This window comes from Mytilus edulis, chromosome 1 (genome assembly GCF_963676685.1).
Source record: "Mytilus edulis chromosome 1, xbMytEdul2.2, whole genome shotgun sequence".
NCBI classification, from domain to species: Eukaryota; Metazoa; Mollusca; class Bivalvia; order Mytilida; family Mytilidae; genus Mytilus; species Mytilus edulis.
The window spans coordinates 114,571,218-115,147,933 of record NC_092344.1 but is presented as its reverse complement, the minus strand read 5'-3'; the positions used below and the strand labels follow the sequence as shown (position 1 = coordinate 115,147,933).

At 32.3% G+C, this 576,716-nt stretch overlaps 17 protein-coding genes and 2 long non-coding RNA genes across 49 annotated transcripts in view; 11 read left to right on the top strand and 8 right to left on the bottom strand.

Annotated features, from left to right (window-relative positions):
- The window catches only part of LOC139500910 (DNA-directed RNA polymerases I, II, and III subunit RPABC1), a 7,308-nt gene extending 6,595 nt beyond the window's left edge, over positions 1–713 (top strand). The window contains exons 7-8 of the mRNA XM_071289815.1: positions 141–219; positions 489–713. Of these exons, the coding sequence (XP_071145916.1) occupies positions 141–219; positions 489–554 (145 nt within the window). The 3' untranslated portion in view covers positions 555–713. The remainder of the gene's footprint in view (positions 1–140; positions 220–488) is intronic.
- Positions 714–17,409: 16,696 nt separating this feature from the next.
- Positions 17,410–47,321, top strand: LOC139500899 (zinc finger SWIM domain-containing protein 5-like). Its single transcript, XM_071289807.1, has 16 exons — positions 17,410–17,868; positions 23,772–23,865; positions 28,033–28,160; positions 28,371–28,514; positions 35,739–35,887; positions 36,542–36,692; positions 37,156–37,329; positions 37,674–37,841; positions 38,540–38,686; positions 39,751–39,900; positions 40,225–40,362; positions 40,667–40,819; positions 41,634–41,769; positions 42,295–42,449; positions 42,711–42,874; positions 43,529–47,321. The coding sequence occupies exons 1-16, from the start codon at positions 17,463–17,465 to the stop codon at positions 44,474–44,476; spliced, it is 3,405 nt and encodes a 1,134-aa protein (XP_071145908.1). The 5' UTR covers positions 17,410–17,462; the 3' UTR covers positions 44,477–47,321.
- A 3,614-nt stretch (positions 47,322–50,935) lies between these two features.
- LOC139501171 (elongator complex protein 3) lies at positions 50,936–74,144 on the bottom strand. The gene is made up of 18 exons (XM_071290164.1): positions 74,096–74,144; positions 74,009–74,062; positions 70,824–70,932; positions 70,187–70,277; positions 68,653–68,700; positions 67,939–68,009; positions 67,453–67,516; positions 65,924–65,992; positions 65,135–65,289; positions 64,076–64,156; positions 59,526–59,606; positions 58,914–59,040; positions 58,209–58,281; positions 56,935–57,055; positions 56,444–56,600; positions 55,596–55,823; positions 52,627–52,708; positions 50,936–51,428 (listed from the first exon to the last, which is right to left on the bottom strand). Exons 2-18 carry the CDS (start codon positions 74,028–74,030, stop codon positions 51,355–51,357), a joined length of 1,653 nt encoding a protein of 550 aa, XP_071146265.1. The 5' UTR covers positions 74,031–74,062; positions 74,096–74,144; the 3' UTR covers positions 50,936–51,354.
- Positions 74,145–74,322: 178 nt separating this feature from the next.
- LOC139501181 (uncharacterized) lies at positions 74,323–78,545 on the top strand. The gene is made up of 2 exons (XR_011658482.1): positions 74,323–74,404; positions 76,346–78,545. It is a non-coding gene; the product is annotated as an uncharacterized lncRNA (long non-coding RNA).
- Positions 78,546–82,102: 3,557 nt separating this feature from the next.
- Positions 82,103–134,815, bottom strand: LOC139501147 (mucin-22-like). Of its 3 annotated transcripts, XM_071290143.1 has the most exons (25): positions 134,666–134,815; positions 120,509–120,640; positions 119,614–119,799; positions 118,752–118,964; positions 118,253–118,390; positions 106,888–110,157; positions 104,795–104,900; positions 104,039–104,145; positions 101,778–101,798; positions 96,743–96,939; positions 94,531–94,618; positions 93,757–93,824; positions 93,197–93,233; positions 92,765–92,862; positions 92,058–92,186; positions 91,352–91,497; positions 90,889–91,024; positions 90,397–90,531; positions 89,934–90,107; positions 89,071–89,205; positions 88,302–88,415; positions 87,894–87,905; positions 85,787–85,944; positions 85,254–85,389; positions 82,103–84,211 (listed from the first exon to the last, which is right to left on the bottom strand). In XM_071290143.1, exons 1-25 carry the CDS (start codon positions 134,772–134,774, stop codon positions 84,143–84,145), a joined length of 6,114 nt encoding a protein of 2,037 aa, XP_071146244.1. In that variant the 5' UTR covers positions 134,775–134,815; the 3' UTR covers positions 82,103–84,142. The 3 variants fall into 3 exon arrangements, with proteins under 3 accessions (XP_071146244.1, XP_071146248.1, XP_071146255.1); XM_071290147.1 differs by lacking the exon at positions 87,894–87,905 and having other exon boundaries at positions 134,666–134,814; XM_071290154.1 differs by lacking the exons at positions 87,894–87,905; positions 101,778–101,798 and having other exon boundaries at positions 134,666–134,814.
- Positions 134,816–141,080: 6,265 nt separating this feature from the next.
- On the top strand, positions 141,081–151,261 carry LOC139501141 (peroxisomal membrane protein PEX13-like). Its single transcript, XM_071290129.1, has 4 exons — positions 141,081–141,235; positions 146,829–147,565; positions 148,120–148,242; positions 149,793–151,261. The coding sequence occupies exons 1-4, from the start codon at positions 141,153–141,155 to the stop codon at positions 150,185–150,187; spliced, it is 1,338 nt and encodes a 445-aa protein (XP_071146230.1). The 5' UTR covers positions 141,081–141,152; the 3' UTR covers positions 150,188–151,261.
- An 8,700-nt stretch (positions 151,262–159,961) lies between these two features.
- LOC139501133 (protein dbl-1-like) lies at positions 159,962–169,237 on the top strand. Its single transcript, XM_071290118.1, has 3 exons — positions 159,962–160,492; positions 166,302–166,445; positions 168,538–169,237. The coding sequence occupies exons 1-3, from the start codon at positions 160,258–160,260 to the stop codon at positions 169,128–169,130; spliced, it is 972 nt and encodes a 323-aa protein (XP_071146219.1). The 5' UTR covers positions 159,962–160,257; the 3' UTR covers positions 169,131–169,237.
- A 16,453-nt stretch (positions 169,238–185,690) lies between these two features.
- LOC139501030 (putative golgin subfamily A member 6-like protein 19) lies at positions 185,691–186,224 on the top strand. The gene has a single exon (XM_071290019.1). The coding sequence runs from the start codon at positions 185,691–185,693 to the stop codon at positions 186,222–186,224; it is 534 nt and encodes a 177-aa protein (XP_071146120.1).
- A 33-nt stretch (positions 186,225–186,257) lies between these two features.
- On the top strand, positions 186,258–186,812 carry LOC139500944 (putative golgin subfamily A member 6-like protein 19). The gene has a single exon (XM_071289911.1). It carries the CDS (start codon positions 186,258–186,260, stop codon positions 186,810–186,812), a length of 555 nt encoding a protein of 184 aa, XP_071146012.1.
- A 4,783-nt stretch (positions 186,813–191,595) lies between these two features.
- On the top strand, positions 191,596–211,013 carry LOC139500881 (palmitoyltransferase ZDHHC21-like). Of its 2 annotated transcripts, none has more exons than XM_071289775.1 (8): positions 191,596–191,730; positions 193,219–193,477; positions 194,656–194,751; positions 196,683–196,794; positions 197,265–197,403; positions 197,778–197,894; positions 199,343–199,404; positions 210,687–211,013. In XM_071289775.1, exons 2-8 carry the CDS (start codon positions 193,228–193,230, stop codon positions 210,805–210,807), a joined length of 897 nt encoding a protein of 298 aa, XP_071145876.1. In that variant the 5' UTR covers positions 191,596–191,730; positions 193,219–193,227; the 3' UTR covers positions 210,808–211,013. The 2 variants fall into 2 exon arrangements, with proteins under 2 accessions (XP_071145876.1, XP_071145882.1); XM_071289781.1 differs by having other exon boundaries at positions 191,602–191,682.
- Positions 211,014–224,669: 13,656 nt separating this feature from the next.
- Positions 224,670–228,582, top strand: LOC139500871 (tripartite motif-containing protein 2-like). Its single transcript, XM_071289767.1, has 2 exons — positions 224,670–226,191; positions 227,369–228,582. Exons 1-2 carry the CDS (start codon positions 224,748–224,750, stop codon positions 228,193–228,195), a joined length of 2,271 nt encoding a protein of 756 aa, XP_071145868.1. The 5' UTR covers positions 224,670–224,747; the 3' UTR covers positions 228,196–228,582.
- A 4,214-nt stretch (positions 228,583–232,796) lies between these two features.
- On the top strand, positions 232,797–272,636 carry LOC139501056 (nuclear factor 1 X-type-like). 8 transcript variants are annotated; one of them, XM_071290033.1, is made up of 12 exons: positions 232,797–232,935; positions 249,336–249,491; positions 252,482–252,857; positions 253,522–253,578; positions 254,368–254,460; positions 258,961–259,284; positions 261,535–261,654; positions 264,057–264,202; positions 264,947–265,127; positions 266,744–266,880; positions 267,478–267,709; positions 268,291–272,636. In XM_071290033.1, exons 1-12 carry the CDS (start codon positions 232,858–232,860, stop codon positions 268,443–268,445), a joined length of 2,055 nt encoding a protein of 684 aa, XP_071146134.1. In that variant the 5' UTR covers positions 232,797–232,857; the 3' UTR covers positions 268,446–272,636. The 8 variants fall into 8 exon arrangements, with proteins under 8 accessions (XP_071146134.1, XP_071146126.1, XP_071146159.1 ...); XM_071290025.1 differs by having other exon boundaries at positions 258,940–259,284; XM_071290051.1 differs by lacking the exon at positions 232,797–232,935 and adding an exon at positions 245,168–245,583.
- Positions 272,637–277,499: 4,863 nt separating this feature from the next.
- LOC139500969 (uncharacterized) lies at positions 277,500–436,723 on the bottom strand. Of its 16 annotated transcripts, XM_071289907.1 has the most exons (93): positions 424,861–425,238; positions 424,568–424,709; positions 423,154–423,215; positions 401,085–401,132; positions 398,220–398,309; positions 396,952–397,029; positions 396,424–396,516; positions 374,209–374,375; positions 370,242–370,357; positions 366,614–366,720; positions 366,075–366,194; positions 364,231–364,326; positions 363,916–364,046; positions 363,335–363,592; positions 362,724–362,928; positions 362,174–362,302; positions 361,714–361,791; positions 359,847–360,005; positions 359,299–359,313; positions 357,809–358,279; positions 356,880–356,942; positions 356,272–356,363; positions 355,912–356,026; positions 355,260–355,434; positions 354,552–354,709; positions 353,032–353,192; positions 352,413–352,551; positions 351,888–352,078; positions 351,177–351,336; positions 350,660–350,743; positions 348,674–348,895; positions 337,167–348,089; positions 329,855–334,990; positions 326,911–327,057; positions 326,262–326,600; positions 325,646–325,729; positions 322,902–324,212; positions 322,384–322,507; positions 321,869–322,027; positions 321,392–321,627; positions 320,868–320,997; positions 320,106–320,638; positions 319,774–319,936; positions 319,341–319,507; positions 318,768–319,097; positions 318,315–318,465; positions 317,868–318,037; positions 317,220–317,426; positions 316,851–316,964; positions 316,479–316,499; positions 314,402–314,512; positions 313,928–314,140; positions 313,483–313,644; positions 312,929–313,099; positions 311,617–311,943; positions 310,829–310,913; positions 309,116–309,339; positions 308,650–308,856; positions 308,209–308,328; positions 307,538–307,864; positions 307,106–307,312; positions 306,536–306,655; positions 306,028–306,136; positions 305,328–305,554; positions 304,645–304,869; positions 304,129–304,230; positions 303,692–303,862; positions 303,224–303,379; positions 301,590–301,784; positions 301,158–301,286; positions 300,511–300,681; positions 300,071–300,226; positions 299,582–299,788; positions 299,238–299,357; positions 298,482–298,648; positions 298,053–298,212; positions 297,503–297,697; positions 297,082–297,210; positions 296,640–296,783; positions 295,785–295,973; positions 295,376–295,530; positions 294,718–295,028; positions 294,404–294,522; positions 293,416–293,532; positions 291,000–291,032; positions 288,629–288,746; positions 287,380–287,436; positions 285,459–285,640; positions 284,345–284,380; positions 284,005–284,037; positions 280,285–280,323; positions 279,293–279,428; positions 277,500–278,677 (listed from the first exon to the last, which is right to left on the bottom strand). In XM_071289907.1, the coding sequence occupies exons 2-93, from the start codon at positions 424,674–424,676 to the stop codon at positions 278,418–278,420; spliced, it is 31,359 nt and encodes a 10,452-aa protein (XP_071146008.1). In that variant the 5' UTR covers positions 424,677–424,709; positions 424,861–425,238; the 3' UTR covers positions 277,500–278,417. The 16 variants fall into 16 exon arrangements, with proteins under 16 accessions (XP_071146008.1, XP_071146016.1, XP_071146027.1 ...); XM_071289915.1 differs by lacking the exon at positions 359,299–359,313 and having other exon boundaries at positions 424,861–425,246; XM_071289926.1 differs by lacking the exon at positions 401,085–401,132 and having other exon boundaries at positions 424,861–425,204.
- LOC139501100 (2-(3-amino-3-carboxypropyl)histidine synthase subunit 2-like) lies at positions 400,276–469,052 on the top strand. Of its 4 annotated transcripts, none has more exons than XM_071290094.1 (7): positions 400,276–400,302; positions 449,946–450,103; positions 450,648–450,760; positions 453,069–453,289; positions 458,425–459,102; positions 459,964–460,140; positions 468,899–469,052. In XM_071290094.1, the coding sequence occupies exons 2-7, from the start codon at positions 449,954–449,956 to the stop codon at positions 469,018–469,020; spliced, it is 1,461 nt and encodes a 486-aa protein (XP_071146195.1). In that variant the 5' UTR covers positions 400,276–400,302; positions 449,946–449,953; the 3' UTR covers positions 469,021–469,052. The 4 variants fall into 4 exon arrangements, with proteins under 4 accessions (XP_071146195.1, XP_071146202.1, XP_071146208.1 ...); XM_071290101.1 differs by lacking the exon at positions 400,276–400,302 and adding an exon at positions 424,239–424,320; XM_071290107.1 differs by lacking the exon at positions 400,276–400,302 and adding an exon at positions 436,795–436,972.
- A 6,888-nt stretch (positions 469,053–475,940) lies between these two features.
- On the bottom strand, positions 475,941–477,585 carry LOC139520454 (uncharacterized). The gene is made up of 2 exons (XR_011663893.1): positions 476,782–477,585; positions 475,941–476,028 (listed from the first exon to the last, which is right to left on the bottom strand). It is a non-coding gene; the product is annotated as an uncharacterized lncRNA (long non-coding RNA).
- A 14,410-nt stretch (positions 477,586–491,995) lies between these two features.
- On the bottom strand, positions 491,996–501,115 carry LOC139500850 (hippocalcin-like protein 1). 3 transcript variants are annotated; one of them, XM_071289743.1, is made up of 3 exons: positions 500,955–501,115; positions 493,725–494,116; positions 491,996–492,446 (listed from the first exon to the last, which is right to left on the bottom strand). In XM_071289743.1, the coding sequence occupies exons 2-3, from the start codon at positions 494,091–494,093 to the stop codon at positions 492,267–492,269; spliced, it is 549 nt and encodes a 182-aa protein (XP_071145844.1). In that variant the 5' UTR covers positions 494,094–494,116; positions 500,955–501,115; the 3' UTR covers positions 491,996–492,266. The 3 variants fall into 3 exon arrangements, with proteins under 3 accessions (XP_071145844.1, XP_071145858.1, XP_071145849.1); XM_071289757.1 differs by lacking the exon at positions 500,955–501,115 and adding an exon at positions 496,074–496,186; XM_071289748.1 differs by lacking the exon at positions 500,955–501,115 and adding an exon at positions 494,664–494,786.
- A 9,410-nt stretch (positions 501,116–510,525) lies between these two features.
- LOC139500846 (neurocalcin homolog) lies at positions 510,526–513,043 on the bottom strand. Its single transcript, XM_071289729.1, has 2 exons — positions 512,534–513,043; positions 510,526–511,055 (listed from the first exon to the last, which is right to left on the bottom strand). Exons 1-2 carry the CDS (start codon positions 512,933–512,935, stop codon positions 510,885–510,887), a joined length of 573 nt encoding a protein of 190 aa, XP_071145830.1. The 5' UTR covers positions 512,936–513,043; the 3' UTR covers positions 510,526–510,884.
- A 7,682-nt stretch (positions 513,044–520,725) lies between these two features.
- Positions 520,726–526,976, bottom strand: LOC139500962 (neurocalcin homolog). The gene is made up of 4 exons (XM_071289894.1): positions 526,914–526,976; positions 526,436–526,481; positions 524,484–524,899; positions 520,726–521,632 (listed from the first exon to the last, which is right to left on the bottom strand). Exons 2-4 carry the CDS (start codon positions 526,467–526,469, stop codon positions 521,462–521,464), a joined length of 621 nt encoding a protein of 206 aa, XP_071145995.1. The 5' UTR covers positions 526,470–526,481; positions 526,914–526,976; the 3' UTR covers positions 520,726–521,461.
- Positions 526,977–533,821: 6,845 nt separating this feature from the next.
- On the bottom strand, positions 533,822–554,243 carry LOC139500930 (putative ferric-chelate reductase 1). Its single transcript, XM_071289836.1, has 13 exons — positions 554,104–554,243; positions 549,631–549,699; positions 548,306–548,497; positions 546,966–547,061; positions 546,024–546,168; positions 542,817–542,927; positions 540,887–541,002; positions 540,016–540,102; positions 538,218–538,292; positions 537,687–537,786; positions 536,601–536,741; positions 536,127–536,194; positions 533,822–535,862 (listed from the first exon to the last, which is right to left on the bottom strand). Exons 2-13 carry the CDS (start codon positions 549,682–549,684, stop codon positions 535,755–535,757), a joined length of 1,293 nt encoding a protein of 430 aa, XP_071145937.1. The 5' UTR covers positions 549,685–549,699; positions 554,104–554,243; the 3' UTR covers positions 533,822–535,754.
- Positions 554,244–576,716: the final 22,473 nt, after the last annotated feature.

Sequence of the window (576,716 nt, the reverse complement as noted above, 5' to 3'; positions counted from 1 at the left end):
AAATCAAAAAAGAATTTACTATCAACTTACTAATTTTAAAACTACCATTTTAAAAACAGCAAAATAAACCTTATGTTATGATGGTATTGTACTAATATTATCTCTTAGTAGTGTTCATATTGATCCGTAACATATCTCAGTAGATTAAAAGAGTCACAGTTGCCTAGGATACAGCAAGGAGACCCAGTATCGAGGTATTTTGGACTAAAACGAGGACAGGTATGTAGCTGTTGTATTGTCCACCACCTAATAGTATATGGAGGCATAAATGTTGCAAGGATTGTATCAAATCATAAAAAAAAATGTAAATGAAGAAAACATTCTCAGATTCTGAATTTCAAGATTTTCATGGTGGAGAAAACTAAAATCATAAATATATAATATTTTTTATGGGACATTTGTGTAATACTATGTACTTAATAGTATAAATGAAAGAAATAGAAAAAACATTGCATTGTTCCTTATGTTGATTTTACTTTATGTTGCAGGTTGTTAAGATTATCAGGAACTCTGAGACTGCGGGTAGATATGTCAGTTATCGACTGGTTGTATGAAAACATTTTAACAGTCAATATTTGATGGAAAGAGCAACAATCTACAACATTTGTGAACATATGTTATTTTTGTTGACTTGTAGTATAGTAACAGCTATAGACAACAGTGAAACTAAAATGCAGTTATTCTACTTTTGCTGATATAGAGATGTTATCAGCTTTTGTTTTGATATTTATTATGCCAAGGATATGGAAAGACAAAAAAATATGGCAACCATTATGTTTTCTTAAGTGAAAATTGATTTAAATGTCAGGATAGTTCAACAATGATAAGTAGTCAAAAAATAGGGCAAAAAGTATAGGAACTATAATTTTACATACTTTTTAGCTCACCTGGCCCGAAGGGCCAAGTGAGCTTTTCCCATCACTTTGCGTCCGGCGTCCGTCGTCCTGCGTCCGTCGTCGTCGTCCGTCGTCGTCCTGCGTCCGTCGTCGTTAACTTTTACAAAAATCTTCTCCTCTGAAACTACTAAGCCAAATTTAATCAAACTTGGCCACAATCATCATTGGGGTATCTAGTTTAAAAAATGTGTCCGGTGACCCCGCCAACCAACCAAGATGGCCGCCATGGCTAAAAATAGAACATAGGGGTAAAATGCAGTTTTTGGCTTATAACTCAAAAACCAAAGCATTTAGAGCAAATCTGACATGGGGTAAAATTGTTTATCAGGTCAAGATCTATCTGCCCAGAAATTTTCAGATGAATCGGACAACCCGTTGATGGGTTGCTGCCCCTGAATTGGTAATTTTATGGAAATTTTGCTGTTTTTGGTTATTATCTTGAATATTATTATAGATAGAGATAAACTGTAAACAGCAATAATGTTCAGCAAAGTAAGATTTACAAATAAGTCAACATGACCGAAATGGTCAGTTGACCCCTTAAGGAGTTATTGCCCTTTATAGTCAATTTTTAACCATTTTTCGTAAATCTTAGTAATCTTTTACAAAAATCTTCTCCTCTGAAACTACTGGGCTAAATTAATCCAAACTTGGCCACAATCATCTTTGGGGTATGTAGTTCAAAAAATGTGTCCGGTGACCCGGCCATCCAACCAAGATGGCTGCCACGGCTAAATATAGGACATAGGGGTAAAATGCAGTTTTTGGCTTATAACTCAAAAATCAAAGCATTTAGAGCAAATCTGACATGGGGTAAAATTGTTTATCAGGTCAAGATCTATCTGCCCATAAATTTTCAGATGAATCGGACAACCCGTTGATGGGTTGCTGCCCCTGAATTGGTAATTTTATGGAAATTTTGCTGTTTTTGGTTATTATCTTGAATATTATTATAGATAGAGATAAACTGTAAACAGCAATAATGTTCAGCAAAGTTAGATTTACAAATAAGTCAACATGACCGAAATGGTCAGTTGACCCCTTAAGGAGTTATTGCCCTTTATAGTCAATTTTTAACCATTTTTCGTAAATCTTAGTGATCTTTTACAAAAATCTTCTCCTCTGAAACTACTGGGCTAAATTAATCCAAACTTGGCCACAATCATCTTTGGGGTATGTAGTTTAAAAAATGTGTCCGGTGACCCGGCCATCCAACCAAGATGGCTGCCATGGCTAAATATAGGACATAGGGGTAAAATGCAGTTTTTGGCTTATAACTCAAAAATCAAAGCATTTAGAGCAAATCTGACGGAGTGAAATTGTTTATCATGTCAAGATCTATCTGCCCTGAAATTTTCAGATGGATCCGACAACCGGTTGTTGGGTTGCTGCCCCATAATTGGTAATTTTAAGAAAATTTTGACGTTTTTTGTTATTATCTTGAATATTATTATAGATAGAGATAAACTGTAAACAGCAATAATGTACAGCAAAGTAAGACCTAAAGATAAGTCAAACATGACAAAAATGGTCAGTTGACCCCCTAAGGAGTTATTGTCCTTTATAGTCAATTTTTAACCATTTTTCGTAAAATTTGTAAATTTTTACTAACATTTTCCACTGAAACTACTGGGCCAAGATCATTATAGATAGAGATAATTGTAAGGAGCAAGAATGTTCAGTAAAGTAAGATGTACAAACACATCACCATCACCTAAACACAATTTTGTCATGAATCCATCTGCTTCCTTTGTTTAATATTCACATATACCAAGGTGAGCGACACAGGCTCTTTAGAGCCTCTAGTTTTAACACAACATAACTGTATGCCCTTGAGTTCTAAAAGATGATTAGGATTTTTTCAGAATAGCAAGTTTTGGGTTTGTGATAAAAAAATTACTATGATCTCTCTCACTTGTCTTGTGTTTTACATACCTGAAAATGTTAAGAATATTTATCTTATTTAAATGTATACTTGATTTTATTCCAAAATCATCCAAATCAGAAATTCATTACTTCATCATTCATTTAAGAAATAATTCATGGAAGCCATAGATTTGTTGTAAATTTACACATGGCCTGGGCCGTGATATTCGTTAATTTTATCCCTCGCTAACGCTCAGGATAAAATTCGAATATCACGGCCCAGGCCATGTGTAAATTTCCAACAAATCTATGGCTTCCATGAATTATTTCGATTCTAATAGGACAAATACGATCATTAAAAAACTGAAGCGATGATGGGTATACCGTGTGTGTGGCTGTTCTATTTTACCCACTGTTCGATAAATGTAAAACAAATCTAATAAACCTGCATGAATGATTTCTTAACTAACCCCTAGAAAAATGTGATTACTTTTTAGCTCACCTGGCCCGAAGGGCCAAGTGAGCTTTTCTCATCACTTGGCGTCCGTCGTCGTCCGTCGTCGTTAACTTTTACAAAAATCTTCTCCTCTGAAACTACTGGGCCAAATCAAACCAAACTTGGCCACAATCATCATTGGGGTATCTAGTTTAAAAAACGTGTGGCGTGACCCGGTCAACCAACCAAGATGGCCGCCACGGCTAAAAATAGAACATAGGGGTAAAATGCAGTTTTTGGCTTATAACTCAAAAACCAAAGCATTTAGAGCAAATCTGACAGGGGTAAAAATGTTTATCAGGTCAAGATCTATCTGCCCTGAAATTTTCAGATGAATCGGTCAATCGGTTGTTGGGTTGCTGCCCCTGAATTGGTAATTTTGAGGAAATTTTGCTGTTTTTGGTTATTATCTTGAATATTATTATAGATAGAGATAAACTGTAAACAGCAATAATGTTCAGCAAAGTAAGATCTACAAATAAGTCAACATGACCTAAATGGTCAGTTGACCCGTTTAGGAGTTATTGCCCTTTATAGTCAATTTTTAACCATTTTTCGTTAATTAAAGTAATCTTTTACAAAAATCTTCTCCTCTGAAACTACTGGGCCAAATTAATCCAAACTTGGCCACAATCATCTTTGGGGTATCTAGTTTAAAAAATGTGTGGCTTGACCTGGTCAACCAACCAAGATGGCCGCCACGGCTAAAAATAGAACAAAGGGGTAAAATGCAGTTTTTGGCTTATAACTCAAAAACCAAAGCATTTTGAGGAAATCTGACGGGATAAAAATGTTTATCAGGTCAAGATCTATCTGCACTGAAATTTTCAGATGAATCAGTCAATCGGTTGTTGGGTTACTGCCCCTGAATTGGTAATTTTGAGAAAATTTTGCTGTTTTTGGTTATTATCTTGAATATTATTATAGATAGAGATAAACTGTAAACAGCAATAATGTTCAGCAAAGTAAGATCTACAAATAAGTCAACATGACCAAAATGGTCAGTTGACCCATTTAGGAGTTATTGCCCTTTATAGTCAATTTTAACCATTTTTCATAAATTAAATTAATCTTTTACAAAAAATCTGCTCCTCTGAAACTACTGGGCCAAATTAATCCAAACTTGGCCACAATCATCTTTGGGGTATCTAGTTTAAAAAATGTGTGGCGTGACCTGGTCAACCAACCAAGATGGCCGCCACCGCTAAAAATAGAACATAGGGGTAAAATGCAGTTTTTGGCTTATAACTCAAAAACCAAAGCATTTTGAGGAAATCTGACATGGGATAAAAATGTTTATCAGGTCAAGATCTATCTGCCCTGAAATTTTCAGATGAATCGGTCAATCGGTTGTTGGGTTGCTGCCCCTGAATTGGTAATTTTGAGGAAATTTTGCTGTTTTTGGTTATTATCTTGAATACTATTATAGATAGAGATAAACTGTAAACAGCAATAATGTTCAGCAAAGTAAGATCTACAAATAAGTCAACATGACCAAAATGGTCAGTTGATCCCTTTAGGAGTTATTGCCCTTTATAGTCAATCTTTAACCATTTTTCATAAATCTAAGTAATCTTTTACAAAATCTTCACTGAAACTACTAGGCCACAATCATCTTTGGGGTATCTAGTTTGAAAAATGTGTCCGATGACCTGGCCATTCAACCAAGATGGCCGCCACGGCTAAAAATAGAACATAGGGGTAAAATGCAGTTTTTGGCTTATAACTATGAATTCAAAGCATCTAGAGCAAATCTGACAAGAAGTTAAATTGTTAATCAATATCTATCTGCCCTGAATTTTTCAGATGAATTGGACAACTGGTTGTTGGGTTGCTGCCCTCCAATTGGTAATTTTTAAAGAAATTTTGCCGTTTTTGGTTATCTTGAATACTATTATAGATAGCGATAAACTGTAAACAGCAATAATGTTCAGCAAAGTAAGATCTACAAATAAGTCAACATGACCTAAATGGTCAATTGACCCCTTAAGGAGTTATTGCCCTTTATAGTCAATTTTTAACAATTTTCATTAATTTGGTAAATATATGTAATTTAAATTTTTACCAAATATAGTTCTCTGTTACTAATGGGCAAAGTTCATTATAGATATAATTGTAAGAAGCAAAATCGTCCAGTAAAGTAAGAACTTCAAACACATCACCATCACCAAAATACAATTTTGTCATGAATCCATTTGTGTCCTTTGTTTAATATGCACATAGACCAAGGTGAGCGACACAGGCTCTTTAGAGCCTCTAGTTTTACTTCTCAGTAAACCCAACATTTGCAATTTTAGATTTGCATTTTTTTATGGTAAGCTACCGTCAAATTCACTGTTGACATGTTGTAACCAAGGAGCCGCCATGTTGACTTGCTGAAATCAGTAAATGTGCGAATATTGCAATAGAACAGAAAACAAGCAACACCTACCTCAATACTTTATTTTAATGCAATTGTATCCGAGTTTAGAAGGTAAACGCAATAGAAAAACCTTCAGCTTTGACGTTTTCATTCGTATGACGTCATGTTTTGAAATGACGTTAATGCGCAAAAATCATTACTGGAATTTCGCGGAATTTTGATTTGTTTTGTTTTTGTCCATTTTTCCGTTCTCTAATGTGTAAATTCTTTATGTTATGCATCAGAATCAGAATAAATGTTCTGTAGGGTTTTATTCAATTGTAATTGTTAACACAGCGAAATCCACAACCGTTTACACATAGGTTACGATACATGTGGATTTACGTGGGAGGCATATTTAAACAGCCATTTGTGTACATCTTGGAGTCTGCGCTAAGTATAGATATATCGAGAATTTTATCACGGTGTTGTTTACAAAGCGAAAGAAGCACGTCATATTAGAATTGTATTTATCCATCTCATTTACGGGATATTCACTTTTCCTTTAACGTATTTCATACACATTTAGATATTTGTAATAAAATCAAACATATTGTTGAACTGGTCTCTCTAATGAAGAATAAGCTGATTGTATTATTTATATTAACAATTTTAAAGCAGTAGATACTTTTAGTTTGTTTCTGAAACAAGTCATTTCAGAGACTTTCAGAAGTGTATGTGGAACTTTATAAAATGAAAAATAGCACTTCAAAATTTTGATGCATATGAAGCCCTTTTCTGGATTAGGCTTTACATGTATAAGGAACCCTCAAACAAAAGAAATAAAAAAACAAGAATGTATAAATACCCGAATATATGAAGAGCTTTATGACCTAAAGTTACCTAAAAAGCATAGTCAAACATATCTAAGGTCACGAAAAACATGCAGGAGCGACTTCAGAGAGTGAAGAGAAGAGAACTTGCTTTTTTTAGCTCACCTGGCCCGAAGGGCCAAGTGAGCTTTTCCCATCACTTTGCGTACGGCGTCCGTCGTCCGTCGTCGTCCGTCGTCGTTAACTTTTACAAAAATCTTCTCCTCTGAAACTACTGGGCCAAATTAAACCAAACTTGGTCACAATCATCATTGGGGTATCTAGTTTAAAAAATGTGTGGCGTGACCCGGCCAACCAACCAAGATGGCCGCCATGGCTAAAAATAGAACATAGGGGTAAAATGCAGTTTTTGGCTTATAACTCAAAAATCAAAGCATTTAGAGCAAATCTGACACAGGGTAAAATTGTTTATCAGGTCAAGATCAATCTGCCCTGCAATTTTCAGATGAATTGGACAACCTGTTGTTGGGTTGCTGCCCCTGAATTGGTAATTTTAAGGAAATTTTGCTGTTTTTGGTTATTATCTTGAATATTATTATAGATAGAGATAAACTGTAACCAGCAATAATGTTCAGCAAAGTAAGATTTACAAATAAGTCAACATGACTGAAATTGTCAGTTGACCCCTTTAGGAGTTATTGCCCTTTATAGTCAATTTTTAACCATTTTTCGTAAATCTTAGTAATCTTTTACAAAAATCTTCTTCTCTGAAACTACTGGGCCAAATTAAACCAAACTTGGCCACAATCACAATTGGGGTATCTAGTTTAAAAAATGTGTGGCGTGACCCGGCCAACCAACCAAGATGGCCGCTACAGCTAAAAATAGAACATAGGGGTAAAATTCAGTTTTTGGCTTATAACTCAAAAATCAAAGCATTTAGAGCAAATCTGACAAGTAGTAAAATTGATTATCAGGTCAAGATCTATCTGCCCTGAAATTTACAGATGAATTGGACAACCTGTTGTTGGGTTGCTGCCCCTGAATTGGTAATTTTAAGGAAATTTTGCTGTTTTTGGTTATTTATCTTGAATATTATTATAGATAAAGATAAACTGTAAACAGCAATAATGTTCAGCAAAGTAAGATTTACAAATAAGTCAACATGACTGAAATGGTCAGTTGACCCCTTTAGGAGTTATTGCCCTTTATTGTCAATTTTTAACCATTTTTCGTAAATCTTAGTAATCTTTTACAAAAATCTTCTTCTCTGAAACTACTGGGCCAAATTAAACCAAACTTGGCCACAATCACAATTGGGGTATCTAGTTTAAAAAATGTGTGGCGTGACCCGGCCAACCAACCAAGATGGCCGCTACAGCTAAAAATAGACATAGGGGTAAAATTCAGTTTTTGGCTTATAACTCAAAAACCAAAGCATTTAGAGCAAATCTGACATGTAGTAAAATTGATTATCAGGTCAAGATCTATCTGCCCTGAAATTTACAGATGAATTGGACAACCTGTTGTTGGGTTGCTGCCCCTGAATTGGTAATTTTAAGGAAATTTTGCTGTTTTTGGTTATTTATCTTGAATATTATTATAGATAAAGATAAACTGTAAACAGCAATAATGTTCAGCAAAGTAAGATTTACAAATAAGTCAACATGACTGAAATGGTCAGTTGACCCCTTTAGGAGTTATTGCCCTTTATAGTCAATTTTTAACCATTTTTCGTAAATCTTAGTAATCTATTACAAAAATCTTCTCCTCTGAAACCACTGGGCCAAATTAAACCAAACTTGGCCACAATCATCATTGGGGTATCTAGTTTAAAAAATGTGTGGCGTGACCTGGTCAACCAACCAAGATGGCTGCCACGGCTAAAAATAGAACATTGGGGTAAAATTCAGTTTTTGGCTTATAACTCAAAAACCAAAGCATTTAGAGCAAATCTAACATGTAGTAAAATTGATTATCAGGTCAAGATCTATCTGCCCTGAAATTTTCAGATGAATCGGACGACCTTTGTTGGGTTGCTGCCCCTGAATTGGTAATTTTAAGGAAATTTTGCTGTTTTTGGTTATTATCTTGAATATTATTATAGATAGAGATAAACTGTAAACAGCAATAATGTTCAGCAAAGTAAGATTTACAAATAAGTCAACATGACTGAAATGGTCAGTTGATCCCTTTAGGAGTTATTGCCCTTTATAGTCAATTTTTAACCATTTTTCGTAAATCTTAGTTATCTTTTACAAAAATCTTCTCCTCTGAAACTACTGGGCCAAGTTCATTATAGATTGAGATAATTGTAAGCAGCAAGAATGTTCAGTAAAGTAAGATTTACAAACACATCACCATCACCAAAACACAATTTTGTCATGAATCCATCTGCGTCCTTTGTTTAATATTCACATAGACCAAGGTGAGCGACACAGGCTCTTTAGAGCCTCTAGTTTTAATTTGCGACATGAGACAGTTGCCTCCATGTAGTTATGGCCCTGTAAAGGTATACATGTATTACTCATCTTTTATCAAAATTCATGTAAATAAATGGTTTTCCTGCACATACAGAATCTTTAAATTGAGCACTAGCTTTCATTTGAACAAAAAAATAATAATGAATTATTTTTTCACCAAGTATTACCTACATGATAGCTCTAACAATTAGTAAAAAATTCAACAAGAAATGTAAGAAGGCCATAAAAAGATATCAAAGAAATATTCAAACTGATAAGTTGAATACAACCTGACAACACCATAGCAGAAAAGGAAAACAGCCAAAAGACTAACAATAGTACACGATATACAACATAAAAGACTTAACAATAGTACACGATACACAACACAAAAATCTGAAGACAATAGTACATGATACACAACACAAAAATCTGAAGACTGAACAAAACTAGCAGCCCACCAGAAATAGAGGTGATTTCAGGTTCTCTGGATGTGTAAGAATATCCTGCTCAACATATGGAATCCATTGTATAACTCATGTTAGAACACTACTGATAGGTCTTATTTGGTCACATTCCAGGAAAAGAAGTGGTTGCAACACTTTGAACAGTTCATTTGTTATTTGTGGAACAGATATTCTAAAACTGTCAACCAGCTTCAGATGGTATCTGCATAGGAGACGTGTATTCCTTTTGCAGGTGCTGCTGCAATGGTGCTACATAGAGTTGGAAAGCTGAAATCATATCCTGTTGCAAACTTTTGTATTTAATTGACCTTCGTTTCAATTCACCAGTATTGCATCTGTTGTATCCTTAATTTCAGATTCGAAGGGATAGATGTAAGTAAGTAAGTAAGTCAAGTGAGAGAACATAATCTATATAGTGGAAAGTCGAGTTAAAGGATTCTGCATACATTTTTCTTTCTTACTTAAAAATTCCTATATGAAGTAGGCCTCATATGAATAAAAGAGCAAGTCTTGAAAAAAATGTATAAAGTGGAAGTTGAAGAGCATTGAGGACTAAACATTCATTATTGTCTATGATTGTCCAATAAATTTTACTTCTTTCTTTATAGCAGAGCTGACCATTTGGTGTGTAGACTTTTACAAAAAGGTTCTTGTAAGGCATTGGAGGTCTCTTAAGTTGTCCCACTTTGATTTTTACTATATATATATTGTAACTTTGTTGAGGCTGAATCAAGAATAAATTGTAGGAATAAGTCCTCTTTTTCAAGGCCATCAATTTACTCTCACTGAAATTGTTCTATTTTTAGCAGATGTTTTTATCATATGTAGTACAATATAATAGGAAATGCTTTGTATCTTCCTCGCGTAGGCTGCATGAAGTACACAGATCAGAGAATATTGATTTGTCATGTTGGAGTGTATATGTTCTTGTGACAAGTTTCGCTTTAGTTTCAGCTTTTTTACATCTAAAACTGTGTTTTAGACAATTTTCCAGATTTTATGAGGTTGTCCAAAAACTTCATAGTGATTTTTCTAGGTTTTTTTTCTGAATTCCATTTTGTTACCTAAAATTTTTATATTGCATGTTCAACTGTTGTTTTCCATCGCATTTTTGTAGAAGCTTTTTCAATCGATTTTTCAGCTTTATGTAGTTCTTATTTTGCCAAAACAGTTCGTAATCTACTAACTGAGTTAGTTTGATTGTTCCTTTGACATAACCAATTTTGAATTCGATGCTTCATTTATCTTTAAGGCAGCAACCATTTGATTTTCTGGGGGGGCCTATGGTTTTTTTTGGAAAAAACAGTTTGTTTCCAGTTTTTGGAGAAAAAAATAATTTGTTTTTGATTCTGAGAAAAAAAAATTGTTTGTTTCACCCTCAGCTGCCACTATATGTAATGCTAAAATTGAAAGAAAAAAATTGTTTTCGACTTGTCGCGAAAAAAATAGATTGTTTTTCGCCGCAGGTGAAAAAAAAAGTTTGTACAGAAAAAAAAACCATAGCCCCCCCCAGAAAATCAAATGGTTGCTGCCTAAGTATACCTCTGAAAAAAAGTTAACCAAATTCTGCCTACAATAGCCTGTATCTGCTCCATTCCAAGACTTCCAAGTATGCTGATATTGCGGCATTATAGCTGTTCCTGTTGGATAGGAGGATAGGAAACATTTGTCGCTTTTGACAGTATAAGAAGTCCATTCTTGAAAATACTACGGTGAAAAAAACCACTGAGGTGTTAAGAGATGTGAAACTCGCTGATGCAATTTTTGAACAGCCGGATTAATTGTTGTCTTTGATTCTTGACTGTACAGGATATAAAGTTATTCCTCCATCTAGACAAGAAGAATTTGAGAATGTGAGCAGAGGCCTGTGCTTTGCATAACACATTGAGAGAAGTCATAGGTATACGACTGAGAGAAGTCATGGGAATACGACTTTACAATAACTGTGGTCCTAGCAGAAGTGCGATATAGTGCCACAGGGTGACAGGAACATTAATGATTATATATATATATATAGTGAGAGTATACATAGGGTTACCGTGAGAGTGACGGAGGATTATTGATCTCATTAGAGGAATTGAATAATAATTTTAATTCCAGGATCTATATTTTATTAATAAGTATCTCCCCAGACGATTATATGGTGTTTTAGTCCATAATTGAAGAACAGTAGTGGACGTATTACGTTGTATTCTCAACGGTTCTCCAAGATAGTGGAGGAATAATACAAAAACACATTGCACCATTACGATCCTTATATGTCAGTTGTATTTTAAAAGACAAATGTATCAACTAGCTAATGAGCATCAGTTAATGATCTTGTCTGCATTGATTCAACTTGAAACTATTGTCTGATCGGTTGTCAGGTGGAATTTTCGAAAATTCATAAACATTTAAAAAAATTCTAATTAAATATTTCGGGGAAGGGCAGACTAGATTTTTTTAGTGGTTGAAGACTATAAACCCTGGTTATCACACACAAAAAAATATAATTTTTCGAAGATAAGCATTTTCATCATCCAACTTGAAAGACTGTCGTCAAGTACTTTCAGTAAAAAAAATAGCTATTCGAACACACCTACTCTGTTTTTGTGATTCATTAGATAGGTATTTCACTTGACCCATGTATTTCATCTTTTAGTACTGTGATTTTTTTTATATTATAAAGCCAACCTGTAGCTTTGATATATAAAAATGATAGAATCTGAAGCGAAACGATGTATGAAATATTCTTGCTTTGTACGATATCAAGACAAAAGATTCAACTCAGACACGCCCTAACATAAAAAGGTGCACTCGATTCTCTCTTTACGATACAATTGTTACCCATTTTTTGGATTTTTTTCTTGAGTCACATAATGGAAGGGCAGACAAATTACTGAACTAATAGATTGATATGTTTACCGTCCATGGTAAATTAACAAAAAAATCGGAGGTTATCGGTGGTGGATCCAGAAATTTTCATAAGTGGGGGGCCACCAGGGGCGGATCCAGCCATTTTAAAAAGGTGGGTTCCTAACACAGGACAAAGGGGGGGGGGGGGGGGGGGTTCCAATTATAAGTCCCAATTCAAATGCATTGATCGTCCAAAAAAAAGGGGTGTTCCAACCCCCGGAACCCCCCCCCCCCCCCCCTCTGGATCCGCGCCTGCCCACTGACTGCCATAAGAGGGGGCCCGCTCCAGTCACGCTTCAGTGATTCCCTATATAAGCAACCAAATTTTTTCCCAAAAGGGGGGGGGCGAGCCCCCTGCCCCCCCTAAATCCACCTCTGCTTATGCATTTTCTACATCCAACTTGAAAGATACCCATGTCGTCGACTTGATATCTAATTGTTTTGCTTAACTATGTACTAGATAAATTGAAAACTTATGCAAATGATGTTTTTAAAATAAAACACTTCGCAATTGAGAAGAAAATTGTAATTTTGTTTGTTTCTATTAACATTTAAATTTGTTGTCACTATAGTAAACATTACAGTAAGCATTTATCGCCTTCTCTAACAAAGAGCTTCGATTCTTTTGTTCTATTCCAACCGGGATTCCGACTATATATTTCTGCAGTTATCTGGGTTCATCTCGCGAGTCTTATCGTTCCAAGAACTGGCGTTAATGCATGCCTATTTCTACTTTCTGAAGAACATCCTTACTGTTTTTAACTTAATATATCAACGGTATACATACTGAAGCAATTCTGTGTTGACAAAGGATTCCATGCATCACCTCTAGTGCTTTTCTAGTTTTCAGTCTTTTTGAGGCAATTTTACCATCTTTTTCTCTGCACTGCACGTCTATATGAACTGTTAAACCCCTCGTATTATTTAGTGATTGTGCATTCCTTAGATATATTTAGTTATATTATAGGCCACATTCGGTGGTCGCCTGTAAAGCCTGTTCTCGTTGGCTTTGAATAGGGTTGTAACACAGTACATTATGTTTCGCATATATATATATAAGGTTAATCACTATAGCAAATTATTTTGTTCGTCGTCTTTGATTGAAATAATTGTTTCTTATCTGATAAAACAAAGAGAAAGTAATGTTTTAAGTTTATAGTTACAATCTTCGTGCAATAAGCTGTATAATAACTATCTTATGTCATGAATTTTATATACATAACAGTATATGTGCAACCGGGTGTTGATGTTATTTGTGAACTTTTGTCTCTGAAATAAAGTATCTTATCTTACTTATCCAAAAGAAATTGAGTCGGAAATGAATCGTTAAGTTACATTAAGTATACTAGATTTCCTGAACGTATCATTTCAATCGCTATTGTGACGACGTCATTCAACCCTTAATTTATTTAACAATGATAATTAATGCAATTTCTCAGCAATTATTTCGATATCTTACTTCATAAATCTATATAAACATTGATAAACAAAAACAAGGAAATCCTCGATTTAAACAACGAAAACCAAACCTTTTCTGCATAAAAGCTTTGAATTGAAACAAGAATTCAAAATTTCGAAACTAGATGTTTACATACAAAAACAAGAAATGTGATTATGCATTCCTTATTTAGCAGTGAAGGGCATCCAGATACCACTTTACCTTGAAATCAAAGAACTTGTCTAACTAGTCGATCCTTTATGACAATGAAGATGAAAATCACTTCCTACTACACTGTCAACCATTAAAGATATAACTCTTTTTAATGCGATGTACAGTATAAAACATCATATATTTTCAATTTATTTCTGATACTGAAAAACTAGTGGCCAGAGCTATATATTTAATATGTCTCTGGCCCTGCTTAATCTTTAAAATCAAAACCAAGACAATTAGATAAAATGATTTTTTTTGTTTATAATGTTTCGGCAAGAATTTCGAGGTACACTATACCAAAGATATAATAGCCATTATTAAATGGCTATTATATGTATGGTTTGGGCAATTCAATTATTATATTCGTCCCATATCTTCAGATAGGTCAACAAAATTTCCCTCACGAAAGCAGGGACCGGTCCTCTCGTAACCCGCCTCTGATATTACTGTATATAGGTTTAAGCATATGTATCATGTATATCAAGTTATCAGAAATCCATAACTAGGGTTCTAATAGTGAACCTCTAGTATATATCTCAAAGGAGGAACCACATTCTGCAAAAGACACGCATATTCATCCTATATATCATCCATCTGTCTCATTGTCGATACATATAATATAGCTAGCCGCAATTCATGGTGTGGACATTCAACATTTGGACATATTCAGCATTTTTTTTTAATGAGATTATACTATTATCGGTTATAACAGAGACATACATTTCTAGTAATAAACAGTAATAATTAATTATATAGTACAATATCAGAAGTCCATTACTAGACTAGTGATGGACTTCTGACAATATATATATATATATATATGTATAAGTAAGAAGCAAATTTTATTTATAGTCGGGCATGTTATGTACAATTCAACAAGGTAAACATGAGCTCTGTAGAGCTCTTAACCGACTTGATATTTAAAACAAATAAAAAATTACAAATTATCAGCACATTTGACAGACTACACATACAAATAAAATACATTCATAATATAATAGCAAAGCAAACATGCATAAATCAAAGCAATCAAGCTAAAAGAAAGGAAAAGTAAATTCTGCTTTAACTGTCATAATGACATAAGCTAAGCAAATAAATAAAAACAAAAGCAAACAATAAACAGAACACAGGGCCAAAAGATTCCAGCTCTGAGAACAGCAAAGTTAATGTCTAAATGAGCTACAGACGCAGTTTTCTGAAGAACACCATGAAGAAATATAATGTTTGAACTGTTCCAAAGTTGAGAGGCACCGGCCGTGCATGGTTAGGCAGGGAGTTCCACAACTTTGCTGCCTCAAAGCTAAAAGCTCCTTTTGCCGTACCTTGTAGTCCTTGGTTGTGGTAAATCAACCGTGAGCTTATATCTAAAATAATGTGAGTTATCTTTAAGATTTAATATATTGTGTAAAAACTCAGGACTGGATTTTGTTAAAATTTTGAAAATTTCTAATGCCATGGTTCTCATGCGACTGATTTAAGAGTTGGTGACTTAGATTGTTCAAGCAGTTGTTCATATGATTTATTGTAGTCATTGTAGATGAATCTGAGCGGTCGTTCTTGCAGTTTTTTTATTTTTTGGGGTGTTGCGCTCGCTACAAAAATGCCATGTGAGTGGACAGTAACTTAAGTTTGACATGATGAAAGAATGGTAAATTGTCATTTTTGCTTGTTTGTTCAAGTGTGATCCAATTCTTTTCAGAACATTTAACTGTCTGGCTGCGTTTTTGCACATATTAGATATGTGTTGGTTAAAGTCGAGCTTAAAATCAATGGTAACTCCAAGTAGTTTGACTTCATCACAGCATTTGATGTTATTTCCATTTAAGTTAAAGACTATGTTGTTTTTGTGTGTTTTATTACCGATCGCTATGGCTTGAAATTTTTCGGGATTAGCCTGCATTTTATTTTGTGACTGAACCATGAGATTAGTGAACCCCTATCTTCCTCCAAGGATTTAATAACTGATACCAAAGAAGATCCAGATTTTGAAAGGGTATTAATATCTGCATAATGATATAAGTCACAGTTGTTTACAAAGAGAAAATTATCGTTAATAAAAATATTCATTAAAACTGGGCCTAGTATAGACCCCTGTGGTACACCTTTATAAATGTCAAGCATTTGACTAATACCTTGACCAATTTTAACACATTGTTTTCTACCAGTCAAGTAACTATCTAGTAATTGGAGAGCAGATTCACTCAGACCATAGTGTTTTAACTTCATGAGTAATAAATCATGAGGTAAGCAATAGAACGCTTTACTAAGGTCCATTAAAATTGCTGCAAGGTATTTGTCATTGTCTAAGGCTTTCTTCCAGTCCTCAATTATTCTCAGTAAAGTGGATTGACAGCCGAAACCTGCTCTAAATGCTGCAAGAAATGAGTTAAAAATATTTTTGAAATGTTCCGAAAGTTGCATCTCAATTGGCTGTCCCAAAAATTTTGGAAATTGAAGGAAGTACACTCATTGGTCTGTAATTACCCTTTTCAAGTACACTGTTTTTTTATGAATCGGTGCCAACTGGGCAATTTTGAGTTAGTCTGGAAAGACTGAGGTAGACAATGACAAATTTACAAGATCATCAATACCTGTTGCTTTTTTTTACATTTATTTTACTATGATTTATTCTCTTTTTGTATACTGCTGACTTGAGTTCTTAATTCATATATGGTATTTGTTTAGGTAAACATTTTCTTTTCTTAAAAGGTGCGTGTTTGTTTGCTACCCGAATGAAGATTTTGCTAAAATCATCATATGCATTGTTAATTATAAATATCAGTAAAATTTTCAATATCCCAGTTTATACATTGCAGATCATAAAAAAAATTCTGCTCATCAAAGGATTGGTATAATTAGGTGAATAAAAATCTTCTATTCTACACAATATCAGAGACAATTTACAGTGCGACTATTATAGATCCTCTCATTATACTATCACGAGACTTCTGTAACATGTGTGCTATCTAGTTCAATATACATGTACATTTTAACAAAGTTGGTAATTGTCTTTACTAGAGACATATATACACATGTGTATGTCTCTGTCTTTACTAACATATGTATTCTCTTATTCTTGGGTGCTTATTTCGTACTAATCCGATAGGACATTCTTAAATCAAGAGATAGTCTAGCTTTTAAATTATTATTTATAAATCTTTGATTGAAAACTCATTTTAAAAATTGTTGGTTTTTTTTTATTTTAAAATTTATGAACAGTTTTTATTTGATACAAAAAAAACTCATTAAATTGTTGTTTTTTTTATTTTAAAATTTATGAACAGTTTTTATTTGATACAAAAAAAAAATTTTGTTGGAAGTTTTATCTCATTTTTAACTCATTTTTCTTCAATTTATTTGATATAATTCATTCTTTATTCAATATTATCACATGTTTTTCATTGATTGTTTACCTTTTTATCTATACAGAATGCAGGGCCTGTTGACATTTCATTCAAGAATAATTACTATCCCATAGGTTATCACGTGAGCCCCGGATATGCACATTAAAAGTGATAGTAAAAGATACGCAAGCGTAACCCTCCCACACGCATGCGTACTGTCGTCTATCGTGTTATCAGATGTTTCCTCATGGCAGCAACGAAACGGTTGTGCATGGGTTTCTCCTCGAATTGGAAAGATAATAATGCTAAGAATTCAGGATCTAACAATTCCAAAAATGGACAGTTGTGTAAAGTGGAGAGCCTTCTTGACATTTGTGCAAAAATTGTGGCCGAAAACATACCGTTTCAAACGGTAGAACAGAGATTTGACCGAATTCCAGAGCCTGTTCAAAGTCGAATTGTGTTTTGGTCATTTCCGCGTAACGAACGAGATATTTGTATGTACTCATCGTTTGCTGTTTGTTCGAAAGATGGTTTAGATAACCAGAAACTTCCCTTTCACTTGGGAGTAAAGCTTCTTGAAAACGGTGCTGTTGACAATGTTTTACAAATTGGTAAGTTTCACCACACCTCTGACTTTTTATGAGGGTATGTCAGTGCGAGTATGTCATGCATGCCGGCAAAGTGTTTTTGATTATAATTAACTCATATTGAATAGTAAAAATATATTTTTTAATAGCTAATACACGCAATAGATCAGTTTTTACTGACTGTCCTGAAACAGACAAAACTTGTAAAGTCACTATTGATTCGTCAACCGTTTCACAACACTATCAATAGCAATAGTTGACTGTTCACACAGGAATTTGAAAACAATGTTCTCAAGTTTTTATTTATTCATTCAGACTTATAAATAGAATAGATAATGAAATTATCAAACAGCATGTCTTTGAAGATAATAGAATTTTTCTTTGTTCCTTATTATATAATTATTTGTGTAATGTATGCCATGTAATTTTGTCTGCCATTGTTTGTGACAATCCAATAATCAGTTTATTGATCATCACATTATCACCTCTGATTGGTAACCCAATTAATCTGCAGGCTTTATTCAAAGGATATATGGTATTGATTTTGAAACAGAAATGCCCCTGGAGTCATAAATCCCTATAAGACTTTACCATTGGATATTGAATTAAGTGCTAATGCTCTGGTTTCTTCATTAGAAGGAAACCTGGTGAGAGTCGAAATCCTGCTTTAAATAATATAACCATTTGTCATGTTCAAAAAAGAGAGCCTGTTAATTAGCCAGTATGTTGCAACTGAACAGGTTTTTATGCTATTTCCTTGTTAATTTTGTGAATTCAAATTGATTTTACAGTTAAGATCTTTTAAATTGATTTTCAGGTCCAAAATTTGGCTATAAATATTACTTTTTAGTGCATGCCTTCAAAACTAATAACTGATTTTATGACAGAAGCTATCCTGCAGCTAAAAGTTGATTACTTTTTTACAGTTTTATAGGAAGTGAGTTGGGGACATTAACCATGTCTCTAGGTCCAACTGGACATAATTAGTATGACTTCAGGGACAAAATCTAGAGATTGATCTTTGGTGTTATATGTGGTCATCATTATTCATAAATGAAAACAAATCATTCAAAATATGTCAACATCCCAATAAATGTGGTTCTATATATTCCTCCAGGATTCATATAGTCTTAAAAATTTTAACTACTATGACCTTCAGGTACAGTGTACATGAAAGGTTGCACAATTATACATTTATGATATGTTAAGCCGTTATGATTTACACAAGTGCAAATAGACTCCAGGGACAATTAATTTTAGGACATATCATGAATATAAATATGTATAAAAAAAATTGATAAACACACATGGACAGTTAATTTTTGTAAAGACATTATGATTTACACAAGTGCAAATAAACTCCAGGAACAATTATCTTTAGGACATATCATAAATATGAATATATATAAAATAATTGATCAACACACATTGACAGTTAACTTTTGGAACGTGGCTTTGATTGGTCTTAAAATTTTATCCAACAGATCAAGCACCTTTTGAATTCTAACTTGTACATGTACATTTGTATGTACATTTTTGTAAATATATATTTATTACACACTGCTATTTAAAAATTGCAAAGTATCCTTTATTAAAAAGTCATGCATTGTATTATTTCTTTAAAAGATTTTAAACCAACATTTTACATACATTCATAAACATGCATGTTTAAATGTTTTGATAAAAGATTAACATTGACCAAGTCCATTGTTGTCTTGTTGTTTATTTTCTCCTTAGACTCTCATTTAGACTACACGTCCTTGTGTGTTCTTCTGACTCTCATTTAGACTACACGTCCTTGTGTGTTCTTTATTTTCTCCTTAGACTCTCATTTAGACTACACGTCCTTGTGTGTTCTTTATTTTCTTTTTAGACTCTCATTTAGACTACACGTCCTTGTGTGTTCTTTATTTTCTCCTTAAACTCTCATTTAGACTACACGTCCTTGTGTGTTGTTTATTTTCTCCTTAGACTCTCATTTAGACTACACGTCCTTGTGTGTTCTTCAGACTCTCATTTAGACTACACGTCCTTGTGTGTTCTTCTAAGACTCTCATTTAGACTATACGTCGTTGTGTGTTCTTCTGAATATATGCATGAAACACTTGCACTTTGTCTGACTTTGAAGTTAAGCACCTTTTAGAATAAATACAATTTTCTCCAAAAGTTTGCCACTGGAAATTAATCGAACAAGTGTAAGGGGAGATTACTCATTGAATTTTTATTGTGTAGGCCAATGTGTACATGTAGATAACTTTTTTGTAGATTGATTTATATTCTAATAAATCAGACTACACTACATCACAGATCTTAAAGAATTACTTTCCTTAAGGCACAAGTTTTTGTCATGTGCCAGGTTTTGCATACATTTAATCATTAATGCCATTGATAATACCACAGGTATTCCGCTAGGCTAATGACAAAGCCAAATCTCAATTAAACCCACATTTTATTATATATACAGAAAATCTTTATTGGGCTCAATGACAAAAGGCCTTAACCTTTCCATGTTTGTTCTGGTCAACAATAGATGGAATTATAACTAAAGGGTATTGGTCATTTTTCAAAAGTTACTTGAGTAAATTGACTATAAAGGTGTGACCAGCTGGACATTTGTGGTGGGACAAAGTAGACAGCTAGTCTCCAATGAGTTAAGGATTAATTTTTATAAGTGATAGTGTTTTTTTTATTTCCTCCACACGTTTCGTTGTCAATCACATTTTCATGATTCAATAGTACTGACTTTTACAATATCTATATAACCAGCTCTACTGGATTCAATGTCCATTTTGATTGTCATTAATTTCATTGAAGGATAGATATAATGCTACATGTGTACATTGTATGTTAAAAATTAAACCATGTGTAGAATAAGAATTTAATGATAGGAGATTATTTTTGTAAAAAAAATGTAGAGTGGAGTTTATGAGTTGCATAAAACAGACATTGTGACATTTCTAGATTTTTTTCTTTAATATTTTTCTAGCAGATCAAGCGTTTAATCTATGTGAATATATATGTAGACATCAGCATAATCTCTATTGACAAAATTTTTTTTGCATTGAGCATTGATGCTTTTTTGATTGATTTTTTTGGGGGGGAAATAGCTTCATTAATGACAATATTGGATGAATACCTGTATGTCCATAGTTTAAAAGAGATCTGTTACATGTTGGTTATTAAACTTTCTGTGCTATATAAAATGAGTACATCAATAAGGCCTGAGGCTTATGTCTTCAAAGACAGATGCATGATCCATTTATTAATAAATGTGATGCATATAAATGTCTATCTTAGATTTATCCTAAAATCTTTGTAACTATTTAATCTGACCTGGTTGCCGACTTTTCCATTCAGTTGTTTTTCCACAAAACACATTGCATACATTTCTTAAAAGGTCAACATCAATCTCTCACAAAATGTTTAGAAAAAAATCAGTCTTACATCATGAAGATTGTATGTGGCCATTCTTTTAAATCTTAAGACTTTATGAGTACAATGCCTGAATGGTAAAGGGTGTTTAATGTGCCTCTCGACAAAGTAATCAGGTCATTTCGGTCAAAAGGAACTATACCATTACAAATGTATATTTCAAAAACAACCTTTCATAAGCCTGCAGATATTAACTTATTTTTGTTTTTCCTTAGAATAATGATGAATTACAGGTTAGATTTGTGTCTTGTTCTAAGCTACTAAGTAGACACAATTTTGGGGATCTATAAACCAAATTGATAATTTCATGGACTTAAATATTAAAAAGAACATTTTTCTCCTGAAAATATATGTATATCAATATTTGAGCCAATGAGTATAAAACAATGTAGGATTTATATTTTTAAAAGGAAATTGAAAAAGTAAAGAGGTTTTGACTTCTTAAATCATCATCTGAATTAAATCAATAGGAGTGAGCTAGATGACTAAAGTTGCTTTTGAAGGTTTTTCTATGAAACAAGATATTGAATGGACTGTAGTGTGTTGTTGTACATTGACAAGTTTCTGAAAAGTTGCATATATCTATAGTGATAATGATTAGGTATTTAAAAATCTGATTATTTGCTTGTAACTATTTCAAAGTCCCAATACATAAAGCTTTTTTTTTTAACCATTTATGCATTTGATACATATATTTAACCTGTAGAAATAGGGGTCACATAAGAAAAGGGATACATGTATACAATTCCAAATATGCTAAAAGTAAGTCTTTAGATTCTTCAGTTTTAGTAGAAAAGGGTGTTTCATTTTCAATGATTATTTAATTTTTCTGAGAGTTTTTGCAGAAAATATTTGGATTTTATTGCTGTAACAAAGAGTTTTAGGGCAAGGACGTTTTAAGTCTGGTAATTAGATAAGTAATCATTAATAATGATGGCTCAGTAATAATATTAATCCTCTGAGAATTATTGACAGGTCCTTGATGCTGAACACATGAAGATAAGGGGACATATGGAATTCTTCACATGTTTATATCCCTTAGCACCACCATGTTGGCAGATATCCCAGTAGGTTAGAATACAGCTGGTTATCAAGGTCACTGACCCTTGACCTTAGATTACCTTCACTGCCTCTGAATTAAACAGTTTTGCTATGATGAGTAAAAAAAAAAAATCAGATTATTTATCTTTGAATGAACCTTTTAAACATCATGTAGGAAAGATAAAAAATATTAAATTTAAAATAAACAAATTATATAGGTATAAAGGTAGACATTGTCTTTCCCTCTGTACCATTGAGGTCAGTTTTAAACTTGCATGCACTCATTGAATATCAGTGAATTTTGTGAATGTTTGGTATGTCAAGATATAAAAACTAAATTATTCAATACGAAACATTACTTATGCTACAGCAGACTTTGGTTGGTTTCAAGTGAACATTTTTCATGTATACATATTTACATGATAATAGAGATTATTTATATATTTTTATAAGTATTATGATAACTTTTGGCCCCACAACCAACATAATTCTCTATATTGTTTTATTGTAATGATAACTAAGGGAGAGTATTTATTTTCATTCACTGCAAATTTTGTGAATGACATTTCTAAGGTCATAATAGGTGTAGTGCATTCATTATTGTTGCACCATTTACACACAGGTTTATTTTGTGAACTATGGTGTAGTTTGTGGGAGTTTGATTAATTTTTGTCGTTATCACATACATGTAATATAAATGTGATTTGCAATTTTCCCATACATTCCACTTGTAATCAGCATTTAATTAACTTATTTTATGTTTTTCTTAGAATCAAATTCTTTCATTTTAATTTTTTTTTTAAATATTGTTCTACTAGTTAAATCATTTTCAAATGGACTTTGACTCATTTAGACCCCCAAGCAGATGGTACCCATAGTTTAAAGGGCTTGGTTGAGATTTGTAGTGACAAAAACAGTATTGTTAACAGACAATAAAACTAAGATTACAGGATCGACAAGTGGCTTGAAATTTCTCAGTGGACATTCAGTTGTTATTATAACAATTTGACTCATTTCTTGACCACTAAAGGAATTATCATAAATCATTGAGTTAATTACCGTAGCCATGGACAGTTTAGTGGACTGTGATAATACCAGTATTTCTATAGGAGTCCTGTGCATTGTCAGGCTACACCTGGTCAAAGTGATTGTAACAACAATTTGAAGAATTTCTAATCAATAATATTTGAATGGATAAACTAGGGTGTCAATACAATTATCTATATTGACCAGAGTATCTACTTATGTTGTTAACCAACATTAGATAAAATATATATATTAACATCTATGAAATATTCTGTATATGAAATACTTTCTTTATTTGCTTTCCAACTGAACCCCAATTAATGGTTCTATACCAACTGACTGTTATTATAGATTCATCACATTTAGTTACAAAGCATGTGCATCTAAACTTAAAACATTTTAATAGATTTGAACTTGTACTTTTTCAGGTTTTCATTTAAGTGGTACAGTTACAGAGCCAGCCAATCCACTATTCTCAGGAGAAACAGACAAACTATATAAAGTTTCTATCAGCTTTGATCGGTGAGTGTTCCTCAAGTGTTATAAGCGCCAGGATGTTTCATTATGATAGACTATAAACTTTTGATCAACTTGAGTCTTAATTATTTTTCACTAGAAATATGTGAAGGAGGATTACTTTGTACCCTTGGTGACTTAGGTTTGGCCTAGTGTGCCTTTTTGAATTATTTTATCTAATTGAGTGCAATTGGTTTTGATTATTTACCAAGTGGTACCATTTACAAATATATATTCAATATTAAGACATCAAGGGGGAAATCAACATTATTATCCACCATTTATAAATAAATGAGTATTGTGTGAAACTCAATATTCACGACACTAAAGTGGGAAATCAACATGACTATACACCATTTATAAAAAAATGTATTATGTGTAAATCAACATGACTATACACCATTTATAAATAAATGTATTATGTGTAAATCAACATGACTATACACCATTTATAAATAAATGTATTGTGTGTAAATCAACATGACTATACACCTTTTATAAATAAATGTATTGTGTGTAAATCAACATGACTATACACCTTTTATAAATAAATGTATTGTGTGTAAATCAATTACTTGAGACATTTTAGAAATCAGAATTCAGAAACCATTGTTTTAATCTAACATATATGTGATCACTTTGTCTGCGTTTTGTATTCAAACCAGATGATAGGCATAAATTTCCTGTATTAGAATAGAAAATGGTCATTATATATTATAATTAAACCCATATCAGACAAATAAGAACTAAAAATTTTGTATGTATGTCTGAGGTAAAACCAAGCCATAAATCTTTACACATACTTTAATGTTGCAATAATTTATACTAGGGGGAAATTCTTGATGTTTAAAACTATCAAATTAATAAAAAAAATTGAATTTGCATTTATTTTATGGTATTTTAACTGAAAGTTTAGAAAGATGATTAATGCTAAGGAACATAAATTATTCCAGAAAAATGATTAAAATGATAACCTATGGCAACATATTATTCTAACCACTTTTGTGTATCTTATATAAAGAGTCTTTATTTCCTTTATTAAATAATTCGACAAAACAGTCTGTACCCTATGACAGTATATACATATATACAGCAGGTACATTTGAGGTTGCTTTTGACTTGGTACATGTGTACATGTAGCAAAAGATATATTCACTTGTATTATGAAAGACATCTGTATAGTAAGTCATTGAGCTTACTTTGTCTGCTAGTTGATGCAGAATTGCAGATAGTTATTGCTTCCTTAATAAAAGTTCATCAATGTAAATAAAAGCTACAATTCGAGCTAGGTCATACAATTTAAATATGTACCACAATGAATAAGTTTGACCCTTGAGAAAAGAATGCATGATCCCAGCCATGATTTTTAATGACTTCAATATGTAAACACTGACTGGTTTCTCATTAATTTTGTAACTTATTCAGAATTGTAATGCATGGTATTATTCTATTTACATATATGCAAATGATTCAAGTAAAATACATGCATTTGTAATAAAACTTTTCTATTTTGAGATCATTGTAAATTCTGAATGTCAAAAATATGGAGTAGAACTTAAACAAATATTTGACTTCTTTTCTTTATCTTGTCAACAGTCTTTCCTGTTTTTTTAAGGCACCCCATGTGAACAAACTCATGAGGAAAAATCAAATAACATCGATCAACTCAAAAGTCTGTATAATTTTGATTTTGTCAGTGACTAAGATGTTTATCTCCAGGCTGCGTAGGATTTTGATCAATGTCACAGAGGCACTTGTCATTTGAATTTTGTGTACACAATGATCAGGAACAAACACTGGTCTATACAGACCAGATTATATAAATCTTACATTTCCTATTGATCAGTCATTATACTGACTTCATGGCTGTCGGGGGAAATAATTGGATATCCAGTCCAAGTTGACAGACCTCAAGGAAAATAGATTCACAGAATCTGTAATGAAGGTTTATTAGATTGATTGGTGGAAACCGTCTTTATATCACTGCACTCAACTGTAATTTTCCAGCAAATGGGCCGGTCGATCTTGGCGAACATTATATGTTTGAGATTTTTTTTAATACTTTACAGCTTACACTCACTGATGTATATAATGCAATATCATATAATGCAGAAAATTTAAAGTATAAACAATAGCTGCCAATCACAATAAACATGATAACATTGTGTTATTTGTAAATAATGATTTGCCAGGTATCTCCTTTATGTGAAATCACTGTATCATGCCAGCAAGGCTTAAATTGCATCAGTGTGTCAGTCTTTCAATAATTCATCCCTTTAGGTCTTCTCAAATATGGATTCTCCATTCTAATACTTGAATAATGTGGAAGCAAACTAATTACTTTTGAAAGCTTGATGAACTAATGTCCTCACTTGAGTTCGAACTATGAAAGTAAACATTGCCTTTGGGTGACTTTGTGTGTGGAATTACACATTAAAGTGTAGGGCACACACAAACTTGTGTCTTGGTCTCATTTGTATGAATTAAGTGTTAGGCTTTAAGGCTTTAAACATGTGCATGATATGTTTTCTCATTTTACAATTACTACCATTTGAACTAGCTTTGAATTAAATTTTAGTCAGAATTAAACCATTTCAGTTTAATATAGGCAGACAGCAGCAAACCTCACAATTTAAAATAAAAATTGAATCTCTCTAACCAAATTTGTATTTTGGTTTAGTCATTGCTTCCTACAGTGTAAAAATGCTAAGATAAGAAATTGTGAGCCAAATTGATACATATAATGTTACTTTTTGTACTATGAGCATTTCATTATTGGACCAAGCATTGTTCAAGTATTTTATAAGTAATAATTGTAGAATAAGTTTTAATATAAAATATGAATGTATTCACTGTCAGATTGAGTATTTCCACTTTATGACATATGGAATATCAGCAAATAAGGGTACACTTGACCATAACCCCACCCCATCCGTTTTAGGCAGGTTATCTGATGTTTAACATGAAGTTGATGTCCTGTAAAATGTTGTTTTCATTCTTGAGTTTGTAATCAGGAAATCAAATGAAGTACATATCTACGTAAATTATGATAGATAAAGATCATTGTCCTATTAAACATTGCCATAATATATGATGTCCAGCAGTATAATATGTTAAGGTACAGAAAAGATATGAGCCTTTTTCTAGAACATCTGGGTGAATTAGTTTTCCATAAAAAAAGTTTTCAGATACAAAGGAATATGGTAGATGTTTTGCATATATGTCAACTAGAACATTGTAATTTTTTGGACGTTTTTTTTTGTTGTTGCTAAAAAATCATACAAGTAGTGAAAATTTATTTCATTTTGCCCATATTTTTCAAATCTTAATATAAAATAAGGGTACACATGACCTTAATAACCCCATCCTTTTTAGGCAGGTTATCTGATGTTTAACATTAAGCTGTGAAATTTTGTTTTCATTCTTGAGTTTGTAATCAGGAAATGGAATGAAGTACATATCTACGTAAATTATGATAGATAAAGATCATTGTCCTCTTGTACATTATTATGTCCAACAATCCCTTCCGTACAATTTCATAAGACACAGAAAAGACATGAGCCTTGGACTCAAGCTGAGGGTTTTTTCTAGAACATCTGAGTAAACTATTTTTCTATAAAGAATAAAAAAATTCAGATTCAAAGGAACATATGTAGATGGGGTTTATTTGACAATTAAACCATTGGCAGTTTTTGGACAATTTTATGCTAAAATTTATTATATAAATTGTGAGATTTTATTTTCTTTTGCTAATGAAAGTTGAAGTAAACCCTCTACACCCCCCTTTTTGGATAAGACTATTGGAGACAGCCATTTAATGACATAAATTACAAAAATCATTTAGTGGTCTAATACTGTCAACCATAAACAGGTATTTGTACAAGATTTCAAGCTAAAAATGGCCCTGGGTCTAAAAAGTTAATGTTATTGCCTCACTTTTATAAGCATTGTTGTCTGCTCTATGGTCGGGTTGTTGTCGCTTTGACACATTCCCCATTTCCTTTCTCAATTTGTATTAAGCAGTTAGGAATACTGTGTCTTGTGAATTTAAAGATCCAGATCATATAAACTCTTTAATCTTGGCTTTATGAGTATGTACGTACAAATGTAGTGTTATTCTGCAAATTATCCTGAACACCAACAAGAATAATAAAACTCAAAAATCTGTTGCAGGTGTAAAATAACTTCAGTAAAATGTGGTTGTGGAAACAAAGACATATTTTGGTGCCAGCATGTTGTTGCCTTGTCTTTATACAGAATACGCCGTGCAGAGAGTGTAGAGCTTCGTGTGCCAATATCAGGTGAGCCTGAATAGCAGTGTAGAAAAGGGGGGAAATCATTCTGTAACAATTACGAAAGAAATACTGAGTACTACCAAATTCAATGAAAATTTTTACAATTACAACAACTTTAAAGAGTAAAAGTAATTACAGTTCAGAAATAAATATTAAAGTTTAGGTTTCATGACAAGAGAATTTGAATTGATCAAAGTTTGTTTATTTCTTTTTCAGAAACATTGTTACAAATGAGCCGAGAACAACTCCAAAAGTTTGCACAGTATTTAATATCAGAACATCACACCGATGTGCTTCCAACTGCTCAAAATATTGCTGACAAAATTTTATGTGCTAAATCTGAAATCAATCTTCTTCCAGGTAAAGTCATCTTTTATTCTGTTTCAAATACTGGAAATTGAGAAATTATATTGTGATGTTTTTAGTATTGTGAAAAATGATACAGGGTTATAATTGCAATAATTTAAACTTGCAATAAATTTTTTTTTTATATGAATAAGATCAGATTTTTCTTAATATTGCGAAAAATTAAAACCACATTTTAGTCTAAAATGACAAAATCACAATAATAAATGGACACAATAACATCTGATTTTACAGTATTCAAAAACTTCATAGTTTAATCAAGATACAATATGTAGTTTGAAAAGATGTGAGAGAAGATCATTAGTTCTGTTCTGGGTAACCTTCAGTTCTCATTGGTTTTGCTAACATTGCTTACATTCCCCTCATTTAGTCCCTGGTGGATAGTTGTCTCATTGGCAATCATACAATATATCTTATTTGTATACAGATAATGCTACATGTTATGGTTATTAAGGTTGGCCTTTGGTTTCTTATTATAAAATTAGGGAATTTATAAAACTGTGTGACCTATTATGTCAATAAGGTTCAATTAAAATTAGACTTCAATGTTACATAAAATATAAGTATAGGTAACCTTTTTAATGGAAGCCATGTTTCACTGGGGAAAATGTCATAGACATGCAACTTGTAAATTATGTTTTAAATTTATCCCTATCCTCCATATTAATTGCATTATATATACATTAATTGATGTTGGCGAAATGTTAATAGTAAAACACCTCTTACGACCCACACAACTTAAAGTTTAATTACCTTGGTTTTACAGATATTTACTGTAAATGGATTACAAAAGTACAGATGGACTTCTTTTTCAACAAGAGTCTATTTCCTGAATTTATTTTGTTGGTCGTGATTTATTTATAAAATACAATTATTTGTGAAATTTGATATAAATGTAGTCCCATAGCTTAACCTCGTGTATGGTATTTAAATGAACAAGCTACATGTACTGTAAATACATGAAGAAAATATAGTTGGGTGAAATATTTTTAAGTACTTAAAAATACTTCTTAAAACTTGGGTACAGGGATTATGAGATGAATGTAGAAAACTTGGGTACAAGGATTATGAGATGAATGTAGAATACTTGGGTACAGGGATTATGAGATGAATGTAGAAAACTTGGGTACAGGGATTATGAGATGAATGTCTTGGGTACAGGGATTATGAGATGAATGTCTTGGGTACAGGGATTATGAGATGAATGTAGGTGAGACATATCCAATGAAGCCCTTTTCTTACCCTTCTTCAGAGTCGGCGTGTAATGCCATGAGTTTACCTTCACAATTTTATTAATGTTAAACAATTAGTTCTGCTTGCACCTTTGTTCTTGATTTTCTCCATGTGTACAAACACAAATCTGTAATTTTGTTTTTTTTAAAGAATACTTAGTGTGTCACCCAAAATAATCTTGAAGGTAGACAAAAAGATGCCTATCTTAAACTGTATCCTGCCATGTTTAATTTTGTTCTTGTAAAACACAAAGAAATCTATTATCTTTACCAACTCACATAAAGGACAAAGTAATTAAGAAATTGGAGAGGATGATAATTAGTTCATATTTTATTATGTAGAAAATGTGTTGTTAAGTCATTGTTGTCATTCATGTTCTCAGACTGATATTGGCTTGTCAAATAAGAGATGTAAAATTAAATCAATTAGACAGCAACCCAACACTATTCAGTGGCAGATCCAGGGTATGGGCATAGATGATGTTCACTTTATTTGCTGAAAATTTTTGTTGATTTGATAAGCATTGAATTTTCCCCTTAAATTTTTTGCTTTGTTCCACTTATAGGTATTATATCTTTAGTTTTCTCTATCCCCTCCCCCCATTTAAAAAAATCCTAGATCACCCCCTATAATTTATCCAAAAGAATCTTTATGTCAATATACAGTGTAAAAGTTATATTTGGTAGAACATTTACATTGTATCTGCTTGTCTGATCAAATTTGGATTAAATATTCAGGTATTTTGCTATTTCATTAATTGGACTTCTTTAGACTTTATTTGGTGGTTTTCCCTTTTCCTGATAAGGAAAGTATTAATTTTGTTGAATAGTGAATTTCTTTCAGTAATAAAGACAGACATGAAACATTGAAATTAAATGGAATTTTGAAATTCTGAATTTTCAATCTTCCTTGTCAAATTAAATGATTATGTCCTGGTTTCTATAAAGACAACTTTGAATCAGACTTATTTCTTTTCCATACAAGTACATAACTATATAAATGTACCGTAACAGTCATTTGCACTTTCATATGATTTATCAATCAGGTAGGATTCAGTACATGGACTGGGAAAATCGTCATTTTGTTCCCTTTTCAATGTTAATGTGGCATGTCCAAGGAGATTATTTTGGTGGTTTTTGAGAGGGAAGTCCTGTCAATAAGATCCTATCAGTGTAATGCCTCAATAGACTCGTGTACCAGGGGAGGAAAGACTTTATTATAAGTCTATATTAGTCATACACTTATAATGTTAATTGAGCTTTTCATCAAGAGAAAGTTGAGATCTTTTGTGAAAACATCCTATTTTTACAGATCCTTGAACATTTATGTGGGTCGGCCTTATAATTAAACATTGTTTATTGGATTGAGATAAGGGGATCTGTAAAGTAAATAGGATTAGGGATCTGGTCAGTGCTGAGATAAAGGCTAGGCAATGCATTGTATACAATGAATTAATAGTATATCCTATATTTGCACATAAGAAAAGATTTCATGTTTGCAAATTCCCTTTTCAATGTTAATGTGGCATGTCCAAGGAGATTATTTTGGTGGTTTTTGAGAGGGAAGTCCTGTCAATAAGATCCTATCAGTGTAATGCCTCAATAGACTCGTGTACCAGGGGAGGAAAGACTTTATTATAAGTCTATATTAGTCATACACTTATAATGTTAATTGAGCTTTTCATCAAGAGAAAGTTGAGATCTTTTGTGAAAACATCCTATTTTTACAGATCCTTGAACATTTATGTGGGTCGGCCTTATAATTAAACATTGTTTATTGGATTGAGATAAGGGGATCTGTAAAGTAAATAGGATTAGGGATCTGGTCAGTGCTGAGATAAAGGCTAGGCAATGCATTGTATACAATGAATTAATAGTATATCCTATATTTGCACATAAGAAAAGATTTCATGTTTGCAAATTCACAAAGAAAACAGAATTTAAAAATGCTAATATTTAGGTGGAAAGAATTTTAAACATTACCAGTACATATTTAACAAAGTAATCTGAATTAGCTAGCATTGCCAAACACAAAACCGTAAAACACTATTCCCATGTTACTGGGTTCTTTGTTATGAAAAATCTATTTAAGATAATTTATTTAACTATAATTTTCTTTTATCCTATATTATAAAGCTATTGATTCAACTTGGCGATTTATAAGGTTACAACTGCTTAAGGATTTTAAGTCAATACATAAAAAGAAGAAAAATGAGCTTAGGGTTGATTTTGATCATATTGTACTTATTGACTAAAACTTGGAGGCCAATGTTTTCACTTTTATGCAGAGAGATTTTGTGATAGGGAGTTATTGAACACCACCATGAGTCAGTCTGGTTCTCGGCTGACCAAGCAGAATAAATGTTTCTAATTAAACATGTTTCCCATTGAACAAAATATAAAACATTATCACCCAATCGTTGGTAATGTGTGAATGGAGAGAAATGGTCTCTTTATCAATACGACAGCCTGTCTTTTCACAGTGAGTTCCACAGCATATCACATGACCAGTCAGGTGGAAACACAGTAATTAAAGTTACAACAGATCTGCAGTAAGAGAAGGAATGGCAGAGATGCACAAAAACATATTTGTCCTCAAATGACTGGGTTGAGTTACATGTCACTTATTGACATGAACTAAATAGTCAATATTCTGTCCTTATTATATATTTGTTCTATTGACAAAAGAAAGTGAAACTGTCATTAAATCTCTTCAGGACAGCTACATAATGACAATTTATTGTAATTTTCTTAAAATAAGGACAGTAAATGGTTGAAAATGACACTAAGGCTATGTTCATCATACTTTCATTGTTTGAAAAGCTTGTTTTTTCCTGGTTAAATCTTTCTTTCCCAGGCTGTGCTATTGATTTGGCCGTGTAATCTGACATTAGTTCTGCCCGTTGACAAGTATAATACAATGACTTGGGCTGAGACATGCTAACACATCTTCTTATAAGATATGATTACAAGGCATTCTCAAAAAATTATTGACAAAATTTGAGTTTTCATTGATCACAATGCAATCAATAGGAGCATGTATTTGAAGTTGTAATATAAAACAAAATTGATACATTGATTTATGAAAGATCTACAGGCACTGGGGTAATAACTCAGCCTATTGTACATATAATTACTGTCTCTTCTTTTGTTCAAAAAGCAAATAACTTATTACTGAAAGAAGCATCCACGTTCTGCATAATTCATCTAATTTTATGTCCTTTCTTCCATAAATTCCCAAAGTGACAATCTAATGAAAATTGGCAGCAGGGAGAGAATCTAAAGCTAGAACAAGGACACTGTGCAAATGATGCAATATTGAATTTCAGATAAATTGCTCTGATGGTAGTATTGTATTTCTCTCAAGTCAAATTTATACAAAGCATTGTTGTTTTAAAGGTGATTTAACAAAAAAATCCTTCATACAGTTGAAACGAGAATCAAACATGGATTTCATTGATTTTTCTGTTGTCTGTGAAAAAAAATGCAAAAAAACAATATTTATAAATGATTTGTTCAGCAACTGTAAAATCTATATCTTTTTCATTGAACTGCTTAAGCAGTATGTAATAATTATTCTAAGTAGGAAAGGGTCAAGTCCTTTTCTTTTGTCACTTCCTCTCAAAGAAGATTTTTAAAGTAGGTTAGGTTTTAAACAGATGTGTTTTATACCCCAGATGTGACTTGAAATCTTTTGTATGGAGAACATTACACATGTGTGCTGCAGTGAAGTGTGCAGACCACACATTTAGGAGAACAGATAATCACAAATTGATCACTGTCATTTGCAGTGGGGTGGTATGATACTGATAGAAAGAAATTAAAAACCTTTGATTTGTGATATTGGGATGATGTTCCAAGGTTAGAAAACTTTGCCTGTTCAGGAAGGAGTTGTATAATTATTGAACAGCTTGGCTTCTCTACTTAAGAAGTGTTGTTACTTTTTTTTTTATTTAATAAAACGCAGTATACATGTACCAGAAATCGGTTGACGAAATAATAGAACATTCCTATCATTTTCTTTTGCATGTTGACTTTAAATAGGAATACCTTGGAGCCAATCTCTGTAAACTTATTCACCAATCTAAATAACTGTATTACAATAAAAGTTTAAATTTACACTAGGTGTGTGGATTGTATTATAAACCTATGTTTACAGTATCAAATATTTCCTTAAGATCACAAGCAATCATTTGATCAGTTTAATTGTAACAGGCATAGCTTTAGAATGAGTGGACTGGTCTTTTTTACAAACCACCTGATATTTAGTTGTTCTCTTCGCTGTATTGAATATCCTATTTTTGGTTGTATACATTTAATTGCATTCAGTGTTGATCAGTGTGAAGTACAGAGCATTATGTATGAAGGGGTTTGTTTGATAAAAATATCTTTTTCATCTTGACTGATTTTTACCTAGACAAGAACTTAGACTTCACTTTGTAGACCAAAAAGCTGTTTACATTTAACAGCTGAGAAATGAACACACAAAGAAAATGCCCTAAATCTACTCCAATTTAACTTTTCTATGGTTATCTTTTATGGCTGGAGTGACATCGTATAATAATACTATGAATATATAGCAACTTAAACATTGATTTTATAGGAAATGAAGGATATGGTAAAGTGATTGAACAGAAATATATTTAGAATGTGTGTATAATTTAGGTTAATGTTCAACACACACACACATATTTATATACAAAACCCTTAAGTAAAAAAACCACATGGCAATTATATTAACTTTAGAAATGATAGCAGTATTTTATCAAGATGAAGGCCTTTCAACTGTCACTATGTAGAAATTAAGTGGATTTTATGGCAACCATTTAACAAGGAAAATGTTCTTCCATGTGAACAAGATGTTTAGTGACACATTTTAACATGCCAACATCTAATTCAGTGCAGTACAACTTTGTTAATGCTTGAAGTAATTGTTTGCGCTTAAGATGACAGTAAAGAAATTGATAAAAAATAGCATGCTATAATAATTTTGTACTAAGTGTTTTTATGGAGAAAATGTTGTGTAAAATCTGTGAAATCCACACTGTCCTAATCAATAGTAATTACATTAAATATTGTATCATTTAGAAACATCACAGCATTGATTTATAATCAAACCAAAATTAGGTCTTGCTTAAGGTATTGTTTACTCAAGCCTCATTTTTCAAGGACTTGGAGGATATCGGGCTTCGTTTGGTGAAAGGCCTTCTTATAATAATCTATATTATTTGTTAATAAATCAGCAAATATTTGAATAATTAATCACTCCATATGGTAATGTGGTGGAAATAATACCTTTTTGTCAATAAAATTTATTAATAGTTAAAAATCAACTACTTTTCTTCCAAAACTTCTTATATGAGTGATTTTTATTTCAAAAAGTACTTGAGTTTGAATTAAATTCTTAATATGAAAGATTTACAAATAATATATTATATATGAATGATTTGAAATTCAAAATTGACTGCATTTCAGAAGATTTCTTATTTCTTATAAAACTCCTAATATTAATGATTTGTAGTTAACATGACTATATTTCTTGTAAAACTCCTAAGATGAGTGATTTTTTTTTAAAATGACTGAAGCTCTTATAAAACCTCTAATAAAAAAAGATATGAGGAAAAATTTTGACTTCATTTCTTTTAAATCTCCTAATATGAGTAATTTTTTGTTGTATTTGGAACAAGTCATAATGGTTCAAGTAACCCCATATAATGTGTATAAGACTTTTGAGAAGATTGTCAGCATATCTGTACATAGTTATACTCATCTTTGTGTCTGGAGTGGGGAATATCCATACCAAATTAAGTAAAACACATTTTTTTATTTGAAAAATGCATGCTTGTGTCATCTGCATTTCTGTGTTGAAATAGAAAATATATATTGGTTAGTTGGTTGTACTATTGTTGATGAATCATGTTTCTTCATACCAATGCTTTTGTTCCTAATTGGGATACTTTCAGTAATAAATTCTTTGTATTTACAGGTGCTCCTGATCCTACCGCTGGTGCTTCCATTGATGATGATAATAGTTGGCATCTTGATGAAGAGCAGGTTCAAGAACAAGTCCGTTCCTATCTGTCACAAGGAGGATACCTAAATGTCTCAAATCAACTCACATTCATGTTTGCCAAGGTATAAATCAACTCACATTCATGTTTGCCAAGGTATAAATCAACTCACATTCATGTTTTCCAAGGTATACTTCTGCTTTTATTTTAGAAGTCTAATTGGTAGAACTTACATGGTTGCCAAGGTGGACTGAGATTAATTTAGATCTCTTTGTTGAAGTATTGAAAAAAGCTGTGTAAAATGCAAATTAAAAAACTTCCAAAACAGAAAATTACAAATTTATAAATTACAGAAAAAGAAATTAAAACTTAAATTACATAATTTCTTCCTTAAATTGACAAAAGGGAGATAGGCATTCTGTGTGCTTTTCATCTGCATTAGATTCTTGTAATTTCCATTATTTGTCCTTTGATTTTCCCTTTAAACTGGCTTGGTGTCCATTCTTATTTAAATTTATGATGAATCAGTAATAAAAATTATATAATTGGTTAAATAGAATTGAGAAATTCAAGATGTTTTGTCAGTTTGTGCAATTCAAGTTCAAATGTCATGAAATACCAAGAAATCTGGACGGACTGTTCATTTTTTTGAATTACAGACTGCTATAAGAATATTTCAAAATAAAATTTCTCTACTGAAATTAGGACTTTGGCCTCACAATTTTGAAATTATAAATTACTCATAGACTTAGATTAATTATGATGTTGTATTCATTAGGTACGTGAAATGTTGAGAGCCAGAGATTCAAATGGTGCTAGAATGTTAACGTTAATAACAGAACAGTTCTTGGCAGACCCAAGGCTTCAAATGTGGAAATCTCAAGGTCAGCAAATGACAGACAAGTGCAGACAACTATGGGATGAATTAGGTAGGTCTTAATCATCATATAAATAATTGTTGTATAAGCAAGAAAGATCTAAATCCATGGTTGGTATTGTTCCAAAGTATTTGACTTTGAAGAGAAATGAGTTAAGATGGCAGAGTTATGTATGTAAATATATGGTTTACAGTTATTTTATAGATTACATTTCTGTCATTTTATTTTGGTTTAATTTGCCTTTTCCTGGTTTACTCAACATCTTAAACCTTGTCTGATTATCTCCTTATATAATAAAAATCATCAAAGAAGTTTAATGAACTTATAAAACTTACACCACTTCTGGATAGAAATAAGAATATCTGGTATGAGTGCCAATGAGACAACTCCCCATTCAAGTCACAATGTATAAAAAGTAAAAAACATTTATAGGCCTAGCTAGTAACAGATAAATAAACAATGCAAAACTATGAAGAATAAATGTAGAATGACAATTATTTGATGTGTTTTACAGGTGCCTTGTGGGTGTGTGTTGTACTAAACCCAAGTTGTGTACCTTCTGATAAAGACTACTGGCAACAGTTACTAGAACAGTGGTCAATATCATCTGTGTGTCCATTGGAGGACGCTGATATCAGACCTACTAACGATGTGCTCATGTCAAACATGGGTATTAATTCTACCTCAAGTAAGTATAATAGTGAGCATATGTTTTTATGAATCCATGTGGAATTTGATAAGATAACTATATGTGTATTAGATACATCCTGATACTGAAGTCTATGCTAAATGATAGCAATAAATGAGGAATTGGACCGTATGTTATTAAAAAAAACCATGATAAATGCAAGGTATACAGGGCAAATATATTTTTAGTTGATACTGATACTTTAGATCTCAATATTTATATGGTTAATAGCGACATGTACATAAAGTAAAAACTTTCTATGATACCACATGTGATTTTATTTGATTAAATGGTGTTTGCTGAATTGTAATATGAACCTACATACATTACTGTTTCTTCTTCAGGACCTTTCTCAAATAGACCAAGAACAATATTCCAAAGAGCAATAGAAGCAAGTAAACTAAAATGGGACGACAAACATTTAAAGAGAATAATAAAAGCTGACATACATACCAACAGTGGATTGTTGGATATGGATATGGTGGATTATCAGGGTCAGCCTATGTGGAATGGTGAGATTTTATGAGCCACTTTTATCACACATAGTAAACACAAATGTTTAGGCTGAATTTAGCCAACATTATCCTTTCATTGGAAAATGTAAAAGGGTTATAAGAGTCAAATTATCAAGTTTTACAAGAAATTTTTCATTGAAAATGCTTACTTGATTTTTCTTCTGTTTTGAATTTTACCTCATCTTGTTTTGATTCAAAGAAATGATTAGGCAATACCTTTTCTTGTATTAGTTTATTTATAACAAACTTTTGTTTGAATGGGTGTACAGGAATCACTCTCATGCTGTGTCATTGTCTGTATTGTCAAAGTCAAACTTTGTTAATTCTTGAAATTGGGTGGACTGAAATAACCAAACTTGCACAGATTCCTCTACCAACATGAGGTTGTGCTCTTGCTATTTAAATTTTTGATAGGAGTTATATATGGGGTTTCTGAAACATAAACATGGACTTGACTATTTGTGCTTACATTATTTGAATACGGCAGGTGATGCTCAATTTTCATGGAAGACTTGGTACTCATATACATAAAATAAATTTTAAATAGAGGCTACATGCATTTTGCCTATATATGTATGTATTTAACCAAAAATATGTTTTAAGAGAACAGAATAAGAAAATTTTTCATATATTTGAAAAGAACATCAAGACTACTAAATAAATTTTATTTATATATATTGTTTTAACTTTTATAGAACACTTTCCAACTGCATGTGCAAGAGTAGATGCATTACGTTCTCATGGTTACCAAAAAGAATCTCTGCGATTGGCTGTCAGTATTGTCAGAACATTAAAACAACAACAAAAAATTTATCAAGATATGTACAGACATCAAAATGAAGGTATGTTGAACCAGGAAGTAATATAGGGTGGAGGCAGACTCTCTGCCATTGTACATCATTTATCTTGTGTCATTTTACTTCAGTTTGTTTTAATTGATTCTATACAGTTATCCCATTGTTATTCTGTCACACACAATAAATGCAAGTTCAAGCTGTTCTATTTGAATTAAAATGATATACTTAAGTTTTGTGTATGTCATCAAATGTTAAAAACAAAATGTTGAAATCTGTTTCCAAATAATTGATATATGACCATATGTTGTTACCTTGTCTGTTTCTAATTTGGTTAAATCATCCTAACTCATCACAACACCTGTTGCTGAAAAGTTAATTAATTATTCTTAGTTTGACTTCTTATTTTTTGTAACACCTTTTCAAGGTGTGATAAATATTCTAGTTTGATATTACCAAATCTTAAGGTGCAAACCTTCATCTTAAACATAAACATGTTAATTCAAAGATCAATCAATGAGATACAACTGTTCGGAAAAAAAATCCCTCCTTTTCAAAAATCCAAGGGAAGAAATTAAAAAATTCTCGTATATCAGAGTGAAAATAAAATAGAAATTAGAACTGGCTTGTGAATCTATAAATGAGCTGCATAGGAAAGAAACTGACCTTATGCAAGTGCACGTATACACAAAAAAATTACACATACATATCCTATATACAAGGTGATAGGACGTGCTGCTTGAACAGGTCACATTTTCCAGCTTGTAAACATGTGAATAGGTGAAGAAATCTATTAGAAATATATGATTAGGTCACACAAATTCTAATAACTTGTTATACGAAAAACCCTGAATGTTTTTCACAACCGAAAGTCTTGCCGTAAATAAACCTCATATAAGGAATTTGAGACACTTTTCCAACACACCACACTATACCCAATCAATACGGGAAAAGGTTACATTTTTACCTACGCAATACATGAAAAGGTATACATTTTAAAAAAAGGGTGTGGTAACAGAACCCCAGCGGCACCCCTATCAAAAAAATATTGAAGTACCCCCCCTGGAATTTGAAGTACATGTTATGTTATGAGGATTTGATTTATATTACAGATCTTCCTAGTACTAGTAAAGGTTGCAGTTCCAAGTTACCAGTAACAAACAACATAGAAGGATGGATAGGCCATGCTTTAGATCCATTAGGAGTATTGTCTGAAACATTAACTGAAGTCTCTATTTCTCATGATACCTCTCATAGAACTGGTTAGTATTAATAAAGTCCTTGTGGTGTTAATATACTTCAGTAAAAATAATTGTATTGTAATGTTGGTTCTGTAAACTGACAATTATTCATACATTTCACTAGCTGGTCAGCTAAAATAATTAAAAAAATCGCTATAATTTCTGAATATACGGTAATAGCTTAAATTCAAATCACAAGTTTTACATTTATTATTTATTTACCATGACAATTATTATGATCATAAAAGTATAATGGACGCAGTGCTTTATTGCATAAAAAACGTACACAAATTTATCAATGAATAAAATAAAAAATTAAAAATGACTGTTTTGTTCACTTTTCAGATGTTGTAGTTTCTAGTCTTTTGTTTAATGACGATGGGAATAGTTGTCTTCCTCCACGATATCATCATGTAGCTATACCAGGCAGTCATGATAGAATGGAGTCTTATCTTACCCTAGCTGTTGAAGCTGCTCTTATATGTAAGTCATGTGATCATATCTATAAATAAAATGATTGGGTACACTTAAGGTAAAATGGGCATGTTGAAGCTGCCCTTATATGTAAGTCAAATGTGATAATATCTATGAGTAAAATGATTGGGTAAACTTAAGGTAAAGTGGGCATACATATTAGCTTCCATCTTTTAATTGTAAATGATTTTTAGTGATGTAATTAAATTGTATACTGATTTTTTTGTGTTTTTTTTTATACAAGTATATTGTAAAAACTGTTTTGTGAAAAATTGAAACATCTTTAATAATCTAGAAAAATTCTTCACTTCAGGTTTAGGACAGCAACGACAAATGCCATCAGGGTTGTATACACAAGAAAAAACTCTTAAACAAGAGGAAAAAGTGATTACTAAGTTACAGACTATAGAAAGGGATTCTATGATAGGTGGTGTTTATCAACGACAGGCAAGACTACTTCTAGAAGGTTAGTACATTGTATAAGGAAGTACCCTGGTTATTGTATCTTTGGTGTACATAAATAGAAAAGCTGTGACGTAGATTTCAGTATTTATCTTTATTGTGTATAAATGACAATTTATGACGCTAGATTCAGTATTTATTTTTATTGTGAAAAAAAAACCCCAAACCTATGACATAAGATTCACTAACTTAACTTTGGTGTAAATAAATAGAAATTTTTTAAGGGTCATTGCATTGTTATTGTTGTTTAACCTTTATGTGAAAAAAATATTTATGACAGTTTTCAAGTCGCGTGAAGTTGCTAATTACTAAAAACTGGTAAATACTAGTATAGACCAGACAATGGTCAATACTGGTTAGAATAGGTTAATACAGGTTGAACATACTGAAGGTATAATGTCCAGCACATGGCTAAATATTTTCAGTCCACATATATCCTGCCTCACTAGTTTGTCCAAACTTTGCTTCTTGCTATGACTTTTAACACTATTTTCTTTAATATAAATTACAACACAGAATAAAATCAATGAAGAGACTTGCAAAAACAATAGCCCATTGAATTAGTTGTGAATAAAAATGTCTCCTTTTGAGGCTAAAGTGACAGTCAGTGGTCAGAAAGATGACTGCACAATTTCTAGATGCATAAAATGGTCCCATTTCATGAATGGACACAAACAAATAAGTTGATAACAACTTTACATTAATTTAATTTGGCACTGTGTTTGCTCGTCTTGGTTTCATGTTCATGAGCATTTATGTATTTAAAAAATCCTAAAAGTACAATGGGTTTTTACAAAGGTTTCTTCTTTTTTTTTTAGGTGGAAGTAGTTCAGCATTGGGTATTGGTATACATCCAGAGACATACCCTATGCATACCTTTGCTAAATTTATGTTCAGCTGCTTACTGCCTGTTGATGAGGATTTGGCATATCAGATAGGACTGAGAGCAATGAGGTAAACTTAGATTCAATAGTTTTATTTTGAAATTTGGTATTGAAAAACAAAAATATTAATATTTGTCTCTAGTATTTATCTGTCAGTTGGTTTCTTTTCTGTGTTTTTCATTTGAGACTGTTTACATCATGATACAACTGATTCCTATTTTCAAGATTCTGAATGTCATTACGAGGATAAATTCACTATCCCATACCTATGTATAGATACGTAATGAAGAAATTTTAATTTGCTTATTTGGCAAACCAATTAAAACATGGAATAAAAGATTCTTATTAAATCAAAGTGATGAATCAAGCAAGGCATATAGCAGTGAATGTTTTATGGGTGTTTTCAGAAAGGCTTAAATAAAATACATTACACACAAAAAAGTTCAATTTTAACCACCCAATAATGATAGCAAGGCAAAATATCTAATTATATGTTATGTTAAGATGCAAGAACAAATTGCTGAAGCCTCATATTTTCATATCGCCTATGAGCTTTTACTTCAAAGTTTTTATATATGCTTGTTTTCTGTTTCAGGCTTCCTGTGCTGGAGGATACAGATGAAACAGATGATGGCATGAATAACATTGCTTCTTCTACATCATTGACACGCTTTCCACGCTGGTTTATCTTAGCTCATGTTGAAGGTCAACAATGTGACCTTGGGTGTACATTGTTAGCTGCTGCTAAAGGTAAGTTATTTTAAGATGAATCTATCTGTTGTCTCTATCACTGGAGTTAACAACAACCAATCAATACAATTATGGACAAGGGAGATAACTCAATTCAAAATATTTCCTGAAGATGTTTCTATATCTTGTACAATGCAATGCTTAACTTTATGTTCTCAGTGCAAAATGACACAATATGTGTGCCTCAGTGTTCACAAGCACTTTGTTTGTACGCTGCTTCCATCTTTTATAAAGGAATTTATAATACCTTGTTTATTTCAGGTTATATAATGCGACTGAAAACTGTACTAGAAGTTGCACAAAGACATATCCACAGTTCTTCACAGTTGTTCAAACTAGCTCAGGATGTGTTCAAAATAGCAACCCCACCTGATACACAGAAACATTTGCCTCTTTTAAATGCTGCATTTGAACTTGGGCTTCAGGTATAATTTATTAAGATTGTTATAATGGCAAAATTAAGAATTAAATTTGTTACTGGATTAAATGTACTTTTGTATAATAATAAGGAGATGGGGTATGATTGCCAATGACAGAAATATCCATCAAACTTAAATCAAGTGTATGTAAGCAATTAGATCTAGAGGCAACCATACTTTACCTGTAACATGTGATTTAAAATGTATATCAAGATTTCATAATTATACCAATTGTAACGCTACTCAGTGAAAAGGAGAAATGACGACAGAACATGTTAATCTGGTATAAAGTTCTGGAGTAACTTTTCAAATGATTTCATTTCAATATTATAGAAATCATTTTAATAAGTTTAACAAAAAAAGAAGGCATTTTAACCCTAATGTTGATGTTGATATACAGTAATTTATACAATAGCCCATAGGTTTTAACTGAAGTATTTTATAGAAAGTTTGTACAGCTTGTGTATTTGTTTACCAGCTAAAATGGAAAATAAAATTTCTTTATAGTTCTCACTACTGTTTTCAACTTTTTCTACAATATCCAAGTTTTAAAAAAAAATATACAGAAAAAACAAGAAATTACATTATATTGCTAATTGATGATATTTATATGACTTTTGTTAAAGTATATGTAATTAGATGATTAATTATACATTGCAGGTGATGAAAATGACATTAATGACAATGAACTGGAGACGACGAGAAATGGTACGGTGGCTAGTCACATGTGCAACAGAGGTCGGAGTTCAGGCTCTTGTGTCCATTATGCAGAACTGGTTTTCATTATTCCAGCCAATAGAGGCAACTGAAATGGTTGCTACGACAATCATGTCTCATTCTACTATGCTTCAACTTCATCTTAATTATCACCAACAAGAAGACCTGGCTAGTCATGCCAGAAATCTTGCTTTGCAATGTGCCAACAAAGACCCTCAAAATTGTGCTTTGTGTGCACTCACACTGTGTGAGAAAAACCCAATATCATTTGAGACAGCTTATCAAATAGTGATTGATGCTGCCACTCATATCATGAACTCCAGTCAGTTGTTCAGGATAGCTCGGTACATGGAGTTACGAGGCTATCCACACAGAGCATACAAACTGACTTTACTTGCCATGAAAAATCTTCACCTAGCTTATAATCAAGACACTCATCCTGCAATAAATGACATTCACTGGGCATGTGCACTAAGTCATTCTCTTGGAAAGAATGAACTTGCCAGTATGATCCCTCTCTTAGTAGATAGTGTCCAGTGTGCTACAGTATTGTCTGACATTTTACGAAGGTGTACATTAACGGCGCCAGGTTTGGGAACATCTGACGTCAAAAGGAGGACAATGAAATTGTTGTCGTATGACAAAAATCCATTAAGACAATTAATGGAGGCTACTATTCGATCATACATCAACACTACACATTACAAATTGACTCATATTAGCCCAAGACATTATGGAGATTTCATTGATTTTCTGAGTAAAGCCAGAGAGACATTTTTGTTAGCTCAGGATGGGCATATTGAGTTTTCTCAGTTGATTGAGAACATGAAACTTGTTTACAAAGGGAAAAAGAAGTTAATGTACTTGATAAAAGAAAGATTTGGCTTATAATAATAAGAACATTGATGAGCGGGACCAAGACAGCGGAATTATACCTCGATTTTCTGTGATCCGGTGACCACGCCCTAGGCAATCACCTTAGTAATGTGCTTTATGTTAGCCTCTTTTTCAAAATGTCTTTAAGTGCTAAGTTTTCATATAATGAATATTTTTATATTTATTTATTTATAAAGAAATGTGAATTACTGTAGACTTGATACATTTGTCATTTTAGGCAGATTACAAATTTTTGTCTTGTTCTGCTTAATTTGTCCGGTCATTAAAAAAAATGTTGTAATGTTTGCATATCTATATATTATACAAACAATACATTGGGGAATCATATGAAAGTTTTCTTGGTGTTCCTAAATTAAGGAATCCCAATGATTTATTTTGGCAGAAAGAAAAGTTGAAATGCAATTTTGCTGATCTGTTATTGCAATTTTATACACATTATGATGCAAGACTAATGTATTTATTCTATTTATTATGAGGCTAGCATATTTCACTATAGTTTACAAAATAGATGATAAAAAAGATCTTATTTATTATATGTTTATAAGCCATTAGATGTTGCCAAAATATCTTTATAAAAGAGAAATATTTTCAGAGATTGGCCATAATATTCAAAATATGTGTATTTGTGTGTGTATGTGTGTTTTGTGTTGTATATTTTTGTTACTGATTGTGGGAATTTCAAGATATTTATTTTATAGTTCAGCATGTATTTGTTATGTTACTGGTTTGGGAATGATACTTTGTTAACTTTATTTCATTGTAGTGAAGGCATTATAAAAAAATTGGGATTTAAGTGAGCAAGATCTTTGAAGGTTAATCCTGAATAATCTATAACAAGAAGATTTGTGTTTTTAAAAATATTTTTCTAGGATCTGAAAATTAAAATTATAAAAGGGTTTAAAAAATCACAAATAGTATAGTTGATATGACTTTTAAAAGTATTATTGTTAAGAAATTCCCACATTATATATAATTTGAGAAATGGTGCTAAGATATTTATATTGAGTTATCTGATAAGTTATGTTTGTTTTACTTGATTTTATGCATTTATTTCAGGAAAACAATTGTTGTCATGTCTCAGATTATTGTCTCCCTAGTTTCTACATTACCTCACACTTCATTCATCCAATCATTGTGTAGTTTAGGAATTACCTCTTATTGTCAGCCAATCAACAGATAATTTAGAATATCCAATCACAATCATGTTAACAAATGAAGTTGTACATTTTTTCAGGACAGAATTTTACAGTATATCCTCCATCATCAGATTCATACACATTTTCTGATTTGTGTTAAGACAAAATTTATAATTTTATACAATAATAGGATAAAACATATTAAGGGCATTAATTAAACCATCTTAAAAGATGACATATTAAGGAATAATAAACTGTATCCTACTCTTTTGATCTTTACAATGTATTTATTTGACTAGTGGTTTGATTTTAGACCTATAAAATATCTTACCATTAAATATCAATGTTTTCAATATATTTATTTCAAGAGTTATTTTTCCTCGTTTTACTGAAGTACAAGTAATTATGTTGTCCAAACAATCTGTTTTTTTTTTTATTGTTTTTGTTTTGTAAAGATTGAATCTCATCCCATTGGTCCAACTTCCAATCATTTAAATACATTCTTATTTACAAATCATTCAGTTTTATACACCCCTTGATTTTAACACACAAATCAAATATAATTGTTTTAAGCTTTAAAATAATTATCAGACAATTTTAAAAAGCTATGCATGTCATCCATTTATCAAAGATCAAAAGTATTAGTTTGCAAGCAAATTAAAACAAATATGGAGAGGAATTTGACAATAATGTCAAAGTAGTAAAGCAAACATTATATAAAAGGGTTTGATTTGTAGCATTTTGTTTGTTCAGGAAAGATCATTCCATTCATTCATTATATATGCAAAATAAAGCAATAACATAATTGTGCAATAATTTACATATCATAGAGCTGAAATTATGACTTAATGTAATCTGATTTATAAGCTTGTCAGCCTTCTTCACTGGTCTGTATATTTGATTGTTTCTGTGTTGTTTAATTATGATAGGATGTTCTTGATATATTGAATCTCATTTATTTACACACATATTGATACAAACAATCAAAAATTTTATTCAAGATTTAATATCATCTGGATCATGATTTTTGTAAAAATAATTAAAAAGTTAGGATCTTTTAAAATGTTATTTTATATGATTTAAATATCCTGTTTACCGATTTATAAAATTCAGTATTTCATATTATATTGTGACAAGTATATAAATTTGATATATATTAAGTTATTTTTTTAATTTCAGCTGTATATGCAATTTCATATTGGTACAAATTAGTTGGTAGTATGACCTTTTTTTAATCAAAGTTCTGGCTGTAAATAACTTTTGTAGTTCTATTCAGCTTAGAAAAACAACATTTCCCCAGCATTTCACAAGATAGCTTTAATGAAGCACAGTTATAAAAGAAAAGATATTTCATGATTTTGATTTATTTACCGGTATATTTTTTAGAGTAAAGTACATTTTGTATGAGCAATCTAACTATCTTTTTGGATGGTTTGCAGATATAACTTGAAAATTGAATCCTATTATTTTCTATTTAAAAGAAATTTTCCATACTTATCGTGAGTTTAAGAAAACATTACGGTAATTGTTTTTTTTATCCAATAGCAGGCCTCAAGTTTGTCGTCATCATGTGATTGGTTAGTGCTTTATTTATAGTTTAGACATCTAGTCTTTGATCATGTCATGTACATTTTCAGTGGCAATCAGCCAATAAACAAATTGTCTATGGAAAACATTTCTATTCAGTAAAAAATTTATAGAAATATTTGTTGTTTATTTATTTACTGATCATTCACAATGCAGTTGAAATCTGCTAGAGACTACAAAATATGTACTCCATGTCGTCTGCTGGACTACAAAAACAAACCATAAAATGTTGTAAATATGACAATTTACTTTGGTAAATGTAATAAAATGTTGATTTAAAATTAAAAAAAATACAGAAAAAAAGGGGAGGTATACCAAAGGAACATTTAAACTACAACACCATGGCAAACAAAAAAAGATGTACCAAACAAGTATACAAAACACATCATAAAAAACTAAGACAGAGCAACACAAACTCTACCTAAAGCAGGAATGGATCTCAGGTGTTCTAAAAGACAGAGCAACACAAACTCTACCTAAAGCAGGAATGGATCTCAGGTGTTCTAAAAGACAGAGCAACACAAACTCTACCTAAAGTAGGAATGGATCTCAGGTGTTCTAAAAGACAGAGCAACACAAACTCTACCAAAAGCAGGAATGGATCTCAGGTGTTCTAAAAGACAGAGCAACACAAACTCTACCTAAAGCAGGAATGGATCTCAGGTGTTCAAAAAGACAGAGCAACACAAACTCTACCAAAAGCAGGAATGGATCTCAGGTGTTCTAAAAGACTGAGCAACACAAACTCTACCTAAAGCAGGAATGGATCTCAGGTGTTCTAAAAGACAGAGCAACACAAACTCTACCAAAAGCAGGAATGGATCTCAGGTGTTCTAAAAGACAGAGCAACACAAACTCTACCTAAAGCAGGAATGGATCTCAGGTGTTCTAAAAGACAGAGCAACACAAACTCTACCAAAAGCAGGAATGGAGGATCTCAGGTGTTCTAAAAGGGTCAGCAGATCCTAGTCTATTACAAGAGGATATTCTGGTAAAGTGATGGACTTTTTTAATTGATTTGTCAAGCCTGGTTGAAAAAAGGTAAGACTTGTGCATGCTGGTTCTCCCAGCAGTCTACAATGTATTAGTGGTAGGTCCATATTATAAGGTATGCAATTGTAGTAACATTTGCACATCTTATTTCCATTGAGAATGTTTTGTCCTGCCCCCTTGGTCATGGTCTATTGAAAATGAAACTTTTTCTTATTTAACATGATGTGAAGTCTGTGGTTGGGTATGTTAAAGGAACAAAATACATGAAGTGGTAAATCAATGAAAAATGAAATTTGATGTTGTTGTAGTAGTATACTGTAAAATAACAAAAATACCAAGCTCGGAAGGTCCTTAAGCAATTGGCAAAATTGAAAGCTCAAACACATCAAACAAATGGAAAACAACTGACATATTCTTGATGTAGAAAATGGTGGATTAAACCCTAGTTTTATAGCTAGTTAAACCTCTCACTTGTATGACTCACATAAAATTCAATTATATTGACAATGTGTGAACAAAATGCAAAAGTATATGCAAGTCCATTTTCCACAGAGATAATATAGCCACACTCTCATCATGGATCATTGATTGAAACTTTTGCATAGGTTATGTTAAAGGTGATGTTTAGGTTAGGCTAAAGCTTTAAGGGAACCATTTGTGATTAGTCTGTTCATGATAGGAGTTTTTAGTGACTGGCTATACATCCCTTACACAGTCTGTGAGTATTTGGTATACAATTTTGTAAGCAATGACAATTCTCATTTATTGTCAAAGAGTTTATTTGGCCCTGCACCATGATTAATGGATCATTGACTTTGAACCTTTTGCATCCTTAAGTCTGTGTTTAGATCAGTGCAAAAGGAACAACATATTATGGTTTGAATGTTTGGTGGTTAACACCACTTTCACCACTATTGGCTATGCTATGGTGGTCAGTTATTATTGGTGAAGGAAACTGGAGAAAAGGAGGACCTGGACAGGAAAATGAACTATCCTAGTCAAATATGATTTGGGTCGAACACACCTGCCACAGGTTGGACTTCTTCTCAAATACTGAAATAGACAGGGTAGTCATGCAGTTTTATAAGCATTGGCATTTCTCATTTTGTTTGAGGTTATTTGGCCCTGAACCTTCAGTCATGGTTCAATTACTACATGTTAAAGTATTGCCAATTAGATTTCAACATTAACATTAATTGTATAGCGGCTAATTTTCGTGGGGTGAAAATTTTCGCTTATTTTCATGGATAGAACAAAATTGCCCAAATAAATTTAAAATGGCACATGCAAAGGTATTGATAAAGGTTTTGAATCCGCCAAAATATTCTGCTTAACTTGTGCAATGAAAATTGTGAAATTTTACACATGCTAAAATAACCAGCTACACTGTACATGTACTATCAAAATTAAAAAAAATTGTAAGGGGTCCTGCGGAACCCAGTGTCTCTCCTACTTTCGCTGTTAATCACACACTCAACAAAAAAGAGGAAACAAATCAATTAAAATATTCCTCTTGATACTATCTTTTGATTGTAAGAAGCTTCTGTCCAAGTTTCGTAAATCCAGGATAGTTTATGAATCTTATAAATTTTTCAAAACTGCAGACTGTATTGTATGTATATGTTAACTGGAAGAAAAACTAAGTCCATTTATAAGTAAAATACGAAAAAATAGAATTTTTTTTTTCACAAAATTTTCTTCTGGATACTATCTTATGATCAGAAATAAGCTTCTGTCCAAGTTTGGTACAAATCCAGGATAGTTTAAGATTGTTGTGAAAATTTTAAAAACTTTAACCACAACCACAGAGTGAATGTAATGTTTCCTGGCAGAAAAACTAAGTCCATTTATAAGTAAAATAGTAAGATAAAGTAACAAATGCTGACTACATATCACTAATTTTTTTTGCGGCACATATAAATATGAGGTTGTGATTGGTTTAACAATTGTCACTTGATGACCCCTATGGATCTGCAGGGGGTTAATAATTTCCTACGGGGTTCATGATGTCACGTCTACTGTTAATGATGATTTCATCTACTGGTGTTGTTGTATTTCATTGTTTATTGCTCTACAAAAGGATGGAGAACAAGAATGTGTACAAAGTACACGGATGCCCCACTCGCACTATCCTTTTCCATGTTCCATGGACTGTGAAATTGGGTAATAATCTAATTTGGCATTAAAATTAGAAAGATTATACTACAGGGAACATATGTACTAAGTTTCAAGTTGATTGGACTTCAATTTCATCAAAAACTACCTTGACCAAAAACTTTAACCTGAAACTCCAACTTTCATTTTCTATGTTTAGTGAACCGTGAAATTGGGTTCAAAAGTCTAATTTGGCTTAAAAATTAGAAAGATCATATCATAAGCAACAAGTGTACTAAGTTTCAAGTTGATTGGACTTCAGCTTCGTCAAAATCTACCTTGACCAAAAACTTTAACCTGAACGGACGCACAGACAAACGGATGGACGAACGGATGGACGGACGGACGAACTAACGAACGAACGAAAGAATGGAGCCATAGACCAGAAAACATAATGCCCCTCTACTATCGTGGGTGGGGCATAAAAAGTACTTCATGCAATAATTCATTATACAGTTATTAACTTGAAAACGATTAAAACTTTTATTTTATTTACTATTTCATTCATGCTTTCATATTAAAATAAGGAGATGTGGTATGATTTCCAATGAGACAAATATCCAATAAAATATTGACACTAGTATTTTTCATTGTTCCTTTCATGACTTTATTGTATGCAACACATCAATGAATATTTTTTACAATCTTCTGTATATCAATAACCTTATATTTACATGAAAGATATATTTCATCTCAGTAAATGACAGTAAAATAACTGATGCTGGGGAATAAAATTATTTTACATTTTCATTTGATTTGACACACACATCAAACAATTGTACATGTATTTCAATATAAATAAATCTAATACTGTGGTTTCATATTTTTTTGTTGGTTCCATTTTCCTTGAATCAAATATAAGATGTTTTCTTGCATACTTTAGTATGCGGTTTTGACAAATTCTAAAACAAGCATATAGGAATTTGTATAGATAATTTTTTTGAGAGCTCAACCATTCCCAAGAGTTTGCTAATATTTTATATCACAATTCATCTGTCATTATCACAATGATTTTGTCATATAAGGTCCTTCCAATTCATATCCAATTTTCCTGTAGTAATTCCTTGTCCCAACACCTGTAAATAACAAGTATCAAACATATAATAAACTGAATCAAAATATCTGTTTCTTTATATACATAATGTTAAAAAGGATTAAAAAGTCTTTGTGATGAACCCTTATAAGATGCAAGTTTAACTTTTTAAGTTTTCAACTCACAATTTCAAAAAGAGAAATTAATTATCAATACAAAAAATGAGTTATAGGTCCAAAAGAAAATTGCCTTTCTTTTTAGCATAGCTTAAATTTGACTAGCCACATCATTTCAGATATCATTACACCTTAAATAAGAAAGCTAGATTTTGATTGGTTGTTAGCCAGTGTATTTTTCGCATTAATTCCCGCGGTTCTGTGATAATATCCTCTGATCCTCAAAATTATGCATAAACATATTAATGAATTACAGGTTTCAAGTAGATTTTTTTTATATTCACCTATACAGTGTTTCAATCCAAATCTATTTGGTGTAATTAAACAGATATACCATGTTATTGAGGGGTATTTGCGAAAAATACCAGTCTTGGGACCGAAATTTTACAGTCCCTTTACTGGTATTTTCGCAAATACTCCTCCATAACATGATATATCTGCTTATCATTACATCTTATATAAGAAAGCTAGATTTTGATTGGTTGTTAGCCAGTGTATTTTTCGCATATTCTAATATATTTTTCGCATATTCTAATATATTTTCCTCATTTTGAACGAATTTGCCTCAAATACCACGGTATTTGCCATTTTGGATATTCCTTTTTTACTCTCTCGAGCATCTTTTCGCCAATATTTTTTAGCGAGCTAACTTATATTAGTACATGTATAATTCCTGCAGTTCTGTGATAATATCCTCTTATCCTCAAAATTAGGCATAAATATGTTAATGAATTACAGCTTTCAAGTAAAAAAAATTATCTTCACCTGTACAGAGAGTTTTAATCCAAATCTATTCAGTGTTATTAAACAGATATATCATGTTATGGAGGGGTATTTGCAAAAAATACTAGTTTTGGGGCCGAATTTCCCTCGCCTTCCGGCTCGGAAAATTTTACAGTCCCTTGACTGGGATTTTTTCGCAAATACCCCTCCATAACATGATATATCTGTTCAGAATAAAATGAAATTATCAATTCTTCTGGAAGGCAATTCTTAATTCTGTTGACCATCTTTAAAGATAAGGAATCTTATTAATGTTTACTATAGGCTCAATGTTTAACCTACCAGATATGACAACTATTTTACTGGAGCCATGTTCTTCTTTTGCTATTCTTTCTGCTTCATCCATTAACAACATGCCAAATCCCTGAAAAAATATTCATTCTGTGTTATTTCTATTCTTTTTAAAAATTTTATACTGTCAGAGATCAAACACACATGGAGATGCTTAATTTACCATGCCATATTTCCACTTAACTATAAAATATACAGAAATAAGTCTTTGTCAGGTTTTAGGGTACTGAAATATAGCATTTGGTGAAGGGATAGGGAGTAAAAGATAAATAAACATCAATGGTCTGGTCTGTTATAAGTAAATAAAGGCTGTACCAAAATTGAGCATTTTTGTCAGAAAGGCAACATCTATGACTTGCCTTTTGCCACTTGGGTCCCAGTGGATAAAAAATAAACTGACCTTATTTTAATTTTTAATGCTGATGTCATTAGGTCTTTCCACTTTTAGTGGAAAGACCTTTTGTTTTTATTAGGTCTTTCCACACTTCGTTTGAGGTCAAGGTCAAAGGTCAAGATCATGTTCTAAATTTTTTATTTTGCTTGTTATAGTTATACCACAGAAACTGTGACAGTAAATGATATGATGTGTTTGCCAAATAACTGTTTACAATAAGGCACAACTTCAACCTATTTCAGTCAAAGTGTTTTGGTAAACCCTAATAGTTTTCTCCCCTTATGTATTCCAAATCAGTATTTCTCCACAACCATACAAGTGATTGACCTCGAGTCTTCCGTTTTGAGTTCACTGTCCTATGACCTTGAAATTGAGATCAAGGTCAAAGGTCAAGGTCAAGTTCTAAATTTTGAATTTTGCTTGTTATCGTTATGCCACATTAACTGTGACATTTAATGATATGATGTGTTTGCCAAATAACTGTTTACAATAAGGCGCAACTTCAACCTATTTCAGTCAAAGTGTTTTGGTTAACCCTTATAGGAGTTTTCTCCCCTTATGTATTTCAAATCAGTATTTCTCCACAACCATACAAGTGATTGACCTCCGGTCTTCCGTTTTGAGTTCACTGACCTATGACCTTGAAATTGAGATCAAGGTCGAGGGTTAAGGTCATGTTATAAATTTAGAATTTTGCTTGTTATCGTTTTTCAAAAGAAACTGTTACAGTAAATAATATGATTTGTTTGCCAAATTACTGTTTACAAAAAGGCACAACTTCAACCTATTTCAGTCGAAGTGTTTTGGTTAACCCCTATAGGAGTTTTCTCCCCTTATGTATTTCAAATCAGTATTTCTCCACAACCATACAAATGATTGACCTGGGGTCTTTTGATTTGAGATCACTGACCTATGACCTTGAAATTGATGTCAAGGTCAAAGGTCAATTTGACGTTCTAGATTTTGAACTTTGCTAAAAATTATTTTCTGTTCATACTAAAACAATTAAGTCTTCTGCATATACCTATTAATCTTATTTTTTTATATCAATTCGTTCAAGAACCAAATTACATCAACAAGGAGTGACATTTTCTAACATCGTTTTTTAAATTTCATTCTTATTATCGAGGTGGAAAGACCTTCAATTGTTCTCTGAAGAATTGGTTTTTAAATTTTTATTTTTTTTCTTCTGCCGTCTGAGATGCTTTTTTGTCTTACAACATATCGAATGGATTTTTTAGCCAATGATGTTGCACAGTAATGGGGGTTTCAAAACTCACCCTGTGTGACCGAAAACTTATTCTTATAGGAGTTATCTCCCTGCGTCCCCTTTTTCTTGTTATTGCTATATCTCTAAAACCGTAAAAGATTTTAGCAAACTGTTTTCACCAAATTGTTTGTCTACTCTTGAGAATGATTTGGTTTATTTTGACTTGAGTGATCGGAAGACATCTTATGGGAGTTATTTCCCTTTGAAAATTTAAGATAGGCGATTTGTTGGATAAATTCATACGTTATAAGTCGTAGAGGCCTACAGTCTTTTGATATGAAGTGCTTGGTCCATTTGAAGAAAATTGAGGTCAAGGTCAAAGGTCAAGGTCATGTCCTAAGTTTTGAATTCTGCTTGTTATCGTTATTCCACAGAAACTGTGACAGTAAATGATGTGATGTGTTTGCCAAATAACTGTTTACAATAAGGCGCAACTTCAACCTATTTCAGTCACAGTGTTTTGGTTAACCCTTATAGGAGTTTTCTCCCCTTATGTATTTCAAATCAGTATTTCTCCACAACCATACAAGTGATTGACCTCCGGTCTTCTGTTTTGAGTTCACTGACCTATGACCTTGAAATTGAGATCAAGGTCGAAGGTCATGGTCATGTTATAAATTTTGAATTTTGCTTGTTATCTTTATTCAAAAGAAACTGTTACAGTTAATGATTTGATTTGTTTGCCAACTTACTGTTTACAAAACGGCGCAACTTCAACCTATTTCAGTCGAAGTGTTTTGGTTAACCCTTATAGGAGTTTTCTCCCCTTATGTATTTGAAATCAGTATTTCTCCACAACCATACTAATGATTGACCTGGGGTCTTTTGATTTTAGATCACTGACCTATGACCTTGAAATTGAGGTCAAGGTCAAAGGTCAATTTCACGTTCTAGATTTTGACCCTTGCTAAAAATTTATTTTCTGTTCATAATAAAACAATTAAGTCTTTTGCATATACCTATTAATCTTATTTTTTATATCAATTTGAAGAACCAAATTGCATCAACAAGGAGTGACATTTTTTAACACCGTTTTTTAAATTTCATTCTTATTATCGAGGTGGAAAGACCTTCAATTGTTCTCTGAAGAATTGGTTTTTAATTGTTCATATATCTGTTCTTTGGTCTTTATAGATAGATGTCTTGGTCTATATGGATAGTTGTCTCATTAGCAATCATACCACATCTCCATGTTTTTCTAAAGCGAAAACATCTCAATACCTCTAGTACAAATCAAATCAAAGATATTTTCTGCCAAAATGTCTGTGTACAAAATGTAAATAAATATAAATATACCTGATGTTGAAATTTGGTAGGATCTCTAGCATGTACAGGAACCACACTACCATACACATGAAGCTCCCGTACAATAGAACTGCCTGATTTTAACTCTGGCCGAAAGGTATCTGGAGAACACTTCCTTAATCTTAAAAGTCCAATTAAAATGTCTTGTTCTGGATCTTCATAAGATAAAAATGTCTCCCAGCCATTATTGGCCACATAATCTCTTCTGATCAATTCAGCCTTAAATATAATTATCAAATCTCTTCATTTTTTATTCTGTTTAAAATATATTTGTTAGATTGAAAAAAAAGATTTGTAAACTAAGAAATAGATAATGAAGTTTGGTAAATTGGCCTTTTCAACAATGACAATCATCAACAAAAAATTCCTAGAGAGCATTTAACCATTGAGATAATTCTTTTTATTTTAAAATTAGATATCTCTGAGTAAGAACATTTAATCATTGCATACAAACTAGTCCATACTAAATGTGTATCTGGAATCTGTCGCTTTCCTGTCCATTATCAGATATTTCTATTTTGATAAGGACTATTGTTATAATTTGTAACACTTAACTAGCTACTTATAAAGATATGGAATATTTTTGATCTGTTTAGAGGAAATGGGATGTCAAAATTCTGGTATTTCAGTAGACTAAATAAAAGTCATCTTAATCAGGTACAGATATGGCTTGAATACCACATCTAAGAAACCTTTCTACATTAGATTCATAGTTACAGATGACCACATTAGGTAAATCTCCCTAATTTTTTTCATCCTCAAATCTCCAAAAGTAACATTAATCATCCAATGAAAAGAATGGTTGATTCAAATTAAGTTGTGACATTGTTACATCGTACCTCAAAAGGTCTGACTTTATGATGTATTTCTTGTATACCAACTTCTCTTGTCCTGACATCACGACATTGAGTTCCAAGATCTTTCATCCTAGCTAATGCTAACTCTCTCAAATTCCCATGTTCAACTCCAGAACTAACCAATGGCATAGGTATATCTCTAAAAACAAAGAGAACATTGATTGAACACAATGGCACAGACATTTCATGAAGAAACAGGTATAAAACATTTTTAGAAGATGGTCGCAATATATTCTAAATTACATATCACATCCTCTTTTTAAATACAGTGTATGTCAAAAAGGAAATTTTCTTTTGTAATGATAGTAGTATGTGAGCTCAAATTTTTGAAAGTGGGAATTGAAGCATTTTTTCCTTTAAATGATGCAAATTTAAATGTCTCTGAATCAATCATAGGATTGCCATCATTTCTGCATTATTGATTTTAACAAGAATGATTGTCTTTAAAATATATATAATTTTAAGAACTTAACCTTTGAACTCTGTAGACTCTAGTCCATGGAGGAACAAGAGCTAATATCCGAGCCACCAAATCTACCAGTGTGCTGGGTGGATAACTTTTATAACGCCCTGTCTTCCAAAGTTCATATAACCCTGAAATCAAAAATATTTCAATAAGAATCACATTGCTGGGTATATTTCATAGAATTCATTTGACAAGCCTATTCTTCAAAAGTAAAGCTTAACAATTTAAAAATGAAAGGCAAATCAAAAGTGAGTTTTCGACATCAATCTTAATATATTCAATAGTAATTTTAATTTCAAAGTAGATTATTGTTTTATAGAACTTGAGAGAAGTTTTATATGATGGAAAAGGTACTGATAAAAGCATATACTATATACATGTATATAGGAATCTTGTTTAAATGTTTAAGTACCAATTACACTACAACAATGCATTTAATTGTTACATAAACATTAAGAGAGATGACATGATATTTCATTCCACTTTATTTTTTCTTAGTACAGTGATTACACTGATATCAATTTCAGGAGGGGAAAAACATCACAATTCTACTTCAATTCAAAATGAACACTTCAACAAGTAAACAACTAATTGGTCATTCTGACAGATATCCCATAGTCAAAGAATCTTTAGTTGATCAGAAATCAGAGGCGTATCCAGCCATTAAAAAAAGGGGGGTTCCCAACCCAGGCCAAAGGAGGTGGTGTTCCACCTATATGTCCCCATTCAAATGCATTGATCGTCCAGAAAAAGTAGAAGGAGGGGTTCCAACCCCCGGAAAACTCCCCCTGGATCAGCCAATGGAAACTGTTTCTAAGGAAAAGAGTATCTATGATCCGAAGCTTAATTATTGGAGTGATGTCTGTACCTTCACCAACAATGTTCAATTTAAAGAGGCATAAAGAGAAATCTTTTTAATGGAAATGTATCAAAAAAGAATACCATTAACACTTTGACATGCAAATAAATTTTCAAATACAGTTATTTTTTTTAAGTTTTAACATGAAGCATATAAATCTTTTATAACTAAATGATTAAAACTAGTACACGCACAGAGAATAAAGTCACAAACTTTGATATATTTTATAAATAAAAGCATTCTTAAAATGTAAAATAGAGTAATGTTTGTATAGCTTTCTCAAATTTTTGAAGCCTCAGTCATTGTCTCTGTTGAACCTTCTATTCCAGAATAAAATGATAATGAAATATTGTCAATTCTTAATACAACATGATGCATTTTACTTGGATAAGAAATATATATATATAGAAGTATTGTCATACCGGTTCCTCTTATGACTAGTGTTGGATAAATCTTCAAACCATCAGCTCTAAAAGCAGGATTCTCAAAAAATTCCTGCAAATGACATGTGAATTCTATTGGTTGAGATAATAATAACAAATCAAATACCTTTGGTTGAAAGCAATATGGGAGTATCATACATCATGTGAACCTTAAGTTAGAGAATGTAAACGAAAAATTCAGCAATTTATCCATTTGTAAAGGGACATAACTCAAAAAACGGTAAAATGATGCCACCAAAAATCATACTTGATCTTTGGTAATAAGCAATTCAGAAATGTTTCCTTTTGTAATGGGGTATAACTTTAATAAAAGGTAAAATGTATACCACCTGAATTCAAACTTGATCTGTGTTTTGGGGTAAAAAGCATTGTTTATAAGTTTCATAACATTTGGTTGAGTCAAACTAAAGTTAGAGACAAAACCAATTTCTAGATGTACGGTCATACAGAGAGGCAAGGGTAGATTTAATGCCCCCTCCAATAAGCAGCATAAAAATCCACAATCATGAATCTAAGTCTATTTTGATGTTCAGACACACGACACTAGTGATTGAAATTCAACTTTATATTGTAAGGACTGTTGAGTCTTGAATCAAAATTTTGATAATCAAATTTTACTTGGAAATCAAGTAACTAATACAAAGTATTCCTTAATACTGTGTTACCAAGAAAAGTGTTACATACAATAAATTGTTCTATATCTCTTTCCCATCCAACATTAGGTAAATCAGGCATCATATGAGCTACGACTTTAAACCCAGCATCCTTTGCCATCTGAAATGACTCACACACTGCTTTAACAGTATGACCTCTGGAAATAGAAAGTTAAATGAAATGATATGGAAAATATAGTCTGACTGTGACATTATTTGAGTTAAATAAAGAATGATGAAATTTTACCATTTCCTAACAGAAGATGTATTTAAAAATTTCTACTAAAACATCTAAAACATGCTCAATATGCTGGTGATTTTTTTGTTTTTTACCTCCCACATAACTTAAAATTTAAAATTTAAAAGCAACACCGCTTTCCTTATTTCGAAAACTTAGTGATGAAAGCAGCTTTTCATTGCTACTGTTGTAATTTATTTATAACTTTAAACTCAGGATGATTTAGACGTTGACAAAAAGTGTTAAATCCTGCCTATTATTGAAGACTATATGTGCCTTCTAAATAGCTTTTGTTTTTGTCATTAAGTTGCAGTCTTTTTGACGTATAACCTTTATCTCTTTTTACAAAAATATGAAATTCATCCATTACCTCATTTTCAAAAGAATTCAAGGATATATATCTACCTATTTGTGTCCCTAGCTACATCTTCATAGACACTCTGTACACCAATCTCCAACCTGGTACAACCATACTTTAACATGTCACTGAAAAATGTACTCAACATTTAAGGTAGCACAATACAAAGATTTTTCACTCCCAATCAGACATCATAAAACTGATGTAATTCCACTCATCCTTCTTTAAATTTTATAAATGAGGCACCAAAAGAAGAAGAATGATTAATCCTTCAAATTGTGATAATTTCATTATGACATAATTATTACATAATTCATTGTTATGTAATTAGTTGCTATATTGTGATGTCCATACTTGAATGAATTTAGCTTCTTTGTTATTCATAGCATCCCAAAATATTTTATAGATTCTTGCACAACACAGTTTGACCTCCAAAACAGTGTCTCAGATTTTTCCTATTGTATTTCATTCTGTCATAAATCTTCAATGAAGTTTGAAACATCAATTCATAAGAGATCACTAAATTCAATGTGGTATGAAATTTGTTCTATTGATGTTTTTGGAAACTGAGAAACAGTTTTGGAGGTCAAGCTGTGTTGTACAAGAATCTATAAAATATTTTGGGATGCTATGAAGAACAAAGAAGCTAAATTCATTCAAGTGTGGACATCATAATATAGCAACTAATTACATAACAATTGATTATGTAATAATTATGTCATAATGAAATTATCACAATTTGAAAGATTAATCTTTCTTCTTTCTTTTGATGCCTCATTTATAAAATATAAAGAAGGATGAAATGAATTACATCAGTTTAAAGTTGTCTGATTGGGAGTGAACAAATCTTTGTATTGTGCTACCTTAAGGTAACACGATACCGAATGACGTTACGCCACGAGTTATCGTTCCTGACGTTATCGTATAACGTTCACACATACAAGCCAATGCAGCAGGTTCTGCAATCACAAAGTGATTACATAATAAAGAAAAAAATATTTTTGATAATCATAACTATGTGACATTTTTAACGGTTACTTTTTTCTAGATGCAGAGTGCCGAGAGTTTTGATGCAATACGTAACGGTTAACTTTTCGACATAGATTGTTTTATCGTTTTCCGGCAATTCTTCTGCTCATTGTTAACCTTTAAAAATGTATTACTTTACTTTTACTTTTTCTTTAATATTTTAGCATCTGCACGATTTATCTATATATGTTCTTATGCAAAATAGACTGAGTTTTATCACTTTATTTTACTCTTAGTTTATTTTTGCAATAAAAACTTTTTCATGATGCACGCCGTATCCCAATGAAATTTTGTTTTGAAAATAGAAATCTTGTCTATAGAAACTTAGGATGATGTGTAAAAAGAACGGGGAATTGTACAACTATTAATTGGTGTTAAAATGGTCGTCAAAAACACCACTCGGGCAAAATGGAAAAAGGAAATTTATCTGGATGAGAATACGGATAGAATAAGGCAAAAAAGCACAATTCAAGCAGACTTTGAAACTTATACAGAAAATAGTTTGTTAGTATGGAATGTAGAAAAGTGGTTTAACTTGGTTATTTTGCCGAATAACATTTCCTGTGTTCCAAGTGTAAACATTCTCATTGGTCTGTTCAGAGTAAATCTGATATAGTTTCGGAAACATTTTAAAAATAAAGTGCTAGCTTCGTAATATCATAGACCAAGTCTACACAGGACAGACAGCAAAATCAGAGTGAGGCCTGAAAAAGTTACCGTAGGCTGAGAAATACATGGGAACTTGATTCGGCAAAAATTAAAACAAAATTAAATCAGGTCCCGTTAGAGTCTGATTAAAGCCAGTCCCAAGTATCCACTTGCATCTATACATATTTTTGTGTGATTTGAGTTGGAAATGATGTACATGTACAAGTTCGGAGACAAAATGACTGATAGCTAATTAATATAGTTGCCTTTTTAGGTCATGGGTGGCATATTGCTCACATGATATACCATCATTTTCCAGTGTCAGTCCAAATTTTCTCAACCATCTTCCCGGATCGCCTCTTTTACAAAACTTATCTATAATTGTATTAATGTTAACTTGTTCTCGTCCTGAACATGCATGACATATTTGCCACTGGACGTTTAAGCAACCAACAATCAATCCTACAATTTACACCCGTCACTTGAAACTTCAGTTGTTAAAATTTAAATCATTACCTCTATTTTTTTCAAAGAAATCGACAAAGTTTACGAATATTTACGCAAAAAGAAATATCTACGTTTCCACTTGCTAATTATGGAAGTGGGGTAACATGAAACTTTATTTGTAAAAGTACAAGTACAAATAAAACAAAAAAATATATGGAACATGTTATTTGTACACAGAATGATAAATAGAGACATGGGATTTGCCATTTATGAAATAGCCAAATCTGGACATTTAACGACATCAAAACCAAAGACATCAAGAACATTGTGACTAATGCTAATTGGACAAGCATCTTTTTATTTCTAATTTGTAGTTTTAGTAAACGTTGGCCCCCTAAATTGGAAAGTATAATTATCACAGTAACATTTCAGTCTCCTAGTACATATGTGTTAAAGTCCTAAAACTTTTGTTCTTCTGGGGAAAATTTACTCGGAATTATTATAGAATGCTTTTTTTCTCCGCGTCCGTACTACCGTCAATCCCGCACTTGGTGTATATAGGGTTTACAGTCTTTTTGCTTCAGGTTTAAATTATGTACCTGGTGTTACTACTCATATTAAAAGTGCGCATATCGTCTGGATTTTCTTTATTTTTTGTTCATGACAGGTTGCTGGATTAGGCGTTTTGATAAAATATAAAAGGCACGCAGGCTTACATCTCCTACATGTGGAATTTCAAGCTGAAACTTTTATATTTCGCATTTGCAGTTTGTTTTACTTATAAAGAATGCATATATGATCTCAAGATTTGTTCGTAAATAATTTTCCAAAAATGACACTGTGAAATTTTGCATACAGTTTGCAAGGTTTGTCCGACTTGTTGAGCAGCCAACTCACATATTTACACCACGCTAAACCAATGTGTGTAGCAAGTCAAGAATATGACGGTTGTTTATCTATCATTCTTTTAATGTATTTGAGCTTATGATTTCGTCATTTGATAAGGGACTTTTAAGTTTTGAATTTTTTCTTTGAGTTTTGTTATTTTATTTTTTAGAATGTGCATTTTATCAGGATCATTATTTTCCCTCATAATATTCACAACTAACAGAATGTTAAACCATTTTGACTGGTGCATTAATTGTGTCTTTTATTGACAACTGTTTTCAAAATTGTATTGTATCGTCCCGAACATGCATGAACTATTTGCCACTGAACGTTAAAGAACCATCAAAACCGATCAATTATAAAACTGTTAACTGAATCAAATTTTTAAAGTACTCTATTTCTGCATGGATGAAGCAACGACACCACCATTGTCTTAAATGATGGAGTTAAAAACTCAGTATTTAAAATAAATCCCACGTGAAATTTTTCATGTTATTTTCACGTGAACTTTACAAAAATATGAAGGTATTTTTTCATGATTTTAATTAAATTTTTTAATAATCTTATTTTGAAAATTTACGTGAATTCAACGTGTACTTGATTTATGCATGATTCACGTGGAACCAACCAGATCAAGCAAGTTTCAAGTATATGCTCATTGTGAAAATCAGACAAGATTAATGTTAATTCATGTGAGTGAAATTTCCAGGTGCAGAACGAAATAAATTATATCAGCAGAATTGTGTATTTCATTACTAGGAAATTTACGAAACCCGACAGCGGAAATAAAAATAAAATAAAGACCATTCAGATCCCGACACATATTTTGTTTTCAATATCTCTGAGTAGTAATACCGTAACGTTACATTCTGTATTCAATAACGTTACACGTTTTCGGTCCAATTCTAATTGTATCAATCAACTTCGAAGCCATTTATCTCAAAAACAAGGATGGTGACATATGAGTTTCTATACGTGTATGGATTCAGTATGCAATTCTGGATATTATGTTAGTTTTTTGTTTTTCTCCGTATATAAGAACATAGCCATCCATTGGAAAATCTAAAAAGTTAAGCCGAAAAAAAGTCATTTCCCCTATATACCTAGGTAAATTTGTCGCCAAAATTGACGTTTTCCTATGAAAATACCAAGAAAACAAAAATGGTGACCCCCATTTTTTATTACATATTCCGATGTAACTCGATTCAAAGAACACGTGTGCCAAAAAGTTTGGAAATCGGGAGATATGCCATTCGGTATCGTGTTACCTTAATAAAACAAAAGAAGATCTAATTGGCAGAAAATATAAGTCCATTTATAAGTAAAGAGATATTTTTTTTTACAAAATTTACTTTTTGATACTATCTTATGATCATAAACAAGCTTCTGTCCAAGAATGGTAGAAATCCTGTATAGTTTAAGAAATGTATTAAAATTTCAAAAACTTAAACCACAGAGTGAATATTTGTGGAATCAACAGTCAACAGAATGAAGGATCGATATATGTCTCTCTTTTGCGACAAAAGTTGCAAACTCAACAAAAATAGTAAGCTTTTTTAAGAAATAAAATTGTTTCAACTATTACCTGATGTGTTTCCTCAAACAATAGTCAGGTCTGGTTTCTATTGTGATACCAATACACTTTGTCATACTCTTCTCTGAATATCTAAATAAACAAAATATATAAATCTAAGTCAGCACTTTATTCATTTTTAACTCATTGATGATTTCCCTCCCCTATACACATCTAAATTGGATTATCAGCTTATTTGTAATTGCCTTAGTATGGAGGCAATTTCTAACTAACCGTATTAAAATTAAATCTTTTCTAAACTATAAAGACACTTTGTCTGTATAAGGGGTGATTCTAGATGTTGAACAGTTCACTTTAGGTAAAGATAAAATATATGCAGATTAAAAATATTAACAGTATACACTGGAGAGTAAAATTCATCACTCAAGTAAAAGTAAAACACGGTTGGGTCAAACTTATCATTATTGGTTTAAGCATTATGATGTTGATGATATGTCTGGGTCAAAGATAATTAGTCTGTGTTAACCAATTTGACATCATAAATCTGTATTATGCATTTTTATGAAGTGCTAAGCAGAGTGGTATAGACAGTGGGAACACTGATAAATGTAATATCTGGCATATCATTATGTCATATATATCCTTATTTGATATGCCTATATATCAGTGTTGTACATATTTTTCTCTAATTCTATAGAAATTTATCCCTTTCCAAACCCATTGTATAAAAAAAATTAATCAACGTGTGGTTGCCGGTGATCTCAAAAGATCATTGGATGATTTTAAGGGTCATAACCTTTTTAGCTTACTGGATGAATCAAAATATGCTAACAGGTGTTAATGAAATTGACAACTTCGTGCAATGTGAAAGGCACTCGATGGGGATTTTCGTTAAACAAAAAAAGGAAATTTATTTTTTAATCATTAGAGAATCAGATTCTTACATAGTTACTTGTGGATTATCGGATTTATCCAATCTCAATAGTTAAATTATAAATTTTACTATCTTGATTGGATAAATCCGATAATCCACTGGTATCAATGTAAGAATCTATATATATGGAATATATCAAACTGAACATAGGAATGGACATAATTTATATTATTTACCTGACAGCTTCATCAACTGTACTACTGGTGTGTCCTGACAGAGCGTCATGGAGATTTCTGATAAAATAGTCTTTGTATTCATCTTGTAAGCTCATAAATGTACCACCCATTACTATAAACTCTACTTTATCTACACTGTGTCCTAGCTGTTTCAGCTAAAAATAGAAATATATAACATGCTGTCTAAAAATTTATATATTTTTGAATCTCTGATGATGCTAGCACAAAAAGTGGAAATCTGAACCTGAGATTTGGATACAACAGCTTAATTTTTCTTGTTTGGTTATTTCACTATGAATAGAATCTGTATTCCGATTTATTTAATCATTTTTAAAATAATGCAATCAAAAAAGAAAAAGGAATATTTTTCAAATGTCAATGCTACATGGAGTGTAAAATATTGCTTCAGAAGGGAGTAGTTTCTGCAATCAAGCTTCTGTGCATTATGCTAACTCTATCTTGGAGCATAACTCTAGCAAATGATCAGTAAAAAAAGTGTCATCTTCTTTTATTGTACAGTGGCGGATCCAGGGGGGGGGGGGGGGGGGGGGGGGGGGGGGGGGGTTCCGGGGGTGCGCACCCCCTTTATTTTTGCCGATCAATGCATTTGTATCGGGACATATGTTTTGCACCCCCCCTTTGCCCTGGGTGCCCTGGGTTAGCACCCCCCCTTTCGAAAATTCCTGCATCCGCCCCTGTTGTAGGCCTATAAAACCTTAACTAATTTAAAGTTTTTGAAGCCTATTTACAAATCATATTATACCACATCCATTAAGATAAATATATTACCTGATCCACCCTGTGTCTTGTCTGTAAATATGGATTATATCTAGCTCTGATGGCTCTCATACTTGTAGGCTGTAATCATATACATTGTAAAAGATATTAAATAACCTTAAAATACTGTGGATAATTGGATAACAATTTTCATCTTGATGAACGTTTTTAAAATTTTTAAAGGATATTTAATTTCACAATTTTGCCAGATTCTCAGTACAAGTCTGTGGTAAACAAGTTGATCAACTTTAATTCATGGAAGGAGTAGAAAACATATCTCTATCCCAAATATTTTAGCAATTGGCCTTATAATACAGGATTTTCAACTTCATATTAAATCCTAAAATTGTATATAATCTTTTTCCAGGAATGGCTGTACCCACGTTAAAGAATGGTTCAAAAATGTTAAAATCAGCATAAGATTTCCTTAAGTTTAGAACATTTTACTGTGGATTCATTTATTTTGTGAGTACCAATTTTCGTGGATTGAGGAATGCATGTAATTTCATGGATATTCTATTCTGTGGTTTTGCCAAAGTGATATTTTCAAAATAAAGAATACTTTGTCAAATTTTCTTTTTCACCTAACACTTGCAGACATGTTTGAATACCATTGAGGATATCAACAATAACTTCAGAGGGATCATCAATATTCTTATGTGTCCAAAGTCTTGTAACAATCAGCATTTTATGTTGGGTTTGAAAGCTTCATTTGATCAAGACCTACAAATTATGCAAAACATTTTATTCTAAAGACAACAAAAGACTGCTGATGTAAAACCATGACAAATCGCATCATAGTCTTGAGCCAGGATAAGTTAGAAAGTGAAAAATGATCTGTTCACCATTATATCAAAGGTAAAGGTCAGTGGAAAATAAATGGTACATAAAAGCATTGCCTTGAGATGAGATGTTGTAGGTTGATGTTTGGATAAAAGGTGTAAAAATCAATATCAAGTAAATAAATGTGCTTATTTGGAAAGACGAGAAAAAAAGCAAATTTTAGCAATTAAAGGATAACATAGTCCGAGACCACAATTGTCGTCCCTTGATTTTCGTTGTCCACGAATGTAGTCCCTATTGTGAACAGTGTGTTACTTGCCAATTATTTGTATACCCCTTCCAAATGTATTTCTCCATGTTTTATGTCTCAAATAGCAAGTCAAGGGATGAAATGACACTGTCAAATAATTTGGGTCATGAATTTTAAAGTAAAGTAGTGATTTGGTCCAGTTGAAAAAGGTTAAAAATTAGCACTTCAGAAGCTGTCAAAAGATTTCAAGACCCCCTTAACATTAAAATGTCCATATTTTGAGTTAGAGTCAATGAAGTTTTCTATAATTTTGATATAATTTGTCCCAAAAGTAGTACAACACACTGTAAAATTTTTATTGAGAAAGCACAGGTGGGATTTTTTTAATTTGCATTTATTGTCTAAAAGAAATGCACTACGAAATAATTGTGGTCTCGGACCACATTTGACTTATAAGGATATCCTAACTGCAACTAAATGTGGACTTAAGAAAAAAAAATAAACTAACCTCATATCCTGTGTAGGATTGTGTGGAGTATTCAAAGTCAGAGTCTGGACCTCCTGGACAATATCTAAAAGAAACCAACAGAAATTTATACATCATATATCTATATTTTCCATGTACAAAGATATAAAGAAACAATTGCAAATTAGACATCTGCTTCTTTTCAAAGAAATTCATATTGGACCATTGTCAAAATTTAAGATATAAAAAAAGAAGAATGTGTCCATGGGACACAGATACCCCTGCTTGTAAACATACAAACTCTGCATTTTTTTTCAATTTATAAAGAGACATAACTCAAGAACAGTGAAATAAAATGCCACCCAAATACAAACTGATCTTTGTTTGGTGGTAATAAGCATTGTGTAAAAGTTTCATAACAATTTTTTTGGGCAACTGAAGTAGAGACGTCAAATTCAGGAATTTTTCCATATAAAACTTTTGAAAATATCTTTTTAACTTGATTTCTAATCTATAAAACTAACTTACACACAAATGTTTCCTGTCATAGCTATATGTGGACATCTATGAGGTTTACACATCACAGCTACAACTGCTATCTATAATGGAACACAATTTTATCTTCTTACAAGAAAAGTAGGAACCTGATGTTTAGTTACTGTTGTTTGTTGATGTGGTTCATCAGTGTTTCTGCTGTATTTTATAGATTAGAACATTGGTTTTCCAGTTTGAATGGTAGTACATTCATCATTTTGGGGGCCCTTTATAGCTCGCTGTTCGATGTGAGTCATGACTCTGTGTTGAAGACTGTACTTTGACCTATAATGGTATACTTTCACTGATTGTGACTTGGATTGAGAAAAGGTTAGACAAGTCTTGCACAGGGACAAATTGCTTTCAATTAAATAAACATTTTGTTTCCACACTATATTTGAATAACTGTGTTAATTTATATAACACAAGAGTGCACATACTGAAATGTCTCACCTGTTTAAGTTTTACTTACAATTGACTTCATGTTGAAAGTAAGTTATATGAAGGTTTTAATACAAGTAACACACTAACATTACATAATCAATAATCCATGAAAATTGAGTCAGAGTCACTAGCAACTACCAACTAGTAAAACCAAAAGGAATTATTTCATTAACAAACAGAAATTTATAACTGGGAAATAAGCAGCATAAAAAAACTGTCATGAAATGTTAAGATTTGTTTTTAGTTTTAAAATTAAGAACTTACACCACTAGCTGTTCTAATTGGTTTGGCTTTAAGTTTTGGTACCAATACCTGTAAAGATAAAAAGTAACTCATCAAACTATTAAGGTGGTACCCAACACCTTCACTGAAATTAATTTGGTTCGTTTAATTTTCATAAAATTTGACAAAGTATTTTCTTTGACCCTTTGGCAAAAATATAAAAAATTCTAAAAATTTGAACCAACCATTTTATCAGAAAAAATACACTGGTCATATAGCAGTTTGACAAACACTAATGTTGGTCATGAAAAAGCTTAATATTCCCTTAACAACACAATGTAATTAAAACGTTTAGCTGATTTTACAGAGTTATCTCCCTGTAGTGTTAGGTACCACCCTAAGTGAACATTATAATGCAAAGAATGGCTGTGAAGTTGAATTCTGACCTTCTTTTTCACTAAGGACAAAACTTGGATTAGTTTATACCTCAAACCCTTATTTGGTATTCTCTGATAGTTTTTTTTTATCATGAAAATGAAAATAATCTGACGACAAGATTAGCTATGAACTAGTGTTTGGGTATATACTATGATGAAAACAAAATTAAGTTTTTCAAAAGATTATGTGCATTCTACAAAATCTATATGTTTAGGAATTTAAATCTATAAACATTTTAAAAGATCAGAGAATAATGTTATTCCTTGTTTTCAGTTACCAGGTAGTTTCAACATTCTTTTATAAAATTATGCATCTTTCCTATTCTTTGCATTAAACAAGGGAGATAATTATAGGCAAATTTTTGCACAAGGTCATGTTTTCTCTGACTGTTTTTGACATCTTTACACTACATCCTTTGGATGTTAGATGTGTATGGATTGATGATTTAGTCTTAGATGCATGATTTTTTTATTAGTTGATAGTGGCTTTGAACTGGCTGTCAGTTAACTGCGAGTACTCTCAAATCTGTTCCTCGTGTCTTTTTGTTGTTGGGGTGAACAAGTACCCAGCCACGTCCACTTGTATTTTTGTCCATCTGATGAGTTAAGCCTTTTTCAACTGATTTTTATAGTTCGTTCTTATGTTGTACTGTTATACCACTGTCCTAGGTTAGGGGAGGTTTGGGATCCCTCTTACATGTTTAAACCTGCCACATTATGTATGTATGTGCCTGTCCCAAGTCAGGAGCCTGTAATTTAGTGGTTGTCATTTGTTTTATGTGTTACATATTTGGTTTTGGTTCATTTTTCATATTAATGAGGCCATTAGATTTCTTGTTTGAGTTGTTTTACATTGTCGTTTTGGGGCCTTCTATAGCTGACTATGCGGTATGGGCTTTGCTCATTGTTGAAGGCCATACAGTGACCTATAATTGCTAATTTCTGTGTCATTTTGGTCTCTTGTGGAGAGTTGTCTAAGTGGCAATCATACCACATCTTCTTTTTTAAATTTGTTCAAATAAGTTTTTTACTATCAATCACTAATGAGTTTCACAAAATCTTACACATAAGGTTGGTCGTAGATATACTGCATTATTCATGACTTATGATCACATTTAGTGGTAAGATTTGATACATACCTTTTTATATTGCTGTGGTACGGCTGCTATAATATCAACCAACCTTGGCTGACTTGGTAGTCCATATTTACTTGATACATTACATTTAAGTCTAAAAGAAAAGACAATCTTAATAAATGAATTATTAAGAGTTTATAAAATTTAAAACATTTTGTTTTATTCCTTTTTTTTTAATAATATATACCGATATATATCTTAAACAGTCTAAGATTTTGCTACATTCAATTCTAATTGTTTTTGTGTGTTTTTACAACAAGAAATAGTACTTCCATTATTTCACCTTCTCATAAACTGGGCTTTAAAATCAAACCATTAATACTGACAAAATTTTGAAATTCAGAGTATAATGTCTTCTTTTACGCTACATGTAGAAAAAGAAATATAATGCTGACAAAGAAAGAAATCATGCAAGTTTGTTTCTATTTTGGTCAAATACATGTTCAATGCAACTAAATAGTTCTTCCAAACAAAATGTATTTAGGGTAGGATAAGCCAGTTAGAAGATAGTACAAATGTTAATCCCAATCTAACTGTTGATCTATAGATCTTTAATAGAACTGTATGGTTTGTAGGTCTTCAAAAAATAGCCTTTAAATCTGCCTGCCGTTTTTTCCTGATATAGCCCCAACTTGATTACCTATTTAAATTAACATCTTTGTTCTGTTCGTGAGCTTGTATTAACTGATTCACAACCTCTGTTACTGTCATCACCAGAAGTTCTTCTCTGGAAAATCCAGCATAATTTCCTTAAAATAAAGAATATTTGAGGTAATTTTCATCAGTAGAATTATTATCTTTTAAGTTAATATCAGATATTTCTGTAAACAGATAAATTAAGTTGTTCAATTAGCCGAACTATCAACAATAAATACCTATACACCTGTCAAGACATATAACATGGCATATTTAGACATAAATTGTCGGGAATACATGAATTAAGTAATAAAACGTTGCACGTTCTAATATGTGTAATCGATCTATAGAAGCCCAAGTATACAAGTGACACGTCACAAAGTCTTGACATTACAATTTAAGACAAAAAAGACGTTCCCGCATTGTGTTCGCGCTGCATTTACAACATTCTGGGGGCTGCAAAATGATAAAATTCAATAAACAATACAATCTCAAATGTGAATAAGAAATTTCAAATTAATAATATTTACGCTTGAAAATTAAAGTCTCATTGTATAGAAAATAATTACTGTCTCTGTATAGTGGTATCAAAATTTGACACTTTAATTATGATTCACAGTTCATATAAAAAGGGGTAGTTAACAGTTCACATATTTCTTTCATCATCTCAATTTGATGGTAGATTCATCTTGGACAGTCGAATGACTTGTACGGTACTTTGTTCACATGTATGTATTGTATAGTATTGCCAGTGTCTCCGAAGCATGATAGGTGTAAAGTTTCTGTGTTGTCGACTTTAAATTTTAGTTTCATTGCAAGATCTACAGTTCTGAACGAACGTTGCACACCTTCATTAAAAAGTATATTTGCGTCGATACCTATACAATTGGACCAAATGGGTGCAACTGCTGTTTTTAATAATACAGTAGAATTTGCCTTATGCGATGTGTGAAGAACTTTTGTGTCGTCTTCTGTTTCTCTCTCTGTATCATTCACAATGTTTACATTTAAGGATTGTGATAATTCAGTAGTATGCTTGTGTTCATGCTCGTCGTTTTAGATACGACTTGCGATTTGATTCATGCAAGTTTCACTTTGGACATGTGTTCTTCTGTAATCAACCATTGAATTATTGCATATGCTAGTATGATGTTTCTTCTTACAATGATGGCATACATGTATAGATTTACATTCATTGACTCGGTGCGTACCAAGAAAATTTAAACACAGATTGATGTGTTTTACGATATTCATTCGTTCGTTTGTGTCTGTAATCCGTGTACAGTCCACCGGTGCTTGAATTTCTTGACAGTTTATACATGGTCTCGCGGTTAGAACACGTTGGTTACTGTTTACATAATCGACTCTTCTTGGCGTATATGATTCTTTTCCGTAAGATTCATGTGTTTCTTCAAGAAACATACATGTAGGCGTGGTGGAATAGCTTTGTCAGATACCGTAATCCTGACCTGCTTGGATAATAATAATCTTGTTCTGAATAGCTTTACGTAAATCGGATAAAATCCATGTGTTTGATCCATGATCTCGAGCTAAATGTTGCCTTACTTCTCTGGGAAGCTTGCTCAAAATTGTTGGGACTAGTAATGTGCCGTAAGTGTCTTGCGATTGGCCTAAAGCTTCTAATCTGCGTACGGATGCCTCTATACGGTCATAAAAGACATGTAAACTGGCTAAATCATTATTTGCGGGTGTAATGTCTAGCAATGCTTTCATGTGTGCTTGTATAATTTTATTCGGTTGTCCGTATTTTTCTTTTAATATGTTAACTGCCTCCTTATAATTAGCGTTTGTCAATGCCAACCCATCAATAGTATGAGATGCTTCACCTCCAAGTTGTGATTTTAAATAATTGAATTTTTTAATATCTGGTATCAGCTTATTCAAATCCATTGGGCACAGCACCAAAATGTCGTGAATTCGAGAACTAAGTAATAAAACGTTGCATGTTCTAATATGTGTAATCAATCTATAGAAGCCCAAGTATACATGTGACACATCACAAAGTCTTGACGTAACAATTTAAGACATAAGTGCACAGGCACTTGTTTCTGTCAATGTGGGGTTTACTATCCATACCAGTATAAAAAAAACAGTGTTTTTTTGTACTGGTATGGATAGTAAACCCCACATTGACAGAAACAAGTGCCTGTGCATAAGTGACATTCCCGCGTTGTGTTCACGGCGTATTTACAACACGAAAGCACAATGCAATGTCTATGCATACACAGGCACTTGTTTCCGTCAATGTGGGGTTTACTATCCATACCAGTACAAAAAAAACACTGTTTTTTGTACTGGTATGGACCCCACATTGACAGAAACAAGTGCCTGTGTATGCATATCGTGAATAAATGTGTTATATAAAGGTATATGAAAAAATTCTGAGACGAGTGCCTGTGCTAATAAACATGTAAAAGTTCAAATAAATAAAATATTGTTTAATCTGAGTCAACTTCTTTTCTTCGTATAAGCTTCCTCTGTTAGGAACACCCCTCTTTTGAGGGTAATATGGTTAAAAGTAGTCTAACTATATACACACTCCAAAATTGCTTAAAATCTAAAATAGACTTTAAATAAAAAGTTTTTAAGATTGAGTGATAATTGTCAACAGCCATTACACACTTATATTTATCAGTTTTAGCCTTGAGTTGTGCATCTTATAACACATATCTCTTGTGAGCATTTCTAGTTCCTCTATTTTGAGCTTACTTTCACTAAATATATATGAGAAGTTTGTACAGTCAATTATAAGGACTGTAATTTGATGTCTATCAAAGAATGTCTCTTTCCACTTCCTTTCTCCAATAAATTTCGTTACATGGTTTTTAATAGGGTTGAAAGTTTCTTTTCTTGTTTCACTTAATGCTGAGCAGGTAGTAAGCATATGAGTAAGGTCTTCTGGTTCTTGATTGCACATTTGACAAGTTGGAGCAATTTCATATCTGCTGAATTTGTGCCGATCAGCTTGTAGGGTGTACGTTCGTGTCATCATCCTACTTTTGATTATACCTTTTCGAACATCAAGAATTGTAGGCTGCAATGTGGTGTAGGAGATATGCGGCTTTCCATTTTTAATTTGATTTATAGCTAAATATTCAACACTCTCTAATAAGTTTTTGTTGGTTTTTTTTTAGTTTAAAAACGGTTTACATGAAAAAGGATATTTACCTTTAGCCTTGTTTTTCCCCATTTTGAAGATTTCAGCTGTATCATTAACTTATTATATATAATGTTAGTTATACGTCCTTGCTTATTGCAACATATTTCATTTCACACATGTGTTTACATTTCTAAGGTACATCTAAAAACCAAAACAAAAATAAAAAGCTTACGTTTAAATACCAAAACTATGATTTATTTGCATGTTTTCTAATGAATAACACTAATTATAGATATCATAATATATCAGCTATTTTTGAATATTAAATTTTGCTTGAAAAGGAGACAACGACGGCAAAAAAAGAAACATCATATATATTTGTATTTGGTTCTTAGTTAATTTTTAACCGGAAGTGAAAATCAAGCACCTGTTTACATTTTTATTTTCTTCCAAGAAAAAAATAGGTAAATACTACGTCTTACGATAAAATTCTCTATATGGTTCTGCAACAATACGTGATGAACTCAACAGGACGAAATAATATACGAAAGACTATGGAAAACATAAATTTTACATTCCTAGAAAAGTTACAAAATTATCATGAGAAAATATGTTCCACAGAGGACTTGGACATACCCCTTAGAAAATATTTGTCTAGAATTGCATTCAGTGTTTATTCTAGGCTCTCAACACACGCAGATTCCAACCTCCATGCTTTGATGACCACAGCGACACATCACACTGTTCAAAAATAGATGTCCTTGTATATATATGAATCCGGGTCTGATTCATGTCGCCTTTATAGTACCTGTTCGCCCTGATACCTGTTCACCCAGTATTCATTGGCCCTAATTTTAATTTTCATACGACCGCAAAAAAAATGTGGATCATATTTAATGGTATGCATGGTATGATGTCGTCGTCTGCGTCGTCGTCGCCTGAAGACACAATTTGGTTTCCGGACAATAACTTTAGTTTAAGTAAAATTGAGAATGGAAATGGGGAATGTGTCAAAGAGACAACAACCCGACCAAATAAAAAACAACAGCAGAGGGTCACCAACAGGTCTTCAATGTAGCGAGAAATTCCCGCACCCGGAGGCATCCTTCAGCTGGCCCCTAAACAAATATATACTAGTCCAGTGATAATGAACGCCATACTAATTTCCAAATTGTTCACAAGAAACTAAAATTAAAATAATACAAGACTAACAAAGGCCAGAGGCTCCTGACTTGGTGAATGGATCTCTATGATTTTTTTTTAAGAAGGTTCAATACTACAAAAGGAAAGTTTGGATTGGTTTTGGGGATGATGGTTCAAACAGTTTAGGAATAAGGGGCCAAAAGGGGTCTAAAACAAGCATTTTACTAGTTTCAGGATTATAATTGTGAGAATTCTTATTATATCATGGAACAACTATGTAATCTAATGCTCCAAAATAAGCCATCAACTTTTAAATATTTCCATATTTTTTCATGAACATGATGAATGTCAAGAATTTATACCCTTCAAATATCTGAAATTACTTACATGTATATGCCCTTAATATTAATATTTTTTAATAAAAGTATGGAGAACCAACCTAGGGCGAACGAACTCAGGTCGAACGGACCCAATACCTACATTTATATACACTTATTGCTATTTGTCCGTCATTACTGGACATCATAAAGGTTCACTTATAATTTTGACTCCACACTACAAAATATCTGAGACCACAATGGAAAAATTATTGTTGTATGATGTTTAAAGTTCAACTGGTGCAAATTCTCAAGTCAAGTGGAACAAATCTCCAAATAGCGATAAGGTGTATTAATGGAAGAGAAGGAATGGGGTATATACCAATATGACTTCATGTGTCCTGTTCCAGGGTCAAACTTAATATCACACATTTTAAAACTTTTTGTATGCTTCAATATGTAATTAAATTTGACAAAAAGCAGATTTTCAATATAAAAGTGTGATTTTATTGTTAATTATTGAAGAAATCACATACAAGTATGTTTGTTGCCATAGACAAAATGTAAGTTTGAAAATAATCAATGACCTAGCACAAACATGTAACCAATGAAAATGTTGTTATGTTTTCGTCTCATAATGCTGGATAAGACAATCATTTTAACACAGTTTTCATATCACACTTTATCAAATTATGCAGTGTGAAACAAGACTGATTTCTTCATGCAAGAAAGAGATAACAGGCCACAACTATAAAAGAATAAATAAACCCCCATTTGATATTGCAAAGAGAATTCTGCACTAGTTGAATCTTTTGCCTTTACAGTTTAACCAAATAATTCTATTGGTATCCTTAGATCAATTTACATTTTAATTGCAGTATATACATGTATAGAACTTTGATACCTGTAGTTTAGAATGATTATATGTTTATCTTATTTTTTCAGGTTTTACATATGATGGGACATTGATACCATATAACCACTATGTATTGTCTTCAGTGGTTAATACCAGTGTTATTGATCCCTAAACCACTGAGTCCAGCATTAATCTATAACCATGCTATGTTCCTGGTGTTGTATCTAACTAGCTTCTTCCTGGAAAGGAAACCTTGTACAATATGTAGTATTGTGTTCTTAGCAGCTGTGTTCCTTATATGCTATAGTTGTGTGGGAAACTGTGTACTGTGGCAGTGTCCTGAACAGGAATGTGTAACTGACGATTGTAATTAACAATGGATTCAGCAAATACAGAAGATTCACATATAACATTTGTAACTGATGATTGTAATTAATAATGGATTCAGCAAATACAGAATATTCACATATAACATTTTTTTTCTTCAAAGAGACTATGAATATACATGTTCAATTGAAAATCTGAATTGAAGCTATAGTTTGAATAATGGGAAGGGTTGTCAGCCGGTGATCAGGATTCCATTGTGATAATCAATCCTCTCAAATCACTTACTGTTTGTGTAGCAATATTGATGATTTATGATTTAGAGATATGTAAATACACATTAGATATAAATGTTTTTTTAGTAACGATTTTTGTTATTAATGATAGTTTATACCTGTCCTAATTGTGAATATTTTTACAAAAAAGTTATTACTTTTAATAAATAAGATATATATGTTATTTGTATTTGTCAGACCTAGTCAGAAGGATGATAAAGGCAAAGGGAAGGATAATAAGATTTTTTAGAAAAACGTTCATGTAGGAAAATTCAAACAAGAAACTATAAGGTTGTATAAAATAACATGCCTAAACAATATTTATTCACATATTAACCAGATCCACACAAATTTTATATATATTTGAAAGATCGTTGCAGATATTCATGTACTTTTTCACAAACCTTGATTGTTTTAGTAAACCACAGAATATTGTTTAATGAATTTATTGATTTAGTTGTATTTATGTTGTAATTTAAGAACAGAATACACTGTGGTTAGTATGTAGGTCTGTCTTGGTACTAAATTCATTATAAATAATTGAAGACATATTTTCTGAATGAAATCAGTCCTATGAAATGAAAACTATTAGAGTTAAAATATTCCAGGAATGACAACTGCATGCTTTTAAAGATGATGGTTTCATCATTTGTTTAGCAAAAAAAATATTTTTAATAACATTTTACATTATTGAGGGAAAAAAATGTTCGCTTAAAATTGGCAAAGATAGTTATATCTATGTTTGTAGTCATTAGTTCAAAAAAATACTCTGCAATAACAGAGAACATGTGATGCCTTACACATCATAGGAGAATGTCATTTATCTGTACTGGTACATGTTTTTACACACATGTATTTATATCATTATTGCAATATCAGAAAATAAACATACACACCAAAGTCTTTTACTAATATAATATTTATGTTATAATATTTATGTTATAGCTTTAAATTGTAAGCAGTTTTCCTTTTTAACTGGATCCATATAATATGTTTAGTCACAGTTTTTTTATAGAAATTTTGTAGTCTTTTACAGTCTTATAATTTTTGGAGATATTTTTCTACTATTTAAAGCGCAGTTTATGCATATTTGAAGAAAAAAATGTTGAATTGGCAAGTTTGTTTATAAGGTTTCAATTGAGAAAGTGTTGATTTGGAATGGTATAGTAACATTTACCTCTTTTGGGTCATGTCCTACTCCATTTGAATTAAAATTTAAAAGTGCTTAAAGATTGAGAAAAATTATGTACTATTTGTTTGAAAAACGCCAACTAACAAATCTGAATAATTGTAAATACAAGATAAGAACTTTGATTAAAATTTATATAAAAACTCATTTTATAGTATATAACTGATTCTAGCTGTAAAGAGAGATAATATCAATAAAAGTGAAATTACCTTTTACGGGACACTAGTCATGACTGAAAGTTATTCTTTTGGTGAGAAGTTTTCATTGATTGAAGCAGTCTGTAATAAAGGAAGACTATTTTTAACAGTGTAATAAAGGGAGACTATTTTAACAGTGTCATAAAGGGAGATTATTTTATAAAAATCTCAATTAAAAATTTATAATTGAGATGTTATATGTGGATAAATTTGTCTCTTAATATATATAATGTCATTTACAACAGAAGTTTTGGATATTATTTATATAATATGATTTCTTAAAGAAATAAACTCTTAATTTATATTTATTCATTCATGCATTTCTGGAGCCTAGGTGGCCGAGTGGTCTAAGTAGTTACTACTGTAATCACTAGCCAGTCAACACTGAGGTTGTGAGTTCGAACCCCACTCGTGCTGGTGCACTTGACTCCAATCTTTATTGACTAGGATTGTCAGTTTTCCTATAGAAGGTCGGTGGTTTTCTCCAGACACTCCGGCTTCCTCCACAAATAAAAACTGACCGCCACTAAATAGCCTAAACGTGGTGCTCAAAAGTGGTGTCAAAACACTCAAAATCATGCATTTCTTGTCCACCAAATAATATAAGGGATGTGTTATGATTTCCAATGAGACAACTATCCACTAGAGACCAATATACCTGTACCAGCTGGATGTAAGCAACACCAGGTCACATACCAGCCTTCATTAAGGAGCAAACCCTTACTGTTTAGTAAACTATTTTAAAAAGGTTCCAGAATCAAAAAATGTAAAAGAAATTAGATTCATCAGATCAGTACTAAACACAAAAACAACTAACAGAAAGACAATGAACAAATATCTACTGTATGGCAATAATCTAGGTCTAAAATAGTTATGATGGAAGATGGCCACATCTATTATCATCACAATCCCATACTGAGCTCAATACTTGTGCTCTAAATTGTGTTTATATCTTACATCTTAAAAAAACTATAATGGATAGGCACTTAAAAAAAACCAAAATGATCAACAAGACAACGTCTACAAATTACTTTAATAGCAAAATTTGTCAGTGGTCTCTTTATTGGAGTTATAGTGTTCCCTAATGAAGACCTTTTACCATATTTTAGGGTTTTTGTCTGTAATCTTGAAAACTAGAACACATAAATCCAATTTGAACAATAAATTATGAGGAAGACAAGATTTACAAATAAATCAATATGGCCTACATCGTCCGTCAACTATGTAGTTTATGCTCTTTGATGGTGCTTTTATTAAGGATTTACCTTTTATCTTGAAAACTAAGAAAGAGAAATGACCTGAAAGACAATATCTACAAACCAGCCAAATTTTGCTGAAATAAGTCAATTCTTTACACTATAGAAATGATTGCTCTCAAATTTGGATTTTTTTTACCCTTTTTTGTGTTTTAAAACTAAAGATAGAAACTGTAAAAAAAATTATCAGTAAAGTGATATCAACATATAGAGATTTTGTCTAGAATTCTTTTCTGAGAGCATTCATAGTTGAAGATGCACATAGACATAGGTGAGCAACACATGCTCTTTAGAGCCTGTAGTTTAGTATATCAAACTTAACTGAATCAATCATTTCAAATTTCCACAAGCAAAGCATGTAAAAGTTAGCAGAAAACATGAATCCATGTGATAGTCAAATCTCCAGATCATCAACTACTGAAATCAGTCAACTACCTTGATATAAGCCAGAAATATTCTAGCATGAAGATTGAATATCAACATAGCTTTTATTTGACTGTCATTGACTGGCATATCCAAGCTTTGAAACACAAGTCATTAAATTTAACAACTTTGGTTAAATTCAGAGTATAATGCATAGAACATCAGAATGGTTAGGAAGATCTCTCTTTAATTACCAGATTGATAGATCTACTGACAGCTTACATCACCACTTTGTGTCTGTTTCCAACTATATTTAAGAAAAAAATCTTCTCTGAGACCATTAGGGTATCTGACTATAAAATATTAATATTTAATGCCTACAGCATGGCCACTGTTGTAATGCATAAAAGGGGGTATCAAAGAAAATATGATGTGTTTTTTTGTCAAGCCTACAACAAAAGTAAGCTCGACATAGGGATAGTGATCTGGCGGTGGCTGCAGTGACTGGGGCATTAGCTAACTTCTTAAAAGCTTTATATTTTAGAAGGTGGCAGACCTAGATGCTTCATACTAGGTAAATAAATGCCTTATGTTACAAAGTTTTTGTCTGTCATATGTCCAATGTCTTTGACCTCATTTTCATGGTTCAATGACTACTTGAAAAAAGTGAAATGTTCTTTCTTATTATGAGTAATAGGAAAACTATATTTTGTATGTGCATACCTTGCAAGGTCCTTTTGCCTGACACAGTTTTCATCCGACCTCAACTTCATTTCGTTGATCAGTGAACAAGGTGTCATCTGACCTTGATCTCATTTTCATGGTTCAGTGGTCAAAGTTCAATTTTTGAGTTTTGGTCTTTTTTTTCTTATACTTTATGCAATAGGTCAATTATATTTGGTGTATGGATATTTTATGATGTTCATGTCTGTCTTGTAAGTTTTATTTGACCTTGAAATGATTTTCACAGTTTTAGTTATTGTGTTTTGGGCTGTTTTTCTCAAACTATAAGCAATAAGTCAACTATATTTGTTGTATGAAAGTATTGTAAGCTGTACATGTCTGTCTGGCATGGTTCATATGACCTTGACCTCATTTTCATGGTTCATTGGTCAATGTTTAGATTTCTTGGTTAAGTCTGTTTCTTAGAAACTATAAGCAATAGGTCAACTATATTTAGTGTAGTGGATGACTATATTATATATAAGGTGTACATGTATTTTTCATTTGGTATATGACCTTGACCTCATTTTCTTTGATCATGTTACGTTTATGTGATAGTTGTATTAAAAAAAAAAATAGCAAAGCTTTATAGTTAGGACTATCAACATAAAATCAATGGTAAGCAAAGAAGGTAAGACATTTCAGCGTGTGCACTCTTGTTATAATTACACCTGTCATACTGTGTCCCATGTTTAGTAAACAGGTGCAATAAAAAATGAAAAAATTACATTAAAATTTTGCAAGTGCAATTCATCCTCAATTCTCAAATGGATTACAATGAAACTTAATACAAATCTAGAACACTATATACCAAACAGTTTCTATGAAATATTTAAGGGGAGATAATTATTTGAATCATTGACTTTGTTTGTGCAAGTGAGATATTTTTAAGCTAACTAGATTTATTAAATAACCCGACACGGAAAAATACATGTATTTGTATCTTGGCAATCTACCGGTAACACAGCACTGCCAATGTGATGCAAATCTTGTTTAAATTACGGTATCTTTCGTCATTCTTTTTACCAGTAAAAGAGAAGTTTGTGAGTATATGTTATAGTTCATTCAATATATTGCAAAATCAAAAAGTATTGGTAAATAGGAAGTAGGTGTCAGACAAATCTGAATAGTAATCACATCCTAAAAATCACCACCTTGAAGCTGCTGACCAAATATAAGTAAATTCTATTTAGTTACTAAAAGTAACTAAGAAAACATGAAGACAATAGTTGTTGATGATGAGACAGAAAGACAAGGTTAATGCAATAAAACTCTACTCTTAAAAAAAGGGGGCACATAAGACTGAAACAGAAAAATTCTCACGAGTAACTCATTGTACACATTTACCAAATATCAGCTCAATATCTGCAGGCATAACAAGGAAAAGTCTGGACATCTAGTTGATTTTAGAATGAAGAAAGGACAGAATAAGAATGCAGTAAGGATGGAATGTTGGACATGTATAAAACCTTACACCCTGACCATTTAGTGACAGGGACATACAAATAAACCATTAAAGTACATCTCTACTTTTTATTATCTTAATTTATGAAATTACAAAATTTTACAAAATTTTACAAAATACTAGGTGTAATAAAGATATAAATTGATTCAATATTATGTCAGTTGAAAAGGACTCTTAGGCAAAGAGAGCTATAACATATATTAATGAGTATTTTGACTGATATACATGTGTGATGACAATATGTTTCACACCTTTTTTCTGATGACAAAAACTTGCAAAAAATCTTGCTTATGGGTAAATACATAAAATTAATCTTCCCCTTTTTTGGTCAAATAAAATAGTATGTGTGGTTCCAGTTATATGTAAACAAAAGGTAGGGTAGGTAGGTAGGGATTTTTTGTTTTTGTTTATTTATTTTTTTGCATTGAGTCTATGGGAGCAACTTTTACAGTGCTTAATGAAAAATTACATATTTTTTTAGGGTAGGCTATTATTAAGACTAAAAGGTATGATAGGTAGGGTAACTGGAACTTCACATATATTTTCACTTTGCCTTAAGATCAATAAAAAAAACCACAAGAAAATGTGCCCATAGGATAAAATGCCCCAATTGCACTATAACATTTCCATGGTCAGTATACTAGGTCAAATTCTTATTTGGCATATATTTTTAAAAGTTCACATCACAATGAACATATATCCTCAGTGATTTTAACTCCATGGTAAACTACCTTAAACCAAAATTTTGATCGATATAAGATGATCATACCAATGAACTAATGGACTCTCAGAACAGAAAGCATAATTCCCCTAATATATTGTAGGAGGACATTAAAACACTAAAAAGCTTTATTTTTGTCTAATTTGAGGACTGGTAAAATTCACTTCCAGTCTCAATTACATTAAAATTATTCATCCCAATATACACAATAAAAGACAATTTTGAAAAGCAAACCAGGTTTTATTACTATTGATTAGTGTCATTGTCATGAAAAAGACATTCAATATACATGTGAGTTGTTTTATTTTTATTTTGGAGCGCTGTTACACTTTTGAACTTTTTGTATCATCTAACAAATCCCTGGGAGGAATTCAGCACACCGACAACAGAGACAAACTAATTAAGTTCATATGAGGTTAGATATCTTAGAAAACTCACCGCTACAAAACACTATTCAGAAAATCTACATATGAATGAGTCGACATGGACCTTAATTTAATTAAAATTTTACAACTGCACATCAGATGACAAACATGAAATATGTGAAGACTGATACACATTCAAAAGTATTGGAACAATTAAGGATATCGATTTCAATGATAATAACTGTTACAAGATCTTTAAAACAAAATCTTCCTTTTCCAGTGAATCATCTCAATTCCACAATTCTAAATCTCTAACAAAACAATTCACACTATCAGCATGACCTGAATTAAATAAGATGTAAATACAAAGAACATGAACATAAAACTATAGATAATAAATAAATATAAATAATACTGCATAGGTAATATAGAAATACTCAATATAGCACCATTGTCCTGTCATGTTTGGCAAACTTTATAACATTCAAATAAATAACATAATAACACTCTTTTTTAAATATAACATATCTTGCATACATTTTCCATGTAAATGCAATAATTTATACTTTATAAATAAATATATTGACTTAGAAACAGTGAGTCTTTTTAAGATTATCCTGTACTAGTGTAGTACATTACAATGTTAAGATCTCATACAAAGAGCCATACAGATGAGTGGTACCTATATCATGTAATTGTTAAGTAATAAATATGATGATTTATACAATAGGCATGCATGACAGCACTAGTTGGTTCTACTTTACATGATTTATACATCAAGTTAAAATAAAATGAAACCACCAAATACCATATCTATAAACTAAATGTCACTTCTATAATAATGGATGCTTCAATGTCAAAAGAGGTCAAAGATGAATGAACACCATTAATATACACACTATTAGTTGCTTCCTTGCTTCAATTAACATCTGATATGAAACTTTTATTCCACACTTTTCCTTATCTCTATATGAAATAATCTATACTGTCTCTAAGTCCGACTGTATGTCACGAGGAATATAAACTTCCAGCATCTAGATAAAGTCTTGCTACTTCATAACAATGCTCATACTGTTCCTGAAATATTCAAAAGTTTACTTGAGTAATAAATAGATGTATAACCTTAATTTTTGTTTTGCTGCTGAACTTCACAATGAAGAACATTTATATTTGCAAATACTATTGAAAACAACAGCTACATGGGAGGCAACTCTTTTTTTTAAATTTAAAATGTATCACAGAGTTCCTATATTCAGATTCTTAAAATGATGTTACCTTTTGACAGTTGCAAAAATATGCATTTATACGTAACAGCTAAAGTCTGAGCAGCATATGATTTTGGTTTTGATATAGAAGAAAACTTTAAAAAATAAAATATTTGAAATGGGAGATAATTGATACAATAAATGACATGTGAGATAATTCATACAATTATGATATGACAAGATTCAACTTATACTGTTAATTCAATTTTATATGAAAGATGTAAAGGTCTGTTTATGGCACAATTTCAAATATTTTCTACTTTAATATGATATATCATACCTGTTATATTTATACATATAAGGTTTGTATTTGTATAACAGGTTATTTTAGAGATTTTTCCTACTTTATCTTTGCTACAACATAATATTACTGGTAGATATATTATAAATTAAATGCAGTCTTGTCATTCCATTTGGGCTTTAAGTCCAATTATTTGATGTTGCATCAATTAATGCATGGACTTACTGCCGGAGGAATGAAATTAATACAAGATTTAACTGTTACGGTATATGTTCTTGGTTAAACCTAATATCAATTATATTATGGAGATAACTTATTTTAAGGGTGATTGCAGAAAAAAATATTGGGAGGTTGGAAGGCACTTTTTTTATGCCATCACTCATAAAATTGCATTTTACTCTGTTTAAAAAACCACACATTGTGACCTGCCCACCCATATAAATTAATTCAAGTGCTATCTTACCCCTAACCCTCATATATTTTTTTTGTTTTAAAGTCTATTTTAAATCAGTGTAATAAGCATGAGTCATCTATTCAGTACTAAATCAGTTAGAACAAAAGTGTTCTCAAAATAACCAGAATTTCCTTAGTTTCCAATAATTAATGAACTTACTTTGAATAATAGAACTTCTGGTTTTCTATTATGAATCTGTCTAAATGCATGGAACACATCTACATCTTGATATATATCCAATGCATCTAACACATTTGACACTGCACAATATAATGCACCACGGCTTCCACCATCCCTACAATTATACAATGTGTCAATATAAAATATGATCAGGTATGCAATCATATGTATAGAAAAAGTACTATTTATGTTTATGATTGATCAAATATTGAAGTTATTTTATTAAAACCTCATCACAATACATGTAGTGATGTTATTTTATTTTATTTAAACCTCATCACAATACATGTAGTGATGTTATTTTAATTAAACCTCATTACAATACATAAAGTGAAGTTATTTTATTAAAACCTCGTCACAATACATGTAGTGATGTTATTTTATTTTATTAAACCTCATCACAATACATGTAGTGATGTTATTTTAATTAAAAAACAACTAACATATAAAAGTTATATGTATTTTTATATCTTGAACTCAAATTTACTTGGAAATAACAGTATAGGTTTTACCTGCTTAAAACAGTAATTGGTTTTTGACCTTGAGCTTCCTGCCATTTATGTATATCATTGTGTAATTCAAACCAGTAGTCTACATCCCCTGGTACATCCTGGTTCTCAGACCAACCTGTCCCTATTAATATCTTTATGTCTAAACTTTTGTTGGAATACTGAAATCATTGAAAAGATAATTGTTAGTACATGTACATTGTTAATTTCTATTAATATCTTTATGTCTAAACTTTTGTTGGAATACTGAAACCATTGGAAAGATAATGGTTAGTATGTTGATAATTTCTCATAACAGGTACCTGTGCTGAACTAACCACTGATTTAAAATTTAACATCTTAAATTTGAGTGAAAAGGCAATTTCTCCCTCTCCTTAACACACAGTTAGGCAATTTCTCCCTGTCCTTAACATACAGTTAGGCAATTTCTCCCTGTCCTTAACATACAGTTAGGCAATTTCTCCCTCTCCTTAACACACAGTTAGGCATAGGCTATTTCTCCCTCTCCTTAACACACAGTTAGGCAATTTCTCCCTCTCCTTAACACACAGTTAGGCAATTTCTCCCTCTCCTTAACACACAGTTAGGCAATTTCTCCCTCTCCTTAACATACAGTTAGGCAATTTCTCCCTCTCTTAACACACAGTTAGGCAATTTCTCCCTCTCCTTAACATACAGTTAGGCAATTTCTCCCTCTCCTTAACATACAGTTAGGCAATTTCTCCCTCTCCTTAACATACAGTTAGGCAATTTCTCCCTCTCCTTAACATACAGTTAGGCAATTTCTCCCTCTCCTTAACATACAGTTAGGCAATTTCTCCCTGTCCTTAACACACAGTTAGGCAATTTCTCCCTGTCCTTAACACACAGTTAGGCAATTTCTCCCTCTCCTTAACATACAGTTAGGCAATTTCTCCCTCTCTTAACACACAGTTAGGCAATTTCTCCCTGTCCTTAACACACAGTTAGGCAATTTCTCCCTGTCCTTAACATACAGTTAGGCAATTTCTCCCTGTCCTTAACATACAGTTAGGCAATTTCTCCCTGTCCTTAACATACAGTTAGGCAATTTCTCCCTGTCCTTAACATACAGTTAGGCAATTTCTCCCTGTCCTTAACACACAGTTAGGCAATTTCTCCCTCTCCTTAACACACAGTTAGGCAATTTCTCCCTCTCCTTAACACACAGTTAGGCAATTTCTCCCTCTCCTTAACATACAGTTAGGCAATTGAAACATAATGTGGATTTAAATAATTCTAACAACAGTTTCCTTTTTGTCAAAAAATTGATGCTTTGAAGATTTATACTTCAATTCCTAGTGGCCTAAACTCAAAATTTTCAGCCATTATATTAATCTGAAATCTGAAATCCTCCCTAATACTATTGATTATTAGATAAAATGACAATTGAAGTTTTCTATACATTTTCTGGTAAAACAAAAGTGCTCTTTTTCAACAATGCATATACCTGACAAATTACTTATATACAATTCTACTTATCTTCTCTCAAAAGACAGAAATAAACAGAAAAAGGCAGATCTTACTTAAGCAAAGTGTCATCATTTTACTTAAGCAAAGTGTCATCATTTTAGAATTTTTTCATCCACCAGACAGACAATAAATATTAGAATAATAAAGTTGTCTTCATTGTTCATTGAAGCAGTAGGCATGCAAATAAAGTTTACAAAATCCACCAGATTAAGCAAAGAAAGTAAATTTACAATAACAAAAATTATTACATGCAAGATTTTTTAAGATTTCTGAAACCAATACCCAAACCAATTTATAAAGATAAGCTAAAAAAGTGATTTTTGAGATTTGATGTCATCTGTATACAACATACCATTCAAAAAATAGTATTTGATAAATTTTTGGCATATTTCAGATAAAAACATTGATAAGAATTGATAAACAGACACAATTCTTAAGACAAGTACATGTATTGACAACAATAAAAAAATTTTTTTTTTTTGAACAAACCCTTAGTTAGTAGTATGCAAGACATTTAGTGAAAATAAGCAACAGAAAGCAAAATCAATAACCACCAAAAACACTGAAGCTGAAAATTTCATGACAAAATGTTAGCAAGTCATATATATTAGAATTTTACCTCTGCTGCTTTCTGAATAAATATAAACATTAATTCTTAACAACAGAATTCAGCTTATTACAACATTTTTAAAATTTAAATTCAACCAATGGATATATTGAATACTATGAACATAAAGTTGAAATTCTAAAGTGGTTTAAATGAAATTCTCTAATTCTGTATGCATTTAGACCAATTTTGACCAGTCTGATCAATTTTGAAATCTTTGTCTCAAAATCTCTTCAGAAGATTACACTTGGCATTTTTTGGTAAATTCATTGGAAAAACAGATTCTACCACTACCCTGTTGCTTTAACTACGAGTAAATTGAGATATTTAAAACTTTTCTTGCGAAGATGAATATTGGTGAAATTGTATCCACTTTTTACATTTTTGTATGACATTAACTTTCATGTGTACATTCTTTACCTTGTTTGAAAGATTAACAGTAATATCTCTATTTCCAGACTGTGCCACACAGTGTATAACAAACGCTCCTAGAGTTAAACTTTCACCAATACCAGGCCAGAATACACCATTGTCCTAAAATAAAACAATTTTTTTTACAAGAAACAAAACTTTTACAAGTACCTGGTCAAATGCACTATTATTGTTTTGTCGTTCTACTTATCATCTGCTGTCTAGAAAAGACCTACAAAATATATAGCCTGAATTCTTATGTTGCATAAATGTTGTGTGGATGGTCGTCAGGACCTGCCTTGGTATACACAAAAGAATGCTATACATTTGTACGTCATTGGTAACTTAAAAAGTTTAAATCTTATTTTCACCAAAAAGTATACAGATCATTTGACCATCATAAGAAACAACTATGTTAAGTTTCATGAAATTTGGATAAGTAGTTCTCAAGTTACGGTGCAACATGTTTACGCCGGACAGACAGATGGACGCCGGATATTTGTATATCATAATACGTCTGGTCAAAATTTTGACGGGTGTATAAAAAACTGAAAAAACCCAATAGAATAATGGCTCTGGCTAACCAGTCTTTGCTCTTTCACCTTAATGCTGCTTACTTAGAGGTGAGGCAAATACCCATTTTTAAGTTTCAGCCTGCAAGGGTTTGAGCACACAACCTCCCCTACTAAAGGGGAACATGCTACCACGAGACAATGTGGAGGTTCAGATTCATAAAAAATAGATTTCTTTTCAGAATATGTAATATAACTGCATTTACCTGTTCATCAAAATGTAATATATCTGTTATAACAACAGTGTTAGACTGGTAATCATATAACATCTGCCATAAATCTACCACAGTGGATTTCATTGGGAACTGGGTCAGGATAAAACCCTGCTGACTGTAGTGAGACTAAAAAAAAACTTATTAAGATTAACTTGGTTATAACATATGTTATCACAAGTAATACTTGTAAGTATTTTTAAAACATATCCATAGTAAACACTCTTTGGAATTATGAATTTAAAATATTTTTTATTGTTTTTTCAGCATATTCATATATAAACAGCAAAACAAACAGAATGTTATAAAATAATAATTTAAAATGTTCCACTAAAAAATAAATTGTAAGTACACAAAAAACTCTTGATTCAATTTATATGAATGGAAAAAACAACAAGCAGATGTAAAACTCTTCCAGAACACTGATATGGGAGATAACTCTATGTTTAAATTATAATGTACTGTATAAAAATACTCTTTTCCCATTTCTTGGTCTGTCTGAAAGACCATATGTTATGTAGCAATTATATAACACAGCTTTAAAAATATTCTTTCCTTTAAGGACGACATCAAAAGTTCAATGAAGGATAAAAAACTTAATTCACATAGTTTTTTCACTGACCCCCACACCCCCCTCTTAACTTAATTTGGGAAAAATTGATTGACCAATAGGGATATATGTAAAATAGATTTTGGATTAACAAAACTTGCAGCGATGTTGACCCCCCACCCCTAAACTATTTGATTTAAGTTTTTTATCCTACATCGATCTTTTGATGTAGTCCCTTAAGAATACATACCACCTTATTTCTAAAATAGTCTGACTTATATTTCGGTCTTGCAATCTTTATACTTACTGGCAAAATAACAGCATTGATATAATCAGTACGGTTTACAGAATAAGACTGGAGATAGGCTCGGTATTTATCCAATGCCATTATTTTACTGTTTCTGTGTTTATCAATATTGACAGGATCATTAGCAATAGAATATTCACCATCAGCAAACTCTGGTCTAAGTGCCATCAAACTCTGAAAAAATAACTGACTTATTATCTATCTTACTTTCTTTAAGTTTCAATTTTACATGTAAATGCTTTTATGTAAAATTAAAAATATTATTAACTGGTGGCAGAAACCAAAGCTATTCTATCATTTAAATGCAATAATATGTCCAAATGCAATGTAAAATCAAAAACTAAAAAAATAATTTAATAAAATAAATAAAAGAAGAAAACAATAAATACAAATGTACAGTACAGCTGGACTTCAATATGTTTTATTGAAAATATAATATTCTATACTCTAAATAAAAATATACCAAATATTCATCGTGGACTTTGTCTTTAAACTGTGGATCTGCCCAGACTTGGTAGAACATATCTCTAGATATCACAGGATCTTTACTGCAGGCAAACATCTCAAGTAAAGTTGTATGAATAAATATGTACTGAGTCTGAAATAAAAAAGAGCATGCAAAAACTTTATCAATAAATAAAAACTAAAAAAAAAGTACTACGGTAATATTTTCGTAGATGTTGATTTTTCAAAATAATGAAATATTTTACTCCAAAATGAATGAAGGTCTTGTCATTCATAGCAGTTTCTATCATACTTAACTATTATTATCATGACATTTTTGGAAAATATATATCAATCTCTTGTATAATGTTCTATGAAAGTAAAAATTGGTTTGAGACAGTTGTTTCATTTTTTAAAATACAATTGTACTCCAATTTTTTCTTTCTATAAAGTTAATAACTACAAAATGATTTCTGAGGGAAGCTTAAAAAACCTTATACTCTATACTTACAAGGGTCTGCACCATGTTAACACGGTTTTGTCTCATCTCTCTGACGTACTGGTTAATTCCTAAGTAATAAGAGGCTTCCCCTTGTTTAAACAGTGAATCAATAGCAACTAATGTACCTGTACGACCAATGCCAGCACTGAAAAGTTTTAAATAAAATTAAATTCCGAGATGTCAATAAAAAATAAAAGTCCAGATAATCAACAAATTTTTCTTTGCTTTTTTAAACTTATAAAACATTTTCAATCTTAAAAAATCTAGGACTTACTAGTTGCATTTAATGTCCTCTGTTGCTTTTATTTGGAATATGGATTAATCTTCACACTAAATCTTCAAATTGGATATTACACATTTTCAAACTATAACAAATATTAAAAAAGGGAGATGAAAGGTCTCCCCCTGGATGAAAGCTACCCAATGACCGTCTAATAAATGGTGGTAAACTTATAAAATATTACATCCTTACCTACAATGAACCACCATTGGACCACCCAGAGGTGTTGAAGTTTGAGATATTTTCCTGTGAAATATCATTATCTGGAATGGATCAGGAACTCCATGGTCAGGCCAGGCAGTAAAATGGAATAGAGTTATGTTTCTTGTTTCATTTCTCTGGAAATGAAAAAAAAAGAACAAATGTACTTAATAGACTAAGTTAACTTAATTAGATTCGTACCATAGAAGATTTCATGCAATCATAATAATATATATATAAAAACTGTATATAAGTATTAAAGGTAATAGTATTGAGACACTTTGTATTTTGAATGCAGATTTTGTTCGTTGAATTCCTAAGAGGAAAAAACTACTTTGAGATTTGTTTCATGTTGTTAATTTCCAAGATGTACATTTCAACCAATTTCTACTATCAGAAACCAAGTATATTTGAAATTTTAAAGTTATTAAGAATACCTTACAATTTTCTGTTTGAACCTGAAATAGATTCTTTCTACTACTCTTTATCATTCCTAAGCATAAAAGCTTTGAAATTTAAGATTAAGTTCAACCTTTATAAAAGAACAAAGAATTCCGCTCAAGCCGGTGCTAGGGGCCATCTTATACTTGCATTGAGTCAAGAGTTTTGTTGCTCTGTGTTGAACGCCTCACTGTCACTATGAGAAGAAGAAAAGCAACAAAAGTCCTGTTCCTTAACTTTTTGTGTTAATACTAACCTCAACATCAATAATAGATATATTCCTGATTACAAACGACGGATAGTTCTCTTCAGAATTAAGTGATATCTGTAAACTATTTAATAATAAATCACCGTCTTCTGTTGGCCAGTACTTATAACATTTCACCTAGAAAAAACAAATAAATAATGAACATCATTTCACTGAAACTCCTTATATAATGTTTAAAACTCTTAGCATTCATAACCGTATAGTTGACTTTTATATGGCTACCAGAGAAATGAAAACTCTTGCTGAATGACTCTTTTATGTAAAAAATACAAATTAGAGCAGACTGCTTCTTAAATATGTTGTTATTCTCACGAGTACTATCAATTTATTTGTCTCAAGTACATACAATTTTCTTCACTATTATCATTTTGTTTTCTGCTAAAGTGGATTAACTCATTTATCTTCATTCTCAAATGTTTATTTCCTTTTCAAAGCATAAACTTATTGAATATCTTTTTCACAGTGATAAGATTTAGGCAAGTTCAGGAAGCATCATTACTTTGGTCTTGTTGTATATCGCGTTAAAAAATTAGACTTTGTATTGTTGAAAGATGGGGTCAGGTCATTTATATATGCAAAGGGCAAGTCTACATATAAGGATATGTAATTCAGCATAATGGTATACAATCTGAAGAGAAGAGAAATTTGATAACCTTGTTTTTAACTTTTCATGTTTGAATTTTAAAAAAAGTCACCTTATTGGCTTCCACTAAATTGGTCAACATAACAATTTTGCCGACTTCCTCTTGCCAGATCATATACCAGAAATCTTCTGTTGTGTTTCTAGTAGGACCTGATAGAAAAAACATAACTTTCAAAATACTGACATAACATAAAATTGGTTTAACTTCATGGCAAGCTAAATTTCTAATGATTAATTACAAAATCGTGACATGTTTTGTATATGGATTTTTTTTCATTTATCCCTGAATTATATACAAAAATGATTTAATCTGACAAGTTACAATACATGTAGTAATGTTAATATATTATCATTCATATAGTGCTTTCTAAACAAATATTTGCCACTGGACATTAAGCAATTAACAATCAGAGAACTGAACAAATAAAAATTGTGAGTCATCTTTGGCTTATGAAACGCTCTTATATTTACTCAATAGGATTACCTTGTGTAGCTATGTACGCATTTCTTCTGATAAAACCCTGAAATAAAAACATGTAACCAGTTAAATCTTGAAACTATATCACAAATGTATTAATTGATAAAACAGGAAAGTATTTACCTTTAATGAAACAGATTATTTTCGATCAAATTTTAGTGGTAGTTCAAAAGGAACACAAAAGGAGAAATAGTTTTGTGTTGTTAGTATGTTGAGGAGCTCTTTACTTATGCAAAAGTCTCAAAATGACTGTCTGTGTTAATGTAAAATCAATGTGCTGGTACCTGGAAGTTTTGAAGGAGAACTCTTGATATTTTTAGATTCAACATGATTTTGAAAACTCATGGGAATCATATTTTAAAATGAAATCTATTAGGAACCTTAAAACATCCTACTCTACATAGCAAAGCAATGCTTATAAAGGACACTGTGAAAACATTGATTTTATTCACAAAAATAAACCTGTAGAATAAATGAGATACTTTTTGGATGTGCAATATAAAGCTAGATCATATTTGTCTTAAATATCCCCCTTTCCATCCTCCTTCTGTACAAAATTCACTTACATCAATATAGTTAGCATTAATATAATCTCCCTCAACCTCTCTGTCTAATACTACTCTAGAATGGTCATCTGTAAAACACAAAACAATGAGTATTAATCATGTGATATGTACTATGTGATAATTTTTGTACTTCATCAATTAGATTATATCAGTGCATCAAGAGAGATACAACACTGCACAATTTTAGACTCTTACATTTAAAATTTCAAAATGTGAGTTTTGAAAAGTATTCAAATACAAAGCATATGAAATTTAATCACAGAGGATGACAAAATATTTGATCTCCAAAGATAAAGTGGTATTAAACAAAATTTGAATTTTCTAATGACTTGTACACAATATGCAGATAAAAGTTGACATTTTTTCTGTTGATCTGCAAAGAATTATGTTCTTTCTCCTGATATCATAAGGCATAGTTACCTTTCATAACATTTTCACAGTATGAAGGCCAATGACATTGAAGAGTTCCTTATGACAGTGAATCATGAATATGGGGATATGATCTAAATATATTGCGATGGCACTGTTCTGATAATATAAACAAACATGAAGATGGTGTATGATTAAAAACCCTTATCATTTAAAAGCTGTTTAAAAATAATATACAATTCCAATTTGTCTCTCATATTAAAAAGAACAGGGACACAGCCCAAATCATTTGCTAAATTCAATTAAAGAATATATAGGATCATGATATTAGATTTGTGGGTATAAACTTCACAGTCTTATGTTTCATAAAGTGCACTATGTTTCTATTTGTAATCAAATACTTACAAGAAATCATATTGATATATCTATTTTTACTTCTATTTTCTTCAAAAAGACCTATTTTATGTGGTAAAACCATCCCAGCTGGTAATACCTATAAGATAAAACATATGACAATAGAACATAGCTTTGTTATATCAAAATCCGATACTTGTTCTTTGATTTGTTCAAGATCTGATACAAATGCACCCCTCGGTGGCACACTTATTCTAAAAAGGCGCATAGAAATTTTCTGAATAATAGAACTGAACACAAAAATATAAAAGGTCTCCATAGCAGGAAATGTAGGTCATGGCCATAAAATGTTGTGAACTGTTTCAAATAATAAAAGAGGATTGTTGTGGTGAAAAATTATTCATGTACTTAATATCACTTGCCATGTAATATACATGTAACTTTCTGGGGCGTAGCTCCATATACGCTGTCACGCCATGGCGTGCACATCGCGGGGTCTAAAAAAATAATTTACGCCGAAAAATAAAATAAAAATACAAACGAGTAAAAAATATTAAATCTAACTTAACCAAGCAAAGTAGAAAACGATACAGTATAACTATTTTAAATTAATAACGTCACAATAATATTTCCGTCTGTAAAATCAATCCTGACCGAAATCGTTTTTAATTTATTTTGCGAGAATTTTCTTCTGGTACTCACGTAAAAAGCAGCGTATAAAACATGAACACTTCAAAGCGTGACAAGCCTAAAGGGCAAATGTTGGACTTTTTTTCTCTCACAAAAACGCCTACCAACAGCGATAGTCATGCAGAAACACACCCAGCAACACAATAGGACAATTAAGACCCCTGAAACGTCAAAAATTGACGATGATTGAACTTAGCTTAATTAATTATCCAGATATTTCTTTGTTGAAAGATTCGAAATCCTTAGGAAAAGATGTAAAGTTACAACTTTTGCCCGACAAATGGAAAGATGTCCACACTTTCAAATTTCCGACAAGGTATATATATTAACTCCATTTCAATTAAGAAATATATATAATACGCGTCGTTGAACTAACAGGGCTGCAGGGGTTGTAAACCCACGTTTTTGTTTAGATAAGGGTTGTAAATTTCGTACATTATTTTGGCAAAAAAATGACCAATTGACTTTTGTTCCATTTTTATCTCTCAACTTTGGTTCCGACCCTGAACAATTTAATGAATTACAGTAAACTTTATATGAGTTTGACTGTCCCTTTGGTATCTTTCACCTCTCTTTTATATGTAAATTACGATAACGGTCAATACAAATCTGAATTCCCTCTTTAAATTATTGTTTTGAAGGGATACTTCATATTGTTCTGTTTTGACACCTTCCTGTCGACAAAATATTAAGGCGTCAACGCATTAAAAATAAAATAAAATAGCCTCTCAAGACTTCATCAAGTTCCGCAGTACTAGTCCGTTACTAACTGAAATTTTGCGTTCCGAGCAAAATGATGATAATGTTTGGAACGAGCTATACCAAACCACTCTTGATATAGCTGAGCTTTTTGGTATAGTTGAAAATGTTCCTATGTGGTGTAAACCTCGAGAGCCAACCATCCAGCGGAAACACCTAAGGATTACTGGCGAATTTCTCTCTACTATCCGTTTCTGGATCATATGATCACAGAACTTGATTTTCGACTTCTGAATTCAGAAAACCGTTTTCATGCACAATATCTTCTTCCGTGTGTGGTCGAACAAATAACTAATGACCAATTGACCAATACTGTGTGTTCTCCTAACAATGCCCTTTGTTAGTGCTACAGCTGAAAGGTCGTTTAGCGTACTGAAACGTTTGAAAACGTACATCCGTTCCACAATGAGAAATGACAGATTATCGGCTTTGGGTTCCACCGTGATTTTGAGGTCAATTTAGACAAGGCCATGGACGTTTTTGTTGCAACTAAAAATACGAAGGGCAGATTTTTGAAAAATATTCAGGATGTTTGTCAATAAAAAATGATCAAATACAGTCTTAATAATTTGCTAATCAAACCAATTTTAGGCCGTCAGAACGCACCATTTTGCGTCTAGCCAAAAAAATAATCTTGGGGGAGCAATCCCCCACAAACCCCCCCCCCCTTGGTTGGCGTGCACTTCAAAGGGACCCAGCTACGCCCCAGACTTTAATCTTATTTGGCACTATTCATCCCTAAAATATAGGTCGTTGCAACCTACTTATTGACTTGTAATTTTACTGTAGTCACTTCAGTCAGTATTTTATATACCTTATATTCCTTTTCAAATCCTTTTTTACTATTCATTGCAGCTATATAGGACTGAAGCTTGTTGATAGGTACAGCTTTCTTTGTAGGAACATTGTTATACACATGATTCTGGCTGTTTCCACTGCCAACACTGCCTTTGCCTACACTGCCCAAACTTGCCAAACTTGGATTACGACTTCTATTCAATGATGTTGTCTCTGAAATGTAATAAAAGTTATATAAAGCAATGATGCTTTTTTTACCATCACATCTTAAATAGAAATCTGAAGTTAAAATCAATATATATACATGTATCATTTCGATTTGGAACTGCTGTCAGTAACAGAGTTTCTCCATTTCTAAACCAAACTGCTATAAAACCAATAAAATATTTCTGAGTTTTTTTTGTACAGGATTATAAAGAATTTTCTATTTAGAAAACTTGTTTTTTTGGCATTAGATTAATAAAAAACAAATATAACTTTGTTCTAAATATCCTACAAAAATTGTAGACTTGAAATCCTTTATAATTTTCCATATAATTTCTACTTCCAAGGTGCAAAACTCCTGTTTGAATAATTAATTAGTGCTAATGATTGATTTTGCCAAAAAATAGTAAAGGAAACGTCATCCTTTTTTATCACAAATTTTATTTTGGGAATCTTAATGGTCCTGTGCTAATCTAATCTGTGGTCATCTTGAGGTCTGGTTCCAGTAAAATCTTAATCTGCCTCAATTTATTCCGAAACAGACATCTTTCAGATATTATGATTTTGAATGACTTTATAAGTGTCTTCTTTTTCTTTCTATTATAAATGAATTATGTTTAAAAAAGCAAATAAGGGATTCATAGCAGAGTTATATAGATTTCAAGTCCATTTAACTTATCACCAGTATTATAACGGGCAACTTTACCACTAGAAATCGTAAGAGGAAAGCCACATCATTTCAGTTCATCAGCAATAAAAGTCAATCTACTTAAAAGAGGGACGAAAGATATCAGAGGGACAGTCAAACTCATAAATCGAAAATAAACTGACAACGCCATGGCTAAAAATGAAAAATACAAACAGACAAACCAGTGGCGGATCCAGGGGTGGTCCCACGGCGCACCGGACCACCCCCATGACGAACCTCATTTTTTTTTAAAGTGTCTATTTTTTCAATAACTAGCTAATTAATAAATTAACACTTAAGATTAATCCTTTCATCGCACTAATTGGTTATGAATTACCTGGATACCTGGAGGTGTCACAATGATAGAATACGGATCAATGCGTTTCACCTGTATACATGTAATTAAATTGTCAAAACAGCTCGTCAATATGAAGATTAGTTGATTGTTGGTTGCTTAACGTCCAGTGGCAAATATTTCATGCATATTCAGGACGAGAACAAGTTCACAAAAAAATACAATAGGTAGGTGGATACGATAGAGGCCATCTGGGATGATGGTCGGGAGAATTTGGACTGCCACTGGAAAATGAGGGTATATTGGATAGGGACAGAAATTTTGCCTTGCAACAGGCCACCTACGGACCCCTCAAAGAGTTGTTGCAAGGGTTCTTAACGTGCAAAGAGCGTGGCACTCTCTTTACACGAGGCATCGGATTTAACGTCCCCCTTCTGACTGGACGTGACTGCGAACTTGATACATTCCGCACAGCCAAACGGACGCCCCACTTCGGCAAGCGTTTTACTGCCGGTCAGGAGAAGACCAAGTGACCATATTTTTATACCCCAGTCACCTTAGGGGTTTCAATATGAAGAAGTTGACTTTCCAAATATTTCTGTTATCTTAAAAATCATAGCTACCATGGGGGTGACGAGTTGCGAATGTAAGCGATCCAAGAGTGAGTTATCACTTTTAAAAACCTACCTGAGAACAACTATGGGGCAATCGCGTTAAACGGACTTGCGTTGATGCATGTGCACTACAGTTTGGAACTTAACATAAAACAAATTATAGATAACTTTGCAAGGAAACACCCGTGATGCATGATGTTGAATGACCTGATAAACGACTCTTTGTTTAATTAATAAATTTTGAACAATTTTACGTAGAACTATTTTTACCGATTCGGAACATTTTAGCTAAACTTTTTTTACAGCTTGCCTAATTCAGATGACAGTTGTATGTTGTGCTATTTTAGATTGCAAGATATTGTATAGAGTCTTAAATAAAAATCAGTTTTACATGTCTTTAAATTCCTTTACCTAGGAATATGTGCATTGCATGGTGTTGTCCAAATTCATGATCTTCCATAATGTCGAAGGTATTTTTTAACCTTTTTCATACCATTCAATATTCATTTGGGACCACCCCCAAATTTTTTTCTGGATCCGCCACTGAACAGACAAACAATAGTACATATGACACAACATAGAAAACTTAAGTGTTTCACCAATAATATTAAGGGTCAATAGACTAAACCTCAGTGTATCAGTGTAACAACTGAAAGGATCAACCCACACAGCTTTTGGTTATCACTAATAATTTTTTTAGGGTCACTCCACATAACTTCAGGTTATCATCAGTAACTTGTAGGGCAAGCCACATAACTTCCGGTTATCACCAATAATTGTAAGGGGCAAGCCACATAACTTCATGTTTTTGCCAATAATTGTAATCTACATAACTTCAATTTATCACCAATAATTGTAAAGGGCAATCCACATAACTTCAGGTTATCACCAATAATAGTAATGGGCAATCCACATAACTTCAGGTTATCACCAATAATTGTCAAGGGCAATCCACATAACTTCAGGTTATCACCAATAGTTGTACGGGGTAAGTCACATAACTTCAGGTTTATATCACCAATAATTGTCAAGGGCAAGCCACATAACTTCAGGTTTATATCACCAATAATTGTCAAGGGCAATCCACATAACTTCAGGTTATCACCAATAGTTGTACGGGGCAAGTCACATAACTTCAGGTTTATCTCATTAATAATTGTAAAGGGCAATCCACATAACTTCAATTTATCACCAATAGTTGTAAAGGGCAAGCCATATTACTTAAGGTTATTTCCAATAATTGTAAGGAAAGTTTACATAACTTCAGTTTGTCCCCAATAACCCACACAGCTTTTGGTTATCACTAATAATTTTTTTAGGGTCACTCCACATAACTTCAGGTTATCATCAGTAACTTGTAGGGCAAGTCACATAACTTCCGGTTATCACCAATAATTGTAAAGGGCAAGTCACATAACTTCAATTTATCACCAATAATTGTCAAGGGCAATCCACATAACTTCAGGTTATCACCAATAGTTGTACAGGGCAAGTCACATAACTTCAATTTATCACCAATAATTGTCAAGGGCAATCCACATAACTTCAGGTTATCACCAATAGTTGTAAAGGGCAAGCCATGTTACTTCAGGGTTATTTCCAATAATTGTAAGGAAAGTTTACATAACTTCAGTTTGTCCCCAATAATTGAAAGGCTATCCCCAAAAATCATATTAACACCCTTGACTGTCTTGGTATATATGTCCACTTTATTTCAGCCTATAACTAATACTTGTAAGGTATTGTGACTCATTCCAGTCATTTGCATTTTGCTCACTGAAGGTTGGTGATTTATCAAGGCAATTCAGGTTCCTCTACTAATAGATATACAAGTTTTACCATCTAATTGTACAAATGTGTAGAAAACCTTATCAGACAAACATTAATAGTATAATCAAGAAAGCAAAGTGTGTTAATGATCATTGTATTAACTTCTTGCATGTTAAGAAAACTTTTAAAATAGTTATAACTCAAAATATAAAGAAACTGAAGCAAGCAAAAAAGTGAAAAATTCTACACTATGTATAGCTGATGTAGGAATACACCCAGAATATTTCTTTTCTGCAAGTACATGTAATTCCAAAATCATAAATTACTGTTTAATCATTTCACAAGGAAAGACACAAAATAAAGAACAAAGAGACATGACAACTAGAATGCAACCATCTGTAGAATGATAGACTTTGCTGTTAGAAAAGAAGTGTTACTCACCATTATGCATTTCTAAACCAAAAATAAGATCAATATTTATAGGCCAAAAAAGTATAAAAAGTGTTTGGTTTCAAAGTGACACACATGTGTAAATTAATATATGTCCAAAGCCATTGAAGTAAGAGATATAAATACAAAACCTCCAAAAAAAATCTGACCACATGGTTTGCAATCAGACGAGGCTAACAATAATATTTTGCATATAAAGAAAAAAAATATATCATAATTTATTAATTCTTTTTTTTAGAGATCCTGCTTAAACAAAATAAAAAAATAAATATATGAAGAATGTGACTATGGGTCAACAATTCCCCCAATTGTAAATATGCATGAGTCACATAGTTCAAACTGTTTTGTGATTATAAGCATGGTGTATAAGTTTAATAACATTTAATTGAAGCAAAATAAAGCAAGAGATCAGAAACATAAAAAAATCAGCAATTTTTATGTATTAAAGGAACATAACTCATGAACAGTAAAAGTGATGTCACCAAATTTCAAATTTGATCTATGTCTTGTGGTAAAAAATATTGTGTATAAGTTTTATAAAATTTGGTTGAGGCAAACTCAAGTTAGAGAATGGAAACAAAACATTCAGCATTTTCGTGAATATAAATGGGCATAAGCCATGAATGGTAAAAATGACACCATCCAATTCTATTTTCGATCTTTGTTTTGTGGTAAAAAGCATTGTGTATAATTTTCATAACACTTAATTGAGTAAAACTTCAGTATGAGAACGAAGACCAAAATATCAGCAATATTTATGCTTATAAAGGGGCATATCTCATGAACAGTAAAAATAAGGACACCAAATTTGGAACTTGATCTGTGTTTTGTAGTAATAAACATTGTGTATAATATTTATAACATATTGTTGAGGCAAATTAAAGTTTGAAAATTGAAACCAATTTTAGGGACTTACACAACATATGAACGGGACAGATGGGCACACTGACAGCATGAAGAAAGGTAACACTTAAATTAGATATTAAATTCATCAGATAGACTGCTTGTAAGATTGAGAGAAATAACATACCTGTTCCTGGAAGATCAAACTCTAGAAAGAACATAAAATAATGCACAATAGAAAGTCAACATGCAGTATCACATTACATGTTTTATCCACCAAGGAGTCGCTTTCACAAAACAAACTTATGACTAAGATTTATCATAAGTATACTGAATTGTTGATGACATACGATCAATAGTAGTCAAAAGCATTTTTGTGAGGCAGACTACTTAAATATCTAGTATACTTTTCTTGCAAAAGTATATAAATAGTTCAGCTTTCTGTTTACTGCTATATGAATTTTGTTTTTGTTTTCTAATGACACCCAATGATACTTGTTGTTACTGTATATTTGTTCCTCCTAACATAAGTTACTTCAGAAACTTTGTTATTAACATTGTTATAATATCTGTTCCTGTTGTAGCAAATACTATAACTTCTATTCTTTCAAAAACAAATACTGTAGTAATTCATTCAATGGAAATTATAGTCAGAAATATTTCTTCCATTTTGGAACGAATATTATAGAGGAACTGTCGACTAATTAGCAGTAACTATGAGTAATCCTAGATTGTTACTTTATATTTTTGTTAGTTACTTTTGTACTTAGAACTAATCTGATGAGTCAATCTTTTTTGCGACTGATTTTTATAGTTTGTTCTTGTTTTTTACTGTGACACATTATTAAATGTCTTTTAGAAATATAAGAGAAAGCATTCAAATAAAGAAAAGTTTACTGCATGTGTGTATAGATTATTGGGTTTTCTTCATATTGATATCATATAATATCCACCACGAGCCACAATGTGAAAATATTTGGTGAGTGAGCGCAGCCAACAAGCTAAAAAGCTTCACATTGTGTCAATCGGCTGATATTTTACGCTATCTATACAAAAAAAAAAGATTATCTGTTTATTGTTCTATTCCTGGTTTTTCCCCCTCCCTAAGACAGTAATACGCTTGAAGAAAGCAAGCTTGATAACGTCTCCTCTCAAATTGTGACATCCCTGTACAGAAATTGCTAACAAAAGCACATAAGTTTCACATGTGAAGCACACGAGATGCAAGTAAGAATTGTATGCAAATCAGGTTGCTCATATGTGCAGTTTGGTAGTTCATATGTGCCCACAAAAATCTAACATAATACTCACATGTGCAATTCAAACCTCAGGTGAGCTTTTATCATCCATGTTAGTTTTATGTTAGTTTTGTTTTTTGAAAAGTTTTTCCATTCTTCTAACCATTCAAAACTAACCTACATCATTGCTCATATGAGCTTTTTCAAAATGACATGCCCAGTCATGTACTTCCTGTAAATTCAAATTCATGAAAAGCATGCAATAAATGGAGGTAGATGGATATGGAAAATGTTAAGTCCTATATAGTACTATTTGAAGAAAGGCATTGTTGAAATCTGATAAAACCAGTGTGGCTGTGGTTAATTATTTGTAAGTTATCATTTCTATTTCATTATTTTCATTTTTGTGTCAGATTTTGAAATATATTACAATTTTAAGTCCTTTATGGGAATATATATACAGGTAACTTGCTTCAAAATAAGTACTACATGTATAAAGATTTTTCCTTTTTAAACTTTTTGAAATACAGTACTTATTAATCAAAGACATTCATTGTGTACTAAACTTGCAAGTCCCTCTATTAGTTTTATAATGTAATGTTATGTTTTTAGTCATGATTATTGTTTAAATAAAAAAAAAAAAAAATGATATGAAAATCATAATTAACTGACAATAATTAAAGAATAACTCTTTTAACATGATGTATCAGTTATTTTATTTTCAACTGAATTATTTAAGATTTTCATTTAAATTTGAAAAATATTCCTTTTTTAAAGCAGCCATTTTGTTTTGGTCAACTATAATATTCACGTGTGCAACATGTGAGCAACTGCTCATATGAGCAATCTAATAAAATGCACATGTGAAACAAAAGCTCATATGAGCAGTTGCACGTGAGGTTTTTAACATGCAAATAAGGTTAGTTTCATATGTGCAATTTTTTTGCTCACAAAATGCTCACCTAATTTGCATGTTAAAAAACTTGTGTGCAATCATGTTAGTTTCTAACGTGAGCATCTTATGTGCAACTTATGTGCAACAAGTTAGCACTTTTTGGTAAGGGGATCGCTGATAACTTCTTCTCAGACATTGTGACGTCACTGATAATGACTGCTCTCATCTCAAAGCCATGATACGAGAATTATGGAGCAACTGAGCAGGGGGGTATAGGCATAGTAAAGGGAGATAAAACAAGTTATCAGTACTTACCATTTATTACATTAACAGAACCATCTGGTCTTGACTTCTTGTATTCATTCAAACGGACATTGGTATACAAATCAGCACTTTTTTTTCTTTTTTTCTTAAAAAGAATTCTAGACAAAAAACAAAGAAAATAATTAATTATTGATTGTTTTCATTTTCCTGTTTGTACAATTAACTCAACAATCTTGCACAAATTGCACTTATTAAACATGGCTGAACTATGTTTGTCAAGGAATAATATGCATATTTCTTTATAATGTACATTCAGATGTTGAGATGTTGATAATAGTTTTATTTTTTTAATTGAGCACCATAATAAAATGACTTCATTCTAAATCTATTATTGAAATTTGACAACTTTGTTCTTATCATGCATATTTCAAAAGAAAATCTAAACGTTTTGTCTTACTATTCTACATTAAATGACACAATTTATACTCCAAACCACAACATCGAAAACTAAAGCAAGACCAACACCACATAGGCACTTGTCATGTGCAACACCACCAAAAACTATTGTATGTCCAATGTACGATGTGTTATTGATATTGTCAACATGTGTACTGTTGTTAATCTTTTGGTTGTTCTTCATTTTTTGCCACAGCATTGTCATTACCCGTATGTTTATTTAATATCCAATTAGTGTGTTCTGTCTCTCTTTTATTAGCTTTACTAAAAACAAAATTGTAATTGTTAAGAAAAAATAAATATTTCTCTAATAAAAGATAAACCTCATTATATTCAATGTTTTATACTTACACAAAGATTAAACCAATGAGTAGAAGTAACAAAATGGGAATCACTATACTAACAATCAGGATGACATTTTGTGACGATCCAGTAGCTGGGCCTGCTGTTATTGAAACTGAAATAAAAAGAATAAGATATTTTAAGTATGGATGATTTTCTGTGAGTATCTGGTATCTGGGCCTTAATCTGGAATATGAAGAATATGAATTGTCACAAGGAAGACATTGTGTGGGGATACAATACCTGGGTCTGTCTTTATTTAAACTAAAACAAGAGGCTGTCACAACGACAGCAAACCGGATTTATTAACATTTATTTGTGTCCTGGCAATATCACAAGAACCATTACTGATGAATGTGAAAGTGAAAATCGTCAATATCAAATTTGACCTCCATTTTGTCATCAGTATCAACATATTAAAATTTGAAAAGCTTAGATTGAATGGTTCATGAGTAAATGCAACAACGTGAATGGAAACGCCATTTTACGATCTTTCAAGAACCATAACTCCTGAACGGTAAACGTCAAAATTGTCATTATTGAACTTGACCTCTATTTTGTCATCAGTAACAACATATAAAAATTTCAAAAGCTTTGGTTGAATGGTTCATGAGAAAATGCACGGACACGACTGGAAACACAATTTTTCAATCTTTCAAGAACCATAACTCCTGAACGGTAAAAGTCCTAAGTGTCATTATTGAACTTGACCTCCATTTTGTCATCAGTAACAACATATTAAAATTTGGGAAGCATTGGTAGAACAGTTCATGCGTAAATGCATGGACACGACTGGAAACTCCATTTTTCAATCTTTCAAGAACGGTAACTCCTGAACAGTAAAAGTCAAAATCGACATTATTAACTTGACCTTCATTTAGTTGTCAGTAACAACATATTAAAATTTTAAAAGCTTTGGTTGAACGGTTCATGAGTTAATGCACGGACAACATTTGAGTGCCGCCCGCCCACCCGACACCCGACTGACGTACATCCCCAAATCAATAACCGACATTTTTGTCACAAAAATCTGGTTAATAAAAGTAATAAGTTTGATTATGATTAAGAAAGAAACAATATACTGTAGATTTGTTTCTTCATTTTTCTTGGTATCAATTTATTTGGTTGAAGGAAGAAAATAATCTATTAAGGGGGCTCCTGGGTACAAATCAAATTTTTTTTCTAATATAGGATTTCGCTATATTTTTTTATAAATGAACTTTATCATATACTTAAAAGAAAAATGAAATAAAAAAATGGGGTCACCGTTCATTTAAGCTCACAATCTGCCTCCGGAAGAAGCATACATTTTTGTTAATGTCCTTTTTTTCTATTGAGCTAATAGGAGAAATAGAGGTAATATCGAAATAAAAAAATAACCTAATTACAGAAATCGCTTAAATTTTACAATTATTTAGTATATGTACAGCTTATTTGAAAACAATACATGTAATAAAAAATATAGGTCACTGAAGAGTTAAAAAAGATATTTCAAATTTAATGCCAAAAAATGGCATTTTTGCACCAAAGGGAGATAATTTGGAGCTTTTTCAATGATATAAACATTTTAAAAGTCATCTGGGGCCATACCGAATCGTTTTTTTGTGTTGATTTTTGTACTATATCATAAAGTAATAACTAACAGCATAATAAATAAAATTTGTAATGAAAAAATAAAGGTTTAATTTTGCTGAAATTTTTGTACCCACCAGCCACCTTAAGAGGATAACTAATTTCATGGTTTCATGATTTACTACTACCAGAGAACCAAGAGTAACTTTTGTAAATTTTGTCAAGTACTGTGAATTCATTTATTTTCGTGGGTACCAATATTCGTGGATTGAGGAAAACTTACATGTTCATGGATATTTAGTTTTGTTGTTTTGCTGAAGTTTGCGTACAAGCCTATATAAAATTTGTTATTTGTTGATAATTCAATTTCATGGTTATTAATCCACAAAAATTGGTATTCAACAAATAATGATGAATCCACAGTATTTAATTTTTGATTTCATCTATAAACTTGTAATTCATCAAGAAAAATTGACTGTATCAGTAGTGGACTAAAAACATACACAATCTTAAATAAATAAGTAACTTACATACAGTAGAGCCTATTACAGTTTGTTCCATTGTACTTATTTCAGTAACCACAGAAGTGCTTGCAGTAGCTGAACCAGTTGTCACAAACATTGTTGTCAATTCAGATGCTGTTCCAGTTGCCAAACTTGTTGTTTCTTCAGTTGCAGGGTTGGTTGCCATACTCATAGTTGTTTCTTCAGTTGCTGTGCCAGTTGCCATACTCATTGTTGTCCCTTCAGCAGCAGTGCCAGTTGCCATACTCACTGATGTACCTTCAGCAGCAGTGCCAGTTGCCATACTCACTGACGTACCTTCAGCAGCAGTGCCAGTTGAAAAACTCACTTTGGTTTCTTCAGATGGTGAAACAGTTGCCATGCTACCTGTTGTCTCTTCAGGAGAAGTGCCAGTTGCCATACTAAATGTTGCCCCTTCAGTAGCTGTGCTAGGCGTCTCCTTCACAGTTGTCACTTCAGCAACAGTGCCAGTTGCAATAATCATTGTTGTTTTTTCAGAGGCAGTTCCAGTTGCCATACTTATTGTTGTTTCTTCAGTTGCAGTGCCATTTTCAGTTCCAGTTGCCATACTCATTGTTGTTTCTTCAGTGGCAGTGCCATTTTCAGTCCCAGTTGCACTACTCACTGTTGTCTCTTCAGTAGCAGTGCCAGTTGCCATACTCATTGTTGCCCCTTCAGTAGCAGTGACAGTTGCCATACTCATTGTTGCCCCTTCAGTATCAGTGCCAGTCGCCATACTCATTGTCGCCCCTTCAGTAGTAGTGCCAGTTGCCATACTCATTGTTGTCCCTTCAGTAGCATTTACTGTTGCCATACTCATTGTTGCCCCTTCAGTAGTAGTGCCAATCGCCATACTCATTGTTGCTCCTTCAGTAGCAGTGCCTGACACTATACTCATTGTTGTCACTTCAGTAGAATTTCCTGTTGTCCCTTCAGTAGCATTGCCAGTTGACATACTCATTGTTGTTGCTTCGGTAAAATTGCCTGTTGCCATACTCATTGTTGTCCCTTCACCAGCAGTGGCTGTTGCCATACTCATTGTTGTCACTTCAGTAGCAGTGCCTTGCGCCATACTCATTGTTGTAGCTTCAGTAGAATTGCCTTTTGTCGCTTCAGTAGCATTTCCTGTTGCCATACTCATTGTTGTCCCTTCAGTAGCAGTGCCTGGCTCCATACTCATAGTTGTCCCTTCAGTAGCATGGTCTGTTGCCATACTCATTGTTATGCCTTCTGTTGCAGTACTATTTGCCATACCAATGGTTGTCATTTCATTGGAAGAACTTGTTGTTTCAGTAGCAGTGCCAGATCCCACATTCACTGTTACCCCATCAGTAGCTTTAGTAGTGAAATTATTTGTTGCTTCTTCTGTGGTAGTACCAGTTGTGTCTGTTGCTAAACTTATTGTTGTTCCTTCTGTAGCAGTGATAGTTGTTAAACTTTGTGTTGTCTCCTGTGTGCCAGTCACACTTGCTATACTTACTGTTACACCTTCAGTGGCAGTACCGTTAGATACAGTTGCAACACTTGTTGTGACATCAGTGGCAGGGATATTTGTCATATTTGCTGTTGATCCTTCACTAGGAGTTACAGTTGCCAAACTGTTTGTTGTCCCTTCTGTGACAGTCTCATTTGCTGTATTAACTGTTGCTCCTTCTGTGGTAGTAACAATATCCAAATTCGTTGTTGTTCCTTGTGTAGCAGTGCCACTTGTCTTACTAATGGTAGTACCCTCAGTTTGTGTCATGGCTTCTGTACCTGAACTTTGTGTTGTATGTTCTGTTTCTGCAGTTTGAGATGTTATTTCTGTTGCATTATTTTGTGTTATTTGGTCAGTTACTGCAACCTGGGTTGAAATTTCTGTTCCTGAAGCTTGTGTTGTTTGTTGTGTTGCCAAACTTTGTGTCATTTGTCCAGTTGCTGCAGATTGTGTTGTTTCATCTATTGCTGTAGATTGTGTTGTAACATCTGTTCCTGTAGATTGTGTTGTTATGTCTGTTACTGCATATTGTGTTGTTAGGTCTGTTGCTGCTAAATGTGTTGTTATGTCTGTTGCTCCAGATTGTGTTGTTATGTCTGTTGCTCCAGATTGTGTTGTTAGATCTGTTACTGCTGATTGTGTTGTCAGATCTGTTGCTGCAGATTGTGTTGTTTCATTTGTTGCTCCAGATTGTGTTGTTATGTCTGTTGCTGCTAACTGTGTTGTTATGTCTGTTGCTCCAGATTGTGTTGTTATATCTGTTGCGGCTGATTGTGTTGTTAGATCTGTTACTGCTGATTGTGTTGTCAGATCTGTTGCTGCAGATTGTGTTGTTTCATTTGTTGCTCCAGATTGTGTTGTTATGTCTGTTGCTGCTAACTGTGTTGTTATGTCTGTTGCTCCAGATTGTGTTGTTATGTCTGTTGTTCCAGATTGTGTTGTTATGTCTGTTGCTCCAGATTGTGTTGTTATATCTGTTGCGGCTGATTGTGTTGTTATGTCTGTTGCTCCAGATTGTGTTGTTATGTCTGTTGCTCCAGATTGTGTTGTTATGTCTGTTGCGGCTGATTGTGTTGTTAGATCTGTTGCTCCAGATTGTGTTGTTATGTCTGTTGCTCCAGATTGTGTTGTTATGTCTGTTGCGGCTGATTGTGTTGTTATGTCTGTTGCTCCAGATTGTGTTGTTATGTCTGTTGCTCCAGATTGTGTTGTTATGTCTGTTGCTCCAGATTGTGTTGTTATATCTGTTGCGGCTGATTGTGTTGTTATGTCTGTTGTTCCAGATTGTGTTGTTATGTCTGTTGCTCCAGATTGTGTTGTTATGTCTGTTGCTGCTAAATGTGTTGTTATGTCTGTTGCTCCAGATTGTGTTGTTAGATCTGTTACTGCTGATTGTGTTGTCAGATCTGTTGCTGCTGATTGTGTTGTCAGATCTGTTGCTGCAGATTGTGTTGTTTCATTTGTTGCTCCAGATTGTGTTGTTATGTCTGTTGCTGCTAACTGTGTTGTTATGTCTGTTGCTCCAGATTGTGTTGTTATGTCTGTTGCTGCTAATTGTGTTGTTATGTCTGTTGCTCCAGATTGTGTTGTTATGTCTGTTGCGGCTGATTGTGTTGTTATATCTGTTGCGGCTGATTGTGTTGTTATGTCTGTTGCTCCAGATTGTGTTGTTATGTCTGTTGCTGCTGATTGTGTTGTTACATCTATTTCTGCTGGTTGTGTTGTCACAATTGTTGCTGTAGATTGTGTTGTCTCATCAGCAGTTGTGTTTTGAGAGCCCAAGTTCAGAAAGTTTTGATCTAAAAAAAAAAAGAAAAAATCTTAATTAGGTCTTTAAGCCATGAAAGCTACCTTTTTGTTTTTACCTTATAAACCAAAGATTGATATAGAATAAGTTTTTACACTTATTTGCATTCAGGGGTCGAAATTAGCGCTGGTCTGGTGGTCCGAGACCAGTAAAATTTGCATCAGACCAGTAGACTCTGTCAGCTGGTGGTCCAGTAGACCAGTAGAAAATTGTCGATAAAAATCACTGATTGCATCGCAATTTCAATTTATTTACCAAATAAATTACCTGCTGTAATGGGGGTTATTATTTAAATAAGTGTTTGTCGAATGAACATCATTTTTTAGGACCAGTAGATTTGGAGCCGGACCAGTAGATTTTTAGTCCACTGGTCCTGCTGGTCAGTACACAAAAAAGCTTAGATTCGACCACTGTTGGCATTCAACTTTTCCCCAAAATATATGATACCTTAAAATGTTCTATGCTTTCAAATTTCCATAACCTGTTTCATAGACATAGTTGCTTTTGTATATTTGTAAAATTTTGAAAATGACATCATTTAAATCACTTTTCTAGTAATCACAATCTAACTAAATCCTGAATTCTCAAATTCACCACAAGTATTCTAAATTCCAAAAAAATCTTTCTGCCCCGTTTTGTATGCTAAATTTTTGTCTTGCTGATAAATTTTGCTGTACAAAAGTTCTATATATCTAGTATTGTTCCCAATACAGACATTACACAAGGAGATAATTTTGGCGCTTTTGACTAATTGATTTAGCTGTCCTCAGTTTCTTTTTATCTTCTAAGAAACCATAAGAAATGAATAAAAAAACTCCTTTGAAGGGCAGTTTCTCCAATGCATTAAGCTGACAATTGCAGCATTTCAGACTTTATATTGTTTTACTGCTAATTTTTGCTGTTAACAATGTTAGCAATTTCTCTTTATTTATTACAGTTTCAACAAAAACACCCTAAAAATGGTGCAGTTATTCTTATGACTTATCAACAAATGGAAGTTTTTAACAACCTTGACTGGCTATACAGCCCTTGTATGGTGGGCTTATGACTTACCTGTAGATCGTACTTTGATGATTATTTTTGCTTTTTAAAGATATTATGTTAAGATGTTAAAGAATACAAAAATAAAATATTGTGAACCTCACTTGTTTTTAAGAAAAATTGAGACTGTAGATACACAGGCACTTGTCTCAGAAATTGTTTTCCTGTATACCTTAATATATATTAAGGTCCCTTCTTCTCTCTTCTTTTAGTTTCCGCACTCCATCATAATATTGATGACTATGTGCCGTGCATGCGTGGGTAAAATTTACAATTTTACAAAGTATATAGAAAAACAATTTCTGAGACAAGTGCCTGTGTGAAGATATATGTTTTTTTTGTGTGTTTTGTTCATAAAAATTATTGCAACTTTTAAAACCAGATATATGTGTATTTTCTGGGAAATCCAGTAGTATATTCTACTTTAAAATCTATAAATTATAAATTTCATTTTTGTGAGTATTGATTAGTCATCTTTAATAGTTCTGGTATTGTGCTCTTTTATAATACCTGTTTTCTGTATAATATTTGTTTTTATTATATACTTAGTAGTAAATACAGATAAATTGTATGTGTAATACAGTCAATGGCAAGCGTGCTGTATCAGCCACCCGTGATGATATCGATATCAGCACGGTTGCAAAAGCTTTATCACACCTTTAATCTGTATGACGTCACGTCATCGATTGCAGTCACTGTTGCAAAGCTTTATCAATCCCTAATCTGTATGATGTCATGTCAACTTATAATCTGTATGACGTTATTTCAAAACTCCTTATCTGTATTAAGTCATGTCACATAAAAACATCTACTTGAGGTTAATGTATATAATAAAGTGTATATGATATGGCTTTTTCAATATCACACACCGTATCAACCCTCAACCAATATAATCCCTCGAGCAGAGGTCTTGTGATTATATTGGTGTCTCAGGTTGATACGAATGCGATATTGAAAAAGCCATATGATATTCTCTATTTATTGTTCAATTTTCATTAATACATCATAGCAAATACTATTAGTTACATAGTGTGCTAGTGACCTAATACGGTATATATGGGGTCAGTAAATTCCATATGGGGTGAGAGCGAAGCTCGAATCCCCATATGGAATTTACTTACCCCATATATACCGTATTACGTCACTAGCACACTATGTAACGAATTTATCTTACCGACTATCTTAACGTGTGAAATTAAGACTAGTGATTCTCAAAATGATCAAGTCTTTAATACTGTTAGCATTAAGAAAATACTTCCATTGATCGTACGAAAACAGATGCCAACAATAACGACTTGTAAGGTTTAAATGTGTTTTATGAATTTATTTCAATCTTAATCATCAATTTCTTCGTCTGTTGGAACATTTAAGTTTTTTTCTCAGTACCGTTTTGTTTTTATAAAGGGACATAACACCATTACTAACCGTGTATGAAATAAGCCCCGCCCCCTTCTTACCTAGGGACGTAACTCCACTACTAACCGTGTATGAGATAAACCCCGCCACACTACTGACCTAATATCAAATATACACGGTTTGCACGCGGACGCTTTTAACCAATCATATTCCTGGAAATGTACAGGAGGTAAGATAAAAATCACCTCCCAAATTCAACATACAGTAAAAGTTCAGATACAAAATGTAGACATTTGTTTTATCATTGAAAGAATACATAGGATTTCATTTGTTGTCTGTTCAATTGGTAGTTTTGTATTTATTATCTTTTCTCTATTTGTTTTCTTTTTTTCATCAGAGTCTTTTACTTTCAAATATGATCCTGTAATTCAACAAAGTTTGTAACAACTGGACATTCAAATGTTTTTAGACTACGCCAAAAGTTATCTGCATATTAACTGTAGTAGTTCTCTTATAGGCATAACATCCTTATCATATGTTTAAAATATCAATAAATACATCATTTTTTTTTTTAAAGTAAAAAGGAAAATCATTATTGATCTTGTATGAGATAAACATAGTTCATTTAAGAATTTAATGCTTCTTTTTGTAAATTTTTTGGATGTAAAAGAGTTGACTGAAGAACATTTTGAATGAAGCCTGGAAGTGCTTCATTATAAAAAATATGCACACAGACAACGCTTTCACAACCCTATAAAATTACTATATATATATATAAAAGAATCATTTAAAAATTATAATTACAGTTTTTTTTTTGCTAGAATCATGAAAACACGATTTTTACGAAGTTTTTTTGTTATTTATCTGTGCACTTTATTGTAGATGTTAAATTTCATTTTGAAATAAAGGTTAATTTCAGAATGACACGATATTGCTGTTAGCCAATCAAAACAACCTAATATAATGAAACATACATGTAATGTAATTATTTTAGTGTATGAATATTGAAGTAATAAAGGGATACAACTCCTACTGAAATTAAGAATCTAGATTCATCTTTGAACATCCTTTAAATATATATATCATTGAATTTTTTTTATGTACTATTTATTTTCAATTCTGATTATAAATAAATTTACCTAAATGAGCACTGATGGTGCTGCTGCCCTGCATGGTTATATTTCCTGCTAAAAAGTTGAGCAGGAAATGTTCAAATAAAAAAAAATAATATTTCCTTCTTTCTTTATAAAGAAAAAACTATTGATTATGGCGTCAGAAAAAAAGGAAAAGGTAAAGTAATCAAAAATCAAATTAAAACTTGAAGCAAAAAAAAGAAAAAACTTGGATTTTTTTATTATTTTTCCCAAATGATACCAGCACTTACTAAAGAAATGAAACATTTCAAATAATATTCAGAAACCTGTTGACACAGAAATATGTCTGGACCTAATGTAATTTTGATGGTATATTGCAAATGTTTTAAAATAAATGGCAACACTTTTAATCATGTAAACAATGCAAATGTTTCAAATTCAATATATTGTGACTTAGAAGGTCTAGAGACCAAATAATTTAGATGGAATAAGATGTGTCAATGCTAAAACTGACAAAATGCTTATCAAAATCATTGTCTTACCATTGAAGATTTCTCTTTCATTCACATATTTCAAACATTAGCATGTAAACGATAAGAAGTTTTAAAGTCAATGGAACATTGCTGTAGGGCTGACAAAATAATCTTCAAGGACATGAGATGTGTCAAGGCTTATACAACTGCATACCAAATATTATCGTTTACCAATAGAGTTGTTACTATTAAAGACTATAAAATAGAAACTATGCAAAAGTTTCAAAGTCACATACACATGCAACTATATGTCAAAGATTTAAAATCCCTTGTTTTGATCTTCTTTCAAATACAAAATAAAACTTTATTCTAAATAAGATTCAAATCAAAATCAAAGTTCCTACACATTGCTGTATCTTTGTCAATAGACCAAATATTTGGGGAGTTTTTGCATCAAATGAAAGCATACTGTAGAACCATGTTGAAATCATAATAGGAGGGCACATTTGCCCTGTTGTTCCAATCAGAAGTACCTGTTTTTGTACTATCCAACTTCTTGGAAAAGTACGCTCTAATATGCAATTTAAGGGAGCTACCATTTGATTTTTATGGAGGGGCTAGGATGAAATTTGAAAAAAATAGGCAGGACAGGAGTTTTGAGTAAAAAAAAAAGGCAGGATGAGACACTTTGCAAAAAAAAAGGCAGGATGACAATTTAGGTAAAAAAAGTCAGGATAAACTAATAAAAAAAAGGCAGGACCGAATAGAGTGAAAAATAAAAAAGAAGGACAGAGATTACAACTAAAAAAAAATGCAGGACAAAATTTTTCATCCTAGCCCCCCCCCATAAAAATCAAATGGTAGCTCCCTAAGGTATGTTGAATTTTTCAGCACAAGTCAGGATAAGGTATAATTTTAACATGAAATGACTGCCACATTACTTGAACTTAAGACAAAGTTGCCATTTAAGGTCTCTGTATATTTGTCTCTCTTTATTTTAGCATTGCATTTTGTAAATGTCAGCTGGTCATCATTCCTGTATTGGAATTTACACCCCAAAAATATTAGATTTGATTTTATTTATTTTAATGACATTTTATGCAGTTGTTCACTATTTACTGAGCATTTTGTTCTATTGTATGCTTTATGTTTGTTTGCACTTCTTATTTTTTTTAAAAGGTTTTACTGTGTATGATGAGGCACTCAAGGAAAATTAGTCGTATAACTAACTGTGTAACCCTCTTAAAACAAAATAAAGTATTGTCCTTGTTGTTAAGATGTGAGGATTTTGACTTTACCAAGTACGGTACCCCCAACACTAAAATCTGAACATTGATAGTATTTCTATGAGTAGATAAGTTCAACATTTTTTCATTAAGATTTCCATAATAAACATATTCCAACTTAATCATTATTATTATTCAAATGGATGTGGACATGCATTTAAGTGCTATTATATAAAATGGGTGGGGTCAAAACATCTTTCATATGCATTCGATTACTGGTTTGCTGTAACAAGTTGTTGAACAAACAGTTACTAGTATATATTGACGAATTATTTATATAACACATGATTATAATAATACATTATGTATCAAATCGTGACACATAAATTTATAACTTTTTTTACAACATGTATTATTTATATTGAATGTGATCCCATAAGAATACTTTTCTGAAGTGTTATGTAGAGTGATTTCCTCTACATAACGTTTGACTAAAAAATTATAACAGATAATAAAAACCCACAATTTAACAAAGTGAAATGATTAGAATGAGATCAATAATGAAACAGGAAGGAAGGAACCTACCCTTTAAATCTGTCTAGTACATCCTTCATTTGTTCATTCTACACAAGGATGTTTATTGAATGTCAGATTATGGTCACCTTCCAGATGGACTATACCATAAAACACCTGGAGAAAATCAGCTGTTTCTTACAGATTACATTTGTTCTCATTGTCAACATGTTTATTAAATCTATCAGTAAATGTTTATTATCTTTAGAAAAAAAAACTCTTAGATGTATGAAGTGTAGGAATTATTTCATTAAGCAGGTCGTCTTAACATTTTGATGAATGTTAGGTTTTATTTATCTCTGCAAAATTAAGAATGAGTTCTCTTCCCACTCTTCCGCCATCAGTGGTAATATTAAGGTATTGGTTAAATGGTTAAATTAAAGATGAGGTACAAAGATCAAAGTATCAATGTTGGCAACACTTTGATTAAGTCTGTTGTATATAAGTAATATAAATATCATCAGAGAACTAACCAGCTTTATTCAATATTTGTTGAACTAATTACAAATTTCATCTTAATTCTAGATTTATATCTTTAATATAGATCTGTAGAAACTTGCCTTCTTGAAACTTTTCTAGTGAATATGCTTTAGTACATAGGGTTCATTAAACACATTGTCAAATTTATATATATTTCAACAGCAAAAACAAAAAATAAAAATATAATTCTCAATTCAATTTTCATATTGAGGAGTGACAAATTTTATCAGAACAAAATCATAGAATCAAATAACTGACACATGACCTGAAATGTTGGCATTCTTTATATATAAAAAAACATCTAGACTAATGATAACTGTTGCATAAGATTCTACAATAATCACTGTCTTCATTTTATTTTGGAATATTTTATGAAAATATAAAAATTAATCAACTTATTTGCTCTCATATTGATTCAGACCCACTTTTAACTTCTGATAGGCTTATTATATACCCTTTTATAAATTAGAGTGTTGTTTAATAATAAGAAAAAATTCCAACTTCTTCTATTCCATCAAATGCAACTACTCCCTCCCTCCTCCCCCTAAAATAAAATCATGTTAATTATGACATCATGTCATTTCATTTCTTTAAAGTTTTGATTTTGAAATAAAAAAAATATCTATTCAATAAATAACTTATAATTTGTATTACACTATCCGTTCTAAATTTATTCTGTATGGTCTATAAGTTTTGCAATATTGCAGTATTGCTATTATTGTTTGTTTTCACTATATGTATTTTTTTTTTCATCATAAAATTACCAAAAATATCAGTCTATCCAAATATTCTTCGAACTAAAAAGTTCCAGCAGGTATGATTTTGAAAATATTTAACATTTCAGTATTATCATGACAAAATAGCCTGGATGTTTCATGAAACAGAATGCTTTAACTTGAAATATACAATAAAATTATGTCACATGATCTGATTTCAAAGAAATATTATATTCAAATTTTCTTTGTAAAATATGATTCCATGTTAAGAAGTAGAACAATACATAATTTAAGAATGAAATAATATCTACCTGACAAAATCGTGATTAATCCTTAACTATTACATAAACAGGATGTAGAAGTAGCTACGGATATAATCAGAGGAAATACTCATATAAGCTAGGTCATTGAGAATCATATATGGCCCTGACTGATAATAATTATTATTAAAGCTACTGATCATTGTAAAATACAGTTACACCCATTTGCAGGGAGGCTGAGGAACAAATATTGCCCTGACTGATAATAATAATTATAACAGCTATTGATAGTCGTAAAATACAGTTACACTCATTTGTAGGGTGGCTGAGGAACATACAGATCAGGTAGATATACTGGAGTAATCTTGAATGTCATTTCCCTTACACAGTATAAAGCCTGCAGAGTTTTTAAAAGCCTTTAAGGTCATTGTAGACCTTCAAGTGAAAAGTTGAAATTTATCACAATATCATGTGATTTATTATTCTAGAAATTTCAATGTTTAAATCAGACCGCAATTTAAAGCTGAAAAACAGCTGCAAGATATTTACTGACATGTAAGTTAATTTCCCTGCTTTAGAATAAAACTGATACATTAGAGTACAAAATATTTGCACCTCAGTGAAACCATAAGAAATACCCATTTAATTCATTATGATGAATATTTTTAAGATTATCTATAATTTACATATTTGATAGAACAGACCATTTGCTGTTTTCATAATATATGAGTTTCTCTCAATTATAGCTGAATGATCTGTTTACGAATTGTTACTTTTAAAAGTCATGAATTCTTGTCTGAATTTTTTTTCATTGAATACTGAGTGTCCTTACAAAAACAACCAAAATTTTGAATTCTAAATAACTTACAGGTATCGCATCTGTAACCATACCAACCAGCTTCACAGTCATAAGGACACTCTCCCGTCAACTGGTTACAAGTGGCACCATATTTACAGTTACCACAAAAATTTTCACATTCATTTCCCCATGTATAATCTGTACACACTAAAATAAGAATAATTTTTATATTAAACAGAGCAAAAACTGAAAGTTGAAACGGTTTTTATAATCAGAATGAGACTAATGTGACCATATACATGTATATATAAAAATAAAACTGGTATCTGAAATTAATATGATTGTTCACTTAGCAGCTTTCCTATCAACATTGATGACCAAAACTATTTCATATTTTGAGTGCAGACAGGAAAGTAATTTCTTAAAGGCACCAGTTCATAGTCACAACATTTAATGAGCTACTTAAGGAACTGGTTAGATTTAATCTATCAAAATAAAGATGAATAACATATTTAATTTTTAAATTTATAAATTAATACATGTAAAGCCATGATAACAAAATACCAACCATAAGCTTCCACTTCACATATCTTCAGTTCTTTGGGTTCCGTCTTCTTTATCAGGTACAAATGTTGGCCACTGATCTTACACTCAACATCAAGTTCACCAGTCAGTGGGAAATCTCCAGTATGGTTGTGACAGGAGGTTGCATCTTTTAACACCGTGGTATTACCAATCTTTATGTTCAAATCATTTGACCATACTCTCTCCGACAGAGCACCTGTCCAAGTAAAAAGATTTTATTATTTTTCGTATACAATTGTATTTGCTTGTCTATATCAAACATTTTATTCCTTAAATTTCTTAACAAAGTTAAAGTTAGTGTAAGATAGCAGAATATTAAACAAATTTCATTTTGTTTCATTTTGTCTTGTATATCCATCTTAGTTATTTTGTTATTTTCATAAAAAAAAAAAGTTCCAAATCAGAGTCCACAGATTATATATAGCACACAAAACAATTTTGGCTATATTTCTTTTAGAAACCTTTTGATTAGGAACATTTGTTCATAACTATTAATAAGGAATGCATCTCCCTCATGCAAAGCTCTGATTCCTTTCACGGATTTGGCTATACTTTTTGGACCTTTTGGATTATAGCTCTTCATATTTTATAAGTTTTGGATATCAAATATTTTGGCCACGAGAATCACTGAAGAGACATGTATTGTCGAAATGCGCATCTGGTGCACGAAAATTGGTACCGTTAATTTTATTAAAGTATTTATACATTCTTAATTTAACAAAGTTTTGGCTCTGTAAGTAAACCAGATAAAATTCAAATGCAATAAGATGAATTTTCTGACTCAAATTATCATCTTACTTATCTCCCTTACAACACAGATATAAATATAAGAATCCTATACTTACGATTAGGTTTGTCAAATATTGTTATATGATGTAATGACTCTGTTACACCAAAATCTATTTTTAGTCTTTGGGTATCTACGCCACTAACAGACAAACATGTGTTTTCCCGATCTCCATCTACTAACTGGTCAGCCATTTCATTAGGGAATTTCCTTAATCTTGTAGGTTTATTCATGGCTACATTGTCTAAAATGAAAATAAATAGCTAAATAATGAATTTGAAAACAATTTAATAGTCAAATAATGCATTTGGAATTAACAGTTGCTTTCTGAGCGAAGAAACACTGATGCTGATGAAAATTCTTGTGAACATTTCTGAATTTTTCTTTAAAAGATCATAGCTGATTAAAAACAAATAATGATCATATTATTAATGATATCTCCTCCATTACAATGTACCAAATTAGACTTTGATAGAAAGCTTGAGTCCAAATAAATTTTGTATTTAGCTGGGTTTTAGATAAGATGAACCAAACATGTGTCACCCTTTTGGGAAGTCAACATTGTCAAACAACATCCTGATAGTAGATATCTAGCTAATAAATCTTTAAAAAAAAATCAATCAAAACTGTACATATATGAAATATAAATATAGCATATATACACTGATTTTTCTTTAATTTTCTTTAATTTCATTTATTGATCATGTAAATCAAGCAACATTTTTTTTAAACTAAAAGATACATTGACAACCACCTCCATGACACTGATAACTAAACTTAGCCTAGCTATAGAATTTTAGGCAATCATCATGCAATACAATACTTATATAGCTTCTAACACTTCACATCTAACAGTTTGGTCAATTCCATCCAGGTTGACATATATACTACACGCTCCATTCAATCGGTCACATGACAACAATACAATACTTAAAGCTAATTATAACACTTACGCATCTGACAGTTTGGTCCATTCCATCCAGGCTTACACATACTACAAGCTCCACTCAATTGGTCACATGATAATTCACAATTACAAGAATACAGACAATTGGGTCCAAATGTGCTGGGCTCACAACTGGCTTCTGCAATATGAATAGAAAAATTTTGTTTGACTAACATAATTATGGGCTGTCACAAAATCAACTGAGAAAAAGTGAAAAAATATAATGCAAAGATTGCATTTTTTCAATCATTATCTTCTTGTTCTTCACTTTTAATATGTTTTATGTCTTTCATTTATCTAACTCAGCAACTATAACTATTGAATCCTACATCAATTGAAGGCAAAATAAAGTGAATAAATTTTAAATCGAAAATAAACTGACAATGCCTGGCTAAAAATGAAAGAAAACAAACAGACTAACAATAGAACACATGACACAACATAGAAAACTGAAGAATAAGCAACAGGAACCCCACCAAAAACTAGGGGTGAACTCAGGTGCTTCGGAAGGGTATGCAGTTCCTGCTCCACATGTGGCAGCAGTCGTGTTGCTTATGTTATAACAAATACGGTAAATAGTCTAATTCAGTAGGTCACCTTCATGACAGGGAAGGGGATTGTAGTTACGATGTAAGGAACATATCTGATATCATTTGTGAAACGGTTATTCCATTTAGGTCAACCAACTCGTGATGGCATCCATAAAATTTAATTTAATTCTAAATTCCATTTTAAACCGGAGTAAACCATGAAAAAACGATGATGATGTCACGATCACATGACTAAATTATGTTTATAAGCTGATAAACAAAACAAGTCAGCCTGGCAATCAGAAGATGTGTTACATCCAAAATTAAATTATAATGATATGTTTCATTTGTATAACAGAAAAAACTTTATAAAACATTATTTAGTGAATCATATGTTAATTTCACAATATTTCATTTTTTTAACAAATACATGAATGCCACAACCACACCCTTAAGAACTTTAATACTGATAATTCCAAATTTAGGCTTTACTCAAGATTTTTTGTAAAAGTAAATGACAGGTAACTAATCTTAATTATTTTTAAATCAGTCATAGCAACAGGTTCTTTTCAATTTATCAACTTTTATTCCATAATCAAAACTTATCTGATAGAAAAGTACAGACTGTTGATTCACCATCTTATAGCCTTTACCAATATACACATCTGTTGCTCACAAATCATATTCCGAGAGCAACATACAAACATGTCTAGAACAGAAGCCATCCTTAATATCAAAAGCCCAAAGTGTTGCTGTTATTTGTAAAGGTTTAATTCTAGAAACAAATGAATATCATTAGTACAAGCTTGCGATTTGTCAAGTGCAGAAGTCACATACAATTAAAAAGTCTGACTAAAATCATCTAATTCAGACATAATTCAATGTCATTCAATGCTATTCCAACAACAGGAAATTACTTCCTTAAATCCAAGGCCTCAAAGCTAAAATTCTAAATCAGTATATCTTGTCTGGTTTTGACATCCTTTTATTATCTGAAATTATATAATACTTCAGCTATTTCACGTCCACATATTCCTCCTTGAAGGCTTAAGTACTGATAAATTGCTGACAAAATTCTGTGCTTCTCCCTCTTTAAAGAGATTAAAAATTATTTCAAAAATCCTTAAATTAAAAAGGGGACGCTAATATATGAGAAAAAAAACCTGATACAGGGATATGTCTTGTCTGTAAGAATTTGATAAAAATTTTGCAAATGTTGAAATGAAAATAGCAACACTCTGAAATGTAATAAAATAATGAAAATATTCCAAATCCTCAATGTTAATAAAGCATGACTGATGGTACAGGACCAAATAATTTCCATGGAATTAAGATATACGAAAGGATAACACAATTTCATACCAAATATAATTGATTTTTATCATAAGTCAGTTTCCCTGACCTATCACAAACTTAAAGATAAAAAGTATACTAAAGTTTCAAAGTCAATATACCATGACTGAAAAGTTATGACCACATACCGTGTAGCTTGCTATTTTCACAAGGTATACAAAATATTTTGGAAGTTATTATTTTGGCAGATTCAATGTTTTTATCAATACCTTTGCATGTACTCTTTTAAATTAGTGGAATTTATTTTGGTGATTTTATTATATCCGCGAAAATTTACACCCTGCAAAAATAACCTGCTATATGGTAAGCTCAATGGAAATGAGATGTGCTAATGCTTATAAAACTTCATATATTAGTGACTTCCCATAAGTTGTTCCACTTAAACTGACCTTATTACAAACTTTAACATGTAAACTATGCAAAAGTTTAAAAGTCAATAGCTAATGTCTTGGCCTGGACAAATTACTTCCATGGAAATGAAATTTGCCAATGTTAATACAACTGCATTGGGAATATCATTGATAAACTATTAGTGGTTCCACTTAAACTAACATAATCACAAACTATAACATATTGAAATCATATTGGTGAAGCCACCGCTGAGGCCCCTACTGTTGCTGCCCTCAGAAACAACATACTTAAGTCTCACTTTTTACTATGTCAATGCAAGACAAAAAAAGAAAAATAAGGAGCTTAATTTTCATTCACATGGTCCTTTCATTTTTCCAAAGTTCTTTTTATCTTTATCTTTTCATTTCATTTCTTTCATCCTTCCAGTAAATTTAATACCATCTGCATCATTTTCTCTTCTATTTTATAAACCATATCCTACCAACTAATTTTGACTAAATTCTTTTCTGTTTGCTTGAACTGTTAATTTCTTCTTTTCTTTATCATTGGCTTAGCTTTGCAAAAAATCTCATTTCATATTGATATGTCCGTTTCCTTCTATTCAACTTCCCATTCTAAGACTGTTTTGCGCTTAATACAAAAATACTTTTTCTAAATTTCTTTTCTCCAATTCTTAAAAGCCCATCATCCTTATATTCCTGTCATTTATTCCAAAGGTGCATTCCTCTTTATACCATTTTGTCCCCTTCCCATAACCATCTTTTTCAGTATCTTTTCTTACAGTAAATCTACTTTTAATTTCCTCTATACCTTTCATACTCAGTATACTAATACTCAAATTAAATATTAATATCTTCTATCAATCTTTCCCTAAAGACTTAAAAGTTGAAGATCACTGGTAAAATTTTGATACCATGGTACACCATTTGTTCATCTGAGATTTTTTTTTTTAAATCAGCAACAAATCCTCCCCTAGTATGAGATTATTCATTTTCATCAAATTAAAAGGAAAAATCTAATTAAACAGCAAAATAAAACAAGGATAACTATATAGATATAGGAAGATGTGGACAACTCTCCTTCTAAGTCACAATTTGCAAAAGTAAACCATTATAGGTCAAGGTACGGTCTTCAACACGAAGCCTTGGCTCACACCAAATAACAAGCTATAAAGGGCCCCAAAAAAATACTTTTTTCCCATTTAAACCGGAAAACCAACCGTCTAATCTATATAAAAAACAAGAAACAAGAAACACTTATCAATTGCAGCGGGACTACATGTTTTAATGGTACCAAACCTTCTCCCTTATCTGAAACAATAATGTAACATCACAACAGAGAAAGATACACTTAGTTAGATGTTCATATTTTAGGGATCAGTCCATGTGATCAAAAGACATCACTGTGATGGTCATATTTAGTGTGCACGAATATATTATATTCTTAGGAGATATGGTATATATATAAACAAACAAGACTAAAACCCAAAGACATAAAAGTGTAAAGGCATCTGAACATCAGCATTCAAATTTCAACAACAGACTAATGTCTGTACAATATATGTTAAGCTCTACATGTACATCATCCAGTCTACAGTTAACTCAACAACAAAACAAAACACTGATCACACTATAACAGTTCCTGTCAAATTTTTTATTGTATAAAGATAACTGAGCAACTTTTCAATGTCCCAAACATTGCACATTTTTACCTGCCCATGGGCAAAAACTCCCAAAAAATTATTTCGGTTCTTTTAAAGTATTAATACATATCTTACAAAAAAAATGAGGCAAGGAATTGTTTATAGTGTTATTTCCCATTCATAATATTATTTCTAAGGGCATTTATTTTGTAAAAATATTTGGTCTGAATTCACGGCCGACACTCGGCTAACCGAGAGTTTGGTCGGTTAATCTATATTGAGTATGCGGCTATATCGGCGGTTGGTCTGTTAATCGGGTTGGCTAAAGTCTGTTAATCAGGTGTTATCGAGAAAATCATTGCAAGGTCAGTATGTTTCATTGTATAACTTTTTAATTATATTTATATGATAAAAAGTATTCATGTCTGACAAAACGATTTGGAGTACTGAATCCAGTGGTGTAATTATTTTTTTTCTAGCTTCAATAAACGATCTATAAAATGAAAAGGCGAGTTACTCATCAGTAAATTTATACACATTTTACACACACAAAATGTACACAAAAATGACAAGTTGGTTGAGTTCACTTGCATGCAATATTTTGAACATCGAAAAAAGACAGGCATTATGTGTGTTTACCATATTAACATCAATATGTAAAAAATCTACACGAAAAACTGTATTTTGGTGACATAAATCAATTTTTAATAAAAGTGTGGTCTGTTAATGGGTCGGATGTATAAAACTCGGTCTGTTAATTGGTCTGTTAAGAGTTATGAATGACATTACAAGCATAATTTAATTGCTATATGAGGTGTTATCTGAATAAAGGGATAGACTCAAGATTAGTGGCTAGAATATATGAAAACAACACATGAAAAATGAAACATAAGTTTAGACAATGGAATCTGAAAATTGATAGAAATGGTTTCAAAAAGTGTAATATCAAAGTAATATTAATTTCAAAAGACAATACATACCGGAAATAAACTCCTCATAGATACCAGGATTGAAATTTTATATTTACGCCAGACACGCGTTTCGTCTACGAAAAACTCATCAGTGACGAAAAAAATGTTTAAAAGGCCAAATAAAATACGAAGTTGAAAAGCATTGAGGAAACACAACTAATACCGGCGTCACACATCAGCGTATAGCACTGGCGTGTTCAAAATCATTTACGATGCCAATACGCTAGTAATTTTGGATGCATTTAACCTGTCAATCATATTTGTAACGTGTGCAAAACGAGCTTTAAGCGTGTATTGGGCGTACTAGAAACGTATGTTGGCGTATGTTGTATGTTTTTTTATGCTGCATACAAATTTCCTGTGATTGTAGCGTTCATCAAGCGTATTTACTTTCCTTCATTGGCTAGAGGAATAGGGGGAGGGTCGATATCTCATAAACATGTTTATCCCCGCCGAAATTTTGCGTCTGTCCCAAGTCAGGAGCCTCTGGCCTTTGTTAGTCTTGTGTGATCTAGTATAAATATTTTTTAAGGGGCCAGCTGAAGGACGCCTACGGGTGCGGGAGTTTCTCTCTACATTGAAGACCCATTGGTGGCCTTGGCCTGCTCTATGGTCGGGTTGTTGTCGCTTTGAAACATTTCCCATTTCCTTTCTCAATTTTACCTTTGTATTTCGACGTACTAAAAACTTATGCAACGCGCTTTGATCTATTGCTAAGCTTTCCTATGGCATGCAACTAACGTATACCGACTTTGTCAATTTTCTCTGTACGTTTGGTGCACGCCGGTCTATACGCCAATGTGTAACGCCGGCATAAGGTAATCTATTCCTGAGGTAGAAAAGCCTTAATATTTCAAAGAAAACGCATGGAATTTAACCAGCTGCATTGCAACACATGACAGATTCATAGATGTTACAGACTTTGAACAGACAAAAAAATATAAGGCTGATTGATAACTTGGCGTAAATAATAAATTCGTGCGAATTCGAGCGGCCAATCAGTCCATATAACGCTATATTGAAGTGACACACCCTTCAATGAAATGCAAAGAAATAAAATTAAAATAAAAGTTCTCTTTCTATAAGGATACTGTTGCACCGTATTGTAATTTTTTCGTCACAAGTACATCTCATTTTGTTCAATGTGAAAATATAAACTAAAGGTAGTAAGACTATTGTCGTGGCTAAATAACTCTTAACTGACACGATTTAAATTGTCCAACCCATTAACAGACTGTATTCCCCTAATATTCATTAAAATGTGGTATTACTCAACTTATATAACAATTATGAAATATTTATCAATGACAATTATTTTTTTAGAACCAAAGTACTATTTTGTGTCCTTTAAATCATATTTAAAATGTTTTTTAGCCTTTTATCCAAAATATTGCTATGCGTACAAGCATAAAAACCACATACTTGCGAGACGCCTTTTCGTTTTACTTAAAACTGCGCAGGCTATGCATTTTTTTTACTGGTGGAAAATGTTCTATGATAGATATCATTTTGTCAGACACTTTTCTTTTTTTGATGTGGTTCTCATAATATGGCAAAAATCTGTATATTTAACAGAGTTTAACATTAAATTGTGAGTTTTACTCTAAACAGACGTATAACCAACCCGATTAACAGACCAACCGCCGATATAGCCGCATACTCAATATAGATTAACCGACCAAACTCTCGGTTAGCCGAGTGTCGGCCGTGGAATTCTTACAAACCCTTGCTAATAATTAATTCAATGATATTAATTTCATAAAAATTTAACTAGAAATGTAGATGTGAAAGGGCTTACTGTGCAATGTTTAATATAAGTTAGAGGTACATAACACCTTGGAAAAAATTCATCAGCTCTAATTTGTTAACTAATTTCACCTCAAGTTCACACATTGCTGATATTAACCTTTGATGGCAATTTTCTAATAATATTACAAGAAATGTATGTATGTTTAACAGTGCTTGCAATGTCAATGCAAGTTTTTATATCATTAATATTCCCAAGGGTTATGCAGAACACTTTTGAAAATAGTTGATTGACACTCGGATTTCAAACTTGTTCGAAAAATTGATGATATGAACCTTTAGATTTAAATTTTATAAATATCTGGTTAGAATTGTCCAATTGAAAATTGCTTACAATGCAATTTTCTATACAATTTTCATTTCTAAGGGACAATAACTATCCTTTAAGAAATGTATGCTAGATAGTCCTTTATTATTATGCAATTTTTCATATAGTTAATATTAATACCAAGGGGTAAAACTCTTTTAAACATAGTTGACCTATTTCAAAACATGTTCCAGACATTGGGGATATAAACCTTTGACATAAAATTTTATAAAAATCTGGCAAGAAAATGAAAGTGCCTTATAGAAATATTAATGTCTTTTTATGGTTTTTAAGGAAATGCTGGGTAAAAATAAGTCCGACTTCAATACAGTGACACAAAAACCATAGACATCGATCGGTTTATATATATACAGTCTTCAAATATAGAAATATTGATGTCATTGCTCTAAAATGTATCTACTTTTGAAATTATTTTCCAATTTTGTAAGAAGATTAAACAGACTTTCAAGAATCTGCTATTAATATAAAATTCCCTAAATGACAAATAAACTGTTATCACAGAGATATGTCTCGCTTTTTTGTAATTTTGATTATGCAAATGTTGAAATCAAAATAGCAATTCTTTAACAATCTTACACAAGTCATGCAAACATTCAAAGTCAATGAACCATGACTGAGTTACATGGCTAAACAATCTCCATGTAAATGAGATGTGCCAATGCTAATACAACTGCATACCAAATTCATTGACTTGTTATAAATTGTTCCCAAATCTAAATATAAAAATTAAAACATGTTAAATTTTCAGTCAATGAAGCATGAAGAGGGGGTGGGGCTATATAATCTCCATGGAAACAATACTTGCAAATGTAAATAAATATGCATACCAAATATCATTGATTTAACATTAGCAGTTCATCTTAAACTGATCTAACCACAAAGAATACATGTAAACTAAGATAAGTTTCAAAGTCAATAGACCATGACTAAGGGGGCAGAGCCAAATTATCTCCATGGGAATGAGATATACCAATGCTTATACAACTGCATACCAAGTATCATTGGCCTACCACTTGTGATTCCCCATAAACTGACCTAATCACAAACTAATACATTTAAAATAAGCAAAAGTTTCGAATAGACCATGATTGAGGGGGTAGGGCCAAATAATCTCAATGGAAATGAGATGTGCCAATGCTTATACAACTGCATACCAAATATGATTGACCTACCAATTGTGGTTCACCATAAACTAGACCTAATCACAAACTAATACATTGTTGACGCCATTGCCGTTGCCGAATCGGAAACAGCATACCTATGTCTCACTTTTGACTCCATCAAGGCGAGATAAAAAGCATTGAGACAAAACAATTGACAACCACTGCCCTGCCCCCCTCCTTTTTGTGGGATTTTTTTACTTAATTATTTAGTGAATCACTGAAGCAATGACTTAGTGGGTCCTCTCTTAAGGCAGTCAAGGCGAGACAAAAATTATTGAGACAAAACATTTGACAACCACAGCCCTGCCCCCCCCCCTTTTGTGGGATTTTTTTTATTTAATTATTTAGTGAATCACTGAAGCAATGACTATGTGAGTCCTCTCTTAAGGCAGTCAGCTCCCCCCCCCCCCCCCCCCCTCCATTTTTTTATGAAAATGTTGGATTCATCACTGCAACTTGTACTAAAAACACAGTGCAAGAAAAGCTTGTAAATCTATAATATATGTTCTGGTAAGAAAGAAAATAAAAACACAAAAAAACTATTTGAGCATATTAAGTACCGACTTCACTTAATTAGTACTGAGAAAAATAAGAATTCAAAATCTATTTTGATTCCTTATTATTTATTTTTTTATTCCCAGATTAATATTTCAATTTCAAAATAAATATTGCCAATCCTTCCTGTATGCAATAAGACATAGAATTATTCATTTTCAGTTAAAATATCTAATAAGCAATCCCTGCATTGAATTCTATTGAAATATTTAAAATAGCCTTGAGGAAACACATCTGTAGCAAGAAAGACAGTTCAGCTGTTTGATTGATCAAATATATGTTCAAATTTTACATTAATTGCTGATTTTTTCGATTTTATTTTTTATCAAAAAGTTCTTGCAGTTATAAATGGAAATATGACATATATATAACATTTGCTCAATTCTAAATTAAAAAAAAAAGAAATTGCAGTTATATAATACAGTTAAACAAGTCCATAGAACACAATGTATGGACACAATGTCCTGCTTGCACTTTCAAATTTCCAAATTACTTAGGTCGAATTCATGAAAAGGGAATGGATTGTAGTTAAGACATAAGGAACATATCCAATATCATTTGGGAAACAGATATTTCAAAGCAGTCAATCAACTGGTGATGGCGTTCGTAAATTTACAAAGGAACGATATAAACTTCACCATTTGGAACTCTTGGTTTAATAGCTTCCTTGTGAGTGGCAACTCTCTATCAAGTAAATGGAGGTAGGAAATACATTACCCCCAGAATATTGTATCAATTGGGAGATATATACTCTGTATGCAGGCGCTGCTGGAATGTTTCTACAGAGAAATGGAAAGTTCACAATTGGGAAGATGGAATTATCTCTTTTGACAATAATGTTTGTTTTCAACTGACCCTCATTGACAATTTCTAGATGTAAGTCAAGATATGAGGCAGACTTAACTGCATCTGTTGTATCCTTTATCTCAAGTGTGATGTGATGGATGAGTTTTACATAGTCACCAAATTTTTAATTATTTAGTGAGAGAAAATCATCTACAAATGTATATAGGGGAAAGTAAAGTTAAATGATGTTGCTACTGGTAACTTCTTTTCTTTCATTCTACATGGAAAAAGTTCCTGTATGAAGTCAGCCTCATAAGAATAAAGGATCGAGTCAGAAAGAAGAGGGCACAATTGGTTCGCATGGGAATGCCGAAAGTTTGTTGAAAAACATGTCCTCTACATGTTACAAATATGTGGTGTAAATGTTCTATAAAGTTTCAGGTTGATGTAACCACAATTTCATGGTAAATTACCTTCACCATAAACTTTAACCTGAGTATGTACTGATTTCTAACTACATTTGGACAATGACGTACCACAGTGAGTGATTTCAATGCTCAGTGATCATTGGAATTTGATCAAAACAATAATTTGACACATCATTTAAAAAGTTTCCCATTTGAATGGTTTTACAATAGTAATTTTGGGGCCCTTTATAGCTTTTTGTTCAGTGTGATCCAAGGCTCCATGTTGAAGGCCGTACATTGACCTATAATGGTTTACTTTTATAAATTGTTATATGGATGGAGAGTTGTCTCATTGGCAATCACACCACATCTTCCTCTATCTATATGTACCCGGTTTTAAAGTCATAAGCAACCTCAATTAAAAAAAAAAATAATGCATATGTTTTTTTATAACTCAACGGATAGTTTTCATTATAAAACTAATGTACATATACTTTCTTCTGATCAAAATTCTTTAATTGTTCATATTTAGAAAAAGTTTACTTTATTTTAATTGCTTCCTTTAAGAAGCGATTCCCCAACATATTTTCCGTATGCAAAGTGACCTCAATACGCATGGATGTCCTTAAAATAAGCTATTATCTGATTGTACATGTTAAACATGTGCTCAATATCCATGCTTTTTTGTTGTTTGTTGACAAACAGGTGACAATCGTTAAACTTCGGCTTCAAAACACGAACTTTAATTACCTGCCATATTTTCACAACAACACTGACGGATCGAAAAAAATATTGACAATTATAAGAAATTTATGTGAAAAATATGATAAAATCTTGCACAGAAGACTAAGTTTATGATGTTTGTATGCATTGGTTCAAGAATTGGAATAACATTATTTTCTCTGGTCACTCTTTTATTATGAATTTAAGTTAAAGTGACCATTACTAAATAGTTTATTAACATCTTAACCAAAATCATTAAACTGATTAGGGCAGAGTAAAATCTTTTATTTGAGTTTTAATCTAAATGACAAATTAATAAGACAAGAGACAGGTTATTCAGTCTACTCTTTGGATTCCAGCAAAAACCGGATGCCATTATTGGTCTCTGTGTTATTAGTATTTTTTTTTATAAAATTTCATAAATCATATCAGCTTTAAATAATCTACTTTATCAACAGACATAAAATTGAGAATGGAATGGTTAACGTGCCAAAGAGTATCATCAGAGACATATAATATAATTGTATTATATGTCTCTGGTATCATCTATGGATGGTAAAATTCACTAAGTGGTGTATTTTCTCTGAGTCGCTTGAATCTATCCAAACTAGGTGAGACATGCACAGAAGTGATAGATATGTATAATAAATATAGAAAATTGAATATTTTAATCAACATTTTTTTTTAATTATTTTTTTTTAAATATCTGTATCATACCCAAGCGCCTGTGGAGTCAACCTGCAATCTTGTTACGTCGTATTTCATGTTTTATGTTATGTTTTCTTTTCAGTCATTATCAGGACAGAATCTTCATTTCTAAAAGTCCTCCTGTACTTAACAAGAAGTGTAACTTTCTGGCGTTCGAACAAGTTCAGCCTTTTTTGATATTTTTAACATACAACAAGATTGATAGAACAGGAAGTCTTTAAACTAACAACCAAACTTTTTATGGGACAGACAGGAACTATTTCCGAATCGAACGATCTGTACAGTCAGTCACGAGTGTCCGTATACTATTATATATATAAGTACGTCTGAGCCAGTGACAACTCTACATTAAATTTATCCATCGGGATCACCAGCAATGATGGTGAACGTGTCCCAATGGATGTGTACATTATGTATATACAAACTTTACATCAACCCAACAATGTTAGATCTGTAAATTTGCTTTCTCAATTTTGTTGTTCTTCAAGGCCCTCGCCGGGATTCGACAATTCTACTGAGATATCGTGACAAATATCGTTCAGTCAACTTGTTACTCTTTTATATATATTGTTGGTGATCCGATGGATAAATCTGTTGTAGAGATAAATCTCGTGGCCACAAGTTAATTGTTTTCTGTTTAAAAGTATTAAATTTATATTAAGATCCATTTTGTTAAATAAATAAAATAAAATAAATAATCTTTATTTCAAGAGGATGATACATTTTGTGATCAATTTTATTTGGCAATCGCAAATGGCAGTCAGCAGGGTTAAAGAACATCAGTTGTTCGACCTGTTAGTCAAATGCGTTTTGTTTAAATATACTTCTCTACTTTCTTTGGTCTTTTGGAAAATGTTATTTGTGCTGTATTTAGACACAACTACAACGAAATTTGTTTAACATGCACACGTATAAAACTATTGCGGTTTTTATCCAACGCAATCATAGGTTTGAACGTAGTTTTCAATTCAGACTCGTATATATGTATATGCCCTCATCTATAATACTAAAATTACGAGGTCCAATTTGTCAGCCGTCATCACGTAAAAACGACGAATCAAAGAATTCAACATTATATACAACTAATATAGTACAAAGGTGTAGATTAAAAATTACACCACTCCAGGCCCTTTTGTTTTCCACGTAATTAATAATGCCAATAATTAGGAAGTTCCGGGTCGAGTCCGATACCGATACCAATAGTATAATCACCTGTTACATATTACCTTATATGTACGTTCCGCATCTGACAGGCGCACCACCAAACGGTGTATTCAGGATTAATATGCTATATACACGGGTCATAATCACAGGGTTGACATTACTAAATTGTCAAATTGTTACCTATTGTAGTATTTTAATCCGTAAGACTTTCGAAGATAACAATACGAATACTAAAAATCTGGACTGAAAATAAGTTTCAATTTGTTAGCGGGCATGACGTAAAACAGCGAATCAAAGAATTCAACTTTATTTATAACTAATATAGGACAATGCTGTTGATTAAAAAATACTCCATTCCAGGACCTTTTGTTTTCCAAATAATTAATATTACCAATAATTGATAAGTTCCAGTTCGACGGGTTCAAACAGAAAGATTTGAAAGCAGAGAAAATTGTGTATCTTATAATCGGCATGACCGGCTTTATCAGATGACAGTACTAATACTAAGATAAGGCTTGCGCATAGTTATATACTTTAATTCAGTCACGGACCCGCGATATCACGGGTGTGTTCTAGTATATGTATATGTATACACAGTTCTAAAGTAAGTTAATTGATAAACTTTTTCAAGTTTTAGCTTCAACTCTAGTTCAACTTAGTTGATCATGTCAAAATTAAAAAGAACCCTGTCCGGGGGCTGATCCAGCCTTTTTAAAAACTACATATTTTAAGAAAAAACTCCTATATTAAAGCAATCACGAGGTATTTTGGACGGTGGAATCATAATTGTTACTTTCAAACTTTAAACCAGAGACCATATGTATAAAATGTCTCTGTTTAAACCGGATATATGTACTCCTGATACTCATAATAGTGATATAACAATTTTATATCGGTGCAGTTGAACTGTTTCACTTAAAATCACGGATTTCGATAAACAAATCCTTGCTAAAACTATACCTTCTCATCTATATTTCTGCAAAATTGTGTTCTGAATGACGAATTGGTTTTAACTAAGTAAATGATAAAAATGAGATTTTCAAAAGGGTTCAAAAGAAACCGTTATGTGGCATTATTTCCATCATGCCGCATGCCCCGCTGCTCTGCATCTTCAATATCATACTTGCTCACACCATATCCGACTGTGTATATCATGTTTTTATCTAGTGATGATGGGGTTTTTTAAGTTCCAATCATATATTTATATAAAACTGTCACGACATGCAATAAACATCAATAAACAATATGTTTGCCAAAGTTGATGCTGTCACAAAATCTTAGTTCAAAAGTAGTATGTCAGAAATATGTGGGGAATATTTAGCCGCTTTTATTTGCGGTTTTTCTTACGATATCAAATTACTTGCATCCTAGGCAACATGCCCCGTGAGTCAAAGGATCGAAATAATGGCACTAACATTATAACATCCTAGATTGGATCTGGTAGAAAAGCAATCATCGGAAATTGTCATACCCGTATACTAGTATTACTGGACAGACTCAGTGGTTCAGTCAACTTGTTACTTTTTATTGGTAAAAGCACTATACTTTTTTCAAATATTGCGTTTTTGAAACCTGCACGTTAACATATACGCGTGCTTGAACCATCCGTACTTGTGTTTAGATTTACGAAACCGTTCCTTAAGGAAAAGCGAATGTGCAAAGACAGAACATACGTACCTCCATTTGTTGACACAAATAATACAGCAATATACAAATAAAACAAAATCACAACCGTTGAAAATTTGGGCACACAAATTGAAAACTTCATTTTACTGTTTGTCGGCATGTGTACTATAATCCTTGATACACAAAAACATCTATCTTTGAAATTTGTCACAAATGTCCACTTGGATTCCTAATACGAAAAGCGGCATGTTTTTTTTTAATATCGACGTTCCTCCTTTTTTTCTACATCTTTTAAGGAAATATAACGTAGAGTTAAACTGTTGTCCGGTTTGACCGGATGTCCTGGTGATTGATAAAATATGACAAACCACTTAACTGCTATGTAGTAGTTTAGTCCACGACAATAATAAAGTAAGGCTAAAATACAAGGATAAAGTCAACAAGACACGATTCAACCGGGAACTACCCCAATTCCCATTGTATTCTTTTGACAAAAGTCGTAGACGTCTTTTCTGTTAAAGGGGTAATTAAGGTTGAGGGATTTTAACATAATCACATGCGTGTAGCATATGTGTGTGTGTGTGTGGGGGGGGGGGGGGGGGGGGGGGGGGGGGGTCATATGTACTAAACATGGAAAACTAACTGTGTTAGTACGTTTACAAGACCATTCAGCTACCCTTTTCGTACATAAATGCTATATTGGCCCTCACTCTTAAGCTATAAGTTTCAAACGCTTTGTTTAAATTTTCAGTCCTAATACTATTCATCGTTAACCAATGTCTCGTAAGGTGAAGATCTTACGCTCTCTGTACACTAAAGAAGCATTGAAACACCTCTCTGGGAGGTCGGTGGCTTTTAAAAAAAAATAATTTCTCATATGTCCATTTCTCATAATATGTCAATAACTCTCTCATTTTTTCAAATGCAGACCGAATAATTTTCCAAAAAGCCTACAGTACCTAGTATATTAATTATGTAAAAGTACAACATGAGAACGAACTAAACAAAATCAGTTAAAAAGGCGGCCTTTTAAAGCTGACTATGCGGTATGGGCTTTGCTCAATGTTGAAGGCCGTACGGTGACCTGTTGTTGTTATTCTGATCTCTTGTGGAGAGTTGTCTCATTGGCAATCATACCACACTCCTTTTTTATATTTATACTCATCAGATGGATACAAATACAAATACTACAACAACAAAAAGACAGTAAGTACAGATCTGAGAGCATTCTCAGTTACTGACAGCTAGTTCAAAGCCACTAACAACAAATTAAAAGAAAATCATGCATCTTAAACTATGTCTGTTTTAAATGCCTATGACAAAGACTCAACATATCTGTCTGATGTTTTTGAATGTTGTTTTGAAAGTTTGAAATCTTCCTTTATTTTGTGGATTTCTATTTTTACCATATGTATATTTTTCTTGGCATGGTTTCAAAGCAAGATGAAGTTGTGAAACTCAATTAACTCATCCAGCTTTGTCATGAGCTTGCACCAGCTCTAGACAGAGAAGGTATGGTTATCCTTGATTTTTCTAAGGTCTTTGATCGTGTCCCACAGCCACACATATGCCTGCTAAACAAACTACAGCATTGTATGGACAATTACACAATTACACAAGTGTATCCTATCTAAACGTACCCAACAAGTCATCGGTGATGGAGAATCATCGGAGAAAGTTCCTGTGGTTAATGGAGTCCCCCATGGAATTGTAGATGTAGATAGTAAAATGTGTTTTTACACCGTATTTTAATCTATGCATATTGACCATTTATTATATTATCGACAGTTTTTTTTTTATTATTTTGTACTTGTGCTGTCAAATCATACAATATTGTATTATAGAACAAGAACAAGTCGAAGGACATACTTTATTTTAAGGGACATACCGGTATAATGAAGTTACAAAATGAATTTCATCTTCAACACAGCCAGAGAAGTATTTGCAAATTCTTAAAATTTCATTTGGTGGAATATTTGAAAAATCGACCAAATTCAATTTCAAGTAATGAGCAGGTGTAAGCGCTTCTAAAATCGAAGTTCATAACCAAAGAGATTCTCAGACATAATTTTCACAGCCAAAACTTTGTTTAGATATTAAAAAATGATCACTTCCCAAAATAAACATTTTTTAGGCTAACATAACCGTAAATATATGTCATTACCCTTCTTCTTCCAGGTAAGGAACCGAATTCAATATTTGAATGTATGAGGTACCGCGAAAACTATACGCAATGTCGACAACACAGAAAGTTTTCTCTTGGCTATTTACAGGTTAAAACGTTCTCTCTATATATGTTACAGTGAATTTGTATAATCAGGGATTATGTAGAATCCCTGATTTTTCAGGGATTATATAGAATCACTAAAAACATTAGTGATTATATAGATTCCCTGAAAATGACCAGTGATTTTAGATAATCACTGATAATTTTAATTAGTATTCTACAAATTCCCTAATATGATTTCAGGGATTCTCAATAATCAAAAGCTTCAAAGATGATATCTCAAACCAATTACACTAGTGGTTCCAGCAAGGATTTATATAGTCTTACTATACAAATCCTTGGTTCCAGGAAAGGGAGATCCCAAAAAACTAATGGTCAATATTCACGAAAAGGCTGAAGAAGGATATCGCCTTGCTATATAGCATGGAATCCTGCTCGGATCCTTAATACAAGAAATCAGTTTGAGGTTGCTGATTACCCTTCATTGGTACAATATGTACCTTCAGATGTTTGTGCTGAAAACACTTTTTCTCTGAGAAGTGCCGTAAAATATCATTTGATTTGGGGGACAAGGTTTTTTTTTAATGTTGATATCGTAGTAAAAACAGATGTGAATTTGATAGATATGCCTGAAGAGAATCAGGGCAAATGTGTAATAGTCGATGCCATTCAAATTTAGTTTGTAAATAAAATGTTTAATATTAAAATATTATACATAACATTAACATTTATTAAAACAACTGTACGCATAAAAATAGTTTTAATGACAGTTTCATTTTAAATTATTTCATATTCTCAACCTAAAAACAATTGCTAAAACAATACGATAAAAAGAATAATCATTATGCAATTTAATATTTTCATACTGACTTCATCAACCTGCCCGTGTGGGCTCGCTTGATATTATTATTACTAATAAAGTCGTCAATTATTCCATATATATTTTGCTCATCATTCAATTATATATATATATATTGTGCTTATCATTTGATTATTTTGTGTATAACATTTCAATATTTTTGTGTCTTTCATATTAATAAATTATGCCTAACGTTTAACAATAGTAAGGTTATTATTATGATATATTAAGGTAAACTTTTAAGATATTTCAATATGTTATATATTTTAGTATCATTGTAATGCAGGAAAAGTGGGAAGAATCGCTGTTCTGTCAGGTTGTCTCCCCTTTCCCTCCACAACGTTAAGTATATTAAAATCGAGGGACTGCCATCTTTCACTTGGGGACTATCCTCGCTCGCTTATACGGGTATTCTAACTTCTTTCGGAGAATCTGGGGAATACTAGCTCGCTCATATTCAGGTCTATGTTATGCCTTCTTCTGGCGTGTCCCTCATCTCGGACACTTGTACTTTCGAGGCCTGGCGCTGGTGAATAAAATACAATGATGTTTCAGCAATTATTTATTCCAAACAGTTATCTACATTTAAGTGTGATATTGTGATCTGTGATTTAAATAGTAAACTTAGTTTTAACTTATATATATTAATGAAAATCTTTTATAAATTTAAGTTAAGTTTTAAATATCAAAGTTATTAAATCAGAAGATAAATTCTTACTTTAAAATTCATTTGAAAATGGTTTATACTTTAACAATTTACATACCTGGTGAATAAAATACAATGATGTTTCAATTATTTATTCCAAACAGTTATCTACATTTAAGTGTGATATTGTGATGTTGGGAGGTTGCGGTCTTCCCTTTTTAACCCCAACATCACGTGCTGATTGGAATTATACTGACCGACTTTAGAAACGCAACACTAGATTAATTTTGTGTTATTTTTTAATGAATGTGTCACCGTCAAAAGCGATGACTGCCTGTTACAAACGCCAAAATGATTGTCAGAAAGGTCAACAAATTCTGTCTGACATGTTTTGGGTACTGATTTACACCTTCTGATTTTGCATTTGTTCAACCCATTTATTGGTTTTGGCTGTTATGCGGTTGGAACTTGATGGCTTTAAAGGTTTTCTTCAGTCGATTCTTTGGCAATTCAGTTGATGGGAAACATTTATGGCATGAATCTGTACTCAATGTCACTCGGCAATTTGAATAGCATTTGACGTTGCGGCCGTAAACATGTCTGGCAAATGACGTTGCGAAATCAACTTCGGTTGATGTTTCATTGTCACTACTCGTTGGTCTGTTCATTGATGGCCAGCAACAAATCTTGTCTACTTGTATCGTTGTCGGAAGGACAGTAAGAGGAGTTTCTGAAGTCATACAGAATGGTTGCAGCACGTTTATGTTTTCATGTTTGCAGTTCAAGAACCACAGTTAAGTCAGATTTTCATTTTTTGTAATGAGAAAGAAGTATGATAAGCACGAAAAGAAGTAATAAGAGAATCAAACAAGATTTGGTAAAAAAATCAACAAAATGAGTGTTGCGTTTCTAAAGTCGTTCAGTATATTTTATTCACCTATGAAATTTTAGCGTCAATTTTGAATTTTCTAAAGGTACGTTTTATTGGTCAACTGTTCTCTTTTTATGTTATAGATTTATATGATTGACATATGTTGTATTTAGTTACGTAAAAGCAATTAAAGGATTATCAAAATTATCAAAATCTTTGCTTACTTTACAGAATTATTAATTGGACAATAGAAACACTTTAGGTTTATTTTCCTACGGCAAATTACAAACATTTTTATTCTTTTAAAAGATGACAGTTTATTTAACTTATTTCTCAACGTCAGATTAATAGCTATGATCAAAAGAACTCTAGAAATGAGATTAACTATATTATTTACAAAAAGACGAAACTATTTATAACTTAACCTTACGTCACCTACTTTGTCTTAGAGCTTAAGCAATGCAATAAAATTCCATTTTATTTATTTATTAGTTTATTTCTCTAAGTTTACTTTATTTTATTTTCCTTTTCCAACATACAATTTTCCATCATTATATCATTTCAGTTATTCTGTATAATCCCTGACGTTTTTTCTAGTGATTATACATAATCCCTGAAAGTTTTAGTGATTATATATAATCCCTAAACTAACCAGTGATTATTCATAATCCCTGAAAATTTTAAGGATTCTACATAACCCCTGATTATACAAATTCACTGTAACATATATACACAATTAAAATTATGTACAGGATATTACTGTGTTATTTAAGCAGAGCATGCCTTTAGGGCAGCTCTGATTCCTTCAACTGTGTCATCTGATGTCGCTGATGTTGGCAGTTGGTTCAAGTGTCTCTGATGGTCCTAGGCCTGAGAAAGGATTGGTCCAAGGAGTATGTTGTAGCCCTTTCTTGAAAGAAGCGGTTTTTACCTCTGGTCCGGCTATCGTTTGGCGTCAGATATTGGTGCCGATCTATGTCTATTAGATCATGTGGAATTTTAAACAGCATACATATTCTATTTTGTTTCCTGCGGTCTTCAAAGCTTAATTTTCCATTTTAAAGATGTTACCGTTTTTGTTACACAGCCAGGTGTGCGGTCTGTGTAGTTGTTGTTTACGAATCTGGCTGCTCTTTCTGTACTTGTTCGATTGTTTTTACTTTAGCCTGTTTTGTAGGGTCTCATACCGTGCAAGCATATTCAACTGAAGGTCTTACTATTGTTGAATATGTTACTGCTTTAATCGGTTTAGTGCAATCTTTTATGTTACGTCGTACCTAACCCATACCTAAAACTAATACACATCTAACTCTAAAATCTAACACTAACCTAGAACAAGGAATTGTATATTTACACAATTCCTTGCCAGAACCACAGGAAATTTGTTTTCCCTATATACCTCTATATAACAAGGTATATAGGCTACTCACAGAGTTACTTTCAAGAGGTGTGCCTGACACAAAGGTTTTATATATATACTAATATGCGAAAACTGTTGTTTCTTATTTGTGTTTGTAACTATGTGTTGTTTATTATATTTGTAAAAGAATATTATATTACAATGATATTATATTATGCTCCTTGTGAGCCCATTTTATTGAAATAAAGCATCTTCTTCTTTTTCTTCTATAGGGAAAACAATTTCTGAGACAAGTGCCTGTGCCTAGAACATTCCCTAACCAGCTATCCTAACCATAACCAAGATTGAAGAATGAACCCTAACTCTTAATTATAGGGACTCTTAAAGTAAAATAAATTAATTTGAACGTATTTGTCTGAATCGAAAAAAAAATTGGCATAATATATATATATTTTCTGGTATTTAGATCGTTTTATTTTCCGGATTTGTTTCACTTCATATCCGTCATTGACTTATTTTTACATTTCACAGTCCCAAAATTATCATCTCAACCACCCGTTTCAACCCATGGGGGAATGGCAGCACCTCCTAAACCCTGGGAAATTGCAGGTGTAAATCAACAAAATGCTGGAAGTATTCCTTTAAATAATATGTCAGGGTAAGTCCATGTCTAACTGTTATTTCAAACATTTGTTGTACAATCTTGCATCCTACATTTTGACCGAAAAACAACTCTTATCTATCAATCGAGTCACAAACATTTTCGTATATCATCTTCTTCTTCTATACATTTAACATGTTAAATATTCTGACATTGTGATGTTTATGATCCCATTATTGTTTTTCCTTTAAAACTTAAAAATTACAATTTAGAATTACTCAGCCTCCGCCCTTCTGTTGAGTGTTGTGCAAGACCAAGGATTTGTTTAGGCCAGAAATTAGGGTTGTAATGTAGATACCTTCATAATGAATAATGGTAAAAATTCTTGCCAAATGAAGTTAACGGTAATTTTTGGTTCATGATGATAAAATGTACACTTTCTTTTAGACGATAAAAAAATCTACTGATTTTAACGCATCACGTTTCCAAAAATGCTGGTAAAATAAACCTCTGACGAATCAGGTTAATATTTTAATCAATTCAACCCCTGACGGTAAAGGGAATAACTACCCTCTTGTATAGACTATATACAATCTGTGGGTTGTGGAAGATTCCATTCTCATTAATTTGTTACTTTGATGATATATTCCTAGGCCTTCAGCAACAAGGTAGGAACTTCAAGTTTATCTTGTGAATCCCCTGGTTCATTTGATAATTCACACACAGGGATAAACCTATTTGAGATAGTTGTACCTTTTAGGGGTTTGTAAACAACCAATTGTGCAATAAACTGAATAATTATTAAAAAAAAAAGGAACTTCAATTTTGTTCTTGGACATGAACATGTAGGTTAACCTATGTAGGCACAGCGACAGAAGAGGCAGGAATAATTAACGAGTTCTGGGTTTAATCTAGTCCAAATATATTTATGATGTCTTAATTTAGAGCCTAACAGCTTTAAGTCAAATATAATAGCCTTTCTAGACATTTATTGGTATTATACCTCAAAACATATAAAATGTAACCTGCCTTATCCAACACCTGAGTATTCCAACATCCTGCTTTAATCGACACATTTTCATGGTCCCATAATATGCCTATCATTGTAGAAAAAACCTGAGTATTCCGACACCCTGCTTAATCAGACATTATTTTCTGGTCCCTCAGTGTGTCGGATAACACAGGTTGTACTGTACATTATATCCCAATTTTAATGATGGAATTTATAAGAATGTTTGCACCATGATCATCATTATGATAAAATATTAAAAAAAAAATTTTTTATCACTGCATAAAGATCGATACCTGATTTTGGATATAATAACCATAACTAGTAATAGTGCCCATTTATGAGGACCATCCCCAACCTGTGAAACTTTTTAGTTTTGGCCTAACGATTGTCCTGTCAAATATGAAAAATGCTAAAATGTCTCCATTTTTGGAAGGGTTACTGCAGATTTGGTACCAAGGGTTATAATAACATTTTATTTATAATGAATACATGTATAAGAAAAGAAAATTAAACTAAATAAATGATTTTAAGAGTAAGTAAACTTGACCAGACTGACATTGAATTTACCCTTACTATTGTTTTGACCAACATGAAATTACAATCAACTTTTTTATACGACCGAAAATTTTTGCAGACGTATATTGGTATCACGTCATAGTCGTCAGCGTCGTTCGAAAACGAATGGTTTCCGGTTAATAACTAGTATACGCTAATAGAAATCAGTAAAATTTTAACACAATGTTTATAACCACAAAAGGTAGCTTGGGATTGATTTTGGGGGTTATGGTCCCTAAGGTTAAGGAATTAGGGACCCAAAGGGGCCTAAAACAAGCATTTATCTATTGTCAGTACAAACAGTTGTGTATAAGTATTTCAATTGTTCTGAAATTGTACCACAATGTGAAATTGTACCACAATGTTTAATACCATACATAGAAGGTTGGGATATATTTTGTGGGTTATGGGGAAAACAGTCGTAAGAAAAAACAAGCATTTTTTTAGTTTCAAGACTATAAATTGGAGTTGTCTTTCTTTGTCCAGAATGGTTGTTGAATCACCTAAAACTAAAATGTAATGCTTTATGAAATCTTCTTTGAAAATTGGAGTTATCTTTCTTTGTTCAGAATAGTAGTTGCTATATACAATATACAATGCATTATTCACTTTACTACCAACTGATAAATTAAAGCAGTGATTACAAGCACTTTGATTACCATTCTAGGGTTATGCCCCTTTACAAATGGAAAAATTGAAGAATTATTTAGTTTCTGTTCTCTTAACTTAAGTTTGTCTCAACTAAATTTAATAAAATGGGTATCTAATGCTTATTACCTCTAAACTCAGTTTAAGTTCAATTTTTGGCAGTTTCACTTTTACAGTTCTTGAGTTATTTCCCTTTATAACATTACAAACATGTATATGCTAGCAGGGGCATCATCTGTGTCCATTTGGACACATTCCCCATTTATTTTTTTAAGAAGTTACTATTGATTAATATTAAAGTCATATGAAACCTCAAATTAAAAAAAAATATGCATATGTTTTTTAAAACTAAATGGATAGTTTTCATTATACAACTTATGTACATATACTTTTTTCTGAGGAAAATTCTTTAATTTGTCCACATTTAGAAGAAGTTTACATATTTGTAATTGCTTGCTGCCAGGGCAGGAAGCAATTCGCCGACATATTTTCCGTATGCATAGTGACCTAAGCTTGACCCTCCTCGTAAAAATCCGGTGATAGCAATACGCATGAATCCGTCATTAAAATTAACAATTACCTGATTGTATATGTTAAACACGTGCTAAATACCCATGCTTTTTGTTGATTATTTACTATAAGGTGACAATCGGTAAACTTCGGCTTCAAAACACGGCATTTAATGAGTAGCCATATTTGTTAAATCATAACAGACAGATTATACGATATATTTGCGTAAAAAATGATAAATTCGTGCACAGAGAACTAAGTTTATGATTTATACATGCATTGGTTCAAGAATTGGATGAACATTATTTTTCACCAGTCACTCGTTTCTTATGACTTTAATTTTAACCATGACTGAATGACATTTTATATTTTGATATTTTATGATGTATTTAAATGAGTAGTTATTGTTGTTGCAAACTCCATTAGAAATTTGAATGGAAAGGGGGAGGTGACAAAAAATTTGGGGGGGGGGGGGTCAATTTGTCTCAGTTCAGATTTCAGAAATTAAAAAGAAAATTTCTTCAAATTTTTTGTTGTTGAGAGGATTAATATTCAACAGCATAGTGAATTGCTCAAAAGCACCAAAAAAAATTAAGTTCATTAGCCCACATTCATTCTGTGTCAGAAACCTATGCTGTGTCAACTATTTAATCACAATCCAAATTCAGAGCTGTATCCAGCTTCAATGTTGTGTCCATACTAGCCCCAACCGTTCAGAGTTCGACCTCTGAGGTCGCATAAAGCTGCGCCCTGCAGAGCATATGGTTAGAAATGAAAGGATTGACTTCCAAATTTTTGTACCAAGGAAGATTATAACATTTTAAGCTCACCTGGCCTAAAAGGACAAGTAAGCTTTTCCAATCACTTGGCATCCATCGTCCTCTGTTAACTTTTATAAAAAAAAATCTCCTCTGAAACTCAAAGACCAAATTTGATCAAACTTGCAAGTTTTGCCTATTACATGTATTTTGAAATCTGCTATTATAAAAGAAAATCTGACATTGCAAAACTACTCAAAATTTGAAGCTCTATATATACATTGTAGCTACCTATTGTTATTTTACATCAAAAATGTCAGACTGTTCTTATAGGAGTAATTGCCCTTAAATGATGAATTTTACCATTTTCAAAATACAACATCACATGCATTTGTTTTAATTAAAACATGTATTAATTTAACAGATATTTCTTTTACTCAAGTAAATTTGATAAAGAATGATGGATTTCTCTTAGAATTTCAAAGGTCCCAGTGAATAAACTACACAGAACAATAGTTATTGTATTTATTGAATGGTACAATATAACTAACCAAAGTTTAAATAGATTGAACAATAGGAGATGAAAATAGGAGAAGTGATCTGTGTTTTATTAAGATTGTTATATATTTTTGTACTTGCAACTGCTTTTTGTTAAGCAGAAAGATGGCACAGTATTTTTTTTACATGATATCATTGGATTACTGTTAATCATTTCTTACAATACTAGGTACAAGAAAATATTAATTCAAAAGTTCTATTTTTTACACTCCAATCTCACCAAATTTATACTTTCATTTTGTATGTTAATATATATATTTTATTTCGTTTGAAATTGGTGTTTTCCCGTTTGCTATTAGTGGTAATTATTTATAGATGTGAACTAGTATAACTAGTTCTGCAACAGTATGTACTATTTATAGAGTTTGATGTGGGGTGTATAATGCACGAGGAAAGTTTTGGCGGTTTCTACGGGTGGGATTTAATGGTACTATATAAAGTTTGGCATTTAAATGTAATATTATCGAAGGTGCTTGCAGTTGCGTTGAATTGAAGTTGGTCACATTGGTAAATTGACAGTTGCTGCTATGTTTATTACATACATACAGGCGTTGGAGGTATTAACCGAGGAAAAAGAAAAGATGCAAATGAGAAACAATATTATATGTCATGGATTTATATGTCTGTGGTTTGAAACGAAGAAATATGTAGAAGAAAGTAAAATAAAATATTGTATCGCAAGAGAAAATGATATGTTACTGTGAGCAACTAATCCTATATCTGTGTTTGTTTTGTTTATAGCCTATTGAATTTAAGAGATAAAATACTTTATATTCGGATGAGCAGGGCGAGGGAGAATTTAAATGTATTTACGTGGGTGTTTGATATGCTTTTGATATAGTTGAATCAGAAACAGGACAACTTAATAAAAAATAGAAATACCAGCATATCACAATACGACAGAAATATTGAGCTTATATATTGCTGATGACCTTTTATAACCATTTACATGAGGGTACCTATCACTTTGTTGTTTATGTATGTTTATATGTAAATATTGATAGCAGCCTTTTTCAGTCAATTGAATTTTTTTCTTTTCTTCACTACTAGTAAAGACAGAACCATATTATAATTTCTGTGCAGCATTGTAGTGATTGTACACTGTGTTACTTTGTATAAATTTATTGAGAATGTCTAGAGTTTATCTTGCTATTGAGGTTTGTACAGGTATGGCCAGATAATGAAGTCCTTTATATGCAGAAAATAATTGGGAAGCTTTTTAAAGAAAACACATCCATATCTCTTCTTTTCTGTACACTGAACAGTAATTCTATAACAGCTAACTTTGATCATAGATGTTGTACATGTATAAAGCTGTTAGCAGCCCATTCAATATCTGGCCATACATGAACACACCTCATTAGAAAGCCAGAGGGGGATTTAGGATTTTCAGGAGGCCAGCCTCCCCCCCTTTTGTGGGAAAAAAATGGTTGATTATATAGGGAATCACTGAAGCATGACTGGAGGGAGCCCCCCTTATGAAAATTTCTGGATCCGCAACTGTAAGCAAAAATTTATAGATCACTAAATTACTGATGGTTCTTTTAGATTGACTATAAGAATACTACATCATGAAGTTAATAACTAAAGTTGATACAATTTTTTTCAGATCACCTTTGAATTCTGGTGCAGGAGGAGGCCTACCACCATGCTGTCAGCCATCGGCGGCTGGAGGCGCTGGACCACCCCCTCCTGTCCCTACTCGTCCATCACAACAGTCAAATTACAGCCGATTCTCCTCACCATATGGTGGTGGTTATTCTAGTCCTTACAGTAGTATGGGGATGTATGGTGGTGGAAGTATGTACGGGGGTGGGTATGGAGGAATGAGTCCATATTCTAGTGGGGGTATGTATGGTGGAGGGTATGGGGGACAGTATGGAGGATCATATGGTAATGGAGGAGAGTACAATGGATTTGCCAGACAAGCTGAGGAGAATTCTCGACAAGCATTTCAGTCTGTGGAGAGTATCGTAAATGCCTTCACATCAGTTAGTATGATGTTAGATTCTACATTTCAAGCTGTGTATAATTCATTCCGTGCAGTCGTTGGTGTGGCAGACAATTTCTCAAGATTAAAACATCAGTTATCTTCTGTATTTTCTGCTTTTGCACTTTTCAAATTCATCAGATATTTATACAGAAAAGTTTTGGTTCTGTTACGACTACGACCAAATATGGAAACTGATGAAGCATGGAGTCAGGCAGCAGCATCAGCAATTCCACTTGCAGGAGATGGAGACAGCCCAAAGAAGAGCACCTGGCCAATAATGATGTTCCTTGCCATTATTATGGGTGGTCCATACCTTATTTGGAGATTGATTTCAAGTGTAACACAAACACCAGGTATTAATTTATTATATGTTAAACTAAAACTTAAATCGGTGTAAGAAATTATACTTCATATTTTGTTTTTTTCACTACATTAAATAAGTAATATATCTTTTTCTCGATGCATCTGTGAATAACATTTTAAAATATTTTCTCAAAAAAACAATGATGTCATTGTGGTAGGTAATATTTCACATTTAGAGTTATTTTCTTTTGGTCAACTGACTGTAAAGTATACCAATTCAAAATTGCCTTCCTATACTTAATACATGCAATGTTTAATTTTATCTACCAATGGTAAATGGATGGTACCTTCAGTATGGAAATGATCATATGGAACTGTTTTTGATGAGCCTGTGACAGAAGCAAGAAAAAACAATCCTACATTCCGTCCTCAGTGGCATCCACAAATATTCACTCTGTTGTTAAAGTTTTTGAAATTTTAATAATGTTCTTAAACTATCCTTGTTTTTTACCAAACTTAGACAGAAGCTTGTTTCTGATCATAAGATTTTCATTTTTAAAAAGACACTGAGGGTAATATACATCATAACATGTATCTTTTCTAGGCAAGCAATGGATGACAGGAGAAGATGACCATTTTGTTGCCACAGCACAGTATGATTACAAATCAGAAAATGAAGGAGAATTGTCCTTTTCTGTAGGTCAAGAAATCAAAGTGGCACCAAAAGGTAGGAATACATTACAAAGATAAAGTTGATTGTTACTGTACTCATTTATAGTTATGCGTATTGTTATGCGTTTACTTTACTACATTGGTTAGAGGTATAGGGGGAGGGTTGAGATCTCACAAACATGTTTAATCCCGCCGCATTTTTGCGCCTGTCCCAAGTCAGGAGCCTCTGGCCTTTGTTAGTCTTGTATTATTTTAATTTTAGTTTCTTGTGTACAATTTGGAAATTAGTATGGCGTTCATTGTCACTGGACTAGTATATATTTGTTTAGGGGCCAGCTGAAGGACGCCTCCGGGTGCGGGAATTTCTCGCTACATTGAAGACCTGTTGGTGACCCTCTGCTGTTGTTTTTTATTTGGGCGGGTTGTTGTCTCTTTGACACATTCCCCATTTCCATTCTCAATTTTATATGATTGATGTAAGTTAATGGTAATTTTGATCTTAAGGGCATATGATACAGTTTTTAACCTGTATTTACAAGTTGATGAAAATTTGCATATAGGCTATTTTTTACCTGATTAAATCAAATATGTCATAAAAAATATACCTTCATGTGCTACTTTTTGAGTAAAATGAGGTCGAAATTTTGTATATTTGCTCAAAATTCAGATTTGTGTTCGTATTTTCTTTTTCGAAAGAACGACGTAACTTTTTTGCTTTAAAAGATAAACAAAAATTGTTTTTTGTTAAATAATCGGTAATTTCTGTATTTTATAAGTATCATTAAAAATTATGCATTTTTTGTTACGAAATAACTCTATATTTATCAAATGTTCATGAATAGAGGAAAAAACGTCATTTTTTGCAGCATGTTTATTAAGATGAAAAAAAATTGTGATAATTACAGTTTTATAAAATTTGGGTCACATAATCTCCTTGCAAAATGAAACAAATTGCTATTTTAGAAAATAGGGGTCCATGCACTCGTTTTCAAATTAAATCAGTTTGAATGATAAAAATCAGTCGAAAAATGCATCTTTTCCCGATATGTCATAGTTTGACGTCGCGAAAATAACATTTTACGTTAGCAATGTCATTACCTTCCCTGTAACTGTATCGTATGCCCTTAAAAGTAAGTTGGGTCCATTTAATATTTGAAATTACATCAAATCTCAATACACATTAAATGTGTTTGTTATGGAAGTTTGCATGAACCTTTTCTTTTGTCAATGTTGTGTATCAGTTGAGGTTATCCATAGTCAGATTAATCAAAAGTTAGACTAGAGGAACATTGCAAAATTTTACCAAAAATTAATTCATGCAATTATAAAGTATAAGGTTGTAATTAGCTCAGTTTAAGGGAACCATTAGTGGTAGATGTCAGTGGGTCAATGATACATGGTAGCCTGTTATAGAAGCATTAGCACGTCTCATTTCCATGATGATTAATTTGCTTCGCCATGGTCTATCAAGTTTACTAAATACTTTATGAGATTTCATAATTAGTTAGTTGTTATTTGGCCCTGTACCTTTAGTCATAGTTTATTGACTATGAATAATTCGCATATATTAGTTGACATTGTCAAATATAACCATTTTAATTTCAGAAATACAGCCAAGGATTAAGGGCTGGCTTCTTGCAAGTGTTGATGGACAAAAAACAGGAATAATTCCTGGTAATTATGTGAAAGTTTTAGGAAAAAGACAAGGCACTAGAAAAGTAAATCAGGTTGCTATGGAAGCAGCACAAAATACTGTCACAAAGAGTTGTTGCAGTAAAGAAAACACTACTCCCAAAAGTTGCTGCAGTACAGCACAAAATTCATCATTAAATTGTGTAAATGACAACCTTGAGAATGTTCCTACAGAGAACCCACAGATAAACAGCAGCGATAATCAAGTGCTGGATAATGTTTTTGGTAATATGGACAATACGTCTGGTAATATGGACAATACTTCTGAAATGGAAGCATATGACATAGTCGACAAGTGCCAAGATTAAATCCAATTTAACAATATTTTGTATATTCAGATTACTGTGATTTTTTATATATTATTATTTTAATGATTTATCTTTATGATATGAAAAACTGTCTTTCTTGGACTAAATACAGATTAGATTAGAATTAAAAACATTGATTTTCTTTACAAAATACAAAGAGGAAAAAGTAGTTGACAGGTAAATCTGTTAAAAAAAGATGCTTGTGTTGTATATATGCTAAAATAATATGTTGGTTTTTTTTAATTTTGTCAACAGTTAACAATATTTATATGTTTTTCTGCTATAATTTAAAAAAAAAAGCAAAATAAGTTTAATCTAAAGATGATTATCTGATTAATGCAAAAACAAGGATTAAAATGATTACAAGGAAAACTATTAATAAATTATGATTGGTGTATGTATCTTTCTGCTCTAAGAAAACAGTTCCTAGTACAACTACAATTATGCACAATTAAGAATATTACGCTTCAATTGTGCTCCATTTCAATTCAATGATTTATATTTTAATTTCATTGTGCAAATTGAAAATAAATCTGTGTCCTTTGGTGCTCAAAAGCACTTTGATTCTAAGGATTTCAGATTAAATTTAAGTGATGGAAAATTGAAAATAAGAGTCTTTGCAAGTATGGGAAAATTTTGAATTAAAAATTTGAGACCTCTTTGAGCCAAATTAGCAAATCTATCTTGGTAAAGGAAACCCAAGGTTGTTTGATCAAATATTGAAATATTATGCACATATATAAAACTCATTTCTGTAGAGGAGTCTGTTCACGTCTGGTTAATATCTTTGTCAAATGGTATAGGAAGAATTACAGATTAATATTTATGATGACAGAGGACACAAGATCAGTGATAGTGATACCTTCATGTATATGTCAACTCATTTATGTGGATGTTACCAACATTTTCTGAACTTCCTTAGAATATTGTACATGTATTATGAAATGAATTGTTTGATATATAAATGATTATTAGGATGGAAATGCAATCCTTAAAACAATCACATCATCAGCATGTTATACTATATATGCAGATTTGATTGAACACAATTAAAATATATATTTTTAAACCAAATAATTACCAGTAATAGTCATCGGTGCATTACGTTTGCGCGCATTACCATTACATTTGCGCGCAAAAATCATTACGTTTGCGCGCAGCTTTTGATTACAATTGCGCGCATTTTTTGGCAGGTAAACCCAGGTAAAATACAGGTAATACTACTTATTTAATTATAAATTGTTCAATTATTAACAAGTATAAGTTGGAGAAAGATAAGTCCGTTTTATTTTGCACAAGCACTAAATCCTAGAAATATATAAAGATAAAAATTCTAAAATGCTAAAACATTACCTAATCTTAAAGGTTAAAGTGTTGATAAATTCATTACTTTACATGTCGGTATACATGCCGATACTCCATGTAGTGCCTTAGTGTAACTTTACAAACTAACTTAAATTATTTACTTATTTTAAAAACGATCACTATTCGTTGAAACACTTGTAACTGAGATATTCGCAATGAAGTTAGATGTATGTCTTAAGCTATACGAGTTTATAATGATCACTTAAGCTTTATAATTTGTTTTAGAATTTAATATGAAAATATATAATTTGAATTAAGAAATATTTTCAAAATTGATAATTGATACTCATATTTATTCTGAAAATAAAAAAAAAATATAGTCACTTATACTTAATTTAATTTTTATTTATATTTTTACCTGAGTTTACCTGTAAAATTATTGCGCGCAAATGTAATCAAAAGCTGCGCGCAAACGTAAAATATTTTAATCCCCAAATGCGCGCAAACGTAGTGCGCCCATAGTCATATCCATGAAAGTTTTATTATGACATCTGCCTCTGTAAAAATGACATGCTAATGATATATATACATTGTTGGAAAATATAAAAAACTAGAGGATTTCCGAGGTTTTCTCTTCTCTCATAGCAAATTCAAGTATATTAAATATTTTCTGACAATGCAAATATATTGTTTTTATAACGCAATTTAGAATTGACACTTTAAAAATCACATTTTTGGGGAAATACGGCTGGGGAGCCATCAATTCCCTATGGGGTTGACGAAAGTGACATTCCCTCACATCATTCATTTTGTTTTTATAGTGTGGAAAACCCCCCAACAAATCTTACTGAGATTGATGAGAAGGAAAGACACAAATGAATAGATTGACTTTAAACTCTTTTCTTCACATTTCCCTTCTGTTTCTAGGGAAATTATCGTATTTTGAGCTCTCTTTTACAATCCGGAAAAATCAGTATGACGAGATATTCGAAATATATCCAACCTACATTATATTTTATAATGACGTCATTGTTGGAATGCCACACTATGCAGAAGCAGGGATATCCTTCACTGGTTATTTAAATCATTCTCAGAGTTCGTGCACTAATTATAAATTGTTATTTGTTTTTAAGGAGGCTCGTGGGTATAAAGAAATCAGCAAAAAATTAAACATTTGTTTTTTGACTTTTTTCATTACAAATTTTATTTATTACACTATTAGCTATTACTTTATGATATGGTACAAAAATCACCCAGACAAATCAATTTAGTTTGGCCACAGATGACTTTCAAAATGTTTATATCAGTGAAAAAGCTCCAAATTATATCCCTTTGGTGCAAAAATGTCATTTTTTGGCGTTTAAATTGAAATATCTTTTTTAACTCATTGGTGACCTATATTTTTCATTATTGTTTTCAAACAAGCTGTACATAAACTAAATAATTGTAAAATTTAAGCGATTTCTGTAATTTAGTTCTTTTTTTATTTCGATATTACCAAAATTTCTCCTATTAGTTCAACAGAAAAACAAGACATTAACAAAAATGTATGCTTCTTTCAGAGGCAGATTGTGAGCTTAAATTGTGACCCCATATTTTTATGTTATATTTCTATTAGGTATAAGACAATGTCAAATCATAGAAAAAAATAGCAAAATCCTATATTATAAAAGTTGATTTAGACCCGCAAGCCCCCTTAAACATAATTATGTTTGCTATAGATGATTCAAACATCAACATGCAATACTTAAATTTGTAGGTCAACAACTTTCAAAGTAACAAAGTTCGTGGAGATACATGAGATTGGGGAGAGAAACAATTTTTTTCATTTTTCTGTAAAATTCTGTTTTGTGAATCTTCCTCCAAATCAGGAGCACCTCAATTGATGAGTAATTATCCACTAAAATAAAACTTGAAAATGTGACATTTAGTATATGATTAGTAGTCTTCCATTAAAACTAAATTGTGTGTACCAACAAATAAATCGTTGTAATGGTAAAAAAAAAAATTTTTTTTAAAAGTTGCATTTTATAGTTTAAACCTATTTATTCATGAAATTTACAAATATTTCAAAATGTAGGAGCTGGAAACAAGCTTCACATAGTTTTCATCAATCATATTATTTTTTGCTAGTACCTGTATCCCTGTAATGAGAGTTGTTACTGGGAACTTGATCAACGGAAATTTAAAATTAAATGGATTTTTCAGTCCTAACTTTAAAATAAAAATCTTAGGAGTACTGTTACAAAAAATAGAAAATGGCCTAGCCTGCAGTTCAGTGGTACACAATTAAGATTTCAGAAAACATTGTAGTTGTTGTTAAATGACAGAAATCAGATAAATTTTACATAATTAACTATCAACTTTAATTGAATGTTTAGATTTAGAAGATGCAGATCTCTTGGTCCAAATTGAATCCTAACTAAGGAAACTAGATTAGAATGAAAAACAACAATTGACTTCAATATTGTCAACCTTTCTACATGTTTTAGCTCTATGTTCAAAAGATACCCCCCAAAAAAGACAAGGGCTGTCTTTCCCCTCAGAGCTATTCAGCTCTTTGATTTTAAAATCCCATTCATTCTTTAAAGAAATCAATGTGGACTATCAAACAGACAATAAAATTAACTCTGACTGTTGAACCGTTCCCTTGTAACAGAAGCAAGAAACCTGACTATAGAAGTATATCTCTTTGTGTTAGCTGTACACCTGTTTACCTATAGTAAAAAGGAAGATAGTCTTAAATATTGCTTTGGTGCATGTTGTGATCATCATAACCTTGTTACTACTAGCATATGCACCTTCTTTCCTTATGGGTTCCAAACTTTACACTTGTCTCGGAAAAACCTAAGTATAACATATATTGGAGAGAAAAAAAAATTCAGAGACAAGTGCCTGTGAAACTTGAATGTTCCTTGTGGAACAAATTTGAAGAACTGTATCTGAAGTTTTGATCCATGGCTACTGCTGCTTAAACTGGACTTAAGTGGGGAAATTGCAATTTGGCCATATATCTATAAAACTGAAGCAGTTGTAAATAGAAAATGTTATATATGTTTAGTAATGACTGTCCACCCTCACCATAGAAAATATTCAGCAAAATAAGATGACTAATAAGTGAACAAGGTTTAAATCCATGGGTTCCTTATAGAATTATTCCCCTTGAAAGAAAATTATTACCACCTTTTGCAGTTTTTTGTTGATGCAAAAACTAATACTAGTAGATGAGCAAAATAAGAACTTACAAGAAATGATTATGTTCAATTTAATTACATGTAATTCGTCTTTTATTGGAGTTATTGCTCTTAAAAGATAATATATACACTTTTTTTTGTCTTTTTGCAGAAAATTTAAAAGATATAGTTGTAGACATGTTTTTAAATGCTTGCAAAAAAAGGATCTACAAATAATTCTACATGGCTGAATATTCAATTGTCCTTTAATAGGAGTCATTGGCCTTTACAAGAGATTCTTACCATTTATACATGTTTTCCAGTAACTAAGGCAGGGGCCGATCCAGCCATTAAAAAGGGGGTTAAGGGGCGTTCCAGCTATATGCTCCCATTCGAATGCACTGATCATCCAAAAAATAGGGGGTGGTTCCAACCCCCGGAATCCCCCCCCCCCCTTTGGATCCGCAACTGAAAGGAAATAAAGAGAAAATTTAGACAAAAAAAATGATCAGCAAATTAAAATCTACTTATGGGTCAAAGGGCTTAAAGTGTCAGTCTGCTTTTTAGGATACGTTTTGGGAACAGTTCCTATTAAAGGGTGAAAAGAAACTGCACAAATGATGCAGATTTCCTACAACACGCGACAAAATTGTTAAAATATTAAAAATGCGAGGGTATTACGAAACTCGTCCTCGTACTAGCCTTGAGAAAGCAGAAGCAAACGACAGAAAAGCATTACTTAATCCTGTCATAAAAGACGCTAAAAAAAATTCCACTAGTGTTGAGCTATACAACAGCCAGTCCGAATCTAAGACAGATTATTGACACTACCTGGCCTGTGTTGCTTCAAAGAAACAACTAAACAGATTTTGAGTGAACAACCTCTCTTTGCCCTTATAGAAGAAATGAAATCTCAAAGATATTTTAGTCATAGCGGCATTCCATTATCCGGCAATCACGCCGGGGCATCAGGTATTAGTATGTACTGAACAAGCAGCTTTGCTGACCGAATGCAACAACGATGAATGTAGCATCTCCGATATGTCAAAAACAAGTCATCAGAACCCACTGGTAAACATTTCAACCTTTAAATCATTGAAGTCCTTTGAACGACCCAAATGACCACACGTCGGACATCCTTACGAGTAAAAGAGAGGATGGAAGAATTGTAAGGTGTATATGTCTGTCTGGCAGGTATCATCTGACCATGACCTCATTTTACTAGTTCATTAGTTAATGACGCGTTTTCATGGTTAAGTTTGTTTTTCAGATATGATAAGCAATAACTATATTTAATGCATAAAATGATTGTTAGGTGTACATGTCTGTCTGGCATGGTTCATTTGACCATGATCTCATTTTTATGTTCGTTAATGTTTAGTTTTCTTGGTTTAGTCTAACTATAAGTAATAGGTTGACTACATTTGGAGTATTGAATGATTGTAAGGTGTAAATGTATTTCTCTTTTGGTTTATCTGACCTTGACCTCTTTTCTTTTACCATGTTAAGTTTATAGTGATATAGTAAAGCTTTATATTTAGGACTATCAACATAAAATCAATGATCAGTTTTAGCAGGTGAGACATTTTATCGTGTGCACTCTTGTTTCATTTTTGCAGGCACTGAGTCTGTGATAGATCTGGGGCGTGTTTTATTGGTCTCTTCTGTACATCTCCAGAATGTCTTCTGGTGAAGAGTTCAAAAAAATGAATCTGGACCTCTTCTGGAGATATTCTACGGAAGATCAATAAAATAAAAAAATTTAATTGCCGTCGAATACAGCAGGTTCTTGTTATGTTGGATGAATTAAATTAACTTTACGATTTTTTAAAGAAAATTAAGATACTTCCAGTAGACATGACTGTAAAATTGTGCTCTGTTCGTTACAATTTTCTTTATGCTTTTCTTCAATTCAATGTTGCTAAACAAATCAGGCTTTATCCCCCATTATTTGATTTTTAAGAAAAATCTTATCCTGCACAAGAATTCGTTAATATTTGTCTGGAATATGACTCGGATCAATTTACAAAAAGGACATCTTAGTCTATCTATTTATTTTTTAAAGTAACCGAACTGGATTATTTTTGTATAAAGCAAAGCTTTCAGGAAGTTCTCAAAATCATTTTTTTCTGGTGGTCCTTGAAGAAAATCTCCTCAGGTCCTAACTATTATTTCTAATGCAAAATTTCGATGGTCAAAACCTTCGGACTACCACTTTTCAAATGCTTTCATTAAAATCGATCCATATGTTAGTATACAACGTAAACCAGACGTTTCCTATACTTTTCTTTTTAATAAATTTTAACAGTTGGTTGTGTACTGATTGATACTTCAGTCTGGGAGAACAAGATTTATTTCAGAACTAGTTGCAACTAGCTTTGAACAAACTTCCAGTAATTGCAAATACTCATTGTTCGATGTTTTGAGTCTATAGTCTTAATGTTAGTTGGCCGGTTTCTTTTGAGTATCTCGTACCGATCTTTTCAGTTAATCAAATTGCAACTGATTTGCACAGGTTGTTCTTATATTGTACTGCTACACTACTGTTTCAGCTTTGAGGAGGATCGAGCGCTCACAAACCAGTTGTTGTACTGTTAAATCACTGTCCCTGGATAGGAAATGGTTGGGATCCCGCTACTATGTTTAATCCCGCCACATTCTGTATGTATGTGCCTGTCCCAAGTCAGTAGCCTGTAAGTCAGTGACTTACAGGCTACTGACTTGGGACAGGAACTCGGTTGTTGCCGTTTGTTGCTGTGTTACTTCTTTGTTTTTCGTTCACTTTATTTTATACATTAATTAGGCCGTTAGTTTTCTCCTTTGAATTGTTTTACATTTGTGATTTCGGGGCCTTTTATAGCTCACTATGTGGTATTGGCTTTGCTTATTGTTAAAAGCTGTATGGTCAGGTGACCTATGGCTGTTAATTTTTGTATCATTTGGTCTCTTGTGAAGAGTTGTCTCATTGGCAATCATACCACATCTTCGTTTTTATATAATCAACTTCTGCCATATTCTTTATGAACCTGTCCCAAGTCAGAAGCATGTAGTTTAGTATTTGTCGTTGGTTCATGTCTCAACTCATATTTGGTATTTTTCAAATTGTTTTGTTTTGTATAATTAGGCCGTATTAGTTTTATCGTTTGAATTGTTTCACACTTTCATGGCGTTTTATAAACGGCTTTACAGTATCGGTTTTTTTTTTATTGTTGAAGTCCTTACGGTTTCCTATTATTGCTTTCATCCACTACTTCATATTATGATAGTTGCGTCATCAGCAATCAGATCACATCTCTTCGTTTTTATATTATATACCCGACTTTTTCTCTCGTGTTTTCCTGAACATGCATGAAATATTTGTCACTGGGCGTTAAAAATTAGCATCAATTTTGTGTTAAATAAGAAAAAACCATCTGATATTTATTTATTTGTTGGGATGGGGGACAGGAGATTTTCGTTTATGAATATGGTTGCCTGGTAAGAGCAAAACAAAAATAGGCATGATTAGCGACAAATTAAAATGAATAATGATGTCCTCTTTCCTTCTTCATTCCTCATCTATTGATTTAAACTGACTACTAGCCCAATCATGAGTATTGAAATTAGCGTTAATCACTTATGAAAATATAATAAAGAAAATGTAAAAAATTAAAAGTTCAATAAAATTGTAAAGTTTAATAAATAAAAGAAAAATTGAAATGAACTAGCAACCTCAATCAGGCATGCGCCGGAAAGTAATCTTCAAAATGTTGATGGTTTTCTGTACCTAAAGAAGAATCAAAATCCCGTCTCTAGAATTTCAAAGAGTTGTCCCTTAACTGTTACTGTCCGTGTAGTTCTTATATTCATCCAGCTTATCGTCCTACAGATATGTCCTACTAAGGCTGTCCTACCATAAAAACGTTTATAACAAAGCTCACATTCCAGTATATCTTCATTAATTAATTTATGAATGTCATTTAGACTAAACGACGCCATGTTTGTTTTGTGCCTCTGCTGTCTAAACCACCTATTTAAAAAGAAGAGGTGGAAGAGAGCCAGAAGATCTTCCCAATGCAAAAAAATAGAAATGGACCTCTTCTGGCTCACTACCGAAGAACAAAAAAACACGCCCATAGAGAAAATTGGTAAGTAGCAAAGATGATCAACATTTTAATATCTTTGTAATGATATGTTAGCATGGCCGAAATTGTTCATTCCATTAAAGTCCCTGAATTTCAATGAATTTTATTATTTTTGTCGAGCCTGCGACTTTTGTTGAAGAAAGCTCGACATAGGGATAGTGATCAGGCAGCGTAAGCTTTATATTTTGGAAGGTGGAAGACCTATATGCTTCATATTTTGTATATAGATCTATGCCTCGTCTTATGAAGTTTCGGTCTGTCACATGTCTATTGTCTTTGTCCTCATTTTCATGGTTCAGTGACTACTTGAAAAAAGTTAAGATTTTTTCGTAATGTTAATTTCTTTCTTGTTATGAGTAATTGAATAATTATATTTGGTATGTGCGTACCTTGCAAGGTCCTCATGCCCGTCATACAGTGTTAAGGTGACCTCGACCTCATTTCATGGATAAGTGAACAAGCTTAAGTTTTGGTGGTCCATATCTCAGATACTATAATCAATAGGTCTAGTATATTCGGTGTATAGAAGGAATGTAAGGTGTACATGTCAAACTGTCAGGTGTCATCTGACCTTGACCTCATTTTTCTCATGGTTCTGTAGTAGTTAAGTTTTGAGTTTTAGTCTGTTTTTCTTATACTGTATGTAATAGGTCTATTAAATATGGTGTATGTAATGATTGTAAGGTGAACATGTCTAGCTGGCAGATGTCATCTGACCTTGACCTCCTTTTCATAGTTCAGTGGTCAAAGTTAAGTTTTTGAGTTTTGTCTTTTGTTTTATACTATATGCAATATCAATAATAAGTAAAAAAGGCGAGACATTACAGCGTGTGCAATTTAGTTTTTATAGAAACAGTATATGGCAAGTGCACTCTTGTTTTAATAGAATCAATGGCAAAATAAATCTACTAATAAGTTATCATAGTTGAACTCTTCAATATCTCGAAAATGAGTTATTGCTCAATACGTTTACAAAAATACCACTAAGATCTACAAATAATCAAAACTTACTGATTGCAATAAATTTTGAAATAAAAATCAAATGGCATATTTTAACAGATGAGTGAATCATGTTCTCCGGAGCCTCTTTTTCAAACAATATCGGAACATATACTTTTTTAAAAACAGGATTCGTGTACTTAACAAAATCGAATTAAGCATTATATAAGTATACACTTACATCAATCAATTAATCGACCCATATATTGTCACGTTCATCACTGGATAGGTTCACCAATGCTGCACTACTGTTTTAACAGTTGATTGTTCTGCACGCAAGACATTGTAAAATAAGAACCGGATTAAATTAGTAGTAAAAAAAGTAGAAATATAAGATTCTTATAGGCTTCTTAAAGTTTAAGAGGTTGGAGATATTAATATTAATATATATGGGAACTCCTTACATTGACAAAAAGATGCTGATGCAATTTGTGTTGAAATTCGAGTCGGTAACAACAATAAGGTGAACATGTTTGTTGAAATATTATTGTTATGTAGGATTGCGGTATCTGCGTTTGGAAATGAAGCACAATCCTTGCTAGAAATAAAGAATGATTCGGCTAACGATTCTTCTGATAATAGTCAACTGAAAGAACGATTTCTCACACCATACGTACTAAATGTGTTCGAGAGAATGGACAATTTAGACAGTAGCGACAACGCACAACCGTCAGGAAAAGTCAGAATATTAATACCAGAAGAAGGTAAGTAAAATGCATGTTTGATTGTCATGATATTATCAAACTTAATTCCAACAAAACTTCGTGTTAGCTTGATTTTCGTCGAGCCTGCGTTTTGTCGCAAAAGCGAGCATAGCGATCATACATTCCGTCGTCGGTGGCGTCCACAAATATGCACTCTTTGGTTAAGTTTTTTTTTCAATTTAATAACTTTCTTAAACTATCCTGGATTTCTACTAAACTATGACATAAGCTTGTGATAATCAGATAGTATGATATCCATAAGAAAATTTAGCAAAAAGAAAATCATGTTTATCCTGTTTTTACTTATAAATGAACTTAGTTTTTCTGCTAGTTAATATGACATTCACTCTGTGGTTAAAGTTTTAAAAGATTTAAAAACTTTCTTAAACTATCCTGGATTTGTATCAGACTTGGACAGAAGCTTGCTTATGATGAAGAGCAGTATCTAAAAGGAAATTTTATATACAAAAAAAATTTCCTGTTTTCGTTTATTACTTATAAATGAACTTAGTTTTTATTCCAGTCAACATTACATACAGTCTGCAGTTTTTATTTTTTTTTATTAGATTCATAAACCATCCTGGATTTTTACAAAACTTGGACAAAAGCTTCTTACAATCGGTAATTGCGACAAAAGTCGCAGACTCTACAAAAATGGGGGGAAAATATTAGAATTGAAGAAAAAAATCTTTAGATAATAAAGTGAACTTTATTTGTGGACGCCACCGCCGACGACGACGGAATGTAGGACCGCTTTGTAAAAGTTTGTTAAATTTAAATAAGTCTCCTAAACTAGTGGATTTTTGCCAAACTTGGACAGAAGCTTGTTTATGATCTAAAAGATGGTATCCCGATGAAAATTTAGAAAAATATTTAATTCTGTTTTCCGTATCTACTTATAATTGAACTTATATAGTTTTCTTCCATTTAACGCAACATTCACTCTGTGGTGAAAGTTTTTAAAATAAGAATAAAATTTACCACCATCGTGAATTTTACCATACTTGCATCAAAATAGGGTATCCACAGGAAAGTTTATGATTTTTTTTTTTATTTCACTCAGTTTATCCATTCATAAATTTACATTAGCCCTTTGGTTTTTCAGATTTTGATAACTTTCTAACCCATCCTGGGTTTTTACAAAATTTGCAAACTCTTTTAGGTCATTTTTTAGTAGCAATAAACAAAAAATTAATTGGACATGCTTTGATACTATATATGCCCTTGAATTTTTACTAGATAACATTTTTGTTCGCTTTGGGGATTCCGTATATCCGTCAGATTATCGGAATTCCAATGGGGACTAACTGTGCACCACTTATTGCGGACCTGTTTTTTTATTGTTATGAGTTACAATTTATGACAAAAATAAGCAAAGATCCATCGAAACAACATCTGATAAACAAATTTAATAATACTTTTAGATATTTGGATGATATTTTGGCTCTCAATAATGACGACTTCAGTATGTATATTAATGAAATTTATCCTGTTGAACTTACTTTAAATAAAGCTAATACTAACAATGACCACTGCCCTTTTCTCGATCTTGATATCTATATCACTAATGGAAAGCTGAATACTAAAATTTATGATAAAAGGGATGATTTTTCATTTCCTATCGTTAATTATCCGTTTTTAGATGGTGACGTTCCCTTGTCACCATCTTATGGTGTTTATATATCTCAACTTGTACGATTCGCTCGTGTATGTAACAATGTTTTAGATTTTAACGAGAGAAATTTATGTATTACTGAAAAATTATTACACCAGGGTTTTCGATATCACAAACTAGTCAAAATATTTACTAAATTTTATCATCGGTATAAAGACATCATTCGTAAATATAGCTCAACATGCAGACTTCTAATACGTTCAGGTATTTCACATCCAATTTTTTATGGAAATATTCTTTATAAAGCACAAAGGTGTCAGTATTCACCTCAGAAACTTACAAAACCTTTGAATAGACTTATTAAGAAGGGATATAATTACGATACTGTTGTCAAGTCATTAAAGATTGCATATTTTGGCGTTAATATTGAGTCACTGATAAGGTCTTTGCATCGGAACTAAACACATTTATTCTAAAAACAGTTGTTGGCATGACACGGGTTATCATATATGTTATGATGGTATGATACTAAACCCCTAACGGGAAGGATTGTGCCTGATGTTCATATGATGAAATCATAATCTTTCAGTCAGTTTAATTGAAGTCTGGAGCTGGCATGTCAGTTAACTGCTAGTAGTCTGTTGTTTTTTATGTATTATTGTCATTTTGTTTATTTTCTTTGGTTACATCTTCTGACATCAGACTCGGACTTCTCTTGAACTGAATTTTAATGTGCGTATTGTTATGCGTTTACTTTTCTACATTGGTTAGAGGTATAGGGGGAGGGTTGAGATCTCACAAACATGTTTAACCCCGCCGCATTTTTGCGCCTGTCCCAAGTCAGGAGCCTCTGGCCTTTGTTAGTCTTGTATTATTTTAATTTTAGTTTTTTCTTGTGTACAATTTGGAAATTAGTATGGCGTTCATTATCACTGGACTAGTATATATTTGTTTAGGGGCCAGCTGAAGGACGCCTCCGGGTGCGGGAATTTCTCGCTACATAGAAGACCTGTTGGTGACCCTCTGCTGTTGTTTTTTATTTGGTCGGGTTGTTGTCTCTTTGACACATTCCCCATTTCCATTCTCAATTTTAAATTAAGAACTTGTTCAAAATAGAGTATTGAGAATTAAGGGACAAATCATCAAGCAATGCAAAAAAAAAAAAAATATCTTCTTTATCATTTGTTAATTCAATAAATTTGTGTTTCGACTCGTTGATACAAACATTTATTTCATTAACTGTGAATGTATTATGTGCATTTACATGTGTGAGCCAAAATTTGTTCCTGTGAAAAAAGTTCCAGTGGAACTAATATCACAGGAAATATGTTCTGGGAGAACTTTTTTCATAGATAATTTCAATATAATTTGTTCCATCTCTATGAAATAAGTTCCACACTTTACCTGGTGAAATAAGTACCGGGTTGGTGAAATTTGTTCTTACCTAGTGAAATAGGTTCCAGATTTATGAGATTTGTTCCTTAGCTGGAGAAATAAGTTCTGGGTTTGTGAAATTTGTTCCTCACCTGGTAAAATAAGTTCCTAGTCTGTGAAATATGTTCCACTGGTTAAACAGGTTATCTTATATACTGAACATTTGTCATCAATGAGTTTAAAGTTATCATTCAAGTGCATTATAAAAATAAGTATAATATATTGATAATATAATAAATGAAAAATGTAAATCATCCAATAAGAATCTCAGTGTGGACTGTATCAAATGTTTAATTATGAACGTAAAAAATATCAAAATGACAGTCCCACTTTGAGCCAGAAAAGAGTAGGATGAACAAAAATCTTTCAGAAAAAAATAAAGTCAAAGATGAACATGAACATATGAACAAATTTGAGAAGGACAAAATAACTGATTAATGATTCCAAAAGACTCGAAGAAACAAAAGACACACTCTTTTGAAACTGTTCCATGACGAGGACATGTATGACTAGAAACAGGGCCATGACATTTAACAGGAACCTAGGAGGAATACCACATAAAACATAGATACAAATTATGATAAATTACTATCACTTTATCCTGTAGAACTTTACAGTCATGCCTACAATTGCACATGTATCCCATGCCAGCACACTCAGTGCAGCATTAAGCTTGCTTTATAATTTAAGTGTAACAAGAAAATGTTTCGCTGTGCAATATGTTGCAAAGGGTGCTATAAACAGTTTCGTACTAAAAACTAGGGGTATTTCCCCAGTGAGATTTACATACTGATGGAATTCCCTGCTATTTATATACCACTAAATGAAAAAGTTGATTGTTTTTTATGTTCAATGTGAAAAACATATATTGAAGTTCAATTAAAATGCCACTTTTGTCAAGATTTAAAAAAAAAAAAATGTTTTTGTGACTTCCTACTATATGGGAGGCAACTCCATAAACAGCTGATTTTCACCTGTTGCAAAAAGCACTTTGATTTGTCAGGTAAGATAGCTCCTTTCGGAGCAGGCGAACGTAGGCTGAAACTACATTTTCTTAAATCAGCCGGATAAGCTCTTCGAAATGCATATTATAAGAAATCTCAAATATATGCACAGGTTACTGATCCGCGTGTCCAAAGGTGGTCTGTTTTTAAGGTTTTTTAGGGGGAAAATGCCTAATTTCCAGCTGATAACTTGTACCAATTTGCATGTTTAAACAAGAGATGTTGGATTTTTTATTATTTATTCAGAAAGTTCATAGAATTATCTTTCCATTGATGTATAGATATCTATATAACTATGAATATCTGACTTCTGCATGATGGGTCCACTATTACATGCCCTGTTACAGAATGACGTCACGTAAAAAACTGTTGATTGCACCCAAAGGTACTTATTTCAGTGAAAATAGGTTTGAGAAGAATTTATTCATTGATTTCTTTGAAATATGTACATATTGGTCTTAAACTAATATCACAGGAACTTATTTAAAACTTTTAATATTAACTGGAACAAAATTCATGGAGCTATGATATTTGTTCCGGAACTTATTTCATATTTGGTCAAAAAATTAGTTCCGGAACAAATTTTACAGTGCTGGAACATATTTTCTGTGATATAAGTTCCGGCGGAACATATTTCCTATGAAATTTGTTCCAGCGGAACAAATGTCACGCCGGAACATATTTTTTGTTACATTCCCCTAACACACTGAAAACATAGATAACAGCAAAAGTAGGTGAAGACCATGACTTATTCACATTGTGTGCAATGTATGCAGATGGATTATGTTCTGGTGTCTGGCCAAATGTCATTAACTTCGTTTTTCATGGTTCACCAACTGCTAAAAAAACGTACTCAAGCGATTTTCTCACTTATGAGTAATAAGGCAATTTTATCTGTATTTGGCTATTGACATCATTGCAAGGTTTGTTTGTCCGTCAGTCAAGGTTTATTTAACTTTGACACCATTTTATGGTTCCGTCATCAATGTCAAGGTTGGGGGTCAAGTCCGTTTCTCAGATTCTTTAAGCTATAACAGATAAACATGCAATATTTGGTGTATGAAATGATTATTAAGTGTACATGTCGTTCAGGCAGGGTTCACCTTGGTCTCTTGTCTTGGACCAATGATCGATATTAGTTTTTTGGGGTTTAATCCGGGTTTTTTTTACATACTTTAACCAATAGCACTACTCGTACGTCTGCCAGGGTTCTTATAAATTGTAATTGTTCCCTTGACGATGTTAAGTTTTCTTGGTTATGTCCGTTTCTCAGATACTGTAAGCATTGTGTTAATTTTTTTTATAAGACTGCAAAATGTCATTGACCTGCTATGCATACTTTTTTTGGCGATTACAAAAATTGTTGACTGACAGATAGACAGACAGACAGACAGGACAGGAAATGAACAGTATAGGACAATACGAGATGAGGGACCTTATTACACTTACATAAAGTTTAAATATACATGTCATGTTTGCCTCTGCGACTACTTTTTTTCTAAAGCAAAGTCCTCACTTATAAGATTCTTTAGAATTAGATTTAAAATATATTAAAATATGGACAATAAAGCATTATGAACCTACAAATGTTCTAGTACCTCTCGTGCTGTGTGCATGCATGTATGTATGTCAGAAGAGTTCAAATCCCGGCGTTGGAAGAAGAAAAAATTGCTTCTGCATATTTGCAGATATAACATTGTTGTGCTGATATTTAGAGTAGTTATGTATACTAATATATTATATGTTTATATTGCAGATGAAAAGCCCAGAGACAATGGCGAAGAAAAGACGTTAACTTTTAACTTGTCTGAAGTACTCCATGGTAATACTACAGCTGCTCATCTTGTTATCAGCAATCATTTACCGAGAACAACTGTCCAAATATATTACAGAAATATAAGTAAGTTATTGTAGAAAATTTAGTATAAAGTACTAAAAACCCAATGGAGGCTTTAAATAATGGCTAGTAGTATATCGATGTTCGAAATTCATAAATCGATTGAGAAAAAAACAAATCCGGGTTACAAACTAAAACTGCGGGAAACGCATCAAAAATCAGAGAACTACGACACAACAGAAACACAACATTAAACTGTAACACACACAGAAACGAACTATGATATAACAGTGGCCATTTTCCTGACTTGGAACAGGACATTTTAAGAAAGAAAAAAAAAATAGTGGGTTGAACCTGGTTTTGTGGCATGCCAAACCTCCCGCGTTTATGACAATGTTAAATATAACATTAAAATGACTACATTACATGACATGACTAAAATACAAATAAATGGGAGAACATATAGGACAGAGAAACACACGAATAATAGCTAACAAAAATTATTGTTAGGTAAGGTTTGTTATAAAGTATATGTGATAAATGCTATAATGAGACAACTACCAACCAATTATAAAAATAAAGAGATGTTGTATTATTTACAACTCTCTACCAGAGACCAACTGACATAGAAGTTAACAACTTTGTAAGATATGAAAGGCCTCGAAATCATATGGCAAATGTAACATTATTTAGACGAGAAAACAAATGGTCTGATTTATGTACAAGACAATAAACAATATAAAACTATATGATATGACAACCACTGAAAACAGGCTCCTGATTTCGGACCAACACATACATGCAAAATGTGGCTGGGTTAAACATTTTTGTCTGTTCCAAACACTCCACATTACCTGGGACAGTGATGTAACAGTACGACATGAGAACAAACTATACAAATCAAGTTTTCTCGTTTGACTAGTTCAACATTTGTCATTTCGGGATCTATTATTGCCGACTAAGCAATATGAGCTTTGCTCATTGTTGAAGGCAGTACGATGACCTATAGTTGTCAATTTCTGTGTCATTTGGTCTCTTGTAATGAGTTGTATCATTGGCAATCATACCACATCTTCTTTTTTAACTCACCGGGGCTCAAAGGGCCCCATGTGAGCTTATGCCAGCACTTGGCGTCCGTCGTCGTCGTCGTAAACAACTTCAAGAATCTTCTCTGAAAAAACTTGGCCAAATACCTTCAAATTTTTTAACTGAATGTTCCTAAGGGTATCTACTTTATAAATTGCATCCAACATTTTAATCCATCCACAATAATGACCGCCATGGCCTAACATAGAAAATAGGGGTCAAATGCAGTTTTCGGCTTATATCTAAACAAAAATAAAGCATTACGAGAAATCTGACATCGGCTAAAAATGTCCAATAGGTCAAAATCTATCAGCCCTGAAATTTTCAGACGGATCAAACAACCCATTGTTGGGTTGCTGCCACTAAAATGGTAATTTTCAGGAAATTTTGAAGTATTTGGTTATTATCCTGAATACTATTATAGATAGAGATAAACTTTAAACAGCAATAATGTTAAGCAAAGTAAGATCTTCAAAAAAATTGTGTGAGTGTGTGTGTATTGCAAAATTTGCAGAGACTCAAAAGTTATTTCTCTTATTAAATATTAGATTATCTATACTACTATTAACCTAATACATTCTCGTGATTATCATACTTTCGCGAACATTGCTTTATTTAAAAAAAATATATGTGACTATTAATCATAGCTTCTTCAATGTGACTAACACTTAGACTTTTGAATTTCCTTTCATCAATGTTAAAGTTTCATGAACCAGATTAGTCCATTGTATTCCGAGTGTCTTTCATTTGACTAGTTTCATGAACCAGATTAGTCCATTGTATTCCGAGTGTCTTTCATTTGTATTAATTTCATGAACCAGATTAGTCCATTGTATTCCGAGTGTCTTTCATTTGTACTAGTTTTATGAACCAGATTAGGCCATTGTATTCCGAGTGTCTTTCATTTGTACTAGTTTCATGAACCAGATTAGTCCATTGTATTCCGAGTGTCTCAGTTGTACTAGTTTCTATTTACCACCCCGAGTAAAGTAAGTACAGTCCCACTTTTCTGTTCCACCAATCTGTCTGTAGTTTTAGTTGATAATCACATTTTTGTTTGACCTTCCAGGAATAGAAGCAGACTATACAAGCCTTGGATTTATTGCAGATGTCACAGAGTTCATTGGTGGAACAAGTGAGACCATTAATCTTAAGGTCTTCACAGACAACTTACCAAACGTTCAAATTGATCCAATACTGGCTGTGTTTGAAAACTTTAGTCCGTCTCAAGTTTCTCACCTTGAAAGGTCAAAGAAAACACACAAACGAAGGAAAAGATCAGAAGGACATCCACTTGACAATTATTCTAGTACCCTCAATTATACATCTTTTTCAAACATATGTGGATTGAGACCCTGGATTGTCAATTTTAAAGATTTGGGATGGGACACGTGGTTGTGGCAACCACATTCTTATGAAGCAAACGTATGCTCTGGAATATGTCCTACACCATTTGAAGACGGTTATTACAATGCAAGTCAACATGCAATTATCAAGAACTATTTCCACTTTAACTCAAATTTTGAAATCACTTCCATTCCTAGGGCTTGTTGTACGCCTATTGAATATGATGACATAAGTGTCATATATTTATCAAAAAATAGAATTTTAGTTATGAAATTATTACCAATGATGAGGGCCACAAGATGTGGATGTCGCTAAATCAGCAAGCTATTTAGAACACATGCATCATCTTCATATGTTACAGTCGTTTCCACTTTGTGTATGTAGATGATATGTTTGGATTTAAATAAAGTCGATCAATTATTTTACATGATTCTACTAGGCAAACACTGAATGAGCGTGTAAATTCTGAATGATAAGTGCATCCCTAGTATGATTTTTCTTCACCAATTACTTGTTTACAGTCATATATAAACACAAAAACCAGGTTGAGGAAAAAAAATAATGTAAGAAATGTTTAGCTCCTCAGATGTGTACAATCTGACCTTCAAATTACGTCGTGTGTTTGGTGGGTAATTGGGTGTTAAATAGACTCGAACTAACCGAAAACATGTGATAGTGAGTTGGCGATTTCTGCTATTCGTTTAAACCATGTTTAAGTTATTAATTATACCTTTCCACAGATTCACCTGATAGTTAGTTACCTGTCCATTTAAACTTTTTGCTGTTCTATTGTCCCATTGAACAAATACAACCGATATTGTTCTCTGTGTGACCTTTAAATATCTTCCAAGAGAAATCTATCGCTCATTGATTAATCTACCTGAGCAAAAAATGTATCTAATATGGAAATATATCATTGGGATCGCATTATATATAATCCCCTTTAAATGTTGATAATAATAGTTAGATACATGTTTAAGAGACATTGAACAAAACTTCGCAATATCCTCTGAACATCGTGGCACTATTTTAAAACTATGATATACATCAATTTTGCTTGGTTTGGTATGAATTGAAATTTTAAAATTACCTATTTTTGTTCATATCAGTCACTGCATGCATTTGTACACTTCTCTCACTTTCTCCAAATAACGGTCTATATTTATTTGAAATGCATCAATGGTGTTAGAAGCAGAAGTAATAACAAAAACTAGGTGGGAAGCTGCAATCGTTATATTGCGTTGTGAAATTGTCTGACGCAAATGCTGGGTTACATCTGGGCTTCGATAATTTGCAATTATACCTACGGGTATTTGTCAGGGTCGTCAAGCTGGTTACTTCATTCTTTATTCCTTATTTGTTTCTTATTCCTTTATTCCTTGTTCGTTACCTATTCAATACTCATTCCTTATTCGTAACTTATCCCCTTTTTAATTCTTTATATTTTTATCTCTTGTAATAGTTCTTATTCTGTTGAGGTGAAATTAACCTTTTAACATGTATGTATCCGTTTTTTTGTGCTCAACCGATCCTGTTAATTTATATTCGATACTTGTTCCTTATTCGATTTTGATGCGTTCTTCCTTTAACTGCTTAATTTTCGTGTGTCTGGAGTTGGTTCTTGGTTCGAAGAGGTGAAATAACCATATGAGCGCGTGTACACCGTTTCTGAGGATGACTGATCATTGGATGACCGCAAATTCTTGTGGATGGTCACAAGCACTTGTCTCAGAAAAAAATCATATCTGTACCTGAAAGTTATGTTAATTTACAGAGATATATTTTTTTTCTGAGAAAAGTTCGTGCGTGGATGATGAATAAATGATCGGGAATTCAACCTCACCGTAATCACTATTATATTGTAGTGATACAAATTATATATTATTAATCTGTGATCTAAAAGAAATATTTTTTTGAGTATTCATTGAAGAAATAAATTTATAACAAGCGATAAGGAATGTTATCATAATGTCCGTATTTATAAATCGGTTACCAGTAAAAAACGAAAGCTACGTAAGTAGAAATCTCTTTGGTAACAATACATCGGAATGTTAAAAAAATAAATAAGTAACTCGATAATTATGGTAATTTTCTTTCATTGGGGGTGGGGAAGTGTGAGGAAACGGTGGAATTTCTCTTAATTTTTTTTCATGTCTACACCTTGAAGAAGTAAAAACAGTCAATAAATATCCCCTTTTCCAAAGACCTACAAATTTCAAACCCCCTTCCTTCCCCCCAAAAAAGCCACCACCTGATAATTACACACAAACGCACATACACACATTTTCAATACTTTTGTTCGTAATAACAAACAAATCGTATTGAGTTTCTAAATGCATTATAAGTTTAAAATATTGCGTCAGTAGTGGATCTAGAACTTCAAGTGTGGAAGTTGTTTGCGACTTCACGAACTTAATTTGGATTTGCTGGTTATGGTCTCATTAATATTTACCACACCTTCATTCGATATTAGCTTCAGATGAAAAAAATTCTGCTAGTGAAATTATTGAAACTAAGGATTCAGGTTTTAACAATTGAGGCGAGCGGAACGAGGCGAGAAAATTGATGTGTACGGATTTTGAAGACATCGCCATAACATTATACCTCAAATCTGTAACTATATAAAATTGAATGCACCTTTCCATTAAAATAATGATGAAATTAAAGGCCCCTTTTATCTCATCCTATCCCCCCTTTTTGGGGTTACAAATGACTGGTTCCTTATATGAGCAATTACCCTATCAAAGTCTGATTTTTTCCCCATTCTTTTGTGTCTATCATGAGAATATATAAAGAGAAACTCGAACAGCTTAAATAATCGGTACGCACTGAAACCCGGACCGGACCGGACTCCGGACCCGGACTCAAGTATGAAACCCGGACCCGGACCCGGACTGTACGCCGGACCCGGACTGCATACCGGACCCGGACTTAATTGTTTTGACCTATTTAATGATCTTTAATGCAATTAACAGTTATTGACGGTCAGGTCAGAGACATATTTACATATATACATGTAAATATATATGTTTCTGGTCGGTTGAAACAATATAAATAAAGAAGAATAAGCTTTTACACAGACTGGTTAAAACATTATAAAGGGAAAGTTCCCTAGAATTGTTTTTCCTCTTTTTGAAAAATGTTATAAAAACAAAATGTTAAGGTACTTAAATTGCTTCATAGTGCCAAGAAATATGTCCTTTGCAGGAATAAAATTAAATCATTTTTCATTTTCAAGGCTTATGAAAAATTTCTTTAACTTAAAAATGAAAATATATGGAGCAAAAAAAAATATTTCAAGCACTTTCTCTTATATATATTCAAATAATCGTCAACGAATTATTTGTGACTTTTTGTCCTATCAAATTTGTGTTTTTTTATGTGATTTGTCCTGTGACTGTCTATCAGCTAACCGATATTTTAAAACCTATAATCGTACTCTGGATTCATTTCAGGTCCCGAGTGTAATTCGAGAGCATTCTTATCATCATATATATGATGACCCTTTTTATAGTTTTATGATATTAAACTCAAGCGATTAAAAGTCAAACTATGTACGTAGTATACTACTTGTTTTCAAAAAGTCAAAGTGGCTTGGTATATCCATTGCATGATTGAAATTTAATAAATTCTGTTCACGGATTGAAAACTTTAAAGTAATTTTCTCCCTTTGAAATTACTGCCATTCCCATCCATTTGTTCCGTTTTCGTTAGAGCAAATTAAAAATCGTTTTTATTTTTTTGCAGACTAAAATATTTGATAAAACAGAGAATTGAAATTAATGAAATACTGATCGCAAAATTCAAATTATTATATTTCCTTCCTTAAAAATTATTGCAATAATTATTAACATATCTATCTAAGTTCGATTTCAAATTCTACCAACATTTAACTCTAAAATAACCAGCGTGTATAAACGAATATATAAATCAATCTTGGGTATAAATACGTTGACTATAAAGGGTCCTAATTGCACTTTGTATTTCCTTAGTGCACTCAGGAGGCCCTGAGCGGTGGTTAGACGTACCCATTCCAAAAATACCGCTTTGGTTCTTAAGTTATACATACACGTACATTTTATTGAGTTCTTTCAAATGAGACATAAATTTTATCAACAGAATATTGGATTCCGTAAAAAAATGAATCTCCCCATCCTCGAAAAAACTGTCTTAGATGTGGACTCAGATGGATACAGAACTGTTAGTCTTTCCACATCTCCCCTTCGTTAACAGGGACGCCGAACACTCATATGCAACAAGAGCGTAATAGACGAAAACGAGAGAAAGATACTAAAAAGCATCTTTATGAAGGTATCTCATCGTTCTTTTGGATTAGAATAAAATAAATATGTAATAAGAGGAGTTAATTGGATTATGATTACCACCAAAGCCTCTGTTACATCGTTTAATATCACACGTCATAAAGAGTCCTTCTTATGGAGCAGGGATATGCTTTAATTCAGATTATGTATTATAGTCAATATGTAAAAAAAAATATAAAAAACGAAGATGGGGTATGATTGCAAATGAGACAACACTCCACAAGAAACCAAAATGACACAGATATTAACATATAAAGGTAACCGTACGGTCTTCAACAATGAGGAAAGCCCATACCACATAGGCAGCTATAAAAGGCCCCGAAATGACAATGTCAAACAATTTAAACGAAACCTAACAACCTCATTTATATAAAAATGTGTTTATAAGAGCCATTACCATTTACACAAAAGTTATGTCATACATATACAACAAAAATATGATTTTGTTTGTTTGTGTTCACTTGTAAATGATCATATTTTATTCAAATTAAAGGATCTACCATGAGCAAAGCGCTTAAATATAATTTCTTTTCAATTGAGAGACAAAAACCATAATGACGATCTTATCAAAATAGGAATATAAGTATCAGCATGATTCCATTATCTTACCCATAGAAAGACCAAGTCATGCGCCAAAAAAGCCAGTCGTAGAAGATTTAAAAAAGCAGGAATAAAATAGGTTGTATAATATATTTTAGAATTTATGCAAATACTGTTATTGCTGCATATATATTATATTGATAGTTAAAAACATTCTTTAATATAAGTTTTAATATTTTGTAATATCTCTAAACTACAATTTACTATGTATTCGCATGCCAGCATTAATCTGCATTCTTGTGACCAACTCCTTCTCATTACACAAAATAATTTCAAACTCATTAAATTAATTTACTGACATCAAGTATATTTCTTGCGTCAAAAGTTAATTAGAGATTTGTATATTTGGAATATACCTATATACCCCAGACGTGTCAACCTACTCTTCCAACACCTGGTATCTACCCTTACTTATTATGCGAAGTCAAAAAGGGGCTGCAATAAAAATGACATTTTCTCATGACAACGTTTATTTGAATATAAAACCAAGAATTTCAGGTGATACTTTCATTATTCACTATGGATTCAGACACAGCAATAGTTTACACTTATAGAGACCGTGCATTTTGTTCAGCCGATGATATTGACGTTTTGCTTGGTAAGTACTATTTTCATTCTTTTTTTTTAAAAATTAAGTTGTACATTAAAGAATGCAAATATATATATAAAAAAATAATGGTATTGAATGTTGTTTTCCATTCGTTTTTTTTTTTTCAGCAACAAGCTTTATTACAATAAACAGTTTGTATAAAGTTAAAAAGCAAAATATCGTAATGCAATACACACAGGTATTCCTAGTGTAGTAACTTCAAGATAGTCCTGTCCAATATTGTTTGTTACATGATGGTCATCGTTAATAGCTTTAACAAACAAAAATAATAATCAAATCTTTCAACCAAGCAATTAAATGAGTTTATTTCTGAATTGCTGTTTACATAAGTCCGGGGTTATTTCAGGTCAAGGGCCGGACTCACCTTGGTTTTTTTTTTTATCTTTCTCTTATAACCGGCTTTTCTTATTTTTGCCCTTTATAATCAAATGAGCAAACGGGTAAATGAATAAACATGAAAAAGATGTCTTCGTCAAATAATTTCTGCAGTTTTGTATCATTGTTCTAGATGCCATATTTAGCAATACACTTAGTCCGGGGTCATGTAAGGTCACCACCCGGACCCGTCTTATTTGACCAACTTTCAATTATTTCCTTGAATCTCGGCTTAATATATTTTATAAAGTGAGATTTTAGTAAAAAAAAATTAATTCATCCACTTTTCCGTCAACAATCTTTACAACAATAAACCGTTTGTATACAGTTTAATAGCTAAATCTCGTACTGCAATACACACAGGTATCCCTAGTATAGTAACCTCAAGCTAGTCCGGGGTCATGTCAGGTCAAGAGCCGGACTCACCTGTCCAATATTGTTTATTACATGTTATAATCGCGGATTTATTGTCTTTTATTGATTTTTCTGAAGACAATCGCCTCAACATATTTATAAAGAAATGAATGAAGAAGAAAAAAAACCTCAAATATTTCAACCAAGCAATTAAATGAGTTTATTTCTGTTTTGCTGTTTATATAAGTCCGGGGTTATTTCAGGTCAAGGGCCGGACTCACCTTGGTTTTTTTTATCTTTCTCTTATAACCGGCTTTTCTTATTTTTGCCCTTTATAATCAAATGAACAAACGGGTAAATGAATAAACAAGAAAAAGATGTCTACGTCAAATAATTTCTGCAGTTTTGTATCATTGTTCTAGATGCCATATTTTGCAATACACTTAGTCCGGGGTCATGTAAGGTCACCACCCGGACCCGTCATATTTGACCAACTTTAAATTATTTCGTATATACTCGGATTAATATGTTTTATAAAGTGAGATTTTAGTCCAAACTTTTCCTTTGATCAAATTTCCCGTCAACAATCTTTACGACAATACACCGTTTGTATACAGTTTAATAGCTAAATCTCGTACTGCAATACACACAGGTATCCCTAGTATAGTAACCTCAAGCTAGTCCGGGGTCATGTCAGGTCAAGAGCCGGACTCACCTGTCCAATATTGCTTATTACATGTTATAATCGCGGATTTATTGTCTTTTATTGATTTTTCCGAGGACAATCGCCTCAACATATATATAAAGAAATAAATGAAGAAGAAAAAAAAAACTCAAATATTTCAACCAAGCAATTAAATGAGTTTGATTTGAGGAATTGTCACATGTACACGATACCACATCCATGAAAACCAACCAAACACATATTAATACAACTCAACCGAAGTTAAGGAATGTTATGAAAGGTAGTGCATGCTGAATAAGTGTATGGGCATACGATGATAAGTCTTTGCACATGAAAAATTGAGAATATCATACAGTATATATGTATTGCATCAAGTCTTAGTGTACTATAAATGAAGACCTGTCTTAATACCAAATCAGGGATCCGGCAATTGCTTTCCTTTCGTTGGGTGCATTTTTATTTGATTTCGTTAATTTTGTTATTTTACTTAAGGTTATCTGCTGTTGGTCGTTGTTCAATTTCAATTGTCTTCTGTTTAATAGGAATAATTATAATTTTAAATCTGAGTATCATAACTTACATTACAAACCATTAGATGCAGCGTAGCAAAAGTTATGATTATATATTTAAAAAGATCCTGATTTTGAAAAATACAATGTGAAGCAAATTTATACTTGACACTATAAAGAATAATTTCTTAAAATTACACGCTGTGGCAAAAAGTAAAATCACAAAAATACTGAACTCAGAGGAAAATCAATTTGAAAAGTCCATAATCACATGGCAAAATCAAAAAACAAAACGCATCAAAAACGAATGGACAAGAACTGTCATATTCCTGACTTGGTACAGGCATTTTCAAATGTAGAAAATGGTGGATTAAACCTGGTTCTATAGCGCTAACCCTCTCACTTTAATAACAGTCTCATCAAATTCCGCTACATTTACAAGACTCCGTGTGTGGATCTCGTTGGAATGAATATGATAATACTTTCCCTTTGGTGTATATACATATTTGGAAGCTAATAGAATAAGGACAAATTATTCAATGTCGCAGAATGAGAGATAGAAACAACAGAATTCTATAAAAGTATAAAACGGAAAAAGTTGTCATGCGTAATAAAAAAAAGGGGGTATCAAGGACATAATTTCCTTCCTTTTGTCTTTTTTTTTTTAAATTTTAGACATAAGTAATTACTCAGGGTAACACCTTTACGAAAGAAGTATTTATCCAATATTAATGTGTGCGTTAACTTTGGGTTTTTGTTGTAGAACCGCAAGATTTCTTTTTCCATGCACTTGCTGTTTTTATAAAATGCCATATAAAATAAGTAATTATGGTATGATTTTGTCTGGGAAATTAAGACTATCCACCCTAATTCAACCTAAAGTGATGTATAAGCGATCATGTGCAACCGTGCGATTTTTATCAATGAGAAAACCCATACTCTGAATTCGGCTTCAACCCCGGACCCATGACCAAACTTACAACATTATTTATAACAATACATTTAAGAACAGCAGTGAACCAACGACCACTACTGAATTGCAGGCTTTAAACTTAGGACCATGAACAAAAAGAATGCGATGGGGTTAATGATGTTAGCGGGCATCAAACCCCCAAATCTTGGACAGAGATGGTAAAGCACAACAAATTAACAAACTATAAAACTTAGTTGCAATTGGCTAAACTCATTATTTGACAACATTCAAACGTCTTTTTGAAATATTTAGGTCGGCCCTGAAAAGGGCCGTTGAGTATGAAAATCTATACTTTAAGAATTTCTCTCTGGTAAACTATATATCTCTCTGTGAGTTGTCTTAGTCCGTGCATTCTTGTATCTCGTGTGCCTCCTTACAACCTTTGAACTTACACGATAAGTCATATGATTCAGACGCAATTCTCTTCAATTCCATCAACGGACGTGAACGTTTCCAATGGTTTCTTGTGCGGTCTATCTTTCTGTCGAGTACTCATGATCAATTTGCATCATCTTCCTTTGTATACGGTGCAAAAAGTTGAATGAATAAAAAGGATAAAATTTCGTTTCATCAAATAATTTGTGAAGTTCATATCTCTATCGATGTCTATAGTTTGCGAATACACCTAGTCCGGGGTTACTTCAGGTCACCATCCGGACTCGTCTATTACATGTAATTTTTTCGTTAAATGTCGGATAAATAACTTATATTTTTTTTATGTATGACATGCTTGATCAAAGGTCCCGTCAATATACTTTACGACAATAAACAGTTTACATACAGTTAGTCTCGTAATGCAATACACGCAGGTATAGTAAACTTCAAACTAGTCCGGGGTCATGTCAGGTCACAGTCCGGACTCACCTGTTCAAGATTGTGTATTACATGGTTGATCGCTGCTTAAATGTCGTTTATTGATTTTTCCGATGACTATCGAATAATTTAACAAACAGAGAAATGAATAAAGGAAAAGCAAAAAGTGAGAAAAAAAAAATCTTTCAATTAAACAAATAATTTAGTATATTTATATACAGTCCGTATAAATTCGAAAAATTTCGATATATGTTTATGAAGAGGTAGAAATTTTCCGTCATATATCATTTATAGAAGTAAGACATTGAGTCATAAGAGCTGCACGGTATACCGAGCTGCACTCTTCCTATTAAAAGAATTTAATTTGTATCATTGATAATAAAAAGATTTTATTAATTTCCATTAAACAATAACGACAAACGAATTATTATATCTCTTCCTTAATTTACTTTACTCTTTTTTGTTCAATTTTGCGATCAGAATGTGGATTTTTTTTTTAATTATACCTTTACTTATTATATGACAGTAATCTAAAAAAACAAAAAAGTTGTAAAAAACCCACAGTCCGGGTCCGGTATCCAGTCCGGGTCCGGCGTCCGGTCCGGGTCCGGGTCCGGGTTTCATACTTGAGTCCGGGTCCGGAGTCCGGTCCGGTCCGGGTTTCAGTGCGTACCTAAATAATCAGCAAGGGAAAATTTACATTAATGTACATATTAGAAATTCTTGTATGAACTTCTTATAGAATTTTTTTATGGTGTACATAAATTGAAAAATATAATGCCCTCCCTTGTTAGAGCATGAAAGAAAAGAATTATTTCTTAAAGGAGTAGGTCCGGTAAGGACCGATTTTGGCCTCAAATTTCAGGTTCATCTTATGAAAGATTTTGACCACTTTTTAAACACTTAAGTGTCTATTTCATTTGAATCAATTAGTTTTTGTGAAAGATTTTCACTGATTTAGTCATTAAAAACGACCCGATCCAAGCTCAAATATGAAAAATCTACCAAATATGCCGAAAAATGTCACTTTTCAGATGGTTTTTGTCAAAAATGAAAGTGGCCGCATCCGTGTTCATCCTCAACCTTTATATATTTTATGTATTATCATAAAATACAACTTACATTTCAATATCAAGGATGAAAACGAATGCGGCCACTTTCGTTTCACACGAAAACCGTCTAAAATTTAACTAAAATTCTAGAATTGTGAAGATTTCAGTAATTTAGCATGACTTAATGGTGCTAGTACCCGATATATGTGCATTGTACTGTCAAAAACAGCCCATATTTATGTAGCAGAAGCATTCTACTGTCCAATAAATAAAACTAAAAGTTTATATTTTAACAATTTTGTAAAACTGTTATATTTTGGGGCCAAAAAGGGGTCTTACTGGACCTACTCCTTTAATAATTTTAACCGTATGTTCATTATTGCAGACTCCGTATGTTTATTTTTTTAGACAACAAAAACATTTTTCCAACAATATCAGATGTGATTTTTTTACATCTTAAAACGAGGTACTAACATGCTAAGGTTTGTCTCTTTTTAAATCTCAACCATTTTCCAAACGACAGCTAAAAATTTGAGCCTGATTAAATTGTTATTCCGCATAAGCAGATCGGAATCAGTTCTGACGTAGTGAGTAATCGCTTTAATCGTAATCATGTTCATTGACCATCAGGAAAATGAATGCACATCATCATAATGATGTTTCGACATCATCATAATGATGTTCTGACACCACATAAAGATGTAAACCGAACCACACCCTATGATGTTACATTGTCATAATATAATCTACTTGTATTTTTGTCCATCTGATGAGTTAAGCCTTTTTCAACTTATTTTTATAGTTCGTTTTTATGTTGTACTTTTATACCACTGTCCCAGGTTAGGGGGAGGGTTGGGATCCTGCTAACATGTTTAACCCCGCCACAATATTTATGTATGTGCCTGTCCCTAGTCAGGAGCCTGTAATTCAGTGGTTGCCGTTTGTTTATGTGTTACATATTTGTTTTTCGTTCATTTTTTTACATATGTATAAGGCCGTTAGTTTTCTCGTTTGAATTGTTTTACATTGTCTTATCGGGGCCTATTATAGCTGACTATGCGGTATTGGCTTTACTCATTGTTGAAGGCCGTACGGTGACCTATATATATAGTTGTTAATGTCTGTGTCATTTTGGTCTTTTGTTCTCATTGGCAATCATACCACATCTTCTTTTTTATAATTACCACATCATATAACGATGTTAGCACATAACATCAGGATAAGTTCACATCATATAAAGAAGTTTACACATAATATAAAGACATCTGTACATGATATAAGATAATTTGCACATCATATAAGACCATTTGTACATCATATAAGAAAATTTGCACATCATATAAGATAATTTGCACGTTTTATAATATAATAAAATTTGCACATCAGATAATGTCAAATTGTCATCATATAAAGGTGATTGCATATCGTATAATGGTGATTGCACATCACATAATGCCGTTTCTACATCGTATAAGAAAAGCATCACATATTATAAGGACTCAATCGCATACCATAATGGAGAAAGCACATCATATGATAAATTGTGGACACGATAAAAAGATGTTTGCACCTCATATAAATGTGTTTAGTATGGAAGGTATGGACATCATATAAGGACAAGTTCATATCACATCATGCCAAGTGTACATCATATAAGGACAAGTGCACATCATATGAAGGTAAAATGACATCATATAATGCGAAATGTCATAAGACAGTGTCGGCTTCCATATCTAAACAACAAAACGTTCTTACTGACAGCTAGTTCAAAGCCACTAAGCTTAGAATATGATGTGAAAAAGATGCAATATTGGATCAGATTTCACGCGAGTTTCATTTTTCCGGGTTTGAAAAAGGCACACTAAGAAAATTTCAATAACTTAATAACATCATTCTTTTATAATTTACGACTATCTTTGAGCAATGAATATTTAAAACTGTAGTTTTCGTTCCATTTTTTCTACGACATTATTTGAAAAACTCAAAATCTTGAATATCTGGATATATGAAAAAAATCTAAATAATGTCATTAATATGTAGAACAACTATATAACGCTTCCGTTGGCATAAGAAATCCATAAGTTGGATTAATATTGACAAGCATTTAGATAAACATAAGCACACTATTGAATTCATCCAATTGCAGGATGTCGAGAATCCTAACCACACTCATTTTTATCTGTACATTTAATATAACCTCACTTTCAGGTATGGAGATGTGATTTTTTTTCTGAGACAAGTGCTTGTATGACCATCCACAAGAACTTGCGGTCATCCAATGTTCAGTAATCAGTACTTTGATTATAGTTCGTTCTTATGTTGTATTTTCACCTATGTCCCATGTTATGGGAATAGGATCCCGCTAACATGTTTAACACCGCCACATTATGTATTATATGCCTGTCCCAAGTCAGGAGCCTGTAATTCAGGGGTTGACGTTTGTTGATGTGTTACATATTTGTTTTTCAATCATTTTTTTTGTACATAAATTAGACCAAATTAGGTCGTTAGTTTTCTCTTTGAATTGCTTTACATTTGTCATTTCAGGACCTTTTATAGCTGATTATGCGGTATTGATTTTGTTCATTTTTGGTGACCGTAGGGTGACCTATAGTTGTTAATTTCTGTGTTATTTGGTCTCTGGTGGAGAGTTGTATCATTGGCAATCATACCACATCTTCTTTTAATTAATATATTAGCTTTCAACTGGCTGGTTTCTTCAAATTTTCATCATATAAAATAACAATAATTTTCATACTTGAAAGTACATTTTCTTTTAACCTTATCATTTTGTAATAAACGATTATCATCATATAATGCATTTTTGTGTTATCTTTGCAGTGTGTGTATTTCTGCATTGGAATTTAAAATAAACCAAACACATGACCTGGTTCACAGCAAACGTACCACTTTATTTTGAATGCTATGAATACTTTCCGTTTGTAGCGTAAGAATTTTTCAAATATTTCAATGGTTATAATGTACGAATACATTAATTTTCCACGTACCATATCTTAGTACAAGTATATATAATCTGAATAGTTCATGAATCAATTTCATTATTTTTGTAATTTTCTTCATTTGATCGTTTATTTCAACTTATGACACTTGATTTGTGTTTTATATCATTTCACATTCTCCAAACACACCTCGTCCATAATTTTTAAGTGCTAAACATCATCGTGCGTTGTTAACAAATCTTCTATTTTTGATTATTTTTTATCTACAAAAGTAAGATTGAATTAGAGGTTTATCTGTAAAAAATCAATTAAATTATCCGATTTTTAAAATAAAACGCTACGATCCTCAAAATAACACATGCAACGACCTGTATATACAAGTCAGCTAGTACTGCGCTATATCTAACTGTATCTAGCATCGCCCGATCATCAACGTTTAAGATTGTTTTATTTTGGTGGACGTTTTTTTTTGTACTTAACCTTTTCAAATAGCTTCTGGTGTGAGTTCGAGCACTTAATTCCGACTAAGAATTGGTAGTGGTAATTTAATTATATTTGTTTTTTCTTCAGGATAATAAATAGTTTTACTAAATGTGGAATCGAATTAACCATCCCTCGATATTTAATTACTGTAGAATTAAGACACCTGCAAAATTGAAGGAATCCTAGTTCGGTAATTATTTTTACAGTTCTAAATTCGAATTGTCAACTTATAAAGAAAGCCACATAGTTGAAACCCCTATGTTTATAATATGTCGTCCAGTCAAAGCGAATATATATGTTCAGTCTAGGTGGTCGAGTGGTCTTGATCGGAGGACACAGTCACGGAAAGGGGTGTTGTCTGAATAACTCATTAGCATGGATTGAATCCCGGCGAGGGATTAACAAAAATAAGCGGAAGCAGATTTAACATTGGTGTGCTGATATTTTGAGATATTATGAATATAATGAGTGCTTCCGGTCGTGTGTCACCTTCACTGGTGATCCCGTGAATCGATGGGTCTGAGTTATAACTTGTTTAGACTAAATTAATCAAAATAATAATCTGTGACTGTATTTTACGATTCTTTACTATAGCTAATCAACAAACAATTCCATCTTCATGCCTAATATGATATCATGTCATGGGCAGATCCAGCCATTTTAAAAGGGGGGTTCCTAACCCAGGACAAAAAAGGGGGGGGGGGGTTCCCAACTACATGTCCCCATTCAAATGCATTGATCGTCAAAAAAGGGGGGGGGGGGATTCCAACTAATGCCTTTGCTATTTTGAACTGATGTAAAACCAGGAATTATTTCAGTTGTTACTTGGAAGGGATTTCAGCATCCTTTAGTCATATTGATAGAAAATTGAACCCGTCCAACGGAGTGCCAACGTTTGTTTAAAGTTTGTATTATTACGTTGGACCAACGTTTGTTCAACATCGGCAGTATTATTCCATCATTGGGCCAACGTTGGACCTATGTATTGCATAAAACCTAACAGCGTTGACCCATCATGTTGGGCCAACATAGGACCACTTTGCACTGATACATTGGGCCAACGTTTAAAAACGATACATTGGGCCAACGTTTAAAAACAACGTTGGGCCATTGCTGTGCCGATGTACAAATGCTGTCTGGGTAGGCGGCCGAGTGGTCACCGTCTAGAGCGCTGGACCCAGTGCAGGCGGTGTTGTCTCAATATCCTAATAGGATGTATCGAATCCCGGCGAGGGAAGAGAACAAATTCCCAAGTTCAACAAATTTGCAGATTTAACATTGGTGTGCTGATATCGTTGCGTAGTTTATGATTGTTTATATGTATTTCTCATCCTATTGTGTTTCCTCAGTTAGGTATATTGTAGTGTGTTGATCACAGTTTGAAAGACTGTTAATTTTAGTCCCATTATTCCAAATGTTAGTCATCAACGAAAGCAGTGGGTTTTTTTTTAATACACCAGACACGCGTTACGAAAAGAGCCGTAAAATGATGATTTCGAATTCTCCTATTTTTGCAAAACCAAAACAATTTCAAAGATGTAGAGCATTGGAACCCAAATAAGTTTAAATTTTTTTTTTGCCAAATTTGGCTGTCCCAAATCAGGAGCCTGTAATTCAGTGGTTGTCGTTTGTTTATGTGTTACATATTTGTTTTTCGTTCATTTTTTGTACATAAATAAGGCCGTTAGTTTTCTCGTTTGAATTGTTTTACATTGTCATTTCGGGGCCTTTTATAGCTGACTATGCGGTATAGGCTTTGCTCATTGTTGAAGGCCGTACGGTGACCTATAGTTGTTAATTTCTGTGTCATTTTTGTCTCTTGTGGACAGTTGTCTCATTGGCAATCATACCACATCTTCTTTTTTATAATTAGTCGACCAATGCTTGATAATAGAAATTCGTAGTGTTTCAAAAGATCGAGCAAGACAAAAAGAGCCGTCAAATGATGATTTCGAATTCTTCAGTTTTTGCAAATAATAATTATGAAAAGTTAGCGTCAGTGATAAATGAGGATCAGGTGTAGTTAACAAAGAAAATAGGGCAAATACTACAAAATAATGGACCAATACTACAGAATAATGGACCAACACTACAGAATAATGGACCAATACTACAGAATAATGGACCAACACTACAGAATAATGGACCAATACTACAGAATAATGAACCAATACTACAGAATAATGGACCAATACTACAGAATAATGGACCAATACTACAGAATAATGGACCAACACTACAGAATAATGGACCAACACTACAGAATAATGGACAAACATTACAGAATAATGGACACTACATAATAATGGACCAATACTACAAAATAATGGACCAATACTAAAGAATAATGGACCAATACTACAGAATAATGGACCAACACTACAGAATAATGGACCAATACTACAGAATAATGGACCAACACTACAGAATAATGGACCAATACTACAGAATAATGAACCAATACTACAGAATAATGGACCAACACTACAGAATAATGGACCAATACTACAGAATAATGAACCAATACTACAGAATAATGGACCAATACTACAGAATAATGGACCAATACTACAGAATAATGGACCAATACTACAGAATAATGGACCAACACTACAGAATAATGGACCAACTACAGAATAATGGACCAACACTACAGAATAATGGACAAACATTACAGAATAATGGACACTACATAATAATGGACCAATACTACAAAATAATGGACCAATACTAAAGAATAATGGACCAATACTACAGAATAATGGACCAATACTACAGAATAATGGACCAATACTACAGAATAATGGACCAATACTATAGAATAATGGACCAATACTACAGAATAATGGACCAATACTACAGAATAATGGACCAATACTACAGAATAATGGACCAACACTACAGAATAATGGACCAATACTATAGAATAATGGACCAATACTACAGAATAATGGACCAACACTACAGAATAATGGACCAACACTACAGAATAATGGACCAATACTACAGAATAATGGACCAATACTATAGAATAATGGACCAATACTACAGAATAATGGACCAACACTACAGAATAATGGACCAATACTACAGAATAATGGACCAACACTACAGAATAATGGACCAATACTACAGAATAATGGACCAATACTACAGAATAATGGACCAATACTACAGAATAATGGACCAATACTACAGAATAATGGACCAACACTACAGAATAAAGAACCAATACTACAGAATAATGGACCAATACTATAGAATAATGGACCAACACTACAGAATAATGGACCAATACTACAGAATAATGGACCAACACTACAGAATAAAGAACCAATACTACAGAATAATGGACCAACACTACAGAATAATGGACCAATACTACAGAATAATGGACCAATACTATAGAATAATGGACCAACACTACAGAATAATGGACCAATACTACAGAATAATGGACCAATACTACAGAATAATGGACCAATACTACAGAATAATGGACCAATACTACAGAATAATGGACCAATACTATAGAATAATGGACCAACACTACAGAATAATGGACCAATACTATAGAATAATGGACCAATACTACAGAATACCGGACCAATACTATAGAATAATGGACCAATACTACAGAATAACGGACCAACACTACAGAATAATGGACTAATACTACAGAATAAAGAACCAATACTACAGAATAATGGACCAATACTACAGAATAATGGACCAACACTACAGAATAATGGACCAATACTACAGAATAATGGACCAACACTACAGAATAAAGAACCAATACTACAGAATAATTGACCAATACTACAGAATAATGGACCAATACTACAGAATAATGGACCAATACTACAGAGTAATGGACCAATACTACAGAATAATGGACCAATACTACAGAATAATGGACCAATACTACAGAGTAATGGACCAATACTATAGAATAATGGACCAACACTACAGAATAAAGAACCAATACTACAGAATAATGGACCAATACTACAGAATAATGGACCAATACTATAGAATAATGGACCAATACTACAGAATAATGGACCAATACTACAGAATAATGGACCAATACTACAGAATAATGGACCAACACTACAGAATAATGCCGGGACCAATACTACAGAATAATGGACCAATACTACAGAATAATGGACCAATACTACAGAATAAAGAACCGATACTACAGAATAATGGACCAACACTACAGAATAATGCCGGGACCAATACTACAGAATAATGCCGGGACCAACACTACAGAATAATGCCGGGACCGATACTACAGAATAATGGACCAATACTATAGAATAATGGACCAATACTACAGAATAAAGAACCAATACTACAGAATAATGGACCAATACTACAGAATAATGGACCAATACTACAGAATAATGGACCAATACTACAGAATAAAGAACCAATACTACAGAATAAAGAACCAATACTACAGAATAAAGAACCAATACTACAGAATAATGGACCAACACTACAGAATAATGGACCAATACTACAGAATAAAGAACCAATACTACAGAATAATGGACCAATACTACAGAATAATGGACCAATACTACAGAATAATGGACCAATACTACAGAATAATGGACCAATACTACAGAATAATGAACCAATACTACAGAATAATGAACCAATACTACAGAATAATGGACCAATACTACAGAATAAAGAACCAATACTACAGAATAATGGACCAATACTACAGAATAATGGACCAATACTACAGAATAAAGAACCAATACTACAGAATAATGAACCAATACTACAGAATAATGGACCAATACTACAGAATAAAGAACCAATACTACAGAATAATGGACCAATACTACAGAATAATGGACCAATACTACAGAATAATTGACCAATACTCAGAATAATGGACCAACACTACAGAATAATGCCGGGACCAATAATACAGAATAATGCCGGGACCAACACTACAGAATAATGCCGGGACCAATACTACAGAATAATGGACCAATACTATAGAATAATGGACCAATACTACAGAATAAAGAACCAATACTACAGAATAATGGACCAACACTACAGAATAATGCCGGGACCAATACTACAGAATAATGGACCAATACTACAGAATAATGGACCAACACTACAGAATATGGACCAACACTACAGAATAATGGACCAATACTACAGAATAATGGACCAATACTACAGAATAATGGACCAATACTACAGAATAATGGACCAATACTACAAAATAATGGACCAATACTACAGAATAAAGAACCAATACTACAGAATAATGGACCAACACTACAGAATAATGGACCAATACTACAGAATAATGGACCAATAGTACAGAATAATGGACCAATACTACAGAATAATTGACCAATACTCAGAATAATGGACCAAAACATAATGACAAAAAAATAATGGCCCACGGTGCTAAATGTAAAGAATAGAGAATAATGAGCAAAATGTATAAAGGTTAGAGAAATATAGCTTAAAAGTTTAAAGGATACACAATAAAAGAACCCTCCTCATAAATAAAAATCATAGACTCTGGTGGTAATTATTAAATTATCAATTTACGGGTTTGACTACACGAATTATTTCGATTCCTATGATTCCTATGATAAAGGTTTGCTGCTCACAGGGAAGCTTTTAAACCAATAGTTCCAAATAATGAAGTTGAAATCATACCTTCATAATTTTACAGACGCCATCACAACTTTGGTTGGCCGTTATAGAATATCCGTTTTACAGATGATATCGGATATGTTCCATGTCTTCCATATGTCGTACTGAACTACAATCCGTTCCCTTTTCACGAATGTGACCTACGGAATTAGATTATTTACCGGGTTTGTAATAACATAAGTAAAACGACGAGTGTCACATGTCACGGGAGCAGGATCTGTTTACTCTTTCAGAGCAACTTAGATCACCCCTAGTTTTTGGTGGGGTTCGTGTTGGAACTTGCCTAGTCTTTAGTTTTCCATGTTGTGTCTTGTGTACTATCATTTGTCTGTTTGTCCGTTTACTTTTTTAACCATGGCGTTTTCAGTTTATTTTCGATCTATGAGTAATGTCCCTCTGGTATCTTTCGCCCTCAGGCATTTTTTTTCTGAGACTGTGCTTTCGCCGGCCCCCTCTTTTCTATGCAGATTTTTTTTTTAATTATTCATATCGTATTTAATTTCATTTCTAAGTTCAGTAAGAAAATACCCTGTTCTTTATTATACAATAGAAATTTTGACAATATATTGAGTAAAACAAAAGTCATGCAGTCACTGCGATGAAAATGTTTAAAAAATGGCAGTGTCTGCGCGTACCCGCATGTGGGTACGAATAGTCAAATTGCCTTTCCAGGCTGCACGTACCCGAATCCGATTTTATAATAAAATGCCGTCGGATCGGGAATGAAACGTGAAATATATACGGAATTTGTTGCAATTAGTGAATAAATTGATTAAAACTACTCAGAATTTTTATAAATATACACACATATATATAGGCAAGTGAACAGTTTTTTCTCAGTTAGTAAATATTCTTAAAATGGAAGAGAGTGATATTATTACTGTAGGGAAGACATTTCAGACTTAAAATGAATTAGAAATATTTGTACAGAACTATCAGTCGTTAAATTTCATACAATTGATGAAGACGTAAACCTCCAGCGCATTAAAAAATATTTTACCACTGAAGCTTGGAAACAACTAAAAGTTAAGATCACGGAAAGAAGGGAAACATGCGACTGGGTATGTATAAAGTGTAAAAAAAACCCTATTCGATCAGGACTCGTTGGCATGTGATTGCTGTTTAGACTGGCAACATTTGAAATGTGCAGGGTTGAAATCTGTGCCAAAACAATCATATTGGATATGTAAAATGTGTTCGAAATCTTAACTAGTCATGCAGTTACATGAATCTTTTATAATTGGTTTAAATTGATTTATTACTTGCTTCTTTAATTTTTATAAACTCAAGCTTTAATTTTAGTAGTTTTATATATTTTAAAATTTCAGTTTCTGTTTTACGTTTTACTAAAAGATTATTTTAAAATATCATATGGGTATATTTTTAAATTATTAAAATGTTATTCTTTAAATTTTCATTTAAATTTTATAACAGTATTAATTTCTATCATGTTTTTCTTTTACAGGGACTGTACAGTTTCATTTTACATCATTGTGCATTTAATTTTGCAATGTTTATTATGTATCATTATTTAATAAATACAATTTGAAAATATTATTTTTGCGTAAACCCCTGAGGGTTTACGCAGTATATATTGGACGAGTGATGTAGTCTTTCGGAACACCGGATGTTAGTCGGAACACTTCTGGTCTTTCTATGACCACCTTTCAAATACATGCGCAATAGCTATGACCACCTTTCAAATGCACGCGCAATAGCTTACAAATCTGTTGAATATGCATTAGCATCTTAAGTGAGGCCCCTCATGGGGGGTCCTAGTAATCACATAATCACCATTTTTTTGCCAATATAATCACATAATCATTAAATATTTGCTTATCTTTAGTAATCAAATAATCATAAACTAAAAATACAGTCCTAGGTAATCAAATAATCATGAAATATTTGGCTTAATAATCAAATAATCATTAAAAAAACGGCCAAGTAATCACATAATCAAAAACCCCATGAGGGGCCTCTTAAGTTGCTTATATAGAGATATTTTACGTATGATCTGAAATTTATTATGATATAATATTTTCTTGCACACGATTACAAGCTGCTAATATTAACCTACATGCGTAGTATTTTAATAAGTCAAACGATGTAACCAGCTGTGTTTAGATATGAGATAAGATTTCATGTAAACAATGCGCTTTATATTCTGAACGAGAATAATTAAAAATAAAATCTTTAGAAAAAGTTTTAGTAGCATTTTATTTTAGATTTTACGTTTAGTGAAGATGTACATGTTGTAAAAAGCAAGCTATTTATTTTTTTATACTGAAATTAAAGGGAAGTCTTTCTTGCATATGATTAAATTACAGTTATTTTTTTTGGTTAAATATTGCAACTTTAATAAAAAAAAAATGGTTATTAAAAATAAAATTAAATAGATATTGAATAAGAAAAAATAAAATATTTTGAAGGAGAACAATTAAAAATAATATCTTTAAAAAAAGTATTAACACTTTTTGAAATTTTACGTCTAGGATAGACCAAGGACATGGAAATATAATCACATATAGACAGACCTGCAGTTGGGAATGTAGGAAGACCAGGAGAAACGCTAAGGTACGCTTTACGCACACCCAATACACGCTTTAAGCTCGTTGTGCACACGATACAGATATGATTGACAGGTTGAATGCATCAAAATTACTAGCGTTTTGGTAGCGTGCATGATTTTTTTTTACCTCGACCGACGTACGTCGGATCTATACGTTGATGTGTGAAGCCGGTATTACATTATTTAAACCACTAAACAGGCAATGTCAGTTTCTAATTCTTATGCACAACAAAAGTAATATAAGACAATACATCTTTATTACACAATTATCTAATATATATATAATGCCAAACAAGCATTTGGGTTTACGATTGCATTTCTTTTTTTAAAGAAAGCAACTTGTTCATACTCTTCACTCTTTCTATACGAAATCCCCATATTATCGATAATTTCCGTATATATTTCACGTTTTATTCTCGATCCGATGGCATTTTAATAGAAAACCGGATGTGGGTACGTGCAGCCTAGAACGGCAATTTGACTATTCGTACCCACATGCGGGTACGCGCAGACACTGCCTTAAAAAATTACTGTCCTCGTTTTGTCAGTCCTGTTAATAGATCTTCTCTTTTCAATCCAATTAAAACTAATCAATTAAAAAATGATGTAATGCAATTCAATACCAGAGACATATAATACATTGTATTAATTGTATGTCTGTTATTATTACTGAAATAAGTGATCCGGCCATGCGTGGTGAATTTGCGGTACTCGCTCAGGGACAGAAGAGCTTATTTTAGCAAATTGTTTTCATTCAAAAGGGGGACAACTCTGTAAAAATAAATATTTCTTGCAAAACAAACAGGTCATAAACTTGTCACAACTTAACAAACTGCTTAGAGAACCACAGGTGTGAAATTACAGATGATTCACTAGCAGAGTACATCTCTTTTCAAAAGTGTGATCAAAAATATTTGACAAAAGCTAACAAGTTCATACATTTCTACTTTTATAGATATTCTGGGTGGATCACTCACAGGCACTTGTTTCTATCCGTCGACTATCCATATAAATAGAAGTTATATGGATAGTCGACCTTCCTATGGATAGAAACAAGTGCCTGTAGGATCACTGGATGCTGGAAATGATTTTTTAATAGCAAGACATTTTTGAGACAAGACATACTACACAAATACTTGCTGCTGGTCATATGAGCTTACTGAGAAGGCACTGCCTACGGTTACATGGAAATGTAACAAAAATCAAGAAAAATATTGTTTCATTGGAGACTAAGAACCAGTGCATACTAAAAAACGTGAAAAAATAAATATTTGTAAACCTTTATAAATCCATCGCATATGAATAAGATCACATATATCACAGATCCCCTGGCACAGTAACTGAGTAAGCCATGCACTACTCTACCAACTTCACAGGTCTCTCATTCAAATGCCAGTTGAATTAATTGATGGATTTTTAGATGTTTATACATGTATCAAAAATATTTATTTCAAATATATGAGGGGGGTTAGGACGGGTCCTGATCCTGAAATCCCAGGCTTAAAAAACATGAAATCCTGAGGTCCCGAATTTAAATAAATTTAAATCCTGACATCCTGAAATTCGAATAAAAGAATTCCCGGATCCCAAAAAGGGTCAATACTGAAATCCTGAGCTTAAAAACACCCTATCTAGGAGTCCCGATAAAGGTCCTATCCCCCCTCTTATACATTGTACATTGTATATCTAACGTGAAATGAATAAGATAGGCTTTTCAGTAAAAATTTGATAAAATCTCAAACTTGGCAAGATTTATGAATTTTGGTACATGTAGCTTCTGACTGAAAAACTATCAGAACTGCTCAATAAATTAACCACATAATTCTAATCGTATACAAATACAAGTTTTATCATAAAGTATATATTTTTTTTTATTACCCTGTTTGAATTCTGTACCATTCTGTGATAAAATGAATGCAATAATAACAAATTTGAATGATGTTGCAAAACATATACACCACGCCTTACTCATTAACATATTTAAACGAACTCATCCTGCGATTTCGTCGTTTAAATATGTTAACTCGTAAATAGCTTGGTATATATAATACGTGTACATTTGTAAGTAGAACTCCCGGCCTAATGCAGCCTATGCAGGCTAGTTATTTACATGTATCTACTTCATGTACAAATGTAGGTATTAAAGCGAAATCACTGCTACAGAAGGAAAACAAGACATATCATCTAACTGCCAACTTATACCAGACCTATACACCCCAATTTAGCACCAATTTGCAGAACAACAGGGAAAACTGTTTTATATACATGTACATGAATTGGTAATCATAATATTGTTTTCACTCAATATTCTTTTTTTTCAAGTTAAAGAATTGTTTGACTGCTGATGTTGTGCATCTTCTTTGTTACATTTTATTTATATTTGTAGATAATAATCATGATAACTCAGGAAGCCATTCAGAATAATGTTGGAATCTCTAAAACAACACAATACAGTGAATTTTCAGACAGAATCAAAGTTAAAAATATACCATTCCTTGGTCGTTTACACATTGTCCGAGACCGTGAGGGATATATGGCATTATCTTTTACTACACTTTACTGGATTTATGGAACTTTTGTAAATTTGTTTATAATACTTTTACCTCACTATAATGATAAACAGCTTCCTGGAGAACTAGTTTTGTGTAAGTATATTCAGATTTCAGTTTAGCAAAAATACATTGTATATCAGCTCTAACTTGTGGGTAGTCCAGTACAGGAGACTCATGAGAATATGGTGATTTGATTTTGAGGATCTGTAATGGAAAGGCATTGATCTACTAAGTGCTCTTTTTCAGAATAAGAAGGCATTATTATATGTATATGGCTGCCATCATTCAACATAATTTATAAATCAAGTTTGAAAACTTTATAACCATATTAATGTACAATGTAGCTGATATAATATTTTCTCAACCCCTTATCATGTTTATAATTTGGTCAATTTGGTAGATATGGTAAATATGATGTTTTTGATACAATGCTTTTAATTCATGTTATTATTGTGCATTCACTTTACTTTCTTCTAATGAATTTTTCATAATTAATTTCTGTAGTCACATAATTAGATATAGGGATGCTAGCTCCAAAGTTACTGAGACATAAACTATATGTACAAAATATCTTTTTCAGAAGGTAAAAGACTTGGATGCTTCAATTTGTGAATATTAAGTTATTGTTGTTAAAAGTGTTCTGTCCATTTATCAGATATAATAAGCAAAGTGTCATTAAACTCGTCATAGATACCAGGATTGAAATTTCGTATATACGCCAGATGCACGTTTCTTCTACAAAGACTCATCAGTGACGCTCGAATCAAAAAATGTTAAAAAGACCAAATAAAGTACAAAGTTGAAGAGCATTGAGGACCAAAAGTTTCTAATAGTATACTGTATTTGTTTTATTAAGGAATGATTGTAAGGTGAACATGTCTAGCAAGTTCCATCTGCCCTCCATCCTTATTAAGCAAAAGGTAAAATATATTTGGTGTCTGGAATAATTATGATTGATAGCTATAGGTGTACATGTACATGTCTGTCTGGTAGGGTTCATCTGACCTTGATCTGATTTTCATGTTTTATGAATTGGTCAATGTTTCAGGGTTAACACAAGGTTTATTTCTTAGAGACTACAATAACCTATCTGTCAATAATATTTGATGTATATGATCTAGCAGCGTTCATCTGAACTTGACATAATTTTTGTGGTATATTTGTTAACCTTAAGTTCAGTTTGTTAGATGCAGTTTACAAGTTAACTATATTTGATTATAATTGTATATGCTTGTATGTGTATAATTTCATTTTCCTTTTTTTCCTTTTAGGGTTTGTTTTTCTCTCTGTTATGTGTATAATTTCATTATTCAAAGCTTCTACCACAAATCCAGGACGAGTGCCTCTAGTTGAAGATTCTCAGATTGGTAAGAATATAACATACATAAATAATACAAATTAACATATATTTTATGGCCATGTGCTGGAGATTTTGATATTTATAAATTATATAAAATTTGTCTCTGATATATATTTATTTTAAGCAAATCTGATACATTTATTTTTAATACCAAATGGTTTTCAATAACTTTTGTTTGATGAAAGATCCACCACAACTCATCCCTTATTTAAATTATGTGAATGTTCAGTATCATATAATACTGTTTTCTTTTCAAATACTGCAACTGTATAACAGGAATCAATGTCAATCTACTTCATGTGTTAGTTTTTTGTTTAATAAGGGAAATAAAAGTGCAGTTCTTCATGTTGGGGTAAATAAAGCACAACCCATGATAATATTTTGCAGGTCATCTGTTACCCATGATGCATTAGTTTTAAGATGCTCATTATGAAATGGTTTCTAAATGATAGCATTGTATTGTTTACTTGAAAATCTGTAACTCTTTGCAAAAAGTATTCTGGTAGAATGGTATTTCTCGTAGGAGATGGACATCTTTCAAATTATATATCTGTTAATTTAAAATTTTGGAATATTTCATATGTCATATATGCAATCAAAACTTGCTTGACAGCTATATTTAGCTTTATTCTTGTCTCATCTCTACCTTACCAACAAAGTACAGTTAGGTTAAAATTCTTTAGATCCTATCCATGTTCATATCAAGTATTATTATAAAAGTATATATCCTCAGATATCCAAGTTACAAAATGAAGTGTATGATAATAACCTTATTTGACAAAGAAAACCTGTTGTATTAAAAATTTCATGCATTGACAAAGAAAGATAACCCCAATTCAAATATTGCCAAAGTTTGTTCCATTTTTTTAACACTCTTTTAAAATAAATGCAATCTTTCACCTCAGTGCCCTCAACACCTTAATTTCTACTTTCTGTTTGCTCTTCTCACCACTTTCAGTAGACATGAAATCATTCCACTATCCTAGTGTTCTGACTCATTAACATTCCTTTTCAATCATTATTCATATAGAATTTTAAAAAAGAAATCTCATGTTTTAACTGATTAAAAGTATTTGGCAGGTCTTAATTATTTGTATTCTACGTTTAATGACAAAATAATGGGAAATAAGACGACTACAAAAGTGATTACATGTATGTAGTTTTGTGGTGATAAATGTTGCAATTTTCCTATCTTTACTAATTGAAGGTTGTATTCTTTCTTTTACATCCTTTATTTGTTAAATTATACTGAAAATATCTCTTCGTGGTCAAATAAGTCAATATATCTTTTTCGATTAATTACATTGCATAATGTCATGACGGACATTTTATTTCTTAATAACATGTAAAACACAATGACAGGAAGTAAAACTCCTTTGATTAGTCTAGAAAGGTCATTTAAACAATTTATAGACCTTCCTACTTTTAAAATATTTATTTTAATAGGTTGAAAAATGCATAGGCAAATTGTCAGCTTCCCTTTATTGTTATTTTTGTAAAAATGAATTTCCTGTAGAGGAAGAGCTAAATGTTGTCATGACTAATTTCTATTTTCAACCAAAATGAGATTTTATCATGGAAAAATATAATAAAAAAATGTTCATAAATGTTGATTGTTGAAAATATGTTTTCAATAAAATAAATACCTGAACATTGACACTCATTGCGTACTTGTCTCAAATTTGCTTTTTTTTTTTTTTTTTTTGTATGTCTGTTTAGCTGATTCTAAAAGTAAATGTTTTTCAAACCTAAATTTCATAGATGAAACTTTTATGTTATTTTGAATTGTAGACATTTTTCTATAACAGTTGTCTTTCCTGGTTCAAAAGTAAAAGCTATTATTTCAACGAATGCTATCTATTAGATCAAATAAGTTTAAGAATTAATTTGGTATTTTTTATATGACATTTGATAAACTTAAACTACCTTTTTTTGTAGATATAAATCATTGGGAAGTATGTAAAACATGTCGACAAAAACGTCCAAAACGAGCTCATCACTGCAGAAGATGTAACCAGTGTGTGTTAAGAATGGATCATCATTGTCCTTGGTAAGATATTAAATTCTGTCTCCTCTGTAAATTTGTAAAGAATCTGAAGATAAAGGAAAAATTCAAAAAGAACAATATATCTCTAGGGAAAAAACCCACATTTTTTCTCAAAAAGATTCATTAAAAGACATTAGCTATGAGAAATAAAAGGTAATTTCAATGATAAATTAGATGATGTCTGACAAAAATACACATGAAATGTTGATACTTGTTGTCGAGTCCATGTATTGTTAATTGTTTAATTTTGACTTTTTTTTTATATACGTTTTTGTATGTTATAAATCAAATATGTGAATTTGAGTCAAATTGGTAAACATGAATTTGACAGGTACATACAATGCCCCTTTAAGCACAGCAACAAAACAGTGTCTTAAATTGATAGAAAGGTAAACCCTGAATATAAATTAAAATCCGGTACTGGTTGTTAACTAGAGTACAAAATACTTAAAATCTTAAATAATCTGTTTTAGGATAAATAATTGTGTAGGCGAGGAGAACCACTGGGCGTTTACACTGCTGTTAATATATGCCTTTCTGTTGGGACTTACTGGTTTTGTAATAGACATGTTACACTTCTGGTGGTGGCCAAAATGTGTGACCTGTGATAAGGTATGTATAGACTCAGATTTACATATATTTCTGTCTCCTTGTAGTAAAACTTTATATTTAGGAATATCAATGTAAAATCAATGGTCAGTAAAGCTGGCAAAATTTTAGTGTGTTCACTCTTGTTTAAAATTTTGATAAATGATAGAAAATTATATTATTTCTGTTAAAAAATACTAAATCCCAATTGTTTATTTAGGACATATAGCTTTCAGTTTAGGAATGAATGGTAAATATGACCTTTTCCTGACCATTGAACTGAACCCTTATTCTTTTCTGTGTGCATGAAAAAAAATCCACTCATGGGTAGTCAATGTCATTAAACACCTTCATAAGTGTGTGAATGAAAAAGTCTAAACCTTTTCATTTCTTTTCAGGAAAGTTTTTTCATAAAGCACCAGATCTGGTTTGTGTATTTAGTGACAGCATTGGGTGCTGCTATGGGAGCACTAATGGGTGGTCAGGTCATAGTTCAACATACAAATATTCTTTTGGTGAGTGTTTTTGATAATTTCTGCTAGTTATATGATTTCAATATTAAATAATAGGCAACTAGGTCATCATGCAATTTAAAAAAAATTGTGAGTACAATCAGTGAAACCTATATATTTATTATATACTTAGCAGTAAATACAGATAAATTGTATGTGTAATACAATCAGTGGCAAGCGTGCTGTATCAGCCACCCGTGATGATATCGATATCAACACGGTTGCAAAAGCTTTATCACACCTTTAATCTGTATGACGTCACGTCATCGATTGCAGTCACTGTTGCAAAGGCTTTATCAAAACCCTAATCTGTATGATGTCATGTCAAACCTATAATCTGTATGACGTCATTTCAAACCTCCTTATCTGTATGACGTCATGTCACATATAAAACATCTACTTGAGGTATATGTATATAATAAAGTGTATATGATATGGCTTTTTCAATATCACACACCGTATCAACCCGAGACACCAATATCATCCCAAGAGCTCTGCTCGAGGGATTATATTGGTTGAGGCGATATTGAAAACGCCATATGATATTCTCTATTTATTGCCCTTTGAAAACTTATGCATGGACAGTTCATAATAGTTTATTTGCAAATTCCTATTATTGGCCCTGAAATTAGAGATCCATATTTTAGTTGTCTCCCTTAGAAAGGACAAAAATTTTCATTGACAATGGAGTTCTAGCAGAAAGAGCAAATTTATCTATTGTGGATTCATTTAATTTCGTGGATAAAGGAAAACTTATATGTCCATGGATATTTAATTTCGTGGATAAAGGAAAACTTATATGTTCATGGATATTTAATTTCATGGATAAAGGAAAACTTATATGTCCATGGATATTTAATTTCATGGATAAAGGAAAACTTATATGTCCATGGATATTTAATTTCGTGGATAAAGGAAAACATATATGTCCATGGATATTTAATCTTGTGGATAAAGGAAAACTTATATGTCCATGGATATTTAATTTCGTGGTTTTGCTGAGGTCTGCGGGCCCCCCCTTTTTGGGAAAAAATTTGGTTGCTTATATAGGGAATCACTGAAGCGTGACTGGAGCGGGCCCCCTCTTAGGTCAGTCAGTGGGCCCCCACTTATGAAAATTTCTGGATCCGCCACTGTGCTTTGCTTGGACTGAAACTATTTTGTCAGGTGTCATAAAGAAAATTGACAGCTGTTGGGCAGGTCAATATACCAAGGTCTAAGACTCTAAGGAGGGTGTGGGGTTCAATTTTCAATGGTTGAGTACATAAAGTGTTAATTTATTTTTTTACTTCCGAGTACTTATTAATGCATTATGATGAAACAGGTTTTTTTTTATAATTGAATGTTGTGTATATGAATTTTTTTCTGTATAAACAAGAATAAAGTACAAATTTTGAATCATTTGCTGTTTGGACTACACTTATATGCTGTTCTCTTATTTTTATTCACAGAATCAAACGACATTAGAAACAATGGGATTGAATCAATCTATGGGATCACATTCACATGATTCGTAAGTTTAGTTTTAATTTGTGTTATTTCTATTTATCTTGGACATTTGTAGCATAGCTTTTAGGCAAATACATGAAAAGATTATTTCATTTAGTGATATTTGTACATGTTGTTTCTACAAATGTATGTAAACAGCAATTGTGTCTAGATTTAAAAAAAAACTGAGTCCCTCTTGTTAAAACGAAATGTTTTACTTAAATGCTTAACAAGCCTAGGAAACATGTGTCCAAGATAATGTGAAAAAATGAAGGTCATCTTACAACAATGTTAGTTTATTATACTAACAGATAATCATGGTAGTAAAACATAAAATGATGATTGGAAGCTGTGTGATTTGAAAATATTTTCAAAATACATGTTAAGATAAGTGTATTCAAGCAAACTAGCAGATTTGTTCTTGTCAGCTATGATTTTTTAGTTGTTCACTGATTAATTCTATTCTCTTATTCTTAAGTAGTCAAATATACTCTGCTACCTTTATTATATGACTGCAAAATAAATTTTGCGTCGTATAATGGTATTATGCCATCGTGGTCTGCGCCTTCTACACATTAGTCTCCGTACATTAAATTAAGATTTATTGAATGGATCTCTATAAATTTTTACTAGAAGGTTTAAAACCACTGAAGGAAGGTTGGGATTGATTTTTAGGGTTATGGTCCGAAAAGTTTTGGAATTAGGGGCCAAAAAGGGGGTCCAAAATAAGCATTTTTGTAGTTTTCAAACAATAACTTGTGTTTAAGGGGGCTTGCGAGTCTAAATCATTTTTTATACGACCGCAAAATTTGAAAATTTTTTCGTCGTATATTGCTATCACGTTGGCGTCGTCGTCGTCGTCGTCGTCTTCGTCCGGCGTCCGAATACTTTTAGTTTTCGCACTCTAACTTTAGTAAAAGTGAATGGAAATCTATGAAATTTTAACACAAGGTTTATGACCACAAAAGGAAGGTTGGTATTGATTTTGGGAGTTTTGGTCCCAACATTTTAGGAATTAGGGGCCAAAAAGGGCCCAAATAAGCATTTTCTTGGTTTTCGCACTATAACTTTAGTTTAAGTGAATAGAAATCTATGAAATTTTGACACAAGGTTTATGACCACAAAAGGAAGGTTGGGATTGATTTTGGGGGTTTTGGTTCCAACAGTTTAGGAATTAAGGGCCAAAAAAGGGCCCAAATAAGCATTATTCTTGGTTTTCGCACAATAACTTTAGTATAAGTAAATAGAAATCAATGAAATTTTAGCACAAGGTTTATGACCACAAAAGGAAGGTTGGGATTGATTTTTGGAGTTGAGGTCACAACAGTTTATGAATTAGGGGCCAAAAAGGGGCCCTATTAAGCATTATTTTTGGTTTTTGCACCATAACTTTAGTATAAGTAAATAGAAATCTATGAAATTTAAACACAAGGTTTATGACCATAAAAGGAAGGTTGGGTTTGATTTTGGGAGTTTTGGTCCTAACAGTTTAGGAATAAGGGGCCCAAAGGGTCCAAAATTGAACTTTGTGTGATTTCATCAAAAATTGAATAATTGGGGTTCTTTGATATGCCGAATCTAACTATGTATGTAGATTCTTAATTTTTGGTCCCGTTTTCAAATTGGTCTACATTAAGGTCCAAAGGGTCCAAAATTAAACTTAGTTTGATTTTAACAAAAATTGAATCCTTGGGGTTCTTTGATATGCCGAATTTAAAAATGTACTTAGATTTTTAATTATTGGCCTAGTTTTCAAGTTGGTCCAAATGGGGGTCCAAAATTAAACTTTGTTTGATTTCTTCAAAAATTGAATAAATGGGTTCTTTGATATGCAAAATCTAACTGTGTATGTAGATTCTTAATTTTTGGTCCAGTTTTCAAATTGGTCTACATTAAGGTCCAAAGGGTCCAAATTAAACTAAGTTTGATTTTAACAAAAATTAAATTCTTGGGCTTATTTGATATGCTTTATCTAAATATGTACTTTGATTTTTGATTATGGGCCCAGTTTTCAAGTTGGTCCAAATCAGGATTCCATATCAAGTATTGTGCAATAGCAAGAAATTTTCAATTGCACAGTATTGCACAATAGCAAGAAATATCTAATTGCACAATATTGTGCAGTAGCAATTAATTTTCAATTGGAGTTATCTTTCTTTGTATAGAATAGTAGTTGATAATATATGTTGGAAATTTGCCAGACATGACTATGATGTCATTTTCTATTTTTATTTGCCAATAACTTTATGTAAATAACTTTATTGGAAATTTGCCAATATAAAATGTTGCTGATGAAGCTTTTTTTCCTTATCTTATCTAAAATGTTTTAGATAATGTATGTTGGAAATTTGCCAGACATGACTATGATGTCATTTTCTATTTTTATTTGCCAATAACTTTATGTAAATAACTTCATTGGAAATTTGCCAATATAAAATGTTGCTGATGAAGTTTTTTTTTATTGTTTTATACAATAAACAATGTATATTCACTTTTACTACCAACCAATCTTTACCATTCAGTGATAACAAGCACTTTATTTTACATTTTAATATTTTATGATGTATTTAAAAGAGTAGTTATTGTTGCAAACTCCATTAGAAATTTGAATTGATATCAGTTTTGGAAAAAGGGAAACGGGGATGTGAAAAAAAGGGGGGGGGGGGGGGTTAAATTTTTCTCATTTCAGATTTCATAAATAAAAAGAAAATTTCTTCAAACATTTTTTTGAGAGGATTAATATTCAACAGCATAGTCAATTGCTCAAAGGCAAAAAAAAACTTTTAAGTTCATTAGACCACATTCATTCTGTGTCAGAAACCTATGCTGTGTCAACTATTTAATTTTAGATTTAAATAAGAAGAAATCTTTAATTGATTTGTAAAATCTTGACATTTGTTTTGTGTAAAAAAAACCCATGTAATGTCAAAAATTTGATCACAATCCAAATTCAGAGCTGTATCACGCTTGAATGTTTTGTCCATACTTGCCCCAACTGTTCAGGGTTCGACCTCTGCGGTCGTATAAAGCTGCGCCCTGCGGAGCACCTGGTTTAATTTAATATAAGATTTCGCTAATTTTTTCTATAAATGAACTTTATCTTATACCTAATAGAAAAATAAAATAAAAAAGAGGGGGTCACCAATCATTTACACTCACAATCTGCCTTCGAAAGAAGCATACATTTTTGTAAAGGTACTTTTTTTCTGTTGAACTAATAGGAGAAAAAGAGGTAATATCGAAATAAAAAAAGAACTTGATTACAGAAATCGCTTAAATTTTACAATTATTTAGTTAATGTATAGCTTATTTGAAAAACAATAATAAAAAATATAGGTCACCGATGAGTAAAAAAAGATATTTCAATTTTAATGCCAAAATATAGCATTTTTGCACCAAAGAGAGATAATTTGGAGCTTTTTCAATGATATAAACATTTTAAAAGTCATCTGGGGCCAAACCGAATTGCTTTTTATTTAGTTAATTTTTGTATCATATCATAAAGTAATAACTAATAGTGTAATAAATAAAATTTGTTATGAAAAAACAAATGTTTAAAGTTTTGCTGAAATTTTTGTACCCGCGAGCCTCCTTAAGTGGACGAATCTCTCTGAAATTATACCACAAGTTTCCATACCATGAACGGATGGTTAGCAATTACTTTAGGGGGTTATGGCTCTAAACGATTTGGATTTAGGGGCTAAAAAAGGCGAAATTAGGGGCAAAAAAGGGGAAAACTCGGTTTTCAGGACAATAACTTTAGATTTAGTAAATGGATCTCTATAAATTTTTACCAGAAGGTTCAATACCACTAAAGGAAGGTTGGGATTGATTTTGGGGATTATGATCCCAATAGTTGTGGCATTAGGGGCCAAAAAGGGGGTCAAAAATAAGCATTATTGTAGTTTTCAAACAATAACTTGTGTTTAACCCTTTCCTCCATAATGACACCTTTTGACGCCACCCCTTTTACTCCATAATGATGCCTTTTGACGCCACCCCTTTACTCCATAATGACGCCTTTTGACGCCTGTGTAGTACCTCAGTTGAAATGCTATGACTATGAAATGTCTGCAACAGCATTAATAAAATTTGTATTCAATATGAAAAGGATATTCATAAGAATATCTGTATAAAATTTATTTGATGAAATATTTGTATTTAGCAATGCATTAATACTTTAAACCTGATGAATAATAAAAAATCCTATGCGAATTAACTATTTAAAAAAAAAAGCCATGGAGGAAAGGGTAACCCCCAATCCCGCCTGTAGGCATGATGGCAACAATCATTCTTTGATGGCCCGTATGACCCTCCATACTTTTTTTGAACTACCCCAGCTGAACTGTCATGTTAGCAGGGACTTCAATCAAGCAGTTCATGGTCCATAAACTGTTCTCAGATGTCTGTTCATGAAAATATGGCACTTTAAAAGCCGTTTAAGAGTTCAAAATCGGAAAAACATGAAAAGTAGCCAAAATCAGGTGGGAGTGGTCATCTTTTGATGACCACTACGTAACTGGAAGTGACTCTAGGTATAAACTATTATCATAAATGCATGCATAGGTGGTACAGGAACACAACGAGGTATAATATGGCCAATAGGAATCTAGGCTGTAAAATCTAGGTCACCGTTTTGTCATAAATTTGCATATGATATGAATCAAATGAAGGTTGTTTGAAGAGTACATTTTTTTTTACCTTCAAAGCATCATTCCTGCCAACTTTACCTAAAATTGGCAATGAAGTTTTTAGAGAAACTGATGATAATATTCCTTACAGAGTTTGAATGGGAAGTATGTGTCACTATGTTTGCAACAAAATCAACAACAAATGAGGTTGATGTTGTAAAATACATGTACTTTACTTTCTTTTATTATAGACATTTTCGTATAATTGCTAAACGTCTTAACGTCGTTTACCGTGGAAATTACGTAACTGTATATTTGATGTCGCTACTTAGCGCCGATATTGTATTCATATGTAGTTTAGATAAAGATTTTGTTCTATGAAGACGTTCTTTATTTCGTTAGAATATATGTCAAAGTTGGTTTGTAGAGGGTCCTAAAATCATCAAAACAACAAATAACAGGCTATTATTTAAACTTGGAATTATTATTAATTATGGAATTTTCATAATTTCTTGTTCCTGAAATTTCTAATAAATTCCATGTTTATTCTGTACTTCAGTGGTCTGTGCTGCGCACAACACTTTCTTTTACAAAGGAAGATAGTACATTTTCAATAGAATGTACTGTGCCGCGCACAACACTATCTATACAAAATACATTATATGGAAAGAGTTATGAACCGCTCAAAACATTATTATACCAAATAAACATGGAATTTATTAAAAATTTCCAGCACAGGAAATTTTGCAAATTCCATAATTAAAAATAATTCCAAGTTTAAATAATAGCCTGTTAAATATTAAAGCGTTTCGCTTTGCAGTTATAGAGAAGATTTTATGAGTTTATCTTAAATTTCTGTACAATAAAAATAGATTGTTTCAGTTTGAAAATATAAACAAGTTGTCTACAAAACAGGAAACTTAGTGGGCTCCACTTTTCTTCCTGTATGTAAGTCTAGCACAAATAAATGATGTATTTCTAACACCTTCATATATTTTATATAAATGTATCAAATCAATAATGTGTAAAAGACAAAAGAAAGGTTATTAAATTTATACTGTAATATTGAAATACAACCTCAGTTATCTCCCTTACACTAGCACTGTAAAGACTGTAAATTCAAAAAATCATTCTGTGGATTTTTTTTAATTTTATAATTTTCTGTGCATTAGACTATTTTCATTCTATGTATACAAACTAATATCAGTGGCGGATCCAGAAACTTTCAAAAAGGGTGGGACTGAATGGCTAAGAGGGGGGCCACTCCAGTCATGCTCCAGCAATTCCCTAAATGATCAACCAAATTTTTCCCAAAAAGGGGGAGGGGGATGGGGGATGGAAAACCCTCTTAATCTGCCTCTTAATATGTACTTCCTTGATAGCAATAACAAGATAGTTCCAAATTTTAAAGTATTGTCAGTAACCAGTTCCACTTTGACCTGTGAAGTTATGGGTTCTAATCTGGAAATAACACAAAAAATGTAGAAAGTAAAGATTTCTATAAGGACTTATCATTAGCCTTGAACAATTAGGTAAAAAGTTGGAAATTTTTGAAATGACCATTATTGCCTTAGAACATTTTATTATGACCCTTCCTGTTATGCCTTTTATTACAAGAAATTATTTTTAGATGATAACTGAGTTAACCTTTACCAAATCATTTATAAAATATAAAAATGTTGTAAGGACTGAGCCTACAATAACCTCATGGATAGTTAGGGTATTTTAATGTTTAAGTGAAAACAAAACACAGGTCATGCTAAGAAGCTTAACATTGTTCTTAGTTTCCTTGACTTAAAGTTTTTATACGTCAAATTTTTATTTTTTTATTTTTTAAATTTCAAATTTTTCAAATTTCCAAAAAGAATCTTTAATTGCACAGTATTGTGCAGTAGATTTGTTAGATCTTGACATTTATTTTGTGTCAAAAACCTAATCTATGTCAAAAATTTGATCACAATCCAAATTCAGACAGAATCACGCGTGAATATTGTGTCCAAATTTGCCACAACTGTTCAAGGTTCAACCTCTGTGGTCGCCGGTCGTATCAGGCTATGCTCTGGAAAGCATTTTTTTCATGTTTATAATTATACTATCTTTGAAAAGGAAGAGGAGGATTTATTTTTATGGACCTATTCTTTTTGTATTTGATAATGTCTCAAGAGCATATTTCCCTCTACAAGCAAAGGTTTATTATTTTTATAATTTCAAACAATATCCTCCAGTTTTTCAGAGTTATTTCCCATAGAATAAAACTGTTCTGCTAAACCTATCTTACTAATTGATTGGTGATCATTTGCATGTTATTTTTATACTAGAAATGTAATTAATTGTCAGAAAAATGTGAAACATTTTTAGTTTATTGATTGCAAACCACATCAAATGCACATTAACAAATACTAATTTGCAACAACCTGTTTTTTTATCGACATAAATGATTACTTTTGAATTATTTTAAATCACATAAATATGTCTATATGCTGAAGGGAAGAGTGTTTCTTTGTGAAATATGAGAAATTGATAGGTATGTCTGACCAGAATTGTAAGTTTTATGTAATCATTTAAGAGTTCTCAGGTGAAACTAATTAATGCCAGGTAACAGACAGGTAATAAATCTTAATTAGTTTTGTGTCAATTTTACACAACTTCTAAAATACTTTATCTTGTCTTAAATAGTGTAATTTGACTCTTATTTTGAAATGAATTAAATCTCATGCAATTTGTAAGTTACAAGTTCACTATACATAAAACTTTTACTCAGAATCTATGAATAGATCTTGTTTTTACTTTATAACAGTGTGGAACATAAATAAGTATAGGGAAAGATTTTTGGTTTAAAGTGTTCTTTATTTTAATTTCAAGCTTTTATTTAAAAACAGATATTAAATGACTAGGCTTTTAACATAAATACAGGCAATTTCAGAAAAAAGGTTTAAGATGTCAAACTAAGTCTGATGTCAATAAATTATTTATAAAAAACTCTTACAGTTTGCTTTAACTTGTAAAATTAACCAAGAAAGAGAAAGATTTCATATTTTTTTCCTGATTAAAAATTAAAGCAATGAATACAATGTCCGCTTTAAGAGATGAATAAAATGAATTAATAATGTAAAAATAAATGCCTATCAGAAAAGCACATCAGATACAATTATTATACAATATTGACTTATCATTTGTAAGTGGGAATCTTTAGTTTCCATGGAAACAAAATGCTTAGGTTTGAAAGTAAAAGTAGATAAATAAGATTACCTATAGATATGAGGTCAGTTTGATCTGCTATCATTGATGGGAAGTACAAGTGTCTCTTCTGCAGAAATAATTACCAAACTGTTCAATTACCTCAGGTGTTTTAAATCTAGAAAGGGATATCAATGACCACAGTAGCATTGTGGTCAATAAGAAGTACCGCTATGGCTTTTACAAATGTACCAGTAAATATAGATATAAGAAAATGTGTACAATACATTTATAGTGAGTTTTGCACATTTGTAGTTTTATAAATTTTGTACTTATTATCCTATAATAACTAGCAAAAATCTGCTAACATTATTTGAAAGTATTTCACAAAATGCATCAGTAAATAAGAATAGTTCTGGACAGACTATATCATTTTAGTGCTAATGGGAAATCAGATTGCAACATGGCTGTTACATGAATTATACATGCAAGAAGAAACAGTTCCATAACTTTTTAGTAGAACATGTTCTTTTGAACTTAATCTCCTGATTATAAAACTAAAGATGGCTACCTGGTAACCACCACAAACCCTACCGGTAGTTAATGCTGGAAATATGGAAACTAGCATAACGGGTCATTGGTTTTCTGTTCTGTATTGTTCCTCAGTTTTTCTGGCCTTTTTAGCTTACTACATGGTATGGGTTTTGCTCATTGTTGACGGCTGAACACTGATCTGTTGTTGTTTACATCTTTGTACTTTCTTCTTTCATTTTTTCTTTCTTTTGACAACCTGCATACCGTCGATATCCACATACTGTAGGTTAAGGAATCTCTACCTTCACGAAACTTTAGAGGCGTTGGTTCAGCAGTCTGCCATTTCTTCTTTCATGGATAATTGTTTTCTTATCTGCAATTGATACCACATCTCTTTCACCTGGCCCACTCAGTCATCCTTGTCTGTTAACTTTTACAAATATATTCTCCTTTAGAACAAGAACTTACAAGTCACCAAAATTTCATGAAAACAGCTCAAAAAACTTTTGGGTCATTGTTCAAAACTGGAAAATCCCCCTTTTCTTATGAAAATCTTGATATAAAGGTAAAATCTAAAATTTCCAAAAATCAAAAGGGAGCTTACACCAAAACATATTGCCAATTCACAAAATGTTTCATGAAAACTGCACAAAGGATTTTTGGGTATTGTCTGAACGCCAGAAAATCCCTCTTTTTCAATCAATAAACATAACCCACTATCTAGGAAATATTAAATCTAAAATTCATAAAAATCGAAACGGTGCTTCCATAAATGCAAATTGCTTATAGTGTTTTTTTGAGTTTTTGTCTGACATGTTGACAACGGACAGACAGAAGATAAAAAAAGGTATACCGTAATACATCTTGTAAAAGGGCTTATAAAAATAGACAATAAGGTTTTGTCTTTTATTTTTGCCTTGTATCTTTAAAATTATAATAGATGGATGCTTGAATATGAAAAAGAAATTCAGCAAGACAAAGACATACAAATAGGACGATATGGAGGAAATTGTCTGAAGATTCGTTATTGGAGTTATTGGCCTTTTAGGAAGATTTTTATTAATTGTTGGCGTTTTGCATTCAATAATTTTTTTTTAGATAAATAGACACTTGAAATTATATAAAAGCAAGGCAATATCTACTAATAACAAGTAAAATTTATCAATATAGTCAGTAAACTGTCACTCTTTGGAGGAGTGATTGCCCTTTAAATTAGGATTTTTTTTTACCCTCTTTTGTGTTTTGACCAAAAACTAAAGAAGATAGAGAGAATCTAATGAGAAAAAATGAACAGCAATACAAGAAGAAAACAAATTTTTGTGATGAATTCTATTATCATCTACAATATTGGAGGGTGTCCTTTTTTGACCAACCAATGTGAGTGACATATGCTCTTTAGAGCCTCTAGTATGTCTCTATCACATACATTGTACTTGTATAGTGATGATTCAACCAATAAATATGGTATTGTTTTAAAATATGTTATATTTTAGTCAATTTCAGGTATGTTTACATCTTTTTCTCTTTAGAAATTAACTCTGTTAATAGGTCAACTAATGATAGAATATTTATAGATGGTTTGAAGAGTATTCTATTGACTTTTTCTTTTACTTTTTATACGACTGCAAAAATTATTTTGGGATCGTATAATGGTATGATGTTGTCTGCGTCTTCGTCTGCATCGTCAGAAGACACATTTGATGTCCAGACAATAACTTTAGTTTAAGTGAATGGATCGCTATGAAATTTAAAAACTACAAAAGGATGGTTGGGATTGATATTGGGGATGATGGTCCCAACGGTTTTAGAAAAAGGGGCCCAGAAGTAAACCAGAACAAGCATTTTTCTACTTTTAGGATATTAACTTGAGTATAAGTCTTTCAATTGCTCTGAAATTGTAGCACAGTGTTTAATACAACAAGTATAAGGTTTGGATTTATTTTTGGGGTTATGGTGCCAACAGTTTAGGTATTTTAAGGTCCAAAAACTACCATTTTTGTAGTTTCTGGACAATAACTTATGTGTAAGTGTATGGATCTCTCTTACATTGTACCACAAGGTTCCATATCACAAAAAGAAAGCTGGGATTGAGTTTAGGGGTAATTGCCCAATTCATTTTGGAATTGGGGGGCCAAAAAAGGGCCAAAAACAAGCATTTTTATATTTTCCAGACTCGTATTTAAGAATATGGATCTCTCTGTAATCGAACTATAAGGTTCCATACTACAAAGGAAAGGCTGAGTTTGAGTGTGAGGGTAATTGCTCCAAGGGGATTAAAAAAGTTTGGAGGTTTCAATTTTTTTTAAGGGGTTCAAAAAAAAAAAATTCAAATTTCAAATATTTGAAAATTTTCAAGAAGAATCTTTAATTTCACAGTATTGTGCAATAGATTTGTAAGATCTTGACATTTATTTTGTGTCAGAAACCTATACTATGTCAAACATTTGATCACAATCCAAATTCAGACAGAATCAAGCTTGAATATTGTGTCCAATTTGCCACAACTGTTCAGGGTTTAACCTTTGTGGTCGTATCAGGCTGCTCTCAGCGGAGCATTTTATTTATAAATTTAAATAATCTTTATTGCACTATATATTATGTAATAATTTACTTGGCTTACAGCATTTGGCTAAGTTTTCCTGCTTATTAGTTATAAGATATCTAAGGTGGCAGAAACCAGTTATTTTACAATAAATCTAAAGAAATAAGTTGACATATATATATATTGATATTCATTTTCATGTTAAGTAAAATTGAGAAAGGAAATGTGGAATGTGTCAAAGAGACAACAACCCAACCATAGAGCAAGCAACAGCTGAAGGCCACCAATGGGTTTTCAATGTAGCGAGAAACTCCTCAAAGTTGATTTCTAATTAGATGCACTCAAGACAATAGATGAAAATAACTTAATCACATGCAGTATTTTGAATATTTACTATTGTAACTACTTAATATTTTTTTTCAGATCAAAAAGTAACCCAGCATATGCACAATACAAAGACTTATGTGGTGATGGTACTCCATTTTGCTGGTTATTCCCATTTGGAAGTCGCAGGGCTGCACAAAAATATATAAACACAGTCTAGCATTTATTGGAAATCTTTATGAATTTCTGGCATTGTAGTGTCTTGGAGTGTAAACTGTAATATTACATGCAGCAGTTTAATTTTTATTTCAAATTGAAATGTTCCACAATATTGTTGAATACACCAGTATCATTTTCAGTTCACTTTGTCAACATTTTTACATGATATCTGTATGTTCTTTGTAACTAAAAATATCTTGCAACATCTTTGCTATCGCTAGTTACTTTCAAATATATCAAAAACCATTCTTAGAAGACTACTGTCAAAGTGATGTTTTTTTTATGTTATGGCTGTTATTACTATAAAAATTACTTAGAAGAGACGAAAACTTAGTAACCATAGCTCTTTACAAATAAAAATAGTTTGTTTCTAATAACAACATGCCATCAAGTACAGTGGTAGTACAGGGGGAGGGGTTTCGGGGGTATTTTTTTTGGACGATCAATGCATTTGAATAGGGACATTTGATTGGAACACTCCCTCTTTAATCCTGAGTTTGGACCCCCTGAACGGCTGGATCATGCCCTCAAGTAATATGGTATGTGCTGGTGGTGCTAATTTTCCCTCACTGTTACTTTAAATGCCAAAAATTTGTCCTTGCCTAAAATAATTAACAGCATTGTAATCATTGGTTGTACATATTCCTAGTCTGGATTTAAAGCATTCAATGCTGGAATATTACAAGTTTGTAATGAAATTGTTTTTATGTACATTTCCTTTCATTTTTAACCGGATTTTTGTCGGTTATTGATTTGGGGATGTACGGCGGGCGGGCGGGCGGTCGGGCGGGCGGCAATCAAATGTTGTCCGTGCATTAACTCATGAACCGTTCAATCAAAGCTTTTAAAATTTTAATATGTTGTTACTGACAACTAAATGAAGGTCAAGTTCAATAATGGCGATTTTGACTTTTACCGTTCAGGAGTTATGGTTCTTGAAAGATTGAAAAATGAAGTTTCCAGTCGTGTCCGTGCATTTACGCATGAACCGTTCTACTAAAGCTTCCCAAATTTTAATATGTTGTTACTGATGACCAAATGGAGGTCATGTTTAATAATGACGATTTTGACTTTTACCGTTCAGGAGTTATGGTTCTTGAAAGATTGAAAAATGAAGTTTCCAGTCGTGTCTGTGCATTTACGCATGAACTGTTCTACCAAAGCTTCCCAAATTTTAATATGTTGTTACTGATGACAAAATAGAGGTCAAGTTCAATAAAGACGATTTTGACTTTTACCAATCAGGAGTTATGGTTCTTGAAAGATTGAAAAATGGTGTTTCCAGTCGTGTCCGTGCATTTTCTCATGAACCATTCAACCAAAGCTTTTGAAATTTTTATATGTTGTTACTGATGGCAAAATAGAGGTCAAGTTCAATAATGACGATTTTGACTTTTAACGTTCAGGAGTTATGGTTCTTGAAAGATTGTAAAATGGCGTTTCCATTCACGTTGTTGCATTTACTCATGAACCATTCAATCTAAGCTTTTCAAATTTTAATATGTTGATACTAATGACAAAATGGAGGTCAAATTTGATATTGACGATTTTCACTTTCACCATTCATCAGTAATGGTTCTTGTGATATTGCCAGGACACAAATAAATATTAATAAATCCGGTTTGCTGTCGTTGTGACAGCCTCTTGTTTATACATATCCTGTAAACTATATCTACACTGGTTATTACTTTATTTTTTATATACATCTTTTATAAAGGACTTACATATCAAGAAGTTACAAAGCCCCAGAAGTTGGTTTAAAAAAAAAACTTGTGACTAAGATTGTTTTTAAGTCATGAAGGATTCAGCTTAATTTTTTTTCTGTCTTAGTCCCTAGATTTTTTGTGAAACTGACTTTAGAAATTTGATATGAATTATGGTTTATTTAGTATTTTGTATGACTTAAAATTGTCTAGCTTATTTGTTGCTGCTTTGATCTGTCACTAGCATTATTGTTGAAATATAACATTTTGGTTGTTCTAGTGATAAATATAGGGAATGTGAAGCTCCTTCACTGTAGTTACAGTGCCTGGTGGAAATAATTATGCCTGACTGGTTCCTGGTCCATCTTTCAGAGGCAGAATGATGAGGTGTTTTTTAGGCTGATTTATAGTGTTTTAAATTACATGTATTATCCATTTCAGAAAAAAAAGAAAATAGTGATAGAATTATCTGTTCTCCTATTTTCATGATTGATAGATTGATGATTGCTTTATGTCACATCAGCACCCTCCTATTGTAAGTGCTATGCCACATCAGCACCCTCCTATTGTAAGTGCTATGCCACATCAGCACCCTCCTATTGTAAGTGCTATATGCCACATCAGCACCCTCCTATTGTAAGTGATATATGCCACATCAGCACCCTCCTATTGTAAGTGCTATATGCCACATCAGCACCCTCCTATTGTAAGTGCTATATGTTTTCTGTATTCTGTTTCTGATATAAATAAGTGGGTTGAAATAAAAAAAAATTAAACTTCAGTTTCTGAAAATAATTCATTGGTTCAATTAAGGAGGGAATGAATACACCTTGTCGCTATTTCTGGATATCACACAGGTTTCTGTAAAATTTTGACGTCATAAATTGAATCATCTGACGTCACAATGGAAAAGTGATTGTTGTATGCATCAAAAGTTCAAGCAGCTTGGTCAGATGGGATTAGCGATAAGGTGTATGCTTTTTAAGGTTGTCAATTAGTTCATACTGAAATACAAGGGAAAGTAACCTAAATATGAACCTCCATATTCAGATTATTCTAGAATTCTTTATCTTGGTTACATTTCATAATGTAAAAAATAATTACATCTGATAGTAAAGCAAAATCCCAAAGAGATATGAGCAAAATATCAAAATACATCTGTACAAATGACTAGTCTGTCATGTTTTACAAGAGTAAGTTTAACTTAACTTTGTTTGATATTTTAACCAGTTTGTTGTTTATTTTATTTCTAAGGATAATACATTATATATCAATTGTCAGCATTATTGAGTTTGCCTTTTTTGAACATTTATAACAGGAGAAAAATTTACTCCTTAGGTTCAAAATTTTTCAACAATTTAAAATGGATATAGTTTTCTTGTTGGAATATAGAATAATTTTTCTTTGGAACTTCATGGAAAAATGTTTAGAAGTTTTCATAAAGAGTTTTGATGATGTAATATGGTGAATGTAATGAAGTATATAGATGACAAAATATGTTGTCAGAGCATGATTGATTAAAAAGTGCATCATTATTGTCTTCAGCAGACTATTGTCTCCACGGTTACATTAATTTATTCATAAATTAGAAATCTCCAATCAAAGAGCTTGTAATGACTATGCACTTTACTTTTCTACACAATAATGGGACATTTCTTTAATCTACTCTTCAAATACACTCTGTAGAAGGGAAAACAATAGATGAGAATGCAATATTTCAGTTATGGATTTTCTTGTTTATATATTTGCTTAATGCATAATAGAATTATTGTTATTGTGAATTGTTGCATTATAGATACTTTGTGGCATATTTTTTATATGAAATTGTGAAACTGGGGTTATATATTTATCTTCTGTACAATTAAAATTGTCTATTTATTTCTCACATAATGTTCATTTTATTTTTGTATACTTTCCCCTGGAAACCTAGCTGAATCCAGGAGTATAATGTGTGGAATTGCATTGTCTTCATGCTTCTAATTTTTTTGCAGGTGAAGCGATAGTTCAAGTTGGTTAAAAAAATCATCAAAGATACCAGGCTTACAATTTTGTATGAGACTTGGGTTTTGTCTACATAAGACTCATCAGTGGTGCTCAAATTCAGACATATATTAACTCTGGTGCTCACACATATAAGTATGAGTATAATGAAATCAGATAACTATATTTTAATTAGATTGACAGTTGTAAGGCCTACTCGAATACATAGTTGTAGAGCTTTAATTACCGGAAAAAAAATAATATAACCAAGACTAAATCTTCAATCATAAGTCTGCAATATCTTTTTTAATGGTCATTGGAATATTTGAAAAGATGTTAGTTTGAAACAATACCATTTTTATACGACTGCAAATATAAAAAAAAATTTTGGTCGTATATTGATATCATGTAATTGGCGGCGGCAGCGTCCTCGTCGTCAGTGTCGTCCGAAGATGGATGGTTTCCAGATAATAACTTTGGTATAAGTAAATAGAAATCAATAAAATTTTAACACAATGTTTATAACCACAAAAGAAAGGAATTGTTTGTGGGGGTTATGGTCCCAACGATTTAAAAATTACAGGCCCGAAGGGACCCAAAACAAGTATTTATCTAGTTTCAGGACAATAAGCTGTGTATAAGTATTTAAATTGCTCTGATATTGTACCACAATGTTCATACCATTAAGTAGAAGGTTGGGATTTATTTTAAGTGTTATGGGGTAACAGCCTAGGAATTAATGGCCAAAAGGGGACCAAAAACAAGCATTTTGTCAAGCCTTCGACGCGTCCACAAATATTCACTCTGGTTAAAGTTTTTGAAATTTTAATAACTTTCATAAACTATCCTGGATTTCTATTAAACTTGGACAGTAGCTTGTTTATGATCAGAAGATAGTATCCCGAAGTAAATTTTGTAAAAATAAAATTCCAGTTTTTCTGTATTTTACTAATAAATGGACTTATTTTTTCTGCCAGGAACCATAATATTCACTCTATGGTTAAAGTTTTTAAAAATTTTAACAACTTTCTTAAACTATCCTGGATTTGTACAAAACCTGGACAGAAGCTTGTTTATGATCATAAGATAGTATCCAGAAGTAAATTTTGTAAAAATGAAATTCCAATTTTTCTGTATTTTACTTATAAATGGGCATAGTTTTTCTTCCAGATAACATTACATACAGTCTGCAGTTAAAGTTTTAAAACATTTTTAAGATTCTTAAACTAGCTTGGATTTTTACCAAACTTGGACAGAAGTTTCTGACAATCAAAAGATAGTATGAAGAGGAATATTTTTATTAATTATTTTATCATTTTTGTTGAGTGTGTGATTAACAGCAAAAGTAGGCGAGACACTGGGTTCCGCGGCACCCTTACAAATTTGTTTAGTTTCCGGACAATAACTTATGTATAACTATATGGATCTCTCTGACCCATATAATAAAGGGAAGGCTTGGACTAAGTGTGGGGTTAATATCCCTGAATATTTAGGAAAAAAGGGCCAAAAAGAGGCATTTTCATATGACCGCAAAAATTTTAATTTTTTGGTCGTATATTGCTATCACGTTGGCGTCGTCTTTGTCGTCCGAATACTTTTAGTTTTCGCACTCTAACTTTAGTAAAAGTGAATAGAAATCAATGAAATTTTAACACAAGGTTTATGACTACAAAAGGAAGGTTGGGATTGATTTTGGGAGTTTTGGTCCCAACATTTTAGGAATTAGGGGCCAAAAAGGGCCCAAATAAGCATTTTCTTGGTTTTCGCACTATAACTTTAGTTTAAGTGAATAGAAATCTATGAAATTTTGACACAAGGTTTATGACCACAAAAGGACAGTTGGGATTGATTTTGGGAGGTTTGGTTCCAACAGTTTAGGAATTAAGGGCCAAAAAAGGGCCCAAATAAGCATTATTCTTGGTTTTCGCACAATAACTTTAGTATAAGTAAATAGAAATCAATGAAATTTAAACACAAGGTTTATTACCACAAAAGGAAAGTTAGGATTGATTTTTGGAGTTGAGGTCACAACAGTTTATGAATTAGGGGCCAAAAAGGGGCCCAAATAAGCATTATTTTTGGTTTTTGCACCATAACTTTAGTATAAGTAAATAAAAATCTATGAAATTTAAACACAAGGTTTATGACCATAAAAGGAAGGTTGGTATTGATTTTGGGAGTTTTGGTCCCAACAGAATAAGGGGCCCAAAGGGTCCAAAATTAAACTTTGTTTGATTTCATCAAAATTGAATAATTGGGGTTCTTTGATATGCCGAATCTAACTGTCATGACTGTGTATGTAGATTCTTAACTTTTGGTCCCGTTTTCAAATTGGTCTACATTAAGGTCCAAAGGGTCCAAAATTAAACTTAGTTTGATTTTGACAAAAAATGAATCAGTTAGGTTCTTTGATATGCTGAATCTAAAAATGTACTTAGATTCTTGATTATTGGCCCAGTTTTCAAGTTGGTCCAAATCGGGGTCCAACATTAAACTTTGTTTGATTTCATCAAAAATTGAATAAATGGGGTTCTTTGATATACCAAATCTAACTGTGTATGTAGATTCTTCATTTTTGGTCCTGTTTTCAAATGTGTCTACACTAAAGTCCAAAGGGTCCAAAATTAAACTTAGTTTGATTTTAACAAAAATTGAAACCTTGGGGTTCTTTGATATGCTGAATTTAAAAATGTACTTAGATTTTTAATTATTGGCCTAGTTTTCAAGTTGGTCCAAATGGGGGTCCAAAATTAAACTTTGTTTGATTTCATCAAAAATTGAATAAATGGGTTCTCTGATATGCCAAATCTAACTGTGTATGTAGATTCTTGGTCCAGTTTTCAAATTGGTCTACATTAAGGTCCAAAGGGTCCAAAATTAAACTAAGTTTGATTTTAACAAAAATTAAATTCTTGGGCTTATTTGATATGCTTTATCTAAACATGTACTTTGATTTTCGATTATGGGCCCAGTTTTCAAGTTGGTCCAAATCAGGATTCCATATCAAGTATTGTGCAATAGCAAAAATTTTTCAATTGCACAGTATTGCACAATAGCAAGAAATATCTAATTGCACAATATTGTGCAATAGCAATTAATTTTCAATTGGAGTTATCTTTCTTTGTATAGAATAGTAGTTGATAATATATGTTGGAAATTTGCCAGACATGACTATGATGTCATTTTCTATTTTTATTTGCCAATAACTTTATGTAAATAACTTCATTGGAAATTTGCCAATATAAAATGTTGCTGATGAAGCTTTTTTCCCTTATCTTATCTAAAATGTTTTTAGATAATGTATGTTGGACATTTGCCAGACATGACTATGATGTCATTTTCTATTTTTATTTGCCAATAACTTTATGTAAATAACTTCATTGGAAATTTGCCAATATAAAATGTTTCTGATGAAGTTTTTTTTATTGTTTTATACAATAAACAATTTATATTCACTTTTACTACCAACCAATCTTTACCATTCAGTGATAACAAGCACTAAATTTTTCTCATTTCAGATTTCATAAATAAAAAGAAAATTTCTTCAAACATTTTTTTGAGAGGATTAATATTCAACAGCATAGTGAATTGCTCAAAGGCAAAAAAAAAATTTTAAGTTCATTAGACCACATTCATTCTGTATCAGAAACCTATGCTGTGTCAACTATTTAATTTTAGATTTAAATAAGTTTGAAGAAGAAATCTTTAATTGATTTGTAAAATCTTGACATTTGTTTTGTGTAAAAAAAAACATGTAATGTCAAAAATTTGATCACAATCCAAATTCAGAGCTGTATCACGCTTGAATGTTTTGTCCATACTTGCCCCAACTGTTCAGGGTTCGACCACTGCGGTCGTATAAAGCTGCGCCCTGCGGAGCACCTGGTTCAAGTTTACAGACAATAACTTGTGTTTAGTAAAATTGAGAAGGAAATGGTGAATCTGTCAAAGCGACAACAACCTGACCATAGAGCAGACAACAGCCAAAGGCCACCAATGGGTCTTGAATGTAGCGAGAATTCCCGCACCCGTAGGTGTCCTTCAGCTGGCCCCTAAAACATATGTATACTAGTACAGTGATAATGGACATCATACTTAACTCCGAATTATACACAAGAAACTAAAATTAAAAATCATACAAGACTAACAAAGGCCAGAGGCTCCCGACTTGGGACAGGTGCAAAATTGCGGCATGGTTAAACATGTGTATTAGATCTCAACCCTCCCCCTATACCTCTAGCCAATGTAGAAAAGTAAACGCATAACAATAAGTGTATAGATCTCTCTGAAATTATACAAGCTTTCTTACTACAAAGGAAAGGCTGGAATTGAGTTTTGGGGTTCTTGCTCCAAAAGGGGGGATCAATAAATAAGGGGCCAAAAAAGGGGCCCAAATAAGCATTTTTGTAGTTTTCAGTCAATCACTTGTGTTTAAGTGTATAAATCTCTCTGAAATTATACCACAAGTTTCCACACTACAAAGGGATGGTTATGATGAGTTATGGCTCAAATCATTAAGCAATTAGGGGTAAAAAAGGGTGGAAAACAAGGGTTTTGTGGTTGGACAATTTACACAATTTAAGCAGTGTAAGGGAGGTAATCCAATAAAAATTTAAAGAATACTGTTATATATATATAAAAAAGAAGATGTGGTATGATTGCCAATGAGACAACTATCCACAAAAAACCAAAATGACACAGACATTAACAACTATTAGTCACCGTACGGCCTTCAAGAATGAGTAAAGCCCATAACGCATAGTCAGCTATAAAAGGCCCCGATAAGACAATGTAAAACAATTCAAACGAGAAAACTAACTGCCTTATTTATGTAAAAATACTATGTTCGATTATTTGATTACCTCCCTTAAAATTTTTCTCATTTCAGATTTTAGAAATTAAAAAAGAATTTTTCTCTAATTTTTTTTTTTTTTTGAGGGGATTTATATTTAACAGCACAAAAGCAAAACAAAAATTTTAAGTTCATTCTGTGTCAGAAACCTTTACTGAATCAACTATTTAATCACAATTCAAATTCTGTGCTGTATCAAGCTTGAATGTTGTGTCCATACTTGCCCCAACTGTTCAGGATTCGACATCTACGGTCGTATAAAGATGCGCCCTGCGGAGCATCTGGTTGTTAATTTTAACCTGCTACACTCGAGATTTCAAATTCTATTATTTCATGTCCTGCTGTTGCTTCACCCTGTCAGCTGGCCTGTCGCAATTTAACTTTGAATTTTTACTTCATCAATTTACGAATTTCGAAAATCAAATTTATGTATGTCTTTTGTTCATTTTTGTCTATGGGTTGCCGTCTCATTGACGTTTACCTTACATCTCCATTTAATTACCTGTGTTTTAAACCACCATTTGTCAAGTCGGTCAAAACTTTCCCGTTCTTTACTTTGCAAGATCTGTTCTGAATTTATAAACTGTAAAAAGAAGTTTTGATAACACAAAGGTTAAAACCTATAATATCAAAGCTGGTGCGTAAAATATAACAAGGTACATATTATATTATAGTTTATCTTATTTTAAATCCTGAAGTGTAAGTAAGACGTCTCTTACAATGATTTATTATGTTTCCGTAATCAGTTTTAATCTTGTTCACAAACTGTAACATTAACGTTTTATCATGTGCTGCTACCAAAATTGTTTTTATTGCCGACCTTTTTCGGGAATACTTTGATGATCAGGAAAATAATTATCTTCGTAATCAAATGAAGCAGTCATTTAACTTAAACGCTCAGATAAAAAATGTAATTCAATTTAAACTTTTATTTAATATGATGGTATCATTTATCTATCGTTAATCTGAATACCCAATATGTAGCAGAAAAAAAGAAAACGAAAAATTATGATCTGCGCTGCAGGTCTGATTAAAAAATAAAAGTTCAGCTTCCCCCCATATTATTTATTGGAGACCCTTGGTTTGTTACTATAGTTATAAATTGTTTTTATCAATGATAGACTACAAGTAAAACAAGTACAAAGAGAGCTCGTCGATAGCTATATACAACTTGACAAGTAAAACAAGTACAAAGAGGGCTCGTCGATAGCTTTATACAACTTGCATCAACATTTAGGAAATAGCATTTTGTCTCGCCCCCGACGTAGTCCTATAACATGACTTCGCATTCTTATTCAATTTTTAACGCTTTTATACCGAGTGATATTTTCATTTTTAGCTCACCTGGCCCGAAGGGCCAAGTGAGCTTTTCTCACCACTTGGCGTCCGTCGTCGTCGTCCGTCGTCGTCGTCGTTAACAATTTACATTTTGAACTTCTTCTAGAGAACCACTGAATGGAATGAAACCAAACATGGCATGAATGTTCCTTATGAGGTGCTAACCAAGTGTTGTTACTTTGTTGCCGATCCATCATCCAAGATGGCCGCCAGCCGGGGACTTAGTTTTACATAGGACCCTATGGGAAATGCATACAAATGACTTCTTTTAGAGAACCACTGAATGGAATAAAACCAAACATAGCATGAATGTTCCTTATGGGGTGCTGACCAAGTGTTGTTACTTTGTAGCCGATCCATCATCCAAGATGGCCGCCAGAGGGGGACTTAGTTTAACATAGGACCCTATGGGAAATGCATACAAATGACTTCTTTTAGAGAACCACTGAATGGAATGAAACCAAACATGGCATGAATGTTCCTTATGAGGTGCTGACCAAGTGTTGTTACTTTGTTGCTGATCCATCATCCAAGATGGCTGCCAGCCGGGGACTTAGTTTAACATAGGACCCTATGGGAAATGCATACAAATGACTTCTTTTAGAGAACCACTGAATGGAATGAAATCAAACATGGCATGAATGTTCCTAATGTGGTGCTGACCAAGTGTTGTTACTTTGTAGCCGATCCATTATCCAAGATGGCCTCCAGCGGGGGACTTAGTTTAACATAGGACCCTATGGGAAATGCATACAAATGACTTCTTCTAGAGAACCACTGAATGGAATAAAACCAAACATTGCATGAATGTTCCTTATGAGTGCTGATCAAGTGTTGTTACTTTGTAGCCGATCCATCATCCAAGATGGCCGCCAGCAGGGGACTTAGTTTAACATAGGATCCTATGGGAAATGCATACAAATGACTTTTTTTTAGAGAACCACTGAATGGAATAAAACCAAACATGGCATGAATGTTCCTTATGAGGTGCTGACCAAGTGTTGTTACTTTGTAGCCGATCCGTCATCCAAGATGGCCGCCAGTGGGGGACTTTTGAATGAAATTAAAGATGTTCCTTTCCTTATAAATGAGGTTGTGTTGTCACTTTTAGCCAAATTTTATATTTTTTTATATGATTTCAAAAACCCAAGTAGAATCAGGTGAGCAATACAGGCTCTTGAGAGCCTCTAGTTTTTTTTTTAATGCTCGGTCGGCACATTTGAAAGTAGAAAACAAATATCAGAAACAGTAAATAGAAATAGTAAATAATGCCCCCGAGGTCATATGTTATAGGATTAGCCCCCGACGAAGGTCGCAGTATTACTATCCTGCGGCGGTGGCGGCATGAATTATTTTTATAAAACTTTAAGATAAGAAGGAAGACCTGAATGCTTCATATCTTGTATGCAGATACCTTATGGAACGAAGTTTCCGTTTGAGGTATACCTCATTTTCATGGTTCAGTTATGCGTAAAATGATTACTATATTTGGCATATAGGTTCCTTGCAACGTCTACATACATGTCCGTCAGACAGGATTCACCTGACCTCGACCTCATTTCATGGATCAGTGATCACGGTAAAAGTTACGCTATTAGATCCGTTTCTCTAATACTATAAGCAGTAGGATACTTATATGTGGTGTATGGAATTACTGTAATGGGTATGTCAGTTTTGTGGGTTTTATCTAACCTTGACCTCATTTTCATGATTCATTGGTCAATGTTAAGTTTTTGTGAAGTGTTTAAAAAAGAAAATGTGGTAGGACGGCCAATGAAACAACTCTTCACAAGAGACCAAATAAAAATAACAGCTATAGGTTACTACATGGCTTTCAACAATGAAAAAGCCCATACCGCATGGTCAGCTATAAAAGGCCTAACCTTGGACAGTGGTGCAACAGTACAACATAGAAAGAACAAACAATAAAAATCAGTTGAAAAAGGCTCATCAAATGGATGCAAATAGAAATACATCTAACAGCACACAAAAAAAAACCAGAGTGGACTTGGCCGGGTGATTGTACATCCCAACAACAAAAAGACACTTAATAAAATTGAGAATGGAAATGGGGAATGTGTCAAAGAGACAACAACCCGAAGGCTCCTGACTTGGGACAGGCGCAAACATGCGGCAGGGTTAAACATGTTTATGAGATCTCAACCCTCCCCCTATATCTCTAGCCAAGGTAGAAAAGTAAACGCACAACAATACGCACATTAACATAACATATATGAGAAGAACATAACCCGTACAGATCTGAGAGTACTCGCAGATACAGAGAACTAGTTCAAAGCTGATTAAAAAAATATGCATATTAAGACTAAATTGGTCTATTTTTAAGTATCGTAAGCAATAGTTCAACTATATTTGATTGTAAGATGTACATGTCTGTCTTGAGTGGTTCATCTGACCATGACCTCGTTATAAAAAAAATGATTGAATGTCCCTCCGGTATCTTTCGTCTCTCCTTGATGTGATATCTGTGGTAAAAACTTCATGTCACATAGACATAGATTCAATTATAAGTAAAACAGGCGAGACATTTCAGCGTGTGCACTCTTTCAGTTGTTGATATATTATATAGTACTCTTTTCTTTATAAATTCTGATTACCACCATCCTTTTTAGGAAAACCTAACATACGATATCCGAGCATCGCCGTCTGTGAAACATTTTTGCCACCAGCGTGACCCTTCATCTGCTTTCTTTCGATCATCTCTTATAGGTTTTGTGTAGACGAAACGCGTGTCTAGCGCGACAGATTATATTTCTGGTATCTATGATGGGTTTAACACCTTACATTTTGACTGTACATTAAGACTTCCCTTTAACTTGATGGACATAATTGGAAGAGTATACTTTAGCTGTTCATCTATATGTAATAATGTCATCAAATCAGTTAATTTTTTATTGAATTTTTGTTATTATTCACGAAAGCCTATAATGGTCACAAAAAAAATATTTATCTCGTTATTACGGGATAATATCTCATAATTACGAGAAAACTCGTAAAATATCGCGTAATCAGGAGATAAGATTTTCCGTAGTTACACGATGATTATCTCGTTATCATGAGATAACTATCACGTAATTACGAAAAATATTTTTTATCGCGTAATTACGCTATAATTATATCTTAATTACGAGATAAAAAATGATTATCTCGTAATTACACGATAGTTTTCTCGTAATTACGCAATAAGTATCTCGTAATTACGCGATAATTTTCTCGTAATTACGAGATATTTATCTGTAATTACGAGATAAATAAAAAAAATTGTAACCCTAAATCCCGCTGCAAATGTTTGCACCTGTCCGAAGTCAGGAATCTGATGTACAGTAGTTGTCGTTTGTTTATGTAATTTATACGTGTTTCTCGTTTCTCGTTTTTTATTTAGATTAGACCGTTGGTTTTCCCGTTTGAATGGTTTTACACTAGTAATTTTGGGGCTCTTTATAGCTTATTGTTCGGTGTGAGCCAAGGCTCCGTGTTGAAGGCTGTACATTGACCTATAATGATTTACTTTAATAAATTGTTTTTTTGGATGGAGAGTTGTCTCATTGGCACTCACCAGAGGCGGATTTAGGGGGGGGGGGGGGCAGGGGGCCCGGCCCCCCTTTATAGGAAAAAATTTGGTTGCTTATATAGGGAATCACTGGAGCGTGACTGTAGCGGGCCCCTTCTTATGTCAGTTAGTGGGCCCCCACTTATGGAAATTTCTGGATCCGCCACTGCTCACACCACATCTTCCTATATCTATTTCGTATTATTTGTATTTTTCACAATTATCATGTTTTACTTATATGACAATCAGAGTATGACAATAAATAATTGGTTAGTAATTAAATAATAAAGTTCACGTTATATATAGTGTCTAAACATTAACTAAAGAGTTAGTACATTAACAAGAAAATAAATACTAAGTAGGCTATTCATCCTACTATTTATAAAAACCCGGAAAATAAGCAGAGAAGCCCGGCTTTGTTTAAATTGTTATTGTTTACATAACATATCCAGGTATTCTCTGGACAGGTTTTGCATATTTTTCCTTTTGACTTGACATCAATGGAAATGTATTACCCTCACGATTTAGTGAAGTGTGGAGTATGCAATAAACAGTATACAAATCCAGAACAATTGTCGTGTTTTCATTCATTTTGTGCGGCATGTATTAGTCAATTAGAAGATCATGGTAGTGGAGGAGTGGTTACCTGTCCTAGGTGTGAATTTGAGGGACCGTCTCAAAAACAATCGGATGCAGTAATACGAGTACTATTGGGTATAATGAAAGGTGGTGTAGAATTGTGTGAAGATCACCATGATCAGCCATATACATCATTTTGTCAGATATGTGAATGTGTTTTATGTGACAAATGCAGGACTGATAAACACAAAGGTTGTGTGTCCGTTCAAGCAGTTCGTGATGACAATATTGACGAAATTATAAACACGTTTAGAGCCAAAGTAGAAAAGGAACTTGCAAAATCATCAAGGAATGTCACCGATTCATATACAAATTCCGTAAAGCAACAGCAGAGTATATTCAAAGAAAAATGCGAAATTTCAACAACAGTTTCAGCTTTTTACTACAATTTAAAAACGAAAATATTACAGTATCTAATTGAACAGGAAAAAATGTTTCAAGACTATGTGCTGAAACATTATTCAACCTTAGAACAAAAATTGGACAAACATATCAAGCAAAATAAATCTATTTGTCAAAGATTCGCAAGTCATGCTGATCTATTTAGCGTTATAGGTAAAGCACATGCAAACATTTCATATCTGCATTTGTATGAATCAGTGAAGAAGGAAGTGTCAAATTTAAAACCCGAAATAATGGAGACTGACATATGTGACACCGTAAAGTTTTTACCAGATGAATCACGATTGAAAAACATATTTGATTTTCAACTGGCTAACTTAAGATTGGCAGGTGAAACTATTACAACAGAATCGGATAGAACATCAAATCTGTGTAATATAGACGAGCTTCTGGTTTATCCAGCACTTCCATGTGCACGTGAAACGGGCGCCATAAGCACAGATCCTTCGACTTCGAACGAGATCACAGTAAACTATCAAAATACGAATGGAGCTACACCATCGGATTTAGATGAAAACTCGCCTACTGGCTCATTAGAGTTACAGGTCAGCGATCCTCATGTATCTACGAGTCAATTAACACGATTACCAGTTACCAAATCTGTTAACTATGTAGATATGAATGAAAATGCTCAGGAAATTGAAACAGAATATTCGGGTACTCACCCTTCCACCATATTGTTTGAATCGGACATTGCCACCCCATCACTGACTAGTCAATGTACGGCATCACCGATTCCAGACAATATCAATACATCCAGTTGTGAGGCAGTAGGTATTATAGATAGTACGACAAATCCCTCAAGAGGTTCATTAGACCCAATGGGTTTCTATGAGTATGGCGACTATGTACAACAATTTAAAAGTCAGTCTGCCGAGGATCGTCGAGCAGGGTTAGCAGTTGGTAAGTATACGCAGGGGCGGATCCAGCCCTTTTAAAAAAGGGGGGGTTCCTAACCCAGGACAAAGGGGGAGGGGGGTTCCAATTACATGTCCCCATTCAAATGCATTGATCGTCCAAAAAAAAGGGGGTTCCAACCCCCGGAACCCCCCTCTGGATCCGCGCCTGATACGTCATTAATTTCAAAGCTTGATTAGTTTAAAGTTAGTCAAATTTTGTTAATGGGTTGAATTGTATCAGTGTAATTTTACCTTTCTTGTATACCATAAATCAAAGACGTTTTGTCTTATATATATATTATAAAGTTATGTCTTTTTATAATTGGTATTAGCGACGAGATATTATAAGATTAGATAAGATAAGATGATCTTATTTTCCAAATTAGTTCCCAAGGGAGGCATATACACATATATATATATATTGTTGCAACATGCAATATTTTACATGACATTCATATAACTATAGCTTATCGTGGATCATCTCAAGGAGATTGAGAAAGGCTATCGAGTTGAGATGACGTTTATCGCTATTTTACCTATTACCATGATTACGACGTTGTCAATTTCATGTCAATTTTGTTAGCAACGGCACGTGCCTGCTTAGTTTATAGCGATAATTTTCATTCCATCTCAAGCGAGTAGCATGATAGGAAAAATTATTACAAAAATAGATCAAAGGAAAAATGCACAAAATAGCAATAATAAACCTTATATCATATACAGAATAGAAATTGGACACGGTGAGTTTTGTCAAATGGACAACAATCTGACCAAAGAGCAGAATACGCCCAAGACCATCAATGGGTGTCCAAAGCAGCGAAAAAATCCCGCACCAAGAGGGAGGCTTCAGCTGGCCCCTAAATAATAATATATATACCACTTCAGTGAAATGGACACCACACTAAACTCTAAAACAATCAAATGAACCAAATTGAGAAAAGGTTAAGCGTGTTTTGTGAAATTGCCTTCAGTGTATGGAATGATTGCAAGGTGTACACACCTGTATGGCCAGGTTTGTCTGACCATTACCTCATTAGCATAGAGCATTAATGGATAATGTGTATGTTATATGATACTTGTAGAAAAACCTCCATGCTAGAGACTTTTAACATGAATTCAATGATAAGTAAGACAGACGAGACATTTCACCACATGCACTCTTGTTCTTCATTTTTTTTTAGGAATGACCTGGGTTGGCGATGACCGTATACTCATGGTAGATAGATGGAATCACAAGTTGAAACTTTTCACTGAAAAGGGAGCTTTAGTTAGTACAACTGTAGTACCGGCAGGTGGAGAGCCATGGGATATTGCATATATAAAGAACACAAACCCCAGCAACATTAACATGTGTGCAGTTACTATACCTACGGATAGACGAGTTTTGTTCGTCCGCATCATTGACAAGATAGAAGTTTCCAGAAGTATAGTGACACGATGTGGCTATTGTTGCCTTGCCCATGACAAGAACGGTCATACTTTGGTTTGTGGTACTTGTCGGCCATTTGTTACTGTTCCTTCTATCCACATCATTAACTCTCAGGGTATTGTACAGATGGAGGTTGCTTTAGATGGAATAGGAAATTCTTTATTTGAATATCCAAGGTCAGTTGATGTAACAGAAGATGGCGAAATTATCGTTTGTGATTGGAAGAAAAAACGACTGCTTTTCATGAAGACGAATGGTTTCATCTTGGGGGCTTACCAGGGTACACTTGACTACCCGCTCAAAGAACCAATTGGTACAGCTCTAGATGGACAAGGAAATGTTCTGGTAACAGATACAAAGGCAAATAAAATTCAGACAATCTCAGTCAAAGATCGACAGTTTGTTACCGCCTTAAAACTAGACAAAGATTTGTACAACCCAAGAGAAATAGCACTTGTAAAGAAATCTAACTGTTATCCTAAAATAGCGGTAGCAACCGACATGAATGTCGTCATTTTCGATTTATGGAACCCTGTTAGTCGGGAGGAACCATCAGCTCCACTCTCAACAATGTTTTAAATGGTATGAATGGAATATTAGTTGGGGTTTGTTTGCAGTTATCATTTAGGTGCAGTTGACAGAATAAGCTTTTATGGAACTTAGACATACGCTAATGTATTTTCAAAAGACAGTAACAAGAGCAAAATTTTGAAATGATAGTCTTTCATTTTTCCTTTTTATTTTTACTGTAGTTAGGATTTAGATACAGATAGGTTAAAGTTAAAACATATTTTTTTCTGTATTTTACAAATAAATGGACCTTTTTTTTTGGCAATCAATATTACACTTTTACTCTATCACTAGCAATAGGAGACGAGAGACAGGATTCCGCCAAAATCTATTTTAATTTTGTTTAATGTACTGTCGGTATTTGTGCAAATAGTGAAATTTCCTCTTTTTTGCTTACCATTCCCTTGATAACTTTATCACCTGAAATAACTTGACAAACATTCCCATCTTATTTATTAATTTTTCTTTTTTTTGGTTTCTTTTTTACTTCCGTAAAGGATATACTGGTGGTATAACTAACTGGTGAACAAACAGTAATATTATGGTACATATATATGTTTATGTTATTTACTCATTTGTAAACTACGTATTGCGTTGTTGTTTTTAGGAAAGATTAGAACTTGTTCTAAATCTTTACTAAGGTACCAGCCTCCCTAACAACACGACAGGTTAGCTACTGTTACTAAATGTATTCACACGAAATATTGTTCCCTATGGTTCTCATGTATGTGCACATAATACACATATAAACTGAAAAAATGGGCATTATTGGAGCAGTTCATTCAAGAATGTATGTCATTAGGGTGTGTTGATGTGCAGGCTTTTTTTTAAAAACATTTTGATAATGTAATTGGGTATTGATACATTACTAGTATGATTGACAACTGTCATTATCAGTAAACAATCAAAGACAAGGTAGACCTTTAATTACAATGCCCCACCTCCTAAATTGTCAATCAAATTGACCACATTACTTATCAACCTCAGTCTTACTTAATTAAACAGAATGCAATATACATCACAATATACAAATATTTGACCTCATAATTGAATATATATTAGGTGTTTGATATATATAAGGACGATAGATTTATTAGGGCCCCGCCAAAGGCGGGTCCCCTCTAGTGATCAGTCTGTCCGTCCGTCAGTCCATCCGTGCGTCTGTCCGTCCGTCCGTAACACTTTGTGTCCGCTCCATATCTAGAGAACCATTATGATTTCATACTTTATACTTTACATGTTTATTAACCACCACCAGAGGGCATGTCATGATGTATGTACAACTTCCTAGGTCAAAGGTCAAGGTAAAAAAACTTTGGTTTCAGTTGACAACCCTGTGTCCTGTGGTGAAGATCGTGTCCGCTCCATATCTAGAGAACCATTATGATTTCATACTTTATACTTTACATGTTTATTAACCACCACCAGAGGGCGTGTCATGATGTATGTACAACTTCCTAGGTCAAAGGTCAAGGTAAAAAAACTTTGGTTTCAGTTGACAACCCTGTGTCCTGTGGTGAAGATCGTGTCCGCTCTATATCTTGAGAACCGTTATGATTTCAAAGTTTATACTTGACATGTATATGAACCAACACCAGAGGGTGTGTCATAATTTATGAACGACTGCCTAGGGCAAAGTTCAAGGTCAAAAACTTTGGTTTCAGTTGACAACCCCATGTCCTATGGTAAAGATTGTGTCCGCTCTATATCTTGAGAACCGTTATCATTTCAAAGTTTATACTTGACATGTATATAAACCAACACCAAAGGGTGTCATAATTTATGTGCAACTTCCTAGGTCAAAGGTCAAGGTCAAAAACTTTGGTTTCAGTTGACAACCCAATGTCCTATGGTAAAGAGCGTGTCCGCTCTATATCTTGAGAACCGTTATCATTTCAAAGTTTATACTTGACATGTTTATAAACCAACACCAAAGGGTGTGTCATAATTTATTTACAACTTCCTAGGTCAAAGGTCAAGGTCAAAAACTTTGATTTCAGTTGACAAACCCATGTCCTATGGTAAAGATACAATTTTTTAATGCACATTATTCACAGCGGGGCCCCGGTGACAGAGATGGCTCCCATCTCAATGATATCTGGTTTATTGCCTATAACTTTTGATCGACATTACATAAAGGGATTCTGTAAATTATATCTAAAAGATAAATGATTATTGGATTAACAAGATCTTTAAAAAAAATGAAATATGAAAATATGAATATATAAAAGGTATTTAAGTAAGGCCTGTAATTTACTTGATAAATTTTCAATAATCATCTGTAATTAATCAACAATTTAGATTAGTTCACTTTTTTTTTTTATCAGGAATTGCCTTGAAACAGTTTTAAAATTTCCAAACTTTTAATTATAACAAACCATTGTTTATTACTTTATTCCGGCCGATCCCCATCAATCAGTATGTCTATTTTAATCATTTGATTTTTTTTAGAAGTGAATACATTTTTTTGCAATCAAGAAAGAATCCACATTGTAATAAAACACGTTTTTTAATTTGTTTACAGTGGCGGATCCAGAAATTTTCATAAGTGGGGGCCCACTGACTGACCTAAGAGGGGGCCCTCTCCAGTCACGCTTCAGTGATTCCCTATATAAGCAACCAATTTTTTTCCCAAAAAGGGGGGGACCGGACCCGCTGCCCCCCCCCCCTAAATCCGCCTCTGGTTTAGGTTGAAAAGTACATTTTCAATGCCCTGTGTTGAAAAATACTTAAAAAATTGACCAAAAGGCACCATACAACTTTTAATCTTCAATGTCATATAACCTCTGTTTCATCTTACAAAATGCCCCATAACAACATTTTTAGAATTTTTGTTGACACTTTAAGTCCTTAGCTGTTGGTCTAAATTTTATGTCCTTCAAGGATAGTTGGTAACATTTACTAGAAGAATTTTTATTTGCATTTTTTTTTTTTTTTTTTTGAAACATGTTCAGAACAGGCAACATTATTTGGATAAGATATAAACTGCAGTTTAAATAAAATTGTGCAAATTAAGAGACCCATATTATTTAATTTGAGCTCATTTTATCCTCATACTGGAAAAGCGTGTTTCCTTCTAAAGACCTGCTGTTAATGCAATTTTCAGCAATAGTTCATTTTTCCCCATCCTACCTTAATATGAAATTATTCTAACTTCTCTTCTAATCTTTCCATGAATGATTTGAGTTTCCATCACTTTGATTTATTCAAGTATAATTTTTTTTTATGTTAATCATTTTTGTAACTTTTTTGCCCCTTATATGGTTCTTTTGAAAATAAATGATATCTTATATATAACACTGTATATATTGTTATGTTGTGTTACAAATGTTGTTTCTTGCGAAACTGTAATTGTTGTAATGATTTATAAAGATATTAGAAGAACTTTGCAACGTTAATTACTTTATTGTGGTGCTTATATTTACTTTTCCACCCATAAGGATATTGCACAGAAGACGTTTGATTGATAGCAAAAGTTGGTCCTGGGCAGGCCAAAAAAATATATGACAAGTGAAAAAAATAAATGACAAGTGAAAAAAATAAAATAAACGAAGAATTGATAGTATTTCCTGATCAGCAATGAATTCCCGTATATGTTTAACTGTTGTCCGGTGGTCGGAGGTACTAAATGCGTATTTCCTGGTTTTTCTTGTAAATTATAGAAGACACGGATAAATATTATTACCTGAGGCCACTCCAAATATTGAATAAATGTTCTTTTACGTAGAAATATGGGAGTGATTTATTTCAATTTTGAAAATTTTTATTTTTAAAATTTTCATACATGTAAAATACATATAAAATATATAATGAAATCGCCCATGGAAAATGGGATGCCAACGAGACAACAACCCGACCAAAGGCATAAAAAAAAGCCCAAGGCCACCAATGGGTCTTCGACACAGTGAGAAAATCCCCCACCCGGAGACGGACTTCAGCTGGCCAATAATCAAAAAGGTGTACTACTTGAGTGAATATAGAGCGTCACACGAAACCCCGAAACATAAATATAAACCAAAATTGAAAAAAAACAGGTCTATCTGATATGTGCTACCACGAATATTGGTCCTTTCTCTTCACTTGGACACTATAGGGAACACATATAAGAACTGACAGGCTGATTCCTCGATTACTACTGGTATGTTTGTACAATTGCCATGTCATAGTATTGTAATGATATATTAGAAATGTTCTGTGATGTTTGTTTCTTTATGTCCAAACTGATTTAGAATAACCTATGCCTTGCTGTTTATTAAAACATGATTTAATTATTAAAAAAAGTTTAAATTATACTATTTAACAGATGAAATGTCTATCAATTGATTTAAAAATAATACTGGTATTGTGGTCTATCATTAGTGTCCTTAATTTCGACTACAGAAACCGCATGTCGTCTGCGGCAGCTCAGATGATTATTAGTTGATGCACAAGCGCTAATTAATATACCAATTCGAAACATGTATATATTTATTTGAGGTCAGCATAAGCCATATATTTAATTATTGGGAAGAATATGCAAGCTATAAATTGATCAACGGCTGCATCAGAAGATCAAACAAAACAGAGGTCATAACCCCGTTCTCATTAGAAACAATCTATCTTTATTACGGATGTAAGTCAGTGTCTGGTTAAATGTGCTGTTTGTTAGCGGGGTAGGAGGTTAAGTGGGTTATGATGTGCATTCGTGACCCCCATTCCGGGTTTCTTCGACCCCCGGACAGGAATGTACCCATGGAAAACTTTTCTCCGGTAAGTTCTTTTCTAACCATTATTTTATATCTATTGAATACTTGGAATGATGTCATTTTGTTGTTATACATTCACAGTGTTTGGCGACAACAAACATATACGGTGGAAGACAATCAATTCATAGATAAATATTAAATATATAAATAAATACAAGTAATTTTATTATCTCCTACAATAATAATGGGTTCCCGGTATATTTATAGCTGAACAACATGTTATACTGTTTCCGTGCAGTTATGAATTTCACACATTTGAACTTCACCATGTTTCTCTTTATCCTCAGTCATGTTATCAAAACCCTGGTCTTGGTATAATCTCGTGGTTTTAATCGTAATATTTGATTATTTGAAATTCTAAATTGTTTGCAAAAGTAATACAGTGGTTAGACCCATTTCATTCTACATTGCACAATTTCTGGGGAAAAATAACACTGTATTAGCTTTATACCCCAAGGGTAACTAGGGAATATAAATAAAGTCACTTTGGTCTTCTTCCGACCGCAGGTAAAACCCTTACCAACTGAGGAGGGGCATCGGATGTACACAACCAAGTAAGGTCAGAATGGGGACGTTAAATACGATGTCTTGTGTAGTACTAGAAAAAGTGCCACAACTTTTTGAGGGGTCCGTTGAAAGGCAACACAATTTCCCTATATATACCTTCATCCCGGACGGCCTCTTTTAGATTATCTACCTATTGTATATATTGCTTATTGGTTCTCGTCCTGAATATGCATGAAACATTTGCCACTGGACGTTAAACAATCAACAATCTATCAATCATATTGTCTACAAACATCTTTGATCTTTACGATTATATAAAGTTTGGTTTATCTAATATGAATAAGAATAAGAATAAGAATTTTATTAGTATAAAATCCAAACAATAGGATTGTTACTAAAATATCATGTGACAACAAAAACAAACAGACAGTGGCATATTAATTACAAAACGATAGTCATTAAACACTACAAACATGTAGCATTGAAAGAAAAACAATAACATAGATTATTAGTATTAATTATAATACTATTTTTGACAGAATATGTGCTACCACGAATTTGTTCCTTCCTCTTCACTTGAACACTATATAGAGAATACTTATAGGAACAGGCAGGTTTGATTCCTCCATTAAAGATATATCGTTATCTCGTTCCATATTCCAGTTTCTTTGCATTAGAATTTTTTATCATTTAGTAAATTATATTTGGAAGGCAAAATATCAAAAATATATGATCAAAGTGAAACAAAATAACCATATGATTCACGGCTCGTTCCTGTCTAGTGCTAACAAGCTTATTACCAGACACCACACATAGACTTACAATGGAAAGAATACGAACAATCATTGTACTATTACAAATGGAAGTTGAAAAGTACATCATAATATACATTTGAGGATTTGAGCAGCACCTCATAATGACTTAAATATATATAATACTACAACCAAAGGCCACTTTACGTGTTCTTCCGCCTGAGGATCAAGACATTTCATTAACTATCGTGACTTCATTCAATCAGTTTAAAGCCACACTCGAATGTAATAAACGTATAATATACAAAAGACACGAATCAGCACCATGGTCTTCTGTACAAAATAAAAAAGAAGATGTGGTATATGATTGCCAATGAAACATCTCTTCATATGAGACCAAAATGACACACAAATGAACAACTATATATAGGTTACATACCGCATAGTCAGCTATAAAAGGACTCGTCATGACAAATGTAAAAACACTAACCGCCTAGAATCAATGTATACAAAATGAACGAATAACAAATATGTAACAAAGCACTTTTTTACAAATGAATTACATTTATATGTTTCTCTGTGAATATCTATATCTAAACGTGGTTCTTTTTCACAACAGAAAAGAAATATGAACAAGGGCAAAATAAGTGGAGCATCCATCGCAACTTCAAGCATACAGTATGAATGTTTGTTTACTTTTATGGTATCACATTACGTTTATCCTTTACCATTCAACTTATGGATGCATATCCAAGTCCATTCAAGTCGACAGCATTTGTATACAAATCTTAAAATTAAGTTTTTAACAAAAATTAAGTTTGACTCTCTGAAACTGATTTAAATTGCTGGCTCTTGTTGGAGAGGAGAGAAGAACGGGAGCCGACAGATTCTACGTTTTACGTCGTTTGATCTCTGGTGGAAAGTTGTCTCATTGGCACTTATATATATATATATATATATAAAAAGCACATTTATTTTAATATGAGGAGGAAAACTTAAACTGTCCGGGGCCTAGAAAATAAGAATCGAACATGCAAGGTTTAGTTATCTAGCCTTTGATCTCGAAAACTATTTTCAAAAAAGTTATTCCTCATACTATCCCACAATTAGACCGGAGTTGTAAGTAAAAAAAAACACAAAAAAAATCACAAGGCTTTGCAAATGTCCACGACTTCAAAGCATGCAATGTGTTTTTTCACTATTACAGTTTCTTTTATTCATTTTTAGAAGTGTTTGGCTGTCAAAGGTTGGATTTTAAAAAGAAACACTTTAGCTATATATTGATACTTTTAATTTCATATAAATGATTTAATTTTTTACGTAGTGTATATATATATTTCATACTTTGTCATGATCCAAACAAAGTCACTAATACGGTAATTACCCGCTGTTGCATATTTGGCCCCGATGTGAAGGGATTGTTAATAAATATATAGATATATATATATAATATGCATGGGTAAAAAACAGAAACCAGTTCATGACAAAATTATGTTGGTTATATCAAGGATTTGTATAGTTCGACTATACAAATTACTGGTTATATGATTGAATAAGAAATTATAATCTGAAAATTTACAGTACAGAAAGGTCTCTTCTGATTTTAAAACATGTTGAAAGTGATATTTGACCATTTTTAATATATATAGATAGAAATACGAAAACAAAATACACTTATACCTAAACAGGTTCCTTCATTAGGTTTAGAGAATCGTATACAATTAGGGTCTACAATATCACCTTAATTAGAGTTTCGGCAGTCATAAACAACTATGATATGTCAAATAATCTTCTTCCAAACTAGTCGTTGTAATGTTCTTTACATCAAGGGGTTTTTGTGTGTTAGAACATCTACATCTGACCATGCAATAATTGACAATAACGATGATATAACCTGACTGACCGTTTCTGCCCTCAAATATATCATCATCATTAGACGATCTAAGTGTAATGGGGCGTTGTGAAGCTTACCCTTTTGTTGTAAGAATCACATTAAAGAGAGATAAAATGAACTAAATGTAATGTGGAAATTAATTATCCAACGTTTCTGTTATATAATATACACGTTCTGTTCCAACTTTTGGTGTGAATAAACGATGATTCTTTCTCCATTCTTTCAACAGTCACCTATTCGAATAAGCAATGTGTTGTCTGTCTCTAGAGACTCTGACATGACTTTCTCTAAAACCAGTTTCCTAACTATTGTTTTATATGCTCTCCAATGTTTTAATTTTATGACATTTCAAATTGTTTTGTCTTAGAAAATTCTAGATACACGTGTTGTGGAAACGGAAATCATTGTTAATTTTCAACATCCTTTATGGTCTTTATTGTATATGTATACATATAACTGTAACTGGCTAACTGAATGTGGTTTACTAGTAGTATGTATCACACGTGTAATTGAAGCCATTATATCATTCACTCAGAATCAAGCGATGATTAAGGTTTGAGAAGGCTCATCTATATTCATTGTTTCTACAATTCGGAACTTGACAAAATGTTTTTTTACAAAAATTTCGCCCAATATAAGTTTGGTCCGGATGGGTAGTTCTCTAAAAGTATGGTATCTTCGGTTTTGAAATACTATTTTATAAACTTGTCCTTGAATGGCAGGGTAAATTCTTAATGTAATAAATAGGCCACAGGTCGAAACGAAATTTAGATAAAAAAATGAATTTAGAAATTTCCGGCAACTCCATCAGACAAAGTTAACATGATATCGTTTTGGCTTTTCTGTTTAGGAATCACAGACCTGATGGTCTCAAAGTTCTTCAAATATAAGTACACGAATTTATAAATCCATACTCGATTTAATTTTTTGTTCATTTCGTGCGTTCCTTTTGAACGCTTATCCAGAAATGCGCATCGGGCGCACCAAATTTATACAAAGAATTGCTTTATTACCAAAGTTGATCTGCTGATTTTGCATAAAAAATTTAATCGCTTATAATACTTAGTTCTTTCCGCGTTTATAAGAGAAAAAAAAAACAGTTTATTTTTTAAAATACTTACATGTATATATGTAGAAATGTATGTAATAAGATCCAGTTACGACTTCTCGACAGGTCCTCAGTTGGTCATAAAAAGGAACCGTCTGACAAACAGGAAGAAGTATATAAACAGGGAAACTTGATTTGTAAAATCTTTATAACAGAGAAAAATAAAAAATAATTGTCAACAAGTCTGCATATGCTACACAAATAGCAGAAAATAATTGTTTTCCATTCACCGTAAAATGAATTTTATATTAGGTTTGGAGATATTTTTCGTGGTCTATTCTAAAGAGAAGTGATTTGAAAATTAATCAATCAGTGACCATCATATTTCTTTCAGATGAATATTAACAACAGATCCTTTTTGCAGATTGTACCTACCGCGAGTTTGGTAAATTTAGTCCAATACCTTTCAGACTACTTGTGAAAAATTACTGGACGAGCAAAAGATTAGTGATAGCAAATATTAACACTGGTCCCACTAATGCACCATTTTCTTGAGGTTGAACAAAGATCACGCAACCATGATTTGAAGAGTGTTTTCTTGTAAGGTCTTTACTGAGTATTGCAGCATTAGCTAGTGTCGATCGACAGCTCTCACGAAACCCTTAACCACTCAGAATTTGTGATAAGCTGTGGAGTTTGAAACCAACTTTGAAGGATATGCGCATGTAAACGTCCTTATGCACATTTGGTCATTCTTTAATAAAAGGAGCTGATTTAAAATTCAGTAGAATCCCTTGGAAAACAATTGATATGACTTCCCCATTTTGTTCGAGAGAAAGAAAGTAAAACCAGTCACGACCTATACTACTCGGTATTTCAACTTAGTTTTGTGTAGAGAGTCTTCATTGAATAGGGTAACTAATATTCTTGTTGAAATGTAAAAACGCATGACAAAAATGTAGAAGGCTACATTATGGCTACCTGTTTATCTTTATGTTTGCTTAGAATAGATCTACCTATTGTACATTTACATCAGACAAAACTGTCAGACAACTTTTCATTAAATAATTGGCTTTAGATAACGAATTTTCACAATTTTTGGGGCCTTTTCCTATTATCTTGAAAATTTTAACAGACAGAGCTAGGCAAATTTTAATTGCAAAAATGAACAGCGAGACTTGATATAGTAATTAGTGAACATGGCCGAAATTGTCCGAATACTTCTTATTGGAGTTATTGCCCTTCAAGGCCGAATATTTTTCTCTCTCTTTTGTTTAGGTTTTTGCCTTATATATCTTTAACTATAATAGATAGACATATCCTTAAATAAACAAAAGTTACCAGCAAGACAAGATCTACAAAAATCAAACATGACCAAAATAGTCCTTTGAGTTTTTGTAATTTAATTTTTACTTTTATATCTTTAGTTCTGATCTTTTCGATGGATTTTTACTTTTTTTTCGTAGGTTGGCGCGACCGCAAACACATCCAACCTCGTCACTCTCAAGTATCTGTCCTAAGTCTGAAGCGCGTAATTCCAACCAACCGCATGCCAAGAAATTGCCTCCGTTGAAATTCTGCAAACACCCCATAGAGCAAATTACATGGATGATTAATTTTGACCATTTGGTATATGGCCGTGTTCTAAGCGACACGTACATGAAGGTCATACATTAATTTCTTGAATGAAATCAAATCTTTAGCTACTAATGACTGCCGTAGGGGGTTGACCGGAATTTTAAGCGAGGATTTCTTGGCATGTGAACATTTCTGTTGCACTTTTTTGATCGCTGATGAAATTGCAGACAAATCTGCTCCATTGACATGTTAATAAGTGTTGATATTTGGAGTTTTATACGGGATCCAGACTTCTGGAGCATATACTCAACAAGAGGACGGACATGTGCGCTGTAAATTTTCGGTTGAATGACAAATTTATTTTTTAAACATTTTCGGGTTTTTTTTTTTGGCAAACACTATAGAAGATTCGAGATAAATTGTAAACAAAAAATGATCAGTAATACAAGATATGAAAAAATAAGATTTTAGTCATAATTTATAATCTAGTCTACAATGTTCGAGAATGTCCATAGCATCGCCATCGCCTGTTGAAGAAGCTCATATAGGCCTTGGTGAACGACATGTTAATTTTTAAACTTATTAAAAGTGTTCTTTTTGTTAGTCATGCGATGTTACCTACCTATGGATCTTCAGATTATATTCTGCTCTACTTCATCATTGTTGTATTTAATTGTACGTTTCTCACTTTCGGATAAAATTTCATAATCATACATTAATGGTTGGTTGGCCCAAAATTTATCTAACTTCTGTTTTTGGAAGTGTTTAAAGTTTTTGCTGATATAACTTCTTCAGGGAGGCTGTTCCATATGTCCACTACTCTGTTGGTGAAAAAATACTTCCTGAGATCCAGACGACTTCGTTGTTTCATAACTTTCATTTAGTGGCCTCTTGTCGGTTTAGTAAACCATTTGTTACTCACGTGTCGTATAACCCTGTCAATAACTTATACACTTCTATCATGTCACCTCGTAAACGGCGGAAACAGAGGTTTGGAAGCTTGAGTTTTCGTAAGCGGTCTTCGTATGGCAAGTCTCTCATTGTAGGCAGCATTTTGGTCGCTCTCTTTTGCACATTCTCAATACTTGTAATGTCAGCCTTTCTGTTTTCATTCACATTTGGGTGATCATATACTGTTTGCATACTCCAGATGCGATTGTCTTGGTGGACAAAGGAACGGCGAGTGAGGCCTACGATCTGATTAGCTTTATTAACTTGGTTTTGAATATGGTTTGCAAATGTCAGATTCATGTCAATAGTTACACCAGATATCTGAACTTCCATCTGGACAATCCAAGTAATTCTGAGGCAAGAACATTTCTAGAAACATTGATAGAGCATGAACTAGTACAACACGTTCGTTGCGCGACACATATTTGTGGGCATATTCTTGATGTGGTAATTACTAGAGAGGATAGTCCGATTTTGCTCGAAACACCGTTAGTTCAAAATCCAAATCTTTGTGATAATAAGGGAAATCCATCTGGCGACCACTTCGCGCTCCTGACCAAACTTAATGTGACCAAACCTCCTAAACAACGAAAAACAATTACATACCGCGACATCGATATGTCTGATTTAAAGGACGACTTACGAAACATCTCAAATCCCGAGACCAACCAAGAGTCTGCTGAAAAAATTGTCAAAAGCTACAATTCTCAAATTAAGTCAATGATCGACAAGCATGCTCCAATTAAATCAAAGACAATAACAATTAGACCTAATACTGAATGGTACATCGATGAGCTACGAAACTCTAAAATGGAACGTCGGAGGGCGGAGCGAAAAATGCGAAAAACCAAACTGACAGTGCATCTGCAAATTTACAAAGAACAGCTTCTATAAAATGTAAAAAAGACTATTATTCGAACAAAATTGCCGAGATAGATTAGTAACGATCAGAAACAGTTACATAAAATAACTGGAGATTTAATGGGGAACAAGCGTGAAGTGGTTCTCCCTTTGTCCTATGATGAAAAGGATTTAGCAAATAGGTTTTGTGAATTTTTTCTTGGTAAAATTGATACCATTCGAAATGGATTATGTTCATCGATCGGCGAAATGTCGGGAAGTCGAAATTATCTATCAGCTGATCAGAAATTCAAAGGCGTGCATTTACATGTTCTACCTCCAGCAACACTCGAAGAAGTCAAGAAAATTATTCTGAAGGCGCCATCCAAATCCTGTGAACTGGACCCTTTACCAACACACCTTCTCAAAGAGTGCATAGACACTCTAGCGCCTGTCATTACGAACATAGTGAACATGTCGTTGGCTGAATCAATAGCACCTTCAACTTTCAAAGAGGCAGTTGTGCGGCCATCACTTAAGAAAGCGAACCTAGAAAAAGAAGTTCTAAAAAATTACCGCCCAGTGTCAAACTTGCCATTTGTATCCAAAGATGTCGAGAGAGTTGTTGACACGAGATTTGGATCTCATATCATGTTGAACTCTTTACATGACGATATGCAGTCAGCATATCGCACTGGACATTCAACTGAAACAGCACTGATCCGTCTTCATCATGACATTACATGCGCACTCGACAACAACTCTTGTGTAATATTGCTGATGTTGGATCTCTCAGCAGCGTTCGACGTGATCGATCACGACATTCTATTCGATCGTCTACAGTATACTTTTGGTATATCTGGAACAGCCTTGTCGTGGCTTCGTTCATACTTGACTAATAGGTCGCAATGTGTCTCTATTGGATCTGTTCACTCCGACAATATGGTTCTGAAATATGGCGTCCATAAGGGTTCCGTGATTGGACCGAGACTTTACTCCATGTTTTCGTACCCGGTTAGTGAAACATGTAAGAAGCATGGCATGGCATACCACTGTTATGCGGATGATACGCAAATTTACCAAGTCATCAAGCCATTAGATAACTGGGATGACATTACCGAGCGCCTAGAAGCTTGTTTGGAAGATATCAAAACTTGGATGTGTACAAATATGTTGAAGTTAAATCAGGACAAGACCGAATTGATTGTTTTTTTGCTCCAAAACACAAAGTCAAAAGTCTTAGTAAGTTACAACTGAATTTTGACGGAACTATACTAAGTGAATCTACCTGTGTTCGAAATCTTGGAGTTTTTCTCGATCAAACCCTCAGCATGCAGCAACAGACAAATACAATTACCAAATCCTGTTTCCATCAGATTCGTAACATAGGACGGATTCGATCATATATAACGGAGGACGCTTGCAAAACTCTTGTATGCTCTCTTGTTACGTCGCGACTTGATTACGGTAATGCTTTGATGTATGGTGTGAATGCCTCAAGTCTATCCAAACTTCAACGTGTTCAGAACACAGCTGCCAGACTAGTGACCCGCAAAAAGAAGTTTGAACATATAACTCCAACACCTATGACTCTTCATTGGCTACCATTCAAATTCCGATGCCAGTACAAACTGTTGCTTTACGCATTCAAAGCCTTGCATGGACTTGCACCTGCGTATCTTAGTGAACTAATACATTTTTACAAACCAGCACGATCGTTGCGATCTGAAAATGCTTCTTTAATTGAGATGCCAAAAAATGCACGGACCAAAATGAATGGTGAACGGAGGTTCGATGTGGCGGCCGGAACTCTGTGGAATAGCCTTCCAACAAATCTTCGAAATGAACAATCGCTAGAACTGTTTAAAAAAGGACTGAAGACGCATCTATTCAAAGTTGCATTTGTGGATCGCTCATAAGTTACTTTAAACATATTTTATTTCAAAAAATCATGTACATGGCATACACATATAAATACAGTGATAACATATTACAAAAGGATTCGGAAACAAGGTTTCCCTTATATTAATCCGTCTCCCTGTAGAAAAAAGATAAAAGGAAATAACTGCAAATAAAAAAGTAGATTTTTTTTTCATCAGATCTTTCCTATATATATATGTACCGGCGGCGGAGTGTGTTTACAGGACTTTGTCAAGACTGTCTCACCCAATTACGATCTTTGTCATGCACGAACGACGCTATTAGCCAAAACGCTTCGAATCTACCAAAAATTGTTGCACTTGTTTAAACACGAGTACATTTTCCTCTTGATTGAGGTTATTGCAGCCAAATAGGAGTGTTTCTATATTGTATGGGAAGGGAATTTTTTCTATCGTACGTTTTCGGACAAGGGAGTAATTATTACACTCGAGGAGAAAATGCTTACTGCTCTCGATTCTACCACAGGTACAGTTTTTACTTTCTACAAGATTTCTCTTAAATAAATGTTCGTTCAGATTGCTACAATCCATCCGAAGTCTGTCATGAAGTATTTGTCCTTTCCTGTCTCCATAAAAATAATAATTTGGCATTTTTCTTACATTTTGATTAAGGTAACCTTTAAGTGTTAACTTAGATGGACTTAGTCTGATATCGTCCGGAATAGCATTCCAGGATCGAATAACTGAGGGGAGAAAAGATTTCTGGTAAAATGCAGTTCTACACTTTATATGTTGCGTGTCATTCGTTCGTCGTGTGTCATAATTATGAATATTGAACAATTGTTGAGGGATAATGTCGCTTAAATAATCAGGGGTCTTATTGTGAAACATTTCATGAAATTTTATAATTTTGTGTTTTTTACGTCTTTCTGATAGTAATAAGTTAAGACCTGGAACTGTGATTGGTTGTATTTGACTGATGTTGATTTTTAATATTTTGTACATTTTATTCTGATTTTATGACTTTCTGTATATATATATTTCGATATTTAGTTATTAAAATTTTTACTTATTCATTAATAATTCTTTTAAGTAATTTTTTACCAAGTTGCTGTAGTCTTAACTTTTTATAGTTGATTTGATGTATGCTTTATACATATTTTGGTATATTTTTAACTTTGTAATTTCGTGTATGTACGAACTTGTGTATTTTTGTTTTAACATGTAAAGCGCTTAGAGTAATTGTATTTTTATATAATGCGCTATAAAAATGCCTTGTAATAATAATAATAATAATAATAATCTGACATATCTTTTTCTGATTCAACATTTTCAAGGTTAGTACGACCGCCTTCGTACTTTTTTTATTGTGTAGTTTGGAGGTTCATGATAAGTATTCCTTCCACTAATCGGTAAACTTTACACTTGTTCGGGTGGAATTTCAATAGCCAAGTTTTGCTCCAATCAAATAGGATGTCAAGGTCTTCCTGAATAAGGTTCTGATCGTTCTGGTCGACTATTTCTCTAAATAATTTGGTGTCGTCTAGCTGCGAACATGAATACATCTGATATAACATTGTTTGGCAAGTCGTTAATGAATAGGACGAACAAAATTGGTCCCAATACAGAGCCTTATGGAATTCCACTGGTTACATTCCTCTTGATCTTGACCAATTGACCTGTACGCACTGTTGTCTATTTATACTAAGGATGCTTCTTATCCAGTTTGTAGTTTGCTCACTAATACTATAGTGTTTAATCTTGTGTAGTATAGTCTCATATGTGGCTTTCATGAAGTCCATATATATAAATCGAGTGTAATATACCTCCTTTGTCAAGTACCTTTGTCCACTTGTCTAGGACTTTCAGCAACTGTAGAGAAGTTGATCTACCACCCATGAAGCCAAACTGTTGATTGATAAACAAGTTCTGTCTATCCATGTGTTCAATTATTCTCTTCGCATAAGTTTCTCCATAATTTTTCATAGAATGCTTGTGAGACGTAACTGCATGGACGGTAGTTTGAAGCTGATTTCTTATCTCCCTTCTTAAATAACGCAGTTATTATAGCAATCTTCCAATCCTCGGGTACCTCCCCATTTTCAAATGAGCTGTTGAAAATCATACATAAAGCCGGGTTTTTCTACAACAGAGGCTAATTCAAATAGTAGTTTTAGATGGACTACTATACCACGGTAGTTTAGGCTATATAAGCTTAATTGTTGCCTCTCTATTCCCCTTTACCACCGTAAAATACTGAAATGGATAGCATATAATCCCTTAAATATTTCAGTCAGGGACTTTCATATATAAGTTAGAATAGAATGTCCCTTACTATTGTGATGGTACTGAAACTCGCATGCACAAGATCAAAAGCACTTTAAAACGGAAGTGAACACAAGTTGAAATATTTTTTTTAGTATAAGGGAATATTTTCTAAGAAAATTATAGAATTACGTACTTGTCAAAAAAAAAGAAGAAGGGGGTGTTCCATCCCGGCAACACTCAGTGAACCGTTTAAAAAAAAAATTCAGTCTGTATTTTGGAAACGTCTACAGCTCATTTTGTAAACTTGACGATGCACTGATGTGCACAAAAAAAGAGTTAAAAACAGAACACCACAGGACTTTAATGAATCCAACTATTTAAAATAATGTTAAGTCATTTAATTATTAAATTATCAGCCTGCATGCGGTTAGTTTGCCTTTTATGTATCAGATCTATAGGCCCTACTATACACAAATAAGATTTTTGTACTAATCAAAAGCGAGTACTCGAGTCCGAGTAGACTTTGTTTTGTGAGACGTGTAAGAAACTTGTTACAATGAGGAGTAAAGTTAATTTAAAAGATTGTGAATTCAATGTGTATTTGTTTTGAAATTGTCTGTCAATCAGTTTTGACATATTTGAATACACAAAATGATTGGTTTTCAAAGGAGGAGTGATTCGCTTAGTTCCATATATGGAAGCCGACAACAACAATAGTCCCGTCTCAGACATACTACGCCATAGTTGATTAGAGGAGAACTGGGGTCAGAAAAGTTTGGCCAACTTCCCAGAATTTGTACCAGAGGAAGAAAATAAACAGTGCGAAAACATCATTGATGTAACAAACTATATTTAAATTGCACGGATCAGCTAACACATGTGAAGAGATCAAACTTAACTTTTCGGATATGAAAGTTAGAAAAAGATGACCATGGTAAGATGATACTGCGCCTCTGCATGTGTGAATTGGTTTTTTTCGCTGAAGATCGCATAATTTTGTCAATTTTCGCAATTCACTCTTTATTTTACATTGCAGTGATTCTTAGATATAGTTAAAAGTAGTAATTTTAATTGTGTTTTCTTTGAAAATGATAGAATGGTGAGGGATTATTTTTCAAAATGGCGGATACTCGGAAAAGTCAGTGTTCGTGTCTTGACGTGCATTTTCTCCTTTCGAAATGAATTACTTGTCGTTATTACCACATTCATATTTAATCAATGATGTCTGTTTGGCGGATGCTTCATATCGTAACCGAAAAAGTTGTACCTAGTCGTGAAATAGAGAATTTTAAGTACCAAGCGAATGATTAGTTTTGAGCCGCTTACACCCATGAAAAATAGCTTAAAGTACTCCAAAAACAATTACATGCATGATCATAAAAAAGTCAATTATTTGTATAGCCATGAACCTAAATTACCTATTTCACATGAAAATCCAATTTTAAACAAAATATTAAATTGAAAGTAACACTACTTTGTTGCATTATGCCCCTTAAGTAGGAGAAAATATTGAATATTTGACCTTTCCAGCATTTGTGCAAAATCTTTTTTCTGGTTTCACATTGAGCATTCAGTTCCTTTCTAAAAGATTTGTCATTGTCCTGTAATAATAAATTTATATAGACTCTGCCTACACTCTCAAAAGGTTTGACTGGTTTCTTGATAATGACAGTTCTAACACATTTCTCTAGTGCTTCTGGCTGAACATGCAATAAATAATGCTGTATTATATTATCAGAGTCTTTCCTTTATCAAGATAAACCACTTTCTATCTCAATATCTTTTAGATATGTTCCTGATCAAATTAATTGATGGAAAATCACTTCCATTCTTACTTGTTGCTTACCTGCCAACTGTCACCACTTGCGGGGGGGTTCCCCCATGGAGGCTCCAAAATGGAAATTTTGAAAGAGCAAATTTGTCCACAATTTCAATCAAAACACCTAATTTTACAATTGCTATAGGCTTGTCAAATTATGAAGAATCCAAAAAACAACAACAATATATATTTGAGGCCCCCCTTGAAGGTTCTGTTGGACTATGGGAGTCATTTTGCACGTAAAACCCCCATGGGCATTTTGAAAACTTGGCAGGTATGTTGTTGATTACCTCCTAGATTTTTCTTGTTCATCTGGAATGCTTATCTTGTTTCTAAGAGGTTCTGGGTTTGATCAGGTTGGGAACAAACCCTCTATATGGTGATTATACCTGTATAGAGGGATAAAATTATCCTTCTATAGAGGGGTATTTTTGTTTGGACTGGATTTAAATCAAAATAGGGCAGAATGGCATTCTCTACTTATTATGGCAGTAACCTGCAACAGTTGATGCACCAATTGATGTACTTAGTTTAATATGCAAATGCCCAGTTTGCTGCTTATTTGACTAAATATAAAATCTATTGTTCACCATGATTGAAAGCTGTGATGATCAGGTAAATTCTACTCACTTATGGCTCACTGAACAGAATTTCTTTAATAGTTATCCCATGATGACGCGGTGTGTCAGTGTAAGATCACCCCGATGGCCGGAGGCCAGAGGGTGATCTAACACTGACACACCAAGTCCGAGTGGGATAACTATTTTACATCCCAGCTGTTTTAGATTAGACGAAAAACCATTTACAATTCATAAAATCTAGTTTAGAACGCCACACAACCATTATAATATACTTTATACATTACTACATGATTTATACCCTTTTTGACCCCCGAACACGATGAGTAGATATCAAACAATGTCAACTCGTCCCACTGGCCAATCGGCCCAACCTATATCGCCACTTTATGAAAAAAATCGCCCCACTTTTGTTTACCGACTCGCCCCACTTTTGAAAAAGTGTATAATCAAACTTAACAATCTCTGACAACTCACTTATTAACGAAAAGGGTTTAAACCCCACTGAATAAAGGTCTGCAAACTCGCTCCACTTATAAAAAACATCTTGCTTCCTTCAAGTATGTTAAAGTACTGATAGCTCGTATCCAGTCGTCCTGGTGTAGTGGATGTGTCGTGGCTTGATATGCTAAAGGTCTTGAGTTCGAATCCCAGCATATACACTGGATTTTTTCTACGTGAATTTTGATAGATAGTCGTTTCCGTGTAATTGTATATTTAATTATAAGTTTTATAGTGGATTTGACATTCCCGCCAAAATGTTACAGAACAAAGGAAAGCTTGCATAACAAAGAAACTCAAACTAGGGTGATCTGTTAGGGGTGATCCGGCTCAGATCACCCCTGTTAGAACAAAGGAGCTGGGATGTAAATTGTTAGATTTAACATGAAATTGAAAGGTCAACTATTCCTTTTGATGTTGATCAGGTGTTCAGATAGGTATACAATAGATTGCAAGTTTTGTCACTTTAGCAGAAAACTGGTTATCCCAATTTTTAGTAAAGTGCATATATTGATACATATAATGCTAGAGATTATAGCCAATATAACTAGAAAATGCCATTCTGCCCTAATGTGCTTTAAATCCAGTGCAAACAAAAATACCCATCTGTAGAGGGATAATTTTATCCCTCTAAAGAAGGATTATCCCTCTATACAGGTATAATCACCATACAGGGGGTTTGTTCCCAACCTGTTGATCCCTGGTCGAAGCAAACAAAAACAAAATATTCACTGTTTTCCCCTTTAAATAGCAATGAGTGTTAAGGAAAAAGAGCAAAGAATCACTGACTGAGACATGTTAGAGATCGATTAATGGTTCCAAAATAAGGGTCTTAGTACAAAGCAGGGGTGAAACTTGTGTAGCATCAACATGTTCTTGTCCTGAAATCCATGTAAAATTTGTCATTGGAATGAAAACACCAATTCATCTATCCATTCTTCTTTTGTTGCTTTGCTTGATTTTGAAATCTATTATTTGACTAGCTTGACAAGAGCAATAAAATCTGAGTACATGTTTACCACATTATCACAATATTGACAAAGCAGTAAATTGGCTGCCTTAAAAGTTGTAACTTATTCATTAAAATTGCTAATAAGGCTATGTAATACCGGACTTCACTATAAAATTATAAATCATTTAAGTTAAAATTTCGATGGGCCAATCACCATTTATATTTGGTAAAATACCTGGTTCCAAAAATTATAATCCATAAACACCTAATGTAACAATATATTTGCCAAACCTGTAAGTCTTGACCAGGAAAATATAATCTTTCTGTCATATAAATGTTTTGCCTGAACATGCTGAATGTCAATGGTTTTCATACTGAGAAAATAGTACATACATGTATTTGTTTTTATGATGATACTTACATGTATTATCATCATTATTTATAGGTATTCAATCTGAATGCTGCTGCAAGACCCTGGTTTCGGATATCATGCAGTATTTAGATTTGGGGATTATAATTTTTGGAACCAGTTTGATAATTTGCATTTTACTATTGGCACATATAAATTTTTGTACATGTATACATTGTATCCAACACTGAACATAGAGCATATAATTGTTGAGTTTGTATATTGTGTACTCATCAGAATCAACTAGGTCTGGTCACTTATGCTCTTTTCAAAATCTGAAAAAAAGTAATTAGACCCAGGAATTAAAATTCAATCAGAAATGAGTCACCACTGATCACTATGGTCAGACCTTATAAATATTAACTACATTGTAATGACAAAATAATATTGAAAAAAATCTTTCATGCACGATTGTTTATACTTTCAGGATGAATTTCACCCATTTATCGAGGCTCTGTTGCCTCATGTGAAGGCATTCTCTTACACATGGTTCAACTTACAGGCAGCTAAAAGAAAGTATTACAAAAAACATGAGAAAAGAATGAATATGGAAGAAGAGAGACGTGTGAAAGAAGAACTTCAAGTAAGGATTAAAACAAGTAGTAGATTTAGTATTTTTATGCCCAATGCCCTAGCCATGGGGGCATTAAGATTTGCCCTTGTCCGTCTGTACCTCCCAAAATTCGTTTCTGTTCTCTAACTTTAGGTTGCTTAACCAAATGTTATGAAGCTTATACACAATGCTAATTACCACGAAACACAGATCAAGTTTGTATTTGGGTAGCGTTACTTTTACCATTCGAGAGTCATGCCCCTTCTATAATGGAAAAAATACTGAATTGTTTCTGTTCTGTATCTTAAATTTGCCTCAAAGAAATATAAAGAAACTCTGTGTTCTCCCCAGGATTTTTTTAAGGCGCAAAATTCAAGGGCGTGTAACTCCTTTTTTATAGTGAACTTTTGTTATCTGAATCAATCAGTCATAAATCATAACATGCAATATTGCTTTGTGTTGTGTGTTAAATAATGCAGAGTATTAATGAATTTACTATATATGAAATAAATTGATTTCAAAATATAAATATTCATCTCTGTACTCTCTGCTACTTCTAGGGATATTGTTTCAAGATAGTGTTATTTTGTTGGACAGTCTGTTCCTCAACGTTGTCTTAATCCTCTTCAGGGTTGAAAACCCCCTCTCATAATAACTTTTGCTTATACCCCCTTAACATTTCTAAGCTATGAAAACTCAGTCAGCCACTTGTCACTGAAACAGGAAACATGGTGCTTGCTGTTACATGTATCACTTGCTAAAACTTTAGATCAGTTGGGATTAGGTGAAGCAACTATAACATCGGCTTATACTGACAGCTGAGTGTACAGGGAGGTGTATTCCCCTTTTCATTAAGAGTCATTGATCTGAAAAAAAACTTCTACTTCCATCATGTCTTTTGCTTAGAATTCACCCTTTGTTATTTGCAGAGAACATGTTCATTCAGAATTAATAAAATCGAATATGGTTAAGATAGTTGGTATACAACTTTTTAAAACAAAAATATTTTAATGAACAGCTGACAAGTTTCCGTAGTTTGACATTTATTTACGCTTCCGTGTGCATTATTGTTAAAACCTATCTTTGGCAGGTAGATATAAACCAAACTTCGTTAAAGTTAAGACCATTGGAATTATTTACTAGTGACATTATACAGAAGCCGCAGCGATTCCGTACCCGTGTTGATTGTCACATAAAATGTTCCTGACGCACGGACTCGCAATCGATGTTCACTGATCATTTTATTTCTGAAACGAATTTACCTTGCAAAATACCTTGCAAGCAACATTTTTCACTTTCAATTAAAATAAATCACTTCTTGTTATCTTTAATCAAAGTTATTTTAATATTTTCAACTACAAATACTCTCATTCATAATTTCCATCATAAATATCTTTAGCAATGTGTATTCAAATCTATCACATGTATTGAACATGTTCATTGGTCGTGTTTAAATAGATTCTTCTTCTCGATCAGTGAAAAAATTTGTTATATAAATGGTCAAGTAATCACACACTCAATGCTTAAATACAATGTATTTGCGATCTATTTCTTCAATTTCTGCACTGAAGTTTTTATTTTTTTTAATTTTCTTCTGAAAATATCTATCTTCTTGATGATCATTTACGCTATTACATGATAACATAGTCTGATAAGGCTGAGATAAGCATGGCTCAGGTAAAACTATATTATCAGATCATATTGCGTAACACTGACCGACCTCTCTGTGGTGATCAGAAACTTGACAATTTTAACCAACATTTATAATGAAAATGTGAAAATTAACACGCTGCGGGATCAAGTAGTAAGGGACAGCGGCCAATTAAGACGCTGCGGGATTAACGAATATATTATGAAGGCGCTGCGGCACCGCAGTGTCATATCGGCCTGGGGAGAACACTGTAAACTTGTATGCAATGTTTATTACATCAAAACATAGATCAAATTTGAATTTTGCTGGTGTCACTTTTACTGGTCTAGAGTTAAGCCCCTTTACAAATGGATTTTGTTTCTTTCGTTTTTATTCACTAACTTGAGTTTGCCTCTAGCACTTTTCCCTTCTTAACATATGTCCCTTTATAACCTTGTATGCAAGCAGTGGCATCATGTATACATGTCCCATGGATACATTCCCAATTTTTTGTGGTATATTGCTATTTATTTCAGAATATTAAAAATGTACAGGTACAAATTCAAGGTACATAAATATACGAAGATGTGGTACATTGTATGAGTGCCAATGAGGCACCTCTTCATTCAATTGCAATTTGTTAAAAGTAAACCATTATAGGTCAAAGTATGGCTGTCAACCAATCACTCTCAACAGCAAGCTTTAAAAGGTCCCAAAATGACTGTTGTAAAACAATTCAAACAGGAAATTCAACATTCTAATCTATATATGAAAGGAGAAACACTTAAGAACCTCATCAACAAAAGACAACCACTGAACACAGGTTACTGACTCAAGTCAGGTGCAAACAAATGCAGTCGGTTTAAAAGATTTAACAGGTGCCAACCTTCCACCTAACCTGTAACAGTAGTATAATAACACAATATAGAAAGACATTAAAAAATATGAGTTGAAATGGCTTTAATTAATCAAAAAGATTTATTAACAAGAACAAGGAAATATGCACTGAAAGATCAAATTTGATCTTTGACACAATATATATATACATGCAATATGTAAAACAAAGTAAAATACCACCATAAACTGTGGCAAAAATAGAGTTTATTAGGTTTCTTTAAACAGAAATATTTTTTACAAAATAAATTTGTTGTTTATAGTACAAGTATGATATACATGTATGTTTATTTTATTCACAACTTATAATTTTAGATGGTGAAGTTTTAAGAGCTGAAAACTGTGTAGAGCCTCTACATGACTTTTAGTTATTCTTGTTTTGAGTAGCTGTCCTACATGTATGAACATATATACCCTCTCTTTTCCTTTTATCCATACACATTAAATTGTTATGATGTATAACTCAGTTTAATATCGATTTTTCTTGTTTTACCAGAATGAAAAACCAGAAATCAAACAGAAATGGGCTTCCAGATTATTAGCAAAGTTACGGAAAGATATAACCCAGGAATGTCGAGAAGATTTTGTGTTAAGCATGACAGGAAAAAGACCTCCGGTTTGTGTAACAAGTAATCCTGATCAAAAAGGAAAAATGAGACGAATAGACTGCTTAAGACAAGCAGACAAGGTTTGGAGATTAGACCTTGTCATGGTGATTTTATTTAAAGCTATTCCACTGGAAAGTACTGATGGTGAACGATTAGAAAAATCACATGAGTGTATGAACCCTGCTTTATGTGTAAATCCTCATCATATAAGTGTGTCTGTGAGGGAATTAGATCTCTATTTGGCTAACTTTATACACAGTTATGGTAAGTTACTGCAAGGGAAGTGTAATAGTTTGCACACTTTTATGTAATTAGATTGCTTTTTGTAAACTTTGTACACAAAATTTCTTAGGGGAAAAAAAGTCCAACTTTATACACATATATTGCTCCAAGGAATAGAGAACAATTAAGTTATCAAAGTTTCTGTAATGGAAGTAACTCTTCTATGTAGACAGTAGCATGAATGATAAGTCTTATTTGGACTTCTAAGTAGGTTGTTGTATATGGTAAGTTCTGAAAGAGAGGACAATCTTGTTTTGACCTACTGTGTTCTGTTATGATAAGTTTCATTGAGGAAATAAATCTTTATCGACATACTGTGATGATAGTTCTGGTACCTTTATCACACAATAACTTAAAATTAACTATAAGGAAGAGAAAAGTGAGACAAGGACAAGGAAGAAGGAAAGTGTTCAGTGTCAAATACATTTGTTGGAAGGTGAAAGTGCTAAATGGTGTTTTACAAATGTTTAACAATGCATATACATGCATTACCAGATATTTTTATGTATTAATACCTAAATCATTGTCAATAACAAAAAAAATCAAATTATTTCCATACTACAAAACTGTATGTGTATATGTATGTGTTTGATATGACTTTTATGCTGGTATACTTGTTTGTTAATGTTATTTATACACTTTACAGTACCAGATCCCAGATCAGATTATGCTGACATGCAAATGAATGATCACGATATCAAAGGTAATAGTACAATTATCATATACTGAACATGCTGAATATAGATGTCTTTCAATATGTTTGCAAATTTTAAGACACAAAACTGACGAGGGTTGTTTTCTAAATATAGCAATTTTTATCGAGCTGTGCAGAAAGCTTAAAGAAATCTAGAATCTTATCTACATGAGAAAATAAAGAATCATTGCAAAAAACAAGTCAGTTTTAAAATGTACAGAAATTTGTTTTTTGCAAAAAACAATACAATGTAGTAATGAAAACCTAAGATAGATTTATTGCAGCTAAGTTTAGAAGCTGCCTTCAGAGACCATATGATTTCTTCCTATGTTCTCAGGGCACTCCTGCTACCTCCACCAATAAATACCGGCTGCCACAAAAGAGCCCAAAAACGGTGCTTAAAAGTGGTGTTAAAACACACAAAAAAAAACCTATGTTACACAATTTGCACAAAGATATGTAAATGTAATTGTAGAGAATACAATGACAGATTGTGAGAATTATCACAGTAATATCATGCTAATTTAGATATAAACGATATGAGGATACATCGTAAATAACTAAGTCTACACAACACCATGGTTGAAAAAGTAGTTACATAGATATTCAAATGTATGAGCTGTAGCGTGTGAACCAATAAATAACTTAATTTGAAACTTATTTTATAATATATACCGTTACAATATAGTTCAGAATTTCATATTTATATGAAAATGAAAATAGAGCAGTTGATAATGTAGTTAATAAGTAAAGATAAACCCTAAGAATTGTGAGTAACGATTTTTCTTTGATTGACAGTGCCTGGAAATATTCACTCAGGGGTATCAGGAAATGATAGCATCTCGGCCACAGGTGTATTTTCTGCAAGAGAATTGTTACGGGTTACAAGACGTATGTATACATTTTCTAATACATATTCCTTTTTTAAACAAAAATCATCTTTATTGAGAGTAATGAAAGAGTTTGAAAAAAATTGGGACATGATTTAATTGCATTGCATTGCATTGAAAAGAGAAAACTACAAAAAACATAAAAACTTAAGCACAAAGCAAGTACTCTAAAAAACAGAATATATTCAAACTTTAAAGATCTTTGTTGAGGGTTTGTGAACAGAGAATGAAACATTCAGGACTCATAAACACTTTTCAATTACAGGTTAAGAAGTGTAAACCTATAATTATATGTCCGTTTACTGGACGATGTATGGCATACCATATTCTGTCTGTCTTTCTGTTCGTCTGTCGTCAATAAAAACATGTTAATGATGCTACTATAGTATTTGGGCTGCTTGACAGCCCCCAATAATCCCAAGTCACATAAAACGATTAAAAGTTGCTGCATTATTTTTTGCAACCATTTGGCATATTCTTATTCTATGCAATTGTTATTTTTATTTATCGGGTATGATATGAAAAGCAAAGTACACGAAAATGCAGTCAAGTTTAGGGATGGATAGTTCGTTGATAAAATTCTGGCGTATCACAAACAAACAACTTGTAACGTCTCACTTCATTGGCCGAAAGATTCAAAAACATCAACAATAGTAGTGTGCCCATAATTTGACACAGGTGACTGACAATGGAATGTACTATGTTACTACGAACGTTAAAACAAGGATTTGTTTAGTTTACAAATCTTTGGTCAAAAGAATTATATAGATGTTTTGTGAATTTCAAATAGTTGTGTCGATATATTATACTGCAGCAACACATGTACAATTACATGTATCTTGTACTGCATTATGAAAAATATAAGGATAAAATAAAAATACATGTGCCGCTTTTATACGGATGAATAATGAACCACTTTTAATTTCTTTCAATGTCATAGTTACTTATGATCAGGATCTCATAATACTGATCCATTACATTATTTACAATAATTTATGATGGGTTGCACATTCCTCTTCTGGTGTTTTCATGCTATAAAACGAACACACATAACGTTACATAGTAGCTTAGTGTTTGGTCAGAAATTAAGTATCATAAACGAGCAAATTGCAAATATAGAAACAAAACAACAATAATCGTATCATTTGTGCAAGTGAATGAAGACGTAGTATGCAATGTACTATCATGGTCACCACGAAATTCAAATGAATTCAGTGAAGGCATGTTGGTGGAAAAAGAATTAAAATGTTACATCTGCGAAGATGTTTTCTTTTGTATGTGTGGAACTAAAAAAATAAATAATACTGGTGAGAAATATCGTAGTTAATAAGGAACAATATAAATGTACTGTTTTCAAATTTAATTGGATGAAAACTTATCTTTTAATTTCATACTGTAAGAATAGTGATTTGCATAACATTGTTGCACTATCCGCCAAAGTGACGTGTAGTATACATACATATTCAAAATGAAATACAAAATCTTACATTAGACCGTTGGTTTTCCCGTTTGAATGGTTTTACACTAATTTTGGGGCTCTTTATAGCTTGTTGTTCTGTGTGAGCCAAGGCTCCATGTTGAAGGCCGTACATTGACCTATAATGGTTTACTTTTATAGATTGTAATTTGGATGGAGAGTTTCCTCATTGGCACTCATACCACATCTTCCTATATCTATTTGTAATAAACTGATAAACGAAATATTAAGAAATTAACGATGACTGAATGCATGCACAAGAAGGGGCTCATGTTTTTATCAATACATGTAATGAATAAACACCCTTTTAAAAACTGATTGTTTTCTATGTAACTATTTATTAAATGTTTACAATATATAATTTAGGTTCGTTTTTCAACCGAAAATAGCAAAACAGTTATTTATAAAATTCATGAAACATATCGCTGGAATTTATAAAGTACATTTCCTTCCACTGTGCCATTGTTTGCCATCTCTCTAAACAAAGCATGGTTGGTTAGATGTTCTGAATTTACTTAAAATTTCGTTTTTTTCCCCTCAAAAACAAGTAAACTGAATTAGAAAAAAAATCACACTATCTTTAGTCAAATACATAAAACTTGGGAGAGATATGAAAAGACAGGATGAGCAACCTGGCAAACTGGCCAAAAAAAAAAGGCAGTATGACGATTTATGTTACAAAAAAAAATTCCGGACAAACTAATAAAAACAAGGCAGAACCGAACAGACTGAAAAATAAAAAGACATAAGGCAGATTTTACAGTATTGTGTTCTGTCTCCTACTTTCATGTTGCTAATGTGACGGAGACAAAAATGAGTAACGTTAGCGACATTTGGACATGTCACATGAGCAACAACATCTTTAAAAGTTAAAATGTATGCACACAGTGATGTTTAATATATGCCTGGAGTAATAAAATTGTACAGTCGGGTTTAGAATTTCTAAATATACAGAATGTCATTTGCAGGTGTACTTTATATCAAATGAATACACAAGAAACCAAAAAATTAGTAACGTTAGCGACATTTGGACATGTCACATGAGCAACAACATCTTTAAAAGTTAAAATGTATGCACACAGTGATGTTTAAAATATGCCTGGAGTAATAAAATTGTACAGTCTGGTTTAGAATTTCTAAATATACAGAATGTCATTTGCAGGTGTACTTTATATCAAATGAATACACAAGAAACCAATTCGTAATAGTAACATTAGCAACATCTACTATCATGACATTATGTTTTGTTGCGAACGTCTTTTTGATGGACGGAATACATTTAAGGTCCTCTTGTAACGATATTACATACAACTTACCTTCTTTGCTTCCCCATCATGTGAAGGAACTGACTCCGAATCTATTTCTGCAAAGGGCGATATCGTAACTCCTATACAGGAGAGTTACAGATATAAATATATGTTGCTCACGTGACACTGATTTGGACGGAAACCTCGAACAGTAACGTTCGCAAAAAATAAAACAGCCAATGATATTGATTCCTCAAGTCCTTTGACCCCCTTACGTCATCCAAATTTAATATGATTGCTATTTTCAATTATTTATAAAACCCGGGATAAAAATAGCTACAATGGGCTGTCTGAGAACTAACAAGAAAATTGCGATCGTGACATACCACAATGGACGGAAAAGACGTGACGTTAGCAACAATATTATTAAATTACCTTTTTTAGCCTTTACCAATAAAAATCTGCCTTAAAGTTATGATTAAAACACAAAAGAAGACTTTTTATTAAAATATAAGTCCATGTTATTAGGCTCCACTTATAAATAATACTTCAAAATTCCACTCCAAATAAGCTGGATGTCAGTAAAGTAGGTCATGATGTCTATTCCATGTCCAATATTTTGAAATTGAAAACCCTCTAATTCTAACATAAAACACAAACACAGAGTAATTTTTATTTTTATTTACTCAGAAAGACACATTTTATTCAATAACATAATGCATTACTCCATTACACAGTCTGTTTCACAGTTTCAGCAATTGCTTTTTTGATGGATACAAAAAACAATAATTCCTTCTTATTGTAAAATCTGCCTTAACTGAGATTACAACTAAAAAAAAATAAAATGTTTCATCCAAGTCCCCCATCAAAATAAAATGGTAGCAACCCAATGGTAGATCGTTTAATTCCATATCTTTAATTGAGAACCAACTGAGAGGAGACAGTTGAATTAAATATTTCGACGTGAAAAATGTTAAGATTTTAAAGTTTAAAATTTTACTACTACACAAAATTATAAAATCAATGAGTTTTACATGCACATGTATAAAAGTAAGAATTGCTTTGGGATAATCAAGCACACAATCATGTATGTGCTTACGACGATGAAAGGTTATAACAACCTTGACCGGCTACATGAAAACTGATCAGTCCATTCAACTTTACAGTACGTGTGTTCTAGTTCCCAGGTGTGAGGTCGAAGGTTTGAATTGACCAATGAAAAGGATCGTTCCTGTACGAGTTAATCTAATAAAGTTTGTTTGACTGATTACGTCGCACTACCTTTTGCTAAGCTTGGCCGCAGTTAGCATAAGTGTAAATACAAGTTTATGTTTATACGCAATGTTTTTATATATTTGTTAATAAGAGTATGAAAGTCAAAGTATGTTAATTAGAAACCTGTGGGGCACTCTGGCTTCCTCTACCAATAAAGAACTGACTGCAATGAAAAAGTACAATAGTGCTGAAAGTGGTGTTAAACACCAATCAATCCTTATTGCTCTAATTGCTCAGAAGCATGGTCCCTGCATTATGTAACAAAAATGAAAATTATATCACCTAACATGAACAGCTTTTAAATACAGAAAATGTCATATTAAAAACACAAATACACAAAGTCATCCAACATCAATGCAATGATATTATTACATGTGTGTATTGTAAAAGAAATCAAGACATTATATCTTATCATTATGTTATTACTAATAATTTATGTTTTAATGAACTGAATAGCTATTAATGTTTTATGTATTTTCAGACAATATCAATCTTTTTGCAGCATCTATTGTTTTACCGCAGAATGGAATACATCCTATGATGCCCCCGGCAAAACAAATGGACAGTCCCAGTTATTATAACTATAGTGCCCAGGACATTGTGATGCATGTACAACAGGGTCTTCAAAATGGCCCCGCCCTGAGTCCGTCAGGGAACCCTCACAAACGATTAAAACGTACAACTATGAGTTCTATTTCGTCAGCAGACGATGAGGTAGAAAGTGTAGGTGATGAAAGTGAGTCAATGAGTAGTTACTATGGAAAATCTCAGGCAAATCTGAGTGGAAATAGCTCAGCAGGTTGGCAAGGCGATAGTATGGATCCAGGTAGGTTTCCGTATAATTGAGTCAGTCATAAATTAGTAAATAGTCTGTTTTGAATCCGGTATTTTTCTGTTACGACAATCTTAGTCAACTATTAACAAATTTGTTTTTTATTTTGTTGTTTGCTTCCCTTTTTGTAAGAAAAACATTGCATGAAGATTGAACAAATTGTTCTTACAAAAAATTATATATACTATACAGTCTAGGTACTGTTAAAATTCATAAATTTCATAGATTCTATGATGTTCCATATACCATGGAAATTCTAACCTTCAAATAAAAATACCTATGTCAGTAGTTCATTGCACTGAACTGAGTCACTCATTTTCCATTGTGGAGAAATTATTTCATTGAGTGCTTTTCAAAGATGCCACTTTGATGTTATTCAAGTAAATATCAATAAATGTTTGCTTCATCACACGTTTTTTTAATACATGAAGTACGACTTTAATCTATAAAATACGGGTATCATTTTCAATATGTAGACCTGTTATCTTTTTCTACGAGCAAATCTTTTATTTTTATAAGAATTTATTGAGAAACCAAAGTTTTATGGAGATCTGTAATTTTACATGAATACACATTTTAAAAGAGAATTGTCAGCTCTTGCATTGTAAACTTGAAACTGATGTTATTAGAGTCATCTGCATATAGGCTAACAATATGAGATAAGTAAAAGTTAACATAAATTACTAAATAAAATTGAAAATTAACTACAAGATAAATTTATAACTTTGATAAAATGTAAATATAGATTACAAAGTTTTCTTACTTTCTGAAATTATTTCCTGGTTGTGAAACTGTTTATATCTATAAAAAGACGCAGTTCAGTACAGTGCAATTAAATTTGAAACTACATTGGTTACATACTGTTAAAACATTGGAGTCAGTACAATGAAAAGGTTGCTAGGTTAACACCATGTAGGCTGATAGGCTGTTTATTGCATCCTTCTTTTTGTTGTTATTTGATTAAATTTAGAAAAAGTAGATATAGACATCTTTGCTTTATTAGAGGAATTTATTCTTCATGTAGTGAAGACTGTAATTTAAAGAGTTTTAAATGGCAAAATTTCATTTAAAAAACAATATAACAAATGAAACCTGTTTGTATATTATTCTCTTTAGATTAGATCTGTGTTCTTGGTACATGTACATGTATTCAAGAGGAAGAAACATTTGCATGTATTTCTACCAAGAAGAATGTTAACAATACTTATTATAGAATTTGCTATGTTTATATCTTTGTTGTGATGCTAACTATATAACAATATCATTTTTCATGCATTTCCCGCATATTTCCTTTGTTCTTGAAATAGTCCAAAATGATTTTTTCAAAAATTTAGAAAAAATAGGATTTCTACCGTTTTATGTGGAAAGAACTTCAATGAAACATGCAAGTACATGTATTAGGTTTGAGACAATTTATAGATACATATATTCCTGCATTACATGTATGTGTTAGGCTGCTAGAATTATTTATTCATCAGCATCACAAAAAGATTAATTTATTACCTTATGAGGTACAGGGTAAAAATAAATCGGGGATGACATATTTTTGTACATTTTATGTTTTATGTAGTAATGGATAAGACTTAATATCTAAAAAAGCCTGCTTAAGGATAATATAAATAAAACCACAAGAACTTCAATCTGCTATTCTTGGAATCATTTAGAGAAAAACAGCATCAAAGCATCTAATGACATTACTTTTTTAAAACTGATTAATGCACCAACACTTTTGGTTGTGGTAACGTAGTTTATATGATATTATACAAAATTTTTATTCATTAGACATTTACAGATCCCCATAATTCAATAGATTTTACAGCATTTCTATAAAAACATGCAAAGCAAACCTTTGATCAACTTGAAATTTGATAGTTGATTGCCATGTTTGTTTTGATGTTTGTAAACAAAAGGTAGGTAGTCAGTTTCAGTCTGTTTACTATTTACTGGAATATGAATTGACAATAAACATTTACTTCATTGCATGTCAGTTTTTATAGTCCAATCAAATCCCAGTATATATATAAAACAGACTGAAACTGCACCTACCTATTGTGTGCAAACATCCAAGCAAACTTAGCAAGCAAGTTAATCAAAGGTTTGCTTTGCATGCTTTTATGGAAGAACTGTAAGACAATTATGAATCAGATAGATTTTAATTTTTTTTGTCAATAAGTAGATATTTTGTAATTTGTCAATAAGAACAAAGGAGATATATGGTTGATTTGTAGTGGCTTTTGTACACAGGTATCACAACTCATAGCCCACCAGTCATGTCATCACACATCATCATCCATAGTAGTAAAGCCAGCGATTTTACCCCAGTCCGTTGTGTGCCAACTCCTCCACGATCAACCTCATCCCCAGGTAGATATAACCTTTCTAATTCTTATGTAATAGTTAAGGGCTTGTTTGTGCTTCATGTTAACGATTAGAATGTTACAAGCATGGAAATAAGAGGGAGAAGGTGGCTCATATAAAGAAAATATGAATGGTTAAGTTTTTCTTTAATTATAGTAGAGTTCGATGTACATATAATGTAGTTGTTTGTACCCCAACATGATGATAGGAGCTTTTTTTTAAGATAAGCTTTTGTGATTGCTACTGACACATTTTGTTTTTCAATGCAGAACATAGACTTGGGATGATATTCTGATACCTGGATTCTAGAAGCATTGCATTTGCTTTGTCTATTATAATTTTCAAACAAAGATTTAGAAGCTTGACTATGATGAGTTGAAAAATGAGAGCTCTTTCAGATGCATCGAACTCGTATACTCATATACTGGGCAGTAGCGGACTTTTTTTACAAAATTTAATTTTTCAAATGCTTACTCAGGCAGCTTCTTCTATTTTTCCAATACTTATATAAGAGTGTAATACCTAAATGCTAAGCATGATAATATGTGCATTCTTGTATAGTTTTGGATTTTGTTCCCCTATTAACTTAACAATGTATTTATGTTAGCTCCTGTCCAGTAGCTATAGACACCTTTTAATGGTGATTTTATGTTTGCTTTACTTTCATTAGGTTCATGAATGAATTCAATCTTCTTGGAGATGAAATCCTTGCAAGTCTTTGATCTTTTAGTCCACCATACAAGTTTGCTATGATACCAGGGGCGGATCCAGCCATTTTAAAAAGGGGGTTCCTTAACCCACTTCCAGGACAAAGGGGATGGGGTGGGGGTGGTTCCAACTACATGTCCCCATTCAAATTCACATTGATTGTTAAAAAAAGGGGGGGTTCCAACCTTGGGACCTCCCCCCCTGTCCTGGATCCGCCACTGGAAACTATCTTATTAATGTGGTCATTGCCAATATTTCATTCAATTTAAATGACTAACCATTCAAATTTTCTGATTTCTGAGCTCTTTTTCCTTCTCCAACATGAAACAGAAATGAGCTCTTAGGTACATGAATGATGTTTACAATAAAATAATTTTAGATTTGATTAATCTTATGGTTTTATAGTGAAGTCTGTCATTGTATGATGTTAATTGGCATTTTACAGATATTATAATATTACTGTTGCAGTGTTCTACTATGTTCAGTAACTTTAGTTCATTTTAACAAAAGTTTTAATGTTTATAATAAAACCATAATTATAAACATAGAAAGTAAAAGTGTAATGATAAAGACTGCTATTGGTTGATTTACTGAACATTGTACACCAAGAAAGAAGAAATTGAACCACAATAATTGTTTTACTTTGATACTTAGGATAATTGTAACAATGTAAACACATTTACATAGATCATTGTACACTTTTATTGTACACTGTGAAGAAATAGGAGATTTACTAGTGCTTGCTCGTAATAGAAAAGAATAGCTTGCCAAAGGCTCCAATTTGCAAGTATCTTGAACTGAACAAATAAGTTTTATATTTCCTACAATTATCTTATTGACCTTTATAAAATAGCATAAAAAAACCCCAGAGTTCATTTCATCTATCATAAAAAAGTATACATGTATTTAATTATAGTTTTATATTGCATCATTGCCTGCATTTTTATTATTGACATATTAACATTTTGATTGTCTTGCTAAATATACCAATTCCAATTTTATTACTTATTAATTGTCTTTCTTAATCATTTGGTGATATTTATATAATTAATTAATACAATTTATTAATATAACTAGATATCCACAAATGTATTGAACTTGTTACATGGTAGATCTAATATGAGCTATCAACATCAATTGATGTCTGTCACCTTTATTAGTACATCTGTAAACCTTCTTAAATATTTATTTCTTCGAATCTACTGGGCAAATTGGAAGCAAAACTTAGTTTATTATTTGAAGTGCATCTTATTTCAAATTGGGCCTATTATCCCAAGTATTCAGCCATCTTTACGGATTTTGGTTATATCTTGCATGTATACCTTCCTCATCAATTCAGAATTTTATTAAAGAAGACTGTTTTGGCCTATGAGAAATATTTACAGGCTCAAATGAAATGCTTTTATGTCTTTGCTTTGACCGCAAAGATCTTGAAAAATGTCAACACTAAATCCAATCATTATCAGTAATGTAATCAACCCAGTTCAGTGTGTGCACCCTTGTATAATTTAATCTGATGAATCGGATATCACAGCCATGTGTAAACACAGTTTTACATACACAGAGTTTGTATTGGTGTATTTATTAACCTCACAATTACTTCATCCACTGTCTACTGAGATACATAAAAGGGTAAATTAACATGCCATTAAACAATGTTTCAAAAATAAGTACTTATTATCATATTTTTTTTTTTACAGGAATGCAACAACAAATGATTTTATCCTCAGGTGCAGGACCTCCTCCTCATTCAGCAAATATGAAATTTCAAGAAAATGCTGGAGCTGATACATTTTCTGATTTTGTTTCGCTTGTATGCCAAGAAGCACAAAATTCTCAAGGCCAGGTAACATTCAATAAATGAAATGTTAAGAAATGAAGGTTGAAAGAGTTTACAATTCAACATTTGCTTGTTATCATATACAACAAATTTGACTATCTTAGACGTATAATTTATTATGTAAACTGGTAGCTAAGCAATTCTATACTTCAAATCATCTGCTTACATGTTGATTGCATATTTTCACGTTTTGACTAATTTATTTTCTGTGTATCATTGTACAAGTTCGTTTTCCTGTCAATGTCAGTCTGCCTGTGATCAGTGCTTGATATTTAAAAATATCAGAAGATAAATTGACAAAACAAGAAAGTATTGACACATGATTTGGAAGGAAATAGGATGTTGGTAATGCAAATAATGGTTTGCATAAAACAATGTAACTTTCAAAGAATGCATGATTAGTCTTAGTTGTAAAGGCTTTCACCTCGTTTTTGAAAACCTGTATAAATCTTCACTTGTAAATGTAAAATTGTTCTTACATTATATAACAGATATACACAGACAAGTAGAGTGATTGGTTGATAACCAGGGCAAAATAAGTAACGTCATTTTGACAGTCAGGAAAAGCTAAGTAATGAACAAGGAAGCAAATTATTTCTTGCCTCAGTCACCCACTTATGTGTGCCATGTTTTACTTAATCAACAAAGCATATTTTCAAAATACATAAAAAATAAATTATGAGGAACGAAAGTTATTGAAACTGGAAATGTTTTTGAATGAATTGTTAAGACATATTTGCTTTTTTCAAGTCAAACTCCTCTACACCATCTATGAAAAGTCCAGCGAAGATGGCTCATTATTTTCCTGGGATGCTGCCTCCACCCCCACCGCCACCTCCAAACCTGGCCAGACCAGTGGCCATTATGAGGACATCAGATGGACTTCCTGTAACCAGTGGTGGTCAATCTTTAATGAGCCCTGCTCCACCAAGTGAGTATATGCTGTTTTTGGAATAGTCAATATTTAATGCACCTTGCTCTGCCAAGTTGCATTGTAAACAATCGGAAATCTTTAATAAGCCCTGCTGAACCAAGCAAGAAAAAATAAACACCAGTGGGCAATTACTACTTCCTCATGTTGTTATCAGTGAGAAATCTTTGATATGTCACACTCCACCAAACAAATAAAGTTAGGAATATGACCCTGCTCCAAAAGATGAGAGTAAGAAGTAATTAGTAGAATATTTTACATAAGCCTTGCTCCACACGGTGAAAATAAGTTGGGAATATCTTATCAAGAGATAACTTAACCAAATGAAAGAAAATGCAGAGACACGATATAATATGATACAAGACCATAGAAAATACATTTGGTTCTTAGATACTACCCTATCAGAAAAAAATCTGTTGATACATGTAGCTTGTAGTTATTGATGATAAAAATGAATAATATACATGTATGAATTTCTGTACAATCTATGATCTATGAATGGTTTCACATATTATATTGGATTCCTTTCTGCTACTTTTGTTTACCTCAAGGAAATGTTTGGAAACTAATACACTAATTATTTCTTTCAAATTTTAAAGGTACCTGTAATATTCAGTACATATTAGTAAACAACACTTCTCCCGAGACATCAGCATAGTTTTAACCAGTTCTAATTGTTATTATGTTCCTCTAATAATTATCAGACAAAATGTTCCTCTAATAATTACCAGACAAAAAGTTCCTCTAATAATTACCAGACAAAAAGTTCCTCTAATAATTACCAGACAAAATGTTCCTCTAATAATTACCAGACAAAAAGTTCCTCTAATAATTACCAGACAAAATGATCCTCTAATAATTACCAGACAAAAAGTTCCTCTAATAATTACCAGACAAAATGTTCCTCTAATAATTACCAGACAAAATGATCCTCTAATAATTACCAGACAAAAAGTTCCTCTAATAATTACCAGACAAAATGTTCCTTTTAATAATTACCAGACAAAATGTTCCTCTAATAATTACCAGACAAAATGTTCCTCTAATAATTACCAGACAAAATGTTCCTTTTAATAATTACCAGACAAAAAGTTCCTCTAATAATTACCAGACAAAATGATCCTCTAATAATTACCAGACAAAAAGTTCCTCTAATAATTACCAGACAAAATTCCTCTAATAATTACCAGACAAAATGTTCCTTTTAATAATTACCAGACAAAATGTTCCTCTAATAATTACCAGACAAAGTTCCTCTAATAATTACCAGACAAAATTCCTCTAATAATTACCAGACAAAATGTTCCTCTAATAATTACCAGACAAAATGTTCCTCTAATAATTACCAGACAAAATTCCTCTAATAATTACCAGACAAAATTCCTCTAATAATTACCAGACAAAATGTTCCTCTAATAATTACCAGACAAAATGTTCCTCTAATAATTACCAGACAAAATGTTCCTCTAATAATTACCAGACAAAATGTTCCTCTAATAATTACCAGACAAAAAGTACTGGCACTTTAAAAAAAAAAACCCAGTTACAACCCAACTACTTTGGACACAACACCAGCAAAAAGAACAGTTCAATTTTGTTACTTTTACCTCTTTTAGGTTCTTCTAACAGTAACCACACTACAAGTACGTCTCCTGACACACCACCAGCTAACAGAACAGTTATGACCAGTCCTTTCTCTGTACTTGGTAGACCAGAACATGCGTTTGCACACATCCACCCTCAGGGACATCAAGTAAGTATATCTTCTGGAATTGATTGATAGTAGCTTTAATTTTGTTTTCATAAAAACAGATAATATGAACTTGTCATGGCCTTTAAAGGGAGCATCAGAGTTGTATGCATTTCAAAATCAGACCAAAACTTAAGCAAAGGAAAAAAGGCACTACACTACCTATAAAAGATTATGTGAACTTTAGGTTATAAACCAGTTGGTTATTACTATGACAGGGTTTTATCCAACCACAATTTACAGTCAAATATCTGAGTACTCTCATTTTATTTCTTCAAATTTCCCAAGCAGATATAATCTAAATTTATTCCAAATATCTATAAAGCATAGCCTTTTCATTAACTGTGTCATTTGTATTTGTACTTTTTGGATTATTGTAAAAAAAAAAAAAATTTCTGCAAAGGGATGAACAAAATTAAATTTTTGAGTCATTGCAACATTTATTCATCACTGAAAAATAGTATATGATGGAATTTTATTCAATTCAAGTTTATACATTTTACATTTCATAATATTGGTCATAAATATTCTTGATTAAGTTGAGTCTATGTAACAGATCAGTAAGTAGTTAAAATACATGTATGTTATCACTAATTTCAGATGTTCTCATACCCCAGTATAAGTCCTGTCAATATGAATGCCATAAGTGGAGTAATAAGTCCAACAACACTCAGCTTATTAGCCTCACCAGTTGCTACACCTAGGACAACTCCCCGGTCGACGCCCATCCCCAGATGGACAAACCCTTTTATATCACTTGATGAGAACATGGATTATGGAATGTTATCCAATTTCTATGGAGTCAACTCAGAGGAACATTTACTCAATGAAGGTATGTACAATCTTAAACAAAGGGTATGTAACAGGCATATGTAAATTCAGTAAATTTGAAACAGTTGATAACATTGATGGTACCAATTTTACTGCCTGAGATGTGCATTTTAAAAGTTTATGCAATGATTGCTGGAGTCTAAAACATTTTGAATAAATGTAATTAAAATGTTGACAAGCTGATTAAACCACAAAAGATAATAAAAATTATAAACAAACTAAGATGAGGAATCAGAACTTGGCATGTCAGAGGAAGATACTTTCTTAAGTTGAATGATTTCCCAAATTGTATTGCAGCAAAGTTCAATAAGATACTTCTGAATGTAGTTTGTGAACTCATCAACCTTGAAACTTTGAACATATATTCATTATGATCAGAACTTTAAACAAAAACATATGCCAAATTAGGGTATTGACATATAAGATGTGGTATAATTACCAATAAGTCAACTTTCTTACATAGATCAAATAAGGTAGACATTAGCATTATAGGTCACTATTTGGTTTTCAATAATGAGCAAAGCTATAAAATTATCAAATGTAAAACAAGTTCATTATGTTTCTGTTTGCTTTATATTTCAGAGAGATATTATAACAACTCGCATAACAGTGATGGTTTAGAAGCATCGGGTTCAAGTACCAACAGTGGACCATCCACAGGTTCTCACACACACCACTCCACACCAGGTCCACCAAGTCCACAAGAACCCTCAAAACCGACTCCACAACCAACTTGACATTAGTAATCTGAGGGTGCTGAGCTGTGATATAATAGTGTGCCTCCCTTGGGGACATGACACACCCACCTTGTTCCCAGGGGACCTGTACATATGCTGGTTGTTTGTCCTGGCATTTGAAAGCTTTACAGATTTGTGTTTAGTATTACTACAGTGATATTAACAGCCAAATATATATATATCTATATCCATTGTTAAAATTACTATGCAACATTGTAAGTGTTAGTGATTGTTAAAACTAGTCGTCATTTTTTTGTGTGAACATTACTAGTCCAAAGTGCTACCCCCTATAACTGTGATCTGTAATATATATTCTGTATTTAATATTATAATATTCTATTTATTTTCTTTTTCATATTATATAGAGTTTTTTTCTTCAAAAGATCAGGAAATAAAAAAATTATAAAAAATTAGTTCAAATTAATTAAAAATGATTAGCGATCAATTAGATAAATTTATCACACACATTATATCATGTTTGTTGTGGTTTCAAGCATAAACTTGTAAATTTTTTTTGTAACTTTCAAAATGTTGAGCATAAACATAGGAAATATTTGGTAGATAACTTATAAATTATTAAAGGTCCTCTAAATTACATGTTATTTCAGAAAGCAATATCTTAAAATATAGAATTTGATATTTGAAAACTAATTTGTTTGAATGTTTTACAAAATGAATTTCTTTGAGTAAGACTTTTTAAGTTCATATAATTGGTGGTTTTATTGAAATTTGTTTGTCAAACTGCTGAATAAATTGTCTTCCTGTTTTGTGTAACAATAATTAGATATATCATGTTAATCCTATGAGGCTGTTCTAACCCGGTGTTGTATTAGTTTTTATAAAATCTCTTTTCTGTCCCTTTTTCTGTTGAAGTAGATGCAATTTAAATAGTGGAACCTCAATATGGCAACTGAATAATAGTTAACTGAGTGAACAAAACTAATCAACAGTATTATGTCAAAAAATGTTCTTACAGTGATAGTACATGAACATAGTGTTGAATATTATCGTCTTGCTTTCTCCAATAGAAATGGAATGCTAGTGTCTGATAAACAATTATTGTATGCAAGAAAACAAACATGTGCCTTTGTATTGATGAAAAATTGAATACCTTGCCTCTTATTTAACCCCTTTAATGTTAGCTTTGATTATAAGTGGGTGTTTTTTTATGTCTAGCAAAGAATTTGGAGGGAGCAAAACTAAACTATTCCAGAGATCATTTATACCATAGAACGCAGCCCACGGAATGTTTCACCACGTTTGGGAAGATATCACATGTCTTAAGATTTTTATTCTTTATTCGATGCAATATTACAATACACAATGATTAATATAATATATTTAGAATTTTGTTAATTATTTAATAACTCTTCACCTTGAAATAATTGAAAATTGTAGAAAAATATTACTTGGCATCTATTTTTGACTGCTAAATTTTAAATCTTAAACTGTTATGTTTTATAATTCTAAAGACAATATATATTGGTCAGATTAAAATAAAAATAATTATACCCAGTCTAAAACAAACTATTTATCCAGAATAAACTTCATAATACAGCTTTCTCTGTCAAAATTAATTCAGGGTATGAAAAATATTCTATAATGTCTGTATTTAAGGAAAATTGATGTACCATAAATGAAGAAAATGATCTTGCAGTAGAATGTAGAACCATTGTTGTGATATTGTTTTGTTTAAGAAATGAAAATTTTGATAGTTTTATCTTTCCTTCAATTTATATCATATCTACCTCACTGTATGCACATAATTAAAATAATATGCACTTTGTATATGAAAGTTTGTACATTGTTGAATTGTTACAACTTGTTTTAATGAATATGTTTATCATGTCACCAAATATATAAAATCTCATCTTTGAAGATCATATTGCTAAAATTTCATCACAATTTTGTAGTGATTTTTAAGCAATATATTTCATGTATATATATGTAAATTATTAAATCGCAAAGGGCTTTCAATGAACAAATCAAAGATCATGCAACTGTTGGAATAAGACCGTGTAGTGCTGGTAGTTTGCTGTGTGTGTTAATACTCGTGTAAATAGTACAACAAATGGCATTTTGTTACTTTCAATCATGTTTGTATTTTTTTATATTAATTTTATTATTTATTTATAGATTAGCCACATCGTGTATGAAATCCACATTTGTATATCTACATTGTAAATTTTTGTTTTTATTTATTATTTTGTTATTATTAGTGTCTAAATCTTTGTTAAATTTCTTGCCATTGTTAATTTGCATTTTAACAAAGAAGTAGATATTATGTTAGACTAGTTGTTAATACGTTGCTATTTTTTATTTATTCTCTATATCTGGGTTAACGCCAAACTTTTAAAATATTTTAATTAGGAAATTTTATTTTTGTGCAAAGATTTACTGGGAAAACTGGAAAATATTTTATGTGAAGAACAGAATAAGACAGATTTTTTTTTTTAATATACATACTCTAATTGGTAGAATCTTCCAAATATTCTTGAAATAATCAAAAATAAAAACTAGATGTGTTTTCGTAACATAGAATCTTTAAATAATATTCATGAAATGACAAAAAGAAAAAAAAAGAAAACCACATTCTGTTAATATACTTTTAAGTATCAAAAAGTGTTTATGAAATTGTTGGAAATCCTCATTTCTTGGCAGATTAGTTTTCATATCAAATTTCAGTGTGGAATTGTTGTGTATTACATAGCTTAAATATAATTATCATTTTTAGAAATTTTATTTAGCAGTGTTTTCTTAGGTAGAAATTTGTTTTTTCTGGAGTAGATGTGTTTACAAACATTGAAAATAACAGAATTTGTTGTATTCTCGGATAGTTTGTTACCCTTCCATTATGTTTCAAGTCCAATGCTATTTGAGATTTTTACATAGTTCGTGCTGTTTCTATTCTACAAAGATTATAGGCATATGAAATGTCAGTGTCCTTTCATTATGCTATGATTGTACAGATCTTCAGGCTATATTATTCTGAAACATTGAACCTTGGTATAGATAGAAAGACAGATTATAGAAGTAGTTTTTATACGACCAGAAAGGTCAACCAGATATTTTATAGACCCCAAAACATTTAATTTATGAAAAAGTAATTCAGATTTAAATAATAACTACAGGCCAGTTCATTCTTATTCAAATACTCTAATGCTTTCTAAAGAAATGCTGATAATTGCTTCTAATTGAACAGGGCCTAGAAATATAAATGCCAAATTTCTTAGCCAAAAGAATAACTTGGGATCAAACCTAGAACTTGGTTACAGCCAGTTTAACCTTTGCATGAAAACCATGTTGTTATGCTTGTTATATCATGTTGTTTTGTATATTTTGTTTCCATTAGCTGGTGTTACTGTATAGTGTAGCTATCATAAACAGTGTAAATAAGTTTGTATACATATGCTTTAATTTATTATTTTTCGAGTGTGAGACGTACATGAGATGGGGGTGGAACCTTGACTGATGTCAAGGTTTTGGACACTTTAAAGTGTCTATGATCTGTGATCACATTTATACAGAATGGGGTCTGTTGTTATGTTTTTATACTGTTAAACATTTGATTTAGTGTTTTTGTATATTTTAAAAAAATGATACAAAAATAACATGTATTTTAATGAGTGATTTTTTGTCAGGGTATATAATATTAAGACGTATAGACTTTCATCCCAAGTTTTCTGTTAATATGTCAAACCTCTATTGCATGAAAGATGCATGATTAGATTATTTTGTTTCTTAAATCACAAAAATAAAAGTATATTGGGTTAAAATAGGAGTTTGAAATTAAATACATAATATGCAAGCAAATTGAAGTTGTACATACAGTGTGCCTTATTACTTAGAAATTTAGTAAGGAGATGGATCTAAAATAGAACAAATTTATTAAAGAAACAGTTAAACAATCTTTTAAATACTTGGATTATTCTTGTGTCCTAATTTTTTTATCATTTATATTCCATAATTGAATCTCTTTGATGCATAATTCATTTTAACAAATAGAGGTAATGAAATACTGATTGTTATTAATCGTTGACAGAGTTATCTAACTTGGTTACCATTGGTTACTACATTAATATGGAAACTTGCACCCTGATAAAGTTTCGAAATCTACACAGTGGTGTAGTAAAGTGGCATACAGACTGTATCCATTTATATTTTAGCAAATAAACATCTGGTTTTTATATACATTTGTAGTTGTTGTTAATATACCCTGGATTCTTTTGTCATCTGGTCAATAATTTCATGTTGAGAAACACCACCAGTCATCCTGTTCCAAGTTGGAAAAAATCCAATTAAAAAAGAAAAACAAAGTGGTGATGTCCATTGTTATTGAAGTGTAAAGCAATAACTATGTGTTCTAAATGCACAGGATATGATGATAAAGCACTTGAATATTTGGATTCACAACATACAGATGCTTTGTAATGCTATAAAATACATTCTTTTATAAAACAAGACTGCACATGCTGAAATGTCTCACTTTCTTTTCTAACCATTAATATTGTGTTATTCCATACACCATATACGCTTCAAATATAGTTGACATGTTGCACATGTATCAAAGAAACAAATTTTATCGGGAAAACTTAAGATTGATCAACGAACCATGAAAATAATGCCAGGGTCAGATGAACCCTGTCAGACAGATATGTACTCCTTACAATCATTACATGCTTTTGATTTATTGCATATAGTATCTAAGAAACAAATTTAACTAGGAAAACCAGACAGCCATATACAATCATTCCATATACCAAAGTTGACCTTTTGCTTATAGTATGAAAAAAACAGACCAAACAAGTGAAACTGCGAGCTACTGCTCACTGATGATACCCCCGCCGCAAGTGGATAATATTAATAGTGTAAAAATATGCAAGTGTTCGGTTAACAGGAAGTTGTCGAGTGATGAATCTGAAAACGCATCACACAGTATAGCTGACTTATAAAAATCCTGAAACCAAATTTCAGAAATCCTTGTATTGTAGTTCCTGAGAAAAATGTGACGAAAATTTTTAATTTGGTTATCATGTGTAAAATCATACAAGTGTTCGGTAAACAGGAAGTAGTCTAGTGATGAATCTGAAAACGCATCACACGGTATAGCTGACTTATATAAATCCTGAAACCAAATTTCAGAAATCCTTGTATTGTAGTTCCTGAGAAAAATGTGACGAAAATTTTCAACTTGGCTATCATGTGTAAAATCATACAAGTGTTCGGTAAACAGGAAATTGTCGAGTGATGAATCTGAAAACGCATCACACGGTATAGCTGACTTATATAAATCCTGAAACCAAATTTCAGAAATCCTTGTATTGTAGTTCCTGAGAAAAATGTGACGAAAATTTTCAACTTGGCTATCATGTTTAAAATCAGACAAGTGTTCGGTAAACAGGAAGTTGTCAAGTGATGAATCTGAAAACGCATCACACGGTATGGCTGACATATATAAATGTTGATACCAAATTACAGAAAGGGTGGATGTGTAGTTCCTGAGAAAAATGTGACGAAAGTTTCATGGGACGGACTGACTGACGGACTGACGGACTGATGGACGGACGGACGGACGGACTGACAGACAGAGGTAAAACAGTATACCCCCCCTTTTTTAAAGCGGGGGTATAAAAACAAAAATTTTAACACAGAGCAATGAATCATAAAAATGAGGGAAGGTCAAATAAAACATGCCTGACTGACAAACATCTTAAAATATTTCCATACATGAAATATGGTTGACTTTTTGCATACAGTATAAGAAAAAAATTGCTTTAACCACTGAACCATGGAACTGAGGCCAAGGTCAGACGACACCTGCAAGTTGGACAGGCACACCTTACAATCATTTCATACACCAAATATAGTAGACCTACAGCTGTATGGACTGTACCACAAAAACTTTTATATAAAGTATGGAGGATCCAGGTCTTCTACCTTCTGAAATTTAAAAGCCTTTGAGAAGTTTGTTAACACCGCCAGATCACTATCCCTATGTCTAGCTTTCTGTGATGGAAGTCTCAGGCTCAACGAAAAACTTAATATGAGTAATTGCTTCAGTTCTATATAATTGAATGTAACTCTGAATTTTCATAAATTGTCCTAAAGGTTAACATGACCTTCATCCCTATTTGTAAATATCATCAACAAGGCAGTCAAATTATAGGACCTGTATATCAAATACATTAATACAGAATGTTATGGTGTTAAGACCAAAATTTTTGTAAAAGTTTATATGCCAAGTTTATGATTAGTTTAATTGTACAGGATGAGAAAGTAATAATAGGCCAATAATATTTGATATTCCAATGCAGTGCTGTCTTTGTATAGTTGTAGTTCCAATTAGAAATGCAATGACATGACCCATTATATAAGTTCAAGAATTGGTTTGTTGTCAATATTGATGACAACACATGGCTTAATAACAAGCAAAGACCACTGCAGGTTGAAGGGTATCAACCTACACAGATTTATTTCACTAATGGCTCTATGTAGCATCCAGATACCGCTCATTATCATATGAATGAAGTAAGACCAAGGATGTTAATGCTATGAAGCTAAGAAATACACTGGAAATAAGTCACTTGAGCACAATACAACAGGTATTACTGTAAAAGGACATAAACTTTAAATGCACATAAATTGAATATTTGCAGTAATTTTGACAGCATATACTAACACTTGACGTGTTTGGAGACAATAAGTGTACATCTGTCTGCAGCCTTATCATGAAATGTCCAGTTGAATGATGTGTTAAGACATCATACATTTATCAACCAAAAACAAGCACCAGATTTTCAGGGTTAATTTTTTTTATGCCCCACCTAGGATAGTAGAGGGGCATCATGTTTTCTGGTCTGTGCCTCCGTTCGTTTGTTCGTCCGTCCGTCCTGTTTCAGGTTAAAGTTTTTGGTCAAGGTAGTTTTTGATGAAGGTGAAGTCCAATCAACTTGAAACTTGGTACACATGTTGCCCATGATATGGTCTTTCTAATTTGAATGTCAAATTAAAGTTTTACCTCAATTTTATGGTCCACTGAACATGGAAAATGATAGAGCAAGGGGGGCATCCGTGTACTTTGGACACATTCTTGTTTTTTTTAAAGGAAATGATTGATTGATTAGGGTATTAACGCCACTTTCAGCACTATTGTGCTTTTAGATGGCAGTCTGTTTTTCTGGTGGTTCTATCAGCGGACTCTGTCTTCCTACATTAATAAAAACCAATACAGTATTTCATATTGATAGTCCTAAAGATAAATTTTTACTACAAGTATCACATAAATTTAACATAATCAACGATCCTTGAAAATAAGGTCACAGTCAGATAAGCCATGCCAAACAGACATTTGCACTTTACAATCGTTACATACACCAATTACTGTTGACCTTTTGCTTAAAAGTTTACAAGAAACCTACCAAGCCTTGAACTAGCTTTCAGTAACTGAGAGTACTCTTGGGTGTCTTTTGTGTTTTTGTCACTTTTTTGTGTTCTTTGTTATCGATATGATGAGTTAGGCACTTTACGAGAGGCAAGATGTTTTTGGGTCTGTGCACCCTTTGTTCATCTGTCCCACTTCAGGTTAAAGTTTTTGATCAAGGTAGTTTTGATGAAGTTGAAGTCCAATCAACTTGAAACTTTGTACAGGTTCTTTATGATCTTTCTAATTTTAATGTCAATTTGAGTTTTGACCCCAATTTCATGGACAAACTTTTGTTATAGTTAGTTCTGATGTTGTACAATTACACCACTGTCCATGATTGGGTGGATGGTTTGTTCCCAGCATAAAACTTTAACCCTGTCACATTCTGTATGTGCCTGTCCTAAGTCAGTGTAATTCAGTGGTTGTCTTCTGCTGTTGTCGACCATATTTGTTTTAGTTTTTTTGTTTTGTTTATTGCTATGTAGTTAGTCTTCTTGCTTTATAAATTTGTCATTTTAGGGCCTTTTATAGGTTACAATGTTGTACAGGTTTTGTTGATTGTTGAAGGCAGTAAAGGGATTTTCCTGGAATGGTTGTTATTGTATTTTATCTCATCTTTTTTTAAAGTTCCAAAGATCTGGATTAATAAAACAAAATGTGACTATCTTTTGACATTTTGGCTGAAGAAATGGCTAAGTTCCTCAAAAAGTACCATAATAGCAGGTGCACAATTTTAGAAAAATGGGTTGAAATCAGTAGTTTATTTCGCAAATTAGGTGTCAAGCTTTCCCCACCTTTCATTTGAATCATCAAACAGCAACCAGACCAAAATAGGACAGTTGAGATCTTAAAAACTAGTTGAGCCCTTAGACTCAACTGACTGTCCCAAGTCAAGAACCTTGTTATTAGTAGTTATATCTTAGTACGGAGATTAAAATTATTCACAACTTTTATAGACACAAGCAGACTCAAAGCATGACATTGTATAGACAAATATCAGAAGTCTGAAGTCAGGAATATGAAAGTTGTTGTCCATTCGTTTGATGTGTTTGATCTTTTGATTTTGATTTAATACAAACTTTCTGTTTTGAATTTTCCTTCAAGTTCAGTTTTTTTTGTGATTTTACTTTGTTTGGTTATTGGGTTGTTGTCTCTTTAACATATAGCCCATATAATTCCTTTATTGATATAAATAAATAAAATTAAACTACTCTGATAGGCTGGAAATTGAGCAGAAAACATTAATTTTTATTAAGTAATTAACCATCTTTATATAATGTACTTTTACTGAAAGTGTAAGATAGGTTCAATTGAATTTTTGATGGAAAATGTTGGCACTACCTATTTTGGCCAGGTGAGAGAAAATTTTAATGGAATACATTTGGAAATGGTGTATCAATATATAACACAAAATTATTATTCGTAAAAAAGAAGCTAAGGAACATCATCATTCATGTACTTCTTAGTAGACTAGGGTGATATTTTAAACCGCACTTCTTAGTAGACTAGGGCAAATTGTACTTTTTACAAGACTAGGGTAATTTATCCTTTCAATTCTTAACGGTTTTTAGTTTAGACTGTGTTTTAAGCTAGTTTTAACTCTGTTGGCATTGTAACAAATACTTAACAAATATGTGAGATTCTTTTATTGTGTCGCTTTTACTTGCTTACATATAGCAAGGCAGTACATATATATAGATAAATATATACATACTAAAAAAAATCACACCCTGTAGTCATGGTAACCATTCATACAACATACATAGGAATGATAGCACTTCAGATATGTCAAGGACATATCGTAAAAATTTGTTGCTAAATTACAAAATACATATATAATGTCAACTGATTAATAATCTTTTCTGCTACTTAGCAAAAGAAGAAATAATTTGAAGTACTCAATTTTGCATCATTGACATGTAAATTGGATAAAGGGAGAAATGATTTCATATCTAATAACAACAGCAGCAGCACCAATTTAATAGTTTCTCCCTTTATCAAATATACACCAATCAAAAACAAGACTTTACCAAACAGTAACCAATCATTTCAACAATCTCAAAAACAATTATCTAATAACATGCATTCTTACTTCCACATCAAACAGGATAGAAAAATTGTTTACTCTAGTATATACAATTATAAAGCTTTGATCTGTGTATAAATAACTATATACATATAACAAAAATATGGAATTTAGTATCACATTATGAAGATATAATTAATGACAGCAATGGAATATGATCTAAATGCTTAATATCACAAGCTTGATATTTAAATAACCTAGCACTGTTCCCATAATATAACTATTTCCATCTTTTTTTGCAGGTTTCATATATAACATGGTAGCAATGTTCCCATATTATTTCCATCTTTTTTTGCAGGTTTAACATGTAACATAGTAGCAATGTTTCTATATGATTTTCAACTTTTTTTGCAAGTTTCACGTGTAACATGGTAAGATAATTTCATAATTACAGCCAAGATAATCTGCCTTTTACAAGAACTAAAGCAGCAAAATTAAATATATATCCTATATGAATAATGAATTATTTTTTCCGTGCTGGCGATGGTTTTGGTATTTTTGATACTTTTTTTGAGGCTGATGTAGGTGTTGAAGTTCTCCGTGTTTGTATCACATGTGTTTGGTATGTCATCGTTGTGGTGTTACGACCACCTTGATTTTTTGTCTCTTGTTGCACTGTTGTAAAGATTTCTGGTTCACTGGCTTCTGATGCCTCACTGTCTGCACGACTTGGTGGTCGACTACTTGTACTGGCTCTACTCGAGCTACGACTTACAGGGGTTGCTGGAAAAAAAAACAAACATATACAATTTCTTGATGTTTTTGTAACCGTCATATCTTATTCTGAGTACTTGAGAAAAGAAATACCCTTAATGAAGATTTTTTTTCCTAGAGAAAGAAAATCTCTTACAAATTATCAGATATTAAAGTATCAGCTCACCTAATATAAACCAACAGTTTATTTATTAAAGTGGATGAAAACCTAATTCAGGCTTATTTTTGTATTTCTTGATGTTACAAAATCTTCAATTAGCCTCCATATGAAATTACAGGATAAATGACTATATATTGATTTTCCTAAATGAGTCAAAATTGCTTTTGTTAAAAAAAAGTCCAATAAAAAAGATCATCTTAACCTGATTTCTGTAATTAGATGAAAAAACACTGAAGTCTGGAACAATGGTATTAATGTCATGAATTCATGTAAATATATCATACTTATACCGAAAAGAAAAGATTTCTGGAAATCATGATTCCCTCCCCTCCCCAGAATACGCCACTTTAAAAAAGTAGACCACTTTAACAAATTAAAACATATTCCATATTTATTTTCTTAAAGTCAAAGCCACCTGCTTAAATATCCAATTTTTTTTTACAGATTTGTAAGCCCATACTGACCTGGACTTTTCATGATATCTCTGCTGACTTTAGGTTTACTCATTCTATCACCAGACATAATCTGTCGTACTTCAACATCAGGGCTGTTTTTCATCCGTTGTCGCCATGGTGTTGGGTACTGGGTTTTCTCTCGTATCTGTAGATATAAATTTAAGAATCTTCATTTCTTTCAAAGAAAAAATTGAAAAACAAGTGTGATGTAAAATATTTTTGAATGATAAGTGCCATCATGTTTAAATAGTAATTACTAGTCCTGATAATCAGTGGTTTAATTTTATTATTAGGCCACAACATAGAAATTATTAACCTATTAAAATATAACTATAACAAGAATGTGTCCAAAGTACACGGATGCCCCACTCGCACTATCATTTTCCATGTTCCATGGACTGTAAAATTGGGTAAAAATGTAATTTAGCATTAAAATTAGCAAGATTATACTATAGGGAATATGTGTACTAAGTTTCAAGTTGATTGGACTTCAATTTCATCAAAAACTACCTTGACCAAAAACTTTAACCTGAAACTCGCACTTTCATCTTCTATGTTCAGTGGACCGTGAAATTGGGGTCAAAAGTTTAATTTGGCTGTAAAATTAGAAAGATCATATCATTAGGAACATGTGTACTTAGTTTCAAGTTGATTGGACTTCAGCTTCATCAAAAACTACCTTGACAAAAACTTTAACCTGAAGTGGGACGGACGGACGCACAGACAGACGGAGGGACTCTACTATCGTAGGTGGGGCATAAAAACAGAGATCAAGACCACATTTAGATAAAGCATATAGGTATGCTAACATACACCTCTTACATGTAACAAGTCTATACACATATGAACACATATTGATAATTGAGACCAAACTCTGGTTTACCAAATTAAATTTTACAAAAGATGACATCATGTATGCAAACTATAACAACATGTCTACTGATGTTTGTGTGTCAATCATCCTTAAATATTGTATGTGAACCAAATCTATGTTTACTTACATGTATACTAGGTACAGAGAGAGCTCTCTTTGTCCTCTGCTGCATTAATTCAAATGTTGGAAATAATAATTAAACTTTAAACATGTTAAATGAGTTTAGAATTTCTTTTTTATCCTTAGAATACATTTTATTAAGTTAAATTGTAATATTTATCTTTATAAGGGACTTTAAAATGTGTTTACTTTTGGTAGAAACTCCTGAAGTGGATACCTTAGTATGCAGGGTTGCCACAGATACCTTATTATGCAGGGTTGTCAAATATACCTTATGGTCCGAGTACACAGTTATTTCGTAGTGCATTTCTTTTAGACAATAAATGTAAATTAAAAAAATCCCACCTGCGCTTTCTCAATAACATTTTTACAGTGTGTTGTACTACTTTTGGGACAAATTATATCAAAATTATAGAAAACTTCATCAGCTCTAACTCAAAATATGGACAATTTTGTGTTAAGGGGGTCTTGAAATCTTTTGACAGCTTCCGAAGTGCTAAATTTTGACCTTTTTCAGCTGGACCTAATCACTACTTTACCTAAATATTTATGACCCAAATTTTTTTACAGTGTCATTTCACCCCCCAACTTGCTATATGAGGCATAAAACATGGAGAATTAAATTTGGAAGGGGTATAACAAAAATTGGCAAGTAACACACTGTCCACATTAAGGACTATATTCGTGAACAACGAAAATCAAAGGACGATAACTGTGTACTCGGACCTAATAGGATAGAAAAAGTTGACCAATCTTTATAAAACTTGGTATGACACAAGCCTAATATATTATAAGACTGCTTACAAAGTTTCATAGCAATAGGATATATATTATAGACACTATGATTAATTCTATATTCAACTTTACGTGTTAAATTTGGACGTTAAAATTGAGAAATTTCAACTATCAACATTTGGGGCTTTTAAAATTAAAATATTGCAAAAAAATACTTTTACAATGTCTTAATATATAATACATCATGTATTTAAAGCAAAAGAGTACTCATTTTATATATCAGACTTAGCATAATTTTTCAAAAGTCAAATTTATATGAGCCTGTGCCTAAAAATGGAGGTTTTCCAATGAAGGGGAGCCTTACATGAAGATGTAATATTTTCCAGCAATTTTAAATTTGTGAAGCTTTTTGATTATAAATGATCCTTACATATGTACTTAATGTACTTTAAATTGAAAGAAAACTTACAAATAACATATCATATTAGTTTAAAAGGGTCTTAGGCCAAGTATGACTAAAAATAATTTAGGGTCAATTTAGGCCGTAGCACATATTTACATTTAAAAATGCATATTGAAGCTTTAGGAAATAAAAAATTGTGTCTTTTCTATCATTTCTATACTCAGGTGACATGATACAATGAATCTGAGCACAAAAATCCTCTTACATTCAACTTTTTGAGCAGACAGTATGGTCTGATACAAAGATTTTTCACTTTTTAGTGAAATACTTGCATGCAATTTTAGTCTCAACAGGCTTATATTTGAACCACATGGTATCCTACAGAGGTAAAGAAAGATATTATGTGAAATGAAACAGGTACAAAAGACATTGTTAAGTGCTTTTTATACAAATTTAGTGAGGTCTTTATTATGGACTTCAACTTTTATGTACCATGCTCCTCACATTTAACTTGATCCAAACAGGGCGTTAGATGAGGGTCATTTATACAACACACTTTGCTCATATTGTCTGAGATAATCTTCTTTTCTGTAAATTCAGAGTTCACAAATGAGTAATACAACTGGATTAAATCATAGAAACACAAAAATTGACACATGAAAACATGTCAGATAGAAAGTCAAAATGCCACTTATGCATCAAAATTGAAAAAGCTATGAAATGCTTATTTTGACCATATAATGCCAAAATTGGTCATTTTTGCAGAAATTCTATCAAATAAAAGTTTAAATCCTTTAGTTTTATGCTATTTGACAAATTGACACCATCAAATCATTCAGGGAAGTTGCCAAAGTACAGATTCTATATTTCCTGATTTCACCTCTTAGGTCCGAGTACACAGTTATTTCGTAGTGCATTTCTTTTAGACAATAAATGTAAATTAAAAAAATCCCACCTGCGCTTTCTCAATAACATTTTTACAGTGTGTTGTACTACTTTTGGGACAAATTATATCAAAATTATAGAAAACTTCATCAGCTCTAACTCAAAATATGGACAATTTTGTGTTAAGGGGGTCTTGAAATCTTTTGACAGCTTCCGAAGTGCTAAATTTTGACCTTTTTCAGCTGGACCTAATCACTACTTTACCTAAATATTTATGACCCAAATTTTTTTACAGTGTCATTTCACCCCCCAACTTGCTATATGAGGCATAAAACATGGAGAATTAAATTTGGAAGGGGTATAACAAAAATTGGCAAGTAACACACTGTCCACATTAAGGACTATATTCGTGAACAACGAAAATCAAAGGACGATAACTGTGTACTCGGACCTTATTATGCAGGGTTGCCAAAGATACCTTATTATGCAAGGTTGCCAAAGATACCTTATTATGCAAGGTTGCCAAAGATACCTTATTATGCAAGGTTGCCATAATACCTTATTATGCAAGGTTGCCAAAGATACCTTATTATGCAGGGTTGCCAAAGATACCGTGTTATGCAGGGTTGCCAAAGATACCTTATTATGCAGGGTTGCCAAAGATACCTTATTATGCAGGGTTGCCAAAGATACCTTATTATGCAAGGTTGCCAAAGATACCTTATTATGCAGGGTTGCCAAAGATACCTTATTATGCAGGGTTGCCAAAGATATCTTATTACGCAGGGTTGCCAAAGATACCTTATTATGCAGGGTTGCCAAAGATACCTTATTATGCAGGGTTGCCAAAAGATACCTTATTATGCAGGGTTGCCAAAGATACCTTATTATGCAGGGTTGCCAAAAGATACCTTATTATGCAGGGTTGCCAAAAGATACCTTATTATGCAGGGTTGCCAAAGATACCTTAGTATGCAGGGTTGCCAATGATACCTTATTATGCAGGGTTGCCAAAAGATACCTTATTATGCAGGGTTGCCAATAAATTTAATTAAGTACCAATGTGACATAACACTGCTTTTTTTAAATGCTCTTTAACCTGATTTGCCTGCCAGACAGGTGTTGTCAGGACAATTTACATACAGAAATCTTGGAACATTAAACTTGAAGTTACAATGTGTGTTGCTCTGGGTGAGGGATAAGGAAAGGGAAAGTAGAGATTTATTAATAGAGTAGATAAGTAAAGTTTGTTTAAAAGTCAACTTTAGTTTGTTTTAGCTTTATATGAAAATGTTTTGAATGCTTGATATTTTATGAACAAATTTCCCACTATCCCTACCACTTCACAAGGTTTCCCACTGTCCCTACCACTTCACAAGGTTTCCCACTGTCCCTACCACTTCACAAGGTTTCCCACTGTCCCTACCACTTCACAAGGTTTCCCACTGTCCCTACCACTTCCCAAGGTTTCCCACTGTCCCTACCACTTCACAAGGCTTCCCACTGTCCCTACCACTTCACAAGGTTTCCCACTGTCCCTACCACTTCACAAGGTTTCCCTTTGAATCCATTGTAAGAAGTTATAGCATCCTAGCATGAACAGATTGCAATGTGTAATGTAAGCAAACTTTAATAACATGTTTATAGATGTTTATCTTTTTTATCCTCCTATGTATATATCACCCAAACAAATAGACTACTTACACTAGGTACGGACAGAGCTCTCCTAGTCCTTGGCTGCATTAATTTAAATGTTGGAAATGAACATTAGTATTAAACTTTAAATTAGTCTTCATTAGAATCTTATTTCTACTTTTGTCAAATTTCAAGTATTACAATGAACTATAAAATTTATTTTGTTGTAATATCTGAAAACATTTCAAGTTGAACCTTTATAATAAAACTATTTAGTATAAGCAAATATGAGGTCACCTGAAATAATTTGCTGTTCGTTTTAATGCATAAAATAGAATAAACTGACAGCCTATTAAAATGATCTTGCTGTGATTAAAATATATAATAGGAATGTCTATTGTAACCTTACCCTGGGAACAGCAAGGGAATTCCTTTTCCTATGCCTCTGATTGCATTAACATAAATTGAATAATCATGAAAAAAAATTTCAGTGTACAAGATACCAATATAAGCTATACTCCATTTAGATTAGTTTTTCTACATAATTTAGGGATCCCACAAATTCAAAATATATTTGATTCTGTTCATGCTAATAGTAATTATTTACCAATTTATTTTGAATGTATAGCATGTTCTTAAAGCACCTGTTTGCAGGTTTTACTATACAAATATCAAACAATCAGTAAAACTTAAAATTAGACTTACACGGTGTATAACTTTCTTAACTGTTATTTAAAGGATATGTTGTAAAAGTTTGTGATCCAACAGAATATGTTGATGTACAGGAGTTAGAAACTGTCTCTAAGACTTCTACCTAGACTTACCTTTTTAATGGATCTTGTGGCAGTACTTGGTGATTAAGTTCCCTATGATCCAACAGAATGTGTAGCCAACTTTTAAAGTTAAAATTTTCATTTGAAATTGTAGCTGTACAACCCTTACTGCCTTTAAATGTTACCTTTTGATAAAATGTTTGGAAGGTGCTGATCATTTTTCAACGCAATACGGTAAGTCACCTATTACAATAAATGAAGTAATCGCACCTGTAACAGAACTTGGTGGAGAATTCCCAATATTTTAACAGAATACACCATAAAATGGGGAATGTGTCAAAGCGACAACAACCCAACCATAGAGTAGACAACAGCCAATTGCCAACAATGGGTCTTCAATGTAGCGAGAAACTCCCACACCCGGAGATGTCCTTCAGCTGGCCACTTAAAAAATATGTAGTCTAGTTCAGTGATAATGGACATTATACTAAACTCAAAATTATTATACACAAGAAACTAAAATTAAAAATTATACAAGACTAACAAAGGCCAGAGGCTTTCTGATTTGGGACAGGCGCAAAATTGCGGCGGGGTTAAACACATTTATGAGATCTCAACCAGTATGTAAAAATTTGCCAAGTTAAAATTTTCACCAAAGTATTGTATCTTTACCCGCCTTGATAGCAGTTCCAGTAACAGATTAACTGTAACAATAAATAAACCAATTCTGATGCAGACATATAAACTCACCTTAGTAATGGGTCCCGTAGCAGAACTTGGTGATCTTGTGCTCCATGTTCCAGCAGAATGTGTAGAACTACCGGAATAAGAACTGCCACTGGGACTTTTAGCTGTAAATCCTGTCATAGATTGACTGACACCTTGGGCAAGGATAAATTGTTCTCTCAACTCAATGTTTGTTCTCCCTTTAGCTGTAAAAATAATAATCATCATTTCAATCTTATATTTTAGGTTAAATTTGTATCAGTAAATTCAATCACAGTAATTTCATTTTTCTTACAGCTGTAAAGATAACTTCCATTTTTGGATTCATTTAAATAAATAAAATTCTAACTTTCAATCAATTTAAATATATTCTCATATCTAAAACTTATAACTTGTTTATATATAATAAACTCCAATCATTCTAATAAAGGGCTTGTAAAAATAGTACATTCTATAACAAGACTGGTGATCTTAGTTTGGAAACATATCATCAGGTAACATGGTCAGGAAATTTATAACTATTTAAACAAAGTACAGAATATATAAGTAAGTCAATATGACAAGACAATACATTTGTATGTCAACATGGTAAGGCGATTTATAAGTATGTCAAAATAGTCCGGCAATATTATATATCAGTAAGTCAACATAGTCAGGCAACATATTAGTTAGTCAACATCGCCAGGCAATATCATTAAGTCAACAGTCAGGCAATATATCAGTAAGTCAACACATTCAGGCAAAATGTTTGATCAACAAGGTCAAGCAATATACCAGTTATGTACATCAGGCAACAAATTAGTAACTTAATATGGTCAGGCAACATACCACTTAGTCAACATGGTCAAACAACATATTAAAAGGTCAACATAGTCAGGCAGCATATCAGTAAGTTTATAAATTCAGGCAATATATCAATAAGTCAACATATCAATAAGTCATCAGAGTCAGGCAACATATCAATAAGTCAACATAGTCAGGCAACATATCAATAAGTCAACATAGTCAGGCAACATATCAATAAGTCAACATAGTCAGGCAACATTTCAATATGTGAACAAAGGCAGGCAACATATCAATAAGTCAACATAGTCAGGCAACATATCAATGAGTCAACATAGTCAGGCAACATATCAATAAGTCAACATAGTCAGGAATTATATAAGTTAGTCAATGTGGGAAGGTAATTTGTTTAAATACAAACAACAGTCATGCAAAATAGTAGTATTTCAACTAGTCAGACAATACTTCAGTTTTTCAACATAGTCAGGCAACACATCAGTTAGTCAACATTTTAGTAAGTCAACATGGCAAAGTAATCAGTTTGAAAAATACAAACAACATATTTCAGAATATAACTGTTATCAGGATTTCTAGTATACAATGTTAGTCTGGAACAACATCAATTCAAAGCTGAAAGGGAAATTGTATATAAATTATGTCCATCAATCCTTGGTTTCGTATCATTGAGAACTAGGTGTCATACATGGTTCATCACCTTGTAAATCACAGCAATCAAAGAGGATTAATCTTACTGAGCTAATGTCATGCAAAATAACATTCAAATCCTATTTGTCTCTCATTCCTATGTTTCTTTAAACCCATTTAAGCAATTTAACCCATTGTTTCTACTTTGTTAAAAGTGCTTAATTAATGCATTAAATGATTAAGATTTGTATATTAAAATCTCCTTCCCACTATAATATCAAAATGTCCTTCTCACAATAATAAGCTTTCACTAAAACTACTAAAACGGCATAACCATTCAAGAATGAAAATATAAACTTAGTAAACTTTAATGAATTAAAATTTATTACTAGCATAGGAAGCAAATAACCATTCCAGCGCAAAAGCAAATTGTAAAATACCAACAATAGTCCACAACAAATAAAGGGAAATAACTCTGGCAAGACAACATTAATATAAAACATGATGCCAGACATACTGAGGTCCTCTGGGTTTACTACTGCAACTTTGAAACGGATTCGTCTCCGCAGTCCCACTTTTGGAAAGAAAAAGAAGCAACATTGAAGAATACAAAGCAAAATAAATGATTTCCCTCAACATCGGAGGAAATTTATGTATAATGTCAAGGATTCATACTGCTATGACGGATAATATAGAACTATGATGATATATAATGGTGTGAAAACTTTACTGAACAAAATCTTACATAGACATGATAACATACATGAGATTAATGGTTTTAAAATTATATTAGAGAGTTAAAATGAAGAGTACAATTTGCCCAAGATTCTTATGATTTCTTTCTATACAAAAATGATACTCAAGGACCAAAACACTTTCCCATTGCCCTGATTATTTTTGAGCCAAACAAATATTATTTTGATTTCCAGATGTTTTCCTTATTTTCTGAGTTTTTACCTCACATTAGAATCCCAAGCCCAATTATCAAAAATACTCTGATGAGAAGCTAGGAATCTTAATCTTATTTCAGTAATTTTAAGTGAAAATATACTTTTAAAATTCATTGTTTTATTTGATGTCTCATGTATTTTATACTTGAGTGCAAAATGATTGACATGCAATATTTCAGTTATGTGCTATGTGCAGTATGAACTCCTTGGACAATTATCACTATAGCATGCAAATAAAAATTCAATATATATTGTGACTTCCACCATAAAAAATGAAAAGAACTGAGGTGAAAAACTAAACAACTTGGCCGTTGGGAACATTGTATCTACTTACAAACTGGACAAGACTCAAAGTGTTCACTAAGGTCTGTGTTTAGAATATAAACATATCATATATATTGTCTATACAAGGGGTGCAATACATGTGTACTCAGCCAAACAAAATGATGTACAGCACTTTTTATATAGCATGATTTACAGAAATAAGAATAATGGCATTCATGAAATGAAGATATAGATTTGCAGGAGAATATAAATGACTTGCATATTACTGCTAGTTTTTATATAAATATTAAGCTGAATATTTTTTTTTAAATATAAAGCATCTTCTGAAATCTACCATTAGCACTGAGGTTATAAGTGTTGTATGAGCTTTCACTGAATTTGTGTAGATTTAATTTACATCTTGAATATTAATGATAAATGTGTTAAAACTTTCTGCATGATCATTATTACCCTTACCCATCAATATTAATATGTGACTTAGTATGTTAAACCCCATGAACCTTTGACTTAAAATAATTTTGTGAGACCTACCTCTACAAGGATCATTCTTAACAAGGAACTCATCCAGTGCCACCCATCCTCCTCCAACTCTGACCATAACAGTACTACGAAGAATCCTCACTAATCTTAACTTCTGGGAATCTCCAAACTGTAAAAAAGTAATAATAACACATCAAAGTAAGTGTGAAGTTATATGAATTTATTCTAAATTAATCAGTGACAGTCTTTTATTGCTTCCTACCACTTAATTTTAACTCAGCAGAAGTTGTCGTATTGTCAATCATAACAACATCTTTTCATTTTTATGTTTATTCTATTAATATGGGTCTGCAGTTGTAAACCAAATGTTGTTTAGAATTTTACTGAAACAATTTACAGAGTGTTCAGCACTAATGAGCCTTTGTAATATAATGGACCATGTCAGAATAGGGAACATCATGCAAAAAAGAAGAGGAAAAAAAATCCCAAAGGTTAAATAAAAAGTGAAAAGTATATATTTCAAAAACATTTCGGTATAAATAGTTTTTGATGACATTTCACTGTCAATAAAACTGGAAGTGACTTAAAGTTTGTCAACTGATGTAAAGAAATATACATAAACAAGAATGTGTCCAAAGTACATGGATGCCCCACTCGCATTATCATTTTTCATGTTTAATGGACCGTGAAATTGGGTAAAAAATCTAATTTGGCCTTAAAAGTAAAAAGATCAACCAAAAGGGAACATGTGTACTAAGTTTCAAGTTGATTGGACTTCAGCTTCATCAAAAACTACCTTGACCAAAAACTTTAACCTGAAACTCGCACTTTTAATTTCTATGTTCAGTGGACCATGAAAATGGGGTCAAAAGTTTAATTTTGTTTTAAAATAAGAAAGATCATATCATAAGGAACATGTGTACTAAAACAAAAATAAGAAAGATCATATCATAAGGAACATGTGTACTAAGTTTCAAGTTAATTGGACTTCAGCTTCATCAAAAACTACCTTGACCAAAATCTTTAACCTGTAGTGGGACGAACGGACAGACGGACTCACAGACGAACGGAGGCACAGACCAGAAAACATAATGCCCCTCTACTATTGTAGGTGGGGCATAATAAAAATATGTAAAGTATAGTGGAGTGTTTATAATGGGCAAAATTTTGCTTTAATGTCTTACCCTAACTGCAGGCTAAATCATGCATCAATATTTAGAGGAATATTATTTTACAAATAATGGGGTGAAATGAAAGTAATAATAAAAGATGTATTTATATATATATATATATACTGCAAGTTGCATGGATCATAGTTGTTTTTTTAATGAAATAACATTGTTTTTCTCTTGAGGAATTGAGACCTTAAATGGTGTAATACCACCAAATCATGGTATGTCACATCCGGTTGTATCAAAAGTAGGTCTAAACAAATATTCCCTTGATTTTGACAGTTGTAGAAAATCAACCCTGCATTTCAATGCACTTAAATTTTTCTGAGTCATAAACATGTAAGTTGGGTGCCTGAAAGCATCATTCTTTTTTTATTTGATGGTCTTATAAAATATTTTGGAAAGTTAAGGTTACATAGTACCAAAGCAGATAACCAGTAAATAACAGTGTAAAAATTGGGTTGTTTACTTCCGGTGATGGTTACTTTCTTATATGCAATGAAATGTAGTGTGAAATTTTCACTGTAGCACTGGAAAGGATTAAACTATATTCATGCAAAGTATTTCTTTGGTTGAAATAAATGTAAATACTGTACAATTTAAAACAAATGTCAATTTAACAAAGACTAATAGGGGAAAATCAATGGTGGTATTACACCTAAAATGGATTGTTTTACATTTATCTTCAATCTTGCTGTTGTCTTACTAGTAATAAGAATATTCAGTTATCTTATAAGTTTAAGACTGCAACAAATAAAGCACAAAAAGTTTTTTTTACAGCAAAATGCATTGAGTGTGTAGGTAAAGGTATTATCTTTAACTAGATTGCATACTAGTTGAACCGTGAAGTCATAACTAGGTAAAGTATATTACCCTCCTTCGAAGAAGTCTAGTTCACAGACAGATATATCAGTTATCTGTTAGACTAGCCTACTCTTAAAGGAGGATAGAACACATTATCTAGTAATGACTTCCCGGTTCAGCTAGCCAGCAATCTAGTCAAAGATATTACCTTTACCTACACACTCAATGCATTTTGCTGTAATAGTCGATGTATGTACAGTTTAAAGAAGGTCATACTCAGACTTATTTTGTATGCATAGGTGTAGTTTGGTTTCACTTCTAAGTAAAGCCAGATAAATGCAAAAACAGCAGATTGGTAAATCTGTCAAGATTTCCGCCAGAGTCAACCGGCAAGTACATGCTATTTTTGGATAGTAAGTGTAGCTTTGAAAAATGTTCTTTTTTACCGTAATGATTGCATCACAAATTGTTTTTCGTATCTGAAAATAAATCTTTACCTTTAAAACTGTATTTATAACTTTTAATGCAATAATTATATAACTATTTTTGACATCAACCTCTTTTTAAGATCAACTTAATGATTGGTGTGTTGGTAAATAGCCAATAACATGACATCTACGTAATTTGATGGTCTTGCTTTTTCTAACATGTAGAACAACATACCATTCTTATATACTTACTTAATTTATTATCTAAATGATGACAAATACATTTCAGTCATCAGACACAAATAAAGTCTACAACTTATTTGACTACTTCAAAAAGTGAAATCAAAATTTAAACTACTAAGGGTTAAACTAAGACACAAGACTGACCTAACTGTTAAATCTATGTCTCCATGGCAATTGTCTAGTGGTATTTAATAGTTGTAAATCTAGTACAAAATTATGTATAAGAAAATCGTATTCAAACTGGCAACTATTGCTTTTCAGTGTACTTTTTAATCTGCCTTTTAAAAATAACAGCTTTAAACAGTTAAGGCTATTTATAACTATAAAGCTTGTATCCCTCAACCAATAGCTACAATGACCAAATTCTAAAGCAAGCAATACGAAATTTTGGTATCTTAGGTATAAAAACATATTCTTAATCATAACATATTGATGGGGAAATCATAAATAAATTGTATATCAAAGATATCACTGTTGCTTATAAAATATATTTGAAACAATGTAATAAATATATTGGAAAAAGATTGAGTTTACCTGTCTTTATACAGAAGTTAAAATTATTTTGAATGAAAAATATATGTTTAGGTTTATTTAAAGAGCATAAAAAAAAGAAGAAAATATTACTTTAATTGAAGAGAAGCAAACAATGAGGACAATTGGAAAGCTAATCTTCCCATAAACAAAGCAAAACACAATGTCAAAGCATTGGTGTTGAAGCCTATGCCTAGTGACAATCGCCATGGAAACAGACATGTGACACACAGTGCTAGCCCATTACCAACATGAGCCACATGCTGTCTGTGCGATTCTCACCGTTATACATATAATCTGTAGGGTATCATCACCCTAGAAACATAAATTGGTCTTTTCCACACAGTTCAAATTTCTGAATTTTTATGCAAATTAATAACCCAAATCTAAAAATCTGTCATTTATTTTTTCCCATCTGGTTGCAATATTCACAAAGCAATTAGCAAAAAAAAAAATGGTGCATAAATGTAACCTTCTAAAAACTACAAAAAATCTTCTAGCTCTGTTTAAACACAAATATAAAATAAAAGTGAATCAATTGTTTTAACCCTTTCAACGCTATACACGGCATATGCCGCGATGACGTACGCCGTTCGCCACTGCTATTCGCGGCATATGCCGCGATGAAAAAGGATTTTTCATAAGGACTCTTAAACCATTCGGTTTTCATTCGGGTTCTCTCTAATTTTTCCTCGTTTGAATATAGGATATGCAAGGTCTCATTTGCGCTTGAAATCCCGACAATTTTTATAGTAAAATCATGCAGTAGAAGGAAAATAGAAGGAAAATAAAAACAAATATTTTGACAAGTGCAAATGGCGGAAATCGGAAACGAAGCTGTAAATATGGAAAAATTTCAGCATTTCCTTGGCGAAACTTACAACGAGGATTAATTAAAAGGTTTCTTGTTATCTCAATGTGTTTATCACATAAAATTCGTGTGGGAAATATGATTTGATCGATCATTACGAGACGTAGAAAAAGGGGGGAAAACGGAGGTTGACTGAATTTTTTTAGGACGGAGCTATTTATTTGTGCCACGATTACATAAAACGTTATGTATGGTACAATATGCTACGGAATCGGGCAACTGGTGTCTTCTTTACAATATGGCAGATAAAACAACAAAATAAATGAAGACTAAAAGTAGTTTTTATTCAAAATTCAACACAAATGTAATAAATTACACCTTTTACCTGTTAATTACCTGAAAATGCAGGTAACCTGATAAAAACTTCAGTAAAATAATTGCCTAACATTACAGTTCATGCTCTCCTGAGCATTTTTCATGCAATAACTTTCTCTGTATCTCATATAATAAAAAAGATACAGCAGTCTGAAAAGGAAAATACTGTTCTAATGAATGTACTAAAAAAAAATGCAGCAGCAGCAGCCATTTTTCTATTTTTTTGTGTAGCGTTGAAAGGGTTAAGTTTGTATAATAATTTACATACCTGTTCTGCTCGTTTCTTTGTATCACAATACTTAATAAACTCAATACTGTTCTTTTTAAATGTTACTACCTTTTATCACAACCTATTTGAACAAGGATCACTATCCCTGTTCAGAATGTAACCCAAATTCTCTAAAAACAAAATTAAAAGAAATATGCAATGAAATATACAATAACTATCATGCCATAATACTGTTTAATACGTACCCGGTATTTTCCTTCTCCAATTTTGTGGATTCGGAACTGTTTTACACAGGTACATTTGGACACCTGTTCATGTACTTCATCATGGATCTTTTCTGAATCAGTCAAATTTTTATCAAGCTAAAAGAACAAAAATGTAGAACTTATTTCATTTAAAATGTTAAATCCATCCAAAGTTTAACAAATACATGCATTAGTAAATAAAAAAAGTAAAGTTTTCCCTTTTATAAGCATGTTTATAACAAGTACATACACACCATTCTAACCATTTGTAACACACATAATGTAGAACCAGGCATGTGAAAATAATTTCACACATACATTTGTAGAACAAAAGAATTTAGACATGTGACTTTCCCTAGGCTTTTAATAGGGACTATGTGCAAGCAATGCTGTCATGTTTGCTTTTCAATTAACCCTAAATAAGGATTGTTTGTAGTTTTTTTCCCCCATGAAAACTGTAAAGATTCAAATCATTTTGCCTTGCAGTTCCAGAGAAGACTTTTGTTAATTAGACAAGTCAGAATCAATGATAACCAGTTGCAGGCCTGTTTTTGGTATGATCAGAATCAATGATAACCAGTGGCAGGCCTGTTTTTGGTATGATCAGAATCAATGATAACCAGTGGCAGGCCAGTTTTTGGTATGATCAGAATCAATGATAACCAGTGGCAGGCCTGTTTTTGGTATGATCAGAATCAAAGATAACCAGTGGCAGGCCTGTTTTTGGTATGATCAGAATCAAAGATAACCAGTGGCAGGCCTGTTTTTGATATGATCAGAATCAAATGAGAATTGTTCGATCACTTATGCCAAATATGAGACCACAATAAAATCAAATGTCGATTCTAAGGAGTCAAAACATGATTCTCTCTTTTTTTCCATTAAAGCAGCATACAACCTTTCTCTACATGTCTTTAATAGTATTTCAATAGGCAATTAAGGCACATGTTTTTTAAGCTCTGCTCAAGACTATATATAAGTAACTTACTTCTTTGTGTGTATCTGGTCTGAGAGCTGACACAAATTCTTTGTAATCAATTAATCCAGAGCCGTCACGATCAAACAAGTTAGCTACAATGTCCATCTCTAACTGACTTGTAGGGAATTCTGAAAAGAAAACGTCAAGAAATCATCACTTAGTCTAAAACAACCCACCATTAATTGTCTTGTTTATACTTCTTGATACTATTAAAAGGTTGTCAGGAGGGCTCAAATATTTTACTTGATACATTTAAATTGTTATCAGGAGGGTTAACATATTTGACTTGAGGTTTAATACTCTAGATATAAAATATTACATACTTGTAGATATGATAGCATCGATGAACTCTTTGCGTGTTATTCTTCCATCCTTATCTCTATCGATACGACGGAACATTTCCATAATTCTGGATTTATTATGTCTCATCCATTGTAAGAACCTTTTCCTCCATGGATCAAAACTAAAGTTCTTTAATTTTTCTACTTCATTCAAATGATCCAGGGCATCTTGCAGTTTCCGTTGTCTGTCCATTGTCATTAACCACACTCCTCTCCACTTGTTAAACAGGGCTCCTGTTCTAGGATTTCTGAATGAAGGTTCAGGTGTTCTCCTTCCACTGTCGTTGTCTCTCCTACATAGTGAGAGATATTTATCATATTTACATATGAAAACTTATTATTTTTAACCTCAACATGGTTATAAAGGTTTTAAATATAATTGTTTCATACTTTCATGTTGGTTTTTCAGTAACAATTGTATGTATTCTAGAATAATAACAGTATTTTTTCTTTTTTTTTTAATGGTGAGATGGTGGGTCTCATTGAATCGTCTTTTTTCCCCCTTTAGCTCTCATACAGGCAATTTCAAGACTTTTTCTTTGTGTATACTGATTCAATACTTATTACTGTATTACCATACTGATGATTTAAGCAAAACATTAACAAAATGGTTGATGTTAGATTTATATACACTATGTACCTTGGAGTGAGTTTGACAGGTGTGTGTCTTCCTGATGTGTTTCTCAACACTGGAATGTATGATGCTGGTTCTGAGGTGGACACTGTCCTTTGTTTGTCAGCTTTAATCAAACGGTCAACATCAGGCTGTCTACTTGATACTTCATTCATGAAGTGCTACAAAAGTTGGGTATAAAATCATATTTGCATATTCTACAAACTTTTACTGATAAACCTCAATGTTTTACAAAAATTCTCAAATTTTAGTCTATGGTAACTGTAAGAAAAAATTGATTATAGGTATCAATTTTGGAATTTTGATTAAAAACAAAACCACAAAATTAAATACTCAATAAAATCAACAAGCCAATACTTTTTTAAACAGTATATGAAAAAAATAACAATCCAGAAACAAAGTACTTGTACTGTACCTGATGGTCTTTGATGAGGTCATGGATGACCTGAATGTCCCCTGGAATGGGTTCCTGGTCTACATTTATTAATGTTGTCTCTGCTCCATTCAACCACGCTAACAGATCATCCAGAAGTCTTGTATTAGATCTGACATTTGACAGATTCTCTGCCATTTTCTTACCTCTGGTCTTACACATACCAGTCAACTGAAACATAGAGAAAACGTCGATATATGTATTATTTTTTTATCAAACAAGTATTTTAATCAGTTTCTAATTCCGTAAGTGGTGAAACATGTAGACCATAATAAAGAATATCCTTGCAGTAATCCAGTTAGAATAAAGAAATCTACCAATAAAATTAAGTTCACCTTATTGTTTCGTGTATTATTCAAGCATTTTTCCCCCAATTGAACAATGAATGTAAAACCAGTGACCAATATAACATCTTATTAGAAATAAGGAAGTATGTATACCAAAGAAGGGAAAAAATAAAATAGTGAGAACAGTTTCAACAATCAACTATTGCTATTGATCAGATGTTATCAAAGTCCAATATCTATTGCAGAGATCAGGCGTGGATCCAGAGGGGGGGTTCCGGGGGTTGGAACCGCCCCTTTTGTTTGGCCGATCAATGCATTTGAATGGGAGCATATAGCTGGAACCCCCCCTTTACTCTGGGTTGGGAACCCCCCCTTTTAAAATGGCTGGATCCGCCCCTGGAGATAGTAACTTTTACAATAATCTGTCATCTATAAACATGGCTGATTTTTATACATCACATAAACTTCCACAATAGGATAAACGCTACTTCTTTAAACCAGCTACCCTACCCTCAACAGAATTATAATAACTATATCTAGCAACACCCACCTCTTCCCATCTGGCTTTAAGAGCAGATAGCCAATGTTTAAGTGTGGACAGGGCATCAGGGTGACATCTTTTCATTATATCCTGGCCTATGTTCAATGTCTCTCTCAGGTGGGCCTCTTGTCTCATAAGTTCTTCCTCAAATTTCTGGAAATGAATAGTGAAACCATTAAAACTGCACATTAAAATATTAAACTCACTTTAACCTACACATTTGTAAATTTTTAATTGGTTCCCTTTTTTAAAGATATTTATAACCATATAGAATAATAATCTTAAAAATACAATAAAAACCAGCAAAATACAATATGAAAATACAATTTTAATTTGCAAAGTCAAATTTTTTGGCCTTAAAATTTCTTTATGAGGATATTTTTAAGCATCCTATTTCATCACCTTTAATTTTTTCAAATCATAATGTTCTTTACTACATCCTATACTTTACCTTGTGCTCCTCAATATGTTTGATCAGAGAAGGTTCCTCATCAGGGATTGGTCCTCTATATCTAAGTTGTCTCTCAGCTGATGCCAGCCATTCCAGTAATCCCTGGGCTTTCTTGTGGAATTCTTCAGCCTAAACATATATAATATTTCTTATTGTCAAATAAACAATTTAAGAAAAAAGCATGAATGAAAGTTTACCGACTAATAACTAGGATTGTTGTCTTCATACAATTGCTATAAAAATTCCACCATCAAATTAATATATTTGCCCTATAACATTTTTTTAGTCAACTTAGAAAGTTATCAGCTTTTCCAAACATTGCCTGTAACTGTTTACTGGCTGGGGTTTTACCCCACCTTTAATACATTTGTATAATATTAAAGTATCTGTCGGAAGAAGGCAGATATTTTCTATTACTTACCAGTTTGTGTGCTTGTTCCAGTCGTTCCTGTTTGTTGACACTCAGCTTACAAACCCTATCCCACAGGGTAGATAACTCTATCAATTCAGCTTGTTGCTGTGACATGTCACCTTCAGATTTATCCATTAATTCTTTGGCACGTTTCCTTACAAATTCTACTGTATTGGCCCTGGCACCAAGTTCCTGCTGATATGCCTTTAAAAAGTAAGAACACATTGTTAGGTAAAACAGAATTGAGATTAATCTGCTGACAAATCAAATAGTAAGCTGCATATCTGGCCATAGCCATAAAAAAATATGCTGCAAACATCAGACTTTGAAAACAATGAATGTAAAAGATGTCCTATTTCAGTGACAGTGGTTATACATGTGTATTTAGGAAATAATTCATGGGGACTTGAATTTATACTGATTTTACCACTGGTTGGCCCTTGGCTAAATATTTTATCACGAGCTACAGCCATGGGTAAAATATCGGCAGAATTGACTGTTGTTTCTATGAAAATACAAAATACAAATGATAACATTTGCCATTTCTTCTAGACCTCACCTTATGTGACTCCATTAAGTTATTGACTGTATCTATATCGCCATGAACAGGTTGATCTTCGCCCAGAGTAGGTTCTACCTTACCCAGCCAGTCCAACAGAGCTTGTAATGCTTCAGAGAACTGACCAGCAAACAACAAAGCCTCCTCCAACTGTCTTTGTCTGAAAAGAAGAAAGATAACTCTTGTAGCGCATAAATAATTGACCAGTCAACAGTTTAGTGTTCTCAAACTAGCTGCCTTGATAACAGAATTTTACAAGAGGAAAGTGAAACTAACAATTAAAAGTCATGGTTTTAAAAAAATATTTTTTTTTTTTGCTGCCTACTAAAAACCTAAAATATATTATTTCACAGCACTTACTATCTTATGACAAAAGGATACACATAAAGCAATTAAAAAATCCCAAATACTGACTATAATAAGACCTACCTGTCCACAGATTTACTACAGACTGTGTTCCATTTAGTTTTCAGTTCTATTAACATTCTTTGTATATCTGTGACATCCTCGGGTGGACATTTGTCCTTCAACGTCCTTCCTGACCTGTTGATACTGTCATATAATGGCTGTCTGGTACCAATACCTCGCTGGTATTCCTGTAAAGTAAAATATTAGATCCAGAATTTCACCAGTCTAGCTTCTAGGGTAAGTCATTGACTATTTTGTTCTCTGAGAGAACTTCACAGTAAAGAGAATTGGTGAATTGGCTTCAAAAAAATTCCAAATAAAAAAATATTCTACTGTCTATTCAGTATTTTTAAATTCTGTAATAAGTAAAATTGATATCCATTTATAAATTTTCAGGTAGCTTTACCGTATATTTTTATAACCCAAAAAAATCTGAAAGGAAATTTCCACCTTTTTAAAACTGAAATTCTTCAATTGATTGGTTACCTAGCAACTACTCATATACATATTTCAGAATAATTCAAATGGATTAACTACTCATATACATATTTCAGAATAATTCAAATGGATTAACTACTCATATACATATTTCAGAATAATTCAAATGGATTAACTTCTCATATACATATTTCAGAATAATTCAAATGGATTAACTACTCATATACATATTTCAGAATAATTCAAATGGATTAACTACTCATATACATATTTCAGAATAATTCAAATGGATTAACTACTCATATACATATTTCAGAATAATTCAAATGGATTATCTACCTTGTGTTTTGCAATCTCGGCCTTTATTTTGATTGGATCATTTCCTACTTGATGATGAGAATCTAGGGTCTTCTCTGCTTCTCTTAACCAATCAAGTAACTCTCTCCACATGGCATGGAACTAAAAAAAAATAATGATACTTCTATATTACAATATAAAAGCTTAAATCTACAATATTTGTTCATAATGTAATTATCATGTCTTATTCCGACTATGTTTGTATGATAAAAAAATAAATTCTGAATCATAAATTTGACCATATATTTCAAGCTACCATAAGATGGAAGTTAAAACCACATAAAAACATCTAAATCAAGAGCTATGTATTTTCTATGTTTCTTTACCTGTTTGGCTTCCTTGTATCCCTTTTCTAGATGCCTTGTTCTCTCAGCACTCCTGGATACAATTTTCTCCCAGCGATGTTGAACACTGGCCAGAAGATTTTTGATAAGGATGACATCTTGTTTCTGACTGAAGTATTTCAGATGTGTTCCTGTCTTGTCCAGAGCTATCATAGTCTCTCGGTTTTTACTCACATCTTTCTGTAACGCCTGATATAGAAATAGAATACACAATATCTTAGTATCTATCATAACAATTTCCATTGAAATACAAATATGAAACCATCTATACTTTTGCTTAATTCATGTAGTAAAGTAAACAATTTAACCCTTAAAAATAGTTTCACATCTTTTCAAAACTTAATATTAATAAAAATAAATCACTAAAATAATATCTTATTGAACTCTTCCTAAATTTTCCACTTAGTTAACCCGAAAAAGATTGTTCCCATTTTGCATATTGCAAACTGTTATAATATGCAGGTTTCTTACTTTGTGGTCTTCAATTTGAACTGCTATCCTGTCAAGCAAACGACTGACTGGTTTCAGATTGTTCAGTGTTTTCTCTGTGTCTGTTAACCAGGCTATAAACCTGTCAAGGTCATCACTGAAACTGTTGGCTTGTCCTACTGCACTCTCTAGCTTTGCCTAACAATGATTAACATGCTCATAATGATAAACACGATTAACATGATTGTCATCATTTTAATAACTATATTTCTTCTTCAATAATCAAAACCAATAAGACAAATTAATAAAGCTCATAACTTAAACAAATCAGTGAAATCTTCATAAAAACTAAATTCTTACTTAGATGTTATTTCTGTTATAATACATACAAAATTTTCTAAAGTAGATCAAAACAGTGTAGTACTTTCAGGGTAAATGGTAAATTTGTCTTAAAGCAATTCACCCATGGAACTATGACATACCTTTCTATCCTCAGCTCTAGTCCTGATATTTTCCCATCTTTGGTGTAGTATTCCTAGACTCTGTCTGATACTATTAGCAGCAGTGTCAGACTTTTTAGCTGCCAGTTTGTTTCCAGCTTCTGTCAATTTACCTATCCTTCTATCCGTGTTATCTAGTTCATTGTACACATGCTAAAATACAAACAATATGTATATGCATTTATTTACAGTTTGAAAAGGAAAACATCACATTTTTGAGGTATGCATTAAAGTCATTTGACAAATTCAGTTATAATTGTTATGTATGTTAATAAATGCTTTGGTATTTTATTTAAAACTAATAATGATGAAGAAAATACTCTTTTAACTGGTATTGATGAACACAAATGTGTCTTTCTTTTAACTAATAACAAAAGTGCTAGGTTCTTTTAACTTATAATTATGAGGAACAAATGCTCTATTCTTTGAACTGAAAGTGATGAATAAAAATTGCTCTGTTCTTTTCACTGGTATTGATTAGTTATCAAATTTTGTTTCTTTTACAGATTATGTTCAGTAGCTGAGTTCCAACATAAATTCATTAAGAAGAGATACTAAAATCCTAGATATCTAAACTTTTAAATTTCAACAAAAACCGTGCTATTTTAATAAGAGCTTTAAGTATTTACCATGAATTTCTCAAACTGTTCTTTGGCTGTCTCAGGTAAGCCGCCAACTGGTGTTGATGTTATCAAATTATCCTCTAACTCTGACATATGGGCCAATGTATCTTGTAGATCACCAGCAAAGGACTTGGCCTGAAAAATAAATCAATGAGTTGTAAAATTACATTCTAGCAATGAAATAAGCTCCACAGCAATGATAAAAACCAAAACTTTTCAAATTACACTCCTACAATGACATGAGAAAGGGTGTCTTGTTTGTTCCAAGCAAATAAAATAAAAAGTAAATCTTAACAATTTATACAAACATATGAGGTCTTTTGACTGGTTTTTAACTGTCGAATATAATAGTTTAATTTTCATAATTTTCATCTGCAAAATGTATTCATAGTGAATTCATGCAAATATGCTTAATTCATTGAAATCCAGGGCTTTTACCTCTCTGAGAGCATCCTTTAGCCGTTTATGTTTGTTGTTACATTTATCCTGTACACGGCCCCACATGGTGTTGATCTCATTGAGTTTCCTTTTTACAGGAGAGTCTGTACCATGTTCCTTAGCAACCACACGAACACCTGCTTCTTTCAAGGAATCGACACTTTCTTTGTGGCCATCAACGTCATTTTGTATGACCTGAAAACATGAACAATATTAACCTATGAACTTATTGTTCTGTAATACCACATCAGTGTAAGATGGATATATCATGTTGATTTCAATATCAATATAACATAGATTTACAGACAAATCATAACAAGTAACATATTGTGGTTTTACTTCTTTGGGGGCTATAATTTATTAAGAATTATGAAAAATTCTGTTTTCTTGGATATTTGGTGTCATGGTTTTGACAAATCCTGTTAACAAGTCTTCATGAAATCCTGTTAACAAGTCTTCATGAAATTATATGTGGTTCACCTGTACCTACAAGCATACCTGTCAACCTGTGACGATGAAAATGCAGGTCATGACCTGCATTGAAGAATCAAATCTCAGGTCATAACGCGTACGAACTTTTTCGAGCTGAATTTCAGTATTTATGGTACATTTTCTTATAATGTATATCAAAGATACCAAAACATCAATGCATGTTCACTTGGTTAAGTCATTTTAAATCTTATTTATTATTATTTCATTACACTTTTAAAGATTTTTATTAACTTGTGTATCACAGTCTTATGTCCTTTACTTTTGTCATCATCTAAAATTTATTTTTTCAAATGTATTTTTAAAATGGGTGTACTAGCCTTTAAACAAACCATGTAGAGGTATTACATGAATGAACATTCATCTATCAATTGACAAGGAAATTAGACTATGATAAAATATAGTAATACAGTTAAAGGAAGTATAAATGTAAAAAATAATTTTCAACTTTTTTTTAAAAATTGTATAAAGGTATAAAAATAATGAAAAGTTATTTTTCAATATGTATTTGAATTTTATATTATTATGATTTAATTTTTTTCACCCATAAAACGTAAATATAAGGAATAATTTTGAATGGTGACAAATAAGGGGAAGTAACTCTTAGTTGAAATATCTTTGTAAAACAACAGGGCAATTTATTTACGACCTAAAGCTAAGGTAATTGGTGTTAATCAACAGTGTGTTTGACACCAAAGCTGTCAAGTGAAGCCATGCACTTAATAGGTCACTTAATTTGACAGTTTACATAGCTAGATGAACTGCATGTTCGTGGAAGAATTACGAATTTGCCGGTATTTCAAAGGAATATTACTTATGTCATGAAAATCAATCTCAATTGGCTAAGAAATACGGGTGAAATCGGGTCATTTTCGGATTTTCCAGGTTATTTCAATGACCTGGCGGGTGATCCGGGTGATCCGGGTGATCCGGGTGATCCCTCAGAATTGTGAAAATCTCGGGTCACACCCGCAGAATCCGGGTCAGTTGACAGGTATGCCTACAAGATACAACATCTATCAAAATTAGAAACTCACCAAATAATGAATTGACAGATGAAAATTTCATTTCAAGTTAACAGCTTTTCCCCCCATTCTTTAACACAAAATTAGAATCATAAACTCAAAATTTAAGTCACTAATTACCTTAAGTTTAGCCAGTTCTATTTCTATAGATTTGTGGTCACCATTCACTGAAGTGGCATCATCTAAAGACTGGTCAGTTTTATCCAGCCAGGCAAGCAGTTCATTCAGAGCATGCTCAAACTGACCAACATTCAACATGGCCATCTGTAACTTTCTCTACAATAAAAATAACAAACTTTCAATTAACTAGCTTAAGGTTAGAAATATTTATTACAATAAAAACAATAAAATAACAAACTTTCAATAATCAAATTTCAGGGCAGAAATATTCTTAGATCAAAAAGCAATAGAAAAACCAATCCAAGACAATCAAACACATCTTTTGCAATGAATCTTAACATATCTTTTATTACATGACTAACAATTCACTCTGAAGAATTTTATCTGAACCTAATCTTCAATGCAAATATTTCTACCATATAATATTCTTTTGCAGATGTTGTAGCTGAAACAATGTGAATACATTACCTCCCGATCTCCAAGTCCTTCCAGCAGATTGTCCCATCTTTTATTGACACTTGACATAGGTTCTTTAACAATGGCTGCCTGTTCTGGAGTGCTGTCCTTGGCAAGGTCATTGGCTTTCTGATTTAATGCTTCCACATCAACTTGCTTTGGTTCTATTTTGGCTTTCATATCCTGATTATACAAAGAAAATATTTTATAATTCAATATATAATTATCAGATTATCAAATCCAATACCGCCATTTACTAATGCTTTACTTACATTTGTTAGAAAAAAAAACCAACTATATGCTTTGTTCTACAATACTTGATAACATGAAAAATAACATTAACAGTACATATTATACTGCATCAGGTGTGCATTTCAAAAGTTAATGTTAATCAGTGATTCTTGAGGCCAACAAAGTAAGTGTTAATTTTATAGACTTCTTTTACTCACTTTAACTTGGTTCCACTGAATTTTGATGGTATCAAAGTCCGTACCAACATGGCCAAACTCTCTCACTTTAACCTCATTCTTCTGCAGCCAGACTAATATTTTCTACAATGAAACAGGAGAACATGTGACGTCTGTCATAAATTCTTGATGCATGAAATACACTTATTTGACTTAGAAAGTGTTAAAACAAAATTATGTATAAGTCTCAAGAATTGTCTTTTGTAATACACGAAAGTAATTGAAAAGAACAGGAGTGATCTGTCATTCTATGAAATACTTTACAAAAATATGTAAAACATTTTCCTCTTTGCTGTGTACAGAAATCTTATATGAATTTGAAATTCATCATGGAATATGTAGAGCCAAAAACTATTTAAGAGTACACAATGCAGACTTTTTTTCTGCAGAAACATTAATCACAAAGAATAAGACCTTTACAATCAAATTTGCCTGAAACAGCAAATGATTTTTTTAAGACAATACTAAAGTGAAAATCATAATTTAACTTGTATCTACCATAAGTTCATCCTGGAAATGAACAGCCTTGGTCAGAGCTACTTCCAGGTCTTTGGATCTCTTCTCAAACTTGTCTGCCACATTTCCTAAGGTCAATTGAAGGTCGTTTACATTTTTCTCCACCTCTGGTCTTTCTGGATCCCCACACAGTGATACCAACTGATCCCCTGTCTGACTGACATCTTCTATGTCTGCTTGGGTTGCTTCAATGTCATCTTTCAGTGCCTATTGATGAAAAACAAATTGTAAATAAAATATGACATTTCTTCAATTAATCTTTTTCTCAATGTTTGACAAAAATCAGAAACTTTATGGACTCTACGGTACTACAGACTCACCAGGCGTTGGTTCACTTTCGTTTGTAAAATATCAGAAAGGATGTTAAATTATGCAAAATATGCATTTACATGTACAATACACAAAAGTATACACATCTTTTTCCTTTAATTTCATATCATAAACAAGTCTTTTATTTAAAAGCAATAAAGATTATAAAATTAGGAAACATACAAATGATTTGAACGAAGAAATGAAAAAAGAGGAAGATTTCATCATTTGATTCAGATCTGTGAAAGTTTCACAAATTTTGTCCAGTAGTTCCAGACAGGTGAACATCCAAATCACAATATACCACAACCATGAGCGACCCCCATAATGATAAAACATGTAGTACTGAAATATACCTCCATATAATCCTGTTGTTCTCTGATGATTGCTGGTTCTAAGGCAGGTGGGTCCTGCTGGACTATGGCATTTTGTAGGTCTTTGATTGTACCAGCAAGAGAATGTAGGTCATCCCAGAATCGTTCTGACACATCCAGTGTTTCCTCCAGAGCTTGAGTACGGGAATGTGTGGCATCCTTGATACCCTCGTACAGATCTATCAGTTCATTTAACTTTTGTTGAACATCTAAAACAGAAGATATTTCTTTTGAATGCAGTTCTTTTTTACAGTGACAAATTAATAAAAAATAAAGAACCTTAATGAGCGCGCTCACATACCCACGCCCCAACATTGTCACTGAACAAATAAAATAACTGTACGAAAAAAAATTGAATCATAATTTCCTGTCACTATGCACTTCTACATAATATGTCCTTATTATCTAAAAAGGTTTCATGAAATTCTTTTGTGTGGTTTCAAAGGAGTTGCGATGACAGGAACAGGACTGACGGACTGACTAACGAACTGGTGAAAAACATTAATTCCCCCACAAATTTGTTGCATGGGGTATAAAAGGTCTCAGCAGCAAATAAATTCATTAATTGGATCATCTTCACTGGTTAGAGCCATTTCAAAGACTGTTTCATTATTTATGACCACTGTTAATGTATCTTTTATCAATTTTATCCCAGGCATTCTACATAAAAAGAACATTATACCCTTGACTGCCTCGTCCTGGTCACTGCCAGCTTGATTGATCAGGTCCTCAGCAGTAGATTTAATGGACTGTAAAGCAGTCTGTCTCATGTCCATGTCTTCCAACAAGGCCTACAAAAATCAATCAAACTTTACAAATATATTTGTTCTATACAGTACTATAAAATGCATTATAAAATTTGTCAACTTCTAATTTTTTTTTCTATAAAATATATTCAATGATTGATAACTTTCCCACTGCAATAATGAAAACATTGTATAATCAATTATTGGGGTTTGATTGTTGATTTAAAAGATCAGTCAACTTCCACAGTGCAGTAATATAAACATTACTTCATCCATCATAGTGGTGTAACTGTGGCTTTAAAAAAAATATATATATAATAGGGAACTGTATATTCTCTTTAACAGTCTGAACTTGTACTTAGTAATCACCAAAGTCATTGTAAAACATAAATTGTTATGATTCAAAGTTGTTCGTGTGATAGCATAGAAAGTTTAGAATGTAACCTTATTTTCTGCCAGTTGTTCTCTAAGTTTGTCAGGATGAGCAGACACTGGCTCAGCATTCTCTACTTGTTCACTTGTTGTTGCTAAGGTCTCTAACATGTCTTCCAACTTGTCTGTGAACTACAATTAGATGTCAAATAGATTAGTATTATATTTTTACTACTGAGAATGGATCAGGATTCCATTAATCAGAACTGTCATTTAAAATTATGATCCCATTATTTGTGCAGGAATTCATATAATTGTGTTTCTTGATTTTGATTTCTGAATCTGCAGTATGTAATCCTTGTACAAAAACTATTTATATGGTCATGTTTATGTGTGAGAAGCAGTATATCTGTACTGTGTACATGTAAAATAGCAGTATGAATACAGTTGAAACAAAAAACTATCAAAACATTATTAAATTGTAATAAGTTACTATTTAAATGATTATCATATTCCAAATCAACTCATGGGTCCACTATATTTTTGATTTTTTCCCATCAGAATCTTACAGTTGTAACATCTTATATCTAAAATCTAAAAAAGAAGGTTTTTCTAAACATTAGATTTGTGTTTGTTATATACCTCAGCTGATTGCTGCAAAGCTTCATCAATAGACATTGATCTGTCTCTCAGTGAGTTTCTCATATCATCCAATTTTTTGTTGTCCTTATCAAGCATCTTCTGAACCTTGAGACAATCATGTTCCCCACAAAGTTTGACTAAGGCATTTCCTGTCTTGTTAAGTCTGTCAATCACTGGTTTGTGGTCCTGCACTTCTTGTTTTAATACCTAGTGAAAAGGAGATCATTACGTTAAAAATTTAATATCGTTGTTGGCAAGCCATGGTATTTATAGTGTTTTTGCAATAAGTAAAGTTGATGTTGATATATTGTTTGATTTTCATTCATTGATTATTTTTAAAACTATACAAGTGACTTTTATATCCAATACATATGTATTGACTAAATATGTTTGAACTTTTTTAATATTACACAAAATTAAAATTGTTCATACCTTGACTTGATCTTGTTGTCTCTTTACATGATCTGCATCGATGGACATAACATCTAACTCAGCAAGCGTGGGATTAACTTCTGCAAACCATGTGATCAGATCCTGATGTGTATCATAAAAAGCTTTAGCCAATGGCAGAGTCTGTTCTAGCTGACTCAATCTATCTACACCTAGTTTTCCTACAGCATCTACTTTCTGTTTTAAATGTTCGACTCTTTCTCTTAATTGTGGATCATCCTCAAATGAAGATTCTCGTAATAATTTTTTACCCTTGGTTATGAATTCTCTGGCTTTGGCTTTCTGGCTGCTGATGTCGTCATTAATTGCCTGTAATATGGAAAGAGTATCTAAAATATTTGTTGCTCAAAGAATTCTATCAAACTTATTAGGCATTGATATTTATTTTATCACAAAGAAATGGCTTTTTCCTTACTTATATAAAATAAAGTTTATCTATGTAAAGGTAGTTATTGGACTTCTTATCAACTGTTTGTCTCAAAAATATAATCTTTAAATATATAAAATAGGATTGTAATCAGCTGCTATATCATTTGGCATAATACAATGATTCAGAATAAAGACACATTTTAACTATGTGAGAATGTACAAATATGATAACATATTTCAACGATGACCATTCTTTTTATCTGTATAATAATCTTTCTGCATACCTTTTGTTCAGCTATCTGTTTGTTGAGTTTGACAGGATCACTACTAACATCTTCAGCAGATTTGATCTTTTTAGCCTCATCATCAAACCATTCTATCAAGTCATTCATATCATTTACAATCTGGAATCAACATAAGTAAATTGTATTGCTACCTTTTTCATATTTTGTATAGGTTTTTTCAAGCATTGAAATTTTTAACATTTACTTGCTTAATTGCACAGATTTTGTCTGCATCCGCTTTCATTTAGTTACATTTATATACATCTGTTCATCTGTTGTATTTCTAACATAGAATAACCTATGTATCATGGATCCAAGCTCAGATAACCTCGTGTTTTGTGGACACTGCAAGGTGACTTCCGAATTATGGATATTATTTGACCCCTATTCATACCTCAGATGCCCTTTACATTATGTATACTATTTGACCTCTATTCTTACCTCAGATGACCTTTGTTTTGTTGACCTAAGTTTCTGTGACCTTCTCTGTATGTTGTCATTGACAGCATCATATCGTTTCATGTTTTTATTGATAGTATCTTCCACTCTAAGCCCAGCATCACCAGGAGCAAGCTCAGCCAACAGGTTACCATCATTATTCAGTGTCTCTATCACAGCCTGAATCTCTTGTAACTGTTGAACAAAGTTCTAAAACAAAAGTAAAAGGAGATGTACTTTCAAGAAAAGCTGTTCAAACATCTTTAACTTAAATTCTCTAAACCAAATTCAAAAAGAAAATGAAAATTTATTTTTCATTTTTGTATTTTAACCTCAAGATTAATTATTTTTTCTTAAATGAACACTTATTATTTTCACATCGTGATCTGCCTTTTGATAAAAAAAAAAACATTTTTGACTTGAATCTTACTTTTAATAGTCATTTTGATCCAAAAATAGTTTGTCTCACCTGTACTTGTTCAAAAGCTTCTGGTCCTGTGGCTTCCTTGGCTCTTAGTTGTGGTTCTACTGATAGGACCCAGTCTAGGAATTTAGCATGTGCTACATTAAAGTTTTTGGCGAGAGGTAAAGCTTCTTCCATTTGTTCCGTAGAATCTGAGACTTTGTTACAGAGATCTGAGAATCTACTCTGGAATGCTTTGGTTTTCTTGTCTAGTGTATCAGCATCAGGTCCTATAAGGTAACCATTTATAGTGTTTACTATTCAACATACTTTCTATTTGTTTTCTAGTATTCAAATATCTGACCTTAGCTAAGCTTTATACTGGCAAAAAAGATATTTATTAAGTTCTTACAGTTAAAATGAAGTAGCAACTAGGCAATATTTCTATATTTTGTAGAATCAGTTTTCTATAAAACCATCTTAAGTTCTCAGATAACAGGAATGGAAAATTACACTGAATAGAAAGACCCTATACCAAAGTAATAGTTGATTGTAATATGACGTGCTTCTTTAGCTTTGTAAACAACACTGTGATAAAATTCTCGATAAAATATACTTAGCGCAGACTCGGAGATATACATAATAATGGCTGTTACAATATGCTTCCCACGTAAGTCTTCATGTATTGGAACCTATTTGCAGACCCTTTGCCAATTTATTGTTTTAAAAAGTGCAAATAAAAAAAGACAAAATAACTTTTACTCTTATTCGTATGCATAATAAAAAGAAGTAATGCACAAGAGCCTGGAGAAATCAACAAAATAAAAATAAAATAAAATTCCGTGAACGTCTATTAAATCTTTTTGGCGCATTTAAGTCATATCAAAACATGACATCATACAAATGAAACCGCTAAAGTTGAAAGTTTTCTGTTATGTAAACCATCAGAACTCGTATGGTATTGTATTAAAACTGATTTGTTAGGTAGGTTTTGTTTTATTTTCTATTCTATTGCATTATTCGCATATTTACTCATTTTAGCAAGTCAACATGGCGGGTCCTTAGTTACAAAGTGTCAACTTTGGATTTGAAGGAAGCTTACGAGAAAAACATGTAAATTAAAAATTTCAAATGTTGGGTTTGAGAATTTAAAGAATTAAAAAAAAATTTTCTATCAGTTATTCACGAAATAACCTAAGCAAGCTACATATTTATAAAAATATTTGAGCTTTATTTAACAGGGAGTAAAAAAGAACAGCCACACACACAGCATACTTACCCTAGCTTCAGTTTTTTAATGACCGTATTTGTCCTATTAGAATCGAAATAATTCATGGAAGCCATAGATTGTTGGAAATTTACACATGGCCTGGGCCGTGATATTCATTAATTTTATCCCTCGCTAACGCTCAGGATAAAGTTTGAATATCACGGCCCAGGCCATGTGTAAATTTCCAACAATCTATGGCTTCCATGAATTATTTCTTAATTGTAATATTAACATTTCCATCTCTTTCACTTCCAAAATCCTCATGTAAAAGAGAGGCAAACAATAGCAAAGGGATATTCAATAAGTATCACACTTCAAGTCTTATCTTATAATATTCTTAAAAAGACATATAAACATTATACTATAATCAACTTATAAAATACTACAAAATAGTATGCAAAGTAAATTTGTTTAAGTCATTATAGCATTTTGTTTTTGTATCAAGGTCTGTTTGCAATCCCAATCTTAATCTATTATTATACAAGTTTTAAATATTTAGAAATTTGTACCTGAACAATATTTCTGTAAGTTGTCAGATTTGTCTCCTAAGTTCGTGAAGTTGTATTCTTGGTTAGCAATGTCATCCTCCATATCCTGTAATTACACAATTATTTAGCTTTTTTTATTATAATAAGTGCCCAACAAAAAATTGTTTTTTTCTTCTTTTTTTAAGACAATTCCTGTAGTGTTATATGGATTTAATAATATTTCAAGTAAACTATTAAACCTATAAATTTTTATTTCTCCAAATAAATTAAATCAAATAACACATTTCAGATGCCACATATATATAAAATATTTTTTTTAGCACAGGAACTACAACAAGAACTATCTGTTTTTATGATTAAAGAATTCCTTTACCTTTAGTGAAGTAATGATGTTTTCTATGCCTTCAGTATCCATTGCCGACGGTTCTAAAGCAGTAAACTTTTTCTCTGTCATGTCTAGCCACTAGAATTATTTTGTTTACCTTTAATGAAGTAATGATATTTTCTATGCCTTCAGTATCCATTGCTGACGGTTCTAAAACAGCAAACTTTTTCTCTGTCATGTCTAGCCACTAGAATTATTTTGTTTACCTTTAATGAAGTAATGATGTTTTCTATGCCTTCAGTATCCATTGCTGACGGTTCTAAAGCAGCAAACTTTTTCTCTGTCATGTCTAGCCACTAGAATTATTTTGTTTACCTTTAATGAAGTAATGATGTTTTCTATGCCTTCAGTATCCATTGCCGACGGTTCTAAAGCAGCAAACTTTTTCTCTGTCATGTCTAGCCACTAGAATTATTTTGCTTACCTTTAATGAAGTAATGATATTTTCAATGCCTTCAGTATCCATTGCTGACGGTTCTAAAGCAGCAAACTTTTTCTCCGTCATGTCTAGCCATTGACACAGAGGGTCTCTCACTTCCTGGTAATCCCTAGCTAATCCAACCACATCCTCTAACTTGTCTAAACGATTAGCAGCATTCTGTCGTAACACGTCCCATCTCTGCTGTAACTGGGCTGACTGATTCTGTATAGCCTTTTGCTCTCTAGAGTCAAGGTTTTTCAATAGATTATCGGCAAGTTGTTTCGCTGATTTAACACTGCTTTCTCTATCGTCTAACATCTTCATCAAGAACTGAAAACAATGTCATCAGATCATGAACAAATGTTTGGATTTATAAAGTACTTTATCTAGATACTGTTTCTCAATAGTTAACTGCTAAACCTTAATTATCTATCTTAAAAAATACACTGTTTTTTGATTTTGTAAGTTTGTTCATTGATTTTTATTTTCCAACGTTGAAACAAAATTTGTTCAGATTCATTATAATAAGCCCTTACCTTGAACAAGTTTTGATTCTGAATCCCTATTGAAACAATGAAAACCTCAAGTACAAAATACTATGACATGTATGACAGTCAAATCCCTATTGAAACAATGAAAACATCAAGTACAAAATACTATAACCTGTATGACAGTCAAATCCCTATTGAAACAATGAAAACATCAAGTACAAAATACTATGACATGTATGACAGTCAAATCCCTATTGAAACAATGAAAACATCAAGTACAAAATTTTTTGACATGTATGACAGTCAAATCCCTATTGAAACAATGAAAACATCAAGTACAAAATACTATGACATGTATGACAGTCAAATTCCTATTGAAACAATGAAAACATCAAGTACAAAATACTATGACATGTATGGCAGTCAAATCCCTATTGAAACAATGAAAACATCAAGTACAAAATACTATGACATGTATGGCAGTCAAATCCCTATTGAAACAATGAAAACATCAAGTACAAAATACTTTTACATGTATGACAGTCAAATCCCTATTGAAACAATGAAAACATCAAGTACAAAATACTATAACATGTATGACAGTCAAATCCCTATTGAAACAATGAAAACATCAAGTACAAAATACTATAAGATGTATGACAGTCAAATCCCTATTGAAACAATGAAAACATCAAGTACAAAATACTATAACATGTATGGCAGTCAAATCCCTATTGAAACAATGAAAACATCAAGTACAAAATACTATGACATGTATGGCAGTCAAATCCCTTATCACCAATCATCACCACTTCCTTACTTACTTTTTGTTCTTGTAATTGAGCTTTAACCACTTTGTAGTCAGTGGATGGAGATTTTTGGTTCTGAACCATATCTTCTGTTTCTTTTAGCCAACTGAGGAGGGAGTCTAAAGCATCATTGAATTTACCAGCTTGTAACAATGCATTGTCTAAGTTATGCTCACGTTCCAAGACCTAAAATTCATGCAACAAGCTGTTAGTTATAATCTAGAAACTAAGAAATTGTTTTATTTTCTTATAACAGGCAATTTTTCAGTTTCTTTCTAATCACTTTTCTATTAAGGCAGTTATTATTATTTATGCCCATGCTTGTTTACACTTGATCTCTTTCTAAACACCAATGTAAAAGCTTCATACATTTGTTTATTATAGTCCATTAAGAAAAAGTTCACTATCTCTCATTTCCAACTAATAGATGCTAATCATATCTCATAAAACATCAAATAAAATAACTAAAATAATTACCCAAACTAAATTCTGAATTTAAAAACTAGGAATTCAGCGAGCTAACCATGTATTCAAAAGTGTGAGAGTAATCAAATATATGTATTCTGTACCTTTTCATTCAGTTCTGACCATTTATCAACCATGATTTCTAGATCTGACTCGAGTCCTCCAGTATTGACTCCAGGGGCTGATGTTTGTACCAGAGTCTGAGCATCACCTTGGACAGATTCTACTCTCTTTAATAATGGCTCCAATACAGATTTCTGGAATAACTGTGAATACAATGACATATAAAATACAACTTTGTCAAGTTTTAAATTTTGCTAGGTAAAATTTGACTTGGATATCATTCATGAACATATTTCTCTTTAACTGTTGAAATAATTTTGAAAAAAGATTATTAGACAATTATCAAAAAATATCTATAAATGTTAACAAAATTAAGTTTTTACCAAGAGTCTAAAATTTTATGATAGTATGATTTTAAACAATGTAATGAAAAGTAATATACAACAAAACAGCTGATTCAGAAATGATAAACATTTATACACATACCTTAAGTTCCTCTTGCTGTCTTTTGATTGGTTCCACATCATGACCAATGGGTTCATGCATATCTAATTCTGCTGAGGCTCTATCAATGCTAGTTCTCATTCTACGTAGGTTATCATCCACACCTTCCATCTTACGGAATGTTTGAGCAAGGTCTTCTTTACGTTTTTCTGCCTTGTCTTTCAAGTTGTCAAACTGCTTTTGAATTTGTTTCATCTGTAACAAAAAGATTGTGTTAAGATAAAACTTTGTGACCGAAAAATAGCTTGAAAAAAAAATCTAACAAAAACATTCTACATTTCAAATTTGAAAAGAATAGTACATAGCAATCTTGAACCTATGTGCTTCAACAACAACACACATGTTTATCATATGGAACTTAACGTTTACATGAATCTGGAAATCTGCTATAACAGAAGTTTTTTTTTAAGGCAAATTAATCTCCTAAAAATCATTATCTGGTGATGTCATACTTACAGGAGATAAAACCCCAGTATCAGTAAGGTAACCTGAGGATTTGAGGCTGTCTGTCTTACGTTTGACGTCATCTATCTTAGCCTCAATGTCATGCAGCTTAGAGATGAACTCCTGAAAATGGAACAAAGAGTTTATAGTCTTATTCTTCTATGACAGAAGTAATGTAATGTTTTCATTCATGTTTAAAGAATAAAAATATATCTTAGAAAACATGTTACTTTTAATCTTTATAGCCATTATTCATTTTTGTTTGAACAATTAATCAATGGCATCTTTCTTTTAACTAAACACATGACAATTCAAAATAGATGCATCTAGCACTATCTTATAAATAAAATACATTTTGAATACCCCATCCATTTATCAAAAATTAATGTCACACATTTCTAGATGTAAACTACGTGAACTACTTAATTGTTAATCACAGTTAAACTTCCCAAATAAAAAAAACACCAGCATACAAAAGATGGAGTAGGATTATCAAGATTTGACAGGTTTCATGAAAGATCAGAACAAGTTATTTTCAAATGAATAGGCTCTTCAAAATAAATTCTTGACAGGATCATTTAGTTTTCCTATCTTTGTTTGTGTGAAAATGAATTTGTGTCTTTGAAGCTATTTTTCACAGTCCCATACCAGCAATAACATAAAAAATAAGCTAAACAGTGAGAACCCTTTATAATTTGGTGCTTAGCAAAAAATAGGCCATAAAATAAATAAAACCATCAGCAACATAAGCCATCTTAATAAAAGCAAGTTCACTTTGTAATCAGAATAAATAGAGGTGTTTTTTTTTCTCTCTCCAAATATTACCTCTCATTTGAGATTTCATAAATATTTTTCGTTCTTCTATAATCTTTTTAGACTTCTTCAGAGTTTGAAAGTAATTTGAAAATGTACAAAAATTCATTTGTCATTGTGTCTCTAGTCTCGCTGAACTAAAGATGTTGACCAAATAAAGTCCATAGCAATGGAACCTATGTGAATACAATCATTTGCCCAAACTAAACATAGAAAATGGTAGTGTTCTAGAATGAAAGCTATTTTACATGCTGTTCAGAATGTAAACAAGGAGGTGTATATATTTCATTTTCCACAAATAATAAATTAAAGATTTGACAAGAATAACTCACTAAGATACAACCATTCTGTAAAATGGCATGATGCATTGAATATTAATGTTATACAAAAAGTACAGTACTAGAAATTTAAGAATAACAAAACACTAATCTTTAGAATGTTTCAGTATTTCTTTAGAACAGATTAATCAGATATTTTTTTTAATAACTCATTCAAAATGTGTTTGACTAGCAGCTTTGTGCATTTAAAGCCAGTTTTGACTACAGTTTAAGTTATAAGACAGGTTTAAGACTTTATATAATCATAGATGTCAACTTTCTAAACCTCTTAAGGGTGAAGGTGATACTTCCTCATAGGAATTCATTTCAGGCCTGAGATAATTATGCTATGTTTTCTGTTTTCTTTCTTACTTTTTGCAGTTAAATTATTAATTTTTGAATCAATTTAAATTATTCTGATTCCAAAAATTAATAACCAGAATCATTTACCATTTTTCAGACCATATCAAATTTGTTTTTAGATAATAAATATTGAGAAGCTCACTTTCATATGAGTTGATATTTATGTTTCCTACTTTTTTAAAAACTATTAGTGTATTTTTTTTTAAACAAAGTTTAAGTTCCAAGTCGAAGTAATTCTCTGCCATTTGGGAACAATGTGCTATTTCTGAACTTTATGGATCGTACAAAATTTCAATATTCTTACACCAAAATGTCAATAATGTTACATATTGGTAGCCATTAAAATTAGATCTATTGAAATTAAGGAACCCCTTATTTACTTTGACTTGATCTAAAGAACTATTGACAAAAAAAAATTATAAGGTTGTCTAATATTTTTTCAACAATCAAAATAGTAAGGATGTTTTTCATTTCCAAAGTCTTAAATCTGCCTGTCCCTGTTTGGTTGATTAATCCCACAAATCTAAATTAAAAGCACTCTAACACTTAGTCATTATCATCATCCAAGTGCAAAGCAACAGAAACAAATATCATACCTCTATTTCTACCACTAAGTCCTTTAAAATATAATTATACATGATAATTTAAGAAATCGGAGTGCAATTCAATCAAATGTAGTCAACATTTACTATTCCAAACATAAGGCTACACTCTGGATAACCTGTTTAGTTTGACTTTGTCTATAGGTAATATGAAGAATATGTATGTAGGCATATTTTCATAGATTTAGAGTTGTAAACAGATTGTTTTCCCCTGTATAAAAGGGGGATATTTGATGCACTAAATGTTGACCACTATACTCAAAATTTAATTTACTGAAAAACATTGAAAAACATTTACAAGAAAATATTTACAATTTACTATATGTACATTTATGTAAAACATAAAATAACTGAAATTATACCAACCTCATTTTCCCTTTGTTGGCCTCTCAGCATGGATTCATCTCGTCCAATAGGGTCAAGTGAAGTAAATTCAGCATCTAAATGAGCCAGTTCTGAACCTACATTCTGGACAAGATCCTGTAAATACATCTTCTAATAATAAAATCTGACAAAAAACTTATTATACCCTCTACATATACACTCATACAAGGGGTGTTTCTTTTTTGCAGTCATAGCTTTCATGCGAAAATGTTTTCAGGTAAAAGAAAAAGAATTCTTATTATTAATATATATAATATTAACAAAATAAAACAATTAAGCCTTTGCAAGAGCACCTTAAGCACCATACTTATGGAGGTTAATGACAAGATATGACCTTGACCTCTGACCTACCTGATATTGTGTTAGAACCATAGCACCACTCTCCATTTCTTCAACTACGTCTGCCAGCTCTTGTTGTAGCTGATCATGTTTCTGTTTTGCTTTCTCTAGATTGGTGACCAGAGGAGCAGTGATGTCCCCTTGGACTTGTAACCCATCCAGTAATGCCTCAGCATAATCTACCTGTGATGTGATGGCATCTACATCTTCTTGCCATGCCTGTGTAAAATAAATAGTTAAATAAAATTGTTGTAATTTGTCAAATGCAAATGTACCTAATATAAGAAAAAGTTACATAAATTATTTAAGTGATTTTATTGAATTTTCACTAGTATTTGTCAATTGCAAATATACCTAATATTAGACAGCAACAAACAATCAAATCATTGTATAGCATAACACTTCCCGTGAAGAACATTATGAAAGTAAGAATGCAATAGTTTTTGGTTTATATTAACCCTTGACTTAGTATATATACTGCACTTTCAAGCTCAATGGAACTTAATCGGGACAATATTTACAAATATTATTACAAATAATCTTATCATATATGGTATACTACATGAATTCTCTTCAATTCAAATCATCACTGATATAGAATAATTAAAAGTAATAGAATGTGAGATAATTATATTGATACTCATACTGCAATTTATTTACCTTAATTTTATCTATGTGCTTGGGATCTTTAGATGAACTACCCTGTTTCAGATGAGTGTCAAGTTTATCTTTATATCTATCTAACGTAGACTCTGATTCCCTCATGTTGTCCTGGAATTCCTCCAGTCTCTGTAACAAGTCTTCTAATTCTTCTATCTTGTCTGCTACAGCTGTATAACAAATAAATATTGTGATCTGCTATCTAACAGTAATTATATAAGTGTCACGTTTAAAAACTAACACAAAGAAAACATATATCTATTAACTGTCTATCACAACTTCTTAATATTCTACATATATACTGCAATTGAAAAGAATTAAAAAATAATTTCAGTTCCAGTTTTACAAAGTTTTATTATTTGAATTATGAAATTAGAATTTTTTGTTTTACGACTGCATAACATGTGTATTTAGATGCATACAATGATAAATCTGTGGAATAGTTACCTTGACTGAGATTTTCCCAACGTTTGTTAGCATCAAATAGTGTGTCAGTCACATGGTTTTTATCTGTATCCACTAATCCTATCAATGATTGGCCCTCTCTGTTCAAATTGTCATGATCATGGGAATGTTTAAGAATGTCTGTCTGCAGTGCCTGTACATAAAATATAAATCAGATCACAATCTTGTTGATGAATGTTAAAATAAAATCCTTCTCTCTATCTAAAGTTTACCTACTTTTGAGCAATAGTTTTTCACTCTCAATCTTGGCAATATATAAATTATTAATTCAATACTCTTGACATTAACCAGGATTGATGAAGTTTAGTTGGCATACTAAACAAAGATAATATTAAATAGTACACTTCAGAAATACAATATGACTGTTATCATTTAGGAACAAAAAGAATTGTTTTTGTTTTAATTTCTGAGCATCTTTAAAAAAAATTATATTACCTGAGCATCCTTGAGTTTCTTTGCCACCACATCTTTATCTAAACTTTTGGGTACAATATTAGCCAGTTTTTCATTATCAATGTTCAGCCACATCAATATCTTGTCGAGTTGTTCCTGGAAGTTCTGTCCATGTTTCTGACTAGCCTCGATCTGCTGTGATCTCTGTAACGCTTGTCTGTTAAGCTCCTCCCACTCTGTTTTAATGTCTTCTAACTTCTCAGCAAGTTCTTTAGAATGTTTGGATGGCGGCATTGTGTCGAGTAATTTGTTACCTTTACGTAGGATATCTCTAACCTCAGTTCCTCTCTCATTGATATCTTGTGTGATCAACTGAAGACAGAAAAATAAGACATCAAGATAATCTGCAATAACGACAATCCACGGCAGCTCCTGTATTTATTCTGTATGACTATTATATTTCATTGGGAGAAGATGAAGCAATATTTAGAGTAAGATATATGTAATATTTAAAACAAAGTTGGTAAAATTCTGTATTTCAAAATATTAGCATTGACACTTTACAGAAAAGAAAACCTAGACTAAAACCATCAAAAAGTAAAGTTTATTGCCTACCTTTTGTTGTCGAGCTTGTTCCCTTAGGAGGTCAAGGTTACCAGACACAGGTGGTTGTTCCTGTATTTTAGCAAGGAGATCAGATACCCAGTCCAGTATTTCCTGACAGCCTTCTTGGAATTGTTCTCCCTCCTGACTTGATTGTTCTATACTGGTCTTCTTTGCAGCTAATGATGAAATAAACAATCATTCTATTAGCAATTATTGTTGTATATGTCAGTTGGTCACAGTTAAGTACTATTTAAAAGGGTTTAGATTCAATAAGTGAAAACAGTTGAAAAATCCATACTCAACTGAAGAAACCATTCCAAGAACAGATTAAAATATTTGTAAAATTGTTTTTATCAATATCAAAAGCTTTTAAAAAAAAACACAAATTCTACTTAAAATGTTTGTATACAATTTTTCTTTCCTCGCTTCATTTAATACCTACCAAGTATAGATTCCATTTCAGTGACTGGTTTCTCTATCGCTGATATTTTGTTCTTCAGTTCAGATTTTGTACTAAGATCTTTGGTATTGTCACCAACCTTCTTTCCAAGCTCCTTTAGTTTGTTCAATAATGGCTGCTGATTAACAAGTTCACCTTCCAATGACTGAAAATAAATCAAATTAGAATCACACATTTTATTTTTTACTTGATAATACATGTTTGGTATTATCTAATGAAACTTTAACGTGGCAGGAAAATATTACATCACTTTTTGATATTCTGTCTTGTTCTAGACAGACATGCTGAGCCAGATTTTAAATGTGATAACGTACCTGTAATCTATGTATCTGTCTTTGGTGTTCCTCTGGGTTGGTGGGTTGAGTATTAACTCCATCAACTCTATCAGTGTAGTCACTCAGCCAGTCATGTAATGACTGTAATGTCTCATTAAACTCAGCACTCATTCCCTCCACAGCAATAAGTGTCTTGTCTCTCTCACCGAGTCGAGAACTGAGCTGGTCCCATCCTTTACTGATAACTGCCATCTTCTCACTGATATGAGCAGCATCTGTGGAGTCTGGCTGACATTTGTCCAGGATGCTATGTCCACTCTGGATTAAACGTTCATATAATGGTTCCTGTCCAGCAATTTCCTCTTTCAGGATTTTAATTTGTTCTTGTTGGTTGTGGATCTGAGATGGTTCTGTAGCTACTGGTCCTAGTACAGCCACCATTTTTTCTTTCTGAGCTATCCATTTCTGTAGATGCACACCAGCATCCTTGAAGTCTCTGATGTCTGATACCATTCCCTCTAAAGCTTTTCTTCGTTGTTCTGAGGCAACCTTTACATCAAGCCATTTGTCATCTAGGAAAAGTAAACATAATTAGTTGTATTCTTCCGATGATTCAAACTCATAATTTTTTTTATAATTAAGACTAATAGAGTAGGCAACATCTTATCATTTAAGTAAAAATTTTATAAACTTTATACTTTTATTTTCCCTTGCACACTGACAGCATGTTGATGGAGGGATATTGAAAACATGCATTTATAAAATGATATGAAAAGAAAATTCATAAAAAAAAAAAGTTACCTAATTCAGCAAACTGTTGTTGAACTCTGTCCATTCCAGGGACACCTTTCTTTGTCTTCATCAGTTCTTGAGATTTGTTTCTGATGTCCTCAATCAGGGCCTCTTTCTCAAGTAACTCTTTATGCAGTGTCTGCAAGTAAAGATAAACGATCATGCATAGTTCACACAATTTCTTTTATTTGTTAAATACTTGCACAATCTGATGATCAGGTCACACTGATTTCTCCTTTTTTATTAGGGGATGTAAAGGGATAAGACATTTTAAACATGCAAACATCTTGTGCATAGGATTTTTTTCTCAGAAAGAATAACATCTAAATTAAGTGTGCTGCATACTCTAGCATTGCTGTATTAGGAATTTACAAAATATTCACTCTTTTCAACAGTAAATTTTCTAACAGTATCTTTTTCAGAGTGGAGAAATCTCATTGGATATGATAGTCGAATATATGTGTAGTGTGTTCTAATAATCTGATATCATCTAATTGAACTAACTGCTACTGTCAGTGAACTATTGTAACTACCTCTTGGAGTTTCAACTGTTTCTTAGCCTCCCTTTCACTGGTAGGTAAAGAAGGAGACAGACTGGCATCCAGTTCCTTAAGATCAACCCAAGTCATAAGGTCATTGACATCCTGTAGGAATGTTTTGGTACTTGACAACATGTTCTGTAACTCTTGGTGACGATCTGCCAGACGGTCACCCAGAAGGTCATAACGATGATTAATGTCAACTAGTTCTTGTTGAATTTCTGTCAAATCTGTAAAAATATTATTTCATGATCATCAAAATATGTGATAATAAGTATAAAATGATTAAAATATTTTGATCTATTAAATGAAAATTAAAGTAACTGTTAAGTCGGATACATATTATAGCAAACAACAGTCTCTGAGGCACGGGTGCTGATATCAAATGAAAAAGGTGATATATTATTTAATCTAAAATACTACTTCTAAATAGAATATATGTAAATTAATCTGCCAAAGTAAAAGATTTACCTTCCAGATTAAAGTTGTCACTGGAACTCTTTTTACTACTGAATCCACTAGAATCACTAGCAGGACTGATTACATTGGGTGATGGGGACGATGGATAAGTAAATGATGGGGATGGACTTCGGACTCTTGGTGACATTAGACTGGATAATCTTCTACCTCCTAAGAATAAGAACAAATTCATGTTACATACAGTCACAAGGCTCAACACTAAAAGTGTTTGTAGTCAGCCAGTTCCATCTTTTATATCATGATAGTATATTGGTATCTTCACTACCAGGAAATAACCCTTACAAACATATTTTTTCTAAATTATGCTGTTATTTAATTCATTTTTCAACTTATCCATTTATTTCCAAACATTCTATTGAAAAATAAAGTGAAAAACAATTTAAGATTACTGGAATTTCTTTCTTATTTCTTGATACACTGATACAAAAGTTCACTTTAACAGCTTACTGTTTTTCTAAGGGTTCAGATCAGAAAGATTTCACTGTAGATTATATTACTGCACTTACTCATAATCTTTCTGAATGGACTACTTGGTCTGGTGTCTGGATTCTGAAGGTTATCATAAGCTGCTCCAAGGTCATTCACTTCATCAACAGTTTCAGCATGTTCTTGGTATTGTTGTAACATAGGCTAAAATAAACCAATTGTTTACAAGTAGCTGAGTATTGGTACTACATTTTAAAAATCTTTAAAAAAATAAATCACATTTCTACTTTATACTTGATTTCATTAAATCTTAATTCTGAAAACTATCAAGCCAGTATGATTTATTGAATAACTAATCAAAGAAATTCAAATGTAAAAAAACAATGCTTCATATGGTTGATTATTTAAAATAGTAAAATGTTTTAAATAAACTCAAGCACATCCCTTTTTGAACTTTTAGATTAGTATTTTAGAACAAAATCTCATTTAATTCATTTTTGTTAATGTGTACTATAAATTTATAAATCCATAAGCCAGTGGCAAAATTACATGAATGAGTATCAGTAAACAGAAATCCTCCAAACATTGATAAACATACCTGTAATTCTTCTATTTGGTTTTCAGCTATATCCACATCGACAGCCACTGGTTTAAAACCATCTACTTTGTTCTCTATCTTTGTTAACCAATCAACTACATTCTTTTTCATTGTTTCGTATTCACTTCCTTGTCTGTCTTTCTCTAGTGTCTCCTGTTCACGTTCAGATAGCAATGCCACCATATCATGCCACCTCCTGTCTAAATCATTGAGAGATTCCTTGACGGCACCAACTTCTCCAGTTCTAGAATCTTCTATCAGAGCTTGTCCAAGAGATCTTAATTCATCAATGATTTTTTGTTTGTCATCCTTTTCGGCGGATACTTTTTCAACAATATCTTTGACAGTTTCTACTGGTTTTTTATTCCATTCCCGATCTTCTAATGTTGTAGTATTCCCAGCGATCCAGTGCTTACACTTATCAAGTGTGTCATGAAATTCTTCCAAAGTTTCTGAAAGTTCTTGTAAGTCCTGATTTCTTGTTTTACATTTATCCTGCACAGTATGGAAGTGTGCTTCAAGATTGCCAATCTTGGCCTCTATTGATTTAGCAGTATCAAGTTCACAAGTTTTGATCAGTTCATTAGCCTCATTTCTGATAGCTTCTATGCTAGGTTTGTGACTGTCAATATCAGCCTTGATTAGATCTAAATTCTGACATTGTTCATTCAAATTGTAACGACTGAGACTTGCACGTCTTTGATTGTTCAATGCACCCTCAGTGTCACGTAACCATGTCAACATATTGTCCAAAGCATCTTCAACATTTTGTGACTTTGTAAGAGCAGTTTGTAAATTATTTGTCCTTTCATGAATTTCAGCCACAACTTCCTCTTGTCGATCACTGATATCTGATATGATTTCTTGTAGCCCATCTATATCTGAAGTCTCAATTGACAGACTGTGTAGATCAGCTATCAGTTCTCGGGAAGATTTTTCTAATTCTTCTAATTGTGACTTATGTGCTATGGCATCACTACTTAAGGATTTCATCATCTCCATTTGATTTTGAAAATTGTCAGAATCAACAGAACCTGGTTCCTGTCTTATATCGGAAAGTCTCTCTTCGGTACCAGTTAACCAAGATAATAATTTAAATGTTCCGTCATTGAATTCTCTCTGTTTAGCAGAGACAGAAGATAGTTTGTCACCAAAAGATGTGCATCGTAACTTGACTTCATCATATCTTGTGGTTGTATCCTTTAACCTCTCAGCGACAGTTTCAGCGTCCATCCCCTCCATTCCGATCCAGCTGAGACGGGAAGTCTTTCTTCGATTAGCTTTAAAGGCATCTACTTCAAGTTTATGCAGCTGAAAAGAAAGGTGTAAAAAATGAGTAATTCTTCCTTTTTTCTTTACTATGAATATCACCGTTTTGCATAATCCATACATTTACAGAAGTGCTAGTCATAAATAAAAATTGAAACACGTTTATATGTATACTATTAAGATTCTTCAGGACATAATTACAGATTTATCAAGTCTCTCAGCTGAAATAAAATATGGTTCTTATTCCTCCGAATAATGATGATTACTATGCATCTTCCTAATAATAGCAAGCCAATGTGATTGACAATTTTTGCAGAATTACTTACTTTTATATTATGTAATTTATTAATTGTCTCTTGAAGGGGGCTCGCGTGTCTAAATCATTTTTTAAATTTAATGAATGGCTGTTATTTATTTTGAATTTATTGAACCATAAAATAAATTTTTGACTGTTCACATTGAAATCGTGGATTATGTTAAATGTGAAGAGTCAAAAATTAATTTTATGATTCAATAAATTCAAAATAAATTATTGCCATTCATTATAAATAAATTTCTATCAAAAATAAGGCTCAAAGATATATATTAATAAGGATAACAATGTACACAGATGTTTGCGTATGAATGCACAACGTTAGATTGGGTGGGTCGCCATAAAAATTGATAACATTGAAAATAAACCTAATTCTTTTAACCAATCAGAAGACAGTAAATACACCAAATTTATTTATTTAATATAAGATTTCGCTAATTTTTTCTATAAATGAACTTTATCTTATACCTAATAGAAAAATAAAATAAAAAAGAGGGTCACCGATCATTTACGCTCACAATCTGCCTTCGAAAGAAGCATACATTTTTGTAAAGGAACTTTTTTTCTGTTGAACTAATAGGAGAAAAAGAGGTAATATTGAAATAAAAAACGAACTTAATTACAGAAATCGCTTAAATTTTACAATTATTTAGTTAATGTATAGCTAATTTGAAAACATCAGGTCACCGATGAGCAAAAAAAGATATTTCAATTTTAATTCCAAAAAATAGAATTTTTGCATCAAATTGAGATAATTTGGAGCTTTTTCAATGATATAAACATTTTAAAAGTCATCTGGGGCCAAACCGAAACGATTGTTTTAGTTAATTTTTGTATCATATCATAAAGTAATAGCTTATAGTGTAATAAATAAAATTTGTTAAGAAAAAACAAATGTTTAATTTTTTGCTGAAATTTTTGTACCCACGAGCCCTCCTTAAATCTTTCTTAAAACATTTTATCAGTTAATATCAAAGAATATGACTTGTCTATCTATCAGCTGATCTTAGCTTTGCTGCCAGATATTGTTGGAGACCTTTTAAATCTGTCAAGACAGATGTCAGTTGTTAATGTTTGATTTGTAAAAAAAACTGTTATTCTTATGTATATCATGGTTTGCCTCATGCCCATATGTCTGCAATCAAACACCTATTGAACTAACCTTTGATTCCTCCATATATTTCTGTACTGTCATTGTCAAGAATCTGGTGTCGGCTTGGTGGGATATTATATCATTCATCATTTTCTGTGGAAAAATGTAATTAGCACTTAAAAATAAAGCTTACTATTGATGAACTTTCTAAATTGAGGGTAAATCAACGACAAATGATAAATATGTAGGTTATAATAGCACTTTTAATACTGTGGATTCATTATTATTCATTAGATACCAATTATCGTGGATTTCGTATGCATAGTTCAACCACAAATTCAAATGTTCTACTAATAACATATTTCCAATAGGCTTTATATACAGAGATTAACAAAACCACGAAATTAAATATCCACGAATATGCAAGTTTTCAGCAATCCACGAAAATAAATGAATCCACAGTAATTGAAATTGCAAGTTTAGCAAGATAGAAGATAGAACTTACATAATTTTTTAAAATCTAAATGACAGTTTATTGAATACATTTTTTTTATCACATTAAAAATCACTAATTAAAAACTTTAAATAGAAGAATACATCGATATCAAATCCAAGTTTATTTATCAACTCAACGGCGTTTATAGTCATTGTTAAAAATGATTTGCTACACAAAAATTCTTCTTACCATTTGTTTATCTGTCACATGTTTTATGCTGTCCAGATTACGAGCTTCTATTTCTAAAGCTCTAAGGTCATTGTCAGTTGTGACAACCCATTCTAAGAACTTCTCATGCTCTGCCTCATGTTTGGTCAGTTCATCAGAGGCTGTGGTCAGATGTTTCAGTCGTGTACTAGAGGTTTTCTGACATTTACCAAAGTTTGACTTAAGATTTGATGTGAGATTTTGAAGTTCTGTGACCTGTTCTGGGGTAAGCTCCTCCTCATGGTTCTCTAGTAGCTGTTCAGTCTGGTAAATCAGAGCTGCTATTGGCTGTTGATGTTGTTGTATGTCGGAGATAAGATCCTGTAAATATAATACACATTCTTTGTTCATTTCTTTTTTAATCATACATATGTAGTTAAATTATATAAATAGTATTTAAGGGTTAGTTCCCATAGAAAATTTATCAAGTTTATGATTACCAATAAAAACTGTGGAATGAAGACCTATATTGATGGTTTTGTCTTTTGAAAATCATTGAAAAGTAATTATTTTTTTTTCCGTAAGAAAGACTTATGCTTTATATATAAGTCTGTCATGGATAATAATAACTCATCTTTGTAAAGTCATTTTTGTAAATATTCTATTTCTTTAATTACAAAACTCAATATACCTTTTGAGCTTGTAGTTGACCTTTAACCTTGTCCAGGTCATCACTAATTGGGTGATCATCTCTAAGAAGCTGTTCCACATCTGACAGCCAATTCAGTTCATTGTTGAGGTCCTGACCAAGTTTATCATAGGAATCCACTAATCGACCCTGAAACATTTGAATGGATTATTTCATAGAGTGCTATTGTTGATACATATCAACACAAATAGTGCCGTAAACATTTAGATTAAGCAGGAATCTTGGAAAAAGCAACTTGAGGCAAAGCTGGAACATTTGATTTTCTTTTCACTTGTTAAATGTTGAAATCACTAGTGCTATGTGTCAGGTATAGAAACCCTTAACATGCTCTATACTCAGTTAATTGGAATTTCATTCATTTAAAGAAAAAAATATTAGTTAAAAGAAATCTGAACTAGAGGTACTGTATCTACATTTTCTGGCATTTTATATATGATTAAATATGTATATCCGAGGAACAATTTTAAGAGAAGTAAGAAAACCAACACAAGGGTGTTCTGTATATAGATAAAGAGCCAACTATTTTGGTGGGTAATTTCAATATGTTATGTAAAGAATAAATGTAATACATTCAATTATAAACACAAGCCTACTAACTCGCATGCAGAGATAAAGAAAAAGAGAGATAGAGCAAGCTAAAAATTAGGTAGGAGGTGCAGGGAACAGCAGGCACCACTTGACTACCACCAAGTCACTGAAAATAGAATAAACAAGATAATTGTTAAATGAATACATTACATTCTCACGTGTGCAGTAGTAAAATAAAATCACAATAATAATTATCATGCTGATTTCATTACATCATAGACAGGAAAATCATTACAATAAGAGACAATGGTTGTGTTTGCTGTAACTTACTTAAAGGCATCAGAAACAAGTTTACTATCAATTTAGGTAATGCAAAAGTGTCACAAAAAACAATAATTTCAACCATGGCATATGGATAAATGAATTTCACAAAAAATATTAGTAGATCTATATGAAAAATCTTATAAATTCTGAATCTATATCTTTCTTTTGACAATAGAAATACGCTAGACTTTTGGAAATTAAAAAAATAAATTATAACATTTCTGCTCTTTTCTTTTTTGATTGGTCTAAAAATCCATCTGATTATTTGATATACACTATTTACAGCAAACACAGTAGAATATGTACATATCAGGTGCAAACTGGAGAGGTTAAAGTGCAAAATTGTCTTCCGTGTTCATGCTTGTGTAAATAAGACAATGTTGTTGAACTATCTAATTATCATTTTAATGGACCTTGAATGCTACTAAAACATGTGCATGCAAATGTGAGCGTTGATTTGTAAGGAAAAGTGCTGTAAAATGTGCACTAAATCAGAAAAAAAAATAAAGAAAATATTTTGTTTGTATGTTATTTCAATTCACTTAAAATTTAAAGGATTTTTTGGAAACGATAAAACTAAAACAGCAATAACATGCAATAAAAGATACAATATGACAATAAACGCAGTAAAAAGATTTAAACCAATCAAATTAATATAATATTAACCATGCAGCACTGCATTCATAACTATAGTACAAGCTTTCAAAGCAGTTCTGTTTACTTTTTATATATTTAATTTTAGCAAATGACTTTCAAAGCAAACACAGTGTGCAAGAATAAAATAAAAGATCATAAATTTGTTTTAAAATACTTGGAATGTTTTATGTATTATGAATTCTATAAAAGATATTTATTTTCATCCAAAAGTTTAATTGCTAGGAGTAGCAAACCCCAATGTGATGAAAAAGTCGGGAAATAAAGACTTTTTTTTGGGCATAAATGACAATGTTTATATTAAAAAATAAACCATACAGAAATTTTGTTTCATTCTTATCATCTGGCAAGAGCCAAATATGAAAGAAAGAAAAAAATATCAAAATTTACAAGTCAATGACAATTCTTTATTTTCTGAGGAGATGATGTTCTCACTTGTTTAAGTGTAGTCATCACAATCTGGATTAAGATCTACATAGAATATTATTATAGTTTAAAGGAAGAGTCTACTCTCTCACATGCAGTCACTTCATACAAATAATGTTTGAAAAAAATGTTTTTTGAGTATTAAAATCTATTATCAAGTCTTCAGCAACAACATATTTTGTATATTTCTATTTTTCAAACAAAAATTTTAGACATCATATGTAATAGTTATTTCCCTTGAAGAAATACAATTAGTTTCTAAAAATCTGTTGGCATAAAATTTTACTGCTCTTCTTTCAATGTGTCATTCATGCCTGTAAGATTAACTGATTGCCTTTCTTCTAAGGGAAATAACTCAGAAACCAAATTGTTTGAAATCATAAGACATATCAAGATATGCAAACCAATGCATAAAGAATCATGCATTTAAACTTCATTAGTCACAGCTGAACTTCTGGAGTTTTTGAGACCTTTATATCATAGAAACTGTTTTTTTTAATCAATATATTGGACTGCACATAAATGAAAATTAAATTAAAAAATTCTCATATAAATGAAAGTTCAGCAGTGAGCATGCATTCAAAAACTATACATATTAAAATTAATACAAAATCATTTCATATATTTACATTCATAAAATATATCACTTGTAACAAAATAGAACTTAAGTTTTAAGTAAAGGATTGTTTCAATCATATCATGCAGGATTCTGGAGCTCAAGTCCACAAAAGCTTTAAAACAGAAATATCATCCTGACTGGTCACCATGCAAAAACAATAAGAACTAATGTTACATGCTTAAAACTCAGTATTATCAAGCAGAACGAAAGTTATGTTTGCAGACGACAGGTTTTCATTCAAAGGTATTCAAAACTATACATTGCAAGTCATTCATAACGCAGATAGGTAACACACTGTCTCATCCAATTCATGAATTATTTCATTCAAACAGAAGGTTGAAGCACACAGAGTCATGTCCCATGCTTTTTGTTTACCTTCCGTACAGCTGTCATTTTACTCTCCAATACAGTTCTCAATAAGTCTTGTTTCTGTTTTGGTTTTCCAGTTTTAGAGTCTAGTAATGTCTTGTCATCAGCAATGTCATGTTCCTCAACAGCATTATCTTTAACATCAGAGACATCTTCTTCATCTTTCTCTGTTTTAAAACCATCAGGTTCATCTTTCTTGACAGACTCCTTTCTAGTCTTTGCTGTAGCTATGATCTCCCTGATAGCATCTGATGACAGAGGCAGTAACCATGACAATCCATCTTTGTCAGTTCCTGAGGAATCTGTATTAGATAAATCTGATGAACTACTTCCACGAGAACGATTTCCAAAATTAAGAGGTCTGTTAAGTAATGGACCCATAGGAGCCTCTGCCAGGTATTTATATCTGGAATGTTCAAAACTGTGAGGACTAGGACCACGGAACTGTACATCACTATTCTGACTTTCACGTAGTCCTTCCCTTGGAATATTACTAACAATTAAACCAGCAGCTATTGCATCATTGAAGCTATAGACTTTGTCATTCATTAGGTTAACATAAACATTCTCATTCCATTCAATAATGTTTTTGTCTATGGCCTTCTGTAAGGTAATGATGATACCCTCTCTAGCTAAATCACGAATTTCTTGGCACTGTGATGTAACAATTTCCATCTCTATCATTTCACGCAAGGAGTGTTCCTTCCCTGTGCTAGGGTCAACAAATTTTCTATTTTCACCATCATAAAGTCCCTGGTTGACAGCACTGTACAAACTTAAACCTTTTGGTGATAGGATGAACCCTTTTTCCACAGCTTCAACTAAACTTATTGTGTCACCAGATTGTGGGTTTTTAAAATCTCCTGTGTTTACGTCAATCATACCCAAACTAGCTGCCCGACGCAATGTAATTGGCTGAATTGTATCTGGATCAATTACCTTGGAATTTGATTGGTTCAAAATTCCAGACGAGAAAGCTTCTCGTAGCTTGATTCTGTTTTGATCACTAGATAAGATCTCTTCAACGTAAATTTCAACCGAACTCTTTGAATCGACTTGATCTGCTGAGGCTGCTGGTATAATATTTTGACTTACATATTCTGATGTAATAGGTTTCCATATTCCATTGTCTAAATACTTCCCATGAACGGGATCAATTAAACCAGTACTGATGGCTTCATACAAAGATACAACATTGTCACCAAATAATATCTCTATTGCTCCTGCATTGATTAGTCGGCTATGAATACTGTCCTGTATTGTAAGAAGTTTACCAGTGAAGGGATCTTTGATCATTCCAGTTATATCATCTAACAAACCTTTTTGAATGGCATTTGATAGAGTTCCTATTCTGCAACTGTCTTGTGACACAGATGTTATTAGTGTATCTATAGTGATACCCTTTGATGTTTTCTGCCATTCACTCTCTTCATTTTCCAATTGGTCATTACTTATGGCCGGAGTCAACCTCTCCACCAATAGTCCTTTATCTAATGCTGCTTTAAAACTAATTCCCTCTGGTAAAGACTGATCACCTGTACCAATCATGTTTGACTTTAATGCCAAGGTCAAAGGAATCCTTTCATTAGAAGTTTCATCATAAAAAGAGACATTATCTACATCGACAGTTCCTTTATCAATGGCCTCTAGAAGAGTTGATTTATTATCATGTAGAGTAAAGTCCATTGTGTCAGTATTTATCAAACAAAGACGAAGTGCTTCTCCAAATTTTATTGGCTTCTTGGGAGACAATTGGGATATAATCTTTTCTTTTTCTATATGAACATTCCTTGGGGATGATTGGCTTTCTGAAGATCTCTGTCTCAAGTTAGATACTTTCAGAACATTACAAAGACTTCTACCATTCAAAACGAATCCTTTTTCGATGGCTGTTATTAAATCCATAGTTTGATCCTTTCCACATTTTAGTTGGGCCGTTTGTGGGATAAATATTCCTGTATCTACAGCCTGTGTTATGACCATTATAGTATTGTCAACAGGGTCCTTGATCAATGTTTCTTCATTGTCAATCAGCCCAGACAATATAGCTTCTGATAATGGCACACGATCATCACTGGTCATACTTTGCATACGAAGAGTATGCATATTCAGTAATCCATAATGCACAGCTTCATCTAAAGTGACTCTTGTAAAAGGTACATCCAACACCATATGTTCCTCGATGGCTTTCTCTAATGGGAATGTTTTCATATGTTTCCTATCCAACATAGATGCAGTTTTATCACTAATAATTCCTTTGTCTGCTGCTTCAGACAGTGAAACAAATTTTCCAGTTTCTGGGTTTTTAACTCGTGACCTTATTCCATGTATCAGTCCTGTTTTCAAAGCTTCACCTAGTGTAACAGACATATTTGTTCTTGGATCATTAAAGGTACAGCGATGTTTTTCAAAAATTCCTTGTTCAACAGCCCTCTGAATGCCAAACTGAGGCTGAGTAAAATGTCTGCGTCTATTGTGTTCAGTCTGTGTTGACATGCTTGTTTCTAGTATCTGTCTCATTTCCAAATACTGATTTATTTTCGAATCTTTTAGAAGTGTGTCTACTGTGGATAAAATTGGTCTAATTTCATCCTCAAAACTATCGATAATTAGTCCCATTGAAACTGTATCATGGGGTGACAAGTTTTCCATATAGTAACATGTCTCTGAGTCAACGACCCCACATTTTATAGCATCTTTTAGAGATACTACACCTTTGTCAATTAGAATGACTTTAGTGTTTTTATCGTCTACAAATTTACACACAACAGCCTGAGACAATGTCATTCTGAGATTATTTCTTGGGTCACTTATCTTTTTTGTATCTTTGTTGTACAGACCCATTTTTATTATTTGGGGTATTGTAAAACCATGAGATGGAATATCCACTATAAGATCTCCACTAATTTTCTCTCCAATGTCAAGGTCATCAGAATATATTGTTGTCTTCTCTGACCTTGAGAATGTATCATTAAAGCTAACATCCAATGGTACAAATGTGTCCAATTTAACATCTTTGACTAATGTTTGTGACAAATCAATGATATCAAACTCTATTCCTTGTTTAATACCTATACACATTTTTGAGACTTTGTCTATGACCTCTTTAGAGTCAACATCATAGATACCACACTTGACAGCTTCAACAAGTCCAAGTCCAGGACAGTGAATGGCCTGGTGTAGTAAGCCTTTGTCCAAGGCTGATTTCAAATCATAAAACTCATCACTTAAAACATCATGAATGATGCACTCCTCAATGTTTACAAGTCCTGAGACAGTGGCATCAATAAATGGAACTATTTCATTTGTTTCTGTATTTTTGACAAGAATATCTTCACATTTGATTAATTTGGATTTTATTGCCTCATTAAAGTTGAGAATTTCTCCAGTCCTTGGGTCAGTAAATTTCCTCTGGATAGGATTATAAACATCTTGATGTATAGCATCAACAAGATTTAAGTCAGTACTGCCCAAGTTTTGTACAATATATCCCTTAGAAACAGCTTCTGTAAATGTAATGCTCTTTTTATCAGAACACTTATATTTTCCAGTGTTAGGGTCAATAATGTTCTCTGCTAAAGCCCCATCAAGTGTCACCAATGTCTGGTATTGCAGGTTACGAACTAAGAAAGCTGTTCTGTCAAGGAGACCACTATCTACAGCAGCTTGTAATGTTACTGGGTTTACAGTTCCAGGATCTACAAAGGCTCCATCCTCCTCTACCAAATCTTCTTCAATGATATCCATAACTCCATACTTTGGCTGGTTAGACAAATCTATCAGTATTCCACTTTCAATACTATCCAGTAATGAGAGAACATTCCCCGAGACTGTGTCCACACACCGTCCAGATGTTATATTTATAAGTCCTTTCTGAAGAGCTACGTCTAGCTCATGAATTGTGCCTTCCTTTGTATCTCGGACACGAATCAAACTAGAATCTAACATACCAGAAAAAATAGCTTCAGAAAAGGCCAACTCATTTTCATTATCTGGTGATAAGAATTTTTCCTTGTCTTTAGAATAAAGTCCTTCTTCTATGACCTCTGACAATGTCAGCTGATACGGTGATTTACATCTCACAACAAGACCTTTACTTAAGGCAAAGTTCAGTGCAATTGGAAGCCCCGATGATAACATCATTCTGCCTGATACAGGATCAATAATACGTTTGTCAATAGCTTCACCAAGAGTTAATATATCCTTACTGACTGGATCACGAACTAAAGAGTCTATGTGAATCAGACCAAGATCAAGTGCTTCACTAAATGAGACTTCTTCGTCTGTTTCTATATTTGTTACAGTATTTTTGATTGGATCATACAATCCACTGTCAATCACAGCATCTAAAGTCACAGGCAGATCTGCTTTTAGACACACATCAATAGAATGTTTACGTTTGTCACGTGAGAAATTATCACTTGAACTAGATATAAGCTTATCAGCTTCAAAAGATACATGTTTGCTTTGCTTCGATAATTTTCTCAAATCAATTTCTACATCACTATCAACTACAATATTCAGAGATAAAGCCTTATTCCATGAGCACCATTTTTCATTTACTGTATCACGGACAAAACAACGATCTGACATTTCACCACTTGTAAAAGATCCTTCATCTATAACTTTTAATATTCCACAATCTAAGGCCTGTTTGAAAGTTAATTTATGTCCAGTTGCACTGTCAATTATGATTTTATCCTCTACTGTTTCTGAATCTAACTTACGATTTTCACTCATAAGGAAAGATCTGATTGGCTGACTCAAACGTCTGCCTTCACATTTCATTTTCAATTGATTAATCATGATCTTTTCTGCACTTGACCCAATGTAAATTTCTCCAGTGTTTGAATCAATTTGAAGTTTTTGTTCTTGAAGCATTCCAGATTCAAGAATGGAATCAAGATCCATAAAATCTCCGGTGTCTAAGAATTTTACTTCTGTGCTAACAGCATCAACAAGTCCATGTTTTACAGCAGCCCCAAGAGAGAAGTTTGAAGCTGTAACTGGATCAGTAACAAGTCCTGTGTTTGGATCAAATAAGCCCCTGTTGTATAACTCAACCAATGAAAATATTTGTTTCTTAACTGGACTTCCTCCTTGTTCTTTTGCTTTTGATGCCTCATTTTCCAGTGGACCAACCTGAAATTTCTACATTCATAGCATATTCTGACAGAAAAAAACTTATCTTTCTCCAACAATTTTTTTTTCTTCTAAAATATTTTTTTTTTTATGATGTGAAAGGCTTCTACTTAGAACTCACAATGATATTTCCCGATAAATATAAATACAGTGCTAAAATCATATTTGTGTATACTTGACTCTTAATTTAAAACTGAATGAGAGTTCAAGTCTTTAAGAAATGAATAATCTCATAAAACTCATAAAACAATATTTTCGATCTTTAAAATTTTGTTGAAGAGAAAGTATATTTCTTTAGCTGTCTAAGAGAAAACAAAATTGATGAATAATTTACAAAAGAGTTACAAGAAAGTTGGCAACATTTATACAACAAAAATATAACTAAATTACAAACAAACATGTATAAAAAGGTTCATTTTAAATAACAGAATCAAACTTAAACCTATAATATTCAAATGCAAATATTCTCAAAAAGTCAAAATAAAAAATATATAATCAGCAAGCCAATTAGCTGTAAAAAAAAGATAAATTATGGACAAACATCTCCTCACAACATATTCATATGCTTGTCATTTACACAAACCTGACAATGGTTGTCTTATATTATTCTGAAATGGGTTTTTTTGTGTGTGATATTTGGTGTTACATTATTCTGAAATGGTTTTTGGGGTGTTTTTTGTTGTGTGGAAAATTTGGAATGGATGGCAAATCTTTTACAATTTTTGTTTTAATCTATTCACAACTTTTATAGACTTGGAACAAACATTGTAAAGTTAGATTGTATAGACTCTTGTATGCTGCCCTCGAGATGTCCTTTGGACAGTGGTATTACTAGGTTACTGTCTCATTAATATAATCAAACAATATCATATCATATAATCCCCACATCTCCTTTTATTAATATTACAACGGTAAAGGGTAATAAGTTTTAGTTGAGATTTATAACTGATGATTTCTCTTCTGTGAACTATGATATTTTTAGCCTTTTTTTTTATAAAGGATGTACTCTTCTGAGGAGCCAAATTTTTATCTTAACCTGATTTTTGGGTTTATATGGCTGTACAAAGATAATTGGTGAAGACAAAATCATATGGTTTCAGATCAAAATGACTTAATTTTTCCTATGCCCCAGTACAATGCAAAGTATAAACCTTTCTAGACATGTAAATATCAACCATATCAACAAAACAACTAATTATAATACAATTGTAATAAAAAAAATCAACTAATTATGATAAAAGTTATAACAAATAAAACAACTACTTACTATGTAATTGCAATCAACAAAACAACTAATAAAAGTATAATCACATTTAACAAAACAGATAATAATAAAATATTTATATATATAACAAGAATGTGTCCATAGTACACGGTTGCCCCACATGCACTATCATTTTCTGTGTTTAGTGGACCGTGAAATTTGGGTAAAAACTCTACTTTGGCATTACAATTAGACAGATGATATCATAGGGAACATGTATACTAAGCTTCAAGTTAATTGGACTTCAACTTCATCAAAAACTACCTTGACCAAAAACTTCAACCTGAAGCGGGACAGACGGATGGACGAACGGACGCACAGACCAGAAAACATAATGCCCCTCTACTATCATAGGTGGGACATAAAAATAATTAATATCATAAACACTGAACATTGCAAGAAAATACCTTAATTTTCAAGTAATTCAGGAATAAGTTGTTCCTATTTTTGCATATAATCTTTTGTCTTTTGATAAAAATCATTCTTGAACCATGAACAATTCAATATTACGAGTCAAAAGTTTTTTTTAATTTTCAGTAGAAATGGTGATCAATTATTTGTATATTATATATAAGTGACCTAATTATGGAAGTATAATTTTTTTAAACTAATTTTGTTGCTCAGATACCATAAAACATTTAAACATGTCAAACAAAATACATTTCAGTCTTAAAAGAACTCACATCTATTTAAAAATAAAAGCAAAAAAAATAAAAAACATAAAATAGCGTGTTTTTTTTTAAAAGCTTATCTTATTTGACCCACTCACACAGCATACTATTAAACATAACTCATATATTTCGTTTAAATTTCAGAAATTGTATGACTTAATATATCCCTCCCAATATATAACAACATACACACCATTACACTATTTAAAGCTATTAATAACCATGCATTAGTTACACTCACCTCGTCAAAAGGAGTGGAGCGGTCCGTAGATCTTCTACCAGTCCCTTTCATCCCACTATCAAATTCATCAGCTTTGTGGTCCACAGCTCTACCATTAACTGGTTTAGAACGTAGTTTGACAGTTTGTTGTTCCACCACAGTTGGAGCCACTGTTTCCTCAGAAATAAACAGATCCTTTGAAGGTTTGGTGGTTTCAGTAAACACCAAGCCCCTCTTTATTGCTTCAGGTAAAGATATGGAATCACCCGTTGTTGTTTGTGTTACCTTTCCTTGGGAATCAATTACAAATCCAGGTTTAGTAGCAAACATAACATCAGCCTTCACTAGTGGCTGCTTAACTTTTCCTTCAGATACATGTAAATCTGTTTTAAGCACAGCAGATTCAGTGAAAACTAACCCTTTAGCTAATGCCTCAGACAATGGTAATATATCACCTGTTTTTGTATTCACTACCTTGCCTTTAGAATCTACTTTATACTCTGGCTTTGTGAAGAATGTTGTACTCTCAGTTTGAGTTTGTTGCTCTTGTTCTAATGATGGTATTTTACCTTCAGCAAATCGTACTTCTGATTTACTTTCAGTACTTTCTGTGAAGATAAGCCCTTTGGCTGCAGCCTCAGATATTGACATTATATCTCCAGTAGAAGTGTTTAGGACTTTGCCCTTAGAATCCACCATAAATCCAGGTTTAGTGACATATGTAGCACTTCCAGATGTGATCTGAATTTCAGTTGATGTTGTTGAAACCACTTGTCCATTTATGACTTTAACATCCATTTTTGGTGAAAATGGTGATCCTTCTTTAACTACTGTATACTGGTCTCCTGAACTTGTAATTATTTCACTATCAGAAGTGACTTTTGGTTGAATGAAACCAGTTTGTAAAGCTGTTTGGAGACTCATAACATCTCCAGATCGAGGGTCACTGAAGGTTCCTTTATCAGTGTCAATCTGTCCTTGGGTAATTGCATCTGACAGGGACATTGGTGATTGTTCATTGCTAGGGTGAACATCTTCATCAATCATTTCTACTTTATCTATTGACAGGAAGCCACAAATCACAGCTTCATCAACAGACATTATTTCCCCTGTATTGGGGTAACGATAAGTTCCAGTTTCCAAATCAATTTTTCCAGTTCTAAGAGCTTCACTAACAGATAAAGTAGGCTCACTTCTATTCTCGTCAGTATTACCAGGTACAGTTGTGGTAGTCATGGTAACTTGTTCATCATATCTTGTGTTATCCATCGGTATCTTTGTATCAACTATGTCTGTGTATACAACAGCTCCTCGATCTGCCGTGTGAGGGCTCGCTTTCAATAACACTACTGATCCCCCTTGTTGTGTGTTTTGTCTGGTTACCGGAGACAAGAACTGTCTATGAAGTGCTTCTTCAATGGACATGGGGATTCTCCTGTCCCTGCCTCCGAATTGCCCGTTTTTTGGATCAATGTTTCCTTGTTGAAAAGCTTGCTGAAATGACATGGTTGTCCCATCTTCCCTTGGACTTGAATATTCATATGGCTTAGATGTGGATGCAATAATCATGCCAGCTCTAACAGCTTCATCAACAGTGTAAATCTTTCCTGTATTTGGATGAGTAAACAAACCTCTTTGTTCATCTATGTAACCTTTTCTAAGTGCCTCATTAAATGTGTAGTTCTCTGTAGCTTTGGCAGGCGACATTGATATTTTACCATCAACCTCTGTGGCTAATACCATTCCTTTCTTCATTGCATCAGATAATGGCATCGTTTCTCCTCTGCGAGTATCTTTATAGTTACCCTTTGCATCAAGAACGCCTCTATTTATAGCTTCAGCTACATCAATCATTTGACCTTGAGATGTATCCATGACCTTGGATATATTGTATGTAATGGCTGGTTTTTCTGATTTTACTTTAGTCTGCACTGTTTTAATTGTCTGAACGACACCAGATACTAGACCAGCTTGTAAAGCCTGTTCCATGGGTATAAATGTCCTGGACTTAGCGTCATAATATTTTGTCATATCAGCATCAATGATTCCTTTTTGTATTGCTTGATCAGCTGTAAGCTGTCTGTTTGTTGATGAATCAAGTACTCCTGTGACATTTATTTGCTTCACATCTTTTGTTTCCTTGTCGACATTACCATTTTGTTGTAAACTTTCTCCAGTAATCAGGTCAATCTTTAGAGCATCCTCCAGTGGCATTGATGCTCCTGTCTTAGGGTCATAGTAGACATGTTTATCCTTGTCTACAATTCCTCTTTTTAAAGCTTCATCAAGTGACATAGTTCTGCCAGTAAATGGATCCTTGACTTCAGTTATCATGGTATCTCCTACTGTTACAATGTTGTCAGAACTACCAGCTGCAATTTCTACCAGACCTTTTTCTGCTGCCATTAACAATGGAAGTCTCTCTCCTGTTCTCAGATTAACAACAATTCCTTTATCTGGAATAAATATCCCTTTCCTGATGGCCTCCTGTAATGGGATCTTAGTACCCGTTTTAGGATCAATAACAGCTTTTACTGTCATGGAGTCTCGTTTAACAGTTGTCACAAAAGGGAATGTCTGTACACACCCCTTCCTGGCAGCATCCTCCAGCTCCAGTGTTTCACCAGTATGCTTGTCCAGGTATTTACATAGACCACCATCTAAGACACCTCTATTTACTGCCTCTTCTACTGACAGCCACTCTCCCGTCCTTGGATCTTTGACAGACTTAACATTATTGATAGGACTGCTACCATCAAGACCTCCTAACTCTTCAGATACAGAATCAGCTCGCACATATCCACGTTTAATGGCTTGAGGTATGCTTAATTTTTCTCCTGTTTGAGTATTTGTGACTATTCCTGCCTTCAAATCCAATATTCCACTTTGAACAGCTTGAGGCACTGGTATTGTTTGTCCAGTTCTAGGGTCAACAATTGTTTGAATGTTAAATGTACGTCTTTCAGTAATGACTTCTGCAGAAGATGGTGATCTTACCATTTTCTGATCTGCTTTAATTTTACCTTCATGAACAGCTTCAGTTATTGGAATAGAGCTTCCATCTTTTTCTTTATAACGTCCAGTTTTTGGGTTGATGATGCCTTTCTCTATGGCAAGTTTGACTGGAATGAACTGTCCCTGATCAGGATCAAAAACAGATTTGAGATGGAGTGTGTCAGGACTGGTTGATTCAAATGTTTCTGTTTTAGATGAGTTTTCACCACTGACTAATCCCATCTTCAAAGCTTCACTGATTGGTATTTCTTCTCCTGTTTTAGAGTTTACTATAACACCAGCATGTAGATCTAAGATATTTCTCTTGACAGCCTCCTGAAGACTGATGCTGTCACCAGTAGCTGGATCAACAACCGTGTTTATCTTTAATGTTTTCACTTGAGTAATTGTATCTTCGTTTGATTCACCATAAAGCTCTGTGCTTTTCATTTCAGAATCTACATCTTTAACTCTAACAAGTTTTTGATTGACAGCATCCATAATGGGTATGATCCTTCCATGTTCATCATCAAAATATGTTTTACCATCATGATCAATGACACCTTTATGAACAGCATCATGTAACTTCAGCTCTTGTCCTGTATTTGGATCGACAACTGATACAATGGACATTCTCTTTTTCTCTGAAAACATCACATCAGCACTGACACCAGATTTTGAAGTTTGTTCTTTCATTGTCACACTATCCATAACCTTTCCATCAATGAATCCATAATCTAGAGCCTCCTTTATACTCATTTCCTGACCCGTCAGTGAGTTTTTATATGTTCCATGTTGTGTGTCTATAATGCCTGACCTAATAGCCTGATCAAGACTGACATCCTTCCTCCCTGCTGAATCTCTCACACCACGAATATGTACTTTACAGGAAACTTTTTCTGACGATTCTAAGATATCAGAATCACCCACTCCATCTCTGTTTTGTTTATGTTTATATTCTGTTATCTCTATATTCTCAGGACCAGTACGAGTTACAACAGTAGACTGCACATCAATTGGAACAGATCTGTCAAGAGATACTGACAATGTTTTAGATACAGGCTTATCTTTGGTGAAGTAATCTTTTAATTTCATAGCTCCATAGATAGGAGCACCGACAAATGCAACAAGACCCATTTTAGCAGCATCCTTCAAAGAAATTCTGATACAAGAATCTTTACTGATAAATTTTCCAGATTTGGGGTCAATTCTTCCTGTGTTTAATGCTTCTGTGAGAGTCATCATTTTTCCGGATTTTACATCATAAATACTGCTATCCCCACTGATAAATCCTAAACGAATTGCTTCTTGTAAACTATGCTTTCTTCCCGTTTTTCTGTCAGTAAATTCACCTGTTGAGTCATCAAATACTCCTTCAGCTAATGCAGCTGTCAGAGTGAAGCCCTCTGGTGTCTCCTGCACTTCATCTTCAGGGTCAATCAACTGTTTTCTAATAGCATCTAGTACAGCAATTCTAGAACCAGTGGAGGGATCAGTAAATTTACTACTCTCCACATCAATCAGGCCTCGGTTCAAGGCTTGAGAGAATGACAAACGATTTTCTGTAGGTGCTTTTTCCTTTGATCTTGGCCGTATTTTGACAGGTGAACTTTTTGTGAATTTATATTCAGCACGATCAATTTCTCTACGGGGAGATGTTGGAGGACTGATAAAACCTTCATGAATGGCTGCACCTAATGACATAACTTCTCCAGTTTTGGGGTCTCTGAATGTACCACTTCCCTCATCCACCATTCCTTGTTCTATGGCATCACTAATGGAGTAGTGATGATCAACAATCTCACTTTGAACTTCACGATAAGTAGTAACACTAAATCCTGGTTGTGGTATCAGACCTTCATAAAAGGCCTCTCTCAACGTAATCTTTTCTCCAGTTCCAGTATGTTTTAACTTTCCTGTTTCAGGGTCAAATATTCCACATCTGATTGCTTCATTCAATGAAATTAAGTCTCCTGTTTTGGGATCTAGAACACACGAATTATCAATGTCTATTAACTTTTCCTCTATAGCTTTCTGAACAGTAACAGGTTTATGTTTCCCTTGAACAGTAATTTTCCCTTTAAGTGTAACATTTTTATCATTCATAACAAGTTCATTTAGTGATACAGGCTCTCTTTCTCCTTTCAATGATGAACTGTATCTAGGTAAACTTTCTGACTTCTGTTCCTCAGTAATGACTTTTGTTTCATGAAATATAGTCTTTGATTCTGCTGGAGAAAATTTTACTTGTGAAACCTTTTTTGGTTGTTTAGTTTCAACATCATGTATTTTTCCTACCACCATTGATAATGTTTGTGCAGTTGATAAATCAATGTATTTTCTTTTGACGGCTTCATCAATTGTGATTACTTCCCTTGTTTCTTTGACAGTTATGGTTCCTTCATCCCAGTTAACATCTATGGCTGGTGTTTTGGATTGTAAATCAGCTGATTCTGCAAGTTCCTCCACTGTGTCAGAATCCAGCAGACCTCGCTGTACTGCTTGAGGTACAGTCATTACTTCTCCAGTTGACCTTATAATGACCTTTCCAGCACTCCAATCAATAGTCAGATCATCCTTAGATATAAATGGAGAACTTGTAAAGCTTGTATTAGTTGTCTGTTGAGAAATACTATCAGAAATTCTGCTTCCATAAGGTTTGGAGTCACCATTCACCATTGAGGAAGGGGAGGATAAAGGATAGGAGGGCTTGTAAAAAGAAGATCCATCAACCTCGGAAGAAAATGAAACACCCATAGAAGGCTTTACATGCAGCGAAGGATGAGAAAAATCTAGCGTCTCAGAAGTATTACTCTGAGAAAATCTACTTCTGTCAGGACTTACCACATAACTATCAGGTCCATTTAAATCAGGTTCATTTTTCTGAAGTGAAGGAAGATTCATTGTCGGTTTGATACGATCTCCAGGTTTAGCGTATATAATAGTAGTTTGGGGTTCTCCATCCCCATTCAATGTTAATTTTTCAATTGTTTCAGTCTTATTTTTCTCCTGTTCTGTCACATCTGTAATAATTGGGCCTTTAGATTTTGTTTCTGTAAATTCTTTTATAACTGGTCCCTTAGTTTTTGTACTTTTTACAGCATCGTAGACTACTTTCCCTGCAAGAATAGGTGCTCCAACAACAGCTAGTAGTCCAAACTTCAGTGCATCCTGAACGGTCATTTTGTCTCCTGTCTTGGAATCTTTAATCTTTCCAGATTTCCTATCAAACAGTCCTTTCTTCATTGCTGAATCCAGAGAAATCATCTCACCAGTTCTTGTATCCAATATAGTGACTTCATCAGAGCGCAGTTTTCCATCAAGTATTGCTTGTTCAATGGGAACAATTTCTCCTGTGGTTGAATCCATTACCGTTCCTCTCTTCTGATCCAGTGAGTCAACAACAAGTCCTTGTTGTATAGCAGATGAGAGTGGCATTACTTCTCCAGTGGCAGTGTTTGTCACCTCACATGTTTTTCCATCAATAATTCCTTGTCGTAAAGCTGTCTTCAGTGGCAGTTTGGTTCCAGAGGCTTCATCAACAATAAGAACCAAATTTCCATCAACAATATTACGATTTACAGCTTCCTGAATTGTTATCCTCTCTCCTAAGATTGGTTCCAATAACTGTCCTCTTTCATCAATAAGTTGTGCTTTGTCTGCATCCAGTAGATTCAAAGGGCCTGGTTTTGAGAATTGTGACCTAAATTGTGACCCCAATATGACATTTTGTTGCTGACATTTTGGATAATTGACACGACCAGTATTGCTGTCTATTAATCCCCTACTGAAGCATTCCTGTAGAGTGACAGGTCTATCCAAAGTAAGACTTAACATTGCTTGTTTATCAGTGTCAACAATTCCTCTATCAATGGCTTCTTTTAAGGTAATTAATTGACCAGATTTTGGATCTCTGACTTTCCCTGATGTTGGATCAATAAGACCTACATGAAGAGCCTCTGAGTATGAGAATCCAGACGGTGCTGATACAGATTGCGATTTAAGAGTCTTGACATCACCTCTAGTCCTTGTTGTTTCTGTTGTTTCCATTATAAGTTGTGGTGTCCTTCCTTTATCACCATCAATACCATCGTAACTCTGTTCAACATCTGTGGTGTAATTAAGGACCTCATCAAAACTGTCATTTTTCATCCTATCCTCATCTCTAGCTCCCGATCGCTCCAGTTTTATATCAACCACAGATGGGGCGATACCATTTTCTGTAATAGAAGGTGGAACAGGTTCTTCCATTGACATATTTTGTATCCTTTCAATATCAGCAGCATCTGTAGATTTTGATAGGCTGATGAAGCCTAGTTTTAATGCATCTTCCAATGGTATTCTACTGTTTGTTCTGGTATCCAGGAAAGTTCCATTTTCAGCATCAATAAGACCATTCTTGATAGCTGTTACAGCTGATATTTGCTCTCTGGTTTTAGGATTGATCACAGAAGTGACATTCTTCAATGAGAATGGCAGATTTCCAGCACTGAAAGCACTATGTAGTAGTTCTTCTTCCTTTGATCTGCCTGTGACATCAGCATGGATTAGACCTTTGTTAAGTGCTGTGTTAATTTGAAGAGTTTCTCCTGTACCTGGGTTAATGTACAGTCCATTGGATATATCCAATATTCCATTCAACACGGCATCATCATAAGAAATCATGTTCATTGTCCTGGGGTCAATCACACTGCTGATACTATAAGAAACTGTTTCAGCAGTAATTTCCTCTACCAATGTAGCTTCAAATGTCTCTTGTTCATCAGTAATGTGTATACTTGATATCTCATGACGATCTTGTGCAGTTTCTATGTTTGACGTGGCAATAGCTAACTTCCTGTCTATTGCATCATTGATAGACATCCTCTCTCCAGTCACAATGTTGATGTACTGTGCATTTACATTATCAATAATTCCTTCGTCAACAGCTTTTTGTATAGATATGGTTTCACCAGTCCTGGGATGTACAACCCAGGATACCATGAGTGTGGTCATTTTTGTAGTGGTCATCTTGCTTCCATCTCCTTCATCATTAGATGTGACTGATGTCAGCTCAGCCTCAATAAGTTTCCTCTCAATAGCATCATATACAGATAATTTCTCACCAGTCCTTGTATTTATGTACAATCCATTGCCTTCATCTAAGATACCATCTTTCACAGCTTCAATGACGGGGACAAATTTCCCTGTAATTGGATGTTTGACACTTTTTAATTGGAATGTTTTTGTTTCTTTGAGAATGTCCCCTTTAGCTACATGCATAGTGCTAACATCCTCAGCTAGAACCCATCCACTATCAACAGCTTCACTGATAGGTATAGACACTCTTCTGCCCTGTTGATCAAATGTCATATACAGTCCTCTTTCTCTGTCTAGAATTCCTTGATTGACAGCCTCTGAAACAGATATTTTTTCTTTTGTTCTTGAATGAATGACACTAGTAATTGCAAATGAGCGTATTTCTTTGACCGAGGTATCAGATGTATGTGGTTTGTCTGTTTCTCGTCCAGTAGCAAGACCTTTAGCTATGGCTTCATTAATGGTAAATTTGTGACCAGTCAGTGGGTGTATAAAGCATCCTTTTGATAGATCTAATATTCCTCTTTTAACTGCTTCTTGTGGAGATATCCTCTCCTTCGTACGTGGATCGGTGATGCTTTGTACTTCAATATGGCGAGTCTGGCTCACCACCGATTCAGCAATGGCAGGTCTCGAAATTGTTGTTGATGTGAAGGAGAAGCCCTCATTTCCTTTCCTTACTATCTTGGATTGAACTTTGGAAGCTCCTGGCTCTGGTAAAGAATCAAAAGAATCAAATTCTATTTCTTCAGAGCTTTCATCGTATTTTTCTTCTTGAAGAGATGTTGGCGGCCATTCTGTGGACAGTCGTAATAGTCCCTTCTGTATTGCTTCCTCCACAGGCATTGTTGACCCTGTGTGAGGATCGCGAAATGTTCCGGTTCTTTCCACCAACAAACCCTGGGAGAGGGCTTCTGATACAGATATTGGACGAAAGTTGACCTCTTCATTACCTGGCTGTAGTTTGGTTTGAACAGAGGTATATGTAATAGCTGGACTTAGAACCTCTAGCACAGTCTGAGCATCATCTGTTGATATAATTCCTTCCTTAGCTGCCTTGTTCAGAGTCATTACTCTTCCTGTTCTTGCATCAGTTATCTCCCCTCGATCTGGATCTAACATTCCAATCTGTATCGCTTTGAGAAGGGACACATTTTTGCCGCTTGCATCTTTCATGGATGTATCACGTGTCAATTTTTCTACCACATCTTTATCTACCAACCCCTGACTGGCTGCAGCTCTAAGTAGTACTCTTCGTCCAGTTCTTGTATCGACAAAATCTCCATTGCTTGTTATTATACCTTTTCGCATTGCTTCTGGTACTGTTAACATTTTATTTGTTACTGAGTCCTTGATACATGGTCTTGCTAAAAGGACCTCTTCACTGACCAATTTTAAGTAGCCTTTCTGAACAGCTGATGCAATAGGTTGAGCAGGTTCTGCACCAGGTGATACAAACAATCCTCGTGAATCAAGGATACCATTTTCTATTGCTTCTCTGATTGAGAAAACCTCTCCTGAGGATGGAATCATCACACATTTTGTACTGTCATCCAGAATACCATTATCCAGTGCATCAGAGAATGTTATCACACGACCAGAGTTTGGATCAATTAAGTGACCTTTCTCTGTTATTGATCCTTCTACAATGGCCTTTGGAAGGTAAAGTGGTTTACTTAATAACTGTCTCTGATAAGCTTGGTCTAACGGTAAATTCTGACCTTTTGACCTATCCATGTATAATCCAGATTCTGGGTCAATTAGTCCCTTACTCACAGCTTCTACTAGTGAAATGTATTCTCCTGACGCAGGATCCTTTATTTCTTTCTTTGATGGATTTAAATGTCCTTTTTCAACTGCTTCTAGAATCGTCATAGTTTTTCCTGATAAAGGATCAATAATTTTTCCGGAGGACGAGTCAAACAGACCTTTTTCTATAGCATCAGCTAGTCCTAATGCAGATTCTAGTACTGATAAATCAGCACTACCAAACACAGCTTGGGACTGTGTGATAGTGGTAACTGTTACCCCATCTCCTCCTAGGTTTGTTGCAGTTTGTTGTGAGATCAGACCTTTAGACACAGCCTGATGTAATGGAATGTTCTGGCCAGAGGTTGGTTCTCTGTAAGTCATTTTAACAGGATCAAATATTCCTTTCTTCATGGCATCTAATAATGTAATTTGTCTATTTGTTACAGGATCTGTAAGTCCACAAGATGAGTTCAGCTGCTGCAGTAAACCATCTGATATATAACCTTTACTGTAGGCTTCCTGTAGAGATAACCTTCTACTTGTTAAAGGATCGACATAAAAGCCTGTTCTAGAGTCAAACAGTCCAGATTTAACAGCATCCACTAAACTAACTTGTCTTCCTGTCTGAGGATTAAGAATAGCTGACACATACAATGTCATTTGACTTGGTGCTATACATTCCTGTTTAACTGTCACCAATATTTGAGAAGTGTTAGACATGTGATCTTCAGGTGGAGCACTCTGGTGTAATGCCTGCACACTTGTAATACTAGCAACCTTCATTGACAACCTGTTAGGTGCTAAAAGTGGAGGTGATATCATTCTTTTCTGGACTCCTGGACTATCATCTACATCCATACTGTCCATGGTACTTTCACTTTTATCCATACGTGGAGTTGATGTTCCGATTGGTCGATCCACCATAGCTGTAACTTTACTGACAAATGATTTACCACCATAACCATTGGTGGTTGTCATTGGTGTTGGGTATCCTTCAAATTCTGATAACTGATGAAAATATCCTTCCATATCCTCATCAACTAACATGGACGATCTCTTGGCAAGTTCTGCACGGAATGTACGTAATAATGGAATTTCTTCATCTATAACCATTTGGAACTACAAAAGATAATAATGTAAGTCAGTTTTTTATCATAACACTTATTGCATACTGTTATTTCTCAGTTTTTGGCAACTTATTTGTAACAGTTAAAGATGACAATTAAGAACCCAACTATAGAAAGAATTTTCAGGATTCTTTAGAAGGAAAGAAAATCCATGCAGCTTATAAAAAGCATCAAGTTTTACTATGTCCAGTGAATTTTTGAAGTATTTGGTTTAAGAAATTCTAAAGCTGTCAGAAAATTTTAGATTAGAAGGAACATCATTACTCTTTTAATTGTAAAATTGTAAAACAACATTATAAACAATACCCATTAATAATTGCAAAGTAAATTTTGTTAAAAGAGACAATTGCATGAAAACTTCATTCAAAATTACATTAGATTTTTAGTGTAGACTTTGTACCAGGATTATGAAGTATTGGTAGCCCCAAATTCCAATTTCTTACTATTTTCATATTTTTCATTTATAAAAAAACCTCAGTTTTGTTGAATTTGTGTAATTCACATTTACTTACATAAATTTTATTTTAAAATATTTGTGGGTGAGTATCATACAAGTATTTAGTTACTATTCTATACCTTCAAATTGACATTTGATTCAGACAAAATCCTGGTAATTTCCTTCAGTCTGTGACTAATCCATTTCACCATATCCATATATTGTTTATTGACTATATCAAGTTCTGTTTTCACTCGCTCGGCTCCATCCTCACGTTTTTGTTTCTTTGTCATACTTTCTACGAGGGCAGCATCAATGTCTTCTAAAGAAGTTTTGTACTGACGTAATCTTCTGTCATAAATCTACAATCAAAGTTACAATATTGCTCAGTGAAAAATATTGCTTAAAATTTTGTGGGAAAAATAACATTTATTATATGCTTTTATCACTGAAATTTGCATAATTTATATTTCTGTTCAAATATAAGCTAATGAAATAATTTACTTTTCTTTAAATTCATGTATTGAAGGAATCTTAAAATTTAATTAGCAAAATTTACTTTTTTTAACTCTAAATCACCCTTTATTTTCATAAAATGTTAAATATGTGCATGACCCAAAATCCTGCCTAGCAATAAGTGCTACCCTTCATATACTCTTGGTGATAAAAAAAAATCCTTTGAAGCATCTTTATGAAAATATATCAACTTTCAACATGTGTTATAAAGCTGTATATTAAACCAGTAATCAAGCAATATCTAGTTAGCATTTTAATAATTCTAGCACAATACAATTATATAATATTACTTGAAACTGTAAATAAAATACACAGTTATTGTTGAATATATTTTACAGTTTATATAAAAGAGACAAAAAAAGATTTCACAGAATTTCGGAGATCCTCCCAATTTCTCTATGCCAATATATCTTTAATAAAGGGGATATTCCAGATCCTTAACTGAAGAAAAGCTCCAAATATGAGTAATTCCACTGAGCTAATTACTATAGCAAAATTTAACAGCCAGATCTGACCTTTTTTTAGCCATTGATAAAATGGTATTGTATTATTATTTGGATTGATAAGTTTGCCTTAAAACTTGCTGTCACTGAAGGAGCTAAGACTAAAACGCATTAAGCCATGCTTGCCACATGCAAAAGTAGCATCATATAATGTATTAGCTATGGAACTACTTTATTGTGTATAGTAAAAGTAAAAGCACTGCAATATCATGATCACTACAAAGCCATGTTAAATCTGCAACCATACTACTAAAAGTAACCTGATGACTTTGGAAATATATGCCAAAATATGATACTGCATTTGTTGTAAATTTAGTTTTGATTTTTTTTTAAATATCTTCTTCAAATTAATTAGAATTAACAAATGAAGAAAACCAGATTTCAAAATTGTTCTGATTTTTTCACACTCAAAAAAAAAAGAAAATTGAACTTTTAGATAACATCCCATTTCTACTGATAAGTAGAAAAGGTATAAACCATAAGTATATTAGTTGTCAGCACAATAAACCATACCGTGATGATTTTAAAGAACTAAACACTATTTATAGCTGGATGAAAATTGATCAAATTTATAACAGCAAATACAGTAGCTTTGTTTATCCATGAATTGAAATCTATTAACATCTTTATAACCTATATAATTTAGTCACAGCATTCATATATATAGTGTACAAATATAATATTTGGTTGCATAGTTATAGTTTAGCATAATACATTACATACTAGATAGATAAAATCTCACCTCCTTCAGTTTGGGTGACTATCGACGCCATGGTAACCACATCAGGTAAGCGACTACTTACATGGAAACCAATAACAGGTAAGCGACTACTTAGCCAAGGGTTGCCCTCCATCAATCGATGGAAGAAGGAAGTAGTCAAGCCGTGCATGAATTGCGCTAAGAAAGGCAAACCCAAATTAAAAGCTGTGCTGTAAGCCAAAAACCCTGAAATCAAGGCTCTTTTCAACAAAAAAATTGTAGAGAGAAAAAAAGTAAAGAATTTTGGAAGAGAATTAGTATAGATACTACATAGATGACACTCACTTTATCACTTGCATACCAACAAGACATATACTCTACTGTTATCTACTAGATTAATAGTTTACCTTAGCCTCTCTGATGAATTGTCCTCCATATTTGTTTACTGCCTCCAACTGGTGTTGGTGTTCTCCAAGACCATTGTATATTGCCTAAAAAACAAATAAGAAACAGGTTACAATATCATTCTTTATTCAATAAGTGAAGCAAATGTTTTGTCTAACAGAAAACAAGACAACTGGTTTCAAGGATTTTGTTCTGTACAATTTTTATTTTATTTATAAAAGTCAAATCTATACCATTTTCAAAATAGAAATAACATCACTGAATTGAATTGAAAAGCATAAAAATATAATTTTGTACTTCCTTATCAACTATCACCAATGAGTTAAAAAATTTCAGAATATCACTTTAAACTCATTGACAAAATATCATTGAAGTCTAAATTTCATATGATGGAAATTATATCTGTCATACAGAAGAAGCCTCATCATACGTGTATGGTTCAATCTTTTGTATGTTATATTGTGTAAGCCTAACTAAGATGGTTGAGGAACATATGATTAGTTGTGGTTAGAACCTCACCATTGATGGTTCTATCTGTTGCTGGACTTCCTCGATATTGTTTGTAAGGGGAGGTAATTGATTAATTTTCATCTGTAGACGTTTCATCCACTGTTGTTCATCTTTAACCCCACTGGTATACAGGGATAATAAGTTTGAGGAAGATTCAAAGACTCTTCTCCTGTAAGTATAGATTTAACAATCAAGTTATAATTTTCAATTTTTCAATTAAAAAATCAATTGACAAAAGCTAAAACATAATTCTAATTTGTCCATTTAAAATTTCTATATAGGTCAATATTTTGAAGAGATAAAACCACATTTCTTTATCTTGATAAAATACATATAAATTATATGGCATCAGTTTGATAAAATATGGACTAAACTAGTTAGTAAAGAACTAATTCTTATGGTGGTAGGTCACAGTTCACCATGTATTGCTTAAAACTGATATAACTGAGATTGGTAGTGAGTTTTATAGACAATAAGACACTTTCCTTATGTCATGATTTTAAGAACCTTAAATAATTTCCCCAAATATAATTCCCCTCAACTAATAATACATTTTGAAACATTCTGTAATTTAAAGCCAGTTTCAAAATTTAATTAAAGATGAAAAAATTAGATATAAAAAGTCTGTCAAATCTAGAAACTGTGCTAAAGTTGAAGCCACATTCAATAATAAGTTCAATAAATTAATTGTTCATTTTTAGGTTTCAATAGTAAAACTACCTTTCCACAATTTGTAATATGATCTGTTCCCATCGTTGTCTGAGGCCATCAACCTCCTTATCAACAGTCTCCAGGTCATTGTGACGAGATGTGCCTGGTCGACAGTGTTTAAGAAGAGCTCTAAGATTTTCTACATCTTTTGTTAATCTATCTAACTTTGGCTGCTGCTGTTGTATAGATGAATCTAAATCCTAGAAAATAAGTCATTGGTTAATGAGAACTTGCTTAAGAATAGTAACATATTAACTTAGTCATCAATTTGACTTTTTGTCAAAAGCATACTAAGTGTTCATCTAAAAAAAACATCATATGACTTCAAAGTGAAAATTATGGTTAACCTATATTGCCAACATCTGTTATTGTTTTACTGTCACACATTTCATTTTTATAGGACACTTGAACAGAGCAAGAAAATGGATAATTGTAACTCTAAAAACTTATTCTTGATCTACATTTACTTTGAAGGGAAAAAAAGATACAAACACTCATGTAAGCTATCATAAACAAAGAGTATTAGATACATACTTGGAGTTCTTCGTGAACTTGTCTAAAGGTATCTGGATCAGCTGACATGTTGTCATGTGACACTAGAGCTATCTCATAGTCTGCTACTAACTGTCTCATCTGCTCTATTCCAGTTAATAAAGAATCGGTTGCTTTTAATCTGTAAATAACAAACATTAACTTTAATTAAAATAAAATCTTACCATAGTAAAAATTAAAAGGGCTGATAAATAATGAGGTTTTCTATTGGAATATTCCAATACTTTATGAACCAACATATTAACATATTTTTCTGCCTACATGGGCAATATACACATTTTTTCAACATTTCGAGGTACTTAATTTTAAAGACAATCCTGAACCATATGTTATGCAAATGGTTTATATTAACCACATAATTACCCATCTAAGATTCACATTTGACCTTAGTTGTACTCCACCATATTGACTTATATGAAAGGACATATTCCATTCCACTTGTGTGACTTTTACCAGGGAGGGATAAAAAATAATCCATAATGGTCATTGTGATATTGATATACAATTCTTGGTTAAAACTTGCATATTATTTACCTATCTAAATAAACCCACGAGAGAGATCATATTTGATCTCACCATTGTAACCCAGCATATTATTTACCTATCTAAGTAAACCCGTGAGAGAGATCGTATCTGATCCCACCGTTGTACCACAGCATGATATTTTGATTCTGCTATATGAGATTTATGTGGAAGACTTGCATAGGTAGATTTCAGTACATCAACTCCATTCTCTAACTCACTGGCATTGGCCTCCCATACCTGAGGTAAAACAGAATTTTTTAAACAAGTTGTTGGAGAATTTTCTTATTCTATTGCAATATCTTACGTTTGCTGTTTTTTTCAAAGAAACCATAGCCTTGACTTCTTACTTTGGTTATGTTTGCAATTAATGCAACAAACATTACTATGGAACCTTTTTTTGTTTCTTAAAAAAAAAAAATGTTCAGACTATAGAAAGCTGACTTAACTTAATTTTTTTTTCATTTTTACATCTATATTTTGTATCTTAACATACTTTTAATTAATCTTACAGCTTTAACATTAATGCTAGCAAGACAAATCTTTGTTTGGCTTGCTTGCTTTGTTTGTATCAATGTTTGTTCAAGCATGGTAATTAAGATAGGCGGGGCTTCAGCTTGTATACATCATACTTAAATTTTATTGGACGTTATGTTGGAGGTTAAGGACACTAAATTTTAAAAACATCACAACACATATTCTCACATGTTTCCTTACCTGTAAATATACAATACAGACAGGATTCTACTTCGTCGAAATTATCTTCCTATTAAGCCAGTTCATTTTCACAATCGTGGAAACATAAGACAATTTTTTTTTCAGAGATCCAACGTAAAGACTGTCGTCAAGCACTTTTAGTAAAATAGCTATTCAAACACACCTACTCTGATTTTGTGATCCATTGGATAGGTATTTCACTTGACCCCTATATTTCATCTTTTAGTACTGTGATTTTGTTTTATGTTATAAAGTCAACCTGTAGCTTTGCTATATAAAATGATAGAGTCTGAAGCGAGATGGACTGGTGTATCAAATACTCTTGTTTTGTACATTTTCAAGACAAAATATTCATCTCAAACACACCCTAACACAAAAAAGGTGCACTCGATTTTCTCTTTTCGATACAATTGTTTTCCATTTTTTAGAATATTTTCTTGAGTTGCATAATCAAAGGACAGACATGGAAATAACTGACTGAACTAATAGATTGATATGTTATAAAAACAATATTAGGTCAATTAATGTTGAAGGCCAGTTTCTCAGCCTCATACAAGAAAAAAGTTTATATTTTTCTTTCATTGACAAATTATTGTATTTTTGCAGGTGAGAAAACATGTGAGAATATTTGTTATGTGATGTTTTAAAATTAAGTGTCCTTAACCTCAGACATAACGTCCAATAAAATCTAAGTATGATGTATACAAGCTGAAGCCCCGCCTATCTTAATTACCATGCTTGAGCAAACACGGATACAAACACAGCAAGCAAGCCAAACAAAGATTTGTCTTGCTAGCATTAATGTAAAGCTGTAAAGAACATTCTTAGCTAAGTGTTTTCTAAATAGAGTATGTTGTTTAAAGTTCTGTTAATAAATCAAACCTTTTGTTGTTCCACGATATGACGAAGACCTAGTTTGTCACGAGGTAGATGATCCTGGAGTCTCGACATCAACTCCTGTTCACAGTCCATGAAACGTTTATTAAAAGAATCAACTTCATGGACAAGCTTCTGATCAGGAGATTTTGTCTTATGTGATTCTGTAAAATATATACACCATAATGTTATAAATAAACTAAAAGAAACCTTTAATACATTACAATTTGTATTCAAATGACAGTTTTAGCACTCCACAACTAATTCTGATTTTTTTTTTAAATGTTATTCAAGTTGTATAAGTCACAAGTTTAAGAGCATCTTGAAATAAATATGTCTTTTCAAAGTGGAATCCATTTCTTTTTGTTTTATTACTAATATTTTTTTTAATGTATCACCAACATATGTGGTATTCTTAACATAACATATAAAATACAAACCACAGACTTATTGCATAATATGTAATAATCACTGGTAGATAAAACACAGATAATGAACATATGGAATAAATACCACAAACTGCTTGTAATATATCTTACAATAATCCATGAATAATATACCCTATAAACACACAAAAAAAAAGTTGTGAAATCATCTGTGAATATAATACATGCAAATTATTCAATTTTCCATCATTCATTTTTTGTTTGTGTTTAACTAGTTTATGGGATAAAAAAAAAAAAGGCTTGACATCTAGCATTAATTTCTCTTAACCTTCTTCTTGAGCAGTTGCTGAAAGACTTAGAAATATTTGGTTACATTCGGCTAATTCTCCCCGTAATTTTCTCATTTCATGTGTGGTCTCTCCTACTTCTGTGATCAGCTTCTCAGCATCTTCATTTACAGTTCTCCAAAACATTTCCCTCCTTCCTGGCTCTAAACTCATAAACTAAAGAAGAAAAAACAACAGTAAATTGACCATCTTTTAACTTCACTTGCAAAATGAATATACACATGTATAAACCTGAAACAGACACACAAATAATTGTCCTATCTTAAGAACTAAACTATTCAAATCTTAAGCCTTACATTTTGTGCTGGTCATATCACTGCTTATATTATTCGCTCTGGCTTTCATCTTTGTTTTACTTGTTTAGCATCTTAGTTTACGAGTGTTGACATAATTTTGATTTCTCACTCAATATTGGTACATTTTACCTATAAAGCTAAAATTCACGGAATTTTCTGAAAGTGGAAGAAAAATCTTCTTATGCACTGAATCTCAAATGAATATACTTGTCTTTTTTCTTTGAAATGTGGCTATATATCAATCCTAATGGAGAATTTTCAAAGACCTGTCTCTCCATTTTTTGTTCATTATTAGTTTGATTGCAAGTTTTAACCTTCCATCAATAATTAAAAATACCTGTTTAAGATCCCAGTTCTTTATGACCCTAACTGTATTCAATATCATGTTGTGTTTAGTGGACCTCTGTCTCATTTTCCATAAACTATGTAAATGTTCAAACTGTACATGAAGCCTACAAAACAAAAATTAAAAAAATAAACCAAGAGAGATCAGAAACTTTGAGCTAAATAACCACTTTTTTAAAAGGATTGTCATTCAATGATTAAGTTCTTACAACAAATAAGTTCATCCAATTTTTCAAAATAAATTTGCTTTCAAAACATAACAATATGTATAGGCAATAATTTTTTTTTAAAAGTTTATTTGAAAATGTTGTCATCTTAGAAATAGATATAAGTATATAGATGTGTGACCTACCTCTCAGCTTGTGAAATGGCATCTTTATTAGGTGGGGGAATGACAAAACAAATAGATGGCAACATTTCTTCATCACCATTTGACAATGCAACCTGTAATATAAGAAATATGTTTATATAATTTACATAACTATTGCAATTTTAAAAGAAAACATATTTGAAAAGGATATTTAGAAGTTGCAGTATGAGCTAAATTCTATAAGATTTTCTGTCCTTTAACAAGATGCAAGCATTCTTTGATAAAGTAAACTTGAGTATTGTTTCACTTGTAGAAGTGTTATGTTGTCTTAAATATCTCAGTTTTATGAAGTTGATGAGTTTTTCTAAATTAAGGTTTTAATCTACAGGAAAACATATCACCATACTCATACTTCTCATTCTGATTGAAGCCAATCAGTTTTGTTCTTACTACCGACTTCTGAGTGCTTGGTAGAGCAGCAGAAGTACCAACCAGAAAGTTTTTTGTTTGACCAAATTAGGAATTTAGTTAATTGTTAGTTGTCTAGTTTTAGAATCCCATCCAAAAGTTGTCAAATATTAAAGTCGGTGCCCTTATATTCATTTTAACACATAATTCCTGTTAAATGTGTATCCTAATCTAAAATTTACCTTCCACTTGGTTCTGTTTGAAGTATCTAATAATTCATATTCTTGTCCTCTCTGTATTATTTCCTGAAACAAAAACATTAAATATTTAATTATTCTATATCATTAGCATAATACAAAATGTTCATGCTAGACATACATATAGTTCAAAGTAATGGAAAACAGAAAGAAGGTGTCTTACAGATCCTAAAGTGCTCACACTCTACAAGTCATCACTACAGAGCTGCTCAATATGTATCCAGTCACTCTGTTAAGTAGTACTTGATAAAGGTGTGACAAAAACTTTATGCAACATATTGAAAAATTCAAGGTATAAGCAAATATACAAATATCATTAAAGCTTCTCAATAGGATAGAAGGTATTTTTTGGGACTGATAAAATAAATGTTTGTTTTATGAAATCTATTATGATTTTTTTTTAAATAAAATAAACCTGCATTAACCTAAGGTTATTAGTAAAAATTGAACTTTGGAACATCTTTTTTCATTGATAAACATTGAACTGTACAAACCTTTTGGTGTCTGTATGTACATAAACATTGAACTGTACAAACCTTTTGGTGTCTGTATGTACATAAACATTGAACTGTACAAACCTTTTGGTGTCTGTATGTACATAAACATTGAACTGTACAAACCTTTTGGTGTCTGTATGTACATAAACATTGAACTGTACAAACCTTTTGGTGTCTGTATGTACATAAACATTGAACTGTACAAATCGTTTGGTGTCTGTATGTACATAAACATTGAACTGTACAAACCGTTTGGTGTCTGTATGTACATAAACATTGAACTGTACAAACCTTTTGGTGTCTGTATGTACATAAACATTGTACTGTACAAACCTTTTGGTGTCTGTATGTACATAAACATTGTACTGTACAAACCTTTTGGTGTCTGTATGTACATAAACATTGTACTGTACAAACCTTTTGGTGTCTGTATGTACATAAACATTGTACTGTACTTTCTGAGGACACATGTTCAGTTCTTTTTTCTAATGGAATAACTTCTTCACTAGTCTGGATCAAGTTTGCAATTTGTTTGTCAAATTCTGTTAATTGTTCTTGCATTTTATGTAAATCACTAATTTGTCTTTTGGCATCGTCAATGCTTAAATTTTCTTGTCCATAAATTGTATTAAGAAGTTCTGAACAATGAGTCATTTCTGATCCATATTGTCTACACTCCTGAAAGAACTGATGATAGGTGGTGATAGATTTAACATGGGATTCTAAACATAATGTTAATTGTAATAGTAGGGACCACTGTGACTGCATCTCCTCCATGTAGGCTTTTATTGTATCAGCTGCAGGGTGTCGGTCAAGAACTAATGCTGTTCCTCTTTCCTGTACTGAGTTGAACTGAACTTCTCTCAATTCCAATTCATGGATCAAACTCTGTAACAATAAAAATCATACAATTAAATATCATGTTATTTGTCATATCAAATATAATATTTCTGTAAATAAAACTTTTTTTAAATTTTCATTCTTAAAATCTATCAGTAATATGGAGTGCTAAATGAACATTGCCATAGTATTTGAAATTGTTTCAACCAACCATTTTTTTCTGAATAAAAAAAACAAAACATATGTGTAATTGAAATGGACTTGTTGACATTTATGCTAAAAAGTGCTCTAAACATCTAGTTTTCAAGTATACCAATATCTTTTGGTAAAATCATCAAGGTATCTTTTTTGGTCATGCTTTGTGTTGGCTAACGTGATGTGCTATATATAGGTTGACTATCAGAAGCTTGGAAGCCAATAACACTGTTTATAAAAGTTATTCAACATTTAAAAAAAAAATGTGAACAAATGCAAAATGAAGGAATTCAGTTAAGATAACAGCCTCCCCTCCTCTTTATAAACACATCAAAATCAAAGCATGTAAAATGTGCTATCTGGTACATAATATTTTAACATATATAGCATGAACAAAGATTAGCTAATTTTATTTTGAAACAACAACATTTGTACCAATAGCAAATGTTAGTTTGTGATTTTGTGAAATTTTTCAATAATTCAATTCCCCCTTTTTATGAACTGATTATTATAAACAGTGTTTCGTTACGCTGAGCTGTTCACACAGAACATCTATCATGAGAAGGACACTTACTGCAGACATTATCTTCTGTACATTAACATTCCATCCAACAACACAGGGTTATATTGTCAAACTTGGGCAATCAAATATTCTCAAAAACAATTAACTGGCCTAACAACATGCAATTTCTAAAAGCAATATTACATCATGCCTATATTGGACTAATCGTTGAGATAGAACGGAAATCATGCATGGTGATGAAGTGATTTTGATATTTTTTTTGTATAATATTTTTTTGGAAAGAATGCTTTTAGTTGACACTCTAAAAGATAGCGTTAGTTACAAATGCCTAACATGTAAACACTCAAACCTTTTGAAGTGGAGACTGAAAATTTCAACAAACCAAATTTATTAAGCAACAAAAAACTGATCAAGGGACAGTAACTAAATTCCTTGTTACCTTAGAATACAACTGCAATCCAAATCCATTGATAATGTAGAATACCATTAGTATCAATGTCAGACAACTTGACATAGATAATTCATGTTTAATATGTAAATTGTTTTATGATTAATTATTATGATGACTATCTTGAATATATTGTTGGTTGAAATTGTTGCTTTTTTTCATGAGTGAAACAATTGGCAGCTAATTAGTGAAATACTAGCAATATTTAATTGTGTACATTGGCCAATCTCTTTTTTAGTTGACCAATGACATGCTCAAAGCTATATATTTTCTTAATTGCCTATAAAATGTGGTTATTTGATCATGTAATATACAAATTTATCAAGAGATTTAATTATGATTCTGCAATATACATGTTTTTCATTTACACAGCTTTTTCATTTCTTGTGTGTGTGTGTGATATTTTTTTATAATTTAAGGACGTCAAAGCCTTTTCTGATGATAATAACCTTATAAGCACCATCTGTGGTTTGTGGGTCTGTATTTATGTTTATTTCTCTAGTAACTTGTTGTTCCTCTTTGTCGTTCAACCAGATTAGTTCCTGCATGGCTGTCTGCAAGAATTCTCGCAAAGAATCCAAGCTTCTGGAACGTCTTGTTGAGGTTTTCTAGAATTAAAACATTTAGAGACCATTAAATACTTAAAATTAACAATATAATCAGGATTCAAACACATTTTTGATCATAAAATTAAAAAAAACATTTCAAGGAATTTCATAGCATAATTTTAAAATTTTCAAAGACAATCTGATTTACTTTTCTTCTCTATTTCAATAAATAATAGTATTCACAAATTCATCATATGACCATCACAAGTATTCATGATCTAAGTTCTTTAAAGGGAAAATTCACGATTTTTTACTTATGGTTTAAATATGTTCATTATGACAAAATATATATATTCACAAAGTTTTATCGCTATATGTCCAGTAATAAAGGAGAAATTCAACAATTAATGAATTTTTTTTAACTACTTCCTGTAGGTCGTGACGTTTTCTCCTGGTTTTTGCATGCCGGGATTTAAAATACAATCAGTAAAAGTCTTGGTTTTTAATGATATTTAAACGTAATCGTAAGCGCGCCGATGACTTATGGTTTATCTAATAAACATCCGATAATAAGAAGATAAGACGCACAGACGTGCAATTGTACACATTCATGAGATAAATTTTCTATGTTAAACGTATATATTCGAATTATTTTAGTAGACAACCAAAAAAGTTATAAATTATTGGCATCATATCACTTTCGGACACACAAGACAGAGATGTGTATTATACACCTGATAGTTCAAAATGGAAAGTTATAAGTCTGCCGTGTACACTGATCAATACCTACAGAAGTGAAACGATGCATGAACTTGCAAGCCCGACAGGAAATCGCTTGAATACCCGGACGTGTCACCTGAGTCCTCACACCCCTCACAATACCTTTGGGAGTAATACCTTTAGCCATGCTGGTGATCAGATGAGGAAAGATCCGAATTTATTTGAATAAAGTTTATTACTTTAAAGAATTATGAACGAATTAGATTTTTGAAAACAATTTTCACGGAACACTTATTTATTATTTGAACTGTGACTCTTTAACTAATTCCAATATTAACAGTTTAAAAATAACAGATATATAATAATGGTCATTTAAAAAAAAATAAGAACATTTTCCGTATCAAGTTTATAGTTAGTCAGATAAAACAATCGTACGATTGACAAGATATCGACACGCAATTACGACTACATCGGTTACTGTAGTTTTGGTCCTTTGTGTTTTATAGACATATCGTGATTATAATCGTAGAAGATGACAAGATGGCGAAGCGTAGAAAATTGATACTCAAATTTTAAAATCTATGTTGATCTCTTATCTAGCGGAATAAAACTTTAATATCTATAAATTTGAGCCTTTTTATACAGAATGGACATAATATCAATTTTTGATTTTTTTGCGAAGTTTCCCTTTAAGTTTATACTGCACAGTATCTATTGTCAAGGACATTCAAGCCTTTGATTTTCTTACTCTCAGGTTGAAGTACTTTCTGCAATTTCCATACAAACCCTGTATTATGAAAGCTATTTACCACAAATGTACCAAACATCTGAACATAATTAATGCATATTCATTACATAATATTAATAAACAAAGCTACTTCAATTAAACACAGTTTTCTTACATAATTATTATATTTCTATTCCTTTTTATATACATACTTAATTATGGCAAATATATATAACGTATGAGGAGTAATGTCAATTTATTTTTTATTACATCCAATGACAGTGGCAATTAGAATTCCATTATCTTACTACAACAACTTACTATTAATAAAGAATAAGCCACTTCTACTTTAGATAACCATTCTGCGTATAAGTTCTGATCTTCTGGGGATAACATTCTCTGTCAAAAAATAACTTGTTGTTACTAATGACATAGTAATCACAATTATTAAATAATAGATAGTGTCAATATCATCTGCATTTACAGTTTAGGATAGGTCGCTAATTCTTTGGTTTTTAAACATAGTATATTAGGTTAACACTGAATACATCATGTTTGAAGCTTTCTTTCTTTTTAAGTAAGATGTGGTATCATCGCCAATGAGACTATCGTTTTACAGAGTCAAAATAACATAGATGTAACATGACACTGGCTCTTGTACAATTCATATGTTTGTGTAAAACTTGTATTGATTAAACAAATAATTCAGAACTTATTTTGGTGTTTTATGATTGATATCAATTACTATAAAACTGGCTTTACTACCATAATAACAACTCACCCCATCTGAAATGCATTTTTCTATTTCTCTTCGAAAGTTTTGTATTTGTTGATGTTCTAACTGATGAGAACTACAGAGGGTTTCTACGGTAGATAGATCTGTACCATATTCTCTTGACTCAAGCTCTGCCTGTAATACAATAAAACAAACATTTTTACTTCGTGCATGTAAGAAATTGTAGTCTTCTTTTCTATCTATAGTCCTGACAACAAATTCTTATAAAAGTTACTTGACTCTTTAATATTGTAAATACCGATAAAACACAGGACTAAATATACGAACTACTGATAATTCCAACTCAGGATTTAATAGTTTTATTTGGGTGAATAATTCTACTATGCTCTACTGTTGTTTTTTTTTTTTAAATAACTGCATACAAACTCAAAATTCAAAACATAACTCTTATATGAAATCTGAACACATTCATGACTTATCCATTTAATGGGGGAAAAAAAACAAATATAAAAATACACATTTATCTTATTTTATTTTTATTAATTTTGAAAAGTGGTGATACAATGAAAATCTTGTTATACATTACATTTTTTACCTGTTTATTTTCTACCCATGACAAACATTCATGAACATGTTGAAATGTTGGGTTCATATCTGTAGGTCTAATTTCTGTTACATATTCTCTTCTCCTGGTTACGGTCACGCCTTCCTCGACATAGGACTTGGATATTAGTTTCTGTACAACTTCACCAAACAGCTGAGTTCTTAATTGTGATACTCTTGACTTAATGGAGGAAACTCTAGAAACACAATAATTAAAAAGATGACAATATTGAAGCAATTAACCAAAATTTTAAAATCTATTGAATTTAAAAATCGAGAAATGTAGTTCCTTAATTCTTGATATATAGTTATTAACATAAGATTAATAGTTTAGAGGACATGACAGCATGGTACTGGTTTTGTAAGATTTGGTATTTGTAACATAGAATTGTTTTGTGGTTCACAGGATTGTGAATGGGGAAAACTAACATGATTGTTCAGTCTTTTTATCAAGAAATCTCTCTGTAAGATAGGTTTTTAAGAATGTTTAAGTTGTAACAGTAATGATTTTTAATGAGTGGTGTTTTGAAAACTTTTCTTGCCATTTATTTTGACTTTTTAATGTAACATCTTATTCTTATCATTATTGACATTGTAGCATACCTTCTGCTGAGTTGTTCTGCAGTAGAAAACCTTCCATCTTGGAGGGCTTGTACATCGCGAAACATACTGCGTGCATTCTCCTCAACATTACGAAGGGCCTCATCCAGGGCATCACATTTACGTTTGGCTTCATGTGGGTGGACAACATCAACACGACCTTGTTCTTCATACACTCCAATGGCAACCTCATCTAATTTGTCCTCTTGATATTTACAATCTCGATGAAGTTTCTCTGCCAATCTTTGTAGCCTTTCCAGTCTAGGATTAAATGATAAATGAAATGAATGATGGTCTTTTAATATACAAGTGTCATTCAAAATCTTTATATGCAATAATGAACATTGAGGAATTATTATATCAAACTTGCATCCAAAGTTAGCGTTTTAGCTGTGTAAGAAATACTGACTAAGCATCCAACTGAGGTATATTCTTGAATTTTTGTTTTACAAATTGAGAAATATCTACCTCTTATTATATTTTGCTATTGCTATTATACTATGGTTGACAATGTGTGTGAGGTCAATGATGAAGTACTTTATAATAAAAAGGATTGGATACAAATTGTTTCATTCAATTTTTACCTGACAACTTCTGATTGCACAAGGCTGTCCCTTTCTTGCTGGGCAAATGTAAATCTGCTCCAAAGTCTGTTGATATTATCTGGGTGGAGTTCATCAGGGATACCCATATCACCTGTGCCTGGTCCCAGTCCCTGTAATGCAAAGAATACAGGTCCATGATTTCAACATGACCAAAATGATTTTCTGTTGATGAATATCATGTAAGGGTAAACAAGCAATAACTGTGCTAAATAATTGGAATATCTCAATACATAAATGTTAATATTTATATTTATATTCTTTTCCCTATTATCAAAGACAAAAAAGACATTTTACCTGTATTTCATCGTATATACGTAGTAGTTTTTGCTTGGTGTCCTGCCTTGGTGGAATGTCTTCTGTTCTAAATCTCTTGCATTCTGCTAGCACAGACTGAAAAGACAATGTAAACAGATAGTAAAGTACATATTTCAAATAGATAAATTAATGACAGTTAAAAAATATTGATTCTTATCAAATTAATTATAACTTCTGGAATTAAATTGATCAATTTCATTGAGTGTTCCAAAAAGACACTCCGTGTATCATTCCTATATATTTAGGAACTGACACACTAATCTGTATAATCTATTACACTATTCTAAGTATGTTTTAATCTTAATTCCAGTCAACAAACTATCAAAAAGAGATCAAGGCCATAGAAAAATATCAGATGCATATGATATCCATATAATGAATTTACATTCAAAGTATTTCTGACTTATCATTTCTTATTTTGGATAAAGAGCTTATACAAAAGTCGAAAACTTATTATTGGGGAACACAAAAAATCCGGAAACTGTAACCTTGACACTAGGGCAAGAAAACTAGGTTAAAGTTATTAAATAGACATACCACAAAAACATATACATGTTCCAAACAAATCTTTATTTTTAAAATTGTCCATCATCACTATCCTGAAACTTAATCTCACCAATAAACAGAACCAGGTGCTCTGCAGGGCGCAGCTTTATACAACCCCAGTGGTCGAATCCTGAACAGTTGGGGCAAATTTGGTCACAATATTCAAGCTTGATACTGTTTGAATTTGGATTGTGATCAAATTTTTGACATAATATAGGTTTTTGTCACAAAATTAATGTGGTGAAAGATCTAACATATCTATTGCACAATACTGTGCAATTGAAGATTTCTTCTTGAAACTTTTCAAAATTCCAAATTGGAAAAATTTTGAAAAAAAGGAATCCTTTAAAAAATGGTAAACAAAAATCCCCCCCCCCCCCCTCCAACTTTTTGAAACCCCTTTGGAGCAATAACCCTTAATTTAGTACAATTTCAGAGAGATCCATACACTTAAACACAAGTTATTGTAATGATTGTTTGGAAACTAATAACAACACAAGTTATTGTCATGATTGTTTGGAAAATAAAAACATGCTTATTTTTGCCCTTTTTTGACCTCTAATTCCTACATATTTTGGGAAATTAACACAAAACTTAATCCCAGCCTCCCCTTTGTTATATGGTACATTGTGGTACAATTTCAGAGAGATTCATAAAATTACACACAAGTTATTGTCTGGAAACTGGAAAAATGCTTGTTTTGGCCCCTTTTTGGCCCTTAATTCTTAAACTTTGAGCCCTTAACCCCTAAAATGTATCGAAACCTTCTACTTGTGGTTTTAAACATTGCCATATAATTTCAGAGCAATTGAAATACTTGTACACAAGTTATTATCCTGAAACTAGAAAAATGCTTGTTTTGGGCCTTAATTCCTAAACGGTTGGGACCATCATCCCCAAAATAGATCCCAACCTTCCTTTTGTGGCATTGAACCTTCTGAAAAAAATTTCATAAAGATCTTTTCACTTAGACTAAAATTATTATCCAGAAACCAATGCATCTTCGGACAACGCAGCAAGGACAACATACCATGATATGATCCCAAAAATATTTTGGGGTCATATAAAAAGAGGTCAAGACCATTAAACATGAATTCCTTGCAACCAATTTACATGTCATATACTGGCCTCAAATCAAAAACATAACCTTACTAAGTCAAGAAAAGTGACAATGACTGGCTGACAGCATGTTTAATGTATGTGCATATGAACTGAAAGACTGGTATAAATAAATATGCCACAATATAGGCCATACACTTCCCTTCATTGATACTCACTCTCATTTCTATCAGTGTTGTTGGAAATGTCTTGTCCATCATAATGTTGGTTGCTTCCTTTAGCCACATACATAATGAACTGGCTAAATCTCTGTATTCTTCTTGTTTAATTTGACGTTCCTGCAAAAAATATTGTAAAGTATTATGTCAGATTCATTGATTACCCAAGTACTATTAAGGTGTTTTATGCACATAAAGGATACACAAATTCTTTATCAAGGCTTCTGGCAACATTGTACATGACGAGCATTGTCACTTTTACTTTTATTGTCTCATTGTTTTAAATTCATTTTCATATATTATGTTAGTACTTCAAGAGTAGGTAAAGGAACACATTGTATAGAGATAGCATATTAAATACCTACATTATCATGTGACAATATACCACTCTAGGCAACTTTAAACAATAATAGAGGGAGTATCCTTGTTTTCATGCTATTAAGAATGCATTATGTCACAGTTCCATTGGAAAAACATGCAAAGTACGAATTCATATGACGAACGAAAACATATGATCTGACCATATATAATACACTTACATTATCACGTAGCGTTTGTTCCACACTTGGCACCTCTGGGAAAACATCGTACAATGAGGACACATAAGTAATAATAGACTTCTCATCTGGCTCATTCACATCCACATCTAAGAAATAAAACAAATAAAATCATTAGCTTTGGTGTGGGGAGTTAAAATAGGATGAAAATATGTCAACCCAGTCTACAGTCTTAAATCAAGGACAGTACAATTATGTACTACATACAAACAGCGATAGTCAGTTGATCTCATTTTTAGTACCAAATAAAACCAACTATTGCTTTAATGTGTTGAATTGAGCTCTTGGCTAGACTTTGTAAATTCTGTACAACACTTGACAGACTCTGGGCAGATTTAGAGGTTGACATTAGGCACTTGTTCACAATTACAGATCACAAGTTGACCTCTTGATGTCTTTTTCTGGTTTTGTCATGCAAGTAAGTTGTAAGTTCATGAAATATACATTTTCTTTCATTCTTTCATGTGTAAAGACCCTCTGGTATATATAATCTATATCAATTATAGTAGTCAGTTTGTCCTGTATTTTATAGCAGGCCAGTCAATAATTAGTCCTCAACCTACTAACGCGTCTTAAGGGTCCCTGATCACTACCTACTTAAATAATAATTAATTCATCATAATTAATTTGCCATGAATTACAAAACTCAATGACAATATGAAAAGGTATAGTAGATATTAAATACAGTATCCAGTATTTACTATACAACAATAAAATTTTATAGTCCATTAGTTCTTGAGTAACTAATATCCCTCATATAAACAATTGACAACTAAAATCTACATTTTCAGTGAGGTAAACAAATATTAAGTCTCAAATTTCTACTTATTGAATACAATGACCCTATCTATTAATATTCAATGATGTTAAATGGCCCTTATATTTGTCAGTCTATTTAAGATAAAAATTTGTTATGAAAATCAAGAGAACACAAATAATCAGCAGAGAGCAATGAGTACTGGCAGATATCAAAATTTAAAAGGTCTTGTCAACTGACATAACTAAATGTTGATGTAGAGTTGTAAAGATTTAACAGCTAAAATAATTTACAGAAGTTGTTTTTTGTGGTTTGTTTATTAATTTTCCAGGACAGGTATCTTTTAAATGGTGCTTGCAAGTTGGAGAATACTCCAAGAGAGTACACACTGAAATGTCTCGCCTATTAATCCATCACTGAATTAATGTTGAAAGTCTGTGATGTGAAGGTTTTACTACAAGTATCATTAACTTAGCATTATCAATGTGCTAACAGACACATACACCTTAAAATCATTCGATAAACCAAACATAGAGGCTATAGTATCTGAGAAATACACCAAACATAGAGGCTATAGTATCTGAGAAATACACCAAACATAGAGGCTATAGTATCTGAGAAATACACCAAACAAAGAGGCTATAGTATCTGAGAAATACACCAAACATAGAGGCTATAATATCTGAGAAATACACCAAACATAGAGGCTATAGTATCTGAGAAATACACCAAACATAGAGACTATAGTATCTGAGAAATACACCAAACATAGAGGCTATAGTATCTGAGAAATACACCAAACATAGAGACTATAGTATCTGAGAAATACACCAAACATAGAGGCTATAGTATCTGAGAAATACACCAAACATAGAGGCTATAATATCTGAGAAATACACCAAACATAGAGGCTATAGTATCTGAGAAATACACCAAACATAGAGGCTATAGTATCTGAGAAATACACCAAACATAGAGACTATAGTATCTGAGAAATACACCAAACATAGAGGCTATAATATCTGAGAAATACACCAAACATAGAGACTATAGTATCTGAGAAATACACCAAACATAGAGGCTATAGTATCTGAGAAATACACCAAACATAGAGACTATAGTATCTGAGAAATACACCAAACATAGAGGCTATAGTATCTGAGAAATACACCAAACATAGAGGCTATAGTATCTGAGAAATACACCAAACATAGAGGCTATAGTATCTGAGAAATACACCAAACCACAGAAACTGAACCAATTGCTAATAGTATCTAAGATACGGACTTAACCTTGGTCACTAAACCATGACATGAGGTCAAAACAGTTGAACCCTGTCTAACAAAGGTTGTAAACCTTGCAAAGAACCCATATACCAAATACAGTTATCCTATTACCCATATACCAAATACAGTTATCCTATTACCCATAATAACAATCACACATAACAATAAACTATAAGTATTGTTGAGGCAGTCCACTAAACCATGAAAATGAGGTCAAAGACAATAGACAAGTGACAGATGGCAACTTTGCTACATAAGGTATCTACATACAAAGTATGAAGCATCTAGTTCTACTACCTTCTTTGGCAAAATCAGTTGCTCTCTGAAATTATTGATGTCTGTTTATTTAAGTGTTTTTGTGCAAGTGTCCAAATTCTAGACAAATTAATTTTAGATGAATACACTTTAGTTACGACATCCATGATTTTGTATGCATAACCTTACGATCACCATGTCTGAACGCATTCAATTAGTGAAACTTTATGAACTGGGAGGAAACTTTTAATGTGTTAAAAAGTTTTAATGTTTAATAGATATAAGTGATTTATTGCCCCTGTTCCTTAAATATCTATCGGATATCATACAAGTTAACAGTTGAGAATAGTTTTGTAGGATGTGTTTAAAGAATTAACATCCAAATGTTAAATTTAATGATATAACTGAAATCATTCCTATTGAATATTTCAACAATTAAATTGTCAATACACAATACAGATAGATAATTTACAGGTAGGTATAAGTTGAACAGGTATACGATTTCACCTGTCTTTATTTATTTCAAATTATCCAGAAAAATATAATGAGCACAGATATATAAGATTCCTTTATATAAATATCATGTATTTACAAATTCAATAACCCAAGCATTTTAAATTTTAATCAGGTTGACAAACCCTATACCTACAATAGATAAAAGTATAGTCGTTCAGGTATCTCGTTTAACAATAGAGAGATGTTTGTCTATCCAGAGTCAGGTATCATAGTACAGGTATGTCATACAGTATCATTAATCTGTACAGTACTTTGTTCCCTTGTCATAACAAAAAAGAAATTGTTCGTTTTGTTCTAAATTCGGTCAAACAGAATAGTTAAAGACTCTCTTCTGATTTGAATTGAGCAGTGTATTATTAAGCCACCTATCTTTTCCTCCTGTTATTTTTAAATGGCAGTTTTTTTTAACGAACCTATGATTTCTGTCCACATTTTTAGACCAGGTGTTTCATTAAAGTGATCTGAAACATGCACTTTTAGACTTTCCCATCTGACTACTAAGTAAGTACAACCAGCTGAAGGTTACAGAATAAGGGTATGAAACACTTCTTTCTCAAGTACATGTTTATTTACAAAGTTCTTTGATCCTCCTAAATAAAACCCAATACTTCGTGAACCCAACATCAACATATATCAGCAAGTACTTAACAGCACTGTTCACATTATTCTACATTATGTATGAGCTATAGGTACTATTTTGAGCATGCTTTTTGGTATCTTATTAAAAATCTAGGTATCATGTTTTTTTTCTATAGATGTATGAACATTTCTGCTGCCTATGACAGAATATACCAACCTTCAGGGTCAAGAAGTCTTGTGACAGCTAATTCTCTTTCTGCTGTACCAAAAGCTAGCTCTAAGTTTTGACGATTGTTATTGTGTCTTGTGCGGCTAATGTCAATCAAATCCGGCCTGAAACAAAAACATATTTAAGACCAATAAGATTCAATGAAAAAAATATATGCATGGCTCTAGTAAGCAAGTAGTATTTGAAATTGAACTCACAATCTCAGTATTGACAGGCTAGTGATAGTTTTTGAAATACTTAGACCACTCAGCAACTAAGGACACTTATATTTATGTATACTATACATAGTTTTAGGTTTGATAGAAAGTTGAGAATCCAGATAAAATCTACTTTGAATTTGAAGTCAAATCGTATTACATGTATTTTAAGTGCACCACACCATTTTTGCAGACCTCTCTGATTTATAATGAAAATTTACTTTCTTTTGACAACCTTGTCTAGTTTCATAAAAATACTGATAAAAAGTGTGCACGATAATTGTCATACAACTAATAAATTAACCTTCCGACAAAGGTAAAGATGTCCTTAGATGCTGAAACTACATTAAACATAATTTTTTAAAAAGATCGTAAAAACAGGTTTAACAGTAGAGCAATGATGAAATGCAATTAAAGTTAATGGATCATAACTATCTCTTAGATATACAAATCTCAGCAGGCTTGAGTAATTCTCCTATCATACAATAATAAATTAGTAACAATTTCAACATTTTTACTGCTCTTCCAATACATTATTTATATTTTTAAAGCTTATTTCATTTTTGATGTCAACTGAAGCCAATTTCCTTTTCTAATTACTTATCGGGGAACCATTCCATTCTTAATTTGATTTCAGTCATTTATTATGTAATAATATTAATAACCAAATTCAAAACTGCCATCTTTAATTTTACTAAGCTGATCACTAACATGGTTTATAGGCAAATTCAAAACTGCCGTCTTTAATTTTACTAAGCTGATCGCTAACATGGTTTATAGGCAAATTCAAAACTGCCATCTTTAATTTGACTAAGCTGATCGCTAACATGGTTTCCAGGCTATGACATAGCATTTGTTAGCTGCTCACTTATATTGGTGGTTGACACCTTTACAAACTAAGAAGATATATGTAAAACAGTCATTATATTGAAACTCATGTACCTATTAATTTACCCCTCTGTATGGTATACTGGTAATATGACAACAGACGGCAACCCAACAGCTTCATCAAAAAATAGATATGGTGTATTCATAATATTGAGAATGGAAATGGGGAATGTGTCAAAGAGACAACTACCCGACCATAGAACAGACAACAGCAAAAGGTCACAATACATGATACAAAATCCCTACACATACTAGGGGGAAGATTCTGCACAAAATAACAAGGGATAATAATTTGAAAGGCTGCTAAAGTTCCAAGCATCATATGTCTGTTGGTTTTTTTACCCTGAACAATCTAACTAATGTACACCCTTCAACAGTGAAATTCAAATTGTGTCATCAAAGTTTGGCTCATATTTTCATTTCCTGAAAACCTTTGATTTCAATGTTTAAAACTATGTACCCTCTCATTACTCAAGAGTTTACAAGATTTGTGGGGGGGAAAAATCAACTGAGACTATACCAAAGATCTGACAAATATTGTAAAAGGACAAAAAACAATCTCAAAAGATAGAAAAAGTTCAGTACAATGAAATTATCATAAAGCGAAATCGATTTAGTTATCTTATTGTTCTGTTTATTTTATGGAAACTACAGTTTTTGCTTCTTATCTGTCAAATATAAATAATGAAATCCATCACATCTTGTTTACCATAGATATCGCATCTTTTCTCATCTGATAATGAGTATTACTATACACTTTATTCCTTCATTTTAATGTGTATTGCCTACCATAATATTAGATAAATCACTTAATAACAATGTTTAATTAGCTCCTGGACAAGTGTTACTTTCATAAATCTTTTTTGATGTTCCTATTATTCCTCAGGTTACATTATATAAAATACAGACATCAAATACTTGTAATTTCCTTTATCTCTTTTATTATAAATGAAAACTTTTACAAAAATCTCTGTCAATACAGGTAACAAAATAGCTAAGATATTTCTCATCTTTTACTTAACAAGGCAATTAATTTCAGTTACTGATGTTTTTCAACGTTTAACAGGTTTTGTTAAGAACGTGAAACTTGGTATTGAAATACCAAACTCTGTAAAATTACCCTAGGTAATTGTTATATGAAGTTTCAAATGTCATTGTGTTTCCAAATAAGGATTAACCAGCAAAACGTTATGTAATAATATTAAGGAATAAATATGGGTAAAAAGAGTCATTGTGGAGAGTTGGCTCATTGACAATCATACCGCATCTTCTTTCTTCTTATATCATAAGTAAGAATTTCTGTTTTAAAGATTTGTCTTAAGTAATGAATTATTAAACATTATTAGATTTATTTAGTATTCCAGATTTGGTATGATCATTATGACTATCTCTGTAGGTGACCTTGAGGTATTATTTAATATCTAATTTACACCATTATATAATGGTTAACACAAAATGATAACTTTAAATAATTTAGCAGGGGGTCCTTTAACAACTTAACCATATTTTATGATATTACATTTAATGAAATCATAGTCTTACAGAGGTCAAACCAAACTACATAACAAATTAATCAAAACTATCATAACATTTCTTGTGGCCTGAAATGAACCTGTTAGTTGGTGGTGAATGTCTAGGATGTGAATAATGAGGATGACAAACAAAGTACCTGTTCCAAGTCGGGAGTCTCTGGCAGTTGTTAGTCTTGTCTGTTTTTAAATTTTAGTTCATTTATATGTTTTGGAGTTAAATGCAGAGGCGGATTTAGAGTAGGGCCAGGAGGGCCAACCCTTTTTTGTGGGAAAAATTTGGTAAATATAAGGAATCACTGAAGCATGACTGGAGCAGGGGCCTCTTAGGCAGTCAGTGGGCCTCCTCTTATGAAAATTTCTTGATCCACCACTGCAATGTAACGTCTATTTTCACTGTACTAGTACACATTTTGTTTAGGGGCTAGCTGAAGCCTGCCTCTTATGCAGGATTTTCTTGCTGTGTTAAAACCTTTGGCTAGCCTATGTTCTGCCCTTTGGTTGGGTTGTTGTCACTTTGACACATTCCCAATTTCCATTCTCAATTTTACCCTTACTGAAATTTTCACATAAGATTTATTTGAGCTAATTGTGAAGATTAACTAAACAAGAATTTGACTATTCCACAGTGATACAAGGAATGACATAGTCATACAATAATCACCAATGTGACTAATGTTAAGTATTTGTATAAGATGCCACTGTCACAGTGTAAAGGCCAGGTACAGTTAACTCCCTTGTTTGTTTTTGACTTACTAGTGTGGGAGTGGATTAACCTGGTTAACTAAACTAAACATGATTTTTGTAACCTAGGTCAGTAATGGTCAAGAATTTCAAGTTAAATGATGACCTAAATTATAATATTTTAGTATTGACAGAATCAATCTTATTCATAATTATTTCAAAATAAGTAAGAAGAAATGATAATTTTTTATCCCTTCTTTTATAACTCTTAACAATTAATAGTACTGAAATAACACTTAACTGTTTAAAAATGCAAACAGAATATCATTATTCAGTGTACTTAAATTATGCACATATTTTCAACTTCATATATTTGATTCAGTTTTATAGCAGCAAAAACGAAACAAATGACCAACTAACAGACCATAACTATAGCCACAAAACCATACAGCCATCAGATTTAGTGATTCACAATACAACAGTGGTTGGAAGAATAACAATTAATCAACTTCTTCTCCCAACTGTTTTTTTCAACAAAAAGCAGTTGAAAGACTATGTCATTAGACCATAGGTTTCCAAATTGTAAGACAAGAACTTTCACCCCTAGATTGTGACCTTCACACAGTTGTCAACCAATGTACAGTTATGTGTTTCTACCTGTTTCTGTGTATGATGGCAAGGAAGGCTTTTCCATCTCTCCAGCTGTTTGTAAAGTTCCGTATTTTGACCCCAGGATATCCCTCGACTGTTCTCTGGCCCCATATTTTTAAAGCTTCTTTAGAGGTTATGTCCTCAGGTTGTCCTGGAACCACTATCTCTGAGATCTGTAAAATAGAAATTTTTCAAACCTTTAAATCAATTCAGTTAAACAAAATCTAAGTATACAAATTTAACCATATTTAAAAATATTTAAAACACAAGTAAAGATTACTTTTGCCTCTGTAAGGCAATTTCATACATGCATGAATGATAGAAATATGAGCTGCCTCGGATAGAAATGAATCTAAAGCAAGTGCACATATAAATGTACATGTATAAGACTTTCAATTGGTTTTAGAACATTAAAATATGATATCAAAGATGATTTTTTATCTGTTTTGTAGGGTTCTTATATCAAATCAATTTCCAAACAGTTACAGACCCTGCATAAATATTTATTTTACCAAAAATAAGTTAACAGATATTTTGATATTCATGTATAAGATTTCTTTTCTAAGATGCAGCTTATATTTTTCCTATAAATTGTGTATACTATTTCCACATAATATGTTACTTGTTCTATTATATCATTTTTACACATATGATGAATGATTTAATTTATTTTTAGTGCATTAATACATTTATGGACTAAATTCTTTTATTAATATATTGTAAAATTGAAAATGGCAAATGGAAAAAGCCATTTATGTTGCAGTTTATTTCTATAAAACACATTTGTCTACAACTGGTACTAAGAAAAATAATAAATCAGATTGGTGCAACCTGGCATAAGGCTATTCATTTCAGTAGTTTATTAGTCATAAATATATTTAAATGTAATAACATAAACATTGGAGTTACTAAATTAAAATTGCTGATAATAATAATACCAAATGAGATTAGAAAATAAAACAATTAGCATGATCAAGTGTAATAGATCATATATTTATAATACTAAACCAATGTTATGGTATAGTGAATACAAGACATTTAACTTTTGTTTACAAGTACTGTTTTTAAAATGACCACAATACAGTTACAACCCTATAAGATTATAATAGACTTAGGAAACAAACCATCTGCTGACAAATATGTAGAGGGTTGAACTAACATAAAATTCTTGACACAAAATTACCAACGCCAATAGATACCACTGAAACATGTGCAAATTCTAAACATGATTCAGCAACAAAAAACAAAGAAAGGCCTACAGTTCAATAATAAAAAATGTTATGCATCAGCTGGTAGTCGATCAATAATAAAGAAGTTATTGACTGAAACAAATTATTGTAATGTGTTTGCAGTTCACATAATTAAATATTCAAACATTATTAGATATTTATGATTTGTCATCTTAGTTATGCAAGTTTTCTGTAAAATGGTATTTTCTCAACTTGAACCAAAACTACATTATAGTCTTCTCCTTATTGCTGTTTGCACTAAGATGTAAGTACATGTATATACAACAGCTGGTAATGAGGAAACATTGAAGGCTATCAATGTCAAAAGGGCATCCAATACTGACACAAAATATCAGTGCATTTCAAAGTTTAGTACAGTCCAGTAAAGGTTTATTTGTTTACCCTGATAAATTACACAATCTACTCTATGAACTGTTTTTAGTGAGATCTCAAAGAAAGCATGTTATGTAGGATATATACAGACATTTCTCTATGAATCTAAAATATTGTTCAAACTTCAAAAACCCTGTATGCCTTAATGTAATATTTTCCATATAAGGACAATACCCTACAATGACTACAACCCACTTATTCATGCAATGTTTACTATAATAGTCCTGAAAATTCAACCCCTTTTTATTAGAAATATTACTTCTAAAATACCGGTAACCGTTTTGAGCCCAAAACTGTCATTAATGTACTGTAAAGACCTATACTTGTAAGACTGTTTGGACCATGTAAAATCAGTACTGGGTAATCTTATCTGTATACTATATATGATTGAGTTGAAGTAATGATAATAATATATTATTAATGAATTGACAAATGGTATTCACATGATGTTGTTAGGCCACCCATATACAACCTAGTAGACTTTACCTTGGCCTAGTGACAAATTGAGTGTGTACTATCAGGACTAATCTAACCAGTAGTTACAAATCAATGTTACTGTATTTGTTTGATCTTTACTTAGTGTAATTGTATCATTCTGATAGTTAAATACTGATTTATGTCAAAGAATTCCTTAACTTAAGGTATGAAGGTAATCTTATGGGTCAATGTTTTATTTGGATCATTTTAGCTCTACATATAAATTTGGTATGCTTAACAAGGTGAACAAGAGCAGGAATTTGTATATAAAACAGAGGTACACAAATAACACCTTAAATATCAAGAGACCAGCTACTATTACAGATCATACTTGTATAAAGGGCTGGTTAACTTGGCAAAGGACAGTAATGTTTAGAAAGTAATCAAAACAGTTGTCATAGATAGTCCTGGTGGTAAGAAGAATTATGTGGGAACTAATTATAAAATAAAAAGATGCAGAATAGATGTTTTCAAGACACTATTTAAAATATAAACAGGAAAGCAGAATCACTGAAGGTCTGACAAGTATAATAAATCAGATGCCAGTCTATATAAGAGACAAAATTTCATTAAGTAACAAAAAATTGAATAAAACATTTCAATTTTCAAGATAGAAACAGGAGTACAAATGAAAGATGTCTATAAAGCATGGGGCAACTAAATATTTTACATGTTTCAATCTCAGTCCTCATATATACTGTTGACCTTAGAGAAAGTCAACCCAAATTAAACAACATGATGGTCAATATTGGTTTAATTTTATCTATTTAATTACAAGGGGATAAAACTCGGGTGGCTTATTGTCCAAAACTGTGTCCAATATTATCCATAAGAGGGTAAATACTTCAAAGGGGTTATCCAGCCAGAAAATTCTTATTTCTACACATTATGTGAACATATGTAAACAACAATAATATGAATTAACATGTATTGCTTAAGATGTAGGTCATTATCTACATACAGAAAAGTAAATTATGTATATCAGCAAATAAATCTCAACGTTTTCTTTGATACAGGTAGCAATGAAGGGGGATACACCTGAACATGAATACCTCAAGAATAAACACAAAGATAGTTTAAAAAACATGAATAAAAGTTCACTGATCCGAACAGCTTTTGTACCACAGAAAAAGATTTAAGATCATAAACATTGTCAATAAAAAAAGTCAATATTTGTTTTCTGTTAAAAAAGCTATGACTGATACAAAACTTATGTCTAAATATTCAATATTTTCTTTCTCAATCAGCATACATACATGAAATATGTGAGATGAAAAAGCAGAAATATGTCATATTTAAATAGTATTTCTGACTACGTTTTTGCACAGTGGGTTGCCAACTTCATTATAAAAAGAAAACACAAAAGTGCATCATGTGCCATGGATCATATCTGACAAAAAACACCTTATTTTATACCATTCTAGAATGTAGTCTTCATTACTACCAAGAAACTTAAGGAAGCATAAGAAAAAGTAAGACATTTTGGAGGAAGTATTCACAGCTGGCCTATGTATGAACTTTGGATATTAACCTCTGTCAGGTAATTAACCTGAGAATGTCCTGTATATCATTATGTTTCCTACCTGATTAGAACCTGAAGCAACATCACTTTGACTCCTAGGAACTTGTAATGGTGCTTTTCCCTTTGTTTTCTTCTTTTTCTTTTTAAAGCAGCTAAACATTGCAAAATGTCACTTTGACACCACCAAATTATCCACCCTCCACCCTTAATTCCACTGTATCAACGTAAATAATTAGCCAGAGTCCACACACTTTTACCTAAATAAATCCCAGTATGATATATTCCTCGGACACTCGCCAGGTATTTAAACGATGACAACACACAAAAACTTCAAACAATGCGCAGGTAATCCAATCAATACTATAAGCCAGGTAAAAATATCAGGTATGACAGTGTTTTTAATTAGAACATCCTAATTATTTAATCATTAATTACATCTTAATTAATTCATATCCTTATATTGAAACTATATGAATGAAATATATCTGCTGGACGACAACTATCTAATGAACCAAGCACAGGTAAACTTTGGATAAGTCACCGAGATAGGGAATGATATCAAATGAAAAGCGAAAATACTGTCCCGATTAACAAGCTAGTGATAATGATTATTTGAGTGGTCACTAGGATTGACTGGACACACCTGGACACAAAAATGTACCTGTATGATTTAGAAAGATGATATATGATAGTAGGTTGATACAGGTCCTGAAGATGAATATTAAAAATATAAGTAAAAGGCGTTGTTTGTAAGTGTAAGTATGTATTACCTGCAGGGTGCATCTTTTGATCTCAACAAAAAAATGTCAAGAAAAATATATTTTCTTGTCAATGAAATATTGTATATTAAAATAAGGTCACAAATAATGAGTCAGATATGAAAAGATGAATATAGAGTTGTGTGAAATATGAAACATACATTCATACAGAAAAACATACTAATATGGGGAAAGTTTCAAAAGTGTTGTAAACATAAGAAATGACCAATTAAGATTAGGAAGACAAACAAATCAATAAAGAAAGATTAACCAAGAATGGTAGACTAGTGGAGACATATTGAATGAAGATTGTCGACTGATTATTTCCTTAATTTAATAAAAGTGACTTACTCTTAGTGGTGTCTGAGAAGCGTTACACTTTATATAATCCCCATCAAATCTGACAAAAAGTTCTCTATTTATCCAAAAGCAAGAATATAACACTGGTGTTTTAAAATAAGGTTGAAATGTATCAGTATTGTCCTTAAAGATCCCAGAACGTATTTTTCTGAATATGGCTGCATAATCCATTCAATAGGCAATATCTGCATTGATCTGCGCTTTGTTACATTAAATATTACATTGTCATACTTATATGCAAGGTAATTATAAAGGTGAAAACAAATTGCTTTAATCAGCTTATTAAATTATAAATTGGGTATAACCAAACACATCCAAGATGATATATTTAGTATTGTTCTCGAATGTACATAACAATTCAATATTTTTTGGCAACAGTACATTAAATAGCCTTCACTTTATCAATAAATATGAAAATTAGGCGTATTATCTTGAAATTACAGAAATAACTGTTATCTTATCACTAAACTATAAACATACATGTACACATACCTCACTATGACAGACAAAAAGCAAATACAAGTGTGAAAACATGTACCAAAGGTTTGAAACACGCCAGAAAGCATTGCAATAGCAGCAAAAATAATTATGCAAGAGTTTGACCTCTACATGTCCATTAATTTAACTGGATTTTTGTAAGAAGACATCCTAGATCACTGCTTTTCTAAAATATGAGTATTGTATTTTGTTAAAGTACATGCACATCAGACACAGCTAATTTATTTAATAAGATATTCCGTCAATATTACAGAAAACTATTAGTAACATCAACACAGACTTTCATTAACTTTTAAGCACAAGCTATTGAGGTAATTCTGAAGGGGATAGTGCATCAATGAGATCTTTTACCATGACTTATATAACTTATATAGTAGGTGTTACTAAATTGTTAATATATTATGGGAATAACAGCAAAATGTACTTTAAAAATTCTCATTTATCACAAAAACTAGGTATTTTCAAAGATTTTTAAATTGCTCCTACATTTTCATAATAGACTAAAGAATCCAGGCTGGTGATTATAATGTTTTTGGATATCATAAATATAAACAAAAAATTTAAGAAAGATTAAAAATTTTGATTCTAAAAAAATATACCTAAATTTTTTCATATGGCCCTCAGTGGCATCAACTATCTGTGCCTTAAACAAATGAAACACTTTTTTTGTCTATTTAAGAATTATGAAACACTATTTTCAAGTTGCTGAATAGTTAATGATTCCTTTAATTGATTAAATCAATAAAATCTACATTTCTTTTTTTAACATTACAATATAGTTTCAACTTCAGCATCTTTTTTTTTGGTAAAATTTAGTCATAAAATAGATTACCAGTTTTGTTTTTTTGATTATCTCAGAGAGGAATTAGATTGAAGCAAACCAATGTGAATCATAACTATCATCGCCTATTTAGAAACTGTTAATCTAAAAATCATTAAAACAATATGTAATTCATCATTTGGAATCACTTTCTTTTTAACATGTAATTAGACCCTATATCTTAAACAAATTAGTAGGCAATTATATTAAACAGGAACATGTATTTTACCGGAAACTATTGCCAAATTATCGCTTTCACCTGTCCGTGTTTATGCTATTACATCACTTGATCATCATATAATACAGCTTATTCAAGTTCATAACCACGCTTCATTCTTGTCTTCACAAATCAAATTTCACAGGGTTTAAAAATCAGATAAAACAGGAAATAATTCATTTAAAAACTTCTGAAACTAAAACAATTTTTTTTTTTTTAAGTTTGATTTAAAAAAAAATAATCAAAGGGGAATAATTCAGATTTCAAATGCTGACTTTTGTTGTTCAACAGATCAATAAGCAGCCACAAGGTTGTTATGCATTTATCAAAGAAAAAAAGGACTGATTAATAAAGAAAGCTGTTACTATGATAACCACATTATATAAAACACCATCTGTTTTATTTAGATTGAGATGCAATCATAATGACACATCTGTGATAATATTTTGGAAATGCTAGATTTTATTTGTATAAATTGTATTGGCCCTTTGGCTTAAATAACTTGTCAAAATCTATATATATCAGACAAAATAAATACCAAAGAAAACATTAAATGTTTTCACTTACAGAAAAAAAATTAAAAAGAAATTGGTTATAATAATGTATGTAAGCAGTTTAATTAATTTGAAGCTAATTATAAAATTTGTTATATTTCAAACTAAAAGTCCTAAACCCATAGTTCTACTCTTACTTATCAACATGCACTAAGTAAGAGATTCCTGGTGGATAACACATTATCTATTACAGAGTAGATTTAGATGAAAGAAAAGATAGATTTTTTTTAAAAGGATAAATAAAAATCACAAGATTTTCATTGAAAAATATTAATTATGAAAAATCCCTTCATGCACATTTTTTTTTTTACCAAAAGCATAAGTTTTACAAAATATCATGAATGAATACTCTTCAGGTCCATTTACAAGACAGTTATTAGGACCGGAATGGAACTTCAAATATAAGAATTTTTCCATTATCAAGATGTTTTCAATAATCCTTTGAGGAATTCAAATATCATCCAGAACTTGCAACTTGCATTTCTAATATTTTTTGGTAGATTTTAAGTTTCTTAACTAGCTTCTGGCAAACATAGGTAACTTATAGGTAACCTTGTCCTGACCCTAAGATACTGGTAGCAACTGTTTTTCATGAACAATATCATTCTTTCCTTACAGAAGACTTTTTTGGGGGAGTTTTTTTCAAAATATCTGTTACCAGAATTGTCAGATTCAACTTATCTTATTCCAATGACAACTATTACAAAATGTCAGGACAAAATCAAAGTGTCAAAAAATAGACCATTGAAAACAATTCCTATAGCCAGCCCAATGTACAAGTAAATAGTTTCATGCAAGCCTCTATATATTCAAATTACAAACCAAATGCCATGTGTCATAGACAGCTCTTGTTATGCAGACTGTATTTATCTGAAGAAAGTGCAATTCTGACATACTGTAACAACAGATACTCCACCTTGTAATGTAACCTTTAATTAACATCCTTATCAATGGCATTAACTACATGTTTGATTGCCATAGTAACACATACATTTCAATTTTACTTCTTTTTGAAGTGATTCTTGAACACTAAAAAGTGAAGACCCTAATAATTAATGAACATACACTATCCATTAATATTAATCTTGATGGGATGGTTACTAATTCAATCAAATGGAATCATATTATTTTTCTGATTAAAAGAAGATCCCTCAGATCAGAGTATATCATTTCCATTGATTGAAAGAATAGACTACCTCAATGTGGCATGAAGCAAAAATAAACAAAGTTACCTCTGGTTTGATAAAAGACATGTTAAAGACATCTTGGTGACACATGGTATGAATGTAACTAAGGTAAAATCAATATCAGGCCATCTCTCTCTTGGACCTCAGCCTGTTTATAGTTGAATCATAAATGAAAGAACAAACATAGCATCACCGTTGAACAATATTGGTGTTAAATTATAAACAAAGACAAGTCTCTTGGGAAACCACTGTAAAAAGTGTAATGAAAAAAGATGCAAGCAGCAGCCTTGGCCTATAAACTTTTTCACTTTTGGTTATTCCTGACTGACCTTGACCCATGACCTTGATATTGAACAGAAATTATTTTTTAATGGAAAGCCATTTTACCAAATTTTATGAAGAAGTGATAAAAGTATCATAGTGCAGACTAGCATTTCTAGGTGTCAATGTCCTTTGACTTTGGGCAACAATATAGTATAAAGGTCCAAACTTTGGACAACAATATGGTATAAAGGTCCAAACTTTGGACAACAATATAGTATAAAGGTCCAAACTTTGGGCAACAATATAGTATAAAGGTCCAAACTTTGGACAACAATATAGTATAAAGGTCCAAACTTTGGGCAACAATATAGTATAAAGGTCCAAACTTTGGGCAACAATATAGTATAAAGGTCCAAACTTTGGGCAACAATATAGTATAAAGGTCCAAACTTTGGGCAATAATATAGTATACAGGTCCAAACTTTGGGCAACAATATAGTATACAGGTCCAAACTTTGGGCAACAATATAGTATACAGGTCCAAACTTTGGGCAACAATATAGTATAAAGGTCCAAACTTTGGGCAACAATATAGTATAAAGGTCCAAACTTTGGGCAATAATATAGTATACAGGTCCAAACTTTGGGCAACAATATAGTATAAAGGTCCAAACTTTGGGCAACAATATAGTATAAAGGTCCAAACTTTGGGCAACTGGTATAAAGGTCCAAACTTTGGACAGAATAGAAGATCATGTGAAAATCTATATTGTGTTAATATGGACAATGGAATGATGGCATTGCCAAATTATTTTGATATAAATATAATAGTGAGGCCATACTTAGATCGGAACAGGACACAATTTCAAGATATATGACATAAAATCTAAGACAGAACTAGTTTCCTAGTGGCGGATCTAGGATTACAGAAAGGTGTGGTGGGGTACACTGACTGACTGAAAGATGGGGCCTGCTCCCATCATGCTTCAGTGATGTTCTATAAAAGGAACCAATTTTTTTTTCTAAAATAGGGGGGGGGGGCAACCCCTCCCCTCCCCAAACCCCATCTGCTTACTATTCTTATAAAGAGCTTTTTAGCTACTACTCTTATAGTGAGCAACATAGCTACTACTCTTATAACAAGAAGTTGCCAATTCCTTGTATATCCATGACTCACTGTATCATGGTTTCCCATGCTTCATCAATCTAATTTTAATGCCATTTTAATGATGATAATTCAATACATTGGTTTACCACAGTAATCAAATCTTATAATATTCAATATAGCACAAACACTGCTGGTAAACATTACAATAGTGGAAGTCATGTATTCCAAATAATGATAGCACCAGATGGGTTACCTGAACAAATACCTATATAATAAGACTATAACTGTCAGAACAGGCTACCTGACAGATTACCTAACAAGAATGTGTCCATAGTACAGGGAAGCGCCCCTCTCAATTTTATTTTTTTTTGGACCGTGAAATTGGCATCAAAACTCTATTTGGCATTGAAATAAGATAGATCATAATATAGGGAACATGTTTATGGGTGTCAATGCCCTTTGACTTTGGGCAACAATATAGTATAAAGGTCCAAACTTTGGACAGAATAGATCATGTGAAAATCTATATTGTTTCAATATGGACAATGGAATGATGGCATTGATGTAATGCCCAGTGACCCCCCTTTTTTTTAACCTAGTTATATTATTAAACACTGTGTTTGTTGTATTCTTCTACATGTCTTAATAAATTTTTTTTTTTTTTTTTTTATAACATTGTGTCTTAATCATATTGAATCACTTGTAATCAGTTGTATGTAATTAATGTTGATTGTTCTGCTCCTTGTGGGCGCTTTGATCAGCAATAAAATATATTTGAATTTGAATTTGTGTTATAAGTTTCAAGTTGATTGGACTTTAACTTCATCAAAAACTTCCTTGACCAAAAACTTTAACCTGAAACAGGACAGACAGACGAAAGAACGAACAAATGGATGAACAAATGAACGGACACACAGACAGGAAACTATAATCCACCTAGGTAGGTCATAAAATGTAAGAAAAAGGTTACATAAAAAAAAATTCTACAACGTCAAGAACAACTCGGTTATCTACAGTTTTGTCTTTAGCTGTGGGAACAGGTTAAGGTTATCAGAAGGTTTACCTGTAACTGTAAGAACAGGTTACCAATGGAATTTCCAATAATTGGTAGAGCAGGTTAACTAAAGGAATACCTATCTTAAACTGTTAGGACAGGTTACCCATAGAATAACTTATAACAGTTAGAACAGGTTAACAGAATAATTTCAAATAATTGGTAGAGAAGGTTAATTAAAGGATTACCTATTAACAGTTATAACAGGTTACCCAGAGAATTACTTGTAACAGTTAGAACAAGTTTTAAGAATGATTTTAAATACCCTATCAGGGATTGTTTTATTGATGATTGATGCCCAATTTATGCCCCTTCAGCACCATTATCTAAAAGATTAAGAATAATTTAAAACAGGCTTCCCAAAGGTTTAATTATATCTGGTAGTGGTATAACAGCTTTTCTGAATGATTACATATAAATGTTAGTAGGTTTACTATATCTTTTGTTCATGTTGGTTTACATGTATTCACAAATTACACAGTATCATGAGAACTTATTGTTGTTCTGGATACTATTTGTTAACTTAATTTGTCAAAACTTTGACCAGCAGGATAGTTAAATAGTCCTTATATAGAAAGGTTGTCAATTTTGGCACTCAAGTTTTTCACATGTCAATGTTCTACACATATCTGGGTATGACATTGAATGGAATAGATTGAACCATGATAATTGTATTAAAAACCAACCTCTTTCATTAGGAGACATTAGTAGACATAATTAAATCCAATTTGAGAAGAATACAAACTATAGAAAGACTGCTGAGACGAAATCATCATCAACAAGAGTAACATTAAAAAAACAATAATTGACAAAACTTTCCTAAAACAATACACCACCACAATGGTTTGTTTTCAGTACTAATTAGTTTTGACAAAGTTCTCTGACACAAAACAAAAACATCTGTCTTTACTTCCCTAACAACAAGATGGTGACTGCTAATTTTCTACATAGTTCTTACCAATTATAATGGCTCATACATAAAACTAATAGGATAGAAGGTAATCAAGTCAACCATGTATCAGTACAAAGTCTTTACTACTGTTGTTCCACTCTCACTCTGTTTTTATGTTTTGCATAAAACTTATATTTTTTTGTATGAATTTTACACGTCATACATGAGGGTCAGTGCTATTTTTTTAATAAAATTGTTTTTTTGTATTTGCAACCAAACATTTTTTTCAATTATTTATGTTTCAGCTCATTACACCTTCCCCTTCTTATCAGACAAATGAAATCATCTTTTAAATCTTAAATGGATTCAAATTGTAAAATTCATCTACTACCAAGCTTTTGAAAAATAAATATGAAAAGAAAATTACCAGTTACCACAATATTTTAAATGAAAACTAGTTTTCTTATTAACAATTAACTTTTTTAAATAAATGTTTCTAATAAATTACTGTACCTTTTCTTCCTTTTCCTTTGACCGATTCCATTTCAACTTGGAAGTGAATTTAAAATTAAATCTTTTTTTTTCCATGAATGTAATCTCAACCAGCAAACAATATTATATCCAGTAGAACAAAACAAATAAATAAATAGCCCAAATATTAACAAATTAACAAAAGCAGAAAATAATCAACATAAGAATCGGTAGTATCTCCTACACAATGATGTGAGTTAGTACAGCATCACCATCTGTAGTTGTATAAACACGACAGGCTTGTTATCTTCACTAATATCAATACACACACTTCACTTTTTGAATCAGCCGCCTAATTTTCATTAAGAACAATTAATTAGGAGAATCCACTTGAAATATATGTTGTACACCAGAAAAAAAGTAAAATTTTCAACAAACAACAAAGTTTATCTGCAATTCATCAAACTTTTTTATCTTTTTTGATCGTTTCACTTTTTTCAACAAAACATGAAGAAATTGTGTTATCACAACCTGTGCCGATACTTCATTTCTGCCTATCAAATCTTTTACATCTTTTGTTTCTAATGAGTGTACATTTACTCACAAATTACAAGGCTATGGGAATTTATCTAATGAAAAAAAAGTTCCTTTAATTTAACAATTAGAAGACCTATATTTGTCAAATATTTAATTAATATTTTTTCTGTCTATGAAGAAATAACATAAAAAATTTGGTGCACACTCAATAATGCGCGTAGCAGGTTATTTAACGGTGTGCACCACATTTTTTATGTTATTTCGAATAGACAGAAAAAATATTACAGTCATTTCTTATAATTCAATTCTAAATTCCATTTTAAACCGTAGAAAACCATGAAAAACGTTGATGACGTCACGGTCACATGACTAAATTATGTCTATGGGCTCATAACAAAATAACGTCAGTCAATCAGAAGACGCATTACATCCAAAATTAAATTATTAATGTATAACCAACATACAAAATTGACAATAATGATGAACGATCTATAAATTAATTATATTCTTTGTTTACTAAATGGACACTTGCACATTAAAAAAAAAGTTACAAATGTTTTTCTCTCTGTATACTAAACATTTATTTCAAAATACATGTTAACAAGAATGTGTCCAAAGTACACAGATGCCCCACTCGCACTATCATTTTCCATGTTTGATGGACTTTGAAATTGGGTAAATATCTAATTTGGCATTAAAATTAGAAAGATTATACTTTAGGGAACATGTGTACTAAGTTTCAAGTTGATTGGACTTCAATTTCATCAAAAACTACCTTGACCAAAATCTTTAACTTGAAGCGGGACAAACGAACGAAAGGACGGACGGACGAACGAACGGAGCCACAGACCAGAAAACATAATGCCCCTCTACTATCGTAGGTGGGGCATAAAAAAATCTCAATCAAAGATACCAGGCTTATGATATTGTACGCCAGATGCATGTTTTCTCTGCAAAAAACTAATCAGTCATGCTAGAATCAATAAGTTAAAAGGCCAAATAAAGTTAATAAAGTCAATGAGCATTGAGGACAATCATTGCCAAAAGGTTTTGCCAATAATTGGTAATCTATTCATGGGAGTAGAAAATCCTTAGTTGAATTTTTCCATGAAAAAATTAAAACATTTGGGTGGTTTTATCTGCAATGATTTATTCAGCTGATTCTTAGAACTATTTTCGACACACAATATCAATTTCCATGCATAAAATGTAGGTGACACCGAGCAAATGCTGGAAAAAATCTATGGTTTGGAAAAGTCTACTATCATAAATTATTCCAGACAATGGGTTACATGACAAATATGTAGAAAGGATTCAGTGGAACAATATTTGGATAAATTACAAATTTATGTCACTTTTTTCATTGGGATGACTAAAATCAAATATCTTCTAACCTTTCTTTGGATCAGCAGTTTCTAGAGATGTTTATAAAAAGAACTTAAATAAACATTAATGAAATCATGCCAATAACATATAATTAATAGCAGTATTTCTAGTGAATAATGAAAAAATATCTTAACACATGAACTTGAAGAAGACCATTTGGTGATCTATACTTGTTCCTTTCGAGTGCCAATCGATTAAAAAATTGTTTTATATTGTGAGTAGCTATCTGTAAGAAATAACACAAAACAAAACTAGAATATCAAAGTTAGGTTGAAAATGCCAATGTACTCTGCCAAAAATTGAAAATTCAATGGGAATGATTGGCACATGTTTCTATGATTTGAAAGTTTGTTTACAATGCTACATTGTTAATGAGATATAAGTATATAACAGATAAAGGAATCTTCTGTCTGTAATTATAACATCATAAGACTAATTACGACATTTTATTATACATCCCTACCATTAGTATTGCAGAAAGCAAGATGTCATTGCCAGGTACAGTATTGTGATTAAAATAAATACAATGCACTTTTTAATGATTCTGTATGTTAAATTACCTAACTATGCTATAGAATTGCTATAAATTACAATAGTGAAGGCTAACTTTGAAAATAATTGCCCCATATGCATAAGCCATCAAAAAATGGACCACTTGTAGTTTTCCATTAGTGGCCTGGACATTTGAACTCACACCTGAAACTCCTAAATCCTTTGATTTTAAGCCCATCTGCACATAATAAGGAACAAAGTAATGGAACAATAAAAAGGAATAAGATACTCTGGACATAAAAAATCAGAAGTCAAAGATGCACAGATAAAAAATATAACAACAACTAGAGGCTCTAAAGAGCCTGTGTCGCTCACCTTGGTCTATGTGCATATTAAACAAAGGACACAAATGGATTTATGACAAAATTGTATTTTGGTGATGGTGATGTGTTTGAAGTTCTTACTTTACTGAACGATTTTGCTTCTTACAATTATATCTATAATGAACTTTGCCCATTAGTAACAGAGAACTATATTTGGTAAAAATTTACATATATTTACCAAATTAATGAAAATTGTTAAAAATTGACTATAAAGGGCAATAACTCCTTAAGGGGTCAATTGACCATTTAGGTCATGTTGACTTATTTGTAGATCTTACTTTGCTGAACATTATTGCTGTTTACAGTTTATCGCTATCTATAATAGTATTCAAGATAACCAAAAACGGCAAAATTTCTTTAAAAATTACCAATTGGAGGGCAGCAACCCAACAACCAGTTGTCCAATTCATCTGAAAAATTCAGGGCAGATAGATATTGACTTGATTAACAATTTAACTTCTTGTCAGATTTGCTCTAGATGCTTTGAATTCATAGTTATAAGCCAAAAACTGCATTTTACCCCTATGTTCTATTTTTAGCCGTGGCGGCCATCTTGGTTGAATGGCCAGGTCATCGGACACATTTTTCAAACTAGATACCCCAAAGATGATTGTGGCCTAGTAGTTTCAGTGGAGATTTTGTAAAAGATTACTTAGATTTATGAAAAATGGTTAAAGATTGACTATAAAGGGCAATAACTCCTAAAGGGGTCAACTGACCATTTTGGTCATGTTGACTTATTTGTAGATCTTACTTTGCTGAACATTATTGCTGTTTACAATTTATCTCTATCTATAATAATATTCAAGATAATAACCAAAAACAGCAAAATTTCCTCAAAATGACCAATTCAGGGGCAGCAACCCAACAACCGATTGACCGATTCATCTGAAAATTTCAGGGCAGATAGATCTTGACCTGATAAACATTTTTATCCCATGTCAGATTTCCTCAAAATGCTTTGGTTTTTGAGTTATAAGCCAAAAACTGCATTTTACCCCTATGTTCTATTTTTAGCGGTGGCGGCCATCTTGGTTGGTTGACCAGGTCACGCCACACATTTTTTAAACTAGATACCCCAAAGATGATTGTGGCCAAGTTTGGATTAATTTGGCCCAGTAGTTTCAGAGGAGAAGATTTTTGTAAAAGATTACTTTAATTAACGAAAAATGGTTAAAAAATGACTATAAAGGGCAATAACTCCTAAACGGGTCAACTGACCATTTTGGTCATGTTGACTTATTTGTAGATCTTACTTTGCTGAACATTATTGCTGTTTACAATTTATCTCTATCTATAATAATATTCAAGATAATAACCAAAAACAGCAAAATTTCCTCAAAATTACCAATTCAGGGGCAGCAACCCAACAACCGATTGACCGATTCATCTGAAAATTTCAGGGCAGATAGATCTTGACCTGATAAACATTTTTACCCCATGTCAGATTTGCTCTAAATGCTTTGGTTTTTGAGTTATAAGCCAAAAACTGCATTTTACCCCTATGTTCTATTTTTAGCCGTGGCGGCCATCTTGGTTGGTTGACCGGGTCACGCCACACATTTTTTAAACTAGATACCCCAATGATGATTGTGGCCAAGTTTGGTTTGATTTGGCCCAGTAGTTTCAGAGGAGAAGATTTTTGTAAAAGTTAACGACGACGGACGACGACGACGACGACGGACGACGGACGACGACGGACGACGGACGCCAAGTGATGAGAAAAGCTCACTTGGCCCTTTGGGCCAGGTGAGCTAAAAATGTGTATTCTTTGTAACTGCTCTCATTGGCGTAAAAATGTAATGCTAACTGCAGGAGAAATACAGCAAAAGGAATAACTAAAAAGTCAGAACCTTACCCAGTTTGTTACTTCTTTACAATAAAGAAGCTATCCCAGTTCTGTAAACTTTCATGAAGATTTGACAAAGTTATTCAAGTTTTAAAATCGTTATCCACAGACTGTTTGTGAATGTTGATTGAAAAAAAGGACTGATACTGTTTTAACCCACAGTTTCTTTTGGTTGGATTAGGATCTGTAATATTTTTTTATTTTTTTTTGCTTAGTGAATTGTATATTTCATTAAAGAAATGAATCCAACATCTATTCTTTATCCACTTATAACAAGAATGTGTCCTAAGTACATGGATGCCCCACTCACACTATCAATTTCCAAGTCCAATGGAAATTGGATAAAAAATCTAAATTTGCAATAAATTTAGAAAGATCATACCATATGGAACATGTGTACTAAGTTTCAAGTTGTTTGGTCTTCAACTTCATCAAAAACTACCTTGACCAAAAACTTTAACCCGAAAACTCTCACTTTCATTTTCGATGTTCAGTAGACCATGAAATTGGGGTCAAAAGTCTAATTTGGCATTAAAATTAGAAAGATCATATTATAAGCAACAAGTGTACTAAGTTTCAAGTTGATTGGACTTCAGCTTCATCAAAAACTACCTTGACCAAAAACTTTAACCTGAAACTCGCACTTTCATTTCTATGTTCAGTGGACCGTGAAATTGGGGTCAAAAGTCTAATTTGGCTTTAAAATTAGAAACAACATAGCATAAGCAACAAGTGTACTAAGTTTCAAGTTGATTGGACTTCAGCTTCATCAAAAACTACCTTGACCAAAAACTTTAACCTGAAACTCAAACTTTCATTTCTATGTTCAGTGGACCATGAAATTGGGGTCAAAAGTCTAATTTGGCTTTAAAATTAGAAAGATCATATCATAAGCAACCAGTGTACTAAGTTTCAAGTTGATTGGACTTCAGCTTCATCAAAAACTACCTTGACCAAAAACTTTAACCTGAAGCGGGACGAACGAACAAACGGACAAACGAACAGAGGCACAGACCAGAAAACATAATGCCCCTCTACTATCGTAGGTGGGGCATAAAACTAGAGGCTCTAAAGAGCCTGTGTCGCTCACCTTGGTCTATGTGAATATTAAAGGAAGCAGATGGATTCATGACAAAATTGTGTTTTGGTGATGGTGATGTGTTTGTACATCTTACTTTACTGAACATTCTTGCTGCTAAAAATTATCTCTATCTATAATGAACTTGGCCCATTAGTTTCAGTGGAAAATGTTAGTAAAAATTTACAAATTTTATGAAAATTGTTAAAAATTGACTATAAAGAACAATAACTCCTAAGGGGGTCAATTGACCATTTCGGTCATGTTGACTTATTTGTAAATCTTACTTTGCTGAACATTATTGTTGTTACAGTTTATCTCTATCTATAATAATATTCAAGATAATGACCAAAAACAGCAAAATTTCCTTAAAACTAACAATCCAGGGTCAGCAACCCAACAACGGGTTGTCCGATTCATCTAAAAATTTCAGAGCAGATAAATGTTGACCTGATAAACAATTTTACTCCATGTCAGATTTGCTCTAAATGCTTTGGGTTTTGAGTTATAAGCCAAAAACTGCATTTTACCCCATGTTCTATTTTTAGCCATGGCGGCCATCTTGGTTGGATGGCCGGGTCACCGGACACATTTTTCAAACTACTAACCCAAAAGATGATTGTGGCCAAGTTTGGATTAATTTGGCCAAGTAGTTTCAGAGGAGAAGATTTTTGTAAAAGATTACTAAGATTTACGAAAAATGGTTAAAAATTGACTATAAAGGGCAATAACTCCTAAAGGGGTCAACTGACCATTTCAGTCATGTTGACTTATTTGTAAATCTTACTTTGGTGAACATTATTGCTGTTTATAGTTTATCTCTATCTATAATAATATTCAAGATAATAACCAAAAAGAGCAAATTTTCCTTAAAATTACTAATTCAGGGCCAGCAACCCAACAACGGGTTGTCCGATTCATCTGAAAATTTCAGGGCAGATAGATCTTGAACTGATAAACAATTTTACCCGATGTCAGATTTGCTCTAAATGCTTTGGGTTTTGAGTTATAAGCCAAAAACTGCATTTTACCCCATGTTCTATTTTTAGCCATGGCGGCCATCTTGGTTTGATGGCCGGGTCACCGGACACATTTTTCAAACTACTAACCTAAAAGATGATTGTGGCCAAGTTTGGATTAATTTGGCCCAGTAGTTTCAGAGGAGAAGATTTTTGTAAAATATTACTAAGATTTACGAAAAATGGTTAAAAATTGACTATAAAGGGCAATAACTCCTAAAGGGGTCAACTGACCATTTCAGTCAAGTTGACTTATTTGTAAATCTTACTTTGCTGAACATTATTGCTGTTTACTGTTTATCTCTATCTATAATAATATTCAAGATAATAACCAAAAACAGCAAAATTTCCTTAAAATTACTAATTCAGGGGCAGCAACCCAACAACGCGTTATCCGATTCATCTGAAAATTTCAGGGCAGATAGATCTTCACCTGTTTAACAATTCTACCCCATGTCAGATTTGCTCTAAATGCTTTGGTTTTTGAGTTATAAGCCAAAAACTGCATTTTACCCCTATGTTCTATTTTTAGCCATGGCAGCCATCTTGGATGGTTGGCCGGGTCACCGGACACATTTTTTAAACTAGATACCCCAATGATGATTGTGGCCAAGTTTGGTCTAATTTGGCCCAGTAGTTTCAGAGGAGAAGATTTTTGTAAAAGTTAACGACGACGACGGACGACGGACGACGACGGACGACGGACGACGCCGGACGCCGGACGCCAAGTGATGAGAAAAGCTCACTTGGCCTTTTAGGCCAGGTGAGCTAAAAAACAATCATTTACTCCAGCCAAGATAAAATGGACCACACTACAGGGAAGAAATCTTCTATAATTATAAGACTTGGATATGTGCATAATAAGTATGCATTGCTTCTTGAAAAGGTGTTGTTAAAATGATGATTTATAATGAAAATATGTTATGATATTATGACAAGTAATCTACAATATTTCAAGTAAAAACTTTTAAAATAATAACTGAAAAACCATAATTTTTTATGTCCAATATGATGGTTTTCTGAATGTCATAATGACATCACCTAACTATCTATTTATTATTTTTTTATATAAAGTATATCTACAGAATTGATGTTTGAGATAGATTTAAGAGGCAAGTCTATACTTTTACTTTTATCTTAGGAATTGTGAATCATTGCTGAGATTTGATAGAAATCTTTGTGTCTATGATGATTATAATATCTGTTACTTACATTAATTTATTCCCCTTGGAGTCAATACTTTATCAAAGTAATTATAAACTGATCTCACTACAGCATTGGTGCTATACTGAGAAATCTAAATGGCTGCTTACCAGTTGCTGTGGTTTGAATGCAGCAGATATAATTTCAAAAATTTCTACTTTTTTCTTCTTTTGATGAGATTAAAAGAATGATATAGACAATATCTTAGCATTAATAATAAACAAACTTGAAACTTGTGTGAACATATGTTTCTTTTTACTAAGAAAATATTTCAGATTAGAAAGTTTATCCCAGGAGTCAATATGTAATCTTATTTAAGATGTTATGAGTTGGTATTGAAAGCATATAAAGGAGGAAAAAGATAATTTTCTTCCAATTAACTCTGAACTATTAACAATTGATTTAGACCAGTTTGGATGAATCACCTGGCTAAAGATGTAACTACTATTTATACAACCAAAAACATCCTTCCTGCCTTGTTATTTAGATTGCATGTGCAAAATTCAATGATCAGGTCTGCTTGCATACAAGAAAAGTACACTGTAATTAGACATTATGTAATTTTAAACCTGGTATCAGAAAAAAGATCAGATTTGAACATTTCTTTACAGGGATTCATACGCTTTTTCTTGAGTTGCAGAGACTGAATTTCAAAAAATATAAGCTGCTAACTTGCCAATGACTCAATATCTATTTCACCTTCAAAGATGACTTCTCTGACCTTCACATCACTATATTAACATCCAAAGTAAACAATTGATGACAGTCTAAGTACTTTATCATTATTCAAAGGCCTCATCAGCTGATAATCTGACAGTCTTATCCTCAGGCTCATCTAGTGAGAGTTATCTTTCTTGATTAAAAGGGTTTCTTTTGCAACTTTATGACTTATCCTATGGTTTTGTTATAAGAAAGAATGGCTCACAAATGACTCAATCATTGAAAGTAAATAAAAGTTTATTTAATATCAATTGTAAGATAAATCATGTATCTTCTGACTTCAACAAACAGCTGCACAAGTGGGGCACTGAACTTTACACAGATTAACATCACATGCAATTTTTTTTTAATTTGAAATATCAAAACATACTTGTTTTCTTAATCATTACATGTTATGAGGAGAAAACGCCTTTGGTTCGGTTAATCTTTAAAACAAAACAAAGTTTTTGTGGTTGACTCAATTCAAATTTTTTTAAAGAGATATATGAGAAGCAATAATCCTACTTGGCATTATTTTTTTATTAATTTTTTTAACTTAAAATTGAAGAATTAAATTCATTTTAGATCATAGCTTAATTAAGAGAGACTGAGAACAATTAAAATAGTAATAATTTTGGGAGCCATGATATCTTTCACAATGTATATTGTTATGACATCAAAGTAAGATTGTTTTTTTAAAATACATCGATAGAGTCTATTTAAATGGACATTCAGAACGAGAGTACTCTCTTTACACTCACCATCAATAGTATTCAATCAACTTTCAAGGTGGATTTATAACAAACACAAAAGGGATGGGATTCTACCATGCCAGAACAGAAACTGAACTCTTACAAAATAATATAACATGACCTCATGTAAAACCCTATAGTTTATGTACCACACATAAATGTATAATTTAGGTACCCCATATATAACTAATGATTGCCACTACAGTATGAATAAGGATGGGACACAATGCAGGCATGATTTAAATGAGCCTCTCCCATCCAGTGCCTATATGTCTAGCCATTCAAAAGCCACCTCAAATCCTCTGATGGTATTATTCTGGTATTAAATGTCCACATTCTACCCCAAATTAATATCCACTGTAGGCAAAATAAACACCACCACACACTTACAATGTTAGTACGTGAACCAAGTTTTCGTGTTCCAGGCAAACTTTGTGTATACTGTGATACAAAAGGATTATAATTAATACATGTCTCATAGACTAGTGGTCTGAACAAACTTTGTTATTAGTGTGATATGAAAAGATTATATTTAGTATATTATTGGGTATATGTCCCCATTTTGATTGTTAAATGATCACAGTTAGAACATTTCCCATAAACTATAAATGTTTCAAGTAAATTTTGTAAGCACTGTGATAGGAAAGGATATGTACTGTACATGTCCTTTTTTTCTATATATAATCAATACAGCAATCCTACAATATTAAGGTAAGAAAATTTGTCATTTAAATCAAACTTGGAGTTTGTCATAAGCTTTTATTGTAATATTCTATGCATAGATTTACTCTCCCAGTCTGAGTCAGTACTACATTCTATAGTTCATGCCTTCGATCATGTCCAACATTCTTTTTATATAGTATTTTATGACAAACATACAATTTTATACAATAATGCACAAATCAATTATGTTTCTAATCCTGTAATCAATAGTCAAGTAAATTCATTTGGTTCCATACTACTTACCTCCCTTTGGCAGAAAACAGAAGACCTACAGAGTTATCTCTCTTTTAACTTACCTGATAGTGTAAAATGATTGTCCATATCAATCCCAGACTTAATTTAGGGTTTCCATCCACAATTTCATCAGATCTGATGTTAACCAGTTTTATCTAAAGATATTAATTAAAAAAAAAATTAAATCACTTCCCTTTTGTAAAAGCAGTTTCATAAACTATAAATTGAAATTAATGAGTCATAATACATAAAATGACATTTCACATTTCAAAAGGACAATTCAAATACAAATCTTACAACTAGACAATAGCAATTGATATGTAGCAATTAAATTATATAATAATTTGCAGCAGGTTTGGTTCAAATGACATCATCTCTATCAGAGAAAGATCTTTATAATGTATTTGTTGATGTGTATATATAACCATTTAGAATTTGCTAAAGGTTCCTAGATATTTGGTCATCTGTAATGTATAGATTTTTTTTTAGATGATGTTATTGGTTGTAAATGCTCTTAAGAAATTGACTATGTCGGCTTAATAGCATGCTAAACAGATGTACAAGTAAATTGGATAAGAATTGTAACTAACCCCTTTTCTTCGCAGGAATTCTAAAGCAATCTGTACATTTTGAATTTTATGAAACTTCATACGACCTTTTTCTCTTGGCTACAAAATAAGTACAGATATATGTCAATGAATACCTAATTAAATAACAATAAATATTATGCAATGATCTGTTGTGAAAAAATAAACCTTTCAGACTTAAATACATAATTGTGTATCAAACACATAAATCAGTGTTTTTATTAACACATTTTGCCGAACATTTTATCTCAGTTCTAAATTTGCACTACATTCACATCATTTTTATTTTCATAAATAAAGAGTTTTATAACATACTATGTTTCATAACATGCTATTCAGATTCCTAAATGAAGTGATGATTAATTGTGTATTGCAGGTATATTACATATATACTTGTCATTTTCAATGCTTTTAGGTGCAATGCATTTTGTCATACATTATACATGAATATTTTAAATAAAAAACATTTGACATTGTATGCATTATGAACAACTGTATATAATGTTGGTAAACAAGGCATGGCAGTCAACCATTAATTACTGACTTTCAGGTTGATACTTGTTTAACATCTATTGTAACTGCCAAAAGGTAACAGCTTTGTTGAAGAATCAAAACACAAGTTATTGCTTTTAAAAACAACATAGTCCACAATCATTTTGTAATAAAAATAACTTTATTAATAACAAATCTTAATTCAGCCTTGGCCATATACATTTTGAGAATGATTATCAAACTCAAGACTAAGAATTCAACCAATCAAAATACTGGATTTGGTGTTTCTAGAACAGTTTTTGTAATACCGAGTACTGAGTAAAGATTTGGGTTCAAAGAGCTGACGGTTGACCGACAGTGTATTTGTTAATTTTGTTCTTAGATATATACATCACTTAAAATGAAAATATTGATACTTGATTATTCCTGTTTCAGTAAGGTTATTAAATATTACCATAAAGAAAGATGCTTCAGCAATTTACTACTTTTGGACATTATACCATGAGCTTTAGTCCTTACTTTTATTGGAAGCATGTATTAATATTCCCTCTTATGTATTAAAATTAAGCATTTTTGAATCAATGTTTATGCCATCAAAGAGAATTGCATCATAATAAATAATTATTATTGAATTTATTGAATTCTATATAAAATTTTAATTGTTTACATTAAAATAATTTTTCAAGGACTGTATACAAGAATATAATTGTAAATCAGAACCTAATCTGACATGCTTTGTCTAAAACCTATATAAACTATATAACAGCAATTTTAATTACCAAAGATTCATGTGCAAGCACTTCTAACAATGAGATCAAGTTATGTCCATCTCTGAGGTCTTCAAATAGATCCACTATCCTACGGCCAGCCTGAAAAAATTAAAAGGAAAATATTAAATATGAATTCCAACTCTAACAGAGAGAAAGACAAAAGACATAATGCAAACATTTTAGATTGTATTGCTACCATTTGTATGGTGACCTTGATATATCGTATAGACACGTGCCTATTGTCTTTGATGGTATGCTGGCATGGTTATGTCTTTTTTGCCTTTGATGTAATGTTGGGTGACTGTCTCATTAGCATTTACTGTTCATATTATTATATAAATTATTGTTAAATAATGACTGTCTGGCTGATACTTCTCCAGCTATTTTCTGAAGAGAAATAGGTATGCAATATAACCTTTACAAATATTCAATTGGTTGTTTGAATATAAATCACATTAATCAGATAAAGTGAGTAAATCAAAATTTAAAAGTACAAAAAGCATAATACTGTTTTCATGGAAAATTATATTTGTCATTTGAAAAGACTTTAAACTGTTTACTGTCAGATAAATATTCATTATGCAATATTTCTAGGAAAAGCTCCTGCTGAGCACACAAGTTGTACTTTGACAACTGAACTTTGTAAGATAATATAAATGATAAGAAGTATTGTACTGGGACATAATTGCACTTAATAAGTCATTCAATAATATGCCAGTCACTGCAATAAAAGAAAATCTTATTTTGACAAAGTTAAAATTCAAATTTGAACAATAGGTCTTACATCTAAATTTGTCCTATCTGTCACAACTTGTGAGGGAAGTCATCATATTGTTAATACAGTTATTGTCATCTTTCTTTACTAACCTCAGCTCACGTAAGATGTGACAAATTCAAATAAATGAAAATTAAAACCATTATAATGAAATCTGTATGACTAAAAGATGGAATCTTGGTGTATAACTTGCATATTTGCTATTTATCATTCTCTGGACAACTGTAGAAACTTGAAGACCTATGATCGACTACCAAATCTTATTTCATATCATTTTCTGAGTGATTCATTAGTATTTTGAAATTATTGAAATCCAAAAAATGTGCAGAATCTGTTTTGTCAAGGATAAGATCAAAGACCAACAGTCAACTTAATTCAATTAACCAAAATTTAGACCTTATTTTACTAGTCTGACAAAAAGTAAGAAAAGGACAATTCAACATTACATTTTAGGGCCTATTGTATTTATTACAATGCAAGATGGCAAAGTTGTCTCTCATACACACTAGAAGCAAAAAACATTTTGAAATTATGCAATGATAAATAAAAATGCAAAATACTGCACGTTAACTGCATAAGAACAACAAATGATGATAGATGAGTCTTCATATTCGACACGAATAAATTAATTGCAGCAATAAATTATGAGTTGAATTTGAAAGTGTATATACATGTCCTTTGAATGCTCTCCAAAATATGGTAAAAAAATAATGTATGACTCATCTCAAGGTAAGTTCTTTGAATTACTGAATAAAAGGATTATATGTTAATATTATTTATATATCAAAACTTTGCAATTTATCAAATATGACATATTTCCTATATAAATAATTTGATTCTCATTATAAATTACTTTAACTTAACGAAGATAGGTTACAACACAGTAGAAACAATATTTTTACCAAACATAAAATATGCAAAATTTTCAAAGCAGTACAACATCAGTAAATACACAGAATTATAGGAAGATATTTGTAACTATATAATTGATTGATACAACACAACATGCCATTCAGAAAACGTTATTCATATATTAATCATAACAGATGTGTCAATACACTAAAGGTAAAAGTTCTTTATAATTCAGTTAAGGACATTGATACATGCACATAAGGAAGCTTTTGTACATATACATATACTAGACCATTGAGTCTACATATGGTTTCACAACTTATACAATTGACAATAAGCTTCCCTTTAAATATCACAAGAATAGTGATGTCATTGTACAGCATATATTTTGTAACTTTTAACACAATTTACGTAAATTTTTTCATAGTTTGGTACAGCAAGAGTCAGTTCTTAACCATTACTATGGTAAGTGCCACAGAATAAACTTTTAATCTAAAGAATTTGAGTCTTTCTCTGCTCGTCCCTGTCTTTGAGGTCTTTCTCTGCTCGTCCAAGTTTTGAGGTTTATGTTTATGTTGGTTCCAATTTAGATTTAGTTTTCTGTGTTACATTTAGTCTTAGAACAGTTTCTCTTAAGTTTATTTTTTCTTGCACAAGTTTTTTCTAGCTTTGATGGCTAGTCCAATCAGAATGTCCTGGTGTGCAAAGCCCTTGAACTGAAGGTTGTGTAAGTTTTGAAAGAAATAACGAAAACTTTTCAAGGACGTCAAAATTAAGTTTCATGTTGTGCAAAAAAATAACAAGGGCAATATAAGAGAAGTATTTCATCCATTCTAGTTTATTTGTGAAATCTTCCAGAAGTTGCATGTCTCTATTGAAGTAATATTTTCCATATATACCCTCATGTGTTTTCTGGTCAAGGACCTGTGAAATTATCAACATACAGTAGGCATGAAAATCAAATAACCTCTACCAATGCAACAAAATTTCCAGGAGGTACAAAGCAGAAGTAGGTAACATTATAATCATATCTTTTACAAAATAGGAGAGGTATACGGTAAACATTATCATGCACTGACATAAGCAAGGACAGTAAGGAAAAACAACATATAAAATTCTTTACACATCAATTTACAACAATAATTTTAAATACTACATATTTCAATGAATAAACATGCACTTTTTGATGGAAAGTTTTCCCCACAAGGGAACAAAGGGAAATAATTTAATTCTGCATGCTGTTATACCTGTGTAAACCTCCAGTGCTGCATGTAGTCGACAGGAAGGGGAGACCACTGAGTAAAAATAATCAAATTTTAACAACGAACTACACTAAATAAAGTACCATTAATATTAAAATTTATTCTAAAATTCTTATAATATTACTGTACCAAATTAAACAACTCTTTGATTTCAGTTTAACATGACTAATAGGCATAGCCAGAAAACCTTGATGCGGTTGTTGAGAAGTTTTCCAAATTGTTAAAGTTGTTCATTAAGGAAAATCAAGTTTACTCTTTGGTAAAACAGAGCTACATCAAAAGACATTCCCAAATATTCAATTCAAAAGTTAAATAACAGTAATGTAGTCAAAAACTACTAGTTTTACATAACCCCTACTTTCACAGTTACATTTGTCATGTTTGTTCACATGTACACCCTTATTTTTGTAAATTATCTTTAACCATTCAGGATACCAAATATTTAATCCTAGCAAGTAATGTCCAAAAGGTGTCTATATTTATGGAGTAAAGGGGAGAGCATCTATGTATGGAGTTAAGGTGTAGGGGAGGCTAGGGCATAATATTCTTAAAGGAAGAATTGAAACATTCCTTGAATCTATGTAACATAAATCAGTGGCAAAAAAAATCTGAAGACTATGATAATTCAGAAGCATGAGTTATGGTGTTGGTGACAAATAATTAATATATTTATTGAAAACTTGTATAAAGTCAAGGCAACTTGGAGTTAGTCCTATTCTGTCTGTTTTTGAGAAAAAGGTATGGTTATCTTTACACACCCATGCTAATGTCTTGCTGTCTCATTGACATTAACAAACATTTCCTTTGATCCAAGCAGTTTAACATTTTATGATTCAGACTTTTTTTAATCCCCGGCTATGTTACAATGTACTTATTCTATTTATCCCCACCATATAAAATTGTTTATCAATCGATTTGAAACTGATGTAATTGTCCATTTTACTTTTTTTCAGTATACAGTATTGATTATTACAAATATATCAAGTATCCTACAAGCATTATTACTAAGTTAGTAAGTCAATAATGCCCTTATTTAAAACATTGTTATCAAATATGGGTGGGGCATAATTTTGTTAATAATTGTAGCAGTTATTCTCCTAAATAATAAACAGTCAAGTATTTGTTTCAAATACTGAATAACTACTTAACTATGTCCATAATCAATGAAAATAATGGTGTATTATGTAAACATTGTAAATATATAAGATGGCTTTAAAGCCAAGGAAAGATAACTCAATCTATACTACAAGTCATTCACAGTTCCTGTCATTAGCTTGATCAGGGCCTTTTTCATATGCAAGCCCCACCTTCTTCCGGATTTACTAGTGACATGGATGACTTATTTTTATGTACATAACAATGTTTACAATGATTACTATTAAATGGAATACTCTGAAATGTGAGAAATCATTATTGTAAATAGAGTATAACATTTCAATCTAGGGTTATATGTCTTGTATGAAAAGGTATAATGTACTTTGCCTTGTTTGCTATTTAAACATTTTTTGGGAAAAAAGGGAGCTATGAACTATAATAAAGTACCAGTGATTCAAACAAAATCAATCTTCTTCTTTAAGCATAATTTCTTAAAAATAAACTTGGAACCATATGATACTGATAAAATAACCGGAGATTGATATACCAGTACTGATTGTATTTCCATTCCATTTGTTCTAAGCTAACTAATGATGTAGTGGACACGTTTATTTTGTACAGAAATCATTTTAGAAGAAAACAATATTGGGGGATTCTTATACTGTAAATAAAGCTTCCAAAATAACTAATGGTCAAATACATACAAATGTATATGATTATTTTATACCTTCTCTACAAAGGAAAATTATAGCTCAGCAAATACCTTTTTATCCTTTTTATTGACATAAATGTCCATTGCTAATAAGCTTTAAATTGATACCTGTCCATCATGTTGTCCCAACACCTGGCCACACATGTTGACAAACAGGTGCAAATGACTTGAGGAGATTTAAAACAATGACCAACTAACTATTATAAGTAGGATATCTTGATGAACTTTATTTGATTTTTTTTGTACTTCAGAGTACAATATGATAAAATCATTTTAAAAGGTTCCCCTATTAACCTTCAGCCAATACAGCTATTTTAGTAGAATGCACCGGTAAAGGTGAACAATGATTTTTTGTTTCCTATAGACTTGTGTACAGAATTTGTCCTATAGCATAGACTTGTGTACAGAATTTGTCTTATAGACTTGTGTACAGAATTTGTCAAACCCTATAAATGAATTATACACAAAAATACAATTGTTACTCCACCCACAAAATTTGGTACCACCAAAAACGAATAAATCTACAGAAGTCTGTGTTTCTCACTGCTGGGTCATAACTCAATGAAAATTCAAGTGATAAGCAACTATGTGGTCTACCCTTATGAACTAGCCCTGGTCACAAAGGTCTCTAAATTATGTGGCCTACCCTTATCAACTAGCCCTGGTCACAAAGGTCCCTAAAATATGTGGCCTATCCTTATCAACTAGCCCTAAACTTGCCCTGGCCATAAAGATCACTAAAATATGTGGCCTACCCTTATCAACTAGCCCTGGTCACCAAGATCTCTAAAATATGTGGCCTATCCTTATCAACTAGCCCTAAACTTGCCCTGGTCACAAAGGTCTCTAAATTATGTGGCCTACCCTTATCAATTAGCCCTGGTCACAAAGGTCTCTAAAATATGTGGCCTATCCTTATCAACTAGCCCTAAACTTGCCCTGGCCATAAAGATCACTAAAATATGTGGCCTACCCTTATCAACTAGCCCTGGTCACCAAGATCTCTAAAATATGTGGCCTATCCTTATCAACTGGCCCTGGTCACCAAGATCACTAAAATATGTGGTTATCAAAAACATATTACTTTACAGGCCAAAAATAAACTAATCCTGTGTATTACATAAATTCTTTGAAATACTTGAAGCAGACTGCCAACAGAGATCCTGTGCCAAACAGCATATGGTGCAGGTTTACTCTGTGTCAATTTGTTATATGCAGTTTAAATTCTAGACAATATGTTTATCACTGCCCAGAATCAAATTCATTTATCTCTTGGCATACAATATGAAATTAAAATCATTTCCAATCTATTTATATGCTCTGAAAAACACTCAGCCAACTCAAAGATAATTCTCCAGATATTTTTCTAACTATCAACATGCCATGAAGAAATGGAAGACATTATTGATTGTGAAGTGACAAATGCATGTACATGTGTCGGAAAATACGCGAAGTACAAACATTACGTTATGGTAACGTTGTTGCCATACCGCTTTACTCTGTGACGTTATATTATATGCATTTAGCTATCACGACGATTAAACGTATAGAAAAACACAACGCATGATTTATTAAGATTCTTCAACATTTAATGGTGCCGTAACCTTTGGATATATATGGATTCAAAGCTGAAGTCAGTTCGTGCTGGACACAAAGGAGCCGTCACGAAGCTACTGGTGAAATTCGACGAGTTAAAGTCAAAAACAGACACAGAAGTTGACGAAGTGAAAGCCCTTTATGATGCCGTCACGCAGAAACAGAAAACATTGATTGACCTGAATAACAGACTTTTGGAACAGACATCGGAGGAAAATCTGGAGCAGGAAATCACCGACTCAGATGAGTATATGTACGAACTTGATTGTAAAATTAGACAAATTCGGAAATTTATTAAGTCCTTTGAACATGTTGAAAAACATACTATAATTTCGCATGATACTGTTGGTCCTTCAACGAGCAGACTTAACCCAGACGCATATCATTTCACACCCGAAGCTAGAGTTGATATGAACAGATGTGCAATAGATTCTATGAACCAGCAGTATTCAATTAACGCCCCTGCAGTGCATACCCGTCCGTCAGAGAATGTCATGTTTCAAGTCCCGTCAGAACCGAGATCTTCAAAAACTAATTACCATAGGCTTCCAAAGTTAGACTTACCCTATTTTAATGGAGATATTCTCAAGTGGCAAACATTTTGGGATTGTTTCGAGTCATCTATACACTACAACGACACATTGACGCCAATCCAAAAGTTTAATTATCTTAAAGCCCAGCTAGAGGGAAGCGCCGCGCAAACAGTAGAGGGATTCGCTTTAACTAATGGTAACTACGAAACCGCAGTCAACCTTCTCAGAGATCGGTTCGGACAACCTAGCAAACTTATACATGCTTACATGAAAGCACTCATGAATTTACCCGCACCGACAAATGATGCTTTTAGCTTGAGGTCTTACGGAGACAAACTTGAATCATATGTGCGAGGATTAGAGTCACTTGGTCAAACACCAGAGATGTATGGTTCGCTTTTGGTACCTGTAGTTTTGGACAAGTTACCGATTGACATAAGAAAGAATATTGCACGAGAACACGGAAGAGATAATTTGATATTGGATAATCTACGCAAATCTATAACTAAAGAGATTGAAATACTTGAGGCAGGACAGGGAGTCATGGAATCGGACAGATTGTACGCGACTGCATTTTTTATGGGTACGCAATCACATTCATACAAGAGCAAATTCACAGACACACATCAGAAGAAAAATACACGTACATGTATTTACTGTTCAGGTGAGCACTATCCCACGGGGTGCTCTGAGGTAACAGACGCAAACGCTAGAAATCAAATTGTAAAACAGAAACAGTTATGCTTTAACTGTTTAGGGTCACACCGAGTGGTCGCATGCAAGTCTACTAAACGATGCAAAAAGTGTAACGGAATGCATCATACAAGCATTTGTAAAGGTAAAGAGGTCATTCCAGGTATGACACCGGAGCCTACAATACAACAGTCAGAAATAAACGAAGTTGAAACACTAAACGAGACTAGAGTAATGTATTCATCACAACAGAATCACAACATTCTCCTGAAAACAGCAATTGCACCAGTTGTATATAACGACCAAGAAGTAGAATGTAAAATCTTATTTGACGAGGGAGCACAGCGTTCTTTTATAACTCAGAAACTAGCTAATCAATTAGAAATAAAACCCACAGAAAAAGTAAGCATTCAACTGTCTGCGTTTGGAGATTTATCTCAAAAAGTTCGTAACTTAGACACTGCAACAATACAGTTACAGACCGACACAGGAGAAAATGTGCGTATTAACACACTCATTGTTCCAGAAATTGCCGTCCCGATTAAGAACAATATTTCCCAGTCTACAATGAGCTTGCCTCACTTAAGAGAACTTAAACTTGCACATTCTGTGCAAAGTACAGAACGTTTTGAAATCGACTTACTCATAGGCGCCGACCACTATTGGGACATTATCGAGGACAAAGTTATCAGAGGAAAAGGACCCACCGCTGTACAGTCAAAGATTGGATATTTATTGTCAGGACCAATCAATAAACACATCAACCAGTCGTCAGCAGTTCTTGTAAACGATATTTCACACAAGAACACAGCTATTGATAACGAGAAAGGAAAGTCCACGGCAAAGTTGCCACAGAAACATGACCATCAAGATGATATACCTTCAGGTATGATCGTTGCCAAAAGAAGACCAGAAAACACATCGCAATGGCTCGTTCAAAGAAGATCGCACATAAACCCATTTAAGGAAAACATCCAAGGAAGTGAATATCTACCAAGACCGCCCGAACGAACACACCCTCAACTGGTGGAGTCAAGAAGCCACATAGATACAGGACAGAAACTTATAACGTAAAGAAAATTACAGCTTAGACTGAAGTTACCGTGTGTGCTTGAAGAAACATCCATGAATGGACTAAAAGATAAACTGTAATTGTGTTCAGTCAAGGTTAAGGAACTAGATTATTTTATTTGAGATGGACATTAATTTTAATTATTTATCTATATTGTGAATTTTACATTTTTTAATTTTCGTTACATATTTCACTTTTGTCGGCCCCCAGAATGTCGGAAAATACGCGAAGTACAAACATTACGTTATGGTAACGTTGTTGCCATACCGCTTTACTCTGTGACGTTATATTATATGCATTTAGCTATCACGACGATTAAACGTATAGAAAAACACAACGCATGATTTATTAAGATTCTTCAACAACATGTACATCCAAGTTAACCAATACACACAGAAGGAAAATGTAAAGAAGATTATTAAATGATGAACTAGATGGAGGTTGATCATTTTAGTCCTACCTCTGATTTGGAGGTTTAAAAAAAGATTCTTAGACTACACAAAGAATTAACATTTAAATCATTTCAAAGAAGATATGCTGACAGACCTTGATGGACTTAAAACATATACAGTCTGCTGTGTTATTGATTGTGGTAATACAACCTAATAATAAAACAATAGAAGGATTACATAACTAAAGAATTGTCAATTTGGGAATAGCTGATTAAACGATGATAAAAAGACGATTCAATCACTGTTATTTCATATAAATCATAAGATGGACTATAAACCAATGATTATTTCATATTCCTCGGAAATTAGACTTGGTTAAATCCCAGGAATAATTTATGTTTGATAAAAGTTTTTATTTCTCCTATATTTTACACCTTTAACAGTCAACAATTCATTGGCAATAGTATGCCGACTGATTATTATAAAACCTTTGTATTGGCAAATATAGATTAAATATAAATTGATAGCCAGGAAAGTAACAAACTTATAACACCTTTATCAGGTGGTAGGATGTTAAAGTCAATAAAAATCTCACACTAAGAGTTAAAACAGTTTTTAACCTCAATATATCCTCATAAATCTGACAAACTTATCTTTAACACAGTAAATTATTATATAAGTACTTTAAATAATGTGCATGCAGAATAATTCCTTACTGTGTTGGTCTGTGATTGCAATGACAGGATGGTTTTTGGGGTACTTGTCATGGCTAGTATCCTAGAGACTCAGAGTCCTTTAAAAGGCTGTTTAATATCAAAGCAATCTTACACTATTCTGACTGACCCTGCATAAAACTCTGACTTGACACAGCTAGTCCATCAGGAGAGAGCTATTTCAATCCCTCTGATGGGAGTCATGGGACCCTAGCATTAAACTGACTTGACACAGGCCATCAGGAGAGAGCTATTTTAATCCCTCTGATGGGAGTCATGGGACCCTAGCCTTAAACTGACTTGACACAGGCCATCAGGAGAGAGCTATTTCAATCCCTCTGATGGGAGTCATGGGACCCTAGCCTTAAACTGACTTGATACAGGCCATCAGGAGAGAGCTATTTCAATCCCTCTGATGGGAGTCGTGGGACCCTAGCATTAAACTGACTTGACACAGGCCATCAGGAGAGAGCTATTTCAATCCCTCTGATGGGAGTCATGGGACCCTAGCCTTAAACTGACTTGACACAGGCCATCAGGAGAGAGCTATTTCAATCCCTCTGATGGGAGTCGTGGGACCCTAGCCTTAAACTGACTTGACACAGGCCATCAGGAGAGAGCTATTTCAATCCCTCTGATGGGAGTCATGGGACCCTAGCCTTAAACTGACTTGACACAGGCCATCAGGAGAGAGCTATTTCAATCCCTCTGATTGGAGTCATGGGACCCTAGCCTTAAACTGACTTGACACAGGCCATCAGGAGAGAGCTATTTCAATCCCTCTGATGGGAGTCGTGGGACCCTAGCATTAAACTGACTTGACACAGGCCATCAGGAGAGAGCTATTTCAATCCCTCTGATGGGAGTCGTGGGACCCTAGCCTTAAACTGACTTGACACAGGCCACCAGGAGAGAGCTATTTCAATCCCTCTGATGGGAGTCGTGGGACCCTAGCCTTAAACTGACTTGACACAGGCCACCAGGAGAGAGCTATTTCAATCCCTCTGATGGGAGTCGTGGGACCCTAGCCTTAAACTGACTTGACACAGGCCACCAGGAGAGAGCTATTTCAATCCCTCTGATGGGAGTCGTGGGACCCTAGCATTAAACTGACTTGACACAGGCCATCAGGAGAGAGCTATTTCAATCCCTCTGATGGGAGTCGTGGGACCCTAGCATTAAACTGACTTGACACAGGCCATCAGGAGAGAGCTATTTCAATCCCTCTGATGGGAGTCGTGGGACCCTAGCCTTAAACTGACTTGACACAGGCCATCAGGAGAGAGCTATTTCAATCCCTCTGATGGGAGTCGTGGGACCCTAGCCTTAAACTGACTTGACACAGGCCATCAGGAGAGAGCTATTTCAATCCCTCTGATGGGAGTCGTGGGACCCTAGCATTAAACTGACTTGACACAGGCCATCAGGAGAGAGCTATTTCAATCCCTCTGATGGGAGTCGTGGGACCCTAGCATTAAACTGACTTGACACAGGCCATCAGGAGAGAGCTATTTCAATCCCTCTGATGGGAGTCATTGGACCCTAGCCTTAAACTGACTTGACACAGGCCATCAGGAGAGAGCTATTTCAATCCCTCTGATGGGAGTCGTGGGACCCTAGCCTTAAACTGACTTGACACAGGCCATCAGGAGAGAGCTATTTCAATCCCTCTGATGGGAGTCATGGGACCCTAGCCTTAAACTGACTTGACACAGGCCATCAGGAGAGAGCTATTTCAATCCCTCTGATGGGAGTCGTGGGACCCTAGCATTAAACTGACTTGACACAGGCCATCAGGAGAGAGCTATTTCAATCCCTCTGATGGGAGTCGTGGGACCCTAGCATTAAACTGACTTGACACAGGCCATCAGGAGAGAGCTATTTCAATCCCTCTGATGGGAGTCATGGGACCCTAGCCTTAAACTGACTTGACACAGGCCATCAGGAGAGAGCTATTTCAATCCCTCTGATGGAAGTCGTGGGACCCTAGCATTAAACTGACTTGACACAGGCCATCAGGAGAGAGCTATTTCAATCCCTCTAATGGGAACCTTGCATTAAACTGAATTGTCACAGGTAAGCACAGGAAGTACTCATTGTTAAACCAAATAATGAACATTTCCATACATAGACTCATAGTTGAAAATTTTAAAACAAAAACCATACCAAATATCTGGTTTGCTACAACAAAGTGGTATAGGGAAAAGGTAAATATTTGATGACCTCTGGCAAATTGTAGAATTAACCTTTCAAGTTGCTAACACATTTAATGTCAACTTTATGAATCAAACAATAATTTACAGAATATCAAAGTTCTTATAATCTTACTAAAGATAGACAACTTGTTGTCCACAGTGTAGGGTCAGAAGGGAATAATATATAACGTCAAGTCAGTTTTGTACCTAGACTTTTCTTTTGAGTACAATTCCATTGAAATAAATCAAACATATTCACACTATCAAAATACAATCATATCATTATAGAACCAATGTTAAAGGTCACTGTCCCATCATATTAAACCTTCAATATTAAACCTCCTTCTAAAATGGTGAAAAATCAGTAAACCAAATTAAACCCTTTCTTTATTATTTACACAGCGTGAAAAACAGATTCATTAAAATAAATAGTGGTATGGATCACCTGGGACATTAAACTTACTAAATCATCTGTAGTAAAAAGGCTGAAAAAAGTTATTCATATTATATAAAAGATTTATGAAATTCATAGCTAAGAATAAAGGAATGTAGATTTTAATCCCTGTAGATTATAACTGCTTACATAGCCTTTGTATAACGTAAAGAAATCTGTGATCAAAGTATTATGGATCAATCCTGCAGGGTATATCTCTCTGTTTAGTTTTTAAATATTTTATCCACCCTTAAATGTTTATAATACTTTCATACACTATACTTCATTAGCCCTTCTAAAACAAACTGACACACTTGACCTATATATATATATAAGACATTAAACCAAATTTCATATAAAATCCAATTGAGCAGTCCTTCAAATAAAAAAAATCGTTTTGTGATAAACTTACAAGAAGTTCTTCATCCTTTTGCATTATATATTCCTAATCTACTAATCTCTTGCATTCAGTGTGAATACAAGGTGCAGGGTAAATGTCAGCGAGACAGCAATCTAACTACACAAGTTATGAAATAAACATTTAAGTTCACCATATGAGGTAAGGTGTTGATATGGTATGTGAGATAGCCCCAATTCTAGAAAAAATATACATAAATTTATCAAAGATTGCTATTGAAATCTCTACACCAGAATAAACATAATATGTCAAAAGATAAAAACAAATGAAAAACCATAAAACATTACATTTAAGAATTTTTTTTGGTAAACATCATATTAGATTCCAAGAACATGATTTTTCTATCAAATGGAGACTACCACCATAAACAAAATCTAATGTGTTGTGAAAACGTTCAAAAGTTTCTGAAGTATACATAGTATAACAAACAGTGTTAATATTGTATGTTTGAAATTTACAATTAAATATTAAAGCATGGTTCTTAAAAGGTTATCCAACAAAATAACATCTTTTGGGTACGTGTCTTAATGTATGTTATAGATATCATACTTGTACAAAGTAAATAAGAAGTACATTTTTAACAGCCTGACAGTATGAGTAATGGGAATATTACTTTTCACATCTACAGAAAATTAGACTTGACATAATTGTTATTTCACTATCTTACTTTCCAATGGAGAACTAGAACAACAGATGCTAGCAATATTTTCCATTTAAATACTATCTTTTTATATTGATTCTTTCTGGTTAGGCGTTAATGAAGAACATGATCCAATTACAAAAGTACTAGGACTCCTTTTTTATGTCCTTAGGGAAATGAACAAAATTGTATTGTTACTTTTTGTATGTTGCAATTATTTATCATGAACATACCAACTTGTCGCATATTATGACAACATCACAACATTAACCATATACAAACATCAGATCTCATGTCAACTTTATACAACTGACCATATACAGAGATATCACATCTCAACACCATGACACAGACTACATACAGAGATATCACATCCCATGTCAACATCATATCACTGACCATACACAGAGATATCACATCTCATCTCACTGACCATATACAGAGATATCACATCTCAACACCATGACACTGACTACATACAGAGATATCACATCCCATCAACATTATTTCACTGACCATATACAGAGATATCACATCTCATCTCACTGACCATATACAGAGATATCACATCCCATCTCAAGATTATATCACTGACCATATAGAGATATCACATCTCATCTCAACATCATCTCACTGACCATATACAGAGATATCACATCTCATCTCAACATCATCTCACTGACCATATACAGAGATATCACATCTCATCTCACGGACCATATACAGAGATATCACATCTCATTCAACATCATATCACTGACCATAAACAGAGATATCACATCTCAAGTAAACATCATATCACTGACCATAAACAGAGAAATCAGATCTCATGTCAATGTCATATTACTGACCTTTAACAGAGAAATCACATCTCATCTCAACATCATATCACTGACCATTTACAGAGATATCACATCTCATGTCAACATCATATCACTGACCACATACAGAGAAATCAGATCTCATGTCAACATCGTACCACTGACCATAAACAGAGAAATCAGATCTCATGTCAATATCATATCACTGACCTTTTACAGAGAAATCACATCTCATCTCAACATCATATCAATTACCATGGTTATATTATCCTTAGCTTTAAACAAGAGTGCACACGCTGAAATGTCTCGCCTTCTATACTAATCATTGATATTATGTTGATAGTCCTAAGTATAAAGCTAAGCTTTAATACAACTGTCACATAAACTTAACATTAACCAAGATAACTAAACAAAGACCAATGAACCTTGAAAATGAGGTCAAGGTCAGATGAACCATGCCAGGCAGACATGTACAACTAACAATGCTTCTATACAACATATATAGTTGACCTATTACTTATAGTTTAAGAAAAATAGACCAAAACACAAAAACTTAACACTGTGCAATGACCCGTGAAAATGAGGTCACGGTCAAATAAAACCTGCGCGACTGACATAAAGATCATAAAATATTTCCATACATCAAATATAGATGACTTATGGCATATAGTATTAGATAAAAAGACCAAAACTCAAAAACTTAACTTTGACCACTGAACCATGAAAATGAGGTGAAGGTCACATGACATCTGCCCGCTAGATAGGTACACCTTACAATCATTCCATACAACAAATATAGTAGACCTATTGCATATAGTATGAGAAAAACAGACCAAAACACAAAAATTTAACTATAACCACTGAACCATGAAAATGAGGTCAAGGTCAGATGACACCTGCCAGTTGGACATGTACACCTTACAGTCATTCCATACACCGAATATACTAGCCCTATTGCTTGTAGTATCTGAGATATGGACTTGACCACCAAAACTTAACCTTGTTCACTGATCCATGAAATGAGGTTGAGGTCAAGTGAAAACTGTCTGACAGACATGAGGACCTTTCAAGGTACGCACATATCAAATATAGTTATCCTATTACTTATAATAAGAGAGAATTCAACATTACAAAAAATCTGAACTTTTTTTTCAAGTGGTCACTGAACCATGAAAATGAGGTCATGGACATTGGACATGTGACTGACGGAAACTTCGTAACATGAGGCATCTATATACAAAGTATGAAGCATCCAGGTCTTCCACCTTCTAAAATATAAAGCTTTTAAGAAGTTAGCTAACACCGCCGCCGCCGCTGTAGCCGCCGCCGCCGGATCACTATCCCTATGTCGAGCTTTCTGCAACAAAAGTTGCAGGCTCGACAAAAATATCATAGATATCAATACAATGAGAATGAGAATATAACGTATCGGTAATGCAAAAATTCATTGTCAAGTGAGAAAATTCAAGAATAATCCATAAAGAATCATCAGGACATGTGTTTGAAAACATTGCCTACACTATAAGACAAGCAGTGTGTTGAAGACACTGCCTACACTATAAGGCAAGCAGTGTGTTGAAGACACTGCCTACACTATAAGGCAAGCAGTTGAAGACACTGCCTACATTATAAGACAAGCAGTGTGTTGAAGACACTGCCTACACTATAAGACAAGCAGTGTGTTAAAGACACTGCCTACACTATAAGACCAGCAGTGTGTTAAAGACACTTCCTACACTATAAGACAAGCAGTGTGTTGAAGACACTGCCTACACTATAAGACAAGCAGTGTGTTGAAGACACTGCCTACACTATAAGACAAGCAGTGTGTTGAAGACACTGCCTACACTATAAGACAAGCAGTGTGTTTTTCAATGATATTTCTGATGACATTGTTAAATGTGTAACTGTTGACCTAGGGTTTTCTGACTAGTTATAAAGTGTCAGAGTTGACAAAGAGCTTCTGTTTAACTAACCATTGCTACATATAGTACATAATATTTGCTTTGTGAATAGACACTGTTAGAATGACTTTAAAGGTTAAATTTAATGTAGAATACCTACAGTTAGTTTAATTTCTATTATACTTTAACAAGATAATACTACTGACAAGGTCAAAGGTTAACATTTAATTTACTCATGTCATAAATATATTGTTTAAAGGCAATTGAATGGAAAATCAGAACAGTATCAATGTTTTATAACCTCGTAAGCAAACTATAAAAAATATATGCAAACAAATATTTGTTAATTTAGTTTTAAAGTATCTTCCATAACCTATATTTATATACGATGACTTTATTGTCAAAACTTTATATCTAATACATGTATTTAGAAATTATAAATGTAGTTTTGTTTTATCTTTGATTAATTTATTTAATACTTTTGTATATTTTAATAGCATAAATTTAAGAGCTTGAAAAATTATACAACAAAAGTCTAATGTTGAAGATAGTTTCATGATGATGCAAGCAGTTTTGTATATTTCTCTGTAATGAAGAGAACATCTATAGTGACCTCTAGCCTGCTAACATTGAACTTGAACACGGTTATGTCAAGGTGTATTGGAATCCCATCTTAAGGCAAAGTGATTGCTAGTTTTCTTAAGGTCATACTCCAGCTTTTTCAACCAACAAAAACTGGCCACAAAAGTGCTGAAAGGGGTGTTAAACATTAGTGGCAAACTTTTTTATAAGAGGGGGCCCGATCCAGTCATGTTCCAGTGATTCCCATCATAATCAACCAATTTGTTTCCACAATAGCATTTCTAATTGGTGTATATAGATATCTAGGAAGATGAGGTATGATTTCCAATGAGACAACTCCCCATCCAAGTCACAATTTGTGTTCACATTCTATAGTATCTCAGGAACTAAACTTTAACCAACAATGGCATTTTATCTATTTTTTTCTAAATGTCATAAATGTCAAGTATACTTGAAAAATATGAGAGTATCTTGTGTATACTTTTTTTTTTTTTATATCAATTAACCCTTTTTGTTTACTGTGTACAAATATCATTTCTTGTCCAATATAAAAAAAACTTTTAGAAGTAGAACTGGTCATAGAAATTTCTATATTAATCTTCAGGCAAATATTTTCCCATTTCGTACTGTTTACTCTTTAATTAAAAACCATCCAGGACCGTAGTGGTTTTTATGTGTCAATAAAAATAGTGGTATTGCTTTGAAGTAGATTCAATTTTAAAATATTTTCAAAACACAATATATATATATACATGGATAAAGTTCAAGTTAAAGAGATTTACTAATCAAATAAATCAATAACACTGAAAAGTGAAATAAACCTTTGAATAAAAAATAAAATAGAGACAACCTTTTTAGAAGAATAAAATATATATATGTAAGAAATACAATTATTCAATTGATCAAAGTGACAGTTGCTTACTATCTAATGGAATGAGCATTATCCCACCCAGTGACTGTACATGTGTTAAACTGTTTTGTGGCTTCCCATTAATTGCATGATTTTTGCATCTTCAGTAGTAAGAATTTCCGTTAATAATTTCTCAACAATAGCACATTAAAGGTAAAATATTTATTTTTACTGTAAAAAGTTTCCAATATATAAAAGAATAACAAGAATAACAATAAAATATTTGATCTTATATCATACCACACCAAACACCAACAACCAACATGTAGGATTGATTGATTGATGGATTGGTGTTTGCTTTATGGCACCACAAACCAGCATGTATAAAACCAAATAAGACAGTTCATGCCTTCCAATATTTTGTCATTAGCAGTGGAGGATCCAGAACTTTTCATAAGGGGGCCCCGCTGACTGACCTAATGGGGGGGGGGCTCCAGTCATGCTTCAGTAGCTTCCAATATAATTGACGGTACTTCTATACTTTCATTGAAGGATTTGGCCATTTGTCTCATTTCTATATCTCTGTCTTGCTGGTCATATATGTTGTCTTAAGTTTATTTCTATCAACTATAGATTTTATGTAAGAAAAATACCAAGAGTGCACATGCTGAAATGTCTTGCCTGCTTTACTAACCATTTTTTTCATGATGAAAGTCCCCCCCCCCCCCCTGAATCTGCCTATGGGTAGAACACTGTATTGGCAATTTTACATTTTCCTACAGGCAGAATATACATTCAAATTATTTTGATTGATAGGATCTATAAGAGGCAGAGCTGGAGAATGAATATAACATGTTGGCAATCTCAAAGGTGCATTTGGAAGGGTCAGAAATTAAGCCTTTAAATAGATCCTTTAAACCATAAAGATTAATTGCTAGGGATCTGTAGGGTGCAGAGAACATGGTGGTTCTTATAGAAAATTCAGTAGTCAAAATATCTTAGTTACAGCTGCTGGTATAGGAAATATTTCTTGAACTAAATAATTAATCCAGTTGTCTCTGTCTTTCTGATTTCTTTTTTACTATGGTATGTTGATGTTAGATTTATGCTGATTCTGTTTGATCCATTAACAAGGAGCTCATCTATCCTTAAAACCAGAATGGTGTATTCAATCGAGTTATTTATTTTTCTGTAACTTGCATAGATGTATTAAAGTCTCTTTTATGTTTATGACATATTTCCTTTATTTATAACATACACTTTAAATAAATTATAGGATGATTTTAAGGTTAAATAATCATAACACAACATCTCAAAGAAACCACATCCATGGGTGTGACTATTTTGTTCAGCCTACATGTATCCCACACATATGTTACATAACATTCAAATGTACATACTTCAATGTAAAATATTCTGTTGTTATACAATTTCACTTTGCACTTATCTTCTCAGTTGTTAAAGTAGAGTAATAAAAAGAAATGTTACCACCATGGTTCTTACTTTTTAAGAGGATGCAAGAAAAATATGTGTCAATCATCATCATAAGTATTTTTTAAAGTTTTACAGTACTTTCTAGATTAGGTATGGACAATAACATACCATTTTCATGCATGCCATAATTACTTGGACCATAAAAAGTTATTTTGCTGAAGTGAATGAAAAGGAATTAGTTTTACCACAAAGTCAAAGAATTGTAACAAAGTTTCAGGCTCTGCCAACGATTAAGAAAACTAAGAGCAGTTATAATCAGAATCATAATTGAAGTTATCAATTACAATACACGTGAGATAAATATTACATGTATTCCTGGCACTTAGCCCCTCTTATTAACAACCTTGGCTCTTAAATAACTAATTCATGCCAATATGTGCTAATCTTTTATACCTGGACAAACCAACACATAAACTACTTTCAACCTATCTTGAAAGTATCAAGTCCAGTTTATATACAAATCACTGTCAATCTAAACTACTCAAGGCTTGTTTAATATCACTAACAACTTATCATTTTTATTGTCCAAAATATTGTATCTACTGTCCATTAAATCATCATGTTATTGAACCTAACCCTTCAGATCATCCATAGTTCTGACCATAAATATTTATATACTTTATCAATGGATAGAATGGGATGTATATTGCAGGTGTTTTGTTTACATTATTTTGATCTGACTTAGCACCTGAATTTACAAATCTCCTGTACCTTATGACATATTTATGAGATTTGTATTAATTCATCTGTATATAAAATGTCATTAATAAAGACTACTTATAGAACATGTAAAACGTAAAACATATACATGTAGAAAAATAACCATGGCAGTTTTTATCAAAATATTTTTGCCTTAAATTGTGTGAAAATGATCAACTATAGTTTGCTGCAATCAAAACCAAAGTCTGTAACTTCACTGATGAGTTTATATGCTTACTTTTATCAATTAAACCAGTAATTTCTGGTGACTCAATCATCAATATTTGAAGGAAGTGGGCCCCTGTTTCACTTTAATTTTAGATGGTCAGTATACAGGACTATAAATTTTACAAACTCAAATAAAAACTTCCTGTATAAAGTAAACAAAGTCTTCCGTTTGATTAAACTTTCAGTTTTCAATTAGTATTATACCAGCCCATTTCTGTTTCAAATTTCACCAATTTTTTTTCAGTATTTCATTATATTTTGAATGAACGATTTAAGGAAGATTAACAACTTGACCTTTAACATATTTGCACCAACTTAATGGGTTAAACATTGAACAAGGAACACACTGACTTCTCATACTAGATATTTGCCACAGTTACACCCATCGGAAGTTCCAACAACAATCTACTTTCTAACTACTTTTAATACTGGGCAAAAAAAATGATTAAAAATAAGTTACAACCCTAAGCATAAATAAGTTTGTTTTCTCACACATTTTTGCACAAGTCTACAACTTTATCATCAGTGAAAAATAAGAAAGTCTAGTTTTTTTCATGTGTGTACCCCTGCCACATTAGCCTATAAACCTATGACAAATAAAACCACTTAAGTTGCATCCTTTAGTAAATTATTTGTACTAATCATAACTACATCATAAACTCGTAGATTTATTATCTTTACAGTTATGTAACAGCCTCGATATAATACTTTAAATGGAGTTTTCTGAAATCCAAAGTGTTATTTTAAGGTCAAGGACCTGAACAGCCTTCAGACATTCTAAACTGAAAGGAACACCTAGTTTTATAAATATGAATAGAAAAGTTTTTATTACTTTTATATGTCTAAAATTTCACAAGGTCTCCAAGATTATTAGTGCTTCATATTTTTACCTTTTTATTGATATTTTCACCTGGTACTTAACACCTACATATATGGATAAGATTTTCACAGCTACTGTTTTTTTTAAGTCAAGTATTTCTTTAGGGTTGAGAAGATTAATAGATAAGTCATGGGTATACAAATTATTTGAAGTTACCTAACTGCTTACGGACAAGATTGTAATGATTTTGTTTGGGACGGACCATTTCTACGGATTAGTGAATAACTTATGCTTATCTGATCAAGACTAGACGGATTTAAAAAATAAAATTAATCACGACACCACAATATTTTCCTGCGCTTGAAAAAATTTCTACCACAGCTCTGTATATCTATGGGTAATGTTAAAGAAAGTAAAGGGACTATTTTGTATAAATATTATATGGTGTGTTCATGGCTTCAGTCACGACACAAAATCTCTACTCATTCTCAAACATGTCCCTTTGTAGATACAAATTCATACATTTTTTAAATTTTGAGTGTTGATTGATTTTAAGACTCAAAAGATCAACAAAAGATCCAGAAGTTACATGAAGTAAACCCACATTGATTTGTTTGATAAAGAATGGAATGTGCATGCATAAATTATCATTAACAACACAAATATGTCCCCATGACTATTTACAGTGAAAAAAACATTTTTCTATTGCAATGAATCAAGGTGCCACCCAAACTGATACCTAAGGATATAAATGAAGAATGGACAACATGAACTTCTAAAGTGGTCAGACACTGATTATAAATGACTACTGACTGACTGTATCAACCCCTCCTATCCCTGTTCATATATCATACTTTAACACTATGAGATGTCAACCATAACCCACCCTTCTCTTTCATACTGGAGTAGATACTGGTATTTATCCTTTTTATAGCTAAACGAAACAGCTACTTATTAAACCAAATAAAACACCATTTTCATTATTGTCAACAATAACACAAAACTGCTGAGATGAAAATGGTAGTGTATCTTACAGAGAGGGCAGTTTTATTTACTTGAATAGAATATGACCATATATAGTCTATACGTAATATTATTAGACTTTTATTCAGAAGCAATACAGCTTATAGAATTTACATATACAAAAATAGCAAACCTATATAAACAAGGAAGAATTTGAAGTAACTTTCAATTTATTCGTGTTGTCCTACTTACATTTTGTATGAATGTGTTTTTAATAAAAAAAAAAATACCGGGTAATTAAAAAATATGTTAAAACTAATTTGATAAGGCCTGAGTTTACCATTGTTTCTGGGATTTGCAACAACAATTCTGGGCAACATTGCAACATATCTTTTTTACAAATCTTGGAACATTGCAAATATCTTTTTTTTTTAAATAAAGAAGCAATCTTTTTAATAGGGAGCATTCAGTGAATCAGGAAAATTAAATACAGAAATATACACTTTCTTTTCTAACAAAACTTATCTTTTAAAAGGAAACTCGAGGGTATAAAAATTTCAGAAAAAAATCAAACATTTGTTTTTCATTACAAATTTTATTTATTTCCTTTTGTAGTTGTTACTTTAACATATGGTACAAAAATCATTCAAAACAATCAATTCGTGTTGACCCAGATGACTTTCAAAATGCAGGCGCGGATCCAGAGGGGGGGTTCCGGGGGTTCGAACCCCCCCTTTTTTTTGGCCGATCAATGCATTTGAATGGGAGCATATAGCTGGAACCCCCCCCCCCCCCCCTTTTACTCTGGGTTATGAACCCCCCCTTTTTTAAAATGGCTGGATCCGCCCCTGAAATGTATACATCAAAAAGTTCCAAATTATCTCCCTTTGGTGGAAAAATGCCATTTTTTGGCTCTAAAATTGAAATATCTTTTTCAACTCATCGGTGACCTATCTTTTTTAATATAATTTCCATATAAGCTGTACTTAAAGGGGCACTAGCTGTCAAATTCATTGTAACCGATTTGACTCAAATTCTCATATTTGGTTTATAACAATGTAAAACATTTATCCAAACTATCAAAAGTCTAAAATAAACAGTTTACAGAGCATGGGGTAGATAATATATAGGTTCGTTTTGTGTGTATTTTAGTCCAGACGCCATCTAATTAACTATCGATTTGACCTCAGATGACCATATAAGCGATGTAAACAAAAATAAAGATACGAATAGATTAAACCAACACGTGCAATTGCATTTTTATAGGTCTGTTTGATTTTATTTTATAGATTAAAAATAGATGTTTCTCATTGTTTTTAACCATATAAGAATGATTTTATGTGCATCGAATTAGTAATCAAATGATTTACCGTAGTTTCACTTTCATTGTTGACATTCTTTTTCTTTAAATAACCAGTACACGTACAATGCATGCGTTGTCAATCTCTAGCTAGGGGTTAACTTGAAGTTCACATGAATACCGGTTAGAATGATGATGACGTTTTCACTTGCAAGTGAATCAGTCAAAAATTATGTTTATTCACTTATTTCAACAAAATTAAAGGAAATTGATTGCTAAAAGCATATCGTAGCTATAGCTAGTGCCCCTTTAAACTAAATTATTGTAAAATTTTAGTGATTTTTGTAATAAATTTTTTTTTTTTTTTCGATATTGCCTTTATTTCTCCTATTACTTCAACACAAAAAAAACACCTTTACAAAAATGTATGCTTCTTTCGATGGCAGATTGTGAGCGCAAATGAACGGTGACCCCACTTTTTTATTTTATTTTTCTATTAACTATAAGATAAAGTTCATTTATAGAAAAATATAAAGAAATCCTATATAAATGATTTAGACCCGCGAACCCCCTTAAGGGTGTATTCAAATCACAAAATGATTACATATGAAAATGCAATTAATTGGGAATTAGATTGGAATCAAACTTATTGATTTGTCTGTAAGAAGTTAAAATCCAGTCAGGTTTTATCAAATGTATCACAATGTTTACTTTTTATTACATTTAATTACTGTTATTACATTTAATACCTTAATCTATTTACCTACTATATAGCTACTGTATATAGATTAGCCTGATCATACCAATAATTGACAATAATTTTAGGGCATACTAGTGATAACTATCAGCCACATTCAAACTAATCTTGGTCTAAATCTTCATAATACATGGATGACTTATTTCATATAATTCTATCATAGGGCATCAATTTAAAGAAAGTAAATAAAATCAAAATGTATTGAAACAGGACAGATACTAGAAAATGTTATCCATGTTTTTACATCACTAATGAAATCTTGTCATGTGTCATGCAATTTGTTAAATCTGTAAACACTGATTTCATCAAGACAAATTTCCCCCTTCACATATGTTAATAAACAATAGATTTATCCCTGAAGCTAAAATCTTTGACACTCCTGTCCCTTTCAGTATGTATATTTTCCAGACAACTTTGTTATTGATTTTCAAATTGTTATAGAAGAGATATTGTAGTCTGTAACTTTTTACTTTCAGACTTTACAGTACATGTAAAAGTAACGTTTACTTCTCTGAATGTACCATTTTAGTATAGATTTTTACTTTAAAGAAAATAATCAGTGACATTGATTATATGCATTATTTTGTACATTAAATTAAATTCAATTACTTTATAAAAATATCTATCAATATCAGATTATTTTTTTTACATTTTGTAACAATACTTTCATATCTATGGTTGTTATAATAATTACTACTAATGGCTACTGAATATCTTATATTCAGACCCTGGGAGATTTCTGTATGCAGCCAGTCATTAACCCCCACCCCAAGGAGAACAATCGTAAATCAGCTAATATTTACGCTTATAATCATCGTATACTGTTCCTGACTCTTCTATAACATGTTTACACTTACTATTATTATGTTCTCTTCATATGATGAACATTTTTGTGAATTTAATATATGAACTTTATATTCATAATTTAGCATCTTGAAAACTTTTCTAACTTAACTGCTGAGTTTTATCATGTGTAAATTTACTACCTACACTGAGCAATAGAAATCCATTGAAGCAGAAATATGTGAAGTCATATTCCTATCCATATGATGCAGTTGTGCGTAAAATACAAAATTGATATGTAAATCAGACCTTCCAATAACGATTATGGTGACCATGTTAAACCATTGAAGTTCAGTCTTACCTTTAACAAGTGTTTGTTCACCCATTTTGTAAATGTTTTCTTTTGGACTGCATCTCTTACATCTGCAAATAAAAAATGAAATGATTTCTTTGAAAATAGTTTTTAATGAGTTTTTGTCCTGTTGACTACTTTTTGCATCATGTGGTTCCTGTATGGTTGAAGGTATTACATGTACCAAATTTTATGCTATCCAATAGTCATGATGACATTGCTGATTTAGCAATGATTCTATATTCTAAATTTACATTTAATTCGGGTATATCATTATATATGTAACTCGTATAATCTGAAGGTCCAGCATTGTATCTTCAGCCATCTATTGTTTTTGTCATAATTCTTTTTATGCAGAAAATGGTACACAACAAACTTTTTTTAAGCATGTAAAGAATGGATTGCTTTTTCTGGTTTTTCAGGATTGCTCTTACTGGTTTTTAAGGAGTATTACAATTAATGAAAAAACTTTCATTCAATAAACTCTTCAATCTAAATAATCTAGTGTGACAGTCCCACTTCACAAAATGTTTAATTATTTGTTTTTAATTTAAATTGTTTGAATCTACTTTCTACCCATATGTATGAAAGTGATGACTAATTTTTGTAAAAGGTCTTTTATCATATTTATATTTAAATTTACAATGTTTGCACCTGATATTAAGTAAACAACTTTTACCTGTTTCCTTTCTTCTGTTCTGTTCGTACTGTAGCATTGCTCGCGGAGAAGGAGGAACCTCCGCTGGGTCAAAAGTAGGAGAATATTGCTCCATCACTTGTAATATTTTTATCACTAATTAAACATTTTTTATTTGATGTTTATATCTCAACTGCTTTATCATCAAACTAACATTGACCTCCCTTTAATGTAAACTTTAATCCATAGATAAATCACATGCTGATCATTTTCATTGCAAACAACACTTTTTTATTTCATGACAACTTTCACACTTCCTTACAAGTTTGATAATCCTGGTAGTGATGTCCAGATGTAAGAGAAAGTTAGGTGTCCTATGGGATTCACCCCACATGTGTCTGCTAATACAGGTAAATATAAAGGTCTTAGTTTCCCATGTAATCACTCAGGTGAGTTTACCTGGAGCAGATAACTTTAAACAAATTTGGCAGGATAGCAGTTTTTTAAAGTGGCCCTGGTGAAGGACATATGACATAAAGGTAAACATTTAATAAATAGCAGTTTGATTGACAGCAAAAGTATTAAATCTACCCTGATCAATATTTATTTATATCTCCAGTCAAAATATAAACCACGTGGGTGACCTATGATGTCATCTGAAAACATTGTCATAGACGGAACAATAACAGATATATATGTATTTGCATATCATTATACAGTCAACATGATAAATAATTTGAATATAATTAATCTGAATAAAAGCAATTAAATCAGTGACTACGTTACCTGCTATTTTAAGTACAGCTCTGTCTGCCGGGTCGAGCTGTAATAAACTAAGTGGGGACTGGTCAGTTATTCCATACTCTTTGAAGAAATAATCAGGGGAGTGTGCCATTATTAACTACTAAGATTTTCCTCATTACGTTTCCTACAAAATAAATAACGTGTTGAAGTAGATCATTCATGTGACAAATATATGCAGGTGCGCGAAACCAGCCGAGTTTGTTTTGACTGTTCTGTGAATCAATGTCGATACTGACATAATTATGGTGTTGTCTAGTACAACACGAGTTACTTACCTATATATCTACATACTTTCAAACTCCTTTGAAGATTTAGAACCAGTTATATGTGTATTTTCCTTGCCGAGTCGTCAAATATGGCTTACACAAAATGCAATGGTAATGAGCTGATGTCATCCGGAGGTCGGAGTGCAGTATCGATCGGAAACGTGATAAATTCCGTATTAGTGTTCAGGCTGATTTTGCAGCTTGTATTCATTCATAAAATTAATCATTAACTCTCAAAATGGTTGTCTTATTACTTCAGTATTTCTGTATTATACTATTACAATCCTCGATCGGAAAATAGGGTGTTGATTAAAGATCTTTTATTGTTTCAAAATTCAATCGAGAGTGACTTCAACCTTCCAAGATGATGAAATTTGTTAATCTACTGACTTATTGATTGTTTGATTGATTGATTGTTGGTATTCTAAAGCCCTTTTCAGCACATTTTGTTATTTTTGCAGTACTGTTTGGTGGAGGACACGAAGCCGAAGTGCCAAGACAAGACAAGACAATTTTATTCTTTAAAACCACTGTATACACATTGGTACAAAGAATGAAATAATAATACATAGTATACAAAATAAATTGTGCACATGACAAGATAGGAATGTTACAATTACTTTGCATATAATTAAATATATATATATATATATACAAGAAGTTATCATAATAGAAAAACAAATAGACAAAGGCTAACCAGGAAGACCTGCTACTGAATTTATAACCGACCACCGACAATACTAGTCAAATAAGATTGGAATCGAACGCACCTGCCACGTGCAGTATTCGAACATCGATTCGACCGACTCACACCCAGGTTCAGTGCCAGCAGTGGCGGATCCAGGGGAGGAAGGGGTTCTGGATGTTGGAACCCCCTTTTAATGAACAATGCTTAATGGGTAGCCATCCTTTTAATATGGATGCCGGGATTGACCCGTGAGACAGGCTAGCCAAGCCTGATGACGGACTAATGAGATCTACTAAGTGACGTGACAGGCTAGCCTAGTCATACAGTGGATGTACTAAGATCTACTAAGACCACTCATTTACCGTCGTCCGCTGTTAGCTAGCGTAGAATTAAAAGAAAATGTTCTTTAAAATTAAGGCACCTACACCACCGATTCACCACCTGATTCACGTCGGACATTTATGTGCGAGTTTTCACTATTATTTCCAATAGGTTTAGAACTGTGATCCTCTAAGGAAAATTTCACAGGCAGTAAAAATATGGCAGTCTGTATTTTGAAGCACAAATTTTAAAATCGAGCATTGTCATCTTTTATCGACCATCCGCGTCAGTAACCAGTAACATAAGTGATATTGTTTGCCTTAAATTAGTGGAGAATAAAAGGCTTTTCCCCCTGGAAAAGAATCCCAATTTGAAAAAAAATGGCTTAAAATTATTCCCTAAAAGACAACTTTTTTCCCAAACAGTGCAGTCTCAGTAGTAAATGTGCGTGAATACAAACTGAAAAACACTCATTTAAACAATTTTCTTGCCTAAAATGACTATATGTGCACATTTGAGGGTCTATTTATGTATCATCACTGACAAAATGGGGTCTTATTCTAAAGCAGTCAAGTTCATGGTTTATTTTAAATTTCCCAATTTGATGAAAATGACGCATATTTTCTCAATAAAAAAGGGTAGAGGTAGTTTTGAAAAAAGCCAACAATATCACTGCATAATGACAATTATATGTCATACATGTCACATATACCCCCTCCATCGTGACTTCAGAGTAAAATATAATGTGATTTACAGCGCTTGCTCCTTGAATTTTTCAACGATATCATACAAAAATCTTAATAAAGAAAAATAAAAAAAAGACCTGCTAATTCTAGACTTCCCCAAAGCATTTGACAAGATGATCTACAGTCTATTCCCGATTAACTACACAAATATGGCATCAGAACTAACACAAATAGATGGACAAAGGAATTTCTTACAAACAGAACACACGTATTGGTCGAATGTTAAATATTTGAAAAAAATAAAAGTATAGTTTGGAGTACCACAAGGATCAGAGTTAGGACACAGTCTATTTCTTTGGATATGATTAGACTATTTGCAGACGATCGATGAAGTAGTCAATTTTACCATTTCCTCAGACTGCCATATACTCCAAGATGATCTGGTCAAACTAGAAAAATGGGAAGAAGTTTAAAAAATTTAGTTTCCCCAGAAAATACGACATCCTCACCGTAACAAAAAAAACCCAAATAAAACACACAATCAGCTTGAGTTACAAGCTTCATGGCCATACTTTGGAGCAGGAAATACCAACTTAATTCATGGACTGAAAATTACGGTAGCGCAATAGATCTTTATTAGAGAGAATACAATTTCACAGGTTAACCTAGTCGAAGCCTTGGTTTACAACAGTTATATAAAAATACTGAGGAGATTTTGTATGATTGCCAATAAGATAAGTCTCCACAAGAGACCAAATGACCAAACTATACGTCACCGTATACGGCCTTCAACAACGAGTAATGCCTATACCACATAGTAAGCTATTTTAAAAGGCCCCTTGATTGGTGAGTGTCTTGTGATTTTAGTCTCCATGTATCTGTATCTGTATCAATATAAATTCTGCCAATCTAGGCACACTTCCAAAGGAGTTGAATATGTAATCTTCCACCACACAATGTTACAATACACAATGAATGTCTAATCCAATTATGAACACAAAGTAATATATCGGTAAAAAGTGACTTCTATAATGCCACCGTTATGTACATTTAATATTTAATTAGACAATAAAAAGATAAAAAAAGATAAAATTTATCTTTAATATAGATCTGTATGCACCCATATAATAACCAAAAATTTATTAAGGTTGATTTAACAATATTCTAGAACAACTTATCATCTCTTTGGATGTTATAATATATTCAAACCTTATGTGACACTTTGAAGAACACACCCTACTCAACAACTTCAGAAAATTAATACAACAGAAAATATTCCCATACAGACATCTCCAAACTCTATTTTGAAAAAAGTATTTAATACAGTACTGGAACTTCGAAAATGTAATCTCAGTATATATGGAGTACGAGCAAACATATTGACCTAGATACAGGCGGAAACACGGTTGAAATAGAACAAAAGAATCGAAGCTCTTTGTTAGAGTAGGCGATAAATGCTTACTGTTATGTTAACTATAGTAACAAAAAATTTAAAAGTTAATAGAAACAAATAAAATGACAATTTTCTTCTCAATTACGAAGTGTTTTATTCTAAAAACACCATTTGCATAAGGTTTCAATGTATCTATTACATATACATAATTTCCGATTTTTTTGAAAAAATTACCACGGACAGAGAACATATCAATCTATTAGTTCAGTAATTTTCGTGTCTGCCCTTCCATTATGTGACTCAAGAAAAAAATCTAAAAAATGGGAAACAATTGTATCGAAAAGAGAAAATCGTGTGCACCTTTTTATGTTAGGGCGTGTTTGAGTTGAACATTTTGTCTTGAAAACGTACAAAGCAAGAATATTTGATACATCATCTCTCTTCAGATTCTATCATTTGTATATATCAAATCTACAGGTGGGCTTTATAACATAAAAAATCACAGTACTAAAAGATGAAATATGCGGGTCAAGTGAAACGAATCTAATGAATCATAAAAACAGAGTAGGTGTGTTCAAATCGCTTTTTTTTTTTTTTTTTTTAACTAAAAGTACTAACGACAGTCTTTCAAGTTGGATGATGAAAATGTTTATCTTCGAAAAAAAAATGTGTGTGTTATAACTAAGTTTTATAGTCTTCAACACATTAAACAAATCTAGTCTGTCATTCCACCTGACAACCGATTAGACAATAGTTTTAAGTTAAATCAATGCAGACAAGATCATGAACTGATGCTCATTAGCTAGTAATATACATTTGTCTTTTAAAATACAACTGACATATAAAGATCGTAATGGTGCTATGTGGATAAACTTATCGGTTTTCAAGAGCAAAATTGGTAAATTATCGGTGCTCGCATGAGTCCTACAAGGCACTAGTCTGTAACTCAAATGATTTGTGGTACACAGGGAAGACATCTATTCTATAGGAAAATATTTCATTCAGAATAATCTATTTGTCGATGACCCAGACTGCGTTTGCTGTACACGAAAATTAACCCTATCAATGATTGTTAAAAAAAATCAAGAGTTACATAAACAGGCTGTAGAAAATCGGGCAACAATTACTTTGAGTATGCGATTCCACTAGTCAATTATAATATGACTACACTTGAAGGAAGTAAAATTATGTGAAGTTTGATCACATCAAAAGACACCAAATTGTTAAATTATCAATCAATGGCAAATATTTATACGTAAACATTACAAATAACCTACACTGAGGGGAACACATTAAAGAAAGTTACAATTCATACAGAACACTTGGATTAGTACCGCGTTACTTACCATCTTGTACCCAGGAAGTAAAATTATTCGCATATGAAAGACTTTTACCATGTTTACAAACAGTCCTTGAATACTTAATTGCTGTATGCATGGGATCGTTGTCAAACATTTCTGAAGAAGAAATTAGAAAAAGACCAATATGGAGTGGCCCGTTTATAATACCAAACTACAAGAACTATGAACCATGGAACATTGCCAGCGATTCTGGAACACTTAACTTTACGTTCACTTAATGAGAGGAGAACACAGTGAAGGCTTATACTTTTGCACAACGGATTTTACAATCAATGTTTATACAGAACATTGAAAACCTTGAAGAATCACCAAACCCATGCACACAATTTCTGAGACCTTCATCCAGAACTCAATTTCATCTTCAATGCGAATACTGTAAAGAGCTGGATCTATAGATATCATGACCATTTTCAACAATATAGAAATGTTCAACAGACCAAGTCAGATCACTTGCACTTGCAGATATTGCTAGGGAGGGTTATTTCGGACCCATCGGTACATGACACGTACGGATGCACGCTGTCATATTGTTCGTCTGACGTATATCAATACCAAATAAAAATCAAAACCAATTATATATTAGATACATAACGTGTAATTGATTCTTCTTTTAATTCAGATGACAGTTATGAATTTTCGACTCTTTAACTACACTTCCACATAGTCTTGTTAAACAGAAGTATTTTCTTCTTAATCGAATGATTTTTATGAATATAGGATTGCAAATTCATTTATTTTTATCTATTTAAAAAAGGTCTGCACTTCTTTTTTATTATGAAATAGTGTAAATGATTATTACTTCCATTAAGGATTATGTACCCTTGTATGTACCCTTGTGTTGATTCAATGCTAAACATGGAAATTTTATAGAAAATCCACAGCTTTTATCCTTGTACTGTCATATTTGGCATAGATAGATAGATATAGGATTATTGCATGCAGTGCTAGCATTGGTTTCCTTAGAACAAGTTTATTATTGTAGTTATTGGTTAAACCAAATAAAAATATGGACCAAATCAATTCTATTCAATGCAAAAAATCAGTAAATAATAATGCTTTGCATCAAGTTTCCCCTCGGTAAATGTACAAAATCGCCTATCTCTATTATTCATTATATCTGTATTTTTGATACAATTGAAGTTTGAAAATTTCGTACAAAAATGGCTACAGAAGGGGTCATAAACCTTAAATATCTGTTTGACTTGAAGCATGAGGGAGTCGGACGTTGAAATCAATTAATTTTACTTGAAATAAATGTGGATTTGTGATAATAGAACTTATTCAAATATTAATGGTTGCTCTTAATCGACTTTGAGGTTACACACTTTACGGGACAGCGATATAAAGCGGTTGACGACGTCGGCTTGAGTTTTTGAGTATTCCGATGAATGCGCGAAAATATTAGTTCCGTTCTAAGAAAGATAACTCTAAAGCCGATTAATGGTTAAACATGATTAAAATATGCGGTTTTCTTTAAATGTTCGCTTGAAAATCTGCAAAATTGATTAGCACTCCGTCTCAACGTGTTTTCTGATTTTGTCAAGGCAAAAACTGAAAATTTTCATTTAAAACTCATTTCCTTTGGAGAGGTGTGTTCTCAACTAAAACATCTTAATATTAATAAATCCGCAGGTTTAGATGGAATAGGTCCCAAATTTTTAAAGTTAAGTGCAGAAATAATATCCCCATCATTAACTTTTTTAATAAACAAAAGTATAACTTCAAATCGTTTTCCGCAAAAATTAAAACTTGCAAGAGTAACTGCTATACATAAAGGAGGACCAAGAGATATTCCCTCAAATTATCGTCCAATTTCTATTTTGAATACCATATCTAAAATTTTCGAAAGACATGTATGTACACAGTTATATGAATTCCTTAACAATAAAAAATTGTTACATATCGCCCAGTCAGGTTTCAGACAAGGTCATTCCTGCCAAACCGCGCTAACTAAACTAATTGACGAATGGTTAAAATATTTAGATAATGGAGAAATAGTTGGTACAGTGTTTTTAGATTTCAGTAAGGCTTTTGACCTTATTAACCATGCCATACTTCTAGAAAAGTTAAAATTTTATCATATCGGAAAACATATAATAGATTGGATAAAATCATATTTGTCTGACAGACAACAAGAAGTCCAATACGCTAACATTAAATCTGATAAATCGTTTGTAAAGTATGGAGTGCCTCAAGGTTCTATTTTAGGTCCGCTGTTATTTTTAATATATATAAATGATTTACCACTTCATGTTAAACAATCCAATATGGATTTATATGCTGATGATTCAACATTGCATTTTCATGATAAAAACATTGAAAAAATAAACAGCATATTGCAAAATGATTTAAATGCTATACAATCTTGGTGTAACAATAACAGTATGAAAATCAATGCACAAAAAACTAAGTGTATGAAATTGGGTTCAAAACAAAAACTTAAACAACTATCAGAATTATGTATTACCGTCAACGAAACATGTATTGAGAATGTCCATTCTTTCAAATTACTTGGAATAGACATTGATGAAAATTTAAGCTGGGAAGATCATGTTGATCGTATATGTAAAATTATCTCATCTAAAGTATCACTTTTATATAAAATTAAAGTATATTTGCCAATACACACAAGGCAACTATTTTATAATGCATATATTCTACCATATATAGACTATTGTAGTTCAGTTTGGGGAAATTTATTACAAAAAGATTCAGATAGAATCATAAAACTTCAAAAAAGAGTAGCAAGAATTATACTGGAATGCGATATTTCTATTCCATCTAATTTCATGTTTTCTTCTTTAAAATGGCTATCTTTTACCAAAAGAATAAAATACCAACAATCAATTCTAATGTATAAAATTGTAAATGGGCTAACACCTGATTACTTAGCAATACTAAATATTGATGATGTGCAACGCCACAACTTACCATCTGTCTCTAATAATGATCTTTTTGTTCCAAGACCAAACACAAATTTTTATAAAAAATCTTTTCATTATTCTGCAACCAAAGTATGGAATAATTTACCACTCGAAATAAAGAAATGTCCTAATGTGGAATTATTCAAGAAACATAGTTATAATCATTTTCTTGAAAATTATATGCAAGTCAACTAATTTGTTTTCCTCTAACAAAACTATATCAAATATTGTCATTTATTACCCTTTGTATATTTCAATGATTGAATTGTGTATATACTAGTAATTTATATTGTAAATTAATGTATGAATGTATGAATGTTAACTGTATGCATGTATTTTGTTTGAGGGCCTCAATGAAAATTAGACTATTTCTAATTGAGTTACCCTCTTTAGATAAAGAATTTATTATTATTATTATTATTATTATTTTAAAGATATTGAGTCAATTCAGCATAAGCCTAAGGTTTAAACCAGACGATTATATAAGTGGATACACACTTTTTGAAATAAATTTGTACCAAATTGCAATCTTTGGTGTCAGTTTAAAAAACAGGAATTCATGCTAACTGAAATTTGCCGATAAACACTTATGAAAATCTCATCGGCTCTCCATAAGTTAATAGACATGAAAGTCATATATTGGTAATCTTTCTTTAGAAACAAATGATGCGTGACACATTCAACCCAACAATAGTTTGAGTCGGTAATGTATCAAGCTTCAATTCACTGTTTTTATGCGTTTCCCTCAGTTTTAGTTTGTTACCCCGTTTTTGTTTTTTGTCCATGGATTTATGAGTTTGAACATCGGTATACCAGAGACATATATACACATATGTCTCTGGGTATACTACTGTTGCCTTTATTTAACCTTTGTCTTTGCTTATTAGCTTGTTTGTTTTTATTCTTTGACGCTTATTAGCTTGTTTGTTTTTATTCTTTGACGCTTATTAGCTTGTTTGTTTTTATTCTTTGACGCTTATTAGCTTGTTTGTTTTTATTCTTTGACGCTTATTAGTTTGTTTGTTTTTATTCTTTGACGCTTATTAGTTTGTTTGTTTTTATTCTTTGACGCTTATTAGCTTGTTTGTTTTTATTCTTTGACGCTTATTAGCTTGTTTGTTTTTATTCTTTGACGCTTATTAGTTTGTTTGTTTTTATTCTTTGACGCTCATTAGCTTGTTTGTTTTTATTCTTTGACGTTCATTAGTTTGTTTATTTTTATTCTTTGAGGCTTATTAGTTTGTTTGTTTTTATTCTTTGACGCTTATTAGCTTGTTTGTTTTTATTCTTTGACGCTTATTAGCTTGTTTGTTTTTATTCTTTGACGCTTATTAGTTTGTTTGTTTTTATTCTTTGACGTTCATTAGTTTGTTTATTTTTATTCTTTGAGGCTTATTAGTTTGTTTGTTTTTATTCTTGGACGCTTATTAGTTTGTTTGTTTTTATTCTTTGACGCTTATTAGTTTGTTTGTTTTTATTCTTGGACGCTTATTAGTTTGTTTGTTTTTATTCTTTGACGCTTATTAGTTTGTTTGTTTTTATTCTTTGACGCTTATTAGTTTGTTTGTTTTTATTCTTTGACGCTTATTAGTTTGTTTGTTTTTATTCTTTGACGCTTATTAGTTTGTTTGTTTTTATTCTTTGACGCTTATTAGTTTGTTTGTTTTTATTCTTTGACGCTTATTAGCTTGTTTGTTTTTATTCTTTGACGCTTATTAGCTTGTTTGTTTTTATTCTTTGACGCTTATTAGTTTGTTTGTTTTTATTCTTTGACGCTTATTAGCTTGTTTGTTTTTATTCTTGGACGCTTATTAGTTTGTTTGTTTTTATTCTTGGACGCTTATTAGTTTGTTTGTTTTTATTCTTTGACGCTTATTAGTTTTTTTGCTTTTATTCTTTGACGTTTATTAGCTTGTTTGTTTTTATTCTTTGACGAGCTGTTTGATGCTAGTTGGTGCAGTTTGTTGTGGTGCATTAAATTAAGGATGGTATGCTTACCAACGAGACAACTATCCGATAAAGTGTAAATAAAGCGGATGTAAGCAATCATACGGCCTTAAACAACGAGAAAACCCGATATCTTTCTTTGTTTCTTACTGTTTGAGTTACAGTTTATATGATGGCCTCATAACCCCCAAAGTTAGATATTTTCCATAAAACACCTACGAAGATACAAAATTTGCATATTCTAGTTCTGATCCAGATGAACCAATGAAATAACTAGGAATAAAAATGTATTTGGTGTTTAAAATCTTATTCAGTTTTCAGTCCAAGTAATGCAATTTATAAACAAAATGACACCGAGTCATTATTTTAGAAAATGTTGTTGAAATGGGGACGTAAGTTGTATCATTGTATTAGTTCTGGACGTCATTCGTTTTGATCTTCAAGTTTAGTTACAGTCGCGTCAGTGGCGGATCGGGGGGGGGGGGTTCCGGGGGTGCGCACCCCCCCTTTATTTTTGCCGATCAATGCATTTGTATCGGGACATATGTTTTGCACCCCCCCCCCCTTTGCCCTGTTTGCCCTGGGTTAGCACCCCCCCCCTTTCGAAAATTCCTGCATCCGCCCCTGCGCGTCCAGTCGTAATAGGAACGGTTAAATATGAAGCATGTCGTACCTTTTTGCTAAATACTTAGACTTATGCAGAGACATATAAACAAATTCATTGACTTATGATAAGAGTCATAACCGTGTACACAGTTGTGAAATCATTGATTCTTGTAAATCTATTTACTCTTTCAGTAAGAAACATAATTCAAATGTTTAATTTATTTCCTGTTTCGATTAAAATTCTGTGCAACACGATCGTGTTCTTCATCCAAATTCATGACGTTACTATCTTTATTCTAAATCAACAGATTATAAGTTCTTTGGGTTTGCTTTCAGAGTCTTCGAGCATTCGTGATACTGTATCAATTGATATTGCATTAGTTGTTCCTATGGCGTGTGTCATGCCTTTATTAAACAATCAAGATCAAGTGTCTTTTTGAGCTTATTTTTATTATATATACCTCATCTTATGTTTATCTTTGTCGTTATATTGTACATGTATGATAAATAATGTGAAGGATTGGGTATCCATATGTGATTAGTTCTGTCCCAAACAATTAAGGAACCTCGTAAATGGCTGTGATTTTAAATGTTTCTCTTTTAAGTCATCGATTTGATACATACTTTTAAAATCTTTGTAGTATGTATTTACGTCTTGTCTAGTCTTGTCACAGATTTAAAGCTTGTGAAATGGTAAAGACACTGCTCTTTTGTTGAAGACTTATGGAAATAACGTATGCACTCTCAATGATGTATACATATATATTCAAATATCTCTAATAATTTCTCTTATTTTTATATTTTGATTTGTTGTCTTACTGGACTTTTATGCTACATTAGTTATTCATTTTTACAATAGTATGGTTAAAACAAGACTACAATGTAACTGATTTATTCTTTTTGTTATGATGCTATGTCTTTGCTCTTGTCATTTCCTCTTTCCCTAATACGCTATTTATCGTCGCTCCCATTTTGAAACTTCCGCATACAAAAGAAATATAGACATAAACTTGGACTTTTCCGTAAGAATATATTTCTTAAAATAATTTAGCACGAAAGAAAAAAATTGGGATAAAAATAATGGTATGTTTAGAATGAAAAGTTAGGAGATATACTCACCACATCTACATTGAAGTAATTCCAACTAAACACCCACGCATAAACTTTAAACTTAAATTTACCTTACTTGCATATCATACCCACAAACAATCAGAAAATATTTTTGTTAAATCTTCTTCACAATGTAACATTTGACAACAATTTTATCTTATTTAAACAACAACCACCCCTTTGTTGAAGAAAAATGCGTAAGTGCATATACCGTTACGCAGCAATTTAGACAGCATTACCTTAGTTGACCCCTTATTTATCACAAATAGAACAGATTAAAAGGTTGGAAAAGTTCGATGCATATTCAGAATGTAAATAACAGGCAATATTCAATGAAAAATGTGTCATTAAAAGAGAAAAAAGTGAAAAAAATAAAGCATGCTTACCCCTTGAGAACGTTTAAGCTACCGGCAATCAGTTCTGCTAGTTTGATTATAGTGATAATAATCGAAAATGCTTAGTTCAAAGTCGTTAGACTGTTAATAAATTCACCTGTTAAATTTTAAAATATATTAAAAAGGCTCTATAAAAATGTAGATTAAATAATAAATGAAGTGGATTAAAATTGCAAAACAAACAAACACTGACTCACTGACCTTATCACATAAGTCAACAATATTTGGCTGTGTCAACACCAAGTGTCAGGTCTTGCATATGTAACTATAAAATATGAACGTCTTTTAAATTGTTTACGATCCGTAATGGGCATACAAATGTAATATTTTATGGTTTGTTGCAGAATAATAAACAATCGTGCATGTTCATTCGTGAGTCTGCCCTCCGTTACGTAATACTGGGTAGAAATAATTCAATGTTATATCATATCCCTTACACTCAGATACACAGATTATGTCTTTCGTTTTATATAGCTTCACTGAATCTATTGAATTGATAAGGGGTACATTTCATTTCATTTGAAACATATGAACACTACAACCACGCTAAGTAAAAATCCTAGGTTAGTCCAACTAAAAGATCCTTAAGGCGTTCTAAATTTCTGATTGTCAGAGAGATTGAAATGTATCGATAGAGAGTGTTCACAGATAAGAGCAAGTTATGGATATGAAAATGGACAATAGTGAAAGGTATTTCATATTTCCCTAGGTTGTAACTTTACAGCACATCATGAATCTCAGATCACAATTTTATGAATTTTAAAAAACAACTTGACTTGAATACGTTATTAATATTTATAATAGATGCAAATTACCGAGTTTTGGTTTTTAAACTTTACTTATAAATGCCACAATTCCTCAGAAGTTGAAAATATTACAGTTTATGTCTGTTATAAGAAAGATAACTCCAAAGCCAAAGTCCGGCTTATTAAGGACGAATACTTGTCAGTCTATGGAAGAAGCGATTCGATAAAAACTTTTCTTATATCAACGAGCGATATTGTCTTATATCAACGAGTTGCATTGTGGGAAATTTCAGACGAATGTTAGCATTTGTACGAAGAAAGGCAGATTTATCGGCATAAAGTAATTACTCTTTTCTTAAAACAGGGCGACATATAACACGACATACGTCTGGTGTATAATTTCCATGAACTATTTTATGTAATAACAAGCAAGGTGAATTTAAACGAGAAAATTGAATTGTTAAATAAATGAAACATAAATGCACGATTTATCATTTGTAGGTGTACACATTCTATAAATATCATGTAGCAAATTCAGTGGAATGCAATTGAGATGAATTCAATTGTTTGCTTAGCCAAAATCACCTATAAGTCAAAGATACTGCTATATATTTTATCATATCAATGCCATATTTGTCTTATATCATAGCGATGATTTTTAATATCAAAAATTTATGAATGCGATACTTTTCTAATATAACTGCTATAGTTTTCTAATATAAAATGAATACGATGACATGTCACAATGCATGTCAAGAAAACTGCAAACATAATTCACAAACTTACCACGTCCACTTGTATTTTTGTCCATCTGATGAGTTAAGCCTTTTTCAACCGATTTTTATAGTTCGTTCTTATGTTGTACTGTTATACCACTGTCCCAGGTTAGGGGGAGGGTTGGGATCCCGCTAACATGTTTAACCCCGCCACATAATTTATGTATGTGCCTGTCCCAAGTCAGGAGCCTGTAAATCAGTGGTTGTCGTTTGTTTATGTGTTACATATTTGTTTTTCGTTCATTTTTTTACATAAATAAGGCCGTTAGTTTTCTCGTTTGAATTGTTTTACATTGTCTTATCGGGGCCTTTTATAGCTGATTATACGGTATGGGCTTTGCTCATTGTTGAAGGCCGTACGGTGACCTATAGTTGTTAATGTCTGTGTCAGTTTGGTCTTTTGTAGATAGTTGTCTCATTGGCAATCATACCACATCTTCTTTTTTATATTAGATCATGACCGGTTTAATGTTTTAGGATCAATATCACTAAAATTTCGTAACTGTAACAAAATTAACGCTTACATAAACTTATCATTTCGAAAATGTTGCTTGACCCTGTTGATAGTTGAAAGTATTAACAACCTGTTCAGTCTGTTGTTATCAATCACACATGGTTTAACCGACTAATTATATTTGAAGTGGTGATGCAATGGCGGAATTTAAATGTGGTTGCAAATAGTCTACCGACTTATTAGATTCTAATATACTGGTCACACTGCTATAGCCTATCCACCTTGGTTATATCGAAATTGACAAAAATAGCATTATTTAAAAGAAACATTCATTCAAACAATCCAATCCAAAACAGCTCCAAATTACAATGAATATTCAAATGGTAAAATAAATAATCCAAACAAAAAAATTTGAGAAGGAAAACAGTTCTTTTTTTTATATCAAAGACTTTTCCCGTTGGTAAATCGAAATCTCTATGAACATAATCAGCTTGCCGCGTGGACGCTATTTTACATCGCGATGACCGTGAGGGTATTCCGATGTATTGTTGCCGCAGAGATTTGACTTTCGTTTTTGACTAGTAATCGATCGTATAAATACGCGAACATTTCTTAGTACAAAATAACAATCCGTATCGCTTGTTATAAATTCATTTCTTCAATGAGTATTAAAAAAATGTTAAGAATACAAATAAAAAAGATGTAAATGTCTTTTGACGTTAGAAATGTGTATATATCTTTTCTATATTTATAAATTTAGATCGTTCAGTTTGAGGACTGGAAAATAGTTATTTATAAGGGGACATTTTTAAAGATATAAGAAGATGGTGCATGAGTTCGAATGAGACAACTTTCCATCAAAGAAATAATTATTTAAAGTAAATCACAATCTAATTAAAATATTGATCTCTGATTACGTTATACACAATCTAATTAAAATATTGATCTCTGATTACGTTATACTGTAGTATAACGTAATCAGAGATCAATATTTTAATTAGATTGAGTAAATCATTATAGATCAAAGTAGGGCCTTAAACACGGAGCCTTGGCTCACAGCGAACACCACGCTATATGGGAACACAAACATTACTTGTGTTAAACAATTCAAACAGGAAAACCAACGGTCTAATTTGTATAAAAAAATGAGATTCAAAAGTACTGGTCAGATTTTGTCGAATCAATCTGAACGAGGACAATATGATTCATCTTTGTCACAAGTTAGTTTCATTGTTATCAATAAAGAAAGTCTTCCATGCGTTCATTGCGAGAATATCGGATATATATTATTTCGGTGCGTTCATTTTAAAATTTGCTAAATGTTATATATGTGAACAATCATTTTGATACTTAGCCTTTTGATTACGACATTGTTTATTAAACCCTTATTTGATTAGCTTTGCTTCCAAAACCAATTTAGAAAGTAAGATGTTATCAAAAACAATTTGAATTTAAGCAATGGTCTTAAAACTGCTTATTTACATACAATACTACTAAGAAGTAAAATCACAAAAATACTGAACTCCGAGGAAAATTCAAAACAGAAAGTTCCTTATCAAATATTAAAATCAAATGATAAGACAAACCAAACGAATGGATAACAACTGTCATATTTCTGACTCGGTACTGGCATTTTCAAATTTTGAAAATGGTGGATTGAACCTGGTTTTATAGCGCTTTTAATACTAATAATAATAAGTACTGATATTGATATAACAAAAACACTGCTTTGATATTTTAAAAGTATCGCATTGATATAAGAACTAATAGCATTTGTTTATTTATGTATATAAGAAAAACACAGCACTTCAAATTTTACACGGACATAAACTTGAGCTTCTAACTAACTTCTGAATGTATATTTAGATTCAATTGTTGTTTATATTTGTACAATAAGGTTTAAAGTTAGTATTTTCAACATTTTCCTCATGGAATGTCTGCATATTTACAATTGACATTAGACAATATCGCTATGTGATATAAGAAAAGTTTTTATCGATACGCTTCTTCCATAGACTGCTTGTTATGAGCCCTGCTTTGTACAAGACCGGTACGCTGAGTCGGATTTTTAATATGCAAGCTCACAAAGTAGAAGTCCTCAGGAATAACTTGTTTATAAGCACATACACATTCAAAGCAAAGCAATCTGATTCTCAAATTATAAAAGATTTTGTTCATCAGTAGAAGCACTTCGATCTTTGTTTAAAAGAAGGCATCTATCCTGCGAATTGGAGGTCAACTATTGATTTATATAGATTTTTTGTTAAATAATCGCTTTAAAATCTGCAAACAGTGCATGGTTCCTTCCTTTTCACATTTATAACTCATCCGCGGGTTAACGGGTCTTGTCCAGGTACCGATATGGAATCAATTGAGCATAAAGTTTGAGTCAGACGACTACTAGTGGATACACATTGTTTAAAAACAATGTTACGGTTTGTTGTCAGTTTTGAAACAGCACCAGGATCCATGCTTACTGGAATTTGCTTTTATACATGTATCTTCTCCAGAAAAGACATTCGCTACAAGATATGATTTTTTTTAATCAAACCGAATGAAATGAAAAAAAGGGAAATGACAATTCGCTTTCAGTAGCTAGTTTGTTTTAATTTTGTCAAAACAAGCTAAGAAACATCGCTGATGAATTATTCACTTGCAAGTGAATAATTCGACCTTATTGAAGCCATATTCATGTGACCCAGTGGCGGATCCAGAACTTTCTTTTCTCAAGGAGGGGGCGCTGACTGACCTAAGGTCACATAGGCGATCCAAGGAGCCCGGGGGGGGGGGGGGGGTGAGTTACCACTACGCATCCCAACAAAGCAACAAAGTGAAACAAGGTTTAACCATTTGGTGGGTTACACTAATGACTGGACCGAATGACAGGACCGAATGACAGGACCAAATGAAAAATGCTAATAACTTTTTCATTTCTCAAGGGATTGATCTCAAATTTGAAATATAATAAGATTTTATCATTTGATAAATAGATTTAAGAAAAAAAATTAAAAAAATTTGTAAGAAACTTTAGAAAACGTGACCTGACCAACTCTGATAATGACAGGACCAACATCGAGAATGACACGACCAAACACAAATGTTAATAACTTTTTTATTTTTCAAAGGAATTACCTCAGATTTGAAATATGAATTGATATGTCATATTTTGAAACCAAAATGTTATAAAAAATATAGACTTATTTTCAAAAACTTTCGAAAACGTGACATGACCATCGCTGATTGACATGACCAACCTCGACAATGACAGGACCAGATGAAATTGCTAATTTCTCTTTTATTTCTCATAATATTTTTCTGAGATTTGAAATATAATAAGATTTCATCATTTGATAAATAGATTTAAGAAAAAAAATTAAAAAAAATTGTAAGAAACTTTAGAAAATGTGACATGACCAACTCTGATAATGACAGGACCAACTTTGACAATGACAGGACCAAATACAAATGCTAATAAAACTTTTTTATTTTTCAAAAGAATTATCTCAGAATTTAAAACATAAAATGATATGTCATGTTTTGAAACCTAAATGTTATGAAAAATATAAATTTGTTTTAAAAACTTTCAAAAACGTGACATACCATTGCTGACTGACATGACCAACCTCAACAATGACCGGAACAAATGAAATTGCTAATTACTCTTTTATTTCTCAAAAGATTTCTCTGAAATTTAAAATATGTGAATTAATATTATTCCATTTTATACATAAATATAAGAAAAAGGTATGAAAAGCTTGCTGTAATGTGACCTGGTCAATGCTGTCAATGACAGGACAATCCTAGACAATTAATGACAGGACCAAAAAAAAATGCTAATTATGCATGACATTTGTCAGAATATTCCTCTCAAATTTGAAATATTAATGACAATTTAGACCATTTCACACATCATATATAAGAAAAATAAATATAGAAATAAAGCATTGAAAGCTTGCGGTTGTGTGACCTGACCAACATCGGCTATGATCTGGCCGATGAAAAATCATAATTTCTTTCCGACTTATTTTACTGAAATTGTTCAATTCTGATCCATAATTAGTAAATTCAGGAAAAATATTTTTTGGTGGTTAAAATCTTGACCTAGCTACTAAACGTATGTTGGCGGACAGAGGGTCACAGGACAAAAAGACACGAATGATCAGTATATTTAAGAAAGAGATCTTGAAATATTTATATATGCTATTACATATAATCTAGTTCATTATAAACTATAGATAAATTAAGATTTATTGAATTATCATCCTAATTCTTGTCATCATGAAGCCCGATTTAAGCCGCTTTGGAAAGGTATCAAACATTTTAAAGTAGTTCGTGAAAATGTTTGATTCAGTATATTTTATGAAAATATTTAAAACTACCAAGAAATCGTGCATGCAAGGGTCGGGCAAACTTCAAGAAATGTTTATTTGTTTATTTTGAGGGGGACTATAAGTTGAAGATATACCCTGCATATACTCAAGCATACATGGAAATAATTATTTACGGTTCTGAAACTGTTAATAAAACAACGACATGAACTATTATGTGATTTCAATTACTGTCATCACAATCTTTATTGGATTTATCAACTTATTTATGGCTTATGTCACACCTTTTGTTTTTTTACCTTTTAATTGTTTTCTGACGTGTCAGATTATGACCATTAATTAATATACAAAATATTCTGAATGAATGATCTTTATTCCCATAAACCAAATACATAGTTACAGAGAAGATATTACTATGATGTATATAACATATATAAGATATAGCTTGTGTGAAAAATCAATTAATATGATAAATATTTACTCAAAAGAATAATCATGAAATATATAGTTGTACTAACTTGGAGGATAGACTTTCACAGAAATAGATTTAATAAATCTACTAAGTTTCACAAGCTCTAGGTCATATTACAGCAAGCTTTTAATATTTTTTTTCTATTTTATTCCTATCTTCATGTATTAAATATAATTTTATCTCAAATTTCAGAAAAATATTTTGTAAGAAATAAAAAGTTATTAGCAATTTCATGTGGTCCTGTCTGTCAGCGATGGTCATGTCACGTTTGAACTTAAGAAAGTGTTTGAAAAAAAACCTATATTTTTATAACAGAATGTTTCAATATATTACATATCATTTTATATTTCAAATCTGAGAGAATTTCTTTGAAAAATAAAAAAAAGTTATTAACATTTTTATTTGGTTCTGTCATTATCAGAGTTGGTCATGTCACATTTTCTAAAGTTTCTTACAATTATTTTTTTTCTTAGATCTTTTATTACATGTAATATAATTTCAGGAAATATTTTGAGGAATAAAAGAGAAATTAGCAATTTCATCTGGTCCTGTCATTGTTGAGGTTGGTCATGTCAGTCAGCGATGGTCATGTCATGTTTTCGAAAGTTTTTGAAAATAAATCTATATTTTTGGTTTCAAAATATGACATTTCATTTTATATTTCAAATCTGAAGTAATTCCTTTGAACAATAAAAAAGTTATTAGCATTTGTATTTGGTCCTGTCATTCTCGATGTTGGTCCTGTCATTATCAGAGTTGGTCATGTCACGTTTTCTAAAGTTTTGTACACATTTTTTAATTTTTTTTTCTTAAATCTATTTATCAAATGATAAAATCTTATTATATTTCAAATTTCAGAAAAATATTATGAGAAATAAAAGAGAAATTAGCAATTTCATCTGGTCCTGTCATTGTCGAGGTTGGTCATGTCAATCAGCGATGGTCATGTCACGTTTTCGAAAGTTTTTGAAAATAAGTCTATATTTTTTATAACATTTTGGTTTCAAAATATGACATATCAATTCATATTTCAAATCTGAAGTAATTCCTTTGAAAAATAAAAAAGTTATTAGCATTTGTATTTGGTCCTGTCATTCTCGATGTCGGTCCTGTCATTGTCAGAGTTGGTCATGTCACGTTTTCTAAAGTTTTTTACAAATTTTTTTAATTTTTTTTCTCAAATCTATTTATCAAATGATAAAATCTTATTATATTTCAAATTTGAGATCAATCCCTTGAGAAATGAAAAAGTTATTAGCATTTTTCATTTGGTCCTGTCATTCGGTCCTGTCATTCGGTCCAGTCATTAGTGTAACCCCCCCCCCCCATTTGGTTGATTGATTTGATTCACACAAACTCAAACTGATACAGGTTAATACTATGATTAAGATTTGTATAAAATCTGTAATATGAAATAAATCAGACATAAAACTAAAATACTAGTACACACAAAATGCTGATACATAATATTGAGTGCATGCATCGCTGATTGTTTATTTTATACTTTTATCATTCACTGAATATACGTTTTAAAATAGTTTGCTTGATTCCCTTCTACGGAAGCGTATTAGCGCCACACATTTTTTTTTTTATTTTTCTTCCTATGTTTGCGTTATAACGCAAACCTTTTGCGTTATAACGCAAACATCTTTATTTCAATTATTCATTAAGTTTTGTATATATGTCCGTCTGTCATTCATTTCGGATGTGATTTACTAGTAGATAAAAAAAGAAACATACATACAAGGCCAAATCATTATAATAAATATGCATAGGAATATTGGAATAATTGAAGTGCAATTATACATAAATTAAGACTGATTTGTGCATCAGAAAAGTATATAATTTAACAAGAAAATAGATATAGTATATAGTCATATTAAAATTGAAAGATCAAAAATAATGTCATACAATTGTGAAACCTCCAAGTCAAATAGACAAAATGATCTTTCTGCTTTAAAATGAATTATTAATAAGGAAACATTTTTTTTAAATCTCAGAATATGATCAAGATTCTTTGATAGAAAGTCATTGAATTTTCATTTCAATATAATGAAGTATTTTTAAGATGCTTGGGTAGCAATTTGAATAGAGAGAACATAATTTTATTAATGAAACATCTTCATTCTATACATTTATTGCCAAAGGGTAGCTTGTTTGAATGTAACCTACTTTACACAGTTCTCAAACGAGAGCTTACTTTGGAAGTATATTTATATTCGGTTATAGCTATATTAGCAGGGTTGATTTTTTTCTTAGGTATAACCTCAATTTACTCAATTTTCTTTGTAATATATATACTAGTAGTAACTTGGATATCGTTTTTGGGGACCTTATAGTTTGTTGTTTAGTGTGAGCCAATGCTCCGTGTTGAAGACCGTAATTCGGCCTATGATGGTTTACTTTTACGAATAGTGACTTAGATGGAGAGTTTTCTTATTGGCACTCATACCACATCTTCTTATATTATTATGCTCATTATTAGTCATTGATATGATCTAATTATTCAAGTAGTTTACTTTGCAATTACTACAAAGGTGATAAATTTTATTATATCCAGCCTCCTCCATTAATAACTACTGTTTCCTTTGAATCTTAAATAAGAAATAAGATAAAACAAATGTTTGCGTTATATCGCAAAGGTTTGCGTTATAACGCAAAGGTTTGCGTTATATCGCAAAGGTTTGCGTTATATCGCAAAGGTTTGCGTTGTAACGCAAAGGTTTGCGTTATAACGCAAAGGTTTGCGTTATATCGCAAAGGTTTGCGTTATAACGCAAAGGTTTGCGTTATAACGCAAAGGTTTGCGTTATAACGCAAAAGGTTTGCGTTATAACGCAAAGGTTTGCGTTATAACGCAAAGGTTTGCGTTATATCGCAAAGGTTTGCGTTATAACGCAAATGTTTGCGTTATAACGCAAAGGTTTGCGTTATAACGCAAACATAGGAAGAAAAAAAAAAAAAAAAAAATGTGTGGCGCTAATACGCTTCCGTACCCTTCCCTTCCCATCATGTAGTACGAAAATATAATTTGTACAAAATCACAGCTTGGTAGTTCACAACAATATTTTATAATTTCTATTCATCATCTAGAAATGATAATTACAGCAGCCGGTGCAACGACATAATTCAGCATTCTTCAAATTGTCCGGAGATAGGGTGCTAGTTATTCCGAATTTGTATGAAAAAATTTACATTTTAATTTACAACTATAGATCTTTTAAACGTTTGATAATAGTAAAATTTACATTTATTGAAGGAGAAACAAAATAACATTGAAGCACATGTTCCCAAGAAAAAAAATATACTTTTATTCCCCTGAAAATACTTTCTGAAAGACATGAAATGACAGTTAGCTACAATATTTGGTGAGAAAACCAATTATACGAATAGCAGAAGGAGAGAACTGGCTACGTTGCCCGACATTGCGCAATTGTTGCCATCTTTTTATTGTTTTTTTCTTATTCTGTTGCCTTTGCACAAAAAGTAAAAATTACATATCGTCAATCATTCTACATTTTTGATTATGGGCCATCTGAAGCACGACTCCGGCTCTCCGGATGCGGAATTTTCTCACTATTGAAGACCTTTTGGTGGACTTCGGCTGTTTTCTTCTCTTTGCCTTTGGTCGAGTTGTTGTCTCTTTGACACATTCCCCTTTTTTATTTTCCATTTTATATATTTCTTGAGTTGTTTTTTATGAATGAATTATATCGGTTGATCAAAGGTCAATCTGTGCAATTGACCTCATCAATAATCAGTTCTTAGTATCTTACTTAGTCTGATATTACTCTGACGTCCAACGGCTGTTTTGCCAGACAAGCTGGGGCCGTGGGACGTCAGAGCTCGTCCCATATCAAAAAGTGGATATTTGCCCACCCAAAATAGATGCGCTGCTTTGTCGCTTCTGGTGCCGACTGACGGCCTTGAAATTATATAAATCGTGCATCAATCTGTTCATTTTTCATTTATCTCTTCATTTATGTAAGTTTCACCTACCTGCCAACCTTTATTTTCTCATAATTAGACTGTTTTCACAGTGACCCATCGATATCTTACTGAGACAATATCACGTTTGAGACAACTAAATTGTATCTTTTTGTCCATCTATTCAGACTTTTGCATATTACCTAATGCTAATTCACATTTGCCTTTCATTTATTTTGCTGTTTTTTTGGTGAGATATAGAGACAGAAAACAGTGTCCATTCAAAACAGGAGATATTTGAACAGTTTAATTTGCTCATATTGTTTGCACTTCATTTTTGCTGATTTTATACATGTTTCAGACATCTTTATTGATCTATTTACACTAATAGAAGGAAAAAAATCTACATTTTCATGTCTAACTATAATCAACAATCTTTCTGAGTCTATATTATCCAATTTTTTAAAAACAAATTATTACATTTTTTCTACTTTTATTCAAACAACTCTTCACAACCTTATTGTTAAGAGACAAAATGACACAGAAATTAACAACTATAGGTCACTGCAGCATGGTATGGCCAAATCATCATTGAAAAATGAGGGTTAACCAGTGATTTTGCTAGCGCTCGTCACTTTCGTATTTTACGAAACGATTTTCGCATTGACATTGACAAAAGTATTTCAAATCAATTTCGTCACTTAAATTTTGAAAGTGTAAAAAAATATTTTCGTATTAAAATACTATAAATCTACCTGTCTTTATGTTTTTTGACAAGTTTATGACCCCTAGGTAATTAACATTTACAACAGGTGTTACAAGTTATTACAACTAATCTGCTTATCGACATCGGTTGGGTCAATAATTCGTTAATTAAACCTCATAATAGACCATCATAATTATTTTCCCCATGAAAATCAGTCAGTCGGCAATGCATTTCATCAACCAGGAGTACAGTTTTGTCATTTTATCAAAATTGTTTTTCCCTTGACAGTTATCCACATGTCACTTCCCGTTTTCATTTCATTTTAAAGCGGAAAGTAGAAAACGTGATTGTTTACAACCACCTTACACTAAGTTACAATGATTATAATCGTTCCAAAAAGGATTTTATTCATTTCCAACTTGATAGAAACGATTTCCAAATATCGATTAAGATGTTTTATAAGGATAATGATGATGCAGTGAGATAATCATTGCAAGTGAATTCCTGCTGTAATTCCTTGTTTGAAAAAATGGAATCTATTAAACTTTTGTTGATCAGGAATGTCCTCTGGAACAAACTGAAGAGAAATTGTGAAGTAAATTTCTGGATCCCATGTCAGAATCCTTCATAACAGCCAATACAGTCAAATCATACAATTACTGCCAATCATGCCTAAGTCCTTTAAAGATATTTAAAATCTGACAAAGTCAAAGATGAAGCTTGTACTGTACATCCTTGGTCTCTTTCTGTTACACAAGAAAGGTTGATTATAATAGTGCACAAAAGTGACTAAAGCCCTCAAATTCCTAGCTTAAACCCTGGGGTTCACAAAATAATATTGCTTCCAATGTACTGTATTGACCTTTTTCATATCTCCTGACAGTGTTCAACTGTAGCCTGCAACACATACATTTTATAAGATATAATAGATACATGTAGGTTTGTAATCTTATGAAGTTTTAAAATTTCATTTCAGTGTGACATGTTTTACAAAATCCTAGTGTGTTGTTTTTGTCGAGCCTTCGACTTTAGTTGAAAAAGCGAGACTAAGCGATCCTACATTCCGTCGGCGTCGGCGGCGTCCACAAATATTCACTCTGTGGTTAAAGTTTTTGAAATTTTAATAACTTTCTTAAACTATACTGAATTTCTACCAAACTTGGAGAGAAGCTTGTTTATGATTATAAAAAAGTATCCAGAAGTAAATTTTGTAAAAAGAAAATTCCATTTTTTCCGTATTTTACTTATAAATGAACTTAGTTTTTCTGCGAGGAAACATTACATTCACTCTGTGTTTAAAGTTTTTAAAATTTTAATAACTTTCATAAACTATCCTTGATTTGTACCAAACTTGGACAGAAGCTTGTTTATGATCATAAGATAGTATCAAGAAGAAAATTTTGTAAAAATAAATTTCCACTTTTCCGTATTTTACTTATAAATGGACTTAGTTTTTATGCGAGGAAACATTACATTCACTCTGTGGTTAAAGTTTTTAAAATTTTAATAACTTTCATAAACTATCCTTGATTTGTACCAAACTTGGACAGAAGCTTGTTTATGATCATAAGATAGTATCAAGAAGAAAATTTTGTAAAAATAAATTTCCACTTTTCCGTATTTTACTTATAAATGGACTTAGTTTTTTTGCCAGAAACAAAACATTCACTCTGTGGTTTAAGTTTTTAAAATTTTTATAATGTTCTTAAACTATCCTGGATTTCTACCAAACTTAGACAAAAGCTTGTTTCTGATCATAAGATATTATTCAGAAGTAAATTTTGTAAAAAAAAAATTCACTTTTTCCGTATTTTACTGATAAATGGACTTAGTTTTTCTTCCAGTTAACATTACATACAGTCTGCAGTTAAAGTTTATAAAACATTTATTAGATTCATAAACTATTCTGGATTTTTTACCAAACTTGGAAGCTTCTTTCAATCACAAGACAGTATCGAGAGGGAAATTTTTATTGATGTTTTTCCTCATTTTTGTTGAGTCTGCGATTAACAGCAAACATAGGCGAAACACTGGGTTCCGTGGAACCCTTACAAATTTTTTATATAAATAAATGTCATGCTATGCTGCCCATTAAGTGCTTTAATTTGAAAAATGCATATTCATTTGGTTATTCATTGGGATTAATTCTGTATTCTTTGATCTTTCATGATATGTCATAAAGTTTCAGTTAATCATTGAATAATTATTATATGTTGATGTACAAACATTATACATGTATCTGGTATAATTTCAGTAAGAAAGATGACTGCTAACTTTAGTTCTCCTGATGAAGATGTTATTAGCAGGAAACTTGATGTTAATTCTGGTGGAAATGTGTCCAAAGATTTATTAGAGAAATTTTATGAAATTCAAGATTGCATTGAATGGATACAAAAACATGATTATAAAAAGGTATGTTTTGATATGAACATACATGAAGTATTTTAAATATCTGTCAATTGATGTAATGTATACGCAGGTAGACAATGTTTTCTATCAATATTTGATGTACCTTGTCTCATTGTTGCATCAGTTACCATGTTATTAATGATTGATAACAGAAATTTAGAAAGGTAAATCAAAAAGGCAGGAGAACCGAAATATTACCGGTAGTTGTTAATTCTAACATGCATTTATACCCTTAAAAGAAATCTTTACTTTCTTAAATAAAGAAGTTAACTATAAATATTTGTTTTTAATTCAGTAATTTAAAATGAAATATTGTAAATATCTCTAATTGACCAATTATGAAATCGTATGAAAAATTTTCTTGATTGAAGACATTTTTTTATTGTGACAAAAATGTTTTAAAAAAATATTTATTTGATTTTATATGATATATCAAATTTTTACCAATTTTTTTTTTTAAACAAAAAACTTAGTTTTATTGAATAGTATCTAATTGCCTGAATGTTGTCAACATTTTGATTTGCTAACTTGTTTTATATCATTATAGATAGCATTGCAAATGCCTGATGAACTGATGAAAGACTCTGTACCCATAGCTGACAAAATTCAAGGTCAAATAGAGGGCAAAGTGTTTATACTAGGAGACACATCATATGGCAGGTAATGTTTCACTTTTCAAATATTTAAAATCACAGTAAGTATTCTTTGATTTGTTGTCCTGTCAATCTAGATTGTCAAAAATAGAGTTATTACTCATATCTGTGCCATATTAAAGTTTGTAAATTTGACTTAACAATTTTTATGCCCATTGAAAATGAAAGATATATTTTCCCTTGATTTTCATGTAGTAAAACTGAAACCATGATTTCAAAAACTAGTAAAAGTATAATTTTTCCCACCAACTGTATCAAGTTATTACTTGATTTTTATTTCACCCGACTAGGCTGGATTTAACCGGTCCGCTTATTTAAGACCAGTCCATCTATGGACAGGTGTTTTGGGATAAACTCATCAATGAAGTGTCCAGTTATTTGTCCGATATTTTACACTCTGTTCATTTGTATATCAGTTTGGTGACACTGATAGGTGATTAGAAATCAATTATTATATAAAGGCCATCATCCTTATCACACACATCTTCAAATAGACTGTCCTTATGCAAATTAAAATAAAGCTCTCCCCGATCAGTTAAATAACATTGGTAATATCTCACATCAAAAAATGATTGATATGAATTTGCTCTATGCAGGAGAAGTATTTGTGTAATAACCTTCACCAAGTTCACTTCAGACCTAATTTTTGGTGAGCCAATAGTAAAAAACATTCAAGAAATTTATAAAAAAAACTGATTGGCACCAATTAACTGATAGGACCTTCATGGAAAGACCTCATTTCCTGTAACGATAAAAGGGAGAAAATTAGATTATCTCCCCCTAGATAACTTGATAAATCAGATAATTGACTAAGTGCCCAGAGATAACATCACTGTTCACATGCATAACATTTTATCATACAGACATTTAAAAAAACATATACATTAGTAAAATCAGGATATCAAATTGATTTCTTCTATAAAAATATATTTATTTTTATGAATTAATCTCAAGCCTATATGTTTGTAAACTAATGATAAAAAAACCCACATTTTCTCCTCACTTTTTAGCTCACCTGGCCTAAAAGGCCAAGTGAGCTTTTCTCATCACTTGGCGTCCGACGTCCGGCGTCCGGCGTCGTCGTCGTTAACTTTTACAAAAATCTTCTCCTTTGAAACTACTGGGCGAAATTAAACCAAACTTGGCCACATCCAAGATGGCCGCCATGGCTAAAAATAGAACATAGGGGTAAAATGCAGTTTTTGGCTTATAACTCAAAAACCAAAGCATTAAGAGCAAATCTGACATGGGGGTAGAATTGTTAAACAGGTCAAGATCTATCTGCCCTGAAATTTTCAGATGAATCGGATAACCCGTTGTTGGGTTGCTGCCCCTGAATTAGTAATTTTAAGGAAATTTTGCTGTTTTTGGTTATTATCTTGAATATTATTATAGATAGAGATAAACAGTAAACAGCAATAATGTTCACCAAAGTAAGATATACAAATAAGTCAACTTGACTGAAATGGTCAGTTGACCCCTTTAGGAGTTATTGCCCTGAACAGTCTATTTTGAACCATTTTTCGTAAATCTTAGTAATCTTTTACAAAAATCTTCTCCTCTGAAACCACTGGACCAAATTATTCCAAACTTGTCCACAATCATCATTAGGGTATCTCATTTAAAAAATGTGTCCGATGACCTGGCCAACCAACCAAAATGGCCGCCATGGCTAAAAATAGAACATAGGGGTAAAATGCAGTTTTTGGCTTATAACTCAAAAACCGAAGCATTTAGAGCAAATCTAACAGGGTTAAATCGTTCCTTAGGTGAAGATCTATCTGCCCTGTAATTTACAGATGAATCGTACAACCCGTTGTTGGGTTGCTGCCCCTGTATTGGTAATTTTATCGAAATTTTACTGTTTTTGGTTATTATCTTGAATATTATTATAGATAGAGATAAACTGTAAACAGCAATAATGTTCAGCTAAGTAAGATTTACAAATAAGTCAACAACATGACTGAAATGGTCAGTTGACCCCTTTAGGAGTTATTGCCCTTTATAGTCAATTTTTAACAATTTTAATTGGGCCAAGTTCATTATAGATAGAGATAATTGTAAGCAGCAAGAATGTTCAGTAAAGTAAGATGTACAAACACATCACCATCACCAAAACACAATTTTGTCATGAATCCATCTGTTTCTTTTGTTTAATATTCACATATACCAATGTGAGCGACACAGGCTTTTTAGAGCCTTTAGTTTTTACATTCAATGAGAATATTCTTACACTGTTTAACATTTTAAGACCTATTTAACTCAAGAAATTGAATATTATAAAGCTAAATTGTTGCTATTTGTTTATATTTCAGTTGTTGTGTAGATGAAGTAACTGCTGAACATTATAATGCAGACTGTATTATTCATTATGGCCATAGTTGTTTGAGCCCTACTCGACGAATACCTGTCAAGTTTGTTTTTGGTCAGTCACCAGTAGATATTCCTGATCTTGTGTCAAAGGTTAAGGATATATTTACAGACAAAGACAAACTTATTGTTTTGTTGTATGATACCTGCTATGACCATGCTGTAGGTATGTTGATCTTATACACAAAAAGTTTTAAGAATACATTCAAACATAAGGAGGAAAACATTTAGAATATGAGATAAGACAAACAGAAATGACTCTTAAACACATAGCCTCACTATATATAAGGATACATAAGAGGTGAACATTTTAGTGTTTCAGTTGAACTTGCTTTTGTTCAATTGAAACTGGCTTACAGGTGGTTGAAGCAGCCATGAGTTGGTTTTACAGATTTTTCATACAAACTGCACTTAATGTACTTTAATTTATCTGAATCATATTGCTGTAACAAGTAGTTTCTTATTGCATGTCCTACATTATATGAAACTCAGTGAATAGATCAAATCAGGTATTTTTCTGAGCATTCAGATATATTTTGTGTAGTTAGAGTTATCTCCCATACAGTGATTTCTAACCATGATTTAACCAGAAATCAGTCGACAGTGACTATTCAATGATACAAAATATGTTTATATAATGCATGATTATTATAGAAATAGCTTAAAGAGGCACTAGCTGTCAAATTCATAGTCACCGATTTGACTCAAATTCTCATATTTGTTTTATAACAATGTAAAACATTTATCCAAACTATCAAAAGTCTAAAATAAACAGTTTACAGAGCATGGGTAGATAATATATAGGTTCGTTTCGTGTGAATTATAGTCCATAACTGGTTGGATATGAATACCCCAAGCTGTCACTTGTGACATGATTAATACCACCTGGTTTGCAATCGAAATTTCGACAAGGAGAAAATGTAATCAGAAAATCATAAAATAAATCAAAATATATGTTTGCAAAATGAAAATTAAAAGAAACAAACATTTTTTCTCTTTTAAAAAGAGGTTGAGTCGTATCTTTTAATGACTTTCAAAATAATAGTATTACTTTCTTTCTCTTGTAAATCGAAAGTAAAAATTTCGATTTTGAGCTTAATAAGTTTTGTACTTTTTTTTAGAGAGTGATTATAATTGGCTTAAGTTTATGTTTCATCCATTTAATGCATTAAAAACGCCATAATCATTCCCAATCTCTTGTCAAACATTGTTTATTTTTGTATTTTTCATTGTTTTCGGCGGCCATTTAATATTTTTGTGTTTTTTGTACTGATCGGAATCGGACCAGATATGACAAAAATCCGCATTTTACGATAATAACTACATATCCACAAATGGCACAGTAGACGGAAAACAATGATACCTAAAGAGAAAACTAAGCATTAACAGACTATTTATTAGATAACTTTGTTAAAAATATATATCATTTTGATAAAAAGAAACAACTGGGACCATGAACCAATATATTTCATAGACATGATAATGAAAGTTTTTTAATTTAAATTTTATTGCTATATGATACTTTCTCTTCCCTTTTTAGCTCACCTGGCCCGAAGGGCCAAGTGAGCTTTTCCCATCACTTGGCGTCCGTCGTCCGTCGTCCGTCGTCCGTCGTCCGTCGTCCGTCGTCGTCGTCCGTCGTCGTTAACTTTTACAAAAATCTTCTCCTCTGAAACTACTGGGCCAAATCAAACCAAACTTGGCCACAATCATCATTGGGGTATCTAGTTTAAAAAATGTGTGGCGTGACCCGGTCAACCAACCAAGATGGCCGCCACGGCTAAAAATAGAACATAGGGGTAAAATGCAGTTTTTGGCTTATAACTCAAAAACCAAAGCATTTAGAGCAAATCTGACATGGGGTAAAAATGTTTATCAGGTCAAGATCTATCTGCCCTGAAATTTTCAGATGAATCGGTCAATCGGTTGTTGGGTTGCTGCCCCTGAATTGGTAATTTTGAGGAAATTTTGCTGTTTTTGGTTATTATCTTGAATATTATTATAGATAGAGATAAACTGTAAACAGCAATAATGTTCAGCAAAGTAAGATCTACAAATAAGTCAACATGACCAAAATGGTCAGTTGACCCGTTTAGGAGTTATTGCCCTTTATAGTCAATTTTTAACCATTTTTCGTTAATTAAAGTAATCTTTTACAAAAATCTTCTCCTCTGAAACTACTGGGCCAAATTAATCCAAACTTGGCCACAATCATCTTTGGGGTATCTAGTTTAAAAAATGTGTGGCGTGACCTGGTCAACCAACCAAGATGGCCGCCACGGCTAAAAATAGAACAAAGGGGTAAAATGCAGTTTTTGGCTTATAACTCAAAAACCAAAGCATTTTGAGGAAATCTGACGGGATAAAAATGTTTATCAGGTCAAGATCTATCTGCACTGAAATTTTCAGATGAGTCAGTCAATCGGTTGTTGGGTTGCTGCCCCTGAATTGGTAATTTTGAGGAAATTTTGCTGTTTTTGGTTATTATCTTGAATATTATTATAGATAGAGATAAACTGTAAACAGCAATAATGTTCAGCAAATTAAGATCTACAAATAAGTCAACATGATCAAAATGGTCAGTTGACTCGTTTAGGAGTTATTGCCCTTTATAGTCAATTTTAACCATTTTTCATAAATTAAATTAATCTTTTACAAAAATCTTCTCCTCTGAAACTACTGGGCCAAATTAATTCAAACTTGGCCACAATCATCTTTGGGGTATCTAGTTTAAAAAATGTGTGGCGTGACCTGGTCAACCAACCAAGATGGCCGCCACCGCTAAAAATAGAACATAGGGGTAAAATGCAGTTTTTGGCTTATAACTCAAAAACCAAAGCATTTTGAGGAAATCTGACGGGATAAAAATGTTTATCAGGTCAAGATCTATCTGCCCTGAAATTTTCAGATGAATCGGTCAATTGGTTGTTGGGTTGCTGCCCCTGAATTGGTAATTTTGAGGAAATTTTGCTGTTTTTGGTTATTTTCTTGAATATTATTATAGATAGAGATAAATTGTAAACAGCAATAATGTTCAGCAAAATAAGATCTACAAATAAGTCAACATGACCAAAATGGTCAGTTGACCCCTTTAGGAGTTATTGCCCTTTATAGTCAATCTTTAACCATTTTTCATAAATCTAAGTAATCTTTTACAAAATCTCCACTGAAACTACTAGGCCACAATCATCTTTGGGGTATCTAGTTTGAAAAATGTGTCCGATGACCTGGCCATTCAACCAAGATGGCCGCCACGGCTAAAAATTGAACATAGGGGTAAAATGCAGTTTTTGGCTTATAACTATGAATTCAAAGCATCTAGAGCAAATCTGACAAGAAGTTAAATTGTTAATCAAGTCAATATCTATCTGCCCTGAATTTTTCAGATGAATTGGACAACTGGTTGTTGGGTTGCTGCCCTCCAATTGGTAATTTTTAAAGAAATTTTGCCGTTTTTGGTTATCTTGAATACTATTATAGATAGCGATAAACTGTAAACAGCAATAATGTTCAGCAAAGTAAGATCTACAAATAAGTCAACATGACCAAAATGGTCAATTGACCCCTTAAGGAGTTATTGCCCTTTATAGTCAATTTTTAACAATTTTCATTAATTTGGTAAATATATGTTAATTTCTACCAAATATAGTTCTCTGTTACTAATGGGCAAAGTTCATTATAGATATAATTGTAAGAAGCAAAATCGTTCAGTAAAGTAAGAACTTCAAACACATCACCATCACCAAAATACAATTTTGTCATGAATCCATTTGTGTCCTTTGTTTAATATGCACATAGACCAAGGTGAGCGACACAGGCTCTTTAGAGCCTCTAGTTTTTTATTATAAGAACCAGTGTTTTTTCCTACATATTTAGTGCAATTGTATCTATACACGTATATTCTTATTTGGCCCAAGCGGAAAAAAATAATTCTGGAACTATAAATGAATATAGAAAACCTAAACTGAAAATACTGTTTTCATGGTTTTAGTTTAATTGTATTCTCAGTTATGAATTCAACAATATAGACACAAAGAATAGGGTGGAATAGAATATTTTATTCACCAAATAAGGGCCTATAGTATACAAACAATATAATACATTTTGTTATAAACAATAACGTATATAACATAAAGCCTTTTTAAAGGAAATAGAGCATTACTACGACGTGACAAATTACATTGAAAAAAATACAATTTATTTTTTACGCCAAATGTGATGCTATCCAAATTTTCTGGGGAGAACACTGGTCCAGACGCCATCTAATTAACCATCGATTTGACCTCAGATGACCATATAAGCGATGTAAACATAAATAAAGATATGAATAGATTAAACCAACATGTGCAATTAGATTTTTTTAGGTCTGTTTGATTTTATTTTATAGATTAAAATAGATGTTTCTCATTGTTTTTAACCGTATAAGTATGATTTTATGTGCATCGAATTAGTAATCAAATGATTTACCGTAGTTTCACTTGCATTGTTGACATTCTTTTTCTTTAAATAACCAGTACACGTACAATGCATGCGTTGTCAATCTCTAGCTAGGGGTTAAATTTAAGTTCACATGAATACGGATTTAAAGAGGTCGACCCTTTCACTTGCAAGTGAATGACTAATTATCAATGTTTCTTAGCGTAATTTGACAAAATTGAACCTTTTTGGCTGCAAAAAGTGAATTGTTAATTTACTATTTCACTTTCATTATTGATTGAACAGACAAAAATCAAACTTTAGATTTTTTATATATCTCGTAGCTAGTGCCCCTTTAAGGTCAAGTTACAGTACATGGGCTATGTCACAGACTTTCTTAAAATTTTGCATACACATTTGGCTCGTTGAACTTTATCTGAAAATTGAAAAAAATATGCCTTTATCTCTGTTTTCCCATTAAATATTGCTGATTAAATTCTTTCAAAATTGGTGCTCATTTGTATAGAAATTTTTGTTTAAATCATAAAATTTTCAATTTTTTACTCCATATATTTTTCTTTAAAAACTACATGTAGTTCATACAAAAATGTCCTTTTTAATGATAAAATAATAATAGGGGTACCAACTACCGACTTCATGTTTGCAGTAAACATCAAGCAAAGTGTTGTAATTGGTGAAAAAATACACAAAGGTCAGAAAACTACAATGGTATAAGAAATATCAATTCTCCTCATAAAATCTCTCAGTAACATAGATGTGTTCCTTGTGTGTCATATATCAGCCAATCTTGTTTGTTTGTTTGCAGATAAACACCATAAGCTTCAAGAATAAAATGTTCCATTTACATTAGATTTTCTCTTTCAGATGCTATTGCTACAAAGTTGAAACACCATTTTCACAACTTTATTGTGTCAGAACTAATTTTCCAATCAGGAAATGGGGATTCAAATAATAGTTGCCTTGACAGTTCTTCAAATGACCTTTCTAAAGAGAAATCGATTTGTAAATGTAACCGATCATTGAAACTTCCTCTAAACCAGTCATTAGATAGTGCAATGATGCTTTATATAGGACAAGAAAATTTAACCTTGACAAATTTAATAATGAACTTAAATAAGTGCTGTTTTTATACCTATAATCCATTGAACTTTGAACTAAGGAAAGAAAGTTCTAATGTAAATAGAATGTTAATGAAAAGATTTTACATGGTGGAGAAGGCCAAAGATGCAAACATTGTCGGTATCGTAGTGGGAACTTTAGGTGTTGCTGATTATTTGAAAGTTATAGAACGACTTAAAAATTTAATCAAACAAGCTGGAAAGAAAAGTTATACATTTGTGGTTGGAAAGTTAAATGTTCCTAAACTTGCAAATTTCTTGGAGGTGGATGTATATGTGCTAGTAGCATGTCCAGAAAACACATTATTGGACTCGTCAGAATTTTACAAGCCTGTTGTATCAGTGTATGAAATGGAGATGGCATGTAACAGAAGTCGCGAATGGACTGGAGATTACCACACAGATTTCAGAGATATATTACCAGGTAATAATACATAAAGTCAAAATACAGATTCAAAGTTCATCTGAAACAATGTCATGTTATTTGAAAATTATTGTTTCCCCAATGAAAATGTTCACAAACTTAGGGAAGGTCAGTAAGTGGAGTGCCATAGCCAACCTTTACATAAGAATACCAGAACAATAGTCACAGAATAGATGAATACTGTGTCTCACTGACATTTTAGCAACACATTGCATGGCCTGAATTCAATTTATGAAAATCAGAAGTTATAACACTTAATTCTCACAGTACTTCATATTAAAGGTGCAGAGTTATGTTTTAGATGGGTCAAACGCACTTCTGTATCCACATATATCATATTTAAAGTGCAGAGTTATGTTTTAGATGGGTCAAATGCACTTCTGTATCCACATATATCATATTTAAAGTGCAGAGTTATGTTTTAGATGGGTCAAACGCACTTCTGTATCCACATATATCATATTTAAAGTGCAGAGTTATGTTTTAGATGTGTCAAATGCACTTCTGTATCCACATATATCATATTTAAAGTGCAGAGTTATGTTTTAGATGGGTCAAACGCACTTCTGTATCCACATATATCATATTTAAAGTGCAGAGTTATGTTTTAGATGGGTCAAATGCACTTCTGTATCCACATATATCATATTTAAAGTGCAGAGTTATGTTTTAGATGGGTCAAACGCACTTCTGTATCCACATATATCATATTTAAAGTGCAGAGTTATGTTTTAGATGGGTCAAATGCACTTCTGTATCCACATATATCATATTTAAAGTGCAGAGTTATGTTTTAGATGGGTCAAACACACTTCTGTATCCACATATATCATATTTAAAGTGCTGAGTTTTCTGTTTTAGATGGATCAGACTATGTTCCTATACAAGATTCTGACATGGAAGGTACTACAGATGTATCATTAATCACAGGTAAACTGAGGACAATAGGTCACGTGACACAACCAGAGGTTACTTCAACATCAATCGTCCCTAGAAATGAAGCAATGGCTGTTACAACAGTAAAGGCAGAAAATGCAGGTAATTACAGCCATGTTTCGTTGAATTGTTTAGTTGACTCATGTAGTTGGGCTGCTGTATGGTAGATGTTTACTTGACATCTCCAATTGTTCATATTTATTACATTTTAAAAATTGAGGAAACTTGAAATCCTTTTAAACTTGTGTTTATATTTATTAAATGGATATAAATGAAAACACACACAATGTATTGACATTATTATAAGACATAAATCAGCAATCATACTTTGAATCAAGGTTTCCTTGGCGAGCACCATTTTTGCATTTTGCAAAAAAAATATAAATTGTGGCGATTAAATTTCATTATTTGCGAGAGAATTTGGAGAAGGAAATATATAGAAGTATTTGATTTAATCCATCTTGTTTATTTTATATTTTTTGGGTTTCTCTGACTTTCCCTGATGAGACTATACCTTGAACTCGTTACGATTTTGACAGAAAATCAATAATCAGCTGATTGCATTTTGTAGCTGTAGGCAACAATGGACTAATTGATAAAGTAAATGTTTTAAAGTGTTTATTGCTCATAAGTTAAGACCTGGAAGTGTGATTGGTTGTATTTTGACTGATGTTGATTTTTAATATTTTGTACATTTTATTCTGATTTTATGACTTTCTGTATATTTCGATATAACATTTGTATTTTTATTTTATTTTTTACAAGCCGGAATATTTTAGTAACTTATTTTTAAATACAAAATTCAGCAAGTTTTAGAAATATTTAGTTATTAAAATATTTACTTATTCATTAATAATTCTTTTAAGTAATTTTTTACCAAGTTGCTGTAGTCTTAACTTTTTATAGTTGATTTGATGTATGCTTTATACATATTTCGGTATATTTTTAACTTTGTAATTGCGTGTATGTACGAACTTGTGTATTTTTGTTTTAACATGTAAAGCGCTTAGAGTAATTGTATTTTTATATAATGCGCTATAAAAATGCCTTGTAATAATAATAATAATAATATTCATTACAATGTTGACTAAAAGATAAGATTAAGAAAATAATGGTCTTTTATTTTTAAACCCGTATCAGGCATATACATTCTGTAATTGTGAAAATCTTCATTCTTTGGTCAATTGGCTTATGGATAGTTGTATCAATTTCAACTCCTACATTATTTAAAAAAAAAATATATTTGCATTACACATGCAATGGCAGTACCTTTCCAATTACTATTTATGTGTTGTCTAACTTAGTTGTAACACTTTATAGTGACTGGAAAGGGTAGAAAAATTCAGATGAGAAACAACTGAAGATACATGGAAATGGCACCAAATCATTAGATATTGCATCTTATAAAAAGAAACTGAGATTTGGATAGTTCCACTTCAAGGTAATTTTTTTTATCTCTTGTGAAATGAAATAAAAAAATATTTTAACACTGTAGGTAATTAATAAAGATACTATTACGTTTATTTCTATATTGGCCTTATTATTGGTCCTCGGTCAGCAGTATTGGCCTTCGGCTTTGCCTCAGACCAATACACCAAGACATAGACCAATAACAAGGCCAATAAAAAATACTTACGCAATAATATTATAGAATGACAGTAATGACAGTATATAAAATGGTCAAATATAATTTCTTTTTGGTGTATTCATGGCAACAATCTGCATTTATTTGTTATAAAATATTGCAAAAAGGGGGGGAAAGATGTCATATTTCCTCAAAATTTGGCTAAAAGTAGAATTTCAATTGCTTGAAGTAATACCTTTTCTGAAACTGTGTACATATATCATTCAGCAAATCCAATGAAAATCATATGTCTTTCATCTCATTTTCTTGTGAAATTTGCGTCAAAAACTTCGTGTAGAAAAAGAGTGTTTGTAAACAGTACATTAATTTCTGGACCGATGCCCGGCCTAGCTATGAAAATACGGATTGTCAAACAGAAAACAGCCCATAAAACATGTAAAAAATAATCTTGATGCACTTATAAACCATCTTTGAAGGCTAAATTAGCACTCATCTGTCTAAAAATGAACTTTATTACACAATAACTTTCCTATTTGAAAAATCCACAGGGGCCAAAATGCGAAACTAAACTCCTAACTGTGTATTGCTACCTTAATATTAATTTTTTTTCAAATTCTCCCTTTTAACTTATTTTCTGAGTTCTGCTAGCTAATACGAGTAAAATGGCCTTTTATTTTTGAAAATTGGTTGAGTAATGAATATATTATGAAGGTTAGCAGTTGACACTGAAACGTGACAAAAACTGATTTTAAAGAAAGGTGCCAAGTCAAAGTGTAAACTCTTGTCTCTACCTCAACTTTTAGCCAAATATTAAAAACTGTACCTCTTTTGTCAGTTTGTTAATGTTGAATATCTTAATAAGATCTCTGATGATGCAACATTGTATAAAATTTAGCAATTTCAAGCATAAAAATGTTAATCTTTATGCTTATTGCATACTGTCGTAATTTCTGCTTCTTGCTATGTTTTGATATAGTTATAAAGCCAGCAAATACGAATATCTCATAAAACTAGTAAATGCACGGGGTAATAAATACATACGGACGTCAAATCTGTTGTCTGTTCTCTCTCATCATTGGTAGCGTGAATAACTAGTCAATAGTAAAAATGATACTTTTATTAAAGAGCCGATATATTTCCATACAATAATATATATAATTTACATACCAGCGGAGCTACTAAAATAATAGTCTTTTACTTGTATTTTCGTACGGACCAACCGCGGGATTAACTTGACAATATAAATGAATATGCAAGGCATACAACTATCTGCGCTGCTTCTTACCTCTAAATTATAACCCTTACTTGTAATATAAAATACGAGGCATACAGCTAATGCGCTGCTTCTTACCTCTAGGAACCCCCAGGATGAGCCTTGCTGCAAGCCAAAAGTAAACACAGCAAAGACTGACAAATGTGATGTTGCACTGGTATTTATTTCAAATTACCGGAAGTAAATATTCTAAGCAGGATGAAAAACATAACATAACATAACGTAAAACGCTTACATAAAATATAGGAGTCCTCGACTCAAAATGCTTATAATCAAACACTCTTATAAATAAACATATCTAGACATATCAATTCTTCCAGTTAAGAACTCATAAATATACACTTTTGGGTTAACGCTTAAAATATTGACCCAACGGTAACGTTCTGAACAATACATGACAAAGTTGCGCCATGTACGACGTTATCGATACAGCTAATAATATAAAGTAAAACGTACGTTAATTACTCATTCAATATACTAAATACTAGAAATAACTTCTGACAACTTATATAAACTCTCTTAATATAACAATAACAATATTCCTTTACTTTGAAATAACCAATACACACATTTACAACACATACCAAAGACTTGATTAACAAACTTGGTGATAGGGAATCAATTTCTTACATCTGATTTAACTATACATTTAATATATGCCAAAATGTAACATGAAATCTTGATAAAAACAATAATTTGATATATTCGCAAGTAAAAAACCAACGCGTTCAATACTTATGCTACTACATGCAGCCCAATCCATCAGAAGCAAGAGTTAAGCCGATAGAGTACATATATAAGCCGTGTGTCAAAATGTCTAATTTTGGTTGCTAAGGACTGTAAACAATAGAATTGACATATATTGTCATTCTTAAACACTTAATTTACTCAGAAGTTGATTAAGAATCTAAATATCAATAGATTTGTGGCATGAAAAGTCTTAAATTATACAATTCTGAGCTTGGTAAGAATGCCATAAGGTAGCAATAAACAGTTAGGAAAAATACTAAAATTTGCCCTTATGAATTTTACCATCCCCTTTTCATTGCTTTCTTGCAATATCAAGTTTACTGTTTGTGTCATATATGGGCATATGTATGTAATCAGAATCTTCCATAGATTTTATATCCAGTATATAAAATGGTAAATGTTTGTAAACAGTACATTAATTTCAGGACCGATACCCGGTCTAGCTATGAAAATACGGATTGTCAAACAGAAAACAGCCCATAAAACATGTAAAAAATAATCTTGATGCACTTATAAACCATCTTTGAAGGCTAAATTAGCACTCATCTGTCTAAAAATGAATTTTATTACACAATAACTTTCCTATTTGAAAAATCCACAGGGGCCAAAATGCGAAACTAAACTCCTAACTGTGTATTGCTACCTTAGAAAAAATGTAATAGAAAAAAAAATCACATTACTTAGAATACTTTAGATCATTCAGGTAGTCTTTTTTTATATGTACAAAAGAACAGCCAGTAGTCATTGGATATTGTAGATCATTCAAATAGTCTTGACCTATTTATTAGTACAAAAGAACAGCCAGTAGTCATTGGACATTGTAGATCATTCCTGGTAGTCTTGACCTATTTATTTATACAAAAAAAAACAGCCAGTAGTAATTGGTTACAGTTAGTTACTGTAGATCATTCAGGTAGTCTTGACCTATTCATTTGTACTGAAAAAACAGACACATATACGAATATCAATTATATGCTTACGAGACATGTTGCAATGTTTAACTAATTACGGCATGTGAAGACTTGCATAAAAAATGTCATTCTTCAGAGCTTTCAGCTCTTTGATTTTTCTTTGTTTAGAAAGAAGGAAAATTTGAACAAAAAATATATTTATGTTACTTGACGATAAAAGGACAAAATAGAACAAAATGGCCTAAAATATCAACTTAATCATAAAACACCAAAAAGGTCACAACTTGTTTCCTAAATGGATCTATTTTAAAAGACTTAATGCTAAATAAATTAGTTCTTTTCATATAAGTTCATAATATTCTCCAAAGTAAGCCCATTTTAGACATTTTGTCAAAATTTGATGATTTTGTGTAATTTTCAGACCTAAAGGCTTTAGGACAACCTTGGCCACCACCTGTGATCCAAAATGTTTTGTAACTAAAAGATTTCAATTTTGATATAGAATTCATGAATATAAAAACTTTTTGAATAGTGGATGGCAGCCGAAGTTAATTATGCCAAAAAACAATTAAAATTATGGAAAACCAAATACCAAAATTGACCTTAAAATACAAAAAAATGTTTATTCAAGGGATCATAAAGGAGTAGGTCCGGTAAGGGCCGATTTTGGTTTCAAATTTCAAGTTCATCTGACGAAAGATTTTAGACACTTTTTAAACACTTTTAAAAGTGTCTACTTTTGTTGAGTCAATAAGTATATGTAAAAGATTTTAACTGATTTACTCATTAAAAACGCCCGATTCCAGCTTAAATATGAAAAATCTATCAAATATGTCAAAAATTGTCACTTTTCAGATGGTTTTTGCCTAAAGTGAAAGTGGCCGCAGCCGTGTTCATCCTCAACCTTTAACATAACGGTACCCAAATTGCACCGAGTACCCAAATTGCAATTATTTAGCAAAAGTAGCAGTGGACATCTTGCAATATTTCCTAGAGACTAAACACTTTGTATTTTTATGATTTGACACTTTGCACATCTTTCAATATAGGTGAAAATATTTAGATTTTTACAAAACGTTCACAGTATTTATCAATAAATGAAGTGTTTACTGAAAAAGCAAAATGTACTGAAACGTTGCATGATCAAAACGTCATCTTTTTAAAATGATCAAATACAATATGTTACAAGTATCCATTTAAAATTTTTTTTTAGAGTAAGCATGGACTAATATCCAATTGTTCAAAATATTTGAAGAATTTAAACAAAAGCTCTGTTATTAGACTTTTGACAATGCAATTTGGGTACTACTCATGTCAGAATCATTGATGGTTTGGAGGTCAGTTTAGACCAATTTTTCTATGATTCCATATGGATTAAAAATCAAATTGGTGTACCTACATAATAAAGAAGGATACAGCTACAAAATAAACACAAAATGGACATTTTTTTCTTTATAATAAAAAAGCGTAGGTGAAAAAACTGTCAAAATAGGTGCAATTTGGGTACTGTCATGTTATATATGTTATGTATTATCATCAAATACAACTTACATTTCAATATTAAGAATGAACACGAATGTGGCCACTTTCATTTAAGATGGAAAATGTCTAAAATATAACTAAAATGCTAAAATTGTGAAGATTTCAGTAATTTAGCATGACTTACTGATGCTAGTACCCGATATATGTACATTGTATTGTCAAACACAGCCCATATATTTTTAGCAGAAGCATTCTACTTTCCAATAAATAACTAAAAGTATACATTTTAACAATTTTGTAAAACTGCTATATTTTGGGGCCAAAAAGGGGTCTTACTGAACCTACTCCTTTTAAGGGAAGGTGCAAAACAAATATAATTGTCATAAGTATTTCTATGTAAAAAAAAATATTTTTTGGCCCGATTTAAAAAAACTTCAAAAATTTAGGGCCAACCCTTCATTGACCATTGCAAAAAATATATTGTTTTGGCAAGAGGGGTGGCGAAAAAAATAATTGACGCAGGGGAAATCCTGCTTCAGATCCCATTTGAAACAAAATGAGTGACCCTTTTCCCGCTCCGTATAAAGATGTTTTAAAACAACATGAAATGTATTTCATTGTTTAGATAAGGCTTTTAAAGTCCGGACAGTGACATAAATTTAGATTTTTCTTTTAAATTAAGAGATATAACATGACAACATTTTTGAATGATTTACTTTCTGTGAATGGGATAAATTTTAAATTTAATCTCTTAAGTCATGAAATTTGACAATTTTTTTGGTTCCACCTACAAATGTTCTACATTTTGACATATACCAGTATGGATGTGATAACTTATGAAAATAAATCAAATTAAAACCTGAATACTCTCATTAGTCAGTAATATGAAAATAATATAAGGGTTAATAAACAGTACAATAATCTATCATCTCAAGAGATTCTCGGAGAGACAAATATCTGTATTGGATATCTTTTTAATTCAACTCCTCAGAGACCACTTTAATCATAGGACCACTTTCCCACTGTTACAGAAAAAGTAAAATCACAAAAATACTGAACTACGAAGAAATATATTTTCACGTTTGGAAGTAATATTTTTTATTCAGTATATATGAGAAAGGCTTAGTTGATTGTGTTATTTTCAAAAATTCTTTTTAATCATTATCTCAATCAGGTTAAGGGGTGTTGACATATTTTTTCACTGGATTTAATAATATATCAGGAACTATCTAAGATCTTGATCATGTTGAAACCCTTAAAATGTAAATATGAAAAGCAGAAAAATAAGGATTTTGGACTTGAATACTCCATAAAAGCCAAGCCAATTAGAAAAGATATATTAGTTTGATAATTAACCTTACGAACGATCAATATCTCTCTAAGCAATAAAATAAATCATAATATTGAACTTGAATTTAGTAATTGACACAGATTTAAAAAAAAAAGTATACAAATGTGGTAAGAACTTTTAGACTGTTACTGAACAGCTATTTTGATATGTGTTATCTTGGTAAAAATATATTGGATTTTTGTAATGATTTTTTTTTTCATATATTTTTTTGAGGGATTCAGTAGAAGACAGTATATACCATAAAATAACAAATAAAACTCACTTTGATTTAATATAATCTAAAAAATAAGCAAAATTGTTATTTGAAAATTGATTTTTTTTTTCGTTATCTATCAAATATATCCTTCATATATATATTATGTTCACCATACATTTGTTTGTTTGATATAAAAATGATTTAATTAAATGGAAGCATGTTGGCCTTATAGGCTTATAACTTGTCCTCATTTCAGAGTAATTTCTTTACATGGTTCAATAATCAAGTTTAAGTTTTAGTGATTGTGTCAGTTTTTCAGATACTATAATGAAGTTATAAGTCAACTATACTAAGTTGTATTTAATCATTTCTAGTTGTACATGTTCATCTGAAAAAACAACCCTTTATTTTGATGTTACTCTTTTATGAAATAACATTTTTTTCTTGAAATCTTTCAGCATAAAATTAAGTTATATTTATTAACATTTCAGCATGTACACTCTTGTGAAATCTTATCAATAGTAATTAACAAAAATTTGGAGCAGCAGCTTCACCTCGAACAATATTTTGCCCAATTTATGGGATTTATGTTTTCTGGTTTGTGCGTCCGTTCATTGGTTTGTCCGTCTGTCCCACTTCAGGTTAAAGTTTTTGGTCGAGTTAGTTTTTGATGAAGTTGAAGTCAAATCAACTTGAAATAAGTACACATGTTCCCTATGCTATGATCTTTCTAATTTTAATGCCAAATTGGAGGTTTTACCTCATTTTCATGGTCCGAAGATCATAGAAAATGATACTGCAGATCAGGCATCCGTGTACTATGAACACATTCTTGTTTATTGCTGCAAAAGGATTGAATCTCATTGAAGAATTTAAATATGATAAACCTCCTCCTTTGGTAAGGGTTAACATATGATGTGAATGTCACATGTTGATTTGTCATGAATGGAAATTGTACACAGTTTAATTTGTTTATAATACTGACCATTAGGATCAGTACTTTATGAATGAGTCAGGACATTTTTGTTTAATCAGGGGGGATTTATTTTATCTGGGAGTTGGCTATCAGATCTCACGTAATCTCCTATTTATCTAGGGTTATTAAAGGTCTTCACCATATTTCATTATTAAACATATTTACTTATCTTACATCACAGATATGAAGGTGTCAATTTGAATCTTATTTGTCCAAGTGATTACAAAATGATTTGTATCATCAAAATTCATTGATATGATTATATTGTCATTATTTATTATTTATCAATTTTCCTTGAGGATTTCTTCATAATGCAGTATATTAATATTTTTGCAGAGGAGTTTTTCTCATCACGTTCATGGAAAGGATTAGAACAGAATTTGGGTCAAACAGAAGTTAGTAATGCAGTTGAGGGAATGAAAGGAATTGCAGCAGGCTACAGCAATGAACAGAAATAAATTTTAACTAATAAAATATTAAAAAAATTTAATGCTTACTTCCTCTTTATGTTTAAATGTGTTAAAGTTTTCATTCCTCCACTTCACCAACATTGTTGAATTTTCAAATTTCTATTGTTTTTCTTCATTATTGGACAGTCTATTTCAACTCACCATTGGTACAAGGATTAAACAAATTGATGAGAAAAATTAATTACAATGTTGAATAGGTCAAGATACTGAGAAATGCCATTTTATTCCAATAAGATAAAAGAATATGAAGGCCAGAGATGGGTCTGTATGATTATAGGATTTTTAAATTCCTCCCAAAACCATTTTGTTTTGTGTGATTTAACTGATTTCAGCTCATTTAGAGTTCTGACACTATTACAATTTGTTTAAACAAATTAGAGTGTACAATTATGTGAAAAGTTTAATCAAACTGCTCTAGGAAAACCACAAGTAATTACTGCTAGTTGTGTTCTAAAAAAGAAAGCGTTGCAAAAAAGAAAGCTTATTTTACCATCCCAACACATTTTAATTCCTCTTCACCCTTACAATGAAGGTACATCTGAATTTCATTACACACCTATTTTAAAAGATATTTCAATTGTGAAACAAATTTTATAAATTACAATTGGTGGAGAGAATACTAACTGTCAAGTCACAGAAAAAAGAAATATATATATAAATATATATCTTCATGCCTTATATATCATGTACTGTAGTACGCCGCTAGATTAAAACTAACGAGGAAAGGTAACACACGGCCAGCGAAAGCTCTTTTATTGAGAGCCCAGGTGGTCGTGTGGTCTAGCGGGACGGCTGCAGTGCAGGCGATTTGGTGTCACGATATCACAGTAGCATGGGTTCGAATCCCGGCGAGGGAAGAACCAAAAATTTGCGAAAGCAAATTTACAGATCTAACATTGTTGGGTTGATGTTTAGACGAGTTATATATATATATATATATACTAGAACACACCCGCGAAATCGCGGGGAAATAGAGCGTATGTAAACTGTAAAAAAAATATGCTGACTGGAGAATTTCAGGAGAGATATCAAAAGTCAAAGGTACTTAGGGACTGGGCACATTTTTTGCCCTCCCCCTATTTTCCAAATACCGATTTTTATACCTTCTGTTTTCTGTACTCCATGAACATGCATATATACTTTAATTACAATACAGAGAATTTCAGGAGAGGTATCAAAAGTCAAAGGTACTTAGGGACTGGGCACATTTTTTTGCGCTCCCCCTATTTTCCAAATACCTATTTTTATACCTTCTGTTTTTCTGTACTCTATGAACATGCATATATTCTTTAATTACAATACAGAGAATTTCTGGGGGGCCTGGAGGCCCTGCCCCCCATTTCGTTGAAAAAATTGGTTGATTATATGGGGAATCACTGAAGCATGAGAGAAACGCCCCCCCCCCCCCCTTTTTAGGTCAGTCAGTGCCCCCCTCCCTTATTGAAAGTTCTGGATCCGCCACTGTAAACTAATTGATAGTAAATAGCAAATATTATTCATTTTCGTTTTCCTCCCAAAATAACCCAAACTGAAACACTTTAAGCAAGGATGATACATGCTAGAAATCAAAATGACAGCAGAAAGCAAATTTATATACTTTATTCATAGTCTTTGTATGTTCAAAGTACAGAAAAACACAAACCGGAAGTCTAATCTGACTTAAAGTTTTGTCCAATGACGGGAAAATATCCGGACGCATTCTTTTTCGTTTTTATCCCAAAATAACCCCAACTGAATGATCATAAGAATGGATGACAAATGCGACTATACATGTTAACTATAGGACACAGAGGCATGATGATTAATTTATTGTGGGAGGAGGAGAAGCGACACCCAAAATGAGGTCTTCTCGTTTAATAGTATAGATGTATAGAGTCTATACGAATCTACCAACCAGTAAACTTAATAGGTATTGGATCATCAAAATTGACAATACTACACAAACAGGAAAAATTATATGTATGTAAAATATATATATGTAAAATGTATGTATGTATGTATACAATTTCTTATAAATTTTTAACCAGATTTTTGTGACAAAAATGTTGGTTATTAATTTCGGGATGTACTGCAGGTAGCCAAATGTTGTCCGTGCATTTACTCATGAACCGTTCAACCACAGCTTTTAAAATTTTAATATGTTATGACTGATGTCAAAATGGAGGTCAAGTTCGATAATGACGATTTTCACTTTCTCTGTTCAGGACTTATGGTTCTTGAAAGACTAAAAATTGTGTAAAAAGTCATGTTGTTGCATTAACCCATGAACCATTCAACCAAAGCTTTTCAAATTTTAATATGTTGTTACTGATGACAAAATGGAGACGGAGGTCAAGTTTGATGTTGATAATTAACAAGTTTGATGTTGATAATTTACACCTTCACCGTTCATCAGTTATTGTTCTTGTGATATTGAAAAATGCCAGGACACGAATTAATATTAATAAATCCGGTTTGCTGTCGCTCTGACAGCCTCTTGTTTAACATACATTGAAAGATTTCTGAATCTGAAAAGGCATCTCGTTTATAACACTATCAGTAAAAACCAATCAAAGACACCAGGCTTAAAATTATATACACCAGGCTCGTGTTTCGTCTACATAAACCTCACCAGCGGACCTTGAATCAAAATAGTTAGTAGGCCAACCTCAAATACGAAGCTGTAGAGCTTAAAAACATAAAAATCAAAGTTGTGCCAAACTAAACCATATATAAAGGCAACAGAAATATACTGGTGGTTTAGATTCATAAATCGATTGAGAGAAAACAAATCCGGGTAACAAGCTAAAACCGAGGAACACACATCAACTACTGTGGATTCATTAATATTCGTTGGATACCAATTTTCGTGGATTTCGTGGGTCAAGGTAAACCACGAAATTAAATGTTCAACGAATGACAAATTTTCTATAGGCTTGTATAGAGACTATGGCAAAACCACGAAATCAAATATCCACGAACAAGTAAGTTTTCTTTAATCCACGAAAATTGGTACCCACGAAATTAAATGATTCCACAGTATTAGAGGAAAGTACTTGAGGGTAGAATAACCGAAGTGGTTAGAATAATTCATCATTTTATATAGACAATTATAGAAAATTGCATCCCCAATTGTGACTACCAATACAGGTCTTCTTCTAACTGACAGTAAAACCCTTGCCAAAGATGGGTGTCTGTTTGGCTGTGCGGGATGTAATTAGCCGGGTCCCGTCAGAATGAAGATGTTACATCCGATGCCTCGTGTAATGCCCGCGCCACACTGTCCCGATTTTTATATACGATGGACACCCGAATGCGAAAATAGTAAGTTCGTACGAAGTTGGTCCCGATCTCGTTAAAATACCAAAAAGTGACCGAAGCAAGTACGATGAATAACGAAGTCTATACGATGTAGCCGAAATTATATACGATAGCAAAAGATGGACATACGAAGGTTAACCGAAGACGGGTATTTAAGCTTCATGTCTCAGCCGAAGCCTACATGATGGTTTCACGAAGGCTACACGATGGATTACGAAGGCTACACGATGGATTATGATGATGGCGCGATGGCCATACGATGTCTAAAAGATACGAACAGAATTTAGACAACATATCGTTTCTGTACAAGTCTGCCATGCATGGTGGGAAATCGATCTTTTTGTCTAATTTTTATAAAACTTAGTTTATTATTCCCTCGCCTACTACATGTAAGTTGCGTGTAGATAAAATTGTTATGGACACTCTGGAACCAAAATGCTCAAAACTTGGTATGGTGTTACTCGTTAAGAATATCTTAAGCGCTATTGACTTTAAGTTCAAAGGTCAAGGTCACAGTGGCAGTTGTAATACAAGGCAATAACACCATTGTGGACACTCTAAAACCAATATGCTTCAAAAGATTTTAACCACATTTGGTATATTGTTCCTCCTTGTAATGATCTGACATTTTTTACGTTCAAGGCCAAAGATCAAGGTCATGCAGATGGACTGGTTTTTCTCCTTGAAATAGCATAATACACAGGAAATTGTTTGCTCGGTTTTTTTTACCTGCTGGTTCTAAAGACAATATTAAAGGTATTTCCAGTTACTGAATGTTTTGGTTGATTTATAAAAAAATAGTTTATGTATCAAATATGCATATTCAATTTACAATTTTCTGCATGTGTCATATACAAATATAGTGTCCATATTTGTCCCCAATATGTTACATACGAGGGGATGCCACGCTCGGCATTGCCTTGTTTAAACTAAAATGTGTGCGCTAGTCTGAATATCACCCATAATTATGCCCAGTTTACTGATCTATCTTAAAGGTAAGGTAATGGGTTCGTTGATCCCTTTTATTCAAAAAGAGAACTTTCCAGGAGAATGTCATAATAATATAGACAAAAGGAAGGATGTGGGGGAAAGCAGCAAATGCGGCAAAATATGACATATAGAAAACAAAATGGTTATGGAGTAAACATTCGTGTGACAACAACTCAGACGATACATAAAAAATCAGAATAATGAAGAAAAAGAAGGTTTCCCTATATACGTGTACCTGCAGTGTTTGTGTACGAGGTGCGTTTATGATTTTCATTATGTTACTTGATATGAAAAATTGACAAAAAATAATATTTTACTAGTAAAAGTAAATCCTGAGCCTGTAATATCTGCTCTACTTGTTCCATTTGAATTAATAGAAACAACGCTGTCGCCTTTCTTGTTCTCATAGAATCATATGATATGAGCTCCATGTTTTGTTAACGTCTTTCTTAACTGTCGTATTAGACTGACCAGTGCATATCGCTCATGGCACTTTAAATGTATTTTAGCGCGAAAATTAACTTACATTTAGCTGGATTTGTCGCCGTCGTAGTTCCATCTTGTCGCCTTCGTACTTTTATTCGATGGCAACACGACGGGAATACGAGGTCTTCACGAAGTCGTGTTGCCATCGTAAGACCTTCGGGTATCTTCGTGATTCATTCGTGTAGACATCGTAATGTCAAAACTGCCCGATGGAAACGATGGAAACACGAATGCAATACGATGTGCAAAGATGCATTCCCGGTGACATTACGATGGTGAGGATGGTGATACGAACTCAATACGAACCCTCAACATCGGACTCTCAACATCTCAACTTCGGGGATTTTTTAACCTGTTAAAAAATTTTGAATCCTTCCCGAAGTTGTCCCCGAAGGCTAGAAAAAGTGGCCGATGGTTCTACAATGGTTAAAGATGGCACTACGAATAGCCCGATCTGGATACGATCAGTCCCGATTTTGAAAATTTCCATTATCGTTTTGCCATCGGCGTAGAAATCGGGACAGTGTGACGCGGGCATAAAGAGTGTCACACTCTGCTTGTTTAGACCCTTGCAACATCTCTTTGAGGGGGTCCGTATATGGCCAATTGCAAGTAAAATTTTCTGTCCCTATCCAATACATTATTTTCCCGTGACCGTACAACAAATTTACCCAAACTGACTCTATTACCGGACCTACCTAGTACTAGTGCCTTTTTTATTTATTGTTAATTTGTTCTCGTCCTAAACATGCACGAACCAGTTGGCACTGGAGTTAACTTACCACAAAATAATCGATACTTAAAATAACCATATAATTGAGATTTCTAGCTTATAATTTTGTACGCTTTTAGTCCTCATAATATTCATCACTGTGTAGTACAATCAAATACTCAGTATGTAAAATGTTTCGTAATTGCATTTATTAGCAAATTAAAGAATTCAAGATGTGACTCGTAAATATTACATTTATTAAACAATTGAAGAACTCAAGAAGTGATAATGTTACATTTATCAAACAGATTAGTGTTACAGTTATCAAACAAATCAAACCAGCAAATGAATTGTAGAGTATTAATATACAAAACCTTGATCAACGTTTAAAATTGATGAAAACTAATTCAACGACTTGTAGAGAAGACGTTTTAATATTACATTAATTTGATGTCATTTCATTTTCCATATTTTCTATTTGTTTACTCCATGGACCAGATTCCTGCGCAAACAATAAAAATTGTAGCCTGTGGAAGCTATTTGCCATTCTTTTAAAGTACACAGTCAGCTACTCGCAATGCCTTGGACGAGATGTCATTAAAAGGAAAAGTGAACATATTATGCAAAGTTAAAGTTATATATCAGATCATTTGATACCTTCATTACACTGCATTTAACGTGGATAATCGCGCAGTGGAATAAATACGGTGCTACCAGTAGTTTGGTTTAATCGTTGCCTGTGTACATACTGGTCGAGGTAGTCCGTAGTTGGTTCGATGATTGTGCGTGATGATTCAGAATGAAAAGATAATTTATCCGTTCTTCCGTGAAGAGAAGCCCTCGGAATATCATATGCTTCTTTGGAATTTTTCAAAGCAGTAGCATAATCTGGTGGCAGGCTTATATTTGAGAGATCCGATTGAAATGATGAATTTGTGCCCGCTAACCAATGGGTTATCCATGTTCTGTTGCTTTGTTTCTTACCAAAGTCATCAAATTTGCAAGGTTCTTTGAGATTACGAGGAATTTTTCTTCTGTCACTCTTTTTACTCAAACGACGTCGATGTTTTGTTCTAAAAAGGTTTACAAAAATAATGAATATTGTAATATTTGAGCACACGTATGAATCCTGATTAATATAAGATTACCGGTGTTCTTTTTATCAGGGTTGCTTTATCCATTTTGTCTGGTAAGTTTTATACAGACAAGAAGCAATCATTTAATAAATTTACTTAACTACTAGTATATTCAATTTAAAAAAAAAAGATGTGGTATGATTGCCTATGAGTCAACTCTCCACAAGAGACCAACTAACACAGAACGGCCTTACGGTCTTATAGTAAGTTTTACGAAAATCACTAAATATTTGATTTATATACATAGCATTTACCCCTAAACACCCACATAAAACTAAACTCACCGTAATAAGCAGTACATTAGTGTTATACAACACAGAACAAACAATGGTAAGGTCAAGACCAGAACCAAAATCAAGACGAGATCAGCATCTAAAAAAAGCAATAGAGATATAAATAGTCTGATTCATAAAACATTTGTTGGCTATCATTTACATGAAGAGAATATAGTGGGAAAACCAATACAAAAATAGTTGGTTTAATATTAAAGATGTGGTAATATTGCCAATGAGACAACTCTCCATAAGAGACCAAATGACACAGGAATTAACAACTATAGGTCATCGTACGGTCCATTACACGAATAAAGCGATCATTGTCAAATGAAAAGTGTAACGTGAGTGTATCCAAATCGACCTTTATTTTTTTTCACCTGCGTTTTGTTATGATCCAGGCATAAGGTTCCATTCCATTTACAAGTCAAAATGTTTGAAGAAAACACGTTAACAGGTCTTCAAAAGCAAAGCTAGAATATTAAACGGAACAAAGGAAACTGCAGTCCATAATATTCAAATGAAATCATGACAAGCATGAGACAGAAAAGCCTTTTCGTAACAGTAAAATATTGGAATATATATAAATTAGATGTTTCTATGTTGAATATGAAGAGTTGAGTAAAAATCAAATGTTCCCTTATTCCGACTAATCAATCCAAAAATTTGGTTGCGGATGAATATTTGGAGCATATACGACAACAGTATAGGAGAAACGAACTTTTTTTGGCTTATTAGTTAAAAATTGGAAGAATTCGTTTTCTTACCATATATCTAGCGTTAGATGTAGTAAAATAGATGTAGCTGAATAAGGTAAGAACATATTATAAGAGAAACAATAGAAGACATTTACCTTGATTTGTACCTGTAGGAGCTTCTGTTACAGCAGCTCTTATTTTTGTTGTTTGTACCGTTTTTCTAGAAGTTTTTAACCATACTTCTAAAGTCTTAGTTCCCTTAACAGATTGTGCACTATTGGCAGTAGATGAAACCCGATTCGTGGTAACGTTTGACGTTCGGTCCGTAGAAGTTTTTGATCTTTGAACAAATTTTGACGACGCAGAAGTTCTAGTATCAAATATATTAGTATTATTTTTGAAAGATGTTGCCGGTTGTTTAATGGATGTTTGCATCACGGTTTTTAATGTTACAACGGTAAAGGCCAATGAATTTGTCGATGTATCAGTTAACGTTTGTACAGGTGTCATCTTTTTCTGCGTTCCTTGAATGGTTGATTGGCCTCCTGTTATATTTCTTGCTAAATGCGTGTTTGAATTCTGAGATAACGTAAACTGTTGTGAGTGAGACGTTATAAACGGTCGTGTTGGGGAAGTAGAAATAGTTGTTGTTAAACCAAATGTTGAATTTGATATAGTCCTCGAAATGTTGTTTCCTTTCGTTGATGAATGCACTGTTGACACGACTGGTGTCGTATTGTTATGAGAAGACTGTGCAACTGTTACTTTCGAATTGTGTTGTGTTTGGGAGATTGAAGACGTCGAATATGTGATTGATGATCGCTGCATAATGGACTTTGTTGTTATTTCTTGTCTGGCTGACCCTTTTGACATCTGTGTAGTATTTATTTTCTGTACACTCGTTAATTCTAATGTGTTGAGGGAACTTGGTGTAGTCTTGACTGTGGAAGTTAGCGAAGTATTAGCTGAAAATAGAATGTAAACTTGAGTGGAAATGAAGATTGATGAAATGCAATTTCTGTGAAAAAGTTTTGGTATACATTCTTTTTTCATTCAACTTTCTTTCCCAATTAATACACTTTGGTTACAAATGACGTTGATGTGGTCTAATTCATAATTATAATGCATCAGAAAAAATATCTCTGTTTCACAATATTAAGTTTTTATTTCCTGGACATTTGAAATTGTGCCGACATACTAAATTATGCAATAATGCAGAGTTTTTGGTAAGACTAGCCTTGCTGTTGTCAGCAGTTCAAAGGACTTCAATATAAGTTGTTTTCATGACTAGTTGATGTGTTTTCCTCGGTTTTAGGTTGTTACCCGGATTTTTTTCCTATCAATCGATTTATTACCTTTGAACACCTGTATACTACTGTTGCCTTTATTTGTTCTATTGAACTTACCATAAGAAAATAATGAAAATTGCCAGTATTGTTTTTAATTTTATATTTTAATGAAACCGATAGACAAAGGAGCGATCTTGTATATATTTTTGTGAAACCACGACACGAAGAAATTAAGAATATCGAAAAAAATTAGGTATGTAACTCTTATAATATTATAGATATGTCTAAAATGTTTACTTACTATGTTGACAAATAAAGTGTTTACTAGAGTTACACGCAGATATACTCCATCGATCTAAACTGACATATGCTATGCACCCATCACTGTAAAGTTTTTGAGTAGTAACCTTTGTCCAACCGAAATTTCCATCAATGAATGGATCCCCTAAAATAAATTAACAAAAACGAGAAAGCTATAAGGTGAAGTCTTTCAAAATACTTTAAAAGTTATTGGTTCAAAATATAAAAAAATAAGACACTAAATAGTTACAGTAAAAATGAGTATTATTAAAAAGACGTTCAGAAAATATGTCGAAAATTACACATAGAACGTTAAAACTAAAACATAAAAGTCCCTTTCGAATCTGTTGGTGTACTGAGGTGTTCACAGTCGAAAATTAAATCTTGATATTTCGAAATTATTGATGACCAATAAAATAGAAGGGGTACTAATGGTTCGGAAAGCAAAGGTTCTTTAACTGAAGACCAGTTACGTTATTTGTGTTAAAGGTTGTATTTGCTGTCAGTAAAAATAAAATGTATCAAATAAGTCAATAGAAAAATCTCGAATTAAACAACACATCCAGTACCAAAACAACATTATAGAATGTTACTTTTACACTATCTATTATCATGTGTATATAGAATAATAGTGTGGCATGATCGGCAATAAAATACTTATCCACCAAATGACGTAGATTTGAGCGGCTATATTGGATTGTACGCCCTTCAACAACTTCATACCGTAGAGTATATTTGATACTTACATAAAGGCATTAAATGTAAAAAATATATACTAATCTGTAAAAGCTGGAAAAATACAAAAGAATGATATTTGTTATATTACCATTATTCCATGACATTTGATTGTTTTCAGATTTCAGTCCAATCCAGTATGGCCCTTCTGTTAATCCGTCAAACATGTCATTGACATTATACTGTTTAATATGAACAAGTCTTCCTTGATTGAAATGAGTTTCACAATAGTTCTGAGCATCTTTCCACGTTTTATTTTGTGTTATTGCTGAGTACACTGTCTTTGGTTTCGCGTTACTATTTCCTGTAAAAAAAGTCATTTTTTTGAACATGTATTTGCATATTAAAATCTGAACTTGGTTATTGTGTTATATTTTGAATGTATGCTTTGATGTTATATGTTAATTCATTTGTTATGTTATAGACAATAAATATAAACAAAACCGTAGTTTTTATGTTTATTGCATAGTCAATAAAAATATATTAACTAATGTGCAAAATTCATGAAATTAATTTATTGTCTTTATTTTGTCTTTATTTATTATTTTTATTCAAAACATGTGTTTCTTGTAACATTTCCAAACTAATACCATATTTAAACTACCTACCCCAGAATGCTAATGTCAATGTTATTCCATTTAAAATGTTGTATATCCAAAACACCTGTACGTACGTCGACATCGTCCAACTTGTATCTTGTACTCAGGGTGGATACTGTTCTCAACTATTTATCATTCAAGGATTGATAATTATCTCAAATATGTATCACCTACGTATTTTTGTGATGCGATCAGAATTTTCGTTTACTGGATTCTGAAGGATTAGTTTAAAATTAGAATGCTAAAAGAGGGACGAAAGATACCAAAGGGACAGTCAAACTCATAAATCTAAAACAAACTGACAACGCCATCTATGCTGCTCAAATCTATTGTGAGCATTAATCTCTCTTTAGTAAAATGCTTATAAAACATGTTTTATACCCTACTTAATAAGATATTTTTTCCTGGCAAAAGTAGATCACTGCCATACAACAAAGCTATTGTCTTTTCATACATTTTTTTTTATCAACACTCCAACTGCCCAGTGATTATGTAGCTTTATAAGTACTGTGGAATTTATGGTCCTCAATACTCCACAACTTCGTACTTTATTTTGCATTTCTATTATTTTGGAGTGTCTGATGAATCTATTGAAGACGAAACGAGCGTCTAGCGGACACAATTTTGGTCGATTTATCTACATGTATGATGAGTTAATTTAAATCCACTGCCACCGCTGGTGGAGGTTTCTCCAAGAGGTTATCACCTGTATGTCAACCAAATACTAAATATGTTCTACCCAAGAAAAAGACTACCTCGGAATTTTGTGTCCTCAATGATCTAAAACTTCGTACTTTATTTGGTCGTTAAAGAAATATTATGCGAATATCACTAATGATTCCGAGGTTTTTGTAAACAGAGTTAAACAAATTAATCATGGTCTCTATTTTGAGTTTAACTAGGTGATGGCGGTTTCAACCGCGAGGAAATCATCAGCCGAGTAGTCAGATGTTCAGTGTTGACAAGAGTTATCATTGAGATGATAATTAAAAATTAACCTCTTACAAAATTTTTATTATTTTCGAAATACTTAGGATCTTATACCCCAGGAATAGATTATCTTAGTTGTATGTGCCAAAACCTTTCGAAATTTTGGATCAACTACACAATTTTTCATTCCGCGTCACTGTTGAGTCTTTTGCAGACAAAACGCTTGTCTAGTGTAAAAAATGTAATCCTGTTATCTATGCCACTCACTGATATAATTTTCTCCCTGAGGGTATCACCAGCCCAATATTTAGCACTTCTGTGTCGGCATGAATTTTCAGTGATTTTAAAATACAATTGTTAACAAATAAAGATTTGTACCCCCCATCTACGATAGTGGAGGGGCATTATGTTTTCTGGTCTGTGTGTCCGGTCGTTCGTTCGTTCGTCCGTCCGTGCATTCGTCCTTTCGTCTGTCCCGCTTCTGGTTAAAGGATTTGGTCAAGGTAGATTTTGATGAAATTGAAGTCAAATCAACTGAAAACTCAGTACACATGTTCCCTATGATATGATATTTCTAATTGTAATGCCAAATTAGATTTTTGACCCCAATTTCATAGTCCACTGAACATAGAAAATATTAGTGCAAGCTTCAGGTTACAGTTTTTGGTCAAGGTAGTTTTTTTATGAAAATGAAGTCCAATCAACTTGAAACTTATTACCCATGTTCCCTATGATATGATCTTTCTATTTTAAATGCCAAATTAGATTCTTGTTCCAATTTCACGGTCCACGAAACATAGAAAATGATAGTGCAAGTGGGGAATCCGTGTACTATGAACTCATTCTTGTTTCAATATACTCATGATTTGATATCACAGGAGAATATTACCGTAGCTGTGTTTGGCAAAACCTGTTGTTTTGCCATTTTGTTTATTCTAGTGATGAGTCGTTTGTAGACGAACGCGCGTCTGGCGTACGAAATTTAAATCTTGTTATCTATGATGGTTTTACACTAGTAATTTTGGGGCCCTTTATAGCTTGTTGTTCGGTGTGAGCTAAGGCTCCGTGTTGAAGGCCGTACTTTAACCTATAATGGTTTACTTTTTAAATTGTTATTTGTATGGAGAGTTGTCTCATTGGCACTCACACCACATCTTCCTATATCTATGTATTAACAAGCCCTGGGTCTATGCCATTCTCATGGAGATTTCCTCCCCGAGTATCACCAGCCTAGTAGTCAGCACAAATGTGTTGACATGAATTAACATTGATAGGGCCAGAATATTTCAAAATACTTCTACTCCAGGAATTGATTACTGTAGGCGTATTCTGAAAAACCTTGTGGTCTCCGTACCTTTTTGGCTTTTTTTTTAAACTTTTTTATCCGATCGTTACTGGTACCTCTTCCATTGACAAACGCCCGCCTATCTGTACAACATTTTAATCCTGTTATCTATGACGAGTTCAATCAGTATCATGTTGGAGTACTAATTTTATGAATTTAGCTGATATTAGTCAACAATGATTTGATGTTTTCTTTCTATTCGTATGCAGAAATTGGTATAATCAGGAATTAAGTATTCCCAAAAATACAAACTTTTCACAATTTTACTTTGAGCAGACCTAATGATCATTTTTCTAGAAACACACCCTGTGCCACGATTTTTAATACCACTGATATGGTATGTGGATGGTGAAGTTACTATCTCTAAGGTAGAATCCGCCCATAAGTCAGTTCTTCATTATAAGTACGATTATAAATTTTGATTTGTGTGCATCTTAAAAGTACTATCTATGTTTATTGATATTGTTATATATATATTGACATACTTTTTTTTTTAATTGTATTTGAATTATCTCCCCTCGACTTAGGTTGACATTTATTTTGTGATTCTGTCCAGTCGAGTAGAAAATTTATAACAATTAGCATATCTAACTTTTTAATTTTACTGTTATTGAAAAAATTAATATCAATACATGTATTATGAATTGTCTATATATTTATGTATCACAATGCTTGGTGTATTTTCAGATGGAAAAAAAAAATTACAAAAAAATAATGTTGCAACTACCTCGGACTTACTTGATATCCTGTCAGTTTTTGGCTGTTGGAATTTGATCTTTTCGCGAATTAGTACTATTTCCATTTTTATCCAATGTTTTAAAAATAATTTGTCTTTCGTCTTTTGTCGATGCAGTAAATTTCTATCCCGTGCTGAGTGTGTTCTTGCATTTTATTTTTTCAGTTATTGAGATTAGATTTCTTTTTACCATATTATCTCCATTTGGCCAGTGGAAATTGCTTGAAAAACACTTGAAGTTATACTCTATTCATACATCATTTCCTGATCCATAACAGCATTTTTTAGGTACCGCGTACAACAAGATATACAACGTCAACTCGTTTTTTTGATGCGACTGTCATACATGTGTATGGTTTAGGTAGCTATAAAACCAGGTTTAATATACCATTTTCTTCATAAAAAATGTCTGTACCAAGTCAGGAATATTACAGTTGTTATCCCTTCGTTTGATGTGCTTGAGCTTTTGATTTTCCATTTGATTAAGGACTTTCCGTTTTTAAATTTTCCTCGGAGTTCAATATATTTCCTATGTGACGATTACATTTTCTGACGTCAAACACGAGAAGCAATGAATGTGATTATTAAATTTGATAGATGCTTTTTGTGCTTTTTTGTTTTGAGATTGTGCCATAGAGATGACTATTTTACTTATTGTGTCTGTTTTGTTCACACATCGTTGTAAATATAATGGAATTTGATGCGACTGTCATACAAGTGAGAGGTTTAGCGCTATAAATCCAGGTTCAATCCACCATTTTCTACATTTGAAAATGCCTGTATCAAGTCAGGAATATGACAGTTGTTGTACATTCGTTTGATTTTTTTTATCATTTGATTTTGCCATTTAATTAGGAACTTTCTGATTTGAATTTTCCTTGGAGTTTTTTTTTGTGATTTTTTTTTATTCAGAACTCACCGATGTTAATGTTATTGTGTAGTAAAGACATGTTCATTGTTACTTCTTTTCAGTAGGGTTGACTTATTAGTACTTGTTATTGATAAATCGTTGGTTCGTTCTCTGTTGAATGCTAAAGAAGGTTAGTCCAAAAATTAAAAAAAAACATTCATAAAAAAGGCGAAAGATACGACATAACATAATATGAATATACCTAGTTTGAAAATATATAGAATACTGGAGTCTAATTTTTAAGAAACAAGTAGACAACAAGCTATATTTTTTCACCTTGGCCTTCCACTATTTGGCTCGCAAGCTACTATGAGACCAAAAAATAACGATGACGCAATCAACCAACCCATGATGGAGACCTTTCACAGGCAGAACAGGAATTGATTACTCTTCCAGTGTATCTAAATTCATCTCCACCTTTTTAAGCGTGCGGTCGTTTTGCTGAATTTTAGTGTTTAATGTTGTGTTTTGAGACCTGTTGTTTGTTGTTTCATTTTTAAATGATTTTGTCGGTCCAAGTCATTTCATTGATATGTTCTAAGTAAGCCTGCGTCATAAATCTGTGAAAAGCGAGTAATAACAGGTGCACTTAAAAGTGCTAAATATCTATCAGAAAAACTTCTCAGATTGGTCTTAAACAATATTCGACTTACCTCATAGAGGAAAAATAATTTCTTTACTCGCATGACTAAGTTTGGTGTCTTTGCAATACAGTGTTACACCAGCATTTGGCACACTAATGGTTCAGGAGACTTATCATTAAGCATTTTAAATTGTTCAGATGACTTATCATAAAACATTTTAAATGGTTCAGGAGACTTATCATAAAGCATTTTAAATGGTTCAGCTGACTTATCATAGAGCATTTTAAATGGTTCAGTTGACTTATCATAAAACATTTTAAATGGTTCAGTTGACTTATCATAAAGCATTTTATATGGTTCAGTTGACTTATCATAAAACATTTTAAATGGTTCAGGAGACTTATCATAAAACATTTTAAATGGTTCAGGAGACTTATCATGAAGCATTTTGAATGGTTCAGGAGACTTATCATAACACATTTTGAATGGTTCAGGAGACTTATCATAAAAAGTAAAAACACAAAAATACTGAACTCCGAGGAAAATTCAAAAAGGAAAATCAAAAATCAAAAGGCAAAATCAAAAGTCCAAACACATCAAACGAATGGATAACAACTGTCATATTCCTGACTTGGTACAGGCATTTTCTAATGTAGAAAATGGTGGATTGAACCTGGTTTTATAGCTAGCTAAACCTCTCACTTGTATGACAGTCGCATCAAATTCCATTACATTGTCAACGATGCATGAACAAAACAAACATACTCAAAGAGTAAAAATGTCAAAAATAGGGGTACAACAGTCAAGATTGTGTTATCATCTTAATATCACTACATAAACAACAAATGTAACAAAGTAGCACAAAAAGGCATACATCAAATTCAACATTCTCATTTTTCTTTTCTTATACGGCTGAATTTATCTATGTAAAGTCTACCCATAAATGAAAGAAGGTTTTCATTACTGGTGTAAAATTGCGCGTTTGAAATTCGCACAGGTAGACATAAAAATAATTTTGACGTATGACGGCATACATAAATGCAGACTCACGTAAAGTAGATATAACAAAAAACAGACTTACAGTAAAAATAATAAATAAAATAATGGTGTGGTTCAAAGTATGACGGGACACATAAGTACAGTTTCACGTCAAATACGGCTGAATTTATCTATGTAAAGTCTACCCATAAATGATAGAAGGTTTTCATTACTGGTGTAAAATTGCGCGTTTGAAATTCGCACAGGTAGACATAAAAATAATTTTGTCGTATGACGGCATACATAAATGCAGACTCACGTAAAGTAGATATAACAAAAACCAGATTTAACAGTAAAAGTAATAATAATAAATAAAATAATGGTGTGGTTCAAAGTATGACGGGATACATAAGTACAGTTTCACGTCAAATGTATATCATAAAAAACAGACTAAACAGAAAAAGTAGTCTTATTGAATAAAATAGTTTAGTCATTCATAGTATGTCAAGATCCTTAAGTAAAAGTAATATCAATAAATGAAATAATTTTGCCGTTCAAAGTATGTGGTTTTACCTAACCACAGAGTCACTTCAAATGAATATCTAAAAAAAGACATATAAAAGAATACTATAATACGTAATTAAGATGATAACAAACGTCAGTACGCAAAATCTATACTTCAAGACCATCTTGTATTATTTGTGAAGTTGATATGGAATATTTATCAACAAGTTCTGGGTATCTTCCGATGAACTTTTTTAGAAAAGGGACGATACGTTCTTTGACATACCCCTGGTTCATCAATTTTCTGCTCAGACACTGGTGACGTTTTACAAAGTCTGAATAGTAACTGCAAGCTCTTGAATACCTAATAAGTTGGGAAATGTATATTCCATATGCAGGTGAAGTTGGTATATTACTACTAAGGTGGGAGAAATTGATAATTTCAAAATTAAAATCGTCTCGTTTGTCATAGATTCTGGTACTGAGATGACTGTGTATGTCAAATTCGAGGTATAAGTCTAAAAATGAGGCAGAGGAAGCCGTGTCTGTGGTCTCTTTAATTTCTAGTTCTGGTGGGTATATTAATGGAATCCAATCAGAAAAGTTCGGATTGTTAATGGAAAGAACATCATCAATATATCTGAAAGTGAAATTAAATAACCTGGCTTCTTTGATCTTCTTGTTTTTGACAAGTGTCTGAAGGAACTCCGATTCATATGAAAATAAGAAGAGGTCGGCAAGGAGAGGCGCACAGTTCGTTCCCATAGGAATGCCGACAATTTGTTGAAAAAGTCTACCTCCAAATTCAACAAATATGTTGTCAATAAGAAACTCCAGCATACTGATCACTTGTTCCTCTGTGTAGTATGTTTTACCCTTTTGTTCCTTATTAACAAAATATGCCTTATGGTATCCCAAAGTGATAAATTTATAGCGTATGCTACCATTTTTATGATGAAAAGCATTGTGAATTATTTCTTTTAGACGGGTTTTCAATTTCACATGGGGAATGGTTGTATACAAGGTTGAAAAATCAAAAGTTTTAATAGAACTAATTTCAGAAAAAGACCGAGATTTAAAATTATCCAGAAGTTCTTTAGAGTTTTTCAGAATCCACATATGGTTAATACCACTACGTGAGTAAACAGTTTCACAGTATATCTGAAGACCCTCTTTAACTGCGGACAGAATTTTAGTCAATCTAATGGACAATTCTTTACTAGAACAAGCAGAAGAGCCAGTAATGTACCGTTGTTTGTACGGAATTTTGTGAAGTTTAGGTATCCAATACAAACAAGGTAAGTCCTCCGATTTGTTGTTCAATGCAATGTTCATAGAGGCCATGAAGGACTTATGATTCGCCAAAATCTCATCCTTGTCAAATGATATGTTTTTGTATGTGGGATTACCTGAGTGTTCATTTATTCCTAATTCTTTTATAAGACACTCGTAGTAATACGATTTACATACAAAGACAATATTATTTGAAGCTTTGTCCGCAGGAACAACAACATACTTATCTTGAAGAGATGATAGACATTTCACAGCCTATATGTCACTGAAAATGGACTTAGGTCGATCATTCACACAGTTTTTCAACTTATGAATGCGAAAGCATTTTAAATGGTTCAGTTGACTTATCATAAAGCATTTTAAATGGTTCAGATGACTTATCATGAAGCATTTGAATGGTTCAGAAGACTTATCATAAAACATTTTAAAATGTTTTTTAAAAGTTAATTTACCAATACTTACATGCTTATTATGATGTGAACATTGCAAAATATATGCCAGCTTTTAAATAGCCACTACACTGTGTGTACATTGTACCTTGAAAACGGCCGTACGGTGTCCTATAGTTGTTAATTTCTGTGTCATTTTGTTCTCTTGTGTAGAGTTGTCTGATTGGCAATCATACCAAATGTTCTTTTTTTATATTTTCAATTTTGGTTTAATGTAGTTCATCAGTAAGTGATGGTGATATCAACATGTTTATAATGGCTTGAACAAATTATACTTGTCTGTTTTTATAGTGATTAAGATTTTATCGCAATGTTGACAGTTGTACCCTTATTTTTGACATTTAAACCTATTATGTCTGTTTGTTTTGTTCACACATCGTTGTCATTATAATTGAATTTTATGCGACTTTCATGCAAATGAGAGGTTCAGCTAGCTATACATCCAGGTTCAATCCACCATTTTTTATATACGAAAATACCTGTTTCAATTTAGGAATTTGACAGTTGTTATCAATTCGTTTGATGTGTTTGAGCTTTTGATTTTGCCGTTTGACTACGGACTTTCCGTTTTGAATTTTCCTTGGAGTTATTTTTGTTATATGACTTTTTGTACATACAAAAGTACATCAAATGAAGATTTTGACTAAGTGGAGGATATGGTATTTAAAGGGGCATTATGTACGAATGTGAGCAGGATCTGTTTACCCTTCAGGAGCACCTGAGATCACCCAAGTTTTTGGTGGGGTTCGTGATGCTTAGTCTTTAGTTCTCTATGTTGTGTCTTGTGTACTATTATATATCTGTTTGTCGTTTATTTTTTAGCCATGGCGTTGTCGTTTTATTTTTTAGTCATGGCGTTGTCAGTTTATTTCGATCTATGAGTTTGACAGTCCCTCTGGTATCTTTCGTCCCACCTTTTTGATCCATTTGTTTAAGCCATGAATTGAGATAATAAAGACAAAATAGTATACCGCTGTTCAAGAACCACACATCGATTTAACTAAAACAAATCCGGGTCATAAACCAAAACCGAGGGAACACACTAACTATGAGGTGAAGGTTGACGTTATATCATTGCACGTGCTTACCTGTCTATTTGTATTTCAGAGTTACTCAATTGTCTGTTTATATTTATAGTCATAACGGGGTCATATGCCAATAGAATGTATTCATGGGTGATGATGGTATTGAATTAGATGGCGTACAGTCAGCAACATACATGAAATGCTGGTACTTCATAACAAATCAGACATCGTGTATCATTCTTTAAGGTTCTGTAGTAAATTACGTTTCAATATACATTCAATTAAATTTGACAGTTTAAAATAAATTAGATTGGCATAAGTTTGGCAGCTATTGTCCCTTTAATGGACAAATATTCTTGTTTGAATATATTTTTCCTTTATATTTCAACACTAGTGTTGAATAACAAACTTTAAAGAAATTTAAAGCAGAGCCATTAGACTGGAACAAAACTTGGCAATACTATTTATTGTTTTGTCCTCTATTGACTTAATTTAACTACTAGTAAATGGTAAATATTGTAAACGAAAATCGTTGAGACTTTAAAAGAAAGAATTATAATTATTTAAAGATATTTTACAGTCAGGTTTAAGGCGACGTGGTCTTTCCAAGGATTTGTAAAGTGTAGCAACAATCCTTCTTTATTTAGTTTACATTGTTTTTCTTTATTTAATGAAGAAGTAAATCAAACTGTGTAACTTTTTCATTTTTTGAAATACGAATTTATAGCGACAGTCTTCAAACACAATTTACATGATTAATGACAGTTCTTAAATAATCTAAATATTTGATGGATGGCCATAGTTCTATTTTTTTGGTTTCGCAGTGTTCTTATACTGCAACTAGAGGCTCTACAGAGCATGTGTCGCTCACCTTGGTCTATGTGCACATTAAACAAAGGACACAGATGGATTCATAACAAAATAGTGTTTTGGTGATGGTGATGTGTTTGTAGAACTTACTTTACAGAACATTCTTGCTACTTACAATTTCCTCTATCTATAATAAACTTGGCCCTTTAGAAATTAGATACAGAGGAAAATATGTTGTAAAAATTAATGAAAATTGTTAAAAATTTACTATAAAGGGCAATAACTCCTTAAGGAGTCAACTGACCATTTGGTCATGTTGACCTATTTTTAGATCTTACTTTGCTGAACATTATTGCTGTTTACAGTTTATCTCCATCTATAATAATATTCAAGATAATAACCAAAAAACGGCAACATTTCTTTAAAAAGTATCAATTGGGGGGGGGGGGGGGGGGGGGGGGCAGCAACCCAACAACTTGTTGTCCATTTCATCTGAAAATTTCAGGGCGATAGATCTTCATCTGATAAACAATTTTACCACATGTCAGATTTGCTCTAAATGCTTTGGTTTCAGAGTTATAAGCCAAAATCTACATTTTACACCTATGTTCTATTTTTAGCCATGGCGGCCATATTGGTTAGTTGACCGGGTCACCGGACACATTTTTTAAACTAGATACCCTAGTGATGATTGTGGCTAAGTTTGGTTAAATGTGGCCCAGTTGTTTCAGAGGAGAAAATTTTTGTAAAAATTAACGACGACAGATTACGGACGACGGACGACGGACGCCAAGTGCTGGGAAAAGCTCACTTGGACCTTTGAGCCGGGTGAGCTAATAATAAAGTATGCTTATTATATCTCCTGCATCAGTGATACATTGTATATTGATCAAAACTTTTACATGTAAGTTGATTTCGGGTATGAAACCACTGCTATAGTTATATAACACAACATATTGCATACCCAACTGATATGCGGAAATCAAAATAAATCATGTGGAGGAATGTGTACTAACAATTCTGTATAATATCTCCACTTTCTTGTACCTTAATTTTTACGGAAATCATTTTTGAATTAATCATGCAACATTTCCGTTTATTTTATTGTAACTTGTACATTAAAGTAGTATTATAGATTTTTTTGTCCCCTAATTCTATAATGTATACTTTTATTTGAATATCGTGGTGGTTTTACTATTCTTATAGTTAACATAACTAACTTTTAATTCTTAATAACTATGCATTGTCATGATTAGTTAACGGTTTCATTTATTTTAAATTTACGGAAAGCTAATGTTGATTCATTCCATATCATGTATATTATCTCTTTGATTTTTTAAGTAAATGATTTCCTGCTTTAAAGGGGGATTCTAAAATCAAGTTATCATTGCCCAATTTCTAGGGTTGACTGTAGACAATACCGAGTGTCTTCAATAACCATAGCTTTAGTTTGTGAGATATTTTAGAAACTTTATGCATTTCAATGTAAAGGAGACTTTATACCTTACCAGAGTGACATAATTCAGTAATTTTTTAAGATGAATTTCGTTTATTAATTGGTTAATTCACTTAAAGAGTTTCCTGTATGAATCCAGCCTCATATGAATAAAGGAACAAGTCGACAAGAAGAAGAGGAGAACACTTGATTCTCGTAGAAATGCCAATTGTTTGTTGGGAAACATGTTATCCAAACATAACAGATGTGATATCAATCGAGAAATCAATCATCTTAATAATGTCAATTTCAGAGAATTTTTTGTTTGAAACAGAGTGAATTTGTACAGGGTACAATTTAGCCCTTCCTAAAACTAAATACTTGTGTCTATGTTAGTCATTCGTTTTAAAGACATAAAAGCAGGACCAACTATTTCAATTTAATATTTTGTTTGGACTAAGAAAAACTTGTGTAAAGTGTAAAAAAAGTATAATGATGAATTTTTTAAAGATTTTATGTGCTATGAAAGATTTTTTTTTGCACCCATATCTGATTCATGTCACATCTAGAATCTGGTTTTTTTTCACAATAACTTTTAAGAATTGCTTTGATTGCTGATAAGATTTATGTTAATAATTTAGGTTTTGTTGAGCACTTAAAAGGCCCAGCAATACATTGCTGTGTGTAAGGAAACTTATATTATTAGGTATCCAATATAGTGGGAAATAATCCATATATTCATATTTGGTTGAAATTTCAATAGAACATATAACAGACCTATGATTGTCCAAGTGGGCATATAAAGGAAACAGTAGTACACCGCTGTTCGAAATTCACAAATCGATTGAGAAAAAACAAAAACAAATACGGGTTACAAACTAAAACTTGGTATATGTTGACTTTCCAAGTGAATTGTCAATACTTATTCATTTATCAAGCATGACATGTGATCTCTTCACAAAAACTATGTTTTTTGTGCTTTGTCTTCGGGTACAACAACATCTATATCATGTAGGTTAGACAGGTGTTTTGCAACATTTGGGTCTTTAAAGATTAATGTAGCTTTGGCACTCATAGATATATAAAGTTTTTTAATTCTGATTTGTATCAACGACCTAATTATTTGACAGGGACAAAAAAAATCAGTTTAACAAAACGCCGTTTTTATATGTAGGAGGTACGTATATTTAGAAAATCCTCAGGGTTTTAACTGTCTAATCTCCTCGTGTATATGAAATACGAAGGAGGTTAGTGAATCCTTTGAAGATACCAACCAGGATAACAAAAATAAAATGGATTGGCATAAACTCAAAACAAAGTGAGATAGTGTGCAGTGACATGGTAAGCTTCTTGCTAGGGATACATAGCATGATGGCACTTATTTACTTTTCCTTTAATCTCATATAAGATATAAAGGAATATATGTCAGGCTAATCGTATTTGTCTATTTTGTAACATATGCAATGCGATTTTATTTGAAAAGGTATGGGTTACATATAAAGACGTTCTTTTACTAGTAATAGTAATTAACATCAGGTTACATATTATTTACTGTGAACAAGACTATCATACTAAATTCAAAATATTTGAAGGGTTTCTTTTTAGAATTCATCATAAACACACAGTAGACTAAAATGACGTAGAAATGCCGTATGTTTGAACCCGTTTTTAAATCAACTTCATTGTGTAGAACAGATTTTTTTACGGATAACATTTTTTTAATCTCCAGGATCAGGTCGAATGAGATTAAGAAGTTCTGGTATTTTATGCACAGCTGATGTAAACTCTTCTTTTGAAATTACATCGTCATTATTTCTATCCATGGCGTCGAACAACTGATTTGCTACTGTTTGTGGATTTATTTCGTTCGCAGAGGACCCAAACAGGTCGTTGTAAGCCTGTAAATTAAAAATGAAAACACATAATTAAATAAGAGAACCCGAGTCAAAGTACAGTAACTGTGACAATATATTGTACCTACTTCGAGGTGGTGTCAAATATGGTTTAAGATGTAGATTTTTAGCAATCTTAAAATTATTTAAGGAGTAATAAAGGCTAAGACCATATAGACGAAGGAAATGTTAACTTTTGTTGTTAATGTCTGTGTCATTTTGGTCTTTTGTGGATAGTTGTCTCATTGGCAATCATACCACATCTTCTTTTTTATATTTTCAAAGTTTCCACCGGTCTATTTATTTTTTTATATTGTCAATATCATAAACGAGGTATTTTATCCAAAACACACTATGGGTGAGTAGGATATCAGAAGAGGCATTTACAATCATAAATCTGAAAGTCAATAAATGTTAAATAATACTGGCAACTTGTCAAAATTTTCTTTAATACTCGTTTTATGACATTTAAATTTTAAATTTAAAAAACCCACAAAATAAAATTTTCTAGGTAATCAATGACAACTGCAAGGAGAACTTACCGGTTGATTAACAATTTAAAGTGAACATTATCAGACGTGTTTTAAATTGCATTGTAAGAGGTGTGAAATAACCTTGTAAAAGTATATCCGCCGACGACAACATGCAGTACGCTATATATCAGATATCCATTCGTATCCAGTGCTTGTTATACTTAATATTTTGGGCTAAATTATTTTTTTATTAGAATACTTTTTTTTAATTAAAGTATTTGATACCATTTAGGTTCATATCGGAATATTTATCACATCAATGCAAAATTAGTACATGAAAAAAAGGTTTCGGAAAGGATACAGTATATAATCCTACTTAGCAATTATCTGGCATCTGATACCGGGGGTATCCCAAAATAAAAGAAATTATTCATTGAATTCAAAATTCTGTTTGTTTAATTGATATATGAAGACAATATGTCTTTGTTACATGTAGGTAATAGTTTATGGTTCGATCTGGTTGTTGTAAAGTTACCCTTTCCACCACTCAAACATACGGCTATGGGTATGATACATGTTGAACATACAATGACAATTTATGAGCAAACGCCTTGTCTAAAAAAGTTTTTTCTCCACATAAACATCGACGGATTTTTTTTTTATGAATGACTGTTCCCATCCAGCCATAGAAAGGCCGTCAGACGTCAGAGCAATTTTGGTACATACGAGATGTCTGTATTGTATCATATGTTAAAACGGTAAATTTCAGAATAGTACGTTTTCGTCATGTCTATCATATAGCAATACCTACCCGTAGAAGATCTCTGACTTCAACTCGGTCTATAGATCCACTTTTATCCGAATCGAATAATGAAAATGCAATATTGATTTTATCTTCGACTTTATCACTGTCCATCATACATATTCCTATCACAAATTCAGTAAAATCCACAGTTCCACTGCCGTCCGTATCAAAGCAGTCAAACATCTTATCTGCAAACTTAGTGGCGTTCCCAGGAAAGCGTCCACTATAGACACGTCGAAATTCCTTTTTAGACAATTCACTTTTGCCTTTTGAGTTTTCTTTGAAAATTTGTTTTAGATCCTCATATTGTTGGTTTGTCAGATGAAATCTCTCTTGCAGTTCCTTCTTTGGAATAGTACTCGGTTTGCCTCCCATTCTTGCCTTTTCATTAGTATAATCTTTTTGTGAATAGAAAATAAAGAAAATTAAAATGAAACATTAAGGCAAAACAAGATATTTATCATCTAAAATAGGTTCTATTCAATTGAATTGCATTTTAATTATTTTTCTTTTCCTGTGCTCAATCGTTTTACCATTTGCAGCTTGAATCAGATGTAATGATTTATAAAATCAAACGCTACAATAAAGTCAAAACGTGCGAGTTAATACCGTTTTGTATTTCAATTTTAACAGTTCGAAAAGCAAATGCAATTCACCTGAATAGACAATGAATGAACAGTTACTTTCAATTCTACCTTTACGATCTCAATATAGATTGCATATTTAAAATTATATGCTAATTGTAGAGAAAAAAATCTTTATTGAGAATATCAAATAGTTACTACTTTTCAATTATTGATAAATATAAAGTACGGAGAGAAAGTAGTTAAATTGGTCCGTTTGGCATCAGAATTATTACCTGATAACGGACCTATTTTCTTTATAAATCTGACAGAAAATTGCACAAATGTTAGTTATATTCTTTTTAAACGTGCTCACTTTTACCTTTGTTTAACGCATCTGTTTATATCTACGAACTCTATGTGAATTGAATTGAAATGACACGAAGAAATGAATATTTTTTTACACTCCTTATTACCGTTACATCTTCATCTTCCTGTCCTGCATTTTTGTGCTATGTTGTTGTGTTCGGGTGCTGTCATATTGACGGCTTAACCAGACATTGATATTTTCCTTTTAATTCGAGTCATTTGATTAGGTATTTCTGAACGATCTGGTCCTGTACGAGTGATATTTAAATATTTTCGCCTAATAAATTGTTCGAACGTCAGACACGTATACAGAAATTCTTCGTCTATTTCTTTTGATCGATGACTTATTTTTCTCTTTTAATGTACAGTCTATATGTTTATGTCTCTTAAAAATTCCTACACAACACCAATCAAAACACCAATTTAATGTGTTTTTAACTATTTTTAAACCAAGTATTTGCAATTGACAAACAAATTTAAAATCGGGAGGAGGGCCTTTTTTCTTTGAAACTTCCAACGAATAAACTAATGGCAATTTCAAATTCTTGAATGATCTCTTTGGTATCACAAATCAACAGTTAGCATTATTATAACTTGCATGTGCGATCCTTATATTTCTTTAATCTTAAGGCATTTTGTTTAAGCTGTGAATATTCAACACGATTACCAACTTCTTACATATAGCTATATTAAAAATAGATATAATTAATAATGCAGCCTCTGGTTTTAAAAGAACTGCCAAAAAAATGGCCGCTTGTTCGAATTTTTCTGACAGATTTTTTAAATGTGTGAAATAAATTTGAATCATCGTTCTGTCTTACCGGCAGAATTACATGTAGACAATTTAAATGACTTTTTGTTTATCGCCAAAAATAGCTCTGCCTGAATAAGTCAACGCATCTGTACATGTATATATCTTCTTTTTATGGTTTTTTTTGGCAGACAAATCAAATAGTTTTAAACGGTTTTTAAGTTGTAGTTTAATGAAAAGTATGAACACGCGAGTGTTTGTGCACATATTTTCTTTCAGACTACACGTCATAGACCTTGAACATCCATATAACCATAAATTTGAAACCTTTAAAAATAGTCACACTTTGTATATATCATGTTTGTAACAGTTCAGTATTGTTTCAGAAACGATTCAACATGAAGAAACACGGATGACTTGAAGATGAGTTCTTGAACCAACAACACGAAGAATTGAAAGAAACGGTTAATAATGTTGTGTCATATGTATTATTGTTTGTCTGTTTGTCCGTTTCTTTAATAGCCATGGCGTTGTCAGTTTATTTTCGATTTATGAGTTTGACTGTCCCTCTGGTATCTTTCGTCTCTCTTTTTTAATAACAGATATAGTATGGAAATATTTTGCATTAAAAAACACACCATCATGTTGACCAAAGGAAACAAATATATTTACCTATGCAGAAAAACTATTCCACACACCAGAACACTTACATTATTTTAGAATACACATAGATTTGATACCCCAATTATAATCATATTTTTGAATGTCTATTATAACTAAACACTGACCTTTATTAAGGACGAAGTTTTTAAAATTGTATACCCATATTGAATGTCTTTAAATTTAAATTATGTCATCTCTAATTTAAAAACCAAAAATCATAATGGGACATCAACAAGCATGTAGTGTTATGAATGCACACAATATCTAAACAACATGTCAAATTAAAATTTTATATAAAAGCACAAATTCTTCCCCGTTTGAATAGATATAAGTATTAAAAATTAACAATGCAGCTGATGATTGAAAGACCACATCTTTACTGAAAAAAACCAACTTATCATTTCTCCTTTACGTTTTGCGAGAGAAAAAAAACACGTTTAAAAAAAAATGCGATAAATGTTAGTGAGCGGGTATTCTATTTAAGAGAGTATGTCAGAAACTACAAAATGTAAGTTATATTCCCATTATATATTGGTATCATTCAACTACTTCCATGTGAGAGTGTCATAAAAGACGTGAACTGTTTATAATTGTATTGTATTTTTCCTACTTGGATGTGGCTTCGGTGGATTATTTTAGATATACTGACTGTTACGTAACAAAAAAGAAGCACTTAAGGAATGTACTTAGCAGATTATCCTTTTTTGCTTTTCTTAATATTACTTACGATTAACATATTAAAAACAGTGTATAGTAAACAGACCAAAGGTTAAATATTTAACCGGTTTATTAAACAACTATTGACAATGAATAGACTGATTGTCAAATATTTATCTTGTTACGCTAACATCACTTACATTTTTGTTTTGTATTTGTACTTCATGTTCATAAGGCAAATGTGAATATGAACAGATTTAAAACACAAAAGGTCACAACATTGCAGAAATGATATACGCAAGTATTTTATTTTTTCTTGGAAGAGTTTGATTTTTTAAAATCCAATATGACGTTTCTTCGAAACTTAAACAGTTTGAAATTCCAAATGATTACATGACTGAAAGAGTCATATTTGAAATTCAATAAGGGGCAAACGTGAAATATGTATTGTAAGCTATAAAGCCGAGAAAAAAGTATGACTAACAAAACACGCCTACTGATTACGGGGGTGTTTAACGACTTTAGATACAAAAAAAGTGGTTTTGCACACTCGGTTTGCGAGACCCTCGTGGGAAGTCAAGGTTTTAAACAACTTTCAGGAACATTAGTATGTCAATTTCCCTTGTATTTCGAAATTATTTTCTGTTCCATTGATTAACTAAACATTTAAACAAGTTTAAAGACAAAACATATAGTACTGTAATTAAACAGAAAAGGCCGTAAAATAGCAATGATTTGTTCCTATGGAAAAATTGCATGGAACCACTATTGCACTTAATACATTTGGGAGTGAATCAGAACGATAAGAACATGCCTTCAATTTTTATATTCAATAGTCTTGTAATACAGACGAGTCTAATGAACAGAAATAGAATCTGATGTTCAGCAGATGCTCTACAAAGAGTAGATTTAACATTGAGTGAAAAACAAGTCAAAATTGTCTTACGTGGCAGGCTATAATATTTAGTGTTATAATACCTTGGATGCAGTGCGCTTAAATGTCCCTCTGGTATCTTTCCTCCCTCTTTTAAGGAATAGATCAGCATCAGAGAAAACACAGGAGGTACGATAAGGGCTATTATTCAGCACTTTAAGTGGCTAAACTGGTTAAGCTCCTCAATACTTTTTATAACATATTAATTTATGAATAGATTGATATAAGCAGAATGACGTCAGTAAACGGAAGAAATGTCATTTGCAACGTGTCTGTGACCTCATGATAAAATAATAAAATAGAATTAGTTAGAAACATCGTCTAAGGGAATGCTTTGGTCATATCTTCATATTTATGATAATATTTCTGAACAAAAAAGGGGCTAAAGATACCAGAGGAAATTCAAACTCATTGATCAAAAATAAACTGACAACTCCATGTCTAAAAAGGATAAAGGCAAACAGACAAATAATATGTCACAAGACACAACATAGAAAACTAAAGACCAAGCAACACGAACCCAACAAAAAACTAGGGATGATCTCAGGTGCTCTGGAAGCAGATCCTGTTCCACCTGTGCTCATGTTATTACAAACCGGGTAAATAGTCTAATTCGGTAAATCACATTCATGTAAAGGGAACGGAATTGTAGTAACAACATAAGGAACATATCCGATATCATCTGTGAAACGGATATTCCTTAACAGTCAACCAACTCGTGATGGCGTCCGTAAAATTAACAAAGAAATGATATCAACTTCACCATTTTAATACTTCTTTGTGAGCCACAACCCTTTAGTATGATAGTAAATACAGGCTCGGGATATACTCTGTATGCAGGAGATGCTGGAATGCTGTTACATAGATATGGAAAGTTTTTAATTGGGAAGCTGATGTCATATCTTTTGTCGTAAAGTTTTGTTTTCAACCGACCCTCATTGTCAATTTCTAAATGTAAGTCAAGATATGAGAAAGAATAAACTGTATCTTTTGTTTCCTTTGCAATTTTCTCTATACACAAGAATACTTGAATTCAAAATTATATGCATGTACACTTAGAAGGCATAAAAGAGGGACGAAAGATACCAGAGGACAGTCAAACTCATACATCGAAAATAAACTGACAACGCCAGGCTAAAAATGAAAGAAGAAAAACAGACACACAATAGAACACATGACACAACATAGAAAACTAAAGAATAAGCAACACGAACCCCACCAAAAACTAGGGGTGATATTAGGTGCTCCGGAAGGATAAGCAGATCCTGCTCTACATGTGTAACCCGTCGTGTTGCTTATGTTATAACAAATCCGGTAAATACTCTAATTCGGTAGGTCACATTCATTAAAGGGAAGGGGATTGTAGTTACGACGTAAGGAAAATATACGATATCATTTGTGAAACGGTTATTCCATAACCAACTCGTGATGACGTCCGTAAAATTTACGAAGGGATGATTTCAACTTCACCATTTAGAAGTCTTGGTTTAATAGCTTCCTTAAGAGCAGCAACCATCTATCAAGAAAATCATGATAGGAAATGCAAGCACGGTAATATCGTATCAATTGGGAGATATATACCCCGTATGCAGGTGCTGCTGGAATGTTGCTACTTAGAAATGGAAAGTCTAACAATCGGAAAGCTGAAATCATCCCTTTCGTAGTAAAATTTTGCTTTCAACCGACCCTTATTGTCAATTTTTAGATGTAAGTCAAGATATGAGTCCGACTTAACTGTATCTGCTGTATCCTTTATCTCTAGTTCGATGGGATAGATGCGTTCAACATAGTCACCAAATTTTGAATTATTTAGTGAAGGAACGTCATCTATATAGCGGAAAGTAGAGTTAAAGGATATTGCTAACTTCTTATATTTCTTCCTAAGGAGTTCCTGTATGAAAAAGTAAAATCACAAAAATACTGAACTTAGAGGAAGATCAATTGGGAAAGTCCATAATCACATGGCAAAATCAAATAACAAAACGCATCAAAGAACTGTCATATTCCTGACTTGGTACAGGCATTTTCAAATGTAGAAAATGGTGGAATAAACCTGGTTCTATAGCGCTAACCCTCTCACTTTAATGACAGTCTCATCAATTTCAGATATTTTTATATTGATGCGTTAAATAAACAGACAGAAGTCAGCCTCATGATAATAAAGAAACAAGTCGGCAAGAAGAGGGGCACAAATAGTTCCCATTGGAATCCCAACCGTCTGTTGAATAACAAGTACTCCAAACGTAACAAATATGTTATCAATAAAAAAATCATGCATCTTGATAATGTCAGTTTCAGAGAATTTTTAGTTTGAATCAGAGTGAATCAAAGTGTACACCTTAACATATTTGTAGGTCATTTCAAACAAACAAATATGATTTGAGTAATTCTAAGAAAACTATTGTCAATAGTATTCTAAGTTGTTTACGTTTATTAAAGGGTATAATCCACAAACTGCATTGTTTAGACCGACAAGATTTTGTAAAGATAAAACATGAAGTAAGTGATTTAAAAAAAATTGATATCTACGTGTTATATATTCTATCTATAATGAGGGAAATTTGTAAGCACCGTGCTTTCAGGTTTTAACATGATCAAAAATCTAAATTGAAAGATTTATATCTTTAATTTGATCAAGTTTATGTGCAGAGTTTTAACCAGTTAATACGTTCGTTTTTTTTCTTTTATAGAGAAGATTTATGATTTTTCAGACCAAAGTAGGGAACAACACAATACAATAGGTGCACACTATCGCTGGATGTTGTTAATTAATGTTGTGGCCTCATCCTTTCTTAACGATTGTTTCTTATAGGATCTAGAGTCGCTTTACATTTTGGCGGATTAATTCAAAAATTGAATATAGTTATCTCGAACTTTGTTTCATTTAGTCCCAAAGTTTGTAGGATCTTCAGTCGCTATACATTTTGACGGATTAACTTCAAAATTGAATATAGCTATCTCAAACTTTGCTTCATTCAGTCCCAAAATTTCGTTCTTTGACAACACATTCATTGCTGTATATTGTCCATACGTTTCGATAATTGTATATCATATAAAATATAATCATATGAAATACATTCAATAATTAAACACACAATATACATATATTGTGTTTGCCAGACGCGCGTTTCGTAAACAAAAGACTCATCGTTGACCCAAGGATAAAAAAGTTAAACAGACCAAATAAAGTACGAAGTTGAAGAGCAATGTTAATAATATGCTATGTGCTATATGCACCTTTATCTTGTGCTATGAACTACAGATTTAAAACTTATATATAATTGTCAGATTGCCCTTACCTTTTTGTTTCTAATCCGTCCTTAACTTTGACATGCTACACCTGAAAGAGGAAGTTTGCACAATAACGGTAAATCATTCAATGTTGGCAACGCATTACTATTCATTCATTGGACCTATTCATTCGGTACAATACCTTAAACAATACAAAGGAATGTTTTTAAATTTAAAAGGATCACAAAAATGATATGCAGAATTCAACGTACATTGTTGTTTACATATATTATACTACAGTTAAATGGTTTAATTTTAGCTGATTATCCGTCTTATAAATCTTTCAAATGTTTATACCATTAACATTGAACGGCAAATTAAATAAAATCAAACACTCTTCGTGGTCCAATGAGAAAAGCACTTGTTTTAGTTTAATCCAAACTAAGAATAATAATACCTACTTCTACCTGCTCATACACTTAACATAGCCATTACATAACTTGTATGGTGTTATGGGCTCTGTTTTCATTTAAAGGTGAACGAAAACAAACAGTACTTTTTCAATTATAGGTTTAAAAGATTTAAAGAATTTTGGTCTTTTCTATTTCATAATATTTAAAAAGATCAAATAAACATTCCGCTTTCTTAATACACCTTGTAATTTTAACCAATACAAGCTTACAGCGTATCATCTCGGATATTGCCAGTCGCAGACTTTTCAGACCAGTTTGCATCGGAAGAGATGAAAATGAGACATAAACTATTCTGAATATTTTTCTTGCAAAAAATGGTCTCGATGCCTTTAACTTGATGAGTATACGTCATCATAATTCAGTTTACACAAATATACCTCCGTTCTTACATTGATTTGTCTATTCCCTAATTTCTGCTACAAGTACCGAACGAATTACAACTATAATTTTGTGTTGTAGAATCTCAATCTCAAGTATAAACCTCCTGACTGCAAACGTGCTAGTTCTCGATTCATATTCAATATATCCGACTGAACATTGCCAATAACACTATCTGCGAAATGTGTTATTCAATTGTCCTAAATATTGTGACTACTTCAAAATACTGATGGTTTCAATGGAGGGTTATTCGGGAAATGGGATAAACATAAGAAAGAATTAAAAAGTTGAATGGTTTCATAAAAACACTTGGTACATTGATCGAAAAAGAGCTAAATGTTGGACATCACCTGTCCTTCCATGACAAATATGTTGTTGTTCCAGCTGAAACAGCATATACAGCTGAGTCTGTTAATCTTCCTGTTTTATTATCATCAATTCTATCAGCATTCAAAACCGTCTTCAAAGTTATTGTGTAATGACCAATTCTAGAGAATAAATATGAATACTTAAATTTCGATAGATCTGTTAGAATATATACAAAATAAGTATCCTTTCCCTTCAATAATATGTTTTGACACTTCTTCCATTTCCCATTTCCTTATAAACTAAAAGACAAAATAAAAGAATATGTCCTACATTGTTTCATAATAAGGAATGCGCATTGTAGATAAAAGTATCTTGTCTTAGGAAAGGATAAATCTTACTTTGTAAACAAACTCTCATTAAGACATAAAACTCTCTGAAACTGACATTATCTAGACATTCTTATTAATAACATATGTGTTACGTTAGGAGTACGAGTTTTTCAAGAAACACTCGACATTCACTTGGATACCAACAGTGCCTCTCTCCTTAATGACTTTTACCTTCAATCATATGATGCTGACTTTTTAAAGGATCTTCTTATGAAGAACGAAAGAAGCTAGCATTATCTTTCTAGCTTACTTCCTGCTATCTAGATGATATTCTCACACTAAATAACTCAAATTGTTGGCGACTATGTTGAAGCTTCTCTTCAATCTAAGTTAAACAGTATACAACATATACAGATAATTGCGCCTCTTATCTTGTCTTACTAGAAATTGACAATACAGGGTCGACTCGTTACCAAATTCCCGTTCCCTTTTTTGAATGTGATCTATCGAATTAGACTTATAATCGGTTTTGTATTCATAACGGGTCTTCTCGGGTGACATATGTGGTGCAGGATGTGCAAAGGTTTCCGGTATCTCTAACATTACATGGTTGGGGTCCGTGTTGCTCAGTATCTAATTTTCTATGTTTTGTTTTGCTTACTTATGTTTGTCTTTGAGTCGTTTTTTCGTTTTTGTCATGGCGTTGTCTGTTTGCTTTCGATTTTGGTATCTTTCACCTCTTGTTTGTTACACACTTGAGTTCATGTAACGATCAGCCAACAATCCCTGAAAATAGATTCATCATGTGACCAAATTTAATATCAATGGGATGAAATAAAACTGAGTACTTAGAAAAACAAACCAAAAAAAAAAACCCCAAAAAAACACACACACCAAAAACAAAAATATAACAGAAATAATAACATTGATATCAATAGAATAATTAGACATTGGTTATTACGATACTGTATTAACTTCTTGTTATACCTTCTGTACTCCACGTGTCGGGTTAAATTTTAATTATTTCATAGTTATATAATTCTTTGGACTTAACTTTTCCCATCTATACCTGTTAGTCAGTAATGACGATTTACCTATGCTTTAATGCAGAGAACTCTGTATGGCACCACCCGACTGCTAGTCAAAGTATTGTGTAAGACGTTTAATCCTGTAGACGCACCCCTTTCTCATTTCTATCTTTAAATTTATTACAATGTTGATTAACGGGGGATTAAAACTGTTTAGAAAGTAGAAGGGAGGTAAAGAAAGAATTTTAGTAATTCTTTGTATTTGCCATTGAATAAATTACATTTTTCTATTTGCTTTTTCTATACGCCTTTTTATGTTTTTTTGATACATATATATATATATGTTGTCGCTCTATACTTATGCATCCCGTCATTGTGTTATGTAAGTTTGTATATTCTTGTCTTTAGTTTTTGCTAGTGTGCTTGGTGTCTATACCATTTTCTGCTTCCTTGTTACTTTTTGTTCGTTTTTAGCTCACCTGGCCCAAAGGGCCAAGTGAGCTTTTCTCATCACTTTGCGTCCGTCGTCCGTCGTTCGTCGTCCGTCGTCGTCCGGCGTTAGCTTTTACAAAAATCTTCTCCTCTGAAACTACTGGGCCAAATCAAACCAAACTTGGACACAATCATCATTTGGGTATCTAGTTTAAAAAATGTGTGGCGTGACCCGGTCAACCAACCAAGATGGCCGCCACGGCTAAAAATAGAACATAGGGGTAAAATGCAGTTTTTGGCTTATAACTCAAAAACCAAAGCATTTAGAGCAAATCTGACAGGGTTGAAAATGTTTATCAGGTCAAGATCTATCTGCCCTGAAATTTTCAGATGAATCGGTCAATCGGTTGTTGGGTTGCTGCCCCTGAATTGGTAATTTTGAGGAAATTTTGATGTTTTTGGTTATTATCTTGAATATTATTATAGATAGAGATAAACTGTAAACAGCAATAATGTTCAGCAAAGTAAGATCTACAAATAAGTCAACATGACCGAAATAGTCAGTTGACCCGTTTAGGAGTTATTGCCCTTTATAGTCAATTTTTAACCATTTTTCGTAAATTAAAGTAATCTTTTACAAAAATCTTCTCCTCTGAAACTACTGGGCCAAATTAATCCAAACTTGGCCACAATCGTCTTTGGGGTATCTAGTTTAAAAAATGTGTGGCGTGACTTGGTCAACCAACCAAGATGGCCGCCACGGCTAAAAATAGAACATAGGGGTAAAATGCAGTTTTTGGCTTATAACTCAAAAACCAAAGCATTTTGAGGAAATCTGACGAGGATAAAAATGTTTATCAGGTCAAGATCTATCTGCCCTGAAATTTGCAGATGAATCGGTCAATCGGTTGTTGGGTTGCTGCCCCTGAATTGGTAATTTTGAGGAAATTTTGCTGTTTTTGGTTATTATCTTGAATATTATTATAGATAGAGATAAACTGTAAACAGCAATAATGTTCAGCAAAGTAAGATCTACAAATAAGTCAACATGACCAAAATGGTCAGTTGACCCGTTTAGAAGTTATTGCCCTTTATAGTCAATTTTTAACCATTTTTCATAAATCTAAGTAATCTTTTACAAAAATCTTCTCCTCTGAAACTACTGGGCCAAACTAATCCAAACTTGGCCACAATCATCTTTGGGTATCTAGTTTAAAAAATGTGTGGCGTGACCTGGTCAACCAACTAAGATGGACGCCACAGCTAAAAATAGAACAAAGGGGTAAAATGCAGTTTTTGGCTTATAACTCAAAAACCAAAGCATTTTGAGGAAATCTGACATGGGATAAAAATGTTTATCAGGTCAAGATCTATCTGCCCTGAAATTTTCAGTTGAATCAGTCAACCCGTTGTTGGGTTGCTGCCCCTGAATTGGTAATTTTGAGGAAATTTTGCTGTTTTTGGTTATTATCTTGAATATTATTATAGATAGAGATAAACTGTAAACATCAATAATGTTCAGCAAAGTTAGATTTACAAATAAGTCAACATGACCGAAATGGCCAGTTGACCCCTTTAGGAGTTATTGCCCTTTATAGTCAATTTTTAACCATTTTTCATAAATCTAAGTAATCTTTTACAAAATCTCCACTGAAACTACTAGGCCACAATCATCTTTGGGGGATCTAGTTTGAAAAATGTGTCCGATGACCTGGCCATTCAACCAAGATGGCCGCCACGGCTAAAAATAGAACATAGGGGTAAAATGCAGTTTTTGGCTTATAACTATGAAACCAAAGCATTTAGAGCAAATCTGACATGAAGTAAAATTGTTAATCAAGTCAATATTTATCTGCCCTGAATTTTTCAGATAAATTGGACAACTGGTTGTTGGGTTGCTGCCCTCCAATTGGTAATTTTTAAAGAAATTTTGCCGTTTTTGGTTATCTTGAATACTATTATAGATAGCGATAAACTGTAAACAGCAATAATGTTCAGCAAAGTAAGATCTACAAATAAGTCAACATGACCTAAATGGTCAATTGACCCCTTAAGGAGTTATTGCCCTTTATAGTCAATTTTTAACAATTTTCATTAATTTGGTAAATTTATGTAAATTTTTACCAAATATAGTTCTCTGTTACTAATGGGCAAATTTCATTATAGATATAATTGTAAGACGCAAAATCGTTCAGTAAAGTCAGAACTTCAAACACATCACCATCACCAAAATACAATTTTGTCATGAATCCATTTGTGTCCTTTGTTTGATATGCACATAGACCAAGGTGAGCGACACAGGCTCTTTAGAGCCTCTAGTTAATTATTAAAATTATAACACAATGTTGACTGATGCACCCCTATTTTTGACATTTTTACCTATTATGTATGTTTGTTTTGTTAACGCATCGTTGTCAATATCATGGAATTTGGTGCCACTGTCATACAAGTAAGAGGTTTAGCTAGATTTAAACCCAAGTTCAATCCACCATTTTCTACATAAGAAAATGTCTGTACAAAGTCAGGAATATAACAGTTGTTATCCATTCGTTTGATGTGTTTGAGCTTTTGATTTTATCATTTGATTAGGGGCTTTCCGATTTTGAATTTTCCTCGGAGTTCTTTATTTTTGTGATTTTACTGTGTACTTTATTTCGACAAAATATGTTCTCTAGCGTGTATAATTGTATCTCTTTATTTATATTTTGCCATTCGATTAGGGACTTTCCGATATGAATTTTCCTTTGAGTTCGGTATTTTTGTTATTTCACCTTTTACCAAAACAGCTAAAAAAGGGGGGGGGGGGGGGGCGAAAGATACCAAAGGGACAGTCAAACTCATAAATCTAAAACAAACTGATAACGCCATGGCTAAAAATGAAAAAAGACAAACAGACAAACAATACCAACACGAACCCCACCAAAAACTAGGGGTGATCTCAGGTGCTCCGGAAGGGTAAGCATATCCTGTTTCACATTTGACACCCGTCGTGCTGCTTATGTGATAACAAATTCGGTTGTCTATTTCTATTGTTAAAATCTTTAGTTTTTCAAAAAATTGAAGATCTGCTAAAGGTGAATTACCTTAGCTGAATTTGGCAAAACCTTTAGGAATTTTGGTCCTCAATGCTCTTAAACTTCATAATTTATTTGGCCTTTTTAACTTTTTTGAATTCGAGCGTCACTGATGAGTCTTTTGTAGACGAAACGCGCGTCTGACGTATATACTAAATTAAGTCCTGGTATATATGATGAGTTTATTTATTTACAACCACTTGGTCGATGCCACTGCTGGTAAAGATTTATTTCCCCGAGGGTATCACCAACCCAGTAGTCAGCACTTTTTGTGCTGACACGAATTATCATTGATATGGTTACATTTATAAATTAACTGTTTACAAAATATTGAATTTTTGAAATACTAACGCATTTCTACCTCAGGCATAGATAAATTAGCTGAATTTGGCAAAAAGTTTAGGAATTTTGGTCCTCAATGCTCTTCAACTTCATAATTTATTTGGCCTTTTTATTTTTTTTGGATTCGAGCGTCACTAATGAGTGTTTTGTAGACGAAACGCGCGTCTGGCGCATATACTAAATTTAGTCCTGGTATCTATGATGAGTTTATTTATATAATAATGACCATACCATTTTCCACTTTTCTAACTCATATCAACAAAGAAGTGCAAACTACTGAGCTGGTAATACCCTCCAACAGCATTGGCATCGACCCAGCGGTTGTAAATAATAAACTCAGCATATATTTCTAGCTAAAATTGTGTTCGGCGGATGCGCGTTTAGTCCATAAGTTGATGGGCATCAGTATGTGGTTTATTATTTAATTATTGTCTTTTTGTCTATAACTTTGGAGTAATCTGTCTTTTATTACCTTTTTCCATTTCTTTTTTCCTAGCTCCAAACTAAGTGTTTCGCCATACATGAGTTATGTTCATTCAGATTGTGTGGTAACATTCCACCACACTTTTCTATCTTTCTTTGTATTTGTCTTTCTTGGTAATGAAATTAGTTCTATGTTCAATATTCAAACTTGATTTTCATGAAATTAATGTTACAATTTGTTTGCTGATACAATGATAAGAAATTCCACAAGCTTACACTAACACGTTCCGGTTTGTATATGTGTCATTGAATTGTTCAAAGATTTAATGGCATAATTGATCACTAGTTCATAATTTTGTCCTGTTACACTACAGGTACTGTCGATGTTTAGACGAAGAACAAGTTAATTCTTTGCTCTTTGTTTTGTTAAGGTTGTGTACTGATTTTGTGTAATCAATTACTCTTCTTCCTTGTTCCTGTAATGAACTGGTTCGAAAAATATATTTAATTACAAAAAAAAAAGTTTCATTTCAAATTAGTTAATACATTTATTTTATTTAGACGTATATACGTATCCGAAAAATCTGCATAAGTAATACCTTTCTTAAATATAGGACCTATTAGACAAACAAACATACGTGTTAAGCATTTGCAATGAGAAAGGAAGACATATTTAACCTTTGATTGTTTTTGTTTTTTTTTAATTTATCCTGCAATTAACTAACTTATTGTACAAATAACAGGTATACAAATAAATGTGTGCTTTATTTGTATTTGTACAAATAAAGTCTGATGTTACCCCACTTACACGTTGAGCAAGCGGTAATATGAATTTTCCTAACCAGTTCATTTTCGAGTCTTCTTTGCGGTCTGCGTTTCAACAATGTCGATTTCTTCGAGAAATAAGAGACAATGATTTTGATTTTAATATCTAAAGTATCAAGTGTTGCAATTAATGTCATGATAAAAACAATATATGTAAATTGCCGGAAAATATAAAATTAATTTATACTCGCTATGGAACGAGAGAAAAGCTTGGCGGAGCCTCGTTTTTCGTCCTCTTTCTAAAGCTCATACAAATAAATTTTATATTTTCCCGACAACATACATAATTATATTGTATATTTATTCAGGTTTAACGGGAGATAATTCAACCTGGAAACATGACCAATCGCCAATGATAAATAAATGACAACAAACTTGGTAATACTATTGTGTTTTTGCAAATATTTTGAGGTATGCATGTGTATAAGGAGGAAAGATAACAGCTAATAAAGTTACTGCATGCATGTCTGATCGTGTCTACTCCACAGATCGCTACCAACCAAAGTAAAATATAAATTAAAGTAAATACTACGTTCGATGCCCATTTTTCAATTAACCTTTATAATAAATTACACAAGCACCTTTGGTGTGTTTGCAATCTATTAGTTTAACTGTCCCTCTGGTATCTTTTGCCCCTCTTGCTTAGTTTCAATCTATACTGATTTGTAATGCACTGTTCCTATGTGTCTTTTGGTAACGACTTGAACACAGTTGTTGATTCGTAATCCTCAAAAATAAATTTGTAAGTTAATTCTAACGGTATATATCTTCAATTAAAATGATTCTGATGTGAACCCGAGCTGCATCGGTAGACATAACAATCAAAAAGTACTAAGCAGAATGCCAGAAAGGTTTCCGTAATAGCTGTGCTCACTTTTCCATCTATGCTTACAAAGAAGCTATTAAAGAAAGAGTTCAAAATGGTGAAGTTGAAATCATACCTTATTGAATTCTCGCCATCACGAATTGGTTGGCCGTTATTGATCACTAGTATCCCATATGACGACGGTTATGTCCTAATTGTAGTAACCAGAACTCCGTCCTCATTTCCCCGAATGTGAGCTATCGAAGTATATCGTCGGGTTTGTAATTTTATTTGTATATTGCACGTGTAAATCAGTTTCTGTAAACCTTTCCAGAGCACATGAAATCAACCCAGAGTTTTTTGGATTCATCTTTAGATTTTTATGTTGTGTTTTTGTCTTTTTCGGTTCTTCGCCATGGCGTTGGCAATTTATTTTCGACTGATGAATGTCCATTTTGATTTCTTTTCTTTCTCTTTTAAGATTGAACAGCTTGTTTAAAGGGTATCAGGTGGTCATTATTCAAACTGGCAATACTATAGGATACGTTCCGTTTTAAATATTCGAAAGCACAACGCAAAGAACAACGCGCACTGGCATAGTCTTGCGTTGTCGTTCATTTGCTTCTCCAAGCTTGAAACCTATTAAAACGTTTCCATTTGTTGGCTGAATTTAGTACATGGACTTTCTAAAAGAGGAACTAGCTACGAGATATATAAAAAATACAAAACAAAAATCGTTAAATTATCAATAAAAGTGAAATGCTAATTCGCTTTTAGTTTTTTTTTTTTTGAATCCTCAATACTCTTCAACTTTGTATTTATTTGGCTTTATAACTATTTTGATATGAGTGGCACCGATGAATCTTATGTAGACGAAATGCGCGTCTGACGTACTCAATTATAATCCTGGTACCTTTGATAACTATAAGCAGCCAGTCTGCTAAAATTTTGTCAAAATAAGCTAGTAAACGTTGATGATGAATTATTCACTTGCAAGTTTCATTAAAAACGATGATTTACATATATTTTTAATCAATTAAGTTATATTAAACAGATATAGAAAAATCGAATTGCACGGTTTTGATATCTATTAATATCTACATTTATGTTAATGTCGCTTATATGGTCATCTGAGGTCGTCCGAGGTCATCTCGATAGTTAATTAGATGGAGTCTAGACTAAAATACACACGAAACAAAGCTACATATAATTGAGCCCATACCCTGTAAGTTGTTTATTCTAGACTTTTTTTGTTTGGATAAATGTTTTACAATGTTATAAATCAAATATGAGAATTTGACAGCTAGTGCCCCTTTATCAATTATTATATATGTAGACGAAAAATTATATTCGATCTTTTATTTTTAAGTCTATAAAAAAGGGTTAGTTTATTAGTGGCGCGCACATAAGCAGTTCTTGCGTGAAAACACTTATACATATATTGTCAATATAAAAAATGCAGATGTGAACAATGCGACACTTATCCATCAAACTCGAATTGACGTGAATATAAGCAACTTTAATTTTAAATTAATGTATGCGAGTTTACGTATGTGGCTGTACGATTGTCAAAGTCAGATTTACACTTGTGGATCTAGAATTGCTAATACTTTGGGATCATTTTTTGCTGTTGTTGTAAATTCATCGTATGTCACTTTTTGGTCACTGTTTAGGTCCATTTTCTCGAATAGCTCGTGCGCTACTTCAACTGGTGATATTGAAATATGAGGTCCAAGTAGCTTATAATATGCCTGAAAATTGAAACGAAAATAAATTTAATCATTATATAATTATTTTTTGTTCAATCTTTAAGTATATATGTTTATTTTTTTATTTTTCAATGTATGACACATGCATTAAATGTTAAAAATTACGTTTGACAAAATTACAGCAATTTCAGTTCATTCCATGAGTATTTTCATTGCAACTAAAAATTCTTAGCTAGATGTATTGACTGTGAACGGAATCTTTCATGTTCCCGATCCTCAAATAAGTTCGCTAGTGGCGGATTCTGGTCATTTATAGCCTTTTCTCTTATTTGGAACTGGTATCACATTATTAACCCCATGTTCGAATCCACATTAATGTTTTGATTAACTTTACATGTTTTTACATATTTGAATTACATATAATTATTCACATTTCAATCTTTAACAAAATGTCATAAATAACGGTTGTTAAATGTACCTATTTCGATTGTTAGTCAATAAATTTGGTAATATCTTAAGTTAATAAACTTAGTTTATTCATTTATACTTTTATCTTTTTTGTGAAAAAAAGTTCGAAAAGTTTCTATATATCGATGGCTTGCTTATAAACTTTTTAATGTCATAGGTTCGAGAAGTTGTATTCCTGTTGCTTCATCTAAGTTTGTATATATTTTTTATGTGTGTTTGTTCATTTGTTTTGTCTTTTCTTGACCATGTAATTTGTTTATTATGATTATCATTTGATATATAATCTCTTAATCGTTTACTTATACACTATTAGCCTGTCCTCACATTTTTTAGTGAAACGTTTTTAAAAGCCACTTAAGGTACTACATTATTAATCATTTGCCCATTTAACTTCACTCATTTTCATATTTCAAACACTGGTGGTATCGACATAATATTTCAGCAAACAATACAATTCTCCTCCCAAATATAAGCCAAAAACAATAAAAACAATAAAAACGTGCCAAGAATTATGTTTCACGGCTTATTTTTATATGTACAAAGTTCAATGTAATAAACAACATGTATTATTATATCATGATATACGTCTTATATAAAATTAAGTCATACACTTGGTTGAGTAACACACATGGTAAAACAGCGGGATAACAAACAGGACAACACACTCATTAGGAACATGGACACACATGGGCAATACTTCTTACCAAAGACCATGAGTGATTGGAATCAACTTCCTTCTGAAGTCCCCCGGCTGACACAAAAGTGGGATTCATAGCTGCTCTGAAAGCAGTCTATGAAAAGAGGCTCTGAATAGAAGGCTGTTAGGACAGCCAATTATATAGTTTTAATGGTATATTTGATACGGGTTTAATTTGGCAATAGCGTTACCAAGACAAGCAGTGTTGCCCGATACTGCGCAATGTTTGCGAGGTACCATATGTGATTCAAATCAGTTCATCATTTGGAAGAAGAAGAAGGATATCTGACCGTAATAATTTTCTGAACTACCTGAGTAAATTACATATAGATATGCATATAATTATTATACTTACCGTGATCATATCAGTAACTTCTTGTTCACTTAGTGCATTACTGCCGTCTTTGTCAAACATATTAAACGCTATTGATATTTTCTGTTCTGTGTGTTTGCTGTCCATCATTGTTAAACCTGCTGCAAATTCCACAAAATCTACACTTCCGCTTTGATTAGTGTCAAAGGCATCGAAAACCCTATCTGCAAACTCAGCAGCGTCTTCATTCCTGTACAATATTTGATACACTTTCTGGAAGTTATCTCTTTCAATTGTTTTCTTATGTTCCGAGAAGTCATTGAAAAATGCTTTATATTGAGCGATTTGCTCATCTGTAAGTTTAAACTTCGACCTTAAATATTCCACTTGTTTATCAAAATCATCTGGCGTTGTACCACGTCCCTTGCATACTTTTCCACCCATCACGAGTCTGTTGAAACTTCGAACTTATCACCGAGGATTAATATACACACATCACTGTAGGAGAGTGCAGTCAACAAACTAGTATTAATGATCGACCGATATTTAATGAATAAAATCAATAATACCTTCAATTCATTAGTTTGTGACAAAGGTGATTTAAATTATTACAATCCAAACTTTGTGTATTGTATAAGTCTGGTAATTAAAAAAAATAACCGTTTTATATTTTATGATAACAGTTCATATTTTAATGATAACAGTTCATATTTTATGGTTTTGAAACATTAACTATATGTTGTGAGGCTGTTGTTGTTATGGCGAAGTAAATATTTACCTTTAATAATAAGTCCAGTTACAAGCCATATAATTTATAATGGATTCTTCAGAGGCTATTTTTGAAGAAAAAGTCCGATGATAATTATTCTTATAGGCAAAAGAAGGTCTAATGTGTAAAAAGAAGGACATTATTAGCACACGTATGATCTACAAATTAGTTTTTATAAGGTTTATGTCCGTTACGCTTTAATTCGCATATATTATATTGACTATACTGTATAGGTATTTGAATAATTTGATCATATTTGATAGAAATCAAAATTTCGTTGTGACATATTGTTTTATGAATGACGTAGAACATCAATTAGAATTTATAACTTTTCGTGATTTTTCTTCTTCGAGTGATGCATTACTAAACGTGAGTCTTGTGGAAGTATACTGACTATTCCTCCGTGTATAGTATAAATTAATGTTACTGCACGAGTGTAGTGAAAAGTAAAATCACAAAAAAAAATTTTACTCCGACGAAAATTCAATACGAAAAGTCCCTAATCAAATGGCAAATCAAAAGCTCAAACACATCATCAAATGAATAACAACTGTCACAAGCAATAGCCTTTCAAAAAGTGCTAAATTCGACTCTTAGCTGATGAAAATGGAAAGAGCTCTCGCTTTGTAGATTAATTAATTTACTAGAATAGCCACGTGCATCAATCAACAAATTTTACCACACACATGAGGTCACACGTTATGAACTTGTAGTATCGTTTAACGTTGTTGTTTACTCCAGAAGATTCGTCTATTTATAGATAAAAGTTACCTGTGTAAAATCTAATTGCTAAAATAGAGACGACAAATCCGATACTCTACGGGATTGAAGGACATTTACTTGGTTTGGATTGTCCTAACCAATCAATAAATTTTAATTATTCACGTCTCGTGATATCTTCCAATCAGGTAGCAAGAAAAATTCACGCCCTTAGTGTTCATCGTTCAATTCTTAATCTCGACTCCTAGGAGTCGAGAATAATGGATTTTACACAGTTTTATAAATCAGACAAAAAAAAACTAAGAGGTACGATGAGTATCAAATGTTAAAACATGTTAGAAACTCGAGAATAAAACTACATCAGCAAAATAATAAAGAGGAACAACCCAGAAACGAAATTGAATTGGTCGTTCTTTCAAATAACTCTTTTTTTTCTATTTTCCAGTGACATACAAACTGTTTCTTAAATCGGACATGTACAACATTGATACAATCATTTTTATAAATGTAACTGTTTACTATCTAGTGAATTATATAACACCCAAAGGATTTTCTCCTCCACGGCATAAAACCTTAGTCGAATTTGACTCAACTTTCTGGAATTTTTGGTTCTCAATGATCTTCAACTTCATACTTGATTTGAAAAATTGTACAACATTATAAGCCTAGGATATTCGGTGATTTATTTACTGCAGCAGAGTGATACATATATTTTTAGAAACAATAACTGTGTCATCATACATTTCTACCCATTTTGAGTTCATGTCTTTCCGATTGTTTACTTTCCAATTTTGTATCTCTTAGTACTCGAACTTATAAGATTTAAGAATATCTACATTATGCCTGTTCCTTTAAGAGTTTAAAAAAACACAATTTTAAATTAGCACATTAATGGTGCGTTTCTGACATATGCAGAAAACGCTTAAAATTTCCTTATGTTTCTATGATTTCAAGTAAATATACAATGGAAAGAGGGACGAAAGATACCAAAGAGACAGTCAAACTCATAAATCTAAAACAAACTGACAACGCCATGGCTAAAAAATGAAAAAGACAAACAGAAAAACAAAAGTAAACATGACACAACATAGAAAACTAAAGAATAAACAACACGAACCCCACCAAAAACTAGGGGTGATCTCAGGTGCTCCGGAAGGGTAAGCAGATCCTCCTCCACATGTGGCACCCGTCGTGTTGCTTATGTGATTACAAATCCGGTAAATAGTATAATTCGGTAGGTCACATTCAGCAAAATGTTTCCTTGCAACGAGTTCATGCCAGTAAATAAAAGGGAATCGTTTAATCATATAAATTTCCTGTTTTCAGAACTTTGAATTTTTCGAAAAACTAAGGATTTTCTTATTCCAGGCATAGATTACCTTAGCCGTCTTTGGCACAACTTTTTTGGAATTTTGGATCATCAATGCTCTTCAACTTTGTACTTGTTTGGCTTTATAAATATTTCGATTTGAGCGTCACTGATGAGTCTTATGTAGACGAAACGCGCTTCTGGCGTACTAAATTATAATCCTGGTACTTTTGATAACTAATTAACGGGATAGAGAGATTTTTTAAAGGGGTACTAGCTACGAGATATATAAAAAATCTAAAGTAACATTTTTTTTGTTAAATCAATAATGAAAGTGTAATAGTGAATTAATAATTTGCTTTTAGCAGCCAAAATAGTTCAATTTTGTCAAATTAAGCGGAGAAACATTGATATTTCCTAATTCACTTGCAAGTGAATCAGTCGACCTCATTAAATCCGTATTCATGTGAACTTCAGTTTAACCCCTAGCTAGAGATTGACAACGCATGCATTGTACGTGTACTGGTTATTTTTAAAGAAAAAGAATGTCAACAATGAAAGTGAAACTACGGTAAACCATTTGATTACTTATTCAATCCATATAAAATCATTCTTATACGGTTAAAAACAATGAGAAACATATATGTTTAATCTATAAAATCAAATCAAACAGACCTATAACAATCTAATTGCACGTGTTGGTTTAATCTATTCATATCTTTATTATGTTTACATCGCCTATATGGTCATTTGAGGTCAAATCGATAGTTAATTGGATGGCGTCTGGACTAAAATTCACACAAAACGAACCTACATATTATCTTCCCCATGCTCTGTAAACTGTTTCTTTTGGACTTTTGGTAGTTTGGATAAATGTTTTACATTGTTATAAATCAAATATGAGAGTTTTAGTCAAATCTGTGACCATGAATTTGACAGCTAGTGCCCCTTTAAAGAATATTTTATTTTTCAAAAGTGTACACATGACATTGATACAGTAGAACACGTGGAATCGAAGGCAAAAAGAACGTATATAAATCTGTCTCCCTGATGGAGAGTTAAGAATGGACATTAGGACTAAAGCAGACAGTTAATAGGCTATTCCAGGAAATTAAGAATTCTACAATTTAATTTCAACACATAATAGTAAAATATCAACAGTGCAAGAAATGAGAAATATTTTTATAGAAATTGATCATAGGATATTTTTTACTCAAATATATGGTTGTTGTATTTCTTAAACAAATCATAGGCCGAGTTCATTTGAAACTCTCGAGTTAACTTTACTTACTCGGGTTTCAACAGAACGATTTTACTTGAACCACTCGAGTTACCCTGGTTCCAAACCTCACCGAGCCAGGGTTAAACTCGGGGAACTCTTGAATGACGTCAGACCAATGAGAATATTTTATTTTTTATGCTTGGTCAGGGCCTTATACCATAGAGTTTCTTAGAGTTGTTCCGAATATCAACTCTTGTGCGTTCACGTGAGAATTATTAACGCTGAAGTCGATTGTAGAGTTTCAAGTGAACTCGGCCATATTGCTGAATGATTAACGAAAGAGGAAACAGTTCAAACGACAATTGTTGTTTACTACATAATTACTTTGTATGCTTCACTGACTAAAAAATAATGATTTCGAGGTAAATCGTGTTTCTGACTTGCTGACCGATCACAATAGTGAATAAAATTCCAACTCAAAGAGTCCAAGATCACTCAGTGTTACAGTGTTCTTTTAATCATACAGCCAGTAACTACAGAACGTCAATTTTGTAAACTATTATGTAAAATCTGGTTGATTTATCAGGGTTATAGTCAAGAAAAAACTAAACGCAGAGAGTTAATCAAAGTAAAGCGCAGACAATTTGATGAACTCCTGCGACAAGAAGAACGGAATTATATTCAAATGCTCTCTTAAATGAATTGTTATCTAAAACAACACATGCATAGCTAACTTTATCGTATCCGAAGAGAAATTCTCTAATTATCTTACTTTGAATAGTGCGTTTTCTAATAACGTATTCATTCGTATATTTGTTATCTATTCTTTTTTAAATATTGAGTTTCAATTTGGCAGAGCATCGTAAGCCTATTTGGCTGGCTGTTATGTAATATTGTACGAATATGTATTCATTGTTTATATACAGTTTGCACCTTAATAAACCATTCATTCATTAATGCATTCATATGTATATCCGGTCTATTATTCAGTATGATTTAAATTAAATAGAACGATATTGTTTAGACCAAGACTAATCATTTTGGTCATTATTCTAAAAGTATAATTAGCATAACATGCCTTTTGAAATTCATGTTTCAAAAGAACCACAACGCTGCGACAATCCTTATACATACTGTCTTTAAATCCTTTATGTTTTATCGATCAAACCTAACATAAAAAAAAATAAGTATCAACAAAAAACATCGAACTCCAAGGGAAATTAAAAAAAGGAGAGTCAATTAAACCTAACAAAATTAAGCATGCGACTATATCAACCAACGGAACGAATGGAAAACAACTGTGATATTCCTGACTTTTCCGATATTCCGAAGAAAATAGTGGATTAAACGTGTTTTTCTAGCTAGCTGAACATCCCGCTTGTTACTAAAGCTGTTGCATGCACATGTAATATCCGCCGTGTTAACGTTTCTTATGCCAATAAAGTATCTAGGCATAAGTAGCTTTTGGAAATGTCATGAATGAGGAAAGGAAAATGGGACATGTCCGTAATCACCTGGCACACAAGTATTCCTTAAAAATTAAGCTTTCTATATAGCAATCCTCTGTAAAAAAAACATGACAGAAAACTCAAGCGCTAGTATAAAATAGAGGAAAGAGGTGTACAGAAACATCAATATATCTGCTAGATTTTTTTCAATTTCTTGAGAATCCCCAGAATGAATAATGCCTCATAAAACTAGTGGAACTTGTCGGCGTGGAATATCGACTTAAATACACTTCCCCTAAACGTTATCATTATTTACATGCAGTAGAATAAATTGAGTAATCTCTCGTTTACCGGGGAAAAATCCACATTCGAGTGAGATAGATGTAACGTGTGTTTGTCACAGACCCATTAAGATTATTACTTCGGATTCGTTACAACGAGCTCACAGTTTAAACCCATTTGTATCAATGTTTTCCCGTTTTCTTTCAAAATGATTGACATAAACTTCCAGAAAACTCATTTGGAATAACGATAGTTCGGTCTCTTGGCTAAAACATTTCAAAAAGAAGTTTTGTAGATATCTTTGATAATGTTGAGATCAACCTTTTAAACATTATTAAAATACGGAACTCAATCGTGCAATCGGGAAGGTATGCTTGAAGCCACAAATAATGAGACCCTGCAACAACTTATTTCCATTCTAAAGTTTAAGTTGCAATTGGCATAAAAAGTTTGGACAGACTGACCTCTAAAGCAAGGGGTACCTTAGATTTGATGAAAAAGACTGACCTCTAAAGCAAGGGGTACCTTAGATTTGATGAAAACGACTGACCTCTAAAGCAAGGGGTACCTTAGATTTGATGAAAAAGAATGAAAGGACATTAACTTGATGTATTGAACCATGACTGCTTACTAGAAGTTTAAGATCAGTAAGTTTCATCTTTTCTATTGCCAGAAGGTCTGAAAGGAATTATATCATAGCTGTACATTTGTTTTGCTGAAAATTGGCAATTGTTTCCTAGAATTTCTGAGTATGATTTGAACACAGGAAATAGTTTCGAAAGTTTCACATAGTTTTGTGCCAATTCTTTTATACTCAACGTCTTTTGTTCAAATGGTAGCAGGTAATTATCAAATACAATATTATGGAAAGGTGTTGTATAATGACAATGAACATAAAGAGCAGAGTCGAAACTATACATTGATATCACAAAGCTGTAAGAAGTTTATATATATATTACATGTAGCATCAATTACATCTATACAGGGTCGCAGTTTTCAATTCACAAATATCGTTATACTTATGAGATGATGCATCTGAGGGTCGTTAGTATTCTTAGACGATACGTATATGCAAAAGGATTCAAAGGTCAGATTGTTTGACATTTTGTGTTGATGATCAACCCGTGATCTCTCATCTATTTTTTGGCCTGTCTTTTGTTTGAAAGAAAAATCCTTAAGTTGAATGAATCGTGAATGTGAAATCGGTTCTCAAATATAGTTTGTGGAAATCCATGTTATGCCAGAGTAAATCATAAAATTCAAGTTGAAGAATGTAAAATAGCATTATTTGAATATAAGTCTGTGACGGTTTCACAAAATTATGCCAAATTTTTTTTATGCAAATGAGAAAGGAAAGAAGGAAACAGAATGACGGTCAGACAGCCAGAAAAACAATCCCCGTCACGTTTTACCGTCAGCTTCATAAAGCGAGGATTTAATAATACAGTATTGTTAAGGATAATGAAAAATCCCTAGATATTCTTGTATAGCTGAATGGTACCCGATCACGAGCGAAAATATATTTAGTGTATTCACATCTGATAGATGAACGAAAGGGAAATTTTATGCTACTGTCATACAAGTGAGAGGTTAAAGTCATAAGAAACCTCAAATCCAAAAAAAATATTGCATATGTTTTTTATAACTCAATGGATAGTTTTCATTGTAAAACTTATGTACATATACTTTTTTCTGAAGAAAATTCTTTAATTTATTCATATTTAGAAGAAGTTTACTTTATTTGAATTGCTTCCTTTCAGCAAGCAATTCCCCCGATATATTTTCCGTATGCAAGATGACCTCAGTGTGACCCATCTCGTAAAAATCCGGTGACCACAATACGCATGGATGTCCTTAAAATAAACTATTATCTGAATTTACATGTTAAACACGTGCTCAATTTCCATGCTTTTTTGTTTATTTTTCGTCAATTGTTGACAAACAGGTGACAATCGTTAAACTTCGGCTTTAAAACACGAACTTTAATTACCTGCCATATTTTCACAACAACACTGACCGATTGAAAAAAAAAATTGACGATAATACGATATTTACACGAAAAAAATGATAAATTCGAGCACAGAAGACCAAGTTTATGATGTTTGTATGCATTGGTTTAAGAATTGGAAGAACAATATTTTTCACCGGTCACTCGTTTCTTATGACTTTAAGCTAGCTATAAAACCAGGTTTTATCCATCATTTTACATAACACACAAGGAAACGCATGTATCAAGTCAGGAATATGTTATTCATTCGTTTGATGTGTACAGACTTTCCGTTTAGAATTTTCCTCGGCGTTCGGTGTTTTTGTGAATATACTTTTTGCATCAATAGAACTTCCTTCACGATAAACTTTTTGAATGTAATATACCTTTTGCTTTTATAGATTTACAAGAAACTTACACCATTCTTTGATGTAAATCAGCTTCTTGTATTATCTTTAAAGAATGTTTTGGTGTTCCGTTATGTAAGTGTAACGTTATGAACAACATTTTTATTAATTCAATTGAAATTTTGTAAAGAAAATATAATGTGAATGAGACAGAAAACCAAGAACACATGGCTTTAAAAAATATAAAGACAATTATTTTTTATGTATGTTTCCTGTTCCGTTATGCAATTTCAAACAATTTTAAGAATACATTGTATTGAATCAATTGATAATGATTTAAAAGAAATATAATGTAAATGAGACAGAATACCGAAGAACACATTCATAACAAACATTTGAAAAAAATAAATATTAAGCTTACAATATAGTCCTCATGTTTTACCCTTGGTTCTTTGATAGAAGCATTGATCTACAATTATAATAAAATAATATGGTTTATCATTAGTCAAGCGCTTTTCCAAATTGAACTGATATATGATGTCTATTTTCAAAACAGGATGGGACCCTTTATGTTTAAAACAGATCTGTAATTTGTACTTTTCATTTTTAGAATGTTCATTTGACATTTGAGATGGTTTCCAATTGATGTCTGCTGTCACACTCGAAACATCCATAACTCATCCATAAACTTTGCACTCTAGTCATCCATTATCATTGCATCTGTTGCTCAGAGACAAAACAAAACACGGGTCTTTACGTCAATTTTCGTATTAAGTCATTAAACGGGGTACAACAAAGATACAAATAATGCTATATAACAATTGTGTACTTTCGAGGCCGTACACCATGTAAATGCTGCGTTATATCAAATCCATATTTTGATTTTTCAAGCTTTCGGATTAAGAATTTCGAGCACAGTTGGATCTCTTTTTGCTACGCTAGCAAATTCCTCATATGTGACTGAATCATCTTTATCAAGGTCCATTTTTCTAAATAGGTCATTGGCTATCTCTACTGGTGATCTACTAACATCAGGTCCCAGAAGTCTATAATAAGCCTGCAAATAAAATGTCAAATTTAAAGAAACTAATAACTAATTGAAAGCTGAATGTGCATTTAAACTCCCTTTTCAACTTGTCCAAAGCTGCTTCCGTAGCAGCATTTGTATACGCTTTTATTCGCAACAAAGAAACTAAATAAAATAAAATGTTTAAATTTTTTTCACGAGTTTTCTTCAAAAAAGAAGGGCGAGACATTCAAACTCATTGAAAAGAAACTGACAACGACATTTAAAAAAAGACAACAAATAACAGACAAACATCAGTACACAAGAAACAACATAGAAAATTATAGACTAAAAAAACACGAATCCAACCAAAAACTGTTGGTAATATCAGGTGCTCCGGCACTTTTAATTAGAGTGATGTTTTACAATTGAGAATTTGTCCCTCCCTTAGACAAGATACTTGTATCTACATTGGCATTCTTTTTTTTATGAAACAAAGCAATACTAACTCTTTCAATTTTTATTTTAGTTTGGCATGGGGAATATTCGTGTAAAAAGGTAGAAAAGTCAAATGGTTTAAAACTATTCCAAGATGAAAGAGTCTTAGAAAACATAAGAAGATTCGATAGAGACCAAATGAGGTACAAGTTGGCAATGTAGTGCTTACTGTTGTTTCGTTGTTTTCCTTTCGTCTGGTTGATGTGTTACTCGGTTTGGGTTTGTGACCATGATTTGTTTTCTCTCGGTCGATTTGTGACTTTTGAACAACGGTGTACTACTGTTGCCTTTATCTATTATAGTTTTCATATCATAATTGTATTTCGTCAACATTTTTTCGATATATGGTTTGAATACAACTGATTGGTAGTAAACGTTTATTCATTAGTCGATTGTATCCTACTTTAACCTAGCCTTTTGATTCGTATACAGTACTATGTTCTACCACATATCAATCGTTGTTCTACGGAAACATTATTTTACATAATCAACATCACGATTACTAGAAAAGTTTTGTTTTCAACTGACCTTCATTGTCAATTTCTAGATGCAAGTCAAGACATGAGGCAGACTTAACTGTATCCGTTGTATTCTGTATCTTTAGTGGAGAAATTCATAGATCATTCAACATAGTTACCAAATTTTGAAATATTTAGTACGAGAACATCGGCTTTATAAAGAAAAGTTTGAGGATATTGCTTCTTTGTTTACTTCCTAAGAAGTTCCTGTATGAAGTCATCCTCATATGAAAAAAGGAATAGGTCGGAAAGAAGAGCGGGCACAGTTGGTTCCCTTGGGAATTCCGATGGTATGTTGAAAAACACGTCCTCCAAACGTAAAAAATATGTTGTCAATCGAGAAATCAAGCATCTTCATAATGTCAGTTTCAAATTTATTTACTTTTTTTAGAATCAGATTGATTTTTTACGATGTATTTATCCCTCCCTTAGACAAGGTACTTGTATCTACGTTGGCCATTCTTTTTTATGAAATAAAGCAATGCCAACTCTTTTAATTTGTCTTTTAGATTGGAATGCGGAATATTTGTGTAAAGTCTAGAAAAAATTAAAGGTTTTAAAACTATTGCAAGATGAAAGAGTCTTAGATTGTATGTACTCTAAAAGATTTTTCGATGGTTTAAGTATCCTAATTTGACTCACGCCATTTCTAGAATAGGCAGTTTCACAATAGTTTTGAAGCAGGGATTTGGTTGATTTTTCTTCTTATTTCCCCAATGTAACTGTACACATGAAACATGGCGGATAATGTTATAGTCCTTCACATTTTTATGCTTTTCAATGAAATTTGAAATTACAAGGTCAACCTTTTTTATTTTAAATTAACAATTTATTCTATAAAAACATATATATTTACTGTCTTTTTATCAAAAAGCACTGGAACAGATGGTATCGAAATAGTAGGAAATAAACTCATCATAGATACCAGGATTAAAATTCTATATTAACGCCAGACGCGCGTTTCGTCCACAAAACTCATCAGTGACACTCAAATAAAAAAATGTATAAAAATAAAGTACGAAGTTAAAGAGCATTGAGGACCAAAAATTCCTAAAAGTATTGCCAAATACATGTAACGTAATCTATTCCTGAGGTAGAAAACTCTTATTTTTTTCAAAAAGTCATAGTTTTGTTAACAGTTAATTTATAATTATGAATATATCAATGATAACTCAAGCCAACACAGAAGTGCTGACTACTGGGCTGGTGAGTACCCTCTGGAAAAATAAATCCCCACCAGCAGTGGCATCGACCCAGTGATTCTTTTGATTACAACTATAAATATCTCTGACTGCCTTTCTGATTCGAAATACCATCAGAAAGCAATCTTTTTATCTTAACTATCAAATGGATTGAATGGTTAACATAGTCAAACATGGGATTTTGCTTCAGATTAAAACACAAGTTGATCTAAAATTTGAAGATGTGGACAATATGGAAGTAGTTCATATTAAACAGGACTGCGATAATCATGATTAAAAATGAGATATTGAATCATTGTTTAAAGCCCAAGTTGTAATATATCTCCCTCATGCAAAGCTCTGATTACTTGCCCGGCTTTGGTTATACTTTTTTGTATTTTTTAGTTTATAGCTCTTTATACTTTTAATAAGCTTTGGACTATTGTTTTGCATAAAGCAATATGTCGGCATCTATCATCACTAAAGAGGCATTTATTATCGAAATGTGCATCTGGTGCAGCAAAATTTGCACCTGTCATGTTATGGCAACTCTTCGTGTTTTCATTTAATAGCTATGTAGGCATATTGTTTCGTTTTTTTTATATGTGTTCCTTAAATTTGTTTTAGCTATTTCCCGTCACCCCTTTCTAATTTGTATACGCTGTTTATTATCACTTAAAAGGACTTTTACTGACATGAACCTACCTGTATCATGTTTATGACTTCCTGTTTTGATAGGGTATTGCTGCCATCTTCGTCATACATACTGAAGGCAATGGATATTTTCTGTTCAAGCTTCTCACTATCCATCATTGTTAGTCCTGCTGCAAACTCGATAAAATCTACAGTCCCACTCTTATCACTGTCAAACACGTCAAAAACACGATCGGCAAATTCAGTAGCATCGCCACTTTTATATATAAGTTGGTATACATCCCTGAATTCGCTTCTTGTAATCACCTTGTTGTTATCAGAATGATCTTTAAAAAGTGATCTATACTCTTTTAATTGTTCGTCTGTTATTTTGAACTGCATCTTGAGATACTCATTCTCACTGCTCAAGCTTGCTTTCTTTTTCAGAGTACGCTTAAGCTTTTGTCCACTGTGGTTGTTGCCCATTTCTGTAAAGTAATTCGATAATTTTATTTAAAATCTTTTCACAACATAGATAAAATATTTGTCTAGCAAACAATACCTAGTTTGTATTGTATTGATTATGAACAAGAACAATTATCTGTCAATAAGTTAAATCTCGGGTCTGCCATTTGAAGAAACTGTTCAACAGATCAATGACTATTATAAAATCTTGCTGTTATTACTTCCTTGTTATTTACACCTTCGTACGTGGAAACACGTGACAAGAAACAATGTCAACTCTACGACCCACTCTGTACATGGAAACAAGTGACAAGAAACATTGACAACTCTACAACCCGGCCTATATATGTGACCACGTGACAAGAAACGATATCAACTCTTCGATTCGCTCCTGGCATGGAATCACATATCAAGAAACAATGTCAACTCTAAGCTCCGCTCCTATCTACTTCAACTCAAAAAACTACGATGGTTTCTTATGGTCCCTGTACATATCAAAAATCGCAGATAAGTGTACACTGCTTCTCCCATCTTGTTTTGACTGAAGGCAATTTAAAGCTTATGATATACAATTTATTGGAGAAGATTCAAGCCGAATTATAGCTTAAGATAGACAGCAACTTTGTCTAGACTAATGTCGATTTAGACCTTGATTTAGTTGGTTTATTGCGGAAGAATCAAGGCGGGTTAGAGTTAAATCTTAGCAGCTTATTGTTAAATACTCAAGACATTTCAGAGTTAAACAAAGTCAGCGTATTGTTGGACACTTAAGGCGATTTAGAGCTTATAGAAATAAGAATGTGTGATAGGGACCAAATGAGGAAAAAAGTTAGCAACTTAGTATATTTTTCATATCATAATTGTATTTCGTCAAAATCATTTATTCTATATATGGTTTGAATACAACTAATCGGTTGCTAAACGTTTATTCATTAGTCGATTTTATCCTAGAATTAATCTAGCCTTTGGATTCGTATACTATGTTCTATTACATGTGCGAACAATTAACAGTAATCACCCAATTCATTCTCAAGCGATAATTACAGATATAAATATCAACACTCCCCTCGATATTCTACGGAAGCATTATTTTACATAATCACAATCACGAAAGGTACAAACAATTACAAATAATACATCTGAATGAAAAAATTCAGCCGCGGTAAACGTGTTCTGTAAACAACCATAAATCATTAACAGCAAAAATACAAACACACAGAAATTCATAGACGTAAAAAAGATACAGATTGAAGAGACCTTAAAGTTTCGCAATCAAAGTGTCAAAAGATATGTTTAATGTTAAAAGAAAAGTTTATCGATTCACTGCTAAAAACAAGAAACACCATCATACATGTGCATGTAACTTGCACTTTGTCTACTTTTGTCATTTCAGTCATCTTTTCGAATTTGCAAGGTACTATAATTGCACATTTTAACAAATACTGTAAGCAGATTTATATAGAAAAAGTACAAGAAAAGGAAGAACAAGTTATAAATTAACAACAAAACTTACAAAATCAAGTAAAATCAAACATAACAAAGTTTTTTAAAATCAATACCTAATTGCATTTTGGGATCACTGTTGCTAGCCATTGGTATATCACTCTTAAAAGTAATTGAACAAATATACATTATTATACTTATATGTTAGGTTTGATATATTACAATATTGATGTTGCCAATTATAATGGGTTTATGTACATGTACGTTTGTTTTTATTCTATATTTATCCGCTATTCATAAGTTACATCAGAAAATTAAAAGTAAGTAAATATATGATCCATGTTATCATTTATTCCTTATATAAAAGCCATGATTTCGACAGGTCTTTTTTCCTAATATATATTAACTAAAAAAACCACCTCAAAACGTACTAATTAAAAGACGAACATTGTAATATTACTGTCAAAATAAAAAAAATAAGGATAACACGAAATTTGTGAAAGTTTGAAACATTTACTTTGATTATGAAGTTAAAATGCCGTACTTTCTGCAATAAAGATGAAGATAAAAGTTGAAAAAAGATGGTGTGCCTACCTTTGTGCATATAATTTTAAGCTTCGGTACCTGGTTATGTCTACATGATAATAGTCTGGTCGATACGGCATAGAAATCAAGAACTTATACTCGATTTAAATTATTCATACTCCATACCGTGTTACAAACATCACAATAGAAACAAATTCTTACAAAATAGAGATCAATTGACCAGATTTTCTTCATACTGATCTTTATTTTCTAGCTGCTCTATTTGCAGTCTTGCTTAGTATAATGAAAGTTACAGTTATTCCTTTCGACGCGTAATGAAATTTAAATTGTTTATGTTGTTTTCTATACAGATTCTCCCAAATGTCAGGTATATAGAATCTGTTTGAATTGATACTCATAATTCAATCAATGGCTTATAGAAACGCTATTGAAGTGTATTTATGAATCAAATTTCGGCATAGATTTATGCACAGATACGGTTTTATAAGATCTCTATGTTATCGGTATTTAAACCATTCTTTTTGTTTTCCATTAATTTAGCAGAAACAATATGTTTTTGTGCAGTAGACTTCTGTCTAAAATCTGTATGAACAATAGTATATATTTTTGGACGATTTAAAGCTAATAAAAAATTAAACAAATCCTAAAAAAATCTACGCTGCTCTGGACACGCTACTGCCAAGTACAAACCAAAGAATATTTCCTGGTGCAATTCAAATAATAATAATTTTAATTAAAAAGCACGTCTTGTTCAAAAGATAAAATCAATTATAGACGTACCTCTTGATGATAATGTACTTCAGGCTGCTGCCTCCTGGACAAATTAACAATTCATCAAAACTAATGAAATAATAATAGGTCTGTGAACTAGATTTTAAGATTGAAGAATTTGAAACGTAATGGACTTTTGGCAAGTAAAAGAACACACTGTGTCTATCATACGAAATATATAAGAAGAAAATGTATGACAGATATAATTTTCTGAAAGAAAAAAATATAATGAAGATATTGAATATATTGAATATAATTATATTTCCGAGTAAACAGCAGAAGTGCAACTTTTAAGTTACTTAACAATGCATAGCATAAAAAAATGCAAAATGGTTCCAGAATAGTAATTTAACGTAAGAAGTGAATTTAAAACTAAAAACAACAAAGCACGAGCATGAAAAGTAGGTCTTGTTGTCTTATGTTTTCCTCAGTGCGTCACTACCCCTTTAAATAGACCTGCCTCAAATCAAAACTTCACCTCTCCCGAGTGAGTCTGGCTTTCAGGTATAAGAATCATACATCTTACAGTTTCCGATATTCATACTTGATAGAATTTTGACATAATAATAGAAGGGTAAAAACAGTATGTCTAATAGACCTACTTTTGCTATTTAAATAAATCATCATAGATACCAGGATTAAATTTTGTATTAACGCCAGACGAGCGTTTTGTCTACAAAGACTCATCAGTGACGCTCGAATCCAAAAAAATAAAAAGGCCAAATAAAGTAGGAAGTTGAAGAGCACTGAGGACAAAAATTCCAAAATGTTTTGCCAAATACAGCTAAGGTATTCTATTCCACAGGTAGAAAAGCCTTAGTATTTCAAATATTCAAAAGTTTAGTAAACAGTTAATTTATAAATATGACCATATTAATGATAATTCATGTCAACACAGAAGTGCTGACTACTAGGCTGGTGATACCCTCGGGGAATGGCATCGACCCAGCGGTTGTAAATACACTCATCATAGATACCAGGATTAAATTTTGTATTTACGCCAGAAGCGCTTGTGTCTACGCTCGAATCCACAAAAGTAAAAACAGCCAAATAAAGTACAAAGTTGAATGGCATTGAGGACCAAAATTCCAAAAAGTTTTGCCAAAATACAGCGCACTTTGACTCGAACAACGGCAGAAACCAAATGTCATTATGGGAAGCTTTTCAAGAACTTGAAAGGTTTAAAGATACAACAGGCAAGACACAGGTGTGGAGCTGCGAAACAGCAGAGGGAACGCACAATTAATACTGTTGAGACGAAGGAGGACCACAGCCAGGATGAACACCATAGTGCTGAGGACCTCTTACCTAATAAAGCTACTCAGATCAGCATTGAGGATGAGCAATGGAATCAAAATCAGCAGAAGGTAAGTATGACCTAAGATCAAAACTGAGGGAGAAAAGAAACAATCTGCAAAGAGCATTAAGAGCCAGAAATGCAAAGTGAGATAAAATAGAAGAAAAGAGCAATGTTTTTTACAAACACATACAAATTTACCAGCGCAACACTGGACCAAACAAATGCGGGATCAGTACAAAGCACATCAGATTCTATGATGAGGTGAACAAATATTTAATAAATATAAGAACAAATATTTGTCAGAGACACACAGCGAAGAAAGGCAGTGTTTCATCTAGGAAACTGTGAAAGGATAGAAAATGTACCAGAACCAGAATCATCGTGGAAAGAAATGTCAGATGTAGTGAAGAAAACTAGGTCCGCATCATCACCAGGATCAAGATGGCATTCCGTATAAGCTACTGGCATATGATTATTGTTCAGATTTTGAAACAGCTGTGGAGGCTACTGAAAGTGGTTTGGCGGAGAGGGATTATACCATCATGTTGGCAGAAAGGATTACATCATATATGACTGATTACAACTATACAGACACTTCAGTACAGAGGAGCGAAGAACCAGGATTCACAGGATGTATAGAATACAAAAGCATCATTTCACAACTGATTCAAGAAGCTAAAGTGAACAAGAAAGAGCTTGCAGTAGTATGGTTCGATTTGGTCAACACAATTACTCCATGTTGATACAGCAGTGACTTTCACTATATCTTTACCATATTCCAGACCACTTCAAGAGAGTTGTAAGAAGTAATATTTGTGGGATTAAACAACAGTTAACAACAATAAAATTGAGAATGGAAATGGGAATTTTACAACAACTTTGCAGATATTATAAAAAGGGATAGTAACTGGATATACCATCTCAATTATCTTGTTTTTCATGAGAAGAAAATATGATAATTATATCTGAAGAGAGAGGCCCATTAGGCAACCACCATATAGAGGGTTCTTGGACGATTTAACCTTCACTATAGATAACAATGGCAGGCGGCTAGATGGGTGTTTGAGGCCTTGAAGGAGACAATAATATGGACAAGGATGGCTTTGAAGTCAAATAAGTTTAGATTTCTAATACAAAGAAAGAAGACGCGCACACATTAAGTTGAACTAAAGGTGCAAGGCGAAGTCATTCAATCAAGTGTTTATGGCAGAAGTTTGATGACTCTTTGAAGTGGCAAGAAAATTATGAGGAGAATCGAACAGGTTTCAAAGGGAATGAGGAACATCACCAAGGCAGGTCTACTAGGAAAAGATCCGGATATACCAACATGCATGGACTCCTGCCAAGGACACTTTTGCCACTAATATTGTACAAAATTACATTGACGACAACAGTTTGGGAAGCTTTCAAGAACCACTAACAGAGGTCTAATGAAAGTGTTAGTTGTCCCTCCATGTTTTACAACTTAACACTGTACCATTAACATCGATAGTGGAAAAATTCAAAGTTAGTAAATCTCGTCTTGTAATGACATTATAAGAATCTAGAAATGACAAAGTAAAAAACAGGTGTCCAAGTAAGAACAGGTCGAGCGGTCAGCCTCAAAAGCAAAAGTGAGATAAAATTTAAAAAGAATACAAAAAAGCAAAGACAGTAGAATTAGGGATCCAATGTGCTTGGTTTATATGACCATAAGAACAACGATCCCTTGCATGGTCAGAAATACGGCGATATCCTCAATTCCGGCTACAGTTCCTTCTAAGATCCGTGTATGATGTGTTACCATATAAATCTGCACAGGTGGAAGCTTAAGCTTTCATAAAGAACAGATTGTCCCTTGTACGGAAACAGAAGAGCTATACAACATGTCCTTTCAGAATAGAAAATCTGTCATACACAGGGGAGATATACATGGCGACACAATCAATTACTCCGGGAAAATCTTCCAATTCACCAAATTAATAAGTTTATGTGATATAAAAGTATGATGTTAAATCAAAGCTGAAACATCACTGTAATTTGATATCAACAGGGAATTTATTGAAGGTGTTCCTGTGTTTAAAATAAAAAATAATTGGAAAGTCACACTTTTTCGTGATCTTACAAAAAACTGCACCGTGGGAAAACTCTAAGACAGGGCTAAAACAGAAGTTTAATGTTTACTCCATCCTCCTGTGAATTTTCAGTCGTCAGGTATTTTGGTAAATTAAACTCTTTAAATTAGCGATTTTTTTCTTGATTTGTCGCTCCACTATATTATGTGAAATTTTTGCCACAAGTTGGATCTGGGACATAATATGTTGAGTCCAAGGTTTCATGTAAACTTGACATTATCAGTGGTAATCCAGGTAAATAAGACCAAGCTTATATGAACCCAGTCAGAAAGACATGTTCACTTGACAATCAAACTATACCCCAAATACAATAAGCCTATTTTTTGTTTGCAAAATTTGATAAAAAGACCCAATTACGAAACTTTTAACATTGACCAATGAACCACAAAAATAAGGTAAGATGAACCCTATCAGATAAACCGTAAAAATGAGGTAAGCGTCAGATGAAATATCTCAATATACATTGTAGTTGACATGTCAAATTGTGAATTTTCATTTCAATGAAACAACATCCAAGCAGTGCCTGCATGTCTAGTTGATGCAATATTTCAGCATGCGTTTCCTATTATGATTTTCTTGATAAAGAGTTCATATTTACAAAGAAGCAATTGAAGAAAGGGACCCTAGAGACAGTCTAAGTTATTACTTAAAAAGTTTTACTGGCACCATCATAAGTTGTTTGACCATTATGGACTTTCTGTGTTACAGATGACAACGGATAATTTCCAAATACCAGATTTATTCCTTTCTCTTTTGCTTTTTGTGAGCAACACAATGGTGCCAAATGTGGTGCTATTTACCCTTTTTAGAACCTGAGATTACAGGTTTTTGTAAAGTTCATATACTTAGTCTTTATTTTTTATGTATTTGTTTTTTATTCTTGTTTCCCATTTTGATTTTTTTGCAAATTCTTGTCAGTCTTCCTTATGATTGTAAATTATAATTCTCCCTCCTTGGTTTTTAAGCCTCTTTTAAAATCAGAGCAGAACCATATGGTGGATACAAAACTTGTTGTGCACATTTTTCTTGAACTATGAAAACTGTAAGATTTTACTTCCCAAACAAGTACCCACACCCCGTAAATCACCATACTATGTATGAGGTTTATACCTCTTTGAACCCAATAAATAACACTTCAGGAGGCTGTACTGATAACCTAAAATATGGTACTAATATACATCTAAAATCCTAGTGTTGACTATTGTGTCTATCTATCATAAAAGCTTGGTTCTTGGAAGGATCCCAGTCAATTGAAAAATGAAATAAAAATACAATCTATAAATATACAGTCCGCCAAAAGTTAAGCACCACCTACTTTTATTGCATCGATTTTTTTTCAAATTTAAAAAATCAATTGTTCCTCGAAAAATAGAAAACAATCATATAGCAATTTTGCTAATGTATACCATAAACAAACCACAAATATAATTTTGGTCACTTATGAAGGTTCTATGCATATAGGTTTTTCGTTCATAGAAATAGTGTAAATTACACAATTAAGAAATGGAATTTAAGTTTCACTGTGATTTTATTTTTTTACAACAATTAATCACCCAATACCATTAAAATTTTCTACACATAATCTTTGGTATGTTTGGCAAATTTAATGTCAATATTTGAGTCAATAGCATGTGTAACAACCTCATTTCCGGTACAGTTTCATAACACGACCTATCTTTCTCGGTACAAGCCTTCAAAACTTTAGTTGAGGAAATCTGTTGCATTAAACAACAAATGCCACTTTTAAATCGACAAACTTTTGTAAAGGTGAATCTCTGCGATTGAGATTTCCGACAATGGCATCTCAGACATGTTTGATAGGGTTCATGCATGGAGTCAAGGAAGGCCAAAAATTAGTGTAAATGGTTGGTTGCTCTTTGGACTCGGTTAAAATTCTTGCCCTGCGTGGTATAGCGTTGTCATTCAGGTACAAGTGTCTTGACAATGTTGACGCAAGTGGGGGATTACTAAAATGACGGACTACAATATGTTAAGGCACCAAATCTCTGTATGTCTGTCCGTTTATGTTACCCTGCAGAATATGCATACCCAGCTTATAACGGTATAAGAAGCAACCCCGTACTGGAACACAACCAGCAATGCATGCAGTCCTTGTGCAAATGTTGTTTTTGGTCATAAGCCGTTTTTTTCCCCTGCGAAATTCGTATTATGGCGTCTTCTGGCAGTAAAGGAAACTGACTCCCATCTGACCAATGAGTGTTTTGTCAGGTTCTTATGTTCAAGCATAGATGTTCATTATCCCATTTAAACCTGAGGGTAGAGTGCCTGCTTGAAGGTACAGGTCTCTATACACCACGACGTGCTCTTCGTTTGCCTCTATAAAGTCGACGGACCAATGTACGAACACTTACACGACCACCTGGAGAAACAGTGTATTTATAAACGCACATATGACCTTTGATAAAAGGTTGGTTGACTGCTTTATCGGAGTGCAATCTTTTTGGTCGTAATGAATTTTTTTAGTGTATGTTAAAGGTAATTCATAACACCAAACATTAATATATTTTTTGCAATAGTTAAAAAAATATTGCCAGTTATATTTCGGTGGTGCTTAACTTTTGGCGGACTATAGATAAAACCTAAAAAAAAAAAAAAACTTTATGGTTAACCTACGACTGAAATTATATCAACAATTTGTCTGTCTTATTGCTAAAAATATACACAATGAATGTATCATTGGTACCTAATTATATTGCTTCATCTACTAACAGTATCCACAAATATTTATTCAAGCAATATTAACGGAACACTTTTATTTCTAATTCATTTATTATAATTTTGAAAAAGTCTGCACATATAAAACAAAAGACTGCTTTTTGTGGTTATCTGGGATACAAACCTTCCACAAAAAGTAAATGTATAAATTATCATTTTATGTATACAATTTAAAAAAAACAATCAAAAGAATTGGTTCACAACCACTTACAAACATCAGATTTCATTTATATATGATAAAATAAAAAAAGAGCAATAACTCGGGTAAATTGGTCGAAAAAAAAAGGATTTCATTATATGTAAAACATCTTGTTACTTGTATAGTAGTAACCGCCTTGGTGGTAGGAAGGAAACCTGCTCATCTAGAATAGGAGAGGTAGTGAGTTCAACCCTGGATCATGTCAAACCAAAGGCTTTAAAAATAATAAGAGAACAGAGCCAATTTTGGGAAGTACATACATACAGACATTCAAGGGTAACACTGAATATAATTATAATTACAAATGATGTAAGGCATGTATAAAATTAATCAACACTTTCTATATACTTTTTCATGAATATGTATGCTTATTCCATTAACTGAGGGAAATCAAAAGGATAGTTTCCAAAATTTTAATAAATAAAATATCTTGTTGTATACCTTTGTTGTAATATTACACAAAATGTAATATGGTAAAAAAAGTAAATAACATGTTAAACCCATACATATATATATATATATATATAATATATAAACAAGTCTAAATTGAAAACAACGTTCAAACCTATGATTGCGTTGGATAAAAACCGCAATTTTTATTCATGTGCATGTAACAAATTTCGTTGTAGAGGGGTCTAAATATATATATATATATAACAAAACTCTGGTGGCCAGCACCTTTGCAATGCCCAGATCAAAATTTCACAAGAATAAGCTTATAAAAATAAATTCTTTAATATAATATATTTTCTTCGAGTTTTCATATATACATGTAGTACCATTAAGTAAGGGAAAATATGTGAAATATCTCAATCATAAGTCATCCTGTTTTTGTAGCTCTTCCTTGGTAAAAATAGTACATAGGTTATCTTTTATATTTAAGTAAATCCATGCCTGCATTTCACATAAGGTCATACAATCTAAAACCAGTAATATTGTGTACAATTTGTTAAGTTTTGCTACAGAATGTACACTTTCATACATGCCCAAACTTGTCTCTAATATAGAGAACAACATTTAAAAAAACATTTTAAATATAATATAAAAACTACAATTCTACAAGATGTAATATAACACTGTATAACATCAGATGATGATAACTGCTACAACAGGAATGTTTAACAACCTTGATTGGATATAAAGCCTTTAGACGGTTAGCTTCATGCCCTAAGGGTGTTTGATGGGCATAGATGATAAATGGAATGGAGTCTATTATATATAATATCATTGAGAAATGTAGAACTTAAAAGTGTACAATGTGTCTATTTGAAATGTCAACTATTGAATAATCAAATCTTAAATTTTGTACAAGTTGATACATATCATATATTTTGGATGATTTAACTCTAAAAATGTTTTTCTTAAACTCAAGTTTTACATTTTCAAAATAAAATAAAGTTTTGACAAAAAATTGTTTAGTTTATCAAGGGAACTATTCCAAGTCATTCTGAAATTCATTGATTTATACCAGTTCAAAACAATATCAGAACACACACTCTTTATAATGGGGTGTAAAAACTTTAAAGAAAACGATTGTAAAAGTATAAATATTTACCACAAGTTTGTTTTAACTATTTTCTCAGTAGAAGTTCATTCAAAGTCTATAAGAATATATATATTTAAATATAAGTAGTTGATAACATTTCTAAAAGAAAAAAGTTATATGTATAATTGCAATTTAACATGTAGTGAGTTTAAACATAGGTAAAAAATCCTAAGGATAAATTTTTATCTATAATCTACATTTTCTTCTTTCTGTTTGTATGGATCTAAATATACATAGAGAGATCCATAGAAACCAGTATAATCAGGGCTATGGTGAAAAGACAGATCACTGTAATGTGGATTCCAAGGATAGTCTTCTTCACATTGTACTCCTGAAAAAGTTAAAATAAAATATCTATATTGAATATTGAGGCAGAGACACAGAAACCTTAACATACATCATGCACTAATTTGTTACCTTTTCATTCATGGTCTCCCAGCCCACCCCCTAGTTAAATGAATGTTTTTGAGAAAAAAAACATGTACTAAAAAACAGAAATAGTGTAATGCTTATAAAATTCAATGATTTGTAATCCTTGTGTTCCAGTCTCTTATATATCAAGTGGAAGAATTGAAAGAAAATGTTATGAACTTACAGAATCTTGCTTTGTATCTTGTTTTGAAAGACTGTCCCTGTCTCTCATCTCATATGCTTCAGAGGCACCTGAAATGGTTACAGTAAAAGTTAATATTTTATTAATTGGCTGTGAGATAGTAAATGCATAAAATGTATATGACTAGGGTAAGCAGTTTTGTTACTCATTCCATTCAATCAATAAAATATACAAGATTTTACAAGGTCAATAGATAAAAACCACATCATTGTCAGATTTTAAAACTAAGATAAAACAAGACTTTACAGTAAAACCTCAACTTTTATTACAGTCATTCATAGTTTATAAATGATAACTGATTCAGAGCTATTAACTCTAAGTTATCACATGACATACACAAAAAAATATAGTTAATTGAAAAAATTAATGTTTATCTAAAGTCAAACTTTCTAGTTATCCATATTCCTTAGCAGTTTAATTTTGAGCAAAGAAAACATAAGAATAACTTGTACTTACTTTTTCGTCTTGACACACAGTCATAAATTTCCAGGAAAAATTCTATTAGGAATTGGTAAACAGCATAAGCTACCACAACATATACCACCCAAATTGGCATCTGCATTGCATCTAATAATACTCCAATTAAAATGTTCAGTACTGAAAAAAATAAAAATAAAGCATAAACTAACAGTTATAAAGTTTAAATGATCCATTTTCATCCTACATCTTCATTCTGTGTGCACAATTATTGCTTTAGTAACTAAAGACTCTAAAGAGCTTGTGTTAGTCTCCTGGATCTATGTGCATTTGCAAGAATGGCCACTCTCCAATATTAAAAAGACAAGAATATAATTCAGGACTAAAATCTCTTTTTTGTTGGTCTGGTTTTGATGATGATCTTTTTGTTTTAATTTTTTTCATCTACTAAAGTTTGCCCAAAATAAAAAGGTGCAATAAAAGACAATGAAGGACAATAACTCCTATAAGACATAGACTTTGAGCATTTGCTTTGTTGGTCCTTTTGTCCATCAACTCTAGCTGATCTTATTTGCTGTTAACAGTCACAATAAATATGTGTAACCTGCCAAATGACAATTAGGACTGCCATATGATTTTAGACATATGTTAATTAAGGAATAAAGGTTCTATTTGTAATGCATAAGAATGGGAATAACAGATCTGTTGTTGAAGAGCTGCCTCTGTCTATTAACAATTTGTTGGTTTCAAATGTAGTTTGACTGGCAACCTTTTAGAGAAGACAATAATACTGTTATTTCCATTCAGATGCATTATAAAAAGAAATAGTAAAATAGAGCTTGTAAAAATGTACAAATTTAAGATAAAATAAATTTGCAAAACTTTATGAAAAGTTTTGGAAAAGTTTTGAAGCATAAATGTCATGGCAAAACATGATGTCATCCAAATTCAGATAATATCTCAGTGTTTTTGAGGGAGGTGGCTTTGTACTTTGATTATGTTATGTTTTATAATCAAACATTTGTGGATTCCAACAATTCAGTAAGGCAAGCCAGCTCCAAAAATGTCAATCATGTATTTGATGGAAAAATTGTTACATGTAGAATGTATTAGGATATGTATTACCTCCCAGAAAATGTGAGACAATGCCTACTCCCCAATGAGCCCAATTAAATATAACTCTGTTGTTATCTCCAGGGTGTGGTCGAAAAACAGCCATCACCGGCTGAAAAACAGTAATAACAATATTAAGGTTAATATGTACTAATATGTAAATATGATAATCTGTGTTTATTATTAAGTTAACTTGTATACTAATTTTTATGCAATATGAAAAAGAAGATGTGGTATGATTGCCAATGAGACAACTGTCCACAAGAGACCAAAATGACAAGTACATTAGGATTTTTCTACATCATAAAATTGTGGGTTTTTTCCTAACTTTTTTATTCTTGTAAATATTGAAGGGTCAATATTCCACAAGACTATTTACTACTTCTGAGCTACTGATATTATATCTGAAACAGTTAAAATATTTTTAAACTATTATTTTTTGTATTTAATTTATGGTGCAATTTACTTTAAAAAAATGAATGTTTATATTAATACTGGTATATAAATGTTATACCAAAAGGTTTGTCTCTAATGAAATGATACCTGAATGATTGCCAAACACATGACTATAATACCAATGAAAGGATGTGCTTTCTTGAAATCTGAATCAGACTCGATCTGAAAATAGATATTATTCATACATAAGTTACTAAAGATGTAGCTTCTAACTATATTTTGAATCCAAATATTTGTATATGAATTAAAAAAGAAAAAATATAGATCAGTAAGATTGAAACAAAAGGCACTTGTAAAAGTTAAAATCATCATCATACTTTATACAACAAGAGTGCACACACTGAAATGTCTCGCCTTCTTTACTAATCATTGATAGTATGTTGATAGTCCTAAATATAAAACTTTATTACAATTGTCACATAAACTTCACATTAACCAAGAAAGCCAAACATTGCCCAATAAACCATGAAATTAAGGTCAAGGTCAGATGAACCATTTCAGAAAGACATGTACAGCTAACAATTCTTTCATACAACAAATATAGTTGACCTACTGCTTATAGTTTAAGAAAAACAGACCAAAACATTAAAACTTAACACTGAGCAATGAACCATGAAAATGAGGTCAAGGTCAAATAAAACCTGCACAACTAATATATAGATCATAAAATATTTCCATACACCAAATATAGTTAACATATTTCATATAGTATTAGAAAAAAGACCAAAACTCAACAATTTAACTTTGACCACTGAACCATGAAAATGAGGTCAAGGTCAGATGACACTGCTAGCTAAACATGTACACCTTACAATCCTTCCATACACCAAATATAGAAGACCTATTGCATATAGTATAAGAAAAACAGACCAAAACACAAAAACTTAACAATAACCACTGAACCATGAAAATGAGGTCAAGGTCAGATGACACCTGCCGGTTGGACATGTACACCTTACAGTCCTTCCATACACCGAATATACAAGACCTATAGCTTATAGTATCTGAGATATGGACTTGACCACCAAAACTTAACCTTGTTCACTGATCCATGAAATGAGGTTGAGGTCAAGTGAAAACTGTCTGACAGGGATGAGGACCTTGCAAGGTACGCACATACTAAATATAGTTATCCTATTACTTATAATAAGAGAGAATTTAATATTACAAAAAATTTTAACTTTTTTTTCAAGTAGTCACTGAACCATGAAAATGAGGTCAAGGACATTGGACATGTGACTGACAGAAACTTCGTAACATGACACATCTATATACAAAGTATGAAGCATCCAGGACTTCCAACTTCTAAAATACAAAGTTTTTAAGAAGTTAGCTAACACCGCCGCCTCCGCCGCCGCCGCCGCCGGATCACTATCCCTATGTCGAGCTTTCTGCAACAAAAGTTGCAGGCTCGACAAAAACTAGAATGTGTCCTAAGTACACAGATGCCCCATCCACACTATCATTTACTAGGTTCAGTGGACCTTGAAAATGGGGTAAGAACTCTAATTTGGCATTAAAATTTAAAAGGTCATATCATAAGGAACATGTGTACTTACTTTTAAGTTGATTGGTCTTCAACTTCATCAAAAACTACCTTGACCAAAATCTTTAACTTGAATCGGGACAAATGGATGAAAAGACAGACAAAAGGATGAACGAACGAAAGAACGGATGGACAAACAGACGCACAGACCAGAAAACATAATGCCCATAAATGGGGCATAAAAAATGGAGCATAAAAATTGACTTTTGTTTTTTTTAACTATATTGTAATTATTCCTGGCCTACAAATTTGAAATTTATCATGCAAATTTTTTTTTCTACAGCACATATAACAACTTTATTCGGTGGTAGTTTTCTTAAAAATAAATAAATGAAATACCTCCTGGAATGTTCCTCTATCCACGAAAATGATGGTAAATCCAGCAATACAGAATAATACAGCTAGAACCATTACACCCCTGTGTAGCTGAAAACAATATAACATTACGTGAATTCATTACCAGGATATTACTAGTTAATACATATGGGGTGAGAGCTAGAACCATTACACCCCTGTGTAGCTGAAAACAATATTACATTAGGTGAATTCATTACCAGGATATTACTAGTTAATACATATGAGGTGAGAGCACCATATACATCCCATTTGGTCACTAGCACACTGTGTAACCAATTTATCTTACCGACTATCTTAACATGTGGTATTTAGACTTGTAGCCAATCAAAGTGATCAAATCTATAATAGTATACAGCTAGTTTTAAGAACCTTTTTTTTTTTTAAATCTATTTCAATCATTCATCAATTGCATTGTCTGTTGAAACCTTTAAAATTTTTCCTTAACACTGTGTTGGTTTTATATTGAGGGCATAACATCACATCTAACCGTGTATTGAAAAAAGCCCTACCAACTAACCTCATATGAAATATACACAATTTCCAAACAGTTGCTTTAAACCAATCGTATGCCTAGAAATGTAATCTTCACTGACTAGCACGACATACACAATTCCCAGATGTATCAGTATGGTGATATTCTATTACAATATTCATGCTGATTGTCATGTTATTCACTACAAAACCCCCATTTTAATTTTGATAACCACACAGGCAGATGGTAAGCCTCATAAAAGAAATTGTTTAAAAGCCCCAAATAAAAGTTTATGATCCTAGTGATGAAATGTTCTATGTTACACTTATTATAAAGATGATGTGTTGACAAGTTTATTCTAATGTTAGGTTTCTATCTTACTGTGAACCAAACTTTTTCCCCAAGAAACTTTTTCTCTAACCAGACTGGTTTATAATATCTTGCTACAACAACTCCAATACTGGCACATAATATCCAGGCACTTATCATCATAATCCCTGAAATTAAAATATATTACATGTTTATTATTAATAAAGTGGCATTTCTGATTATTTGCTGGATTGCTGTCTGGATTTATTACAGGTTAAAAGTTCAAAAACTAGAGGATCTCAAGAGCCTGTGTCCCTCACCTGACTCTACTTTGTTTTTGGAAATCATTCAAAATAGATAACAAGAGTGCACACACTGAAATGTCTCACCTTCTTTACTAATCATTGATATTATGTATAAAGCTCTATTACAACTGTCACATGAACTTAACATTAACCAAGATAACTAAACAAAGACCAATGAACCACGAAAATGAGGTCAAGGTCAGATGAACCATGCCAGGCAGACATGTAAGCTAACAATGCTTACAACAAATATAGTTGACCTATTACTTATAGTTTGTGAAAAATAGACCAAAACACAAAAACTTAACACTGTGCAATGAACCGTGAAATTGGGGTCACGGTCAAATAAAACCTGCGCGACTGACATATAGATCATAAAATATTTTCATACACTAAATATAGTTGACCTATGGCATATAGTATTAGATAAAAAGATCAAAACTCAAAAACTTAACTTTGACCACTGAACCATGAAAATGAGGTCAAGGTCAGATGACATCTGCCCGCTAGATATGTACACCTTACAATCATTCCATACAACAAATATAGTAGACCTATTGCATAAAGTATGAGAAAAACAGACCAAAACACAAAAACGTAACTAAATCCACTGAACCATGAAAATGAGATCAAGGTCAGATGACACCTGCCAGTTGGACATGTACACCTAACAGTCCTTCCATACACAGAATATACTAGCCCTATTGCTTATAGTATCTGAGATATGGACTTGACCACAAAAACTTAACCTTGTTCACTGTTCCATGAAATGAGGTTGAGGTCAAGTGAAAACTGTCTGACGGGCATGAGGACCTTGCAAGGTACGCACATATCATATAGTTATCCTATTACTTATAATAAGAGAGAATTCAACATTACAAAAAATCTGATTTTTTTTTTCAAGTGGTCACTGAACCATGAAAATGAGGTCAAGGACATTGGACATGTGACTGACGGAAACTTCGTAACATGAGGCATCTATATACAAAGTATGAAGCATCCAGGTCTTTCACCTTCTAAAATATAAAGCTTTTAAGAAGTTATCCGGATCACTATCCCTATGTCAAGCTTTCTGCAACAAAAGTTGCAGGCTCAACAAAAATCATAACAGATATCCAAATAATGATTAGGCCAAATTTGGTTAGTTTTTGGCTCCATAATTTAATAAAAAAAATCTTGGTGGCCATATTGAACAGTTTTGTGCAACAAAGTAGCAACACTTCATCAGCACCTCATAAGGAACATTTATGCCATGTTTGGTTTCATTACATTCAGTGGTTCTCTAGAAAAAGTTCAAAATGTAATCGTTAATCTTTGGTGGTGGTTTCTATATATATACCTTTAAGTTAGATCCCTTTTGATCTTTATCAATTTAAAATTTTATGTTTCTGAGTTCTGAGATTTTATTCATCATAATAAAGGGTCATTGTCCAGTGTTTTGGACCATAACTTAAAATTCTTTCTAGATAAAACCATGCCTATAATTTGTTTTCTTATATTTTGTGAAGCTATTATTCAAATAAAAAACAATATAAAACATAAAAAAATATACATGTATTCTAACTGGGCACATGTTTATTCAATTTGTTTTTTAAATAATAATTAGAGCTTGAGATTGATACAGTTTCTCTCTTTCCAATTTTTAATTTGACTCTATTTATTATATGTGTTAACCATTCTGCTGTAAGTTTTCTTACCATGAAGTTTCAACATAACATTCATTGGTGATCCACCTATGACATCATACTTTTGAAGGTCAACTTTCTCTGCAGATATCTTGGGTGTGATGCCATGTTTTTTTTTAGAATCTGAAAAATTAAGAATGATAAATAGTAAGCATTATCAACATATGTGAGACAACCATGATCATTTTACTTTACTTTTCTTGAATTTTTAATTTATTTAATATAACAGATATTCTTGCAGAACAGAAATTTTGTAAATTTTTAATGATGTAATTTCAATTAAACATTTTTTTTACTCAATGTCACATGCAGACAGACAATCGCACTTCAGTGTAATCACCATCACACTTCAGCATAGTTATCAACAAGTTAGCGTCATAATGTCACCATTGCACTTCAGCGTGTTACCCAACGCACTTCAGCGTAGACCATTGCACTTCAGCGTGACCATCGCTGTTTGGAGTACCATCGCACCTCTGAGTCCTACATATATACGGTAATTATATTTTGATATGTACATGCTGTGTATGAGTATAGTTATAATTGAGAAAGTCAGGATCAAAGATTTTTGTTGTTAACACAGAGGACAACATCCTAATTTTAATCTTATAAATAAACATTTTTTATTTTAAAGATATCTATTACAAGTATTACAGATGATATAAACTAAGTGCAATCTTTAGCATTCAATGACAAAAATGACTTCAGTTCAGTACCAGCTCAAGGGAAACTGGAGAAATGAATTTCAATAAGTCAAAATAAGACATAAACATGTTCAATCTATTAATCTGCCAAGTTTTAAATATGTTGAAGAAAAATGGTTGGAGTCAAATAAAATGCCACAACAAATTAGTATACTCTTTTATTTCTTTTCAGATGGACAGTTAAAGCAGTTAGAGTAAAGAGGTTTCTAAATCTGTTATAATGGTGAATTTACAAGTTTCAAGCATTTAGTCCAATGGCTATAGAATATAATGAATGTAACAATTTATGAACAAGGACTCTTATAGAAATATGTTCTATTAACACAAAACATTATTTACATTTTAAAATTGAGAATGGAAATGTAGGATGTGTCAAAATAGAAAATAATCCAACCAAAGAGCAGAAACAGCCCAGGGCCACCATTGGGTCTTCAACAAAGCAAAATCAAAGAGCTGATAGCTCTGAGGTGGAAGAAGGTGAATAAAAGGTAACTTGAATTACCATTAAAGCAGCCCACTAACCCAACCTGCTTTGATCCAAATTGTTATGACGTATTTTTTTTTCTTCAAACAAGAATGTGTCATAAGTACATGGATTTCCCATCCGTACAATCATTTTCTATGTTCAGTGGACTTTGAAAATTAGGTAAAATCTTTAATTTGGCAGTAAAAATAGAAAGATCATATCATAAGGAACACATGTGTACTAAGTTTCAAGTTGATTGGATTTCAACTTCATCAAAAACTACCTCGACCATAAACTTTAACCTGAAGCAGGACGTACGGATAGACCAGAAAACATAATGCCCATAAATGGGGAATAAAAATAGTAAGACTTGTAACATACCAACCAACTTTTGAAAGTTCCCATGGGGGTTTTAGTGCGCGACAACAATTTTAAATGTTACGATTTTTTGCGAAGTATTTTGCACGATCTGGATTGTCTAGAAAAAGTGTCATATTTGTGTGATGAACTTACATGCCTTTTTCTTAAGTCTGTGTGCATGATTCTAGTTATTAAATCGGTAGAAAAGATGAACATGTAGCTAGCAGACCAGGGTTTATTTTCTTGTGTAAGAATATTAGATGCTTGTTGAAATTTCCTAATTTTGAATTATGCACAAAGATGGACCTTTAACGGTTGGGAACAGCACTCCAAATGAGGGGTTACCCTCATTGGAAGAACATTACAACCCACTGTAAAAAATGAGCACCTTTATATTCATATTATTTGATGAAACTTTTTCCCAAGAACTATGCATCTATCAAGTATTAAATGGTCAAAACATGTCAAAAGAATTTTGTGATGTTTCTAAACTTATATCTTCTTTATTAATTTGACCCTTCATTAAGAAAAGTTGTTCCAAATATAATCAATTTTCCCACTTTGGAGTTAAAAATCTTCTTTTTTTTTAACAGTTAAATGATCCCTTGTTTTAGGGACAGTCCCTCATTTAAGGTACCACTCATAATGGGGGGAGGGGGGGGGGGGGGGGGGGGGGGGGGGGGGGGGGGGGGGGGTTGTGAAAAGAGAATAGTACATTGTCCTTTAAATGATTTAATTGAATACAAACATAAAATATGTTACAACAAGTATTATGTCAATAAATTAGTGAAAAAAAACCTATTTATTATCTTTATGGTAGTACTGCATCATTGAATTTTGTCAATCAGCCATGCTTTTATCCTTAAGCTGTGTAAGAACCTGCTTGCAGATTTAAATTCACTTGCCATGTTCACGATTTTTACAACTAGATGAAAACAACACAAGTTCAAAATCTAGCATGTTAGAATAATCTTCAGAGAAAACGTTTTTGATTGGCTTATTAATGGGTCATGAGAAACACAGAATTTGATTGGCTGAACACGATTGTCTTACCTTGGGAACAAAATAAGGAACAGATAATTTTCACTAAATCGTGTTTTAGAGTTTTTAACGATACCCTTAATATTAATATTTTTTTAATAAATGCAAGGACGTATTATAAAACGTCCTTGATAAGAGTAAAGAGAATGAACACAGGGCGAATGTACTATATGGGCGAAAGAACTCAGGATGAACAGACCAAGGGCGAACATGTAAACAGGGCGAGTTGTCCGGATACCAAATTCACGCATGTGTACTACAAATATCTACAGTAAAAACATCCAGTTGCAAGTAAACAAATAACGTTCATGTAGATGAGATGAAATCTTATAATTTACATAGATAAAAGGCTACATATTTACGATAGTGATTGTTTTTCAATCCTAATTTACAAATTAAATGATTCAGATGCTTAATCATGTGTAAAAATCGGTGTCAGGAATCAGAAGTTGTTATGAAATTGTAATACACAGAAACGAATGCGGCATACAGAGGTTCAATGATTTTAAAGTCGGCACCATAGGCCTTCAGAAGACTTGAAGTCTTCTTCCACCAAAAATCCTGCAATTTAAGTGTGCTTCAGCAGGCCCATAACCACATTTATTTGGGATTGAGAGTCCATGGAGTTAATATGTAAATTTTACTTACTACTATTCCACTCTCCTGTTCCAAAGAACATAAACCAGTCTTTATCGAAATCAATTCCTGCTGCGTTACTCTTCTCAGCTTCAAATGAACACATCAAAATCCCTGACGAGTAACTGTTTGTTTTTACTGTAATCCAGGGATCTCTCTGGAAATATCAATTCAAATTCAAAAACAAAATTGTTCCATTTTTTTTTTAAAGAATATCAAAATCTGCTAATAAAATCTTGACCAAACCAATTCTGGTTTAGTCTTAAATTTTACAAAAACAACAAGGTTTCATCCTCAATTTCTTTAAAACAAACATTATTTAAAATAATATGAAGGTTTACTCTGATATTTCAATCAGAAAATTTACCATATTGAATAAATGATTTGAACCTTTTTAAAAAGACTACTATCAGTTGGACAATCAGATAATTTACTTAAATAAACTATTGAACTATGGGCCCTTTTTACAAAGACCTTACTACTATCAGATACTCTTGCTTACATAAGCTATTGCACTATTACTTTGACAATTGATTGTGGATCTTTTACAAAGACCTTACTACTATTAGATACTCTTGCTTACATAAGCTATTGCACTATTACTTTGTCAATTGAATGTGGATCTTTTACAAAGACCTGCATGACTACAATCAGTTACATAATCAGATATTTCTAAGGCGACAATCAGAGGGTCTCAGACTTTACATTTCTCTACCTTAAATTCCTACTTCCCTCCCTCCCATTTAATACCTATTCCATTCTACTTTACTCAAACTTCTGTCCCCTTTACTCTCAGACTAAAATCCTTCAAAAATATTTTTTCTCTCAAAATATACAGTTCCCATTTTTTTTCTCACCCTCTTCCCAATATTTCAGCCCCTAGCTCCTGCTTCCTGCACCCTCATTATCATTCTCATCTTCCAACACTTCTGTCCAACCCTTAAGTCTACTTACTGGAGATATTTGAACATTCCATTTGCCTGGGTTTTCGGACCTTTCTACTAGGACCTGAGTACCATCTGTTATGCAATCAAACACATCGTCTGATCCCTGAAAAATACAAACATGCATGTTAACAATTGGTAAATATATACATCATGTATATTAAGAAAATTTCACTAGACTATATTCAGTACATTGAATATATCTTTCAATCATTGATTGATGAGAAATTGATTATCTGGACACAAGAACTTTATAGTTTTAATCAACCCTTTCACCTCTTTGAACTACTAGTATGTACCAGTATATGTTTGAATAATATATACTGGTACATACTATAATCTGGACACAAGAACTTTATAGTTTTAATCAAAACCTTTCACCTCTTTGAACTACTAGTACTAGTATGTACCAGTATATGTTTGAATACTATAAATGTAAAAGGATATTTAAGGCTGTATCATACTTCTTAGCTTTAGACTTTTTTTTGTATATTAACAAAAACATCTTACTTAAAATCCAATATAGACTCTTTCTGGTAACCTCACCATGAACGCCAATTACTGTAGATACATTATTTTTAATTGGATAACAACGTTCTTGGATTTTGTTTTACAAAATTTCCACAGGCTTGTTATCACATATTGGCAAGACCACAAAATCAAATATCCACAAAAATGTAAGTGTTGCTTAATCTATGGAAATTGGAATGGAAGAAAATAAATGAATCCACAGTAGTAATGATTTGGGATTGATGCCATTATCTTAGAAGGATTCTTGAATATAGACTAAAGACTGCTAACCTCACCATGAATGTCAAATAGAAGTGGAATGGGGTTCATGCCATTATCTTAGAAGGATTGTTCTCTCTTGAATATAGACTAAAGACTGCTTACCTCACCATGAATGTCAAATAGAAGTGGAATGGGGTTCATGCCATTATCTTAGAAGGATTGTTCTCTCTTGAATATAGACTAAAGACTGCTAACCTCACCATGAATGTCAAATAGAAGTGGAATGGGGTTCATGCCATTATCTTCTAGAAGGATTGTACTCTCTTGAATGTAGATTCAGACTGTTAATTTCATCATGTCACAATTATGTTTCACCTTGCAACACACTTTAAGTGTTTGTTCAAAGTTAGGAGCCTTTTAATAGTTCAGTGGTTGTCCTTGGTTCATGTCTGTCATATTTGTTTTTCATACATAGTTTTGTTACAAATTGGCCATGAGTTGTGTCATGATTTTTTTTTTTTTATATGTCAGAACCTATTATAAATGTGCCTTGTTTAATGAAGTTAAATGTTTACATTACACATTGATAGGGTTTAGTTTACACAATATAAATTATACCATTTTTTCATCACTGGACAGAGCCACAGAAATCCAGTCACCACCACTAGATAATGAAGTTAGTGAAGCCTTCATGCTGAACTCCATCTTTGTTCCCACTTCTCTCCATGTGACTTCAAATGTACAATCCCCTGAACAATCACTATAGCATCCTACACTGGAGCCACACTCTGTATTCTGTTTAAATGCCACCTATAATAAAAGTACTGTTTTAATGCCACCTATGATAAAAGTACTGTTTTAATGCCACCTATGATAAAATTACGGTTTTAATGCCACCTATGATAAAAGTACTGTTTAAATGCCACCTATGATAAAAGTACTGTTTAAATGCCACCTATGATAAAAGTACTGTTTTAATCACTGCAGACAGTAATATAACATTCTCAAATATATATTGCTCACATTTATAAACATTGTAATATTTGGACCATTGGGTCATTGAATGTACTAGAGTAAAGTGATAAGCACATATCATTCATTCTTTTGTAAACCTATGTGGAAGTGTGACAAACAACTAATTGCAATTGATTCTGCTGACAGGAAGCTGTGTTCCTCTCTCCTTCCAAAACTGTTATAGATCTCTTGAAACAAATATAATGCTTTTTGTATACATTTTTGAACACATTGATAAGATTTTATGTATTGCTGAAATGCAGCTAGTTTGTCATTTTTAATTGTATATATATATATATACATGATATATATTCAAATGTTTTCTTGACTCAGTATTATTCAGTACTTGATGTTTGTATAGACACCTGTCTATTATTTTTGACCTTATGTTGACCTTGAGAGGTCTTTTTGAGTTGTTTTACGTTGGGTTGTGTTACATTGACATATATACATACATCTCCTTTTATTCATTGATTGTTTTTTTTCTATACGTCCAGTGGCAAATGTTTCATGCATGTTCAGTATGAAAACAAATTAACAATAAAAACAATAGGTATTTCCTGCAATTGGGGTTGACTAGGATGGAAGCAGGAAATCTGGAATGCTACCAGTAAATGGGAATATGGTGAATAGGCACAGAATTATATATATAATTTTTATTGATATGGGGTTAAAGATTAATAGGACATAATCAGTGAGTTTGAATGACCATATACATTTGTTTTTGTTTAGTTAAAGGTTAGTCAAACCCAACAGCAAAGAAATAACAAAAACTTCTGAAGAATAAGCAAAATTTAAGTAAAAAAAATCATTAATGTTTAGTATTTGCTTTCAGTATTGAAATAATTTTTCAACGAATTCATGATTTCTAGTGAAAGCAAATAATCTGAGTTTTGATTGTGTTGAACTATAAATAAATAAAGACTCACTATTGATTTACTCAGTATGCAAACTGCAAGGAAGTAATATACAAATCTTCCCATTGTTTATACCTGAAACTATAAAGAAAATATAAAAATAAATAAGATTATCATCTTGTTGTAATGAAGTCTAAAATTCTTTTTCATATGAAACATAAAGCTCACAGCAATATGATTTAAAGAGGTATGGTCATACATGCATGGTTATATGTGCTTCTGTAATTGTACTAGATAATAATCATATTAAAGTATGTAACATTCAACAGGGATATGCAGGGCATTTTCCACAGGGTTAAATGTACACATTTTTTTGTTACTGCAAAGGAAGAATAAAACACAGTAAAACAAAGCCTTTAATACTATATCTAGAACATTTCAAATTGTTCTGAATAAAAAATAGCAACCTAACACATTTAACTGAAATTATTTCTCACATTGAAAAATATCATACCTACATCTGGAGATAAGACAGCAATCAAACTTAAAATATTTTAAAGACATCAAGAAGACAACATACATTGTACAGTTTTCACCTAGCTATCACTTATAATGGTCTGCACAATACGTTACGCTGAAAATTGTTCTGAGGTTAAAAAATTTAAAGAAACTACATAGAATATCTGTCATCTGAACATCAATTCTCAAAAAATAAAAAAATAAACTTTTAAAAAATATAACATTAAACATGTTAGTGGTATTGACACTGATCGGAAGGTTAACTATGACAGAAACTACTATTGCCATAAATATATTTGTAAATTTAATGACATACTGCATACCACAACAACATAACAGAAATTGCAGAATACAGTACAAGTGGTACTAGTGGGAAAGCTTTTGAGAAAGTCAGTATGTGTCTACAAATCAGATCAAACATGATATAGGGCAAAAAATGATATAGGGCAAAAATAGTAACAATTGATATTATTGACTGTGGGTGTAAAGTACTGATTACTGTTATAGTTTATTGTAACCTGATTCTACCACTCCTTTTAATTAATTAAAGTTCAGACTAATTAATATACCTTTCATAATGTCTGCAATAACTTAAGTACAGCAGTAGTTGTTAAGAATTAAGATAGTTATCATTTGCTGCCCACAAATGTAACAGCTTATAGCAGTTAATTATCTTTGCAAAATAAGCTGAAAACAATTTCAGCTTAGTTTGTGACTGACAGTGTGATATCTTAATTTATTCTGATAAATGTGACAGACAAGACTACATTAACTGTCTGGAAAAATGTCATTTGGTTACCAATTACATATACATGTACAAATATACCAATCCTATCTTATTAATTAAACAAAATTGCATTTCTGCAAACAGTTAATGGTGTTTGATGACAGAGGATTAAAATTATTAAATTTATTCACATGTGAAATTATCTGTTCTTATTTTACTGGAAAATCATTGCATTTCCTTGCTACCAAAGAATCAAATTTATTAAATTCAACTTTTTTCGTGATATGTACTAATTGTCTCAGTTAAATGCAGCAATGGCTGTCAAATGACCTCCATAGTTGCTAAATAGGAAATTGAGTCAAACAGAAGTCAGCTTCTCAATAGTACAGATATCGGTCAAAGTTGTTGAAAACAAAAGTTAAAACTAGGGCACATTTTTTTGTGCCTAACCACTGATTATGTACATTTTTCAAAAGACCTATTTTAATGATGATTTAATGACCCTCAAGTGTTAACACTTGAATTAAGTAAACATTAATCAATCAATCTCAAGCTTTATAATGGATGTTTGTCTTGGGAATCCATCAGATAATCCAAAGAAAATTTGAAAATGAAAAAAAATGATAAAAGATATTTGTCTTTTAAATAATCCATAGTGAAATTTCAAAATCAATTAAATTGTAATCAGTATTGTTCTGTTGAGAAAATTCATCTATAGATAATCAATAGTCAAGTAAAATCATGAATATTTGATATAATTTGTAATTTGAATACTTTGAAAACCTTTATGCTAACTTAAAATGAATACATCCAAGTTCTAAAATGAGTGAAGATGTATTCTTAACAGGCATATATAAATATATATATTGGTGGCCTTTGGCTGTTTTTTTCTCTTTGTTTGGGTTGCTGTCTCTTTGACACTTTCCCCATTTCAATTCTCTCAATTTTATATACTACAAGGTTATCCTAGTACCATCAACCAAAACATCATATTGATAAGAATGTACATTGTAAGAAGAGAGGCATCAACAAACACACACACAGACCAGAAAAAATAATGCCCATACATTTATAGACAGGACATAAAACAATTATGACCAACATCAACTATTATAAGCTTCTTGCTTTTTACAGGCACATAAAAATGTCCAAGGCTAGGTACAGAGGAGGGTTTGAATGATTTTTTTTAAAATTTTAAAAATTGGTATATTTGTTAATTTTGTTTTACTATTTTTATGGTTATATTTATTAAAAAAATACATGGAAATGGGAATAAATCTTCAAATTTACTGAACACTGAAATATAACAGTTCTATGAAAAGGTACTGTTAACTCGTGTGAATTTCCCTCAATGTCTCAGTTTATAGTACACATAGCTTACATTCAACTATTTTACCTGTTAAAGTATGTAGTTTTAAGTACTTAACTCAGGGGATTTAGAGATGACAGTAAATTACCCAGTTGGAAGCTTTATATATAATAACAACAATTTAACAGTTACACATGTGAATTCCCCTTATTGTAGCTAATAAACAACTATTTTACAGGTATGCAATAAGGTTTTGATCTATTAAGCCATAGGGATTCAGAAATAACTATTAATTTCACCACACAGTACCAAACTTAAAAGTTACACCAAATTTTTTGAATGATATCTAAAAAAAATAAATAAGGTTGACTTCAAAGGAATAAATTAAAATAAAAAAATTGTGCGGAACCCAGTGTCTTGCCTTCTTTTGCTGTTAATCGCATGAAATTAATAAGAATATTCCTCTCTATACTATCTTTTGATTGTAAGAAGCTTCTGTCCAAGTTTGGTAAAAATCCAGGATAGTTTATAAAGGAGTACCAAAGGATATCGGTAAGGACCGATTTTGGCCTCAAATTTCAGGTTCATCTGACGAAAGATTTTGACCACTTTTTAAACACTTAAGTGTCTATTTTATTTGAATTAATTAGTTTATGTGAAAGATTTTAACAGATTCTGTCATTAAAAACGATCCGATTCAAGCTCAAATATGAAAAATCTACCTAATATGCCGACAAATGTCACTTTTCAGATGGTTTTTGGTAAAAATGAAAGTGGCCGCATCCGTGTTCATCTTCAACCTTTATATATGTTATGTATTATCATAAAATACAACTTACATTTCAATATTAAGGATGAACACGAATGCGGCCACTTTCATTTTACACGAAAACCGTCTAAAATTTAACTAAAATGCTAGAATTATGAGGATTTCAGTAATTTAGCATGACTTAATGGTGCTAGTACCGGATATATGTGCATTGTATTGTCAAAAACAGCCCATATTTCTGTAGCAGAAGCATTCTACTGTCCAATAAATAACTAAAGGTTTACATTTTAACAATTTTGTAAAACTGCTATTTTTTGGGGCCAAAAAGGGGTCTTACTGAACCTACTCCTTTAATAAATGTTTTAAAACTTTAACTTCAGACTGTGTGTAATGTTAACTGGAAGAAACACTTATAAGTAAAATAGCTTTTGATCATAAACAAGCTCCTGTACAAGTTTGGTACAAATCCAAGATAGTTTAAGAAAGTAATTAAAATTTCAAAAACTTTAACCACAGAGTGAATATTTGTGAACGCAGACGCCGACGACAGAATGTCTTGCTTTTTTGACAAAAGTCAAAGGCTCAACAAAAATCAGTTGAAAAGTTTAGCTTGAGTCATCAGATGGACACAAAGCACACAAAAAACTACTAACAAAATTACTTTTACAAGACACAAAGTTTGGATTGAAGTGTGATGGAAGTGTTTGTAAACTGTAATGTGTCTAAACTGAAGATAACACAAGTGTTTAACAAAATAGGTTTCTTGTAAAACTAACAATGCATTAGGTATTCTTTACGTCTATACTGTAAATATTTAGACATTTCTTTGTTTCCTAATATTTGATGGTAAATCATTTGAAAATCTTCATTTTGGTCTATTGTGTCTCATTGGCAATCATACCACATCTTTTTTTTTTTTTTTTTTATATTCATTCATTGTAAGGAAATAAAGGATTTTTTGTTATATCTTGTACAAAATATTTGCCAATGAACAAAACAACAATCATTCCATTTTGCGACCTCAGTTTTAAATTATTCTTGAAGAAAATAAGTATAATACAATGTCCTGTTTAATTTCTTTCTATTTTCAATGTTGTTCCAGATTTGATATACATCAATTGTTCTCCTGAGGCTGATTCTGTTTGATTTTGTGTATTATACATTTTATTTCTAATTAGTTCTACAATATGGAATCTCAAAATAATTCATCTTCATACATACTTGTACTAGACACCAGTAGAAATATTTGCAGCTTCCTTTACAAGAACAAATAATCCAAGACAGTCTATAAATCCATCAATATGTACTCAATCCAATATTTTACCAGTCTTTTAAGGTTGTCACGCCCAAAGGAATCTATAAATAAGTGTGTGAGTATTTAAATCAATGTTTATAGAATGAAGTATTTAAAGTCAATCAACCCTGACAGGTAAACATGAATTAAAAATCAAGTTACTGATGCTTGAATGTTCTAAATGTTAACACTGAATGAACTGCCTACTTTTGTTGTCATGATAAATACATCACGATTCTTTTTATAGGTATCAACGTTCAATCTTTAAATTATTATTTGTAAATTTCCATTTTTATGATTAATATTGTTCAGATTATAATTGCTGACATAATGATATGCAAGACTTTGTATAGTGAGCTCACTTTACAAATCCTTTTGTTTGAATATTTGCTTATAAATTTCCAAGTTAATGCTAAAATAATATATGTATAAAATCATACAACACATAGATAGGGATTCAATTGAATAAATAAATAATTTGAATTAAAACTTGCTGTATTTCAAATTATATTGTGAATACTTATACTGCTGTGGTACATGTACACCTATTTATTCAATACTTTTAAATCATTTGACTAAACTGAGTAAAAAAATTAGATGTAAACTAATACAAGCTAGGTGATTTTATCAAAAGATGAGTGGGGATGTTTAATAAAAAAACATTTTTAATTGGACAATTTTACAAATAATGTAATATAGTAGTATTTGTTTTTCACTTGACAAGTTGGAAAACATGGGGTCCAGTCATGATTCAGTGATTCCAAATATAATCAACCAAATTTTTCCCACAAAAAGGGGGGGAGGGGCCAGGATCCGCCTATGGTACTTATACAAATACTATAGCGATTCACAGGCAGTTGAAAATTACAAAATCATGAATCATTTTAGAGGGTCTGGATGGGGGTCTGTTATTCTGTAAACTTTAATTTTCATCCTTTTTTCTCTAATCTTCAAAAAATTAGACCACCCATATTTATCATGCTATTATACCTAGCATTCATTGGTGTGGACCAGCCTAGGGGGGTTTCCAGTCATGATTCAGTGATTCCCAATATAATCAACCAAATTTTTTTTACGAAAAGGGGAAAGGGGCCATGATCCGCCTATGGTACTAATACAAATACCATAGGGATTCACAGGCAATTGAAAATTACAAAATCATGAATCATTGTAAAGAATAATATTAATTTTCTGATAAATCAAAGGAGTAGGTTCAGTAAGACCCCTTTTTGGCCCCAAAATATAGCAGTTTTACAAAATTGTGAAATTGTAATCTTTTAGTTATTTATTGGAAAGTAGAATGCTTCTGCTACATAAATATAGGCTGTTTTTAACAATACAATGTACATATATCGGGTACTGGCATCATTAAGTCATGCTTAATTACTGAAATCTTCACAATTTGCGCATTTTAGTTAAATTTGTTAGACGGTTTCTGTCTTAAATGAAAGTGGCCGCATTCGTGTTCATTCATAATTTTGAAATGTAAGTTGTATTTGATGATAATACATAACATATATAAAGGTTGAGGATGAACACGGATGCGGCCACTTTCATTTTTGACAAAAACCATCTAAAAAGTGACGTTATTTGGCATATTTGATAGATTTTTCATATTTAAGTCTGAATCTGAGCCTTTTTAATGACTCAATCAGTTAAAATCTTTTACAAAATCTAATCAAATCAATTGAAATATACACTTAAGTGTTTAAAAAGTGTCCAAAATATTTCGTTAGATGAACCTGAAATAGTGCCAACCGGCTGCATCCAGATACATGTCTATGTAGGCAGTATCTAGATTTATATGATTGATGATGATGTTGATGATGATTATTAGTTTATTCTTTGTCTTTGAAATACCTGTACCACCCCTTACTCGTTTGTTAGTCGTTTCTAATGATTTTAGGGAGTAACAAGTATGGGGAGAGAAACGCTTATGATAATACGACTTTTAAAGTCTTCGTGAGATATCGTGAGTGACACCAAATCGCCTGCACACACATATATATATATTCTGAAATCGTTATAAAAAGATTATCCGTAAATTTTAGTAAAGTCTGTGGTAAAAATATCCTACCATGTGATAAAAATTGCTATACAAAACTACATCAGGCGACTCACTGTCTTTAAACAAGTGAGGGGTTTAGCTAGCTATAAAACCAGGTTCAATCCACCATTTTCTAAATAAGGAAATGCCTGAACCAATTAAGGAATATGACAGTTGGTATCCATTTGTTTGATGTGTTTGAGCTTTTGATTTTTCCTGTTGACTAGGGACTCAGTTCTATCATGTTTGAATTATAGTCCAGTCAAACTAAGATTTAACCTCAAACTAATTGCAACAGAAAATGTTTTAGTTCTAATTTATATCATTATGCCGTATATATACACAGAAAAAAAGTCCCATAAAATCTAACTTGAGGAAAACTCAAAATCAGCATTTTTAATTTCCTATGGAAATTAACATTGGAAGGGGAGATAACTCCGCAAAAACGAGTCTTTTTTGTTCAGTTTTTTGTTTATTTTCTTGAAATTTAAGTATAGTATGATACTTTAATTGGGTAATAAGTTGGTATTATGACAGGTAAACATTAATTAAAAATCAAGTTAGTGAAGCTTGAATGTTCTAAATCTTAACACTGAATGACTGCCTTCTTTTGTTGTCATGATAAATACATCAGGATTCTTTTTTATAGGTATCAACATTCAATCTTTAAATAATTATTTGTAAATTTACAATTTTCTTCTTATTGTTAAAGATTATAATTGCTGACATATTGCACAAATTTGTATAGTGATCTCACTTTAAAAATCCTTTTGTTTGGATATTTGCTTATAAATTTCCAAGTTAATGCTCCTTTCTTCAAATGTGTCTGTATTAAATCATGTTATAACCTGTACAAAATATTGCTTTAAAATGGTTTTAACTTGTACAAATTTGAAAAATAAAGATATGTTTCTATTTTTGCAACAGATGTTATAAACCTCAATAATATTTTCATCGCTTTTATATTATTAATTCATATTGGTGTGTTTTGTCCTTTTTTGATACAGTTATTGTCCGGGGGGCTGTATTACGAAGCATTCCTAAGACCTGTCATAAGATATATCTTAGGACATGTCTTATGATCCTCTTATGACTATCTATGGACATATCTCAGACCTCGTCTCAAAGCTGTCTTAGGATGACCTTAGCAAAGATATAATTAAAGTTGTCATTGTATCGGTTATGATAAGGTTCAAGGATAAGGATGGTGCATCATTGTGTAAAGTCAAAACATTGAAGGTTGATTGTTGACAACTCATAATAATCCGTCAACCTACAAAGATTTCGCAGGAAAATGAAAATTGATGATAAGTTAATGAGTGTAATTTATATAAATAAATTTTTGACTATTCTAAGACCATCATTGTCACCTCTCGTGAAGTTCTAACTTTATGACCAACATAAAGAGATGTTCTAATTTAGGAATACTTTGTGAAACCCACTTAGAAGTAAGATATGCCATAAGCCCATCCTAAGACAGCTTTGTGAAACTGGCCCCAGATGCATAGTTTTAATACTTTCTTTTGTAGCGTTGTCGTTTTTGTATGGATTCGTGTTTGTCGATGTGTTATTTTGTTAGCGTAAATTACGTGAAATCCATATTCAAATGGCACAAAGAAAACAAACCACAAAACAAAGTTTCAATTCAAATCACTATGTAATCTGTTAAATGTATATCAGTTTGACATAATAAAACAGTTAAACAATAATTCTAATTCACTAAAACAATATTACTCTCAACACTTCTAACTAACAATCTCAATTCTATCTAGATTCTCCGTCTCCTTCTGATCTCTCTCACATCCCCTTATATACATAAATACAGGCGGGACCCCAACGGTTCCAAAGAAGGGGTACCGGGCGGTTCTACAGATACCGGGCGGTACCTCAACGGTTCTTAAGATTGGCTACCGGGCGGTACCCTGACACTTTCAAAGATGGGGGTACCGGGCGGTTCTTAGGTTACCGGGCGGTGAATTTAAATAATATAGATACCGTTCAAATACATAAAAATACCGGGCGGTGCCCTGTACAAATGTAATTTAACCCAAACGTATTTAAAAGAAAGACATCTTACATAATAATAAATATACTGTCAAACTAAAATCGATACACTTTATACTTTTTAAAACACACATTCAGTCAACAAACCCTATTCCAGTATTCTTATCTAATGAATTATAATTGTGAGTGTCTACTTTGAAGGCAATAGTAAAATACTTTCATTCTAGTTGACCCTTAAAGACGTAAGAGGATAGCCAGGATAGATTTCTCTACAAATACAATTGAGAATAGAAATGGGGAATGTGTCAAAGAGACAACAACCCGAACATAGAGCAGACAACAACCAAAGGCCAATACCTACTTTCAAAGTAGATGATATATATTTAAAACATCCATTCAGCTCATGCAATGATCTTATAATTTATCAAAAAAAATAATAATTTGAAGTATAAATTTACATAAGTCATGCTGGAGGCCAAAAATGTTGAAGATTAGATCCAAAGATATTTATAATGAAGCGTGGTCAAATGAAAACAATTTCAGCTCTCTCTGGATTTTACAGAGTAAGCATATGAGACATTGCTTAAGTTTTTGCATGCAGCTAATAAAACGAGGGGGATGAATATTTCATCGTACGCAAAATTGTAAGGCATTAATCTTAAAAAAATTCAGATGAATTTAGTTACTAGTATCTAATGTATTGTCAATAAGGAAATATATGCTTTTAGTAAATAGTGTCACACTGATGTAGCCATGATGGACTGCATAAAACATACAATTACATGAAAACACATTATGCAAACATAAGTCATGAAGCATAAATTTCTGCAACGTTGTGATCAATGGCATTTAAAGAAAAAGAAAAAAAGACACGTCCTGGCCTATTGATTGTTGTTCTTCATTCATTAATAAATTTTAATGTCTATTTCACTTCATTTAGATTTATCTTAATTTTTGTACAAGTTAAAACCATTTTTAACCAATATTTCGTACATATTATAACATGTACGAGGTACTTTTGTACATGTTATAACTTGTATTTTTGCATTATACAAGTTATAACATGTACAATACAACCTGTACAACATCGCATCATGTACACGACAAATATACAGTCATAGGACAAAAGTGAGTTCTCACTCAAAAAATGTCCTATCATTTCAACTAAAATCGATATTTTTCATAAAATTATTATTATAATATACCATAAGATGCAGAAATGTCTGAAGTTTTTTTTTTTTTGTTTATTTGGCCATAATTTTGTTGAGGTTCGGTTTCATTATCTAATGGGTTAAACACAAATGCAAATTTTTGCGATTTTATTTTGGTTATAATACATATATAGCAAACTTTTCAAGAAATAATTTTCTTCGTGTTCACCTCGTCAAAAATTTAATATAAATATGAATAATAAAATGGCCAAATAAACAATGAAACTTCAGACATTTCTACATCTTATGGTATATATTTTATAAAACACATATATATATTTTTTCTGAAATCGTTATAAAAAGATTATCCGTAAATTTTGGTAAAGTCTGTGGTAAAAATATCCTACCATGTGATAAAAATTGCTATACAAAACTACATCAGGCGACTGTCATACAAGTGAGAGGTTTAGCTAGCTATAAAACCAGGTTAAATCCACCATTTTCTAAATAAGGAAATGTCTGAACCAAGTAAGGAATATGACAGTTGGTATCCATTTGTTTGATGTGCTTGAGCTTTTGATTTTTCTAGTTGACTAGGGACTTTCCATTTTGAATTATGCTCGGAGGTTAGTATTTTTATGATTTTACTTCTTAAAAAACAGACAATTTCAAAAGGGGTTTGATACGAATCTAAAATTAACACAAGATTTAACATTTGCAATTATTACGAAACCCATTCTTTGCCTTTGGAAGTTACATATGACAGAACACACTTCTGACTGAGTTTCTGATAAATCTGCAAATACTCTATGTGATGTCATGACTGTTAATCTTCCAACGATCTGACACTGCCTCGCCTTCAGCAAAAACTAAGTTTTCCTGATTAATGTCTTTTAGATGAGTATATGCCTATAGGGAAGAAGCATACTTTTGATGAAATATACAAGAGCAACTTTTGAACCGATTGTCACTTGGTTTGATGCACTTGGTTTGTTTGAGCTGTTCATATACTCTCTCTATCACCACTCTCCTTCTGCTCGAGTTTTACCTCAGACCTTAGTGAAAACATGCAAGTTGTCTCATTGACAATCATATCACATCTTCTTTTTTATAAGTTTATATGTCCAAGCATATGGTCTCACCAACCCTTGATAATTATATTCAGGAGAATCATTTGAGTAACAACTCTCTTTTTATTTGAAATATACCACTTGTCTAGAGTTCTCGTTCTGTCAGCAAAGAAATTAAGGCTATCACAAAGTGTTCAGCAAAATCTGGTAATGTGAAGTAGTGATAGAGCAAATATTTTAATTTGTAATTTGTTCTTTCAATCCTGTTGATTTTGCGATTCCATAGATTAATACTATCTTTTAGCCTATCAACCCATTCCGGTATGATGTTGTGCCAATTTCTGTTAAAGTATAATATTATTAAGATACCTAAATGATGTGTTTTTTACTAAAAGGAATATATATATACGTTATTCAATTTGATAGTTAAAAGTAATTAAAGTTTATAGATGTTAATTTTGATATTTGATTAATATTCTTACATTTTAATTCCTATGAAATATAAATTTCTCAAAGCCGGCAAAATAGCCAGTGCTTTAAAAATATTGCAGTGATTAAGATTATAACACAATGTGGACTGCTGTACACCAATATTTGAAATTTATAATTATTCTATTTGTTTTAGTTTAAATATATTCATCTATAGTGGATTGGGAAATAAGTTTTGCAACTTATATTAATCACTTTCCACTTTGCGGGTGCTAGTGCTGCCTTGTAGCGTCATTAGCCTTATCTTTTTCGAAATCTACAAGGGTGTCTTTTACGTGCAAGATATATGTCTCTCTCTTAAAACGGGTCAGCCATTTATCGTCCCCTTCCATCGGACTATCATAGTTTCCTCAAGACCATACTCGCAATTGATGTCGAGAGAGAGGCAAAAATTCAGTCCCTGAAATTTTCATCTCGGAACGGAAATCAAACCTGGAACCTTTGTGTTAGTAGTTCAATGCACTAACAACTACACCACGGTTCTCTTAATCTGTTTGTTTTGATCACTCATTCTGTTGTTGTCAATATAATGAGATTTTATGCGGCTGTCATACGAGTGAGATGTTTAGCTAGCTACAAAACCATTTTATACACAAGAAAATGCCACAACAATGACAATTAATTTTCAGTCAATTGACGCGTTTGATCTTTTGATATTACCGTTTGATAAAGGACGTTCTGTATTTTTTGCTTTTATATATAAATTAGAAAGAATCAATGTAATCATGTACACAGGTTTAATATGAATCTAAAAGAAAATCACTCTTATAAAGACTGAAAGAATGAAGTCAAAGGGATAAACAGAAAAATAACGAGACTAGTGAATGAAGCAATACAAAAGGGACACAAGGACTTAGAAAAGGGAAGCATTAACCCATAAACAGCATACAAGAACTATCAAGCATATATTCTACTGGCTACTGATTTATGGGCTGGGAAAATAACCTCTGAATTGAGTCTTGTGTAGACGAAACGCGCATCTGGCGCAATAAATTACAAGCCTGTAGCCCTTTTCTAAAAAAAAAACTTAAGTGTAAAATTTATCTTTATACGATAAAAATATTTAGTTGAATTGTTCAGGAATATTTTAGAATAACGATCAATTTTACACTTACGATTTTTTGTGAAAAGAGCTACTGGTACCTTTGATAACTATTTGACACAGGTAGGAGAATGCAAATAGATAATAATTGATAAACTATGAACATCAAATCTTGTTCTATATAAAGGGTTATTTTTGAGGACAACGAGAAAAATGTATTTTAAAAAATGTCTTTGTGCGATTGTGCGATATATTTAAACTCTTGACATAATTTTGTAATGAAATCCAAAGTAAATTAACAAAAGACGCATTCAAATTTTTGAATGTAAAAAAATAAAAGTAGTTCATAATCATTATTTCGACACCAAAGTATTTACATGTCTTTGCGTGGTTGGGTGTTACACATTTCTAGATGTGACTATGTAGTATGTATGTACTTTTCTATATGTCACTATATAGAATGTATGTACCCGTCAGTTATCTAGATTTGTTTTGTTCACTTTTTATACGCCCGTCTTTTAGATTATGGTATACCGTTGTCCGTCCGTCCGTCCGTCCGTCCGTCCGTCGTCCACACTTCGGACAATAACTCAAAAACACTTTCACCAATTTCCATGAAACTTAAGTGAATTGTTTATATCTATTGACGTAAGCTCCCTTTCGTTTTTTTTTAATTTCAGATTTTAAGTTTTGGATTCATGGGGCTTTATTCATAAAAAAGGGGGGATTAGAGTTAATAAAAAAATTCCTAAGAATCTGAAAAATTTCGAGTAAAAAAATATGTGCGCGAATCATCTTATTGCTTGAAATAAAGGGGGTGAAACTAAGAGATTGCAATCTGCATTGTAACTACCAGACTGAAATAAACATATTTCGACTTTTCTAATTGTTTGATTTTTAGCTTCATTATGTGCTATTTTAACATAGATTAACAAAATGATCGCTATTTGCAGATGGCAGATTTTTGGGCAACTGCAAACACTTCAATAGAAGGCTGTTCCATGAACAATAACTAATAATTGCATCTTAAAATTACAAAACAAATATTCATTGACCTAAAACATATACATTTATCTATTGTTTTAGCATACAACTATCGATTCCACAAGATATATTTTGCTTTTTGAATAATTTTTCATTTTTTTAGGATTGGTGATAAATTTCAATTTTCGGGAAATTTTGCGCATCGAATCTCTTATTTTTTGTTTTATTTAAAAAAAGGGGGATTTTCAACACTTCGGACAATAACTCAAAAAGGCTTTCACCAATGTCCATGAAACTTTGGTGAAATGTTTATATCTATTGATGTAAGCTCCCTTTCAATTTTTATAAATTTCAGATTTTAAGTTTTGGATTTATGGGGCTTTACTCATAAAAAAGGGGGATTTTTAACACTTCGGACAATAAATCAAAAAGGCTTTCACCAATGTCCATGAAACTTTGGTGAATTGTTTATATCTATTGATGTAACGAATAATAATAAATCTGACGAAAACATAAAATTTGTAAAATCTTTAGTTCAATTTAAAACATTAAATTTCTTGTAAAAAATAGGTTCCATGAATGTCATACGTTTGTACTATTATTGAATGGTTGCAAGGATGAAAGCACGTTAGCAGTCCCTGAGATACTAACTGTTTCCTGAGGCATATATCATTTTATGATAACATTTTTACTATCTAAGCTATGGATAAAAATCAAATACTGTTTTTGCATATAGGATGTTTTACTCTTGTTAAAATTGGTTGCAATTGAAATCACAAATGATACCTTAGCATTGGTGCTTTTTTATAGAGTTCGGTTTCGGTGGAAGAGTTGAGCGCAATAAAAAAGTTATAAAACATAACTAGTTTACAATAGCACTTAATAAGTGAACAAGTGACAACATGAAAATCCTAACATGTGACTAAATATTCCTTAAATGTTAAAGGGTGTCATTTTATGAAAAAAATAAGGAAATCAAGTTATAAACATTTATCAATATGATCATCTTGTGAATATTCTAAACAATAAAAAGGTAATAATCATTATCCACCATATTAAGCACCATTTGAACAACTTTTGCATACATCTTTGTATAATTTAGTATGGATTCCTTACTGTGTTCAACAGAATCTAACTATGAGCAATATACCCCAAGAAAATTACCTTCTTTCAAACTACTATAAAATTTGAAAATTAGCCATAGAATTACCAAAACCCATAATCATATATCACTTTCCTTATTATATTGCATTGAAGACTTCTATGTTATATGCCAATGTTAATGATATTTGTTTTTTTATGCTAAATTTTGTAAAACTGAACTAGGTTTAATCATCAGTGTCTTCTTCACTGTAATCACTGTCCTCATCATCAGAAAAATCCTCATTTTCATTCTCAGAAGAGGCCTCCTCATCATCAATGAAATCCTCATCCTCATCATCAATGAAAACCTCATCTCCATCATCAATGAAATCTTTATCTTCATCATCAATGAAATCCTTACTTTCATCACCTACTTCCTCATTTAGATCATAACTTTCAGTAGAGTCACTTTCACCATCTTCACTTTCCCTGTTATCGTCTTGCTGCTCCTCATTGTCATTGTAGTCTTTTTTGCCATTTTTATACGCCCATTGTCTTTCAAACAACGGGCGTATCATGCGCTAAAGCGAAGCCCTTTATTACAACTTGGTATGTAACTGAGGATAAGCAGTTCATTAATAGAAAAGTCTTGTGTATTTCGAGTTTTGCTCTGTTCAGATTTTAAGAGAGGTTTTATTTCTTTCAATTCGGCTTAAATTCTAGCTTTTCCTCAGCTCGTGAATCGGCATTACATTATAACATTGCAGTATGTCTTTTATTCTTGGAAAGAAAGTTCCTTTATTATTTGAGTTCACAATCAGCTGTGTCTCCATTTAAGTTCTTAGTATAGAGATTTTACCTCTTTAGATGGAGTAAAAGTAAACCAAGCTGTCTCTTTATGAAGCTCTGTGTCTTTTGGTATGGCGCCAATAAGCATATATTATACATATGACACTTTCTTTTTTCGATCTCAGTATGGCACTTTCTATTCTCAATATATGGTATTTTCTATGGCTCTTTCTATTTTCGTCCAGAATGTGTTTGCGCTAATTAATTTTTGAAAAGATACCAATAACGCCCGCGAACCCTCTATTTTTCTGATAGTGTTAATTACGTTAATATATGTTTTAAAATGTATCAACTTTAGAAGAAACTTACCATTCAGCAAAATCAAGAAGTTTAATCAGACCTTGAATTTTAACTTGATAGATTGTTGGTTGCTTAACGGCCACTGGCAAACATTTCATGCATTTCGAGAACGAGAACAAATTAACTAGAATTAATAAGTATGTCCTGTTATAGAGGCTGTCCGGGATGAAGGCCGTGGGAATTTGGACTACCACTAATAAATGTATTTTATTTCGTTTGAAATTGGGTTTTTCCCGTTTGCTATTTGTAGTAATTATTTAAAGATGGAAACTGGTTCTGCAACAGTATGTACTATTTATAAATTTGATGTTATGTGCACAAGGCACGAGGAAAGTTTTGGCGGTTTCTACGGGTGGGGTTTAATGGTACTATATAAAGTTTGGCATTTATAAACGTATAAGTATCGAAGGTGCTCGCAGTTACTTCGAATTGAAGTTGGTCACATCGGTATATATGCAGTTGCTGCTATGTTTATTGTGCGTATAGGCGTTGGAGTTATTAGCAGAGGAAAAGAAACGACCCGAAAGAGGAACAATGTTTACTTTATATATGTCGTGTATTTATATGTTGTTTCAATCGAAGAAATCTGTACAATAAAATAAAATAAAATATTGTATCGCACGAGAACATAATATGTTACTGCGAGCAACTAATCCTATATAGGCGAGTGACATTAACCATAAAATTAAATTTTTAATGCACCTACCTAACACACGACTAAATTATATATCATTTGAAAGCCACACATCTGTACTATCTGTTTTGCCCGGTCGTAAAAAAATCGTACGGTGCAATTTCCATCAAATCACGATCAAAGGCCAAGGACGAATAAGTGCATATTTTCTAAGATTTCAGCCTGATTGCATAATATGACTTTTATATACTAAATTCACATGTGCAAACAATTTAAACTTTTAGCAGAGAGATTAACAGTCATTATTCAAATGCATTTTTTTTATATTTAAAGCGTGTTTTAACAGAGAGCACATGTTTCCTGAAATTCGAATTAAAGTTAACAAAATGTGTGAAAACCAAAATTGTTCTTCCTAGTGCAACTGCTAATCACTTAATACTAAGTAAAACCCTGATATGACTATCAAAGAAGTTTTTGACATCATAAAATTTCCTAAAATTATGCTTACTTCTAATCAAACAGCAAATCATAACAACTCATACAGTTGCCCAAAATACCGCCATCTGTGAAAAAACAGCTTTTAAGCATTTCTTCCGATTTAAACATTGTATGTGGCCAATACATGCAATATAAGAGTTAATAAACAAATTCCTAAGAATCTGAAAAATTTCGAGTAAAAAAATATGTGCGCGAATCATCTTATTGCTTGAAATAAAGGGGGTGAAACTAAGAGATTGCAATCTGCATTGTAACTACCAGACTGAAATAAACATATTTCGACTTTTCTAATTGTTTGATTTTTAGCTTCATTATGTGCTATTTTAACATAGATTAACAAAATGATCGCTATTTGCAGATGGCAGATTTTTGGGCAACTGCAAACACTTCAATAGAAGGCTGTTCCATGAACAATAACTAATAATTGCATCTTAAAATTACAAAACAAATATTCCTTGACCTAAAACATATACATTTATCTATTGTTTTAGCATACAACTATCGATTCCACAAGATATATTTTGCTTTTTGAATAATTTTTCATTTTTTTAGGATTGGTGATAAATTTCAATTTTCGGGAAATTTTGCGCATCGAATCTCTTATTTTTTGTTTTATTTGAAAATTATGTATCATGTTCCATAACGTTCATATGATCTTTTGGAAAATATTATGGTACAAGAATTAGAAAATGGCGTTTTATTTAGTAATCACAAAAATTGGAATGTTTTTTCATGACCTTTGACCTTGATTTAACAGAAAATGCACCGTACGATTTTTTTACGACCGGGCAAAACAGAAAGTACAGATTATCACCTTTCGATTGATATATAATACAGCCGTGTGTAGGTGGGTGCATTAAAGTCGTTAACTAAGCGTCTTTTTGAAATAAGTCACTCGCCTATATCTGTGTTTGTCTTGTTTATAGCCTTTTGAATTTAGAGATTAAATACTTAAAATTCGGACGAGCAGGGCAAGGGAGATTTTAAATGAGGGTATATTAGATATGGACCGACATTTGTCTTTTTAACAGGTCACATACGGACCCCTCGACGAGCTGTTGCAAGGGTTATTATCGTGCACCTCTCTACATGAGCGTTGGATTTAGCGACCCCATGATGACCAAACGTGACTGCGTACTTAAACATCCCGCACAACCAAACAGACACCCGACTTTTGTTTGGGTTTTATTGCCGATAGAAAGAAGACCAAAAGTGAGTGACCATATTTGTACTCCTCAGTCACCCTGATTATACATTGACGCCATTTATCTAGTTATCGAAGAACGAATGCATAAATCAGTAAAACCAAACGTCGCCATTACGTCTTTTTACACAATTAAATGTCCTTTACCAGGAATATGGCAGTTGTTATCAAATAGTCCGTTTCAATGTATGTTGGCGTTTTTTAGCAGTTTATTGTTTCTGTTGTTTCGTTTTTTTTTTCTCTTTTATTGTTGGTTTTGGTTAATTTAAACATATTTTATTGTTCAAAATGACAAAAGGACCAGACACAAGTTTTACAACTTAGTAACGTCTTCTCCGAAAACGGAGGTTTGTGACGCGGATTATTTTTAGTTCATTTATATATTTTGGAGTTTAACTTATAATGTCTATTTTTACTGAACTCGTTCAAATTTTGGTTTAGGGGCCAACTGAAGCCCGCCTGCGCATGCTAGATTTTCTTACTGTGTTGAAGACCCATTGGTAGCCTTCGACTGTTTTTGCTACAATTATACCCTTTGAGTAGTGCTTCACAAATAATAGAGGAACATATACAAGAAATTGAACTGAACAGTTAATCAGATGTAAACTTTGATTAGCGAAATTAAGAAGTGGCGCCAATAGATATTGGCCCAATATTAATATACGGGTAAATGATTCAATCGGAGTAGAGTGTCTGTTGTAAAATGACCGATTGAATTGAATGTTAAATTAGAACCGATGATCATGAGATATCCAACAACCCAATTATGTCTGTTAGAGCATGGACGTTTTCTATTCACAATACAACACTTTCATGGTTTGAGTTACTCATCAATATTACGTAACTATAATCAACTGTCATACAAAAAAGTAAAATAACAAAAATACCGAACTCAAAAACAATAACAATCAGCACCAAGGAGTAAACAAGGACTCACAAAACCAAAGACATTTACATCAACAGTTATAAATAATAAATAAGAAACAACACGAACTCCACTAAAAACCGGGAGTGAAATCGGTTGCTCCGGAAGGGTAAGCATTTTCGAACAGTTGTATACTACTGTTGCCTTTATTCTGCACCGTATACGGCACCCGTGGTGTTATTTCTTTGTTCAGTTCGGTAATGATGAAAGGTTATTATGACTGAGGGAGAATATCAGATATGAATTGTGACACACTTTTGTCATAATGGCCAAAGATAATTCAAAATGGAAAGTCCTTTATCATATTAATGGCGAAATAAAAAGAAAACACAACAAACGAAAGGAAAACAACTGTCACATTCCGCACTTGGTACAATCAATTCCTCATGTAGAAAATGGTGGATTTCTATGTTGACATGATATTATCATTGATATTATGGTCATATTTATAAATTAGCTCTCTACGAAACTTTTGAATGTATGAAAAACTAAGGCTTTTCTACCTCAGGAATGGATAACCTCAGCTGCATTTGTCAAAACTTTTAGGAATTTTGGTCCTCAATGCTCTTCAACTTCGTTTTTTTTTTTTTTTTTTTTGCCTTTTTAACTTTTTTGGATTAGAGTGTCACTAATGAGTCTTTAGTAGACGAAACGCGCGTCTGACGGAAACATACAATTTAATTCTGGTATCTATGATGAGTTTATTTGTTTATATGCCTTTTAGTGTTTCTTTGATACATATGACGTGGCTCTGTACTTATACATCCCGTTATTGTACTATTGTAGAACATTTTGTATTCTTGTCTAACATTTTTGCTAATGTGCTTTGTTTACTAGTATATGCCTTTTTATGTTTCTGTGATACATATATGACGTGGCTCTGACCTTATACATCCTCTACGATAGATAATTCAGCTGATCTGTAACATTCATATTAATAAACTATATATCTTTAAAACATTACAATTATAATTATAAAAAAAATGCATAGTTAAAGGAAATCTATTTCTAGGGTATAAACATACTTTGGGATTAGTCAGAGCAAATGATAAAACAATTTTCACAGCATCAATGGGATCGGCAACCTTGACAGAATTCAGACGGATAAATTTCAATTGTTCTCGATTAGAAAGGATGGACAATTAATCAGGGATCCGACATCTCGGCGTGATATGGTCAGAGATGTCTAGTCTTAAAGCTGGTCTAAACTGCAACGAAATGCAACATAAAGGTGAAAAGGGAAAGGCTAAATATATTAACTGTACAAAAAGTTAACCTGTAAAAAAACATTTTTGTATCTATTTAATTTATGCTGATTGAAAAGTCATTTGCAGGTCTGTATATCTTCTCTGTTTTGTTGATGTAGTTTGCGTTGAGATAAATCATTCATGACTTGTTGATTATATTTCTGGCTCGATAAACATTCCTAGATTGATGAAGTCCTTGTCTTATTTAACACCCAATTGCAATGTGGCCATGTTGCTCTAATCTCCAATATACATTTTTTCTTCTTATTCGTATCCAATGGTTTACATACTTTAGTATCATCAGGTGTTCGATGTATCGTATCTGTTCTTTTATCTGTATTGTTATTGACTGGTGTCTCTTCGTTTATCTAGAACTTCAGTTTGTGACATCAATCGCGTATCTACTTCACAAATAATACACGATTATCTTGGAGTATAGATTCTGGGTACTGACGTTGTTTATCATCTAAATTAGTTTTATTAGTAACTGTTATCAAAGGTACCAGGATTATATTTTTAATACGCCAGACGCGCGTTTCGTCTACATAAGACTCATCAGTGACGCTCTGATCAAAATAGTTATAAAGCCAAACAAGTACAAAATTGAAGAGCATTGAGGACCAAAAATTCCAAAACGTTTAGCCAAATAAGGCTAAGGTAATCTATTCCAGGGATAAGAAAATCCTTAGTTTTTCGAATAAATTCAAAGTTTTTTAACATAAATTTATAAAATTGACCATATAATTGATATTCATGCCAACACAGAAGTGCTGACTACTGGACTGGCATTTTGCATATTGTGTCTTCTGTTTGTTTTGTTCACACTATTCTTTTGTTATTCTTTTGTTTGTTTTTATGACCATTGCTTTTATTGTTTAGTCTGTTTTGGTTGAAGTCCATTTGTACTTGTACATCCTGTCATTGTATTATTGTTCTATGACAATTCTCGTATTCTAGGCTTTCATTTTTTGCTAGTGTGCTTTATTCCCCGAGGGTATCACCAGCACAGTAGTCGGCACTTCTGTGTTGACATGATATTATCATTGGTATGGTCATACATGTATTTATAAATTAGCTCTTTACAAAACTTTTGAATGTATGAAAAACAAAGGCTTTTCTACCTCAGGAATGGATTACATTAGCTGTATTTGGCAAAACTTTTAGGAATTTGGTCCTCAATGCTCTTCAACTTCGTACTTTATTTGTTCTTTTTAACTTTTTATTAGATTACAGCGTCACTGATGAGTCTTTAGTAGACGAAACGCGCGTCTGGCGTAAACATAAAATTTAATCCTGGTATCTATGATGAGTTTATTTGTTTATATGCCTTTTAGTGTTTCTTTGATATATATGACGTGGCTCTGTTCTTATACATCCCGTTATTGTGCTATTGTAGAACATTTTGTATTCTTGTCTAACATTTTTGCTAATATGCTTTGTTTATATAAAATTGAGAAAGGAAATGGTGAATATGTCAAAGCGACAACCACCCGACCATAGAGCAAACAACAGCTGAAGGCAACCAATGGGTCTTCAATGTAGCGAGAATTCCCGCACCCGTAGGTGTCCTTCAGCTGGCCCCTAAAATATGCATAATAGTACAGTGATAATGGACGTCATACTAAACTCCGAATTATACACAAGAAACTAAAATTTAAAATCATACAAGACTAACAAAGGCCAGAGGCTCCTGACTTGGGACAGGCGCAAAATTGCGGCGGGGTTAAACATGTTTATGAGATCTCAACCCTCCCCCTATACCTCTAGCCAATGTAGAAAAGTAAAAGAATAACAATACGCACATTAAAATTCAGTTCAAGAGAAGTCCGAGTCTGATGTCAAAAGATGTAACAAAAAGATGTATGCCTTTTTATGTTTCTTTGATACATATATGACGTGGCTCTGAACTTATACATCCCGCCATTGTGTTATTGTGTAATGGTAAATTTGTGTATTTTTGTCTTTATGTTTGCGGATGTACTTGGTCTTTGTGCCATTTTGTGCTTTTTTGTCATATATTTGTTTGTTTTTATAGTGATTATGATTGTGACACAGTGTTGGTTGCGGTACCCCTATTTTTGACATTTTACATATTGTGTCTGTTTGTTTTGTTCACGCAACGCTGTCAATATAATGGAATTTAATGCGACTGTCATACAAGCAAGAGGTTAAGCTACTTTAAAATCAGGAAAATGCCTGTACCAAGTCAGGAATATGACAGTTGTTATCAATTCCCTTGATGTGTTTGAGCTTTTGAATTTGCCATTTGATTAGGGACTTTCCATTTTGAATTTTCCACGGAGTTCTGTATTTTTTTCAGATTTTACTTTTTATCAACGGCCTTGCTGTTGTTGTTACCCATGCTTACTAGGACATTCACTCGCTTAGCCGATAACTGGTTTCTTCTTAATGTTAAATTTGTTTTACTTGGTATATTCTTTCTGTTGGTGTTCCAATTCTCGCCTAATCAATAATAAATGGTTGTTAAGACAATATCATAATAATTATGACACAATTAAATACAGAAACATACTGTGAATTCATTTTAAAAGGCCCTTTTTTGAAATAAAAAAAATGAATAATTGGCTCAACTTCTCTGAAGCCCGATTAGAACGGATATACGATTATATGAAAGTTGATAGTTTTTCTTCAAACTCGAATGGTTTGTCTTTCTCCTCTTACTCTACATAGATTTTCATTGACATTAGTCGCAGGTTAGTTGTGGACACGTACGAAATCAAAATGAAATCATGTCTTGCACTATCTTCATTCATCTTCGAATAGAGAGAAGATGGATACGTTACCAATGCATAAATATATTATAAAAATCAATTTGAATTACAAAAAAAAAAAATGAGTCTTTTGTAGCCGAAACGCGCATCTGGTGTAAACATAAAATTTAATCCTGGTATCTATGATGAGTTTATTCATACTTTTTTAACCCCATCATCAATTTTGTGTATAGATAATATACGTAAGTATGTCTGAACCAGTGACAACTCTAAGACAAAGTTTATACATTGGATCACAAGTGATTGAGATACCAGGCGAAAACATATTCTGTATATATAATTCGTCTAAATAACAATCAAACAATGTTAGATCTGTTAATTTGCAGAAGCAAGTTTTTGTTCTTCTACTGAGATATCATGGCACGAAATCACCTGGCACGCTAGTCCACTCGACCTTCAAGGCTGGAAAAAAATCAAGCTTTCGGTGGCCGGGTGTTACCTTTCCTCGACAATTTTTATCTAGTTTCGTAACACAGTACAAGATATATAAGGCACAAGGATTGAATATTACAGATCAGGCTGACAACTGAATAGTCTATCGTAGAGGATCTTAAAAACTAATGCAGTCACAAAAATAATTATATTATAAGTACGTCTGCACCAGTTACAACTCTACGACAGAATTTAACCATTTGGAAGATCCTCTACGATAGATAATTCAGCCGATCTGTAACATTCATATCAATAAACTATATATCTTTAAAACATTACAATTATAATTATAAAAAAAATGCATAGTTAAAGGAAATCTATTTCTAGGGTATCAAAATACTTTGGGATTAGTCAGAGCAAATGATAAAACAATACTAATTAATTAAATCACAGTATACAAAGAACAAATAAACACACCACGAGTCATTTTCACAGCATCAATGGGATCGGCAACCTTGACAGAATTCAGACGGATAAATTTCAATTGTTCTTGATTAGAAAGGATGGACAATTAATCAGGGATCCGACATCTCGGCGTGATATGGTCAGAGATGTCTAGTCTTAAAGCTGGTCTAAACTGCAACGAAATGCAACATAAAGGTGAAAAGGGAAAGGCTTAATATATTAACTGCACAAAAAGGTAACCTGTTAAAAAAAACCTCAAAGATAATTCCCTTTTCAAAGATTCTCAATTCTTAACGTATTCTTTTTCTTGATTCTTACAATGTTTGTAAATTACCAAATGGTAACTGTAATAAAGATAGTTCTTCAATAAATGAAACATGTTCATTACATAAAGGCAACAGTAGTATACCGCTATTCAAAACTCATAAATCCATGGACAAAAAACAAAATTAGGGTAACAAACTAAAACCGAGGGAAACGCATTAAATATAAGAGGAGAACAACGACATAACACTAAAATGTAACACACATAGACAAAATCCCACGAGAATAACAAATATAACATTTATATATAACATCAAAACCAAATACATGAATGTTATAGATGTTGTGTCTTCTGTACTGTTATTTGTCTGTTTGTCTTTTTATTTTAGTCATGGCGTTGTCAGTTTATTTTCAATCTATGAGTTTGACTTCCCTCTAGTATCTTCCGTCCCTCTTTTATAGATGTTCGCAGAATAAACAATAAGATTTTTGTATATTTTTGGGGAGAAAATATAATCTTAGACATGACAGTTTCAAGAAACCGTAATTCATTTTTCTCATTTACAATTTTATTATCAAGCTTTGATGGTATCATGGTTATTACTGCCTAATTAGCAAACCCAAAGAAGAATGGTACTTTCAAAAGAAAAGAAATATTTCACAACAAACAAAATGAATTTAAAAATATACTAAAACCTAGAAAATATTTGCACGATAAAATACATTTTTCTTTCGCCTATATATTGTTTTAGAAGTGATTTCAAGAATTCTACCATATAAATTATATATCTACCGAAACCGGAAAGATATTTAATGTAATTGTTTAGTAAAATATTGATATAGTTATTACGCTATATTAAATATTTTTTTTTAGTCATCAGTAAATTTTGCTATAATAACGTTAGTGTGAGGACAATTTTTTTTATACTGCCTTTAACCTGCTATAGTAAAAAAAAAATGTTTCAAAGATACCACCAGTCTTGTAAATTTGTACGCCATACGTCTGTGTAAAAAGTGCAAGAAAATAACATCATTTCACTGTTGCTATATTAGTGAATGGTATGATGCTGTGAAATATATTCAACCAAACCATTTCCTCTAGAAATTTTTCTGTAGCAAATTTGGAATATGAGGTAACTGTAAAGGATCTATACACTTCTCCGTATAAATACTAATTCGATTTCCATGGACACATCACGAGTTTGACACCAAAACAACTTTGCATCTGTTTAGGCTTGTATAGATCGCTGTGTTTCTACGTCTGTATTGAGAGATACTAAAGACTTTCGTGGGTAAATTGATTCTCTAGATTATGTTTCCCGGATGAAGCTACTAAGGTTAACCTTATCGAAATGACTTGTCAAAAACTCAAGTTATAATTTTCTCGTTCCTGTTTTAATATAAGATCTATGCCGTTTATCTTACTTAAACAGTCAGTTTAATTGAAGTCTGGAGCTGGCATGTCAGTTAACTGCTAGTAGTCTGTTGTTATTTATGTATTATTGTCATTTTGTTTATTTTCTTTGGTTACATCTTCTGACATCAGACTCGGACTTCTCTTGAACTGAATTTTAATGTGTGTATTGTTATGCGTTTACTTTTCTACATTGGCTAGAGGTATAGGGAGAGGATTGAGATCTCACAAACATGTTTAACCCCGCCGCATTTTTGCGCCTGTCCCAAGTCAGGAGCCTCTGGCCTTTGTTAGTCTTGTATTATTTTAATTTTAGTTTCTTGTGTACAATTTGGAAATTAGTATGGCGTTCATTATCACTGAACTAGTATATATTTGTTTAGGGGCCAGTTGAAGGACGACTCCGGGTGCGGGAATGTCTCGCTACATTGAAGACCTGTTGGTGACCTTCTGCTATTGTTTTTTTCTATGGTCGGGTTGTTGTCTCTTTGGCACATTCACCATTTCCATTCTCAATTTTAGTTTACAGATGTTGATATTCAATTGAATGATTTCTTTTATGTTTTATATGATCATTTGCTGAGATAAAAAAAATTAAACACAGCATGCATTATTAAAAAACAGAAAGGAAATTTCATTAATAATAACATTCTTTATATTCTTTGATGGTTGTTTTTTTTTTTGTTTGTCTATTTTTTCTATGTTTGTTTAATATGTCACTTTGTTGTATATAGTTATTTGTCTGTTCTTTAAACTATTGATGTATATTTTCCTTTGTGTATATAGTTATTTGTCTGTTCTTTTGACTTTTGTTTTATATGTCCCTTTGTGGTACATAGTTATTTGTCTGTTTTTTTCCGACTTTTGTTGTATATGTCCCTCTGTGGTATATATTTAAATGTCTGTTCGTTTAACTTTTGTTGTATATGTCCCTTTGTTATATATAGTTGTTTGTCTGTTCTTCTGACTTTTGTTGTACATGTCCCTTTTTGTATAATATTTATCTGACGATATTTGGATATTGATATTTAGTCTAATCACGTTTGTGGTATATACATAAAAAAGAAGATGTGGTATGATTGCCAATGAGACAACTATCCACAAAAGACCAAAATGACACAGACATTAACAACTATAGGTCACCGTACGGCCTTCAATATATAGTTAGTTATTTGTCTGTTCGTTCAAGTCTTGTTGTTCATGTTTCCCGTATGATATGTATCTATTTGTCTGTTGTGTCGACTTTTGTTGTATATGGTTATCTGTCTGTTCTATCGACTTGGTTGTAAATGTCCCTTTGATATATATAGTTATTTGCCTGTTCTTTCTAATTATGTTGTATACTGTATGTCACTTTGAAGTACACGTATATAGTTATTTGTCTGGGTTTTTTTTCTTTTTGTTTGATATGTCTCTTTGTGCTATATACTAGGTATTTATTGTATATAGTTATTTTTCTCATGATTTTAATTAGTGGGTGTTGACTTTCGATTATAAATTTTGTGGTTTTGCTCTTTCCGAAATTGCAACTGACGTTGTTTTTGTCGATTGTTTATTAATTGGCTGCTTGTTATTGCCATTTCTTTTGAATGAATGGAACAATTCTTTGTTTACTGGATGTTGTTAATTTTACCTGTCATTTTGACTATGTATGTTTTACCAATACCTTTGCAGTTGTTTCGTGTTTTGTTATTGTGGGTTCTCTA

What these genes read in the sequence shown, in the direction of transcription:
- LOC139500899 (XM_071289807.1), top strand. Translation starts at nt 17,463, where the DNA reads ATGCGTACTGTCGTCTATCGTGTTATCAGATGTTTCCTCATGGCAGCA. An exon ending in TCACATTCATGTTTGCCAAG is followed by an intron (nt 35,888 to 36,541) that starts GTATAAATCAAC and finishes TGTATTCATTAG; the next exon opens with GTACGTGAAATGTTGAGAGC. An exon ending in TGTTGAAGCTGCTCTTATAT is followed by an intron (nt 40,363 to 40,666) that starts GTAAGTCATGTG and finishes TCTTCACTTCAG; the next exon opens with GTTTAGGACAGCAACGACAA.
- LOC139501171 (XM_071290164.1), bottom strand. Translation starts at nt 74,030, where the DNA reads ATGGGGAAAAACAAGGCTAAAG. An exon ending in TACCACAGCAATATAAAAAG is followed by an intron (nt 68,701 to 70,186) that starts GTATGTATCAAA and finishes TTATCTTTACAG; the next exon opens with GTATTGGTACCAAAACTTAA. An exon ending in CAATTAGAACAGCTAGTGGT is followed by an intron (nt 68,010 to 68,652) that starts GTAAGTTCTTAA and finishes GTTCCATTATAG; the next exon opens with ATAGCAGTTGTAGCTGTGAT.
- LOC139501147 (XM_071290143.1), bottom strand. Translation starts at nt 134,774, where the DNA reads ATGCCGACAAACAGTAAAATGAAGTTTTCAATTTGTGTGCCCAAATTT. An exon ending in TTCTGTTAATGTAATAAATG is followed by an intron (nt 101,799 to 104,038) that starts GTAAGTACTGAT and finishes TGTTCTTTCTAG; the next exon opens with AGTTTGATCTTCCAGGAACA. An exon ending in CCAATGGTGGTTCATTGTAG is followed by an intron (nt 91,025 to 91,351) that starts GTAAGGATGTAA and finishes AAAACTTTTCAG; the next exon opens with TGCTGGCATTGGTCGTACAG.
- LOC139501141 (XM_071290129.1), top strand. Translation starts at nt 141,153, where the DNA reads ATGGCAGCACCTCCTAAACCCTGGGAAATTGCAGGTGTAAATCAACAA. An exon ending in CCTTTAAATAATATGTCAGG is followed by an intron (nt 141,236 to 146,828) that starts GTAAGTCCATGT and finishes AATTTTTTTCAG; the next exon opens with ATCACCTTTGAATTCTGGTG. An exon ending in AAGTGTAACACAAACACCAG is followed by an intron (nt 147,566 to 148,119) that starts GTATTAATTTAT and finishes TATCTTTTCTAG; the next exon opens with GCAAGCAATGGATGACAGGA.
- LOC139501133 (XM_071290118.1), top strand. Translation starts at nt 160,258, where the DNA reads ATGTTTGTTGAAATATTATTGTTATGTAGGATTGCGGTATCTGCGTTT. An exon ending in AATATTAATACCAGAAGAAG is followed by an intron (nt 160,493 to 166,301) that starts GTAAGTAAAATG and finishes TTTATATTGCAG; the next exon opens with ATGAAAAGCCCAGAGACAAT. An exon ending in AATATATTACAGAAATATAA is followed by an intron (nt 166,446 to 168,537) that starts GTAAGTTATTGT and finishes TTGACCTTCCAG; the next exon opens with GAATAGAAGCAGACTATACA.
- LOC139501030 (XM_071290019.1), top strand. Translation starts at nt 185,691, where the DNA reads ATGGACCAATACTACAGAATAATGGACCAATACTACAGAATAATGGAC.
- LOC139500944 (XM_071289911.1), top strand. Translation starts at nt 186,258, where the DNA reads ATGGACCAATACTACAGAATAATGGACCAACACTACAGAATAATGGAC.
- LOC139500881 (XM_071289775.1), top strand. Translation starts at nt 193,228, where the DNA reads ATGATAACTCAGGAAGCCATTCAGAATAATGTTGGAATCTCTAAAACA. An exon ending in TCCTGGAGAACTAGTTTTGT is followed by an intron (nt 193,478 to 194,655) that starts GTAAGTATATTC and finishes TTTTCCTTTTAG; the next exon opens with GGTTTGTTTTTCTCTCTGTT. An exon ending in ATGGATCATCATTGTCCTTG is followed by an intron (nt 196,795 to 197,264) that starts GTAAGATATTAA and finishes AATCTGTTTTAG; the next exon opens with GATAAATAATTGTGTAGGCG.
- LOC139500871 (XM_071289767.1), top strand. Translation starts at nt 224,748, where the DNA reads ATGGAAATGTATTACCCTCACGATTTAGTGAAGTGTGGAGTATGCAAT. An exon ending in TCGAGCAGGGTTAGCAGTTG is followed by an intron (nt 226,192 to 227,368) that starts GTAAGTATACGC and finishes ATTTTTTTTTAG; the next exon opens with GAATGACCTGGGTTGGCGAT.
- LOC139501056 (XM_071290025.1), top strand. Translation starts at nt 232,858, where the DNA reads ATGATGTGCATTCGTGACCCCCATTCCGGGTTTCTTCGACCCCCGGAC. An exon ending in GTGTGAAAGAAGAACTTCAA is followed by an intron (nt 249,492 to 252,481) that starts GTAAGGATTAAA and finishes TTGTTTTACCAG; the next exon opens with AATGAAAAACCAGAAATCAA. An exon ending in ACGATCAACCTCATCCCCAG is followed by an intron (nt 261,655 to 264,056) that starts GTAGATATAACC and finishes TTTTTTTTACAG; the next exon opens with GAATGCAACAACAAATGATT.
- LOC139500969 (XM_071289907.1), bottom strand. Translation starts at nt 424,676, where the DNA reads ATGGCACACTCCCCTGATTATTTCTTCAAAGAGTATGGAATAACTGAC. An exon ending in AACAAACGCTACGTGATAAT is followed by an intron (nt 366,195 to 366,613) that starts GTAAGTGTATTA and finishes TATTTTTTGCAG; the next exon opens with GAACGTCAAATTAAACAAGA. An exon ending in GCCATTTCACAAGCTGAGAG is followed by an intron (nt 356,027 to 356,271) that starts GTAGGTCACACA and finishes TTTGTTTTGTAG; the next exon opens with GCTTCATGTACAGTTTGAAC.
- LOC139501100 (XM_071290094.1), top strand. Translation starts at nt 449,954, where the DNA reads ATGACTGCTAACTTTAGTTCTCCTGATGAAGATGTTATTAGCAGGAAA. An exon ending in GGAGACACATCATATGGCAG is followed by an intron (nt 450,761 to 453,068) that starts GTAATGTTTCAC and finishes TTTATATTTCAG; the next exon opens with TTGTTGTGTAGATGAAGTAA. An exon ending in AGTAAAGGCAGAAAATGCAG is followed by an intron (nt 460,141 to 468,898) that starts GTAATTACAGCC and finishes ATATTTTTGCAG; the next exon opens with AGGAGTTTTTCTCATCACGT.
- LOC139500850 (XM_071289743.1), bottom strand. Translation starts at nt 494,093, where the DNA reads ATGGGAGGCAAACCGAGTACTATTCCAAAGAAGGAACTGCAAGAGAGA. An exon ending in AAGTCAGAGATCTTCTACGG is followed by an intron (nt 492,447 to 493,724) that starts GTAGGTATTGCT and finishes TTTAATTTACAG; the next exon opens with GCTTACAACGACCTGTTTGG.
- LOC139500846 (XM_071289729.1), bottom strand. Translation starts at nt 512,935, where the DNA reads ATGGGTGGAAAAGTATGCAAGGGACGTGGTACAACGCCAGATGATTTT. An exon ending in AAGTTACTGATATGATCACG is followed by an intron (nt 511,056 to 512,533) that starts GTAAGTATAATA and finishes TTCAATTTTCAG; the next exon opens with GCATATTATAAGCTACTTGG.
- LOC139500962 (XM_071289894.1), bottom strand. Translation starts at nt 526,469, where the DNA reads ATGGCTAGCAACAGTGATCCCAAAATGCAATTAG. An exon ending in TGATCCCAAAATGCAATTAG is followed by an intron (nt 524,900 to 526,435) that starts GTATTGATTTTA and finishes ATTACTTTACAG; the next exon opens with AAATGGGCAACAACCACAGT. An exon ending in AAGTCATAAACATGATACAG is followed by an intron (nt 521,633 to 524,483) that starts GTAGGTTCATGT and finishes TTTTATTTGCAG; the next exon opens with GCTTATTATAGACTTCTGGG.
- LOC139500930 (XM_071289836.1), bottom strand. Translation starts at nt 549,684, where the DNA reads ATGGGAAGATTTGTATATTACTTCCTTGCAGTTTGCATACTGAGTAAA. An exon ending in GCATACTGAGTAAATCAATA is followed by an intron (nt 548,498 to 549,630) that starts GTGAGTCTTTAT and finishes CTTTTATTATAG; the next exon opens with GTGGCATTTAAACAGAATAC. An exon ending in TGTTATGTTGAAACTTCATG is followed by an intron (nt 541,003 to 542,816) that starts GTAAGAAAACTT and finishes TTTTAATTTCAG; the next exon opens with GGATTATGATGATAAGTGCC.